The sequence below is a fragment of the Cydia splendana genome, chromosome 18 (assembly GCF_910591565.1).
Source record: "Cydia splendana chromosome 18, ilCydSple1.2, whole genome shotgun sequence".
Lineage (NCBI taxonomy): Eukaryota > Metazoa > Arthropoda > Insecta > Lepidoptera > Tortricidae > Cydia > Cydia splendana.
Window position 1 is genome coordinate 243746 of NC_085977.1, and position 487587 is coordinate 731332.

The 487587-nt window shown below is 39.0% G+C and overlaps 17 protein-coding genes, 1 long non-coding RNA gene and 1 pseudogene across 28 annotated transcripts; 12 read left to right on the forward strand and 7 right to left on the reverse strand.

Moving 5' to 3' along the window:
• Positions 1–91408: 91408 nt before the first annotated feature.
• On the reverse strand, positions 91409–112909 carry LOC134799272 (protein kinase C). The gene is made up of 19 exons (XM_063771649.1): positions 112559–112909; positions 112254–112386; positions 112058–112172; positions 111501–111561; positions 105461–105656; positions 105207–105238; positions 105000–105070; positions 104489–104639; positions 104100–104236; positions 103689–103773; positions 103017–103184; positions 102435–102553; positions 101713–101945; positions 98631–98779; positions 97853–97905; positions 97381–97567; positions 96598–96740; positions 96174–96272; positions 91409–95461 (listed from the first exon to the last, which is right to left on the reverse strand). The coding sequence occupies exons 1-19, from the start codon at positions 112653–112655 to the stop codon at positions 95384–95386; spliced, it is 2307 nt and encodes a 768-aa protein (XP_063627719.1). The 5' UTR covers positions 112656–112909; the 3' UTR covers positions 91409–95383.
• A 309-nt stretch (positions 112910–113218) lies between these two features.
• LOC134799271 (ADP-ribosylation factor-like protein 2) lies at positions 113219–116242 on the forward strand. Its single transcript, XM_063771648.1, has 4 exons — positions 113219–113397; positions 113472–113627; positions 114249–114447; positions 115438–116242. Exons 1-4 carry the CDS (start codon positions 113333–113335, stop codon positions 115570–115572), a joined length of 555 nt encoding a protein of 184 aa, XP_063627718.1. The 5' UTR covers positions 113219–113332; the 3' UTR covers positions 115573–116242.
• Positions 116243–116390: 148 nt separating this feature from the next.
• Positions 116391–121179, reverse strand: LOC134799270 (pinin). 2 transcript variants are annotated; one of them, XR_010145378.1, is made up of 7 exons: positions 120905–121179; positions 120699–120830; positions 119837–120053; positions 119267–119561; positions 118389–118652; positions 116657–117512; positions 116391–116591 (listed from the first exon to the last, which is right to left on the reverse strand). XR_010145378.1 is itself a non-coding variant. In XM_063771647.1 (6 exons), exons 1-6 carry the CDS (start codon positions 121033–121035, stop codon positions 117358–117360), a joined length of 1194 nt encoding a protein of 397 aa, XP_063627717.1. In that variant the 5' UTR covers positions 121036–121179; the 3' UTR covers positions 116391–117357. The 2 variants fall into 2 exon arrangements, 1 of the variants encoding a protein (XP_063627717.1); XM_063771647.1 differs by having other exon boundaries at positions 116391–117512.
• Positions 121180–137685: 16506 nt separating this feature from the next.
• On the forward strand, positions 137686–166283 carry LOC134799349 (paired box protein Pax-1). Of its 2 annotated transcripts, none has more exons than XM_063771757.1 (5): positions 137686–138313; positions 162277–162424; positions 162968–163100; positions 163463–163705; positions 163818–166283. In XM_063771757.1, the coding sequence occupies exons 1-5, from the start codon at positions 137983–137985 to the stop codon at positions 163899–163901; spliced, it is 939 nt and encodes a 312-aa protein (XP_063627827.1). In that variant the 5' UTR covers positions 137686–137982; the 3' UTR covers positions 163902–166283. The 2 variants fall into 2 exon arrangements, with proteins under 2 accessions (XP_063627827.1, XP_063627828.1); XM_063771758.1 differs by having other exon boundaries at positions 137686–138274.
• Positions 166284–186517: 20234 nt separating this feature from the next.
• LOC134799273 (high affinity copper uptake protein 1-like) lies at positions 186518–216113 on the forward strand. The gene is made up of 4 exons (XM_063771651.1): positions 186518–186686; positions 211725–211871; positions 214356–214591; positions 215590–216113. The coding sequence occupies exons 2-4, from the start codon at positions 211740–211742 to the stop codon at positions 215789–215791; spliced, it is 570 nt and encodes a 189-aa protein (XP_063627721.1). The 5' UTR covers positions 186518–186686; positions 211725–211739; the 3' UTR covers positions 215792–216113.
• A 2338-nt stretch (positions 216114–218451) lies between these two features.
• On the forward strand, positions 218452–313665 carry LOC134799325 (serine/threonine-protein kinase D1). The gene is made up of 17 exons (XM_063771716.1): positions 218452–218761; positions 300866–301014; positions 301452–301596; positions 301966–302109; positions 302348–302511; positions 305988–306146; positions 306653–306746; positions 307056–307171; positions 308277–308362; positions 309076–309205; positions 309384–309516; positions 309948–310139; positions 310397–310548; positions 311096–311326; positions 311632–311815; positions 313007–313189; positions 313460–313665. Exons 2-17 carry the CDS (start codon positions 300892–300894, stop codon positions 313663–313665), a joined length of 2442 nt encoding a protein of 813 aa, XP_063627786.1. The 5' UTR covers positions 218452–218761; positions 300866–300891.
• Positions 220927–227095, reverse strand: LOC134799174 (juvenile hormone esterase-like). Of its 2 annotated transcripts, XM_063771569.1 has the most exons (5): positions 226308–227095; positions 224668–224843; positions 223637–223835; positions 222712–223484; positions 220927–222356 (listed from the first exon to the last, which is right to left on the reverse strand). In XM_063771569.1, the coding sequence occupies exons 1-5, from the start codon at positions 226497–226499 to the stop codon at positions 221732–221734; spliced, it is 1965 nt and encodes a 654-aa protein (XP_063627639.1). In that variant the 5' UTR covers positions 226500–227095; the 3' UTR covers positions 220927–221731. The 2 variants fall into 2 exon arrangements, with proteins under 2 accessions (XP_063627639.1, XP_063627640.1); XM_063771570.1 differs by lacking the exons at positions 224668–224843; positions 226308–227095 and adding an exon at positions 224254–224397.
• LOC134799268 (juvenile hormone esterase-like) lies at positions 230153–233125 on the reverse strand (annotated as a pseudogene).
• On the reverse strand, positions 238417–255765 carry LOC134799275 (pyrethroid hydrolase Ces2e-like). Its single transcript, XM_063771653.1, has 5 exons — positions 255361–255765; positions 241247–241461; positions 239339–240034; positions 238903–239154; positions 238417–238595 (listed from the first exon to the last, which is right to left on the reverse strand). The coding sequence occupies exons 1-5, from the start codon at positions 255514–255516 to the stop codon at positions 238427–238429; spliced, it is 1488 nt and encodes a 495-aa protein (XP_063627723.1). The 5' UTR covers positions 255517–255765; the 3' UTR covers positions 238417–238426.
• Positions 245316–246178, forward strand: LOC134799276 (uncharacterized). The gene has a single exon (XM_063771654.1). It carries the CDS (start codon positions 245472–245474, stop codon positions 246018–246020), a length of 549 nt encoding a protein of 182 aa, XP_063627724.1. The 5' UTR covers positions 245316–245471; the 3' UTR covers positions 246021–246178.
• On the reverse strand, positions 256143–270026 carry LOC134799274 (juvenile hormone esterase-like). Its single transcript, XM_063771652.1, has 7 exons — positions 269914–270026; positions 260692–260834; positions 260265–260575; positions 259711–259923; positions 258827–259621; positions 258589–258678; positions 256143–257987 (listed from the first exon to the last, which is right to left on the reverse strand). The coding sequence occupies exons 1-7, from the start codon at positions 269960–269962 to the stop codon at positions 257825–257827; spliced, it is 1764 nt and encodes a 587-aa protein (XP_063627722.1). The 5' UTR covers positions 269963–270026; the 3' UTR covers positions 256143–257824.
• A 3090-nt stretch (positions 313666–316755) lies between the features above and the next one.
• Positions 316756–486792, forward strand: LOC134799385 (uncharacterized). Its single transcript, XR_010145395.1, has 3 exons — positions 316756–317852; positions 318043–319774; positions 486768–486792. It is a non-coding gene; the product is annotated as an uncharacterized LOC134799385 (long non-coding RNA).
• Positions 331627–333348, forward strand: LOC134799635 (uncharacterized). Its single transcript, XM_063772072.1, has 3 exons — positions 331627–332600; positions 332993–333168; positions 333244–333348. Exons 1-3 carry the CDS (start codon positions 331646–331648, stop codon positions 333346–333348), a joined length of 1236 nt encoding a protein of 411 aa, XP_063628142.1. The 5' UTR covers positions 331627–331645.
• Positions 334191–343419, forward strand: LOC134799277 (zinc finger protein 408-like). Its single transcript, XM_063771655.1, has 6 exons — positions 334191–334408; positions 335548–335675; positions 336181–336306; positions 336857–336939; positions 341577–341736; positions 342267–343419. Exons 1-6 carry the CDS (start codon positions 334285–334287, stop codon positions 343278–343280), a joined length of 1635 nt encoding a protein of 544 aa, XP_063627725.1. The 5' UTR covers positions 334191–334284; the 3' UTR covers positions 343281–343419.
• On the forward strand, positions 337646–340052 carry LOC134799636 (zinc finger protein 26-like). The gene is made up of 2 exons (XM_063772074.1): positions 337646–338352; positions 338959–340052. Exons 1-2 carry the CDS (start codon positions 337646–337648, stop codon positions 339968–339970), a joined length of 1719 nt encoding a protein of 572 aa, XP_063628144.1. The 3' UTR covers positions 339971–340052.
• Positions 347884–352088, reverse strand: LOC134799278 (transmembrane protein 179). The gene is made up of 5 exons (XM_063771656.1): positions 351784–352088; positions 350773–350916; positions 349668–349829; positions 349210–349294; positions 347884–348454 (listed from the first exon to the last, which is right to left on the reverse strand). The coding sequence occupies exons 1-5, from the start codon at positions 351891–351893 to the stop codon at positions 348242–348244; spliced, it is 714 nt and encodes a 237-aa protein (XP_063627726.1). The 5' UTR covers positions 351894–352088; the 3' UTR covers positions 347884–348241.
• On the forward strand, positions 352410–364378 carry LOC134799279 (protein YIF1B). The gene is made up of 7 exons (XM_063771657.1): positions 352410–352564; positions 352654–352860; positions 353177–353271; positions 354227–354394; positions 361440–361563; positions 361914–362176; positions 362284–364378. The coding sequence occupies exons 1-7, from the start codon at positions 352540–352542 to the stop codon at positions 362512–362514; spliced, it is 1113 nt and encodes a 370-aa protein (XP_063627727.1). The 5' UTR covers positions 352410–352539; the 3' UTR covers positions 362515–364378.
• On the forward strand, positions 366735–470883 carry LOC134799334 (RNA-binding protein Pasilla). Of its 8 annotated transcripts, none has more exons than XM_063771734.1 (10): positions 366735–367125; positions 367652–367714; positions 386241–386387; positions 425949–426103; positions 454774–454927; positions 455509–455669; positions 458484–458630; positions 460596–460791; positions 464848–465117; positions 466693–470883. In XM_063771734.1, the coding sequence occupies exons 1-10, from the start codon at positions 367008–367010 to the stop codon at positions 466938–466940; spliced, it is 1659 nt and encodes a 552-aa protein (XP_063627804.1). In that variant the 5' UTR covers positions 366735–367007; the 3' UTR covers positions 466941–470883. The 8 variants fall into 8 exon arrangements, with proteins under 8 accessions (XP_063627804.1, XP_063627802.1, XP_063627803.1 ...); XM_063771732.1 differs by having other exon boundaries at positions 366736–367125; positions 455509–455678; XM_063771733.1 differs by having other exon boundaries at positions 366736–367125; positions 386244–386387; positions 455509–455678.
• Positions 411390–419150, forward strand: LOC134799637 (uncharacterized). The gene is made up of 6 exons (XM_063772075.1): positions 411390–411960; positions 412408–412470; positions 412552–412611; positions 414968–415064; positions 415413–415550; positions 419124–419150. Exons 1-6 carry the CDS (start codon positions 411881–411883, stop codon positions 419148–419150), a joined length of 465 nt encoding a protein of 154 aa, XP_063628145.1. The 5' UTR covers positions 411390–411880.
• Positions 486793–487587: the final 795 nt, after the last annotated feature.

The window sequence follows — 487587 nt, forward strand, 5'->3', positions numbered from 1 at the left end:
ACCAATCACAATTTCATTACATCATCCAATCAGCAATGATTGGGTGCTTGTGAATTTTCGCGTTAACTTTATTGTACCTATGTAGATGTACATTTTAAAGGGAAATGAGCTGCTATATTGTACTTCGAGCTTTCATTATTTTTTTAATTAAGGGTTTGGTGTTGGTATCCTTGTATTGTATGTTTCACTGTAGCGTCGAAATTACCGAGCCGATCTTGATCGATCATCATTAAATGAAAGCAAAAAAATTATAAAGATTTTTTTAATTATAAAGGCAAAATTTAAAAAAACGTCACCGCTTCAGATAAGACTCGAACTTGCAACCTTTCGGAACACTGGTTTGATCACTTCTACTGGGGGCCGATTTTTGAAATTCGACCGCTCGATTTCGTGTATTTCGTTCAATAATATCTCCACAACTAGGCATTTAAATTCTACTAATAGAATTGAAAACAAGTGGTCAATACCACTAGATTCCCAATTTCTATCGCTCGTATTTCAAAAATTAGCATTTCGCCGTTTTCCACTGATTTTAGAGTGACGAAATCGAACGATCGAAATTCAAAAATCGGCCCCCTGAGCTACCAAAGGTTAACAAAAGCGCGTGAATTTTCCATTCCTTCATTTTCGTTTACACGCTTTGTTTGTTTTCGATATTGACAAGTATAAGTATTTCTAAAAATGCTGTGATATAAAAGGAATCGCGTCTGATTCGCTACTTTTGAAGCTGACAGTTTCTAGGCAATACTTAGGAAGTACAGTCCATGTTTTTACTTTGCTGTTACCTCCGCCGTCGCGTCGTTCTATCTATTAAGGACAGGCTACTAAAGTAATTTAACTAAAACTGCACGACGGCATTCCGTAAATGGTCATTATCGCAACTGCTTTCCGTTAGGAGAGTGGGAGCTCTATCTATGTTTATATTTATAAGAAATTAGAAAAAGACGAGTTGCAATTATCTAGGTTCAACTTTCACTGATATTTGAACTTCCTTAGTATCAAACCATTAAGGCTGCGTTTTCACTAGAGATGTGCGATGATGCGTAGCGAGGAACTAGGGATTTATTAGAGTCACTGCATTTACCTTTCCTCGCTCAGCGCAGCTCTAGACGACAATTTTCTATTGTTTCTTAACAAACACATCCCTCGCTACTCTCGCTACGCATTCTCCCAGATCTCTGGTGGAAATGCAGCCGAAGACTTGCTTATCAATTTCAATTATGTACCTAGTTAAATGAATTACATTTACATATTTATAATGTGCAGCTGGGTGTACAACATAAAATGGGATTAGGGTAAGATTACGAGTAGGTATTAAATGCTATAGATTCTTCGGTGTCGGTCGAGGCAGCAATATTTGCGACAGTTAATCCGGAGCCTCGAGAAACCCCGCCCTGCGACTTCATAAAAACAGCCGAGATACTTCATAAAACCAAATTAATTATATTTACGACGTGCACTTCCCTTCAAGTATTATTTCATTAAGTTTATTTTACATATTCATAAACAAAGTATAGGTTAATCACGAAATTGCAGCTGTAAGGCTGTATCAATCGACGTGGCTCTTAACTTTATAACTATAATTATATTGTTGTGTTCGTTAGGACGAGTTCCGTGGGGTGTAATTAGGTCGACACAAAAAAGGACCTCCCATCGCCGCGGTAATAATGATGTGGTCGATTTTGTGACATTACGTTAATTGCTAATGAATAAAATTTGTGACTACATGTGTTAAGCGATTTAATATGATTAAACGTAATCAGGAATTGCGTGAAAATTGCACATAAAATATGGCGGATTATACGAGCGACCTTTCATTACATGTTATGAATACATAAATATGTATTTGAATAAATTTTATTCAAATTGCACTTGCAAATAAAATCGTCTCCGCATCAACTAGACCTAGTAGGTATCATTGAAAGATATAACTTACAATTTAATATTGCTGACATACTGACTGTGAAATATATTTCGCAATTTGGCATCTGGCTAAAGCAATATCTTTTTATAATTATTTTGTTTAATTAGGTTTACTTATACCTAGGTAAATAAAGTTACTTACAATTGATCTCCACATCATCTCCACTGATTGAAGTCACAGATAGACTCATAATAAGTCACGTATAATAAGTAAATATCCTGCAGCTATTGGAGTTGAGAATAAAAACAAAGTAGAGAACATACTTACCTCACATTTACTTTAAGGAGGAGTCTCATTTTTTATTATGATTGAAATATTTCGGTGTCAATATCGATAACACGTGAGTCGATATTTAATTAATCAGTGGTCCATTTTGCGCCACTAAAACCGGGCTATGACCATAACATTCTGGCTTTGTACCTACTGATTCTCTTTGTTATTTTTTCTTCGTGTGTTTGATAATCGTTGGTAATACAAGGACTTCTTGTGGTTATGTTGCGGATACGATAAAATTTGATCATTATTGCGGATGACTGGGCCCGACAATTCAGGAACATAACATTTGATACCAAAATGATTAAAGTCAGTCCCGCTCGCAAACATTAACTAATACATTAGCGTAAGGAGGCACCGATCTAACTATGTTGGTATTATTATTTTCGATTCGTTGCAGCAGCGGCGCATGAATTTACGATACATGCAAACAAACATGAGGAATACACTTGAGAGCCACCAGAGAGAGTACACATCTCACTTTGTATTTATATACAATGTTTCTTAGTTTTAACTGCTGGCATATGTCGACGTGCCTAACGTTTTTTAGTCGCAAGGCGTTAATGGCTGCCGTGTTTTTATAATGATATTACACGTAATCTACCACGCATCAAAAACATTTAATGAAACTCATAAACAAGTGAAGTGGTTGTTAAAATTTATCATGCTGATAACCATCTAGCCGCGCCCGAGCACCGTTACACACAAAATTAACAAAATGTAGCAACCAGAAGCTGCGATACCTACTCTTATTTATATTAAAGAATGTCTTAACTCGCGTACTGTTTCCAATAATTACAGTCTTTTGTTCGAGGTCACAATTTACCGAAAACTTATAAAAAGCGTATTAATATCCTGCGCTCGCGGCTGCCTGCGCCTGCGCCCCGCCCGCTCGTTTAACGCCTCTACTCCCGATTTAATTCGACGATTACCGCCTCAACAAACCGAATAGAGCGACCGTCCCGCACGTGAGAAACCGCCTTTATAACCGTTGCTTAAACACCACGCTAACCGCAATGAAGGTTTATTTGAATACGACGATTACGTGATTTCTCTAACTGCATAAAAAACGTTTAAAGTTACACGAAAATCGACTCTATGCTTTTCTCAGAAGGGCCATAAGAACCGCAGAGAGATCGTCGGTAAGCTATCGGTCGTTGCCCTCGTCAAGCGCGAGTTGGCTAATTGATGTTAATGGGTTAATTTTTACGAGGAGTTCTCGAGAAGTGTGTCGCCGTGAGAACCACAACTAGATCACTATCGCACTTATGAAATGTTACGGTCAGATTTCTTTTCTAACACGTCGTTAGTATTTATGTCAGTCAATAATCTAGACACTGGTGTGAGAATCTAATGCTTGTGTCAAGAGACGGAGCAAAGGTGGTTAAATAATAATTAGACTATCCATCTCCATACAAAAGACAGGAATTGTTCATTGTACGATGTTGATTTACAAAAAAAAAATCTTTGTGTTTGGTATTAGACTTACGAAGTCATTTTATAAAAATATAGAGTTTTATTATTAAATCGTCTCTATTTAATATTACAACAAAGTATCAGGTCAAAGAAGTTAATTGTAACGCTATTCGTTGAAGTCTACTTTCAATATTTTATGCGTTGCAGTAGATCTGTCGATTCAGTTTCTGATGAATTTACTCTAATAACGTAGGTTTTCGTAAGCGGGTCTAGTCATAGATCACTCAAATGCCAAGCGAGTAGCAACAAATCAACGGTGTAGGTACCTACTAAATAGAAGGTTTTCCACAAATATCGTGACCGGGGTCCCGAGGCGCGCACGTACGTTTCCTGGGGTGGTTAGTGATGAGACACGGTTCCCGGGATTGGTATTTACTAATAGTAGCTGGGATTCTGAAACATTTGACCATGCTGTACAAAACGAAACAGAGTATGAATTTGACTTGTAAATATAATTTGATTAATTTTATTTGGCTATCTATTTTTATTGTTCTGGGTGATGCTTGATGTTTTAAACAGAAATACTGCTTTCATTCACGCTGTAGATACCTAATTTTAGGTGCAAGGAGGAAACACAGCAAAAATGCAAAACCATGAAATATTTTACTTTACAATAAAGTAGGTAGGTACGATATATATTTGTAATCGTGTCTTTATCTTTGTGTGTAATGTTATACAATAAATCATAAGGAACGCGAGTTCACAAACCAATGTTCCCAAATTATATTTACAGGACTCTAATACATTGGCAATAACGTCGTGTAAATATATTCTTGGAACGTTAGCATGTAAAGATGTTTGTGAGCTCTGCCGTACAGGTAGGTAGGCGCCAATGCGCTGTCGTTATGGTATAAATACCTACTCTTGATGGTTTTAATAGCCATAAAACGGCGCATGTATCTTATGGGGTTGTACTAATCTAAACTCCCCAAAATCTTCCATAGAAATGTAACTGCCGGGACCTTACGTAGACATCACTAAAGCCCTGGGCGGTCCCGGCGCGGCGTGATGGATGCGCGTGCGAGTAATTGACAGCGACATGCGCGCGCGCCGCCACCGCCCAACGCAGGGCAACCCTTAATTGAACGGTTTAATTGCATTCGTTTATAATTGCGATTCCGGGATATTAATGGCATTTCGTTTTAGATTAATGCCCACTGCATTTAAAAGTCGTCGTATCTGTTAAATATGGGGTGTAATAAAACGGAGCAACTGCTTTTCTAGGGAAGCCATGGAATAAGATAACTTATGAAAAGGATATATAAAAAAAACTGAAATAAACATTTATTTTTATTTTTTTTATATTGTGGCATAGACTTTGATCGTTTCATGAAATGCCAAATTGTAGAATTGATCACTTGATGACATGGTTAGGTAAGGTTTGACTTTTTAATAATGTGACCAACCGATCATTTCATAAAGTGATTGCCATATCATGAAATTACCAATTCTAAAATCTGTCTATGACATAAACATAAAACACGTTGGGACACTACATTATTGTTAACATGGTAACAGTTTCAGGCAATTTGTGTTATTTATAGGTAGGTGGGTAATATTGTTATTTGAAATTTCACGTCAAGATATTTATAGAAAATCAAATTAAAATAAAATCTTTCATGAACAAAAAGTAGCAAAATTTTAGATCCACCTCTTTTACTTTTGCGTAGTCGATGTGTATTGAAAATAGTTGCAAAGTCGTGACCGCTACACTTAACTTTCAAACACATTCCAAAAGCACCTCAGGAGTCTCGGGACCACATACTTTCAAGAGCACTCGCATTTCTACGCTACTTCGTAGGGAAGACTTTTATGGTCAAATCCATTTGAAATGCAAACATTTTAACTGCGGGCTTAGTTGAAAATTATGTTGTCGTTAAGGGCAATGAGTGGTTTTCTTAGTAACTTAGTGTGGTAGTTATTACCTAGGCATGCAATAATTCCTCTTTGAGCTACTTTTTGGAATGGCCTATAGTCATTTTGGAATGACCTATAGTCAGAATTACAGGTTTGTCTGGTGGAGAAATCTAGCTGTCAATATTTAGAGTCAGGCACAGATCCGTTTGCAGACTGATCCACCAGAGCCGTCTGTCAGACAGATCAGACAGACACGTCTGTACAGATATTCCTAGGTAAAAATGCGGGTAGATACGTACAATTTTGGCTTTTCTACTTCCTCAAATTATCCTCATGGGGAAAAACAAAAATATAGCTCTCTGATACTCTTCAAGTCAGTCACTAGGGCTGGCTGGTGAGGTGACGGCTAACTCTTCCTCTTAAACTTTATTATATACAAATATTATTATTTTATGCTCTATTCAGCACAACCAAGGTTCGCGCCCACGGTCTATGACCACCACACGTATAGAAATGTAAAAAGTATTCTAATCACCGTCATCGTACTAGTAGCGCTTAGTATGAGAGAGAGAAACTTCTTAAAAAGTATACTTAGGTATCGCGACGACATAAATAAACTAAACCACATAGATCCTGTAGCTATCAAAAGCTCAATGTCGATCGTGAATGACAATCGCAACACCTTGAGAAATGCAACGATCTACGATTCAATCAGCGTCGGTTCCCGCGGTATCGCACCTGCGCCTGCCGTGTTCTGCTGCGCGGGCGCAAGCTTGACAACCTAGTGTAACCAGCGCAACATGGCCGCTTGACCCGTGAGAGGATTTCTCCAAAACATACTTTTAGTATTTTCTTACCTACCTAATAATTGTTATTTTAGTAATTGAAATATTTCAAATTAAAGTGAATTTTATGTTATTCCGACACAGAATCAAAAGCTCTTTTGATTTTAATGGGAGGGAAAAATGTTAACCTACATATGTACATACAATAAGTAGCGGTACCTAGCATAAAAGAGGGTTTCAAATAATGAAAATGGAAATAATGGGACATTTTTTCTTTTACTAGAATGGAAAGCTAGATAGAAAAAATTCGAGCTCAATTCTGAGTGAAATAATAATTGCAGAAAACTTTGCAAACAAAAAAGGGTCAACATTTTTAAGAAATCCTCGTAGCATCTATGCCTGCCCGGAGAGGTTGCTTAAGAGGGGGGGGGGGGGGCAAGCGCGGCGTGCCATATCTATTGTTCCCTTCTAATTTCCTAGCCTCGAGACCCCTTCTTATACTGGTTTACTTGGTCCCGCGATTGGAATACTTGCCAACGCGCGAACAACGCGCATTATTCAAATTAGCCGCACGTACCGACCGCGCATAAATATTGTGAGCGAGCGACTTGCATAATTACTGCTGCAGATCTGATCGAGGCTGTTCACCAAGCTTCCTAATCTTTTCAGCAGATCAATAAAGATCTTCATTGCCATCATTACAGCCTCCTGTTGCCCACTGTCATTTAATCTTGGTTCTGATGCCACCCACGGCTCGCACCTGATGTAGAGCGGCGTCAGATCTCGACATTAACTTGCTAGGTGTTGAAGTTTGATGCCAAGCATGGTGCGCATAAGGATATATCCACCAACACATGCCCGCAATGTTCGCGAACATTTAGTAACAAGATCGGCTACGTCAGCCACTTGCGAGCACACCAGAGACAGCAACGGAGTTGATAGCAGTCGTCGTGGCCGAATCGGCCGTGAAGTTATTATTATCATATATATAAACCGGGCACTCGTCAAGAAACTAGTGTTCATCGTCTTAAATACATAATACTTTCATTATCCTAATCTCCAGCTGCGTATTTTGGCAGGACAGGAGTAAGTAGTTCTAACTTAATTTGAAGTCCAGCGTAAATATATACAGACAATTCCATAAGCACAACGAAGACCGCCGTTGGAAAGAGAATTGTGCATGTTTTGACTAGACATTCTACAATTTACTCAAATCGAAATAGAACAAGATGAGCGATTATGCATAGGTAGTCCTTACTTACCAATGAAGAGGTCAATTTATACTAGTGATGAACCAGAAATAGGCGACGTTTTGCGAGTAGACGCCGCACAGGCGTGTAAATCAGCGCGCAGCGGGACCCGGGAGCGGCCGCTTCCTTATCTATTATGTGTGATAGCGATTTATAGGATCAAGCGCAAGTGGAGCTGCGAGCGCTGCGTGACGGAGCCCCGGAAGCCAATCGTCCTTTCTAAATACACACAAACATAGTTATTATGCAAAGGGTACAGTCAACTCAGCTATTATTTATGATGCAAAAGAATGATGAGAGAACTGCAACCCAAAATGTATCTCGGTCCTTCGATCCTGAATAATCCTGAAATCAACAGAAAGTCGTTAAAATTAGTTGGTTTCGTTGTGACATCACAGAATGTGATCTCATACTATCGGCCCGATTCGAACTTTAAGTTACGTTAAATATTTGGTCTAGATACGATATCGATTAGATATGTCTGTGTCAAAGGTGACGTTTTTGTTTGAAGAAACGTACACAATTGGAGTGTATCGCGTAACGTAGCTTATGGTTAGGATCTTCAAATACCTGCTTTACACAGTCTTTATCATATTCATTACTCTGTACGCATTTTGACCTGGGATGGCGTAACATTTTCGTGCTGCAAGTATGTAAGGTTAAATTGCAATAATTTCGTCATCGCCGCAGAATGTATGTTGTATCGCATCGCTATCTACATCGGCACACGAAATGAAGCAAGCGGCCAGTAATATCTCCCAATAAATCCGTGCTGGCCGTATTGTGCAGCCAATCTGTTTACCAAACGTGTTGTACTCGTCCTTTAGCTAGTTTCTAGTATAATTTGGTATAAAATTCGTCGTTCATTGTCGACGCCATTTAATAAAACACTAGATTTCGTTGATGATATTAATTAGTTTAGTTTCGAACGATGATTAAATTATAATTCCGATGTAAGTTTTATGTCTTTTAATTGCCTCCTTGTTTATTATATTATGAGACTGGCAATTTAAATATTTTAAATTAAACTCCTTTATAAATTGTGACCGAGTTTAAAATAATAAATCCATTATAGAAAGTAAACAAAAATATCTCTATTTTGTGAAATGCATATGAAAACTGCTTTGTTGACGATAACGAGCCATGGCGTTGTGTCGCCTGTTGCCTGTCGCTATGCCAGAAATGTTTTGGTCGACAAATCTTTTTAGTTAACAACATGCCTCGGGTGTTTCGTTTACGTGAACGATATTCACGACAACGTTACTGAGTGGTACTTATTCTGGTTTCTGGTGAAAATTATTGGGTTTACTTTGTGAATGCGGGCTCAGTATGGAGCGAGCGCAAACCGATCGTATCGGCCCCTCGCGATATGATACGATACCTCCGATACTTGTAATGGCGAGTAAACTGTTTGGAAATTACGTTGGCACTGATAAGTTGCGCGAATAAGACGTAACGACCCCTCATTGTGGGAAAGATCGACTCTTATAGTGGGAGGGGGTCCGACGGCGGGAGCTGCCACTTTATTGCTTTTAATGGCACGTTCCATCTGCCATGCTGGCTGCTGGGATAAGCATTTGTAATCCGGTATCTTGGTGCTCTAGATAATCTGTATTTTGATCATAGAAGTAGAATATACATATACATAAACCTACATTACATAGTCCCGCCCACTATACACATATATCATTTTCGTGTTTACTTAAGCAATTTTTTCAATGTGTGCCTAATATTTTCCCATTGTTGGTAATAGTATTAGGGAGTGGCAAATCTTGATAAACTAGTTCCCTGTCTGACTGCATGCGTGCAATGGATATTTTAGAGATAGTAGTGTAAGATACATATTAAGAAACTTATATATTACGCTTAAGGTTAAAGAACTCGAGGCATTTTTTCCATAAGCTAACAGCATTATAAATTGCTGTCAAACTAAAGCTGAACTTATTCAGTCCAAACAAAACGGATCTAAAGCTTTCAAAACTATTTCTGGACTAAAATAGAAACGCGATCCTTTCATTTCATTCAGCGTTAATCCCCATTGAAGCGCCATAATCTTCTCACAAACTAACTCATAAGTCATGTGGCATAGTGATAACTCTGTCCCTTTGTTCTCACTGCTTGCGTTTGCGCAGCTGATCTAGATTTTCGGAATAACCAGTGTAGCATGACCTAAGGATCCTTAACAATAGAGAGCGCCCTAAAACTGGCTCACTCTAGATCTGAGTTAGCATGGCAAGTAGTTGGAATAAGACCCTGATCCGCGCTTTGTCCGCAAGCGACGACGCGCTGCCGAGAGGCGTGAAGTGCATAAATCCTGGCCTGTCGCTATTCTAATCGCATACCAAGCAAGCACCAAGCCCTAAACGTGACCTTGTAATCCGTAGAAACTACGTGCGATCAAAGATCTTTGTTGTGAATGTCTAAGACTCTGTAGGCAATGCGAGGAATGTTGCGTGAACAGGACGTCTCCTCAGGAAACGGCTCCCACACTAAATTGAATTAACTTCATATGAATCCTGCCATATACGTGCGAAGAAATTATGACAGGTGCCGACGGGTTTCTTTGTGTGTTTTTACGTGGGACCGAGAATGAGGCTGGTGAAATGTTTTACTGCGCCGCTGTTCGAATGGCTCATAATTTACTTGGCACTTGATGATATTGTCGTGTTGATGGAGAGTTCTTATCCTTATATTACATTGCGATGTTAAAAAAATATCCATACATCTTCAAATCCTTTGTCAACTACTATTAAAATAATGCTTGACATACTGTCTCTAAAATTGCAATAAACTTTTGTATCTAATTGAAAATTGTTTCCAAAATGACCTTAAGCATCATAAGATACCTAAACAAAATATGAGTCCAAATCTACCAAAAAGAACATTAAAACTTATATACTAAAACTACAAATAAACACAGCACAATACATACATTATTAAATAATCTAAAATAAACCACCCTGAATCGTACCCGGCTCAAAGGTCCCCATTATTCCCGCTGCGTTCCCCCGCTGAACTGCAATGGAAACCTGCTGGACCAGATACGACCCAGAGCGAGGATCGCAGCCCCTCTCGCGCAAACGACGCCCCAATTCCCTAAAAAAGGCGCGAGCCTCTAACCCCCACGGGCCTGACGTCTCGATAGCCACCGGCACAAAGTCGTACGAGGATTCCAGCGCGAAATACTTCGCGTGCTTAGCCCTTGCCGCGGACTCCGCTGCTGAGCCAGCACAGCTTGTGGTCTGCCTCAAATGAGATGCAGCATACGTGCTAACACAAGTTGCATCCCACAAAAGGCAGCGCCCCCTCCGCCACGGAATCAAGGTAAGTCCATCTGGCCTCTTACCGTCTGTGCGGCTCAGCCCCGGCGGCTCCAAAACGCACGGCACGTTAGCCGACACTAAAGCACGCCGCACGATCTCATTAATCGAGTGGTGCCTCGGGAACCGCCCAGCACACCTCTGGCAACTCAGACCGTGGTGCCCATCTTCCCCTACCATTACTCCACAACGGCAACGATGGGCCTCACACACCCTTGCCCCCAACCTGAGAGCCGCTGAAATCCTCAAAGAATCGTTGTCTAAGAGCGTCCCAAGCTGCGGCGAAGGCAAGGCCTGTAATAACATTAAAATAATTACAACTCACCATGGTGCCATGAGAAATCGTCATCCAATTTTAAGTGATATTTACAACTATTGCTTTGGTAAAGCTACTACCTAAAGCATCTTCTTTTCAACGATATGACCACCCGTTGTTCTTTTAAATACCAGCGTTTTATATGGTTTCAGTATATTGACGTGTACATGATTTATTTTTCTAAGCTATGCAAATAAATAATAGGTACGTACACCGACGCGGCAGCTCCCGCGACCAGTCGTACGATATTATATGCGATTTCACGCGGCGACTGGTCGCACGACATTGTGTGCGATTTCACGGCCGTCGTACAGCGCGGACCTGCTGAACATATTATACGCTGGATTATAACCGCCACTATTTATAGCTTACCAACAGCTACTAAGAAACATTTTCATACAAGTTGATGCACAAGGGGTGCGAAAACATAATCACGGGCAGAGATTAATTTCTGATATCATCAACTAGAATAGGTTCCTCTACCATGCCTCTACCTAGATTTTCTAGCTACAATAATCGATGACAAATTTTCATTTACGATATCAATCGATCAGGTTTATTTTTAGGATCAAATGTCTATATGGGACCCATTGCAATAAAGCAATACAAAAGTCAGAAATAATAGTCAAAGTCTGACAATCGTACTTCACTCGCGAAAGTCCCCTAAAAAAACCATAAGTGACCGTGACGTCAAGGTCACTGAGAGTCCATCTTGAAGTATGGACTGTATGGAAAAAACAAGATAATTGCGTTTTTGTCGGTGAAATATTGCGTTTATGTACATAGTTGCTGTACAATCTTTTTTTGGATAAAATTTAAGGAATCGAATGGTATCCTTACTTATTTCCTTCTTGGAAGTTAAAAAAAACTTAAATTTTGGAACTTTCAGGTCCTGTATTTTTGTATTATTCCCATATACTATTTGAATATCCACATTATTGTGATAAATTGCCCATTTGCTATCTATTTTACTAGGTTTTGTTATAAAATTCAACATGTGTCATCATCCCTATTAAGAGCAATAAAACTTGGAGCAGTTTATTCATAAGTTCTATACGAAAATGTAGGTATGTATGTATGTAGTATACGCAAAATTGAAAAGCTATATTATAAGAACCAATAGGTAACTAAAGGATAAACACGATTCACTTGTACTTATCTAAATGTGTATAGAGTGTATCAACAGCATCTGCGATCAAACAGATCGCGTGCATTCCATGCAAATGCTGCGACGAGAAATCCTGAAACAAATGAACGCAGGCGCATCTGCACACACACAATACCTAGAGGAGCGTTTCAACCCATCAAAATCGCATCTTGATATTGTTTTAACTTTACTACTTAGCAGTCATGAATTGCAACAATTGCTTTGATAAATAGTTTTAAGATCATATCATAAGAACTTCGGATCCTTATTGGGAGACACAATTAATCTTGCCATTTTTTATTTTAAAATAATGTAATGTTTGACGATCATGATGAGAAGATAAACATAATTTTGACGAATGTAGCAAATTTATAGTGTAATTTTCACCTTGAAATAATAAAATCTAAATCTAATCTAATGGTGGGTCAATGTACAAAATTCTTCGTGCTTAGCGTCCTTTACTTTAAATGTAAATGAATAATAAATAGTATTTTGACTATCGCAGTTGATTTCACGTGCACCAATACGAACAATAGACTGTGAGTAATACTAGGGATGTACGTATACGTACCTACAGATAAAGATACTATAAGATCTATCTGGCAGATTTTTCTGACGCTGTCACGGTGGTTTTCCTAGCCCGGCTGGGGCTTTGCCCAGGGAAAACTCACGGACAATTAAGGTTACTAAATTAACCAATCTAAATCTTAACCAAAACTCAAGCAGGTGCTTACACTTATTTCCATCAACTATTCAGGGGTTTCTAAAGGATGTCAAAATGAAATGTTAGTTTTGTGACACATAATTTATTTCTATTCTCACACTGAGGAAGTTGTTCTACAAGTAAATCATTTATTAAGCTAGCATTAAGCACCTTATTCTATAATGTCAGACGATAGAGCCGGGTCGTGCCAAAAATGGTTCTACAATGATTTACAAGCAGACCTATCTAAATTTGTTAGTCCCTAAATTATCATTTGCCATCACATATGATTCTACTAAATTCTTTAACTTTAAATTTGGAAATGCTTCTAGGACGGAAGGAAAGCGTACACCAACCTCATAACAATGTTCCACCAGTTCAAGCCCGACGTGTGATCCTCCGCTGTGCCGGAGCCGATTTGCTGCAGCGGGAATCTGACCCGACACCGCAGAGCAACACCGAAGGACTAAGGTCTCAGTTTGAAGGTGACGTCACCTCCATCCAGCAGAAGAGCGAAATTCTTATGGCGAACTGCTCACCCGACACACTTGAAGTTTTAGGAATATGGACAGACTTCCATACTCTGATATGCGAACTGATTTCACATACGTAGTAACATAAAAACGAAAAACCCCAGTCAGCAGCTGGAAATTCCTAGAGTGGACTCATCTCACAGCTCTGATACTATCCCATCCCACCACATTGTTTCGCCAGCAGATGTCTGTGGCAAAATAACTTCGGCATGAGCTTCCTAGCTCATGGATGCAGCGGCTGCTGCCTAACCAAGACTCGGATCGATGCTACCAGAGCATGATGTATTTAGCTTCACTTTCTAAATTAAAAGATGCCCATCCAGGGCAAAAGCCAACCAGGAAATGATCTCAACCTAACTGTCCCTGGGATAACACAATCAAAATAACAGTAACTAATGAAATTCTTGGAATATTTTTTGTATGTAAGTCCAACATATAGAAATAAATCATATTTAATTATCTAAACATATTTCCACCTTTTTTGTATTTAAAAATTAAGTTTTGATTTAAATATTTAATAAATACTATTCCATCAATTTAGGATTTAATTTGAAGTAGCAACACCATCAGATTTAATTAGTTTCTAATTGGCCAAATGGTTGTCATTTGTTTTGTTGCTACATCAATGACTTCCTTGCCATAAAACAAAACTATACTATATTCGAGACAATCCTAAAAACGTTAAACTGGATTATACATGCAAAGTGCCGTGTCACAATACCCCTCTCCCCGCTGTTGCGTTTTACCAAGGGTAAAACGCTCGCTGTCCTCAGCGACTATCCTAAATCCAAAACATGTGTCACAAAGAAAACAAAACTACACTACCTCGACCATACCTAGTATGGGAGCACCTAAAAAAAACACAACCAAAATGATTGCCGCAGGTTTCGAGAACCCTATCCAGAAAAGAAAAGCCAAAGTAAACCAAACTATCACTACATGCCAAAACCGCTAAACCATAAATTTTAAATTCACGAATTCTCGAACCCACGCAACACTAAATACTAAAAACCTAACGTGTGTGGTATCCGAGCCCATCAGAAAAATCCACCACATTATTCCTAACTAACCAGTAAACATTCCTTGGTTTTACCAGCACAACATTGCATCGTTGCGCTGGAAAAACCAAACCAACTGCCAGGACTGATGATCAGCATTCCTAAACCTATCTCTACTAGACCGGGCAAAATAAAAATTCCGAAATAATTCCTACTTCGAAGTTTACTTCATAAACTTGAGAAGCTAAATAAAATCCAATCCAAAATATAATTAGTAATTCCGAAATTTCCATTCTAATCCTAAAATTGTCGCCACCCTACGGGTTGAGGACACCAATAATTGTCTCAACCCTTCAGGTTGACAACCACAGCAAACCCAAACCAACAAAATACCAATCCTAAAAAAAAACCAACAACAAACGGTTGAATTGGACACATCTTAACTGTGCCAACTCTTCCATTAAACCAAACTAACCAAACCATACCAAAACATCTGGGCCCTTCGAGTTGGTGAGAGTAACCTATCCCCCAACTCTCCGGATCACAAAACAAACCGACCAAAACCTTACACAACTCTGAGGTTGCAACATGCCCAAAAATCTCAACCATTGAGGTTGAGTACTGAAACAGTATCGCACGCCAGGCATGATTGGCGGCGATACCGCGTGTCGCATCTTCGCCTACAAAAATATTTGTCATTGTATCGGCAGCGCGAACACAAAAAATCGTGTGCCTCACCAACGCCTCTATGGCTTGGACTTATGGGCAACACGTTCACAACAAAAAAGGTACCCACCAGCGAGTACCAAGTCGACGCCTGAAAAGAGCAAGAAACCATCGGAGTACACAAAAAGAACGCAAAACGTCCGTGGTATGCAGTGCGCGCCCCGCCATACCTCACAAAATCTCCTGGGTGTGGACCCCTGTCGACCTAAAACACAAAACGCACCAAACACGGCGCTCGGGTGTGGTAAGCACCCGATACTTCTCACAAAAAACCCCTGGCCGTATTAAGGATCGCTCCAAAACTTAAAAAATGAGCTAGATTGTAACGCCCCTTTCATACTCCACGCATTTAGAGAACTGTTCTAAGAACCCTTTCATTCATCACACACAACAAAAAATAGTAGTGAAAACAGACATTGCTGCTCACCACGTTCCGTACATACAGTCGTGATTGAATATTTTTACCACAATATCCAACACTCCAAACGAAACAACCGTAGAACGAAACGTTATGGCGTAAGCGAGGGCGTTTACTCTGGCGGCAAGGTGAAAGCTAAAAAACCGGGACCTTGCGTCCAGAGAAAACCACCACCTCCAAAACCTACCAAAACCCTTGTGTCCGAATCCTTAATACGCCACGATCCAAACTCCATGTCCAAAATCCAAAACGAAACTTCACCTAGCACCATACAAAAAACTTCAATTGAATTTAAAACTTGGTGCTAAAAACATTATCGTAACGTTACATCATTAAATGGAATGTTTTGAAACACCCCGTAATGATAAACCAAGTTAATCAATAACTTCAAAAAACGAGCGTTTATTAAACGCTGACACGTTACGACTTAAGTTTGGACCCTAAAAATATCATGTTTCTGAACGCACCCTTTGTTGAACTTATTTATTTACTCTATGGTATAGCGTCTATGCTTTTAAAAAGTTAAATGTCACTGAGATATTTTGCGAATTATAACCTTACCTGCCAAAAAAACAATCTTCCGCCGCATTTATTACTAGATTTATCTATATTTTAGCCATTAATGTAATAACCAATTGGAAAACTAGATATGAGTGTGATCAAACTTCGAACAATACTTAAAGAACTTCAATATCTAGTTTGTCGAAATGCGAACTTGGAATGGAATTAAATCTACTAATAAACACAGGTAATCAACCAAATAATGAGAAAAGGAGTCAACTTTCGTTCTCATACTCTAAACTGAACGCAAAACCTCTGTACAGTTCCCTGTATTTTATAAAATAATCAAACTAGTATGTATATTCAACTCTAATTTTAATGAAATTGTTACAGATTACTATAAAACTGTGCTAAATTTGAACAACAGACCACCATAAAAGCAATAGATATCCAGCTATGCCTATAACTGGACATCGGACTACAGGAATTTGCAACTTTGAAAATCAAACAATGTTAAATCATGAGAACACAGGCACTGGCAGTGCGCTGAAGAAGTAGATCCTCACAAATCAAAATCATTTCCTAATCAGGAACACAACAGAAGTCACTTGCCAGAGACTATCAACCTTGCTGCTGCCGGACTCAAACATTTCCACTTCTCTGCCGTTCCTGCAAACTTCCAACTACTGCCAGCGACGCCTCAGATTTGATCCACCTTCATAAATAAGTTCAACGGGCATTAAACATTAACAGTGTACTGAAACCGCCGTTGTATAATAAGTTTAACTCAAAATATTGAGGTATGATGGCAAAAGACTTACAAATTGATGTGGCACTATTGTATCATTACTATTTATAATAAACAATGCTATATTTATTGTGTTTTTTTTTTTTACTACAATTAACCCTTTTTAGCTCTGTGTAAGTATCTTACATATTTCATATAAACAAAATTTGTATCAAAGCTATTGATAACAGTGAGAGCAAGCCACTAACTAAAATAAATTACTACACAAAATTGTCCTAAAATTGCAAGCTTTCAAGTTGAAGTCTATCTAGAAAAAACCTACAAAATCAAGTATGTATACACTGTATGTTCATACAATTTACCAAAAACAATTTCCTTTGTTCTTAAAGCCCAAAATTATCCATCTGTGGCTAAATATCTAATATATTTTTAAACTAAAAGGTATTTTGAGTTAAAATTTTACAATACACAATACTTCTCAAATTTCTTAACAGTTTCTGCACAAGCTTAAAGCTTTCGAACTTGACCATAAGAGATCATTGACTTGACCTTAACAAAATGACATACAACTCAATTGCAGTACTTATAAAAGCTCTGCCCAAATATTTGTCTATAACTAACCAAGTTATACAACAAAATTAAAAAAAATGCTTTTTAAATCCTCAAAAATGCAAAATATCTAGGTCTCAATCTTTAGAGACAAGCTCACAAGCAAAAAAAGTAGCAAAATGTACTAAAAGTTTGACACTTTCAACTTCCTGACAAAATGTCAGCACAAATTTTACTAACTGAAAATCAAAGCATTTCATTTACGGATTTCACCATATATTCTGAATTTCGTGCAGTAAATTGGACAAAACTACCTGTAAAACAGCTAAAGCTTAACCTGGATGGTATCAAAGTGTGCAAAGCCAAAGCACAAGCTCAAAATTAATACTTAACCGTAAGTATTACAAAACTTTTCTCATCAATATGTAATGGCAATGATATAAACTGAATTTGATGGAAATACTTAGCTTAAAACAAAAGGGAATTTCTCTTAATGAGCGCCAAATTGTCACGTGGTTTTCCTAGCCCGGCTGGGGCTTTGCCCAGGGAAAACTCACGGACAATTAAGGTTACTAAATTAACCAATCTAAATCTTAACCAAAACTCAAGCAGGTGCTTACACTTATTTCCATCAACTATTCAGGGGTTTCTAAAGGATGTCAAAATGAAATGTTAGTTTTGTGACACATAATTTATTTCTATTCTCACACTGAGGAAGTTGTTCTACAAGTAAATCATTTATTAAGCTAGCATTAAGCACCTTATTCTATAATGTCAGACGATAGAGCCGGGTCGTGCCAAAAATGGTTCTACAATGATTTACAAGCAGACCTATCTAAATTTGTTAGTCCCTAAATTATCATTTGCCATCACATATGATTCTACTAAATTCTTTAACTTTAAATTTGGAAATGCTTCTAGGACGGAAGGAAAGCGTACACCAACCTCATAACAATGTTCCACCAGTTCAAGCCCGACGTGTGATCCTCCGCTGTGCCGGAGCCGATTTGCTGCAGCGGGAATCTGACCCGACACCGCAGAGCAACACCGAAGGACTAAGGTCTCAGTTTGAAGGTGACGTCACCTCCATCCAGCAGAAGAGCGAAATTCTTATGGCGAACTGCTCACCCGACACACTTGAAGTTTTAGGAATATGGACAGACTTCCATACTCTGATATGCGAACTGATTTCACATACGTAGTAACATAAAAACGAAAAACCCCAGTCAGCAGCTGGAAATTCCTAGAGTGGACTCATCTCACAGCTCTGATACTATCCCATCCCACCACATTGTTTCGCCAGCAGATGTCTGTGGCAAAATAACTTCGGCATGAGCTTCCTAGCTCATGGATGCAGCGGCTGCTGCCTAACCAAGACTCGGATCGATGCTACCAGAGCATGATGTATTTAGCTTCACTTTCTAAATTAAAAGATGCCCATCCAGGGCAAAAGCCAACCAGGAAATGATCTCAACCTAACTGTCCCTGGGATAACACAATCAAAATAACAGTAACTAATGAAATTCTTGGAATATTTTTTGTATGTAAGTCCAACATATAGAAATAAATCATATTTAATTATCTAAACATATTTCCACCTTTTTTGTATTTAAAAATTAAGTTTTGATTTAAATATTTAATAAATACTATTCCATCAATTTAGGATTTAATTTGAAGTAGCAACACCATCAGATTTAATTAGTTTCTAATTGGCCAAATGGTTGTCATTTGTTTTGTTGCTACATCAATGACTTCCTTGCCATAAAACAAAACTATACTATATTCGAGACAATCCTAAAAACGTTAAACTGGATTATACATGCAAAGTGCCGTGTCACAACGCCCATCAGTTTGCTTGGTTGGATTGGTGCCTACTGCCTACTCGTACTAGCACACCATTATTTTCCTATTTTCCAGGAAACATTCATATATTTGTGCGCCAAACACATCTGCCAGGTAGACCTCTATGTATTATCTCTAGCTAATTTCAAATTAAATTATGATTTTTAAAGTTAGAATGCATCTGCCTGCCTTATCTTAGCGGTAGCGTGCATTTGTTCACAAGTGTCAGCGAGGTGTAAATCGCACGATAGCGTCGTGCCGCGCCAGACACTGAGCGATGTTTAGGATCCACCCGCGAATCCGAATAAGTGTGCGAGAACCATTAGAACGGCTGTAAATACTGAAGTGCGCCGTAAATAATACACGGTTGTATCAATCACGGTAGAAGCGAGGCGCACGATGACTCATTAAAAAGGGTATAATGTTTTATGAAGGCCAACATTGTTGATAATATTTTACAATGCTAATCTCCAGAAGATTTATTATAAATATGATTTGAGTATAAAAATGCCTGTGTTGCCTTTTTCGAGCTTAAAATAGACTTCGCTGATTGTTGACCCGTTTAGGCAAAGTTTTGTCACAGAAACAGAAAACCCTTAGTAAAACGTTGTATATGTACAAACATATATTCAGGGGTGCTAAGCTAATAGTTTTACTGACTATCCTTAATTCCTATCTCATGTCGGAATAAAAAACTTCGCTCGTTCTAGATTACCTACTCTCGATTAATGTTTTCGTACTTGTATCTCAAATATCTATTGCACTAAACACTTTGACGCATTGTGAACCAGCGTTTACAATCCATAAACAATTCCCACCGATTTGATAAACAGTATTCCCCACGCCATGAATCAACATTAGGCCATTTTTGGAGCCTAGACTTAGACCCAGGCTCGATTGTGTTGGCACTATTGGCATGTCCCGCTATTTGCAGCGGTAAAAGAAACAACGCCAATCTATCACCATTAGGGCCTCGCGTTCCATTCAGGCCTCGAGATCGGATCTTTTCCTAATTCAACTGTTTCGAACACTGCATGTTGGCACAACAACGGGCCAATTTAAGATGCCGTGTCCCCCATACTGAATTTACTCCTCAAGTTTGATTCAATATTTTGTATGCAATGAAACAGTTTTCACTATGAATATCAAAATTGTCTAGTAGTAGTTGGAAGTTTATTATGGTCTAACTATTATGAGTGGTACAAATAACTACTTATTAACTACATGTCCTTTTGGGTAGGTACTAGTTAGGACAGTAGGTACGTAGGCTGCAGGACATCCATTTAGATACCAGGACAGAATATGTCCCATGACCAATAGATGTAGGACTTAGCCACTGCTATGGTCAACGGCTTATCTGTAATGTATACTTAAGTATCTACATTACGAAACGAATGAACTCCTCATTATAGTGAAGACTCCTTAAGAGTGAGTCAAATACTTACTGTATTGTATACCAGCAAACACCGTAAAGTGCGATTTCGTTGACAAATTCTTTATATAATATTAGCAATGATAACCTAATAGTAATAACTAAGGCTGGGACACATTGGGGCTACACATGTCAATATATTATATGTACATACAATTATGTTGTGGTAACAGACGACAGCAAATTATTAACGCCGTACAGCATCTTTTACTTCGAACTTCAACTGTGTAAACTGCAGCCAACACTATTTAATTTAGTATTTCTTCGGTTTTCCCTTATCTAAGTATATTGCTGTTACCTATGTTTATGGAGATGTATCTGGTCGTAACTGTTGTAAGCTATAGTTAACGCTAGCGGTCGTTTGACGCCTCCGTATTTGGGTAGGTTAGTTAGGCGGCAATATCGATCGTAGTAAATCTCCGTCTCGCGCGCCTTTGTGCGCTGAGATAGGTGCGCGCGCGCAACACGCTGGAAGACCTGAAGCTGTGACGAGACGCTGCAGGTTCAAGTTGTGGATTTGTGGTGGTTGCTCTTGGAAAATATTACTTATTTTACTACAAATGAGAACGCATTCAAGCTTTAAGATTGTGTTAATGATATGTACTCGCTCCCAAGAAGTAAGTATCTACCAGACGGTGGTATCATCAGGATGAACGAGCGAATGGCATGTCCAAGCAAAGTGAGACAAATTTGACATCAATTCGCATTGACCTCCTGGCTTTGTACATAGGTAAATATGTATATTACTGAATTCCATTTTTATTGGGTTTAGTAAATTTTTGAACGATACTTGGAGCAAAATTATAAAAAATTGTTTACGCAGTTTAAAGTTGGTTCCCACGTCCATATAAACCCCAAACATATTTAAAGCACAGACCTACTTATTTAATTTGAAAACAAGTGAATTAATGACTCGAAATGTAGCAAGTGTACCTACCCGAAGTAACAATCAGTCTTGAAGGCTACTCTTAATTAATCAAGCGGATACTTTGCGTTACAAAGTTCAATACCGTTATAAATAAACCAGGAAATCGAAGCTCGGAAATTTTAATTTAATTCGCATACAATTATCCACGATTAATCAGCGTCGGATTAATTGCAAACAACACGCAAGCGAGCGCACCCAAAGGCCCAATTACGAAAATATGCTTTTACTGTGTGTGTCCGAACAGCGAGGTGTCATGTTTGCGGGCGGGGCCGACTTGACAAGTGGCACTTTGGGGGCACAGGAGCTACTTGCATTTATACCGGGTGGAGCCTGACCTGATATGGGAGCAAAACTTTTGAACAAGTCTACTTTATCATCATCATCATCGTCATATATTTAAGAGATAAACTCTTGTCTTTGGTGCGATTCCCATGTATGTCGGTCGGCCCTCTTGCCTTCTCCTGGACAGCCCGATTCGACACGACGTCCTTTACTTGAACCATGTAGTAGGCTCTGCTTGGTCTCCCCTTCTTCCTTTTTGCTTCAATTGTCCCTTCTATGATGTTTTTGATAAATTCGTCGTGTCGTAACACGTGTCCACGCATCTTTCCTCTTATACATATTATCTATGATCACATTAGACGATCCTAATAATTGCCTTCTTATTATGTCAATATGTTTCATATTGAAAAACAAATACCTAAGTAAATACAGAGGAAAGGTACCTACTGAATCACCTAAATATATAGAATGTACTACATAATTGGAGTAGTAACTTATTGGAGTTTATTTTTTGCACTTGTTTCAGAGGGCCCACCCTGTATATCGAAAATAATTCCTAAACGGCACTAGACAATATTTTACAAACCTTTTAACAAACTGCGTGAATTATTGTAAACACTGACTTGCAATTTGCGGCGCAATACGATTCGGAATAAAATGGCCGACGTCTGAGGTGAGAACAACCGGCTAAGTGCTAAACTCTAACTTACTGTCGTTCTAAAATCGAGCCCGCCATACAGTTTAATGTTTACTGGAGAAGGCTAACTTTACTGGTGAGCGTGTTCAACCAGATCTCAAATTTTTTGGACATATGGATCCGGTACAATATCGAAATAGTTCCGTAATACTAAGCTAGGAATCCTTATAGTTTAGCCATGTCCGGTCTCTCTGTTTTCTTAGTCTAGTGTTTGAGTATTCGTAATACTAGACAGCTGCAATTTTGTATGGGTACTATACTAGTAAACACATAACATGTCGACAAAGTGGTTTAAGTAAAATCCAGGAAAGAATACTTCCCGTACCTACATGAAAATTGCGGACGATTTTTCGCTAAGTCCTGTTGACGGCTTTGAGCAGACGTCTAAAAAAAGTTGAGGTTTCTAACATTTACTGGATGAAATGGATCTTTCCATAGGTACATAACGTCATGCGATCGACCTGTGTAAAGGTACACAGTTGTCTCTAGTGAACACTGACGTGTGTATCCAGATTTGTAGTCATTGAATTCGTTGGTAAGGAAGCGAACAGGTGTGTTGCAAGTTGCAATAGTGAATAACGACACTCTCTTGCCGGACTTACTTGTCTTTTACTCACAAAGACGCATAAACGACAGGACAAATAAAAACAAATGGACTCAAATGCCTTCCTCCAGCGGAAACCTCACGTCGTGGAAAAACGTCTCAACAGCCCAACGAGTTCTACAAAAAGTACCCGTTCGATTGCTCTGAGTTATGGTAGATTTCTTTCGGCCTACTTGCACAGTGGATCTCCCGAAGCGGCTCCATAAAATTAGAAATCATCATTATTAAAACCAGTTGTAGTAATTACGTATTTTATTAGCAAACGTCGATTGCGACATTTTCTAATTTCAAGACAAGTTGGACCATATATCAGATCACTCAGAGTATTACTTGTATTGCGATTGCGCGCCGAATACTCGAGCCGAAGTCTCAAAAACGTAGCTGTATACGTTGGCCTGTTAACTAATCTAATATAGTTTTAAAGTAATCAACATTACATTGGTCTGTCTAAAAACTTGGCTCTTGGTTCGCGCAAGCAATAGCAATACGACTTGGTATCTCGAGCGAGTTACTCCTTAATTTATAACAGATTGCGCAAAGCGGTATTTTGTTTTTTGCTAAACATTTGATTATAGACCCGGCCGGTCCGGACTTACTCGTATGTCTGCTCAATCATAAAGCGGCTGATTGCTTTTTACTTCGTTGTGCAAACAAAGTTGCATTGCGAACCTGTGAGTGAACCGTATTTCTTTAGGTACAGTCAGCAAAATAACATATATATTTTTTTACGTTGTCAACATGCCATTTATTATTAAATGGGTACCGACCTAAGGCTGCGTTTCCACCAGAGATGTGCGAGGATGCGTAGCGAGGGTTTATGTGTTTGTTAAGAACCAATAAAGAGTCACTACACGCTGAGCGAGGAAAGCTAATGAGGTATTTGTATATTGGTTTTTAAAAAACACATCCGTCGCCGCTACGCATCCTCGCACATCCCTGGTGGAAACGCAGCCTAAGAAAGGGTTTGTTATAAACGACCCTAACAAAATTTCTTCAAAACAGGAGTTAGGTATTATAGGCATTTACTATATTTAGAACTTCTTACACTAGGGAGCTTCATCATAACTGTTACTTTCAATTATGTGGGACCTTAGGGTCAACTACAGGTAAGTCTGTAAAAAACTTTCCTACCAAATACGTTACTATGATTAAGAAATACTTATTTACCTACTAAAAGAAACCATCAATTTTATTAACCAAATTATAGCAATTAAATACGTTTATCATAAAGTTAGATGGGGCAAGAGAAACACTTTGTAGGGAATCCTTACAATGCTTATCTGCCCCAAGCAAAATAAACTATGTGTCTTTTACTATGAGAAAATAAATTAAAAGTTATTTCAGTTTATGTTTCTCTTACCCTATATGACCTTATAAGAGGCAGTAAGAGGTGTCACAAGATGATGCAAACAGTCAATAACCGTAACAGTAGGACTGTGAAGACATTAGCGGCCGAACGACTTCTCAAAATTACGAGCATAAAACCTTAACGGCCGGCAATTAATGCCGATGCAAATTTTAATTCGTTCTGCTCAATTAGAGCCTGGGAACCGGCGCGGGCGCAGCGGCGTTAGAATTGACAATATGATTAAGGCGTAGCCGTGAAATTGTTTTCAGCCTAATATAGCTCGTAATTTATGTAGCTAGAAATAACACTTAAACTTTTATTAGAAAAACATTACATTTTCGTCTGATAGGTACCTAAAGTGGAGGAGCACTGTGCAAGAAAACATAGGCTGTGAAATGCGCAAAAATGCGTCTGCCTTATTGCACACCCAGTCACAAAATAACAGGGCCACTTGTTTAATGAATTAATTCATTATGTGTCCATGTAATTTTACAGTCAATGTTAATAAAAGCCCCATGCACCTAGCAACATCTAAATTATTTTTAAAAATTGCTATAATTTCCACCGTTTCGACTTTAAATCTCTTTAATTGCGTCTTAATCGGCGCGCCATAAAACAAGCGATAGTGAGCGTGATAATAACTCTGGTGTAACGCTCTCCGTTAAGATACAGATTTATCAGGATTTTATCTCGGGACGTGCGAATTTAATTGGATCGGTTCATTTGGGGTTGCCTGGATGTCTGATAACAGGCTGTCTTTAGCGTGGAATTTCAAATTACCTTATTTTCAGATTCATTTCACACTGCATGTTGATAACGATAACCTATTAAAGAAATACATGTAAGAACGATCCGGCCAATTAATCTTATACTGAATGTAAATTTTAAGATCATTTATTTGTTAACTTCCAAAATATTTTCGTGATAGAAAATCAAGCGTAACAATAATTCTGCCTATCTTCGGCTCCCCGCCAGCATGCTCCGCGCACGCCTCCCAAAGTTCCGGAACACCATTGTTCCGTGATGGGAAAGACATTCTGCCTATTATAGTCATTGCGGGAAACCAGTTTAAAATAGTTTGAATTAGGAATTTGTTGAATGAAAATTTAATGAATTTTCCAATAGGTGTTACAGCTATTATCTATTATCAAAAAGAATCTATTATGCATACTTTAGTTTAAATAATAAGAAATCGGCAGTATTTAATGATAATTACAGCATTTTTATGTTCTTTTAGATTATGATACACACCGGTACCGTACATGGACTTTCAAAGAAAACAATTAATCAGAAATAATACTTAATTTGACGATAAACGGCAATTTCACATGCTCAATGGCGGTATAGTTTACAAACACAATGAACTTATTTTCTCATTAGCGGCCCCTTTGTGGTAATTATTCAAGTAAACAAATACGAATCAATTATTGGACAAAAGAGCCGCGTCTCCGTGCGAATATTCGATAATCGATTCAATCGCCAATCCACAACATTGTTGGCAATGACAGGTAAATATTAAGGATTGAAGGGAATACCCTTCCATGCCAAATTACGCTACCAAATAATTTGCGTCAAGATTTAGATAGACTAATTAATACGAGAAACTACACGTTTTTGACAACAAATTTACTTGATACTGGTGTGCCGTCGTGGGAAAGTTTAGAAAATTGCGAAATTTTTACAAGGAAATATTTCAAAAATTTCTGATATTTTTGTATAAGGATCGAAGTGTTTCTTTTCCAAAATAAAAGTTTCCTTAATTTCAAGTTAAATTTTCCTGAAATTTCCAAGAACCCACTTTTTGGACTTTCCATAAATTGCACATGCACATCTTTCAGTGCAAACATAAACTAATTGCCTGTACTTATAAGATAGATGGTCTTTCACACGGACATTCGTTAATAGCTGCAATCGGCAAATCCCGATACTATCGATTAAGAATCGGCAACTCGGCACGTGATAGGCCAACCGCGATTATCAACCAAAGCAATTTATTATGAACATATACAGAACGGTTTCCACGTACGCGCCCCGATTAAACATAATTTTGAATAATTAGCGGCACCGATGTCTGATAATGTACTCCGGCTTCAAAAGGAGCGTGTACTTATTTAAAATACTGCTAATTACAGATTGTTCTTGGACACAAAGAACCGTAAAACTACCATAATTATGCTGAAAACCATCTGGGAAACAGTTATACCAATGAACTTTGGTAATGACCATATTGTGCATACCTAATAATACAGCCTTGTCAGCCGTGGTCAAAAGTTATGAACCTATTTTGCCGTTAACAATAGCTATGTACAAAATGTAACAATTAACGGTAAGTAAGTAGTAAATAACATTTAAAAAAACGAAACACGAATATAAAATATTGAGATATATTTTTTTCTGTGCCGTTTAAATTATCAGCGGCTTTATGATTGTTACTAACATCAATTAAAGTAGAAATACCTAGGAGATACATAGGAGATTTCCTAATAATAATAATCAATTACTACAAAAAAGATGTAGATACCTACCTAATTGACACAAATGTGTGATGGTTCTTAATACTTCCCCAATTGCGCTGAAACCTTAAAAGCAAAAATTATGTTATCATCCGTGAAAGTACTTAATACGGCGGTATTTTATGGTAGAACATTTCCAAACAAGAAACACATTTCACGGTTTTATTTATCAGTAGCGAAATCGAACACAATCTGCTCCGTCACGCTCACGCCATCTCCACTATCGGCGAGATTAATGTTCGTATTCAATATTGTGAGGCGTTAATAGCTGCGCTAAAATAAAGCCGTTGAGGAATAGGCTATCAAATGGTTGAAACTTTTCACACGTGACGTGAGGCTTTAGTAATCTGTAGCGCAGCCGCAGCCATAATAAAGAATCTTTATTGCACACCTTAGTAGAAGCTTCAGGAAAACTATTGATTAAGATAAGATAAGACATAATATTTTTATTGTCAAAATTGTGTAAAAAGTATAACAAAAAATAAGTATAAATTATAAAGGTATCAACAACTTTGCCCATTTCGAGTGAATGATTAAAGATAGAAGATAAAGCTTTCGCGGTTATACCCCTTGTCTCAGCATCCTAAACCGTGTATCATTTTTATCCCTCCCCTCTCCTAACTAGGCAACAGTTACAACTTCCCTGCGAACTATAACTATTGCCTGTAATTTTGTATTTATTAATACTGCGATGCTACTTAGATGCTGGATGCGGCAAGCTGAGGACAGGGCGCTATGGCGCTCTTTAGGGGAGGGCTATGTCCAGCAGTGGACTACTATAGCCTGATGATGATGATGATGATGAATACTGCTAGGGGTATATAAAGGTAGGGACCTAGCCTGAACTCAATCTTTGTCAATATACCTGGAAGCCAATCACTAAGAAGATCGTCAAGGTCTTATCAAAACCAGTTCTAAACCATGATACATTAGAATCGACTTCCTGTCCTCAATCATTTTTCATTCATGAACAGGACAGCAGGCTGAGCAGGCCCAACCCAGCAAACCAGGAAACATAAATATCATCACTTTTTTCCAATTAAAATAAGTGTGGACACTACCCGGATATAGACAAACCTCTTCCATATATCGCCCGACCGATCGATCAATCGACCCGCCCATTGATGTTTTATAGGAAGAAATAATTCAGCATACCAAAGTGCACATCCATTCATTTAAAAGCGTGCTACGGTCATAAAAACCGCAACTAACAACTGGTTAATTACTGTGCGCGTGCGACGGCGCCGGTCGGCGTAATTGCGCCGACGCCGAATGGTAATCGCGCCGACAAAGCGCGCGCGCCGGAAAAACTCCGCCGCGCCGCCCGCGTCCAGCTACTTAATGATCAATGGCATAGTGATCGCTGACGGCCGATTATTGAATTATTTCGGTATTGTGGGAACGGTTATTGTTAGAATAATCGGCGTGAAATTCTTTGACATTCATTGTTTTTGCTAAAATGATTGGTCTATTTTAGAATAAATAATGATTTAATAGCCACCGTTAGCATAATAGGACAAAAGAGAACTTCTCAGTAACTGAGTAATATCATTGATGTAGAATAAGTCAGTGAGTAATGTAATATACTTAGAAGTAACATATAATACCTACGCCATACGACCGCAAAAGTAATATAGTGATGAAAACTGACATTGATCACAATGGCGCATAGTTGCGCCAATTTCAGTAAGTTAAATTTTATTAAATTATCTTTTATTTATTAAATAATGTTTGTGTTGAATAAAAGTTATGTGAATGCTCATTTAGGCAATAAATATAGGCATTTGAAATGTGTGAAAAAAAGGTCACTGACTTGACAACGTCAAAGTGTACATAAATTAAACTTGTAGACGTCGATATAGTGCTGTAATTATGAAACTACTTTGAAAAACCTTAAGACTATCGTCATTAATTATTAACTGAAATAAATGTCATATACTAAGAAAAAGTGACCAAGGCCTCCAGTGCTCCAGTGGCAGTGCCACAAGCCTTCAGTAGGAAGTGCATATACTTGGAAAATTTGACTAATGTCGCTGTGGCCCGGTGGCCGAGTGGTTCAGGCACCTGCCGCGATAGCAGAGGACGCTGGTTCGATTCCAGCCTGGGGCACTGGAGGCCTTGGTCACTTTTTCTTAGTATATGACATTTATTTCAGTTTATAATTTATATAGTAGTGTTTCTACTTGATAAAAAACAAATTAAAATATTTTCTGAAAAAATAATTTAATTTGTTCAAATACTTCATAGTATTAATTATTAAGTTGACGCAGGGACACGAATATTTCTTTTCCGCCTCACTGAATACCTTATTACCGTGTTATTTTATGCAATTTTGACTTAAAAACTGCTCTTAAAAATGACATTAAAGATAATATCATATGATCATGCGACAAGCTCCGTGCGATATAATCAGTCCGCCGCCCTTCGCACCGCCCTCGCCCCGCCCACGCCCTCGGCTAGCGGCTACGCTAACTTATTTTATGTAGAACTTATGAGTTACTTTGCCCGTTCTCATGCCGAGAATCGACATCTAATGCAACAAGTATAAATAAATATAAATAATATAACTATAACTGCACCGAATCCTTAATTGCTAAATTGTTAATAGGCCAATTCGAGTTTTAGTTAAGTATTCGATATGTTTCCGATATGATCTGTCCGTGTCAAAAATGACGTTTTGGTTGAAGAAATGTCACTTCTGGCACTAATCGGATAACTAAAACTCGAATTGGTCTGTAGATCAATTTACTATAAGTATTTAGATGATATTTATTACGATTTCACGTCGTAAGGGATGGCGATTGAATGTCAATAAAGTCTCTTGGAAAAAGATCATTGCAAGGATCATTAGGAGAAAGTAGATGGAGGAAGATTTACTAACTCAATATTAAAATAAGTATTTTCAGCGCTAGAGCTAGTTTCAGACGACCTTAAGGAGAATGTAAAATGTGGAACAACTTCTAAGAAGAAAAAGATTATTGTGTCAGTATTTTCTCAAGTAAGAGGTTTTTCTTTTCAATCAGGTCCGAATGGTCATAGTCCAAATTAACTAACGAAAATCTGCCGTTCTCCATGTTTAACTTAAAAATAAGTGTCACGCGCTTCAAATCATGACGATATACGAATGGTACAAGCGTCAGTCGGTACAGAGTAGTTCAAAAGAGAAAAAGCTTACGGCGGAATGGTGACAGATCTCGCCATTACTCAGCATTAAGAGCTCACGGCACGGACTGATGCATCTCGGCGCAGGTTACTGCTTTCACGACCTACCTACGGATTATAATTTCATTCTTATTAGCAGAGACCTGGGAATAATGAAGACTGACGATCTGCTTACACAGCTTACTACTATGTACTTAGTTGATTCCCGCACGTCTGCAGGTTTAAAAAAGGAATGCAATGATAATCATACTATACTTTACGGTGCGACATAAAATGCCTAAAGTGCAAGGCGGGTAATTTCAACTAATCGAAATATATTCCATGTTTAACATTATTATCTAGAGTGCCATAATGTCCAGACCACGAAAAACATCTCTTTATTAGTTGAACATCTTTTTATTAGTTGAAATTTCCCGCTCTCGAATTTGCCCCCCTGCACCTTAGCAAGTTTCTATTTAGACATTACGATTACAATGTGGGTAGGTATATAAAAAAACTAGTACAAGTCTGAAAATGTGTGTTGCAGGAAAAGCAGGTGTTAGAAACTCGGCGAACTTACAATCATCAAAATGTTAGTTTACCCTTTGACCGCCAAAGAGGTCGACTGACGCGCGGCGAGTGCGGCGACACCCAATATGGCGTACCGACGCGCCGCACATGACAGGCGTGGCGTTCAAACATAAATACATTGTCTCTGCCTTAGAATTTGATGCCAGTCGTTTTTATGCACTTGTCTGTGTGACTAGGAGCGAGTGCAGAGTCAAGCAGGTCGTAAATATTCGGCGCTCATTAGCCCGCTCGTGACTATTTGTCCGCGGCCGGGGGTGGGGGTGGGAGGGGGTGCGGGACGCATACTGATGCGCGCACGCCGCGCCGTGCCTCACTGTCTCGGGGGAAAACGCTGGGAAACTGTATCTCTACAAAGTAGCCGTTTTTAGGCCTCGGTGTCTTTATAATTGACGCAATTTCTTCTATCTATTTAGATTTCCTAGACAGTAATTCGCGACAATGAAAAAACGTGGTCATTTAAGCAATTTATGACAGGTTTTATGTTATATGTATTTGGCTCGAGTTACAAAATGATTTATGTATTCATAACTTAATAATTCATTCACAATAACAATTAGACAATATTATTGCAAATTGTAGGCACCAAAAATGTATAAAGTAGGTACGTCAGTCTGCCTCCAACTCTCTGTTCTTTCCTAAGGATCCATGCATGTTTCACCTAAACTAACTTGCATAATAAAGTTATGACTTACTTCCCCTCAAACTGTCAAACTTGCCATTATGACACTTTAGACACTTATCATGAACAGAGCTCCCTCAATGGCACTCCTACGCAGTCCTTCCCTGAACTCGGCGCGTCCTACGCGTAATGGCGTACGTACGCCGCCACAATTTCAATAGGCGTCGTTGAAAATCGCCTTTTATGTGAGACACGGGGCCATTATTTTACTAAATTGGTCTGGATTGTGTTGGAATCATGTTTATCTTTTTCAAAGTTTAGATTTCTCTCCCGTACAGATTAAAAATGGGGAAGTTTGTATGGTTAGATGCCTATTGCTGGTTCACCTAAAAATAAAATGTAAAATTATTACATTTCACTATTTACAACAAATAATTTATAATTTAATAAGACATAGGAATAGGATCTTTTCATTCCGAAATTAATCAAGTAAGGGGGTGCAATTAAGGTTAAAAGTTAGTTTGGGAATACTAAAAGGTGGGGGGCTACAGTTTAACAATTTCTACGTCTAAGTGACGTTTTAATAAGCACATAGTCAGATGTTCCTGATACCTAAGATAATTAGAAATAGAGGGAGCTATTGTCAAACTATTATCCTATCGACCATTTGTCCAAAAATGCCAAGCATACGCTACAGTCACTGTTACAAATTAGCAAACATAAAGCTATGAATAGTCCTATTCATAGCTTTGGGTTTGCTATCTTTCATTCTAAGTCTTACTTATAATTTCCTATTTCAACGGTAATAATATGCAAATACTTACGAATAGGAAATATATCAACTCCCAGAATATCAGTCATTCTGTAGAAGTCCCATAGGTAATGCATTCACAGAACAAAGCGGTGATGCAGTGATTGGGTGCTGTAGCTGTAGGAAAGAACCGTTGCGGTCATCTCGGGCCGTGGCAGGTGCCGCACTCGCATGCAAAGCAGCCAGATAGGGCTGCGGGGTAAAGGAAATAGGACCTTTTATAAATAAAGATACGACTACACAGAACAGTCTTCTATTCTTCAGTTTATAGTTCCACATCACCAATTTCCTCCCCGAGTGAAAATGGACGTTTAAAAAAAATATACACAAAACACGATTATTAGGCTTAATGGATGAAGAACTCCCGCGATTTCACCAGGATTCCACTATTAGATCCTGACATGACAATGGGAACAACTATATCCCTTAAACTCACGATAAAATAAAATTACCTATATGGAGTTAAAAACCCATAGATTATACGAGTTCCCATCGGAACCAAACGCGACAGAATTCTGTATTGTATGGTTTATGTCTTTGAATCTCTGAAATTGGGAAATCTAATAACATGTTTTGTTTTTAAATGATTGCAGCGCCACCTGCCTTAAAGCTTCGCATATTTATCCTCATCATGAAAGGTGTCGACACTACGTATAAATGGTAATGGTACAATACACTAACTAAGAAACCTATAGAGATAAATGTACAAAGACTCGTCAGTAGCGTGTAAAAATATTTAATTGTAATTCAGTAATTTGATAGGGGTTTCTCCCCATGTCCCTTAGTCCATATAATCTTAAAAATATAAGATTAGTGCTAAGTTATAATTGTAATATGATTCTATATAAAAATAAACAGTTTAAAATTATTATTTTTTTTACGGGGACCAGAAACGATATCTACTAACTATCATACTATGTATTAATTTTTTCGGTGTTTTTCTACAAAACATCCTCATTCCTCATCGATGAAAGGTTTTCTTTAAACAGCACAGTGGCAACCCTCGCCTCCGCTGCCGGTGCCGGTCCGTCACGAGCCGCACGTCTCACGAGCACCGCTCGCTCCCAGCATCGCTGCATCGCCGTCGACACTACCAATACCTATAAATGGTACAATACACTAACGGGGACCACGAACGGTATCTACTAACTATCATTTATCTTTTCGGTGTTTCTTTTACAAAATATACATTGTAGGCTAAACCTTTTTTTTGATATCACTGTAAATGTTGTATTGTCTGGTGAAATGAGGTCTACTTTAGGTCTACTTGCAGAATCAATTTTTGATTTTAAAATTATGAGTTAATCAATACCTAATTAATTATTTGTTTAGTTTGTTAAATTTAATTTTTAGGTTTAATTCTTGTTTTTATTTTATAATATGTTTTACGAAGTTTTTTTATTGTTCTAAATTATTTGTTTAATTTGAAAAAGGATTTACATTTGGAAAACTTTACCTTATAATAGGTACTTGTACTTAAAATAAAATGTTTGCCAAATTACCTACCCATTGTCATTGTCAAAGTCAAGCTCCGTTAGAATATCCCTATCCCTCATGACGTCATGACTACTAGCATGCACCTATGAACAGACGTTCCCATAGTAAAGTATCTAAGTCAAGAATATCATCCAGACCGATCTTGGTCGACGTCGAGCCATCCCATCACAGTGAGCCACACAGGAAATTATAAACCGATCGTGCGTGGTTTACGTCGCACGCGCAGCGCAGTCAGCATCCCGACCCGATGTCGCCGTAAGAGTGATATAGCGAGCTCTTGATGCGTTAGCGCCTTTGCTACTTCTGTTTTTATTATCATATTTTTTGTCAAAGATTTTATCGCTGACTGTACTTTTCTTTTAACATGTAATTAATACTCATAGAGACAATTTTAACAAACCCAAACATTATTAAGATGCATTGCTATACCACAGACCTCCTGTGTCCATTGTCAGATTAGCTCGATGGTAACATAACCACATGAACAAGGTTCGAGACAGGTATCTATCCATTGAAATACATATTTTGTTACATTTGTAAACAGAAGACGCTGCTCTTCCGTATACGTAAGATAACTTGCCGACATAAATTAGGATTCCACCAGGTGTGTCTTTCGCGCCTTTAACGCAACTCTTCACCTAAACAAAACAGCCATATCTCATGGCGTAACGATCTAATCTCCTGATTTATTGCTATTAATTAATTCCAGTTCACGTTTCCCGAGGGACCTCTCACCCGGCGTGATGCATCGATAGCGATGCGATGTACGGGGGTGTACGAAGGTGTACGGGTGTACGATGTGGAGCGACGGGCCGATAGCTGTTCGCACTGTTAACTGATAGCTTGTAACCCTTATTGTGAAGATACAAGGTTCATCGATGGTCAGGTAAGAATGTTACTGTTAGTACCCGCGCCGTCTGTCCGCGCCCTCACGACTACCACACGTGACGGACTAAGGCGCTGTGCATAATGAACAATAGTAATAGTAAAAATACCTTATAATCTTCTGTGCCAAATACGATTCTTTATGAAAATTATATAATAGAATAGAAATCATTTATTGTTTACCGTGTAGGTAAAATAATTCTAAGGCAAGATATCTTATTTTCAAGCTATCAAGAAGGATAAGTTTTTGTTTAAGCAGTAAAGTAGCAGAAAATCTGTTCATGCTCTTTCTTGAGAAGAAAAAGTGCAGAAGAAAGAAAAATGCTACAGTTCGCCTTGTCTTGACTTGCAAGTTTGAGAGCCGTTCATAAGGCTGACCGACGAAGGCATCTTCGGTAATGTAATGCTAGCTCAACTGTACTGTAGTTCAAATTAGGAATACCTCTAATAATACTTACGTACTAGGTATTTATTTTTTATTTGAACCACAAAACATCACATATGGTGAAAGAGGTATCTACTTATTACTCAGTTGTGTCCGAGTATTTTTTTATTTTATCGTAATCGTACCGAACCTTCTGTTCAGAAACTGTTAATCTAGGCCTTCTACTTATCTCCTCATGACACCCAAGATTCTAAGACGAGTTGCATTGTCCAACAACTCCTACAAGTCCTACAACTCCAACATGATCATGCGCATGTTAACACCGCCGTGCGCACTGCGCGGCCCGCGCTCGCGCCGGATTTACGAGGTGCCGCCGCGCAGATCTAACTAATGCCAGCTTTAAGATAATCGGCCCCGAGTTATCATCGCCGATACGGCTATCTAGACGAGGGAAACCGTAGCGATACGTACCCGCTTGTATCTGATTTGCTCCGCCTTGCTTCAGGTATTTGCACACGACAACTGCAAAATTCATGAGGTTCATTCGTAGTTTCTATGGTTTGTAGACACGAAAGTTTCTTTATTTTACATTTTAATATAGATAGCAAATGAGCAGGCATACTGCCTGGTGGGAAGCACTCAACGTCTCCTATGCAAATAAGTACTTAACAAAAAAAAGAAAATAACCAACATCCTTTACCTATTTAAATGCGTCTAGGACATTCAGATCCTGAATTCCCTAGAGAAACAAACCTACACAAATCAATTTACTCTGCGAACCAAGCAAAACTTGTACGGGGAGTACTAGATGTGTAACCTGTCTTGTTACTCATGTAGCGATCACCTCACAATTACCTCGGAATCGGGCTATAGCTGTACGATACGAGTAATCTTCCTGGTTTCGCAATGAACTTGCAAACGCGACGCGCATAACTCGACACACAAGCTCGCCGATCGGCGGGTAATGGTGCCGGTTATCGTCCACAATGTCGGCCCAGGGAAAGCGGGACAAGGTGATTATTGAGATTACTCTGAAATAAGTACAACTATGTACATGTACAGCTTATGTCGTTACTGCTACGTCTACTCGCTATCCGAAGATGTGCCTTCACGATTTCCGCGTTGTACCGCTAAGCGACGTGAGACGTGACATCTCCAAGCTAAACTCTTAAACCTCGACTTAAATTCTAACTCAAGTATTTTAAAACTCCTACGCTCACTTTGAATCCTACTTTATATTCTCAATCCAAACCACGGCACCATTTTCACTGTTTACAGAGAAAAAGGTTAAAAATACAAATGGTTCATAAAGTACCGGAATATGTGTGCACGTGACTCATCATCTCACTGTTTGCTCGTCTGTCCGTTTAGAGCAAACAGCTCCAAACCGGCCGACAAACAAGCACTGCTGCCGCAAACACACGTCTGCTGTACATCACTATTTCCCTACAGCTTCAACCCGAAATGTACAGACTTAGCAAGCAATGGAAGCTATCGTTGTCAGATCATTGAATCAATATCCTAATTTCGGGTATCTGAGTGTAGCGCGCGGGCGTGGGCGATGCCTCTATTTGGACGAGATCACAACTTAAACATACATTAAATATGAATTTATGAAGTTTGTATGACTGCGCTGTGTAGTCAGGTAACTATCGGGCCGATTTGGAGATTGCCGCAACGGCTGAGTTATGGGGTTCATACGAGCAACGAGCAAACATACATGAGCGATTTAGTGGCCGACCTTTTCAGCGAGCATATATCATCGAGTTAAGTGACGCAGTGGCATTATCAGGGCAGGGGAGCTGCGAGCCCCGGTGGCTCGGTAGGTATAAGTTATTACAGTTTAATTTCGATCTACATTAACGATGGGCGTTGAACAAATATAACTTACGTGCGTTTCCTTTCTACAACCATCTCGTGTTTGTTTTGTAGTAAGAGGACCCCAGAAGTGTGTTGATGTTTCTAAAATACACTGCAGTGGAGCACAAATATATTTTTTATGATAATAGGTTCTTAAGTCAACTATTATCAATGTATGTAATGTAGGTAATATATTTTGTTGTCTTCTAAAATATTTTGAAAGTCAAGCTGATTCATAAAGAAAACAGTAGAAAATCGTAAATCTGTCGTACAATTGAGGCATTTAGTCACTTCAAATGAAAACATGTTTATCTTCGACAATGTCCACACTATTCAAAATTGTTAAATTTATAGTCCTCGGAAGGCAATAATTTAATAAAAAAAACATATAATAACGGTGCCAGCTCCACAAACGGGTTACAAATCTTTTATTAATATTACAAAAAACAGCACCGATAAGTGGCGACGACAAATATCATAATATAGTGTTGTGTTATCGCCCTGCCGCCGGGCAACGAGCAGCTTTTCGAAACTCGCGACCGCTGTTACTGGTAGGTAATGTAATCGGGTACAGCATAGATCACACGACGCGACAAACTACTAAATTACCTTCGATTGTCGCGCAACTAATTGCCGCGTGCCGGGTTTATCGACACGACACAAACAAGGAGAAATTAAAAAATATATTATTAACATGTTGTTTGTTATCAGTCATTTGTCAATAACGATAACATTTGAAATATGATTGTAGTTTATGTCCAATAGGTGACGCATTCTCATGTTTTATATGTTCTTTATAAAATATTTGATATTCTTTACTTCAAACTAAGCGAAGTCATAAATTGCTCAAGCGTTGAAAAGTGCCGGTACCGGTATGATGGCGGAGTGTAATCATTACTTGAGTGCGATATTTACTATCAAAATAAGCAAATATATAAAACCGTAATTTTAACACGTTTTACTGAACTCTGTAAACCTGACTTTCCCGATATTTTTAGTGCCTTACTGTCTGCTCGTTTTGTAGGTATTGTTTTCGGAAGTGCCAAAATTTAGTCAACTTGCTCATAATAATTACCTAATTCTTAATAAAGATAGTATGTCATAGAGACTCCAGGTTTCAAGGAGGCATTATCTACTTAAAAGTATTAGGAACGTGTGTGGAAATATATAATAATATGATCGTTAATACCTACTCGTAGTCATCGTCACTGCCTACATTTTCTTCTTAAGAATCTTATCAGGCTAAACAAACACAGAGATGCAGTCTCGTAGTTTTTCAACGGATTCTCCTGTAAAGTATAGCGGAAACAGCAGACGTGCACACAATATTTAATTGCCTTATTAGCTGCCAGCGCGAGCGCAGATCACGAATTGTAAATTATACTTTAAATACGTACCTACTACTTTACAGACCCATCCAGGTCACCTAGGTACTTAGATATGTATGTACCGTTCCGGCTAGTTATACAATCGTTCCGGCTAGTTATAAAATGGATTTATGAAATGCACGCTCTGCGGAGGGCATTTCATTAACCCTGCGCCGGCGCAGGCGGGGTCTGAAAGGTGGGGGAAGGGGGGAGGGTCGTGTCCAGTTAATTACAGATGGTATCGAGTAATTGCGGACACGTAATTATAATCTAGGGGATGCTTATTAAAAATGTACGGGAATTGAAACTGTGGTATGGTGAGGTTAGAAGAGTAAGTTTGCAATTATCTATAATGTGATAAAACGGCTTTTGAGTTCAATAAATAGATCTCAGTTATATATTAATTATATGAATATCAAAAATAGATCAACTTTTTGAACGTTTGTTTGCCACTCTCAGTCACAGCGCAATAAAAAATATTTCAATGTATGTATCATGTTTCGTTAGAAAAAATATATATTATTGGATATGTAAACTGACATGCACAATCCGACAATAAATGATTACTTACTTACTTACATAAATTATATGAGTACGGGCCTGCAGGTTTAAATGCAGCTAAAAAACTATGTTTTATTCGTGCATTAATAAAATATGTTCAAATGGACTATATTTTCCCATTCCGGACGATCAAGTCGCGCAAATTGTCACGTCCAACACGTCAACTAAACTATAGTTTTGAATTTTACGATATTTTAATAATGGCCAATATTTTTTAATACTGGATTTAATTCGTAATATTTTAACAATTAACACAACGTGTAATACTAGGTGTTGCGGAGAAAAATGTCCGAGAGCTGACATACCTATCGGTAATTCCGGAATGTATGAACGCAACGCACCGACATCGCCGCCGGCGGCAAGAATTATCTTAATATACCTTTATATCTTTTTAAAGCGAGAATGTAGCAAAAATAATTTACAACCCACCTGATTAGGTATATTAGCTATGTGCGAAGTGTTAAGGAGTGAACTAACAGCGGTCTCGTGGCGTAAATGTAAATTCTTGTCTTCTCAATGTTTAAATACTATTTCACGTATATGTTTTAAAGGTATGTATTGTAAATATTGACAATAACACCGACGCGTTCAGGCCGCTGCAGTTATAGTGTCGGAGCAGTAGTGCAGCTGCGGTCGGAAATGGAATGTTACCTTTATTTAGGAGACAGATTGTAAATAATAAGTAAATTATTAAACGAAAACCTAACTGATGCCTGAATAATTTTATGCGCTGTATTTTATGATAAATACCACATTTGTAGGCTCGTCATAACCCTCTAAGACTCTAGTTGTTACCGACGCAAGTAAATAACGATTGCAGTGGCTATGATTTATCCTCTTCATTTAATTTGACGTGTCAGTGGCCACTTGATCCGTTTCACACTCTTGCACAATGCGCGCGCGCCGCCCGGCGGTACACGGTCGTAAATATCGGCTATTTCTATTGCGGGATATATTTCAGTGTAACGGTACCCGATCAATTCATCAGGCTAACACGTTTCGTAAAGGAACACTTGGTATCTGTGGCGTGGATTGTTGATATGACCACATATTCTAAGGATAAATAAGACTTAGCCTTAGAAATTGTCTAGGTATATGAGTAGGCCTTGATGAACCACTTACCAGATAATAAATTAACCAGATACTTTTACTCGTAGGAAGTAGAAAATAAACGTAATAAAAGAATTTATGACATCAGTTCAGCTTTATCTTTTATAACATTTGTTTTCTACTTACTACGAGTAAAAATATCTACTTAAATATTTATATAATATTAAGTCCAACAAAGCGTCAAGCTCAAGAAGCCAGAGTTCACAGAGGCCTAACTAGCTTGTCGCTATGTTTTACTATCGCCGAGTCAGGGGTCGCTCCGCCTCCCTAATATCGGCGCGGGCGCCGGCGGTAAATCATCGTACTTACTGTAACGACGGGTGTCGGGTGCCTAAACGAAACGCTATTGTCTCACTGTCACTCTTCCATATTAGTGCGATAGAGACAGATAGCGTTTCGTTTCTCTGCGAACAATTGTCATCTTGGCTAGGCCCCCTGGGCGGACAGGAAATGTCATCTTAAGGCCAGGTTACACTACATACGTATGCGAACGGCAGTTATAATGGGCGTACTGGTATGTATATGGTAACTTAACTAATTATTAGTCTGTATGTTATTATATTATAACTATTATAAGTGGTAGGCATGACATGCCTAAATGAGACATTAATTTGCTGCGTTACTTTACTTCACTTTGACAGCGGACATGGAAGAGAACAATCTCACACCTGAGGATGCCGAAGACCGGGCAAAGTGGAGAAGATTGAGCAGGAAACCGGACCCTGGCGCTAGGCCGGGAAAACGCTAGGTTGAAGAAGAAGACTTTACTTCACTTTATAATTAATACAGATTTTCAACACGAGGCCTACGAGGACCAACACGTACCTTCACTACAATCGGCACCAAACGTGTAACGGCGATTATTCTTGTGTCCACACACGTTCGCTATCGCCACATCTGCAGGGGGATTGCAAACAGAGTTACCTGCCAGTATCAATCAGTAAGTAAGTATTCCCTACTTCCCAATATTATAAACATGAAAGTAACTCTGTTTGTTACCTCTTCACGTTGAAAACCGCTAAACCGATTTAGACTAAATTTGGTATTATGATAAGTATAGTTTGAGCTCTGGGAAAGGACATAAAATTAGCGAATAAAGTCACAGGCAGAAACTAGTTTGTAATACCGCGGATTTAATATTTTTTCTGTTATGTACAATTTCTTTTTTAATTTTGATATGTCTAGACTTTCAAAATCGACGTGTTGTGTACACCTGAGGTACAAGCAGACATTTAATTAACATTCTTGACGTTTAGTATTGGTACTCTAATAAATTAAATAATTGTATTAGGTACCTATTAAAATTTTTGTGTGGGCAAAAATCTAATAATCGACATCCGCTTTGAAATGCGTTTCGTGATAGGAATATTATCTTATCTATTTGCTGATTTTAGACAAAGGAACAGTAGGCTTTAATGGCGATTGTTGCGATAAATGTTGAAAAAGAGGTCGAGAGTTACACCCACTACATAAAAAAACCATATCGCTACAGAGCATTAAAATGATCATCTTATTGTCTCTACACAAAGTATCGCAACATATCGAAATAAAATCAAGGTAAGAATGTCTTAACGAATAAAATAGGTAACAAAACACAAAACTTTTATGAAATTTAATGTGAAATTGAATTCATTTATTTTGCACATTAAAGGCCCGTAGTACCTTATAAGTCTCTCAACTAATATTTTACGAAAAATATGAAATTTAAATACTAATTAATTTATAGGTACTAGATAGAAATCCTTCGAACAGGAGCTAGTTTATTTTATTGAAATGAACAGCTCTATTACCTACACGCAATCTTAATTTATTGAGAGTAAGGCTACAGAGCAATATTAATTAAACATCAGTGACGTTTATTAGCTTTAGACGCTGTCATTGATATTTTCTCCTCGAGCCCCGGTAGACTAATCGCACACAATAATAATAAGGTTTCTCAATCGTTCCAATTTGTCGCGCACGCATATTGCGCGCCTGAAACTCCCGATAGGTATGTCGCAACGACCGAGGTGTGATTCCACTTTCTTACCGAGGACCAATCGGAGGCTTACCAGCCAGCATTAATGCACTCTCCTTTTACTGATAAACAGCCACTATAATTATTTGCTGGACTCTAATGGTATTGGGGTTTGAATCTCGAAGGACGATTATTTGAGTGACGATCACTGGCAAAAAATGTCATAGCAGTTTCAAGGCTGGACCTAGTGATACCTAGTTTAGTTTCAGTATTAGGTGCATACAAATTACCTCGCAGATTAAAATTAAACGTTAAAAAATACCCTGTCAACAGTTTCGATAGAGCTTTACTGCAAATACTTGCCACAAAACTCAGACCATTTTTTTCAAATTTTGCCAAACTGTGCCGATTTTTCAAAGTGTGCCGGAGCTAACTCCCGTCTAGCTATCGTCCCGCGCTGATAATATTCTGCTGACCGGCACAGTCGGGGATCATGCAGCATGCTACACTGTTTATTCCGATCTGAATCACTTCTCGCACAGTCGATAGACACTCAGTCGTAATTGGCACGACGACGGCCACTCGGGAATAGATGGCCGACTGTCCTAGCGGTACAGTCAGCGTGTACAGTCGCTCACTTGTCGCTCAACATGCGTTGGACATTGTTACGGCGCACGACGGACAACAAATGTACATCACTTAGATACATATCTGCTGAGAGGGCCAATAGATTCTGCAATCCTTTTGTGTATATCTATTGGTTTTTCTATTTCCTAGTTTAGTTTTACATGCGAAGAGCGCGTTGATGTCTTGTCTTAGGTACTGTGGCTACACGTGTCATCACGTTGGCATGATTGGGTTTTTATTTCACAAAAAATACATATTTCAGATATTTGCCACCAGCTTTTTGTGGATTGATATTTTCGTGTTACATTATGGTTGCTCTAATTTCCATTTTTAGGGTTCCGTACCCGAAGGGTAAAACGGGACCCTATTACTAAGACTTCGCTGTCCGTCCGTCCGTCCGTCCGTCCGTCTGTCACCAGGCTGTATCTCACGAACCGTGATAGCTAGACAGTTGTAATTTTCACAGATGATGTATTTCTATTGCCGCTATAACAACAAATACTAAAAACAGAATAAAATAAAGATTTAAGTGGAGCTCCCATACAACAAACGTGATTTTTGACCGAAGTTAAGCAACGTCGGGCGGGGTCAGTACTTGGATGGGTGACCGTTTTTTTTTTGCTGTTTTTTGCATTATGGTACGGAACCCTTCGTGCGCGAGTCCGACTCGCACTTGCCCGGTTTAATATTTTTTTTAAATGTACTTATTTTATTTCTGCTTATTTTACACAAAGTACGGAGCAAGAATTAAGTAATATACATAATATTTCACCACACCAACGCGAGGAAAATACTACTGTACTGTGAAACCTTACAAATCAAATCCAACTGAACGCTGTTAAATGCTACATATTTATCATTAAAAATCATCAATCAACATGAGGAAATCATTCAAAATTTGCATCAAATTGTTTTGCTACTCTTGTGAAATCCAATCATCAGTTTTTAAGAATAATTACTAAATACTTAGATACTTTATGAGCAGGTGTGGTGAAAAATATATCACACGATCTAGTGACCTTAATACACATAATATTGTGACAGAAATATATACCTACTCGTCTTGTAATTGCAGGCGACTGTAATATGTATATTCTTATCAGCCAATCCGCTCCGTTTCACGCGTCCGACGTGTGCCAATTATGCGGGATTGTTTTCTTATCTACATGTTTTGGCAAATGGCTCTTACACAACTACGTACCACAGCTGACTGATTGTCTATCTTACTGCGACGACATACGGCCCAACGATGGTCAACTTGTTTCTGTTAGTATTGTTAGTATCCGACGTATCTGATCGCCGCTTTTAGGCAGATACTATCTTTGACGAATAACCTTTCGGCCATTTAAGTATGATGATTAGCATAATGTTACGGTCATTTTGTAATAACAAATGTTTTAGTCACAGGTAGCTTCACGTTTATTCGCGTTTGTGAAATTATTAAGATCTACAGGGTTTACCGTGCCACTTTTACTGGGGTCATGTTAAGTTGGTTTGGGTCCTCTTGGCCTGGTCTACCTCCAGTGTCACTGTGACGTGTCACTTATGGGACACCCTGTATAAAGCTTAATTTTGTGCCCTGAAAAAAAAATCATTAGCCGATCTCATTGAGTAATTCAAAAAATACGAAAGTTACCTTACTTTAGACGCTGAATATAGGTACCCTAAATTACGTAACTAATAACAAGACTTACCGTTTATTATAAATATTAATGGAAATAAATGATTTGTAGTTGTATTTTAAAATGGTATAAGGAGGCCACTCAATAGTGCTGCTCGCGACGCAGTATTTTACAAGTGAAATTGCACCTATTTGTTGACCTCGCGCTTATACACGCTTCACAATGACGTGTCTGTGTAGTCTATGGGTTCCGTTATCGCAACCACTTAACGAAATGTATTCAAATGTTAGAATAAAGGGAGATATAGCGAAGTTAAAAATGGCCGCTTAACAAATAGAAGGCAGAACTACCGTTAATTGATAGAATTGAACCGTAACTCGTCACATGACTACCGCGGTCGCGGTCGCGTGTGCTTTAGATAAGCAGTTCAGAGATAACTTACCGTGCGTCAGTATTGATTGTGCGAACGCGAGTTGAAGTTTCTCGTTCAAACCAGTGCAACATGATTTTGAGATACATTTCTAAATATTAGTGCTTAATCGGGTTCATCACTTCATCCTATAGTAAGAGGTCGAAGTCCGATTGGCAACTTAGATCATTACTTTATGCTTAGTCAGCGCTATGGGAAATGGTGTCGCTCTGCACTTGCGCCAACGCGCAACGTTGCGCCGAGCAGCAGCCATAGGTTGGCTCTCGAGGATCGACGACGCTCGGAAGATGTCAGTGTATACGTTCGAATTGGCCTGTGAGTTTCATACTAATTGGTCCGAGCAATCTACTCGCCTGATCTTGTACAGCTACTGGAATGACGTCGTTCTGGTCATAGTCACCCCGGACCACCCGCGCCAGTTGTGCGGGAGAAGAGTAAAGGAGGGGGGAGGGGGGAGGAACAGTAATGGCCACGATTAAACACATTAGCCGCTGATTGGAAAGCCGTGTCGTGATTACGGACAATGCCGTTACTGTCGCGAGCAAGCGACCACGCTTGACTCCGTCTAATACAAATAAACAGAAAAATGTATAAAGGCCACATGAAGGCATTTACAGCACAGTCAGCAATAGAAGTAGCTACAAAAATGTTTATTTGACGATCATATCAGCATACATATACGGACGTCTGGGGAAGCTCTTTTAACTAGGCTGAGCCTGTATCTTGGGGTCCTAGAGTGTAAATATGTGAGACAGATTTGACACTAAGCAGGTATACTATACTCGGAAGTTTAACAAAAACAATTAAAAAAGCTAAGCGATCATGAAGCGTATTCTGATTGTAATAACCGGATATTAATTTGTTATGGGTATCTGTCAGTGTCAAAAGTATTGTTTCTAATTGAAGAAATGTCACTTTTCATATCTTGTTAATACAATCAGAATGCTACGTAAACAGCGCGGCCGAGGCAGCAAAGTTTTTGTGTATCCCCGGTTTTTGGATGCCTTTTCATAGCCGGCGTTGTGTCATTCGTCAAACGCTTACGTGATGAGAAATCCAATGCACTGTAGTTTTGAACTCGAATGCAAAGGTCTTATTACTGCAGCTATCATCCCCATCAGTCATCGCAGATGGCGACACGAGCGGCATACCAAGTGTAGATCTGCGAGGAAGTCTGGACTACAGCGAAATTTCAACATCCTTATTTGAGTTGCTACATCGCAATCCATCCTGTATATTCTCAATACTGATGAAGAAGCGATGGCCACTGATCGAGGATACCGTTAACATACACTGAGAAAAATAATTAGCCGAACTCATTACGTAGGTAATTAAAAAATACCTAATAACTGAATAACTGAGCCACTGGACTCGCCACCATATGCTGTAGCTACACCATAAGACCATAACATTCCCATTCCTTTGCCCAACTCCAAACATTTAGATAGCTTCAAGTAGTTATAGTTGAGGTTTCTATAAAAACTAAAACTAAAACCTAAATATTACTTTGCTAATCCGCGAACTCTATTGTTTCCCATAAAGTTTTAAGTCGTAATGTATTATTTGTCCAAATTCAGGATTGCCATAAAACAAACCTAACCTAACCTAACCTATCTATAGGATAAACTTACGAAAATCCTGAAACTTTATTGGTTTCAGAATTATGACCGACGAAGGGATCCGACCTCTAACACTCGCCAAGTTCCCCCGCTATCCTGACAAAGGACCAAATATTCTGACATGTCAGAAGAAATTCTGACGTATGGCAACCCTACATAGAAGGGCTATGGCTAAAAAATTACTTCGCAAAATTACGTAGTGTATTCAGAAAATCGATACAGCTAAACGTGCACAAGATTTAGAGTCCCGCCTGAGAAGTGTATCGGTAAGTCACGGAGGCTCGGGGTCACGTCGGGTGGATTGATTGAGCATTGTTGTCAATCTGCGCTGCAATTACGCTGCCCAGGCGCAGCTACACTCAAAAGTAATAAAAATGGCTCACTTGGGAATCTACAATAACCCGTTTCCAACTTAAGTCAAGTGTACTCACATACATACCTAATGTATGTAGAGTGCGTAATTGCGTATACGGTACATCATATCCGTACTCTTAGACTTATAGCATAGTAGGTACTTTGTATCACTGTAGAGTTTTTCTACTTAAAATGTACACCCGGTCATTGAAACACTCTACCTACAGTAGGTATTTTTACAAAACGAGGATTCGAATCTATTTAGATCAACAGTACCTATGATCTCCGGATTGAAAGCAATGAACGTAATCACTAGTCTAGCATCAATAATTCTTAAATTAAGTATTTATACATGTGTAAGACATCATCAATATGTTAATATGCAAGCTACGAGCAAGTTCATGTCATTATTTGTGTGTTCAAAGTTGTCTGATAAATAGCCGATACAGTTGTGGCTCGTATCGATTAGTCTCCTTAATTAATATGCCGAAACAACTGGTGTGAAGCTGCCTACAAATACCTCTTATTAGCATGGTTAACACTATAGTCAAGTAGTAATATAGGACTTTAAATCTAGTTAATTAAGAGCTATATTACAATAGCAGGAAAGCTAGACTAAATACGTGATTTGTTCGTTGCCCATTCCGCGACTTCTCGGGAATGTAATCGGATAAGGCTAATGCCCCATTTATGGTTCGCTACAAAGTGCATTACTTTACAATTACAAGTGTAATCGCATCCTTATAGGAGATAGCAGCGGCGCCGGGGTCCCGACCTGAACGAGAGAGACAGCGGTATACGAGAAAGGAGAGGAGGTGTATTTGGGTTAGCTGACGTATTGCCCTGTCTTTTATAGCATGTCAAGATTGCGTCGTGCCTTACGGTGAGTGCAGGTGATGGAAGGTTAAAAGCTCTTCCGGGTTATAAATCGACTATTTTCTTACTTCCTTTACTACCTTAGTAGTAGATTTAGCATAGCTAATACCTGTAAAATACTAACGAGTACTTTATATAACGAGTATAGCATGTACGAGTATGTAGCTAAACCAAAATTGGAGTTTCAATTGGTTACAATGTCTTTCGGAAATATTGGGTTTTCAAACTCTTAAATATACAGTCCCTCCTATCATACCTCTCATACCCCTCCCCCTCATATCATACCCCTGATTCATCCGCATCTAAAATGAACAAAATTGTGAACTCAAATCTCTGGCAAAATTTTACTTATAAAAATAAAGTTGATTTAATGACCAACACAAACTTAAGAACCTTTTCAGAATAGAATGAATTAACCTAGCAAATTATTAAAGTTTCACCTAACAATAACGTTGGTCTCGATCGTTCGCAACAGTGACTAATATCCGACTTCCCCGGTCTAGTGCCTCCCGCTGTTGAAGTCCAGTCTGCGCCGGCGCCCCATATCTCCTCCTTACCACTCCACAGGGGGCACACTAATACTAATATGCTACTTTGCTGATTGTACTAAACAACTCTCTTTAAGAGGAAGCGTAAAGCCAAGATAGAAACCAAGAAGGAAACAAGATTTGGCGCGCCGCGGGAAACTTGCGATGGAAGAAATGGCCGCCGCGTGGGTTTTTACCTTTTATCCCAATTATTCTGAAATATTTATTTTATATAAAATATTTATTTATTTATATTTATAAATATAACTTGTGTTCAAAATGTTGCTCTTCAAATCTCTCGGCTATATCACTATTTTATACTAAAGTTATTATACTGCTGTGGTACATGCAAGGTATATTGTAACTAAAAATAAATGAAAATTAGAGACATTTTTAGTGTTTTTTTCTATTGTGCCAACTGTAACCTTTGGTTGGACTCTGCCCTTGCAAATATTATAGTCTAGTTTCCGTGTACCTGCTTTATTCATAGCATTTTCCCTTAATTAAAACGTGTATGAATTGAATAATAATAATAATAAACAATTTTTCGTTAGCCCCCTCTTAACTAACCATCGGTGGAACTTCCGCCTTTATACCTAATAAGAGTAATAAGATTTGCGACTTGCCACTAAACACTGGACGATGGTACCTACATGGTACTTGCGGAAGCAACGTCGTATAAAGGAGCGATGTAATGTTTTTCTTCACTATGTATTATGGGAGATAGTGATGTAGGTAGCCTAGAGCGCTGTGGTCGTCAAACACGTTTATTGATGGTCGTTTAGCTTTCCTGTATTCACTTTGTTTACTGAGTTGAACGCTAAGGAGAACCAAGGACACTCCGACCTCTAGATCTGTAAGAATTTGAGTGCATACTTACACTTCATTAATGACGGCTACTGACTTTTACGTTATTATGCGTAAAAGAGCGGCATCCCTATTGCATAGAGTGCAGGGCAGCACCAACAGTCTCCTAAACGCATTTGTCGACAGAGTAGACTGCCCACTGATGAGGCGTTGGAATCAATTGCACGAACCCAACGCATCATCAAAATAAATAGTATTAAGTAGTTTTAGGTATTTATTATTTTACATATTGTACAATAACATAGTAGATATAGGTAGTTAAATAATATATATTTTGTACTAACACTATGGGTTCTATGCCTGAAATAAATAATTTCAATTTCAATTAATTTTGTATTTAAGCACAAACGTCTTGCTAACGATGTCATAAAACTTATCAATAGATTAAAAATGTAAAAATTCATTGTCTCCGGCGAAGCACGAAATCGCGCCTCTGGATCTGTAGCCCATCGCGCTGCCAACTGAGCTACCGAGACTTCACTCCGCGACAGTCTTCCTTGCCCGAGACAGTGAATTTATCCACTTTTAATCTATTTCTAAACTTTATACTTACCTACACCGATTGGATTAGGATCGACTCGACTGATACTCTCGGCAAGTCGTTGGAACAGCTTTTCTGTCCGAACCATCCATTTGTTCCGAGCAGCAATCATGTTTGACGGGCCATTCGTTTGGTTTACATTTTTACATTACTCGTACATACATAATCGTGTTCTTGGGATAAATTATCGTACACGTACGTTTCTAAGTTTCACACGTTTGGCAGACAGTCTGACGGCTTTCGTGATGCAAATTAGATAAACAAAAACTATTATCATTAATCTTTTCATTATAGTTTATTGAGCATTTTGTGGTACAAGTTCCTACTATACATTTTAATTTATTTAAGTAACATAAGCAATAAAATACGGGTTTTAGAAGTGGAAACATCTAGAGCATCCAAACCAGTTGCAATAAATGTTTCATTATTACTTGGCCTGATTCTAATTAATTAAAATATGTGATTGACATTATATTAGCCTATCCACTTACCGTACAGCAAGTCACAATGTTTTAATGATGTTATCTTAAGCTGGTTACTTACGTTTGTATGATTGGCACTTGAAAGCAGATATTGAACAAAAAACCACATGACTTTAAGTTCAATACCTATGTTATAAATAATAACCAATAAAATGAGACCCATTGTTTCCTTGTAGGTACATGTCGATATTCCACTGCTATAAGATTTAAACAAGCAGTAAATGAACTATAAAACAGAGCGGCTACCGCGAAAACCGAAATTCGCAAATTGCGGGGATCTTTCTCTTTTACTCCAATGAAGGCGTAATAAGAGTGACAGAGAAAAATGCCCGCAATTTGCGAACTTCGATTTTCGCGGTTATAGCCCTGGATCTAAAGCCATGCGACCTTAAATGCACCGAGATCGGCAGTACTCTTTAAACTTAAATACCCAATCGTCTGTTTTTGAATGTTAATAGAAAATTCATTTTATTTCATCAAAGTGTATACCGGTTTTCCAAAGCCGTAGTTAGTCTAGTGGCATTAGAAATAACATCGCAGACCACACGCATATTTGAACCCGACTAGCTCGTAGTTTTGACAGCGGCCGCTCCGAACGGACGCGGTTGGCACAACAAAGAATCGTTCAGCCGTTATCTGCGATCTCGGCCGAATTACTAAACGTCTTGTACCGGCTACATATCCTTCTTACCATTGTTAAGCTTTATGGCTTTGTAATAAGGCTCAAGAATGCTCAATTCAATCTGTAATCGAAAGTAGTAATAGCAACACTCTTACTTGATCACTGGTAAGTCGTATATCGTTGCAGCAAGGTACACAACAGTATAAATGTTGAAGGTAGACGGATAGCGCCGAAAGGCCAAGGCTTCAAACGTTTAACATTAGTTCTTTATTGTTTATTAAGGCGAGGCAGCTTGTTAAAAAAGGGCTTGTCACAGTCAAAATGTCTGTGTTTTAAAATATCTGTGAGTCGTCAGTACCTAGGCTAAACAAGTCTCAGAGAATTAACCAAAGGTAACGAAACCATACAGGTAGCTCTAAAACAACAGATCAAAGCTTGCTTTTAAAATATTTAAAGAGACAGATTCTACAAAATAATATTCCTCGTGAGACAAAGTATCATGCTATAAGTAGTTATAACCCACCTACGTTACCTCGTGATGTAATAGGTATCCTACCTACCTAGTAGTGCTAGTAGGTAGGTTACGTGGACATTTAGGTTATTAAGTACTTAAAAAACTCAACAGTTCTCATGGACGAAAGTAGGCCTGAATAAATAATGTTTAATGATGTTCCTAACTGTAACTACTTGAACCCAAATTAAATAATTACAGATATGCCGCTCACCGACGACATTGTAATAAATCTATCAATTTCTAAACGACCGGAACTATTAGTGAAATTGATGATTTAGGCGCTGGCGATCGAAAACGATTTGTATTGATGACCGGGGGAGCAAGCGCTGACAACGGCATCCAGGTTTTAAGGATCTTAACTTGATTTGTTACTGATACAAACTTGGCACAACTTAAGGTAACATTGCATTTGCTGCGCATGATTGTATAACATGTAAATTTACCTATACATTGAGCAAGCAAATTGCCAGCTCTTTTGTCACCAATATCGTCAATAAGCCGTTTGGCCAATATGTATTTGGCGTCGATACCACTGAATTTCCACCTCTCGACGGCCTCGGCCGCCTTGGCCGGTGCGCCTGCTTATTTTATTGTTAATCCTTTGTAAATTGTAATGCGATGAGTTGGACCTATGTTGTCTTAAATAAACGGATTTATTATTATTATTATATTGATAGCAAACTTGCTTGACTTTTATTTCTAAGCGTATACCCTTTATTTCTATATATACGAACGAGCTACATCTTATGTAATAGTTTCAAGCAAGTATCACTTGCGTATGTCGCCGCTGGTGGTCTGTTTCTAATGAACGTTAAAACTGAATGGAGCTGCGTGGTACATTCGTCACAGTTTATAGATCAAACTATAGCCAACTCGCAATTAACGAAAGCGTTTAATGGCGCAATCGTAGCGCGATCCGCAATCATCATAAATTCGTCCGAGTAGCTGCGCTCGCGCAACTGAACCTCCACCATCTACGCAGGTGTTCCGTGTACGCACTACGCAGTTACCTATCTAAAATCCGATAAACCATATAAACATAATTAAAAAGTTTCGTACTTTAACCATACAAATATTGGTTAAAAAATAATTCATCTCAACCCTCTTGTGGGAAAGAAATCGTTTATTACTTTATTAGCTATAAAACCGCCGGTTGCTTATGTTTGATTGTGTTTATTATTTATAGTATTTTGTGGATTTTAGCTCTGACTTTTTAGCTGCAGACCGCATTAAAGACGTTGAAATACGAGTGATGAGAGTTGTTGTTTTATAAACTTCTGAGCTCCGATGGGGCAAGTGCCCTGTACTAGGTACTCTGGAATATAAATGTCGAATAAAGGTTTCTTGAAACTTCAACATTTATTCAGCAAATAGCGCACCAGGGCACTTTTACACGTCAACATGGAATTTCCATACAATCAAAAAAACACAAATATCAATTCAAACTAGAGATGTAGGTATTCTGAAGCTCCTTCCGCCTTTTACCCTTTTCATTCCGGGAAAATTTAGTAAAAAGGAAACTACATAGTACATATTCACATTTACGTTTGTATGCCTATCGGCGAAACATTGCGTTCTCACATACTTTTTATACCAACACTGTTACCAATGTTTACAAATAAATAATTTGACTTTGACTTTATGTATTGTTATGCCCGCAAGAAAATCAAACCATTCTTGTATTCACAACCATTTGAAACCTTACATGCCTACAACAACTACGCTACATGGTTTTGCTACAAACCGTGTTACGACTGCTCTAAACTAGAGCTAGGTAACAACTGCTAATAAATTCGTAACCCTGCCACTTTACATGGCAACTGGCGAGAACAAAGGCTACTTTTGTGCGGTAACTACCTACACTGTGTTGTGTTTTTTCTCTACATGGTTTTTTACCTAGAAGAGGGATTTGTTTTTATTGATAGAAGATTTTGTCACTTAGTTAATTACAATATTAATGTTAAAACGGCAATTAAAATATTTTTGATATTTATTTTGATGTTTTATTTAACATGTACTAAGCTACCCCGCACTGTCTGAATGTTCCCCGACCTATGTACGAACCTGCCCCTTTTGAGGGGTAGATTCGGGCATTTGACAACTTCTACTAAAATTGAATTTGCTCTTTTGTTGTAAAATTTACTCACTTCTAATTTTTTTAATAAGTAGCGAAAGGTATCTGCTATGTCATAATGGCCGAAGGAATAGTCTCCCTTTAAAACCAACATTTTTAAAAATCTTAATCTAAAAAGTGTACGAATGGTGCCAAACTGCCCCTATTTGGTTTAGGTACTATTTTGCATTACCTATAACATTTTCATTTCTCTAATATTTATATAATATGTATATAAGGATAAATGACAGTAGATATACCACGCTATTGCGTGGTAAAATCGAACATAACTGTATACTATTCGAATTTGTATAGGTACTAAAAATTTTACAGATAACTTAAATTATTTTTCTTAGGGTAGGCAATAAGACAAACAATTGCTTCCTGTGAGGCTTTTACGTTTATTTAAATACCTGTGTTGTAATTTTCATTATCATATCTATCTGACGGGGCGTCCATATAATTTACTTCGCCACAAACATATCCCTATTCTCGCTACCCTAATGGATACATCTCACGCCACACCGACTTATATGGGAGTAACTGAACTATATATCTCGCAGTTTCCTATATCGTGAGGGCTTCATTAAGATAGCCCGCGCCCGCCTCCGCCCCCGCGCGCGCCCGTGCCCGCCATGAGCGCAGCGTTCCGCCAGCCACGCGATAAATGCGCTGATAACGTCGCCGGCGCATACTAAACACTTATTAGCGAGGTATACAGGCTGTGCCGTAAAACAACGAAGATACTACGAGGATTAGTAGATACCAACTACTCACATTATCACAAGGTACCTATGGCTATCTAAAAAAAATTAGGATTATGTAATTCTTAAGTGACGTGCAAATTTTGCAGTGTTGAGCAAACTGAGAAATACCTATATACAGTGTTGTCAGTGTTGTGTGGGGACTACGAGTGTCAGTGTCTTTAGAAACCTCAACCAACCACTAGAAGCTAGCTAAAAGTTTGAAGTTGTAGTTGCAGCATTTTGTGGCTTGTAGCTATAGCAGATTTTTCAAAAAACCTTTTAGTCATGGAGGCCTAATTAAAGATACCCCAGTGGGGTTTAGAGAAATTACCGTCCAGGAAATATCAGGATTTTTAGGGTGAATTCACGGGATATTCCATGTTCATATAGCAACCCTGCTGCAATATTCGCTACTGCAATTACAGTTGTAATCGTAACATCATTGTGTTACGGGACCCCCTGTATATATAACCGTAACGCTCACTACCAGGCGGTCGCTGCCGGACCTCTTACTTGGTAATTGTTAATTACAGGACGTTATCTGTGCAATGTGCTTGTGATAATGACCCTGGTACTTAGATACTTGCATTAAACCTATAAAGGGCTGTGTGAATATTTGTAACCATATCTAATCATCTAGATATGAGGCATAGATATATTTTTATATAATATGTATGCTAGTTTTAAGGTATTTATGTATGGGCCATTAGTTGCCTGAAATAAAGATTTTCATTTTCATTTCATTATCACTGCTAAATTTAATGAAACTTGGACTAAAAGTCCAAGTCTGTTAATTGTTTAACAATATCCAGATTTAAATCTAATTTCAGCGTGTTTACTATAACTATAGAAGTCCATAGAAGCAAGTCTAAAAGAGTTAGATCGATCGTTACTATATTTAAAGTATTTAAACATAGGAGCTACAAAGAGATATAAAAATAATAGGTACCTATGATTTTTTATGGCACGTATTTAACCGGTCAACTAATTAATCGAATTTGGGTAGTTTAAAATAATAGAAATGGGTACTAAAATTAATAGTTTGGCAACTAAAACGGAGCCTTAAAATATATCAATATGAATTGTATTTTAATGCCGTTACAGCTTTTGTTTATTTTTAGGCAGGTAAGTACCAAATATTTATTTGGCAACTGAATTATTATATTGGAGACTATTTATGAAGCACATTTTAAAAAGAAAACGGCTATCTATTAATTTAAAAATGAAGTTCTTTTAAAATATTTTGTTTGGTCACTACACGGTCAACCTAACACGCTCCTCCTCGCTTCGCTCGTCGTCGCACCTATCTTTTGACTCTGGCAGAACACAGTGGTAACTATTGAAATTAGTAATTAAAAATTTAAAGACGTAATGGTATAATGGCTATTAGATGTTTCATGATTAGGAATTTCGACTATAAGTATAGTAAGTATAGTAGGGTATTATACGTAAATAAATTTGTGGTGTTTTGTGGATTAGGAAATTTGTCAATTTAAAGTACTAGGTATGCATATGTTTAAATTTAAATTATTTAAAAATGGAGTATTTAAAGCTTAATGTATAGGTATCTTAGGTATTCTGTTTATGTACAAAATATATAAACAACCAAATTTTATGATCGCTTTACAATATTAGTTGCCAACTTATTATTTAAGACGCCAACCTATCAATTCAAGTTCCCTATTATTTTTTTTGGTGGCTTGATTTTGCTGCCAGGTTTTTAATAATATGATGCTTAAATTTGAGGCTAATATAAATTTATTGTCGCTAAAATATTAATGCACAGACAAATTATATTATTATATGCCCAGTGAAAGTTCCTATTTAATATTTTAGCTGCCCGGTTAATAATACCTAAGCCTTTTTTTATCTATTTTCAGTGTCACCGTCTGTTGGCTACACTATACATAAATTAAAGATCTGTTTGTTTAAGTGCCTACTGCGTAGTTATTTATTTCAGCTTGATCTTTACCATAATTATGATAACCTTTGCACGCTATCGTCACCAGATCGAGCCCGTTTTCACAGTTCATTAGTATGCTAGTAACGCCTGAAACAAGCCTTTATGGCGAAGATAAGGAGCGCTTTACATAAAGCTCTGTCGTGGCACAGACATGTCGATCATAATCGGATAGAAAGCTTACCAAAATATGCTTTGTTATGGAAATTTATTTCAACATCGGAATACGAAAAACTGACTTCGGACTTATAAAGGGTAATCTTAAGCAATGTAGGTACAATCAGCATCAAAAGTAGTGCTCCCCTCTCCCCTGAAATAGAGAAATATTTCTACAGTTTCCGTTCAAAAGTATAATTATATCACAGTAAACTATTCTACATACTTATCTCTTATTGTTAAGTTATTACCTACCTATTGTTATATGGTAGTCATTATGTATTAGAATATGAGTCGTCATTCAATCGTAGAAAGCAAAAGAAGTTGAATAGGTATGATATTTATTAGTCATTGACTAATGTCGTCGTGTGGTTATTACTCCGAAAAGCGAGTTCAGTCACGAAAACAGACACGGTGGTTAAATCAGGCCCAACAGGCACTATCATTCAGAAGAATAACCTTTAGCAAACAAACCTGTCGGCTACATTTCAGTCCGTTCTTGCAACATCGTTCGGGGCAGGCCTTCTATTCCCAATGAGCGCGACCAGAAGTGATAGAATTATTAGGTTCATCGCTTGAATTTCTTCACACAGTGTTCCGTAAAGTGCGCTTAAAACTGGTTGACCAGAGCTTTCAATTTGACCACGATCTCTTAACCTATAGGAATCTCGTTACCATTCGTGATGCATGCCCCCTTGCGACATGGCAAAAATCGCACACCCACTCCACAGATAAAGTCTAGTTATTTGACAAAGTATCTAAGACTTCACAAAGATATATTATAGATCCCGACCACGCTAAGTTTGTAATGACTTATCCCATATTAGGAGCGCCATACTTGACGAAGCACTTGGCAGGAAAACTTAACGTGGTTCGCCTCTACCTATGTAAGGTTTATTTTAAAGTTTTTCCAAAAAAGTATTTAAATGTCGTATTTTGATAGGAATTAGTCTTTCGTGGTGACACTTCCACACTCTATAATTGCAAAGACAGTGCAGAGTTATCTTGTTATGACTCTATTCGTTCTCGTATGTATGTTTGTGTGAGTTGCAACAGCTCGAGCACCGTGATCCATGCCCCTTGCGATTGCGAGATCATGGCAAATATCGCACACCCACTCCAACACAGATAAGGACCTCTATCCGATAAATAAAGTATCTCAGATTTGAAGATAGCGGCGAGATCAACGATGAACATGCAATAGCTAAGTGGGTTGCTCATTACGAGTATCCTCCGTGTTATTGCTCTGTTTCGACAATAGTTTTGGCGATTTACAAACATAGACCGTAATTCTTGCAAAAGCATTGAAAAGACTGCTCTAAAGTTCCCATAATTCATTTGTAGCCTATTTCTAATAGCCTCTACTGTTCACTTGAATCTACAACTACATCTACCAATTACGAACTCATACTTAAGTACTAGACCTACATATATTTTTATTACCTAGGACTACATGCTTACAATTATTTAATATGGTGTTTATATTTAAAGAAGCATCACTAAATTAAGTACTTATGTTATGTCTATGTTTGATAACCAAATCTCATCTTTATCAAACACTGATAAAAGCCCCTAGTATTTTGAGGGTAAATGTGGGAGCCTATATTTCAAAATCGTGACTGTTGTTTGTATGTTTTTGTGAACACAGAGAACAGTAAGAGCCGTGACGCTACGCTCCAGAGCAACCGATAATGGAGTCCGCTCTAAATGTGAAAAGTTCAGGTGTCGCATAAAGCGTCCATCGGGTCACGTTTCAGGCATTGTGCGCGCGCGCGCCAATCAGCGCCGGCCCCGCCCCGCCCCGCGCCCGCCCACCGCCTAAGGGCACTGTAGTGCTAAGTATATAGTGCATTAGATGGTAAGATCTAGAAGCCGATCCGAACTATTAAAATTTCAATTTAATCTCAGTTCCCTAGACAGACATCACTCCCCTACGTATTTATATTGGTGCGAGCGAGATGTGTCACAGTAACAAATCAATAAAATGTTTATAAAATTCGAATAGCCAGTCCTGAAATGTGAGAGTTCAGATCGTTACGCAAAGATAAAGAATCAGATTGATTTACTAGTGACTTCCTTAGACTGATGATTTCTTTAGATAAACTTGATATCTAATGTTTATTGTTTTTTCCAGCATGCACATAAGTATTAGGTAACTTACAGACCATAATATATATATATATATATATATAATAGATCGCGTTGGAATCGTGAGCAAATTCGTGACTATCGTTCGGAAGCAGTATCGGCTTTTCTTGTACACGTCAGGCATATTTACGATTGGTCTACCTCTGTTTGAGTTAAAGAACGCTGACAGTTTTGAATGATTCACGATTAGTTTCACTAGACTAGACTTTTATCGATCGACCGGGTTTTGTATTGTTTTTGAGTTTCCGATAATTACGCTCAATATCGGTAATTGGTAAAGCATACCATACGCCACTTTCTGACCCCTCGTCGCGTGAGTAACAAACGAGCGCTACCTTGTCATATACTTAACATTTCATAAGTTCACGATATAAAGGTAAGATAACACCTACGCCTGAAAAAATATTTAAGTAAGTAAGTAAGAAAGAATCAATTTGACACATTTATCAAACAACGCAGACAAGCAATCAATCAGTATTTGGCATTAAACATCGTAAAAAGTACATACCTACTAACAGCAACACTGTTAGGTGAACATCGGTGGACCTTACACCTTTGCAACAAGGTTGATAAATTGTAAACAATGTTGTCGATGGTGGTAGAACCCCGCCACCGAATAGTTGCTCGTCGCCAAAAAACTACTCATGCGCGCCCACGTCACTCGCAGGCAAGGATTCGAAACGCTTGCCTAACGCAGGGCTAGATTAAGTAAATAGATGACAATTCTACATCAACAAACGACGATCGAAAAAAAAAATTTCGGAAAGACAGTGGCACCGAAAAGTCACGTGTAAAATACCGAAAATTGAACCTTTTACCGAAACTCCTAGATTACAAAACTATTGGGTCAAACTGCAGAATTCCAGAATGCGTATATAATTTTTTCTTGTAGTATCTACCGCAATCTTAATATGCACGATTTAACTACAAACAAATCCGCAAATACGTTGTTATAAATGTTATAATAAAATGCAATAAATTTGACGATTTTCATTCAGTCTGTTTAAGGAATTTTGGGACTAAGTAGATTTAGTGCAAATAAGGACACTGTTATGTAATGTAAGTGCGCCGTGCGCTGAAAGTTACTAAAAAATCTGCAGTTGCGGATCGTTTGCTGACAGATCACGTTTGAACCGCCTGTGCTCGTGAAGCAATCGGAACACTCGTGAGGTCATGGACCCGCGGCCGATCTGCGGACTCAAGAGGAAATGATTCATCCAACAAAAATTAATAGGTATTTTACTAGACACTCCCTGCGTCAGAGACGTTAAGTATATATTCCTACTTACAAGTTTTACCTACTAATACTAATTAAGTGACATGTTAAACTCCTATAAATGTGCGAATATTAGCATTAATCTAAATATATGAATAAACTGGTGTTATATTATGTATATTTAGACAACAGCCTACCTACACCTTTAAAGATTTTTCTTTCTCATTTAAAATTTAAAAAAAAGTATCATTTCTTCAGTTCTGTTACGGGTCTTAAGCCTGTAAAAGTCTTAGCACTGACTGTGGGCCCTCCATTCCAAGTAGTAGTTCTATGAGGATTTTTCCCGTGCACATTCCCTTACTAGATATGAGTAGTTCGCGAATGAAAGATTCAAATGAAGTACTTCACTTGATGTCACTCTTTCATTCACTAGTTCAGCTCGGATTCATTTAGTTCTTTACTTCAGCAGTTCAGTTTAAAAACCTTTTCGTTTACTTGCTCATTCGCTTAGAGAGTGACAAGGACACCATGTTAAACCTTCGATTCATAAATTTATTTATTTGAGTGATTCATATTGAATGAAATTATCTATCAAATCCTTCATTCAACTCAATATATCCGCGAATGAGAGAAATGAAACCAGTACTTTTGATATAGATGGATCTGTTGAGCTACTGAACTAAACTGAACTAGTGAACTAAAATAGTGAAGTACTTCACAGCGTACGAAAGATGCATATCAATCTTTTCTTTTTAGTGACACATTTTGCGCATGACTATCCCTTACAGAAATATTTTAAAACAGTAGGTAAATATGTAAAAGCAAGGACTTTTGTTTTGGCCCTTCGGGCGACAGTACCGAAAAAGACCGTTGAAGATAGGACTTTGAAATTTGAAACATAGGTAGAGTCTTTAATATGTTGTAGACAGTGTTGTAGAAGCTCTACTAAGATTTATAGGTATTAATTAGTAGTTCAACCCCTAATTTCCCGTTTCCTTCATCTGCTAAAATTTTCGGTAAAAAGGTAGGTTGAATCGACATCCAGCCATTGCAGTTCATTTACTTATAAACATGAAGTAAATACATTATGATCTTTATCCATATAATGACGGAAAGTCTAATTTTTGTTACACACATAGTAGGTACATTTTAATAATCTTAATGTATTCATCTGCAAAATTAATTTTAATATTACCTTAGCGTTTTATTCATGGCTACTCGATCTTAAGTGTCCCCTAAGGCAGTTTGTCACGTCGGTCGCTTTAATGAATACTTCCCTTCCGAATTCGAACAGAAATTATATCACGTGCTTAAACGTGTCCCTGTAATTGAAGAACGCTGGTAATAAGTAGGCAGCCTTTATAGTGAGATACACAACACAATTAATTGACCAATGATAGACCTTAATTCGTTGTAATAAGGTTGTCGTGTGTGCATTTATTAACGACTGCGCAGTGTGAACGCACGGTAAGCCACTCCTTGATTAATCATAATTATATTCGTGGACGCTGATAATTAGTTCGTTACCCACTTGTACATTCGACCGCAAAATACACTTTAATTGAAGCAGAAGCTGAACTGGCGTTTATTTTATCGACTGTTTATCTGTTAAAGTGCGAATAAAGTTATGAATGAATTATATTTATTTCAGGACAAGTCCCATATTATGTTAGTATTATGCAGGACAAAACATTTATCGAGCAGTGATGGCAAACTTGAGTGCGACGTTGACGTCGCAACGTGGAAGATGCGAACGTCGGAAGGCTCGTAAGAAAATATACTTACCAAAATTTTAGTCCAAATCACTATCATTCAGGAAAGACCATGTTAGATATTGTGATTATTGTGGTGTTTACCTACGTATTATCTACTCTCTACGCTCTGAAAGAAGGAGAACAAGAAAGTGGCATAAAGGAAAAGAAGGAAGGAGGTTTTGAGAGAGCCAAATGCATTTTTTCGGTAGCATTGGAATTATTTGTTCTCACTTTAAAAAAACTGTGTAGGTATATTCCAAAACTAAATGCAAAAAACGCTCTTTCAAAACGTGGCTCATTCCTGCCACTTTCCCCCTGTACATTAACTGTCCATTTCACATACAATATTAGGTACTGTAACTTCAGCACATCACATGTAATGTTAGACCTTTAGGGCCCGACCGTGCGCGTGAAGCGTGTAATTTGACAGCGACGCGCGCGCAGATAATGCAAGGTTACTCGTAACCGCGGTGATTAAAGTAGGAAATGTCCACTTCTGGTCGCTGAATCATATGGCTGCGCGAGGATGAATGTCGTCGATAATTGGATGACCGTAATTATGATTGTGTTATGGTCGCAATACAACGAGTAAGGTAAACGGGTCCCCTGGTACGTAAAAGACAGCGGGGAAGCATGAGGATGTCGTCTCCTACTTTTTATTTTATTTTAAGCAGGAGGAGAGCAACCTAATTAATCGACCATCGATGGACCTATATCCTTTCAATAGGATTTGCGAATAGACTGCTAACTGTTGACTGGAACAGCGTGGACATCGGTGAGCGCGGCGCGGCGCAACGAGATCCCGTTCGTAATTAACGGGGATAATGCGATTTGATCAGAATCGCGGTTAGATACCGTTTCAAATGGCCCTTATCGATTTACAGATAATACTCTTAAATCGATTCCGATTCTGAGAATTTGTCCCTACTTACTATAATGACCCTAAGTTCTTCTTCGGATGAAATAGTAGTAGCCCATGCAGAGCCCAGTGGTTATTATTGCGACATTCGAAGTTCGTGGATTCAAATTTCCATTAGAGCTAGTGATTCGCTCTTAATTTTATGAGATATCATTTATGAGTAATATGTAGGTATTTAACTTACAGCTTACTAAATAGTTTTTCCTTGGAGGAGGTCTGTAGTGCCCATGTAACCGTTTGAAAGAGAAGAAAACGTTAGCTTTGTGATCTGATTAGAGGGCCTACCGGGAAAATCGGAAATCGGAATTTTGTTTACTGGCTGGCAGCGATAAAACTATTACCTGCTAAAGTTGATCCCGTTATGTGAAATTGTAGCTATTTGTGACGTTATGTTCCCGTCCACTGGAACACATAAATATCGGTAAAATGAAGGAGTTCACATTTAAACCGTAAATGCGTCTGTAGTAAACTATTCTTATAATAGCAATAATTTGTTCTTAAAGCCTGTAAATTCTACACGCCTGGCAACCAAGCTTCCAACCGTCATGCTGACTTTGGTAGGGGCTCAAAGGCTCAATACCATTTGGTACTACACGGAGTACACGGTACTCCCAAGGTAACCAAGTCGCAGTGGTCGCAAGCCTCGGCGCCGACCGTATGGTAAGTGGGAGCTCTAAATATGTTTTACACAGCCAACAAACAACCTGTTCATATCAGAAGAGTTCACATAAGAGTAACTTCAAATATCAGTACTTTTGCGACTATGACTCTCGGCCCGATTCGAACTTTAAGATACATCAGTTAATAGATCTAGAAACGACATGGATTAGATATAGCTGTGTCAAATGTGACGTTTCTTCAAACAAAAACGTCACTTTTGAAACTGACACATCTAATCCCTATCGTTTCAAGATTTATTAATTGACGTATCTTATAGTTCGAATCGGGCAGTCTGAATCTCTCAAAATCGGCCACTTTACTTTACCCATTTTCTCCCTTTGCAAGTGTTTGCATGCTCTTCAGTTTATCAATCTATTTTCCTGTGCTGCTCTTTCGCGTAGGTACATCATGACGTTTGTGTAGGAATGTACTCCTAGTACTCCTACGTGGCAGTTATCTCATAAGTCAGAAGAGGGTTAAACGCTACTTGAGCTATCTCGGCATACTAGTGGCGTGCCGCGGCGTCGTTTGTCCGACGCGATTTATTGCCTCGCGATCGCCGATATCGCGCGTTCGACTGACGTCCCTGTACACCTGATGACCTCCAGTCAGTCAGGCTGTCCCTTTCCTATCCAGCGAGAGGGAGCAGAAGGGAAAGATCCTGTAGGTGTCCGTGCGCGCACGCAGCTCGTGAGGCACCGCATATCGCCGATCGCTGTTTGTTCGAGGTCAATTAATTTATTTATTGTCGGTGTAAATTACAGAGATATTCGAGGCGTGAGGGTCTGAGGGTAGCGTGGTATTCTTAGGAAATTAAAGCAGGTTGGATTGTATCTAACTCGGTGGAATCTATTTACACGGAATGGAATAACACGAGTGTTTTATTTGTTGTGAATTAACGCGATGGAAGATTGTGACTGTGAATCTAAGAAAGCAAGATGGATCTTGCTGTTTATTGTAGGTATCTATATTACGAACTCTAAAATAATATCTGCATCCAGTATGGACCGGATAGGTATGCAACTAAAATAATAGACCGTCTTGGTTGATTATTTACGAAAATATATTTAGGCCCCTGTCAGTTATTAATATCCATCAAAAAAGAACGAATGAGCCCTTACCATCTGTGATCCACTTACCGCTCTTTCTGACTAATGTTGGTAGAAAATGTTGTATGTCATGAGCATAATATTCCCATCAGCCTATCCTTCCTTAAAATCAAAATGTAACTGAACAGTTTCTTCATAAGTCAAAAGTCTGTACCCATCGACATTGGCAAAAAGAATCCACCTGGCTAAAATTAGCGAGGAGTAAAAGCCATTTATTTATGGGGGAAAATAGAACAAGTGTCGATACCCAGATGCCAGCGATAATTAGTGTTTTCGCATCAGCACTGAAGGTTAGATAGCCTACAACTGAAATTGGCTCGTAAAATAACCGTCGTTATATTACCTCCTAGCATTCCTATCTAGATAGGTACTCGTACCTAATACCTAATTAGTACTTATGGTAGAGGTTGTGAAACAGCTAACGCTACTTTTAGTGCCTCAACGGTACAAATATCTACTTAAATTGCACACAATATAGGTAGCGGAAAATTAATACCAGAAAAGATAATCTTCAATAGGTACTTATACTTACCATTTACTGTCTTTAAATGGCGCAGAATATGTTAAAGTTTTCAACTCTCTGTCATGGCATGTTATTTGACAGTTTGACAGCTGTGCGCCCGCGCCGGTATGTGACGGCTACAGACGGCGTCCGGCGGTCATTTATCGCGACAGAGCGGTGTTGCCAGCCTGCGAAAAAATCTGATCTTTTATATAAAATGCTTTTTGCTCTCATTACTCTGACAGCCGTGTGCGTAGGGACATCAGCGGTCTCAGCACGGTTCCATTTTTATCGACTATCACTATGCGCGTCCCTTTCGCACTTACATACTTGTTAGAACGTGACAGGCATGGTGACAAGGGATAAAAACGCGACCGTGCTAAGCCGCCTGGACACGTCGGAAAAAATGATATATATCAGATCATTGATCCATACCCGCCGAATTAAGAATTGAAATATCTGACGAAGCATTTGAACGTCAACTGAGGAACTTTTTATTGAATAACCCGTTTTATTCAGTGGACGAATACATGGAATTAAAATTGAAGTAACTGTTGACATTATACTTAGCTTATGTAAAATTGATTTTATTTGACATTCGTTCTGAACTTATTACCTATGATTACCGCTCTTAGTTTTAGTATGACGATCATTATGAGATATTAGACATGTATTCTGTTATTTATTGAGTTTTTTTATTTTTCAATTTGACGATAGTTCGATATTTCTTTTTAAATTATAAATTGTTAGTTTTCATAATTTGTAATTTGATTATCATTGTTGACATTTTATAATTACGTTTGCATGCTAAATTATTGACGATCATAATGTAAATTCATATAGATTAGTGTAAGAATAATTTATACTGTAATTTATCATTATGAAATAAATAAACTAAACATAACGTTGTTAGCATAAAAATCTTAAAAACTATGTTAATAACAAATAAGAAATCAACAAATAAAAAAATAATGACTAAAACTGGAGCTATTAATCGTACTTAGTCGACGTGGCCACTACAAGACATTACACACATTAGTTGACATTACACAGACGAGGCTCTAAAGTGAGACAGTTTAACTGCTGTATGACTGAAAAATATAATTGTATTACCAACTTACAAATAAGGGTAAATGTCAGTTAGCTTCAGAGAAAAGCCCCCCCCCCCCCCAGCTGTAGTATTGCTGACTTAACTGACTGTACGAATGTACCTACAGAATCTTGAGCTTTCCACCTGAAAACAATGAGAAAAGAATGAACGTGAAACAAAGTAAATGTGACTTTACAAACTAAAAGCCGAACTACTTGAGTAGGTAGAAAAGCAGCCGAACATTGCGGTGTCCGCTTACCATTCGCTGGACCATACATTTGCTTCCCACATTTTTCATAGAAAATTCGGAATTCGAATAAAACTATAGTGCCATGAAAATATTTTCAAAGATTATCAGATAACATTTTTTACAGTTTTTAGAGACATATTTTCAAATATATTTGGCAACACTGGCGCTAAGTTACGGTCGATTCACGAGAGCCCTGAGGGGCTACCGCGAACCACGTTCGACGTGTTGCCTCCCTGTCACACTTACGTACGAATTTACAAGTGCGACAAAGAGGCAACACGTCGAACGTGGTTCGCGGTAGGCCCTCTGAGTTATGAGGCTTAAGTATGATTAAATACGAGCGCTTACTTGGCACAACACGAAGTATGTAAGCGTTGGTATTTTGTTTATTTGGTTCATTGTAGGATCTTCTCTTTGTTTGACAATTATTTTGGAACGAATGAATATTTGTAACATGTAGGTAGAACATGTCTCACAAAATACCCAGTACAAAGTGTACAGATGATTCTGGGCCATTCTGTTTGACACAATAAAACAATAGTTATTTTTAGGGTTCCGTACCCAAAGGGTAAAACGGGACCCTATTACTAAGACTCCGCTGTCCGTCCGTCCGTCCGTCCGTCCGTCCGTCTGTCACCAGGCTGTATCTCAAGAACCGTGATAGCTAGACAGTTGAAATTTTCACAGATGATGTATTTCTGTTGCCGCTATAACAACAAATACTAAAAACAGAATAAAATAAAGATTTAAGTGGGGCTCCCATACAACAAACGTGAATTTTGACCGAAGTTAAGCAACGTCGGGCGGGGTCAGTAGTTCAGTACTTGGATGGGTGACCGTTTTTTTTTTGCCGTTTTTTGTATTATGGTACGGAACCCTTCGTGCGCGAGTCCGACTCGCACTTGCCCGGTTTTTTTAGTGTACACCTCGCGCAGTTTAATAACAAGCACATAAACGAGATTATATTATATAGGTACCTGTCTTGTACGAGTATACATACGGTAGGGTACCGTAGGGGAGGTAGGGGAGCATTGGGCAGTCGGGAGGGGAGGAGGGACCACCTTAAAATCCGCATAACACATATATTTATTTGTTGCTTCGCATAATAGGTACATATAGCTTTTACATTGATTGTACGTAACGTACCTAATAAGATATGAAAGAGTACACGGTACAAATCCTTCACTGTATCTGTGCTGGGTTCGAATCCTGGTAAGGGCATTCATGTATGCAGAGTTGTGGATGTTTTCTATGTATACATATATAACTAAATATTATATTATATCGTCGTCTAGTACCCAAAACCAAAACCTTACTGAGATTATTATGGGACTAGGTCGATCTGTGTAAAATTATCCTTATTTATTTATATCAAAATAGAGTCCCAGTCTCAAGCTGGACCGAATAGCCAGCTTCCAGCTTTATTCATCAGCACACGAGTACAAAACATTGATGCACATTACCAACCGAGGTGTCAAGTCGTAGAGTCCACCGCCTTCGCGTGTGACACGCCATGCATCTATCATTCCCGTCCCTTACCTGACAGTCAACTCACGACCACCAGTTCAAATGTGACTTGATAATTGACCAAGACCTGACCTAACTATCAGAGACCAAACTTATAATGGTGCGCGTGTGACGTGCGCTATTCAAGCGTTGGTAGTAACAATGTTGTAGCACGACGCCACCCGCCATAACGCTATCGCGCATCATTGTGCTAGCACCTCATTACTAACCCTACTCTTAACTAACCATTCCTATACTTTATCTACTTGTAATAAGACTTATTTATAATCAGTTGAGTGAAAATGGTACTTCACGGTGTGAAACGTGTAAAATCAAAAAGTCAAATGTCGCTAACGAGTGTCGTGACGCGTCGCGCATGCGTCGTTACGGCAAATTGGGAGCGCGATATTTCTCGGGGAACAGATTTTACCGTTGTCTCTGAATGGTCAATGGATGACTTTTCACCGGTCAATGTCGAATGAATTTCTCCTATTTTGTTGCAAGTATGTGCACTGAGTTTGGCGAGTGCGTATTTCTCCCGGCGGCGTTTATAATGCTGCAAATGTTGAATTTCGCGCAGAATAGGGATAAGGCATAACACAATATATTTAATTTAGTAATTAATTACACAAACGGGTCTACCGCGATATCATTTCATTGTTTTTACCTTGAATTCCGACGTTTCAGCTCAATAGCCAAGGAAAACAAGGAACAACACACAAACAAACAACAACAACCAACAACACAACAACAAACAACAACAAGGAAAGGAAGGAAGAAAGGAGGAGGAAGGAAGGAAGGGGTAACAAGGAAGTTGAATTCAAGGTAAAAACAATGAAATTAGATCGCGGTAGACCCGTTTGTGTAATTAAATATGTACAGACGTACAAAACACGAGAGTTTAAAGTGTTTAATACAATACTTGCAGTGTTCCTTATTGCTCCTTAAATCTGAAAATAAAATGAATGTTTCACAATAATCAATAAACATTAAAACAAAAAAAAATAACATTAAATTACATTTCAAAATATTGCTGCACTTCGAAACGTCACTGATATGCTGAAATTACTAAACTTTGAACAAAATTAAATGAACGCCCCAGTATTCCTAGAATATTTACTATTAATCTAATCCATAAAATATTTTTTGCCACAACTTCCTTATTTACCCAACCGACTTGTCGTCGTAGTAATATGTATAAAGAACAACTTCCATAAAATATAAACGGTCACAACATTTGGAAAACACGTCACAGTTGAACGCTCTGCGCACGCGACTATTTAAGCCTCCGCCTCCGGAAATATTCCTACTTTAAAATCTCGGCTAGATTTGATATTGATTATAAATTACCTACTCTCAGAAATGCGGGAGCGAATCATATAAGTTCACACTTCACACACATATTTGCAGCCAACCTATTTAAGACTAGAGTTAGTAAAATAGTATTAGGATAAAGTATACCTCCGAATTAATTCTTGATTGTAATTATAAATTAAAAACTTAAATTATGAATTTGTAATTATAACAAACTAACTTAAACAATGCTGCCAGCATCTTTGGCACAATGCCGCGGGGGCCTTTTTTAGATTTACTTTAATTTAGATTAGTTTAGTTTTTAATTTTAGGTAGTTTTTAATTTTAGTTAGTTTTTAATTTTAGGTAGTTTTTAATTTTAGTTTTTAAATTTAGTTTTTAATCTTTTTATGTTACTCATTATACTGTAATTAAATTTTATAATTAGTATTTTATACAATCGTGATATAATAGAGAGTTATTAAACATTCCACTCACTTGCAAAAAAAAAAACCTAAAACAATATTTTTCCCTGTATGTATAATTTATTATAAATCTCGGAATATTGAATTGTAAAAATACAATAAAAAATAAAATAAAATACTTATATATATTAGCTATAGGTATAGTTATAGTTATTGTAAAAATAACAACTATGTACCAATTATAATCACTCCGTTTGGAAGGAGCGGAACCTCCTAACACAAGTATTGCTATACTTAACAGGAGGTATCCACCACAAATTATTATACAGCCACCTAGATACCAAATAAATAATTTTGAATTCTGAATTTTTTGAATTTTTGAACGTTCCAAAAAAAAACATATTTACACGTCGACACGACGACAACGCTGACAATGAAATCGTGTAATACATTTGGAACGTTGGTATGTAAAGATGTTTGTGAGCTCGACGTACCTACCTATGCGAGTCAAATACATATCAAGTTCAGGTTCTTAAGCTTCGAATATGCCTCCCGGAAACCTCGTGTTAAGCTTAACCTGTGACCTTCGGAATGCTGAATAGTAACCCGTCGATTAACTCGTTGGCTCCGTGTCGCGCTATTACGAACTTTTATGACACGACACGAGTGCTTCTGCCGATTTTATGGTCGTATAAAAATAGCAGGACATTAAAATTTCTAGTTTACATAACTATTTGAAACTATTGTTTTTGTTTACTTACTCCTACTACTTATAGTAATTTCTTAACTGTAGCACCTATAGGTATACCTACTTAATTATCTTACTTATAAGCACGAGTCTACTACGACTATAACCCCTTCCTTTCCTATTAGCTTCTTATTAAGAAGGTGTTAGCTTGTCTCAGCGCTCATACAAATAACCATTCCTGGTCTGTGACTCTAGACATCATTGTACACTTACGTATAGCAAACTTAATGCCTCAACTGTAACGTTATAGCTTCCAAGGCGTCATCCTAAGCTTACGAATTACGAAGGAATTTCGTAAATGTCCGTGTTTAGATATAATTTGCGCGCATAATTCTGTCAGCACTAAAACACGGGTCCTCTATCGACACCGTATCGTGAGAACCTCGCAAACTTATTACTTTATGGAGCAGCTCATTATTTCCTTTTAGGTCAACATTAGGCAATTTCGTGGTTATCGGGATACTTAATCTGTATCTTTAATTGCTGTGTGTCTGGTGCTATGTCGTCACTGGGATAGCCTGACATCGCTCTATCCTCCTATCTTAACAGCCTTTGCCTGGTTGGCAGTGAATCTGCCTACTAAGCTGAATTTCCTGGGTTGAAATCCCGGCAAGGGCATTTATTTATGTGATGAGCTTAAATAATTATACCTGAGTTAAGGATTGTATAGGTATGTGGTATGTGCCATATGTATTATCCGAGGATGTATTTGTCATTGTAGGTAAATACCTAACTATTTATTTTGTCGCCTAGAACCCATAGTGCAAGCTTAAGTTAGATTTGATCTAGGTCGATTGTGTCTCCTTGTGTATCCTAATCATTAGATATCTCCAATACTTGCTACAATGACACATGATTACTCCCCAAGTGCATATGAAGCGTAATTAAATAAAATGTGTTGCGCAGACGCAATGAGCAGTATTGTTGTGGGAAATATCAGCTAATATATCAAGAGGAACCCCAAAAATAGCTTTTTTAGTTTGTGACAACTGAAAGAGACACCCTAATAATAAGCACAGACGCGTATTGCAATAATGTTGGGAGCTGTATTGTGATGAATACAAGTATGTACTTAAGTACGGTCTAGTTTTGTTGAAACACAGAATAGCAGATGATGTTGAAAAGGTAAACATTTCTAACTCAATAAAGAAGCAACACATACGTGGTACTGTAACGAAATATTTATGAGTCGTTACACATTATACTCTTTATTGATATCGTAACGGACAGCCGGATCCGATGTCGGAACTTGTTTTGTTCGACCGATGGTGGTGGTGGCGCATCACGGCTCTCAGCGAGACAATAACGCGGGTCAATTACAATTTATAGACGGATTAACCAAACCTGATTATCTGACATCTTACAAAACATTCGTAGGCCCGAGTGGACTAATCTGTTCATTTGCATGACGTAGCATAAGTATCCCATAGGGCCTAATTAAGAAAACTGTCTCCATGTAATTGAAACTTTTAGTAAGAGATACGGCGCATAACATTTACATAAAAGCCTTAAAGACGCCGTTAGGGCCGCGAGGCGCGCGGGGAGGCCGCCCGTCTATTAATATGCTAATGCCCCGCTCTACACTATTTATTGGACAAATCTAGTATATTCGAAGCGCAGTGAATGCCCACGCGACTCAAGTAAGCTGTTTCGATTTGATTGGTATTTTTATTGGTGTAGAAAACGTGAGCATTTATCTGGGAATCGTTCGGAGCGTTATGACGGTTTGTTGTAGTATCGACACGGCCATTACGATCGTATCGCCTCGCTATGTTACTGTCAGACGCAACAGTAAAAGCTCATTTAAAAGGCGGCGGTAGTTTTTGGATTATGCCGGAACAAAACACGAGCGATAACATCTCTTGATGTAGTGATTGCGACACCATTGTATCACATGCTCTCTATTTTGTTAGGTACATACTGATCGTGGTGCCCGCATGCCGATACCACTGAGTAATACTCGTGCCATATATTTAAATATCGCAATATTTCTTTTGCCTAGACGGATCATAAGTGGGTGTAATAAGAGCAAAATTAAAAGCAATTTCGTGCGGGCCGGTCGGTACGGGCTGCGCAGGCGCGGGCGCCGCAAAAATGCACACAATGAGCGGATCCGTGACAGATAGATTGCAGCAGCGCGACCTCTGCCGGTTGTTGCGAGCGAGGCGCTGCTGCCACCACGCTAGCCGGTTTCCAAGGACTGTTTATTTTTCCTTCAGGTTCTCTGGATCCAAAATTATTTGGCTTACTCATAGGACTCTTTTGTGCTACGATTGCGAATCTTTTAGATCTCCAATTCATATTTTGTAGGCGTTTAGTCAATCATTGAATTGATTATTTTTGCAGACCCCAAAGGTACAGCATACTCGTATGATCAAAGTGTTACATAGGTAAAACCCTATAGTTTTACAGTTACACTTGGTAAGACTAAACTGCCAAAGAGCCAAAAGGTCCGTCGTCCTACTCCTACCCTGGTGGTGGGCACCCTGGCCGGCGTCGGGAGCGAAATGAAAAGCTCTCCTCTCATAAATTATCGGCGCGCTGTTGGACCGACCACAGGGCTGCGGCTGCCCTCACACGAGATAATACATCTCGAAATACTTCGTATTTTTGAACTTAACTGTCTAGAATTAGTTTATTAAATTATTACTTTAGAGTAAGGATTGCTGTGCTCTTGCAGAGCCCATGTCACTGTACTCAATTATATTGTAACACCTTTATTTATATTATTTATTTTATTTTATTCTAAACAATATACATTGTGCCGAATAGTAATGTATTATCATTTAATCAACATGGAAATACAATAAACAATTAACTACTAGTAAATAGCTTTTATGATTCAACAATAAGATTGTGTAACAAATGTTTACTATTTTTGCAGATCTATAGAATAATTTAATCAAAATGGACAAATCAAGCTACATAAATATGTTCATATAAAAGTAGGTACGGTACCTAGTTAATACCTAAATAGAGGACCCTGATTCCATTAGGTAGGTAATATTCATCTTTCTCTCCTCCCGGCCGATTTCGGCCACAGCGACTGCATTATATTATGCCTAGGAGCGGGAACTGAGCTGGTCCGCTCGCTCGTGCGCCCTCATATGACTGCAGTACCCAATCTTCGTCTGCAGACACCAGAAATAGTACATTATTGTCGAGGCTCGGAAGTAGCTACTTGCAGGCTGAGGATTCGTTTTAAACGGACGACCTTGGGAGTCCGTTTAATTGAATCCGAAGCCAGCAAGTAGCCTTCCAGCCGAGTCATATATAGTGCTTTTCTCAAAAATGGTGCAAGAAATATAAATATCATAGAAATATTTTACAAAAGCAACTTTCTTACGTATATATTTTCACAGAAAAAAGTAGAAACAATTGAAAAATTAGCTTTGCCGCCTTTTTATTTTTTTAATAAAAAAATAGAAGTGTATTTTTCTGCCGAAAATACGCCAACCTATTTGAGACAGCTAAATAGTCGCGGTACTAATCATCTGTTTGGCTGTTTAATGGGCCTGTGCCTTCATTTGATATGGCCATTTCAACTTTTAAAAAGTTTGGAACTCGACAAATAATGGAATTTGTATGCAACATTGCAGTCCCAAAATCGAGACTGCAATGTTTTTAACTTTTTAATTTTTGACTGACCATAAACTACGCGCTTCGCAACCTATTTTTTAAACGGCAAAGTCGACTTTGCCGTCCATTTTTGAGAAAAGGCCTTTTCCTACGCAGCATCGTTTCGACAGAGACATGAACCCTTTGGCTAAACATCAGATCCCTGGAAGATTCCTTGGCGTGTTAGATTAGGTTAGGCCAGCGGTCGGCAACCTTTTAGCAGCCAAGGGCCACATAGTAGTTAACGGAGGTGACGCGGGCCGTACTTTGTTAATATTTATGCCTTTATGAGACATTGGCGTTTGTCTCTTTTACATACACAATAGCCAAGGCGCCTCTCGGGCCGCAAGTGACAGGTTCGCCGGCCGCATGCGGCCCGCGGGCCGCAGGTTGCCGACCGCTGGGTTAGGCTATGGACCTTCGGCAGAGATAAACGTTGACCCAGCTCTGTTCCATAGGGCTGTCCAATTTGTCCTTTGGCTAGCTTCCTTCTTCCTTTATCCGGCTAAGTGCGGAGGGATGGTAGCACAGCCAGTGAGGGCAGCCCTGGGGCTGGGTGCCTCGCGTCGAGCGTGACGTGTAATTGCGCCGCGGTCACGAAACTAGCGCAGCCGCGTCGTGCGCGCGCGGAGCCGGGACCTGCCACCAACTTACAACCTTCCAATTTTTCTTACGATAAATGAGACGCCAATAAATGAGATTAATATATTAAAGTTACAGGACTCTTCTTATGTAAAAGTGAAAATATATAAGTGAAAAATTAAAAATATTTATATCGGGCATAACACCCCTGAAGTTACAGGCATAAAGGCTACCGCGTGACCGCTTACAAGGTCTGTTTACAGTATTTACACTCGAGGTATTTAACAAAAAATATAACCAACATCCTATATTTGTTTTAAAATAAATAGAACCAAAGCTGTTTTAGCTGAGAGTTTTGTGCTGCGAATTGTTATGGACGCTAGACATCAATTCTGAGTTTTAGTTTTCCATGTCAATCTCTCTCCGAGAAAAACACATAATATTATGATAGTACCTATAAGGTAAAACCACCAGTAGTCAGCCATATAACGAAATTTCTATGTTCAAGATCGTATAATTTGCGTGATCGTAATATCTCTTAACCTTTCATGTCAGAAGACACCACTACTTTGAAATTTTTTTGTGGATCATCGTAGAGTATTCGTTTAAAAATTAAGGTATTTTTCAATTAATAATTTATCAATCTATAATATTACCTATTTTTAACATGAAAATTAGAAAAACTTTATTATTTACAGCCAAAAATAGGCAAGAAAGGCTGACTACTGGTACATGGCTGAGCACTGGTACCTTTACCCTATCTACCTTGAAACAGTATTAGACCGTCCTACTCTTTTTTATTAGTAAATATCACTAAAAAGGCATTAAAGACGAACAGGAAGCCGTAATGCCGCATTAACTATTTAAAAAGGAATGCCTCTTGTTTCGTTTAATTATAACGAAGTTTCAATAAAATATATATAAAAAAGCTATTCAAAATGTTACTTGAAGTGCATGCATCGTACTCCAGTGCGAATTAGGGCTTGTTACTGCTAATTCCAATAGGTACCTCAAGACGTTTGAGAAGCCATTAAGATCTGTAGATGGTAAAAGACGGTAAATGCCGGTGCTTTTCTAATAGTAATTGCCTACTGGCCAGTTTTTAGTAGCACTTCGTGTGTAGATGATAAAAAGCGTTAAATGCGATTTTCTAATAGTAATTGCTGGCGAGTTTTTAATTTGACTGCAGGGATTGATTTCGATAGGTGTCAAAGGTACAAGTTGTGCCTGTCCCGTGGGAGCATGGACATGGGGGCCCATGTAGATTTTGAGTAGGTATGTGTACAACACTACTATACTACTAATATTCGCAATTTTGCAATATGAAAACATGATAAGACACCCCTAGCGTTATAAAACAATCATATAGGTAAGTCATACTTATAATGTGATGGATATAATCACCCCAAACTTCATGTCCAAAGCAATGTTCCTTAGTAGACAGATTCGATGAGTACCTACAAAAAATAAGTACAGTTAGCATACATCAATAGTAACCGATAAAGTATCATAATAAATATAATAAAATAATAATAATAATAAATCTTTATTGTTCAAAAAACACATACATGCTATATATGAAGTTGGAGCCCTGGAGACTGCGTTAGTTTACACTGTGTTGCAGCCCCAGTGGTTGCCCGTATTACATAATCAGCTAGAATTTGAAAGAACAATTTGACTTAAATTGTAACATAAGAAGTATGGACAATAAACTCTTTTATATAATATCTAGTTTAGGTACAAACAATAACAATATAGCGGGAAAGGCTATTCAAAAACTTGCATGCATTGGTGTGTGTGTGTGTGTGTGTGTGTGTGTGTGTGTGTGTGTGTGTGTGTGTGTGTGTGTGTGTGTGTGTGTGTGTGTGTGTGTGTGTGTGTGTGTGTGTGTGTGTGTGTGTGTGTGTGTGTGTGTGTAATAATCCCTGGCTTAATAGTTTCTCAGTCTCATCATAATTCATATTACACAACCATGTCCAAATTGTCTTTTTAAAAGCATGATTAGATAATGTTTTTATAGTTTTAAGTTCTATTTTCATCCTGGAGTTCTTTTCTAAATAAAACGCGAACTGTACTGATTATCAGTACAGTTCGCGTTTTAAAGTACCTGTCACAGTCTAAATTGTTCTATAATTATACTATTGTTAAGCTATTAAAGAATGGTAGACACTTTTGCCGCGCATCAGTCTTTGTATGAACGTTTAATTTGTGTTCTGGCTCCCGGTCCATCGCGTCGCTCCCAGCATTCCTCGGGGTTATTCAAGTACTGAAGCTTTTTCAAATCCACATCTAGCCAGGCTTCTAAGCATAGACCTAAGGTAACGTAACCTAACCCAATCAAGCTTAAAAACCATTTAAAATTAATCCGGCGTATTAGCTAGGGCGTACTTACTACTCTCGTCTCATTTGATTGTATGTGGTTTTAAAAGTACTGTTGCCAACTCATTTCCTATGTGATTAAGTACAACTGTAGCAAATATAAATCGTCTGTTTTGATTTCCAACTTCTATTATCATCAGCTTGCACTTAAGACAGCATGCTACTCGCGTACCTACTATCACAAATGTAGCTTTAAGACAAAACATCGATAAATTATGTATTATCTTCCCTGTAATAAGTAGGATCTTAGATTTTTCGGACAATGTTGACAAATATCAGAAGTATATTTGTCACTATCACCTTACCAAAGGTAAAAGCCATCACAGTAAAACTAAACTCGTTAGGTCAAGGTTAAAAATTATATGTTAACCCATAACAATGTTTATTTCTTCATAAGGAATAAAGAGATGGGGATGGTCGAATCGAAATCCACTTACGTTACGGATAATCGAATTTTTAATGACCTACCTATAATCGAACGAGCGAGCGAAGCGAAGCGAAGTTCTTACATTCGACTTGGATCACGCGGCTGGCTAGCGGCACGTCCCGGCATTTCGATGTTTTTAAGCTGAACTGTCAGAAGATAGTTTGATACTCAAGAACTTAAGTAAATTTGTTCTAATTCAAATTAAATTGGGTAAACGTGTAGTTGAGGGCATTATATTTTAGTGATTAAATTATGAGCAGGCTCGATTAAGGGATTATTGAGGTAGAAGAGCTCAGAAGGCCAAAAAGCTGTTTGTGAGAGGCCTATTAATAGCTATTCTGGTCATTTTATTTGCAAAAAACATGGTCGAATTTAGTATCAAATGAAAGTGCTCGGTTTGCACTTTCATAATATCGTTTTTAAATTTACCTTTTTGAAATAATTAGCAAGATAAAAATAAAATAATATAATAACATAATATATTTGACATTTGACAGGAAATATTTCGGCTTAGCACAGATACAGTTTATTTTAATCTCTATGATTTCTATGATGACTTAAATCCAGGGGAGGGACAGTCGTATATAAAGCACTTTATTCGAAAAAATAGCGACATCTATATTACTTAACGCTAAACTTTTTTTTAATATGGCTTCACTTAATTCGTCAGAACGTCTTAAAAGTCTTGTATCTAAGGCATGGATCAAACAAAAAAACATCTGTTAAATTGAACAGATTATTTATGGACATCGTTGCCATGGAGGCGATTGTCACAAAAAACAACTTTGTCAAATAAAACTCAAAATATTATAACACCCCATTTATTAATTAAATATATTAATACGGGTCACTCACGGAAGTTTTGTTATTAAAACACCCCATTTATTGTCTGTGCTACGAGTCTACGACATAATTCTGATAAATAAAAATACTTTCAGTTTTAAAATGTTAAAAGAAACAAAGTTTTCATACGCCATCACAGTTGCTGAGAACTTTATTACCAAAAAATTTAGAAAAATTATGGCGGGTAGATTCACAACCTGCTGCGTGTAATTGTGTTTCGTGGTCAATTTTATTGTGTGTTACTCCAGCCGTGTATGATAGGTAATTTATTTACATCAACAGTCAAGTTAAAAGTATCTAATCTGTTTTCTTGTATTAATAAATATCATACTTAGACGCTATTTATGGCTCCCCCCCCCCTCTCTTATATTGACGTTGATATTATATTCTGGTTAAGAATTACAGATGGCACTTCAAAATGGATGCAAAATTCCACGAGAGGGCTCTCTTTGTTCTATATATTATACATACTACTCTTTGCTTAAATCTATCAGTCAAGGGCTCCACAGACCTTGCAATAATTCCAGGCGATTTTTGATCCATTGCAGCAAAGAATATAATACTCACTAGGAGAAGAACGATAACTCCATACAAAAAAATGTCCCTTTCAAAAGTTCGTTTATACTACTAGCGCTCTGGTGGGATACCATTGTAATTAGAATTGACAACCCGTTTAGCCTAGCGGGTATTGGCAGTAATCCAGTTCAGGAAGCTAATGGTCCTGGGTTCGAATCCCAGAGAGGGAATTTCTTTTTGTATTTTTTTATTTTTTGTTGGGGTCAGGTTTTTAAGAGCCCATCAACGTGCACACTAGCGCCACTGCTGAATACAATAAACTAGTTTTTATGTTATTGGATTCGTCAATCTACCCGTCCAAAGTTAAAACGGCCGTTTTTGTTTTGAGCTCATAGATCGACGAATCCAGCAACATAAAATCTAGTTTGATGTATTCAAAAGGTACCTAAATACACAATACAGTCCGTAGCGGCCCCTTTTTTAAATACATGTCGTTAAATTTAAATAATCACGATTATTTAGCAGTGGCGCTAGTGTGCACGTTGTTGGGCTCTTAAATTAGCATTTCACAAATAAGTAAAAAAATACGTTAAAAGATAATGATTAGGTACTATATTCAGAAATTCGTGAAATATAAAAGGTAACAAAAAGTTACGTATTATTAAGATATAAATATTTTCATAATACATATGAATACATACACTGATATGGCAAATGGTTACAAGTTGTTATTACATCTATCCGGTTATCGGACATTTTCTGCTTCACAGCTCCGCGCAGCGTTCTTGGTCACCGGGAAACTAGTTTGGATATGCGGCAGATACGTGCCCTTCTGAGCTTTTTCCAAGAAATCATATGACGGCCCAGGATTATATTATTATCTCACGCTCAAGCCATCTGCTGATTCACTTTCTAAAACAAAATAGTCAAAAAATTAAACAATATAATCTATCTTCCTAATTACTAACGTCGCTAATTCCTAGGGTTACCAGCTTAAACACTGTGGGGTTTTACATCTATGTTGAATTTTGATTATAATTTCGGACGCGTCCGCGGGACTTACGGGGATAGTAAGATTAAATTATTATATTTGAATTTGGTAATTAGCACGCTCATTTTTATTTAAAGATTAATATATATCTTACCTTGAAATTATCGCTGTTTCTGATTTACTACAACGGTTTCCACACACACATTAGGGCTTTCCATAATCCGGATAAGAATTGTTGATAAAGTCGCCATTGCCGGATACATACAGCAAGGAAGGAAGAGAGACAACGGTTTAAATTTAACTAAGTCTGTGCGAAGACGCATTTAGATATGTTGCTCGTACATATGAATAGATTTTATTTTCAAAATTAATAGGTAAATAAATATATTTCAAGTGAATAAATCGTTTTATATGAAAATTTATATTTTTGCATTAAATGACTTAAATGACAGCATTGACATTACAAACTTTTATCTTGTCTATGTTCTTACCGGCCAGACCCAAATCAAGGCCTATCAAAGAGGCCAATTGACAAAGATTTTTTTTTATTTTATCAAGGAGGGTAGAGGCACGTCTACCCTTCGTAGATTTTATGAACATAGACAAAGAAAAACTGAAATATAATAGATAATAATATACATATATCAAAAAATAAATAATAATTTACATATGACTACTTCATAAAATACAAATCAAAATAATTTGATTTGTTCCTAGAAATCGCATCTATAGACAAAGCCAGTTCTAGCAATGTTGCTGTAGTAAAATATTTTGATGTTAATTACTGGCAATCTCGTCTGGGAACGGACAACACATGCACAATTTTGAAGGGTCACATCGTTTCAAGGAAGTCAATAGGCCTTGCATTGCAGCCTATAGTGCGACATGAAATAGTAGAAATTGAATACAATGGAACTCAGATATGTCCATACTAAATTGTTGCCATGTGTAAGCATTTTACGTCAAAAATGTGACAGTTACGTAGAAAGTGGTGCTCTCATTTATTTTCTACTATTTCATGACGCACTATACGATACCTAAGTAGGTGCAACAAAGTCAATCGCTCTATAATAATTTTTGGTTAACTGCGAGTTCTCAGTTCGGGGCGAACTACTATTTATTTCAATTATATAGGCAATACAGCTTACTGCTATGATATACCTACAGTTTAGTGATAGACAGTCCTAACCAAATGAGATGGATTATGAGTGTCAATAAATCTCCCCAGAACGGCCTGCGCTGCGTAACGATACGTTTACTACTCGATAATGAAACCTACGGGAAAGAATCACCAATCTACCGGCCATAAACTCGCCGTGATTTTATGATCGACATCTCATCCAGATATCAGAAACATAATCATTGCACCCATTATCGTTTCCATTCAAAAGTCTCATTGATTGGGAATAATTTCTAAAGCAGTAATCACGCACACGCCTGCGCGGGCGCCGATGTGGGGTGGAGAGGGGTGACACGCGCCTCCTGTACCTGTTATTCTAATTGATTTCCACTAAACTCAACTCATCTCATCGCCACCGCACCACATACCAGTTTATTTAAACCGAATCGACTCTCATACCCGATCCATTGACCCATCGTGGATTTAATCAAACGTCTTTTGTTAACCGAAATGAAATTTCCTGTCAATCATACAAATAACGAATGATTAATTTATGTGAATCGACACAATCATAATTTTACTGCGTTAGAAGCTATCACACAGCGTTTTAATTTAAACACAAAGCCACAGTTTCGAGCGCTTAAAAAACCTGACAAAAAGCGTTCCCGGGAGTCATCATTCAAATTACGCGATTGGTCACGGCGTACTTCTCTAACGGTAGCGATTAAAATCGATTACGATAATACGCAGCACTCGAAACTATTCGATACGATGGGGCATTAATCGATCCGATTTTACGCCGCGACACACAGTTAAACACAATAATCGCTTTAATGAATAAAAAGATAGATTTAGGGGCGAGGGCTCGCACATGTTAAAAATAAACTGCAGAGTAATAATGCTGTCCATTGCGGCGTCTTTTAAACAATATCGTTGGATTTGAGCATATTATTCAATGATCGCGGTTAATCCTATTATTGTAGCGGAGTACAATGCTCCACTTGTGCAGCTGACGCCATAAAAAAACCTGCCAAAAGGGGCGCTAGCGCAGCCCTGGCTGTACATTGAACGCGCAAGCCCTGGCAAGCCGAATGCTCGGACTAACCAGTATAACATTACCCCGAGATCCGTCGATAATATGTGTAATAGAAGAGCGCACTTATAGTGGTTCCCTTGATCGTTAAGACTGTTCTGCGGTTCAACAATTAAATGACACCCCTAGGGATCTAATCTAACCCCTGCGAACCGTGATCGGCAGCCCTATTCAAATTATATTTGCAAACACGATAACGCCAAATGGCACCCAATTAAAACACACATAAATAAGTGTTAGACGTCTGTCGGGCATTTTTTTACAAGTCTGCTCGTGAAATTGATACTTGGCCCGTCATAAAATGGACCGTTAGATTTTTCTATTAACTGAACCTGTCAGATGTGTAGCGTCGGGGGACAATAAATAATAATAGACGGATAATCAATACGCGTACAGTCGGGTTTTTATACACAAAATTCTTAATTAATTAACGAGCTACCATGGTCACAGAGAGGCGTTAGAAATGGTCTTAAGGGGCTGATTTACTATCATATTTTAAAGTAAGTGCAAAAAGATAAGCTTGATGGCTTTTACGCTGTACACATACTGACATGTAGAGCGTAAGCAGCTCATTATTAAAATTAGGTACTTGAGAGCCAACGGGAGTGGTAATTTCTCCATACAAACGTACTCCTCGTTTCCCTCCGTGGTTTTTGAAGCTAGAACAATGATTTTTTCAACACAGATTAATATTGTCAATATCTGTGTCGGACCGTTTTGCTTTTTTTGATATTTTTGTTTTTTAAGGCGCTAGAGCCCTTCAAAAATGGCCAAATTGGCCTAATTGACTATGCCGCAATGAGAGGCGTGGCATTCAAAACTGATATCAATTAGCCGAAAACAGATAATTTCATAGTCATTTAGATTTCCAAATTTGGTTACGATTGGTTAAGTTTTGGAGGAGGAAACGGAGGAGTACAAAACCTCGATTTTTGAGATTTTTACGCAGGATTTTTCGCCTTGTCCTTATCGCACTACTTTTAGGTGCCGCTTCCGTTAGCGAGACGGGTATATTTACCTAAAATATTTAAAACTCAGCTCCTGTTTCGTCTTAATTCTCACGAGTATCCTGCACCGTTAGGGATTATTTGTGAACAATAACTTGCCTAGATTTCAGATACAATGCATTAACAAGATAATTGATGATATTGAATGCGTTAAATTGTTATGTATTTTAATTGTGTATAGTTCAATAGTACCATTAACGCGATGTTTGTGATGTCATGATGTTAAATAAAAAAAAATCTATGTCTAAGTATGTTTTTAAAATGACTTTCCAGCATTCACTTAGGTACCTACTCTGAAAGAGATGTGGATCTGGAGCCAAAAAATGGGTTCAGTTATTGTTTTCTGGTATAGAAGAGGACAGTTTATGTAATACTTTTAGTATTGTCAGTATTGAAATTGTAGTATTTATTCCAGAAGCTGATCAATTTTATAAGCGTGTTATTAACTAATGGTCTCGACTGTAGATTATTTTAATTCGTTAAACGGTAAAACAAACTCTCGGGCCATAAAATTAGCGCCGATGGCTGCGGTAGACGAACGCGAATATATTATAAACTTTATAATTAAAATGTTACACAATAAATTCGTTTCGGCACCTTTAATTCTTCGTAGCCCAGTCGGCTTATTATTTATCCGTTTTTGTGTGTAGGTATCGATTAAATATACATTAAACATGATCATAATGTAGTGTGCCATCTATCAGTAAACAAAATCCTTTAGTCTTCATGGATCGGGCTAGTATAGGTAGAACCCGTTTCCAACGTGCATGTTCACGCGTTCGGCCATTCTCACGATAAACACCAATTAGGCTAGAATTACTCTGAGAACGCAAACGTAACAGGTAACGGGTAACACTAGTTGCACTACAGTGTTTCCTACGAATGTAATATCAGTAAATAAAACTGATACCTAATATCAACTAACAATTATCTATGTTAACAGAATGAGGCAGTTGTATTTTTTTTTATAAAGTCATCACACTCGTTTTGCATTTTAAAGCCTTAGTGATGTGTGGCATTAAAACACTTCGGTATCCCTCTAAAACTTTGTAATGTAGGTACCTAAGGTCAACCGGGTTACTTGCCACTATGTGGTTATTGCGTTTATTCCAGTTATATTTTAAACAACATAGTTACCTACTACCAGCTCCCTCCATGTAGAGAAAAAGGCCAGAACTACTTGGAGGGCAACACGTAACATAGAGGGTGTTTTACCGAATTGGCTATTTTGAGAATTAGTTTCACCTCAGACGGTGTATGAGGTAAGTCAAAAAAATCCGTTTACATCCTTGTTTTTCTTTAGATATTTGGTTATAGACGTTATTCCATGAAGAAAACTGCCCAGTTACAAAACTTCTATGAAATTACATAACAATCGTGCATTTCCTATAACTAGGCGATAACAATTCAACACAAGCGATCGTTTGCTGGCGCCTTTCCCGCAATAATGATATTGTTGACAAACAAAACAGAATGGTCGCAAACAAATTGTATTGCGAATGAGTTCGCGCCAAAAGCGGCGGCCATTTGCAAGTATTGCGCGGGCCTTACCTGGAGATAGCTTCCCAATGTCGCGAGGAGTCGATCGGACTCGATTGGTTGGACCAGTTTAACTGTGACGTCTGCGACTCAGTGATTCGTAAAACAATTTGTTATGGTTTTGATACGACCTAGACGATCGTCTTGGGGATGGGCGCGCATCTGAGGTGAGGACCTACCGCGAACACCGAAGTTCGCAAATTGCGGTTGCGATTTTACTCCAATCAAGGCGTAATTAGAGTGACTATAAAAGATGCCCGCAATTTGCGAACTTCGGTGCTCTAGACGCACGACACGGATCAAAACCGTAACTAGTTAAATTGAATTCGGCTCATAGTATCAAAAAAGATTTGACAATGAGAAACAAACAATATTTTCGGATACAATTGCTTGCACGTGTAGTCACTAGTCAGTATAGTGCCTATAGTCAGTTGCCCCGTACAATTTTTACCTTTAGTCCGATGATTCTTTCTTTTGCGTAACTACCAGTGATCTCGAGAACCATAAAACATAATCAAATTCGCCTGCGCTCCAAACTCGTCTGTTTAAGCTAAGAAGTGGGAATACACCATGTCCTTAGTTGGCGACTTAGACTCAGGTAATTTAGTTCAGTGGCGGCGCGCGACCCCTGCCCTGCTATCGCTTCATTAGGGCGCTAGCGCTACATTAGAGCTGGGGAAAATGTATCTAATACATACATGATATAGGCTGGGAAACAGATGCTAGTTTGTTGGGATCATCATGTAGGTACACATTGAAAGATTTGAAAGTACGTCAATTACGTACTGTTATCAAAGCATTAGAACACGGGTCGCGCTTCTAACCATCAACTCAACATACGAATTCGTCTGTAGGTACTTTTAAGCTGGCTTAGAAATGTGAATAGGTAAGTACACCATGTCCTTAGATGGCTCGGCTTGAGATTCGGGTAATCTCATACCGCGGTGGCGGCGCGCAACCCCTGCCCCCCACTATCGCTCCATTAGGTAGAGCTGCGGAAAATGTATTTGATTGATATACTTAGGCTGGGAAACAGATGCTAGTTCATCATGTACCTACACTTTAGGTAGTTTACTGTTATCAAAATGTTAAAGCGAGTCGCTTTTCTAAAATACCTACTACTCAACCCTTAACCTATCAGACATATTTTGTTATTAAGGTTGAGATTGATTGAGATTTCGACCACTAATTGTATTGAATGTGTAGGTAATATTCGACAACAAAATTAGTTCGCGTCTGTCCCTCCGTCTACATTAGATTCCAGCAAGTGTTGTCGCGCTAAAGGTTAGCTCGCTCTCGACGTTTCTTTGTTGTGGACTTCATTAACAGCTGCGAGGTGCCCGGACAGGCGGCAAAATAAATTTAGGCACTTACGTACAGTCAGCAGCAGAAGCTAAGCGGGCGAGGTGTAGGTACTTAATTAGGGTGACTGCTATAGTAATTGGCCATGATGTCAATAAGACAATTGAGATCATTTATAGTTTCCATTGTAGCTGCTCTACTTTTCCCAAAGATCAGTAACTAACAAATGTAACAATAGACGGTGTAAAAATTCAGATCTACCTATACAGTCTTGAAGTATTTCATTTTCTTGATTAGTGCCCCTTAAAAACTGTTAATATTAGACAGGTCGGCCGCAAGTTTGGAACGTAAATGTTATCTGACGATTTACGCTTTGATGAGACTTGCTTTTACACACATGCCCTGCTAAACACAGTATAACAAAAGGGAATACGACGATGGTCAGAGAAACTGACCTAGTTCATTTTAAGATGATATAATTAACATATAGTATCTAAACTTCTACAGTTGGCTATGTGCTAAGTTGGTGGTAGGGAAAAGACAAGCGACGACGCCAACGCGCACGATGTGGTGGAGTGGGTGGAAATATGAACTTTTATGCGTTAAGGAATAAGTAGGTAAGGATAGAGTGCTAACTCCATACATCAGTTGTCTTACCAAAACGTGGGTTATTGCGGAGTCGACATCTAGCGTCAAGTAGTGTAGGCTACAGGCTGCTAGTCATGCACGCAGCGAATAGGATATAAACATGGATGAAGGAACTTTAAAATGGAAGAAGGGTCAAGTAAAACAGCCTTTTTATAATCTATTTTTTCATTGATTTAATAGACATGTAGGTAGGTTACATATACATATTTATCTCACCATAAAACTATATTATATGCATTAATTTACTCAGCTATGTGACCTAATAGTGATCAGTGAACCAACAACAAATATAGGTATGGCCTTATAATATTAAGGCCTAGTAACCTAGAGTTCTTTCATGAAGCCAAAACACTATCTTGATTGACTATAAGGCAACATGCTATACAGCTCGGTTTTTAGTACTTTTAATGTGTTCACAATGAACGTACGAGTTACCCTCTAGGCCTTATTATTGTAAGGGTAAGGCGCGCCGCAGCCGCCGCCCACGACGGCTGAGGCACGCTTCTCTACGGATACCAACAAACAATTTTAACATTCAACTTATCTATGTGAGTCGATCTAACAATCAAAATGGGTTATTTAAGCAAGCCTAATCGATTGTTTCCATCGAGCCGCTCACATCATATTCACATTTCACATACATAACACTTTACTAGCGACAGCGGGCCGGTGACCTTTATAATATGCTCAGAACTGGACTAGGATCAAAGCACCGACTGAAGGATTACTATCAGGTAGGTAGAGACCAGACAAGTAACTAATAGACAAGAATTCCGCACAAAGTCGCATACCTCATAATACTATAGATGGCGCCACTTAAAAAGTGTCAGGCCTATAAATAATAGCACAACGATTAATTAGATGGCGTTAGCAAGTTACTTCTAGAATTAACACTTATCTATAAGTCGCCATACAAAAAACCAAGACACGAGACTTTGAATAGAAATTCTCCGATGAAAACACAACTATTTCCATGCGCAAGAAATCGTTAGTTTAGGGTCTCCCCACATAGATATTTCGACGCTACGTCTTTTTCGCTCTTATTGGGCAGACATCAGGCTTTTTGCTATCGGTTTTTGCCGATTCCGCGTCGATATATGAGGGGAGACCCTTACATACTATCTTGCAACGAATTATTGACGTTTGCGACCAATTCTACCTCCCTGATTTGACCCCCGACTGATGTGCCCACGGCACAACCTCACTGGTAAACTATACACTAATAATCTCTGTATATTAATCTCTACAGCCACCGGCACCCGCCGTCGTACCCGTGCTTAGCTACACTGGCAAGAAATTAACTAAAAACATAACAAAATAAAGGCTTACAGCCGCTTTGTACAATAAAAATACATTTTCTTTGGCTTTAACACCTCTGGGAAGCGTAAAATATACTTTTGTATAAGCGTTTAAAATGAGTAAGTGATCGGTCCGTCGGCAGGCGGTTAACAATTTCTGCTCGTAACTAGTCTTAGGTCTCCCTTATGGCTCGGCTACAAAAAAACGTTAAGAGCGAATTCGCTTCGATAAGCGAATTCGCTCTTAACGTTTTTTTGTGTCTGACGCTTGCAGCGTAGATTGCCGTGTATCTGTTTTTGACAATTGGTATGACGGTCGGCGCTGTCTGAGTGAGCATTAAGCGATATCGATTTTTTGTGGCAGAGACATGGATCATAATGTGACACTTGACGTGATCGGGAGACCTACCTCAATAAAACGAATATTGCACCTAGCCCGATGAAACACATCAATTATTAAGTACCTTTTAAAACAATAACCCTCTTTTTCAAAAAAAAACAGTTCTCTGCGTATGTAAATTATTTAACGCGATTTCACAATCATTGTCGGGATAAAATTAAGAAACAGTCGTGGGTCGCCTGTCGCTTACAAAATGTTCTAGTTCCCGTCAGCCCGAAATATAGGTATAGCGCACATAAATATGAAGACAGCAATCTTTGTGATGGTTAAAATATATCCGCCTGCCGACGAAGTACATAAAACAATGCTCTATGTTTGACACAGGACAATATATACTATAAATATGTAAAGGAAACAGCGTGATATGTTAGGTTACGGCGCACTATACATGGCATCGACGCGCTCGGCGGGGCGGAAACTATAGTGTACGTATGACTATGTGTCACTGCTAATATGCTAAATGGTATTGTGAGAAATGGTATCTATAATGGACACTAAAAGCCATTCGCACAGGGCCTTTTCGGTGTTATACTTCACAGTAAAGCCATCTGCTTTAATGAATATAAATAATTAAATATGTACCTATATGTAGTGAGATTTTATATATTGTTCTATCATTGTATAACCATTAAAAATATTCGAATCGTCAATTTTATAATTATATTTTATCATATATTTTCACCCTATTATTTGATTACCATGATCATAAAATAATCGTTTGTAATTTATTTATAGAATATAATTTACATTATAATCATTTTGCTTCAAAATCTTTGACTTTATTTGCCTCAAATTACTATCCGAGTTTTAGTATTAATTTTTCAACATTTGTTATTAAAAATGATAAAATGTCACCGAACCTTTATCTATGTAAAAATGATTGTAATAGAACTAGCCTGGTAATACGTTTGCGAGGTTACCTATCAATGTGACTAGGTGTCGACTTATGGACTTAACTTATGCACTTAAATCCTCAAAATCATACCCTGTCATGGAAACAATACATGTCTTTGTACATTAATTGTATGACATTTTAAATAGTTTTACGATAACATATAATACAGAATGAAAATAATAAAGTAAAATTAAATTGCGTCGGGGACAGCCCGGGACGGGCTTCAGTAGTTAATTTATTTTATACTTATTTAGTTTATATTTATATTTAAGATTACTTTATTATTTTCATTAAATTATACAATGTTTTATAATACAGAATTATCTGACAATCCAGTACTACAGTATTGTACTCGCATAACAAATTCATAGTGTAACAATTTATATTAACATTTTGATCAACATCAATTAAATAAAATTTGCGTATACAGTCAACAAAAAATACAAGTGTTAGCATCTTCAGCTAGAAACATTCGATTAGACATGACTACTGATTGTATCAGTGTATGTATTTCGATATTTGTAAAATCAACTTTATAAAGAGACAACAGAACAAATTGAGCACCCTTACGCCCTCTATAGATCATCCACGCTCACATTAACTAAATGTAAATAAGTATACACGCAACGAACATGAACAACAAAAGTTGGTAGGTGAACGTACTGTGTGTGAGCGTTCTGTCCATAACATTAGTTGCTGGCGCAGGTGCTCTGTAGAGGAGCGCGAATTTTAAAAATATTTTGTCTACCACATTTAGGTACAATGATAAATTTAAAAATAAATCCTTCTCTGACAGGGTATGCATTTAAACAACTAACTCCCTAAGTGACCTGTGAACTTATATGTATACTTATAATAAGTTATAAAATAAAGTGCGCCCCGCCGACCTGCAACGATGTGCTACGAGACGGTCGAGTCAACCGAGCTTTGTACGTGGTCGAGGACATTTGGCACAAACGGTGACGGCTTCTTCATATACTATTTATTAACAAGCGTAAATTGCATCCATGACAGACAGATAAATAATAAATTTCGTTCTGCGTTGTTGTAGATGGCGTCATTCAGTGGCTCAGTTTCATATACCGCATGTATTTTAAGAGACCCCACACTTTAGCGTCTTTTGAGCGTCGGCGTCTAGCCGACGCTATGGAGAATGGTGTCACTGCGCAGTTGCGCCGACGTTGCGTCGAGCAGCAGCCATAGAGAGACACCAGTGTGGGGTTTCTCAAACTCCCTCATTAGATATGTTGAAGCGTATTAAGCAGTTCGTAGATGGTAAATTTAATTAAACTTTCAGATAACTTATTAGATGGTGCTACGATGTTAAGCAAGAATAACAGCACTTATACAACCTCACTAAGTGACGCCACCTTCAATAAAAAAAAATCGACTTAATGATACGCTCTCTATTATTTACCTGTCTATGATTTTAATGTACATCTACGACAGACGTAGAGTTCGGAAGAAATAGAATTCTAGAGATTCTTAAACCCGAAGTATCGGAAGGAGAAGCGAACTCAGACGAGTCGAAACACTATAATTACCAACTATTGTACATCATATATTCATATTTTTAAATAAACTTTTAGCATCGCAAAAAATTAAAACACGTGTAAAATTCTCTTAGAAAAATTATTAAAAAACATATGTTCAAAAATGTTTAAACTCTCAATAACAAACGGGTCGCGGATACTCGCGCGGCGGCGGCGCGTAGGTGGCGGCGGTGAAGAACCGGACTCAGAATACTTCTTGTTAACATAAATATTAGGTACTAAATACTACGCTACTGTCTTCCAAGATGACGTTGCATTTATAAAAACCATAACCCCTCGAGTAGCATTTAGAAATGTCAAAAACCTCTGAGTCAAGGTTTATGATTTTTCATACATTTTGTTTTCGATATCGCGTCTGTGTGTTAGTGTTAGTGGTAACTTTTCTACAGACGCGAAATCGCGAGCGACGCGAGGGGTTAAACTATACACTTCAGACATTCTTAGGACACCAAATAAAACAATAGAGAAGGTACCGTAACCCGGGGTTACTTTGTATCGCGGCGAAACATTGATTATCGATTTTTGAGAAATGTATGATGTGGTTGACAACCTTAACAGAAATACATGAAGAAAACGTCCGGAAACCATTTCCTTATCGATGACCAATATTTCCCCGCGATTCAAAGTGACCCCAGTTTACCGGTAATGACGAAACTGATATAGTGGGGCCAAGCTTACTCTGCTTACACGGCCATTGCAGTAAAGTGTCGAGAATCCATCATAAAAGTCAATTTGACGTTGAATGAAAATTTGACTCACTTTGTTGTCAAAGTAGTTTCAGAGTTAATTTAGACAGACTCTAAACGTCATCAAACGGGCGTTTTAACGTTATGTTTATATTCAAAGTCCTGTATTCTCGTACACACTGGTACATGTGACTGGGTCCACCCGCGGCGCCGCTGCGCACTCTTACACCGCACGCTCCGCGCCCGATCCTATCCCGACTAATGACGAATGGAAAAATAGACGACTGATTGTTTGTATTCAAAACATACAACTCATACAAGTAATAAGCCGCTAATATTGCACTACCAGTTTTAAATTTCCCATTAGATAAATCACCTTTGTAGAGTCAGCAGCAGAAGTTGCAAAGCGGGCCAGGTGTTCAAAATGATCTTGACGCGACTTTATTGTTAAGAGAATAAGAGCGGGTCAAGGTAATTTTGAACACCTCGCCCGCTTAGCAACTTCTGCTGCTGCTGACTGCACATTTGTAACTATTGATACGTCTCCTGGGTAACTTTTACAACTTTGTTTTTATAAATAGGTATAACAAACTTACATTGTTGTCGAAGCTACTAAAATAAGCCAAGTTTCATGTTTTTGGGGTGTATTATGAAAACATCTATATCTAAAGAAATTCTCGTAATGTCCCCTGGCTCACTGCAATAAAAGTTTAAAAAAAAACTTGATAAACTCATATAATATGTAACTGATCTGATAATAGCATGTTTTTCGTATGTTCTGATTTGATAATGACAACAACTTCGCCGACCTGGAAACATCCGGCTGACCTACCTTGCAACTACTAATACTAATCCGGTTCGTATCGTGTCGGGTGTCGGGTTCGTATCGTGTCGGGTGTCGGGTTCGGATCGGGCGTGGCGCGAGCGCTCTTACGCTTAACTGACTAGTTACACGACACGGTCGAGCAGAGCCCGCATGTCCGATAAATCGTATCCGATGTAGGACGCTCTCACGGATTGGTTCGCCAAAACCCACGGTCGGTATGAATGTAGATTTAAATAGGTGGTCGTTATAATAGATTTGGTAGTGAGTGCATTACGTATGTGTTACGTATGTTAAGATTACCATTTGTGCATGTTTAAATAAAAAAATACAATTGTTTCTTTTGCATCACAATAGAAACTATTGTTTGTTATTATTTAAGTGTTTAGTGTTGTCCCCTGGGTAACAACATGCAACAACAGTGTCAAAAGTTTGATTCACGCCGCTTTCATAAGTATGTCATTTCTGTACACATATTTCATAGTCCTGTTCCAATTATGGCCGAATACCGACAGTGTTTTCTTAAAAACCAATTACGTGAAAGAGTGTGCTATCAAGAATACGCTGCCACGAAGCACCAAAAGGAAGCGAGATGCAAAATTTGACGGTTCAGTTATCATAGACGGATAATACTTGCAAATTCATACAATTACAACAGTTACGGTGGCCACGATCACGTGATAAAGATATGATAAAGCATCAGTCTCTTCCTACCAAGTAGTGACAAAACGAAACAAATGCATTATATTATATTTATCGCGCGATAAAAGCATTCATAGGCCTAATAGGCACAGCCATGAACTAATATTTGTACAAGATTTTATATAAAATCTATTTCAAATATCTCATTGACACGAATAATAAATCAATATATCATAGCAATAGCGCGTGCCATTCAAATATAACCCTAATCTCTTTGACATAAGACCTTACATTAACAAATATGCGCTCACATTTGTGCGTTCCTTATTGAACCGCTCACATCTCGCCTCGTATCGGTTGCCGCGGCTCCCTTACTCTACAGTTAGTACGATTCACATCAAAAATAAATCAGCACTCACATCACTTACGCTATAACAGAGAAACGCCCAAACACGATACATACATACGCGATTACACAGTGGACACGGAAAGCCTCGCGGCCGCCTTGCGTATGTACACACAAGGTCTAAAGTCCCGCGAACTCATGCTATTAAATTAGCTTGCACGAGCTATTACCATAAATAAATCCACCGAACGAAGCCCTCCTATATAAACACCACAATTAAAAAAACGTACACAAAATCAAAATAACAGATCTTTAATCTAGTACAAGGAACTGTGGCATTATAAAACCCGGAGGGCGACCGAAATGAACACGAAATTAGTTATAAACATGTCGTTAGACGGGCAACACGTACAGAGATTTATAATTAATATTATTAATATTATAATACACTAACAACTACATAAAGCATCACTCGTGCGCGACGCACGGCACACCGGCACGTGTAACGCGCACTAACGACTACCGCTCTAACAACATAGCCTTTGGTTCCGGTCAATACTAAATCATAAAAACGTAAATAAATAAATTCATTAAACATCACTCAAAATGTACCAGAGGTACCGCGTAAAATATTGGGTCAATCGATTTTTTGCCCTATACCTATTGTGATGTCTCCTGGGTAACTATTGAAAAGTTTTCTTTGTGTTTTCCTCACAATGTTACAGTAAGCAATAATACTGAACGGGCAAAGTGCTCAGAAACATTTGAACATGACTTTTGCAAAGCGATGTGTGATGCAAGAGTGATGTACCTATCACATTATTGAGCACTTTTACGCGTTTGAATGGCGCCTGTGTCATCCGCAAAACTTTTTTTTTTATATATTTTGCTCACTGGGCTACCTACCTACAACACAAATTCGATCGACCCAATAATATAAATACAAGTAAGAAGTGAACCGCGACTCGCCGCGAATACTGTCAAACAAAACCCCTAGTGAGTATTGGGTCGCGTTCCGCGGTACTCGGAACGCGCGGACTAGAAACGGCAGAACCGTCGCTGTTGCTAGTCTAACCAGACATGCGTCAGTGGAAACTAATAGAGAATATACACTCATCATATTTATAAGACTAATAACAATTGCATCAATAATCTCTGATAATTTGCTTGATATTTTGTGCGGCTAGGCTTACTTGATTGTCGTGTAGGTAAGCATTTTATTAGGTGCATCAATTATTTGTACAAAATAAATGTTTTCGATAAAAAAAAGTTTTTCTCTGATAAATAATTTCGGATACGAATTCAATAGATATATGTAGAACGCAACATTAGTAGAAAAAGCCACTATCTCTGCCAATATACTGTCAATTCTCCTTTGAAAAATGAGAGATGAAGACAGAAGTGCAGTATTAGAGGACAAGATGATGTGGATGTTTGTTATTAAACCAACTGTTGTCCCCTGGCTCACCGAGTCAATCGACAAAAATATGAGACGCGTGTATATTCTCAACTTCCTATTAGACGTTTAGGGAAATGTATCCAACACACAAAAACCTGTCAAACAATTAAACTTTCTACCAAAATGATCTCATTCATTTAAATTAAATTTGAGGATGTACTCTTTGCGCTAAACGTGGTAATGTCTGAGTAGACAAGCAAACAGTAGGTTCTGCCGCTGTTACTCATGTGCCTATAATATACGCTTCTTCGCGTCGGTGACGCGTGGGGTTTACTGATTCCGCCTCCGCTTTACACCCGAATAATAAATCTTCAATATTTACAACGATAAATAATTGCTCTAACTCTTCCATTTATATATAATCTGTGGGCGGCGATCCCGCCGGGATTCGTGTGCGTACAATCAAGGTCATACAAGTTTACACCTTTACATTTGTATTAGGTAAATAAATGTATAATTTTTGCCCTTAACTGTACTCGCGGCGGCCGGCGAGGCCAAAAGCGAATGGATCTTCCCAATTTAACATAATACGCTAAAAACTGAAGCGCGTCGTTTAAAAGAACTCTGCTGTACTTTACCTTCGTAAATAGTGAAATGGCTCGACGCCGCTAACAGACGTCTCCCCTTGCCAATTCTGAGGATTTGCCTACAAAAGTATAATACAACATAGCCTTTTTAAGTTGAATTGAGAAGAGCCAGTTTCTGCTGCCGGTCGCCGCTACATATTTGATCGCTGGCTCGTATGTGTGGACAGAATTTCATAAGAACCGGCCTGGAACTAAACCGCAACGTTCTAACATCGAAGCTACGATATCTCTGTCTCTCGAATAATGTTCAAGAAACTTCCTATAAGATGTAATACTCGTGGTCACCACTAATATAGACACGTGTATATAAAATACTATGCAATGAAGACAGATCAGTTGAATCTCACCGCGTATACTATAATAATCCCTTGTAACTTGTTTTTTTTTTTTGCGTACGCAGAGGTTGTCGTAGACGCAACTGACGGTACGGTTTAATAATTTATAAATACGAACAATCATAAAAATGATGACTGCGTGTCTTTTTCCATCTACACTATAACTGACAATTTATAAACTTAAGGACCACGTTTTTGTTAGTCCAACCGCGCTAAGTTTTCAGCTGGTACGGCAATTATGGCGCATACACACATGTCGCTGCAAATTTAGCGTAGACAGACGTACGTTTCGTAATACGAAATCATCGAGATATCGTATTGCTTTATTCTACATGGTGCAGACTCACCATATTTCTCCAACAGCGTAGCGTCGGACCGATCTAACTCTGCATGACATTTGCAATGACAAAGTGTGTCAATGTCATCATTAATCTATGAAAACATGACACGGCCTCACTTTGTTCTATTCAAGTCGCCGCAAAGTTATCTTAATCCGACTCTAGCACTGGCCGAACACTTTACAACGGAAATAATGCGAGAGTGGAGAGATAAGGCGAGTTCGGCGTTAGAACGTAGCGGCGTCGGCCTCGGTACAGGGCCATGCGGAGCTACTCTATCGGCTATCGCTAGAGAGAGAGAGTGCACCGCCACGTGCGTGAGGGAGTCAGTTGGCGGGCGCGAGCACCGGCGCCGGCGTTGGCGTGAAGTCAGAGTTCACGAACGAGAAGCCCCGGAACTCCTCCTGCAATAAACATAAACGCGTTAATTGGTGTCCAAATAATCCGAAATCGTGTTGCATTTCTTTATACAACGGCAAAATAAAGTCTCTAAGGGTGGTATTCCATCTGTCCAATATATTGGTCCAATGTGTATTGCGTCTCATATTTTGCTTAATGAGAGAGTGAGACGCAAAGACACTGGACAAAGAAATTGGACAGGCGGAATACATCGCGATAATAATACAATGGCATAAAAGTTGATTTTTATTTTGCTTTTTGCTATGTCCCCTGGGTTACTCTGTTAAAACATGACATAAAACTAAAAATTCATGAATGCTTTATCTTCAACCTAGTCTCCTGGGTCACATTTAAACAATATTAATACATGATTTATTAAACCGTTTATTAAACGGTCAAGCTCATTGTATAAAACAATTATTCTATATTCGTGTTAAAATTTACTAAAAAGAAACTACAGACAACTAAACTTGATCATAGTTTCCATCGCAAATGTTTCTAAGAAAATGTATCACTGTCGCTTGGGTCACGGAAGAAGAACACAATAGGTAAAATGTAGTTGATCAAGTCGTAGTCATAAGGTGTTAATTTTGCGTACAAAATTTTTCTAATCTGCCAATTTTAACACTGTGAAACTACGAAACGGTGCTAAAGGGGGTTGAAAATGTACGAATGAACATTTTGGTAGTACAGAGAGTAGCCGAACAGTGTCGGTACCTGGTTGATGGTGCGCACGACGTCGGCCGGCACGGGCGTCAGCACAGGCTCCTCCTTCGTGAACTCCGCGTCGAAGTTCACCGCCTCGCGCTTGCTTTTCTGCAATTATAAATCACATTTGATGAGTTTATACGTCGTTTAATATAGCCATACTGCCGTTCAAAACATGTCGATGCATCGTTTACGAAGCAAAATGTAAGTATGTATAGTACAAGTAAAATGTCCCTACGTATGCGTAAGTTTCGGTCCAATATTTGCCGCTCGACGCAACGCCGGATGCCCGGTCGAACGCTCCGCTAAACGCTCCCAACTCCGGCGAGATAATTTTGTTTCGGCACATTTAAAAGATGAACGCCCAAAGGGTTAACGTCTCGGGCAAATTTATAAATTGGAGAACCAAATCAGTAGGAGGGTATGGGGCAGCACATGCCTTGGGTCGGAAGGGCGGGCGCAGACGGCGCTGCTGCAGCGCGTCCCAGTCCATGTCCTTGAAGAAGGCGTGCGCGCGGATGCCGCCCCCGCCGCCCGCCACGCCCAGCCGCCGCGCCGGGTTCTTCGTCATGAAGCCTGCGCACAGTACACAACGCATGCCATTAGAGACACATCACAACATTAAAAAAAAAACATAATTGTAGATTATGCCTTTCTGTAACCGTTTCACTCCGATACTATTTAATATCCTCCCGACTCTATCTTCCGACGGTACGAGTACGAGATGGAGAGATGAGCTAAGAAACTCTGACAGATACTGGTGGAGAACAACACAGAATAGGAACAAATGGGAAAAACTGGAGGAGGCCTTTTCCGCACACGCGACATGCAAATAAATATATTAAATTGTAAAAACAATTGTTAAACAAAATGCATGAAAAAAAGGCTATTACTTACTATCCTACCGACTGCGCCACATTTTCGCATATTTACGCGCCATACGGCTGAATTTCCGTCCGTGTACAGTCAACAATACTATTAGCTTAGCACCTTTGCACTAATACTATAGAGGGGAGGGGGGGTATCTGTTCTCTGCCGCTGACCGTACTCACGTCCTTGGACAGCCAGACGGGGTAGAGCACGTCGGTACTCATCCTTGAGGATGGACACGGCGTCCTTGGACAGCCAGACGGGGTAGAGCACGTCGGTACTCACCCTTGAGGATGAACACGGCGTCCTTGGACAGCCAGACGGGGTAGAGCACGTCGGTACTCACCCTTGAGGATGGACACGGCATCCTTGGACAGCCAGACGGGGTAGAGCACGTCGTCGTGCAGGATGGACTCGAAGAGGTCGTCCTCGTTGTCGGCCTCGAAGGGCGGCTGCCCGGCCAGCATCTCGTACAGCAGCACGCCGAGCGCCCACCAGTCCACCGACGGACCGTATTCCAGCTCTTGCAAGATCTACACACAAATACACATTCTCAACAGCTGTTTCTCAATAAAGAATACACACGCGCGACTGATGTGGTTCGCTCTTACGAATAGTGTTAAGATTTTTCTCTACATGGCAAAATCAAGGTTTTCCGTTCCCAGCTAATACAGCTACGACGTCAGTTATAATTATAATTATATATGTGGAGAACGAGCCTACTTGCAAGGAAATTGTCACGTAAAACAAGACCGCTTGAAACGCTGATTGATAAAAAAAATCTGATAATTTGAAGTACTTATCAAAAACTGACTTACCTCAGGGGCTATGTAGTCAGGAGTACCGCAAAAGGTCGTAGTGGTCGCTCCATCTGAGAATAGAAGTTGACTTAGAATCTCTCTCAAACTATACATTTTAAATTTAAGTGTGCGAGTTTGTCCTCAGCTCTCATAATCATAACTCACAGGGCACCTCTGCGTTGGACATACCAAAGTGGTCCGTCTGTCGCAGCTCCCCTCCAGCGCTTTTTATAATCATAGGACAAATTAACAAAAAATAACATCCAGGGAATTGAGGGTTTGCGTTTTAAATCTAAACACTACATTCGTTAAATCTATTGTGTTACAAAACGTATTCATAGAAGCAGCGGCTCGCGTGTACCTAGTAGTTAAGTTTGCCGAGTTCTGGACTGGAACGACTGACCTAGAGGTAGTATGCCCTCCTTGCACATGCCGAAGTCTGCGAGCTTGCAGTGCCCGTTGGCGTCCAGTAATATATTGTCTAGTGATCGCGGTCGATGTGTGTGTGTAGGGCCGGAGTTGACCTGTGGCCACTGACCTAGTATGCCTTCCTTGCACATACCAAAGTCAGCGAGCTTGCAGTGCCCGTCGGCGTCCAGTAATATATTGTCTAGTGATCGCGGTCGATGTGTGTGTGTAGGGCCGGAGTTGACCTGTGGCCACTGACCTAGTATGCCTTCCTTGCACATACCAAAGTCAGCGAGCTTGCAGTGCCCGTCGGCGTCCAGTAATATATTGTCTAGTGATCGCGGTAGATGTGTGTGTGTAGGGCCGGAGTTGACCTGTGGCCACTGACCTAGTATGCCCTCCTTGCACATGCCGAAGTCAGCGAGTTTGCAGTGCCCGTCGGCGTCCAGTAATATGTTATCCAGCTTCAAGTCGCGGTAGATAACACCGTGTGCGTGAAGGAACTGTAGGGCCAATGTCACTTCGGCTGCGTAGAACCTGGAAAACAAAGGGATGGTTATACTGCTAAAATTTTAGTGTTTTCGATATACGAAAATATTATTTAACCAAAAGTTTTTTTCGTAGACTAGAATGTAATGTTATGTAAATTTTAGTTAGTCCTCAGCTCTCATAATCTTAGGTCACAGGGCACCTCTGCGTCGGACAGACCCCCTGAGGGATCCGTCCTTCGCAGCTCCCCTCCAGCGCTTTTTGTAATCATAGGACTTAATAAATTATGTTGAAATGCTAGAAACACATTCGACGTAGATACATTTTCATGTCATTCTGGGTTATTCGCTCAGTGGCGGTACTTCCATACAAGCCCAAAAGCCGGGCTTGCCTTAGTTGCCTTACCGAAATAACGTAGTGCTAAGATCAATAATCAATATAGATTATTTTTAAACCGCGCGCCAAATGAACCCGTATTATTAAATTCAAGCCACAGGCGCGCGGACCGCGGCGCCAGCGTGTTGCTAATTTTTGCCGTGGTGGCGCCTCGTCCGCGCGAAAGAAATCAGGCGTAGGATGTTCTAGCTATCCTGCTCGCACTCGTCGGCTTGCAACCGGGCTTGCTTTTTCGTCCCGCTCTTGGCGATCTTAGCCTACAAACCGCCATAGAACGATGTAACTATTTGTTGGTATGTATAGCAATTTTATAAGGCGATTTAAGCCTGGCTTTTGGTGTGAAGTTAGCTGCATAAGTTCGCACGGGCACGTGTTTACTTCAAGTGTATTATTATTTAGTCGAGTCGAAAGTAACGAAAGCTCAATTTATTTAAGTGAATTTGAAATAGGTAATGAATGTGGATTTGTTCGTTTGCTGTGACGTTTATAAGTGTTAACAATGGATGAAGTTGTTCCTTGTGATGGTATGAGATGCATCCACGTAACTCAACGAAGACAAGGTAAAATCGTTAAACTTTGTAGAAAAATGGGATATCATTTCCAACACCCGACTTGTGTATTCTCAGATAAGTCAGTCGCATTAAGAGAAAACTTTGTACGGCCGTTGACAAAACACAAGGATTGTTGGTTTACTCCAATTAATGCGTAATTATAGTGACAGAGAAAAAAGCATGCAATTTGCAAACTTCAGTGTTCGCGGTAGGCCCTCTGATATGTTTGTAAAATTCTATCTACACTCGGCGTCACGGAAATCGCACACCCACGGATTTTTGTTTCAAGCCGTTATAAACCTTATGTTGTTGAAGGTAAAGTATGAGTGTGTGGGATCATTTTAAAGATAATTTAACCCTTCATTTAAAAACAATGCAATAGTTACTAAAGAGTAAAAAAAAGGCACCTTTTTTAATAAGAAATAAAAATCGTATATTCATGCAAAAAAAATCAACAAATTAAAACACAATAAAATCAACAAATATCGGAATACAAATGCCTAAAACTATGTAGTAGCAGGCGTGGCTCACTCCGCGACTTCGTCGCTTTGCTACAGGTAGCTAAAAGTACATCCGTTCGGCCTCAATTTTGGGGTTTGCCATAAGCCGCGCGTGGCGCTGTCGCCACCTAGCGGCCATATCTGTGCTGATCGTAACAGACGCGTTTTGTTAGAGAGTGAGTCTTCTGTACCTAGTACTATTATTTATTCTGTGCTAATAGTTATAGTAGTACCTAGTATGCCCTGTGCGCTATGATAGCTCGCCGCGGTACGCTAGCAAATTCATTTGAGTCTAAAGAGTGAGATTGGACATTTATTACGAAAACATCTTTCGGCTTGCCTTACTCTGAAACCCTAGGCACGCCACTGTATTCGCTAATAGGAATTAAAGACGACGAAAATAAAAGCCGACAGGAAAATTTTATATAAATCACGAAAGAAAATGTGTAAATCTAGACATGTACAGAATACCATAGCTGGCGCGGGGCTCGTCGAAATTCCTTGCGCTGTATCTGGAACATCAGATCTCCGCCGTCGACGTACTCCATGACGAAGAACAGCCCCTTGTTTGGAAGGCGCTGTGTGAGGAAGGAAGCTGTTCACTGTGTACAGAATTCCGTACCTGGCGCGGGGTTCGTCGAACTTCCTCGCACGCTGTATCTGGAACATGAGATCCCCGCCGTCGACGTACTCCATGACGAAGAACTGTCTGTCCCTGGTCTGGAAGGCGCAGTGTGAGGAAGGAAGCTGTTCACTGTGTACAGAATACCGTACCTGGCGCGGGGTTCATCAAACTTCCTCGCACGTTGTATCTGGAACATGAGATCCCCGCCGTCGACGTACTCCATGACGAAGAACTGTCTGTCCCTGGTCTGGAAGGCGCAGTGTGAGGAAGGAAGCTGTTCACTGTGTACAGAATACCGTACCTGGCGCGGGGTTCATCAAACTTCCTCGCACGTTGTATCTGGAACATGAGATCCCCGCCGTCGACGTACTCCATGACGAAGAACAGTCGGTCCCTGGTCTGGAAGGCGCAGTGTGAGGAAGGAAGCTGTTCACTGTGTACAGAATACCGTACCTGGCGCGGGGTTCATCAAACTTCCTCGCACGTTGTATCTGGAACATGAGATCCCCGCCGTCGACGTACTCCATGACGAAGAACAGTCGGTCCCTGGTCTGGAAGGCGCAGTGTGAGGAAGGAAGCTGTTCACTGTGTACAGAATACCGTACCTGGCGCGGGGTTCATCAAACTTCCTCGCACGTTGTATCTGGAACATGAGATCCCCGCCGTCGACGTACTCCATGACGAAGAACAGTCGGTCCCTGGTCTGGAAGGCGCAGTGTGAGGAAGGAAGCTGTTCACTGTGTACAGAATACCGTACCTGGCGCGGGGTTCATCAAACTTCCTCGCACGTTGTATCTGGAACATGAGATCCCCGCCGTCGACGTACTCCATGACGAAGAACAGTCGGTCCCTGGTCTGGAAGGCGCAGTGTGAGGAAGGAAGCTGTTCACTGTGTACAGAATACCGTACCTGGCGCGGGGTTCATCAAACTTCCTCGCACGTTGTATCTGGAACATGAGATCCCCGCCGTCGACGTACTCCATGACGAAGAACAGTCGGTCCCTGGTCTGGAAGGCGCAGTGCAGCGCCGTGAGGAAGGGGTGGCGCGCGGCGAGCGCGAGCACGCGCCGCTCGGTCAGAGTGCACTCCACGTCGTCGTCTTGGATGATGGCGTCTTTCTTTAGCACTTTCACTGCGTACACCTGATAGACAACGGCTGGATTAAGCACTGACACACAGGTACAAAAAATTGGTATAACCGCTCAGTTGGAAGTGTTTGTCCTCAGATCTCATAATCTGAAAGTCACAGGGCACCTCTGCGGCCGACAGACTAAAAAATGATCAGTCTTTCGCAGCTCCCCTCCGGCGCTTTTTTGTAATCATAGGACACCATAATGATTTTCCAATTTAAGCAACATCGGTTCTACAGGTAAATTATTAATACAAAGTTTAGTTAGAATACAGTTCGCAATGTATTTTTGTTAATTCAATGTGGTAGACATTACCATTACTTGTGTAGACTGTACCATTAATACCAAAAATATTATGAAAAACATGTTTTATACAGATTCAAGATGAAAAATTGTGTAAAGGAATTTACCTCGTTCTTTCAAATTACGATCAGAAATACACCTATTTTTTACGAACACCTGATTTCAAATGTGTATGAATTTTATAAAATCTGTTCGTACCTCGTCGGTGCCCTTCTTCTCAGCGAGCATGACCTTGCCGAAGGACCCCTTGCCCAGCACCTTGATGAACGTGAAGTCCTCCAGCGAGACCTTGTCGCGCGCACCCGCCATGTCGCCACCTGAACAACACACCCATTTCATTAAGTTAACACTGACTTGGCGGCAGCAATGCATGAGTACATTACATAGCCCTTTCTAGCTTTCTTGAAGTAGCACTTGGCATGAAAACTTAGCATAGTCCGACTGTATACATATTCCTATTTTCATATTACCTACAAAATAACAATGTTACTTACAAAAGTCATTTAAATTGTAAAAAAAATGTTGTGAATATGGAAACTTAGTGTGCATTAAATCATTTCTAGAGATAAATCAATTATTAGGAAGCAGTAATATAAATACGAAAATATAAATATGCCAAAGCTTTCAAACTGGGTGGCTCACTTTACTTTTCAAATACGTAAGTAGTTACGACTAAAACTAACCGGTTACAATACCTTATGCAAATCCACCTAATCTGAAAGCACTTTAAATAAATATAAAAATCCATAACCAAAAAGCGTGCAAACCAAAAAAAGGAACCTTCGTAGCACGTAAATATGTCTTTCAGGTCGTCCCAATGGTCACCACCGCCGTTCGTCGCCGAAGGTATGTACTCGCCGTAAAGGGGTACCAAGTCGTACGAAGGGGGTACGAAGTCGTACGAGGGCGGTACGAAGTCGTACGGCGATGACATGAGCAGGTCCAGCACTAGTGTGGGATGCAAACAAACACAATAACAGCAACAACACAACATTAACAAAAACAATGCACTAATACAAAATACATTGAGTTGCTTGCTAACATAATATAACATTCAGGGCTCAAAACTAAAAACTAGTTAAAAAAATTGCTACAGCGCTTTCTTCTGTTTTGAAAGTTAGTTAAAAGTCGATAAATTAATATCCCACTCATCAAAATCGGCTTAGTACGATTGACTTCACGCTTGACCGTACCTAGTCTAGTTAGCGAAAAAAAATAAGATCATGCTAAGTAGGTAAATTTGGTGATTCAGGATAGTGAAGTGAAATTAACATTCGACAAAATTTAGTAACAAAAAACACAAACTATCATTAGTGCACTCATTGTAGTAAGGTTAACGAATGGACAGTTAACAAAAACAGTCAGTTTACTGTCTCTACACAGTTAACTGACCATACTTGAACCTTATATCAAGGACGTAAGGTGTATAATAATGCAGATGTTAGTGCTTACCTTTGTCGTCGTGTTTGTCGAGCGGCTCCTTGTCGGCGTCGGCCGCCGCGTCGCCGCCGCCGCCCTCCATCAGCACGGGGTTGTACTGTAATGAGGTCTCCATTATTGACAATACACACATGAAACTTCTGGGATTTGCGTCTATAGGCATGAGCCGCTTACGAGTAGGATAAGTAAGGCATACGGCCGTCTTATGTAAGCGATTACCATTGCCTTAAAAAGGCATTTTCAATGGACATTTAGTTTTTAATGTTACCTATTTTAAAGTTGACTTGTTTACCAATCTGCAAAGTGCGTCCATTTCTGGCGAACGCGACTCGGATGCGGCTGTTTTGCGAAATGCTGCTGCGACCAAGTTATGAACCAGGCATAAATATAGGTACGTTCTACAAGGAAATACACGTGTAATACCTTGGAGGTCCTAGGGCGAGGGTTCTTGTCCGGGGAGATGCCCATCTCGGAGAGGATCTCGGCCATGGCCTTGGTGTTGATGCCGCAGTTGTTGGCCACGTTCTTCTGGCACCGTTTGTGCACGTTCATCGAGCACACTGCACACAAACAACATGTTTTAGATTGTATAAAGTAGGTATGACACAAGATATAGGTACCTTTTTACAAATATATTTACAGTATGTAATGATGTCCGAAGTGCATTGAACAACGTACACACAACGGAGGCGAGTTTCTACGCCATTCATTGTTTCCGTGTTTTTCTAGTGACCGCGATTTCATTAGGCACTTCGTAGGTGATCACGATTTCACTATTTCCTTAGAAGACAAGAAATGGGTTAAACACTTACCTTCACACTGCAGCCCCTGCTTGATGAGGCCGTAGAGCAGAGAGCCGCAGTGGTCGCAGAACGTGAACCGCTTGTAGGAGTGCACCACGAAGCGGTGCGGGACGTTGACGCTGAACCGTTGGCCGCCGGACACACCCACGGCGCTGTGTTGCTGCAAACACAAACCATATGTTAGGGATAGGAAAAATCCCTAGATAGACGAGTCTACATCGCACAGATGACACAGATCGAGCCGTCTCGGGAAAAGAATGTCGCGCGAAGCAGCTAGGTCTGTGCTGACACGAGTCGTGTTATTGACTATTTTTTTACGAAGCAATTAAGTTCTTCGCAGCACTATAGGTATAGCGTTTTTTTTACTTTGCGTCGAATTGCTTATTTATCATCAGGCATGTAGAAATCACAAATTTATATTGATGTAGTATTTAAGGTAGAATAAAATGTATATAGTATTTTTCGTGTGTTTAGGGAGTGGTTCATTAACCCTGGTGCAACATATCACATGACTAGTTACCTCTTCCTTCATCCCGGGACACTTGGTGACGACGGACGAGTGGCAGCGCTTGTGGACCACGCAGGTGCACACTGCAACAAATCACATTCGTCAAATCTGTTATTCCCATTAGTTTCATCTAAATGGCAAACGTATTTTCGGCAGTCACAATACATGCGCTAGCCGTGTCAGTTAGTCACATCACAAGTACTGAACAAAAGTAGTTACCTTGGCATTGATATCCTTGTTTTCCGAGACCCCTGGAAGCAAATTGTAAGCTTTAATAAACTGTGTTTATTTTACAAATTCTACATATGTTTGTAGCAGGTTGCAGGGGTTATCAAGTGATGTAGGGAGCATTGTTATTCAATCTGATAGATACGTGACAGAAATAATAGGTACAGAGACCGAGTTTATCCTTCTGGTCACCGTCGCCGGCCTATACAAGCCGGCCTGCAAACAGACAATGAAGATCCACTCACCAGATGAACTCGCGGCAGTGGGAGCAGAAGGTGGGCTGGCGCAGGAAGGTGGCCATGAACTTGTGTCCGTTGACCTGGTGCACGCGGCGGCGCATGGCGCCCCGGCGGCGCGCGAAGCCGGCGCCCTCCTTGAACTCCCGCCCGCGCGCCGCGCCGCCCGCCGGCGCCCGGGCCGCCTCGCCGCCGCCGCCCGAGCCTGGGGAGGGCCAACATGTCACAACTACTGCAATAGGGCAAGACCCGGCCTCCGCGTTTGGGCGCTCGTTCTATCTAGACAGAGCTAGGCCTCGGTCCCCGGTTCCCATGGTATGCTTGTATCTAAAAACCTTAGATGAAGCGCTTCCGCGTAGGCCGTCATACAGGGCGAGGACCGAGGCCTATTTATCATTGTCCTGAACTTGCCTAAGCGATGTGTATGTGTCTTTTGTAACAATCGACAGTGATTTAAAATATGGGTGATCTGTATTTATACCGTTTTAAATCGAGTATCTAAACCTTCTACGGGACAGGGCGATTAATAATTAAATGTGACATTCAGACAAAATATTGTTTAAAAAAAGGGACTTTACAAATAAAGTTTACAGTTGTAAACCATAATTCAACTGAAGACACCTACACGCGGAAGAGATCTAGATAGTGCTGGTCTAAGTCAAGAGAACGCTAAAAAAGTACGAAGAAGGTATCTATTACTAGACAGTTGATATTAAGAGACATGAATAATGATTTAACTATTTTCGCTTTCATATAAAATATCGTATAATATGACCCGTTTTCATTGCCGTTTCAGACTAAGTTACAACAAACTAAGAACCTCTCTAATAGTTAATCTGCTATCGTACTTTAAAGCATTACAAATTATTGTCTGACTTAAATTACGAAAACTTAAAATAATTTGCCGTTCAAATCTATTGCAAAATCAATGTAGCATAAAAGCTAAATGTATGATAAGTATCACGTATAATAGCAAGCAGCCGCTAAAATAAACCACTAGCAGCAGATGCTCTTCAAATAAAAACATTTCATAATCATAACATAGTACCAATACTTACTCACAATCATAATTGTGTCGCTTAACTTCAAACTCGGGTAAATCCATTCGACCCTCTCAGCAAATCTCTACCCTATTACCTTTTCTTAATACCAAAATCGCATAATCTGACAGATGGATTTACCCGAGTTTGAATTTAAGCGACTCAATTCATATATGTAAATGCGGTACCTATCCCTTCTTTTATCGGAAATACAGCAAATCATTCCTTGTTTTCTGAATAACGAAATACTAGGAATACAGATCTCGACACAAATCTTGGTTTAAAACTGTTTATTTTAGAAACTAAGATCGAAACACATAAAAGGTGTATTTTTTTGAGGGATAACACATTTTCCTGAGTTCCAAACAACTACATGTAAAGGCCTGGCCAAACACACAGCGCGACGCAGCGCCGCGTCCGCGCCGCGCGACCGCGGCACCTGCTAACAGGTTACCGACGTCAAACAGACTGCGTCCCGCCGGTATCACGCCCCGCTTCTGTCGCGCCCCGCGCCGCGCGGCGCGTGCGCAGCGCTGCGCCGCGCGGACGCGGCGGCCCGCCGCGTCGCGCTGGGTCACTTCAGTCTAGTGATGGGTTAAATCGAAAAAAATTCAAACCGAATAAGTCGAATCCAAATGAAACCCAAATCGGTTTGCAAACCGATTTGGCCAAGTCGATTTAACTTCTATTGTTTTTAAGTATCAGTACCTAGTTCAAATCAAATCGCTCCGTACCTAGTCACTTGGCTTTGAGTCGAGGAAATCGATTTGTCAATTTTGCGGTTCGTTCGACCATTAGAATCCTTAGACTAACACGACAGCAAAAACTGACTTAATAAAAACCGGGCAAGTGCGAGTCGGACTCGCGCACGAAGGGTTCCGTACCATAATGCAAAATAAAACGAAAAAAAAAAGCAAAAAAAAAAACGGTCACCCATCCAAGTACTGACCACTCCCGACATTGCTTAACTTTGGTCAAAAATCACGTTTGTTGTATGGGAGCCCCATTTAAATCTTTATTTTATTCTGTTTTTAGTATTTGTTGTTATAGCGGCAACAGAAATACATCATCTGTGAAAATTTCAACTGTCTAGCTATCACGGTTCGTGAGATACAGCCTGGTGACAGACAGACGGACGGACGGACGGACGGACGGACGGACGGACGGACGGACGGACGGACGGACAGCGAAGTCTTAGTAATAGGGTCCCGTTTTACCCTTTGGGTACGGAACCCTAAAAACGATTGTAATAATTTTTTACTTTCCGTTACGCGGTAGATCACAATTTCATTCAATACTAAAGCTAAAATGGGAAAGCAGTATACGAGCAAACAGGAAAGAGTGTGCGGTCTCGTGCGATTCCGTGAGTCATTGTGTGTTGCGTGTGTCAGTTCGCAAATCGATGCGGCGCAAAACTGCCAAATCGATCCAAGTATACCGCCAAATCGATCTCTTTAAGCCCATGCGAAATGGAACCTTACAACTCAAACAATAAGCTTCATTTTGCTTTATCTGTAGATACCAAGTTTCGACTTGACTCAATAATGGCGGCAATGTGCATGGCCATATTTTTCTTCGTGATTTGAAGTCGATTCGCGTCGATCTTATTCCTCAATACCTATGTCAAACGAAAATGATGCAGCAACACTCAAAAAGTTTGCTTTTAGAGCGGATTTAAGTCGATTTACGGAACAGTCACGTCGATTTAGTCGACTTCAGGTCTAAATCGGTTTGAACCGATTTGTGAAGTCGAATCGTAAGGGCAATTGTGCACTACAATGAATTTTACTGTCCGGCAGTCCGAGTTTTTACGGTCCGACATGGCACGCCATTAAATGTATATAGTAGCTTGTGCACTACACGTAATTTTACCGTCCGACATTTTACTTTTCCCCATTCTGGACCGTTTTTTTCCGGTCCGAGATGACAGCTATGAAAAACGTGTTTTCACACCACCTATTCGGAAAAGAGCTTTTTCTTCCCTGCTAGGAGGGATCAAAGTGGCACTTTTCCTCCCTGCTAGGAGGGATGAAAGTAACACTAAGATTTGTTTTATTTTCCTCATAGTTGATGTGAAAAGCAGTATGTGTCACACGGTATCAAAATGATTTCTTCTTGGGCGTTAACACTTGAATCCCTCATTACGCTCAGGATTCTACTTTAGAATCCCTCACTACGTTCGGGATTCTATTGTAGAAGCCTTCGCTTCATTCCTGATTCAATGTACGCCCTTGACGGAAATATATCATTTTGATCCCTTGTAACACAAACTACTATTATGCTTGTGCACTGCGTCTGGAATTAGTATTATTCATGACTTGGCCGGGCGGGGGGGCGGGCTAGGGGGGTGTGTGTTTCATGCCACTGCGCCGCACCTGCAAGTAAAAAGTGCACAAGCCAATCATCCGTTTTTTTCATGCCATATCGGACCATAAAAACTCAGACTGCCGGACAGTAAAATTCATTGTAGTGCACAATCGCCCTAACATCGCTACTTCAGTCGGATCGGACGTTAGGCAGCGAGCGGTGCGCCGCGTTCCCGCGCGGCCGCGCCGCGTTCGCGCGCGCGATGAGGGCGCGTTGAGAGCGTGAGGCCGGCGCGATCCGCGCGCGCCCTGTTTGAACAGGCATCGCGTCGGCATCACGCGGCGCTGCGTCGCGCTGTGTGTTTGGCCAGGCCTTAATAGAAGGTTTGTTAGCATAAATTGGTTATATGTACGGGAGTTCTTTACGTCAGTACAATTTTCCACTTGCTGACCCCAACGCGTTAAAGGCAGATATTACTCATTGTAGGATTTGTAGGTAACGCCAGTGTGGTCAAAGAATGCCTTGATAGAATAATAAGGACAATAAGGACAGGTTGTGTGTTTCATCACGCTAAATAGTGTCGGAAACCGCGGCAAGTAGCATGCCGCGCATGCGATGGCAATCTTAGCAGGAAACCGGTGTTCTAACAGACCATTGTGTTATATCTTTGAAATAAGGGAGGTCCCACACGGCGACTTTTCGCACCGTTTCAGTCGCGGCATGTGGCCCATTCTCGCAATTGCAGCGCGCGATTGTCGCGATGCAGACTGTATATTGATGCGGCATTACTACTAACGCACGGCTGTTTCTCGCTAGGTCGGCTGTGCAGGCTCTGACAGGCAGACTAAATGTATTCTACATCACGACTGTATCGCGGTTGTCTCGATGCTGAAAGTGCTGAAACGCGGTTGTATCGACGCTGTATCGCTATAATACCGATGCATTATACGTGTGCGAGGGTATATGACCGGCGACCACACGGCGACTGTGTCGCGGCTTTTTTGCGACTGCATCGCTTCTGAATAGCAGCATAAAGTCGCTGTGTGTGACCTCCTTAAGGTTTACGAATGATCAGTTAACTATGGTACTAATAGTAACATGCTAATCTGATCCTGGTAGAGTGGTAGACCTTTTTTTTTAAATAAATGTTTACAAGGGGTTCATTAACTGTGCCAACTATAATACTTAACGTGCGGCTATGGAACCCGGTAAACCGCATTGATATTAAAATTATAACAGGAAAATACACAACTTAAGTTTTTTCATATAAAATAAACAGAACTATTACAATGATTAGTCTGAAAATCTACTATGAATAATAGCTATTGTATACCAAACTTCTTTAAAACAGAACTGCTAAATTAAATAATCTAATACTTCAATTTTGAATACCAATCTTTCCTAATAATGTTCTAGCAAAGATTAAATAGTAAATTTTGAGGCCAGATGACTCCTAAAAAAGTAAGCGAAGCATCAAGAAATTTGATAACAACAAAATAAACCCTATAGGAACAATGAGACACGATCTAAACTAGCACTACTGATAATAAGGACTTACTCTTGCCCGCGAAATAGGACGATTTTGCTTTGGTCTTTGCTGCCATCGCACATCCTGTTGTTATTGTGTTGAGTCAACATAGAAAGTTCCCAAGGTTTAATACTAATACTAACTACACTCTTAACCAAACCCGTTATCAATGTTGAAATTCATTGAAAATTAGGGTTGGCAACATTATTTACCGTAGGGAGCCCTAACTTCACCTTTGGTGCCCAACTTCAAGTAAAATATCAAAACAACAAATTTACCAAGAAATATATAATAGTATTAGAGCAAAAAAAATCGAAAATAACTTTGCTACCTATTCCCAACTTTATTATGAAAATTATAGGTATAAAGTACTACATTTATTCCAAATCCTAAATGTTAGAATAAAATTAATAATATTTTCAATGAACTGCAACATTGACACAGGGTTTGACGATGGTACCTACTACCAGCAATAATCTTTGCTGACCTTCATTGAACCTTATATCTTTGCAAATAAGGTTTAACAGTGTGCATGATACTACAGTTAGTAATTATAGAGAATATAGAGAAATGGAATTTGTGTGTCTGAGTCAGATATGAGTCATGTTCCTTGGAATGGAGATACACACATGTGCCACACAACTAATGTTTACTTTCACTTCTTTGTTTTAAGATAATCTAATATGAGTAATATTCAAACACTAACTGCCTAAATCAAAGATTTGGATCTTTAGAAATTAAGCTTATTAAATTATTATTGTTAATTGTAGTAGTAGGTATATTATGACAGAAAGTGTCACAAATATTACAAAATTAAGGATTGCAAGCAGTTATTTATATTGAACAGCTCTTCTGTGGTGTTTAATTTATTTATTTGACTTACATTTTGTAGTCGAAAATACATAATTGTAATAAAATCTGACTGTTTGCAATATGTTGATAAAGTATAAATAAATATGCATTGCAAATTTTATAGTGCAATGATAATATTGTTAAAAATTGATTAGTTTACTAATATGGTGGTGGCTATTTACCATAACTTTATTCAACAATAATAAGTTAAACATCATTTGCAATCCTTAGTATTAATAAAATTAATGAGAACATGTATTTTCAGCTTACCAATTAAGTGATTAAGTAGGAATGTAGTGTTTGTGATAAACCAATCACTCACCTTGAGAATTCCATTTCAGATCTATTTTCAGATGCAGTTTTCCTTGAGGTTCTAGATCCACCTACAAGTACAAGGGAAAATCATCATTAATTTATCTGGTAACTTAGTGTAATAGTTATTTTTCATACACAAGTTTAAAATAGTGTCTATAAACAATTCTAATTAAAAAGTTAAAAACTTCAGTGAATTCCAAGGGACATAATTTCCAGGCCAAAATATTGAGGTAATTATACTGTATTCAAAATATATAGAACTTCATCTTGTTTATAAATCACCTCATTATTAAGCAACTCATATTTAGGTTCAGATGACAATAACTCTGTTCTCCAGCAATACATGCCTATCACACTCCAATTAGACAAATGTAAGGCCATCAAACAATCCCAAGACTGATAACAGCTATCACCACAACAAACACACTGGTCGCTGATAACATCTTACAACAATACTGATAGTACAAACAGAGATTACAGGATATAGATAAGCCATTGTCTTCTAGATCCCTACCAATCACTTGTCAGTAGCCTCAATGCTGTAACACTGTTTTGTTTACTCACCCAAAAGTCTGTGGCGTCTTTATCACGATGAGTTAAATCTTCAAAAGGAATTGTGCAGTTTGCAACAAAATCATCTGGAGGTATGGCGGCATCGTGAAATACTGTGATCCCCAAGCTGCAGGAAAATATTTGTGTGAGTATCGAAGTCAAGGGATGATAAATAAAACATCAAAAACGAGGTCGGAGGGCGCGGTACCTGGCGACGTTCTGCACTTCGTGGATGAAGGTCTCGTTCCACACGGGGTCGAAGGTCTTGGGCTTGGTGGTGGAGCGGTCCAGGTGGTGCTCGTCCGCGTCGATCGACACGTACGGGTCTATCGGCTGGTCGTCTACAACCCCACACCATATTTACATACATTATAGACACCCATTTTGGTAAACATGCTACGCCTATTACGAACGAAAATTTACGACTGCGCGATAGTTTTTAAGGGCAAAATTAATTAAAAACGAGTCATAAGGTTCATGAAGAAAAGGATTAAGGCTACGGTCGGGACTCACCTGGTTTCCCGAAGGTCATGTTGTGCCGTTTCTGAAAGTCAGTCGGCCTGAGGCCCGTGGCCTCACACACCTTGACGCGCACCGTTCCGCTGAACATGGCGCTGACACAACCGGATCGCCGGCACCGCGCCGCGCCACCGCACGATCACTTCCACACTATAAGCCCACTCAAAATCATTGAAGGTGCTTCATAATTGAAACAGAATTAAATAAAAGTCTTGACAGCGACGAGATCCGCCATGGATGGATGTTTTACTCTATGGTTGCTAATGGATTCCTATTCGATTTTAAAAAGTTTCAGGATAGAGTTTTTGGTGATGGGGACTTTTGGGAAATATATAATAAATTATAATTATTATTCAAATAATAATCTAATGCTTATCAGGTAATTACAATGACCCTTTAAAATTAATATTAACAATGTTAACTATCAATGTAATTGCTAATTCAGTTTCTTACAATCTTAAAATGTTTTACCACTGTAAGATTTCAACGTTATTTTGTGGTATAAAACTTACACAACAATATTTAAATAAAACCTGTTTGTCAAAATCTATTCATTTTTCTAGATTATTTTATTTACTTCTAATTATATTCGTCTACTGCCATCTAGCTGTTTGGCTCAATGCGCAAGTTCTAGTCTGTGTTGTATTTAAAAACAAACAAATCTTGACGTTTAACAGCTGACAAACAAACGTGTTGTGAATCACGAAATGAAGCGATAAAATTCAATTAAAATAGCAGTTTATTCAGAAAACTTAACTAAGTAATAAAATGGGATTCCTTACAATATTGAAGAAGCTTCGACAGAAGGAGAAAGAAATGCGAATACTTATGTTGTATCCTTTTAAGAATGTATAACTTTTTTTCAGCCTTTGTTGTTTGGCCGTATATTTCCTTAGCTTTCGTTCAGAGGACTGGACAACGCGGGTAAGACGACGATCCTGAAGCGGTTCAACGGGGAGCCGATCGACACGATCTCGCCGACGCTGGGGTTCAACATCAAGACGCTGGAGCACCGCGGGTACAAGCTCAACATCTGGGACGTCGGCGGGCAGAAGTCGCTCAGGTACCTCACTTGTGGCCACATTAAACCTTTTGAAAGATGTAATTACATACGAACCATTGATACAACCATGAATAGTACTATTTTTATTTAATTTTGACCTCTGGTGGCTACTGTAACCTGTCTAACAGAACAGGTTGGATTGTATTGTACCAGGAAACCCAATACCTTATATACATTGTTTTCCAGAACTAGATTTAGTGATATTTGCAACCATATAATTTATGGTATAGATTCTATATTCTATCCTTTTTATAAATTTGACTTAAATTGATGGTTATACTCATACAAGAAAGGCAAGTCTGATTACTTAATAGTTTGTAATTGTGTATACTGCACTGCTGCAGGTCAGCTTGCACAGTGCAGAACAGTCACAAAAAATATGTATAAACAGCCTAGCTTGGTCAATAGTAAGATGGACTTCAAATTATTTATTTTTTAAAGTTTTAAGTGCTTAACTTTCCTGCTACCCTAAGGTTGTCTGAAAAAGATCGCTTTTTAGCGATAAGACCACCTGTAGTCATAAACTTTTCTGTATTTATTTTTCAACTTTATGGTGTACAATAAAGAATATTTACATACCTACTTACTTACTCCTACATACTATATTTAATTTCATTTCAGATCCTACTGGAAGAACTACTTTGAGAGCACAGATGGTGTGGCCTGGGTAGTTGACAGCGCCGACACAAGGCGGCTGGAAGGCTGCGCAAAGGAGCTCCGTACGCTACTACAAGAGGAACGTCTTGCTGGAGCAACTTTATTGGTGCTGGCTAATAAAGCAGACCTGCCGGGAGCTCTCACTTTGCAGGAGATCCGAGAGGTACCCTTATTTAACAAGCATAAGCTTTCAATTTATGACGTTTGTTTATAGGTCAGTGTTCCCAAAAAATACTATTGCAGTGAAACCCCAATAATCCGGCACTTCAATGGTCCTGTATTGCTTTTAGACGAAACGCTATTCATCTTTATTTTTGTCCCATCTTAACAGCATACTTGAAACAAAGCAATTGTTAGCTTTACGGTAGTAATAAGTTTTTTTTACAATATTTTCATTTTTAATCCAAGCTTTTATAGCTGGCTGTACTTTTCTTTCAACAGTCAACTAATACTCATTGAGACTATTCTAAGAAACCCAAACACAATTATGCTGAGTTCCTATGGCCACCTCCTGTCTCCATCATCAGATCAGCTCTATCTATGTCACAATAATATTGCATTTTCATCCAAATAGCCGGGTCCCCACAGAACGAACATACGCGCGAGGCAATTTCCTCGCACACAAATCCAACAACAAAACAAATACATTAGAATTTATTACTAACATTTATTTTTAACCTTTTGCACGCCAAACGGCGCATCCATTTGCCGTGCCACTGACGCCACGGAGGTAAAATTTAGTTTTGTGAATAAATAATGTCAACCTAAAAGTGGGGTGTTTTTCAGTAGATTTTCATCAAAACACTATCGACGTCAAATGCCGTCTCTGGCGTCGTTGTCACGATTTTGCGTTGACGTCAATTGCCGTCTGCGGCGTTCAAAAGGTTAAGATTTTTAAGACACTAACCAAAAAATGCATCATTTGTTATCTGACAGTAAAGAAATTTGTATTTATCGGCCAGTGTAGACGTGCCCGGCTATTTACATATGTATGCAAATTTTCAGCTTCATCGGAAACCAGGAAGAGAGTCAAATTTAACATGCAAAATTTGCCCTTATATAAAATATGCCCATACATTGTAGGGGCATAGCATACGTATAAAAAAAATCCGCATTCTGGTGAATATTATCAAACCTTATTTCCATGTTCCAGGCCCTAGACCTGGACAGCATCAAGTCCCACCACTGGCGGATCGTGCGCTGCTCTGCCGTCACCGGCGAGAACCTTCTCGAAGGCATAGATTGGATGCTGGATGACATTGCCTCGAGGATATTCTCACTAGACTAGATTATAAATTATACTCTAGATTTTACTAATCAAATAATTCCAATTGATTCAAATTCGAAAGTTAACTTAACCAGCCAGTAAGAACCTTACTTGATTGAAATAAGGTCTAAATTATGTAAAAAATTCTGCAATCAAATAAAAGTCGATAATTTAATATTTTGGACCAACTTTAGCGTTAGCCATTACTGCCTACTAATATATTAAAATATTATCGTTATTTTTGTAGTGCTCTTAAATTAATTTTGTACTGTAAAGGTAGGTACAGTTACCACTTCACGCAAAAAAAAAACACTAATAACTTTAAAAAAGCTACAAATCCTGTTAAAAGTAGCTTTCGATAGCTCCAACCGCAGAGCTCATTAGTTGAGTTATTAACTTATTATTCTTATGCCTTGAAGGCACCCGACTTGGTAAAGGGGTTAACAGTCTTCATTATGGATTAGTCCATGATTATACTCATAATATATTGCTATAGATTTCACGTGTATGTATTGGTAAAAGGAATGCAACATAACAATGAACTCCTAGACCAGCGGTCGGCAACCTTTTAGCAGCCAAGGGCCACATAGTAGTTAACAGAGGTGACGCGGGCCGTACTTTGTTAATTTTTATGACTTTGAGACATTGTCGTTTGTCACTATTACATACAAAATAGCCAAGGCGCCTCTCGGGCCGCAAGTGACAGGTTCGCGAGCCGCATGCGGCCCGCGGGCCGCAGGTTGCCGACCGCTGTCCTAGACTATTAAATGTTTAAATACGCTTCTCGAACATTGTCAAATGTTACTTATTTAAAAGACTAATTTAATAAAACTTTTACATAAGGTCAGCAGTTTATTCACTTCATAACACATCCCAATTATAATCACAGTGATGCTGAATGTAAACATTTCAATTTATAATACACTAGTAAGTTTCACACTTATACTAGTAGAGGGCAGAACAAATCAAAGAAAATATAATGCCGTGAAAAATAGATCAAAGGCTCTACTGCGAAAATAGAAATTTCGTTATCTGCCTCTCTATCGCTCCAATATACAAGAGTAACTGAGAGGCAAATAACGAAATTTCAACATTCTCTGTAGACCCTCAGGCTAGACGCGCGAGATTATTTTTTATATCACATTGATATTATAGCCATCCTGATGGTAAGCGGCTACCATAGCCTGTGTACGCTTGCGACTCCTAACATGCTCGTTTTCGACGCTTTAACCAACGTTCAAAACCTGTGGCTTTCTGAAGAAATATTTTAGTTCTTTTAAAAAAAGTCACACTGTCAGAAGCACGAACTTGAGAAAACATTTGACCCGAGGAAAAACTCCTAGCAGTTGGAACGAGAACACGTTTTGTTTTGTTTTAGAGAAGAAAAGGAATGATCTAATGTAAACTGATAATTTAACAGCATAATATTTCCTTTGCTTTTAGGCGTTGGTCTCCGGTTGACACCATACAGCATTGTCTATAGAAGTTTGTCTGTTTTCCAGATGTACTAGACTCGGTCTAAACTAACTTTGCACCAACTTGAACAGAACAAAGTAAGGGAGTGTTAAACGTCAAGTTTTCATACAATTTTGACATTTCCACACTTTGTCATTGCAAATGCCTTGCAGAGTTAGCTTGGTCCGACACAAACGTCAGCTCTCGTAACTAACCATTAGTGGACCTTGTCTTTGCAATAGGGCTAACGAATGTTCAGTTAACAGTACGGCGTCAATTAAAGGCCAATGCCTTATAATTCTAACCCTCTGCATATTCTGCACTGTTAACATGCTATCATACGTCTAGTATTCAGGACTCTTCCGTGGGCTCCGGCGGGGCCTCCACACTGTTCCGTAAAAATAGGTCACTGGTGTCCACGGACATATGGGAATCGTCTCGTTTCTCTTCCTCTTCCATTGTTGTTTTCTGCTCTGTGGTCGTGTCCACTTTACTTTCCTCTTTTACTGAAACAGATACAGTTTAGAGTTAGAAATGTGTGATTTATTTATGGTTCAGGTCATAGTTTTTTAACATTGAAGAACACAAAGCAGAAGCAAATATTCATTACACTTTTAGGTTTTTATTGCTTTTTCACAATCTTTATCTTCTTGCATCTTTGAGACAAGCACTGTACAAGACTTATCGGGATTACGAATAACTAGCCTCGTGTTACTAAACGGCCCTATTTCCCTCGCACTTGTACAAACAGCAACACTCCTAACTGTACATCGGTGGACCTTATTACAAAAGGCATAAGGTCCACCGATGTACAGTTCACAGTGTGGGCGACGGTATATCTCACTCAACTTACAAGTCCTTATTTCATGGTCTTAGTAAAGTCGGTGCCCTAACATAAGTATCCACGTGCTATTCAGCTAGTATTGCGACGTGGGTTGGGGCACTGTACAGTCAAGTGTATAAATATGGGTGCATACAAGTACAACTTACTCAAAAATATTTTCAAATTTAAGTTTTAAAACTTAAATACGTGATTTAGTCCCGAGTGCAGTTTGATAATGTTTGATAATCATGAAAGTATAAATCAGTGGTTACTCAAAAATATGTCCCATAGTTCTTAATTCGCTGACATAAGGGTTTTGAGTATGATAAGTGCACCCATATTTTTACACTTGACTGTACCTTACCTACCACCAGTGTTGGCCGAACGTTAATTGCAATTGTCAAGAATGGTCAATTGCATTAACGTTTCGGCCAACACTACCTACCACTATGCATACGCCAAAATCGTCTGCCCTTTTATACGATATGACGATGCCCCATATGACCTGACCTAGGTACAGCTAAACTGGAAAGTACTGTTAACAGAAAACTGAACTAACCTGGCTCGTCTTTCACCTCTACATCTCCATTGCCTTGCCTCTCTTCATTATGCTCCTCATGAGCCTCACGGTGCTCCTCCCCGTCGCTGTCCTCCTTGTCCTTGTCGTCGGCGTCGTTGGTGAACTTGTCCCGCTTCTTGCCGCCGTCGTCCGTCTTGCCGGCGGGCTCGTTCTCCTTGGCCTGCGGCCCGCGCGCGCGCAGGCAGCGCTGCTCTATCCGTTGCAGTTCCTCTTGCAGTTCCGCGCGTTTCTTTACCATGCACTCTGGGGATTTGATAATTAGGGATTATTCTACTTCCTGTCTTATCCTGTTATATGACAGATCTTCGAAAATGTACGAAGCGTTAGAAGCGTGATAGCACCCTAGGATTTCGTTTGAGTACTTACTTAATAGTACGGTTTCTAGATGATTCTAGCAAGAAACTTGAGTATCATGTATAGTGTATAGTTTTGATAAGACATGTTAAAATTACTTAAGTTTAAAAGACAGAACATGTAGACAGGAAATATTAAAATAATTATATAAATATGACTGTCAAGAAATGATAAATAAATTGATTTATTTTATAACTTTAATTTATTTAGTGTATACTTATTTTTAATAATAGTTTATAAGTATTGTTATATAAAATAAACTTTTTTATCAGTACAGTTTTAATTTAGAATCTGTAAAATACAAAATACAACCATCTTTATTCCTGTTATAATGTCAATTAAAAGAAGGGTTAATTTAATAAAGTAGGAAATAATATCAATATCATTTGTATTTTACTACTCACTGCGATATAAAGGACCATATTTTGCTGCAAATTAACATGCAATTACTAAAAACAATGTAACAAAAAATACAACATAACACAAACAATACAAAAACTTACTTTCATGATACTTTCTACTGGAGTTCAGCTTCTCTGAAGCCTTGTCGGTCATCTTCTTTGGTATCCAGTACACGTGCGGCTTGGCACGAGTCAGTATAAAGTTTCCCAGGCTCTTCTGTGACGCTTCCCATTTCTCGAACTCTTGTACTCGCGCCATCTTGGCTTCAAGAGCTTTGATTGTGGCTTTTTTGTGTTCTCTCTCGGCAAAGAGGGTCTTTCTTTCCTTCTGTTCCTTTTCTTTCTGTACCCGAGCTTGCTCTTCTATCTTTCGTTCTACTTGTGCCTTTTTATCTTCCTGTAATAATTGATTTACTTTTAGTAAGATCGTAGTGCGTGCACATAAGCAGCAGAAAGAGTTTAAATAATTTAAAGTTAAAGATTGGCTGAGCCAAAGATCCGAACCAACAGGGGCATGACTCAACTAAGCTCCTTAGCCTCTCTGTTTTTTTTAACATAACTAGAACCCAATTTTGTAAGAGGTAGTCTAAATTAAAAAGGTTTTTGAACAGCTAGTATATGTTGAATGCTTCTCAGACAAAATCAGTAACAACCTGTAATGACAACCCGTACCTTAGTTTGCAGCACAATCTCTTCCTGTTTAAATTTCTGCAGTGTCCCAAGCAGGGAGCCAAAGATACGTCTGTTGCGCGTACGCGCCTGCTCATCCCCACCCTGCGCGCGCAGCACTGCCGCGCGCGTTGGCAGCTCGCGAGACACTTGAGATATGACACGTGGACGCTTGCTGCCAGACTCTTCATCGTCACTGCCTGCTGTGCGTGCTGATAATCTGTGGAATAACAAGTTAAAATATTACCTAGCTTGCAGCAAATAGTAACCTTGAGTATACTACCAGATCCCATTGATGCCAGATACCTGGATTTCACATAACTATGTAATTAAAGTTGGATCACGCTAACTTTGCACAAATATGGCAGTAAGAATGCATACATATCACTTTAAGCTTCATACTAGTGGTATTATTTTAATGGCGAAATGTTCAACAATCTTCAAGTTCAGCAGCATTACTGCAGTATGTTTTTCCTAGATCTGCAAGTACTTTTCCATATTAAGCCGATTAAGCTATAGCTATCACAGGACGGCTTGTATTAATTTAGAGTACCAACTACCAAATAATTATCCTTGTCTGTACCAAAAATGTTTCAAAACTTCAATTTCAGTTAATTGTTTTCCGTCAAGCCTACTAACACATTTTAGAAGTTGAATTAATCCTTAAAGTTTGGTGAAAGATAAGAAGAAATGGATGGCAAATAGTTTCTAAAATTTAGGAAATAGGTAGACTATGTGTGAAATCAAAACCAATCAATAGATGATAAATTAAATGCAAAATAAGCATGACAAGTATACAACTGACCACTTTAATTACTTGCGTGACGTATCCAATGTGTGCGGAGATTAATAGGCTGATATTTACCTGCTAAAAACTGTTTTGGTCTCTTGTTTTCTCTTTCCAAAAGAATCGTCATTATGTCTAGCGTCAGGGAATGAATTTCGGCCTCCTAAACGTTGTCCACCTTTTAAGTAGTCACTAGATGAGTTATTAAACCTAAAACAAAACAAAATGCTTAGCAAACATGGTCATAAACTGGAAATTTCCTGGCGTCAAGGCCCAGCACTAACCTATCGTTAGAAAATCGACCCGTAGTTTGGACTATCTTTTTGATGTTTTCATCTATTTTGTACAAGCTGCTCCGTTCCGATTCTAATTGAGCACGAAGTGCCGTAAACGATATTGCTACTTCTGTCCCCATTTTGAGCTCAATCAATATAAATTTATAGTAAATAACAAATTCACTTCACAAGATACATTTCCGTACCGCTGCCGCTGATGGCTGTCTATAATGCGTTTTGTTATTTTCGATGTTTTTGTTTATCTGTGGAAGTTACTATGTGCGTTTTGTTTGTTCTCTTTAAAAGTTTCATTTTTACAAATTAGACAAATCTTTTGGATTTATTATAAATTTTATTAAACTAAATAAATATAAATGTAACAATAATATTTTCCATAGTTAATTTTCATATTTTTAACAAATGAATGCTACCGCACACTAGATGGCGCTTGCCGCAAAATTTGTGACCTTTTCTATTGAACGGCAGATGTCGCCACACGTTCAAAGTTGAAAGGCCAAAATAAAATATATGTAAGAAATAACGGCTGAAAAATGCTGTTTAGCCGTGATCAACGACAATTAAATAATAATGACTGATAATGACATTTCATCACTTTGTTATATTCAAGCCAGTGCAAAGTCCCATCTAGTTTCTTGCGCTGTTATCTTCCTGGGACTGACGTATTTGTTAATAACTGGTGGTAGTATTTCACATACATCAGTGCATTTCGATACTTATGCCTAAAAATTAAGAAAGAGTGGTAACGCAGCCAGTGTTATGGAGTTTATACTGCAGGCCGACCTGCCAGTTTGACAGGATGTTCTTTATGATTGGGGTTTTACACTTTGTAAGTTTAGTTTTATATTTTTATACCTCTTGTTATTTGTTACCATTAATTTTGTTTCTAGCTTTAATTTTAGATTACATTTATATATTTTTATATGTCAGTTCTGTGTAGGTATAATATTGAAATAACTCTATCCCACCAAAAACACTACCTACGGTACGCTAGGTAGGGTAGGTAGGTAACCTACCTACCCTACCTATACCTATTTGTGAAACTCGGTCAACGTTGCTTAAGCCGCATCCCATAGACACGAACACACGGGCGCCGCAAGACTAATTATTAAATTTAATTAAACCAATATTGTAGAATTTTTTGCGTGTTGTTAGGCGGCGCGCTTTGGCGGGCGGGTTCCGGTGGGCGGTTTAATTTCACGCGCCGCGGCCTGGAGCGGCGCCCACGCTTGTCGGCACACACTGTGTCATGTCAGCGTGGCGCTTCCAGAGTACAAATCAAATGTTGGGTCATACACACTCAGAGTATACAAAAGTTATCTCTCATGTAGGTAACTGATAGTTCTTCTGCTCCACCTGTAAGTACCTAACTTAATTTCTAGTTGAGACCGTATTAAGCCGGTTCTCACGTTGGTAAATAATTTTGTATTGTGCCAAAATTGTAAGCATTTCCTAAAAAAAACATTTTCACCGTGAATATATTTTTGTTAGGCAATAACAGGCGTGATAATTTTACGTACAAACGACGGACTTAGGGCCTAAAGGATCTATCAGTCAACTATTTGGTCAAACAGAAACTTACAATTTTCATTTTGTCTTAATCGCACGGTCACAGTTCTGATATCTATTGTTTTCCTATTAGATACCTACTACACATATGTACATATAATTAGGTGAAAAGTTAGTAGATATCAGGTAAACTAGATACTATAATATTGTTTGTCTGTCATTACTATAATTGAATAGTTTATGCTATATACCGTAAGCAAATAATTGAGCATACAAACTAGCTTGCACACGGAAATACACTACTTTTTCTCTACTCTGCACTGGAGCTGTCGACGCACGACTGCCCGTCATATCAACTACGGCACCCGTTATGATACCTATTCCTTCGAACATGCGTAGGAGTTTCAATCTTGTTGGCTGCAGTTATCCATTCTTGTTATCGCAATTGCTATCAGCCGGTTACGAATGCTTAAAGTAGACAGACAGTGTAGAACAAACTAGGCTCAACTCGATAATAAGAACTTTTAGCAAAATCATCATGCATATTAGTTATATAGTACTGGAAATTTTGACTTTAAGAATGTTTTTTTTTTGTGCTTGGTTTTCACAAAAAAGATTTCTCTCTCTCTCTCTCTCTCTCTATCTCTAATTCTGATTGTAAGATAAAAATTAAATAAGCATACCATCTTGTAAAATACCTACCTAGTCTAAATCTAACCCTAACCCTTAGAACCATTTATTTACGAGGAACTACGAATAGCTATGCATCGTTTTTGCTACAAAAGGTGTACGATCAAATTACGGGTTCTAGCTTCAGATTTTATTTCTTTATACAACTAGCAAACCTCAAGTTTAAGAACCCTATTAAAATATCGTTGCTCCAGCGGAGCGTGCATCCTCGTTTCCCGCTGAAAAACGCAATTAGCTGTTATGCCGCGTCTGTTGTCTGTGGTTAAATCCGAGGCGCGGCCGAGCGTTCAGCCGTGCCATGAAAAATGGCCGACTGAAACTGCGCTGGCGTCGTTCTATACACTAAAGTAGTAGTGACGCTGGTGAGGCGATTGTATAATGTATATAGGGGACACAGTATTGAATGCGGTCGCTCTCCAATAGCGATGACGAGTGCTAAGTAAAAATAAAGGGCTGTAGCCAAAATGGCAATCGTTTACCAACAAACGACAATCGAAAAGTAAACTTGTATTGTGCTTGTATTCGAGATGATAGGTACGAAGAAAAGTGACATCATCATTTCTAATTTTCTTGAGTTTCGATTGGCATAAGTACGTTATGCAGGCATAGAAAGTGGTTGGTTTGTATTTTTAATTTAATAGACTATTTTCAGATATCCATGGAAGTCTAGCCATTACACATGCTTGCTGAAGATGTCGAGGACAGAGGAGGATGCGCGCAACGGCTTCTATTACGCTAGAAAGGATTGTACCTACATTTCCACTCAAATGGATTTTGGCGTAGCGAAATAATGTTTAGGAAACAAAGATTGTTGCGTCAGCTAAGGACGACGCGACGTGCTTAGCCTGTGTCCTAACATCAACACCCTGACATCAACTCTGTCATCTGTGTCTTTTGTTGGGACGTCAGTCTTTCCGTGACCACAGCTGGTGCAACTCAGCTGAAACGTCGGAATTAAAGGTAAAAACAATGAAATTAATATCGCGGTAGAGCCGTTTGTGTAATTACCTAAATATCAACACTCTGAGTTGAACATTTGTGGACCCTGTGATATTGTAATAAGGTTTAAGAACTGGCACTATTGTCAGTTAACAGTGTGAACGAAGGTAAGTTTAACGAAGGTTAGTTAGGTAGTTATAATCAGGAGAGGTATGCAATGGTCGGGTGAAAATGTTAACCCTTAATGACTCAAACAAATGGCTATCGGTGCCTACCTATGAAATGCACTGTTCGTTTTGCTTGTAAGTAATCAGATTCAGATTCAGACTTATTTATTTCTCAATAGCAATACAAAATTTTCATTAATACAAACAAAAATATGCACACATAGTGAGATCGTCAAGGTAGGTACGCTAGGTACACATTTTAAACTAATATATTTACATTATTTTAAAGCATAGAAAAATAAAAATAAAACATTAAAAATATAATTCAATTTCAATTACATATACAATTTGAATAATAATTAATTAATTAAGTAGTCTATTGTTATTAATGGATACATTAATAGTTATTATTTAAGTATTCTTTAACGCTATAAAGTGTCTTGTCAAGTAGGAGCTGTTTAACTTTGCGACGAAAAGTGTTAATATTTGTCTCAGTTTAATCTTTTAATAACTGGTTAAATAAGTGTTATTTTAGGCTACAGTAATTACAACTTAATTTACTAAAGCTTACTGAACTACCGGAGTTATCCCATTTTGATTCTGGTCCCAGACCTTAGTGGCTCACTGGCAAAAGAGGATCCACAGCCGTGCCCACAACTTTGCTGAAATTAAATGTTTCATAAATGTAAAGTGTACAGTCATCATAGGTAATATGTTACACAACGAAGACCGCAAAAATATCAGACATGATCTTATTTGTGGAGCCATAAGATCGCCTCACAGATTTTTGCGGCCTTCGAAGAGTAACATATTAATGCAGGTGACTGTAAAATGTAGAAGTAAGTGGGTGTGTGCGCGAGTGTACGGCGCATGTTTGTTTGCCACGCTGCGCGGTGACAGATGGCGAGACCGATGTGAGTGTACAGACAGGGGCTTCTGATCTAAACACTCAAAAATATACCTGGTAATTACTTCCGGGCGGTATATAAAGATATTTAATTTAAGTTTGTTTACACTGTTGCTTGTGTTATTTTTAACTTAAAAGCCTTAATACCTATAACAGAAAGGCAACCGACTGGTGGAACTAAAATCACGCATATATGACCTACTCCTAAGCTTCGATTTTAATTCAGAATTTCCTTCCTATTTACAATAAATAAACACAGCTAATAAAACCGAACGCTAGTAGGTATTAGGCAGGGTCTTGCGTCAGTTCACCGACCAGTGCCTGTTTCCGTCCACTTGGCGTAGTTGCCACAAAGAATTGTGTATAATTAGAGTATCGTGCCTATACATATATTGAAGAATTGCGTATAATTTGAATATATACCCTACCTAGCGTGTATTTTTAATAGAACCACAAATTGAATCGAGACGCGGGTTTCAGTATCATGAAACCTAATAAGAGAAACTTGCAGCGTGCAATTAACTTTTTGTTTCTTTTCGAGCGACAATGTATTGCATACACAGTCATCACTTGTGACAGTGGTGGCGTTTTCAATAAAAATAAAGTAACGATCCGTTGCGTACTTAATTATTTTATGAAGAAAAAAAATTTTTTTTAGTAAAACATATAAAAGTTGATTTATTTGACTCGGTCAAAACCAACAAGCAAGCAAGGTGGTATCAAAACCAATCACATCAGAAGCGTAATCAGTTATCCTAGTTTAATTTAGCTATGGTTAAACGCGACTATCTTGAGCGACCACATAAATCGCCGCGGGGTTACACCCCGGGATAAATCAGGTGTCAGTCCCGCCGCGACCATTTGCGTCCGAAACTGGTTCTGTTTGAATGTTTTTGTTTTCGTCCGACTGAGTGATCTGGCGGAACCCGCTAATAAAACGCTTATCCTGATTAATCGCGGCGGCCATTACGAATAACTCGAGCCGTTTGTCACCGAGTGCGGAACGAACCGGCTATACCACCTCATTTTTCCGACCACACATAATTGAGTTTGTTGATTGTTTTATTTTCTGAACGCACGCTGAATTTCAATTTTGCTTGTAAAATAAGCGATTTGTCTTGGAAATGTAGGCGGCGTCGACTCTGTTATTTATTTTGGTAGCTTCTTAAGCATGCGTAAAATGTTTTAGTGTCTACGAATTCATTTAAGCATTAAATAATTAACATTATATTTATTTTGCTACATTATTTATATCAAAAGGTGTCCATATGGTAATAATTCTTCTCGCTTTAATTTGAGGTGCACTACACTTACACTAGTCAGGTATAAAACATAACTATATTAGAATAAATAATTTAGGTACTTTACTATATTTATGTAAGTAATACGACCACATTAGACATTAGCAATTCATAGCATGAATTAAGTAACTTTATTTCTGTGAGGACAGTGCGTAATTAAATTTCTATGTACTATTAAGTATTAGGCATTTGCCTAAATTAGTGCAATGATTTTGTGTGTTTGTCGTGAACTAGTAGACCTGTCTGACTGTCTCGTTAGCCTAAACTCGCCACAACAGTCGACTCTATATTGCTACTGCAATCGCTTTCACCTCTCACCTACACTCGGACCAGTATAAAGTGAACTGGTAATCAGGCATAGTCGTTACGTGTCTTAAGATTACAGAATCAGTGGATGGCAAGAAGGGGAACGCTTGCTGGCGCAGGTACATTGTACGATTAGGTGCGCAAGCGGCTGCATCGAGGCGGGCGGCGCGCGCGCGGTTCGCTACGTGCCAGTGGAGCACGGCGCTGCTGGTGCCAGGGACCTATTCAGATGCTTACGTTACTGTACGACTGGCTAGTCGCATTAACTGCGAATAAAGATTGTCCTCATACATCAGCTAGGATCTTGGCTTTAGAACAACTTCTGCGTATAAGTAGGTATCACTATATTTTACCTCTTGTCTGTGTATAGAGGTAATAAGGATCCTGACCGTATTTTTAGTCTTTTTGGATTTTTTGCTGAGAACACATTTTAGCACGACCGAGGTTTGAAACCATGATTTTTGACCTTATCACCGCATTCTCTGCCAAGTCAACCAAGGGTCAAAATTAATGTGTAGAGAAATGGATTAATAAACAATAAGAAGTGTCCATTTCACACTCAGCCTCCTTTTTAACAAATTTATTTAACTTTTCATTGAATCGAATAATTTTGGTATACAGTACTGTCAAAGAGTTTAATTTCCGACCCATTTTGTACCTTGTCACAGTGACAATACTAGTATGAGGTATCTTATCTAGCAACTTTCATATTCATTGTCACTGTGACAAGTACGAGATGGGCCGGAAATTAAATACTTTGACTGTAATAGCTGTAACCACAACTTTAAAGTATAAAGTGGATACCGAAGTAGGTACATTTATATTTGAAGTCAAGTTTAATCGACTTGAAATGTCTCTACATCTCAGCAACGTAACTGCATCATTCTAATTACATTATACTCTAGCGACTTTGATGTTGCCTCGCGTTGGCACTTGGCAGGCGCAGGCGCCGCGCGGCGCGACGGCAAGCAACTGACATTGGGCGTGTTGGCATCTTGGTCGACATTCGATCGCTTTGTTTTGCTTGGCGACGGTCTACGCGTTAGTAATATTATTTCAAAATAAACGTCATGAAGCTGATAAATGTCATGATGCACGAGAGGGTCAGCGGACCTCGTTGTGGGTCGCAGGTATCTGGTCCAGCAGGTCTCCATTACAGCTCGGCGTAGAAACGCAGCGGGATAATGGGGACCTTTGAGCTGAGTACGATTCAGAGAGAGTTAAGTTTATTAATAACTTTATTATTACTTTTTATTTAACTGGGAATAATTAACCCAACGGACTGTGCTCCAATCTGTTCATAATTTCATATATTTATATAACATGTTTATTACAATATTTACTGTTGTTAGGTTTTTACAATGATATGACAGACAGAATAGGTCCGTCGTGGCTTGTTACTGCTACATGAAGCACACTTGAACGCAAGAACGCTACACCGCACCATTTCCCCGCTGGCAGCCTGCGCTGCGCGGGCGCCGGTTCATAATTTACACATTTATGACACACTTATCATCAAGCTGGCGCTGGCTTTCAGTTATGAACGGTAAAATAGGCTTTTAAATGTAATATGATTTTAATTAAATCAATGGGAAGTGCTAAGATGCGTCACGCGCTTACGTATTTGCGAGTAAATATAGATCGGATACTAAGTCCTTATTACAATAATACAAAACTGAAACCCAGTAAGTATATCACGGGAAAAACTCGCAGTGTGTAAAAGGCCTAATATGTCAGTAGCGCCAAAATGGTATTTTCCCAACTTTTTGCCAGCTTGCAGCTTGCTACGCATGAGTTGATAGTCAGTGGCGCGTAGCAGCGTAGCGCCGCCGTAGCTCGTAGATCCGTAGCCGTAGACCGCACCGCTTCACTGCCTTTCGGAAAACTATTATTAATTTCATAACTATTATTAATTTTTCATTAATTTCTTTAGTTCAATACATCCATGTAAAATGTTCCTAGAGGTGTATAATAGATACGTAGTTACGTGGATAGGAATAGGTATAACTTGCCTAATGAGATTTGGATTGATCCCACATTCTTCGCAAAACTTTAAAACCACGTGCTTGGGGTCTTGTTTACAAATGTCCCTAACAAACAAAACTTTATCAAGCCCGCGTACTTACCTATATCAAAGACATATGTAACTTCGTATAAGACGAATAAAGTCTAAGGAAAAAACGTGCCTCGGAATTGAAGCAAAAGTCATTCTCGAATAGATGGCGCACACACCTTTAGCCTATCCTCGGCTAGATGGCGTGACGACACCGTTTCATATTTAACAATTTTAACACATAGATATCAGTGAATGAACATGGATCAAAATGATATAAAAATAATATAATCATTTATCCATATATATACATGTTTTGATAACTTTATACGTTTTCATTTTGAGTTTTAGTCGTGTGTCGATAGATGGCAGTAAATTTACAGTGACTACAAAATTTACAATGACAGGACCCCTCTATACTATCTATTCTTTTTGCCTATATTCAAATGCGGTCGAATGTTGCAGTTGTCAGGCAGATATATATTCAAGAAAATGAGCTTTTTTTGCAGTGAAATATTTTAAAAAATATACAAAACAAAATATTGTCTTTTAATAAATAAATACCCGTACAGTCAGCGTCGTATAGTAGATGTAGATGATGATATAAATAATATGGTGTATCGAACTATTTGAATACTTTGTATGCTACCTAATATACGACGCTGACTGTACCATCGCCCCCATTCATAGCTGTACATCGGTGGACCTTATGCCATTTGTAATAAGGTCCACCGATGTACAGTTAGGAGTGTTGCTGTTTGTACTTAGTGTAGTCAATCCTTACTTATAATAGCAGCACAGAATAAATAATAGTACTAGGTACAGAAGACTCACTCTCTAACAAAACGCGTCTGTTACGATCAGCACAGATATGGCCGCTAGGTGGCGACAGCGCCACGCGCGGCTTATGACTTTCCCCAAAATTGGTGTGGAACGGATGTACTTTTAGCTACCGGTAGCAAAGCGACGAAATCGCGGAGTGAGCCACGCCTGATATAGCAGCGCAAGCGCAGCCGGCCGGCGAAGATGAAAGCAGTTTCACCGCGCGCACCCCTTCTCGGTACGTGTATCGGCTATAGGATATTAATACTGAAGTCATGCTATTTTTGCAGACGACCGGTCTAGCCTAGTGGGTAGTGACCCTGCCTGTGAAGCCGATGGTCCTGGGTTCGAATCCCGGTAAGCATTCATTTGTGTGATGAACACAAATATTTGTTCCTGAGTCAAGTGTTTTCTATATATATAAGTATGTATTTATCTTTGTAAGAATTGTAAGTACCTACTTATGTATATCGTCGCCTAGCACCCAAAGTACAAGCTTTGCTTAGTTTGGGCAGAGAAATTGAAGTAAAGAAGTAAATTTTGTAGTCACAGTACTGCCATCTTTCGACACTCTCTTTGGTTTGGGGCTAGGTTGATCTGTGTAAGTTGTAAGATGTCCTCTAATATTTACTTATTTAAATATTTTGATGGCCTCCAAGCTTAATGGGTAGCGATCATGCCTACGAAGCAGGAGGTCCTGGGTTCGAATCCTGTACGGCTAGCGCCACTTTGACACTGACATATTCACTAGCGTGTGCGTAAGATAACAGGCAAATGGCATGCAGTGTTGGCTAACAACAGGGTGTCTACTATAATGAACATTAGCATCGAACATTGGGACGTTAAGATTACTAATATCAATTTCGGGCACCACAAGACATTGCCTAGACGACAAGGAATAGCGTTCAGTAAATGACTGACATGTTTAAACTGAACAGTTTAAACGCTCAACGGACAGACAGACGGCCCAACAAACAAACTAATGATCCAATTATCGCTCGGATAACTCGCGGTTCTTCATTAAGCCGGCTAATTAAAGATTCCGATAAGATCTCTGCGATGCTGCTTCCGTTGTCTCTACGCCCTTTGTTCGTGTTACAATCAAAATTATACCTTATGTAATCAAGATACGCTTTAAAATCCAATGACGCATGAAAAGAAGCACTTTTCAGAAGACAATCACTCAGCTTCAAACAGATTTCGACTTTAGCATAATTGTTTTAGGGTTCTTATTAATTTGGGCATGGTGTATACAGGAGTAGGGTAGGCGGTACGATTACCGGGCGCGGTGGCGCGCGACGGCCGCCGCTGAGATCTAAGGCGCATGTTCGGCGGGGAAGCACAGACTGTATTTATAGTAAACCAACGCTACACTACCCCTGCACTCGTCAATCAACTTATACACTTTCTATATCGCCGGTTCCGCACGTAGCTATAATTCAGGACTCCCTTTAGAAGCCGTAATGTATATGTAAAGAAAGATAGACAGAATCCCGTAGTGGTTGGTTGGTAGGGGAGCGGTGGGTTGCACCATGAGTTTACGGCACCGATAAACATTGATGGTGAGCATTGATAGTTTACGATGTTCAGTCGTTGTTGACATTCGATTATCTTCAAAGCTAGAGCACCAAGAAAGTGCTTCGATGGTGGCCTAACAGTACATGGTTTTGCGTTCGGTCTCGGAAAGGTAGGCAGAAAGTTGTACATTAAATATCAGACATAAAAATCTCTGTACAAACTGAGTCATACCCAAATCGTTACTCTTCTTTGGGTATGACTGACTCTTAATTTCCTAATGCTCATTAAAACCTAGTGCCTGAAAGTTTAACTGGCGCGTAAAATTAATTTAAAGAGAATACTAACACTCCTTAAATCTAGTATAGTCGAATTTACAAACATCTTTACATGCTAACGTTACAAAAATATATATACACGCCTCTAAGACTCTGACAATAAGATCGCGAAAATATATTTTTGGAACGATGGCTTGAACCTAAAGATGTTTGTGAACTCGCCCGTACCTATTAACCTTGCCATATCAACCAACACCCAACTAACTCCATAGAAATGAAATAGGCTAGCCCCTAATAATAAAACAGATGACTGTCTAAAACCAAATAAGCACTGTAGTCCTACGTTATTGAAGCTAGGACATTAATAGTCGCGCTCCGCGGCGCGTGACGCGACAAGCAATCCTGTCGCATGCGACATATCCATTGCAGCTGTCCCTTTCCTTCCCGACGGTCTTGACACTTGACAGTTGACACACACTTGCGATACTCGTGACATCGGTAAACGGATGTGAAATGTGAGGAGGATATTTCAGTTATGAGGAAAAAGTCGTTGCATGAGGGAAAAGTGGCGTGATGGAAAGTTTTGTTATTTTGATATGGTTACAAATGTAACTTTTTGGATCAGCTCTTGAACACTATTTTTAGGGTTCCGTACCCAAAGGGTAAAAAACGGGACCCTATTACTAAGACTCCGCTGACCGTCTGTCTGTCTGTCACCAGGCTGTATCTCATGAACCGTGATAGCTATAGGCAGTTGAAATTTTCACAGATGATGTATTTCTGTTGCCACTATAACAACAAATACTAAAAACAATAAAATTAATATTTAAGTGGGGCCCATACAAGCCCATTATCCCATACAAGAAACGTGATTTTTTTGCTTTATATAATAAATAATTATACTTATTACATGTAGAACGAAACGTATATGTCAGTAACCCCTACAAGTAAACCGATACTAGCAAAAAAGGCGACACTTGACAAAGAATAATCATCTCCAGCTGACTATTGTAACAACAAACATATGTTTATGTATTCACATTTGATCAAATAACTAACAGTACATGGACTCTACGCAGGCCGGTCATTAAATTTCCCACCTTAATCCATTCGAATAGAGTTGATTATGGAAGTGTAGGATTATCGGGGTCATTAGCCGCTATAAGGGACGGGGTGTCCGTGTCAAAGGCGCCGCACTTCTTTCACTCACTCACTCTTTCACTCTGTCACCCCGTACCGTATTGGTATATGTATTGTATCTTATACGGAAATCCGTATGCGACTAAGCGTCACTTGCACCAGCCCACTGACCCGGGGTTACCCGGTTAAACCTGGAATTACCATGGTTACCAGCACAATTTGACACTTGGTTAACGGTTTAACCGCTTAACCCCTGCATGGTTAGTGGGATGGTGCAAGTGGCCCTAATACATACACTTTTTTACATACCTACCTACTACTGTTATGTAGGTATGTAGGAGATAAACTGTTGTATGTATTTATTTTAGTGTGATTTTAGTCTTCGGTAGAGAGTTAGACAGCTCAACAACTTCTACGCGGAAAAAATAAACAATTGTAGACACAACATCTCAGTTCATCGATAAAAACTTTTTTGATATGGGATATGACAACTTTTTTATTTTATAATTTTCTGTGTCTATAATTTATACAAATTATTACATGCTTAATTTTTGATTACTTTTAAAATAGCTACCTACCTTGCTTGCTTGCTTGATAAAGCTGTAATCGACCTCGGCAAAAAAGTGTTTGCCAAAGGGCAGGCATATGTGGCACTTAGTAGAGTGAAAACACTTGAGGGTATTGCTTTATCTGACCTAGAGCCAAATAAGGTATTATACAAACCTCACGATGAACGAGCTTTAGCAGAAATGCAGAGACTGAGAGGTCTACACATACAAGAGACTGGCAGGTCTAAAACTCATTATTCGTGAGGTTTTTTTTTGTAAAAACTTAGCTTTAAAATCTGTGAGTGAACAATAAATTACCCCGATTTTCCCAACCTTAGGGTAGGATATTTTTCAAAATTTTTATTATTATTACGACTACTCTGAAAGTTATGCGTGGTCATACGCTACAATCGGTGCATGAGTGAAAAAATCAATCATCCCCTATTTTCCTACCCTTAAGGTTGGATTTTTTTCCAAATTTATATGGGACCAACTTCGGGGTATACCCTTTCCAATAAAAAAATAATTATCAAAATCGAACTACTCTGTAGTAAAAAGTTATGCGTGGTCATACATAAAAAAAAAATATATATATATATATATATATACGTGTCGACTTGAGAACCTCCTCCGTTTTTTTCGTCGGTTAAAAATATCATTCGTTGTCATCAAAATTATACTTTGCCCGAGGTAATGTCTCCAAGACTATTAAGTAGGTAACCCTTGTAAGTTTTGTTCATTTTGGTAAATATCAAACAATCTTGAACAAAAGAGCATCTACAGTAAGTAGGTAGTTAGATAAGTAAGCTATTATGTTTCGTTATACATAACCTGTAGTTACTTCGAGTTACTTAAACACAAGAACAAACAGAATCTGATTTAAAAACAATAAACGCACAAGAGAAACTTAATGATCGATTTCCGAGATACGGGCCGATAATCGACCTAAAACAATACATTGGCAATAAAACGTGCATTTTCGAAAAATATCACATTAAAGCTATAAATGCGTATAGAAAAGATAAAGTTATGGAACAATGGGGGTGGAAGGGGGGACAATCGCGCATAATCCACGGCTTGCGCGCGAACAATGCGTCAGTTTGCGCCCGCGGCGTTTCCCGCGTGCGATATATTGAAGAAACGAGCCTGTTATTGATATTTTATTTGCGTTCCGGTGAGATTTCGGGAGGCCGCCACTCTGGGTTCCGAGAACGTTTCAGGCTCATTATTTGCCGGTTTTGTTGCCTCACGGCTACAATAAACTCGGTATGTCGTTCATGTAGGTACCTGATTCAAGGAAACTGGCTTGTGGCGCTATAGGTACCTACTACAGTCTACAAGTACCCCGTGTGCCTACGAAACGAAAGGCAGTCCGTCTTCTAGCATATTGTAAATGGGTTTATTTTTAGATACTAGGGATCATCCATTAATTAATTACGTCACACGTTTTTTAAGGATGAGGGAATTGAGGCCAAGACAATATTACATGTAACATGTTATGACAAAACTCGCTCGCTTAAAAGTCTTTGCTTACGGTGGCGTCGTTGATCGGGTCGCCACTTTCCCGAATGAAGGTTGAGGGAGGCGATGGCTGAGATACGCGTCATACCCGTGAACGGGTGCTGTTTGTGGAGACTGGTCTGTTTAAGCTAACACAAGCTATTATACTTAGTAACTTTATTTTTATTAATTAATTACAGTTAGACGCCTCATTCTGCTCTCGTATGTTTCTTTTCTCTTAATGAATGTATTAATTATACAGGATATTGACTCTTGGAGACCCTATACATCTCTAAGGATAACTTGATAAACTATATAATCTTATAGTTCAGACACCTAGAGACATTTACACCTCTAAATATTATAGATTTTTTTTTGTGTTTTGTATCTGTATTTTTTATGTAATTCGACATTAAGAGACCATATACATCTCTTAGTAATTGTAATACGTTAGATTGAATTGTTAGTTTTATTTTATAAAATTGTTGATGTTATTATTTTTGCTTGGAATTATGTAAATTCAATGATGACGCGTAAATGTGCCCTTGTGGCCTATTTGCTTAATAAATGTTGATGTTGATGTTGATGTTGACAAGGGAGGGGGAATTAAGGTTCAACTTATTTCATCTGTAAAAGAAACTTTTTTTTTTCGGAAAAGGTATAACAAATGTAGTTAGGGCTAGAACCTAGGAAAGCAACACGGCTCTGCCAATTACCTATTACTCACAATTTTGTTTCGAGCCCATGCATGCAGAAATGCTGTAGGAGAGGACAGCATAATTTGGACAGCATTTTTTAAAAATTCATTTTTTTTAACAATAAAAGTCTCACGCAATTTTATTACATGATCAAATTAAACTAGATTTTTTTACCTTTTGAACGGCGCGCGTATCGTGCGCGCCGCATCATCGTGAACCTTGCTGGAATGCACGAAGTTTTTGATATTGGGCTGTAGCCGCGCGTCAGTTGACGTCTTGGGCGGTCAAAAGGTTAAACATTCTTACTTCGGGAAGACGCATCCGCAATCCGCAACCGCGGAACTTCCGCATTATTTTCAACATCCGCATCTGCATCCGCATCCGCATAAAATCGATACGGAGCTTATGCGGTTGCGGATGTCGAACAAGTCGGTACAGGAACGTCTTACCGGCGGCGTAAGTGCTAGGTAATTTCGTTATTACATAGGTAATAACGAAATTACCTAGCACTTACGCCTAGCGGCTCGATTCGGAAAATGAATTAGATTTCTACTAGACTTCAATAAGTTACGATACGGATAATTTAAAGATATTTGTAAGATATATATGTCAAATTTGACGTTTCCGCGATTCCGCGATCCTCTTGAACGATTTCGACAAGTTATGACTTAGATATCCAAGTCACATCTAGTCGATATCTAATGTAGATCTAGTTGATCTCTAAATCTTGTCAAGATCTTGTGATTATCTCGAAATCCAAATAGGCCTGTAGATCCAGAAAAGTAGGCCAAGTTACTGTTTATTTAATATAACGCACCTATATATTATTGCACAAATACTAAAACGTTTCGTTTTTTTAATAAAAATTAATACTTAAAATGTAACATTTGACGTTTTTTAAGTACTTACTCTTGAAATCCGCGCCGGACAACATCCGCATCCGCAACCGCGGATGTCAAAAATTCTGCATCCGCAACATCCCTGCTTTTAAAGACGATTATTCCGATTTCGATTGAAGTACCGCACCGGATTGTTCGCATCCCAAGCTATATTCAATATAGGCACTTTCACTTTTTAGTTCTAGAAGGCTCACGCCGACATTTAGTTCTTGGTACCTATACTGAGTAGGACAGCTATCTCCCAGGATGATATTCTCTTAGGGTCTACGAGTAAATAAATAAATAAATCAATTTTACAGGACAATCTTACGCAAATCGACCTAGTCCCAAAGTAACTAAATGTGTTAGTACCTTTCTTTGAAGATTATGTGGTTTGTGAGTTTTAACGGTTATGCTGTCTTATAATGTTTCTGTTTGAACCAAAAATGCTACGCACTCATCATATCTAACTCTGTTAGAAAGGTTAATGCGCCGTTAACCTCGATAGTATATTTTTTCCTCTACCGGCACAGATGAGTCGCATATACCGTAATAATTGCGCCACAAAAACGCCTCAAACGGGAGCCACCGAGATCCTGTTAATTACCCCAAATATGTCATCTATGTGCGTAAAGACGGTCGCTCTGTCGGCGCAGGAGCAACAAATTGCTGCACGCAAATGATGCGCGCAGACAAACGCGCCGACGTTGCTAATGCGGTAACTACTACGGCAGCTAGATATGTGCGCAGTAACACTAAGTCAAGAATATTATGAACAATATTACCTAAATAAATATTTTAAAAAAATATTTTAAAAATTAACAGCTTGTAATTTGTAGGTATTAGGTAATATAATACTTAATATTTAGCGGAACTCTGTTTCCAATTCCTTGTATTCGAAAGAGAGTTCAGTTCAGCAAAATATTAAAAGTTACAAATTGTTATATATGCCCCACGTAGAGCTTAGTTATCCCTGGTACCTATTGTATATCTAGTGTTACCTCCTACCCCCGTTCCTAACCATTTCAGTTCGGTCACCGCTATGACTACCTACTAGGGATTCTACCCCTCCTCCCAATGGTAATAAAAAATAAAACGTGTACGTTTGTTGTTTTGTTATATTAGGTTAGCTTATTACCCCGTAAAATACCAGTTTTACCCCCACGGGGGTAATTACCCCCAGGTTAGGAACCTCGTACTGCTCCACCCTCTACCTAACAATTACAGACTAATTTAAAATGCTATCAGCTCTCGTCATTGTAATACCTATTTAGAAGGTTAGGTAGGTACTTAATTGTATCGTTATTCCAACTACTTATTCAGTGTACAAATTAGCTACGAAAACTATCTACTTAATCTATAGCCTTATAGATACAGCTACCTACAGTGTTTTAATGAACATGATCTACATTTTAATGTTTTAAGTTCAGTTATACCTAGATCGAGTTTATGCATATTGACCATTGACCATCAGAAATCGAGCTGTGCATGTATAGTTTTTCATTTGACTGTACCCAGAAACAAGTATCCAGCAACAAATCTCATGCGCATACCTACGGAAGTGGAACTAACTACACTCTGTTGCGAGTCAGTAAACGGCTAACGAACATACATTATCAATTACAAACCGAGTACACGGATCCGGCACATAACATGCTCCTACATACCCCGCCGACACACGTTCCTTGCAGTCGTCTCGCTCGCCGCCCGAGCGCAACCGACCGAACGGGAAAACAGACATTTTACAACGCCAATACACTTCTGCGACGCCTCTAAAGCCTCCACATAAAGTTCGAATCTCCGTGGCTCAAGACGGAGATGCATCAACACGCTTCAAATAGAACGCGACACGGAAAAAGGAAAGCGTTCGAAATGAAGCGCGGCGATTGGGCGACGCGCGCCAATGGCGGCGACGGGCGGGGCCGGCGCGCATGCGCGGCGGCGCGCGGCGCGCGCGCACATGTCCCGCTCGCGCGCCGCTCGGCGGACGCATGCGTAGCTCGGCTCGGTGGTGAGTGCAGTGAAGTGATCATGCTCGGCGGCATGGACGGCAAGGAGTACGGCGCGCTGCACGCGGCAGCCGCCGCCGCCTCCTACGCCATGGACACGGGTACGTCTTTTGCCCGAGAAAACCTGGACCACACACTAGGTAATTCCCGCCAAAGCCATATTGTCTCACACAAACACACATAAGGCTAAATTATCACCTGGCATCTGCTCTACATTAGTAGAGAAAAATATCTAAAATATTCACCAAACTTTGTATCGGTAGTAAATAAATATTGCCAATTAATCCAATTATATGTTTGACTCTACCGTCTCCCTAGTCCCTACTCTCCCACTGTAAAACCTAAATCTTAAGTATTACATGAGACTTTCGACTATACCTTCCTATATGCTAACTATGCTAAGCAATATTAGGTACTTATCTTTCCTTCTATGTCAATTAATTCATTTACCTCATAAGACACGCGGTTACCAAACCTGTCAAAATTTGATAGAGCCAAAATAGGCTTATTACGGCCTTACGGCAAACATCACATGGGTATGTTTGTACGATAAAATTAAAGTAATTGTATTAATAGCAATAAGTAATTAAGTACTATCTAATAAAGAAAATTAGAAAAACCGAATTTTCCTTGAATTCAACAATTCAAGAATTTATCTTCATAAACCTTTATATTCTATATAATCAATATTGTTACTCGAAATCATATACCGAGTTAGAGCTGTTTGCTAAAAACTGATTTACCAACAAAATTATTAAGATTTTAATTCCAAATACGATTCGAAATACCTCTATTACATATCCTCTAATTTATAAGATTCTTTTTCATTTTCATTGACGGTTGCGTGTGGTAGTAGCAGAGAGTCTGCAAAACACAAAAATCGTAATTTCAATATCTGCTTCTCTATCGCTCGAACGTGCAACGTGAGAAAGAGGCAGTATAGGTATCCAACTATGCCTTGACTAATACTAATCATAAAAGAAAATAAAGTCCATAGAAGTACCTACAAACATATATAAATATTTGAGGAGTTTCTTCGTGTTTTCATGGATCCCGTCATTCCCGTCATCACAATTACGAGTAGATTTCGAAAGGAATTCCAATTCAGTTTAGAAATGAACCTCATGGAGTAAGGATAGGTATCGAAACGTTACAAGAACCTCACATCCGGAATGACCGAATTCCGATCATTGCCAATTTTGAATCATGCGTTGCCATCAGTTAGAGATGGGTCGCGGGTATTTACCCAATTTACCCACCCAGGTAAATACCCGGTAAATACCCATCTACCCGGTATTTACCCGTATCTACCCAAATGGACGGGTAGATTCATTTCTTGTTGCACATGTCAATTTGTGTTAAAGTGGAGATATAAACCGAGTTAATGGCTGTAATTATTGTGTGTCATTTAAAATGAAATGGTTTAGTTGCAGTTGCAGTTGTAACTAAGGATTTTTTAGTACAATTTTGATAAATATTAAAAAAAGGCCGTCATAAGAGTATTTTTTTTAGACTTGAGTAAATTATCGTACTTATACGTTGATAATACACATTCCAACTTCGGTCGGCGGTAGTGTCCGACCGAAACATGTTTTTTTGCCGAAACCGAAACCGAAACCGAATGTTCGGCTTTGGCTCTAGTTTCGGCCGAAACCGAAACCGAAACCGAAACTTTTGTAGACTTGTTAAAATCGTTGAAAAAATGTCATAAAACCGCTTTTACACACATATTATGGGGCTGTCAACACCCAATGTCCTTGAAATTGATGTTACTTAAGCAGTTTTTTAAGAAAATTACTAGAGTTAGACCAAGATAATTCTGCAACGATTTTGATAACACATGCAGTGCAAGTGTTACTTTAAACGTCAAAACTTCCATGAAATTATGACGTATAAATTACATTTGCACTAGTAGCACTGCGTATGCTATCAAAATCATTGCAGAATTTCCTTGGTCTAACTCTATTCATTCACCAGTCAAGCTAACATGTAGATACAGGGTCAACCAAAAAAGCAACCAAAAACGCGAGCGCAGCGAGCGCGAAATTTTTTGTTAACAATATCGCAAGGCCGGGTACCGATCTTCACCAAAGAGAAAGATCCCCGCAATTTGAGAACTTCGATTTTCGCGGTTATAGCCCTGGGCCTAAAAGTCCGAAGTGCCCCAGTGAGGCGAACTTTCATGCGAAGTCAAAGCCGTGCTTCAGGTTTCAGGATAAGTAGTTAAGCACAGACTCCAACCAATGTCCATTGTATTAAAAAGCGAGACCGCAGGCCGAGCATGGCGCAGCGAGGCCAAAGGCTAAGCTGAAGTAGAGGACATGTGGAACACAAACCAATGGTAAATTGAGGTAAAAAGTGAGGCTAAGGTCGAGCATTCGTGTGAAAAACTGTACTGGGGACACTTTTAAGGGTTTTTTCTTCGTTTTAATCAATAGTCAGCTGTTCACAGCTTCGCAAAATATTAACTATTGAGAAAATCAACTTTGCGGCACTAGTTGAGCGTAGCCTTTAGCCTCGCTTAAAATTTGCCATTAGAGGTAGATAGAAAAATGAGTGAATAAGAGCGAAAAAGACATCGTTCGACTCGTGCCGAGCTGATACTCGGCCAACGGCTACGTGCGACAGTGCTATCTCATTCACTCCGATAAAATTAGACAGTGTGCGCGTTATAGGTATTGACAGCCTCTTAAGACTGCGTCGACCGTCCAGTGGCGCTCTCATTAGTGGAATTGTGTTTTATAATAAACCAATTAATTTCTGTACCTATACATGAATCAGTATATGTAGGTATGTATTAATATTGTTGTCCTACTTATTCCCCAACTTTTGGTCTTTGTCCGAACTACCATTTCGTAAGTTTCGGCCCGGCCGAAAGGTTCGGCCGTTTTTTGGCCGAAACCGAAACTACAGCCGAAACATGATTTTTTGGCCGAAACTGGCCGAAACCGAAACCGAAACCGAACCTTCGGTCGGACACTAGTCGGCGGGGGGTGTGGTTGGGGGGAGGGGGGCAAAAGTGAACTTTTTCATATTTCTTGGAATCTGTCATTAATATCGAAAAGTGTTACAAACTAAAGTAGACATAATTTTCTACAAAAAAGGTTATATACATTTTTGTCCTAAAACTAACTGTGTTTGACTTATAAGCTTCACAAGTTGGGATACTGCACAATTTTTTTTTATTATCATTCATAAGTATTCTTTATTTTCATCTTTCTAATGTATATTTTAGACGATATTATATTATATTATTGTTAATGTTTAGATTAAGTTACTAATAACCTTATTGTTAAATACTGCACGCTAAAACTAACTAAATATGTATATTTCTCATGTAAGCGAATTTAATGTAATTCTTTTGAGAATAAAGATTTCTTTAAACTGATATTAAAAGCATTTTAAAACATTTCCGGAAGCCAGGGAATGATTTTACACGATTTTCATAATTGAACTGATATGTTAAAATCGAACTTCACCTCATAGAAACCTTTTCGTAATTAGTTTGAACATACATTTTATGTAACATTATAAAATAATACTTAAATTAATCTTATTTATACTCACATACCATTAAACACATCAAATTTAGAAGAAAAACGAAAATACCCGCGTATTTACCCGCGGGTAGGTAAATATCGGGTATTTACCGGGTAAATACCCGCTCTCGGGTATTTACCCGGGTAGTTACCCATCTCTACCATCAGTAGGTACCTACCCTACAATAGGCTTTTTGGGTGGATACCGCGATTCCGGCGCAGATAGGCCAATTCTGGTTTTAGCTATTCGATATCTTTCCAATATGAAACTAATCTGTCAGTATCAAACATAGATGTAAGTAAATTGAGGTAGATATGGTACCAGGCGCACGATTGTGAGCCATTAAATATAGGTTCCGGAACCTATATTTAGTTAGGCGTATGGGTGACGCCAACCTGTCAGGCTGTCAAAATCGTTGGATCAATTTTTAATTTTGTCAACTATGAACGTCACACGTCTACATAAATAAAAGGTCATTGGTATCAAAATAACGTTTTTTGAAGGAATGTCACTTTTGACACAAAAGGCTGGCGTCCACTAGACTCGCCGAGGCGAATCGAATCAAATCGCAATAATTCACCTCCTATATTTTCTATGCAACTGCGTCCATTGACGAATAGCTGCGGCGCGCCGATTCGACTCTCCGCGCGTATTGCTCGTCAGGCGAATTTCTGCGGCTACGCGTTTCGGCTCGACTCGGCGAGTCTAGTGGACGCCAGCCTTTACAGATCAGTATCATATTGAAAACAGATTGAATACCTAACTATATAAAACTCGATTGTTCTGAGAGTTTTCGTTTGTTGTTGTTTCTTGTGGAATAAAGCTATCGGGAATTACTTATGTCGGGCTGTACTGAGGGGCTACCGCGAAAACCGAAATTCGCAAATTGCGGGGATCTTACTCTTTTACTCCAATGAAGGCGTAATTAGAGTGACAGAGAAAAATGCCCGCAATTGACGATTTTCGGTATTGGCGGTAGCCCTACTGATATGGTTTCTCTGTGTACCTCTATATTTATTCCGACTCTCATCATAGGTATCTCATAGAGGAGCACTCTCTACAAAAAGCTGTCGTCGGCTTTCCCCATTGAGTATCTCTTCCTTTTGGTGTACTCAATTACTGGGGTACAATCAGCAGCAAAAGTAACAGATCAAACTACGGGAGATACATTTATGAGAGCTTAACATAAAGTATATAGAACAATTAGTCTGTGACAGATACTTTAGGACGCGAACTGTAGAGATATATGGATATATCTCTCACAAGATATATATCTTTATTTGGAAAATAACTCCCTGACTAGTACTAATGCTGACTGTACTGTCTACAGCTGTTTCACGCAGAGTACCTACAAATGAGAAAGGGGCCAGTATTTCTGGCACAACAAGGAATATCTTGGCCAGTAGTGCTGTGCTGGCTCAGCTGGACGCAAACAAGCGTAATAGTGACGCACGCGCGATAACCCGCGATACCCCCGCGATACCGCTGCAGCGCACGTACCATATGACCTGACTTCAAATAATATACCTGACTAAATTATTAGGTATCAACCTCCATCCTCCATCATATCAAAGGGCGGCACGAGTGCGAGCGAGGAATTTCATGAAAATTTGATGCGGTATGTAGCCGCATCAAAGGAGAGATGATTATGGTCATTGAGATATAATAAGTACCTAAGCTTCTAGTTAGCGCTCACTCACCTACTCAGTTCCCTTACTTAATAAAAAAGTGGTATGGGAGGTATGGTAACGTATCATCAGTTTTAAACTCACTTAGAACTTAAAATTTATTAAGGTTGCAAAATTTTGTTTTCAAAAACTCACTTAAAACTTATTATTAATATATTATGTAACTTTTTTTTATCTATGTATGGAGTGAGTAGTCTAAGATTACTTATTTCTCTATGTTTTGGTGCAATTAGAGCTAACAATAGCCACTCGTTCAATGAGAATTCGCTACTTATCACATAACTGCCCGAACTGTATCATCAGTCTACTGACGAATGACGTTCACTTGTTCCGAGTTCTAAGAACATAAGTATTAAGTAACTATGATTGTAATAATGTCTATTTAAAATTACTGTAATACAATGACCCTTCCGCCATGCTTTTATTTACTTTCACCAAATATTGTTTTGCGTACTTCGTTATTAAAAGATGATCGATTCGATAGATGCGTTTGTCTCGTCCCGATCAACCAGACAAATCGACGCCGATACCTACAGTATTTTAGTGTGGTCACGTCCTATTTAATACTTAGGTATATGCAAGGAATTTTGGGACTGGTTCCTGACCTTTCTGAAGAACATATATTGCAATATCTGCTATGTAGGTATATAGGTACATGTGCTGAAGTGTACGCACGTATTACGTAAGGATTAGTGTCACATGTAAGTAATAACAAAGACAGATAACCCCGTTATCTCCATTAAACAAGTTAATAGACTCCCGTAGATATTCTTAAAGTCATCTTTCACAGATTTGATATCTTTCGATTTTATGTATTTGCACTTTACACATCTTTCGTAGTTTTTTCTTATCAATAAGACGGGCTTTTTAGTTGGTTAATTTGGAGTCTTTTGTTTCTGGTTCTTCCTATATAATAATAGTGTAAATGTATCTGTGCATCAAGAGAGCAAAGTTAGTTTTTACTTTGTGTCGCAAGTCTCGACTAGAAGAAAGGTTCTACAGAAGAGTTAGGTAGGTACTAACTTGTAGGTACTTAAGTATTTTAAAACAATTGTAATTCAGGCATTGTGTGTAGGTAAGTTAATTTGAGAGATTTACCTAACACAAATAACGAAGCAGTACGCATATAGTCTTAAGTTTTTGAAAATAACGTACAGATGAAGAGTTAATATAACTAAACAACTAAAATGTGACGTTCATTCATAGTTCATATACCTTAGTTTACAATTAAGTCGGCCGGCACCGGCGCCCGCGCCGATACGAGTATCGCGGGTCGGCGATAATCGCGGTTATCGCGGGTCGCGTCAGCACGAGCCAACATAAACTAATGTTCCAATTGTTATTTACTTTATTTACACGGAATTCTGTAGCTGACTCTTAATTCTCAAATTTTGGCTATACGCGAACAGCTTGGGACAACGCACGGCTTGAGAAATATTACAACTTGCAGGGAACAACATCTTTGACCGAGGTGAATCGGATCACCAAGTGAAACGACTCATGATGAAAAATTTGTTAAAATTTGAAATATTGCATGGATAAGAGATACGAGTGCACTAAAATAGTGCTGTAGACCGTCTTCTGTTCGCCCGCCACGCCACTCATTAACTATTCTAATTTAGTATAGGTTTAACTAACATAGGATTAAGAGAATGTAGTACACTAACACTATACATATAATTATATGGTCATGATCTGAAATATATATTGAATCGAATTGAAGTAAGCAATATTTTCAATATCAACAAGTCTGACCCGATTCGCCGTGTTAAATATAGGTAAGCAATATACAATGTCTTCTACGCCGGCCAATAAGAAAATAGCTTTATTTAAAGTTTTTGGAAGAAAATTACACCCTAATGGATGACTCACGTTAGACCGGGCGGTGTCCGGGCCGGACCTTCCGGCGCATCGTTTTCTATGGAAAGCATGACGTGATCACCTGTCATGTCATAGAAAAGTACCTAAGACCCGTAAGCTTCGACGCCGACACGGCCCGGTCTAACGTGAGTCATCCTTAATTCAGTGAGATTAAACAACAAGAACCGATTTACCCCGATTAGCCCCAGACGATTATACTAGACGATTATACAGAAGTAGATAATATAAAAGACCAAAATGTCCACAACTTTTCTACGAGTATTCGTTTTTCCTGCATAGATAGCATGCTTATTTTTTTTTCTTTATTAATACTCAAGATTCTTGCTACATGTTGCAGTTTTTGGCACTAATGTTTATATGTATTATGATAACAATAATTAAGAAAAACATAAACATAGTAGCTGTGGCCGCGATATCAGACGTAGACGGTAATAATAAGTTAGCAACAATATCAAGAACATTAATGAATGATAATAAGTTAGCAACAATATCAAGAACATTAATGAATGAGAGTGTGCGCGAGTTACAGTTGATTCACAACTTTTTTTGACATTTTATGTCGCATTCAAACCGTTTGATATCGTTTCTGTTACCTACTCAACCTACTCGTATTGCTCAATTGGTACCCAAGTAACAAAAGGTTCTATAACTAAGGCATTTTATCACCAAACAGTGATATAGTAGGCCTATAATGGTAACCATTGTGACTGCTTGTACTATAAAGGTTTTTAACAGAGCGTTTTGGTTCTATAAGATTAAAGAGCATTTTAGTTCTATAATTTAGCTCTTAGAACGCTTATAGCACCGTACAAAAGAATATTTAAAGTGCTGCACTGTAATAGACATGCAATAAGCGATTATGGTACTATTTAATACTATAGACGACTTTACTGACGCTTTTATGTACCTATTTTGCACTAATAATGCGTCAAAATAACTTTTATAGTACTAGTATTGTAGCAGTATCGTAAACACTATTAGAGGATCAACCAGCACTATAAAAGGGCTTTACACGACCATTACGTAACGTTTTAGCTTTTTAAAAGCTCTCTCAACATCGCTATAAGGCTAGTTCTGTAAAAGTCATGAAGGTTTTTCTATAGTGCTATATAGTACCATAAAAGTTACCTGCTACGTTGCTAAATAACTTAATCCTAACCTGTTAAAATATGGCTGCTGTTTTCTGCCATGATAGCACGTTAGCAGCACGGCTGAAGCCTATATGTACTATAGTAGCCACAGTTGGGACAAGTCCTTATGTTATTAATTTAAATTTAATTAAAACATGAAAATTATGAGAGCGCATTGTCAAATTTGAAATCATCATAATGATTTTATCGATACAATTATTTTCGCATGTACAATATACCGGCATAGTAACGGTCCACGAATGTTTTTAGTACGTCCTTTTTATTACCTGAAATACAAATGTCACTTTAAGAAACAATGGCGAGAATGAACTTACCGATATTTAATATTTTAGACACCCACGACGCAAGTGTGATAAATAAGATCACTGGAATCGTTTACGGTGCAAAATAGCACTATAAGCATGTTTTGGTTACTTTTATAATTGCAAATTGCGACATAAACGTTGCAGATAGCACTATTTTAGTACTAAAAAGCGTTTCTCGTCACTTTTACATTTCAACCATAGAGCTGATTTATCACCGTGAGAGCCTTTATGTAATGTTTATAGAATAAATCAGTGATAAAACTAGGGCCTAATTGGGGTTTCGTAAACGTTTACAACACCATTATAGTGCTAATTATGAACACTAATTAGCACGCTCCAAAACGTTCTCAGGACCTTTATGGTACCAAATTTTGTTACTTGGGTACCTACTTAGTAGTGAGATAGCAGTAATGGTCTTTAATTTTCGAGCCAAGGGAAATTTTCAATGTACAGAAAACCCTAAATTGATCTATCAATTTTATTTTAAAATCCGTGTATGAGTAATTTTATTAATTATTTCTTAGGCACGACAAACCCTAGGTTTCTAGATGTGTTATGGTTTAGAAGTACCACCTAAATATACCTGACAAAATGGCAGGATATGTTAAGTATTCATTAACGTATGATTTTTAAGCTATGAAGTAAATTACATGTTTCAAACTAGCGATCATAAATTTAAAAATTGTAAGAATTTCAAACAATCTTAATATTTTTTACATTTTTGCTGCGTCACCGGGTCAATTCAGACAAGTATGTGACTATTTGCCGCTTCAAAAATGTAAAGGTACCTACCTAAAGACCATTAATAACTGGTAAGTATTCCAAGAAATTATTAGATAAATAACTGAAACGATATAATGAACAAAAGATCTATAATAACGTATACAAATAAATAAATAGTTGGTAGGTAGTAGTAAATAAATAAATAAACAAATAAATAAGGAACTTATAATCGTGCTTGAGTATAAATAGGTAAAAAGAGGTTTAAATGTGCCTTGTATCCAACAGGAAAAGATACATTTTGTTTCTTTGAATAATTATAATCAAGGAAATGATATGAATGAATTCAGCGGTCACATACTTAGGCAATAAAATACTTAGTTTATTTTTGTACATTTAGTGAATCATCACTAATTCTATCATATTAAACTATCATCATATCGGTGAATGTTCCCTTTCATCTAAGATTATTGTACACGCATAAGATTTATTAACATGTATGTACCTATATCACCTATATGTATGTATGTAAACACTTACATAGGTAAGACAGATTATAAACACAAAAAACTATATGCAATGTACAAAGGCGAACTTATCCCCACGGGGGATCTCACATGTCACAATGTCTATAGTATAGCAAATTAATTTGGTTTAATAACATATCGGTGAAAATTTTATCGCAAATTACCACTTCCCTAACAAATTTTCCCAAAATTTCATAAGAGCGTATCATCAAATGGTGATGAGAACATAATTAACTGTCATAAAATTTAAGAACCTACCTCATGGACTCTTACTTATAGCGCCGCCGGCGCCATTGCTAAAGCTGTACTCAAACAACGCATAATGTTACAATTTCCTGTCAATTAGCTCTATTTACACGCTACCCTACTCCCATCACCCTTACTACCTACGCCGTAAGGTCCAGCGAGTGTGCGCTAGGTAAGTAGAGGACAAACATTGCTGTAGCCATTTGTACTAATCGTATTGTGGTTGTTTGGTTGCTGCGCTTTTTATCCACATTTGTATTGGCTCGGCGGGACAAAGTAGCCGTCTTTATTTATTCAAAGGATTTACCTTTGTTTCTGTAGAGCCAACCCCTTCAAAGAAACAAAGGTACTTAATGTTTAAAGACAAATACGTTTAAGTACCTAACTTTTTCTTTCTGAGGGTATAATTCGTGAAATAAAATTTTGTACCTACTTTATAACTTGTACTTAGAGAAAAACGTTAAAGCCACATTCTTAAGTTGAATTAGGGCCGGTCACCCCACATTAGGCATGAGCCACTCAAGCCCTGGTTTGAATTAAGCAATGCTTTTACTCACGAGTGGACAAACAATTCAATAATTCAATAAACGGCGGCGCCTTCACGGCTGCCGCAGTGCTCACATCACATCAACAGGCTAGAGTCCATCTAAGCTATTTTTGCACCAACTTGAACAGGAAAAAAGCGAGGGAGTGTCATCATAAAAGTCATACTTTCATCGAAGTTTGACAGAAATGATGACATTATCACACTGTCATTGCAAATGCCACGCAGAATTAGCTTGGTCTGGTTCTGACTCTATTTAACATTCCCTAAAAATTTGTATTGTAAAGAGTGAATGGACAAGCATACATACCATTGATCATTAGTATAGGCTCCAGGCTTTACGATAAGGTTTACAAGGAGTAGTGGTAAAAATAGCTTTTATGTATGTCTACTGTGCTACATAATGAGCATCTACCTAACGGATTTAATGATGATATATTAAGTGGCACAGTCATCTATATATACCTGACTCTGCCTGCAGCGTATTGTTTTAAACTGTGTACTGTGGCCAGTTTCTCTTCGGTAGCTTGTTTGCAGTACCGACGCGGAACGCGGCTGTTTGGGTGCAGTCATAACACAAGGAAGGTCTTAAGTGTCCATGATGTTTGTCTGTCTGACTGTCTTTTTTGGGTGAGCCGAGGTTGTGTCTGAGATGCTTCGCTACCTCTCTCTTTGCTCAGTTTGTGTGTGATTATCGTACCGCTAAGTGACGCTATTGTACTCATATTGAATTTCAGGATAGGCACTAATTACTGAATGCAAACAGTTTGTAATTAAGATTAACACTTTAATAACGTTTGGCATGTGTAAAACGGTTTGTAGGCAATTAATTTGGCATGTTTGTATCTAATTAAAAAATCACAGCGATCGATTAATTTTATCACTTCGTGTAATGACATTGTGACTAATTAATGGGTACAGCTATATTTTGCTATATATTATCAGGATATAACTTTCTAGAAGGTCGAAATTGAAAGTTCTCGATTCGTCTTGGTTTCACTTGATCTTATTGATAATGATAATAAACACCGAAAAGAAAAGTAAAAAAACATTTTTACAGCTTTAGTAAGCTACGAAGTAGATCGCATTAAACAATACCCAAAATCTCAAAAATGTTATTAAAAAAAAACAGTTGTTTAAAGTCTTTGAATTTATTTATAGGTACGATTGGTACGAATTGTTTTGGAAAAAATATCGTCTTTTACGATGAATAACTATTTGACATCCAGTCCATAAACTTTTGAATTATGAATTTTTGCATATTTCGAGTTTCAAAATGTAGGCAAAATTCTTAGATTTGTATATTAATAAAGTTGTTGATTTATTAATATGTACTTATAAAATTTTTTGATATCAAGCTGATACCTATTAGATATTTTTATCGAATACCACTCGCACTTGCATGTGCATGCTAGACTCAAACCATAGGCAGTGATGTGGAATAAAATATGTAAATGAAAAACAGACCTAAAGTAAAAAGTGTCCCTATATAGTCCTACTACTGCTGTCCTCGAATTGTTGACTCACGCATTAGCCGAGTAAACAGCGTAATGGCGGCAAACACGACCCCCCCATCCCCTTCCCTGCGACTACTGAATCAACTCCCGCGCATCGAGTGCGCGCTCTTCTATTTAAATGGATTGTTATGCAAGATCTTCAGAAGCCTTACGGCATCTAGGAAAGATAGAGGTAGTTAATTCTTCAAGGTATATTATAGGTACGTACGCTGCGATTAATGTCAAAAATGAAAACTACCACCCGTTCTAACCCTGATGATATGAGATAATGAAAAATAGACTAGCATGTACAAAATCAAGTTTTGTCCATTTTAATAATAGTGTTAATAACATGGCAATCAAAAATTTTTTACAAGTTAACTCAAGACTAGGGAATGCAAATCGGTTATTTTTTGTATGGAAATAACCGCGGTTTCGGTTAATAATAACCGATAATTTCCATACAAAAAATAACCGATTTGCATTCCCTACTCAAGACGTAAAAAATTGTAAAGATTTTAGAATATTTAACAAAAAAGCAAAAGACTACTTTACTAATAGACCGTATTACAAATATAATGATTTTTTTGCGAATGCACTTGAGTAATTACTTTTGACATTATTGTAATGATTTTAATTTAGTGTTATTGAATGACATATGTATATATATGTACATAATAATTTTAATGCATATCCTTACACATATAACCTTAAAATAAGCAATTTTAGCATGTAAGTATAGGTATACTTACATGCTAATGCTTAGAGTATATTTTATAACTGTATTTGCATGTATTTATATGTGAAAAGCAAATAAATGATCTGATTCTGATTCTGAATGATAACCTAACCTAACCTCTGAGAAGAGTATTGAATCGATAATAATCTGAATGTAATGAGTTTCGAAGTGTTTTCGGGGGTTACTGCTTTTCTATAATGTTCTAGCATGTAATTACCTACCTTAGAGTATATTTTATAACTATATTTGCATGTATTTATATGTGAAAAGCAAATAAATGATCTGATTCTGATTCTGAATGATAACCTAACCTAACCTCTGAGAAGAGTATTGAATCGATAATAATCTGAATGTAATGAGTTTCGAAGTGTTTTCGGGGGTTACTGCTTTTCTATAATGTTCTAGCATGTAATTACCTACCTTAGAGTATATTTTATAACTATATTTGCATGTATTTATATGTGAAAAGCAAATAAATGATCTGATTCTGATTCTGAATGATAACCTAACCTCTGAGAAGAGTATTGAATCGATAATAATCTGAATGTAGTGGGTTTCGAAGTATTTCCGGGGGTAACTGCTTTTCTATAATGTTTGCTGTCGATTTGATGATTTTCCAAAGTGTCGGCCCTTTCAAACCTCAGCATGACGGATACTCGAAAATAGAGTCGGACCAAGAATAGTCTGCAGGGGATTTGCTAGACCCTTGCACTGCGTGTCATTTATACGTCATAATTTCATAGAAGTTTGACGTTTAAAATAACAAGTGCACTGCGTGGGCTATCAAATCCGCTGCAGACTTTTCATAGACTGACTCTACCGATCTTTGATATTTGAGTTTCGCAAACAAGGCCATTCTCTCTCCCGGAGGTATTACTGTATTTCTAAAGGTCCGAAGTAAATGTACGTAGGTTTTGACTTTTTTTTAAACCATATAATTTTTTTTTAATGGTTCGCTGTTACATGTTGTTTCTAAGTAAATTAGGCTTAGCCCAAAGAGTATAAAGACAGAATAGGTAAGAAAGGCTAAAGGCACTTACCTCTACATATTCAATAGATATGTCCATTTTTTGATAACAATCAACCATCAGGCGGGCCGTATGCTTGTTTGCCATCGATGTGGCATAAAAAAATGTAACTAGTGAACAAATCAAATACCTATTACTTTGATATCCGGCCACTGGACGGCTTATTAATTTTTTCTTTAGTATGTATATGAAATCTATTTCAGTTTATACATAAAAATGCTTATTGTACGAACAGCAACACGCTTAACTGTCCATCGGTGGACCATATTACAAAAGGCATAAGCTCCACCGATGGTCTGTTAAAGTGTTAACAGTGTGGGCGATGGTACCTACGCGTACGTAAGCGTAAAATTCTGAGAGCAAGAAAAAATACAAAACTGAACAAAGCACAACTCACCCTCCAGACTCAAAAATATCATAACTAAGTATGCAACTCCCTCAAAACATGTTGAAATATTTACTCTATGGCATCTTAAGGGGTGTACCTACAAGACTGCAGTCCAAACCATTACTCAAAGTTTTTCCAAAGTCCAGCTGTAACCTTTAATTGGGCGGTTGACTTTAAACCATTACTTCTAAAAGGTCTTTATTCAACAAAGCGTGTATTGGTATTGCTTACGCTAGCGCAGGCAAATCGGGACCATTGTAACGTAACACGACCTATAACAACTATACGTAATCTTAGAGCACAGTTATACTGGTCTAGCAGCCTACAACTATGCTGTAAGCATTCTCAATAACATCCCCGTTGTGCGGAAATCTGAATCTAAAAATACGCCAAACAAATTGAATCCCCTTAGTTTGGTCGTAAAAGTGCCACAGCCTAACAAATTGTGCTCGAGCGACGGTTTCGAGCCGCGTGATGGATCGTTGGCCATCGATTGTCTGTAGCCTGCTTCAAAGAACTTGCCAGATCGATTTATTTCGGTGGCTGTAGATATATTAAACGGTAATGGCTACAATATTAAAAGTTTTATAAAGCTGTAACGTAGCACTCGAGCCTGAAGAAGGACCCCCGACGGGCTCGAAACATTTCGCCAACAGCGACAAAAAATTCAAGTGAGTGAAACCGTAGTTGTCTAAACAGTTTAAGCTGTAACGTTTACAGCCTATTTTGCCACATTTCCTGAAGATTTGTGAAAATACACATTAAAAATTTAAACTATTACTTTTGGCTCCGATCTGGATCCGGAGAATCCGGAAGATCCGGAGCATTCTCCGACAGCACCATAGCTTCCATAGGTACTTGTATGAAAACATAATATCTTAAAAAGGTCCTATATTCTTGATTATCGCCTTGATTTTACAATCCAATACCTACATTGCATTTTTTGCTTCTTGTCCTCCTAATAAATGATGTTGGTCCTCGGGCACGTGCCTGCGGACAATTAGTGAGGGCACGTGTCGGAATGGCAGCTGGGTGAGTTGGGCCACCTCCGACACTCATTAAAGGTGATTTAAGGTGACACGAATTGTCGCGCCAATGCCCGCCGGTATTCGACCTACTTTGAGCTACCAATAGACCCAATAGTTCTTGAATTCATTACTACTTCTAACTTAATCCTTGAAATCGTACTTTCATGACAAATAAAACAAAATAATACTTGGTGGAAAAATTGGTAACAATTACAGAGGCAAAATTAAGAAGAACAACAAAATCTGAATTTCATTTGAAGAGGTTCCACAATTTCACCTAGGTACATATAGGAGGCCTTTCGATACAAAGGAACCGTACCTACCCAACATTTGGTTGCAATACTTGTAATTATTGAGGGTTTCCATTTATCCAGTAATGCAGTAGCAAGCACGCGATCTTCCCATAAGCATCTGATTTTTAGTGGAAACAGAATACCATTTTCTTACATAGAAATATTCTGTGATATTCATAACTGAATGCACGAGTTTACGAGCGCGACACGGACCAATCACAGCGCAGCGCTATTACAGATGTAACGTGCACGATACGGAATAATTACATTTACTATTAAACTCCGTGATTAAAACGCTCCAATGTTTAGGTGGCTATCAAACGTGCTGATAACGCGGAACCAAATGCGTGTACATTTGATTTACTGCTTTTTTAATAATATTTTACGATATTGTTTTCGTACAACTGTATTTACAAGTATAAAAAAATATAAAAATACTAGAAACGGATTCTGGGATCCTTTGGAAAGCTTTTAAATAAACATGCCAGTACTTTTTGTCAAGTCTTTATTCAAGATGTCCAAGCTACAAAATTATAGCTACCTTTTTATTTAGTTAAGTAAGTAATCCATATTAGTATAGGAAACCTTGACCTACAAAAGGCAATCTTTCATAAACAGAATTCGCTTACTTATACTTATGCGTGAATATAATAATATTTGCAGAAATTTCACGTTACCATTATTTATATTACGATCATTTACTCAGAAAAATGTTGAATAAACCTGGCTTCCACACTCAAAAGCACCTTTAGGAGCTCCGCCAATCAAGGCCCGATGTGAGGCTCTCACGCCCAGAGGTAAACAACATTCGTCGTCCATGTTTAATAATTGATGACAGTTTAATTAGCATAGTTATAAATGTAGTTGTAGGTGTGGCAAAGTTCCTCAGTTGAGAAGCAACTTACTATTTACTTTGTTCCTACTGTGGCTTGCCCATTTGGACTTGGAGACATTTACGCTTTTATTGCACATTTTTCAAAACTATAAGGGCGGTCGATTAGCTCCGTCTGGGTCGCCCAATTGGTATGTTTGATAACTTTCGCTGAGCTCATTTACATTATTTGAAATCATTTTGGTGATAAATGACACCTAGTCCCTTTTTTAGGTCTTTGTAGGTTAAAAGAAATAAAATCTACGCCTCTCTCTAAACCTATGCTGATTGCGGGCCAATGTGTTGTTCTTTTGAGTTTTTAAAATGAATTTTATTTTGTCTCGCACAATGAGGCATACAATCAAGTTATTAAGTTTCTTTTAAGTACTAGGTACGTTTTTAGGGTTCCGTACCCAAAGGGTAGAACGGGACCCTATTACTAAGACTTCGCTGTCCGTCCGTCCGTCCGTCCGTCCGTCCGTCCGTCCGTCTGTCACCAGGCTGTATCTCACGAACCGTGATAGCTAGACAGTTGAAATTTTCACAGATGATGTATTTCTGTTGCCGCTATAACAACAAATACTAAAAACAGAATAAAATAAAGATTTAAATGGGGCTCCCATACAACAAACGTGATTTTTGACCAAAGTTAAGCAACGTCGGGAGTGGTCAGTACTTGGATGGGTGACCGTTTTTTTTTTTGCTTTTTTTTTTGTTTTTTTTTTTTATATGGTACGGAACCCTTCGTGCGCGAGTCCGACTCGCACTTGCCCGATTTTTTTATGAACTGTTATTTCAATGCACATATAAAGATTTAAGGTATCTTGGCAGAAACGCGGTCATCAAAACACAACCAGTAGTGCTGGCACTGGCACTCGAACCCACTCGTACCTAATACTTGTTTGCGGGCCCGCCCGCGGCGACAGGGCGCCGACAGACCGACAAACAGAGCCACCGGACGGCAAACATACGGGAGCACCGCGCGCGCGCACTTGCAAGAGAGGCTGTTCGAAAAAAACATTTTGACTGGTTTGTCTGTCTAGCTGGCGTTGGCTTTTTATTAATACGAGTATATATTTCTTAGCAATAATTTTGATGCGAATTGTAATTTTTTTAGTTACTTAGTAGTCAGGCTAAGCTAACTCTGCACCGTGTTTGATAGCACAGAGTGTGCAATTGGTATTTTAAACGCCATATATTCATAGAAGATCGAGACTTCCAGACTCTGTGTTATCAAACACGGTGCAGAGTGCAGAGTTAGCTTAGCCTGATTGTATATCCCTCTCAGGGTGAAAAATGTTGTGTTACTCTCGGCAGCAACGTTTGTATACTTAACAAATATTAATTTAAGTACGGGAGCAGTAGCGAAAATTGGCAAAGTAATAAATTAAATAGGTAACTTATGTATATTTTCGTAGTCGATATGAGTAAATAATTATGAGGGCGTTTTAACAATAAAAAGGGAAGACTGTGAGATAGTTATTTTTTTTATAAATATGCGTGCCATTATTTTTTTATTAAAGATTGGTATAATCAACTATTTGCAAAGGTCAAACATATGCTGGTTTGTGAAGAGCGGACCGGTGAATACCTTGGTTGATAATGTTGATATTGACATAATGACATGGGCGGTAGCGGCTTTCAGAAAGTGAACAAGTCAGTGACAAAGCCGAACGCTCAGTTTGAGGTAAAAAATGTACTACTTATACCTACCTAGCTTTAAACGTTGAATGAACTAAGAGTAATAATCTAGTTTGCTCCGGTTAGAGACATCACCAGTCAGCAGAACAAAAATTTCGTTCGGTCGATTATTGCAAAGGATTGACTTTAAATGGGTGTGTGTTTTTTTAACTGAAGTATTTGAACGAGTATAGATAGGTCTTTCATGATCACCGGTTTTAGCACCGTATTATACGAGTATATCCAAAACTACAAATCGTACTTACAATAGGTGCAATACTTTAAATTTTACAATAGTTTAATAATTAAGTACCTACTTATTAAGTAGTTCGTTTATAAATTTCACTGTGTATGTTTTTTTTATGTTATTCCATAAATAATTTAACATACCTACAATTTTTATTAATATGATTGAAGAACTACATGATCGAAATAATTTTACGCAGTCGACGTACATTGCACTTTAGTATAGCCTGAATCATATTTTATTGGGAATACGTCGTCTTTCATCTATTTATAGTGCTATTATACTTATAAATACTTCTCATCGACACACTTCACGGGACGCCTGAAATACACCGCTTTTGTCCTTAAGCCCCATAGCGACCAAAATACTCGCTCAGAACTTTTGTCCGACATTATCATTAGAATCAAAGAAACTAATAATTATCATATTTACGGGCCACAAACCCGACCACTAGCCGCTTAACGATCCATTGCATCCTTTGTTCTTCCTAAAACATCGACCAAGTATACGGGAAAAGCAATATATCTCGCTCTCTGAAGCGCCGCTTGGATTAATGAATGCATTCGCCGAAAACACTAGTAACTGTCAGCGAACAAACGTCAAAGAAAACAGTAAATTATTTCTGAAAAAGATGTTCCCCGCCTTATTGCTCGGTGCTCTTCGCGCTCGATGCGAGTCGTATATGGCTGTCCCGCTTGGGAACCAATTAGTTGATGCTCAAAGAAAGCAGTTTAAATTGAGAAGTCGATTTGGGACTATCGCGAGTGAGGGACCGTTTAAATATCGATGAAATTTTATTGGAGGACAAGAGCCTAATTTGATACCTTTTAACACTTTCTGTAGTGTGGTTTCGTGTATGTATGTACCTACATTCTCCTTTTTCGCCTTCATCGACCAAACATTTGGTGTAGACCTCCTTCAAACCCCTCCTTTTGTCCCTATTTTGGGCAGTTTTGTGTACGTTATTAGAGAATTATTTCTGTTTGCGATAATGTCAGCACTTATGATTTAAATTATTTTTTATCTAACTATATACTTATTATTTTGTATAGTCAAAGGTTTAAACTATCTATGTACCAGATATAAGCCCTTTTCGTCAATTGATGATTGAGTAACAAATACGTGTAAATATTTTTACATGTATGATGCAAGCAAGAAAACGTTGAGTAGGTACATTACATAGTTCAGTTCTGCCATCTACGAGTATCACCTATGTACATCCTCGCATAGGTGCTCAATTCACTCATTTATATCGGATACCTTAACCCAATGGACGTTGGGCGCCATCTGTGTTTTGAAGATGACGCCAAACGTGGGTAGTCTGGCAAATCAAATTCATCGCTAGAACACTCGTGTAAAAAGACACCAAACAGTTATATCTCCCCTAGTAATTTTGAATTTCGGGACTTTTTGCCAGACCAAGATATAATTATCGATACAGCCAGAGTTTGTTGCTCGCTCGCCCCTAACCTAATAGCGCGTCGCTAATGTGTTGATCGCGCGGCGCGAGTGGCGCGACACTATCGACGTCACACTTTGTTAGCTTTATTGTGGAGGCGATCTACAATACTGTCATCTTCCGACGGAATACGAAATTCGTATTAATTTGAAGCAGTTTAATGTACTATTTATTTAATGAATTTGTTTATTGCGACCTCTTAGTAATGAAAATGTACCAAAAAGATGAAAAGCAACCCCTAAGTGCGACTCTGTCCGCCTGTCCGTTTGTCACATTCCTAAATATCTTAGGAACTACTTACGCTATTGTTTTGAAATTTGAAATAGTTTAAACAAGAGTAACTGAGAAACATTGAAAGTGTTTCATTTATATTCATTAATTCATTATGCAAAATATCCGATATGAGGGGGCATAATTTCAAAGTCTAGATTACTAAAGTGTCATTCTATGGAACTTGCTAACTAAGTATGTAAACAAAAGTCACTAGTAAATTCATCATTCTTTACATAGTTAGCAAGTTCCATAGAATGACACTTTAGGTCAAGCGGGGTAAGTATCCTATGAAAGAGCCTGAGTTGTACACTGCAAAACATTTTTTTTTAATAACTGAAGGCAAATGTACAAAAAAAAAATAAGAAAGAAAAATCCGTTATACTGTCGTAAAAAAACTGGTTAAAAAGACCTGAGACGGTTTTTTACTAAGTACTTAAACGGACGGACTTTAGTACTGTTAATTATATGCTGGTAACATATAATTAACCAACTTTTTCAGACTGACGACAATGCTGAAAAAAGGTAACTATTAGAAGAAAAAATCTGCCCAAATTCGTAGTCATAAAACGTGTAACGTAAAAAATAAAGGAGTGTTTGTGGTCAAAGAAACATCTCTCGCTTCGCACATAAATCAGAAAGATGTTTCCAAAAAGTGAAGCAGCGGCAATCCTTTGAAACAACAATCGGGTGACAGCGTTCCTTGAATTTGCGCCACGCACGTGCAGTGCACGCCAGCCACCGTGCGCCCGCGCCGCCGCGCGGGGCGGGCACTTCTATATCATAACTCCATAGGAGAGTTAGCTCTATATCTAGCTTATACCTACAGGAATAGTTACTAAGATCAGTACGTAAAACTGTCCAAAATTAAAATGTTTCATTACATCAATAGATTTGAGTTACCTCAGGATCCCCTGAAAGAAATTTTTGCATAACAGTAACATTAATACAGTGAAACCTGGTTAATTGGCACCTGGATAAATGGAAAACCTCAATAATTGCAACCAAAAGTCCGGTCCCGGTCCCTTGAGACCAAAAGGCCTCTATAATTGAAATTATGGAACCTCTATAATTGCAATTTAGATTTTTAGGGCTTTTCGTAATTTTGCCTCTGTAATTGACCACATCGCAACTAAAACCTCTATAATTGACACTGTGATAAAAGAATCCGTTATTTCTGCTCTTCTATTTACCTCTATTATTGAAACTAGTCTTACTTATTACCTCTGTAATTGAAATAAATTAAATAATAGACAGGAAACAATATTTTAATAGCAATGATCATTTTATTTATATCTTCATCCAGAATTCAATTTATTTATTGGGTTTTATCGCAGCCTGTAGTAGGTGAAATAGTTTTGATTAAATCAAAAACAAAGTATGCTTTTTACATTCTAGTAAAACTTTCTTCTACAATTCAAGGGAATGTTTTAAATCCAAATGATTAATAAGAAAATAAAGTAGTAATTAATGTAGTGTATATAATAGACCAGAAACCCAGAACGTAAGCGTGTATATCTACTTTCAATGGTTATTTGCATCTCCATAAAAGAAATTTGTCAGAACGCAACCTCTATTAATGAAAACCTCTATAATTGACACAACGATTTTTTGAACCTCGCTAATTGACACGACCTGCTTAAATGAAAAACCTGGTTAATTGACAAAAAATGGCCGGTCCCGTGAGATTGCAATTATCCAGGTTCCACTGTATTTTGTTCCACAATTCTTTTTTTTTATAATGAGTTAAAATACTCGTCAAATTAGTGCATTAAATTACTACCATAGACGTTTTCACGGGTACTGAGACTACTGAGAGCTACTTTAATACCTACTCGTACATTTCGTACAATTTATTTAGACTAAGTATAGTATTTTACAAGAAACAGAGAGAGGTAACTTGATTAATTACACATTTTCAATCATTACATGTAGCTGATGTAGTGGTTCGATGACTGCTTAACATTAAAAATGTTCGTTACAATAACGTCATTATACAAATATCTTGAGACTATTAACTGACAAGATACTAAAGACAAGTTTACTTACTCTTTTTGCAAATCTGCAACCGAAATAAAACTACAGGATGTAATGAGCTCCCCGGGCAGTACTCATTAATCCTTAAAACGCTTTAAATTTGCCGACACCTCGATCTAAATCCGTAAAGTCGCAACAAGACGACTCGGCTGTCGGGCGATTTGTCGGGGCCGACTAGCGGGGCTGCGCACGCGTCGTTTTGGGCTGTCAACCGCGAAGGGTTGATTTGTGGATGAGAAATTTATGAGGCGATGACTATTCATTAAAATTTTGATCTACCGATCTACCTATATGTCCGTAAATTATTATTGTTGATTAGGTAGGTTTCGTCACTTCACTACCGTCCTTGTTCTATGTTAGACTTTTACAAAATACTGCCGTAAAGCATTCAAAAGTTTGTTTACATAACATTACAATAATAAAATAATAACAATTTACAATCAAGATATTAACGTACACCTACATATCATGTGTGATATGCACATGCATCACAGTCATTATTCCTCTTCACATTTAGTAGGTAAGTATATCTACTCACATAAAAGAAGAACCTCGCTAATCCGGACCGCATCGGGTCCGTCCCGCGGTGATTTTCAGGGGTCATGTAGTGGATATTCGTCTTAAAACTCTTAAATTAAGAACATCATGCATAATTATTGCCTAATAATGTTTCATTATTAAAGTCCTAAATAAGTAGGTCTCTACAAGCTGACAACTTTACATTTCTAAAGAGTAATAAATAATCCACACTGCAAATAATCACACAAAACTGCTTTTCAAGTAAGAGAAACGCTGACAGTTAAATAGAGGATACAAGACAAGATACAAAATGATTCCGATTGCACTAAAAATATCAAAACGGAACGCTTTACACGTGTTTTCCTCTAATTTGACAGCAGCCGTGCACTTTTACTGTCATCTAACATTTTAAAGTCAATCATTCAACTGTTCACGAAGATTGACAGCCGACTCCCGTTTCGTTCATTCACTCGTTTGTTGTTCGGCGGTGTCGTGGCGGTGTCGCGGCGGCTCGGGTGGCGTGACACTGATGTGACATTTATTAGGAGGATGCAACGCGATACGGTAGGGCCGCTTTAAAAACGCTTCAGTCGCTTTGAAGTCTTCCGTTCGTATTCTGATGCATTAATATGACATTTTTGTAAGGGTCAACTCTTTGCTCATGGGATCTGGCTGCGTTCCAATTACAGTTCTTTTGGAATAAAGGCTGGGAATTCTAACGAGCTTACATTTTACAGCCGGAGTCGGATTCGCAGCATGGCCGCCACATCAAAGGTCGCGGGGCGACACCCGACACCAGCTGACGTCAACACACGTGTCTTTCAGTAGGAGACATTCGGGGAAAAGTGGTTTTTGTTTTGTTTGACGGTTATGATATCAAAAACCTAAAAATTGCAATGTAGCAGTGGTTTTGTCTGATCAGATTGTCAGTTGTTTCAACGAGACGGGCTTAGGCGGTTATACTTTTGAGGCGTATTCAGAAATTTAAAATAGGATACCAATTTAAATATTATAGGTAATATGAAACGCGTGAACTGAATTTTTTGAATAAACTACTGACGCTTTTTTTAACGCCTGCTACATTCGCATGCTTGGTACTTGCAGGGTTTTTTCTCAACCCAGCCATATTTATTATTTATTTATTTATTTATTACTATTCGGAGATCCAACAACTTTTAACATATATGTTAATAGGTTTTATAAATGTGATACAAAAAGCCAATTACTGGTTCTCACCAGTAAATACAAATTAACAATAACAATTGGTAAATTAAAAATTAAAAGTAAATTTATATTAGACTTATATATTATGTCATACTGAGAATTTTTTACTACCCGAAATCGAAATATTTTGTACTGTATATTTAAAGTAATTCTCAGCTATTTTTAGAAGAGGTGCGCCTATCCACTTCGTATCATACTCAACATATTCTCGTTTGTACACAGACCCGAGTGGCGGCTCACTAGGCGGCGGCGTAGGCGGCTCGCAGCAATACGGCGAAGTGAATCAGCTAGGTGGAGTGTTCGTCAACGGACGACCGCTACCCAACGCAGTACGGCTGCGGATAGTGGAGCTGGCACAGCTAGGCATCAGGTGAGCACAACAATCAATCAACCGGAATAAGGAACAGTCGCCATCAGATATACGGAGCGGCCAAGGTGCTCACAAATATCTGAACACGCCTCTTTAATTGTCAAGGCGTTAGAGTGCGCGTTCAGATATTTTTCTGCACCTCGACGGCTCCAATATATCTGATAGCGACTGTACGGCTACGTGGAACTGCATCAGGGCGGAGTTCATTGAGCAGCCGTTACCCAATGGTATCAGATCATGAGGTCAGAGTAAATGGTAGCAGTGTGGTCAGGTTCACCAGCAACAGGTAGACAGCATAAAAAAAATTGTACGAGTAGATATTAAACCCGCTTCAGCTGGATATAATAATATTATTCGTGCTGTCAGTAGTAATTTTATTGGACTTCACACTCTGAACTGATACCTCATAGTTCAGGTATCTAGATTTATTTCGTTTGTAAAGTGATTCGTAATGTGTTACCTTAAAATTATGTAGGTATATACCTACCTTTAATTCAAGCAGTAGAAATACGGAACTCTGCTGAATACGATTGTTTTCTCCAGGCCCTGCGACATCAGTCGACAATTACGAGTATCACATGGCTGTGTGTCGAAGATCCTAGCGCGGTACCATGAGACCGGTTCCATCCTTCCTGGGGCCATCGGGGGCTCAAAACCCCGCGTTACGACGCCCAAGGTAGGCCAAATAATAATAAAATTAAGGGTGTTGCCACTATAAAGACATATTATACATACAAACAAGTAGACCTTCTTAAACTTGATTTATAGTTCTACAAGACCAATTAGACCAAATATGTGCGAATGTCTTACCTAACAGTTGATAGAGCCGTATAAAAAATTATACTAAGTGATTTGTTTCGACCACATACTTTCTCAAAAGTTTTCACGAGGATAATGTTCCCTTCGATCGGGTAATTACCCAACAACACAACATATTAATTAACAGAAACAGAACACAAGCTTCAACGTAGCTTTTGTCCAAGACTGACTGCATCGAGATTATATGAGCGTTTCACAAAACCAGATTTTCCGCTCCAGGTGGTGTCCTACATAAAGCAACTAAAAGCGAAAGACCCCGGCATCTTCGCGTGGGAGATCCGCGACCGGCTGCTGGCGGACGGCGTGTGCGACAAGTACAACGTACCCTCCGTGTCCTCCATCAGCAGGATCCTACGCAACAAGCTGGGCGGCGCGCTGTACCCAGTGCCGCCGCTGTACCCCGTGCCGCCGCAGCGCTGCTGGCCGCTGCACCAGCCCTACGACTACTACGTCTACCTCCAGGTAGGTACATTTGACGTCTTGCCCTGGCTCAATTAAAACGAAACTGGTGAATGAAGACTCTGTGTAGTTAGTGTAACATAACTTTAAAATTAACTTTATATCTTGTCTTCAGGGTCGGCAACATGCCGGCGGCGCGCCGCACGGGCTGCACCCACACCAACAGCCCGCGCCGCCGCACCACGCGCACGCGCTCTGACCCACCGCGCCCGCGCACCCTCACCGTGCCACCGACCACGACCGGTGACCAATTGAGAACCAAAGGGTGACTGGTTGAGCACTCTCGCCGCGCCACCGATCACGACCGGTGAACGACTGAGAAACAGAGGGTGACTGGTTGAGCACCCTTGCCGTGCTACCGATCACCACCAGTGACCGACTAGGAACTAGTGGGTGACTGGTTGAGCACCCTGACCGCGCCATCGACTACGACCAGTGACCGAATGAGAACAATCGGTTGACAGGTTGACTGCGACCGATAATACTATAGCCAGTTCGAAAACACTGAGGCCGCTACAATTTAAATGACATGTCGGCTGCCAGGAGTCGGCAGAACGGATAAAAAGCGCCCACCAGACAAAAGAAAGACGGATAACGAAGGACTGTGGAACAGAACAGCATTGAAATCCAGCAGTGCGGTAGACCGCCGTCGGTAGTGACTGCTGTTATTTTGGTGTGAGCTGACATAGACGACGTTTACAGTGCATCAGTCCACTGTAAAACTTTTCGGTTCGGCGCTCCAATTCTGTCTTAGAACTTTTGATGTGTGAAAAACAAACCTTTATGGCAAAGTGAGGCAAAAGTGAAGTGTTTTGTGGTGTACTGATAAATAATGTACTCGGTGTTCGGATTAAATACTTTAGGCGAATTTAAATATGTGATCATATATCTATTGTGCTATAGTAGTTATTTAAGGAAGGGTAATACGTGTTTTGTTAAGATTAAAGTGCTAAGTGCCTTACTACACCGAATAATATTTAAAGAATTTGTATGTACGATACGCCTTAGGGAAATTCGTTTCACATTATTACATTTTTTCCGTTTTAGTCACAGAAGGTGTAGTTGCGTTTATAACTCAGTTAATACTCGTATACAGAAAACTGTCCCTAACGTAGCCGTACTGTACTTCAGTACCCAGTTATGTAAGTATTTACTAAACATGTACAGTCTTCTGCGAAAATATCTAGCATAACGAAGCACGCAATCATTTTTGTCACGCTCTACAAATATTAAAATTGCGTCAGATATTTTTGCGCGCTTCATTGTGTAAAATACTTACTATTGTGGGTGACTGCTGACTGTACAGTCAACCAATTTGATTTCTGAGCCAGTTCGTACTTTTTAGCAGTAACAATCAATATTAAATTCATGAACGTTGGCAGGTACAAAAAAAGAATTTTTCTTCATAGATGCTTTTAGGTATTATTTTTTTTCTAAATGCTCTTTCATTTGTTTCATTCATTTAATAGGTACAAGTGCGGATCTAAAGTATTATCTAGTGTAAATACCTACATGTTAACTTCATGATATTTATAAGTGAATGTACAATGTATATCTTTACAATAAGTATTACCGGTAAAGTAGTACCTACTAATGATAGTTGTGTCATAGGTTCAGAATATTCACCCTTCTACCCTTCTTAGTTTGTATCTACATTTACTGAAATACGACGCATACGGACTAATTTTTAATATTTTGGGAGAGTGGAGGATACCGCTGACATTTGCTTAATCTAAATTAAACGACGGTTATTTTCATTTCGGTGCAAATGATTTTGCCCATTTTTTAAATATTTTTCCTTCCACCCGTGATTTCCAAATATACATGATATAAATAAATACACATTCGTTTTCACGAAATAAGTCTTAAGTAGGTACATACCTAGTAGTAACAATGATTTGAAGATGATGAATTTCTGAACCTACCGCTTAAAAAATAGGACACTGACGCGGGTGCAATGTTTTTTTGTAAATATTTAATTTAATAATTGATAGCAATAAGCTCAGAATATCTCGTCGTTTGTAAGTCAAAGATGGGTACTTAAATTAGGTAATTTTGTGAGTTTTGCGACTCAGAGTATAAAGTCAGCAGCAGAAATATCTAAGCGGGCGAGGTGTTCAAAATTACCTAAACACGCTCTTAGTCACTTAAAAATAAACTTCTTCTTCTTCTTCCTCGCGTTATCCCGGCATTTTGCCACGGCTCACATAGGAGCCTGAGGTCCGCTTGACAACTAATCCCCTGATTTGACGTAGGGTAGTTTTTACGAAAGCGACTGCCATCTGACCTTCCAACCCAGAGGGGAAACTAGGCCTTATTGGGATTAGTCCGGTTTCCTCACGATGTTCACCGAAAAGCGACTATAGTAAATATCAAATGATATTTCGTACATAAGTTCCGAAAAACTCATTGGTACGAGCCGGGGTTTGAACCCGCGACCTCCGGATTGCAAGTCGCACGCTCTTAGGGCGATTGTGCACTACAATGAATTTTATTGTCCGGCAGTCCGATATGGCATGAAAAAAACGGATGATTGGCTTGTGCACTTGTCCGTCTTTTTACTCGCAGGTGCGGCGCAGTGGCATGAAACACACACCCCCCCCTAGCCCGCCCCCGCCCGGCCAAGTCATGAATAATACTTATTCCAGACGCAGTGCACAAGCATAAACACGTTTTTCATAGCTGTCATCTCGGACCGTAAAAACACGGTCCGGAATGGGCAAAAGTAAAATGTCGGACGGTAAAATTACGTCTAGTGCACAAGCTACTATATACATTTAATGGCGTGCCATATCGGACCGTAAAAACTCGGACTGCCGGACAGTAAAATTCATTGTAGTGCACAATCGCCCTTACCGCCACCAGCGCTTTTTTTCTTAAAAATAAACTTATGTTTAGTTAATTTTGAATGCCCAGCCCGCTTCTGCTATAACTGTACAAACACTTGACATTTTATTTTCTTTTTAATTAGGTATTTACCCGCCGTGTACATATACCTAAGCTTAGTACCTACGAGTCATCTTTCGTATTTAAATTATTATACTGACATGATTACAATATATTTTTAGATTTCTAAATATTAATATCTACGTTTCCAAAAGCAGGTTCTTACAAAATTTGCTATTGAATTAATATTGATGTATACGGGACGGGCAAGGCATACCTACGAAAGGTTAAACATTATTTTATGATTTACCGTAAAACCTCCAAACTAAACTTAATCCATTCTTCTCTATTTTTTGTTGAAACATGGGCAATTATTTAGAAATACCACTTTTTTCCTAATAATTCCAAGATTCCAACTCAAACTGAAATAGTTTGTTTAGCTCAACAGTTATGTCTTAAGTGAAATAGACTAGGTTTGAGGTTTTACGGGTTTTTGTTGGTTAAAAGTTTCAATATGTAGGTAAGTAATTAGTACGACGTTATTTAAAACTTATTCTCTCATTGTATGACTATAGTACTTAATTATATCCTGACCCGACCTGAGGCAGTAAGGAGTCAGCTCAAAGGGTCATTTCCAGGTTAAAGATTATTATAACTAATATTTTACTTGATAGCACCATTAATGTAAGTAAATAAGTGCCTTTATTAGAGCTAGCGGTGTAAATATATACATATAGGTATTTATGATAATTTAGATCCATTTATGGATACGACCATTTACAAATTAAATCGGTTTGCACGTGACTAATTTGTTTTCTTTTCTTTTCTCCTTTTATAGATTAAATAAATTCCATATAGATACAGACCTGGGTAAGTACTTTTTTGACCGCCTGTCATCATCATCAACTGTTTATTATGTATACGACCCATTGCTAGGCACAAGGCTCTTCTCGTAAGATAGTTTGGGGTGATTTCGGCTATATTCTCACGCTAGTCAAATGTGAATTTGGAACGTAAACCTTCAAATTTCTTTATATTAAACATACGTACGAGTATATATCAACAAGTTTATAATCTCGCTCTGTTTTCCTTCACCAAAGCAACTGGCTAAAAAAGATATATACTTATTTCATACGTAAGTTCCGAGAAACACAATGGTACGAGCCAATTTGTATTGTAAGTATTGTTTTTATACTTTATATTTCATGTTTTTTTTTTATTTATATAGTGAGCGAAGTTGGCATCATTGGCAAGACATATCCGACTCGGGGCACTAATGTTAGGATAACAAAAATATTTGCTTAGTGAAATTACATTTAATAACTAGCCATCTAGAATAAATAACTTAATGCATACACATATGCCACAAAATGCACATACAAAGGTTTTATCATCGAAACTCTAATTCCAGCGAATGAAAATAATCTCGAGCGTTTTTAATTGATTCGCGGCGGGCAGCGGCGCGGGCGCAGCGCGCACGACACTCGACCCGCTGAATCGGCTTTACAGGCGAAAACAATAACCCACACGAATTACCAATTAAATCCTTGCTTTGTTTCGAATTTAAAGCACCTAATCCGAAATTTTACTGAATTAATAACAAATTTTACGACGGCAGAAAGCGCGGGAGCAAAAAACATGGCGGCTGTAAAGTGACATCCGACGCTCTGACGTAATTAAACCGCCGGCGGCTTTGCGCAGGCGCGGGCGCGGCTCCGTCCGCCGTAAAACCAACGCGAATAAAATCAAATAAGAATTTGTAAGCATTCGACCTGTATATATTCGAGCACGCAGGTAAACCTCGAATCAATCGACTAGAATAAAGGAATGTTGATTTTTAAAAGAAATGATTTTCCCGATAAATATTGAATGAATGATATTTACTGCTATAAAATGATTAAGGATTTATTAAATTATGTATTTGTATTTATTTCAATCAAACGTACCTACTCGGGTATATCGTGAGTACTAAATAGAACATTTACGTTTGTTAGTTAAATGTTAGATCACATTTAAAAAAAATTGCTAAATAAGTATAATAAACGAGGAGTAAGTTTGTATGGAGAAATGACCACTCCCGTTGGCTCTTAAGATTTAAATTAAAATTTGTTGTTTTTCTTTTAATAAATAAAATCTTCTAAAGTACGACTAAGCAGTTTATCATTATCAATTGCTAGGTTTATAACCACGCATATAGATATATGATATAATCACAGCACCCTATCAATTGCTACTTACACGAGTTTACTGAGAATCATAATTAATATGAAGTATGAACACTGCAGAGACATGACAAAATATTTCGGAAAAACGGAGAATTTCACCATGACATAACATACATACATAATAAAAAAAAAGTCGGCCATTTTGATTTTTTTTAATGTACTTTGTTTTGTCTCGGGACCCTCTATGATATTTGGTGGCGCACCCGCCCCCCACCTATCACGCATCGTTTAAAAGTTGCCATACAAACAAATAATTGACCAGGTTCGAATCCCGGTTATGTATGATAGATTATAAAAAATTCCATTATTAGGTATTAAATCTAAAATCGAAGCCATGGTTCCTAAGAACAGATTTCGCTATCTCTCATAGTTTCTGACTTCTCCATACTGACCCATTTGGATTGATCACCCTGTATAATGTTTGTTAAAGTACCCGTTTGGGTTGATGCCATAGTAACACGACATTTAGGTATAGATATAATATTATAGATCAGTTGACATTATATAATATAAATAAAAAAAGGAATACGTATTATGCACAAACAAATACGTTCGTAGGTCACAGACAAAAATCAATTAAGACGAAACAGGAGCTGAGTTTTAAATATTTTAGGTAAATATACCCGTCTCGCTAACGGAAGCGGCACCTAAAAGTAGTGCGATAAGGACAAGGCGAAAAATCCTGCGTAAAAATCTCAAAAATCGAGGTTTCGTACTCCTCTGTTTCCTCCTCCAAAACTTAACCAATCGTAACAAATTTGGAAATCTAAATGATTATGAAATTATCTGTGTCGGACCGTTTTGCTTTTTTGGCTAATTGATATCAGTTTTGAAAGCCACGCCTCTCATTGCGGCATAGTCAATTAGGCCATTTTGGCCATTTTTGAAGGGCTCTAGCGCCTTAAAAAACAAAAATATCAAAAAAAGCAAAACGGTCCGACACAGATATTGACAATATTAATCTGTGTTGAAAAAATCATTGCTCTAGCTTCAAAAACCACAGAGGAAAACGAGGAGTAAGTTTGTATGGAGAAATGACCACTCCCGTTGGCTCTTAAGATTTAAATTAAAATTTGTTGTTTTTCTTTTAATAAATAAAATCTTCTAAAGTACGACTAAGCAGTTTATCATTATCAATTGCTAGGTTTATAACCACGCATATAGATATATGATATAATCACAGCACCCTATCAATTGCTACTTACACGAGTTTACTGAGAATCATGATTACCTACCTACCTACCTTATCTCCAATCTCCGCCGAGTAATTTACTGTCTTACACCGGATTACGCGATTATTGTTGTTAAGTGCTTGTCCGATCCGATCCGAGCGTGATTAATTACTTGTGAGTAATTACCTACAGATTTCATATGGACACGCACACCTGACTAATATTGATTGCAAATAATTCGTAATGAGAAAATAAAATTCAATTTTTTTTTCTCCAGCACAATGGCGATAATTTCGCTTTTCACTAATAGCTAAAATAACCAGCAAAATGCATACATTGCCAATGTCAAAGAAGAGTTTTTATGTTACTTCAGTTGTCCACTACCTACATGTAGTCTAAACGTGGTTTAATTTTATTTAGCATTTATGTATTTAAATATTCATGTTTCGGTACTTTAATTTAATAAAAAAAAAAGCAACGCAGAAATCTGTACACAATTCTGTAAAAGTGTTTATAACTACTTGTACTTAAAACTCTTACCTAGCTAAGGAAGAGCAGTGTCTCCCAACACAGGCAACAATTTGCTTACCGGGAGGCATCATCCCTTAGACTTAGATCATAAACCTTGTGCGTTTTATGAAATAAAGTATTTTGTATAAGTATTTGTATTTGTATTTTGTATTTGAACGAAGCCCTTCTTGTCTGATATATCCTTTTTGTTGTCACACGCAACACAAGTGGAGCCTCACGGAGCTGCGTTAACTATGACTCCATGGCCGCGGACGCCACTTCGTCATCTGTTACCTACTTCAACGGTAGTATTACTAGTATATTCGTAATTCTAGTAAACCACCTTATCAACATCTCAAGTGTTGTGGCTGATAGAATATGACACAACCAGTGGCCAGACGACCCCTGTGCCCTGTCGACCGACAGCTGAGGTCCAAAGGCGCCACCCGCGGTCCGTTGCGTCTGGGCGGGGCGGCTCGGGTTACAAAGCGCCCGCGCAGCCTTGACAACGTCTATGATACTGGTGTGCGTACGAAAATATACTTTTAAAAATGTATAAAAATTATATCTGTTCTACAGCTGCATCAAACAAAGCTTACATTTTCATGAAGTATAATTTTGGTGTTTTGGTGTTTAATATAAATGTGAAGAAAAATCTATTCTATTACTTACACATACATACTTATATTTAGAGAAAATTGTACTTAGGATTGACGAAACCGGTTCAAGAATATGATTTGTTTGTTTTTATAGGAGTTATTCACGGCCGGCAATTGAACCCGGTAAAATTTCTCAAATACAATGAACTTGTGTGCCGTTGATGAGTCCTAAGTTTACTTAATTACATCTACCTATTTCGAAAAAAAAATTACATAGCAGTCGAGAATGAACTGCTGAAAAAAAAACCCTAATGGGTAAGAGATAATCTACTTCATACTTTTGAATCGCCATGCTACCTATAAACTACTGAATACCATAACTTTCAAGTTTATAAAATAGTAAGAGGTAAAAAGTTGCCTGAAATTTCCTGAACTGGAGGTCTTCGATAACTTTTAAAATCTTTTCCTTGGGATTCTATTCATAATGATCACATTGATCGTGAGCGAACTGCTGACAGTGCCCACTATAGACAATTAGCCTAGTGTTGACCTGTGACGGGGCGCCATGTGACGCAGCCGAGTGACCCAGGGCGGGGCGCGTCGCGTTACAAAGCGCGCCGCGCCGGCGCATTCCTCACGCCTGCGTTATACGACACACGCGCAGACGCTGCGACAAAAAATCGCACGACACTGGGGGCCCGAATCGGATTTTGAAATAGACATCTATTAGACATCACCAAGATACGATAACGATATGTTTAAGATCTAACCTGTCAAATTTGACATTTGCGCGATTCTGGAGATACTGCTGAACGATTTCCACAGGATATGACTTAGAGATCCAATTCACATCTAATAGATATCTTACTCTATCTAACGTAAAAGTGACATTGGTTGCCCGAATTGCGCTGCAAAAGAGAACTAGTTGATATCTAAACTATAACGTATCTAGAATGGATCTAGTACGTGTCGTCTCTTGTGAATATCTTGAAGTTCGAATACGGCAGTGGGTTAAACAGCGGATTGTTAGGATGATCATATATAATTCAGCTTCGAGATATTGTGATCAACAAAATGAAATTCTCGTAAAGTTCTAAAAGTTTATTGATTCTCAAGAAATATTTTCATTGTGAGCTTTCGAAAAGTATCGATAAAAAAAAAATATTAGATGTATTTTGCAGCTGCATTGCTATAGATAGGTACCCATATGAACCTATTTCGAATTTGGTAACCTCCACCCAAACCATATTTTTAGTGTTATTCTATGAAAAAAAAAGGTAGTAGTCTGTCCGCTTTTCTAAGATCAAGTACACCACAGTAAATGTATATGGCGAACTTGATCTTAGAAATGGGACAGGCTATACTTAAATGCATTTTAATAGAATTAAAAGTAAAAATAGTGGAATCACTTTCGAGAACTTTGAAAAAACCCTAAACACGTAAAACTGCTCGTATTTTTTTTTTTATCTTATCTGAGGTCAATATGCTAACCTCCGAATATTAAACAGTTATATTATAAGACTAGGAATCTGTAATATTATAGCCCTTTAATGACGCCTATTATGCAGTTATTTAGACATAAGTACATAGTGTGGCGTGGTATGACTCGTAAATATAAGTACTTATATTTTTTTGTATTACTATTGTCTAAAATATCTTTTGGCTTTCGAGAGGTCACACTAGCGTCTTTTGAGCGTCCTACTACCTAATGAGCTACCTACTATATTTTTCTAAGATCCCACGATCAAATCCTGATCAACTGCGGCCCAGCGAGTAATCGGGAACATACATAAAAATCCTGAACAAATTGAAAACCTCCTTCAAAATTTCCAGTCGATTAAAAAAGACTTCAAGAGGAATTAAACGTAAAGTTGTAAGTACCTACTTAGGTATATTTTCATGGGGGTTCAATTTTAAGTAGGTATATTATATTTTATGAAATAATGCCTCAATTAATTAGATACTATACAATTTACAGCCTTCAGCTCTAATGACCCTAATGTTACAAATTTTGCACAATATTTATAAAATGTAATAGAACTAAATATGACATTGAAAAAATCCCAAGCTAATTAATGATAAAGATAAACAACACGTTTGGTAGGGCATAGGGCCAAATAATAATTAATTCCGGGAAGTTCTCTATTACGGAATAGTCCGATAAACACAAATAGTTTTGTTGTTAAATGGTTTATCATTGTAAGCACCTTTAACGGAATTGTACTAAATTTTATAACTGTGATACGAAGTTCTAAATTAATCAAAGGAAAATGTTATTATACATATTATAGGTATCAATGATTTTTACTTATACAATAATAATTTATTTTAAATTCAATGATAATTATGACAAATTGATTATAATCTGTATATTAATTGATCTGTCTCTGTTAAGAATATTTTTATTTAAAAGAATTTAATCATCAAAAATGTAAAATTATAAAAAAAAAAAACAGAATAAGCAACAACAAAAACATGGCGCTAGTGCAGAGTGGAGGTAGACGGGTTAGGTAGGCTGTACCGTCATTGAGACCGAAGTAATGTTGGATGGCTTTGAATTTGTGCCGTGTCCCACGGATACACATGCTGGTGGCTCGTATTATCGAAATTATAATTTTTGATCTTAGCCAGCCCGTTACTACACTAAGGGATCTGTCCCAACGGTCAGCGATGGCTTCACCGAGATGTTTGATGAAGGTGGACATTTGCGGAGCGAAGACTCCATCTACGGATGTGACAAGGGGTGTGCTGTCTTTTTATGTAACATACGAGCACAAAATGCCGTGTCTTACAGCTACATGTTATTACTATTTTAATATTATTATAGGCCGGTAGCTTGAACATGTCATGCTCGCTTAAAAGTCTTTGCTTACGGTGGCGTCGTTGATCGGGTCGCCACTTTCCCGAATGAAGGTTGAGGGAGGCGATGGCTGAGATACGCATCATACTCGTGAACGGGTGCTGTTTGTGGAGACTGGTCTGTTTAAGCTAACACAAGCTATTATACTTAGTAACTTTATTTTTATTAATTAATTACAGTGAGACGCCTCATTCTGCTCTCGTATGTTTCTTTTCTCTTAATGAATGTATTAGGATATTGACTCTTGGAGACCCTATACATCACTAAGGATAACTTGATAAACTATATAATCTTATAGTTCTGACACCTAGAGACATTTACACCTCTAAATATTATAGATTTATTTTTTGTGTTTTGTATCTGTATTTTTTATGTAATTCGACATTAAGAGACCATATACATCTCTTAGTAATTGTAATACGTTAGATTGAATTGTTAGTTTTATTTTATAAAATTGTTGATGTTATTATTTTTGCTTGTATGTAAATTCAATGATGACGTGTAAAAGTGCCCTTGTGGCCTATTTGCTGAATAAATGTTGATGTTGATGTTGATGATGTTGATGTTGATGTTGATGTTGAAAGTTGCGTGACGCTTTTCACAGGCGTTCGAGTATTTTCTTTTTTTCTCTTCCTCGGCGGATTTTAGGACGGATGCTACGGGACGTGAGATATAAGAAGGAGCGTCGGTGTCTACGACACGGATATCAAATAACGCCTCCCTCTGTGCATCCCAGACGCCGCGGCAGCAGAGATCCCCGCGAAGTCCACCGTCGCCTTCGGTGATGATGGCCTATGGGTTCTTTGACCACGTTCCCCCAAGCGTGCTGACATAGCTGGGTCAAAAAGATCACTGTGTTATGTCTTTCCTGTAGACATACACAAGAGTTAAGGGCTATAAAGGTTAATTTTCTTATTTAACCCTTATCGACGTGAAAAGGTCCTCCTTTTATTTAGAGAACTATGATAAAATCATTGCTTACATGCCCACAAGCTGTTAACTATTGCCCACAGGAGAGAAAACAAGTGTGTTCGCGCGAACAGTACATTTTTCTCTCCTGTGGGCAATAGTTAACAGCTTGTGGGCATGTAAGCAATGATTTTATCATAGTTCTCTAAATAAAAGGAGGACCTTTTCACGTGGATAAGGGTTAAATAAGAAAATTAACCTTTATAGCCCTTAACTCTTGTGTATGTCTACAGGAAAGACATAACACAGTGATCTTTTTGACCCAGCTCACAAAACAGATCTCTAATTTCGTTGTGGCGACGTGTTATTAAACCACCCGTTTTGCAGCAGAGGGCGTGGTCGACGTTGAAGGCATCATTGCCGCAGCCATCACATGGTTTGGGCATGGAGACAGGTGTTCTGTGGTATCGCAGTGCCAGTGCGTCCCTAAATTCTAGTGGCGACAAGTCAAGATGGTCTTTCCTTGTTGGTATGACTGAGAGCCAAATGGAAGATATTGTTTTAGTTTTCGTGAAAATTGAACGCTCGATTGCACGTTTTTTTGTAGGAGAAAGTTTTTCTAGAATAGATTCCATTAGGTCATCGTCTTGAGAATCCTTCTTTTTCATGCATTCTTTTCTAGCTTCTCTGAGGGTTGTGTGATGTTGAGTGAGGTCCACAGATTTATTTTCAATTAAGGCGGATGATAGGGTTATGCAACCTTTTTTGGAGCTGTCATAATTTATGTTAGTTATTTTAGAAAGTGCAGGGATAGCTAGACCACCTTTGTGAACTGGTAATGAGAATAAATCGGCTTCTAGCGGTGATACGTCGCCTCCTAGTAGGTTTGGTAGAAAGCTGGTGCGTAGTTTGTTTGTAAGAGGTTCAAAGGATTGATTAGCGTTTTCTAAAACTCTTAATAGGAATTACCATTTGAATTGGGCTGCTTTAGTGAGAACAATATAGACTCAACGACGACCCGGAATAGATATAGGTACCTAACCGGAGAAAATTGATTAGGAGAGCCGACCATGGCCGACCCGAATTAAGAGATGTGATAAGGCCAGAAGAAGAAAAATAAAAAACCGGGCAAGTGCGAGTTGGACTCGCGCACGAAGGGTTCCGTACCATAATGCAAAAAAAAAAAACAAAAAAAAACGGTCTCCCATCCAAGTACTGACCACTCCCGACGTTGCTTAACTTTGGTCAAAAATCACGTTTGTTGTATGGGAGCCCCATTTAAATCTTTATTTTATTCTGTTTTTAGTATTTGTTGTTATAGCGGCAACAGAAATACATCAAAGGACGGACGGACGGACGGACGGACGGACGGACGGACGGACGGACGGACGGACGGACGGACGGACGGACGGACGGACGGACGGACGGACGGACGGACGGACAGCGAAGTCTTAGTAATAGGGTCCCGTTTTACCCTTTGGGTACGGAACCCTAAAAACAAACACAAAACTTAAATAACTTAATTGTATTTCTTTTAAAAAAAATAAGGGAACCGCCTTCATAAACCAACCCACTGAAAAGCATTAAATAATTTTTAAATACCCCACCCCTATCCTTATCCATTCCTTATCCCGTCCTAAAGCAAAATTCTGCCTAAAAGTAATTAATACCTAATAATAAGCAAATTAATAACCATCCGGGTAATTACTTAGTTTTTGAAGGCGGTGCCAAACCAACAAAAACATTCTTTGCTGCCAAACAGAAAAAATAGGAGTAGTTAGTAGTGCAAGAACTAAATTAATGAGTAAACTATGTATGTCTTTTTTATGCAAGTACTTAAGTGGAGCGTTCTTCGTTTCTAAAATTTTGGTTCTATTACATTTTGGTTTGGCACCGCCTTCAAAAACTAAGTAATTACCCGGATGGTTATTAATTTGCTTATTATTAGGTATTAATTACTTTTAGGCAGAATTTTGCTTTAGGACGGGATAAGGAATGGATAAGGATAGGGGTGGGGTATATAAAAAATATTTAATGCTTTTCAGTGGGTTGGTTTATGATAGCGGTTCCCTTTTTTTTTAAAAGAAATTAAAGTAAGTTATTTTGGTTTTGTTATTGTTTTTTATTTGTGTTTATTTTATTTTTAATTTTTTACTTTTTATTTATTTTTTATTTTTTACTTTTTAGTGACAGGTACTTTATTTATTTTAGGTTTTGAGCTTGAACCCGACTGAATACTTTTCTGAAAACGGCTTCAAAATCAGTTTAGCCAAACGTGAGATAATCGCGTACAAACATACAGACATACATACAAACCAAAGAGAATAGATAGTATAGAGGGGTCCTGTCATAGTAAATTTTGTTGTCACAGTAAATTTACTGCCATCTATCGACACACGACTAAAACTAAAAATGAAAACGTATAAAATTATCAAAAATATGTATATATATGGATAAATGATTTTATTATTTTTATATCATTATGACACATGTTCATTCACTGATATCTACGTGTTAAATTTATTAAATATGAAACGGTGTCGTCACGCCATCTAGCCGAACATAGGCCAAAGGTGTGTGCGCCATCTAGACTGACTTTTTCTTGATTTCCGAGGCACGTTTTTTCCTTAGACTTTATTCATCTTATACGAAGTTACATATGTCTTTGATACAAACATACAGGTCAAACTGAGAACCTCCTATGTTTTTGAAGGCGATTAGAAAAAAGTGAATTGATCCACCTAGAGGAAACCTGCAACATAGGCACACGACGACGAGTCGGTTAACCAAAACAGTAGGTGCCTATCTTGTACCAAACCTGAGTTCCACTAGGTGCAGCCAGCCAGGGTTCAGCATCAGCTCTATCTTGGGTACTGCTCTCCCAAGCACTCTTCAAGATGTGACGGATGACCAAAATAGCGTGGGCCTATGTTGCACCAAACCTGAGTTCCACAAGGTACAGCCAGGGTTCAGCATCAGCTCTATCTTGGGTACTGCTCTCCCAAGTGCTCATCAAGACGTCTTGGATGACCAAAACAGCGTGTGTCTATGTTTCACCAAACCTGAGTTCCACTAGATACATCCAGGGTTCAGCATCAGCTCTATTTTCGGTACTGCTCTCCCAAGTGCTCATCAAGACGCGTTGGATGACCAAAACAGCGTGTGTCTATGTTGTACCAAACCTGAGTTGCACTAGGTACAGCCAGGGTTCAGCATCAGCTCTATCTTGGGTACTGCTCTCCCAAGCACTCTTCAAGATGTGACGGATGACCAAAATAGCGTGGGCCTATGTTGCACCAAACCTGAGTTCCAGTAGGTACAGCCAGGGTTCAGCATCAGCTCTATCTTGGGTACTGCTCTCCCAAGTGCTCATCAAGACGTCTTGGATGACCAAAACAGCGTGTGTCTATGTTGCACCAAACCTGAAATCCACTAGGTACAGCCAGGGTTCAGCATCAGCTCTATCTTCGGTACTGCTCTCCCAAGTGCTCATCAAGACGTGTTGGATGACCGAAACAGCGTGTGCCTATGTTGCACCAAACCTGAGTTCCACTAGGTACAGCCAGGGTTCAGCATCAGCTCTATCTTCAGTACTGCTCTCCCAAGTGCTCATCAAGACGTCTTGGATGACCAAAACAGCGTGTGTCTATCTTGCACCAAACCTGAGTTCCACTTGGTACAGCCAGGGTTCAGCATCAGCTCAATCTTTGGTACTGCTCTCCCAAGTGCTCATCAAGACGTGTTGGATGACCAAAACAGCGTGTGCCTATGTTGCACCAAACCTGAGTTCCACTAGGTACAGCCAGGGTTCAGTATCAGCTCAATCTTTGGTACTGCTCTCCCAAGTGCTCATCAAGACATCTTGCATGACCAAAACAGCGTGTTCCTATGTTGCACCAAACCAGAGTTCCACTCTGTACAGCCAGGGTTCAGCATCAGGTCAGCTCTATGTATACTAAAACCTTCTCCAGAATATTACAAACACTTTGCTGAAAACCGCATCAAAATCGGTTTAGCCAAACGCGAGATAATCGCAGACAAACATACATACATACAAACATACGGGTCAAACTGAAAACCTCCTTTTTTTTTAAGGCGGTTAAAAAGAATAATTGGATTGTGATTTAATTAATAATTAGGTATGTAGACATTTTTTTTTGTTATCTTCTGTCTATTTTATATCTGTACCTATTATCTAATAGTATATTTTAAGTGTTTAGTTGTATACTTACCGTGTAAGCGTTTTGTCTCATAAAAAACTTTACCTATTGCAAAATTTGCATTGCTTGGTAATTTCATATTAGGACGTTCTCTTAAATATAGCTAGCGACTACAGCTTTTTAAATTTTATAAGTGTATTCTTAACCAAGAAATCCAAGAATTTTTCTCATTATTTTATTATATTATTTAGCTAATACATTACCAGTCCATTTTCCATTTAATTTTCATGATTATTCTAACATAATATCTCAAACCGGCAAAGCCATCTAGCGGCGAGTAGATACACTACGAAAGAAAAAGGAAGGTCATGAACCTAAGTTTGCACGTTGTTTAAGCGTTTCATCTGTTGACCGCTAGATGTCGCTACGCGGTGCATATCCTTTAATATTATTTGATATTATCAAAGAGAATAGAGTCTTCAAATTGTCTTTGATATTATTTACATAAAGGAAAAAATACAATAAAATAACAAATGATTAATAATTTCCCTCGTATTAGCCAGGTCATTATTTACAAATAACCTTTTATCCTTCAGTTCTAATCCACTGGAATTTTGATGAGTAAAATATACCTAAACAATCATTAAACAATAAGATATGGACTAGGTGTAGTGACCGGGCTAGGCGACACCGGCTGATTGAGTGATACTGTATCTCAATTAAGCGACTGATAAATTGATAGAAAGCCTTCTTGCACACGGCACTAGTGCCGTGTGATTGATATTTAAGGAGAAGTATTTACCTACTGTCATTTGTTTCATGAAATTTTCAGCAGAATTGTGAGACTGGGTAGGTACCTAACGTAGGAATTGATCGAATCAGACAGACTCACCTAGTTACATAATAACTATAAAGATAAAATGAAAGCCAAAATGGCATCAAATTTTTTATTGTAGAGTACAAACTACAAGTACTTATTGCAACATATCTTTAATTTTTTTGATAATTTTGGACCATAAAAACAGCTTTGAATAACATTTATGGTTAAGGGTCACAACTTAGTACCTACTTTACCTACTAAAATTTTCTTGACGTGTTACTTATTGTACGCCTTCCAATACCCAACATTGCTCATCAGCGTGTATCATCAATATCATCATCGTTCGTCTATTAGATAGGTACCACAACACCCACCTGGCTTCATTGTGTTTTGGGAATACCCCCAACGGTGCGATTTCTTGACGTTCAAGTTCGGTTGTAGAAGAAGGGCTTACATACAGATCTAGTGCATAATTATTTTCCATCGTATTTTCACGGAAACGTACGAACATGTCTTGCTATTTCGGTACAAAAAGTACTGATGTTGACTGAAATAGCACGACAAGTACGAACGTTTCCGAGAAAATACGATGGAAAACAATTACTTATGCACTACATCTGTATCGTTTATGAGTTTTATGACACTACCAAAAGGAAAAGTATGTTGTAACTATCACCGTCTTCCACTTAAGGCGATGTTTGCACACGGCTCCAATCCCCCTATCGTAAGCTTTAATATCAATTAATACCATTGATAGGCGCAAGTTCGGTAGTCAAGCGAGTGCACATCGTCAATGTCTTTGTCTCCATGCCTATCTTGTATGAACGCAGAAATCAAAGATAGCATGCCGGGTGCAAAGGTGTTTTATGCTACACTCGTCACTCGTGGCAAATAAGCATGGCCGTTCTTGTAAGCGATTACCGTAGTCTATGGTTTTACTTGCGTTTTAATGACCCTTAAAAATCTGTATAGTTTATCATATACCTACCTACTCAAATCTTTAAACTGTAACACTTAACTCGAAAGCATCTCGGTCTCGTCAGGCAAGTGCAACAGCAGCAGCGTTGGAAGCACCTACATATAAAAAATATAGCTATTACTTACCTTACTTTGCTTATATCTACATCACACTGGTAATTAATTAAGAATTATTTACGGAATATAAATGTACACAACTACACAGGTGGGCTAGCCACTTGTTTATTTAAAATATATTTACTGCATAGTAATTAAATATAGGTACCTATATTACCTACAACAATCAGTGGACTTTGTACCTGTCCTGTCGCAACAGAAAAACTAGGCAAGCAGAAACATAATTGTCCTACAAACATTCCAAACAATACCGTCAGGTTAAAAGTCCAATGAACACTCTTGGTCTTGGAATAAAGACCTATTCTTTATTCGTCGAAGAAAAAAGACTATGAATAACTAGAAACATCAAAACACAAACAAACATTTTACCGCCGAAAAGAAAGAAATAAAAGTATGAAAACGGATTATATCGCGTATAAAAAATGTATCATACATCCCGACGTTTCGAACCCTTTACAGCGAAAAGAAAGAATCAAACATGGGGTGGTAGGTAGGTGTAGTTACCTACCCTTACCAAATCCATAGCAAAGCAACGTGTATAATAAGACACTGGTGTAAGAATACAAAATCAACAGTATCATCGAAACTATCTGCAAACGAAGCCATAAATTTTGCACACGCTTTAGCCGTCTTCGATATGTTGATGTAGCACAATCGATCGCTACAGTTTGCGCGCGCGCATACACAGCGCGCAGACCTCTATCGTCAGCACTTGAGGGCCTCGAACAGCGAGGCTCCGGGTGGAAGAACTTTGCGAGGCCCCTGACATTCTTCTACGTAACAAACTGCTCAAGTTGATGCGGAGAGCGAGGCCCTGGGGCGCCTACCCTGGGCGCCATCCTCTCGAGCCTCGAGACATGTGACCCCAGACAAATGCAGGTAAGAGCACCCAACGGCAGAACTAGACTACCATGGAAGTAGAGCAGTTACATGGTAGTCCACTTCTCACTATTAACTTATGTCAAAAATGTGTGTTATAAATATTTGTGTTACTCAATCAAAGTGATCTCAAAATGCCATTCTGGGGGTTGTGGCAAGTGGTTATTATGGTATGTCGAATTTCTCCCAAATAAATTTGGCGCTTCGGCCGAGAGCGTGCCGATTATTCGGTATTCGGCCAAAACACTACTTTTGGCTTCTCTATTTAGATAAACAACAAGATGGCCTAGTAAAAAAAAAACCTGGAACTTGAAGACATGCAATCGAAGCTCACCTTTGCGGTTATCTACTTACTTTCATTTGTTTGTCAAGTGTTCGCAGTGAAAAACTATGTTTTTTTTTTATTTACGACATAACCTATAAGTTAGGTAAATTTATTATTTTACGTAACCGAAATAACTTCGATTTCATAATTACTTTACTTACAAATGCATCGCATGCATAAACTGACTAATCGCCCTCATTAACTCAAAACGATGCCTGTTCATGAAATCAATGGTCAATAGTCATTGGATTACTTACTGCCTGATTTATTGGCTTTTGCATACAAAGATTACTGTACGTTTATGTGAATCGGTAAGAAGCAATAACATAGCAGCCACATAGGTGGCCACTGGGCACTGTGCAAGGTCACGTACGCTACGGTCAGCAGTAATGTATTTCAGCCTTTGGCCTTAGGAAGGCCAACCGCGGGCATTAGGCATGTTGATTTAAATCCAGATCTAGTCTAAACAATGAATTCAAGTCAGATAATTTTAACTGCAAATTATTATGTACATTTTAAAAGACAACGTGCCTCGAATAAACATGGAATTACCTCGCAAACGACTAAATATTTCGTACTCGACCAGTAAACTAAAAAAAAAAGAGCATAGGGGTTTGTTGACTACTGTGTTTTAACCCCTTAGAAACTTTTGTATTCAGCGTCTTAAAATGGGCATACTTAATTGTTCTCTAAGAAATCTTAACCCTTAGGTAACCTTGTAGCTGGCAGGTCCCACGTACACAGGGTCTACTGAACGGTTATCAGTACGTTCAGTACACCGCGTAGCTACCTATATATAAGGGTTACTCTCGTGTCCACTCGCATAATTAGCAGCAGGACAGCGCTATCTACACGGCAGAATACGACCAAATATAGGTAAGTGTCATCGAAACATTAGATAAATGCAAGCGATTTCCAAATATACGTGTTTATATCGGACAAACATTAGAAAAACTAATAAAAAACACATTAAGTACATTATTATGCTTTAGATACGATGATGATGATGAGAGTAATCAGATTACTTGTTAGATGTTTGATGATTACAGTTGCACTGAAACTGACTATACAGGTGCTAGTAGAACCTGCAGGTCGACCAAAGAGACAAACAATCCTGAAATGTGTTTCAATTTTCGCGAAACCATGAAAAACAACAATGTGGAATTTATGCACGAGAATGAGTTTTTTGTATGAATCATTTAAATGAGTTTTCCCAGAGCAATCACGGCTGGTACAATTATTATACTTAAAAAAATACTTAAATTAACTAGGGGGCATCAGCTTACTGCTCACTGATGATGTTGGACGGCGGTACTGTACACTTATGCTCTAATTAGTATGTGTCACTATGTGTCTTACTGTGGTTTTGTCACTTATTATGGTATTCAACAATAAGTGACAAAACACAACTAATTTAAAGTTCTTACTGAACAATTGAACATATACCCGTATTCCGCGACGAGAGCTGCCAAATGCCTTCACTATATTACCTCCGCGTGGCAAGAGGGAATGCCTGATTTACACACGAATTACTGACGTACGAAGTTACGAACGGTATTAGGTACCTGCCTATGATTGCCAGCAAATATACTCAAGAGCAATAAAATATACTCAAGATGCATGATTGGCTTCTCCTCTCACTAACCTAACACTAAAATAATCGAAAAGTTTCGTAACTTCCCTGTAAAAATTATTTATGATTAATTGGTAGGGTGCCCAATTAAACCAAACCAAGGGCACAAAATTTTGATAGGTAAGTAGGTATTTTGAATTTTTAGCTTTAGTTATTTCAACTGTAGTTAGTTTTAGTTTTATATTCGGCATTCGTGTTATTTAAATACCTAAGTTATTAAATTGTACGTATTTTTATTCAAATAAATGTAAAATTATGATTAGATAAACATAATTAAAACCACGTTAGATATATTACCTAAGCAATCGCAGCACTTTTAACTCAAGAAGCGCTTAGTGTATATTTAACGGTCATTGAATATTGATAGATTAGATAACAGTCGCTACCAACTGCATATACAATATCTACATAAACTTCACAGGGACTGACTAGTTTTGAACCTTATCTGGTCGCAATAAGGTTTAAGTGAGCCAGATATTTACGCGGACGATGGTACTCTAACCAAATGTCACATAGAGCCATCGCCCGCGCATTTAAAGTATGTCAAACCAGTAGCTGTAGGCATCTGTAGGTTATATCATCGCTTCCTTCTCTACTGATGACCGATTTGCACTGAGCGAACTTAGCAGTGCCGGTGGCTAATCTTGGAACTTTTTAAACTTGGATAAGTATTATTGAACTTTTGCTGATAGTCTTCCCTTTGCTCTCCCTGTATCAAAGTTGTTTTTTGAACTCTGTGATTAAACAATGCAACCTAATTGTGTTTGGGGTTATCAGAATTGTCACTATGAGTGTTAGTTGCCTGACTTGCCTGTGAAAGAAAAGTACAGGCAGCGATAAAAACTTGTCTCAAAAAAAAAATTTTTGACAACAAAACTTATTTTTGTAGTTAACATTAACATGCAACATAAATATGTACTTATGAAATATTTAGTATTTATGTTAGCTGTGATTCGACAGAGGCGCCGCAACGCCTATGAATATAATTAGTATTCATCGCTGTGCTCTATGTTATGTTTTTTATCGATACATGTGATGTCACCTACTATTTATTTACAATAGATTCGTAGTGGGTTTTTCGTGCGACGACACGCGGAGTTATGTTTGGTACCGTTTCAACATATTAATGCGAACAATCAGCGTATTAAACGATTTGTACCCACCTATCTTACAAAATTTAGGTCAGGACGACGAATTTTTGGTTCGAAATATTACAGTATTTTTTTTAATAGGTGTAGCTCTTGCAAACCAATAAGTAAATAAATATGAAATTACATTATTGAGCAAAACAACTAACTATTGAAATCATACGCGAATGACGCGCATAAAGAATTTCCTTATTGATTTTATAGTGTTATTTTTTCTTCATAAATATGAATCGTTCGAAAGATTAGCCCTGTAAAGGTCTTGTTCCGTATTCGTTACAACTTTCTATTTTTCGACACAGTAAGGTATTTAACATTAGATACGTATTGTTTTACGAGCAATTACTTCACTTTACACGTGTCTGTGTATTATGAAAGTGTATTTTTGTATATAGACAGTAGGTACTTTATATTCCAACAGACGAGCATGGTGCAAACTTGTAGCGACGTAGAGTTATAAAATATAATCAAAATAGAGTTTTGACTTAATTTACGATATGTATGTAACTATTGTAACTATGTACTTATGTAGCTATGCAAACAGTAAACACTATCGCTCATCTTAGGTAAAAAATGTAAAAATACACGATTATTTATTTCATTGTTAATTTGTTAGAAAAATACAATAGAATATTAAAACGAATCATCATATTAGTTTAGAAAAACTAATCTACTAGACTTATGTAAACATTATAATAAATCTGTCAGCTTAAATTATCATATTTATTATCATAAACGAAATAGGCAATTGAAGTAAAGGACTACATTAAATTAACATAAACATGACATAAATGATAAGAATTGGCTTTTATCTCTTGGCGATCTTATCACTACATACACTACGTTGCTAACTGCACACATATAGAATTCAATATATCTTGGATGACTCGCTCTCTAATTTGTTTCATACATGTTACGAGTGTCAGAGTTAGAATATTCTATTTTGAGTCTCTTACTTATTTCTTTTATTTATTTATTTATTTAGAAATTTAATTCAGGCAACAAGGCCCATATTACAAATACCTTACAGACTAACATACATATGTATTTTATAAACTTAAAACTAAACACTATTTAGTCGACAAAACGGCGTGGCTCCGTTGCATCGGCTGCTCTTGTGTCGGATTCGGCAGTTTGCCCCGGAACTAACATATTAACTAACATATTTAATATCATATTTTTTTTAACTTACATATTTAATTACACTTCATAATATCCTTGCTGACAGTTGTCGTCAATGAGCTTAACGGTTTTCCTCCTCAAATTTTCTTAGTACATAGGTACATTGGTGAAAAGGTTTTAGATTATTTCTAGACGATAGGATTATCCATCTGTTTCCATACAAATAGAGAATATAGTAAGTAATTAAGTAATTAAGTACCGGGAATATCACACAACTTTCAACACTGTCCCAAAGAGAGGTCAAAGGTCCGCTCGTGGGGTCAAAGACTCTTATTTGACATGTTACATCATAGACCCTAGATTTACCAGCTCAGACAATTATCCAGCTTGGCTAAAGTTGGTGCTCAGCACGTTTTGCAGTGCGGTAACTAAGAACTAGGTGAGTGACTGTGTCGCAAGCGCCGCTTGCCGCCGCCACCGCCAGACCGCGACCGCGCTCCGACGCTACAGCACGTCTGCTGACGCTACTAGAGCCTCACATTGACAATATCGATATAAATATCGCGAGTGTTTATTTACCGATCAAAATTTGAGGCAACGAACTTGCTTCAAGATTATTTAGTGAATTACTGACTGGATTTTTGGTGAGTTTTTTTAACTAAGGGTTTAAGTAGTTATTCTTTTAAGGATTTTGAAACTCTACTTGGTAAATTAAAAACGAAATCCTAATACTATTTTTGTTTTATGTGCCTAATAAGTGATCTGTTTTTTGTTTACATACAGGAGCCTATCTAAAAAATTAAATCTTGCATTAAAGTTCACGGTCAATAAAATTTAAAAAACTTAATTAGTTAGTCGTGCGCGTAACCTTGTGTTGTTTAATTAAGTAATACAAGTAATGTACAAGTAATACAATGTACAAGAAAAGAAAGAAAGAAAGAAAAATAAATTTATTCAGGACGCTTACAGTATTGCTTAAAACTAATACAACACTTTTATAAGTAAAAACATAAACGTCACTGAATAGGTCTCCCCTCAGCTTGATGACAAATTACCTTTCAGGTATCTTGACGCTGGTCTTCCGTGGAGACCTGTCCAAGCGATCGCGTCAGCACGTAAACTTAACTAATATTGGTTAAACTAAATTGAGATCAGAACAAAAATCACAAATAAATATTACTTCAATTTGACCTATTAAGAATAATATGATGTACTACTATGTAATACGTGTGTTTACGACTCGTTCATAACTTAATTTGCCGGATTTATGCATATAAAGTTATTACCCTTGTTCGACTGATTAGTTTCTAATTGCCTTATTGTTTACAATTACATACGGATGTTTGATATAGAAACTAGTAAAGTCATTAATGAAACTAGATTAAAAGATGTCAATTAGTGACAAGCTGCAGCTTTCTGAGGCAGAACGGGAATGTTGTTGGTAAACAGGTAACTGGAAGAATGCCAAGAGATCACTCCTTATCTTAGGCATTCCCTGTTACTTTTCGTAGAAAATTACTTCTACTTACACCGAGAAAACGCTGACCATATTTGTAGCAATTTAACGGTGCAACTTTTCTATCAAAACATTTTGATTACGGGCCAATTCTATAGATAAACATGTTTACTGAAAGACCGGAAAACGTCCCTGTTATCCCTTAAATACTTACATAGAGTTATATAGACCAAGAAAGGTCTGCAATCTGCAACGATTTTGATAGCATACTGATGCTTGAGCATGCTGATGTTTGCACCCGTATTTTTACACTTGACTGTATACCTACCTCTCAGATAAGTAGGTATAATATGTAGTAGGTACCTATTTTTAAAGTTTTTTCTGTGTAAATAAAAACAACATTTACAACAATACTACAGATTTTATTTTTTATTATTATTTTGTTTCTCTATAAATCTCGGTCTTTTGGTAGGCTTGCGTGGGGATACAGATCCAACACGTAGAGGCCCTTTGGAGAGCATTAATATCATGTACCACGCCTATTATTATTAACAGTCCGGCCGCCCATTGCCACATAGGGGCCTACTACAAAGGCATGCAAAATGGCATTTTCTACCAGTCAATCATATTAGGGCCAGTGTTGTGTTACGTACAATTGGTGCAAAGAGCAAAGTTTATTGCATTAGGTACCTATTATTCTTATATTTATGTCTACTATGTAGATGCAACAAACATTTTCGTAAGTGGGTGACCGCGGCACCACAACAAAACAAACGGCTTCCGCGCGTGCGCGTGCGCGTGCCCATGCGCAATCGACGCAACCAGCAAAGCCTCTTGCGCCGACGTTGCCCGGCGTGTTAGGTCACTGTCACCACTGTGCGAGCGTTATGGACATTATGTATGTATGTACGTATGTAAACACTTTATTGTACATAAGACAGGTTAAGATACAATTAAAAGAAAGTATACAATGTACAAAGGCGAACTTATCCCTATAAGGAATCTCTTCCATAATAATTCATTATAATTATAAGAGCTGCTATTCGTAACGAGTATTGAGCATCGATCGCCTCATTAGCTATTAGGCGACGTTAATTTGTTCTAGGAAAGGTTAACCTGAATCTCACTTGATAGTTGTGACACCAGGGTCTAAATGTATGGTTTGGGAGTCTATTCAGTCTTTCCTTATCTTTAAACAAGACTATAAGAACCTTCACACACCGAGGAGCAATAAGCCAACAAAATTTGACGTGCAAGTCTTGGCACACTCTGCAAAATGTAATGTGGATAGAACACAGACAGATATGCGGTACCTATTACCTAAAGAGCCACTGTTCAAGTAGGTACAACTCTGTAATTGGACTCAACCGCTCGCTGGACTTACCAATCACCAGATCTATTAGTGGTTTACTGTTGGGATTGGAAGTGTTGGGTGCACCAGGAGTGCACAGATTGTCAGCGGTGCATATCTCTGCAGCAAGTTTTACCATAAACGAGGTCTCAGTTGGAACAATGTATTGTGAACTAGCTGCATTTGCATGCGCGGACCGGTCCTCCGGCACGGCGGCCGGCATCGTAACTGTAGCTATGAAATAACTGCACTAATGGGAATGGGCCTAGTTCGGTTACAAACTACTGCCCAACGAGTATACGTAGGTACTTCTGCAACCTTTCCGGGTTCATGTAAGTAATAGTAAGTATAGGTTTGTTATATAGCCAAGACCAGTCGCGTTGGCCGAATCAGGATAGGACTTCAACATTATCATCAGGTTCGTTAGGTACCTAAGAGAATATGTTTTTTGATGTTTCAAAGAGGTTAGTTTATGAAATGTCGGCATAAAATATTGTTATCTTTATACATAGTTAGCAATGTTAGCGTTGTCGCAAATTAAAGAATGCTAAGGTCATAAAAAAGTAAGTTTATGTATGTTTACCACATCCTATGATAACACTACTAGTCGTAGGTATTTAAACGTATAACGTGACAATAGCGAGTAGCTGGAATGAACGTGTTACTCAAACAAACATTACTAAATTCATCTAACATAAGCTAACAGTAATAGATATCCTATAGTATAAAAGAGTCATATAGATATAGACGTATAAATAGAATAGAAGTCATATAGAACCCGTAAAAAAGTAAATTCATGAAATAACTCACTAGCCGCACTCCCACATAAACTTACGACTTGAGAAACAGGGGTGGCCCAATGTGAATTTCAGGATAAAAACAAATTATCCTGCGTTTTTAATCGGGCTTCAAAATTTCATTAAAATTTGTTCCATCGATTTGCAATCACATATTTTTTATATCACTTGACTAACTACAAAAACATGATGTGTAGCATAAGGGTTAACTGATTTATCCGCGGCGTGTCTATGTCTAATGTAATGCAAACTCGTGAACCGTTGCTAAATTTATGTCAAACACGCATTATTATCTCGATCCAACGCTGCGTGTAGCGTAGCCAGCAAGTGTTAGCGATAAGAGGCAGGATTGCTATCGCTTACTGAGTCTAAGTCTCGGTCAAACCATAGTAAATGCAATCATTGTTTAAAATACCCAAAAACGTCTGTTACAGATTATGAGGTCAAGGAGGTAAATGTTACGCTTACCTGTGTTTTAGATACATCGAATTATATTTGGCAAATATTTTCAATAGTATTTCGATTGCTATTTTCCTTTAGAAATTTAGACTTTAGTTTAATAGAGGATGGCCAAGGTTCTTGACGTGACTGGCTACACTATATAGAGATTAAGACGTGTGACGAATGGAAGGACCCTTTGGTCACATTTACCTACCTACTTTAGTATTGTGTTAGTGTTAATAGTGTTATTTTAAACGTCTAAATTCTATGAAATGATGACGTTTAAATAACACTTGCACATCTAGTGCTATAAAAATCGCCGCAGAGTTATCTTGGTCTGACTCTATAAGGAATATATTTTCGATTAATTGTTAAACTGCTGGTGCTCACGAAAGAACTCGACTCATAGCCGCGTGCGCAGCCTAAGGTAACACGCTACAAGAGGTGTAGCCACTTTAGTCATGTGTCTGTAATAGCAAGGACAAACGATTGTTCTACCGTGTATTGTTACCCATTAAGTAATGTGTAATTAGATCCATTGTGTTGTAGATATTTGGCAGAGCTAATCCTAATACAGAAATTAAATAACAGTTTTGAATGATTCACGGTTACTTTCACTAGACTTTTTAAATATCAACACAACTTTGACACCCACCCGCTATCTTCAGTTACCTGTGATCCTGTGAACAAGATGCATGTAACTGTGTCGAAATATCGGGAGGAGCAGGTGCAGTACCATAATGTATACGGCATACTTAATATTGGAATGATTCACACCCAATCCCAAAAATTTTTTAGCACATTAAGTTATCGAAGACAGATTTCCAATAATCAATCATCAAAAGTATACTTACAATTACCTATCTACTAATTAATCAATAAAATTGAATAGCAGCAAAATAGCAGCCTACAAAATAATTAGCGGCTCCTGATTACATTCAATTTGCGAACGTTTATCAAATGACACGATATGAGTATAGGTCATTGCTCGTCGGTCCAGTGGAGGGTCATCGAAAGAAAGGTGGAGGGTACCCGCTGGTTCAATGCGACCGAGGAGGCTACACGCATCGGCAAGGCACTAAATCGGCCAGGATGGAAAGCGCTACCACATATCTAGAGCAGCCATACTCTAAGTGTGTTCTGCGGAACCCTAGGGTTCCGCGACACCCCTGCAGGGGTTCCGCAAGAATTTAGAACACTATGCTTTGGTCGCCTCAAACACACTTCTAAAAACTATTGTTTTATTGTAGGGTTCCATCAAGTAATAATTTATTGTTAAATGAGAAAAAGACTAAATGTATTAAGTTTGTCACTAGTAGTAACGTAAGGCATGTGCAAACAAGTGTCATTGTGAAGGATGAGGAATTGGAATTAGTTGATAGTACAGTTTTTCTTGGTATAACTTTAGATTCTAAACTCCAGTGGGGTCCCCATATTGCTACTCTTTCGAATAGACTGAGCTCTGCAGCTTTTGCAGTGAGGAAAATCCGTCAGTTAACTGACGTGAAAACAGCTCGATTAGTATATTTTAGTTACTTCCATAGCATTATGGCATATGGTATATTTTACTGTGGGGCGGTGCTTCAGAGATAAATACCATTTTTGTTCTGCAGAAGCGGGCTATTCGAGCAATATACAAAATGAACCATAGAGACTCACTTAGAGATAAATTTAAGGAAATTGACATAATGACAGTGCACTGTCAATACATTTATGCGAATATTCTGTATGTACATAAAAATATTGTAAATTTTAGGAAAAATTGTGAAATTCATAATATTAATACTAGAAATAAACATAAGCTCGCAGTGCCCTTCACTCGGCTCCATAAAATTAAAAAATCATTCATGGGTAATTGTGTAAGATTCTATAATAAACTTCCAAACCATATTACTGAATTATCTATTAATAAATTTAAGAATTATGTAAAGCGTAAACTTATTTCTAAAGCTTATTATACCACACAAGACTACATGAATGATATTACAACGTGAGATTAATTGTTATTCGAAATGATTATTTATTTATTAGGTTTATTTGATTATTGATGAGGAAATGGATATTCCGATGTAATACTATCTACTTCTTTTGTTACTTATGCTTTTTTTTGACATTTAGATTTTATTCTAGAAATTCTAGACTAGTAATTTTTTATACAATCTTTTTAATGTTTGACGATCCTTTTGTGAAATTCTTAGTGTTAAATTTGATATGTATAATAATCCAATTTTATTATGGAATAATATTAACATCAATAAATTGCTCTGATAATTAGATTAAGATTAATTACGATTCATAAGAGCTTGTTGCTAGGCCTACATGAATAAAGTATATTTTTGATTTGATTGATTGATTTGAGTATTTCGCTTTTCAAAAGGGTTCCGTCAAAAAAAAGATTGAGAACCGCTGATCTAGAGCGACTAACGGGTGGTCCCGACCCTCGAACATGAGGATTGGACATAGAAGAAGAGGTATATTGACGACCTTGGATTGGATTAGACTACAAATCGCGATAACTCATCATCATCATCATCATCTCAGCCATAAGACGTCCACTGCTGAACATAGGCCTCCCCCTTGGACCTCCATACGTGCCGGTTGGAAGCGACCCGCATCCAGCGTCTTCCGGCGACCTTAACAAGATCGTCTGTCCATCTTGTGGGTGGACGTCCTACGCTGCGCTTGCTAGTCCGTGGTCTCCACTCGAGCACTTTTCGACCCCATCGGCCATCTTCTCTGCGTGCAATGTGGCCTGCCCATTGCCACTTCAGCTTGCTAATCCGGTGGGCTATGTCGGTGACTTTAGTTCGTCTACGGATCTCCTCATTTCTGATTCGATCACGTAGAGAAACTCCGAGCATAGCCCTCTCCATAGCTCGTTGAGCGACTTTAAGTTTTGAGATGAGGCCGATAGTGAAAGACCACGTTTCGGAGCCGTAAGTCATCACTGGTAACACTCATTGATTAAAGACTTTCGTCTTGAGGCACTGAGGTATGTCGGACGAAAAGACATTACGTAGTTTCCCGAACGCTGCCCAACCGAGTTGGATTCGGCGGTTGACCTCTTTCTCGAAGTTGGACCTACCTAATTGGACTACTTGTCCTAGGTAGATGTACGAGTCAACAACTTCGAGTACCGAGTTCCCAACAGAGACTGGGATGGGCACAACATTGGCATTTGACATAAGTTTCGTCTTGTCCATGTTCATTTTCAAGCCCACCCGTTGTGAAACTCGGTTGAGGTCATCGAGCATCATGCTGAGTTCCTCCATCGACTTTGCCATGACTACGATATCGTCGGCAAACCGAAGGTGAGTGATGTATTCGCCGTTGATGTTGATGCCAAGTCCTTCCCATTCCAGGAGCTTGAAGGCGTCTTCCATTACGGCAGTAAACAGTTTCGGAGAGATAACGTCTCCCTGCCTTACGCCTCTTCGCAATGGAATCGCCCTCGTGCTCTGCTCCTGTACTCGGACCGACATGGTGGCGTTACTATACAAACACTTCAACACTTCGATGTACCGATAGTCAATATGGCATCGCTGAAGAGACTCAAGCACCGCCCATGTTTCCACCGAATCGAAGGCTTTCTCATAGTCCACAAACGCTAAGCATAATGGCAAGTTATACTCCTCGGTCTTCTGTATAACTTGCCGCAGCGTATGGATGTGGTCTATGGTACTATAGCCTTTTCGGAAACCGGCTTGTTCGGGAGGCTGGAAGTCATCAAGTCTGTGTTCGAGACGGTTCGTGATGACCCTTGAAAACAGCTTATAGACATGGCTCAGAAGCGTGATGGGTCTGTAGTTCTTCAATAGGTTGTTATCACCTTTTTTGAAGAACAGCACCACCTCGCCTCTATTCCATGTTTCAGGCGTTATGCCCTCGGACAAGACGGAATTAAAGAGCTTCTGGAGGACTTTAAGTACCGGTGTTCCACCCGCTCTCAGAAGCTCTGAAGTGATTCCGTCTTTGCCCGGCGCCTTGTTGTTCTTAAGCTGCTTCAGGGCCATCCTAATCTCGTACAGACTGATGTCCGGGATATCTTCGGTATAATGTCGGGACAGCTTGGCTCTTGGATCTCCTACCAAGCTGTCAACGGGCTTTGCGATCGAAGTGTATAACTGTCCATAGAACCTCTCGATCTCACCTAAAACCTCCGCTTTGCTCGACGCTATGCTGCCATCTTCCCGTTTCAGCTTTGTCAGCTGGCTTTGCCCAATAGACTTGTCCTTTGCGAACACTTTGGAGCCTTGGTTTCGCTCAATAGTCTCTTTAATACGGTTAGTATTAAAGAGACGCAGATCATGTCGCAAGGACTTAGATATACGTCTATTGAGCTGCCTATATGACTCCGCGTCATCGGGAGACTGCAACTGTAGCGAGCGTCGTTCAGCCATGAGGTTTAAGGTTTGCTCGGTCAATTTCTGAGGTCTATCTTTACGGCGGGATCTAAAAAACTTAGACCCTACTGTGTGGACAGTTTCCACTAGCCCGTCGTTGATTTCGTCCACTGAAGCCAAGTTCTCTAGGCAAGCAAAGCGGTTAGAGAGCTCGAGTTGAAAGCTTTCGGGGTTTTGAACATAGGCTCGAGTAGGTCGGAGCGTAGACTTCATCAGGCTGGACCTTTCAAGTTTAATATTGATATTCAGTGTGCCTCTTACGATTCGGTGATCACTACCGGTCTTTACCCTGTTGATCACAGAGACATCACTGAATATCCGTTTCTTGTCGGTCATGATGAAGTCTATCTCGTTTCTCGTGGAACCGTCAGGACTCATCCAGGTCCATTTCCTGTGAGGCGGCTTCTGGAAGAAAGAGTTCATCATGAAGAGTTCCTCTCTCTCCAGAAAGTCGGCCAGCCTCTGACCCCTAGGGTTCCTTTGCCCATACCCAAATTGCCCCACTCTCAACTCATCCCCGCTTCTCTTGCCCAACTTTGCGTTGAAGTCCCCCATAACAACAGTAAAGTAGGTTTTAGAAGTATGTATGGCCCTACTTACGTCCTCATACATAGCTTCTACTTCATCATCGGAGTGTGACGAGGTCGGTGCGTATACCTGAATGACCTTCAGCGAATATCTTTTGGATATTCTGAGTATTAGGTATACCACCCTGCTCGACACACTGTCGATGGTTATTATGTTGTTTACGAGGGACTTGTGAACGAGAAACCCGACACCACCTTGGGACTGTTGGTCGCCCTCCCGGTGGTAGAGCAAGTTACCAGACTTCAGGGTTGTCGTGTCCTCCCCCTCTCTACGGACTTCGCATAACCCTACAATGTCCCAGTGTAACCTGCTCAGTTCCTCTTCCAGCTCGCAGATCTTTTCGTCAGTACATTCAATTTGCGAACGTTTATCAAATGACACGATATGAGTATAGGTCATTGCTCGTCGGTCCAGTGGAGGGTCATCGAAAGAAAGGTGGAGGGTACCCGCTGGTTCAATGCGACCGAGGAGGCTACACGCATCGGCAAGGCACTAAATCGGCCAGGATGGAAAGCGCTACCACATATCTAGAGCAGCCATACTCTAAGTGTGTTCTGCGGAACCCTAGGGTTCCGCGACACCCCTGCAGGGGTTCCGCAAGAATTTAGAACACTATGCTTTGGTCGCCTCAAACACACTTCTAAAAACTATTGTTTTATTGTAGGGTTCCATCAAGTAATAATTTATTGTTAAATGAGAAAAAGACTAAATGTATTAAGTTTGTCACTAGTAGTAACGTAAGGCATGTGCAAACAAGTGTCATTGTGAAGGATGAGGAATTGGAATTAGTTGATAGTACAGTTTTTCTTGGTATAACTTTAGATTCTAAACTCCAGTGGGGTCCCCATATTGCTACTCTTTCGAATAGACTGAGCTCTGCAGCTTTTGCAGTGAGGAAAATCCGTCAGTTAACTGACGTGAAAACAGCTCGATTAGTATATTTTAGTTACTTCCATAGCATTATGGCATATGGTATATTTTACTGTGGGGCGGTGCTTCAGAGATAAATACCATTTTTGTTCTGCAGAAGCGGGCTATTCGAGCAATATACAAAATGAACCATAGAGACTCACTTAGAGATAAATTTAAGGAAATTGACATAATGACAGTGCACTGTCAATACATTTATGCGAATATTCTGTATGTACATAAAAATATTGTAAATTTTAGGAAAAATTGTGAAATTCATAATATTAATACTAGAAATAAACATAAGCTCGCAGTGCCCTTCACTCGGCTCCATAAAATTAAAAAATCATTCATGGGTAATTGTGTAAGATTCTATAATAAACTTCCAAACCATATTACTGAATTATCTATTAATAAATTTAAGAATTATGTAAAGCGTAAACTTATTTCTAAAGCTTATTATACCACGCAAGACTACATGAATGATATTACAACGTGAGATTAATTGTTATTCGAAATGATTATTTATTTATTAGGTTTATTTGATTATTGATGAGGAAATGGATATTCCGATGTAATACTATCTACTTCTTTTGTTACTTATGCTTTTTTTTGACATTTAGATTTTATTCTAGAAATTCTAGACTAGTAATTTTTTATACAATCTTTTTAATGTTTGACGATCCTTTTGTGAAATTCTTAGTGTTAAATTTGATATGTATAATAATCCAATTTTATTATGGAATAATATTAACATCAATAAATTGCTCTGATAATTAGATTAAGATTAATTACGATTCATAAGAGCTTGTTGCTAGGCCTACATGAATAAAGTATATTTTTGATTTGATTGATTGATTTGAGTATTTCGCTTTTCAAAAGGGTTCCGTCAAAAAAAAGATTGAGAACCGCTGATCTAGAGCGACTAACGGGTGGTCCCGACCCTCGAACATGAGGATTGGACATAGAAGAAGAGGTATATTGACGACCTTGGATTGGATTAGACTACAAATCGCGATAACTCGACTGATAATAAAACAATACAGAGTGGTTGAAAGAGGTTTTCTGTCAACGAATTATACCGAGATAAACTCCAAATAAACGTTTTATCTATCTATCTATCTATCTATCAGATAAGATAAAACAATACTATATATTTTGTCCGATTACCAAATTAACTAAAAGTAATAGCTATTAGGCAGCTGCTTACTTAATGTATGTATGTGTGGACGTAGGCCGATCAAATCGTTTAATTACGTTTCAACGGTCATTCACTTGCATATTCAAAAGTTTATGTCCGGATTTACATGTGTGTTACAAGTATTTCACGTGTAGGCCAAATAACATAAGTTATGAGTATAGAGTGATTTGCCAGTAACTATAAAGTGGTAGAGAACGTCGTGTGATTACTTTTTATATTTACTACATTTAGCTCGTTTATGGGCCGAAAATAACATATGCTAATTAATCTAATGATGTATTTATATAGCTAGGTAAATGTTGTAAGTCGACTCCGAAACGCCGAAAAGGTACTGCGTCTCATACCCCGGCAGCGACACTAAGTAGTAAATGTGTGATATCCGCGAAATCTGCGCGTGACCGCAGATCGAGCTCCCCAAGGAGCCGGTTACTGTTTCAATTGAGCAAATCGCTCATCGAGCGACCAAGGGGCACGCGGGCTACGTATTGAACTTATTTATAAATGAAATAGAGATAAATGATAACGGTAATGGTGGTCATAAAAGGTCCGTCAAATCTAACAGGCCGTTGAAAATCGTTTGTTCCTATCCATCATTTTGACATTTGTGTTATTCTATTTTAGAAACAAGCAAATATAGATTTTTTTATTTATTAAGTATTATTTAAATTTTATTAATAAAGGGCTTCATTATATCTAACTGCCTATTTGTCTGAAATATTCTTAATTTATGTTATCAGTGCATGGAGCCCAAGAGAAAAATAAATTAACCGTGCCTATATTATCTAACATAATAGTTTATAATTATCCTGCTTCCGATCTAAGACATCTACAATATCTGTAAACACTACTAAGTTGCTACTATTTATCTGCTTTACTTTAATTTAAAGCGACTCTTGCATTCCTATAAACGTCCGAAAAGATAGCATTTAGCGTGACTCTACCATTAGCTCTGCACGGGAAATTTCAATATCGTTCAGAGAAGCCACATTTCAGTTTAAATTGTCGTCTGTACCTAATGACAATTACGTTTAAAATAAGTAGTTGTTTTACTCGTAGTACCTATTATTCTAATCGCGCCAAAATCGTAGAGTTAACAGACGTGACCCGCCGCCGCCGTTGCATGCGTGAGCGCCGATCTTGGCCCGTACCGCGCACCACCTCGTTCGTTCGTCTTTATTGCTCTCAAATTAGTGATAGAGAGGCAACATGGAAGAAACTTCGGTTTTCGAGGTGCGTGTGCGCTAGTCTTAAAAAGTATGTAAATGTCGCCCGCGCCGCCGGGTCGTGCCGTCCGGTTTCCGATGTTACGTTAGATAATACATAATACTGTGCAAACCTGCAACGTTTGCTACGAAGCTACGAAGCTTCTGCGTTTTGAGTTACTTTCTCAGTGAAGCTGACAAAGATACCTAATTAAATCTTTGCAATGATCATACCAATAAATGGCAAATTTTTGAATTTAAACATTATTTTCTCAATTGACAATTCTCAGAGATCTTATCCATTGGATGTGATTTAATTGCATCCCTTGAAAGAGGCAGATCTGGTTCGCGTTGGTCGTAAAGGTTTTATTGTTCCGTTACTGCATGATGGCCTACGGCCGAGCGACACACTAAAACGAGGGATTTTCCACTTGCAATCTGCCACATATGTATACTACTGTATATACTATGTGTAAGGAATATTCAGGTTTTACATAACAATGTCGGCGCGATCCACTCACACTGTATTCATGTCAGAGGGATGCACTGAGATTGCTCAGCATAGGTCGATTTATACCATTATTGACAATTAATAACGTCTTTGGTGGCTTTATAAATTATACATGGTCAGGGTCAGGACTAGAGAACGGCTTTATAGATCGTTTTGTTCCTATCTTTTTATCAAAACTAGACGGGTTTTATCCAAGTACCTACTCCGTGTTCAAATTGTTCAATGCAAAAGTGCCCGTACTTATATGGAATAATGACGCAAGCTCACCTAGTAGGTACTCAGAGCGCAACCCGAGCTCCGAGATTCACTATCAATTTACTAAAGTACTCGTAAAAAGAAGACTGGAATTCGTGTAAATGGCTAAGGCTAGAGCGTAGGATGGTGTATCTGAAAGGCTTTATTACAAGTGGGGTAAGGTCGCGAATGGGTTGCGCAGGAGTGGAGAGCGCTGCAGTATCGGTTGCATGTGGCTTGGATCACGATGTCTGACGAGCTCAGACATTGGCAAGCATTGCATTGCATAATTAGCAGAGAGGCTATGTTTGATGAAACTGGATTTTACATCAGCTTCCTAACAACAAAAATACCTAAGTACTAAGTATTTTTAACAGTGTAGATACACTTTATAGATTTGGTTGAGACATTTCGTTGCAATAAGCGTAGGTATCCGTTGAAATATTGTAAAGTTAACTCAGGGCCACTTGTCGTTCCAGGGCTAGCCAACTATCTCGGAGTTAACCATCTAAACTCAGGCACACAAATTAAAATAAAATGATTAAAATTAAATCCAGACTATGTTAGTTTAAGTAGGGTTAGGGAATAATTTTTACTTTTCAAAGTTTACACATAAATTAAAAGTTAGTATTTTAAATTATATGAAAGCAAATCTGGCTGCGAGTGTGGGCTCGACTTGGCAGGCGGTGCGGGCGCGGTCCGCGGTCCGCGACCAAGGAAACAATCCCCGACCCGCCTCGGACCTCGCCAGGATCGCATCAAACCATCTACGGGTAGGTACTCACGAGCCTTGCCGCGCTCCATTCAGGAAATTTGAAAGTAAAGCTGTGGCATAATCGATTAACAACTATATTATAATTATTATAATACGAGCAAACTCCGTGTGTTTGTTTAAAATCTCGTCCTAACGGCTAAGTAAATATTATCTTATAATTTATCTAATTTATTTTGGTGTGTGTACCTACTGTGTAGGCATTCACATTCACGGGTGGTTCAGGCGCGAAAAATCTATTTAATTTAGATTTATTAGCAAGAAAGTGTTTAACAAATATAACAAATGTTTGTATAATCAATCACTCAAGTAATAAATTACACTATTTTAGTCTTCTGCGTTGTAAACTTTACTTACATACATTGTTTATTACTACGTCGTTTCATTGAAAACCGGTACAATGAAAAACAATAGAGTATCGTAATAAATTAGCGGTAAAATACTTACACTCATATTTTTCCTGTTTCATCGGCAGCGGGGAAACAAGTGCGCGCGTTGTGCCGCCTTGACCTTCGCCGTTTTGATTGTATGCAGGCGCATTAAGTATTAATCGTGCCTGAAAATACATATGCACACATTGTACTCAACTCTATATTTACAAACAATACGAACATAATTACACGCAAGAGCAATGCAAATTTTATAAATGATAAAATGTATAGGAAATTTGTGGCCAATACCTTTTTCAATATTGATTAAAATATTAGTCTGTACTATAATTATGTGGTGTTACGTGTTACCTTAATAAAAACTAGTTGCAGGTAATAGATGCATAGCTCTGGTTAAACACGTAACTAGAAGTGTAGTACATAATAGAGCATAATGATAATGTATTCCCTAAAGAAACTTTGTCGCATAAATCACACTCGATTGTTTAGTTTCACACGGCGCGGCTAATCTGGCTCGAGACAACAAAACGTAGGTGTTGTTGTAGCGACAATGCATCCAACACGCAAAGAACCCGCGGAAATATACAGTGCTCAGTTTGGGGCCGGCTTGGGTGAATCAGCTTATTAGATACTTATCTAATAACAGCTTTATTGATTAAAATAAAACTTACATAATATTTCAATTAAGCATGAGACTTTTAGGTATTGTTGAATACGCCTACCTCTACCTACCCATTGACTCTCACTCCGCAAGGGTTTTGTTTAATTTTTCTTCTCAATAGTGTATGTGTATATGTAGGTACAGTACCTAATTGTTTGTCAAACTTCTTGAATATTTTCCAATTCTAGACGACCATACCATAATACGACTTGATATTTTTAGGGTTCCGTACCCAAAGGGTAAAAACGGGACCCTATTACTAAGACTTCGCTGTCCGTCCGTCCGTGCATCCGTCTGTCTGTCACCAGGCCGTATCTCATGAACCGTGAAAGCTAGGCAGTTGAAATTTTCACAGATATTTATATTTCTATTTATATATTTATATTTCTGTTGCCGCTATAACAACAAATACTAAAAAGTACGGAACCCACGGTGGGCGAGTCCGACTCGCACTTGTCCGGTTTTTTTTATTTTATAATTTGAATCATACCTAATATAATATATAGGTACCTTTTACCTCAATTATAATTATATAAAATAATAATTTCTAGATTTTCCTTATAGACTAACGTCCATATAAATTTCAAAAACTTAAAAACTAAACATTGCTGTGGCATGAGAGTCAGAACAAATAATAATCTAATGCTTTTATAAAACAATCCTAAAGAAAACAAAAACGGTCCAATGTTGTAACTATCGATAAAATCTGGTTCAAAACATTTAAACTACTCACCACGTTATCAGTAATCGATTAAACCGTATCGTACCCTAACATCAACTAGGAGGTGCAGTGATAACATTTTAGTATGTAGGTATGTTTGTTTGTCTGTGGGACAGTAGCTGGTTGTAGCGGTCCCGCTATCGAGTCGTATCGCGGTCAACAGCTGATAGTGACCACTGTTTAATAAGTTATAATTAAGTATTTTATTGGAACATTTGTCATTTCTAATTACCCATAATTGTGGGTTGAAGGGCAGACTACTACTTCTGCGGAAAGTGGTGCCTACAAAACGCTGATATCTCAAAGGATTATTAGGTACTAGCAGTCTCTAGAGACACAAAAATTATGTGTTAAATTGTCAGATCGTTTAATAGAATTCTCGATTGACAAAAAGGGAAAAACTAGGGTGATATTATATAGTCAACGATTTTGGTAACTCCCGATCTAGAGTCGGGCTAAGCTAATTCTGCACCGTTTTTTATAGCACAGTGGAAGTATTATCATAAACGTAAAACTACTATGAAATTGTGGCATTTAAAAGAACACATGCACAGTCTGATGTGCTATCAAATCCGGTGCAGGGTTAGCTTAGCGCTTAGCCTGACTCGTCACCTGTAACAACTAATCCAAGCGAATAGTGCCAGTCGCTGATCCGCTGCTGGCGGTCGACCATCACTCAAAGATAAAAACAATTAAGAGTTGGTCGAAATGTAATTTCGCAACCGGCCCTCCGATCTCGTAACTCTGCCTACCTGTCGACCGCCTTGCGACATCAAGCACCGGCCTCCGGCCTTCAGGTACCATATCTCATCTCACATCGAGACATTACTTTTGTATGTTGTGATTCTTATTGTAAAAAAAAAAAAGATTAAACAATAATTTCTTTCAAGAGTCCATCCATGACTATACACTTAAGGCTTATTTATGTGATTATTTTTGAGTACTTAGCAAATGTTCATAATATAGCGGCATGATGCTTTCTACAAAAACGAAGTAGTTGTGTCATCCTTAATGCGTCGTTTCCAAGTAAACACATGTGTATTCATGAAATTCCTTTAATTATTATTATTTTCAGTAAGTATATTTATTGTTACAACATAATGGCTGCTGACTCATTTACCTACAGTTAACTAAAACCTGTACCAATAAGTACACCAAGTTTTGTTTTTGTTTAGCTTTCAGAATTATTAAAAAACAAAGAGCAAAACACGAATTGTAAAAAGTATGTGTAAGAGAATGAAGTAAGTATGTTTTCCCCGCAAGGATCTCTCGTTACGGAGTCAGTAGGCTGCGCGGCAATTAGCACGACGCAGTGCGCATGCGCGAGCAGCTCGCGGGCAACGGGACATGCAAGCAGCTGTTGCAGGGCAATGGTTTTATGTACCGACCAAATACCTATAGAGGGCTATTGCCAAAGTAAATTTTGTAGTCACGGTACATTTACTGCCATCTATCGACACACGAATAAAACTTAAAATAAAATTGGAAATGTTTAAATTAATCAAAATATGTTTACGGATAAATGATTTTTAATTTTTATTGTTCCATATTGACCCATGTTCTTTCACTGATATGTGTTATAATTGTTAAATATCAAACGGTGTCGTCAACGCCATCTAGGTGAGAATAGGCCAAAGGTATGGCGCCATCTATTCGAGAATGACTTTTTCTTGATTTCCGAGGCACGTTTTTAGGGTTCCGTACCCAAAGGGTAAAACGGGACCCTATTACTAAGGCTTCGCTGTCCGTCCGTCCGTCCGTCCGTCCGTCCGTCTGTCACCAGGCTGTATCTCACGAACCGTGATAGCTAGACAGTTGAAATTTTCACAGATGATGTATTTCTGTTGCCGCTATAACAACAAATACTAAAAACAGAATAAAATAAAGATTTAAATGGGGCTCCCATACAACAAACGTGATTTTTGACCAAAGTTAAGCAACGTCGGGAGTGGTCAGTATTTGGATGGGTGACCGTTTTTTTTTTTGCTTTTTTTGTTTTTTATTTTTTTTGCATTATGGTACGGAACCCTTTGTGCGCGAGTCCGACTCGCACTTGCCCGGTTTTTTTATTTTCTTAGACTTTATTTATCTTATACGGAGTTATATATATCTCTGCCTATATGTATAGTTCTTAGCCACGTATTATACTCTAAGAGCAATGTAATTACACCTACAACAGCAACAGTATCTTCATCTTATAGAGACTAGACTCCGATCAGGCTAACGGCGCGATTCGGGAAATGAATTAGAGATTCACTAGATATGAAATAGTAAAGTAAAGTAAATGTAAAAGTATATGTGACGTTCCACGGCAAAAGGTACCATTGCCCCGGCTGTATATTAGAGCGGCATTAATAATAGCGTAAGCGCCAGCTGTCATAAGGTACCTTTTACCATGGAACGTCACATATCTTTACTATCTCATATCTAGTGAATCTCTAATTCGTTTCCCGAATCGCGCCGTAAGTTTGCTCTTGACAATGACAACGTATGTAGACTCCTCTGAAGAAAACGTGTCAGAGAGACCAACCTATGGGAAAACGGTCAAGTTCAAGTGAGATGATGATGAATCGTCCTAAAGTACTTATAAAACGATAGGTTAGCGAGATACTTAGGCGTAATAATAAATTATTACCTACACAAAAACTAAATTTAAAAATGTAATTTTATTTCATATGTAAAATTTCTCAACATTAAATCTTGCACTTGCTCAATGTCAGCCGAATATAATTGTAGTTAATTAAAGACAAAAAACGTGTTGCAACACACTTCTGGTTTCCACAAAAGTTGCCACCAGTAGTTCAAAGTCAACGGGTTTTCTATTTTACCAGTAGAGTTAAACACTGAACCGATTCAGGCGAATATTGTGCAATTAGTCACCAGCTACAGAACTGCAGTGTCAGTGATCTCGATACGAGTTTTGTATCATTTGTATAGTGTATTACGAGTTGACGAGAGGATTCGTAATATGTGAGTAGGTACACATGACACATTCTGTGTAATACTTAAATATGAATCTTTAATGTTGTTTTTGGCCTAATTTGAAATGTATATACCTAGCTACCTAAAGCCTTTCTAAGCTTGCTTTGCACCGACTATGCAGGGACAAAATATGGAAATGCTACTATAAAAAGGTCACATTTTCAAACGGATGATATATGGCTCTCCACACTCACGGCTCGATTCGGAAAATGAATTACATTTCTACTAGACTTCAACAAGTTACGATACGGATAATTTAAAGATATTTGTAAGATAGATATGTCAAATTTGACGTTTCCGCGATTCTGGAGGTCCTCTTGAACGATTTCGACAAGTTATGACTTAGATATCCAAGGCACATCTAGTCGATATCTAATGTAGATCTAGTTGATCTCTAAATCGTTTCAAGATCTTGTGATTATCTCGAAATCCGAATAGGCCTGTAAGTCTGGCTCGAGCTCAAAGTCAACTCGTCGGTACGGTTATGAAACTTCGGTTTATTATCATTTAAGTTCCGGCTTTTCACGAAAACTGCTCGTCAGTCGCTTCAGTCGCAACTGAATCTGCTTATATGTAAATTAAAAAACACAACTGTTTTTCACCTTCTTTTGTTGTAATAAGATTTGTTACTGGTGAAAACTGTAGCTTGTGAACTTACTGTATAGTACATATAGCATTGATATGGCAACAGCAAATGAAGAACTCGTACGCAGCGCGGCTCTTTAATGTAAACATCAGTCGTTTCACGGTGCTTACTCCTCCTAATGATGATGACACATTGTCATGTCACCAACAAGTCAACTCAAATCACATTGATGCGCTGTTAATTTTATATATATGCGGTTTTATCCACACTTTTAAAGATTATTATAATGAATTTTTAATGTTAGGTTGCTTAACCAATTTTAATTTCGTGCTGCTTTTGTAAGCAGTATTCATAATGTGTACCTTCAATTTAATGGGCACATTTTAGGAATCCCGGTTTGGCGAAACTACATTCAAACACATGAGGATATCCTTGTTTTGAGAAAGCAGTGAATCTATTCTAGGAGGCAAAATTGTTGTCCACCTCAGCCGGATGGTACCCAGGTACAATTACAACTTTGTTTACAATTTAGTGCAGTTTTAGCTCGATGTTAAGGCAGCTCTAGTGGGTCCTAGTTTACATAACAGCGGCATGTAAGACCGTTTAGGACATCCGTCGAGTGTTTGCTATCTATGTTGAGTGTTTTACAAATCCAATCTTTGTGGATCTTTAAGACTTCCTGCGTTTATAAACAAGTTTAGTAGTTGGAGTAGTCGGACATTTTAGCAGTACAGTAGTTAGATAACGAGAACTTAAAGCATACGGACCTCCATACACGTACCTCCTCTACGTACCTACGTATAGTGTGTAAGTTACATGTCTACTTAGTTATTTTATTTTTTTGTAAAGTACAAATTTATGACTTTAGCCCCTCGTTTTTATGGCGTCGATACAGTTGCTTTCTTTACTTATCTATTATAGCTATACATATTCTAACAGATAGGATACATATTATACACTATCTAACAGATAGGAACTACATATCTACAATTCTACATCTAAACAATAGATTACTTACTAGATAGGTGTAAATTGTGAGCAATGAGGCAATGACCTCAAAGTTACCTCAATGTCACATATGTTGGATTGACTGTGTGAAGTGGACACTTGTGTGTATTTATTTTAATTAACAACACAACCCAATACCTACTACTTAGGTAGGTATCGATATAGAGTCGAGTTCTAAACTAAATGATTATTTACCTTGCCGTAAAAACTCGTATTATGACACGTAAAGTAGGAAACAGTAGCAATAAATAAAATCTGTCAACGTAAGTAACCTACCTACCTGCCTACCTAGCTTCTTTTCTTTTCTGCCGGTACATTTATCCTATAGGTATAATCCGTATACCTATATATAACTGAATGAATATATTTTATTTTATTTCATTTATTCATACAATGATAAACACAGTATGAAATCAGGAATGTGTCCCGAGATCCGACATAGGTAGTAACTGTGTAAGTGATTCAATCGGAATGGTAGAGACACTAAATTAGCGCTCTAGAACAGTCAAGGGCAAAAATATGTATACATTTTTTCACCTTATTGCAATGGGTTAAGGTGAAGAAATGTATACATACTTTTGCCCTTGACTGAACAATCATGCACTATCGCCCCGGTACGGTGGGGCTCCAATGCAAACCTGCCAAAATGCCTGTCCTCAATCTCAACTCTAAAACCTAGAGTCTAGGGTCCCACCCAACAAAAGGCATTATTAAGACGTGAGTCTGAGACGCTAAATTAGCGCTCGAGAACTATCGAAATCGTCCTCAAGGTGGGGCTCTAATACCAGCGGACACGTCTCCCTATCACGATGTTTAAGCTAGTCTAGAATCCGAACAAAAGGCACGCTAGTGCTGAAATCAATGGGGAAAGTCCTTATCATTTGGATTAGTCGCATTTTTGTTCCTACCGCCTTAACCGCCTTAACTTAACCACAGGTTGAGCAGGAAAATTAGTGTTAAGCTTTATACTAAATGACCTGTACTCTTACTTACCAATCTTTTTTCTTTAATCTGTCTCTTAATACCAACTTACGTGTCTGTATTTAGCCCAACGGATGACTGGTAGACATTTCGTGAAAAGATGTTTTCCATTTTATATTTATTCTGTGTTGTAAAGTTTAAAAATATAAATAAGTGACCCGCTGCCACTGGTGCCCCGCGTCGCTCCGGACACAGGCAATTGATCGCGCGCATGAACAATATGCTACGATTTACTCGTTACACAACCACACATGTCAACCATTGTTTTGTTATCCACCTGTACCGAGCCGGTTCACTTAGGTTGGACTTTACACAACAGAAACTAATCTATATTAGACACACTGGCACCGTCCCACCTCCAACGGACTACTGTAAAAGCGGGCGGAGCGGCGGAAAGCGCCGAAATTCTAAAACGTAACAAATATAAGAGCCTCGGTAGAGAGTACCATTTTGTACCATTTGGTGTTGAAACTCTAGGTCCATGGGGTCCCAGCGCGCATAAGTTGTTCGCAGAAATCGCGAAGCGTCTGGTTGACGTAACTGGTGACCGAAGAGCTGGCGGCTACCTCGCACAACGTATCAGCATTGCGATACAGCGAGGAAATGCCGCCAGCATCCTTGGTACAATGCCTCAAGGGCCTATTTTAGATTTAAGCTAGTTATTAATTTCGTTTAGTAGTACCACTGTATATATATTGTATGTAAATAAATGTTTTATCTATATTTGAAGTGCCTAACTAAATAATTATTTTGCAAAACTCTCGGTAAGCCATTTGTCATTCTTTTTCCCGCCAGAATAAGTGTGGTCGTATTTCCTAATATGTCAGGTGTTTTAAGGAAAATGGACAATGTTTCTCTTACTTAAATAGATATAGACGGCAGATACGAGTAATAACGGCTAATAAGAGGCAGATAGTGGTTTTCCACCTGCGAGGAAATGCAGCGCTGGAGAAAATTAATCGGGTTTGTTACTTGTATTAGCGATTTTTATGGAATAGTCATTGGTTTTATCGTCGATTTCGTCACTGACTTACCGCGTCTCGCCGGTTAAAAATTATCATAAAATATCCCCTGATAGCCTTTTCTCACATACATCATGTCGTATCCTTATTTGGGGATTTCCGATTGCATCCAAGAACCAGTATCGAAGAGCCTTCGTTACAGGTAACTTGCCCGTTCGTAATCCTTATTACGGTGGGATAAAGTATAGGTATAAGTGGTCAATTATGTGTGTTACTTGTTGGAGGACCGAGTAGACGCGTGCGCATCTCGCGGCTCAAGGTGAGCGGCATCGCGGCTGTAACGACTGTACCCATAAATATTCATCTTAAATCGCGCTCCAAACATTCTTATGATTTTTTGGCTCGACGAATGAACGTAGAGGCCGACTGTAGTAGTAACGTAAAAGAAAATTGGGAGTATTTCCTTAGTAGTTCCATGGTGCCAAGATTTAGATTTGGGAAGATTAGATTAGATTTATTTTCATAATATAGCATTACATTATAAATTGTTAAAGTACGTCAATTTACAAGAATACATATTAATGGTCGTCAAAAGAAAATGAGCGAATATTTAATCTTTCCGAGAGAATTTACGGATCCAATACTAACAAACAAATAGGAAGTAGAGATCCAATATTAGATAAAACATATTCTGCACACTGCACCATGAATGGATTATTAACCTCAACGGTCTTATATTTGCTAGTTCTCCGAACTATCAATACATTCATGAAGCAAATCGTGTTTACTCTGCAGTTATTACTATGTAAAAACCCCTTGGTTATGAAGCGGAAAACCGCATCCATAATGATGGACACGATGATTGCACCGCTATCTCGGGGCTACACGATGTTGCCCTGCGATACACGGCAAACATACGCTTATTGTAGGTAATGTCAGGGCCGAAGGCGTTCAATAAGCAACAGGAAAAAGTATAAAACATCGACGAAATATGGGAAATACCCAATCAATTTAAAAGCAATCAAATGTGATCTCAATTGACATTAAATACATTCACGTATTATTACCTACCTATACGCGACCGATCAATCTGACTTTTAAAATACATATTCATTCATTCAAACAAAAATGTATAACTTAAATGTACCTAAATGATAACAACACTGAGGAAATCATTAGTATTAAATTGTTGTACCGATACCAAGCAACCATTTTGTAAGAAAAACATTAATATTGTCGCTGAATTACGACAAGATAGTTTCATATAAATCCGAGCTTCCTACTCTCACTCCCTAATTGAGGCTAGCTCCATAAATTATGCTGAATTATATGCAGCCTCGGATATCCAATGAGGAAAACGGGGAGATTGCAGGGTAATTCAAAATAAAATGCAACACAATTCGAAAATAAATTTTGCAAGACTGCAATAGGTTCCCTTAACCTTAACTACATTAACTCAGAGATCAGTATTAAGCTGGTCTGTCTCTGTGTCCGCAGAGCTATCGGTCGGGTGGTTATCGTTTTTATTCGATCTATAGAGTCAGCTCTCGCGAGTATTGCGCAAGCGCGAGGTCGCGATTCGGCGCACAGCGGCCGCTCACCGGCGCTCGCGCCGCCGTGGGCTTGGAGATTAATAAGAACTAACATATATATGTCAAACAAAGAGTTTTACGGAACTGTCAGCAAGGTTATGAAATTGATGGTACGGTGATACCAGTATAACAATATTAATAATTAATATTTGCATCAGATCGTAGATTAATAGCGCACTAAAAGCAACACTCTTAACTGAACATTAATCTAATCCAACCGGAGTCTCTATCGTCTCTTTTGTAATATTTTTTATGAAAAGGTTATACTTAAGATTCGGTATTGCATCCTGTAACACCCTGGAAGCGCAGGCGTCCATGGGCTGCGGTAACCGCTTACCATCAAGCTGTATGCTTGTTTATAAAAAGCTTTATTGACGTAAGTTTATAAATTCTTTCAAAAGGTCCCAAAAGTCTTTTGGCTTTAGTTTGGCGCGATGACCCAAAATGAGGCTTAACAACAACAACAGACCTAAGGTTTTGCAAACTTTAGCAGCCACTGCAGCCACTAACTAACCTGGTTCAACAAGGTGCTAGTTAGCTGAACTCGACAAGTGTTGATACTACTTACATACTTTGTTATCGCTTGTTATCACTGCGCCGAGTGCGCCGGCGCGACTTGTGCAATGATGGCTTTCACTGCAGTGCAGCTGCGCGAGCCAATAGTGTAACTACACCGAGGCAATTTATGGCTAAAACAGTTTCGGTGCTGTTGGCCGATATATGCTAATCTTTCTGGATCAAAAAAATAAAAGGTACGTCTAAAGGGGCCCACTGATTAACAGTCCGCCGGACGGTATCGGCCTGTCATCAGTTAGAATAAAATTTTGACAGTTCCGAACAACTGACAGGCCGATACCGTCCGGCGGACTGTTAATCAGTGGGCCCCTTAAGAATTTACTCATATTCGTGTTATAAAAATATTTAAACATTAAAAAATCCCACCTGTTGGCCTGACCCTTAGCCTACCTGGTTGGGCGTGTTGTTACTGAAGTACCTACATCTACATGATCTACAGCAGTTAAACAAGGTCCCGTGTTACTCTTTGGTTTATCAATTATCATTCTTCGTTCTTTAGTGACATTGATCAAAATAAGCTTTAAAGTGAGCTCAGGTCGGTTGTGTTTGTTGTTTCGGTATGATTCTATTTTATTCATATAATAAGCAAGTTCATATTGCCACCGTTAAAGAGGGTACCCACTGGTGCGTTGCGTTGCGTCGCGTCGTCGCAGAGCATTTAATTGGGCATATGATAAAAAATAAAAATGTAGCAGCGTCGATGCTGCGACGTAACGCAACACAACGCACCAGTGGAGCCGGACCCTTACGCAGCTGTTAAGTCATTTGGTCATAGGTTACCGAAATGCGCAGTACGCACGCAGCGGCGGCGGCGGTGCGGTGTGATGAACTGATGAACCTGACCCACTTCGCTAATGGCCGCGTAATTCACACGCACGGTGCGCGCACGCTGGTAGACTTCAATGTGGTGCTCCTTAACAATAATACCTACATATACTCGATTAATCATTAAATTTATATTTATAATTTATATGTATATACTGAAATAAGTCCTTGTTATACGTGCTTACTAATGTTGTTGTTTACTCTTGAACTTGACGTAAATTCCGCATCATCGCTGACACCTGTTGCGTGAACAAGTGGCGAATGGTCGTGAAATAAATAAATGACGGCGCCGCACTTACTTGCTCACTTTTCTGAGAAGTAGGTAGGTGGGTGATTTTGGGGGTTGTGGTCCTAAATGTCAAATATGTGTAATGGTGGTTATATAATAAACAAATTTCCCCATGGGACTACCCACAAAATTGCTAAAATAATCTAATGTAAGCTGCAACAAGCGATGCTAGTGAAGCTGCTTGAAACTCCCACCCATCTTCAAAATCCAATCCTGAACTAACCAACATGTATTTTTGCTTCCAGCTGTAGCAGAGTAAAATGGCGCACGATCACAGCGCGCACGCACACATGCCCGGCATGGACATGGCCAACATGGGCAGCATGGCCACACCCACACACGACCACCACGACATGGACGACGGCTGCTCCGGACACATGCACGCCATGGTGGTAAGCACTCCTTGGTTACCTATTAACCTAGAAAACTACTGTACAAGTTCATCTAATAAACTGGTACTACAGAGCGAGCTACAGTGGTATAGAAACTCCAAAGGAGAACCAGGATCGCCGATATAGCTCTGGCCCAGAGCTCAGAGCCTCTGGGGAAGTAAGGTTCACAACACAACTCGCGACCACGTACCGAAAAAAAACCGGCCAAGTGCGTACCATAAGCAAAAAACCGGCCAAGCGCGAGTCGGACTCCCAAACGAAGGGTTCCGTACCATTATCTATAAAAACGGTCACCCATCCAAGTACTCCGCCCTACCCGTCCGCCCGACGTTGCTTAACTTCGGTCAAAAATCACGTTTGTTGTATGGGAGCCCCACTTAAATCTTTATTTTATTCTGTTTTTAGTATTTGTTGTTATAGCGGCAACAGAAATACATCATCTGTGAAAATTTCAGCTGTCTAGCTATCACAGATCACCACATACAGCCTGGTGACAGACGGACGGACGGACGGACGGACAGCGGAGTCTTAGTAATAGAGTCCCGTTTTACTCTTTGGGTACGGAACCCTAATAACGGCAAAAAATCACGTTTGTTGTATGGGAGCCCCATTAAATATTTACTATATATATACTGTTTTTAGTATTTGTTGTTATAGCGGCAACAGAAATACATCATCCGTGAAAATATCAACTGCCTAGCTATCATGGTTCATGATACAGCCTGGTGACAGACAGACAGACGAACAGCGGAGTCTTAGTAATAGCCGTAATAGGGTCCCATTTTTACCCTTTGGGTACGGAACCCTACTAAAAGCCAGCACAGAACCGATTTTGATAAAACAACGACCGCTAGAAAGCCCGTTCCCAAATAAAAAAAAACGTGAACTGGAAATCTGGTCAAAGTTTCGTGTAGATAAGTAACTGCTCAATGATAATAATGATGAAGCGAAAGTAAACTGATAACTCTCGGAAATGTTATTACGGTTGGTAATTAAACAAAAATACAAACTTGGTACGGATATAATGTAGTAGTTAGGTACTAATTATTTTAGGTCATGCTTTACTTGAATACTCCTTTCGGAAAGTCATGACAATGTCAGTGTCTGCGGTCGTGTGGAGATAGCAACGAACGCATAGGTCTGACCACATCCTATCTCTGTGGTTCACATTGATAGTTCACACTCATATCATAGTCCATATGCCGGTAGAGCTGCAAGTGAGACTATAGCAACAGTTCAGCTTATTATCATAGAGTTGTTGGCAACACCTACGTACATTAAACAGAATGACACTAGACGCTAGTAAAAGCAAAACCTTATTCGGCAAACTTTTGAGAAGAAGAGCCAACTGCAGTAGAAATCACTAGTTTTAGGATGCTCAAAGATCCACAAGTGTTGATTTCAGTATTGTAAGAACTCTCAAAGGGTTAATTTTACTTAAAGAGCGGCTCGCGCAGACCAAAGCTAAAGATAATTAAATCCTGAGATTCCTAATCCTAAGATTCCTAAGATTTGCTAAGATTTAAGAAACCTAAATTTTAATTATCTTTAGCTACTTTCGCAGCATTTCTTAAACTCCTATTGTCTACATACATACATGGAAATGGAAACAAAATAAATAGAAGACTATTTTATTTTGTTATGACAACTACATTGTGCAAAGCTTTGACAAAGAAAGAAAAGCGCCTAATATGCACATCTAATTGCGAGTGTGTTAGTGTTACACATACCTCGGTGCCCGCGTTTCCTGTGCAGACGCATTGTTTTGGCACCGCTAAAGGATGCGGTCAGTAATACCAAAAAGAATAATACAGTGAGAGCGTGAGAACGCCAAGAATTTAGGGAAAACGCGCTCAGAATACTAATTTATAACTTTTTCCGGTATTATTTTGCATTTCTGTATTTTACCCACAATGGCTACAATCAGACAATGTTATACAAAAAATACTTGCTGATATGATTTAATTTGCCATCTATTGGCCGATAGACAAATTATTTCTTTACATTCCTGAATTCCAGATATAGGCACTAATTTTAATAACAGCGCCATCGTCAATAAACTAACTAAATAGGTTTTTCTATTCACCAATAGATGGCAACACCGTTACTTATTTAGGCGCCATCTAGTAGATTTCATTCAAATTATTTACATTTCCACTTCGCTATTAGTTCGACATTATACTGATAGAGAGCGCTAATATATATATATATTATCAATATTATCAAATATTATTCTAACCGACATCTAGTGGTGACAACTACTCACCGCTAGATGTCAGTCATCTCTTAATCAATAGTTGCCGCCAATAGACAAATCACGTAGACTATTTTCACTACGAGATGATATTTGATTTTATTAAAATTAAATACATAATTAATTATTATGTACCTACTTCAGTTAATAAAACAATAATAAAACAATATGGCCCTATGTTCCTTTCCATTTCAATCATTTAATATGAAGTTTTTTGAATTATTATCCAGTTCCACACGGGCGTCTGCCAAGAGATCCTGTTCAGCGGCTGGATGAGCACCACAGCGCTGGAGCTGTTCGGCTCAGCGGTAGCCATCTTCCTGGCGGGCGTGCTGTACGAGGGGCTCAAGTACTACCGCGAGGCGCTGCACGCGCGCGCCACCTCCGTGCGCGGCGACTCGCAGGTCAACATCACCAAGAACGAGTGCGGCGCCAATGGGAACTGCGGGGGCACTGCAGTCGTCAAGTGAGTTATTGCAGCTTCTATCTATCAGCCTGTATATTATTATTATTATTTATTTATTTTAAACTTTATTGCACATAAAATTATAAGTACAAATGGCGGACTTAATGCCATAAGGCATTCTCTACCAGTCAACCACTGGGTCAAAAAGAGACGGTTGTTAGGTGCAGGTCTGTATATGTACTTACTGCTGAGTAAAGGCCTCTTCTTTATTAGGCCACTCTCCTCGGTCAAGTCCTATCCCAGCCGTTCAGCAGATATCATAGAAATAGAAATACATTTATTTATGACAAACAAACACAGATGACAAAAACATGTTGACAAATATACAATGTATAACATTTAGTGAAAAATGCCATAAAAGGGTCACAACTCAGCATGTTGCTGGCAAAGCCAGCGCTGTTCTTCCGTTGTATTGTCCGTCATCTGACCGGCTCGTTTTGTTCGCCTTAGCCACCATTCAGTAACATCAGTCATCTCGCCAAGTGTCCTGCCCACCTCCACTTTAACTGTGCCAGATACTTTGACGACGACCTACGTGTCGGATTTTGCCAGAAACCAACAGCTTAAAACCCAAGAGTACTTCTTGGGTTTTAAGCCCATTATAACCCCATAGGCAGTGTTGGCCGAAAGTTAATGCAAATTGAAAATGTTGGCCATTAACCATTATAAATTGAACCTTAAACCGTAACGGACGATTACAGTTTACGATTCAATTTATAATGGTTAATGGCCAACATTTTCAATTTGCATTAACTTTCGGCCAACACTGCCCATAGGTACCTACGCGTCTATTACCAATTGACTTTATTATACTCGACTACCTACTCAGAGCTCAGAGGGTTTTCGCAAATAACTAATCCATTTTCCTTATGACGACATGACGAGCTGTGGCGAAGATACAATAAAAGAATCAAGTTTATCTCATGAAGACTGTCTGTTTAAACAGATCGAATATATTCGCAGGCATCTTTTAATTTTATTCCTATTTAATTTCCCAGATACTCAATGCTATCAACGGGCCACTTCATCCAAACCCTCCTCCACATCGTGCAGTCGACCGCCTCGTACGTGCTGATGCTCGTGTTCATGACCTACAACGTGTGGCTGTGCGTGGCGCTGGTCGCCGGCCTGGCCGTCGGCTACTTCTGCTTCGGCTGGCGGAAGAACACAGTCGTCGACGTCACGGAGCACTGTCAATAGACTATATACCTACTTCGTCTGAGCTAACTCTGCACCGATAAAAATAAAGTGTGAAACTGCCATCGTCATATTTTCGTATGAAATTTGACGATTATGATAAACATTCTACACTGTGTCATTGCAAAGAGTTAGCTTGGTCCAGCACTCGCGGCTAGAATAAGTTGTTTTTCTCATTTATATTAAGTAGATTAAGTGAGAAAATCCACCATGATCTAAGTTAGTGCAGCGATGAATTGCATATTTATATTGTAAAATAAGTAAAGCCTTATAAGGAGAGCAGCTGTATTGGACACCGTTAAAATTATGAAGCAATGAAGATCGGAACAGACAGCGCCTGTGAGTGAGCCACGCCTGGTGATAGGTACTCAAGTATGGTCAAAATTAAAATGGTAATCTGACAAGAATTACTCTCATTAGAGTAAATTCTAATCTGACTGTCAGATGCTGCAAATGCTCAATTATTGTGTCTTATTCAAAACTATGATAGGTACCTACATATATGTATACTATTAGGGTGTCAATATAAGGACATTTTTGAAGTGAAAACTTCTTTAGCGGCGCTGTGCATTTTTTGAGGTGGGGAAAAATTTTGAACTCGCGTGAGATTACGTCACGGTAAGACGGTCACGTGATCGTAAGACGGACCTGTTACATGTAATGTCATTGAGTTTTTCTTTATTGATTTAAATGCCATCTAGTGAGTTTCGCTCTAACTGGTATTAATATGAGCACTAACAGTGATGTGCTTCGGGGTTTCAAGTAATGCGACGAAATAACGCTAGATGGCGTTAACCTCAAATATACATAGTGCATTTTGCACTAGTCATTGAGTTTTCACTTCTGCCGGCACTCCCTGAGTGCAACCCGTTGTTTTTTTAAATACCGACATATCGATATCATGCTCAAATTAAATGTGCATCTTGTTACTCAGCAATGACTTGAATTACATAATATATCTCTGGCATTAGACATGATCTTTCGTAGAGATCAGTCAAAGCTCACACAAGTTGGCTCAAGTATAGTATAGGTACTGCTTTGTACGAATTGTTATCTTGCCTCTTTCTATGTAATCTATGCTAAACACGTCTTACCTACTATGTAAGGCAGTTTATTACATCTCAATTTTAAAGGTTTCTAAGAATTTTCTACTAGTGTTTGTATCATCATGTATCATCCAAATACAAAAGGACCTCTACATATACCTACCTACTATAAGATACATTTTTAAAGGTTATAAAATATAACCTTATTAATTAGGGTTTGTTCTGTCTTCCAACTAATAGTTTGTAATTTTGTATCATGTGTAGAGCCATAAGTAGGTAAGCGCTATAAACACATATACATATGTAATGTTTTAAGACAATATTTATTGTCTTAAATATGAAATTCAGGATAGATATATGAGCTTCAGAGTACGTAACTGTTTTACTCTAAATAAGAGAAGAAGAATCAGGCCTACGACGTATGCCGCTCAAATAATTAATAAAATTGTCCATAGTACAGGCGGAATCCACTTAAAATATATATGTAAAATTGTGATATCATAAGTAACATAAGTAATTAATTATCATCATATTGTTGCGTTAGATTTAAGGGAAAAAAATCGGACACATATTTTGTAAATACTTTTAATGAACGGTATCTCATACATTCCTACAATTTTAATACAATGTTTGATGAAAAACTGGTTCCGTATTTTATTTTCTTATCTACCTACTGCCGAAACCATTTACCTCGTTGCTCCATAATCGAAATAAACCACCTCTAGGGGGAATTGCACCAGTGTGCCGCACAGTGCTGCACTGCACTGGTGGAATCGCGCCTTAAGGTCGCAGATTGGAACCACGGCTCGTATCAATAAATTTCATGGATCGCGATCGTATGTAAAATATACCACTCACTTATCTTGTGATTAGGTTACCTAATCGAACCCCACTTCCATTAGAATGCAATAGGATAGGTATAAGATGTGAGACACTGTTATGTAACGCCTGAGTATTTTATATCAGCAATTGACCGCACTGTCGTATCAGTTCAGTTGGCCACCCCAAAAATTATCACGCGATTCGCTATTACCCTATTACTTGCTATTACTATAAAAAAGTTAGGCATCTTTGAATTATGAAATTCTGCCCCTCCATTATTTTTATCGGTAATATCGGTCATAATCGGCGGTTTAAATCGGCGAGCCAAACCAGGGCTATAACCGCGAAAATCGAAGTTCGCAAATTGCGGGGATTTTTCTCTGTCACTCTAATTACGCCTTCATTGGAGTAAAAGAGAAAGATCCCCGCAATTTGCGAATTTCGGTTTTCGCGGTAGCCGCTCAGCACTTGCGTCCGTAGCAGATTGGCAAAAATTGTCCGGTCTAAGGGTCTACCGCGAACCACGTTCGACCTGTTGCCTCTGTGTCGCACTTGTAAATTAGTACGTAAGTGTGACAGGGAGGCAACACGTCGAACGTGGTTCGCGGTAGGCCCTCTGGGCTTTAATTTCGATTGTCGATCTCTTTTCGTGTTTCGCCATGTTCGCGGTAGGCACTCAGAAAACGCTTCATGCGTTCAGGAATACTACAGACATGCTTGCAATCTAGAATGTGATTTAAGAATATTTTTATTGAATTGCTGTATCAATCTGGTGATACAGCAAAGCAATAAAAATATTTTAATATTTATTTAAGTAATTCAAAATTTTGGAAGTCTATTAAATACATTAAACTAAACCGGATCTAAACGCACTTCATGATGTCATGGTTGGTTTCTAAACGCAACTCGTGTCATGTCAAGTGTGTGACGGGTGGTCAGACCGTGTTTGTCTTGTATATTTTTACTTGTTGATTTTTCTAATTACATTTGTTAAGTATAACGCGGAGTGGTGCGCGACAGGTTCCGGGAGAGCTATGTTATAGTGTGGCAAGTGGCAGCAGGTGGACGAGTCGCGGCTGGCGTGTGCGGAGCGCCGAAAGTTCAGGTAACGGTAGTTTCTGACGACGTCGATATTTTTTCTTGATCTCTTTACGTCAATGTATCGATTTAATTAACAATATTTACTAGTAGTTTGCAACACGGAACCGTCCGTAGGGGTGGTGATAAGGGTTTGTTTGCTGACGGGGCTCCGCTAAGCTGCGTAGGCCGCTGCACGTTGTGTCGGGCCTCCTTCTCGTATCTGGGGCAATGTGCGGCTTAGCGTAAACAACAGCTCCCACCCTTTAACTGCTCAGTACGTTCACGAAAGTTTATATTTTAATTTTGAAATCCTTGCACCTTGCTTTCCACTCACAATAATTCTTTGTAGGAAATAAAAATCCTTTTGAATTTTTTTTTAACCATTAATAAGTGCAAGCAGGCGTTTATTGTTGTACCGTGTTGGCTTCGCACGGGTTAACAAATTATACAACTAAACCTTCCTCAAGAATCACTATTGATAGGTGAAAACCACATGAAATTCCGTTCAGTAGTTTTTTAGTTTATCGCAAACAAACAAACACACAAATAGACCGACATGGCGGGGGACATTGTTTTATAAGGTGTAGTGATATTGTAACTATTAGTGGGAATTCTTGGAACTGTTGAAAACTTGTTATTTCATAACAAAATAATGAATTGATAATGATCTTTATGCTGGCAATTACAATTCATTGAACATTTGCATTGCAGAATATGTCAACTGTGAAAATCCCAATTATCATTAATAGACAAGAGCTTTTCTAGGACACCACATTTTTGTCTCTTAATTTTAAAGAAATTATAATTAAAACTTGTTTAATCTTTTAACTTACTGTCACCCATTCTCATATCTTATACCTTTAAATGAGCAGTTCTTGTATATTTTTTTATTTATATAGTTATATATTTCGGAGCACATAATGCGCAGAGTGTTGGAAGGTTGGAAGGGTGGTATCCGAGTCGGTGGTCACCTTATCAACAACTTGCGGTTTGCTGATGACACTACTATCATTGGCGCAAACGAAAGTGAGATAGCGGAACTGCTGGAAAAGTTGGAGTCCGTTAGTGTGGAGTACGGATTAAGGATAAACCGGAACAAAACCAAACTGATGTTTGTCGACCGAGCGGGAAAATCCCAGAGAACGTTCGAGTTGCGCGAACTAGAGTCTGTAGAACAGTTTGTTTACTTGGGATCTTTGATTCGTAATGATGGAGATTGTGAGAGAGAAGTGGTACGTCGAGCTCAGATTGCAAAGGCGGCAGTAACGCGCCTAGAGAAGATATGGAGGAATCGCAACATCTACCGCAGTACAAAAGTTAAACTAATGCGTACACTCATATTCTCTATCTTCCTATACGCCTCCGAAACATGGACGCTGAAAGCTAGGCTAAGGGATAGGATTGACGCATTCGAGATGTGGTGCTGGCGTAAAATGCTGGGAGTGTCATGGACTGAACGCCGCACCAATGCTTCAATCCGAAGCCAACTAAAAGTCCTCACTCCTCTCTCTGTGGTCTGCTTGCGGAGAGCTCTTTCTTTCTTTGGACACGTGGCGAGACGAGAAATACACAACCTCGAGAAAATCATAATGATTGGCCGTGTCGAGGGAACAAGAAGTAGAGGCAGAGCTCCAACTCGCTGGACGGATCCTCTCCTGGAGGCAATTAATAGTGGCACACAGTCCGCACTTCATCAGGCTCAGAACAGAGCAGCCTGGAGACTTCTTATAGATAGCGCTACTTATGGTGGTCACGACCCTCAGCTGTGAGGATAACGACGAAGAAGAAGAAGAAGAATATTTCGGAGATCTCGGAAACAGCTCTAACAATTTCGATGAAATTTGCTATATGGGGGTTTTCAGGGGCGAAACATCGATCTAGCTAGGTCTTATCTCTGGGAAAACGCGCATTTTTGAGTTTTGCAAGCAAAGCTTGGTCTCCCAGATATTATATTCACTTATTCGCCAAAGAAGTTGTGTAAAATTTCTTACAAATTTAACCCTTTTTGTGTAAATGTAATTATTTTGATGTGCTTGTCAAACTATAGTCAACAATAAGTTTAAATGCTTCACAATGATTTATTTGATTACAAATTGCATGCTGTAATGTTAATTCATACATTGTTAGACATAGACCAATGTTCCTGCAACCTGTAGAAAGAAAAGAAAGAAAGAAATTTATTGAACCTATTTATCTAAAAACAAAACATTAACACTCTGCACAAATTGTCAGAGTGTTTAAGAGGTTTGGACACTGACAACTATAATTTTATTTAAAAGGTATTCATTTTTCATCAAAAACTGCACACTACGGCAAGAAGTATTTATTCTTCTTCTTCTTCTTCTTCTTCTACCTAGCGGTATCCCGCCCTTTGCCAGGGTTCGCTTTTCTACTTGCTTTCCTCCACTTTGCGCGATCCTGGGCGTCATCTCGTGTGAGCCCGTTCACGCTCATATCTGCTTTCACGAGACATCGAGCCATCGCTTTTTTGGTCTGCCTTGGGGTGGGGGGCCATCAAGGGCTAGGTTAAGGCATATGTTTCCTACGTAGTCAGCTGGCCTACGACAAACGTCGCCGAACCACCGGAGGCGATATTCTTGGAGCTTCTCTGCTACGTCACGGACTGCGAGGCTGCCACGGATGTACTCGTTATGAATGCGGTCAGTGCGCGTAACGCCGCAAATCCATCGCAGCATCTTCATCTCTGTAACGCGAAGCTCCTGAACGTGCCTTCCAAGAACCGGCCACGTCTCAGCGCCATAAAGTAGGACTGGACGGATAATACACTTATACACTAGCTCTTTGAGTCTAAGCGGTATTTATTTATTATACCACAAAAATAGGAATGCACATTTTCAAAGAAATAAACTGGTTACAATAAAATCAGTAACTTGTCATGTACATATTTAAATCTCTACCAAATGTGCTGTAAGGAGTACCTTTTGCATTCCCCTTTGTTTTTAACATTTCCTTTTTAATTATTCCCCTATTCTATCTATTCATTTCCAGCTCCACCATCAGGTCTAGTCTCATAATCTTCATATAAATCACTACTGTCACTTTTATCTATTTGTTCTCTATGGTCACTCTCATCTACTTGTTCTCTAATGTCACTCTCATCTACTTGTTCTCTAATGTCACTCTCATCTACTTGTTCTCTAATGTCACTCTCATCTACTTGCTCTGTACTGTCACTCTCATCTACTTGTTCTGTACTGTCACTCTCATCTACTTGTTCTGTACTGTCACTATCATCATTTACACCACTACCAATTTCAACATTCACATTGTCATCATTTTCCTCACTCTTTGCATTATAGTCTCCTCCAGGTGGTTGTTTAATCATTTTGGATATGAAAGCAATCTCTTCATTATACAACAAGACATCACTCTCCGACAGCTCAAGCTTTGGTGTGTGCGATTTATAGAACTTATCGTAGATGTGGTCCCAGATGGGCAACGTGTGTATGGAGGAAGGCATGCCCATTGACATCGTGATCGGGCCGAGATGAAACACAAGGCACGAGGCGGAGCTGATGTCTGGCTTCTCGTTTCTTATTCGGAAAGTGACTGGCAGCCATACCACAGGCAATAGCGTGGATTTCAAGGGTGTAGGGTCACTGGAAAAATATGATGTCTGAATTTTTAAACAGCATGTGAGTTGTAATATTCATTGCGTCGTTAAATTATCAAGAAGTGAAAGAAACTATTATATTCAAGGATAAAGCTACATACTTTGTTAAAGTATTAAGTGTTAAGTATTGGTAAAGTTTTATACATTGTTATCATTGTATGCATTAATTTGTTTATAAGGTTAGTAAAAGGCCTAATATAGCTTCGTAGCTTTACTAAATTACAATGGTGAATAAAAAAATAAATTTTATGTGTTTTTTAAACTCTAGCAAGATTAAAGTGGAACTCACAAACAAATAAATAATATGACATTATATAGGCATATTTACTGTTGAGTCTCACCTATACATCATAAAATTACTCCACATGGCCACCAATGTCTGGGCAATTAATTCCTCTTCTTCATCAAAGTCCTCTTTACTAAAAACATATTCAAATATGCTATCACCACGGGGTACAAACTCCATCAGGTACACCGGGGAGCCGCTTGCAGCCACGTGAAGGATGGCAGACTTCACAATCGGATACACCGTGAACACATCATTTATATAATTTTCAAAATTTTCAACTATACCCACACCCGTCTCCAGTTCATGAAAGTAAGTCTCTTTCACCTGCTCACCAATTTTAAATTTCATCTCGTCACTTTCGAACTCCAAATTATTTGGCAGAAGATCTTCGAAACTATTCGGTACATTATGGAACATGTCGTCACCGTCATAAAACCTCTCTTTTGAATACGCTATTAAAAGAGGGACAGGCTTGAATATGGCTCTTTGGAGAATTTCTTTAGGGTCTTTAATCAATAAAGCTGAATAGTACTCTGCAAGGCTTTCAACACAGGGTGCAAATCTGTTAGAATGATTCAGTGTTTTCGCAACCGCGATGTTTTGGTAGAACACAGCGAGGTCGTCTATTGTGTTATTGCCATTGTCCTCGTAGCCTAATTTTGTAGCTACGTCCAGCGCCGCGGCGACGGGATCGGCGGCGAGCGAAGTCGGCGCGAGGGCCGAGCCCGACTCCAGGATCACTCGCTGTATATAGCCGTCGATGGCGCCCGACAGGAGCAGCAGCTCGGCAGCGGCGGCGCCCGTGCCCGTCCCGTACAAGGTCACCTGTGGGAAAGGTTCTTGAAATGAAAACATAGGAATTTTGCATTATGACAAAGGATTTTGAATAGAAACATTCTCGGACATTCCACATACGCGAAACTAAATGATTATAAACCACGTCATGCTAACGTATCTTACGTATCCCATCATCTAACCTGCGAAAAGTCGCCGCCGAACTTGTCAATATTCTCATGGACCCAGGACAACGCAGCCACCTGGTCCTTCAACCCCGCGTTCCCGGGCGCCGCGCTCGTGCCCAAGCAGAGGAACCCCTCGGCACCGAGCCGGTAGTTCAGCGTCACCACTACATAGCCCAGATTCAGGAGACGCGAAGGTCCTCTGTGAGATCCCCATCTGGAATACAACAAACGAACATTATCTTGAACTCTACATTATCTCACTAGAGAGTATAAACCTCCCATGGTTATTCAAATCGCGCGGACTTGATTCTGACATAGGCACTTACAATATAGGCTGGTGTAGCGACAGCAGCTAACTAGCAGCTATACAGTACTGTACCCAGTGGCAATGTGTCCGGCGTGCAGGTGCACCAACTAGAACCCGCTCGGGTGCGAACATGTTGAGCACCAGGCATGCCGCGTCGCCGCGCCGGCCAGCTGCAGGCGCGAGGCTATAGTACTGTACCCGGTGGCGAAGTGTCCGACGTGCAGGTGCACCAACCAGATCCCGGCTCGGGTGCATACATGTCGAGCACGAGGCATGCCGCGTTGCCGCGCCGGCCAGCTGCAGGCGCGAGGCTATAGTACTGTACCCGGTGGCGAAGTGTCCGGCGTGCAGGTGCACCAACCAGATCCCGGCTTGGGTGCGTCCATGTCGAGCACCAGGCATGCCGCGTCGCCGCGCCGGCCAGCTGCAGGCGCGAGGCTATAGTACTGTACCCGGTGGCGAAGTGTCCGGCGTGCAGGTGCACCAACCAGATCCCGGCTCGGGTGCGTACATGTGGAGCACCAGGCATGCCGCGTCGCCGCGGCGGCCAGCTGCAGGCGCGAGGCTAATATAGTACTGTACCCGGTGGCGCGAGGCTAATATAGTACTGTACCCGGTGGCGAAGTGTCCGGTGTGTAGGTGCACCAACCAGATCCCGGCTCGGGTGCGTACATGTTAGCACCAGGCATGCCGCGTCGCCGCGCCGGCCAGCTGCAGGCGCGAGGCTATAGTACTGTACCCGGTGGCGAAGTGTCCAGCGTGCAGGTGCACCAACACGGGGCGCGACGTGGCGTGCTCAGGCGCGAACACGTTAAGCACCAGGCACGCCGCATCGACGCGCTGGCCGAGCTGAGCGCAGCGCACACGGTACGTCGCTTCGAACACGCCGTCCCATCGCACGGGGGCCTCTGCAGCCTATGAACAACATTATTACTGTCAAGTACCTAACCGAATTGTCAAGTACCTAAATCCATTCCTTTGTAGCACTACAATGAAGGTCATCACCCACCCCCGCTAAAGGCTCTTTTAGACAACATATTGACACAACTAGTCAAGTCTTTCACCGGTCACCGGTAATTGCTTTACAAATGAAATGTGATTATTAGGGTAGGAAGAGATAGGAAAAGTTCTTAGTGAAAATGGTCGTATGATATAACTTTTGAGTAGGTTGACTTGACTAACAACATACCTAATACATATTATTATTAGCATTTAGTGCAAGTACCTAACTTACATTAACGTAAAACCTTAATTAGTGTTAATTGATTTCACCGAAAATAACAGAATAATTTACTTTCAATTACTCAGTTTCCACAGGGGCGCACAGCACAGGGCCGCCAAATTTATCAGCTTATCATATTAGAGCGCTTCCACGTGTGTTGTATATCAGCGGAAGAACAACTGCTACAAGTGTTAGTGCCTAAACATTTGTGTTGGCAATCATTCGCGATCACGTAACGACAGCTTTGTTACTAAGTTTTTCTGTTCCTATGTTTACACTTCGCTCAAACAACCGTATGTTCGTCGATAGTATTTACATCACTCGGATAAATTAGTTATTTTAAAACATGGGCGTGACGCCGCGATAGTCGAGGCGATAGCGATCAGCGTGTTTACGTCGATAATGGGATTCACGTTTATCAGCGACTAAATCGGCTGACGGTCATTGTCCAGCTCTGCGGGGATGAGGAAGGGCCTTTGTTATTTACTAGTTAGTAAAATTAAAGCCCTGGATTCTAGAAAGTTCACTGTTTGTTGTTTATTTTTTGTTCCCCATTTAGTGAAAATCCGCAAGAGTCGTGAATTAATATTTTCTAATAAACATTAAAAAACTGGATCCAAGCCTTAAGCCTTTTTATTCTACAGTATCGTTATGTTTTGACAATACCGTGACAAAACAGAAAGCAAAGTTGATCTGTTTCGACGTTTACTGGAAAACGAAATCGTTTTCCCGCAAAGTCAAATACTGTAAAAGACCGTGTCCCGTTAAAACTGAATGTTAAGTCATTCCGTTGCCAGTCACCTTAAACGAGGAGCAGCTAGGGCAGGCCGAGGAGGACGTAATGCGTATGAGCTCGTCGCCACATTGCTGTACGGCGGCGGTAGCATTGTAACCCGCAGAACACACAGTGACACATACCTACACATACACACACACATCCACACACACACATGTAGTGATACATAGTGAGAACACACTGCAGTGTTGCTCTTACCTTAACTGGCGTGGGGCTCTGGCCTTAAATCTGGCGCGGGCAGCAGACGGGCGCACGAAGGGCAGGCCGAGGAAGGCGTAGGGCGACGGGCGACGCGTCAGGTATGTACCGCACCACGCCCGAGCTGTGGCCTCGTCGTGTAGAACACACAGGGGGCTCTGACCTTAAACCTGGCGTGGGCAGGAAGCGGGCGCGCGTAGGGCAGGCCGAGGAAGGCGTAGTGTGGCGGGTGACGCGCCAGGTACCCGCGCACCGTGCCCGAGCTGGTCACCACGTCGCGGTGCGGCGGCCGGAGCTGCGGGGCTCGCAAAGCCAGCGCATGGCACAGCGCGCTACAGAGCACCAACAAGCGCATCAGGGCCTCAGATGTCGGTTGTACTGTATAGTCATTGCAAACCTTAACACAATTCCAGCAAAATCATGCGTATTAAAAACTTTTGCAATGTTGTGACTTCAGAGATACTCTATCTACACAATCACAGGACACTCTCGCACAGAAATCACCTTTTAAATCAATATTCGACTGTCATAAGACTTATAAGCGTTATAACCAGCAGCGTTATCGTCAACAACTCGCAGACAACATTTTGAAGACGCAGATGGACTTTTAATTTGCCTAAAATACTGCCAGCAAGTTGTTAAGGTCGGTGGTTAAAACTTCACTACCACCTTTACACCTCCATACTTGTTACTATTTTTTTACACAGACAAACAGGAAACACTCTAGAAGAATGAATACGCGTGACCCGCTTCCATTGATCTTAAGTGTACCTATGTACGTGTGCCAGTCGTCCTGATTATAGTAAAGATCGTACTAAAATGATTACGGCGGCTAACCCCGCCATTATCATAACACTTGGTTAATCTAAACATTCGCGTGTAGAGTAAACATTCTCATAGAACGCATGCTTTTAGGAAAATAGTTTACCGTATTGTCTATATTATGATAACCCAAAATATTATTACGCAGTGGGGTTATTCTACAATCACTGTAATGCTTTGAGCCTTTTTTACGCTGGCGTTCTTGACTTTAGGACCTACATATATTATGTACCGTAAAAGTATAAAACTTTACCCTTTAAGGTCTCTGCCCACTACACCGTATCCACATTGTTTCATATCTGTACATAACGGGTTTAGTGCCCGTAGTAACCGCGTATCATCCCCATAGCAGCCGCCTATAATCCCCGTAGCATACGCGTTTCATCCCCTTCGTACCCGCGTTTTATTCGCGAGAGCAATACTCGTCAGAAAGAGCGACCGAATAGTTATCAGACTGGCAAGAGCGAGCAAGAAATATGGCAACGCGTTTATAACGGGCTTAGAACGGTCACTATAAGCGGTTATAACCCGTATGCTCACCGTTTCGCCGCCTGCAAGCACCGTTCTTGCAACGTTGCGTACCGTGCATGGAGCGTTTCGGCACCGGCAAAATATCCTCGCCGACAATTTTTGACGGTCCGTGCATGGTACAGTCGCCACCAGATATATCGGAGCGGCCAAGGTGCTCACAAATATCGGAACACGCCTCTATTGTCAGGGCGTTAGAGCGCGTGTTCAGATATTGTGAACACCTTGGCCGCTCCTATATATCTGATGGCGACTGTACGCGACGGGTATGGTCGGTGACGGAACGGGCTAGTGGGCATAGTCTCATACTTTTTAATACAAAGAATATTTTTTTGTCTGACACGTTCCTACTACGGTCATGGTATGATACGGTGTAGTGGGCAGAGACCTTTAACATAACTTTGCCCACCACGTCACAGTTGAATAAAAGCGAAATAACTTAAAAGTAGTTACAGATACTCTTTCACACTTTTCCTTTTTCGTGGTGTGTGTATTCTTCACTTTCTCCAGAAAGTGTGTCTGTAACTACTTTTAAGTTATTTCGCTTTTGCTGAACTGTGACGCGGTGGGCAAAGTTTAATACTTTTACGGTACTTTCGTTTTTTGGCCGCCAACCATGAACTTGAAAAGTTTTTAGTTGTGTGGAATTTAGTAAAATGTTCACATTTGATTCCATGTCGCATTAAAAAATTAGGTACCTTTAAATTAGGTGTTACCTACGTACAAGTCTATAATAAGCCATCTTGTGCCGTTTGTTTGGGTTCCGTACCTCAAAAGGAAAAAACGGAACCCTTATAGGATCACTCGTGCATCTGTCTGTCTGTCTGTCCTGTGTACGAAGGACTAAATAATTGGGCAAGATTACTCAATTTTTTTTGCAATGAGTCTGGAAACCTTAAGTTATGAATGACGTACTCGTATTACTACTAATTTCAAATATAGAACGCCTATCCGAACACTTCACTACTACATATTTACAACAGGGGCTTCAGCTGTTCTTTATTTCTACCGCATAATACACGCATACAATAGCAAACCAATTCAGTTACACGAATATCTTGAACCGGCCAGGCAGAATTACCCAAAGATCTTGAACCGGCATATCGAGTCATGCTGTTAAGTATAAGGAAGTTAATTTGCCCTATTCACATTATGCTCTGAAACAATACGCGTTTGTTTAGCTTTATCTTGACCGCCGTTTTGCAGTTTAATTTAGGTAACTATTTTTTTAGGCATAAAGAAAATAGAGATCTATAAAACGGTCTTCCATACCACTGAAATTTAAATATTCATTCTGTCTAATCAAAATTGTATTTATTTTAGCAAGTCAAGGATAACATTTCTGTGCAACTTTGTTAATTTTATTTTAAAAATGAGATTTATAGCGACTTCCAATGCTTCATAATTATTGTTATTGTATATGGCAAGGTACTCCAAAACTGCATCGGAGCCCTCGCAGGGAGTTTATCAGTTTATCAGTTTATTTATTGCATCCATGGTTACATTTGGTGTTACATGGTAAAAGTAAGTTTCACATGGGCCCTGGTAGGGCACAGCAATAGTCTTAAATCTAAAATAATTATGCTAGGTACTAGACAGTGTTAATGAAATAGTTATATAATTTAGGTCTTATAACAATGGTTAGGAGATTGTAATTTAAATTTTAATAGCACAGATTTATTAATGTCTGGTAGATATTATTGATAATTGAAGTTAACATTGAAATTGTAGGGTAGGTAGGTATATAATATTAATTTATTTAATAGTTATGTCAAGATTTAGAAATTGTATGTCACACAATGTTTAATAATCATAATATGTAAAAGATAAATGAAATAAAAATAATAAAATGAGTAATAATTAAAGCTAATAACATTCGTGATCATTTTTGTCTTCCAAGAAATCATCCAATTTATAGTAGCACTTGTTAACTAATAAGTTCTTCAACAGTTTATTGAATTGTTTATCTGATGTCTGAAGTTTAATGTCGTCGCTGAGTTTATTGTATATTTTAATGGCCATCATTTTTGGGCTTGTTTTGTGTAGCTGTAGTTCTGAACGTTCGGGTGGCGCCAGGTTATGCTTGTACCTACTTTCATATCGTCGAGGACGGTCGGCAAATTTTGGAAAAAAATGAGGATATTTTCTGACGAACTTACAAATTTCAAATATGTAGATTGATGTTAATGTCAGGATTTTATATTTAATAAAATAGGGTCTACAACTGTCCGGTACTGTGATATTAGCTAGTGTGCGTATGCATTTTTTTTGCAATATGAATATTTCCTCTATATCTGTACTATTTCCCCAAAGGATTATCCCGTAATTAAGCCACGAAAAGGCGTATGCGTAATAAGCCGCCAGAGCGCATTCGAAGTTCGTTGATCGTTTTAATTCTCTTAGAGCATATAAAAATGTCGAAAGTTTACTGGCTAATTTCTGGATATGTGATTTCCAATTGATGTGCATATCAATATTCAAACCAAGGAGGGTGAATGTATCTACACATTCTATTGTTTGTCCGTTAAAGGAGTAATTAATATCTAACGCGTTTTTTTGATATGGTCTAAATTGAATTATTTTGGTTTGGTTTGGAGTAGTAGCTCAAAGGTTCCACCAAGACACGTCCGGTTAGATCAGATCTCGCTGCACTCAAGTTTACAAATAGGGGCACGTCCACGCTCCATACATCTGATCAAAGAATTTGATCATGGAGCGCTGTTCTCTAGTAAGATGCGACATGGCCCACACAGGTCCCCGGATATCCTGGTATCGGAGCTCCCTTTGGCCGTGGCAGCCCCAGCCCCCCACAGAGCACGCCACGTCTGGCCAGATCTCGCTCGTGTCCGTACCGCATGTCATGTTGCTATAAACAAAAAGAAACTTCAACAAATCTGACTGACGAAATATACCTACAATGATCGTTATATAGATCTACTCTTAGATGCGACCCCTTGCCTAACTTGCACGATCATCTCAAGGACCTACGTACTAACTATAACCAACGCGCGCACTACAAATTATATCATATGACTATAAGTACATTACTTACCCGCAGACAATGAACTTGGCAACAATATCCGTCATCCAATCTTTCACCGCTTCGTCGCTATCATTCAACACAGTGTCCTTGAGCATGGAGTTGACACGTAATACGTATGAGAGGTCGTCCATATGCCCGGCGCCGCTGTAATCTATCCCGAAGGCTCGTTTGACTGGCACATAGGGGCTACCGTACGAAAACTGATACAAGTAAAGCGGGGCACCTCCTAACACGAACCTGGCTTCGGCCAGTTTAAGTGCTGGGTATACGAAAAGGGAATCTGAACACGCAGGTATGAATTTCTCCATAGTCGGCGCCCCGTGGAAGTACCTATCCATCATCTGTTTCGCGTCCACTGTTTGTTGGGCCGGTGAGACAGAAAACATTAGTTTAGCCGGTAAAATTGCTTTCGGGTTCTTCCTGATCGTTCCTATTATGTCTACTTCTTCGAGTCTGTGTGTTAACGACGCGCATTCATTGTTCGCAAATCCCAATAATGTCGTGTACTGACTTCCTCTACCACCCGCTACTAATGCATCCGGATCGTCATCGAGGATTCTAGTCACTCCGTAGAATTCTGACTCTACCACAGGACAGAACACGGCAAATCCAGAAGACGCGAGAAGCACACTGTTGGCGTCGACGAGAGCCTGAGCCGGCAGGGCGACCAGCTGGCGGTGGATCTCATCCGCGTCGGTGCTGTTGATGCCCAGCTGCTTCAGAAAAGAGCTCTTCACGTTCTGCGCATAGCTCGGCCGAGTTGTGAAAAATCCAGATCCTGCTGTTCCGCTCATCAAAATTAATCTACAACGTAAATAATACGACATTTTTAACTGCAAATATGCTGTTATCCAACATAATATATTGATTTGTTTGGAACAATAAGAAGCCAAATAATGAAACTTTAAATATTAGATGTTTGTACTAGTTACCTTTGAAACAATCCTCTGGAGGCTTCAGAAAGCGATAGAATATGCGCATTGGAAGCTCCCGAGCTCTGTCCCATCAGCGTCACATGCTGCGGATCTCCGCCGAAGGCCCGCACGTTATTCTGGACCCACTGCAGCGCCGCGGCCATGTCGCGTAGACCCGTGTTACCCGGGACACTAGACGAGTTCAGAGACAAGAAGCCGAACGGACCCAGTCTGAAAGGAGATGGACAATAATTGCTCTTCCAAAAAATGTTTTATCTTGATGTTTAGTTTAATTGAAAGATGTATCACCTATGTAAATACCTGGAATTGATAGTAATGACGACCACGACCTCGTCTATCATATACTCAGGCCCATTTAAATCACTGTCTCCGGACTCCGACTGAAAAGCCCCGCCGTGTATAAAGCAGACAACAGGCAGGCAGGCCGAGCCGCAGCACTGTCGGCCCCAGCGCGGCAGATAGCCCGCTGGCACGTGCACGTTGACGTGGAGACAGTCCTCGCCCATGCTGCGGGGCTGCATCATCGGCCCGTACAGCACGTCGCGCTGCGGGCATACAGGACCCTCGACTGACGCGTCGAATAACCCGTCTCACGGGTCTGCCGGCTGTGGCGCCTGGAGAAAGTTTCACCAATTTACATGATTATTTTTGAATTTTGTGTGAGAACGTAAAAGCAATGGCATTTCACAACTTAAACAATATTATACTTACCACGAAGCGCAGGTCCCCGAGCGGCTGCCTCGCATAGGGCACGCCGCGGAAGCTGGCATAAGACCGGCCGAGGTAGCTGGAGCGCAGCGTGCCGCACACAGATCCGGACTGAGTCTGCGCCGGCACTCCGCACGAGATGCCTCCCATCAACCGCTCTTTAATATAGCCTGATCGAAACACCAAACCAACTATTCAGTTACACAAATACCTTTAACCGGTTATGAGCACTTAGGCTTTCTTGGGTTTAAAGAATTTATTTTCTCATAAGAATTGTACAATTCACTTACATGAGAATTAGAAGTATAAGTTAACATTGTTCGGGTGAGCGCATGCATGCGTACTTAAATTCACACAACACAACACAGTTAAATTAACTAAAAACATACACTTAACTAAAAACATAAATCATACACATAGCATAGCACCTTTACTTTAGTGGGATGTATCTGAGTGGTAAGAAAATAAGTGTAGCCGTACGCGACCATATGATCAGTAGCGGTTCCTATATATCGCTCAGTACAAAATATAAATCGCGCAAGTTTAAATTAGTATACAATTAGAAGATTACATATATTTATCTTATCTGTTATTACCAGTCCAACCCTATTCAAAGTATACTCTTAAGCTAGTCGTATTTAGCTTTACCTTGTACGCCGTAAGGGCAAGTCAGTTTAATTGAAAAATGATTGATGATTTTTTAAATTATAACCATACAGCGGTGGTTATTGTGAGCCCACATTTTCATCTAATGTTCATAAATAGCGTCCAGGCATACGCCATAATATTCCACAAAGCTACTACTATCTGCTATTTGTAGATCCTTTTTATTCCACTCCAATGAGATATAAACTTACCATCGTGTGCTTTTCCACGTGCATTGGCCCCAATTACGCACAAACCTAGAGCTAGCAAGGACACGATTACGATGTTCGCAAATCCCATCCTACGACTATGTATTGTCACTGTCAGTGACCGTAACGAACACCGTTTATATGTAGACACTAAGCCCATATTGATGGGAATAAAGTAAAGTATGATGTTGTGGTGTGGCAGAGGCGTCGTGCGTTCTTCTGCGCAAGCGATGCACTATATGTCCAAACGCACTTCACTTAACGTCTGTGCCAGGACTGCCAGGCGATGATTGCACCTGATTACTCGCCTTTGTATGAATGTGCCACCTGTGTGTACATAGACAGGTTGCCAAATATTAATCTACTCATATTTTTATCGTGTTGCTGTGCTAAATTATTACTACCAGCTCTAAAACAAATTAATCCCAAAAAATTTTAAACTTTTAAAGATAAAAACTATTTTCAAAACATACATCCATGAGTGCACTTCAAGAGTTGCTGGATATCTGTGAGAGGTACTCGGTGAGACATGGGCTAAGGTACAATGGGAAAAAGAGTGAGGTACTTGTTTTCAAAGCAGGAAGAAAATTCTATAAAACAGTACCTCCTGTGACCTTGGGCGGGGAACCACTCAGGGTCACTAAAAAGTTCAAATACCTTGGTCACTGGGTCACCGAGGACCTAAAAGATGACCTCGACATAGAGAGGGAGCGTAGAGCGTTGGCCGTTCGCGGAAATGTGCTGGCGCGCAAGTTTGCCAGGTGTAACAAAGACGTGAAAAAGACGCTTTTCAAAGCTTTTTGCCAATCTTTTTACACCTGCAGCCTGTGGGCCAGCTATACTCAGCGAGCGTACAATGCTCTACGAATACAATAACAACGTTTTCAGGATGCTAATGGGGCTGCCACGTCACTGTAGTGCGTCCGGAATGTTCGCGGAGGCGCACACAGATGACTTTTATGCAATTATACGCAACAGATCGGCGTCACTTATGCAGAGACTGTGTGGCAGTACCAATAGCATCCTGAAAACGTTGGCAGGTAAGATGGATGCACCACTGCTCATGCACTGGAATGGACTGCATGTGGCAGCCACAGATGCTGAGAAGTGGTGCATTTAGGTTGCCTAGTTATATTTATTTTTAGTATGTCGATAGGTTTATTATTAATATTTTGTAATTAATGTCACTAACCTTAATTAATTTTAAGATTTGTTGTACCTACTAACAATATTATGGATCTCTGGATTTGAAATAAATAATTGAATTGAATTGAATTAAAAAAGTATACCAAAAAAGTATAAATATTAAAAAATATACGTCTAAATTGAATACCTTTTGAAATATCAATCGACGTCATACGTATGATTTAATTTGTACATCAAGACAATTTTTTTTATTTGATTTTGTAATAATGTAAATAAATGATTTTTATTTCATTTAATACATACTTCATACACTGGCGACGCATTTGGAGTACATCTAAAGTGCAAATTTCTAGTTATTAACCGGTAGGATGGATGGATGATGGTTTTTAACGGCCAATTTTTAAAGCATTAATTTAGATTTGTAATGTTTTACAGCTAGTATAATGCCTCTCGTTGGTGTGATGAAAACGTCTCGTTTGTGTTTCACGGGCAGAAAAGTTTGTTCACCTCTCGCGCCTTGAAACCCTCGCAACACTCAAGATTCCACTTATTTAACCACTCGCTACGCTTGTGGTATACGACGTTACTAACCAGATTTAACAGTTCCATGTTAAAAGAATGAGAGAGTTGCCAGGATTGTAACATCAGAAGAGATTGTATTGTAACTCCTACCTACATTACCTACTATAAAATATTTTGTATTTTGAAAATAGAAAATAGGCCCCAAAAACTATTTCAAATAAAATACAAAATAGTTTTCTTCAAAAGGTATTTAAATACAAAATACAAAATAGGTATTTCGCATTTTGTATTTGCATTTTAAATACAAGTATTTCAAATAAGTCACATCTCTGGTTATACCTACTGTTGATTATAAAAACCTTAGATCCCTCGTGGCCAAACTTTACCTAAATAAGCTCTGTGTTCCAATTATTTATTTAATCGTATGGCAAACAAAATTCGAATCGCTTAAAATATGGCTACAAATATAATGACCACCAAAAAATACTTTGGTACCCTAAATAAAAAAATCATGCTTACCAAAAAAAATTACTGAACACCAAAAAAATAAGGCCTAAAAATACAAAAGTACCACCACTTTAATTACGACTGCACTTCAAATTGTATTCAAATACCAAATATATTGAATGATGACCAAAAATCATTAATGATCACCAAATCTTGAAGACCAAATTAATGCGATATTTTCACCTAAATAAACCACTATGATTACCAAAAAATTTATACATATTACCAAATAAAGTAAACTGATGCCAAAATTACTAGCCCCTCCCGCTCAACCCCCCGTAGCCCGCACCGCATACCTACCTAACCTAATCTACTTTTCTAGTAGCATTTCGTTATGCTACTAGAAAAGTAAGTTAAACTGCTATCAGTTAAGTGGGTTAGGTTAGGTTAGCACTGCGACCCTTACAGAAACGAAATGGTACTAGAAAAGTAGGTTAGGTTAAGTTTCAACTGCTACCCATACAGATACGAAACGCTACTAGAAAAGTGGGTTAGGTTAGGTTTGAACTGCGACCCTTACAGAAAAGAAATGCTACTAGAAAAGTGGGTTAGGTTAGGTTTGAACTGCGACCCATACAGAAACGAAATGCTACTAGAAAAGTGGGTTAGGTTAGGTTTGAACTGCGACCCTTGCAGAAAAGAAATGCTACTAGAAAAGTGGGTTAGGTTAACTGCGACCCATACAGAAACGAAATGCTACTAGAAAAGTGGGTTAGGTTAGGTTTGAACTGCGACCCTTGCAGAAAAGAAATGCTACTAGAAAAGTGGGTTAGGTTAGGTTTGAACTGCGGCCCTTACAGAAACCAAAGAGAATAGATAGTATAGAGGGGTCCTGTCATAGTAAATTCTGTAGTCACAGTAAATTTACTGCCATCTATCGACACACGACTAAAACTCGAAATGAAAACGTATACAATTATCAAAAAAAAATATTTATATGGAGAAATTATTTTTTTATTTTCATTTCGACCCATGTTCATTCACTAATATCTATGTTTTAAAATAGTTAAATATGAAACGGCGTCGTCACGCCATCTAGCCGAGAATAGGCTAAAGGTGTGTGCGCCATCTATCCGAGAATGACTTTTTCTTGATTTCCGAGGCACGTTTTTTCCTTAGACTTTATTCATCTTATACGAAGTTACATATGTCTTTGCAGAAACAAAATGCTACTAGAAGAGTGGGTTAGGTTGGGTTAGAACTGCGACTGTTACAGAAATAAAATGCTACTAGAACAAGGTGACGAAGTGGATTAATTAATTTAATAGGATAACGATATATTAAATGTTTGCACATTTTTAATTAAAATGTGGTTACAATTTTTGTGATTATTTACTATTTTTGCGTTTACAATGATTATTTTGGAGCCATTTGCTTTAATAGGATAGCAAGATTTAAAAATTTGGTTATCATTTTACATTAAAATGGAGTTCTAATTTTGGTGGTCATTTACTATTTTTGGGTTTACAGTGATTATTTTGGTGTCATTTTCTTTAATAGGATAGCAAGATGTAAAAATTTGGTTATCATTTCACATTAAAATGGGGTTTGAAATTTGGTAATCATTGACTATTTTTGGGTTAATAATGATTAGTTTGGTGTCATTTCCTTTAAAAGGATAGTAAAATGTAATAAAATTGGTAATCATTTCACATTAAAATGGTGTTATAATTTTGGTGATCATTCATGATTTTAGGGTGGTAAAATAGATTTTTTTGGTATTAAATTTTACTAAATCTGGTGATCAGTTAAATAGCAGCCTTAAAATATTATGTGTTCCATGCGCTTAGCTTTTGTGTTTACAGTAACAGAGCAGCATAGCAGATTCTTACTTACCCAACTTGACTTACGTTATCTTTTCGCGGAGCAAAAAGTAATATTTTTGTATTAATTAACTATAGCGCCTTGCCGTTTATTCTAGCAACCTTTTTCGATCAAGAGATTTGTTTCACCATGTTTGCATAAGAAAGCGAGTTTGACATCATTATATTATATAAATTAGCGTTAGAAAGCCACTTATAAATTAGCTTCTTTCAGTCGTTTTCTTATAGCACAAGCTGCCAGTTAAGATTGACGGTTTTATCTCAGTAGAAGGTAGTTTAGGGGTTTTTTCCCCATCCTAACAATTTAGGGTGCCAGTTCGTGGGGTTGTCTTTTAAGTTGACGCTTTTTCCGCTGGACCATCTGGCGTGTTTATTCTTAAAATATAATCGCATGAAATACTCTCGTTTTCGATCATTTAAGGTGTTCGGCGGCAACCTTTTGATGTGGCCACTTCCTCTAAAACCATTGTTACATGTTTTTGATAGAGGCATTAGAACTAGGGTTTTTACCAATCTTCTCAATCTTGAAATAATAAAAGAATATACAAGAAACAGAAAGCCAATTATCACGTTGGTTCTTGTCAATTGTTTTTTGATGATACGAGGATCCAAACCCACTGTTCTTACACTGTTCTTAATAAGAGTGCCTGCAATAGAGTACTTTTTTAAACTGTAACAAGTTAATATATGCCTCAGTTATTTATCAATAGGTTCGCGAACTAATGTGTGTGAACAGATTTATTTTGCTAGTACCTAGATTAAGGATAAAGCTTTAATTCACAATCATTACTCGTATTAGGCTGAATTATGCAAATTAGTTGTCTGTACTGTATCTACCTAGTTAGGTAGGTATATGAAAATGAAATATGTTTGTCCTTAATTAGTGGGTCACAAGTGTATACGAGTATGTATACTTATTATGTAGAATTGTAGAATATGTTTGTGTTTGGGTAATAAAACAATAAACCATGCTTTAATTATTTTTTATTGTTACAGGTAAGAAATATAACATCATCATCATCCATCACATACCATAATGAAACCAAGTGAAACAGGTGAGTTTATTACTAAAAAAAATCTACATAAATATTATAATAACCCTACTAAAAATATAATAAACAATCATACACGACATCATATAAAGCCAGAAGCCAATTACGGTAGGTACTATGTGCTAAGATATGAAGATGTTCTTAAACTGTTCTCATATCAAAATAAAGGTGTGCTGCATCTATATCGGTGTGCAGCAGCACTGTTAACTGACCGACGCATAGCACCCTCGATACATACTCGTACATTGGTTTTAACGCCGCCGCCATGACAAAACACATTTTTATGTATTGGCGGTCGGCGTCAACGCCGAGCGTACATTCCGTAGCCCTCTGGTTAGAATCCTAGCCATTGTTCCGTAGCCTGTTGTAGTAGTGCCGCTCGTAGAGGTCGTCCCAGAGACGACAGGCCCGGGAGTGTGGGAAGGGCCGCATGGTTGTGCTGCCAGCAGTTATGTCTAGAAGGTTGTCGGTGCTTGCCTCCCAGCGAGGCGATTCGTCGCGCGTTGGTTGCCTTAAACCAACATAATATACTTAATCATCATTAATTTGGAGAAACGGGGAAACGATTCAGATTTTTCCTTACAAAACTGTTTAAGGAGTTTTAAAATATCAAACGTATTTTTATTGAGCAACACATGTTTCACGTTGCTCCATACGAGTTCAGTGTGTAAATCGAGAACAAGTAGCAACTCAGGTTAATTAGGCTACTCAGTTCGTTTCTGTGTGCAGCATCGGTCTTGGGAATCCCTCAGGCTCCACGTTCACGGTTCAACACACCAGAGTAGTGTAAGAACCGGTAGTACAATTCAGATACTCACAGATACTTGACAAAGTTAGTCCAAAGTCGAACCATCGCGCGTTGCACCTCTCCATCCTCCCCTTCCAACTCCTGCCCTTTATCCGGGAACAGTAACGCCAGTTCATCTCCATGGGCAGCCCCGGTCTTGGGGATCCCTCGCTCGGGTTCCACGCCCCATGCCCCGGAGTGTGAGAACTGGTAGTAGTACACCGGCGCGGACGCGGCGTGTAACCGCGCACTGCGGTGTATGTGGCTTACAAAATACGCGTCTCTGGAAATATTTGCAATCATTTAAGACCTGATTGGTACATGTACTTGCTATTTATCTCACAAAAATGCAGATACATAATTAATGATATTTCAAATATTTTTTCTATACAGAACTGGAAGAAAATGTATGTATATGTATTATCGCAATTTTTTGTTGCTGTATTATAAGCTTTGTTTTTGCTTACCTATGATATGCGAGAACGTCAGACATATTAACTTTGCCATCAAAGTAAATCTCTTTAATTCGCTTCAATTCTTTGTCGTTCAAACTCTTGAATTCTTCCGGAAGTAAAATATTAAAATTTTTGACCATCCTCTTCAATATTCGCAATGCTTTCAACATTGCCACAAAGACGTATCCTTCCTCGCTGTTGAACCCTATAATCATCGGAACACTTCGTACTTTGTGATTCGACAGCGAATCGAACGGCGGCTCAGAAAGAAATCTCTCTTCCCTCTTAAAAGCTTTCTCTGTACACATTCCGAAGGGGTAGTAAGGCAAGTTGAGCTTGTCAGCCTTGTCTGCTAAATCGACGTCATCAGCTTTGATTAAAGATGACGCGATCGCGTCACTGCCGGTATACAATTTTCCAAGCATGAGGGCGCGTTCAGTCGAGTTGTAATTAAAAGCCCAAGGGCTTAATATCGTCCCGCTTTGCATAATAGCTCCGTGGAACAGGCCCTCAGCCATAGGACTGAGAGTCAGGCCCTCGACGATCGCAGCCCCGAAGCCCTGCCCGCCCACTACTACATTCGCAGGGTTTCCTCTGAACGCCACGATGTTGTCCCGCACCCATCGCAGCGCTGACACCACATCCTTTGCACCGGCGTTGCCTGGTATCTGTTCCTCCTTCGTGCATAGAAATCCCACTGGACCTAATCTGAAAGATTTGTTAGACAATTTTCACAAAAGCATATTTTCCGAGTAGCGAATTTTCACATCGGATTTTATCACGATCGCAAATTTCATTAATCGTCTTTTTTAATGCAGCGATTTTTCATGTAGCGTTTTTCAATGCTCGTATATTTTACCAGTTGATCATTATATCACAGCAAATATTTCCAGTACCTTATTTTTTCGAAACTTTAATTGCCATACTGAATTTTTCAGTATTCGCGTTAAACACACATAATTACATAATTATTATTATAAATAAATTGACATTATTATTATTATAAAAGAATTAACATTATTAGTGGTATTGTATCGCTTAGTGTTAGTATGACTCACGACAGCTTAAATTCGATTATTTATATTTGACATCATTGCATTATTGTATAAACAAGTATAGCATTTAAATTCGTATTGATTATTATTAGTGTTAATTAGATTCCTTAATTATTATTTACTGTGATGAAACTAACTAGATATTAAGCAATACATAATATGTTTATAAGGTAACTTTAAGTATGTATTTAGCTATTAAGGTTAACTTGCCATATCCTATTCAGGGTCCATGTTGTTCAATTCAATTTAAAATACCATCTGTATATTTCATTTCATTTATTTATTGCATTCCATGGTATTCCATGGAATGCAATAAATAAAATAAATGAAATGAAATGAAATAAATTTTATTTGTATAATTGGCGGTTCTAAGCAATAGCACTTTGGCCTCATAAATGCGTGGTTAAAATATTTCAGGTTATTAATAGCGCTGGCGGTAGACCGAGAAATTCAGTAAAATGCTGCAAATGATGTTAAAGGTATGAAAATCGGTACGATTGATCTTTAGATCATTAGAAACAATTTGACCCGAAGCACCAACAAATAAATAAAAAACGAGAGAAATTATGACGTCATCTTTTTTTTGTGTATGGAATTAAAAAAAAAATAGTTTAGAAACCTATCGTGTGTAGAGCCTCCAATTATACAAATAAAAATTAACGCGAATACTAAAAAATTCAGTATGGCAATTAAAGTTTCGAAAAAAAAAGGTACTGTAAAATATACGAGCATTGAAAAACGCTACATGAAAAATCGCTGCATTAAAAAAGACGATTAATGAAATTGCGATCGTGATAAAATGCGATGTGAAAATTCGCTACTCGGAAAATATGCTTTTGTGAAAATTGTCTAACAAATCACTCACCTGTGGTGTATGACGACCACCACGACCCCCTGCCGCACCAGCAGGCCGGGGTCGTAAGGCCCGCCGCCGCCGGCCACCCACGCCAGCACGGGCCAGGGCGCGGCCGCCGTTGGCACGTGCACGTCCAGCTGCAGGCACTGCTCCGCGGACGACGCCGAACACGTCGGCTTCTCCGACTCGCGAAACCCGGCCCATGACGGAGCCAGACCGGCTAGCTGAAAAATATTAATGTATCGAAGGTTGGAATTCGATTTATCTCAATTATCTATGGTTGATTGGTAGAAAATGCCTAGAAGCATTATGTCTGCCTGTTATCAATCTCGAGCGCTCAGTCCGCCTTGTGTGATAGAATTGAAAGCAGGTTGCTCCCTTGGGAGTTATAGCTTTTTTTTTTCACAACCCATAACTCCCGCGGGAATATAGGCCTTTGTCCTTTAGTACAACTGCATGAAATAAGATATTTTTTCTACTCGTCGACTATAATTCTTGAATTAAGATTTCTTATACCAAACTGCAATTGGGTATTATTAATGTGTGGGCTCCCAACTCAACTATAATATTCATTTCGATACAATTTAGTCAACTATAATGAAATTGACCATGACCAATCACAGCTCACCGCGATCAAGAGGACGAAACAAAACCATAGCTCAAATTAATTATTTATTTTAGGTTGTATAGTAGAAACAATTGGTTCATAAGTCAGAAACGCGCATGTGACACCCTTAATATAGCAACATCCATTGACTACGAAAACCACTTAGCGTTGCTTGTTAGTCTCCATAGGCTACGGTGGCCGAAATCAAGAAAACTGTCTAAAAATTGAATTTAGCGCGGAGCAAGTACCAGGGCCTCACTCATGAGTTACGAGGTGTCGTTGACCAGCCCGCCGGGGCGCGTACCAGTATGAATGTATCGCGGCTGCTCGCGTATCTTAGCTTTTGGTTTGGTTTGTTTGTATGATTCTACTAGTTTAAAGTATTATTTTTGTTGATGCGTAGAAAAAGTATTGTATACAATAGTGATATAAACAAGCTTTTCAATCTCGTACCTTACTTAGACAACTCAGCAAGCTTCGTTGTCTAAACACGGTACAGTCGAGGACATAAATATGTATAAATTTTTTCACCTTATTTCAATGGGTTAAGGTGAAGAAATGTATACATATTTATGTCCTCGACTGTACTCGACTGAAAAACTCTATTATATCACGATTGTATAATAGTAGATTGTACAACAAGGGCATAAAGTGACCCATTTTTACCCGAGGCAATGTTTTGGTCTGAGCGAAGCGAAGATCAAAATAGTAGACGAGGGTAAAAATGGACATTTATGCCCTTGTTGTACACTCTGCTTTTCACTTCGATTGCGAGGAAAATAATTAAATTTTTCACGGCAATTTACACCACGAAATTGTCGTAAAGCGAAAGAACATAATACATAACCAATTCCCGCCAACTAACTTTTTAATTTTCAACTTATGATCATAGTTTCAGACACTTGGTTTTCTGCCAAGTCAAACATTTCGGAGCATTTTTGAACGATATTCGACTCCTATTTTATGTGATTTACTAAATTTAATGACAGAAAATACGGATTTCTAATAAATTGTAGCAAAAATAAAATAATATAACAAGATTTGTCATCTACACAATTTTATTGCTCAGTAAAATTGTGCAATATCCCATACAACCATTTCCAGTCGCCGTTACGACGCGGTGTTGACACATCTTGTGTCGACACCGTCTGTTTCGGTCACAATTCCAGTCGCAGAGTCGTCGCCGTGTCGACACAGTTACCAGAAATGGGGAAGGGTCGACACATGACACAAAGTGACATAAAGTGTGGTCGCCGTGTGCACACATTGTTTCGGGTTTGCGACTACTTTATGCCAAAATCATTCGTTCATTTTGTTCCTGTCAAATGGAAACTGTCAGATGGAAAAATACTTAAGGCGCGGTGTGTAGTAAAATGCACTTTTTTGTCACCATATTTACAGACTTTTACAAGGATTTCATGCATTATTTTCTAGTATGTATAACTTCAGTCCTTGAACTACGTTATTGCTTGTCAGAAACACGACGGCTCATAATTTTCTCGATAGAATCTTAAGTTGAAAACATGCCTACCACTGTCTTTATTTCCTTATGTTAGAAGTACTAGGACGAAAATGTATATGAAACTTACTTCAGTCGATAGCTTTTAAGTAAATCTTCATTATTGCTTGTCCTTTTATCGATACGTTAATTTTTTCATTCATCATTTGATGAATTCAACATTTTGCCTACTAAATTACACCCTACGCGGCAATACCTTGCGCCTATTCCTCACGCCAGTACGCCCGTGACCACTGTCAGCGTCGGACCTGTGCTAGTTTAGCGGACGTTTCATAAAATGGGTAATCACAGTATAAATATGCAAATATGTTATACACACAATGTTTTTCAACATACTTACGAAGAAAAGCAAAATAATTCTTAAATACGGTGACATTTCAGACATTCGTCCGTCATATTGTCATTTTATAACAAGTTGGGCAGCAAAGGCACACACCCATCTAACCAATCCGGAATTCAGTCACGATTGATAAATTGTGTAAACATATTTTAAAAGGCTATAAAATTAATCAAATTGAATAATTTAGACTGGTCACATTTTTGTAAAAATCGATTTCTACTGGCAAAACATATTACTTTTTGGCAACCGGGTTTTTTAACCTAATTAGACCCCGCTGAATCCGAATTTGCCGGTTGCTTGATCGAATTCTTGACTGGAAGTGAGATATTTGATATTAAAGGTCCCTTTTTTTAGTTTTTCGTAAATAACTCGTAAACAGTGGCCAATATAAAAAAAAATAACTAATAATCTACACAAAATTTTCAATAAAAAAGATTCAGTACATTTTTAGCAGGGATCAATATTTAAAAAGATAATAAAGAGGGAAAGTTAATTATAATAAATTCTAAGGTTCCTTGTTTTTATTTTTTCGTTAATAATTTGAAAAGTATGACTCATAGCAAAAACAAATCTTACACATAAATAATAAACATAAAATTTCCTACAAGAAACATGTAGAACACTTTTCGCTAGGATCAATATTTAAAAAGACAAAGCAGCCGGTAAGTTAATTACAATCAAATTTTAAAGTCCCTTTTTAGTTTTTTGTAAATAACTCGTAAACGGTGTCCCATAGCAAAATAGGTTTTTATGAATAAATAATCTACATAAAATTTCCTGCAAAAAACATCTGAACACTTTTCTCTAGGATCAATATTTAAAACGATATTAAAGGAAGAAAGTTCATTACAATCAATTCACATGTCACTTTTTTTAGTTTTTAGGGTCCCGTACCTCAAAAGGAAAAAACGGAACCCTTATAGGATCACTCGTGCGACTGTCTGTCTGTCTGTCCGTCTGTCACAGCCCATTTTCTTCAAAAGTACTGGACCAATTAAGTTGAAATTTGGTACACACATGTAAATTCGTGACCCAAAGACGGACATCTTACGTAAACAAATGAATTTTAAACATGGAGGCCACTTTTTAGCCAAGGGGGGTTAATTAACATTAAGAATTTTGCTATGGGCCACCGTTTACGAGTCATTTACGAAAAACTTAAAATAGGGACCTGGAAATTGATTATAATTAACTTACCCCCTTTAATACCTCATTAAATATTGATCGTAGCGAAAAAGTGTACAAAACCTTTTTTGTGGACAATTTTATGTATAATATTTTTTTGCAACGGTGCCCACCGTTTACGAGTTATTTACGAAAAAAAAAGCGACCTGTACACTGATTGTGATTAACTTTCTTCCTTTAATATCGTTTCAAATATTGATCCTAGAGAAAAGTGTTCAGATGTTTTTTGCAGAAAATTTTATGGAGATTATTTATTCATAAAAACCTATTTTGCTATGGGACACCGTTTACGAGTTATTTACAAAAAACTAATAAGGGACTTTAAAATTGATCATAATTGACTTACCGGATGCTTTGTCTTTTTAAATATTGATCCTAGCGAAAAGCAACTGAACTCGCTAAAATTTCCAACACATTGAGCCAAATTCAACTCGATATTCAAAAGGTTAATCAAGACAACGCCACCATCAACCATACGTTAGATGAGGTTAAGAATCGCCTAACACACGTTGAAGATTCACTTCAATATTCTGGCTGGCGTCAGGACTCTTGTGAGGAAAGGCTACGCTCTGTAGAATCTAGCATGTCGTCATCACAAGGTCAGGCTGGCCGTATCCAGACTCTTGAACGCACCATAGATAAAATGGAACAACAATCGCGAATGAATAATTTAGAAATATGCAACATGCCTGAGAAGCGCGGTGAAAACTTAATTAGTATTATCAGCGACATAGGAACCGCTATTAAATTCACTTTTACGCCCAGTGACATTGTCTCAATACATCGTGTACCACATGCCGACCCCAGCTGCAATCGCCCAAAAAACATAATAGTGCGTTTTACCTCAGTCATACTACGTGATAATATTTTGGCTGCGTTTCGCCTTGCGAAAGGACTCAATACTTCACAAATAAACATAACAGGATCCCCGCAAAAAATATATCTGAACGAGCATTTAACACTTAAAAACAAGCTGTTACTACGACAGACTCGTGAAGCAGCCTTGAAGCATAACTTTAAGTTTGTATGGGTTCGACATGCCACTATATTGGTGCGCAAAGATGACACTTCACCAATAATAGCTATACGAGCGACTCACGAGCTGAGTAAGATATCACCGAGTAGTTCCTGACCAATATAGATCTAGACTTTTCACTAACTCAAAGATGTGTTGTATTTTTGCTTTTATGTTAATCTTATACCAGTGCTGCATACATATAATAGCCACCTGTAATCTATTAAAGTCGCGTAATTTGTGCGTGGGCATTTTATTGTTTTTGTTTAAAGAATTAATAATCACATACAACCAATCACGTAAGTACCTCATAGTTATGGGCGAGCGTGTTATCTTATCAGAGATCATAATTTTTTTGCATTTTAATGATACACTATTTTACCGTTTTAAACACTCTTATATTATATCCGTACGCAATAATGGATAGTATTTTTTCGGTTTACTATCAAAACTGTCGAGGTCTCCGTACTAAAACAAACACTTTATACATGAACATTTTATCGCACAATTATGACATAATAATATTAACTGAAACATGGTTATGCCCTGAAATAGCGAATAATGAGTTTATAGATACTCGGTATGTAGTTTTTCGAAGTGACAGGGATCAAATGGGCAGCGGGCGCGGCGTCGGTGGCGGCGTGCTTGTGGCGGTGCTGCGCGAGCTTGGCGCCGCTGTGTGCTCCCCGTTGCCTGCGCCGCCGGGCCGGCCGGCGATTTCACCGCTCGTTGATAACATTGTAATTACTCTGCCGCTCGGTGCTCACCATAAACTCATTATAAGTGCGGTGTACATTCCTCCCAAACAACCTACCATAACATATGAAACTCACTTCGAACAACTGCAAACTCTGCTTTTACAAGCAAATGCAAAAAGTTATTGGATTGTAGGCGACTATAATTTCCCGACCTTGGCCTGGAAGAACTGTGGAAATTTTGCAACTCTGTCTCCGGGTGAACGCGAATCTAACCACCATAAGAGTCTTATTGACTTTATTTCTATATTCAATCTCACACAATATAACATATATCTTAACGCGAGCGGTAAAATCTTAGATCTGTTTCTCGCGAACAACACTGACTGCACCAGCGCACCTGCCCCCCTCGCACTTGTCCCCCCTGATGCCCATCATCCTCCATTCTATGTTATTATGACCCTACCTAATTCCCAAAATAAAGCGTTGTTCCCTAAACCAATATATAGGTATTGTTTTAACAAAGCTGACTATACTAATATTAATAACGATATTGATAAGATCCCATGGTCAGACCTCCTAATGGACCTCTCGGCGGATTGTGCTGTCTCATTATTTTATGAATGCATTTATAAAATTAAAAAGGACCGCGTTCCCTATAAGAAAACACACTCAGATACATTTCCATGCTGGTTCTCACCCGCATTAATTCACATTTTTAAAAATAAAAACAAAGCTTGGATCAAATGGAAAAAGTACCACAATTTGATTGACTATGAAGTATTCTCAAAATTAAGAGACAGATTTAAGACCGAGACAAATAAATGTTATAAAAAATATCTGGAACGAGTGGAGGACAGTATACACGACAACATAAAATACTTCTGGACCTATATTTCTAATCGAAACCATTCATCTGATATACCTAACACTATGAACTATCAAAATATAACTTCTGATAACAAAACACAAATTTGTAATATGTTTTCTGATTTTTTCCAGTCGGTTTACCAGCCATCCACTGTACCAGATAACTTTAGCGTTCCCGAAAATAACCCTATATCTAACATTAATATCCACAATTTGCACATCTCAACCAGCCACATTACATACGAATTAAGCCATCTTGATTTATCAAAGGGTCAGGGTCCTGACAATATTCCCCCAATTTTTCTCAAAAATACAGTTAAAACTATAACTACACCTCTCGCTATTATATTTAATAAGTGCCTGAACGAGGGTTTCTTCCCTTCTATTTGGAAAACTGCAAACATAATTCCAGTGCACAAAGGTGGTTCCAAAAATAACATAGAAAATTATAGACCCATATCAATCTTGTCCACGCTGTCAAAAGTCTTCGAGAAGTTAGTACATAAACTGATTTATCCAAATCTACATAATCAAATTATTCCTCATCAACACGGTTTTGTCCAACATAGATCTACAACCACTAATCTCCTTGTTTATACCTCATATTTATTTGAAAGCCTTGATAGTAATACGCAAGTAGACAGTGTGTATACTGATTTCCGGAAGGCTTTTGACAGGGTGGATCATCGATTACTATTGGAAAAGATTGCTTATAATGGTATAAGAGGCAACCTGTGGCGCTGGTTCAAGTCATATATCACAAACCGAACCCAAAAAGTAACAATTAACGGATGCGAATCGCATGCTATTAAAATCAGTTCAGGCGTACCACAGGGCTCAATTTTAGGTCCCTTATTATTCACACTATTTATAAATGATATTGGTACTTGTTTTAAATTTTGTAATATTCTCTTATACGCAGACGATTTAAAAATATATCATACAATTTGTGGCGAAAGAGACTGTAATAAATTTCAACAGGACCTTAATTGCTTCTCAGACTATTGTGCTGCAAATAAACTTGAACTAAACCTTGATAAATGCAAACTAATTAAATTCACCAAAAAAAGATTAATTATAAATAACTCTTACATCTTATGTAACGCAAAACTTGCAATAGTTGAATCTATAAGGGACCTTGGAATCACTCTTGACTCAAAGCTGCACCTAGATTTACACATAAATAGCATAATAAATAAAGCATTCAAGATGTACGGTTTTGTTATGCGGTCTAGTACGGAATTTCGAAGACCAAATACTTATTTGCAATTATTCAAGTCCTTAATTCGCTGCCATTTAGAACAAGCTGTTACAATTTGGAACCCCTACTATACTAAATACTCAGACGCTCTCGAAACAGTCCAAAAAAAATTCTTAAATTCTATGCACTTTCGATGCTACAAAAAAAGATTATCTTATCAGCAGTTACTAAAAAAATATGATCTGTTAGATTTAAGTTCCAGGCGAATGTTGCTCGAATCTATGGTACTGTACGGTCTCTGCAACAACCACTATGATTGTATTGCCCTTAATAATAAGCTCAGTTATAAAGTGCCCAACTGTAGTAGACAACGAGAGACGCGCCCGCACCGGCTGTTCGTGACCGGCCGCTGCCGCACCCACGCCGGTGAGCGCGCTCCTCTTCGCAGACTCGTCCACACTTATAACACACATTTTAACCAGGTGGATATTTTTGGCTGCAGTTCTGGTGTATATAAAAAACTTGTAACAGATGTACTTAGACATAGTAACAATATGTAATATCTAGTGATATGAAGCGAATCAAAATGTACTAACTATGTATAATTTCATATAACTTATGTAACGTAATGCTGCATGCACTGTTAACTATTAAGCGTTAAATATTTAAGTAATTTTATGATGTTAGAACTCAAAGTAATAATAACCTTTACCTTGTCAATGCCTCCCGGAGCCTTAAGCTCCAGAGGTATAAGCTCCGAATAATCAAAGTATGTACCTAATTGTAATAAGTGGTGAACGGTGTTGGTCACACATACTGTATATAGTGTTAAAAATACTTTAGATTTAAGCCTTTCTTGTGGTGACTGTTTGTTTACCTAAATAAATTAAAAAAAAAAAAAAAAAAAAAAGTGTGCTACATGTTTCTTGTAGGAAATTTTATGTTTATTATTTGTGTAAAATTTGTTTTTGCTATGAGTCATACTTTTCAAATTATTAACGAAAAAATAAAAACAAGGAACCTTAGAATTTATTATAATTAACTTTCCCTCTTTATTATCTTTTTAAATATTGATCCCTGCTAAAAATGTACTGAATCTTTTTTATTGAAAATTTTGTGTAGATTATTAGTTATTTTTTTTATATTGGCCACCGTTTACGAGTTATTTACAAAAAACTAAAAAGGGACTTTAAAATTTGATTGTAATTAACTTACCGGCTGCTTTGTCTTTTTAAATATTGATCCTAGCGAAAAGTGTGCTACATGTTTCTTGTAGGAAATTTTATGTTTATTATTTATGTGTAAGATTTGTTTTTGCTATGAGTCATACTTTTCAAATTATTAACGAAAAGATAAAAACAAGGAACCTTAGAATTTATTATAATTAACTTTCCCTCTTTATTATCTTTTTAAATATTGATCCCTGCTAAAAATGTACTGAATCTTTTTTATTGAAAATTTTGTGTAGATTATTAGTTATTTTTTTTATATTGGCCACCGTTTACGAGTTATTTACGAAAAACTAAAAAAAAGGACCTTTAATATCAAATATCTCACTTCCAGTCAAGAATTCGATCAAGCAACCGGCAAATTCGGATTCAGCGGGGTCTAATTAGGTTAAAAAACCCGGTTGCCAAAAAGTAATATGTTTTGCCAGTAGAAATCGATTTTTACAAAAACATGATCAGTCAAGTATACACTCATATTGTATATAATTAATAATTATTTAGGTACACCCACCGTCTTACCTACAATTTTTAGGGTTCCCTACCCAAAGGGTAAAACGGAACCCTATTAGTAAGACTCCGCTGTCCGTCCGTTCGTCCGTCCGTCTGTCACCAGGCTGTATCTCATGAACCGTGATAGCTAGACAGTTGAAATTTTCACAGATGATGTATTTCTGTTGCCGCTATAACAACAAATACTAAAAAGTACGGAACCCTCGGTGGGCTCGGTGGGCGAGTCCGACTCGCGCTTGTCCGGTTTTTAATTTCATTAAGTACTCATCAAAATTCGAATTTACTAATAAATATTATTCAATATTAATTGCCGAACTAAAAATCCCGGAACTGACAATTCAGAATACCGATGTCGTCAGAATAAGGACGTAGACGTGCTGCGCGGGGATGGTGCGGTGCGCCGCGCGGGGCGCCCGCCTGCCCGTTCTACCACGCGTCTGCTTCACCCCCTTGAAAACGTAAAACTCGAGTATAAGAGCGCCTTAAATAAAAATAAGTGACATTAATACGCCATCTCTAAAACGGATTACAAGACGTAATTATATATTGTTTGCATTTATATTACAATATGACTTAAATTATTATGGGGAATTAAACTGCTCGAGTGATTTGATAAACTAAGTGTAATATAATCAACGCGCCACCACATTGTTTTAGTTTAGCCGGAAATGAAATTGTTTACTTCTCAGTGCCTGTGTTCATAACTATATTATTTGAAGCATTTTTAGTACTTCGATGCGTATACTATACTTAAATAACAGAAATAACGCTTCACATACTACGAAACTTGTTAATTATGATGTATAAATATGGTTTAAGGCTGAGAAATATTGCAGTCACAAAGTAGTTGCAATGTTTCGACTTTGTGTCGACTCTGTGTTGACACATGACACGCGCTGTCAAAAGTAATAACAAAGTTACTGGTATGTTACTGGATTTGCAAAATGGCTCCTTGTGTTGATTTGTTTTCAGATATTCTCAAAGTGTAAAAATGCCGTGGTCAGAGATGGGCATTAATCGATTAACTGTTTATTCGACTAATTAATGGAATAAAAAAAGTTAATTCTCAAATTTTAATCGCGATTAGTTTAGTCGACCTAACATAGATTGAAATTGAATTAATCTGAATATTAATCGAATAAATTATCGATTAAATCTCGATTGAAAGTTGACAGGGGGCCATTTTTGTACGTAAAAATAATAGAAATGTCTTGCATGCAGATGGTAGCAAAACACTTTGTCATAAAAGTCGAGATGGGTGTCGATATATAGGTTTTAGGGAGTGCCGATTTCGAAAATAATGACCATTTTGGAATCCGAAATGGCGGCCATGCACTGTGTCATAAAAGTCGTCATGGATGTCGTTTTATACGTTTTAGGGGGCCCCAATTTTGAAAATGATGACCATTTTGGAATCCAAAATGGCGGCCATGCACTATGCCATAAAAGTCGTCATCGGTGTCGTTTTATAGGTTTTAGGGGGCGCAGATTTCGAAAATGATAACCATTTTGGATTCCAAGATGGCGGCCATGCACTATGTCATAAAAGTCGTCATGGATGTCGTTTTATAGGTTTTAGGGGGCCCCGATTTAGAAAATGATGACCATTTTGAAATCCAAAATGGCGGCCATGCACTATGTCATAAAAGTCGTCATGGGTGTCGTTTTATAGGTTTTGGGGGGCGCAGATTTATAAAATGATAACCATTTTGGATTCCAAAATGGCGGCCATGCACTATGTCATAAAAGTCGTCATGGGTGTCGTTTTATAGGTTTTAGGGGGCGCAGATTTCGAAAATGATGACCATTTTGGATTCCAAGATGGCGGCCATGCACTATGTCATAAAAGTCGTCATGTATGTAAATGGCGGCCATGCACTATGTCATAAAAGTCGTCATGGGTGTCGTTTTATAGGTTTTGGGGGGCGCAGATTTCGAAAATGATAACATTTTCAATTTAAAAATGGCGGCAATGCGCTATGTCATAAAAGTCGTCATGGATATCGTTTTATAGGTTTTAGGGGGCGCAGATTTCGAAAATGATGACTATTTTGGATTCCAAGATGGCGGCCATGCACTATGTCATAAAAGTCGTCATGGATGTCGTTTTATAGGTTTTAGGGGGTGCAGATTTCGAAAATGATGACTATTTTGGATTCCACTTTTATGACAAAATACGCAGCCGCCATCTTGGATTATAAAATGATCATCGTTTTCGAATTCTGCACTCCCTAAAACCTATAAATCGACATCCGTGACGACGCAAGTTATCTTTATTTTCAGATCTAACAAATTGCTACAGAATACAAAGGACAAAAAAGAAGCGAGGAAGTAATGAAACAAGCAAAAATACAGATGATTCCTCGACGCAATTGGGTGATTCTTAAATTGTGTCCAGATTTTTTTTGTCATAAAAGTTTATATTTTTCACATATTACTCTCACAAGTTCCGTGACATTTCGACCTTGTAATTTTTTAAGTAAATGTTTTTGTTTATCTATGAGGATCTCACTAGAATAGTATAATCAAGGTATGTTTATATTTGATGAATGAAATAGTAACGCAAAAAAAAAAATATTTGTGTCTTATATTCCTGCCGAAGACTTTTATTTTACCTTTTCCTTCTACACAAGTTTGGCCAAGTAATAAGAATTTAGGGCTCTCAATTTTATTTTGACTTCTACAACAGTAAAGCTACGAGGCCATGTTTGGTATCGTTTTCGTATAAATTCGCGGTACCAAATTTAGTTAAGGTATCACATTGACACCATTCCGAAGTAAAAACATATAAACTTATTAAAATACTTTCTTTTAAACTCCTCTTCACGCTTAAACTGCTGAACAGTTTTAATTTAAATTTGGTACACATATATTTTGAGTCCCGAGACAGGATATAATAAGTTATCTCAAAAATCATCCTTTAAAGGTGTGAAATGAGGTGTAGGGGGGAATTCAGAATTGACTTCTTGAAGTTAATACTGTTTAAGTTTAGGTTTGAAGTCATGTTTTTTCATCATTTTTAACTAAATCAAAGATGTAGACCATCCCAAATTTCATATAAATCGGTTCAGCGGTTATTGATTTCCCGTACAAATTTCCACGCCACTTTTCACACCTTCAAAAGATGATTTTGGTTATAAGATCTATCCTATGTCCTGTTCCGGGACGCAAACTATTTCTATACCAAATTTCAACGAAATCGGTTCAGCGGTTAAGCGTCAAGAAGAGTTTCAAAAAAACCGGCCAAGTGCGAGTCGGACTCGCGTATTAAGGGTTCCGTACATTAAGTCCGACTCGCGCTTGACTGCACATTTCTAATAGGTTTTCCTGTCATCTATAGGTAAAGAACTATTTTGTGTATTCAGACGGACATACATACAGACGCACGAGTGATCCTATAAGGGTTCCGTTTTTTCCTTTTGAGGTACGGAACCCTAAAAAGATATATTTTTATTTTGTGGAATGGTGTCAATGTGATATCTTAAATGGATTCAGCACCCCAGATTTATACGAAAACGATACCAAACACGGCCTAGCACCTTCACTGATATAGATATATCAAGATAAAATTGTGAGCCCTAAATAAACTTTCAAGAGCGGATATCTCAAAAACTATTCAACATATCGAAAAAATTGACTGAATAAACTTGTTACAAATTAAATTAACTTTCATTTTGTATAAGTGGCCATGTCGCTGAGATGCATAGTTTCCGAGATATAATCGAAAAACGGGAAAATGGGACCTTCAAAGCCCCCTCTCTCCCCCCTCGCTCAAGGACTACGGCCGGGGACTTTTGATATGTTCACCTCCTAACTTGTCAAACCGAGTTACGGAGTCAAAAATTGTGTTCCGAGCATTTCCCTCTACAACTTTTGGAGCATTCGTTGCCTGACCTAAGTAGCTTATTGAATTTCTTTAAAAACTTTTCTGTAAAAGGTTGACGGGTGTTGGGTGTTTATATGGTTTCGGTCGATTATTATCATTTGCATTGCCCATGATGACTTACTAGAATTACGAGCACACGAGACACTAATAGTAGTTTGACAAACCTTGGTTTTCAAGAGGTATTTTATATTGACATTTGCTGTCACAAATTTGCTGTCAGATTTAGTCGCAAACCGCACGCAAAGTGCACACAAATGTGTCGACACCTTGTTACGGAAAAGTGTAGACACGGCGACGACACTTTGTTTCGAAACAATTCTAGACACATTGTGTGGACTCTGTTACGACACATCTGACATTTAGTTACCACTTTGTGATTCTGCGACTGGAATGGTTATATGGGATGTTTTAACTGTTTGGCGGTTGCGACCGATTACCTTAGTCTTAGAAGAAAATTTTACTTTTATGCTCTAGAGCATAAAATGCGATTTTATGTCGTCTACGCACGACATAAAGGTGCACTTTTTGAGCATGAGAAGTAAAAAATACTATTTCGAGACAGTGTGATGAAAATATACATTTGGAACTGGTTTAAATTGGATTTTCTAATCACCGCAGTCATCTTATTTCTGCTTGGATATACAATTTATTTCTACTTGAAACCTGACTTACTATGGATTTTGTCAGTCATTTCAGTAAGTTCCTAATTAGTACTCCTCGTCTGAAATTGGGCATACATCGGTTTATTAAAACCATGAATCTAGTATACAGTATATATATAACTGGATCTGGCATGAAAGGTGGGGGGAAGTGACCGAACAGGATAGTCTTATGTATCTTTCAGTAGGAGTAGCAGCGAAAGAGCTATTATTGTTTGTCCTTGTCACAGTCTCACATTTTATTTGGTCTCCACCGTAAATTTAGTATGGATTATGGTGCATGGACAACAAATAAGTTCGACCAATCATAGTGTCGCATTGCGTATGTTTTGTCCCTCACGGAGGCTCGCGTATACCACTTCTATAGGATCCTACCTTCTATGATTAAAACCCCTTTTTTACCGAACCTTAAACCTGGCATCTTCCCGGAGCGTGCCATACGGGATCCCTCGGTAGGACACGACCCCATCGCCAGCCTGCCCCCGCAGCATCCCCTGCGCCGTCTGCACCACATTCTGCTCGCTCCTCACCACCAAACACGTCAAAACCAACAAACTGAACATATCCCACACCTTGCCGAACACTAGAATGTTACTGGACTCGTTGCGAATACTTTGTTGCAAATTTTCGCTATTACTGGTTGAGCAATTAGCTTTTATTGTGGAACTGTCAGTATTCAATAAGCGACGGGCGATTATCGCTGCAACGCATCGTGCCTCCACAGTGAGTCACCGGTGCGTGTCCTGCGAATGATTTAATTCTATCCCGTCTGCATATTTTGCAATAGGTGTGTACAGTCGGCTACCGGAAGCAAACTCTGTTAAAATTGTGTTTTCGGGTGCTAAATGAAAATATAAATTAAAAGTATTTTTTGCAATAACAACACTACCATAGCAATTGCAATCTATTCGTTTTTATTATAGCAATTTTCGTTTTAAAATCGTATTTTGACTGTTAAATATCTCATTACATGTTAGTGTACACTATAGTTAGACTTGTACTTTCGCTAAAGTCTGGATCGATGTAGGTTTCAATTGACCGCTATAAAGAGATATTATTAGTTATTATTAATCTCAATTAGAGTCTCATGTTTCGCAAACAGGATTCCTTCTTTAGGGGGTACGTGTAGTACTGTTACTCTATCCGAATTTATCCAGTTCATTAGTAAAACTATAATTTCAAAAGAAAACATTTATTTCTCTCGCCGCTCATCTTATAATTAGTATAATTACAAATAGTTTTCAGTCGATGCAATCCTCCTTTTGCCTTCCCTTCCGAGTCACAGACAAATGAAACAACCTACTGCTCTAGCCAAACCAACCACTGATGTCAATTATTGTACTTTTTAAATATTCCTCCTCATTCTACTGAAAAGATACCTAACCAGACTACATTAAAGCTTTTCCGACTTTTTTATTTCGATTCAAATAACTTGCTATCAAAAGCACAAAAGCACATTGGTCTATATGTATATCAACTGATCCATCAAAATATGATTTATATATCGGCTAGATATGGCGCTGACTAGGGCTTCCAAGTACCGGACTTCTTTCAATATCGGTATTAATACCGAAACTGTGTTCATCAATACCGGAATCCCGGGATCCCGGTATTGACTATGAATCGCTTGAATTTTTTGAATTTTATTAAAAAAAGCTCACTGTAACATTAGATATGTATGTCCTTAGCTTAGGATATTAAACAATAATCGCCATTTGCAATAATTATCATTTCACCCTCCAGGTTGGCAATCATTTTATCCGCCTTGTTGACTTCACCAGTCATATTTTTAGTTCATCCTAATAAACCAGCCAACTATATTCAAATTCGTTTGCCATACTACAATTCCTTGCTCATTTCTTTGTACTTTTTTTTTATATAATTTTAAGAACTAATTATATTAATATCATATCGTGAACATCAGAATTCATCACCAAATATTAATCTAACGCATGTGCACAGATCTTGTTTCAATCAAATGGGGTCATGATGCCAGATAAATGTGTCTGACGTGTAGTAATTTTCTTGATACAGCCGAATTTAATCATTTTAGTGGGTATTAAACGGTATAATCGGCACATTTTCCTTGTTTTTGAAAATACCGGGATCCCGGTATTGCATTAAAAATACCGGTATTTAAAAATGCGTTTAAAATGCTTGATTCTTGATTCGATTAAGCAGACGGGATCCCGGTATTTCGGGATCCCGGTATTGGAAGCCCTAGCGCTGACGCACCATATACCTACACAGCAGATACTATGGCAAAACGCAACGTATAACACACGTCTCATGGGTCAAGTTTCGGTGTGGTCTGTCTTTTAATTAAGGGGTTACGATTACCTTTTGATGATTGTAAGGAAAGTCAAATAAATATTAATAAATTCGTTCTACACAATTAATTAGGTATGTATATTTGTCAAAGTTTCCGATCGTTCTTAATAAATTAGTTTAGAATAATTACGTATCTTTGAATTTTTTTATGCTTTGCTGTTCTCTTTTGTAGATTTTCCAGCTCCCCGTAATTGTCATAATTTTAGCATCCTTGACTATAACCACGAACAACGAAAATCGTAGCTTATCCATCTCCCTCTAACGCGTGAACATACATGAGCCAATGATAGTCAAATAGACGAAACCTCAATTACCTTCCTTACTTAAATAAAAACAGTATAAAACCTATCTAGCGTGTTTGTAAGTTAACTTAGTAATAGCTTAACAATCATATCCATTTCACACATTCACAGACGGTTCACCACATAACACAATACTTATAATGAGTACTACTCATTTCTTCTATGGAACTGTTCTGTCTGTCATTTGTTGTATAGAATCAATTAAAGCTGATAGGACCGACACGGGCGTTGGTCTGGTTTAGCTGGTCTCGTAAATGATGTCGAAGAACTTTGTTATCCTCTGGTAGTGCGGCCACTGGTCGGCCTCCTCGTAGTTCACTATGTTGTTGTACGGAGCGTACTTGTACGTCCCTTCCGCCGCCGGCACCGGCCGCCAGTCGTTGACGTTCGTCATTGGTTTACTGGAAATAAATAAGTTACATTTGCTAAACCGTTCAAAACTGAGATCTGGTAATAAAAAACAAATTATAAACTGAAATAAATGTCATATACTAAGAAAAAACCGGGCAAGTGCTAGTCGGACTCGCGCACGAAGGGTCCGTGCCATAATGCAAAAAACGGCAAAAGAAAAACGGTCACCCATCCAAGTACTGACCCCGCCCGACGTTGCTTAACTTCGGTCAAAAATCACGTTTGTTGTATAGGAGCCCCACTTAAATTTATTTTATTCTGTTTTTAGTATTTGTTGTTATAGCGGCAACAGAAATCATCTGTGAAAATTTCAACTGTCACAGCAACAGCAACTATCACGGTTCGCGACATACAGCCTGGTGACAGACGGACGGACGGACGGACGGACGGACGGACAGCGGAGTCTTAGTAATAGGGTCCCGTTTTACCCTTTGGGTACGGAACCCTAAAAAGTGACCAAGGCCTCCAGTGCCCCAGGCTGGAACCGAACCAGCGTCCTCTGCTATCGCGGCAGGTGCAACAAATTCAATTATTCTCAAACTGCGATTTGTGTCTTCAATGCTCTGAACGCATTGGCCATCAGTAACTCACCTATATGGTATGAAGCTAGCGTAGAATAACTTCGACATTTTCGTAAACATGCTACTGTCTGCGTTGAACTCGACATTCTTCGTTGGTTTACTAGAATTAAATATGTTAGATTAGGCAAAGTTAAATAAACGTTTCAATAGATAAGCTGTCTCATCATCATTTATAAGAATCAGTATAAGTACTTTGTCATATATTTCTTGCTCCTCTGAGCCCTTAGCATAAAGTGGAAAGTACTTACCCATGTCGCATGAAGTTAGCGAAGTACGCCGTCATTTTCGTAATCATGCCACTGTCTGCGGCCGACTCGATCGTGTCTCCCAGCACGTGATTGGCTCGGAACACGAAGGTGAGGTCCTCCGAGTGCCCGGCGCCAACGTATGTCAGATTGAGCGCTTTTTTGTACACGCTATTGTCCGCGTTATACGCGAACCGGTACAAGAATACAGGGGCTCCCTTGTTGGCGGCTCTCGTCTTTGCCAGTTTCAGCGCGGGATATACGAAGTGAGCCTCTGAACAGAAGCTTAAAAACGTATCCATATCCAATGATTCACTAAAGTATTCCTCTTGAATGCTCGCAATTTTACTGGGAAGCTCCGCTGGCGGGGTCGTGTAAGTTACCCCTAGGGGCACCACCAGCGCAGGCATGTTTTTAATCCTTTCGACAATGTCGATTTGTTCGAATCGTGGTCGAAATGTTTCGCATTCTGCGTTTGTGAAGCCAATTATGAAGGGGATATCTTTGCCTCGACCTTGCGCTTGTAACACCTCCGGGTCACTATCCAAGATTATATTGACCCCCGGGTGTTCGGATTCGACCACGGGACTGAATGCGAGGAGACCCGTGTAGTCCTGAATCTGTATTTCAGCTTTAATGATCTGCTCTAGCGGAAGAACAATAAGCTTTTGGTGCACCTCTTCAGGATCAGTACTGTTGATGCCTAGATAACCGAGGAATAATTCCGATACCGTTTGCGCGTATGCTGGCGATGTCGTGAAAAAATTTCTTGATCCTGCACCACTCATTGAAATGGCTCTGCAATAAAGGGGTGTCATTTAGTATCCTCTAGTGCATTATTGTCGTTTTTCTGTATCCTTTTCTATCAATCAATATTTGAGCTTTACCTCTTGAAAAGTCCCTTTGCTGCTTGAGAAAGTGACAGCAGATGGACGGAGGAAGCGCCGGCGCTCTGTCCGGCCAGCGTGACGTCGTGGGGGTTGCCACCGAAGGCCTCGGCGTTGCGCTGCACCCAGCGCAGCAGCGTCACCATATCCCGGAGACCAGCGTTGCCGGGGACACTCGACGAGTTAAGGGACAGGAAACCGAAAGCTCCAATCCTGTAAATGAAATAATTTCATTAGGTCTCTAGTTAGCTCGTTAGTTGTTTAAAACTGCTATACACCGTTTCAAAAAGGATGAGTGTTATCTAAACAAGACTTTTTAATACCCAGAGCATATTGCTAGTCCTAAGGAGTCCTAGAGGTGCAAACGGCCCTCATAAGCCCGCCACGTATACATACTATTTCCAGCGGTATTGGTCTCGTGCTAAGTCCCTGCTCGTAACAAGCTTCCGATGATCCAAAGTATGTACAAAAGAAACCTTTCACACGTTTCAGGGTTTAATTACTTTATCAGTTATCTATACGTTGTCCCTAAGGTCAATCTTTTGAAACCTCACCTGTAATTAAACGTGATGACGACAACATTCTCTTTGACGAGGTACTGCGGGCCGTGTGCATCCGGATCTCCCGAGCCGAAGCCGAAGCCTCCACCGTGCATGTACACCAGCACCGGCAGCAACGGACGACTCTCGCCGCGCGCTCTGGAGGGCAAGGACTTCAGAGGGACGTAGATATTGGCGTGGATGCACTCCTCACTCTGACCGCGGGGATGCATGATTGGCCCATAGAAAAGGTCCCGCTGGGGACAAATAGGGCCCTCTTCGGTCGCGGGCCGGCATTCTGTCCATGGGTCCGGACGCTGCAGTTCCTGAAATTTTATAAACGAATCGTGAAAGAGTTCAATTTACTTTGTTAATTGTCAGGTCTATCAATTCAAAATGTTTTGTCTTTAAAGAGCGCGAAATTCCCAAGGATAATGCTTACCTGAAAGCGGAGTTCACCGAGAGGCTGCTTGGCGTAAGGAACCGCCAGGAAGTAAGCGTAGTCACCATTGGGGTCGTAGCCGCCGCACACCCTCCCCGCCTCGGTGTCGGCCCACACGGGCTCCTGCGCGGAAGCGCTCCATGCTGGAATGGACATCATGATGAAATTTAATATAATATCTTCACAAGAACTGGAGCACTGTTGGATACTGTGATTAGTTCCTTATTAATGCTCCAGCTTATTCCCTTTTTCTCATGATTACAATACCTACTATTTTTGTTTAATCAATATGGTTATCATGGCTATAATTTTAAGATACACTGGCACTTGCTAAAATGTATTAGTGTCATAGTTTGAACATTCATTGTAGTCAACCTTTTCCCGAGTTTCATTGATGTTAACATTGCCTTACACTGCACTAAGTATGCAATTGGCCTGCAATTTAGGTCAAGATGAAATAAATGAATGCGCTCGCCTGGTCTGACCGTGCAGATTTATTTAGGTCGCACATTACGAAGCTGGCCGGTTCCCTGCGGCCCTGCAGCTGACGCATGCCCGCAATCGACTGATTATGCGCTCATATGATCATCGCAACAGGAAATCAAAGCGAGTACGGTTATTGCATAACAATAATGCCTCAGGATATTCCGGAAACGATGCGATGATCAAGAGTACACATGCAGATTAAGCTTGAAAACATAATCTTGGAAATCTGCATCTTCGAAGCAATTATAACTTATGCAATTTAGTTTTCACTTTTCACAAAGCACAAGCCGTTTTATGGAGGATTCGTTTATGATATATATTCATAGGCTCATACATTCATACGCTTACACGATGGCTTGCCAACGCTACCCCGGACACATTTTTTGAGTCTCGGTGGCACTATTTCATTAGTATGACGAGTCATATCAGATTGAAGCCTTGAGATTGATATCATGTTATCATAATATTTTTAAAATGTATATAAGCCGTCATACACTTGCCTGGATAAAGGCGGGTCGGCGCGGCGTGGCACGGTGGGCTGAAAATCGGCCTCCATAGAAATAGAAACCGAAGTTTTAAATTTGAACTTTTTTTTATTGGAATAGCTTTTGTTAGGTTTTATTATGTCCCAAAATTAATCTTAGCTAATTTGGTTGGAAAAATAATTAATTACAATTTTTTTTCAAAATCTTTGTATGGCGCGTATCAGAAAAATCGAGTTTTCTCCGAAAATAAAAAGTTAACCGTAATATCCTGACAGATGATTTTAAAACCAATTATTCTTGATTTTTCCACATAATTAGAATTTTCCTACGGGGTGCACTTTTTTTTTAATCAATATATTTTTTATATTTTTTTTATTTAATTTTTTTATTTTAATACGGTTATACTCGTTATTTTGACTACAGAAAATGAATTTGAGTTTGATCGAACCAATAACTTACGCGTAGTGAATTTTTGTTCTAAGCAAATGTATGGAGCGTACGAGTAAAACGGATTTTTTTTTCAAACATTAAAGGTATACCGTAATATCCTTGCAGATGATTTCAGTACCAATTATTAAGGATATTTTGACATAACGCGAACTTTTCTACCGTATGCACTTATTTAATAAAAAATAAAAAAAACTTATTTTTTCATGTTGAAATAGCTTTTTCTCATTGTTTTAATCAAATAAAAAATAAACATACAAGAGTTACAAGTAGAAAATTGAAAATAAAACCATTACATCCTTTACATTATTACCCTTGTATCCTCTTTATTACATTATCTTTGTACTTAATGAAACAGTATTTAACAAATGACACATTGACAACTGATGAGTCTAAAATTAATGAGGTCCGGTTACAATCGTTAGTAGATACTATGAATGCAGTTTAAGGTTTTAATCATTATGCTTATAATTAGACGTAAAACTAATTACAATAACAATGGTATAGAATGGTGGTGTTCATTAGTACTTGTAATAAATAGGTAAGGGGTACATTTAATATTTTAGTTCATCTTGAGCTTCTTAACCGTTAACTTATACGACCATAAACCATGGACAGGCTTATTACAAACTTGGACTTGTTTGTTATCCTAAAATCTCAACCAAGATCCATACATTGTTCTAAATTTTTCTGTGTTCCGTTGGCTTTCCTTCCATCTGTCAGTAGCAGCTCTTGTAAATCTTCGGCAAAATTCTTTCAAGGTGTCACGTTTTTTTTTTATTCAGATCTTCTGATAGGTTAAGGTTTGATTTAATTAGCACTATTTCAAACAAAGCTTCGTGATTTAAACTAGATCCTTGAGATTTTAGGATAACAAACAAGTCCAAGTTCGTAATAAGACTGTCCATGGTTTATGGTCGTATAAGTTAGCGGTTAAGAAGCTCAAGATGAACTAAAATATAAAATGCCCCTTACCTATTTATTGCAAGTACTAATGAACACCACCATTCTATATCATTGTTATTGTAATTAGTTTTACGTCTAATTATAAGCATAATGATTAAAACCTTAATGATTAAACTGTATTCATAGTATCTACTAACGATTGTAACCGGACCTCATTAATGATCATTATCAATGTGTCATTTGTTAAATACTGTTTCATTAAGTACAAAGATAATGTAATAAAGAGGATACAAGGGTAATAATGTAAAGGATGTAATGGTTTTATTTTCAATTTTCTACTTGTAACTCTTGTATGTTTATTATTTATTTGATTAAAACAATGAGAAAAAGCTATTTCAGCATGAAAAACTAAGTTTTCTATTTTTTATTAAATAAGTGCATACGGTAGAAAAGTTCGCGTTATGTCAAAATATCCTTAATAATTGGTACTTAAATCATCTGCAAGGATATTACGGTATACCTTAAATTTTCGAAAAAAAATCCGTTTTACTCGTACCCTCCATACATTTGCTTAGAACAAAAATTCACTACGCGTAAGTTATTGGTTCGATCAAACTCAAATTCATTTTTGTAGTCAAAATAACGAGTATAACCGTATTAAAATAAAAAAATTATATAAAAAAATATATCGATTTAAAAAAAAAGTGCACCCTGTAGGAAAATTCTAATTATGTGGAAAAAACACGAATAATTGGTTTTAAAATTATCTGTCAGGATCTCGGAGTAAATATCTATGGAGCGGCCATTAACAGGCGTTCCCCTCTGCAAAAAGATCGCGGCCGCCGGTCAAGGAGGTTATATAAAACTAGTTGCCACACGTCATACGCCATTCAGCAAACGTCAGTCTAAGCGGAATGATAGGAGCCGAAAATGCCGAATTGCAGCGTTTTCTCGTGCAAAATGAGATCGGAAACGTCTAGTCTACAAAAAGAACACGTTTCTTATCATATGTAAGTACTATTACATCTAAATATTATCAAATAGTGCATTAACTTTGCAAATAACTAAAAAACATTGTCAATCTGACAGTGATACCAGTGATATGATATTAGATCTAATTTAGGGTAATTCTAAAGAAGACTTTCTAAATATTAATTAGGTACGAGTAGAATTTGTAATAGGAAATATTATGCGAAACTCTGCGTAGGGGGCGCGACTACCACAATCCATCACAATCTGGGGGTCCACCGCGGGACAAGAAAATTTAAATTTCGTTATCTAACCTCTCTATCACTATTGCATATTTGAGCGATAAAGAGAAAAGAGAAAATTTACTAGCTAGCTTAGTGCTACACTCTGGCGGCAGAACATAGCAGTAATATGCCCTATTTGCGTTGCTTTTTGTTATTTATAATTTATGTAACACATTATTTTTATATAACACCTTAGTTTCATATCAACCTAATTTATTTAATCAAATAAATAGATCTATAAGAATAAAGAAAAGGGGGACGGGGGATCAAAAAGTAGTCGAAAACATCTCGCGTGATTTGTGCACAACCCCTAAATAACGTAAAATTACCGATAGACTCATTTTTGAAAATTAATTTTTCCTTTAGTTTCTACATATAGCTGGTCAAGCAGATCTTGTCAGTAGAAAAAGGCGGCAAATTTGAAAAATGTAGGCGGGAAGGGATATCGTCCCATAGAAAATTTGAATTTCTCGCCTTTTTTACTGACAAGATTTGCTTGACTCTATATATTTTTATTTAACATGTCAAATATTTTATTAATTTAAGGTATTTACGGCTGTCACTTTCCATAAATAGGCACTTTTAATTTATTACTCTGGCATCACCGTACCAATATTAGTGATGGGACACCATAAAAACCAATATCGGTAAAATCGATATAAACATAATGAATAATATACAGATGGTCATGATGCCTAGCGAACACCAGCCATATCTTTATTTTATTTTTATTTTTATTTATTTATTTAAGAAACAAACAGTCTTTTATAGTTATATATAACACTGGAACTTTTCTTAAAACTAGACTTACAGTTTCCTTAATGAAAATATTTTAACATCATGCTTATTAAGTAGTTTCTACATAGTAAAACAGTAAAACATATCGTACAAACCTCAAGGAGTGATATTCCTAGGCAGATGATGATCTGCCTAGTGACCACCAGCCATATCGTGCTAACTTCAAGGTGTATTATTCCTAAGCAGATCATGAAACGCCGGCATGTCATGATCTGACTAGTGACCACCAGCCATACCGTTCAAACCTCAACATTTAGGCATATCGAATAAGTAGGATGTCCTAATTTTAGCAAATGATAACCATTGAAATGGCTTGACAGCCTACTTATAGTACGTGTTTGGGTAGCGTATGATTTTAGTACCTACCTAGTACCTACGCATTCTGCTCCAAATGCCACATAGAATGCAGCACTAGCCGTGGCAAAAAATGCAAAAGGCAGATTATTAAATGGCGGCGTTTCATGATATGCCTAGGAATATCTCGATATGCCCGATTTTACGATCTACCGCCGATATATATACTAATTATCCCCTACTCAATATCCCTTAAATGACATCCTATGGCCGCGTTCCATCTCTGTCATCAGATCTGCATGCTCGATAGTATATTAAATAAAATAAATAAAAAAAAAATATTAGGGGACATCTTACACAGATCAAACCTAGCCCCAAACTAAGCAAAGCTTGTACTATGGGTACTAGGCGACGATATACATACTTGTATAGATAAATACATACTTATATACATAGAAAACAACCATGACTCAGGAACAAATATTAGTGTTCATCACACAAATAAATGCCCTTACTGGGATTCGAACCCAGGACCATCGGCTTAGCAGACAGGGTCACTATCCACTAGACCAGACCGGTCGGTCGTATTGCATTGCTTTCAGAAGTAAACCAACATGTAAAATATTAACTAATGAACTGATAATAAAAAATCATTCTATATCAGCTTGCAAGATTCGCCCTAAACAAATTGACAAACTATTAGAAATAACATCTAAACAATACAAAAATTCAAAGTTAGTAAAATGCTGGTACAAAGACTTGATATTGTATTATTATTATAATTGATAAAATCAGAAATTAAAATTCATTGTCAATTTTATCGACAATATTATCGGCGCGTCCCTCGCACTATCTAGGTTTACTTAGAACTGACGTCATCTCGTTCACGGACAGGGTTGTCTGTGTTTGTTCTTGTACTTGTGTGAATATAGTTTTTGCTAGTGTTTGATAATTTTGTCGTGTGCGTGTGTAGCGACGCATGCTAAAAATGCATTAGTGTTAACATTATTTGTGTGCGTTACCTCGTCCCCCGCGCCATAAACGACAGAATTTTTCAGATAGAAATTAGTGCGCGTCTCTACTCCATAGATATTTACTCCGAGGTCAGGATATTACGGTTAACTTTTTATTTTCGGAGAAAACTTGATTTTTCTGATACGCGCCATACAAAGATTTTGAAAAAAAAAATATAATTAATTATTTTTCCAACCAAATTAGCTAAGATTAATTTTGGGACATAATAAAACCTAACAAAAGCTATTTCAATAAAAAAAAGTTCAAATTTAAGGGCCAGTTGCACCAACCACATTTGACAGACTGATCAACGTCAGCCGGCGCGCCCCGGCGCTTTACTATGAAACCTTCCATACATAAAAATATAGCGAACTCTTTAACGATACGAACTGTTTGGTGCAACCGACCCTAAGACTTCGGTTTCTATTTCTATGGAGGCCGATTTTCAGCCCACCGTGCGTGGGCCGATGTTATTCTTACGAGACGCTATCTATGACGCGCGGATTGTTTTCAGATGTCGCAATTATTAGCCGCTGTTATTATTTGTAGGGCGTGTCACTGAACTTCGGGTCGTGTGCTTGTTTACCTCGCTGCTATCCGATGTTACCGTTATGTGGTACTGGTAACTAACTTGAGGCTGAGTTTTGTACAGTCAGCAGCAGAAGTTGCTAAGCGGGCCAGGTGTTCAAAATTATCTATTTTACTTTATTGTTAAGAGAACAAGAGCGTGTCAAGGTAATTTTGAACACCTCGCCCGCTTAGCAACTTCTGCTGCTACTGTATTAGACATGTTATTACAGCAGTCCTTATTTACAACGATGAGATAGGCTGCTTTAAATATGATATAAAGATTGTCAGAAACGTTAAAAGTAGTATTGTATGGCGAAATATAGGTAACATATACCCTTAGATAAAGAACATGTTTCAAGTTCCGACTTTAACGCTTTAGGGTGCGCCTTGTCTCTCTATACTTATCTAAGAACTGATACTGTTAATAAATAATATGTAGGTACAAATCATTAAAATAAAAGAGCGATTTCATAATTGGCGTGGCCCGTATTTATCGTTCAAAGTCTCCAATTCTAATAGTTACTTATCTCAAAGATAAGATATTTACTATATATTAGTGATCTTTTAAAACAATTATTGGCCGATACCGTATCTGTCACAAAGAGGGTCAAAGATACACTTGGGTGACTACTTGTAATCGTTATTTCATTGAAATAGAGTCTACAATGGTTATGTGTATTCGATAGCATGAACACAGGCAATGAACTCATAAAACATGTAAATGTAATCTAAACCGGTCATCTTTAATTCACACTTGTTCCATTTGACGCCGCGAAAAATATTGTGACTATTTCGCATATAATGATTCTCATTACAAATGCCTAAAATATATAATAAATAAACAGTTAAATGAATAATACAATAGATTGAGTGATGGAGATAATTCCACAGTTCAATTTATTATTTACTACATACGAAGTGATATTTCCCTAACAATAGAAGCATATCTTAAATATTTATAATCGTAATCTGCATATCGGTGTTAAGCAACGCAGACACGTCATATTATCTCGCTAGGTATCCTAATATCGATAAAAATATAAATCTTAACTCGATATATTTTATTATGTTTTGTGTAGGTATTTCATGCAGCCGCAGGACCTAAGAAAGGCTAACGCCTTCTGCGTTTAACACTTGATCCAATCATATAGCAGGACTCACAAGATGTTAGTTAAGACTTTTTGCTATTAGACCGTTCGTTATTGGAATAATTGCCGCCATAGGATATGTCTGAAAAATCTATGAGCGTGTCAAAAACAAAACCCTTAACCCAAAAATAACAAGCTCGTTTCTTCATTGCCAATAATAGGGTTATTAATAACAGTGTGTACAAAAAAAGAAAACTGACCTTACGACACGTTTGACGCACATAATAGGTATGTAACTCTCTCGCCCCCATCTCTGTTCTATATAGAGTTTTTACCTCTGGCACTAGTAAATTTTCCGCGCGACCATTGGAAATTAACTTTCTTTAATAATCGCCCGCGCAGGTTACAATGTAGCGGCCAATCGGCCTCTACTTGTCCTTGCTGGTATTTATAGATCGCCAAATCAAAACAACTCGTTTGGCCGCTCAACTAACAAACTCCTAAACAAGCGTCCTTAACACTTAGCGGAAATAGGATAACCAATCCAATACGCAAATAAAGTAACCAAGGAGTAGTCTAAAATGGGTTAGCCACTTTAGTTTTAGGATATTACAGTTTCAGAAAAGAAATACGTATGACATCAACACGCGTAGCATTGTCCGTTGCGTTCATTGCGTTTGCGCAAGGTTCGTAGCACCGTCTACGCGGCTTCGTAGCGGCGCTACGAGCGCATACGCATGCTTGCACCCGGTGATTATCTTTGTTTACATCTGCCCGGCGACTTGCACTCAACTTATATTTAACTGATATCACTTATCGTTGCACTTTATTGATAATATTGACTTTTCAACTTTACTTTCTTTATTCAACCGGTTGACATTTCGGCCTTCTAATTATATATTCAGAGCCGGCAATCATGATTTTATTTTTACACATAGATTTAGATTAGATTTAGATTTAGATATTTATTCTCATAATATTAAATTACATTATAAATTATGCTAGACTAATCTACAGGAATTTATATTATGATCGTCATTCATATTTACATAATATTATTTAATACATACAAATTAAAAAATGTCTTGCAATAATTAATCTTATGTCAACAATTTATCCATTCATGTCAAAACAAAATACGGTAATAACTTAGTACGAGTATCTCTTAATGATCGTCATGTTCTAAATAAAATACTAGGTACATATTACAATATACATAAATCAATAACTGAGAACATGTCAAATTTATACGATTCAATTTTCAATTTAAAATGTCAGGGTCATATACTCATTTACAGAATAAAGTGGATTATCCAATAAAAGGACTCTCAGTTGACGTTCAAATGTTTCGTCAGATGTTTCCGTTCGTAATTCAGCGGGTAGACGCATACTTTGTTGTAAACTAATGTCGCTATCATAAACTACTTGTTATGCTTTTAGCATATATTCATATAAACGAAATAATAATCCAGGACCCAGGTGACGTGTATCACATAACAGAAGACTAAATTACTAAATAATAAAACTTTAACATTTATATAATACCTAATTATCATGAGATTCATGAGTTAAACAATATATATTTTTGTAACATACAAATATACTTTATAACAATAATGTAATATGTCTAGTAAACGTCACTATTTCATTGAGGTATTGATATATTTGGTCTTGATTTTTTTTAAAGAGTTTAGTATGAGCACATAATTCGTTTATTTGACTATAATACGAGTGGTGAATAGCCATATGTATTAAGATTCATCTATCAAAATCACATTCGACATATTGTCAAAAATTCTCACATTCTTGCGGCACGATATTTGTCAAAGCGGCGTCTGTCTGAACCGTCAAAAACCCCCGCGCACAGCATCAGTAACTCACCGCAACACGCCGCCAGCACCGCGAGTGCGCACCGCACGTGTAGCTCCATGTCGCTCGCCACGCCAGCGGGCACTGAGGCGAGCGCCCACCGCCGCCCCAATATATACCAACTCGGACCAACCTCCCTCTGCACCGACGAAGACGTGACCAACTGTCATAACAAACCTCATTCTTCATATAAATTTGACATGCTGACATCTCCACTTTTTGTCGTTGTAAATCTGAAAATTACCTTGGTCCGTACTCAGAGCGACAGCACTTCCATGCGCGAGTAGCGTCAACACAAGAGCGCGCTCCTCGTGCAGCCTTGACGACGTGGAAACTTACGCCTCTGAAGGCATTTTGCTAAATGTAAATACCCCAGGCATCTACATATTCACTAGCAGTCTTCTCTACCATTGTGTTGGAAATTAAACATAAAACAACAGGTCACAAAATTCACTTCTAACCGCCACTTGCACCATCCACTAACCCGCGGTTAACCGATTAAACCGTTAACCCAGTGTCAAATTGTACTGGTAACCAATAACCATGGTAACTCCAGATTTAACCGGTTAACCCCGGGTTAGTGAATGGTGCAAGTGGCTCTAAGCGTTTCTTGATCCGTTTAAAGTTCGTTGAGGTTAACTAAGAAAAACAAAAGATGTAAGTAAACTTACAACACGCTAGGTCAAGATAATGAATGATGGTCTTCGGTCTTCAAAAGAAAACACGGTACACCGCGAAACTAAATTAAGTTTGACTCCAAAATCATTCTACGAATAGACAATGTTGTTTGTTTTATAAATTTATACTAACTCTACCTACACCTACAGTTAACTTTAAACGCCGCCTTTTCTTACTACTATCACATTTGTTACAGGTATTAGCTACAAAATAGCCCCCAAACTCCCCAAAGCCGGTTTTCTAAATTACGACTCAAGAATAATTAAATAAATAGTCTCAAAGCTTACATAAGAAATAACGGTATTTATCGGTCGTTGTGTGAAAACTGTCTTTTGTAATGACTACACTCTGATTATGACGTACACTGCGAATAATAACACAATGAACACATGAAACACGCTTTTTATCTCACCAACACGTTACGTGTTATATCTGAGTCAACATTTTTAATTTGCAGTATCGGAAAACTATTTGCAAGACTAATTAGATTAGCGGTTCTGGTGGGACCTTAGACTCATTATGATAATGCTTGTACCTATCCACTGATAACATTACGTAGGTAACCTGGCGATTATTTGTGTCAATAATAACAACCAATATGTTAATTATGTAGCTATCAACCTTTGAAATCATTAACGCTCCTTCAAATATTTGATGTTCTTATAGCACCAAGTCTTCTAAGCTCATCACTTCGATTCTGACTATTATTTAAAAGAGTTTGTTGTATTTTATGATGAATTTCTGCGTAGATATGGCCGTATGTACTTATTTCCGCTATCACAATACTAAAAGACCCCTAAACAGAGAAATTTCCTTAATCATAGCTTCCCGGGCGATAACTGGTAAAGTGGTTAAGATACGAGAATTTACTGCAATCATTATTTCAGATAGCTAAGACCCATAACCCAGTCAATAATAAGAATCTCAAAAGCTTATAATCTTTTTGACGACACAATTTTATGTTGCGTCACCAGTTCCGGTGTAGGTTTCGGCAGATTCCCACGGAACCGCTGAAATACCACACCCTTCGCTTCGGCCAGAATTCCGCACTCGCGTTGCTTTCCAGCAGAAAACTAAATGTCGTTCACATACGCGAAAATACTAACCACAGAACCTTTTTAGTAACAAAATTTCCGTGAGACACTGACATATTAAATATATTAAACCGGGTCACTCACGTTTATAAAGTCGATGATTGCTCGACATGTTTCGTTCACTGCATAACGACGTTTTTATATATTTTTCATTTCTCATGCTCTGAAAGAGGGTCATTGTTGTTCTAAAAGGTGTACAGAAAAAGATATGTTTCTGCACTAGAGCATTTTAGGTTCGAAGTACGATTTTGTTTTTTACGATAAGTAATTGAAATTTTGGTATAAATGGATTTGTTATACAATTTCCATTCTGATAGTTGACTCCCCATTCCATAAATAACGATACTTTTGCCTAAATTGTTAATTGAAAGTACCTTCAAAAACTACTATAAAAATTAATACTTAGTCATGTTTTTAAAAAAACACATGCATTTTACTTTACTCGTGGTCGAAATGAAAAGTAGAGTGTTTAACTCGGGTGAAAGGCATCATTTCAGCCTCGGACGGACTGGCGCTCGAACGCAGTGAGACTACCTCAGCAGAAATGAGTGCCTGTCATCCCTTGGTTAACAAATTTAACAATCTACTATAATATCACAGAACCTTTTCCTTTACTGCACTTTATTAAGTTAACAGTAACTCCATTATGCCGGCTCATTCTCGTAATATCTGCAAGTTCCACAACTTGTGAGAAACTTGTACAGAAATAGTATCCTCGTGCCATCAACGCAACATTTCCACGGGGACGGGTCACCTTCAGATCGGTTCTTACTTGTCTAGAAATACCTACATCTTGCGGGTGGATGTCGCACAAGCAGGCATGCGTAAGTAATATAAGTTGTACGAAATGTTACCGAAACAGGAGCTGAGTTTTAAATATTTTAGGTAAATATACCCGTCTCGGTAACGGAAGCGGCAGCTAAAAGTAGTGCGATAAGGACAAGGCGAAAAATCCTGCGTAAAGATCTCAAAAATCGAGGTTTCGTACTACTCTGTTTCCTCCTCCAAAACTTAACCAATCGTAACCAAATTTGGAAATCTAAATGATTATGAAATTATCTGTGTCGGACCGTTTTGCTTTTTTGGCTAATTGATATCAGTTTTGAATGCCACGCCTCTCATTGCGGCATAGTCAATTAGGCCATTTTGGCCATTTTTGAAGGGCTGTAGCGCCTTAAAAACAAAAATATCAAAAAAAGCAAAACGGTCCGACATAGATATTGACAATATTAATCTGTGTTGAAAAAATCATTGCTCTAGCTTCAAAAACCACGGAGGAAAACGAGGAGTACGTTTGTATGGAGAAATGACCACTCCCGTTGGCTCTTAATAGTAAATATTGTAATAAGTGCTTTAATTATATATCCAATCAATCGACCACAGTTTTATATACTTACCCGATAAAAGAACAGATCTAAAAGAGTGCTAAGTTCTGTAGATAATCAGATATGCAAATAACTTACCCCCCTTATTTATAAGACTTTACAATAAGCCTCAATTAGTTTATTTATGTTTTATCCCTTTCTTACAAATACTTTTTATACGTAAGTCAAAATAGCAGCTTAAGACAAACTATTAAGCTAGCTATTTGAGGACTGTATAACGCCATTAGTCAAAATTTTAGCTTTACTGTAGAGCGGTATAGGCCCGGGTCTCAGAGCGGCGAGATCAGATCTCGCTCGAAGCGGTGAATATTTCCCAATTGGTAGACTGAAAGAACGTCAGCACTTTCAGGATTATATTCAAACTAGTTTTTGGTTTTTTTATGACCGGATGTTCGGTGGCAAGTTCAAATAACCTGTCCATACACTTCTTTTTACTCTAATTTGACATCCGTTAGTATATAATATTACCCCTAAATTCATGCCACGCTTCGCTTGACGGTAGCCAAACAGCTAGGTCCTATTCAGCTGCATTAAAACTTTAGAGTATTTTTACACGAGTGCCCATGATGTTAGCATTAGTCCGATTGAGCTGAAATTTTGCACCTACTTAATACACATATTACACCTGTAAATCGGATGACAATGCAATATTATGATGACGTGGAGCTGATGATGGAGACAGAAGGTGGCCATGGAGAAACTTTGATAAAACAACGCAAACTACTCGTAATTGTGTTTGGGGTTGTTAGAATTGCCTCGAACAGTATTAGTTGCCAGTGGAAAGAAAAGTACAGTCAGCGATAAAACCGTGTACCAGATTTTTTTGCCAAAAATTTATTGGTGTAATTTTGTCATCGACAGTGCGTCTCGCTAACTTACTGGTATCGTCTTGGGTCGTCCCATTCGTTTTTCGTCAAGTTCTTAAATTAGTCTTATTCTGCTTTCGTCACTCATTCTACATTGATAGCCACCGACGATTGTGACGAATGTAGGATGAGTGACGAAAGCAGAATAGGATTAATTTAAGAACTTGACGAAAAACGAATGGGACGACCCAAGACGATACCAACTTACTAGTCCTGTCGAGATGCGCGGTGATATCATAATGAGATCAAATGTAAAGTTCAAACGCCGCTATAGTGTCAATGACAAACAGCGCGCACGCGTCTTACAACTTACACGTGTATCTCGTTACTACCGCAACCACATCGCATGGACGTGACCATTCACCTGCGGCCGTTTGATGGATAGCCTTGTGTACTTAACTGATAATATAAGCGTCACTGTTTAATACCGCGCGATTGAAAGAGACGGACAACATTAATTAGATCTTACGCTTGTTACGACAATGAGGAGATGTATGTACAATAACATAAGTATTAGTTAAAGAGTAACCCCCTTGGGGGGCCCACATCAGTCATTCGAGCGTCGGCGTCTCTACAATTCTATGGCCGCTGCTCGACGCATCGTCGACGCAGCGTCGACGCAACTGCGCAGCGACGTCATTTTCCATAGCGCTGACCAGACGCCGATAGGCGCCGACGCTCGAAAGACGCTAGATGCGGGGGGGGCCCTTATTCGTAAACGTTTACTAAAGTTGACAAGCCGATAATAATCGTTTGTTCCTTTCCATCATACCAATACGTCGGAAAGGGACAAACGATTATTATCGGCTTGTGAACTTTAGTAAACGTTTATGAATAAGGGGGTAAGTCATCATCCCCTCCCTCCCTCTATTGTCAGGGCGTTAAAGTGCGTGTTCAGATATTGTGAACACCTCGGCCGCTCCGATATATCTGATAGCGACTGTACTTGTACTATTGATACTTTTTATACACTGATTGAACATTGAAACTAGGTACAAAGTGCGGCCAATCTAAGTGCTATTTACACCGCGAACAGTCTGTATATTACACCCCCGCGGATGATGAACACATTCAGCTCGAAAATGCTAGAAGCTCGTGCGTACGGTAGCTGTGCAGCAGCAGATTTTCAATTTCTAATTTTTTATGAGAAAAAAAACTTAACAAACAATATATATGTCGCAGTCAAAAGTGTGAACTGGCCCCAATTTCACCACGGTGACAGGTGCGACAATTGTAAAATCACTGTTGCTGACGTCACAGGCATCCATGGGCTACGGTTACCACTTACCATCGGGCGGGCCGTATTCCTGTTTGCCACCATCATTGTATTATTTAAAAAAACTTTATTATATCGGAAAAAAACAGATATTTCTTTTGCGAAGTTTCTGACAATTGTCAAGATTTAGAAGAATTGTAGGTAATTCTTGACAGGTAATGAGTTATATGTCGGAATTTCGTGACAATTGTAGTGTTTCTTGTGACAATTGTCATAAACTTAGCAAGAGAAATATCTGTTTTTTTCCGATATAATAAAGTTTTTTTTTAATAAAACAATTATGGTGGCAAACAGGAATACGGCCCGCCCGATGGTAAGCGGTAACCGTAGCCCATGGATGCCTGTGACGTCAGCAACAGTGATGTTTTACAATTGTCGCACCTGTCACCGTGGTGAAATTGGAGCCTGGTCAAAAGAACTTTTAACCGACAAAAACAGGCAAAACTGATTTTGACTGAGCATGTTGGTCAAAAGTAGTTTTGCCTGAAAATCATTGGTTAATAGTAATTGTGACTGTTACTATCAGTCAAAAGTACTCGCAGAAATAGGTAGGTTAGGGTTATTTTTTTTTTCTGCTACGCCCGAAAAACGAAACTGTTCCCAGTGATAGGTAGGTTAGGGTTTTTTTTTTTTTGCTACGCCCTAAAAAGGAAACTGCTGCCAGAAATAGGTATGATTTTCAGGTAAAACTACTTTTGACCAACATGCTCAGTCAAAAGCAGTTTTGCCTGTTTTTGTCGGTTAAAAGTTCTTTTGACCAGTTCACACTTTTGACTGCAACATATATACATGCGAAAGTAACTCGTTCGGTCTGCCTGGCTGTTACCTCTTCTGTTCTGTTTTGTAAATCGATTAAGATAAATTTTGATTTAGATTCATCTCAATAAAGGTGCCCATAGATTACCAGTTCGCGGAAGATATCAGCCTGTCAGTTGTTTGGAGCTGTCAAATTTTGCGTTTAACTGACAGGCTGATATCGTCCGGCGAACTGGTAATCAGTGGGCCCCTTAAGTATTACATGTTTTTATTACAAACGAATATAAAGATGAATACATATTAAGATCGTCAATAAATATACAAACTAATCTAAGTGAATAAATAATACATGCTATAATTGTTTTCAAATTACAATATCAAATTACATATTTGAGGTGGCATTATATTCATTATTTAGGTATTCCTTTATGCTGTACACTGTCTTATTGAGTAGCAATTTCTTTACTTGGAGACTGAAAGTTTATTATGAAGTCCCGAAGACACACGATATCGTAAGAAATATGATAGTTTTTATCATGGAGTCGTCACTCCACTCAGACGAAATCACTCCAATGATGTGGAAAAAAGAGTAACTCTATTCAAATATGAAATAACTATCAATAAATTTATCTAGTTGCCTAGGTAACTGCATTAAAGTGAGTGCAGTTTGATATTTAATTAACTAATTGTTTATATAATTAGTGCAGAGTGATAAGTAGTTTTATCTGTTGAAGATAGCTTCCGAATGGTTTATTCCGTGGTTTATTTAGGCACTTGATGCTTCTTGATTAATGATTAACCCCCGACCCAAAAAAAGTGGGATATAACATCTTAATGTTATATGTTTGACGCCAATGTCTGTCTGTGGCGTCGTAGCTCTCCAACGGATGGACAGATTTCGATGCGGTTTTGGTTACGTCATACATACGTGAAAGCGAGTCTTCTTGCGGTGGTTCTTTTCTTAGCTAAGTTTGAAGAGTATCAGCTCTTTTCTAAAATGATGTTAGGCATTTTTGGCATCGAGAGCGATGGAGGGATGCCTTGGAGGATAGCCACTATGGAACCCGAACCATAGGGGCTATTCTCCCGGTAATGGACGAGTGGGTGGATCGGACCAAGGGGGCCCTGACATATAGGGTGACGCAGGTGGTGTCCGGACACGGCTGCTTTGGACACTACCTACACAAGATACAGAGGGAGCCGGGGCCCCAGTGCCACGAATGTGGAGCGGCGGACGACACGGCCCAGCACACTCTAGAAGAGTGCAATCGCTGGGCCGTGGAAAGAGCTGCCCTCAGGGCGACCACGGGGGTAGCGGACCTCTCGCTACGCAGCATAATAGCGGCGACGCTGGGTAGCGAGAGGAAATGGGAAGCAGTGAACTCCTTCTGCGAAGAAATCATGTCACAGAAGGAGGCGGCGGAGAGGGTGCGTGAAGCGGCTGCTGACGCGCTTCCTCTCCGACGTAGACGGCAGGGTCGAGGGCGAAGAGCATATGCTCGCCTCGAGCCCCAGTAGGGCCAGCGGGTACCGAACCCGCATTGCACGGCCCCATACACGTCGTCGGAGGAGGGGGGGATCAAGCGTTTCTGATCCTCCCCCATTGTGAGGGGGCCCTGGCGATAAGCCGGGGCTGCCGGAGGGCGCCGTGGTGGAATGTCATCCTAGTCGATCCCAGTGCGCCCTCACGAACGGCAGAGAGGGTGAAACGCCGGAGTGGGTTTAGTGGGTAGGGCCAAATTCTCCCCCTCTCTTGCCAGGAGAGGGGAAAGGAACGGCGAGTCCCACACACCGTGCATAAACGCATTCCCACTCCGTCAAAAAAAAAAAAAAGGCATTTTTGGCATAAAATGGATATTTTTGGGATATTAACGTATATAGAGTTTTATTTTTAAGTTAATAGTTATGAGTAGAACCGTCGTCATCGGACAATCTGAACAAAATCATCTACCTATCAGAAATATATTAACAAGGAAATGCATATTATTCAGCAACCTATCAAAAATGACAATAACGCGGAAGAATGTTTGAAATGTCACCGTATTTAAGAATTATTTAGTTTAAAGTCTGATGAAAATCATTGTGTGTAACTCTGGGGGTAAGAATATTGCAAACTCGGGTCTTTAATTCACTCCAATCTGCGGCTGTCATCAATAAACACCCTCGTTTCCAATATTTCACTTACTAATACAGTAAAATTATACATTTTGCGTTTGCGTCAAATCCGGTAGTTCTGATTTTTTGCAGGCTTATTTATGATGTTGGCCCAATGAATAATCCAAGTTTGTGACCTCGAGCGCCGAACGCAACTTTATCAAAAATCGAATAAACCGCAATTTTTTTAGATTTGGGCGATTATAACCCTAAAGTACTAGTTTTTGATAGTAACTTTCTAGGGCGTTTTTAAAGTAGACTAAATTTGCTACAATAAGACACTAGAATTGTCTCTGTACATCTAATATTTTCCGAGATAAAGCCTTTCAAAATTTTATAATTTTACATCAGTTCTTAGGTACAATATAAGGGTTAGGTAGGTAATTTATATGGAATTCATCACCGCCACGTTCTACGAAATATTTATTTTCCATAAAAAAATGTATGAGTGCCTATTAAAAAAAAAATATTTTTCACAATAAGGAATAAATGGGCTAAATTGCCCAATATTTAATTTAGTGCAAATCGCCACACTATAAATGGTGCATGATGTAAAGGCCAAAATTATCACAAAAAATACATATAATTTTCATTTATTGTGCATAAATTAGGCTTTATCTCGGAAAATATTAGATGTACAGAGACAATTCTAGTGTCTTATTGTAGCAAATTTAGTCTACTTTCAAAACGCCCTAGGAAGTTACTATCAAAAACTAGTACTTTAGGGTTATAATCGCCCATATCTTTAAAAAAATGCTGTTTATTCGATTTTTGACAAAGTTACGTTCGGCGCTCGAAGTCACAAACTTGGATTATTCATTGGGCCAACATCATAAACAAGTCTGCAAAAAGTCAGAACTACCGGATTTGACGCAAAAGAGCCAGGTTACAAAATTCGACAAAGTTACTGGATTATACCTCCCTCGTTCCACAATGTACCTACTGCCTATAATTATGCTATACTGAGAAGTCCTAGATTCTAATAATAACCGAGTACCTAGAGGCTTCTTAATCCGTGACGTCCAGACGCTGTCTAGACAATGTAGTTCATCGCATCATCCTACATTACGTCACCCGACATTTCGACATCACGTCTAACGATATTACAATTGGTACCTACAAAACAGTCCATCATATTTAGATTCTCCTTATATGTATAATTGTGCCAATCTGGAGGTCGCGGGTTCAAACCCCGGCCCGTTCCAATGAGTTTCTCGGAACTTATGTGCGGAAGTATCATTTTGATATTTACCAGTCGCTTTTCGGTGAAGGAAAACAAACGTAAGGAAACTATCATACATGCGCGAAGAAATTCAAAGGTCAAGTTCCCAACCCGCTTTTTGCCAGCGTGGGGACTAACTCAAGCCCTGTCGTGTACGAGACGAGGTCTGTGCACAGCAGTGACGTATATAGCCGAATGATTAATAATAATAAAGCCTAACATGAGATGTAGATAGATTTTACATTATATATTTATTAAAATGAATGCAAGCCTAAAATTTTAGAATACCTGCATTATTGACAGTGTGAAGAAATTAAATTATATAAAACGAAATTACTTTAGTTATAAAAAACTATCATATCATTCTGCTGATAGAACTATCTCGTATAAAACAAGGAAAAAGTTTAGATAGCTGCCAAAATATTTAAAACATATTTTTTGCCGTTACCAATTTACAGCTATTATCTCAAGCCAGCGACCCGAACGTGAGGTGCAAGATTTCATAGCTTACATTTCATAGCTTACACGTGTCACCCAAACTGAACCATCACTAATTCTGACACACAAAACTAGCTGTCCGCCTCAAATTTCTTATAGCCCTTATCAAGTTAATAAGTTATCAATATCATGTACGGGCACATACCGACCAGTCCGGAAGATAACACGTGGAACACATTAACCTTGTAGTAAAAGCGTTGTTTTTGCAAGCAGCTCGAGTTGGACCCGAAGGTCGCGGGTCGCGACTCGTTTTATTGACGTCTGGGCCCTTGCTGGTGTTCCTTTTGCTCGTGTGCGCACGAGTCGGTCACTCGGCTCCGTAAACCTTATTTACGAATATGTACATCACATAATCCAGCGATAATCAGTTTAGAGCAGTGGTGGGCAAACTTTCTTCATGGGGGGCCAGAAAGTTTAGAAAATTTAAGTGGAGGGTCAGAATTGTTGCCAAAATTTATTTTGATTTGAGATAAATTGATAATCGTGGGCCAATGCCACATACTAATTATTTCATAGGACCGGCGGCGGGCCAGATAAAATCCATTCGCGGGCCGCAGATGGCCCGCGGGCCCTACTTTGCCCACCACTGGTTTAGAGGGTTACTGTCATAAGACTTATAAGGGATTGGATTGCACCGCTAACTCTATCAGAGATCCGATTCGAATATCAGGGGGAGTGTATCTGATTGTAATAACAGAATGTGCTCTGCGGGCTCAGCACGGTTCCATTTTTATCGACTATCACTATGCGCGTCCCTTTCGCACTTACATACTTGTTAGAACGTGACAGGCATGGTGACAAGGGATAAAAACGCGACCGTGCTAAGCCGCCTGGATTTGTTATGGATATGATCTGTCATCTGTCAGTTTCAAAAGTGACATTTCTTCAACCTGGCGGTCTAGCATAAGTTGCGTTCTCGCGCGCGAGTCCATCCATACTTGAAGTCGCGCTTGATGTATGAAGTCGCGCGCGAAAACGCAACTCATGTTAGACCGCCAAAAGCGTAACTTCTGAGCTTGTAAACGTCCGTTGTTTTCACCGGATAACGGACCGTGTTACGTGACTACATTGTGGCTACCGACAGCTACATCCATGGAAACAAGACATCGTCGCCAACAAGGACAATTGGCCGATGAAAACGACAAACGTATCCATATAAAATCCAGATCAAATTCATAACATATACCTGTTACAATCCAAATACGCCCCCTGATCCTTCCTTGATTTGACCCTTTATTTTCGGGACCCTTGAGGCGACGTCACCTGCTGCAGCTATTGTAGACGCCAAACGAAAGTTCCGACGAGGTCATAAATCTTTAGGCCGGCCCCGCCCCTTTTACTACCTGCGTGTCGCAACCTTCGCAGATTATCGATGGTGGTATTTAGTTTATAATAATAATTGGTTATGTTAGTTTTGAACTCATTGTATTAAAAAAATATGCTAATAATTTATAACTATAATAAATACCATAAAAAGAAATAACATAATAAATATCAATTTAATAAAAACTTAAACAATAAACTTAATTTACATAGTTTTCGTCGTCGCAACTGTCGGTATCACTGTCATCTTGTAAATTTATTACCAGACGGTTCTGGTCTCTGATGATATATTTTTGTAAATCAGCCAGTTGTAGATCTTCTGCGTGTTTTACACACTTGGCCTAGTTTTCTCGGGTAACATTGTCGACGGCTTGATGGAACAAAATTTCTACATCTGCTACACATTTTTTGCTGCGACCTCTCCTTTAATTTGGGCCCAGATGAGCTCAATGGGGTTGTATTGACAGTGATATGGAGGCAAACGTATCACTTCATGTCCTAATTCGTTTGCTAACTGGTCCAATGCATATACTTTAGCCGGATTACTGGCTTTGACTATGCGAAGCAATTCCTCTACAATGTCTGTCTTACCAAACGGAGTGTTTTTTTTCCGAAGCCATTCTTGAATTTGCGGCTTCCTGGAATGTGTGTTCGGTATTTTTTCGAGTTGCACTGAGTGGTAGCTCGCATTGTCGACGATAATTACAGATGGTTCTTCAAGAACTTTTAAAAAGTTCGAACCACTTCTTAATATCACCCTTCAACTTCAATAGCTCCAGGTTAGAAAATATGGTCTCCATTACTTAACTAACAGGCAAGTAATGATATTTTATCCGCGCAGCATTATATATAATATACATATGTGGGACTCATAATTAGAAAATGCCACGATAACATTTTACTAATAACTGTTTAGAAATTAATAATGACCTATAATCACCTATAGCGGTCAGCTATAATCAGTTATCTATTAAGTACTCATTTAATAGGTCCCATCACATAACTATGTCATTATTTAATTACCCTAGTTCTTAAACTGTATTTATATTTAAATATATTAATTAAGCAATCGGTACTATAATAAATGCAGATGTATAATACTGTTTCATCGAGCAAGCGTAATTCATCGATAAGCAATACCGACTTTAGCCACATCCTTGTTGACAGCTCGGTTTATTACCCTATCGGAACTTTCGTTTGGCGTCTATTATAGGGGGACGAGATTCCTGCATTTCCGGTGCAGTTATGATTCACTTTTACTGAAAAAGGCAGCAATGTTCCAAAACCAGGAATGTAAAAGCTTGCTTGACTCTTTTCCTGGCGATCAATAAATGTTAGTTAAAATTTAGTTTCTCGAATGTTAGACTGTCTTTCTAATAATAAATAGAGGTAGTTTTAAATCAATTAGTTAAAGCGATAGATGACAGGATTCTAGACCCAGGTTACCAATGTCCACTAATTTCATGTACGTTTCCTAATTTTACAAAATTGGACTTTGGCACTAAATCATCATATATCTGAATCTGAACCCTTAACCTACGGTCAATTCTGCAATTTAAGGAAGTCACCGAATTTTGTTATCATGCAGCATATAAACGTAAATATCCGTATGTTGTCTGCACCGTTTATCAGTGGCTCCGGGATCGTCTGCAGTGGTTGTCGCTATGTAGCTTCCAAAACAATCAGTATACCGATTATTGTGCTCATCGCGCAGACATTATACCAGCTTTTGTAAGTAGACTGGTCAATTAAAACATATCAGGTACAATTAACAGAATTAAAAGCTTCTACCTGAATTCATGGATAGGTGCAGTATAGTCTGGTATTCGGTAGAGGTTCGAATATGATGAAGTCCCATAATTATTTATTAATGGTGGTTGATGGTGGTGTGTGGTGTGCCTATTAGTCGGCGCGCTCATTCTTTCTTCGGTGCTATTAGTGGACAAATTCTATCATATTCATAGTAATGTGAAGATTAACTATCTAACTAAGCTAAAATATCGTACCTCGTCGGTCGGATCATTAATTATATATTATGCTCAACTCCCAATGTGTGCCTAAAGCTTAATATCTCATTTTAACGAATTTTCAATAATGTTGGTTATGATTTTACTCAATAGCCATAACATTTACCTACTATCCCTTTGATCGCCTTCTTAGCCCAACCACAACCTACACTGCACTATACCTAAGATAACAGATTAAAGTCTCGACCCAGACACAAAATATTACTCTTGCATACAAATACCCCAGCGCAGCGAGGTCATTTTTTGCACCAATCCATCAAGTTGCAGGCAATTCGGGAGTGTGTTGGTAAAAAACGGAACGTCTGCCGTCACCGAGTCATGTTAGAGGACACACGTGTAAGGCGGCGCGGCGGTCTGTCTCGGACACACTTTTATGTTGCCGGAAGCCTTCATCGGAAACAAGTTACCTACTAGGAAGCCGTTACTTGCCGGAGCGTGTTTAACTGTGACATAATTATGCATAAGCGACACAAAGGCGTCATGAAACGTTTCAATCCATGCAACAAAGTAGTCTTGATGACAACTTGACAAGTCAGGTCAGTTTCCGAGAATCGACTTTTATTTGACACGATTTTGGAAATTATTTAAACTTTAAACTGCGACTCAAAACGATTCGAGTCCTTGGGTTCTAATTAACTAGAATTCAAGAAAAAAGACGTTATTTTTAAGCAATATTAGTGTTTTATTCATATGAATTTCTGCAAAGTAACGCCTGACAAATGATCAATTAAGAGGGTTGTTGTTAGTACCATGTGTTATACTAAATTATATCCTAAACTTGTGTATAATTGAATTCCGTATGTCGGCGTGCACATGGACATGAGCGATGTGTCCGTACAAACAGCAACACTGAACTGACCATCGATGGACCTTATGTGATTGCAATAAGATAAATAGATGGATAGATAATCTGTTTATTTACATCTCTCAAATAATCTGATAATCTGTTTGTTATAGTGGGCGATGTAGCGCTCCAAACAGCTCAAAACTACCCATAGCTCTCCTGATTTAATTACGAACCCGGACCCGGTTGTATAGGGACCGTGTGCGTTGGAGGATCTGCCATCTTGTGGACTACATCGGAAACATAAACTTGATATTGACACTTTACGTTAGGTAAAGCAGGTGCTACCTCACGTGCCCTCAATGTGCGCGGGGGTTCACCTCGAAGATCGGCTACATCAGCCATATTCGGGCGCACGAGCGCCAAACTAACTAGGAGTCGATGTGATCGCCATGGTCGAAATCGGCCGGAAGTTTCATCATCATCATCATCACACAATACACTAAGTACATGAACTGCATGCATCCACTCAGTTATCAACTTATCAGTCAGTAAAATTATATCTCGTATTTCGGTTCAAAATGGTTTTTTCGCATGACCTTTAATCAGTAACTGATAAAATTTGGTATTCAATTGTGGCCTTATTATAATAAAATAAGAAGCAAAATCTACTGTTCTCATACATTTGTATTTGTACTAATTGTGTGGTATTAAGGGGGATAAAGTGTAAATAATAGTTAGTAATAATTTGTAATTTAATTTCTGTTTTATTCTATGTGCAGAAATTTCTGACACGATCTTATTTGTAGATCCATAAGAGCGGGTCACATATTTTTGCGGCCTTCGAAGAGTAACATATTATTGCAGGTGACTGTACAGAATCCGAATTTATTTGTATAACATAGGTTATCTATGTTGTTATGGACTTTGTCTGAAATAATAAAAAAAAATATTTTAATTTTTAATTTAAATAAAGTTCGTATTACATATAATAGTCTAGGCTACATTAAACGCATTTTTATACTGTAGTATTATGCGCCTTCATTCATACGATGGCTCTCTTTAGTGAAGTTTAGTTAGTGTCTTGACTACCTCCTTAGCAACAGAGCCACCAGCCTTTTGCGCCTAGTGTTAGAGCTGCCTGCTTGCGCCTTCTTGAAACAGGGCAGTGTATACTATAAATGTATTATAGTATACACTAGTATTTCGTAAGATATGCGATGAGGAGACGCCGAAGATTATGGCTGATAAATAAAAATCTTTTCTCTGCTCAACAGTGACTACCTACACGTATTTTATTAATAGTAGGGAATTAGGGATACATTAATTACGTTTTTTATGTGGGTGATCGGCTAGCTTTCTTTAATTTATATTACCAAATATAATTTTAATTTATTGTATAAGAAAAACATCACTAGGAAATGTTTATACATCTGCTAATAAATTCAAAGATGTATTGTGTTTGAAGTACTTATCTTAACCCGCATTTGGGTATTAGCGTGGGAACTGGTAACTATAGCCCATATCAAAACCTTCGAGAGACGCCCTTATCCTCAGTGGGATGTACGGCTTGGATAATTATAGAGGTAACTAAATAGATAAAGTACTTCCGTCTATTAAACCGGTTTCCGTATCTCATAAAATAAACATGCACATGCACCCCTCTAAAAACACAAATTAAGATAACAATAATAGTGACACGTGTGTGGCACTTAAAGTAGTCGTAAAACCGTAATGACATGACCATATACAACCATCGTTCACATATTACTGGCAACTTTATCACAATGATATAAGGTTCAGAGTTAAGAGCATTGCTAGTACATCTGTCTGTATAGGTTGTGTTTTATTGAAGGCGCTCGGCAACAGTAGCTAAGATCGAAGTGCATAAAATGGTACTCATTATTATAAGAGCAAAGGTTGCGACTGATGTTTTCATTTATAATATAGGAGGCAAACGCATTAGGCGATATCGTCTGCTCATTCGTAAGCAATTACCGTCGCCCAACGCCCATGGACACTTGAAACACCAGAGGGGTTGCAAATGCGTTGGGAGTAACCGGTTTTCTTGAATTTAAATTGTATGAGTTATTTGACATAGATATAGTTGTCAGAGGTCGATGTCGTAAAGTATGAAAATTTCAGCCCAAGATAATTCGCATTTTAAAACTGGCGATCGCGATAATCGCATTTCATTTCCACATACGTTTTGAGGTCGGTCGGTCCCTTTAACACCTAAAATTCTGCGCTCCAAAGCGCGTTAGCAAACCTTCAGTTTGGACTTCTGAGTCTGTGTAAGTGACTAATTTTAACTTGCTAAACTGGCTTCTTTACGATGCAACCGGGAAAGAGCTTAATAAGAAGTTTCGAAATACTCATTGGTTCTAAGTTTTCGAACTCACGATCTCTAGTTTAGGGAGTTCGCATTTCCTGTTGCAAAGACATAACTCATAAGGTTAACCGATAGTCAGTTCCGAATATTCAGCTCCCTCTTACTCCAAACTCCAAAGATCTCCTAGTAGTATAAGTATATGCCAAGATGCTTCAGAAAACTTGTACCTTTGTCGTTCGATAAGTGTCATAAGTACAATAAGGAATGATGTTGAAATAGAATATAAATAGCCTCAACTGATTAGGGTTGAGCACAAACTGTCGTAGATCAAGGATGGCGCGAGTTGTTACGATGGTAAACAAAGGCTGCGCGTGAAGCTATAAACGGCACGCGCACAGGCGCGGGCGCATGTAGCCGCAACCGGCTACCACTTGACGACTGCTAACTGACAACGTAAACCGATGTGATGTTCAGTTACTAGTGTTGCTATTAGTACTGACAGTAACACTCTTAAACTAACCATCGATAAACCTTATGCATTTAAAATAAAAGCCTACAAATTGTCAATTAGCAATGTGAACGATGATACTGCTTTGATTTTCAGGGTTTTTAGGGTTCCGTACCCAAAGGGTAAAACGGGACCCTATTACTAAGACTCCGCTGTCCGTCCGTCCGTCCGTCCGTCTATCACCAGGCTGTATCTCACGAACCGTGATAGCCAGACAGTTGAAATTTTCACAGATGATGTATTTCTGTTGCCGCTATAACTAAAAACAGAATAAAATAAAGATTTAAGTTGGGCTCCCATACAACAAACGTGATGTTTGACCGAAGTTAAGCAACGTCGGGCGGGGTCAGTACTTGGATGGGTGACCGTTTTTTTTGCCGTTTTTTGCATTATGGTACGGAACCCTTCGTGCGCGAGTCCGACTCGCACTTGCCCGGTTTTTTTAACCTCCGGAGACCCAGAGGCATTGTTTTGTTTCTGAATTTGGAGCCATCAGTTAAATAATACAAATTCAAAACATATTGTAGAAAACCGTACCATTGGTCTCGGGAAGAGAATTTTAATACCCAATATTATGTATCAGGTAAGATATTACTCACATTGTGTTATGATTTTATGATGTATTCATTTTCAAATGTTCTTAGCTAGGCGATATTAAGGAAGGGAATAAAGAATATATCACATAGACAAAATACAATAACCCCCGCTACCTACTCCTACGCTTGTTTATTTTAGAAATTTAGTTCAGAAACGCTCTTATATCTACCTATTACCTAAATATTTTGAAATTGCATTTTCAAACCGGCCAAAATTTAGTGTCACCATATTCATAAACAACATGCTATACCTAGTTTTAATTTGGTACCACCAACAAGATCGTGACGGTGAGTTGTTTATTGAAATAAAGAAACTAACTAAGTTTTGACGTTTACGTGCAATTTCATTTTGAAACCACTCAATAAGTAATTCTACCTATATTTCACAATCTTATTCAAAATTTCCTTATTTCTGTAAATTAATAGCCACAAAATATCCTCATTAGTCGTATCACCAACGCCCTATACATATTACAGAATTGTTTGGATTAATCACATTCAGGCGTATTTTCCTTATGTGCACACTCAGTACAGCAAACACAGACGGCGGGGCCACATTCGAGACAATTACCAACCGAACCAAGTTATAAAGTTTGCAAATGTGACTTGAATCAGAATAAGTGTCGTGCGCAGCTTTTAAATGTCTCGTGAAGCTTAAGTTAATTACAGTGGAGCTAAAACGAAGTACCTAACATGATGCCGGAAACAGGTATTGTTCAAGCAAAAAGTTAAGATAATTCACACAAAGGAGTTCTATAACTGAAATTTGAAACCTTTGAGTAAATGGTGCTGTTGGAAGAATATTTTTTGAAGCTACATGTATAAGTGTTTAGTCTTAAAATGGAAGACCAGTTATGGAGACCAAGTAATAATGCTCAATACGCAACGGTGTTGCTGCTAGCCCTGGCCTCGGCTGTAGCCACTGTGAGCTTGCTCTTCGGCCTGCTCTCCTGGACTCACATAAAAAAATGGCGGCGGTTCCACAACTACGTGTTCCTCCAAGTGATTGCAGCAAGCATAGTCTTCGTCACCAGCTACTTCTGTGTACGGATTCTCTACAGGAACCATTATTCTGCCGTAGCAGAGATCCTTCTTGAAGCATGTTTCAACGTAGCGCTGCATTGGCAGTTGGTCACCACAGTAGTGTTTTATCTGGAGATTGTCAAAGTGATCACGGTAAACATATCACGCAGTTACCTATATATATTTGCCAATATCTTCGCGTGGGTCCTGCCAGTGTTCGAAGTTATTCTCGATTTACGATTTCAGACGCACGCTGTGCATTTTATGGAAATAGTTGCGCTTTTGATAGCAGTAGTGAGTATTGTGCTTTATTTAAGCGTTGTATATATTTTGGTTAAAAGTGTAATAGCAAAAGCGATAACTGGTGTGGAGTTGTTCCGCCAGATCCTGGTGTCGACATTCGCCTTCCTCACCAGCGGCATCACTCTTCTGGTCCCGCTGCTGACCGTGCTAAATCGTCAAGGTGTCAGCTCTTTCGCTCTGACCGAAGAAGACATTGTTGTGACTTATTTAATTAACGTTTTGGCCATCACAGTGTTTTTCTTGTCTATGAAAAACCACAGAGAGCTGTGGGTTGAGTATCGACGCAATTGCTCGGAATCAATGGATGATATCCTGTTACTTGAATAGATACAGTGTTATTATGTTTATCTGGTACATTATTAACAATGGTACTTTTACCTTTAAAGGCTCAACCCGTCTATTCAATTTACATTAGAGCTTTTTGAACCATATGTTAATCAGCTCATACATCGATTTGAGACATCTTGTATTTTAATACGTTAAGCCCAGTTACAACTTTGGTGCTATGCTACTAGCCTCGATAGTTGAAGTATACTTATAGGTAACTACATACCTAACTATATTTAATGTACACATGTACATACTGAGACAGATGTCATGTGTTTGTGCCTATTTAGATTGTACAATTACAAATAGTTAGCACATGATTTGTTTGATTATTGTATAAGTATTAAGTACCAATACCAACAATACTAAGTTATTTAATAATCATTTGTATTTTCCGGTACGTAATTTAACCTTCTGTCGTTATTGTAATTAGAAACTGTAAAATTGTGTTTTTATCTACTATATGTATACCTGTATTATTATCTGATTTAGTAAAGTTATAATATGTACTTGATTTTATTTTATTTTCGAATACTACATACTTACTCGTACTTAGCTATTTCTCACGGCGGTAACAAATTGAGTTCCATCCATTTCGAAAGCTTAAATAAACATTTCCGGTTCCGCGTATAATAAAATATAATAATATATGAGTATTTCCCTAAAACTGATAAGTTATGGCATATGACTACTGTGAAACAATTTAGTTTATCAGTACCTAGTAAACTATTAGGTTATACCAGGAACCCATTTTCCTTCAACTTCTCTAATATAACATAAGTAGGTATAAACAGGCTACCTACGCAACAAAGTAACTATGATAACATTATCTCCATTATCTCGCGTATGATGACATACGCTATAGCCCACTAACTCTCGCCTTGACCGTGTCTTTGAAACTAGGGGTCTAGGTACTCTAGGTCAAGTCCAAGCTCCACTCGTTACGTTCATGTGTAACTGTGTCACTGATGTATCATATCAACCGAACGTCATCACTGAAAGGCCAACTCCAATACCATGTAGTGTGTTGATGACATACGCAAGTCCACTAACTCTCGCTTTGACCGTGCTGTCTTCGAAACTAGGCTCTAGGTCAAGTTCACGCTCCACGCGCCTTCATAATATGTACTTAGGTAACTGTGTCACTGACGTATCATATCAACCGAACGTCATCACTGAAAGGCACTGAGTGAGACAAAATGACTTAGTGAGCAAAATCGCATTTTGCTCACTGTTTTTAAGAAGCAAAGTACCCTTGTTCGAGCTGCTGAGGTGAAAAGAAAGTTTGTTCTAATTGTGTCGATAACCTTTGCCTTCATCCAACTTTGCCATCTCGACCAGTCGTTCCACCTTGTTGATTGGGGCTCTCCTTTTTAACACGTGCGATGTATCATGATGTCACTGTCAGGCGTATATATACGTCACTGCACTGCTGGACATAGGCTACCCCCAATTTTCACAAAGACCCTTTTCAACGGTTCTCTGCGATATCAAAATCCTAGTCCTATCTTGTCGAGAGTCCTTGACTCGAGATATTGGTTTCGGTGTTCACGGAACTAACCTTGACCGTGTCATCACAAGGTTCTAAAAGCCTAGGTCAAGTTTACTCCTCCACGCGTATGTTAATAATGTTGTCACCCGATGCGCCGCTTATATCAGGAAATAAACGCATTCACGGCAGTATTATAATTTGATTACGCTATCGTGACATAATTATGACATACTCTTAAGCACGCCGCAAGAGGAATAGCTGCCTCATAATAAGCTCTCATAACCTTCTAAAAATGGTATTTCTTAGTATACTACAATCCTTCAACTGTCATAATATATGTACATCTTATGTCTTATGCATACCTAGTAAAATGTTTACCAATATGTATCAATATGTATGTATGGGTAGCACATCGTAACTGGTGAATTTCCAATATGACTTGGAACTCCGGTAGCCGTTTAAGAACTCTTGCGGTAGATGTCGCTAAGGGTCCCCTTGACCTGTAATATGGTGGAAAGATTTGCTGGCTATGGATGAGGTCTTGGTGGCTCAGATGGCAGAGCGCTGGAGTATCGATCCAGAGGCCGTGAGTTCAAGTCTCGCCCAAGACAGTAATTTTTCCACTTTAAAATTTATTCTAAGCTTAATATGTATCAATAATCAGACTTTATATTCCGAAGCCCTAAGTAGGTAATTAGGTTAATTGAAGGGATGTTTACAAAAACAACATAACTGCTTAGAGCGGTTGACACTTTTTTAAGAACATTGTTAATCGTTTCAGGTGTCAACCAGTGTAGTCAGTTATGTTGTTTTTTGTAAACATCCCTTCAATTGCTTTCAGCTATTAGGGGTCCAAAACTTTTATTAGTATGAGTTAAGGTTATGTTATAGTTTTCTTACTTTATATTTATGTTAAGGTTAAACCTTCTACATGTATTGTATAGTTGTGTGATGAAAATGTTTATTCAATTATATTAAAATAAAATAAAATAATTACAGTGAAACCTGGATAAGTGAGACTTCAAGGGACGAGCAGATTTGTCTCACAAGAGGTATTCCACTTACCCAGGCTCTCAGTTAGCCAGGTACAAATAAATTTCTATCTCATTTACAGAGGGTCCCATTAATAGAGGTGAGAAAAGAGGATATTTTCAGTTATAGAGGTTGGTTAATAAGGTATTTTGTAACTATCTTTAAAAATAAATAAGGTAAAATAATCCTTGTCCCAAAATATTTTTTAAGTCTGTTAATTATTTCTTTAAATTTATTTTGAATGATTCTATTTTCAAATGATAGAATTTTTCAATTAAATTTGATACGGACTTCATTGCCTTTTAGAAAATTATTGAATGAAAATGTGTTTATTCGTGTTACTTATCAAGACTTCAGCTTTCGTTTCGATAGTTTTAACTACATAAAGTAACTACTTAAATGAAACTTGAAGTCGTTTAGACACAATTAAGCAAATGCGGAATTTGTGGATAGACTAAGAGTTAGTAAGAAATACGGAAATTGATCAATAAAGTCCAAGTTAGAGAGGTCATAGACTGACTTTATCTCAGATACAGTAGAGGTCAATTCCTATAAAATTCTAAAAAAACAATTAGGAAAATGTAATCTTATAAATATAGTCTCCGTAAAAGAGGTAAAATACACTCTCTGTCTCAATTATAGAGGTAAATCTGACTATAAAATCACAACAACTAATTCCAGTTATAGAGGTTCATTTTATCTCACTAACGGAGGTAATTCAGTGCTAAAGTGTCGGGACCGCACCATGAGTCCCGGCTATAGAGGTTTCTCACTTATCCAGGTCCCACTTAACCAGGTTTCACTGTATTTAATTCAGGCAAGACCCATATAAGTGTTATTAACAGAACTTAAATACTAAATGATGTTAGAAAACTGTATTCAAATCATTCACTTTCGTAATGTCCACAGAAAAGGCGCCGGTTTTCCCGGACGTTTTTGACCCAATAACTCCTAAACAAAATTATGTATGCCTTCCAACATACTTCTATAAAATTTTCAAAACTAGTGTTTTTATACTAACTGGTATGCTCGTGTAAAGTTAGATCAAATTATTAGAAGCTCTAACTTTAACTGTGTCCTTTTCAATGACAAAGGCATTGGTCGCTAATGATATCCCATGGGCGGGGATAAAAGGGGGGGGGGGGGGGGCTTGAAATCCAATCCAATTAACACAAAAAAGGATACCAAAAAAACTTACCTAGCAACAGACATTGCGGGTGTAGGAATGGCACTGGAGCTCGTGCGGGCGGCACGTGCCCGGCAAGGACGGCAAACCCACGTGCACTGATTTATTCAATCTACCTTCGTTGACTGTTTATGAACCGTATTGCAACACAATAAGGTATATCAACGATCAGTGAAGTGTTGCCGTTAAGAGTGATATGTACTGCGCTATCGACGGACCAGTGTATCCCTCTTTCTAAGAACGAGTACTTCAGAGTTGCAGATCAAGTTACAACTGGGGCACTAACTTAAGCGAGTGTAACTCGGGTTAACAATATGCAAGGACGTCAAATCGCGAGCGTCTGTCGGCTAACCAACATAAGTGAAACCTCGAGATCTAATATGAACTAACTGTAGGTACTAAGGTAGTTACATTAAACTGGTTCTACGCAGGCGAGCCTGAACATGGATGTCACTGGATCCGTAATTGTCTTGCGCAACATCTGTTTGTCGCCTAGTGCAAACCGATTTAAATATATCTCTGTTATTGTAAGTGCAAGTCTTTGTTTATGTTGATTCTGACTCACGTCACAGCGGTTATTAAATAGATAGACGGCACATTTCACACGTGGTATCTACTTAAGTAATAAATTCTGCACATAATTAAGTTTGATTTACTTTGACAAATGTTTGTTCTAATTACATTTTTATATTTTCGTTCTTTGTTGACTACGTATACGCAGGCCTCTACGATAAAACAGTTCTAAAAGAAAAATATCTAGGCCTTATAATTGACAACCGGTTTAATTGGGATGCTCATATTGACCTCGTATGTGGTAAGTTAAGGGCAGTTATGGCAAAAATGTATATCTTACGTAATAGAATCCCGTTTAAAATACGATTAGATATTTATAACGCGCTTGTTGAAAGCATTATTTCATACGGTCTAAGTAGCTACGGTCGCACCTTTAAGTCTTATCTTGACAAAATATACAATTTACAGGTTAGGTTACTTAAGCTTGTTGTACCTCTCAATGTTAAAAATAATCGTGAATCTGATAAAGACCTCTTTAGAATGTGCAAAGTTTTACCAGTACATACGAAATTTGAATACCAAATGCTGAAAGAACAATATTTTAGGATCGAAATACAACATATAGTTGATCACCCCAAAACGACCAGGCGGGTTACAACTTACAAATAGCGTGCTAAAGAAACCTCAATTTAAAAACTTCTATGGACGACGAACATCGCAATTTATACTACCAGATCTCATAAATAAACTCCAAACTGAATGGAAGGCAGAAATTTCACCTAATAATATTACAAACTATCTTAAAAGAGCAATATTGAATCAGCTGTAAGGAAATTAGTTGTAGAATTAGAATTAGTACTTTCGTATTGCATCCCCCCCCCCCCCCCCCCCCCCCCTCCACCCCTTCGCTTCCAGCCATAAGAATTATAGCTTCCATAATAATCAAATTTCATCAAAATCGGTTCAGTGGTTAGAGCGTGATGACTTGACAGACAGACCGACAGACAGAGTCAGAGTTAACTTCGCACTTATAGGTATTTATATTATTATATAAGTAATAATAGTAAATAATTCCAAATACTACACTACAAAAAGTTGAAATCATTGGTAGGATTATTAACTATACGTATAATAAGATAATTAAAAACTCAAACAAATTTGGAGCATCCTGTACTTAGGCGAGTGCAGACCGGTCGGCAGAACAATAGGATAAGGAAAAAATGTTATTTATTTAGCGCTCAGTGCAGTGGTGTCGGTTGTTGTAATTTAAATGATAGATTAAATTGAGCATGTTATGAATATGAATATGTAAGTAGTTTCTTAAGTTGTTGTTAAAAGTTATTCTATTGTTGTATAAAATCTACCGCGGATGGAGTATCGAGACAAACCTTACTGGTTTAACGATACTTTTGTAATTAAGCTTAGATATTGTGTTGTAATTACCTGAATAAATAAATAAAAAAATAAAAATAAAGCCACTGTTTCACACTCAAACCGATAGACAGATTGTTTTGCTTTAGATATTTTGTATCATTATCAGGGAAAGGGTTCTCCTTCTAGTAGGCCCTTATAGCGCGAGGCATCACATTTGTCATGTGGCGTTGTTAATAGTTGTGGAACTGAACCTCGATATAAAGTCCCTTCTTCCACAATTCATTAACCAGTAAGAACTACCGACAAATTAAAAAGAAGCCTTGGTCAGTAAAAACTAATTTGGCGCCAATATAATTTTACCTGGAATCCAGAGAAGCTTTCAAGTGCGCGGGCAGGCGTACCCGTGACCGTGACCGCGGACAAAGTTTAAACATAATTTATTTTCAAACCCGACACTCAACTGCATGCTAAGGCGGGGTTCACGCTGGCGCCGCAACCAGATAAACAACCAAATTAACTTAAACCCATTTAGGCTCAAAATTAAAGGCCTCGACTGTTAGCCATCCAAAGATAAATAGGCACCTGTATAGTTATAGCTTTACCCTCGGGAACCGGCAATTCGAATTGATTGGTTCTGGCCTCGTATTGCAGTTTCTGTTAGATTGCGAACTGTTTAATTAAACAATTAGAAATGCATTGAGTCCTACTCAGAAGCAGCAGGAAACAGTGGGTGTATGGTAAACTTTTCCGACCTGATCAGTGTCAGGATAAAGCGTCCGACTCGAAAAAAAAATCATGTCGTTATCGCATCGGTAGGTAACCGTGACTATTAACACGCCCGCTGAACAGACAAGTTATTTTTTTTCTGTTTGTACCAGTATGAACCAACAGGAACAAAGTCTGTCAAAGTGAAAGATGAAAAGTGTTTGATAATCGCTAGCTTCACAGTACGCGAGTCGGCCCATCTTTGTAAAGGCACACGTCCGGCCCTGCATCCCGTCGGCGCCGAGGAAACTCATTCCACGCGACCTACTTCATACACGATTAGCTAACTTAGAAAACTTCAATATACAAGCCAACTTATGCGAAGAATTTCTTTACAGCCAGTTTCTTTGTGAAAAAATTTGGTACACAACCAAAAACGGTATTAGTGGCTTTTGTTTGGTGGTATCTTGGAGCGTTAATCTCTGGATCTCTGGGATAATTCTGGGACCCGGCTACCAAACGCTAAATTGCTACAAATTCTACAATAGGTACAGAAATTATAGACTTAGGTATAGGAAACATTTCAAACTCATTGACCTGAAAACAGAGACTGAACACTCTTTTAACAGTGCTATTTGCAATAAATTTCCAGAAAGGACAGCACAATTAATTTACCAAAGATGGCTCTGACAAGCACGTTAATTCAATAAAAAAAACCGGCCAAGTGCGAGTCGGAAGGGTTCCGTACCATTACGCAAAAAACCACAAAAAATCACGTTTGTTGTATGGGAGCCCCACTTAAATATGTATTTTATTCTGTTTTTAGTTATTTGTTGTTATAGCGGCAACAGAAATACGTCATCTGTGAAAATTTCAACTGCCTAGCTATCACGGTTCATGAGAAACAGCGTGGTGAGAGACAGACAGACGGTCAACGGAGTCTTAGTAATAGGGTCCCGTTTTTACCCTTTGGGTACGGAACCCTAAAAAACACAGGACAGGACTTTTCAGGTACGATTAACTACGGCTTCAAGTCACCAAATTGGCTCCTCTCATAAGTTTGTCAATAGAAGATAACACACATTTAGGTAGTGGGGTTGAGCCTCTGCCTCCCGAACTAGGTCCAAGCCTGTGGCTCGGGAGTCAGCGATTCCTCAAGATCAGTTAATCCTTCTTCAAATATAAAAAAATAATGCATGACTGAGCGTTAATTTTAATTTTTATCACCGATAGTATCTATGATAGTATCCTGACTATCAGTCAGGGAAGTAAGTAATGTTAGTATTTAGCAGTGGAACCTCGATAGCACGAAAGTGAAGGGAAATGCCAAAAAGTTCGTGTTAACGAGTTTCGTCGTAGGTTTTTATTCGTCATGAGGTTTCGAGTTACAGAGATAAAATGAATTAAAAATTCGTATTAGCGAGGTATTATACAAACGTATAAAGTACGGTCTTATTATTTTCTTCGAGTTACAGAGGGTTGTTGATAAATAATTTCGAGATATAGAGGTGATATTAAAATACGTCGATTTTTTCGAGTTATAGAGGTAAAATTTCAGATCTCGAGTTATGGAGGTTAAATTTGTACTGGAGAGCCATGAAGGGAAGCGTTGATTACTTCGTCATAGTGAGGATAAATATTTCGAGTCATGGAGGTTTTGGGCTTTGACGGGAAGGGAATAGCATTTTATTTCGTATTAACGAGGATTTCGTCTAATCGAGGTTCGAGTTAACGAGGTTCCACTGTACCATGTCTTCGTAATCATCACCGTCGTCAGCGGCGACGCTTACAACTAACAACAACTTATCGTGTTAAGTAGTAACAATCTTACACGTGATTGTACATAACTGCGTAAGTCTTTAATTCACTAATAAATATTTTTGTTGATTATATTCACCTTAACAAAACCTTGTTATTTTGTGGTAAGTGCCTATTTAAAGATTACCTTGTTGTCACATCATTGCCATACATAACAATTACTTCACTCATTGAAGATAGTCGACAGATTGTTTTTGGGTCAGTCGGAATGATTTTCCTTAAGCCGACAATGTCAAGGATTTGAGACGGATGTTTTATATTTATAATCTAGTTCTAGAGCCAAATTAAGAGCGACGTAGATAATGCTGTTTATTTAAGCACAATAATATATTTTATGCATGTTAATTATGTTTGTTTCTTTTGACAATATAGGCATATGCTTTTAACAATAAGTAAATAGAGCAACGCTCAGATATCCCATACCAGGTCCCAGACGCCATTACCATAACGCATTTCGCCAAAAATAGGGCTACGCTGGCGTAAGTAGTGCAAGTATAGGGCCATCATGCTCTATTCTATGACTTATCTGACAAATCGTAAACCTTTTTGCAAGAATATGAGATCCACCGATGATCAGTTAATAGTACCTATTGCTGTGATCATAAAAAATACACAATCTCTCAATGTAAACTCCGAAAACCATATTTAATAAAGATATCTTAACTTTTTGCATTGGCATTTATTTAAGACATGTCAAGATCGCTTACCTTTTTTCTAATGCTAAAAATAATAAATAAATAAAATAAAATAAAAAAGCCTTTTATTCCAACTCATTACTAACTAAAGTTTACAAACTAAGGTTACATATAACTTATTTTTAATATTTACATAATACAATTTATATCTTTACTTTTTATTTGGATGAGCGGACCTCCTCGTGAGTAAAGGCCTCTCCCAGTTTGCGCCAGCTCTCTCTGTCTTGAGCCTTGGTGTGCCAGTTGCTAGAGACGTGCTTTGTTATGTCCTCTATCCATCTTGCCTGTGGTCGCCCTTGTCTGCGTTTGCCTGGTGGTCCTTTCCAGAGCGTCGTTCTCTTCGTCCACCTTGTATAAGGTAGCCTAGCTACATGTCCTGCCCATTTCCACTTCATGTTTATGCAGTGTTCTAGGGCATCTACGATCTTGGTTTTTTCTCTTATTTCTGAGCTTTTTATTTTGTCTAACCGTTTTATTTTTAATATACTTCGTTCCTGTGCTCTCTGGCAGGTTCTAATTTTTTGTTTAATATAATTTGTGTATGTCCAGGTTTGGCACCCATAGCTTAGACATGGTAGTAAACAGGAGTCTATGACTCTTTTTTTCAGTGGCATCGGCTTTTTAGAATGTCTTTTAGACTCCAGAATTTACACCATGTTGTTGTGATTCTTCTGTCTAATTCTTTCACATTTCGGTCCTTATCGAATGAAATTTGTTTCCCTAGGTAGATATAGTCTTTCACGTACTCGATTACCTCGTCTTGTATGTGTAATGCTAAAAATACGAACTATAAATAACAAGCGAACGAGATTTTTTTTCTAAGTAAATAGGCTTGTATCGTCTTCCGGTGCCAGTGATGGCTCAATAACATAAATTTGCCATGCAAATGAGACAAAGATATATGTTGCACCAACTAGTCAACTAGTAGTTTCCTATTTATGTGTATCGTTTGATATTTGTATTTACTTATGAATTATGTATTTATTATTTGTATTAGTTAGGCTCTGGACCTGCCAACATCTTAGTTTAGGTACTAACAGATTAGTAATATAAGTCTATTTGTAAGTTTGTAACTAACAACTATATATGGATTGAATCGTCCGAAATAAATGATTTTTATCATTTTTATTATCGGTTATAATTATAAATTTCGCAACTCACTGGGATTCAGAAGTCCAAACTGAAGGACTGAAGGTTTGCCAACACGCTATGGATCGCAGCATTTTAGGTGTTCAAATAATCGATCGCATGATAATGAAACACCATGCTACGCCGGGTGCGTATTGCTGACGTAGACGAAAAACCGCTGGACTCAAATGGGACTGGGCAGGTCACGTCTAAACGCATGCATCCGGAGAGGTGGGCTAGCTTACCCACCAAGTGGATGCCGGTAGAAGGACGTGGACGGGGCAGGCCCAGACGGAGATGGCGTGATGATCTAGACAGCTTCCTAAACAACAGGCCGGAGGAAACACTAAATCGGGAATCATGGAGGCGTTTGCCCAGCAGTGGGACACTCAAATAGCCTAGGGAACAAAACTTTTGTTTTGTAAAACATATAGTTTTAGACCACAATCCGCCTGACTATGAGGAGTCAAGTATACCAGTATCAATACCAGAACGATGAGAGATTAATTTAACTCCTTTATGACAATTTCTTAATTTCGGCTTGTCACATGTGTGTGTTGTTTTTAAACACGCTAATGATTTGGACTATAGGTAGGTATGTTTAATCACCAAATGCGACAGAATTTCTGCATTTGATCGTTGCGTAACAACACGTGGAGATATAAAACAAATACAACATGCACTCTCTACGTCGATAATAAGTGACCTCTGCACGGCTAAACCATGACCCGAGAGCTCATCGTGCTAACAGCAACACTCTTTACTGACCACCGGTGAACCTTCTGTCTTCGCAATAAGACTTAAATGTTGTCAATGGACAAGTTGGACGATATCGCAGGTTATCCACTATCCGGCGCAGGTCGCACATTCAAAACAGGTGAAGCGCAAAATACATCATTATTTTCGAGTTATCGCAACGGAATACGTGAGACATATGTGATCCAATACTTACACTAGACAATAAAGAAGTGCTTAGATTACGTAAATCATTAGTTGTGACAATTTCGACTATTCTACGAGCAAATGGAGACATGGCGTCATTATTGTGTTTACCTATGTGTAGTAAGTGTAGACAGTTGGAAACTATAACAAATGTACCTACTTGCTTGTCTTACAAATTCAACACGCGTTACATAGCATGGCCGCTACGTAGATCTCCAAAAAAATACTTAACAATAAGCTCAGTCTTGTCAAACGATCATCAGTGGATTTTTCCTTTTGGACTATTGTTATCAGATTTTTTACGAAGGAAACATTGTCAATCGACGCAAATGTCGACAGAGGTGGAGTTTTCTGATTAATTGTCTTCTTGTTTGTTTTTTAACGTGTGACACATTTATCAATGTCTCATAAGCAGTGATCGTTAATTTTCCAGCAATTTTGGTGCAGCATTGTTGGTTAAAAGCATCTGTATGCCCTACTCTCGGTGGAATAGATAATTAGGGTTAATAACAGTAATATTAATCTTAACCAATCCTCTCCCTAGAAAAACATTGAAGTTTTCTTCCTTTATTTTTACTATGCTGCACCAAAATTGCTGGAAAATTAACGATCACTGCTCATAAGATACTTACTTCACTTCTATTTTCGGATTAATAACACCGAACATAGAAATAAAGTAACCGATACCACATTTATCCGAAAGCCACGAAAAAAATATCAAGTGACATCGCTGCCAGTGTCATCATCGACTGAATACGCTTGGAGCGTATTTGGATATGATATCGGTTACTTTACTTCACTTCTATTTGTATTGTTTACCGGTGGAATTGGCTAACGTCAACTTTTATAGTCCCGATTAATAATTTCAAAGTTCTTTGTCAAGCTGTTTTCGTACATGTATCTAACTAGTATCCTTTTTGTCGACAGAGTAGGTCGGGAGGCTCGCGGTCGGGATGGAGGACGAGGTGACGTTCCTGTTCCAGCTGGGCGTGCTGCGCGACGCCGTGGCCGCGCCCGCGCACGCGCTCACGCTCGCGCACCTCAAGGAGCTGGCCGTCAAGTTCGTGCACGAGAAGGTTAGCCAGAGCAGTTATTCCCGCTGAGAGTGTTTCGCGATTCTGTGACAGATACTATGCCAATAATCTATGTCACTCCTAAAGAACTACATACTATTTCATTACGTATTGTGTGAAAGCTGGCAAGGCTAAAGCCCTTGTTTACCCTGGCGAGATTCATTTTAAAATTACATTCTATAATCTGACAGAAGAATCCCTAAACGTTATTTTTTGATTACCTTTACTTTAGGTACCACATTGATCTTTGCCTTTGACATTAACCTTTGCAACATCGACATTATGCATTAGGTCTGTTTGGGTTTTTCCAATGAACTGCGCTATATTTTGATGGGAAAGCAGTCTCAAATTAAGTATTAGCTAACGCTGTGCACTCTCATCTGCGACCCCTGCGATAATAGCAAAACACATCACTATAATATTTTGTTTATTTTCGTCAGATCCCGGACAATGGGTTAAACCGGCTGAGCGAGCGCATCCTGCTGTTCCGACACGACTACTGCTCGCCAAACGTGCTGCAGCTCATCAACTCGGCCTCCGACGTGTCGGACGAGACGCTCGTCGAGATCGTGCTCACCGCCAACCGTGAGTATACCCGAAAAATACCGGATGAGAACCGTACAACTAGGTTATTAACGCGCACACACGTTTCATATCTCATCGTACTTTTGTTTTCTCTCGATGGTACTTTTGAAGACTGGATAAAGAGAACATTTCTTTTACAACATTATATGTTTCAACTGCTTGCAATAGACTATGCCGCTTGGTTGGACATAGATCATAAGCAAGCAACTAACACTGTGAAAGTATGTAATTCTACAGGCGGACTCGCTTCGCGCTTCCTTAGGCAGAAATCAATGAGATTACCATTCTCAACTTGCTGTCATCTTATACAGCTATGCTTGTTGCTTTTCAATATAATAATTAACTTGTCCTGTATGTTTGTATGTGCAGCTCTCCTATGCGGCAGTGAATCCGACGCCGCGCCCGCGCCGCTGCCGCACATGCTGTCCGTCCACTCGTACAAGTCGCCCACCTTCTGCGACTTCTGCGGGGAGATGCTCTTCGGACTGGTGCGCCAAGGGCTTAAATGCGAAGGTAAATAGCAATTCACTTTTATTTTTTATGGTACTTATAGGAGGCATACGAATCAACCTAGTCTTATTTTTTTTCATACAGGGAGGAGGGTGGGAGTAACAGACATGCACAAATTGTCTTACGTAATAAATGAATGGCGCCTTATGTATGGGCGAATATTGTAACAATATTACTCCAGCACGGCAACCTGTTAATTTAATTGGCAGCAGTATTCGTAATTCGTACATTTCCATTTTAGGTTGCGGCCTAAACTACCACAAGCGCTGCGCCGTGAAGGTCCCGTCCAACTGCCCCGCGGCGCGGCGGGGCTCGGCGGCCCCGCGCTCGCCCTCCCGCGCCTCCACCACCTCGCACGCCTCGAACGCCACGCACGCCTCGCACGCCTCGCACGACGACTCGCTGGTAAGGCGCATCGCCGACCTGCTCACTATCAAGTCGGATGATAGCTGAGCGTATGGCATAAGGGTGGATTGAGGGGAGGGTACAAGTAGAAATCCGCTCCTGAGAGTTGTAGGGTATAACAGGTGCCATCCCATGACTTCAAAGAAAAAATAAGTAGAGCATTCCGCTAGAATCGCTTACAACAAACTCTTTGACTTCTTTATGAATGCTAGGGAGCTGAATTTTGTATTTTAAACTGCCGATTTTACAAACGTAACACCAATTTCGTAGCATTTTCACAAGTATTAAATTAGAAACATTCGTAAGCGACATTCTGGTGGACAGAACAGTTCTCAATACGCCAATTTATGTTAGGCGAGGGATATAAACGAAATAAATTGTCTTTTGATAATAGTATTTATCTTTGGATGTATTTACACTATTTACACGTAGAATCTCGTTAAGGACAATAAAATGTGTTTTATCTGTAATATTAAAATTGTGTCTTTTACTGTTATAATTACAGTTTTTTTTTTCAATGTGGTTAATTATTTATGTCTACATCGAATGTTTTCATAAAATATTAAATAAGAACCTATATACATATTTTACTATTTTCCAGTTAGGTTAGAATTTTTGAATTTTTACATACACAGTTTCATATTCACAAATGTACGAATAATGGTTGCATTTTCTAATATAATAAAATTAAAAATATAATGATCTTTCATAACAAATTGTATGTAATAATTAGGTACATAAGTATGTATATTTTACTTAAAGAAAATACTAATTTATAATTTAAGATCTGTTTTATGTACTTACTTAATTCCGTCCATATTTAATACTATAGTATTATTTTTTTATTTTTGTTTAATGTTAAGTTTACGTTCTACTTTTTATTTGGTTAGGTTTGACACTAACGCTACATTGGGTGGTGGGTAACTTGGGACACAAATATGTTTGTAACTAATTTTTATTTTAATAAATATAACATTTCATTTTATTTGCCTTTTGAGTTTTATTTCAACCACCCACGCTACCCATCATCCAATAGTAAACATATTAGATACAACTTAGGAAATCCGGCCTAGACCACTGGAGGAGAGCTTGGTCACTTTTTCTGTAGTAAATTTATATCTATTTCAGTTTATAAACATAATACATACAAATATTAAACAGAAGTATGAATAGCTCTACAAATTTGAAGAAAGGCGAATTGAACGAATTTTCAGTGAATGGATTCACACACACGGGGAGATAAAAATTCAAAATGTATAGGGCCTCCGCTAGCTGGAGCGGGCGCACGCACGTGGGTGCAAAATTGTAGGTAAAATCTGTCGCACGCGCCCGCGCCAGTGAGCGTTGCTCATACTAATTTCCGTTAAGACGAAACAGGAGCTGAGTTTTAAATATTTTAGGTAAATATACCCGTCTCGCTAACGGAAGCGGCACCTAAAAGTAGTGCGATAAGGACAAGGCGAAAAATCCTGCGTAAAAATCTCAAAAATCGAGGTTTCGTACTCCTCTGTTTCCTCCTCCAAAACTTAACCAATCGTAACCAAATTTGGAAATCTAAATGATTATGAAATTATCTGTGTCGGACCGTTTTGCTTTTTTGGCTAATTGATATCAGTTTTGAATGCCACGCCTCTCATTGCGGCATAGTCAATTAGGCCATTTTGGCCGTTTTTGAAGGGCTCTAGCGCCTTAAAAAAACAAAAACATCAAAAAAGCAAAACGGTCCGACACAGATATTGACAATATGAATCTGTGTTGAAAAAATCATTGCTCTAGCTTCAAAAACCACGGAGGAAAACGAGGAGTACGTTTGTATGGAGAAATGACCACTCCCGTTGGCTCTTAACCCGCCCACCCGTTCCTTGCAACCGCGCCAGCTAGCGGACGCCCATAATGATGAGGTTACAGTTAAAAACCCACTGATTATACTGTTTTTCTTTTTTGTCTTTGTACAGCGTCATCTCATCTACGTTAACCTTTGCGCATTTAGTTTATCCTCAATGCGTAGACTGACAGGTTCATTACTATACATATACAGGGTGATTCAGGAGACGTGAGCAGGATTAACACTGCGCATATCGTTAATTATAAGCAACTGTTTCGTATCAGTATTAGTGAGGTTAACGTTAATTTTCTAGTCGTGTTTAAAAAAAGTTATTAATTTTTTTACGACATGCATGGTCACCCTAAAATTAGAATACTAAACTACCGATATTCTGTGTCAAATTGAATGTCATTACTGTCATCACGGTCTGGTTACTTTTGAAAACTCGTATCTCACTCAAGTTTGACAGTTTATTTTCTTCGTAATCAAAATGCCATTACGGTTAAAGAGGTTTTATGTTTATTAATTAGATCCTGTAGGGTGACCATGATTGTTGAGAATTAAATTTGCCCTCACCAAAAAGTAAAAAATAGGAAAAAGTGTTGTTGTTTCTCCTAAATACGACGGTGATCGATCAATTATCAGTTACTGAGTGTGCAGGATTAGTCCTGCTCACGTCTCATGAATCATCCTGTATACACCTACACCACTACTGTCGTGTATGTCGCCTCCCCACAGTTCAATACCTTTTGTGTGATATATGATAGCAAGACACTGGACACCGACATTAAATTTTAAATTGAGAATTCTTATCTTCATACTATTTTTCCTGTGTGCGATTCTATTCATTCGTCATTCGTTCCATTCACCTCCCTCCAAGACGTAAGACCAAGCTCAAAACTATAACAAATGATTGTTTTCACATTCCACAACCCTACAGTTCTGAAAATATGGATATTATACTTGTTTAGACGTAAATTTGCCACTGCTATGGCTACTTTGATTGCTTGTTTTAACTTGAAGCTCATATACAATATCGTTATTTTGTCTATATGCTCAATTATGTGGCACGATGAAAGATAATGTTATTCATTGGCTATAGAAAGTATTGCATAGGTAGTTTAGGGGATTAATACAGGTAGACACTTAGTTTGAACAGATAGGTACTGTTAATTTTCTTTCAACATTATCTATACAGTTGATATTTAAAATCGGATTTTTGAGCACTAAGGAAACGGCAGATTACGTAAAAAATGGGTTTGTAAACGCAGATTGCAAAGGCCAACAAAGTATGATTGTTTACATTTATGTCAAATCAACCCAACAAAAACCATTACAAATAGGACGTAAGTACCTCAGTTGATATTGAAAAGTATAACTTGACAATGCTATTTTTTGTTGAAATTAATAAACTCATTTGACAATAAAGTACATACTTATTTAAAGTCTGACTCAACATTTTTTTGTAGAAAAAGGTGTCATTTGAAAAATGTAGGCAAGAAGTGTCGAACTCCCGTACATATTTTTGATTTTTGCGCCGTTTTCTACTGAGAAATTGGTTACATAGGTTTTATTTCATTGGTCATAAGTGATTTGCCAGATAATGTACAACCGATTTGTCTATATATAATTGAACTTGTAATGCATCCAGTTGGGCAGCGCGAGCGGCAAGCGCAGCCGCTCCCCGTCCCGCAACTCCGCCACGTGGGGGCTCTCACTGAGTATCCCGCACACGTTCGCCGTGCACTCGTACACGCGGCCCACTGTGTGCCGGCACTGCAAGCGCCTGCTGCGCGGCCTCTTCAAGCAGGTAATGAGCGGATATAAGGAAACGGAGTAAAATGGTGGGGCACTTCCACCAAGAAAGAGTTTCAGTTTTTGCCTTTCACTGCCGGCGGACTTCGGAGCGAGCGAGGTGAGAAATAAGAGCGGAATCCATTCAAAACTAGCGTAGGTATGACGCCATGACAGAAGAGCCATGTTAACTCGCTCAATCCGCTCCGATTACTAGCGGGCGGTGGAGGTGCTCGTATGAAATTCAATGTTGCGAGTCGAGCAGAGCTCGCATGGAATCCGCTCGACTCTGCGACGTCTTCTGTGACTCTTTTAATTCATTTCTCTTTAAATTTACTTAGCACAAGCACTTGTATGCAGTCATATTCAACCATTGCGAGCTAAGCGGATGCCGAACGGAGCCCCGTCCGCTCGCAGTTGAAGTCGGGTATTAGGGTTTATACCAGGCGTATCCTCAGCTGCTGCTGAATCTACATAGATCCGTTTTCCGTCGGCATTTATCAACTACGTGATTTATTACAGGGCCTCCAGTGCCGTGATTGCCACTATAACGCACACCGCAAGTGCTTGCCACACGTGCCCAAAGACTGCGGCGGCGAGATACGCGATTCACATGGTAAGAACTACGTCTTTACATCTTCTTAAATAAGTACGTATTGGAAGATCAGAAGAAGCTTTCGTAAACCCTAAACGCCGGCACCAGTTAATGGGATTAGTGTAATTTTGGGATGCGTTTGACTTCGATATACACTTAGTACAAGTTTGAGGTCCGCGCGGAGACATACTTACTTACTTAATGGCTCAGCGACCCAAAGTGAGTCTTGGCCTCCGCCACGAGTACACGCCAGTTGTCTCGATGGTATTTTGAGTGGCTTACATGTAGTGTCCGAAAGACTAGCCAACTCAAAACGGTTCTTTTATACAGGCGAATACCAGGACAGCAGTGGCGGTAGCGAGCTATCAGAAAGCGCACGACTTCCGGACGAGGAGTCCGACGAGGGTGGCTCAAACGATGGGGCGTCCAATGATATTGACGATGAGGTAAGTCATTTGAGGTGCCATCTATTGTAGTAGTAATAAGAGTAGAGGCAGTGCTATATTAGCCTAGATCTCACAGATTTCACTGCAAAATACAGACCTCCCATTAACTCCCAGTAACAGTACTTAGGAGATTCTGCTAGAAGCCCGGGATACGATCCATATTTTTTTCTAGTTGCAAAAAGTGTGGCTTCATTTAATTTCAATCGCAAGCCACAGCAACACGTACAAGTCGAATTGAAATTGAAATTATATTTTAGCTGTTTTTATAGTCTGAAAAACCAATTGTGTCAACACTGTCAACTGAAAAATCATTTTTCGCGAGCTCGAAATTTTAACAACCTAGCACATTTTTCAAATTTGCAGCCATTTCCTTCGGAAATTGTTTACTTAGTCTGTTCGAGAAACGGAAAACGGTGAAAAATAGAGATAAAACTCCTAAAAATACGTGTGATACCTCATTAGATTCGTAATGATGTCTATAAAAATTTATTCGAAGCGTGTATTAGCACACAAAAAATTACAAAAGTTATTAACAAAAAAAGGGAGAAAAAAGTAGATTTTTATTATTTCCCAAATATCTCAAATAGTATTAATATTTAAGAAACCAAAATTAATATTATAAAAGAGGAGGATATTTACAATCAAACATTCCATACTTCCAGAACTGTATCTCCATTATGCGCGCGTTTCTCGAAAATGAGGCGCGGAGGGCTGTGTTCAGCGTTGAATAAAAAGTATAAATAATGGATATACAGTTCTGCAAGTATGGAATGTTTGATTTGAAATATCCTCCTCTTTTATAATAATAATTTTGGTTTCTTAAATATTAATACTTTTTGAGATATTAGGGAAATAAAAAATATATACTTTTTTCCCCCTTTTTTTGTTTATAACTTTTGATATTTTTTTGTGTGCTAATACACGCTTCGAATACATTTTTATAGACATCATTACGAATCTAATGAGGTATCACACATATTTTTAGGAGTATTATCTCTATTTTTCACCGTTTTCCGTTTCTCGAACAGACTAACTATACTGACCGGTAACTAAAGTATCATTTGTCACTCACTTCTCTTCTGCAACTCGTGAATGTTGTGTACAGGTGCAGCTCCGGCGGCGGCGCGGCTCGGACGGCTCGGAGCCGCAGCGCGACACTCTGCCCGAACGCTCCGCGTCGCGGCCCAGCAGGTACGTGTGTGTGCTGGCTTTATTAGTACGTGGTGGCGTCTGTGTCCGTGTCTGCACCGCTACCACTCCAATACTCAATGTGTGTTTAGTTAACATTGAGGTACATTGTTGTACTAGAGAAGCCATCTCTAAGAAAATGTTTCCGCACATCAATGAAATGCCGGCGGTACATTGGAGTGGTATCTGTATTGATAAATGTTTCCCTGTCCGTATATGTACTTAATGTTAAAGTTATGTGTGAGATTAGCTCGTGTTTGTAGATTTTAATGTTTGTTTCTTAGGTAGGTATGCACTACGTCTATTTATGTTTTTTTAGATTTTTCTCTGCTTTGCTTGAACCCTGTTCAGCGTCACCATTGGTGATAAGAAACCTTTTCAAACCGTTCTAATTATTGCTAATTATTTCCTATAGAGCAGTTATTGTCTTCACGCATTTGTAAAACTCAGCTTAAAGACCTAATAGATCGTGCCGATATACTAGATATAGCTAGCTAACGAAACACAACGAAATAAAAATATTTTAACGCATTTTAAAGTATAAAAAAAAATCTAAACTAACCTTGAGAATACCATCTATAGCTCCAAATAACAGCTATGCCACACACAAACACATACATCTTTCCCAATTCCACACGGACATAACGCCACCACCGCACCGCCCATGATGTACCCCCATGCCCTATACCCGTGAGCGCTGAGCTTTGACCTTGCAGCTCCTCGTCGTCGCCCAGCGCCAACATCCCGCTGATGAGGATCGTGCAGAGCGTCAAGCACGCCAAGAAAAGGACCGGCCAGAGCATCAAGGAGGGCTGGCTCGTGCACTTCACCAACAAGGATAAGCAGGTGAGGTGTGAAGCACACGGCTACACGATGTAATCCTACTACTGGTTGTAGGACGTGTATATTACTACAGAATCTTAAGATTTATTCCTATAAGGCAAATTTCTCCCTAGAAGGGATCTCTTCCTCTCTCTTCCCACTTCAGCACGATCAATTTATGTAAATGTTTGTGTGTTGACAGATCAAACGGCATTATTGGCGACTGGACAGCAAGTCCATAACACTGTTTCAGTCGGATCAGGGCTCCAAATACTACAAGGAGATACCGCTCAATGAGATCTTAGCTGTCGACACCGCACGGACACCGCACTCAGGTCTGCATTTTAGGTCGCTATTGCTACAGATGTACCTTTAATTCACAATCATCTCGGGTTGATCTTGTTGTAAGGTTTCAGAAACTTTCCTACCTTCTTTACGTAACCTTTTTACCTTTTGTTTCTGAAAGAAAATGCTATGCTGATGGAACGCGTCTTGCCGGGAAAAATAAACGATTAAAGCGAAAAGACATGTGATTAGCGTTGAAAATGTCGGAAAAAATCAAATGATTTTTTCGGGAATTTATGAAATTTTGGTTTTTTCTGTTTTTTTCGGATTTTTAAAACAAGATATATTCTAAATTCACTGTTGTGGATAAGAAGATGTAAATTTTTACCAAAGCGTTAAAAACGTTGCACGGGACCGCAAACAATGGAGAGAGGGTTGTTAAATAAAAAGAAGTTAGTAATAAAATCGGATCGTTCCACAGACGTGATGCACTGCTTCGAGATCCGCACGGCCAACGTGGACTACATGGTGGGCGTGGACCCGGTGGGCTTGGGCGCGGGGGGCGCGGCGCTGCCGCCGCCCGAGTCCGGCGTCGGCGCCTACCTCGCGCGCTCCTGGGAGACCGCCGTGCGCCACGCGCTGCTGCCCGTCACCGCCGTGCGCCGGCACGACCGTGAGTAACAAGTGTTCATCTCTGAGGCTATAAAGATAACTAATTATTGCATGTTGCTTAAATGCCTCTCATGCCCCACGTTGGGCGCCATTTTTACAGGCCGGTGGGACGAGGTAGTTCTTGTGGCCAAAATTGGAATTAATAATTTGACAGGCCCCTAAACAGAGCGTTCTTGTGCTCCCGTTCGGTTTGTACCCACTTATTACTATGGAAAGTAAGATAGTCACTTTTTTTTATAAATCAATTATAATTTATAGCGGAAGCATCGTCGTCGACGGAGCCGGCAGAGCGCGGCGCTGAGATGGCGCAAGTGTACCAGATCCACCCGGACGAGGTGCTCGGTTCGGGGCAGTTCGGCATCGTGTACGGCGGCCTGCATCGGCGCACCGAACAACCCGTCGCCATCAAGGTATCTACACAAAAGGCTGAGCACGACCTCTATGCGTTTTTAAGCGGAGGAAGCTGAAAGATGTGCGCCACGCCATTTAACAAATCCTCCTGACTAATGCCTCTGAGCCCGCCTGAAGAGTAACACTGGATGCGATATACTCTTCGCACTCAAGCCCCACGTTGGGCGCCAAGTAATAAAGGCCCGAACTATAATCATTAACCATCGTAAGTCTGACGTTCTAGATAAAAACCAAAGCTTTAACATCATACATTTTGCTAACCCACCTTTTGAATACAAATACAATACAAATGCATTTATTTCATTACTTTTTACATCAGTTCTTAGGTATAATATAAGGGTTAGGTAGGTAATTTGCTTTATTTTTTAACTCTTAAAGTTACACACACTGCGGCATGAATATTAGATATTAATCATACTGAACGACTTGTATGGTAAAATTTAGTTGAACAATCACTTATAACTCGAAGTTTTCTATAGGACACCCATATAGGTACTCGTAACTCTAGACAAATTTCCGAAAGTAACCCACCGTTTACCCCAACAGGTGATAGACAAGCTTCGTTTCCCGACCAAGCAAGAAGCCCAGCTCAAGAACGAGGTCGCCATCCTGCAGAACCTGTCCCACCCCGGCGTCGTCAATCTCGAGCGAATGTTCGAGACGCCGGAGCGAATATTCGTCGTCATGGAGAAGCTTAGGGGAGACATGCTCGAGATGATCCTCAGTCATGAAAAAGGACGGCTTACGGAGAGAACCACCAAGTACTTGGTGGCACAGGTGAAAATTGCTTAAAATTAAATCCATTGAACTGAATGAGCTGTACATCTCATAGTTGAAAACTATTTATGGCAATTGCAAAAGCGTGATAATTATATTTGTCTTCTTCGTGAGTGTTTTATTGGTGATTCAATCGTCTTTAGCTGATGTTAGATTAAGGTCTTATAATAATGTCCGACTTTTTCTCCTCCTTTCACACGGTCTTCGGCATCCTCATTTGTGAGACCTTTGGCCCATGTCATCCCTCGCAACGTCAAGTCTTCTCCAGCATTTCTTAAGTCTTATATTTATATTCTTTTGCACAGATCCTGGTAGCCCTAAAGCACCTCCACGCCAAAAACATCGTCCACTGCGACCTGAAGCCAGAGAACGTTCTACTATCGTCCGACGGCGACCTGCCGCAAGTCAAGCTGTGCGACTTCGGCTTCGCGAGAATCATCGGCGAGAAGTCCTTCCGTCGCTCCGTCGTCGGCACTCCGGCTTACCTCGGTAACACTATCCTCTATCCTTTTTCTTAAACGTAATCTTGATGATACTCTATTTTGTACAGCATTTACTCCAAACAACTTATTCATTTGGCTATAGTTTTGATTTGTATATACTCTATTGTCAAAAGCAAAATGCGACGGACTTAACCCCCTCATGGGCCACCAATTTAAGCATTGTTAATCTCATGGTCTAATAAAACATGGTCTTCCATTCCCAGAGTGACACGGGCCTACGTCACAATAACATTGCCACTTTATTTCAACATAACATGTTACATGGGTACATTATACCTATGGTTAATAAGTTAAAATATTTCTTTATAATTTTATAATTTTCATTTATATGTATTTTAGCTTAAATTTTACAATAACACGTCATTTTTAATTACTCGTTAGCAATATCTTCCGATTCACGAAAGAAATTTCAGACTTTCGGGTAATTCTGTTTATACTACTGGCAACACAGGATAGCGCTGTGCACATTTAACAATTCGGATCTAGATAACTTCATGCCCTGACCGTCATCCTTGTCGAACGCGTGTTAATTGTTATTTCCTTCTCGCTCAGTGTCAGCAGTCGCAGTGTTTTCCAAACTTTTCACGTCGTAAGCTTGGTAATTAATGTGTAACTGTGAATTAGTTTTTTAAACGTTTGTTTTGTATAGATAAATAAAGTTTAATTTAATACATTAGATTTGTTTTATTTTACTATGTTTCTACATGAATAACTTAAAATTAATGCCGTTAAAATAATTTTCACCGTTGGTTAAAATTCTCCCACATTTCAAAGTTTGAGAACCTGTAAACAGCATGATGACGTAGGCGCGTGTCAGTTAGGTCATACGCGAATCTCGGAATGGAGTACCAGGCGGAGTATATTATTATACCATGGTTAATCTTACATATCTGAGGCAGTATTTTCGGAAAAGTAGCAGGGCATTCATATAACTTAATGCACATTACCTACGGGCATGCCTATTTTAAAGAAATATATTTTACCTTACTGTACATTGTATCAATATAAATGGAAACAAATAAGTTTCGACTTTTCCTACGTCAAGGTTCAACGCGCCGCCACCGTGATTCAGAGGCATAAAAATTTATAACGTAAGCGAAATAGCAAAGTCTGTGTAAGCTATTCAAACATAAATTTATTTTAAAATATTGTATGTATGTATTGCGTTTCTTTGCAGCGCCCGAAGTCCTACGGAACAAGGGCTACAACCGCTCCCTGGACATGTGGTCGGTGGGCGTGATCGTGTACGTGTCCCTCTCCGGCACGTTCCCCTTCAACGAGGACGAGGACATCGGCGAGCAGATACAGAACGCCGCCTTCATGTACCCGCCGCAGCCGTGGCGGGAGATCTCCGCCGAAGGTCAGTTTACAAAACAAACGGTTCCAAATCATTCACATACTCGTACCTATGCAAAAAGGTTTGCAGCTCACGTCTAAGTTAGACCGCAAGAGTAAAATGGACATTTTATTACCTACATGTACTAAATGTCGACATTTACCGGTCGAGTGTTTTACGTTCCGTCACACATACGCACAAGCACCAAATATGATATCAGAACAGAAACAATAAAAGTCGATTTTGCCGAAATATAGATGATTGAAGTTTGTCCTAATGTAACTAAATTCACAGCGATCGACCTGATCAACAACCTACTGCAAGTGAAGCAACGCAAGCGCCTCAGCGTGGACAAGTCCCTCGCCCACGCGTGGCTCCAAACACAGCAGGCCTGGGAGGACCTCCGGGCTTTAGAGAAGAAAGTGGGGCGCCGCTACCTCACGCACCCGAGCGACGACGCGCGCTGGGGGGAGGCCGACAGCGAACAGTTGGATCCGTGACTCCAGTGAGTTTATTTATTATTATTTAAACCACATAAAACTATTTTTGTGACTAGACTAACCGATCGTCTACTGTCCACAGAGACAACCCGAAGCCCGCAGAGCGGCCGCGGTCGCGCGGCTGCTTCGTGCGCCTGCGCTGGAGGAAGCTGCTCGTGCGTGTACGAGTGCGGTAACCACACAACACACACACAGTCACACGGGCGCACCTCCACACACCCCGTCTATACCACTTGGAGCGAACAGATGGGATCGAAAGCTATAGCAACTCGTTATAATATGTTTGAAAACACCTTTAGGGGCTATTCATAAATTACGTCATTTTAAATTAGGCGGGGGGGGTCTGGACATCGGATGATGGTAACATGACGTAGGAGGAAACGGGGTCATTCGAAGCATGATTTTTGGATGATTTTAGGGGGGGGGGGGTCAAAAATCGTCAAAAAACGATGACGTAATTTATGGACAGCCCGTTATATTACGGTGGCAAACAGATCCCTTCACTAAAACCTCGCTTAACACTTAGACGTTCATAATTAACACTTAAGTATGACCTCAAACCTGCGCTGCTGTCACGCGACCATATCAGTTAGATTTTATACGCTGTAGACACGTATTTAAAGTTAAAACCATGGCAGCATTTTTGACATTCGTAGCTTTTAAACAAACCCCATGCAATGTACTTATTTTGACTGTGTGTCAAAAATACGAATGTCAAAACAGGCTATATAAAGTAATATACATATACCTATGTATAATATGTATTTTAACTAAGTAAATTAATTTTGAAACAAGATTTATGTAAACAATAGAGTTATTATTTATATACAGTTGCAACAATATACGCTTGCATTGACAAATGTACGAAATAAAAATAACATAAACGTATAGGTATCGACTATGTGAAAGCGGGGCAGTCACATAGACACAGCGAACGCTGCTAAAGATTTCTTCACTATGTCTAATAAGAATAACATATTTTCTGTACATTTTGAGGGCAATGCAAGCGTACTAATACGTACATTTTATACCTCAACTATAAAAAATCGTTTTAAAATGTAATGTCGGTTGTCTTAACTGCATTCCTAAATAAGTAGCTGTTTTAATTTTATTTTAACAATAAGTTTAACCGTTTCGTTTTACCCTGTAATTTATTTATATGTGGATTTTAATAATAACTGTTAGACGTAAGTATCAATGTTGACGTAAGAACATAATGTTTTGTTATGAACAAATAGTTTATGAATATTTTTACACTGTTACAATTTACAATTTAGTTTCTATAAAGGGTCAGGTGTCAGGTGAATGTCGATTTTAATTATTGTGTAACAGAGATCATTTTACAATGGCATGTTGTCGCCAATCGCTCGTATCGTAGTCAATTTGTTGAGTGAAGTGTATGCGTGTCGTATTTCGCTGTTGCTCGGTTCGTCACTTGGACTTAAATGGACGTTAAGCCCCATTGAGACGGTTCAAGAACTTGCAAGTAATAAGTATTCGACACTTTGCTAACTACAGGGTACATTCGCATCAGATATATCGGAGCCGCCGAGGCGCTCAAAAATAACTGAATACGCACTCTAACGCCTTGACAATAGAGGTGTGTGCAGATATTTGTGATTGTGACCAACTTGGCCGACTGTACTATATCTGATAGCGAGTGTACAATGATCGGCCAAATATCGAAAAGCTTGCATGCAAGTTCCTCAATCGCCTAAATAGGGCTTTAGGCGTGAGTTTTCAATGGGAATCCCAAACTGTAGGTATACAAAAATCAGCGTCACAAAATGAAATCATAAATAATTTATGTTTATTCTGAGTGACAGAGATAGTTGCCCGAAATTTTCGCGGTTATAGCCCAGTTATGATGTCTATGGTCTTTAGAAACGATGGCAGCTGCTCTATGAAGGCTCCAAGTGACTTTAACCGGCCTCTTCATTAAATCTCTCGGTGTATGTGTGCTCTTATGGTCTATGGTCTTCTCTGTAATGTTTCTACTCACTCTTTTAAACTAAGTCCTATTTGTAAGGTCTATCTTAACTATTGTGTACTACTATCACGCCAGAGATCAGTTTCACACTATACCCCGTTTTATTAAGATTAGAATTTTTCAACCTCAAAAGTGGTGGTAAGTAATTATTTTTTTCCTCCGAAATGTTCCTATGATATCTAATATCGCGGTACATAAATATGTAAACAACACTATAATTCAGTGTATACTTACTAAGATTTAATTTTGGAGAACAAAAGCTACCACTCTTGAGGTTATAAAATTTCTAATCTGAAAAAACGGACTATAGTGTAGTTTTCTACGTTGAAAGCAAAGACGAGTTAACAATAATATCTATCAATCTCCATAAATAATCGCATCACTGTTGTAGTTAGCGTCTGGCAAACTGTTTCATTAAAAATATTCAACGCCATCTAGTAAACTCTTGGAAAAATATTGCATTTCGGTATTACTTCTTAAGTAAGGGCGCTAAACACGAAGAATTAAGTACATTGATCCGCTTGTTCCTATCTCTATCGCACGCGCATAAAATTATATTGCTGTCCCGCCGGCAGTCAATGCCACTGTGCGAGCGGGACAGCCATATAATTACGCGCGTGCGATAGAAATAAGATATGGAGGGTCAATGTACGAAATTCTTCGTGCTAATAAGCGTCCTTAGGCCCTTTAACAACAGTTGTGTGCACGGCTATGGAGATAGTTAGATTTTATTATCGTTTGTCTCTGGTTGGAAAGAACTATAAGTAACTATAAGAGGCGCGGCCTCGTAACGTAACGGCCTAACTCGACTTAACTTAGGTAAGGTTTAGTCAATAGGGCTCGAGCGGACTTATCACCGAACTGTACGACTCGAATCACTTTTCTTGAAAGATATTTCATCGGCATAACAATATTACTATATTTTTCAACAGGAGCGAGACTTTGGTAGCTCAGTCGGTTTTATAGCGACTTGCTTGATTAAATCCCGAGAGAAGCGATTATTGTTTATAATTGACGGAGTGCCTCGTTGCCTAGAACTTAAACTACCTATTCAATGTTTTGATTCTATTGACAACGTTTGTACCCAGTCAGGGATATAAGAAAAAATGTAGAATGTATATTGCATATACCTACCTAAAATAAATGATATGATTCAGCTCGCATATAGAGTCGCACCAAGCTCTATGCTGTGCATGGCAGATGTATTTGCTACGACGAAGTGTACGCATGTCATCAAAATTTCTATGGAAATATGACATTTAAAAACACTATGGTTTATCAAAGTTGGTGCAAAGTTATACGGAATCAAGTCGAGTCGTACCATTCGGTCAAAAGTTCAAGCCGAGCGCACAACCCCGCGCAACTAGATATATACCTAAGTTGCAAGGACGACGCGTCGTCGTCGTCGTCGACGCGACGTTCTCGACGCAACTGTCACGCATTTTGGGACATTCCCATTCGTTCTACATAACAACTAAATGACAAAAAAATGTCGAACAAAATATAATACGGTTCGTCCAAATCAAAGATTCATTTATTGCATTCGATGTGTAAAGTCTAAGACAGATGCTGTTTTCGAATTTGACCATATGCCTACCATATTATAGTGCGGTTCCGACGGTTCCGTAATGCGGCACCTCTGCATAGTTGTCAAAATGTGACAATAGGGCTGGCAACTGTCAAAGATTTTTAGAGATGGCGCCAGCATAGATTATACCTGTCTAGTTTTGTTCTATGGGATTTAACTATTTTAAGACTTGTTGTACTACTAACATTATATGGATCTCTCCGATTCGAAATAAATAAATAATTGAATTGAATTTGAATTTAGCTTCGAGGCTACCTTCCAGCCAAAATTCCAAAGAAAATACGTGCATTCTACATTCGACTCTACTCATAGGATTGAAGGTACAATAAAAACCCATGCTGGCGCCATCTGTTGAATACTTCGACCGACCAACCCCATTCAGTTACTACAAAACCGTTCAAATCTTCTGGCACGTTTTCTCTTCGATTTTACACCCAAATAGAAGAAATGAGAAAAATCTCAGTTCCTTTCTTCCAAATCAGTCTCAAACTGCCAACAGTTTTAGAATTTTGATTGGTCTCGAACACGAGTGATATATATTTATATATTAAAGTATATTTTGGGAGTATTTCCCGCGTACGAGTAAGCTACGGTTAGCGGGGTACCATGGTATAATAATATACTCCGCCTGGTACTCTCTTCCGACCACGTGACTGACACAAGCCTACGTCATCATGCGACAGCGCTATATAATAGTATGCAATAGTGCTATACAAAGTGGCAATGTTATTGTGACGTAGGCTTGTGTCACTCTGGGAAGAGAAGACCATGTTTTATTAGACTATGGCGGGGTACGAAGGGACCTTAATGTAAGTATACGCGTCCGGCCTGGATTGTTATATTGTTATTATATTGGACATGTTTATTTCGTTTTACCCTCATTTACTCTAAAAACTTTTTAATATCTCTCTGTCTCTCTCTACAACAAATACCTAAGTGTAGGTACCTACTGTAGGTACCTGATATCAAGTTTTTAGGCCAAATTAGGGTATTTTTATACTTTTTATTATACTTCTGCCCGCTGTCGCTTTACTCTGTCACAAATCTAACGTGTGCTGTCTATTCTATTGCGAGTACTTGCATTAGTCATTCCAACAACATTTTTATACTGTGATTTTTTTATACATTTACTTTTTATTATTTATACAAACTTTGCAATGCAAGCTTCCATTTTCTGTGATCTCTTGTAAGGACATGTTTTGATAATTAATTTATATATTTTAGCATGATGCGTAAGAGTATTTTAAACTTTTAACTTGACATTTTACAACTCTCTTATAATTTTTGTTATTTTTATAATATATATGATACAATTAAGTGTTGACATTACCGTAGTAAACTACGTTATAAATAAATATTTTAATTCATCCGAGCTATTTAACTATGTGCTAGAATACCTACTATTGTATTATTGTTTTAACATATTTTGAACGACACAATTGTTTCGCACGCGACCGGTCCCATCTTCCAGTTGAATACATTTTAGTGCAAATACATTTGGACCAACCCTGGATCGTAAGTTAGTTATAGTGCGATGTTTAATGTTGTGTAATTAATTGGCGAAATTATTTAGTAATAAGTTGTGTCGAATTGTATGTAATGGTACCAGGTTATAAATTATAATATCTGTAATAATTAAATGGAGGTGGTGAGAACGCTATGCTTTCGCGCGGAATCCGCGCAAATACCGTCAGGTTTCGTACGCGTTTCTAATATAGTTGCATAATCACTTAAAATCAATAAAAACGTGTATTTTTCTATTGCAATTTCCATACAAAATGACCTGCCTTCATTGGTGTTGAGTGATGTATCCAATAACATTAAAAGCAGCTGTTAATTGCTAATAAGGATCCAATCGCCGGCGATCAGTTGTAAAGCGACTAATGTACAGTCGCTATCAGATATATCGAAGCGGCCGTGGTGCCCAGAAACATCTGAACACGCACTCTAGCGCCTTGACAATGGAAGCGTAAGTATATACTTGTAAGCACTTTGGCCGCTCCGATATATCTGATGATGGCGACTGTATACAAACTATCAACACTGACCTACGGCGGTCGGAACTTCGCAGTTAGGCTACAGTACCGCCGCTACCTTGAGTTGACACTTAACGTTTACACTAGCGTCTGAGCTATTAGTGCGATCGAGAGGGAATGCAATCGAGCTCACAGTCGCTAGCGTGAATTTCAACTGTTAACTCATGGTAGCCGTACAGGACCTTATACCGCAGTGCCGACAACTAGCCAAAATAACGTGTCAATTTCAGATTATCATTCTGATAGCTATCGATTATTCAATTCATATTTAAACTAGAATAAATCATTCAAATTCTGAAGATATTTTCGCGAAAACATAGTGACTAGACTTTAACATAATAACACGCATAATATTTTATATTTCAATGGTACTTACGTATAAATTATTGCAAATCGGTGATTGTTGAACAAGGGTGCTTTGTGTGTTGCCATGCGGATAAATAATAATAATAAAATTAGAATTGCTACAAATTGCGACAAAAGCTTACTAGAGCCGTCACAATGATGATGCCCTAAATAATTATCTTTCGAAAGAAACCTAGTGTTGCGTTTGAGATTAACACAATCATTATTTTTTATTTCATTGTCCAGCAACCTTGTCAGTAAATTGTTCTATTTCATTTGAGCTGAAAAAATTACATGAACTGGGCGCCTGATTTAGATTCGTCTTAATCTTTATTAATTACCTCCTTGTTTCTGAATTATTGGGCATCACTGCTTACGTACAGTTACTATTAGATATACTCGAGCGGCCGAGGTGCTCAAAAATATCTGAGCACACACTCGAACGCCTTGACAATAGAGGTGTGTTCAGATATTTGTGAGCGCTTTGGCCGCTCCGATAGATCTGATGGCGACTGTAGGTAGATTGGGCATTGTAGCGGTCGTATGCTAAAGTTTACACACAGAGCGCCCCTCGATGTTGTAGGCTAAGCGGTTATTTGTGAGAGCGATTTACAAATGTGTTACATTACATATGAAATAATAAATGCCGTTTTGGATACGTCGTGTTTCATTCCTATATTATATCCTTATACTACGTACTAAATATTGATCTAGACACGCTGCAGCGTGTCAAGCCAAGTTCAAGTAAAGGAACTGGCTAGCCAGCGACGAGTGTAATATTACACGAACCACTTGGTGCCACTTTTGACCCTTCTATATATAAGTCAAAACATCTTTAACGTAAACACATAAAATTACGTGTGTTTAATTATATCCATAAGGACATCTAGAAGCCCAAATTTCATGAAGCTAGCTCAAACGGTTATAAAGATATGAAGGTCAAAAAGTCGTAAATTTTGGCACTGACTGACTGACATATAGTACCTAAACCTAACCTACTTCCAGATGACCTAGAAGGATGAAATTTGGAATCCAGCTCGGTTATTGTGTGTAAGCGTAGGAAAAAATCTAAAAATTAAAAAAAAGTTAAAAAATAGGGGGGTCCCCATACAAAAAAAAAACATTTTTTATTGTGACTGACATATAAGTACCTAAACCTAACCTACTTCCAGATGACCTAGAAGGATGAAATTTTGAATCCAGCTCGGTTATTGTGTGTAAGCGTAGGAAAAAATCTAAAAATAAAAAAAAGTTAAAAAATAGGGGGGTCCCCATACAAAAAAACCATTTTTTATTGTGACTGACATATAAGTACCTAAACCTAACCTACTTCCAGATGACCTAGAAGGATGAAATTTTGAATCCAGCTCGGTAATTGTGAGTAAACGTAGGAAAAAACCTAAAAATAAAAAAAAGTTTAAAAATAGGGGGGGTCCCCATACAAAAAAATATTTTTTAATTGTATTGTTGGAACCGTTACAAGCAGATATTTGAAACTATCCCAATATATGTAAAATGCAAGGGGACATGCGAAAAACTCGAGGGTACAACTTTAAATGGTAATGCCCAAATCCTAGATTCATGATCAAAAAAGGCAACACTTTGATTTTAAGTACATCTTGTCAACAGTATAGTCACGTATAGTTGTCCTTTTTTGACAAACGGCATTTTTAAAAGAGCGAGGAGAGAGAAATGATACTAGTTGCTGCGCCGTCAAAGAGAACAGGGCTATAACCGCGAAAATCGAAGTTCGCAAATTGCGGGCATTTTTCTCTGTCACTCTAATTACGCCATCATTGGAGTAAAAGAGAAAGAACCCCGCAATTTGCGATTTTCGGTATTGGCGGTAGCCCCACACATGCCCCACAGAAAACGTTGGAGCCTTGCAAGGTACCTAGAGTCGCACCAAGAAAAGAAAAGTCTGCAGCCGATTTGATAGCCCACGCAGTGCAAGTGTTATTTATACGACATAATCGAGCGTCGTATCAGGCGTAATCCCCGACTGATTAGCCCAAGGCACGATACCGCAGCATTTCGTGGCAGTTTTCGTTATGCTGCCACGAAGTGCTGGAATAACCTTCCGCCACCTATTTGGGAGAGCATTACTGTTAGTGGGTTCAAGTCTAAACTGAAAAAACATCTATTGGCTCAACAAGGTATTGCTGCCGAAGGGCATCATTTTCTAACATATTGATGGTATCAGCTCTAGTTCCTTAACCTCAAAGTCGATTCCTAGTTAACCGCCGTATAATAAAATCATATGTATAATATTTTTGTAATACTTATATAAGTATTGGTATTTAATATTTTAAACACATTATTAATCTGACAACAAACTACTCCTACTACTGACACACAAGTCGCGCAGTATGCTGTCCCGCACCGCACACCTCGCTGGCTCCGCAGAAAATCAGCGCCGTTGGCAATGCTTAGTCATGCCAACTGCAATACTGAGTGGAGACCATTTCAGCCTCACATCTTTATCTGTAATATGTCTCTTTGTGTTCTGTATACTTCTTGTTTCACATTTTATGTTTTTTTGTAATGGAATGATGTGTTGCCTGAATAAATATTTTTTCTCAAACATGCAATGAAATGTCGTCACTCCGGGCGTTATATCAGGCTTCGAAGTATCACGTTTAGGGCGGAGCAACTCCAGAGAACTGTAAAGGAAAAACACAAGAAAAGAAAAAAAAGAAAAAAAAAAAGCAAAAAATATTTATAGGGCTGTATCTCCTAAACCATGCGTCGTAGCGCAAAAATAATAAAATGTTCGTTCCTCTGTAAGAAACCCTTAATTAATATTTAAAAAAAAAAACACAAAAAAGAAAAAAATAATAACAAAAAAAACTTTATAATGCTGTATCTCCTAAACCGTACGTCGTAGCGCAAAAATAATCAAATTTTCGTTCCCCTTAAAGAACCTCTTAATAACATTAAAAAAAACAAGAAAAGAAAAAAAAGAAAAAAAGAGCAAATAAAATATTTATAGGGCTGTATCTCCTAAACCATGCGTCGTAGCGCAAAAATAATAAAATGTTCGTTTCTCTGTAAGAAACCCTTAACACTTTCGCAACCGGGCAAAAAACGGCGCACTACCCCAGAAACCGGTCGTCTATATCTGCGTACAAAACAACCCGCTGGGCGGGTTGTCCGGCATCTGAGTAAAGTTTACGAGTGCCCGAGAGTCGGGTACGCGGTGTCGAATGTGTTAATTAATATTAAAAAAAAAACCACAAAAAAGAAAAAAATAATAACAAAAAAAACTTTATAATGCTGTATCTCCTAAACCGTACGTCGTAGCGCAAAAATAATCAAATTTTCGTTCCCCTTTAGGAGACCCCTTAATAACATTTAAAAAAACACAAGAAAAGAAAAAAAAGAGAAAAAAAAGCAAAAAATTTTTTTATAGGACTGTATCTCCTAAACCATGCGTCGTAGCGCAAAAATAATAAAATGTTCATTCCTCTGTAAGAAACCCCTAATTAATATTAAAAAAAAAACTAAAAAAAAAGATAAAAAAAAAAAATACTTTATAATGCTCTTAAACCGTGCGTCGTAGCGCAAAAATAATAAAATTTTCGTTCCCCTTATGAACCCCACGCACTGAATAACCTATCACATTAGGACATGAAACAATCATCATCATCAATTTTTATTATTATTTCATTGCATGTTTAAGAAAAGCACTATACATACCACGGCGTGAAAAGGGGTTGTCGGCCTCATAACTATCCGGCCTCACTACGTTCGGCCGTCTATATGCATTCGGCCGGCAACCCCTTACTTCCCAGCCTCTGTAGTAATGTACTATTCTATTCTATTCTATTCTATTCTATTCTATAATTTCATAGAAGTTTGACGTTTAAAATAACACTTTCACTGCGTGGGCTATCAAATCCGCTGCAGACTAATTAGGGTATTTAGAACCAGTATACAAAGTATCATAACAATCGGTGTAGCGGTTACGAAGAAATTAACAAATTACAATTTTTTACTTTGGAGCAACCTGTATGTGTAAGTAGCTCTTGAGGTAATAAATAGTATGAAACCTTCTTAGACCGTTTTGATTATCTTTTTTATTTATGACATTAATAAGATTCGGACTTTTGACAAATGTCAACATTGCCGCACATTTTCAGACAAATTGTCAAAAGCACTGCCAATGATTAATCTAATCACAGAAGAAATAATAGTACTACCGTACAGAAAGGACACTTCCTACAAACCCGAAGTTTGACAGCGATTCAGGGTCGAATCATGCTATCTTTTTCTAATATATAGCACTGTCCCTTTCGGCTATTTAGGGTTGTCAACATTCAGGTGATTATCTTATCTGTGGTCGTGCACGCACAAGGAAGTCAAGTGGTGCCAACCCTAATAATTGCTCGGAGCAATGCTGAGCCGAACGGATCCGAGTTCGACCGACATCAGGAGTGTCTCCCCACTGGATTAATACAGTATGTTTCTTTTTGTTGTCGATTATTGGAAACATGGTATAATAATATACTCCGCCTGGTACTCCATTCCGAGATTCGCGTATGACCTAACTGACACGCGCCTACGTCATCATGCTGTTTACAGGTTCTCAAACTTTGAAATGTGGGAGAATTTTAACCAACGGTGAAAATTATTTTAACGGCATTAATTTTAAGTTATTCATGTAGAAACATAGTAAAATAAAACAAATCTAATGTATTAAATTAAACTTTATTTATCTATACAAGACAAACGTTTGAAAAACTAATTCACAGTTACACATTAATTACCAAGCTTACGGCGTGAAAAGTTTGGAAAACACTGCGACTGCTGACACTGAGCGAGAAGGAAATAACAATTAACACGCGTTCGACAAGGATGACGGTCAGGGCATGAAGTTATCTAGATCCGAATTGTCAAATGTGCACAGCGCTATCCTGTGTTGCCAGTAGTATAAACAGAATTACCCGAAAGTCTGAAATTTCTTTCGTGAATCGGAAGATATTGCTAACGAGTAATTAAAAATGAAGTGTTATTGTAAAATTTAAGCTAAAATACATATAAATGAAAATTATACAATTATAAAGAAATATTTTAACTTATTAACCATAGGTATAATGTACCCATGTAACATGTTATGTTGAAATAAAGTGGCAATGTTATTGTGACGTAGGCCCGTGTCACTCTGGGAATGGAAGACCATGTTTTATTAGACCATGATTGGAAATAACTTTTGTTTGAAAATTTATTTTTTTATCTTTTGTTCTAATCCATACTAATATTATAAATGCGAAAGTGTGTCTGTCTGTCTGTCTGTCTGTCTGTTACCTCTTCACGCTTAAACCGCTGAACCGATTTTGATGAAATTTGGTATAGAGATAGTTTGAGTCCCGGGGAAGGACATATAGCAGAAGAGCCGGCCGCAAATTTTCTAACCGACTTGATACCACGATGAAATGCACAATGGTTTCCCATAAAAGTGATGCTAAGACCGAATTCGATAGTCTGCCACGGCGGAACTTGCCGAAAGTACGAAAAAGAAGGCCACTTCCGGTGCGAAAAAAGGGGGCTGATTTAACCCATCTGATACCGAAATAATAGTTATGGCAGCAGTTAGAAATTTACATGTAGACACAGAAAAGCGAAGTCTGCCAGTATTTTTTTTGCCGGAAGTGCTTGGCAGACGCTCTCAAAGGTGGCAACCAGGACCCCTAATTTAACCCATCTGATACCACCATGAAACCAATTCCAGTCGGTAGGTATGAACCCTCATGTCAGGAATATATAAGTCTGCCAAGGCTTTTCCTGCCGAAACACCTTGGCAGACGAGACTATGTGAGCAAGGTAACCATCGGTTACCCTACACTAACCCATCTGATACCACCATGAAACCAATTCCAGTCGGTAGGTATGAACCCTCATGTCAGGAATATATAAGTCTGCCAAGGCTTTTCCTGCCGAAACACCTTGGCAGACGAGACTATGTGAGCAAGGTAACCATCGGTTACCCTACACTAACCCATCTGATACCACCATGAAACCAATTCCAGTCGGTAGGTATGAACCCCCATTTTAGGAATATATAAGTCTGCCAAGGTTTTTCCTGCTGAAACACCTTGGCAGACGAGATTATAAGCAAGATGACCATCGGTTACCGTACACTAACCCATCTGATACCACGATGAAACCAATTCCAGTCGGTAGGTATGAACCCTCATTTCAGGAATATATAAGTCTGCCAGGGCTTTTCCTGCCGAAACACATTGGCAGACGAGATTATGTTAGCAAGGTGTACATCAGTTACCCTACATCAACCCATCCGATACCACCATGAAACCAATTCCAGTCGGTAGGTATGAACCCCCATTTCAGGAATATATAAGTCTGCCAAGGCTTTTCCTGCCGAAACACCTTGGCAGACGAGATTATAAGCAAGATGACCATCGGTTACCGTACACTAACCCATCTGATACCACCATGAAACCAATTCCAGTCGGTAGGTATGAACCCTCATTTCAGGAATATATAAGTCTGCCAAGGCCTTTCCTGCCGAAACACCTTGGCAGATGAGATTATATTAGCAAGATGTACATCAGTTACATGAAATCAATTCCAGTCAGTAGGTATGAACCCGCATTTCAGGAATATATAAGTCTGCCAAGGCTAGGTCTTACCCATCTGATACCTTGTTTGACAAGTCCAGTCTGCCAAGTCAAGTCTGCCAAGGCCTTGGCAGACTTATATAGTCCTGAAATGCGGAACCTACTGACTGGAATTGGTTTCATGTAACTGATGTACATCTTGCTAACATAATCTCGTCTGCCAAGGTGTTCCGGCAGGAAACGCCTTGGCAGACTTATATATTCCTGAAATGAGGGTTCATACCTAATACCGACTGGAATTGGTTTCATGGTGGTATCAGATGGGTTAGTGTACGGTAACCGATGGTAATCTTGCTTATAATCTCGTCTGCCAAGGTGTTTCGGCAGGAAAAGCCTTGGCAGACTTATATATTCCTGAAATGGGGGTTCATACCTACCGACTGGAATTGGTTTCATGGTGGTATCAGATGGGTTGATGTAGGGTAACTGATGTACACCTTGCTAACATAATCTCGTCTGCCAAGGTGTTTCGGCAGGAAAAGCCCTGGCAGACTTATATATTCCTGAAATAATGGTTCATACCTACCGACTGGAATTGGTTTCATCGTGGTATCAGATGGGTTAGTGCACGGTAACCGATGGTCATCTTGCTTATAATTTTGTCTGCCAAGGTGTTTCGGCAGAAAAAACCTTGGCAGACTTATATATTCCTAAAATGGGGGTTCATACCTACCGACTGGAATTGGTTTCATAGTGGTATCAGATGGGTTAGTGTAGGGTAACCGATGGTTACCTTGCTCACATAATCTCGTCTGCCAAGGTGTTTCGGCAGGTAAAGCATTGGCAGACTTATATATTCCTGACATGAGGGTTCATACCTACCGACTGGAATTGGTTTCATGGTGGTATCAGATGGGTTAAATTAGGGGTCCTGGTGGCCACCTTTTCCGGCAAAAAAAATACTGGCAGACTTCGCTTTTCTGTGTCTACATGTCAATTTCTAACTGCTGCCATAACTATTATTTCGGTATCAGATGGGTCACATCAGCCCCCTTTTTTCGCACCGGCAGTGGCCTTCTTTTTCGTACTTTCTGCAAGTTCCGCCGTGGCAGACTATCGAATTCGGTCTTAGCATCACTTTTATGGGAAACCATTGTGCATTTCATCGTGGTATCAAGTCGGTTAGAAAATTTGCGGCCGGCTCTTCTACTAATAGGGTAGCTTTAACCCGGAAATCCCTCTTTAAAGGGGTGAAAAAGGGGGTGGAAGTTTGTATGGGGAATCAATAACCGCTGAACCGATTTGGTTGAAATTTGATAGTTTGAGTCCCCGTAAGAGAAGAGAAGACAAGAGAAGCTTCGTATGTTTCAGAATATTCCAGAACATTCGAAAGTGTTCTGGAATATTCCACAATGATCTAGAATGTTCTCGAATATTCGACAACATTCCAGAATGTTCTGAAATGCTGTGGAATGCTCTCAAATACTCTCGAATTTTCTGGACTGTTCTAGAAATGTCTAGCCACCGAGACCCGACACCTCACCAGGTACATATTTTGTAGTATATGTATATTTATTTAAACATTATTGTACAAAATATGACTTGATGCCTAAAGGCATTCTCTACCAGTCAACCATAGGGCTAAACAGAGATGTAATAAAAATGGTGCAAGAAGAAAAGTAATATATTTCACGAGCTATTAAGTTGAACTTTCGTCTATTAAGTTAAGGTTCAACTTCTTCAACTGCAACTTCTCCAACTTCCTCAACTTCAACTTCTCTAACTTCAACTTCTCCTACTTCTTCAACTTTAACTTCTCCTACTTCTTCAACTTCAACTTCTCTAACCTTTTCAACTTCTTCAACTTTAACTTCTCTAACTTCAACTTCTCCTACTTCTTCAACTTCAACTTCTCTAACCTTTTCAACTTCTTCAACTTCAACATCCTCAACTTCTCCAACTTCTTCAACTTCCCCAACTTCTTCAACTTCAACTACTCCAACTTCTTTATCTTCCTAACCTTCTTTGACTTCTGCAACTTCATCTTAGTCAATTTCAACTTCTTCAACTTTAACTTCTCCTACCTATTTAACATCTTCAACTGCGCCAACGTATTCAACTTCTACAACTTCATTAACTTCTTTAACTTCTCCAACTCACAACTTCTTCAAATCTCCAACTTCTTTATCTTCCCTAAACTTCTTCAATTTATCCAACTTCTTCAAATTCTACAACTATTTCAAGTTCGTCAACTTCGACTTTTCCAACTTCGTCGACTTCTCCAACTTCTTCAACTTCTCCTACTTCAACTGCAACTTCTCCAACCTTTTCAACTTCTACTTCTCCAACCTTTTCAACTTCTACTTCTTGAACTTCTCCAACCTTTTCAACTTCTTCAACTTCTAATTCTCTAACCTTTTCAACTTCAACTTCTCCAACTTCTCTAACTTCAACTTCTCCTCCTTCTTCGACTTTAACTTCTCTAACCTTTTCAACTCCTACTCCTCTAACTTAGACTTCTCCTACTTCTTCAACTTCTACTTCTCCAGCCTTTTCAAATTCTTCAACTTCAACGTCTCCTACTTCTTCAACTCCTACTTCTTTAACTTAAACTTCTCCTACTTCTTCAATTTCAACTTCTCCTACTTCTTCAATTTCAACTTCTCCAACCTTTTCAATTTCTTCAACTTCAACTTCTTCAACTTCTTCAAATTAAACTTCAACTTCTCCAACTATATTTTTTTCAACTTCTCCAACTTCTCCACCTTTAACTTCTCCAACTTTCCCAACTTTTTCAACTTCTTCAATTTCTCCAACTTCTTTATCTTCCTACTTCTTCAACTTTCACTTCTTCAATTTGTCCAACTTTTTCAAATTCAAATTCTCCAACTTTTTCAAGTTCTTCAACTTCAACTTCTCCAACCTTTTCAACTTCTTCAACGTTTTCAACTTCTTCAACTTCTCCAACTTCCTCAAATTCAACTTCTCCAACCTTTTCAACTTCTTCAATTTCAACTTCTCCAACTTCTACAACTTCTCCAACTTCTTCAACTTCAACTTCTCGAACCTCCAAGTTGGAGTGGAGGTGGAAGTGAAGTTAAGATACAAAATTAATAAAAAAATAAAATATCTTAAATTAAAAAGGAATCAAAAGATCTTTTGTTACAAATAAAGAAAGTTCGCATTTTTGACTAATTAGTCACCCATTTTGGGGGTGAAAAGAAGGGTGTTATAAAAAGCAGATTTGTTTAAAAATTATGGTACCCAAATTACTAATTCCACACAGACGAAGTCGCGGGCAAAAGCTAGTTAAAATAATATTACCGTTAGAGCATTTCTGGGAAGTAACCCTACGTGGGATTTCAGGGTTTGTCCAATGGCTAAGGTCACCCTGTATATAATAACATGAATTACACGCTCCGGTGACGAGAGAAATTATTTTCGAGAGTATGGAGCGACTAATAGCAGCAGTCTAACGTGAGATTACGCTATGAGCATTTATCTGCTGTTCAATTCTAAAAACAAACCGGTATGCTAGTGACATAGCTAGTATAACGCATATATTCTATACAATTATTTCTAATATACCTATGCATAATATTCTATACAATCAGAAATGAAAATAAAGTTAAGGAAGTAGGTATGGATGGAATTATGGATGACACAAGATTTCTTAGTTCCTTGTAAGTGTATTATGTATAAGTACCTATAGGGAGGGGTTTGAAAAATACTGCCTCCCAGCAGTGGCATGCAGAAGAGGTGTGTAAATAGGAATAAGATGCACTCTTCCTTGTGGGCCCTTGACCAATACAAAGTTTGCAGAAAAGTTATTAGTTAGTATTTATGATTAAAATTTAATTAGTTTTAAAGTTCAGGACAAGCTTGGGAATAAGACAGCTAAAACGAAACAATTCCAAGTAAGGTTCACGGCAAACAATCACAACAAAATATATAATTAGTATAAGGGATAGAGATCTTCATTAACCAGATAAGACACAATTACATTAAAACATAGATATTCTTTATGTCCAGGCTATAATCAGTCTTTATACCAATAGAATTTGTTGCACAAATCTGATGTCCATTCATTATTGGATCTCAGCACTGCTTCAACAAGATTACCTAATTTTAAATCAGGATATTCTGTGAGTAATTCTTGGACCACAAAAACCCACCTTAAACCCACCTACTCCAAGTTGAACATGATAGTCATGATAAGCATTTGGATGGTCTCCTGTAGGCGCAAAAGACACACCATCGCGAAGTTGTTTCATCACCTTATACTCTTCTGCAAGTCCAATGTTTGTAGACTCGTACTTTTCTGCATTTTGTTTCGGCTCATTATTTAACAAGTTGATCTGATTTTCACTGAGATCAGTTGGGAATATCTGGATAATCTCTAGCTTACGAATGGAACTTGCAGATTTTTGAAAAGATGCACTTAAAGTTGCAATACTTTCCTTGATCAACTCCATCATTCGGGTCATCTGTGTCATTGTTTGATTCAGGATGTCACAGAGCTGAGCCACCTGGACAATCGCTTCCTTTTGCACTGGTTTATCAGGTTCTTCATTTTTAACTTTTATTTCTTTTACCTCAATAGACTCTCCAATGGTGTGGATAATCCTATCAGCATTTTTATCACCTTCTCCTACTCCGATAAGATCTATGTTATCAATTTGCTTTATATTGTCTTTCTTTTCCGTCAATGACGCGACTATATTTGTCATGGCAGTCAAATCTTAGGAATTTCTTTTTACCTCGTCAGTTCCAATTCCAAATATAATCAATCTTTCCGACCAGTTCTTTAATCTTTTTCAGAGTGAGCTGTTTTTCATTTTCATTTTAACTAAAATAAAAATAAATGTAACTTATAAATAAAAATAATCTAAAACATTGAATGTTTTTGGTGATAAAGGTCTACAATGGACAGTTAAATTAAGAGTGTTGTTGTTGGTGCCTAATAATATCAATGGCACCACATCTGTGAACAATTGCAGAAGCAGTTTTACAAGATGAATGTAGAATGTAGAGTCACAACAGGTCGCCTTGTCCTGAACGCTAAGGTTATCGGTTACTTAGGTTATAGTTGCGGAAGAAAAAGAACAGACGTTTTGATTAACATCACATTAATTTAATAACTAATAACCTACGTTTAGGTACAATAAGCTTAGGTACAAGATTCTTAGCACTCTCGATTTCGTACATTACCTACATTATATCTCATCAAAGCCAACGGCAAAATGCTTATATTAAGATCCCCTACATCAGCGTAACGGCCCGGCAATCGAGGCGTGACGTGTCACAGCACAATTGTCACGCGTCTCTAGTGCTAGTTCAGTCACAGGCCGAGATCGTTATTTAGTACACAATATAGCTCAAATTCCTCAGCACTCAACTAAATTACTGAGGCTAAATGCACCCGACATAGTCAGTCGACATGCTGCTCGTCCTCCTGTTGCTCGCGCACATACGCGCCGAGTGGGTCGAGATCACACAACTACACAAACCAACACACCATCGTGAGGTGCAAGATATCCTCGACTTCCATGAGGAGCGGCGGCGCAGACCATCTTTATCAAAAGAACCATCAAGCCTTGGTGATGGACATAGGAAATATATATCATCAACAAAAAGCAGCTTATACGATGAAAAGAAGCCACAATTTTCAACAGGACCTGAACTGTACAAAGAAAAGAGGAGGCCACATTTCCCAACAGAGCCTACCAATTTTAATGACGATATAAAGTTGCCACAGTTCTCAACGGAGCCTGGCTTTTTGGCAGATTACAAACGCAACAGGATTTATATCAATCACTCTATAGACCAGGGATCGCACTTTAGTGTAGACCAGTCACCAGAAAAGCATTGGACTAAAGGTGTAGTTCACAGAGTCCCCAACCCAACCGTCGGTACCGTTAAGAGAGTATATTTAACAACCGAAGAACCAGCTAAAGTAAAGTACGAGGAAGCAGATCTTACACATGAGGTGAAAGGATACACAATAAGAAACCCGTTTAAAGCTTTTGAAGATCAAAAACCCGAGTTCGTGACAAAAGAAGAGATGTTTGAAGATGACGGCGAGGACGTGGTTCACTTCGTTAGGAAACCACCTAAAGGTATTTGGGCGAAAGGAAATGAAATCCAATCGAAAAGTCCTGTAAGAAGCGTAGACGCAGAAGAAAACGGCCCTGCGAACAAAACACCTTCCAATATTTCTGAAGAGGATCAGAATGTGGAACCCGGCACAAGCGACACGAAGCCAAACACGATGGAGAATGTGCTGAAATTCGCAAAAGTTGTGGCAGACACCATTACGAGGAACACGCGAAAGAGCGTCAGCAGCAAGCTGCGGTATTTGGAGGACTTGAAGGACACCATCATGGTGAACATAGGTAAGAAAAAATTAAATAAAAAGTTGAATTGTTTAATGAAACGGTACGTACCTATTTATACCTACCGGCTATACCTGCTACAAATGCTTTAAACAAAAGCAACAAACGGTAAAGTGTTGTAGAGGATTAAAGTTTTCTAAACGTATTGTGAAACCGAAATGTTGATGGACACTAGGGTCACTAGGTTAGTTCAGATACCAAAGAAACTCCTATATTTATGTTTTTGTTTACTGTCAGCCAACGTGGTAAGTCTTACAAGGCTTAGGTAGGCAGATGGGTGCTTCATTTATGTGTTTCCTCCGCGTAAATCAAGTAGGTATAACTTATCATTATCATGCTAACCTTCTAGTATGGATAGAACTATATAGGTTCTAAAAGTAATAAATTGACAGAGGATCGCATCGAGTACCTGTGGCCGGACGACACGGGCGGTAGTGGAGCGCGCCGGCGCCGCTGGTCGCGTTCCGCAGAGGCTCGCGGTCACCACGTCGAGTTCCCCTCTTCCGAGAGCGCCCTCATGACCATATCCTTCCTCACCTTCGCTGTCTACCTCATCAAACTCGTACTAGTAAGCATTTTGAGTGAAGCTAATAGATAATTTATAACCAAACAAAGTTTAATAACACTTAATTCATTTTTACAGCAAGTTATCCAAACGTACAAAAACAAAACGATGATGGTGACACCGGCTGTATTTGCGGCCGTTGGGCGATCTGCAAGAAGCAAACAGAAAGATTCTCATAAATAGTTATTATATAGATACCAATAAATACCTTAATTATTATAATAACGAATTAAAAAAAATAATTTAGTTTTTTAAATCTTGCCGCCATTAAAAGCGTATAGTTATTGCATGAATTGATTTCAAACTGAAAACATCTTTATTGCTGATTTTTCATATATATATATTTTATAATAACGAAAAACATTATATGTAGGACCTCTGACGCTCGCGCGGGTTCGTACCTGGTGCAAAGGCTGGCCATCGCTATCCAACGTGGTAACGCGGCAAGTATAATGGGCACCTTTGCACCCGGTACAGCCCGCGGAGGCCTTTTAGATTAAAATATTTTAATATTTAGATATATTTAAGTTACCTTTGTATGATTATTTATGTACCATTAACCTTTTGTATAATAAATACAAATAAATATAACTTTCATTATATGTAGTTAATTATGAATCATTAACATTTAACATATATTCAAATATGTAGATAAGTTTTAAAAAGGTCTAAATAAAAAAATACATATACGTATCAGAACGCGCCATTTGTTGTCAAACGCCGATTATGCAGAACCCATGAATCTAGGATATACCTGGATCTGGCATGAGTGGTGGGGGTAACTGACAGAACGGGATAGTCTTATGTATCTTTCAGTAGGAGTAGCAGAGAAAGCGGTATTATTGCTTGTCCTTGTCACAGTCTCACTTTTTGTTTGTTCCCCACCTTTTTATTAGTATGGAGAATGGTGGGCAACAAATGAATTCGACCAATCAGCCAATCACAGTGTCGCATTTGCGTATCTTTTGTCCCTCACGGAGGCACGCGTATACCACTTCTATGCGATCCTACCTTCTATGGCAGAACCAGAACGGAACGGCTGTAAACTAAAATAGTAAAATAAAAAGATACTTTGCTTGCTAGATTCGCGTCTCCTTGCCTAAGATTATGTAAAAAGAAATGAGTACCGGGACTGAACAGATATTTCTGCCTGATTCCGCGAGCAGCTTACCTCACGGAATCGAAATGAGGTCGATGAGGCCCGGTAATGGAGCGCCGACAATCAACACAACCAATCTTGAGAGTAAGTACTGATTCATTATTTTGTGCAAGAACTAACTATACTAATTTTTAAGGCTCCAAAGTATAACTCAGAGCTAACTGTGCCTAAGATCGTGCTGGGTGGAGTACCCCTAAAAGTCGTGGGCAGCTTCAGATATCTAGGGCATATGCTCACCGGAGATCTGAAAGACGATTTGGATTTGGAGCGTGAGAGGAGGGCTATGGCGGTAAGGGGCAATATGGTTGCCCGCAGATTTGCACGGTGTAACACACAAGTAAAGTTAACGCTCTTTAGGGCATATTGTCAAACTTTTTACACGTGCAGTCTGTGGGCAACATTTACGCAGAGGGCCTATAATACGCTGAGAGTTCAGTACAACAACGTCCTGAGGATGCTGTTGAAACTGCCGAACCACTGTAGTGCCTCTGGCATGTTTGCAGAGGCGCGAGTAGATGACTTTTACGCCATTAGGCGTAAAAGAATAGCGTCTCTGCTGAAGCGCGTGCGTAGCAGTGATAACAGCCTCCTGAGGACGTTGTCCGAACGTCTGGACTGCCGCCTCACAAAATACTGGGTAGAGGTGGTGATAGGCAGGGCTAAATAACCCATCTTGCCCCGTGTTCCTCTCTGCACGCTATGTATATGCAAGTATATGTTAAGGTAGTAAATAGTAAATAGTTATAAGTTTTATGTAAGTACTAACATAGGATGTAAGTTCTTCTCTTAGCTAACAATAATATGGATCTGTATGGTCTGAAATAAACAAATTTTATTTTTATTTTTATTTTTTTTATTTTTATTTTTTATAGAATCGATATGTACCTATATCCATATTTTATTGACTCATTTTAAAGAGTAGAATAATTAAACCTTTACAAGACCTTTCCTTTTTTGTTCAAGTATGAAAGTATATTTACTTTTAAGCGTTATTTTATTAGCCCTTGCTAGTTTAGTGTGTGTGAAAACTCACCTAAATTTTGGAAGCTGTTAAGACAGATGGGTAGGTAGCCCAAAACCGAAACCTAACAATTCTTAAAATGGCAATGGATTCTAAGTAATTTGTTTTTAACTACACTTCAAAGCAAAGCTACTGATAAAATGAGTTTGAATTTAGTTATCAATTTCTTGTGCTTAACATTATATTGTAACATTTTGTACAGATGTGTCGGACTTCTCAAAGGTGTGTCGTGTGTGTGCGACTGTCACAGAGCTGGTGGTTCCCATCTACGGAGAAGAGGGCCTGCGCATGAACCTTGCTGATAAAATAAAGAGACATCTGCCTATCAAGGTACTGTGCACCGTAATTCATTATTTTCAAGTACCTACACACTACAGTATTTAAAATTGTACTTTTAGTTTTGCTAGCCCTATAGGAATAAAAATTTTAGTACTCCCGTATTGTTTAAAGTATTGGTAAAGACTAGACACATTGAAGTCCATATCTTAACGAGTTTGACTTCATTTATACTTCCAACCATGAAACAAATCAAATTATTCTATTGAATATATTGACTTTAGTTTAATAAATAATAAGTATGTATGTAGTCACACTTACTATTCTGGTTGGACCTCAGCTACTGGAGGGCTTGGTCAGTTTATTTAGTTTATGACATCTATTTCAGTTTTCATTTTAACTTGTCAGAGACTGGGAGTCTTCTGTAGAAACTTTGATCCTTGCTACAAAAAATCATTTTTAACAATGTCAAGACATTGTTTCTGTATTTACAACAGCTTTTCAAGTTTTCAAAGAAACAGCTGGCAGAAGTGTATTGACAGTGACCAGTGTTCTGTAGGTAACGGAGAATGATGTGCTGCCCCTGGTGGTATGCTTCCAATGCACCAGCACCCTCCTGGCGACGCACGAGCTGGTGGCGTGCAGCCTGCAGGCCGACGCGGCGCTGCGCACTGCATGCACTCAGGTAACAACACTCTTACCTGTCACATATGCTTTATTAAGGGGCCCACTGATTAACAGTCCGCCGGACGATATCGGCCTGTCAGTTGTTCGGAACTGTCAAAATTTTGTTCTAACTGACAGGCCGATACCGTCTGGCAGACTGTTAATCAGTGGGCCCCTTTATAGTGTGTAGTGTATAAATCCTGTTTTTTTCATGATGCCAGATGTCAATGTCAGTGTGCAAGCTGGACAGCAATTTAGCCGTGAGCTAGAGTGCGATAGAGATAGAAACAAGCTTGTCAGTATACGAAATTCCTTGTGCTAAGCGTCTCTTCTTTACCTTACAAAATTTGAATACATTTACTAGGCCCTTTCGTCTATAAAGGGGCCCACAGATTACCAGTTCGCCGGACGATATCAGCCTGTCAGTTGTTCGGAACTGTCAAATTTTGCTTTTAACTGACAGGCTGATATCGTCCGGCGAACTGGTAATCAGTGGACCCCTTAATAGACGGTTTAAGGTGGCTAAATAGATTGATAAGTGGTGATTAAAATGTATATGATATGTGCAGCGAGAGCATCAGGCGCAGCAGTCCCAGCAGCGGCAGGAGCAGGTGCTGGACGCGGAGGGTTTCGTCGAGGACCGACCAGACGAGTGAGTAAATTGACTACAGTCTACACTATTATAAATAATAAAATAACTATTTGTAACCCTTCTTAGTTAGTTCTTCCTAAATTGCAGCTTAGAGGGCCTTTGATGCTTTTACTGTAATCTATGGCAAGATATCCTTTAAAATATAGCTCATTTAGAACCTTTAGTGACCCTGTCAGTGTCTAGATTCAGAAGGTTGGAAGACAATTCTTATCTCGTTTAAATTAGCTTTACAAATGGCCAGTCAATGTTCTCGAATGATTTTTTGATTTCGAAGGAGTACTCAAATGTATATTCTTGCAGAGAGAAGTAAAATAATACAGAATTTTAACCTCCATACAACACAGAGCCTCATCATTGTTGTAGTTGGTGCTACATATTTAAGTTTAGCTTTGCTTTGTGAGTAATACATACTACCATCTTACTTATTTCATAACTTTTAATAAGTAAAATTGTAGGGACTTGGGATGTTTTCTGGCAAGTCTAATATGACTTTTAAAGTTAAGCGCAAAGTAAATAGCGGTACGACAGTTTTCAAGTGCACAAAGCCAAAATTCAAACATGTAAATTAGTGCCAATGACAGCTAGAGGCTCGCTCCGTTGTATGGCGATTAAAACTCTATTTAATTTACGTCTCTCTGGTTCCAGGGCCGTAAAATTTAAAGCGGTAGTTAAGAGCGTGCTCGTCAACTATTTCCACACCCTTAACATGGACGAGGGCGACGACTGCCAGTTCGCCTGCCAGCGATGCTCGTGGAGAGGCAGTTCCACAGAACTACTTATAGAGCATTTACACGCGCACCAAGTTAAGCCCGATACTGTTGACAGCTTCATACGACAATATATAACTTTTGAGGAACCGCTAGAGTCAGATGATGATACAACGGAAGCACCAACAATGAAATTTAAGCCTCCAAAGCCTGTAGCAGCTCATTGCTGTCCGTTCTGTGACAGTATATTCTCATCAACAGCGCGTTTAGAACTTCATATCGCTAACCATGTTGAAATCGGCGAAGATAGCGCTGTGGAGTGCTGCGGGGCGCTTTACAGCGAACGTTCATTATTCATCCAACATGCCCTTGACAAGCACGAACGCGCTCCGCCTCCTGGTATAATATGCCGCGCTTGTGGCCAAAACGCTGACTCGCTCGTTACTCTCTCCGAACACATCAAAAACACCCACACCGATGATGCTATCACTCGAAAAAGAACAGATCGCAATCCTAAAAGCAAAGACCAAAAATACATCTCAACTCCATGCCCGGATTGTGGAAAAACTTTCTCCAACAAATACAACATGGCAGTACATTTGCGGTCACATAAAGAAAAATCGGAAAAAATCCAATGCGAGTTGTGCAGTAAATGGTATGGTAGTCGCACCGCCTTGGTCAGCCATGTGAAGCTAGCTCATAGTGGGTTACTCCGCTTCGCTTGTGACATTTGTGGTGAATGGTTCCCTAATCGCACCGTCCGTGCCGTCCATGTCGCCTTACATACAGGGGAAAGACCGCATGTCTGTAGAGTTGAGGGCTGTTCAAGTGCATATAGGAGTCGCGACTCGTTGTTAAAACATTTGGATGCGCACAGAAATGAGCGGACTTATACCTGTCATTGTGGGAAGGATTTCAAGAGGAGGTGGCATTTAAAAAGACATCTGAAAACACATCAAGAAAGTGGTCCATTGAAGAAGAAGGAGTCGGATCCAAATACTGACGCAACTTGAATTGTCCGGAAAGAAGGATAGAACTAGTTAAACAGCTTTGAACTCAAGTAAGAAGCTGATGGGACGAAAATGATGAAGGGAGTAAAGACAGTGTCAGAGTAGGCTAACATGAAAGTATTGGATATGCAGGAAATATCCATGTAATTGGGACGATTTGTTACAGAATATGGATGGAAACGACCAAAGTAAATTATTAGCCATCGGGCACCATTCAGAGACCAAAGCATGTGTGCTGGCATGCGAAGTTTGAATTTGAGGCGAGAAGTACCTCACTCCAATAACTAAAGCGTTTGTTGCAGATCTTGGGCGGGAATTACTGAAGACAGTCACGATCCCGGTGTGAATGGCGAGGCTGACGGCGATGACCGAGCCTCGAGCGACGAGGACGACCGCCCGCTCGCCACCCTAGCTTCCGAGAAAGCTGACGCCTATACAAACTTCTACAACGCCTTGCTAAACTTTAGAAACCATTACCTAAACGAACATGACGCCCGCTACCCAGAGTTTACAGAGTCGAGCGAAAGCGAAGCGGAGGCAAACGGATCAGACGATTATGACGACTTGTCTAAGAATAACATGCGACGGGATCGCATGGATGAAGCTACGAGACTCGAATTAGCGAGCGCGCAGACCCGCATAGACGGCAAGACTTACTACACGTGTCGCATATGCGGCAAACATCTCAGCTCACCACACACTTACGTGTTCCACACACGAATACACACAGGCGAACGGCCATGCGTATGCCATATATGTGGGAAGCAGTTCCGAGCACCGAACGGCTTACAGCGACATCTCGCGGAAACCCACGAGCGGCGCCGCCGGCACGCGTGTCGACACTGCGATCGGACGTTCGCCAACTCGCAGAACCTAAAACAGCATATAAGGACGCATACGGGGGAAAGGCCGTACTCGTGCTCGCTTTGCGGGAAACGTTTTCGTCAATCGGGGTCGCTGCACGCACACAAGAAAACTCATATTGCGCTGTTGCCGTTCCGCTGCGCGCACTGTCCGGCGGCGTTTCGCCTGCGGGCGGGGCTGGTGCGACACAGGCTGCGGCACTCGGGGGAACGTCCACATAGTTGTGAGATCTGTGGTCGGTCTTTTAGGACGCGTGCGGATTTATCGGCGCATCGCACGGCGCACTCGCCGGCGCGCGCCCACGCGTGCGGCGTGTGTCGCGCCGCCTTCCGCTCGCGCCGCGCGCTGCGCCACCACACGAGGCGCCTGCACCCGCCGCCGCCGCCACCGCCGCCGCAGATACAGGACGACATGGCGATTCGATCTTACTTCGTCCTAGCGCCATTGTAGCCTGTTAACTACTTAGGTACTCGAAAGTGGAAACTGTACAGATGGCTTAGAAGGAGAGAGAAAATGAAAAATCACCAAAACACCTATAAAATATGATATTTGATGTTCTGGCAAGCTATAACATTGATTTTCAGTCATACTTTATTCTTCCAAGAACAAAAATTCAATACTCCATTTGCCAGTGCGAACTACAACTTACCAAACAATGTTTTAAAACTTTTGATATATTAATGTATTGTGAGAAATGATATTGGAATACAAGACTCAAGTGCGACCTCCCGCTTGCAGAGACGCGCCGCAAAAAGTCGAAAACACTCAAACAGAAAAGTCAGCGGTCCCTACGCGGCGGCGGCAGCACTGCTCCGCCTGCGGGCTCGGCGTCGCCGCCGGCAACCTCGCCAGACACATACGCACCGCGCACGCGCAATCACGCCCGCATACATGTCAACAGTGCCCGGCCACCTTCTCTAGAAGAGACCATCTCAAAGACCATGAGCGCACACATGGGAACACCCGGGAATATGTCTGCGACACTTGCGGGGCCGCCTCGCGCTCGGCGGCGGCGTTACGCATGCACAAACAAAGCCACAGACATCGACTACACGCCTGTTTGCACTGCGACGCACGATTCCGTCGCAAAGCGGAGCTTACCGCGCATGTGTCGGTGCATACTGGAGAACGAGCGCATGTGTGTCAGTGCGGCAAGACCTTCCGCCTGCGCGCGCAGCTGACGCGCCACGAGCGCACGCACCGGGACCCGCCGCGGTGACGCACGCGCAGCCCGTCCTGATAATGCAAGCTTGGAGATCCGCTGCGCTGACGCGAACAGGTCCGGTCCATGTTCCTCGCTTTGGCTTGCTATGTTAATGTATCATAAGACTGGACTGACTGATTAGTGATTACACGTCATTGCTCTTGCCTACTCACTTTTCTTTTGTCTGTCCATGTCCTTTAGATATTAAGAATGTGTATATCACATGCACAACAATGATATACCTAGTTAGTGGTAGCTGAAGTAAGAAAACTGACGTTTGCGCATAAATGTAATAAATTACGGCGTTCACACTTTTATGGATTATTGTATTTTCAACATTTATATTCATTGTAAGGTTCTATGCTTTCTTTTTATATTTTTACTTCTCTCAGTTTCCTCTACTTCTGGATACCACTAGTACAAATAAAAGTAAACTAATTACTAGAACTTACTTTGCGTAAATAGGCACTTTGTACAATAAAGTGTTTTACTACTGCTAAGAGTACTAAGTCAAATTATTTGAAAGTACCTAAACTAAACAGGCCTTCACATATTCTATCACTCGTTTAATTAATTCAAGCTAATATAGTATATTTATATACTGTCACGCGATGCGAGTCTCGCTTACTGAGTACCTACATACAAGTAGTGCTGAGGTACATATGACTAATCTATCGATCGAAATCACCACTGGCATGCGAGTTCTCAAGATCGAGGTCTGTCTAAATAACTCTTAATATTTGGTAACGTAACAAGTTTCTCACGTAACTAGCTCTAAATTGTACAAGAAACTAACCTACCTTATAAATGAGCCTCGATGCGGCCCCAACCAACGTCACCCCTCTCTTCCAGCTACCGGCGCTGCGAGTTCTGCCCCCTCGTGGTCCTCGGCGCCCTCTACAACAGCCACCTGCTGGGCCGCCACGCCGACCTGGTGTTCCACTGCGACGAGTGCAGCTCGTACGTCGCCCGCAGGCAGTTCCTCGCGCACATGACCCGCCACGCGCACCAGGTATGTTCATTGACATCAGCGACAGCTCGTTATCGCCAACTGGCCCCCACTGCTGGGCGTACCTCTTTGAGTAGGTCACCTGTACCGTTTCTGAGCTAATCTCATCCAGATACAGAGGTCCAGTACGTCATCGATATAGTAAAGAAGAGCTTAGAAAAGGCTTGTACAGTCGCCATCAGATATATCGGAGCGGCCAAGGTGCTCACAAATATCGGAACACGCCTCTATTGTCAGGGCGTTAGAGCGCGTGTTCAGATATTGTGAACACCTTGGCCGCTCCGATATATCTGATGGCGACTGTATACAAAAATACATGTTTTTTTTTAAATAACTATAACAGGTTAAAAAAGTGACCTAGGAAAACGCAAACATGGCCAATAAAAAACTTTCAAATCAACATTTTGATTGATTACTAAATGAAAAATATTTTACCTGAAGAATGTGCACAATGCACAACTCTTGTTTCATTTGGCGATGATTTTATGTGTCTTGTATATACGTAATTTAATTAACCGTTAATAAATCCTCAGTACGATGCGGAAGGGCGCCGCGCGGCCCCCAAGTCCCTCGCCGCGCCGCCGTACTCCCCGCCCTCCCCCTCCCCCTCCCCCGCCGCCGCTACCGTCACCACCACCGCGGCCGCCGACTCCACCACCGCCTCCTCCTCGCCCACTTCCGACACATTTAGCGACGGCGACGACGAGCGAGAAGACACACCACCACCGGAGTCGGAGCCGAACTACCGAAGTGAGAATCCTGAACTAAATCCTGGCCCGGATCGGCTAAATGTGGCGACCGGGTCGAATGCAGCGCCCGGTCCGAATGCAGCGGCCCGGCCGCCTCCGACAGCTGACCCGAAACCTGAACCCGTGCAATCAAGCTTCGTGTCTATTGATGATCCTCTTGAAAATCCTGTGCCAGCTCCAATAAATCAGCCAGAGTCTAACGCGCAGGTTCAAGAAACAAATGAGTCTAAGCCCAAGAAGACGCCGGTTGTCCGCCAATGTCCCCACTGCCCTAAGACCTACACGGCTTCTTCCAGCTACTTCTACCATCTAAAGTACACGCACGGTAAAAGCCGCGAGCACGAGTGTCCCACCTGCGGCCGCCGCTTCGGCACCCGCGGCGCGCTGCGCGAACATTCCTCCCTGCACGAGCCGACGCAAGGCTTACAGTGCGAGCAGTGCGGGAAACGCTTCCGGACCAAAGCGGGTCGGTATATACACGCGCAGACGCATAAAGATGAGAAAGAAAAGAGATTTGAATGCGCTGAATGTGGACGAGCGTTCCGCTGGCGCACGGAACTCAAACGCCACGTGACTAGACATGCTGCGAACCGTACGCACGCATGCGAGTGTGGACGCGCCTTTTCTGTGCGTGCCGATTTGTTAAGACATGCTCGCACACACAGACGTGCTGCGCATTTGTGCCCGCACGCGGGATGCTGCGCCACGTTCGCGCAACCGCGCTACCTGCGCGCGCACGTGGCGCGCAAGCACGCACCCGCGCCCGATAAGGCGCAGGCGCAGCGCAAGTCTGCGTAAACTGGCTGTTCACTGTCCCGTGCCCTCACATATGGGTCACGGCAAGCCTCTATTACAAAACTGTAAGGTGACAGTGGGGACAGTGAACGTGTTAAGACTTTGTAGCATACGTGTACTATAACTAGATGCTAGGTGACATTTCTTTAGGTCGGTTTAAAAGATATCCATAAAGGATATCCATTCCATACCTATTTTAGGTATAAACCTAAAATATCCATTCCATACCTATTTTAGGTATAAACCTAAAATATCCATTCCATACCTATTTTAGGTATAAACCTAAAATAGGTATGGAATGGATATCCTTTCGATTAAAGTTTCACATGCTGATCTAGAATCTTTAATGAATGAGTGACAATATTGTTGCGGGTTCGACCCTTTGTCTTCAGTCAACAAAATCTCTTCTAGTGGACGTATGCTCGTCGAAGCATCATTTCTATTATCAAATTAAAACTGTGCCGCCGACTGAGAGTCATTATAATCAATATACTTATTTATAAGTACCTTAAAATACAGATATAACATACAAATAGTCTTCACACAAGTGTCCTAGACTAAAGTTTGTAATAATTAAAACATGTTTACAATCTTTATTCTTTTCATGCTAATTTTGGGTCAGTCGCCATCTGATACATCGGAGCGGTCGAGGTGATCACAAATATCTGAACCAAAGCCTCTATTATCAAAACGTTAAAATGCATGTTCAGATATTTTTGAGCACCTTGGCCGCTCCGATATATCTGACTGCGACTGTACTATCAGCGACACTCATTTAAGATCACTCACGAATTGTCAGTTAACAGTGTGGACGATGTGGAGGTGATTCACGGAAGCTGGCACGAATGGAATTAACGAAACCTTCATTGTATGAATGACACCTGTATCAGTATCGGTATACACTCAGAGCCACCATTTTATTGGTTAATGTGATACACACATAGATATTTTCAATCTCTCATTCATTCCATTCGTCCCAGCTTTTGTGAATCGACCTGTGGCCCGTTTCTCAAAAGCTTGTAACTTGTAATACAAGCGGATATCACTTTTTGACAGCTTTTGTTAGAAAGGGACAAGTTACGAAGTACGATTATGTCGCTCTAGCTCTAGACACTTGTATGAAGACGCTCCACGGAGCGTGTTTAAGCTCAAAAAATAAAATAAACGTATTCTTCTAATTGCGACTTAATACTTAACGTATGTTAGTAGCCAAAGATATACAGGAATAATTTTCGCTTTGGCAGAAGTATTTGATGGAACGGGAGACATTTAATATTACTTGTATCGCATGGCGTATGATTTGTGTTTAGAATATACTTATTCTGTATACTTACAGGACGCCTCCGACTTTCGGGCTATAAATGCAAAAGCAAGGGCGGTTCCAAGTTCCAACGAACATTTTTATCTACAAGTTTAATTAAATATGTACTTATTAACTTGACACATTCAATGCCAGCGCGAGCTACGCGCTACGAGCGTAGCCTAACATGGGAAAAACCGTATGTAGCGAAAAACGACTACCACCAGAGAACCCGCCTAGCGGGTCGCTTGCAGTAGATGCGTTAAGGGTTATGCCAGAGATTGCAGACCCACTTTATTATTATTTAAATCGTTCTCTTTAGTTATTCTGAATAATATTTTCGTTGTTTTATTTCCTTTACGGAAATCTTGAATGTAACTGGAAAGTTGCTGATTATGATTAATTTATGTTGCAATCGTTTCACAAAATTCTATCTTTGTTATTATTTAGTTGATAATTACCTATATTATTATATGTAAGTATATGAATGTGATTTGATTTAGAATCTGATTCTGTCAACATAGATGTAAGACTGAATATGTAATAAGTGTCTTAACAATAAGAACGCTTGGTTAGAATAAAATACTTCTTTTAGCATTATGTTGTTTTATTAATAACACTTATCAGTAGTGATAGTCTTGGCTTGGATACACATGGTAACATGCAAACTTACAAAAACGGTTTCGTCTGGCGTCTTTGGCAGTTTTTGTAGCCTTTGCCTGTCTGATTAGATATAGCTAGAGCTTTGTTAAAATTAGCTACAATAATCAATATGCACATGAAAAAATATTGCTAACGTATTTTTGGGCCAGCCTGTATAAATATGCTAATTGTTTAATAATAACTGTAGGAGAAATGAGAAGTGTTTCAATATTTATTGTACGATTATAATAGGTACAGTTTTACATCGTGGAAATACGCAGACTACTGCCAGTAACAGAATTTAATTTGAATTTTAAACAACTTTTGTTCAGTAGCTAGATCTACTGGAATCTTAGAGGATATAACCAAACGGAGACGCCATGTCTATAATTTTCGGTACAAAATAGTCTGCCGTTTTTTGCGGGGGAGGGGCACATCAAATGTATACGTAAGGTAAAAATAGCCATGTCAGATAAACGTCAGTCCATACAATGTGGTTGACCATTGGCCGCCTATTTTCGACAGAAGGGAACGCGTGTTAAAATGACCACTCCGTTTGGTTATATTCACTAAGACTGGAATAATATAAAATAAACAAAACCAAGTAAATAAATAAAAAAATCTAACTGATACAAAATATAATGAATCAATGCATGTTTTGTACATAAACTTATAACTAACATTTATATTTATCACATTAGCTTACGATAACTAGTATTAAATAAAATATATTTATGACTTTTAAATCAATAAAATTTTAATTAACGTATAAACTCTAACAGAGTAAAGGATGGTATGGTTTTTAGGTTTTGGGCTCGTTTTTATGTTTAACGCGACAAATGCAAGAAATCGCGACATTATTTACAAAACCTAAGAAACGGTTTTAACACGGACTTGGCCTATATAGGAGCTAACTTATATATTTCATAGATAATTTATTAGAAAATCATGGAAGATCACAGCATAATCTCGAATAGCCTGCTAATTTAAATTTATTGTCTAACGAAATACTTTCTCGATTGCTCTCAATGAACTATTTATTATGCCAATTCAGGTCGTGCGCACATCATACTTTTTAAAGACATAATTTCACGGACCACATTAAATCGTACGTATTGGGGACATTTTAGAGTGTAGTCAAAACGCAATATGTTTTCGGTTTTCCAATGTTTATTGAACCAGGAGGAAAGCGATAGCTTCCAGTATGTACTCTTGAGCGTAACGAGGGATTAGAGAGGGATAACTTCGCCTTTGTACTAATGACGAATGTTATTTTTCCTGTTTTGTTTTGATTTTTGTACAATAAAGTGTTTTACTACTACTACTACTACTAGATTGCCTCACTCGAGGTAAACATAGTTATTATTACTACATAATAATAGGGCTTCTAACGCGATTCTTGGCCTGCTTTGCTGGTTTTATGGCTTTGCTTAATCAGTGCCAATGTCCAATCAGCTTTCTAGAAATTACAGAAATATTTATAGAATACGTTGAGTCAACGACACTGATGGAATGCCCCTTTGATGTTGAATATGTCTATAGATATATGAGATCTAAATTGATTGGTTTTTTTATTAATAATAGACAATCCAACCTCTCAAAAATTACAATTTAAACAAACTTAAAATATTATTGCTTTAATAATAACTACTTAAAAATTGCCAATCAAAATATACATATAAATAGATTCATTGCAGAGAACTTTCCAAATATAAATAAAATATGTAACTATGTTAAGGTGCAATGGTTTAACTTCAAAAGCGGGGTGATTTTATAAAATTGCCAATATCTACTACAATAGTGGCACTATCTACTGTAGCATGTAACAGTAAGCATGATGTCTTGGTATAGTCTTTCGATTTGTAGCTGGCCCCGAGCCGCTAATCCTTTGTCTAATGTTAAGTAAAACCGCTCGTGCTACCACCTGCATAAAAAATCGTTCGGTCATTTTAACCGGTTATTGAATTACAACTCCTATGGAAATTACAATAAGATTCAAAATGAACTAATGGAAAAATATTTTGCGATGCTGTGTGTGGTCCCTCTATGGTTACTGAATGCCGGCGAGTTGAATGCTACAGGACCAGTCTAAAATGTGTCATCGAGATGCGTAACAAAGGCGCGTTCTCGGAGAGCGCACCTACACTGGTTTTTTGAGCGTTGGACTAGCCCGCGCTCAGGAGCCAATTAGAATAATTAAGACCCTTTTTTGCAGGTAAGTAACACGTGCGGTTTCACTTAACAATAGACAATAGGATTACCAGTTCGGGACCAGCTACAAATCGAAAGACTATAAGCGTTGCAGACGTGTAAAGTTTCAAGTAGTTTAGTAGATATTAGAGATTTTTAAAACTATCCCGCTTTCGAAGTTACCCATGCACCTTATTTATTAGATTTATATTGACGAAATTACACCGATCTCTATTGCAGGATCTGTGGCACAAAGAGACAGACTTTCTGTCTATAAATGCATCAAGCTGCGACCGTGGGTGTTTTTATATATGCTCCATATTAAACTACTATACTGCCCTGCTAAGCCGAGTGGCGCTATCTCAAAAGAAAATGCATTGCTAATTTATACTTTAGTTTCTATAACTGAGAATTCCATTTACAAAATCATTTGTTTTTGAGATTGCGCTTTTCGGCTTAGGAGGGCAGTATAGTTATGCCCAACATATAAAATTATAGTTAAAAAAAATTGAATATAGTTGTATTAATGTTCATTAACAGGGCTTATACCTTAGTGGACTTTCTCAACAGATGGATGGATGTTGTAGCTAGTAGTAGCAATAATACTACAGGGCATTATGGGTTGTAGTTATTTCCATTTGGCCTAAAGAACGCCCCAATATGTTCAAAATGTTGTAATCCATTCAACGAATCATTAGGACCCACAAGAAACACTTTCATGCTGCTATACATTTTCGTAAATTGATGTCTGTTTTTAGAACCAAAACGCCAGAAAATTATACCCTTTAGGTTATAGGTTATGTTGTTTAGCAGTCCTTAATACCTATTTACCCTAGCGATCTTCCTCAATGTCTTGCGGACTGGTCTGATGCGCCCTCCTCGCCTCCATGGGCGGCGTGCTGGTGGCCGGGGACTCGTTGACGAGGCGTTGCCTCTCGCGGTACATGGACACGCGGATGTTCTCGAGCTGGTGGTAGCGGCACAGCTTCAGCGTGGAGAACACGGCCAGGCCCACGCACGTCGCGAACGCGCCCCACGCGCCGAACTGAAAACAGGACCATGTTACTATTATAGTTTAAGCGACTATATCTACATTAAAATTCTAATTGACCTAGCGTTAGTGAAGGTCTCAGTTTCAGCTTGGTTAAAAAAGTTTAGTATGTCCGGATGTTTTCCTCTGAAGTTTGCATTTCTCAACTGTGTGAGCAGGATAGTTAGGTACTCGTTACGTTTTTTGGAAAATGGTCAAAATGGATCTATGGCTGGCACTTAAGACCATATGATGATAAATGACTGATAGACCATATGAGATAGATGATAATTGACTCAATGAAGTAAGTATTTTTTATTTTTAAATTGTTTTAGCTTATGAAGCTTATCGCGAGGTTGCAGCTCACAGAGTGTGACTGTACGGTGAGTAGGCACATGACGTGTTGAGTATTAGGGTCAACACGTCATGTGACATTTAAGGTGACATTTAATAAATAGAAAATATATTTAATAAAATAAACAATAATTCTAATTACATTTTCATAAAGGTCACCTAAATGCCACTCACGTAGGCCACTAGTATATAAGCACCAATTTACTCAATAAAGAAGTTCAGTATTCAGCAGACTCTCTAGTATTCATTATCTACCCGAACGCCCCACATTACACCACTAGTGCTAGTTTCTAACGTACTTTAGCTTTCCCGGATGAATAGCATAATGATTCGCGTAGGTAGTGCAAGCAAGTAAGCAAGGCTTCTTCAAATTCCACATACTCAAAATTACTGCTTTTAATAAGGAGGTATGTTACCTGTGCAGTTCCAATCTCCATGTAAAAATTGTTCGTGGATATGTTGTCCTTTTTATCGATGTCCTGTCCCGCCGCGACGTCACAACTGTGAATAAAATTTGAAATTGACTAAAACAATTCAATAACCATTATTAATTAGTAAGTACATATATGCTAAATGGCACAGCCATGAGCACTGGCTGTCCTTGTCTCGGTATGGCTGTCTCTGTCTGTAGTACCGTCGCGAACACTGTTAACTGTACATCGGTGGACCTTAAGCCTTTTGTAGTAAGGTCCACCGATGTACAGTTAGGAGTGTTGGTGTTTGTACCTGGGGAAGCGGTCAGTGACTTTGCGGCACCAGGTCATGAATCCCAGCGTGACGGTGACGGCGGCACAGACGACCAACGCACAGAGTAGCGCACAGCCGGTAGCACTGGCTGTCCTAGTCTAGGTATGGCTGTCTCTGTCAGTAGTACCTGGGGAAGCGATCAGTAATGTTGCGGCACCAGGTCATGAAGCCCAGCGTGACGGTGACGGCGGCGCACACGACCAACGCGCAGAGTAGCGCACAGCCGGTAGCCTCCAGGAAGGCCGAAAAGAACGAGCTGTCCTTATCACGGTACAGCAGCATGGATAATCTGTAAAGTAAAATATAGTTATAGCCGAGTCTAGATGTGATGAATACGCCGCTAGTACGCCTTTTCTTATTGAGTAATTATAGGCGCATTCATGGCAATCGTGGCGTGTTCATAAGATTTGGACTCTCTCTTTAGCCCGTTTCTACCCTTCGGGTGTAGGCCTCCTTCATTTTACGCCACTCATCACGGTTCTGTGCGACCTGGAGCCACTTCGATCAAGAGCCATACATTTACTATGGCGTACTTCATCTTAGAAAAACGGACGGATTATACTACCAATACCAAATACATAAAAACCTGATAAAAACAATATGAAGGTCAGAAATAAGAGCCAAAGTCTTATGATTTTCCAAGCCTGCAAGAGCTTGCTGTACATGGTCTGTGATGTGAAGTCAGCTGCTGACGTAGGCATAGTTGGCTCACCATGGAGGCCAGCACATCTCCTGCCTCACATTGTGCCGTATTACTACTTTACTACTAGCACTAGCAATACCATCGCCTACACCAGTGGTGGGCAAACTTTCTTCATGGGGGGCCAGAAAGATTAGGAAATTTAAGTGGAGGGCCAGAATTGTAGCCAAAATTTATTTTGATTTGCGATAATTGTGGACCAATGCCAATTGCCATATACTAATTATTTCATAGGACCAGCGGCGGGCCGGATAAAATCCATTCGCGGGCCGCAGATGGCCCGCGGGCCATACTTTGCCCACCACTGGCCTACATATATATACTTTATTCATGTAGGCCTAGCAACAAGCTCTTATGAATTGTAATTAATCATAATCTAATTATCAGAGCAATTTATTGATGTTAATATTATTCCATAATAAAATTGGATTATTATACATATCAAATTTAAGACTAAGAATTTCACAAAATCATCGTTAAACATTAAAAAGATTGTATAAAAAAATACTAGTCTAGAATTTCTACTACTAACCTGTATATCTGCACCAGACACACAACAAACAACAGCACTCCAATGGCGATGACATAGTTACAGTATGCCATGGACGCCCACTGGACGTTGAACTGCCCGTCCGTCTCTTGCCATTCACCTCCAGAGAAGAGCAGGCAATGACCTCTGTGCACACGAGAAAATATCATTATTAGTTTGTTGTTTAAAGAATATAGAAATTACACCTCGTCTTATATTAATGACAAGATCCAGAAGCCATTGTAATAAGACTGAGGCTCTCCAATTTATTTATTCAAAACACCATTTTCAAAATGGTTTTATTTGAGGTGCAGTGACTGCGGTGGCACCTCACGATTTAGCTTAGGAGGGCAGTATTGTTTAGAAAGGTTTGGAAATAGCTACCGACTAATCAGAAACAGCTCTCTTGAAAAATAGGCACTAGTTGTTAAAACTTTAACTAATTATTTGGAAACCAATTTTCTTTGTCACCACTGTAAACATTGTCCACACAAAGTCTTATGCATCAAATACCTACATATGTACATTGAAACATATGAGCTTTTGAACAGTAGTAATGTGTAAATACAAAATTAAACTGAACTATTGTTATCTGAATTCATTACCTAAATTAATAATTGACAGTTGTGTGAAACAAAATATTCCATTTATCAAGTATTTAATGTAAACTTACAGAAAAAAATAAAACGATAAACAAATTAGGTATATATGCTCATGGTGCTATTGTGGTTAAATGATTAAAAGTTAATCAACTAAACAAAAATATCAAGTCAAAATAGGAAAATATATAACATCATCATCAATCAATACTTATTTCAATATATTTAATCTGTATCAAAGATAACTCAATGAAACTAATTGTAGTATTGTTATCTCTCTTTTTACAGATAGTTGAAAGATAATAGATGGGCGTCAAGAATAAGTAAACAAATACAGACTTCAATATTGTTTTGAACGGTTGCACATCGTCACTTCTAAACAAAGGAGATTAAATCTTGTTGATACGATACATACCTGAACTCGTGAACGTGCATGCTCATCGGCACCATGATGCACAGAGACAGGATCAATCCGACGAAATATCCTGCGATCTGGCTCACCAGCACCACGTTTGTTAGAGCCATGGTGGGTTTAGTACACTAGCCAATAATAACCAAGAATTACGCTTTCACATAAAGAAACGGTAGGAGGCAATACTTTTTTTGTTCTAAATCTGTTGACGGATTTAAAGTTTAAAGATAAGCAGGCAAACAATCTACGCTGGATGAAAAATAAATACAAGTAATATAACATGAATACAACACTCACTACTTTGACAGTTCGCTGTCGTTGACGTCTGTCCCAATGACAAAAACAATCAGTTCGGCACACAGTTTCAAACGCTGGGCTGGAACAAACAAAGCGGTTTTTTATTAGCTTCAGTATAAATTACGTTCCAGCTTACGCGATTTCATTTTACTAATATGAAAATTTTTGTTTACTGATATGCAGAAATAACGTAGAGTAGGAAGTTATAGATTTAATCAAAATAAAAACCCAAATTTGAATACTAATATTCTCAAAAAAAAATTGCACTCCATTTTTTTTTTAATGAATTTTCTGAACATCTACCGTAGAACGAAGCAGAAAATGACTGTCACTGAGATGTCAAACTAAAATTGAGACAAGTCGCTGATGATGTGTTTAATTCAGCGAAATAACTGAAAAAGCCTGCTAATTATATTCTTACTATGTTTCTACTTTACTGCTAGTGTATAAATTGTCATAGAAATGAATTTCAATGCTTCCAGAAATGGTGAGTGCTTGCTCGTGTCTTGTTCTAATTCATGTGGTTATTCATCTATCAGTAAAGTTGATGACCTTTTCGTGGGTGCATTTCCTCAGTGGGTCAGGCCGGGGGTCTGCGGAAGGCGAAGCGGGTGAGCGACGTGGCGGCGATGGGCGCCCCGGCCCCGCAGCCGCCGGCGTACAGCCCGGCGCCCGGCTTCAGCCCCGCGCCGTCCTACAGCCCGACGTTTGGCGCGCCGCCGCACCAGGAGGGCATTCAGCTCGACGCCGGACAGGACTTCGTCGCGCCACCGCAGCCACCTAGTGAGAATTTGTGCTAGAACTAAAACAACTGGCTAATTTATCTGATTCTTGTCTACAGCTGCAACATGTTGCTTCCATTATAAAATAAAAACGTAAATGAGAAGATTTTAAGTTCATTTCAGAATATGAGTTCTGAGTTGACTTACTTGCAAGGAAAAGCTAGTCCTGGCAACATAGTGTTTAAATTATTGGATGAATTTGCTAATATGCCAATCTTTAATCAACAAATTCATACAATGATTGTATACCTATAATATTGGTGAAGATAGTGACATAGCCATATTTGCCTAAATACAATGGTAATAAAACTTTTCAGATTATGGCTACATGGGAGGATACCCTCAGTCTCCGATGACTGCCATGGCCTCTCCAGGTCAGATCGGCTCCATGCTGCAACAACCTGTTGTGCAGGTATGTACTATCACTTTTAGGTGGCATACTTTTAGTTTAAGTTTAACAAGCCATTTCTGTCAGTAGAAAAAGGCAGCAAAGTTAAAAAAAACCGGGCAAGTGCGAGTCGGACTCGCGCACGAAGGGTTCCATACCATAATGCAAAAAAAAAAAACGAAAAAAAAGCAAAAAAAAAACGGTCACCCACCCAAGTACTGACCACTCCCGACGTTGCTTAACTTTGGTCAAAAATCACGTTTGTTGTATGGGAGCCCCATTTAAATCTTTATTTTATTCTGTTTTTAGTATTTGTTGTTATAGTGGCAACAGAAATACATCATCTGTGAAAATTTCAACTGTCTAGCTATCACGGTTCGTGAGATACAGCCTGGTGACAGACGGACGGACGGACGGACGGACGGACGGACGGACAGCGAAGTCATAGATGGGTGACAGTAATAGGGTCCCGTTTTACCCTTTGGGTACGGAACCCTAAAAATGTAGGGGCAGGGTAATATTTTTCACTACTTGAGGTCTGCCGCTCCATGGGTTAAAGTACTGCAGAATTATCAAAAAAACTTTCTACAAATTAATGTTCCTGTTTTGTTTACTGATATTATTGTTTTATCAAAAAACTGTATAGTCATAGTTATGTATGTAAGCAAATTTTTATATTCTGTGCTCTTCCTGTTCCTTAAAACTGTTTGACTGTGGTGCCATTGAGTATTTCAAATTTAGTTGCATATGTTCTGCCCTGTTTAGTGGAGTCACAGGAATGCAGCCTTTTGTTAAAGTATGACTATGGACACTAAGCATGAAGAATTTCATACATTGACCTGCCATTGACCCATATGATAATGAAAGTACTAATGGCCAACCAAAAATCGCACTTTAATGCTTAGAAATGTTTTCTGGTAGGGCTGACCCATCGCGTGCAGCTTTAGTGGACATAATAAATGTCAATTTTTATTATCAGGACATGGCGCTGCAGTACGGCAACCAACTAGCGGCAGCGGGACGTGAAGCCGTACAGCGTGAAATAGGCCGCTACGTGCCAGTCGCGCGGCTGCGGTACTACTTCGCCGTGGACACGCGCTACGTGCTGCGGAAGCTCATGCTCATACTGTTCCCCTACACGCACAAGGTCTGTAGCACTTGTAGCTGTAACACAGAACGTAGCTAGGCACGTGAACTAGGCCGTTACGTGCCCATAGTAACCAATAGGGGGAAAATCTACCAGTGTCACAAATCCTTACTTGTTATTTCTGAAACCAGTAGCTTTCAGTAAATAAAATTAAAAATATATTACCAAATTGAACCTCACGTGAGAAAGGTAGGATTTCTTAGAAATATCAAAAGAGTAGCATAGTGTTTTTGGAGCCAGAATGTAGAAGAGATCAAAAAAAGGCAAATGCAAAGAGTAATACTAAGTGTTTTATATGATTCGCGTCTGTACCTAACCTCAGTGTTGGTGATGTCCACAAGTGTCCCACATCTACTACTACACATATACACACTAGTCGCTTACTATTTACTTCAATGGTGGTATTATATAAAAGGTAATGTTGCCGACAAGTACCGAGCGCTCGGGGTGAGGGCGCGCGGGGCAGGGACCCCACCAACCAGAGATCCGAATGCGAGTCATACCGAACGGACGTTAATTTACTCATTTATTTTTCTTTTCGCTAATTATCCTAAAATGTACTGTGTAATGTTCTATATAGTTTAAAATAAAAGTATAGTGCATAATTTGATCATTTTTATTGGAAAGAACCACTACAAACTAAGACAAAGTGGTCTTCGAAGCCGGATTTGATGTTCCATACACCAAAGATGGTCAACACACGTAGTACTACAAGACGTGAAATGGAAAGAAAAGAAGAAGAACGTAAACAGGCTTCAATCCAGCAGCCGCAGACACCTGTAAAAGATGAAGAACCAAAGAAACCGATCGACAAGACTATTATTTTAGAAACGGGTAGTCATATAAAATCCGAACATTCCGAACAAAGAAAGATCGCGAAGCCGCTAAGTCATCATTCTCGCAAAACCAGCTACCATGGTTCTAAAAGGTCATCGTCGTCATCTATTGTGGCACAAAGGAAGAAGCTGGAGCTGGAAGCAGCTGAAGCAAAGGCTCGCATACAAATGGACTTGATAGACAAAAAACTACAAGTAGATCTCGCCAACCTTGATGAATACAGTCCATCTGAAGAATCTGAACCGTCAGAACAAGACCATCAGTCGGTTAAAAGTGATGTTGCCAGGTGGGTCGAGCGCAGCCAACTGGAACTGGAGTCACAGCACGTCCCCGAAACTGGAAATAACCCGGGCGCGCTGTGTTCGTCAGCAGCAGTAGTCGCCGGCACCGAGTTGCCAGTTCAGGAGTTAGCCAGCGCACTAAAGGAATTGGCCACCGTATCTGCATCCAACAATAACCAAAACGCAAGACTGCTGAGCCGCATCAGCACCCCGAAGGAACTGCCTTTGTTCTACGGTGAACCAATGGAGTGGTTACAATTCAAACAAGCTTTCGAAGAATCGACCAGAGTGTGTAGTTTCAGCGATATTGAAAATATGTGGCGTTTAAGAAAGTGCCTACGTGGTCCCGCAAAAGAATCTGTAAACGCGCTGCTTATTAGTGGCACATCAACTGAAACTCTAATGTCAACTCTTGAGTTACAATTTGGAAATCCGGAATTAATAATATCGCGTATGTTAATAGAAATTAAAAAACTACACGCTCTGCCACCGGAATACCACAAAGAAATAGTTACGTTTTCCGTGAAGATAAAAAATTACGTCACAGCTGTTCGTGCCTTAGGTCGCGGAGAGTACCTGCAAGAAATGAGCATAGTCGGCATTATCTTATCTAAGCTACCTACGGTGTTGTTACCCAAGTGGAATGACTACAGTTACGCGCTAATTAAAGAAGGAACTAAATCTAAACTTGATATCCTCTCCGAGTTTCTCCACGAGGAAGCTATGAAAGTGTCAACCTGCAGTGCTTCTCTTATGCAAGTGCGATCAGACTATAAACGTAAAAACTATAGTGAAAACAGTGACTATAAACCGCAAACTATTTTAGTGCAAAGTGCGCAAACGAACAATACTGATAAGTGCCGCTTTTGCCGCGTAGGAAATCATAATTTACCAGAATGCAAAAAGTTTAAAAAATCACTACGCAAGGACCGTTGGCAGTATGTGAAGCGATTCGGTTTGTGTTATAAGTGTTTATTATCGCATCGTGATAGACAATCGTGCACGGCCGCGACGTGTGACGTGGAGGGGTGCGGGCAGGCTCACCACCGGCTCCTGCATTACGTATCGGGTCAAAGTTCGCGTTCGACTCCTTATAACGTTGTAGAAGTGTCGGACACTAGTGCTCAAACTGAAACTGTTACGCATATAAACGTTAACCAGCGCGAAGTGCTATTAAAAGTCGTGCCGATATACCTTCATGGACCTAACGGTAAAATTAAAACGACCGGTATGCTTGATGATGGAAGCAGCGTGTCTTTCATAAGCACGGAACTCGCGGAGCGCGCGGGGCTGCGCGGGCGCCGTCAGTGTTTAAATGTGCGCGGCGCTTGGGTCAATTCAGAACTGAAGTGCGAAACACAGCTGATCGATTGCTCGATATCTAATAGTGCCGGGACAATGTTCAACTTAACCGCGCGTAGTACAAACAATCTGGACTTACCTGTACAAAACATAGGACTTGTTAAGTGCGGTAACTACAAGTACCTAGACCGTATAAAAAACTACTTGTGTGCTCAAAATCAGAAACCTGAAATTCTTATTGGACAAGACAACTACCACTTGCATGTACCACTAGAGGTCGTGGAGGGCGGCCAAAATGAACCCTATGCGACTCGTACCCCGCTGGGCTGGTGCGTGCACGGTCCGTGTCAACGTGCAACTGTAATGAAACAAAGGGAAATACATACTTCATTACATCTTAGTCATAACTATGAGCAAGATATTGCAACTGAAAATAATCAAATTCTACGTGAACTGCAAGAAGACATACGTCGATCTTTCTCCATCGATTCAATGGGCATATCTGCTAACCCTCGGCAGAACTCGGAGGACGTACTGGCCCAGGAGCACCTGGAACAAACCTCTGAACTTATCGATGGCCAATGGCAAGTCGGCTTACCTTGGAAGGATCCTCACTGTGTCACCGTCGACTCGTATCCAAATGCATTATCACGACTGAAAGGAGTTGAGCTAAAAATGAAAAGGAGTGAAGAGTATGCACGAAGGTATAAAGGCTTGGCCACATACAGAGCGCGACGCAGCGCCGCGTCCACGCCGCGCGACCGCGGCACATGCTAACAGGTTACCGACGTCAAACAGACTGCGTCCCGCCGGTATCACGCCCCGCTTCTGTCGCGCCCCGCGCCGCGCGGCCCATTGCGTCCGCGCGGCGCGTGCGCAGCGCTGCGCCGAGCGAACGCGGCGGCCCGCCGCGTCGCGCAAGGTCACGTCAGTAGGATCGGACGTAGGCAGCGAGCGGTGCGCCGCGTTCCCGCGCGGCCGCGCCGCGTTCACGCGCGCCTTGAGGGCGTGTTGAGAGCGTGAGGCCGGCGCGATCGGCGCGCGCCCTGTTTGACCAGGCTTCGCGTCGGCATCACGCGGCGCGGACGCGGCGCTGCGTCGCGCTCTGTGTGTGGCCAAGCCTTAAAGAACGCATACAACATTTGTTGGACAATAAATACGCTGAGAAACTGAAGAATCCAGTCACATCTACTAGAACTTGGTACTTACCTACTCATGGCGTGGATAATCCAAATAAGAAGAGCCTCCGTCTGGTTTTTGATGGGTCAGCTAAAACAAAAGGGTTTAGTCTAAATAGCTACCTACATAAAGGTCCCGACCTACTAGTACCGTTAATAGGAATCATGTGGCGATTCCGCGAAAACAAGGTCGCGATCTCTGGCGATATCAAGGATATGTTTCTCAGAGTTAAAATAAAACCCGAAGATCAGCAAGCCCTACGCTTTCTATACCGAGATAAGCCCGAAGATCCTATAGATACCTACCTGATGACGTCACTCATATTCGGAGCCAATTGTGCGCCGTTCATAGCACAATTCATCAAAAATAAAAATGTGCGACGCTTCGAATCTACATATCCGGAGGCGGCTAATGCTATATACACGCAACACTACGTCGACGACTACATCGACAGCTTACCTGATGAAGAAACTGCAATGAAGCTAGTCCGTGACGTCACCTATATACATGCGCAAGGCGATTTTCATATACGCAATTGGAATAGCAACAGTCAAACCGTCATCAACAGCATTCCAAAAGAGACTTTCGGTAACAGTGCAGTAACGTTCAAAGTCGGACAACAGTATGAGGGCGAGCGAACACTTGGATTGTTGTGGAATCCCACTGAAGATACGCTCGGGTTCGATGTATCACTGAAAAAGTTATCTGAAAATATAATCCACGGGAAAGAAAGGCCTACGAAAAGAGACATTTTACGAGTAGTAATGTCGATTTTTGACGTGTATGGATTTTTAGCGCCTTTCACCATAAATGGAAGATTAATTGTTCAATTAACGTGGCATTTAGGCGTTACTTGGGATGAACAAGTACCTGACGTCGTCTACGAAAAATGGCTAAAATGGATAAATCAATTAGAATTGATGCGCAAGATACGTCTACCTAGATATTATCATCATGCCGCTACAAGTGCGAACGAGAGAGTCACAGAGTCTCCAAGTGCGAGCGAGATGGTAACAGCGTCTACAAGAGAGAGCGAGACATCCACAGATACCGCGAGAGCGAGCGGGACGCGGTTAGTACCTGTTATCAGTGCAGCGGGCGGCGATGCGCCTGCACAAAAACAAGATTTAATAACTATGAATAGTTATAAAGATCTACAACTTCATTTATTTTGCGACTCGTCAATGAAAGTTATGTGCGCAGTAGCATACTGGCGCTGGCAAGAAAACAACACAGTTCGCACGGCATTTATAGTCAGTAAATGTCGTATTGCAGGCCTGAAGAAATCGACTGTGCCTCGTTTAGAATTGAATTCGGCAGTTATGGCAGCTCGATTAGCCGAAACAATAATTAAGGAACACAGAATAAAACCAGATCGTCGTATATTTTGGTGTGACGCCACAGTGGTTCTGTACTGGATACGAAACAACGCGCGTACATACAAACCTTACATTGCGAACCGGCTTGGTGAAATAGATGATTTATCACACGCGAGCGAGTGGAGATATGTACCTACGCATCTGAATGTCGCCGATATACCTACCAGGGAATCATACGACCGTTGTGTGTTGCCTACCGAGTGGATCCAGGGACCTGCATTTTTACAAAAAAGTGAGAACGAGTGGCCGCAAAACATTTTGAATGCCGACGTAAACAATGACGAGTTAGAATGTGTTATGACGATGACGTCGTGCAATAAGGAAAACATACCTATACCTGAGCCTACAAGGTTTTCATCGTGGTTACGATTACTCAGGGCTACTTTTATAATGCTAAAGTTTATAAACAAATGTAAACATATGAATGAAGAGGACGGCGCTGTAATGGAGAAGGCTGAAAGGTTACTTATAAAATATTCTCAAGCGCAGACGTTCTCCGAAGAAATCCTGAAACTGAAAAATAGATTATACTTACCTAAAACAAGTAGATTACTTACCTTATCGCCGTACCTCGACGAACACGAAGTCCTACGCCTCGGGGGCCGCATAGACGCCGCTGCTGAAGTCGGACCTGAAATAAAACGACCTTCGATCTTGGACGGACGAGACTACATAGCGAGGCTGCTAGTGAAGCATCACCACGTTCTCGCAGCGCACGGGAACCAGGAAACTGTTGTTAATAACCTGAAACAAAGGCATTGGATATTAAGATTACGACCGACAGTTAAAAATGTTACAAAAAAATGTATGCTATGTAGAATAAGGAAATGTAAACAAGAAATCCCACGAATGGGAGACTTACCGCCTGCCCGCGTTGCTCATCATCAGCGCGCCTTTACCTACACTGGCGTTGACCTCTTCGGGCCTTTAGAAGTTACTGTGGGAAGAGGTAGACAAAAGAGGTACGGAGTTTTGTTTACATGTTTAACTGTGAGGGCAGTGCACATCGAATTAGTAAACTCACTTACCTCAGATTCATTTATAATGGCTCTCAGACGAATGGGAGCACGACGCGGCTGGCCGCAGTACCTATACTCTGATAATGGTACCAATCTTCGAGGAGCTGATGCAGAACTACGAAAGTCAATTCAGGAGTTGGACCAGGAGTACCTTAAGCGTGAGTCATTGAACTATGGGACTAAATGGATATTTATCCCACCCGGAAGTCCACATTGGGGTGGAGCGTGGGAAAGGCAGATCAGAACCGTTAAAGAATGCATGAAGATCGTGCTGAAAGAGAGAGCCCCTCGAGAAGAGACCCTGTGTACATTTTTGGCAGAGGTCGAAAGCATAGTAAACAGCCGGCCACTAACGCACGTCTCCGTAGAACCTGGAAGCACAGAAACTTTAACGCCTAACCATTTTCTGCTTGGATCTTCTTCTATCTTACCCCACCTTGGCGCTTACAATGACTCTGAATATTTCCTGAAAAAGCAGTGGAGAATCGCCCAACGGCTGGCCGACTTATACTGGAGAAGATGGGTGAAAGAAATTCTCCCGGACTTGCTACCACGAAAAAAATGGACACAAGAAGTGAGGCCCTTACAAGTGGGAGACCTCGTCCTAATTGTAGACCCAGATGGACCTCGCTGCGCCTGGCCAAAAGGATTAGTAGAACAGCTGTTGCCAGGCAAAGACGGCCGAGTAAGAGCCGTTAGGATTAAAACCAAGAGTGGTGTACTTACCCGATCGGCTGCACGCGTAGCCCGTATACCAATAGATGGTGAGTGCTGCTAAGCAGCACTGGGGTGGAGGATGTTGCCGACAAGTACCGAGCGCTCGGGGTGAGGGCGCGCGGGGCAGGGACCCCACCAACCAGAGATCCGAATGCGAGTCATACCGAACGGACGTTAATTTACTCATTTATTTTTCTTTTCGCTAATTATCCTAAAATGTACTGTGTAATGTTCTATATAGTTTAAAATAAAAGTATAGTGCATAATTTGATCATTTTTATTGGAAAGAACCACTACAAACTAAGACAGGTAATTATTGTATTATTTTCAGGAGTGGATGGTAAAATACGACCAAGAGAGCCCCGTCCAACCACGCTACGACCTGAACGCACCAGACCTGTACCTGCCGGCCATGGGCTACGTCACCTACGTATTGTTGGCTGGATTCATGCTGGGTGAGTATATATACGTCTTCAGTAGTCTGGTTTGCTAGTATCTGGCTGTCTGCTGATGGATGAGTTATAGTATAGATTCATTTTTAAACTAATCATTACGAGAGGATGTATATCAAAATGAATGTGGTATTCATGAAACGTAGCGACGCCTTGGTAGATTTGACAGTTGTTTATAAATGACTGCTTAAATCAATAGCAATAATTTTATCAGAAACTAAAACCCTGTCTGTATTTTTTCTTGCGATTTTTCCAGTTTAGTGCCTGTAGCCGAAGAAACTTCCTATAAAACCATAAAGTACGCGAAAATTACGTTCCATGGTATAAGTATGAACGAAAATTTATTTTCTCAGGTCTCCAGCACCGCTTCTCCCCCGAACAAATCAGCATGCAGGCGTCCAGCGCGCTCGCCTACATCGTGTTCGAGATGCTCGTCTACACCGTCACCCTGTACATCACGCACACACACACGAACCTGCGGACGCTAGACCTGCTGGCGTACTCCGGGTACAAGTACACGGCCATGATAGCCAGTCTGCTGGCCGCGCTGGTCGCGGGCCGGACGGGGTACTACAGTATGCTGGGGTACTGTAGTATTGCGCTGTCTTACTTCTTGGTGAGTGTCCGAGTGTATGTTGTCCATACTCTGGATAGTTAGTTGTGACCCTCTAACTTCATCAGAAGATATATGCGATTTTTTGTTAATTTCCTAACTTGTTCCAGGTAAAGACGCTCCGCGTGCAGGTGCTGGCGGGCTCGGCGGCGCCCTCGCCGGCGGCGGCGTACGGCTACGGCGCGAACCCCTACGCCGACTCCTACAAGCCCTCCGGCGGCACCAAGCGCCGCGTCTACTTCCTCCTGTTCGTGGCCATCACGCAACCGTTACTCTGCTGGTGGTTGACCTACCATCTAGTACCCGCTGCGACTGTAGCGGCTCCGGTGGCGACGCGATAGCAAACTGACTGAAGAATGGCAATTGTCTGTTAAATGAGGCGTTAAAAAGAAAGAAATCGCCTTGTAGTAGGATATTAATCTGGGCTATGTTCATTTTAGGCGATGTACAAACTGGCATCCAAATCTACCGCGGTGAACGGAGCGATAGATTTAAAAATGCATGCAAGTAAATCACTTCGCTCACCGTGACATATTGTAATGTCAAAACCGCTTTAAATTTGAATTTATGGTACACCTTTCTGTTAAGCTGATCTGATCACACTGGAAACAATGTTTCATCGATATCCTTGTAACAATAACAAACAAAAAATAATGGGAAGTATACCGTTTTTACACATTAACTTTATTTACGTTCAAATTACTTTGTAAGTGATCTGGGCTAAAACAAATTCACCTAATAATTATTTCATCAATTCATGATCATGCCAAAAAATCAAATGATTTCAATATTCTTTGCTTTGCAACCACTCTATGCAACGACACCTGAAAATGCAGATGACAATTTCATTTCTCTACCTTAATTCAATGATTATAAGGTCTATATTACAAGCATAGTTAAACAAATGTCTGGGCAGCTTGTTTTAATAATGATTCGAAGTTGTTGATGTGGTAAGAAATGATACTATTTATCATCTGCCTCATTATAACAGGGTACCCTCATCGATACAGTTGACTGACCATTTGTGAATCTTGTTTCAACAAGATAAGGGCTACAGTCAAACAGTCAAGCGTGCTACAAGCGTTCACAAATAGCAACACTCCTAACTGTACATCGGTGGACCTTATTTATTACAAATGGCATAAGGTCCACCGGTGGGCGATGGTACCAGTATCATTAACATCAGCATTCAGTACTCTTAACTGACCAACATTGAACCTTAAATCTTTGCAATAAGATTCATGAATTATCAGTTAACAGTGTATATGGGTATAATAGCCAATGTTATTTTCCTACTAAAATGACCATTCGAGTTGAGCAGGATAATGTGACTGTCATTACCGTAATGAAACCTGTAATATAAATTAGCAAAGTCGTTAGCACATAGCCGATCTCATTTACGAATTACATTACAAACACGACGAAAGTACCTAAACTTTTCATAGGCGCTTAAGCTGTTTTGAATGTACAGATTTAGTTTTCTCAGAAATGGGCTGTGTCCTAACGACTGCTATTAATTTACTATTAGGTAATTAAACCTTTGTAAATAAACACCGTTCCAACGGATTTGATAACATTTTGTAATTTGAATTGACTTCCTACCTCTAGATTTGTATGAAGGGGAACTATAAAAAAGATTTCCTTTTTTAATTTCAGAGTCATTATATAACAATAATATGACACTGCTAGAGTCACCGACTTGAATATAACAAAGTGAGGTGGTGTCATTATAAACGTCATATTTTCATAGAAATTTGTCATTAATGAATGACATTGTCACACTTTGTCATTGCAAATGCCATGCAGAGTTAGCTTGGTCCGAGCCTACCAGTCGATAAGTCATATTAACTGTAATTTTAGTAAAGGCAACCTTATTTAAAAATCTTAGGAAATATTTAAATACCTATGTGTTGCTTTTTATCTATTGTTTTTAGGTACTTACCTAGATATAGGCATTTTACTTAAATATACTTTTTTTTATTTAAGTGTTTCCATTTTAAACCTTAACTGCATTTAAAATTAGCCAGTTTATTCCCAGTCCATCAATTGGTTTTATGAAAATTCTATGTGTGTACATATTTACAAAAAAATACCAACTGCATTTTGACCGACATTCGGGCTTAACCGCCTATCCCCTATGATTATGATTATAAACGTGTATTTTTACTAATCCTTGCATTATATTAAAAAGCTAGTTTTTTAAAATTGTTGCATTTATTTCATTCCTGTTTATTTTAACCGGTCGTTAAAATAAAACAAAGGTAGATCAAAATCAAAACATCATTTAGTCGAACTATATTTATACCTTTTCCCTTAACAAGGAAAGAGCTAAAGTATGAAGCTCCTGTGTAAACAGAACCATTAATGCAAATTGGTACATAAATAACAATAAAACTATAATGGAATTAAGACGCACGCGTCTATGACCTAATCCAGTAACACAGTCCACCGGCCCGGCCTCGGAGCGGGACGCGCATAGCCGGCGGCCAGCGGAGCGAGCGAGATGGAACAACGCTACACCTTGACCTAGTTTCTAGCTCTTGAATCGACGCCTCCCCACATTAGCGCGTCGTTTTTAAGCACTAGAAAACATTGTTCAATACCCATTATGAGAGATGAGTCGTATCTACGTAATAATTTCATAAACTTTTATTTGTATTCAATACCTAACACAACCTTTTTGTTGTTTTTTTTTCTTCTTTCTAGTTATTAGCCACCAGGTTACAGTATTTAATATTGATGTATTCTGTCGTAAAGTTATGAATAGTAAACAGATCTATCGGCAAATATTCATAATGCCGTCATGTTTTCTAATTACTGTATAATTTATTCGTAAGTCGCGCAAAAAATATTACATTAATGCCTCTGAAGTTAGTAACAAGCTCTGGTTGGCTGTGGAACGACCTTGGCGCATTATGTCAAAATAGTGATGTAATCGATTCTTGCTAGTCGAATACTATCACAATCCATCGACTAACCGTATACGTAAACTCAACTGCTTAATAAAAAACTGTCAAGCCATTTCCGTCAGTAGAAAAAAAAACCGGCCAAGTGCGAGTCGTACCATTATCTATAAAAACGGTCACCCATCCAAGTACTGACCCCGCCCGACGTTGCTTAACTTCGGTCAAAAATCACGTTTGTTGTATGGGAGCCCCACTTAAATCTTTATTTTATTCTGTTTTTAGTATTTTTTGTTATAGCGGCAACAGAAATACATCTTCTGTGAAGATTTCAACTGTCTAGCTGTCACGGTTCGTGAGATACAGCCTGGTGACAGACGGACGGACGGACAGCGGAGTCTTAGTAATAGGGTCCCGTTTTACCCTTTGGGTACGGAACCCTAAAAAGCGGCAAATTAAAGAAAAAAGTAGGTATAAGGGTTATTGTTTCATACTGTGCTTGAAAATATTATAGGAATAAGAAGGCAAATAGCTAATATGAAATTAAATTGCTAAAAAAACGTACCACTTTAATCAACTTATCTTCAAATAAAACATGTCATAATTGACCGAAGCGTAGCGAAGGTCTACGTTTTGACTCGGGCATTTTGCTTTCGTATGTCCGTCCGGATGTTCTCCTCTACAGGTCACAATTCTCAACCGATTCTCGTGAAATTTTGTGACCAGATTCTATGATTAAATAAATTTTTTATGTCAATCCAGTTTTTGGAAATTTTAAAAAATGGCGGAGTCGTGATACATCGCGCCTAAACAAATAGTCGTATTGATATCATAAGAGTTTTTTCTTTTTGAGATATGTTTATAGATTAAATGGCCAAAAATTCAGAAAATTTATTTCGCTGGTTTCGAAGGTATTGAGATATTTAACTTTAACTAATTTTAACTTGAGAATGAGTAGCTAAATTTCGTCAGCTTATCTAAGAACTATTTGGCTCCGTTTGTAAACGTTCGCTTTTTTTGTTTGCACAGAGAGTCTGGGTTTGATCCCCAGTATTTGTATGTGGGATATAACTTTTTTTATTTTTTTTACACTTACATTTCGTATTGTTTTTTTTTTAATTTACTATATTTCAAGCTCTTAGCACCATATAATTTAAAGCTCTGCTCGCGAGGTCTACAGCTCACAGAGCCACTAGTATTTAATTATGTTCATATTCAGAAAAGTGAAAATAAAAATCTCTACTGAAAGTGCAAAACCAAATCCAAACATTATTTATTAAATGTAAACTGGCAAACTCATTTCGTCAGTAACAGTAAAACCAAAAAATAATACTCATCTCTTTTTTTGGGGTGATAATACGAGTGTAAGAAAAAGACAGTTTGATTATCTCTGCGTCAGCTCCAGTGACAAGGGACTCTTGCTAAACTGTAGTTTAGAATTCTTATTTGATTGTTTATAACACTGAATTACGATGCCATGTACGCAGGTAGCTGTAAATTTTATATTTTCATACTGAACAGTATATTAATGTCTAATAAGATTCAGATTAGGTAGATTTAATTGTATGTTTCACTTCACTAGTCTTATCAGCTGGTGGCTGTCAAACTACAATGCTGGCAACACTAGCAAGTGACACCCGCGGCTAGCTTCAGGTTGGCCTAGAGGCCCAGGCAGCGCCACACAACAGTGGCAGTATCGACAAACGTTCACACAACGTTTAGACGTAACAACTCTGTGTCACTTCATTTCTTATTTTAGTAACTAGATCATTTCAAACTTAAATTTTCCCCGTTTTAGTTGTTTAAGTGTTAAGTGTATTTTATGATGTTTTAATAACACGAAGTGCGGCACCCATACATGCAATATTAGGCAATTACGTAATGGGAATTATTATGCTAGAGAAGTTTAAAGTTTTACCCTGAAATTCAACATGGCCGCTGACACAGGAATGGATACTTGCTCCAGTCCGGAGATCACGGACTCCAGAAAGCGCCCGCTGGACGGGGACTCTGAGAATGGCGACGTCAAGAGGTCGCACTTCAGCTCCGGTGAGTGGCGCCTTCCTGTACTCACTATACCTGCCTACCTACTACTACTAGAACATAGGTATGTTGTTTTTACTTCAATGCGTAAACTTCGAGTGACTAGGGCTTAACATTGACCTGGCGAACTTGCGGCTCTGCAGCGCCAACCCACTCTGACTAGATTCTTATCAGAATTAATTGCTGCTATCAGTTCGACCTCTTTAATTGCGCCGTGTCGACTCTCGGCTCCGAAATCATTTCGACTGTTTTGATTGATAAGAAACGAGGTTGATCCGTGTTTGTGCACTTTAAATTTAGCGTTTGAAGTTTCGCAGTAGGCTGTCTGAGCCGTCAACACCGAAACTAGTTTTATAGCATTAACACGAAGCATTAATCCCTATGTTGATAAGGCTAGCGCAGAGCGGTTTACTTAATTTATCAAAGCAATTCGACATTGGTCGATAAGAACTTGACGTATTGTGCAATCTTGTGATACTGTAGTAGTAATTTATAATGTATGCAATGTTAAAAGAGAGTCGTTGTTTTTTAGTGCAAGACCTGGTGACGGCCTTGCCTCTGGCCAACGGCCATGGAAATATTACGTCTCATTTCGGTGAGTCGTCAGTCTACATCTCTCGCTCCTCATTGGCTTTGTGGTTGTTGTGGCGCATGCTGCGGGCGCTGCTCCGCTCACCGCTCCTCCGGCTCACAGCCCGCTCACCCCATCACACTCTGCCAACACATTCACTCAAGACTCATTCCATTAGGTTAATACCTACTGCTAGATCATATTTATTTATGCAACTATTATCACTTCCTGTAAGTCCTTTTATGAATAAGAATGAGATAACACAGTAGTGACAATGTCAACACAAGGCAAGTGTCATGGGGCGGGCGGGACTTAAACTGTGTGAGGAGGGTGCAGCCCTGCTCTCGCTGGTGTCCCGCCATGTTGCAGCTCACGCGTCTATCATGGCTTAGTCGCCGCATCGTTGGTGTGATCACGCAGTGTACAGTTTTCGACCATTATTATTTGGTTACTCGCAATCTATTTATTCTTCTTGAAATTTTTTATTTCACATCTAAGCTTTTAAATCGCTTTATTTATTTGAGAGTCATACATCTTCTGAACTAACAAACAATTCAAACTTAACATTTATTTGCATTATCATTATTCAGTAACGTCACCTCAGTAAGTATTTGGCCATCTGTTTATTTTGGTAGTCCAGTTGTCAGCGAACACAGCATGTAGGAGCATAGATTGGCACATTATCCATTAATTTATAAATTATAATACTAATGTAATTCAATGTATAAATGAAAATTGTTATTATGTTTAAATTGTTGCTGTTTAATGTTGATATGTAATCAAAATTGTAAGCAAAAAATCTAGCTAACTAAGTTGTGTGAAGGTCTCGCTCGTGATGGCTGGCAAGGTCATTGCCGGCTGTGCACTGCAGACGTGTGCGCTGATAAGACACCTATTGTTTGTGGCGTAAGGTTGTGTTTAGTTTGCGTGGTGGTCGCCTGTGTTGAAGGTTTCGTAGGAGTCGGTGCAAGGTGTATGGTCGTGGGCTTGCGTCATGAGCGCATAGCTCCGGCGTGCCTCACTGATGGGTGGCACAGTTGCGCTAGGACTTGCTAATAACTTTTTTTTTACATACTAACTAGGTTTAGAAAACTTGTTTTTTGATTAACCATTAAAAATGCTCACTTCCTTGGTTGTTGTCGTCGTCGAATGTAACTTACCCACGTTTCTCTCCAAGATAGGCAAGCCACTATTTGTAAAAAATGTCGTCATGTTTTGCTTTCTTCGGAAGTTCCGTATCGCCAGTCGCCTCATTATACGAAATTTCCTTTAATCAATCGTACTGCCTAATATTTGCCTATATAAAAGGCTGAAACTACACAAACTTTCATTTGCTGACGTGTTTTATGGTCAAGACAAGGGACAAGGAAATCTAGGCTGCAATCCTAATAAATTCATAGAAACTTTGTACATCTTATGACAAAAGGATTAAGAAATTACCTAAGACTGTTCTTTATATCGATCTTTTAAGGGCACAGATCCCCATTAGGGGTCTTAGCGTTGCGAAGCTTAGCCCGCGGAGACACTTATCTGAGTTCCGTGAGCCGTGACATCATGGCGGGCGCGGTAATCCACGAGTGATAGATTTGCCCAAATGTCAAGGGAACTTCGCGGGAAATCAATGAATCAATGTCGAGTGTCGTTGGCTTCTTGATTACATCAAGTTTAAGAAACTTATGTACCTAATCAATAGCGACATTTGGCTGACGAAATGTAGACCGCCTATAAAGGCCTCCTCCTCCTTCTAATAGACTTTTAGAGGACTGAAGTTTTCAATCCAATTTTTTTGTGTTTTTTAAAGTTTACCCCCGAATGGTCCCATGTAAGCTGGTTACCCCCTTATAATTTTGTAGTTACCTGCACCATTTCAGCAATTCTTAGCGTTATCTGATCACGGAAAAATCGCTACAAATACACCGTACCGCCGTTAACATAGAGTAAAACATGAGTAAAAGAAAAATATCAATAGCGCTGACCATGTAATATTGGTCTACAAATATCGTAGGTAAATGACTAACACGCCCCTCGTCGGGACGACCGTCGCCGCGGCTCGTTATTAATTGCAGTTTGTATGTATCAGATGGTCGTTATCGTCAATTTATGATGCCTGCATTAGCCATGCATGTAAACACGACTCTGGTTGACATTGATGCTAGTTGTGCAATCGTTTGGCTATTTGTTAGGAACCATCCGGAACAACATTGTGAATACCTGTGTTTATTTATTTATATTCTATGAGGATATCGGTTTGTTATTCGTCTTGGATCTGGCTGACTTAGGTTTTTTCACGATGTATAAACACTAACACTTGTCGCACTTTCGACTATGTTATTGGGTTTGTATTGAATCTGCGAATGTCTTTAGCTATTGGTTCAAAGGTTCTTCGATAAAGATAAAAGTTATAAATTATTATACCATCAGTCAAGCCGTGTCGATTTATACAAATATGTTAAAAAGCTGACCCCGTGCTCTTGGTGGTTTAGAAAACCTGAAGTTAAGTATTTATGGGCATATTTTATGTTGAGAAGCTCTGTGCTTCCTACAGTTCCTATATACAGTCTTCGTCTATGTAAGTAGCGGATAGAACAACGCGCCATAACTATCCGCCGGCATCTCATAATACAAATTTTATAAAGATGTATCTCTACATTTTGCGTTAAAAGTTGGTATCTGCTATACTCTTATTGATTTACTTATAGATACATAATAATTATCTCTTTTTGTAAAGCTATTGGAGAATGGTACCTATTTTTGAGGCGCAGTCTCATACCTACGCTACTACTGCAGCTGATTACGTAACTGTTAGCGTCATAGTGTGTTGTTTCCATTTGCTTGCAAACTAAGAAAAGAAGGAGAAAAAACCCCGGCACTGATGTAAATCAAGTGAAGTTCCCTTGCGAATTCTCAATTCCGCGGCTAGAAGCATAAAACTGAGGTTTGGCGCAATGAAATGCAAAGTGGTAAATAAAGTGCCCCTCGTACGTGGCCGCCCGCAATGCAGCGCTCAAGAGAGAACGTGAGGCGGCGTTCTGTTTTTTTATAAAACCTTTATTATGAGGTTCCATTGTCGATTATCCTCATCCTAAATTGAACTTGACTTAATAATATGCATTTCTTACCTACGTGTAATATACTGTAGTTAGATTATTTTGTGAATGTGTGTTCTGTGGCCATCAAATAGGATAGGTAGTAGTGGTACTAGTAGTATTAGTAGTAATCACTTTATTGTACACAAGTTACACAATACAGGTGCACGTAAAATTTACAGAAATTCAGACACAAAGGCGAACTTATCCCTATAACTTATAAGGGATCTCTTCCAGCTTACAGTCAGCTTATAGGGACCTACAGTCAAGGAATTCTATTTAATGTAACATTTTTACTTTGTCACAATGAGTAGCAATATGAACGCCGCTATTAGGGGTCTCATTTCTAGAGATAACACTCTACTCGCGCTCAAGGAAAGCAATCGCTCGTCGCTTATTATCGTAGGCGGTGGGGCTGCTAAGGCCCATGACGATTTCCGCAAACACCTTCCGAGTGTTGGAAACTGGAGCTGAAGTAATTCGCAGCGCCGGACGCGAAACGAAATCGTAGCAAAACGGCGCGCACCGGATGGGCTGAAAGCGCCACGGAGCTCTGAAAAGCGCCACGGGCCTCTGAAAAGGCAGCGTTTAGGGTCTCCACCTTACAAGAAAGTCGTAAATTTTAACAAGTCCGAGACGTCGTTAAGTCCTTCTTGCTTGGAAAGACAGAAATAGGGCAAGCAATCATCTAGAGGCCGTACTTTCGCTCGACGTTTAAGATTTTACGAGAAATAGTTTACACTGCGATCGACGAGAGTAAAAGCCACGTAAAAGCGGTGTTCTACCTTGTAACAATATTTATACGCGATCTTGTGTCCGAGGAGTAAGTTTAGATTTGTTGACACAGTTGTCAAAGATAAAATTTGCCAAAGACAAGCTACATAATGGGTGCTTCTGAAGAGGGCTGGGGAGGTGGAATAGTGCCAACGGGGCGCGCGTGTCTCGTTCAATCGGTGTGCATATGCATAGAACATAGAATGACGTTAATTTAAAAAATGTTGTTACATCGTATTATTTATGTACTGTTTCTTGGCTACGATTCGGGATGTTAGAGAAATTGTTGTGTCGTAAAACGTTTGATGGTCGCGCAGTAATAGTGCGTAGATGTAGGTGCGGCATGTTCTGTTCAGATTAATCAGAAACTATGTGACGTAAGTATCAATTGCTTTCGCAGATCTTTCGTCTATATTCGCCGCACCCTACTTCGCTGGCAAAGTTAAAGATATATTGACCTTAGTAATAGTGCAATAAGCCTAATATGGCCAAAATTGTAAATAGACCTTAAATAGGTAGAAACCTAAAATCGCCAGACGGAATAACCCTTTTTCATGGTCATTAACGGGCAAAAAAGTACTATTAGAAGTATTAGAACAAATTAAATTATTTTCAAGAAATATCTTTTTCTTAAATTATTTATTTACATACAATATATATACAGTGGTACTACTAAACTAAATTAATAGCTAGCTTAAATCTAAAATAGGCCCTTGAGGCATTGTACCAAGGATGCTGGCGGCATTTCCTCGCTGTATCGCAATGCTGATACGTTGTGCGAGGTAGCCGCCAGCTCTTCGGTCACCAGTTACGTCAACCAGACGCTTCGCGATTTCTGCGAACAACTTATGCGCGCTGGGACCCCATGGACCTAGAGTTTCAACTCCAAATGGTACAAAATGGTACTCTCTACCGAGGCTCTTATATTTGTTACGTTTTAGACATATATGACATTTATTTCAGTAATCAAAAATGTGGGGCGTAATAAGAGGTTACGATTAGCGAAATAAATATAATATTATTACTTATTACTTCAGTTTTCGTTTAATACAATAACTCTATACTGTCAATGAAACGGCCGGGATAAAATGTATTAAATACACTTGATATAATTACTTTAAATCGTACAATTTAAATACTTGCTCAACAGTTCGCCTGTTGGTTGTTTATTCAGCTTGATAAACTGTTCGTTGAACACCTATTAAATGTACATGCATTACCAACTGAAATGTTTTGATTATGTACTACGTTACAGGTGGTTACAGACAAATTCAAGTCGTTTAATTCATTGTACACACGTCTTTTTAGAGTCTTCAGATTTTGTTGTCAGTATTTGACTACTAAAGACTACCTCTATATAAGACTTAATAGAGTCTGTGCGGAAAGAGAAGAGTCGTGGAATGTATGGGGCACAATACATTCAACGACTCTTCTCTTTCCGAACAGACTCTAACTTTTGTGTCACTATTCTCTAGTGGCTTAAAATCATCAGATATTTTTATGGATCATGATCGTTAACATAAATTTATACAACGAGACATTATCATCAGCTCAAAGGCGCGTATAGATAGAATCAGCAATGCGAATTTTATCCGTTACTAGTGACCCGCCCCGGCTTCGCACGGGTTACACAAAACCTTAAATTAATAATTTGAAATTATACACCTAGACCTTCCTCAAGAATTAGTCTATTGATGAAAACCGCATGATAATGCGTTCAGTAGTTTTTGAGTTTATCGCGAACATACATACACGCAAACAGAGAGACGCGGCGGGGGACTTTGTTTTATAAGGTGTAGTGATGTATTAGAATAGAGTCGAACCAAGCTAACTCTTTACATACTTTGCAGTGACAGATTTTGGTAGTACTGTACCATAAACATCAAAATTTGACGTTTAGGTATATGGCACTCCACACTTTGTCATATCAATGTGGGTGCACACTCGCACTTGCTAAGGAAGCATAGCTTAGTTAGACGGTCTCTACCGCTCAATACTAACCAATACCAAATGGCGACTGCCATAATCATATCTCATTCATGCTTGTTCTATTGAAAGGGATGCCATTATAACTTGAGTCGCCACTTGGTACACTTGGACCACTATAAATGCATTCCGGGTAACCGCTCGCGCCCGACCCCACTGAGGGCCTACCGCAAACACCGAAGTTCGCAAATTTGCGGGCGTCTTTCTCTTTTACTCCAATTAATTAATTAGAGTGACAGAGAAAGATATCCGCAATTTGCGAACTTCGGTGTTTGCGGTAGGCCCTCTGTTCTGTTATCATTATCGCTCCGGATCTACAATTGGGTCTGCGATAGCGAGTGTAAATTGCCTTATAATTCGCGATAGTTGCTCCTTGCTGATAACGTATCAGCCACGAGAGCTCCGCCTCGAGCCACGGCCTTATCAGCTGTGTATTGGTTATTTATACATTTGTTAGACGTTTTTATTTTGACATTGTCCACAGTCCACACTAATATCTGACAATTCGTGAATCCTATTGCAAAGATATACGGTCTACCGGGTCAGTCGGTTGAGAGTTGCTGTTAGCATTTGTTTTTTTTACGTATTTGGTTAAAATATATACCTACTTAATTTCTTCATGTCAAACATTTTAATGTAAATCTAGCAAATCTAGCTCGAAATCCAACTAAGTCGATTTATTTCCGGAAATATGCAATAAATAAAAAAATAATACAAAAATATATATATTATAGGACATGTCTTACACAAATTGACTAAGCCCCACGGTAAGCTAAAGAAGGCTTGTGTTGTGGGTACTCAGACAACGATATATATAATATATAAATACTTAAATACATAGAAAACAACCATGACTCAGGAACAAATATCTGTATCATCATACAAATAAATGCCCTTACCAGGATTCGAACCCGGGACCATCGGCTTCATAGGCAGGGTCACTACCCACTAGGCCAGACCGGTCGTCAAAAAGCAATGGTAGTTTAACAGTACCATCGCCCACACTGTTAACTGTCCATCGGTAAACGTTATTACAAAAGGCGTAAGATCCACCGATGGACAGTTAACAGTGTTGCTGTTTGTACTTTATTTATATGCAAAGGAAAAAAACAGCCCTCCCAACGTTAATAAACACTGAAAGGAAACTTTATTAAGTAAACAACAAAAGGCAATCACCAATTTAACCAGCAATATGATTGGAACGAAAAGAAATAAAGGATTCAATCGGGGTTCGTTTCATTAGCCTTGTTTGAGCACAGGTGTCCGCTCGGGGACTTCAATAATTCAGGCCTTTAGCTATGAGGGCCCGTTGAAGAATATCGGGCTTGCGATGAAAACTGAGGGTCCATCGCGAACTACATCATTCATTTGTTTCTGTATTTGCCTGTCGCTTGAATATGGAAGAGCGATAGAGAGGCAGATAACGAAATTTCGATTTTCGATATGTGGGAACATACGATTTTGTGACTATGTTGGTGCAAGTGTAATTAGTTTTAGTTTTGAATTTATGGTAGAGGATTTGCAATTGTCCAAGTACTCGAGAACTTGAGAGGTTAAGTTAAATTTCCGTTGTGCAAACTTTCTTAATATTTAATAGAAAACAACATAGAAAGTCGGTGTAACAAATTTCCATTCCATCTTCGCGTTTTAGTAAAAATGTGAGAGGTTTAGCACTCTTACCAAAAATGGTATCAAGTAGCTGAGATACATATTTTTAACAACGTGAATGCACCCATTTTACACGACTGCACTAATGAGTTCCCTGTTATAGCCACCTAATTAATTACCATGAAATGTGCACCTCTTACTAGATTCAGTAGCTTTAAAATTCAAAGCATTTGTAGGAAAAATACTAAAATCAAACATCGGTTTACTAAACAACACATTGCGCTACCACCAATTATAATTACGTGAAAACACGTAATGCTTACACTATTATCTAACGAACAAAAAGATTCACCTAATAGCCTACCATTGAAACTTGTACCGAAATCTAGTTGGCTTAGAGTCTAAAAAGGGGGACCAAGGTTAAGTAAAAGTTGTGTGTTTATAACTTAGAGCATTTTGTAACTGGAGACGCCTTGGCTGTCATTTTCTGTACACAACAGTCTGCCGATTTTGCAAGGTTTTCGGCAGATGGGTAAGCTCTTAAAAGAGACTCCGGTTATTAAATGCTCAAAGGTTTATGAGTATAATCGATGCGCATTTGTAGCGGAATTGTCACAACAACAACAAGCTGCGCGCGCACGAATGGCGAATAGCAACTTTCCAATTTTTCCATGGCACCTACTAATAACTGAAATCGGTGGATTTATTTTATTGCCCTTGCAATAAACTTTACGCATTGCCAGTGTGGGCGGTATTAAGTCTGGCAATTTTCACTTTTTTTTTGGCAAATACCAATAGTCACCAACAACTGTTAAACTGTAGTGGCTATTTGGCTATACTTTCTAGATATTTTTTATACAATGAGCATTTGTTTTCATTGCCTTTTGAGCAACGACGACTCTAAACTTAGTTTGCCTCCCGCCTGCATTTATTTGATGTATTTGGGAGGGTGTCTGCGTCTTAGGGCTGGTACAGTCCGTCTGTATCGGCCCTTAGCACATTCATTGCCACTAAGTGTTACGGGTTACGCTCGTAGCGCGTAGCCACGTCTTTGCCGTATGTAGCGCGTAGTCGCTACGAACAGTGTACCCGACAGTCGAGTTCTTGGCCCTGAATGTGTTAGGGTACAAAAGGAATGTATGCAATGGGCACTAATATTCGTGATGCGTGTCTCCCGGAGTGCCGCAGTTTAAAACAGTTTTGAGTCAACTACCTACACTTTCACATTTTGGAATTAAGCTCGTAATTAATAGCGTGTATCGGACCATGGGTGTTGCGACACACATCCGACGTAAATAAATCTTCCGCGGCGTAAACGCGCGATTAAGTCCCGTTTAGTAAAAATAACTAGCTGCTTTCTGCAATATCTTAGCTGGTGTACTTTTTCTGCCAAATGGTGAATTCCTGCACAGATTACGTTTAAGACCCGATCCTGCAACTGTCATTAGCCAGTTACATCGGTGTAGTCGATTAATGCTCTATAAACTCTACTCTGGTTAGTATGCAAAATCTTTCCTCTGGGTTCAATTCACTGATGAAAGATTCACTTTACCCATAGTTTAAGATGTCTCTACGGTGTTTTGCATACTACTTCTCTGGGTTATAATTTCCAAGCCAAAAAACAGGTTTTCATAAAATTATAATGAATTCAAATGCTTAAAACAATCGGATTATTCAAATTTTCAAACTCAACAACAACCACATTTGGTACACGAGGGAAGCCGTTCCATCGTTTACCAATATTCGATCCATAAAATCAAACAAAACACACATTGTTATTGTGTGGAGAGCTTTCGCCCGCGGCTTTATCATTTCTGCTTTCCCGTTCCTTTTGGCCTTCCGCCGGATATTGCGGAGGCTCCGTCCCCGCCGTATTCGCTTCACTCCACTTTTACGATGTAATCGTTTGAGAGCCTTTAGGCCTATCGAGATATTACTCCCAGCCTCTAATTCCCTAGATTCCAAACTTATAATCGTAATTAGTAACTTTATAAGATCAAGACAATTTTCTTCAATTAATTTACAGGCTTGATACAGTTCTTTGGTTACAATCTTAGATATATTAGCATAAACAAACGTTCTTTCCATAGTGAACTCGACATTCTTATATTCCGTCGTAAAAGTTAATCGCCGCAACAAATCAAATAAGTACTCTGCACGGGGAATGTTTCGGATGCCAGTCGCGTCGTGTGGGACGGTGGGTCAGCATACTTTCGTTTTTTAGCTACGTCATGATGTCAGCTTGCAGTACTGTTCTTACGTAAGCTCAGCGCATTGCTGCTTTTTGATTAGGTTTAGAGAGACAACAGGGGATCCGCCTGTCTAGGAAGTCTTCAAACATACTTACAGACAGCGGAATTTGTCGCAGACTATCCAGACGCAATGACATGTCTTTTTCGTTGTCTTTTTGCCAGGCTGCGTACACGTCAAAATCTTTTGAACACCTTTGTAGATCCCTTAAAATGTCTGTGAACGATGTGTTGAAGATTCTCGTTGCGGCTAAACGCTTAACCCAGAAAATCGAGTGAACAGGATAATCGCCGGTGGAGGCTCGTGGGAGGCGCGAGTGTCCTCAGCACTCGAGGTAACCTCGAGAGGCATTAGAATGACGTGTAATCCACTCACCCTCACCGCCAACAGTATTACAATCTGTGTAACACTTTGTGCTGAGCTGACCTACATTTCCGAACCTTTATCAACCAAAGTGTATTAATGTCACTGTGACGCTTTATCGGACGAAAGTTTTGCCTAACTCACCTACGTCGAGATAGCGTAAGATTTTGGCAGGCTGTTTTGATAAGAGACCTTCCATCACCGTCCTATTGGTTACGTTACGTATTAAGCGTATCAGCTTTCTTATCTCGATGAAAGCAAGTCGTGGCGTGGAGAATCGATACGGGTTAGAAGTTAATCAATTATGTTTCAGTTTTGTACAAATCGGGATCTGGAGTGGAGGAGTGAAGGTCTTACAACTCACTTTGATTGATACAAATGAGCATTGTGAAGTCAAATATTACCTTGACTTAAGAACTCTGATTGCCCAATTTAATCTCTGATTAAATAATATCCAAAATTCACACCCATCTGCGAGCTTTATAAGTTTGGACATTCACGATTAATGTTGGCATTGACGAGCGATGTATTTCATTAAATACCGAGTGCCAAATGATAATACTTGATGCTCCACAAGCCATTCTCGATCTTGCCTTGTTTATATTACGGTGTGTATTCCTACTACTGACAGTTTAATGGGCAAACACACGTGTAGGTTACGTTTGTATTGGTTTTATGACACAGTGACAAAAGATAACAGCGGTTGTTCAGTGCTTTTGTTAGATTTATAGACTGTAGAGCATCGGTAATTTGACGGAAGGTCGATTTGAGACCGAGGAATATACTTACGTACCGAGATTGTGCAACCGCATCGCTACCGAGTACTTTTACAGTTTCTTTAACAAGTTTGGCGCGCTGTGGGCTTCTAATGTACCTACATCTCATCCCACGGTATAGTTTTTAAACTAAGTAGTTGGCGCCACGCCTCAGACCGAAGCAACTTGCACACAAAGTGGCTACTTTTTATCGCCCCTAAAGAAGATTGCCATCACGAGGGCCCGGAGTGGCTCCCGCACGTTGTTTACTTTTTGCGTATTTACGACTTGATAGTAAATTCAGTTTAATTGTTTGATTTTATAGCCCAAAGTCTTGCCCTATTTCATTGATTCTTTAGGCCGGCCCGTTTCTACTGATTTATTGCGTTGGAAAGTTAGATCTTTAGTATTTATGAGCTGTTTGTTCGGCTTGTGCTAGGATGCTAGTTGGCCTTTTCCTTATCCCGTTCGATCCTATTTACAAACATGTTCATAGTGTTTCTCTGCACAATTTAACAAAGATGAAACGAACAACTTCCTGATAAACAAGGCGTAGATTCTTCGAGACAATACGAAACAAAGTTTTCTGTTATATCACATTCTACGCCACATTATGAATGCTGGCCGGGGTTAGTTTTTCGATGAGCTAGCTCATTACCAATTCAAAGCCGATCGGCGCTCGCGCAGCCGGTATCGACGTTAACGACGTCTATAGATAGTCGCCGATAACCCCGCGACGAGCGACGATTGATCGCTGTGACACTAGCCTACTACGAACGGGTTATTACACGTTAGAGTTCGCGTGCACTTGCGTGCGCTATTTTGTACAAAAACTAACCACTTCGAATAGCGACTCGTGCGCGCCACCGTGGCCTTCTTGATCCATAGAACATGTTGACGTAAACGACCTTTTATGACCTAAATTACACTGAGAGAAAAATCACCACCAGGAATTAATAAACAGTTCTGTACTGGGGGAAAAAATGAAGTTTTAGTAGTAATCATGGAAGTTTCACTATTTCTGTAAAATTTATTTATTTCTACAAACAGCTCAGTAATACTAAATCTAATTTCAGCAAACAGACTTTAGTAAATGGAGCATTAAACAAAGTTCAGTATTTGTTACAATCCATTTTTATTACTACTAAAATTCTCCGATTTTTACTAGTAAAGTTTGTGATTTTTGGAAAAAAGCATCTGTGATTTCAAGTTATGATTTTAGTAAATGTCTCACTTACATAGTTTTGTAATATCTAAAAAACGAGTTCGCGGGAATAACATTACCCCATTTAAAATAACAATTCAGTTGTTACTATAGCGACATTACAAAGTTTACTGGTATTTAGTAGATAGACTTGTTGTGTTTATGTTCATTGTTGTACCAATCACTAAACGAGTTTTGTAATACCATACAGCTACTTGCTACGTTCATTTGGTTAGAGTTAGTATTGTGTCGGATGTCGGGCGGGCGTGTCTCGTGTCTTCTTTGTTTAAAACATACTTAAGTTAAATAATAAATTTAGGATATATTGTGGGCCATGGACATATTAACCCGCGACCTACTGTGTAGTTGGGGTCTACAGGAATATATTGTTCTGCAACTTCGAGCTAGCTGTTGTTATTCTAGTGATAATGACATCAAAGGTAAATCTAAACTGTTTGCAATTCCAACCTCCCTAGCACAGGTGCGCCGCGAGAGCATGTTGCGCGCGTAATAACTACTAGTCTCTTTCTGACTGTATGAATAAGAAAGGAATGGGTAGAATATCTCGACAGGCTTTTATAGTGCCTCTTTAGTACAGAGATATACTACCAAATGCTTTTTTATTCATACAGACAGAAATAGAGACGGGTAGCTACCACGCGCGCGACATGCTCTCGCGGCGCCCGTTTGCTAGGGGCGGAGGAATTGCAAACAGTTTAGTTTTTGCCTGTGACGTCATTATCTCTAGAATAACAACAGCTAGCTTGGAATCGCAGTACAGTTTAGTAAAACCTATGACGTCATCGTCTCCGATATTGCTAAAGCACGCTTAGAATTACAAAACGGTTAGTTTTCACCCATGACGTCATCACCTCCGATATTGCTAAAGCACCTCTCGGAATAACAAAACCAAATTTCTGAAATTACTCTAGCATACTTCAAATTACAAATATAGAAGTTGTATTTCCTACTAAATGGAAATTGCAAAAGTCAATTTGTTCCTATTAGTTGACTCTCCTTGTCCCCGGATTAAGTTTTATTTTTGTAATTCTAAGTGTGTTTTTGTTAGTTTTTTCTCTCAGTGTATCGCGTGCATTAAAATCTCAAACGTTCAATGTTTCTTTTAAGATAAAAAAGTAACCTTTCTGTTCGCACCTTCGTAATTTAATATTACAAATTGAATCATATTATATTTCCTTTGCTGAAATTGTTTGCAGAACGATCCCCTAAGTTATTTTATAAGTCCCCTTTGACCACTTTGAGACAACGACAAATGCTCAGAGGACAGTTTTTTCGCAGTGCGGCGAATTAAAGAAACGACGTTAAATAACGATATTACTTGAGCTCCTCCCGCGGAACTCTGATGGCGCCTTACGCTTATATTACAATTGACCTGCTTCTACCCCGTACGGACGCCTAATGGTTCTCTACAAGAACTCACGTTTAACACTTTAAAGTTATAACTCTGACATGCTATTCAACGCGGAGAATACCGTCTTCAACTAATAATTTCTTCATAAAGGATGTACCAAAAGTTTACGACAAAGCTTTGTGATGCCATTGCCACAGAAAAGCTGTGGCTTAATAAGTAAATTATTATCGCCTTTTCAAACAAAAATGTTTATTCCATGAATAAATTAAACCTAAAGTTATTGATGAAGCTTCAACTTGCTTCTGCACAAACGCGGCAAATGTCCGGAGCATTGAGCGAATTTCTCTCGCTTTCATCCCCTTTGTACTAGTACCTTACTAATTGATTTCTTCAGAGTTAAAACTGCCTGCAAAAGTTTTAAGCGTAATAGCAAATACTTCGCGCAGAATTCTCAACAAAAATTCAAGGCAGAAAATAGACCGACGTTTTCCTCTTCGTGAAAATGTTCAGTGCTGAGAGAAATCAGCGAGTAGATAATATAGCGGTGTTTATTAAGGGAAAATGCAAGTTGAAAGGTATTGTTAGCGAGAACTTTCATAGTTGTGACGGGTGCCGTCAGGCGGAGACAGGTGCTCGGCTGAAAGGCTGAATGCAAGCTGGAGCCTCGACCGAAAAGCCTTATGTCCTAATGAACGTTATAGGCCCATACGACTGAACGGGCTAGTGTAGTGTAGTGAAGCACGTGTTAATGGCGCCCTCGGCGCTGATTACTTTCTCCGCGGCAAGTTCTAGGTTTCTAGATTACTGGAACGGTGTGGAACTAATGCGTTACATAATTTATCTAACGTTACGCTCGTGAGAATTGTGTGAATGTTAAGTGAACGAATGAAGAAGCCATTCATTGTCAAACGTCAGATAACGTAACATTATGGATTGTAATGAACTAGTCATTGTTATCTGTGTGTATCCATTTATTTGTTTTATTTAAAATATGTATGCTGTATATTTACGTCTTAAATATTTTATGTAATTCTACCTTTAAGGGGCCCACTGATTAACAGTCCGCCGGACGGTATCGGCCTGTCAGTTGTTCGGAACTGTCAAAATTTTGTTCTAACTGACAGGCCGATACCGTCCGGCGGACTGTTCATCAGTGGGCCCCTTTAACTCTTGCTGCCTTATACATGTCCAAGTTTTCAGTATGTCGCAATGTATCTTAGTTGGTCAAAGTTAGCTGGAAAAGACTTAACGACATAAGTGTGCCTTTGTACAATTTTTTAGTAAAGTTTATAATGTGTTTCACTAGTTTTCTGCAATGCGTTATACTGCTTTCCACTAACAGTCACTATGAATGTTTTATTTGTAAATCTTACTATTATATGAAAGAGCAAAACCATTATTAAATGCGTAGATAGCCGCAAAAAAGATCCTTAATGTAGAGCGCAATCGTTTAATGTACGAACATGAAACAGAAGTGTCCATCGCGCTGAGAGCGCAAATGTAAAGCTTAATTGTAGCGTTTGATGGATGTAGGCGGGGCCAGCTGTTATTTATGTTGTAATCTTTTATGTTCTTCGCAAGAACATTCCGTTGTCAGGAATCTATTTGTTGGTGTCACAGCGATATGTCATCAAGCTTTTAAGCTTATGTAAAAGTTTAATTTGCAATTTATTGTTTTCATGTAAGTATACTTCCCTTCCCCTGACGGCACTCTGCTGCTAACGGAAACCAATTTAAAATAACATTCAACAAGGAAAATACGTTCTTTTGGTTGCGTAGTTACACACTCTTTCCTTATACCTCTAGTTATCTGATTTGGGGTTTAAGTTAGGCGTAAACAGTTTTTCACATTCCGTCCAATCACTTCCGGGATGTATCTCGTGTCAAATGCACTAGACTCATCCAGCTGGAGATCTCGAAGAGCGCAGTCCCAATTCCATTACCATTGTCAAAGCCGTGGCCGGGCCGCGGCCGACGCAGAAACGGGGTCAAACAGGGGACTCGTTGCGATCGCGGCCCGAGTGCAGGCGAATTCATCGCTCGGCTCAACTAGTACAGGAGCGCTCTCCAACTACGCATAGTTGTTACGGACTTGGAGACCATGCTACACTGGTTTCCCAGATAAATCCACTCTTTGCTCACGATGTCGATGGGAACGCACATCCAGGGCGCTGCGGCGTCGCCTCTCGATTCACTCCGCGTGGGAGCTGCACTAGTTTCTTTGTATCCCTATGTCAGACATTATGCTACGATCTGCGATGCGCAGTCGGAGCAAGCAATTAAGTCAGGAAATATCGCTTCGTTACACAACTCCCTTTGATACTGTGTTTTATGTTTTTTTGTATGTTTGTTGATGTTTTTATGTTATCAAATAAATTATCTGTGTCATTAAAACTAGCTCACGTGTTATAGATCCAAATAGCGCCAATGTCATCTCGTGCCAGTGCCATTGAGCATGCAAATATCGGGCCGTTGCGGCTGCGTTGCAACTATTTCTGGCACCAGCTTTCGACGTTTGAAGTATGCTCCACTGTCGATTTAGAGGAAATATGGACGAAGTGGAGCGGTCGGTGACTTGCAAATATTCATATGCTGACTATTAGAATTTTCGCTAGCATTTTATTCGTCGTATTAACGTCTTTCTGATTTTGCACGGTCATTCGATCATCGATTTTTCAACGCTGTAATTTTCTTCCTCGCCGAGTATCAGCTCTTTAATTTACTGATAAATTCATCATAATAGTTTCAGTGTTGCTTTCGAGGTCATTTCTTCGCTTGGTAACTATTAATTCATTATCGTTTCCCGTTGCAACTATGTGTATTGTGGACCATCTCGCCACATATTATGATGCGTCGAGCGCGTTATCAATTTGCAGCTTTTATTTTTATTTAAATGCTGTTTCTATTTTGGGATAACTGCGCAAATCGACAGCTTCGTTTTAGAATGAGTGGCGTAGAATTGAGATGAATACAAATACCTACCTTAGCATGTGGTCAACGCCTACCGTAGACAATCAATTAGGGCTTGTGCACAAATCACGCGAGCTTCGATAGGGGGAGGGGGGTCACGATAAAATCACGATAGATCACGTTGGGGGAGGGGGGTATAAGGAAACCTCACGTATATTTTTCTACAGTGAACGCAACTAAGAAAAAATTACCTACCACGTGAGTAGATACTTTTTCTCGGTTACGTTAAACATAAATCTTCACTTTACACTTCAAAATAGCGAGTCCATTTAACGAAAATAGAATAAAAATCTCAAAATTAGAATCGAATGAAAAAATTTCAAAAAAATACACGTGAGGTTGTGTGGGGGGAGGGGGTAGCCAAAAACCTCACCAAATATCACCAAGGGGAAGGGGGGGTCAAAAAGTAGCCGAGAACACCTCGCGTGATTTGTGCACAACCCCTTATGTAAACAAAACATGACACGGTTCTAGTAGTGTTGTAGAGCATTAAACACACTCCTTCAAGTTTTAAAGAAAGGTTTTTATGTTGTAAAAAGTTTAAATTGTCTTGATGTATGAAACCCTATTTTAAATACTTTACTACCTACTTGGTGAACAACAAAATGTGCGTTCAAATATATCTGTATTATACACGTATCTATCGCTAAACGCTCACATCGCTTGTATGTATCCGATTCATCGTGCCGAGGAGTGGTAACCACAAAGAGTCCAATTTGTATAGATTCAACTCACCTCCGACTGACTCATTCAAGCTCGCAGTAATTCGCACCTCACCCTGTGGCTCTTTTGGTTCTTGACATCAGCCAACTGTACAATCGCTTCGAATCCTCGTTCGACTATCAGACCGATACCTGATTTAAAAGCACGGATCCCAAACACCAAAGATCTCTGAAAATGTCCAATAAATATCAATCATATTGATGTTCCGGCAAAAAGTTTTCATAATTGCTAAAGATTCGGAAAATCCATTTACAAAATGCAGACCAGAGTGAAATTTCCGAATACGTTTTCATCTTCAAGCTTTTCGCAACTTGCACATCTGAGGCCCTACCGTGAAAAACGAAAACCAAAATTTCTTTAACTGCCTCTGTATATCGAGCGATAGAGAGGCAAATAACGAAATTTCAATATTCGTGTGTCGCGGTAGGCCCTCTGTAATCAATCACGGTTATTTTGAGTAGGCTGGTGTTGGACGGGAACGGAATTTTAAGAATGTGGTATCATAGACACGAGGGTGCCCAGACCATCACTGATCAGGACAAATGCACCATCATTCTTCCAAGCTTCGTCAACTCTGGGATACTGTGTTATCTTAATTAAAATCTGTATGCAATTAAAAATGTGCTGCGTTTTAACGTTCGGTCCCTTTCTTTAATGTTGTTTGGAGTACTAAAACGCAGAGGCGGGCTTACGGGCTTCCTCTGTCTGTGTAATTCAAGATAAAGTACTGCCCCTTTGCTGCTTTTAATAACTTCCATCATTGCACTAAGTACCAACTTTTCGTAAATTGAAAACTTGGAATAACTTTTTTCAACATATTTATTATGATTCAGAAAGCGTGTTCTTGTTCTCGAACCCATCGATAACAATCTGTCATTAGATTATATGGAATCTCTGAGAATAGATTCGATGCCATTGAATATGAATATCATGGATTGGGAAAAAGTTATTCGTGAAGTGATTACAGTGCTTTCAGAGTTATTGGTGTTCAATAGGCAGGCGTGTAATAAGTTCACGGTAAAAAGATAAATTTAAAAAGTGATTTTTATTTTTATTTCATCATATTTTAGATATCAGATTTTGTAATGTTGCAATACATTCAAAATATTAATGTTTCACGTCTAAAATACAAGAAACTTTCAAGGTAACTGGATGACCTTTTGTTATATTATAAATGTTACCTATAAAACATTAAAACATGCATCGAATAACCAATAAACTATGCACACAAATTAATCACTAAGTTATTAATTTTATAGGTAGGTTCTTTTCAAACGGACGGTATTTGATATACAATATTTTGCGGAAAATACAGTTCGACTGCCATTTTTCTTATTGATTGTTATTCAAATGAAGTGCGTCTGTGCAGATTCAAAGCAATGATGGAAAGAATATATGAAAGAACCAACACAGTATCCCTCTCTCACATACCGTTTCTGACTTCAGCTTATGTCCTCAGCAGTGGAGCCAACATACCACTTCAAGGTGCTAGTGCCGTCCATGGTGGCCGGCGCCATCATCGGCAAGGGCGGCGAGACCATCGCGCAGCTGCAGAAGGACACCGGCGCGAGGGTCAAGATGAGCAAGTCCCACGACTTTTACCCTGGTGAGTACTAGTATTTACAGAGGGCCTTTTTTAACGATGTGTTAATGCTATTACTCTGTGCCTAGGGAGCCGTCTCAGGCGTCGGGGGTTATATGGGACTCCCATCTCCCATCCCGTTCTCTTAATGAGAAACGGGGGAGTTTGTAAAAGGGCCTAGAGAGGGCCCTGCGAACATCGATAATCGAAATTTCGTTTGCTGCCTCTTTATCGCTCTTGCTCATTCGAGCGATAAAGGCAGATAACAAATTTTCGATGTTCGTGTTAGACCCTTAGATCGATTAACAGCACAAGTTGCTAAGCGAACGAAACGCTGAAAATTAATCTACATACGAAAACCTAGGAAAGAAAAAAGTGACCACGAACCTACTTAGTTTACTAAGTTAGCGAACTATAACCGGACTACGGATATCTTGGTATAGCACCTCATCCTTATTGAACGCCTGTTAAAAATGTTGCTTACCTAGTCATCCGAAATTCCGAAGAATGGAGAAGACAAATCGAATGACACCTCATTGAATTGGTTCAGCAGGTAGACTTTATTGTTCGTTTCGAGCAAGCTTTTACGTTTGACTATACTAATGTTGACATTGACAGACATGCTTGATGTAGCCTTATTATCCAGCATATGCCTAATTACGTGGGAGTGTAGGTGCTGTATTAACATTATGCATGCTAACCTTTTAAAGCACGGCCTGACCTACATTCTCTTTTCACTCTAATTAAAACATCGTGATGTAGCTAAAATATCATATACTCACGCCTAGAGATGCCTATATGGTTAATCCTTTCAGTCCGAGGCCGCGATACGATACAATGGATTAACGCCTGTATTGACCGCGACAGGGTACAGGCACAGGCATATCTAGTCAATTTATGAATAACAGGGTCGAAGTACTAAATTCTCCTATCATTTTCCGGCGCGCGACTTCCCGTAGTTAAAATAATGTCCCCATTCCGACAACAATACCTGTCCCTTCGCCACAATGCCTTAATAAGAATATTCAAACTAATCCCAGTCGGAGCTCCCTCAGGCGACATTGTGACTACTCTTTTATACTTTATCATTTCTATAGCGACCGTATTGAAATATTCATGGGCAAGTTTCCTTCAATTTATGTGGCTTTAAGTGAGTCGGTGTACTAGAAAACTCTCGGGAATTGGATTCGATTCTGAATACATGAGCTCCTTTTAGAAAATTTTCTTGGTATATAATAGTTGTAGAGTTGTACACGTCTGAAAGAAATATCTGGTGATTCGTCAGGTCTCTAGTCACTTTAGGAACCAAACACACCGGATTTTTATGAAACGTCGTATAGTGTCGTGTTATTTTCGTTGTGTTGTTTTTTTGTACATTTTGCACCACCTCGAGCTATGATCCGGTAATCGGTCCTTTTAAATGCTATTTACAGTATTGTCTTAAAGGTATTGTTGTGAACAATGAAACGAACTTGAGTGTTGATTTAGAGATTGTTTACAATTTATAAACTCAATGATATCATTAACTAACAGAATCAATTATACAGCTCACGACGAACCTTGAGCAACTCGATGCAACTAGGCATTACATCGTCACATTTACTATAAACTACTAAATCCTATACGACGTTTGGTTTCCGAGATGACAGTCATCATTAAGACCCGTTACTCAAAACACCTTGTAGACAATTTAAATTCCAATTAAAGACAACTTTATATTGGTTGTGTGACATCTCTGTAAGTAATCCATTTGAAACTTATTTTAACACATAAACAAAATGAATTTCTTTGTCGGCGAAATAGTTTAACGCCTAAATGAATTTGTTACGGTGGTTACACTTGGTTGAATAGAGCACGTCATATCTCTATTTCTGGCTGTCGATTCCTGTTTGATTATGACAGCGAAATGACTCTGGCAGTCGCAAATCGTGAAAAACATGGTCGTGTTATTGCAGAGAGGAAAATTCAGCGCATTGTTGCTTTGTAGATTTGCATAGAAATTTAACAGCAACGTTGACTAGCGCTTTGCCGAATGCAACGATATTGCAATGCATAGTGGAGGCTATATTAGGTATATGCCAAACCAAATACAAAGACTGCAGTCGTGTGGAAGAATTAATGTGTACAAGTGCTATATTGTCTCGATGTCTCGATATGCTAGTTATTTATCGTATGGCATATGTACATGTCACTGGATTACAATGTCAAAGTTAAGGTTTCGTTAAAATTTCGCCCTTCCCAGGTACGCGACTGCTTCATCTGACAGGATCTTAAAATCGTCTACTTGGCCTGTGTATCTAGTAAGGGGGCATTCTAGAATGATGTGGTTGATGGTCTGGTCTGGGTGCCCGCAGTTACAGGCAGGTGAGGAGCTCCAGCCCCATTTATACCAGTGGTGGCCGCAGTTGCCAACTCCTGTTCTTAACGGAGAGTCTGGTTTAGCTGCGTGTCGACGGCTGAGGTATGAACACTATTTATCCAGACTGGGCACTGGGGCACAGTACTCAGCCGTCGAGTAAACCAGGGCCAGCGCTGTGGTTCGGAGACAGGAGGCAGATGCTCCCCAAGTTGTTCTATGCTATGCTAGTACACAGTACACACTACAATTTTGAATTGAAGAAAATTATGGTCTTTTTCTACTAGTCGACTGTAATTCTTGAATTAAGATTTCTTATACCAAACTGCAATTGGGTATTTTTAATGTATGGGCTCCCAACCCAACTATAATATTCATTTCGATACAGTTTAGTCAACTATAATGAAATTGACCAATCACAGCTCGCCGCGATCAAGAGGACGAAACAAAACCGTAGCTCAAATTAATTATTTTAGGTTGTATAGTAGAAACAATAAAATTAGTTCATAAGTCAGAAACGCGCATGTGACATCCATAGACTACGAAAACCACTTAGTGTTGCTTGTTAGTCTCCATAGGCTACGGTGGCCAAAATCGAGAAAACAATTGTCTAAAAATTGAATTTAGCGCGGAGCAAGTACCAGGGCCTCATGAGTTACGAGAAGGTGTCGTTGACCAGCCTGCCGTAGGGCGCGGGGCGCGGCGGCCGGGTCGCGGGAATCTTAGCTGTACACTTTTGGTTTGGTTTGTTTGTATGATTCTACTAGTTTAAAGTATTATTTTTGTTGACTAGTAGAAAAAGTATTGTATACAATAGTGATATAAGCAAGCTTTTCAATCTCGTACCTGACTTAGGCAACTCAGCAAGCTTCGTTGCCTAAACACGGTACTCGACTGAAAAACTCTCTATTATATCACGATTGTATAAAATACTATTATTCTATTTGTACAAGACGTATAAGTCTACCATCGAAGCATTATATTTTTCTAAAACCATTTTTTTTTTTCATCATCGTCTACTTCAGTCGATCAAAAGATAGCTTTCGAGATTACCAAATCGCCGAGGAATATATTTGGTCGTTCCCAGTTCGATCGCTTAACCTCTGAAAGTTATATTGCCCGTGTCCCTATCATAACAACTGTCGACTCAATTCGGTTCGCTAAAGCTAATTTATGGAGGGTCCCGAAAACTGAGTGGCCATGCTCCTTCAACTCAATAAGACACTCGGGAAGGGCAATTGTAGCGTTGTTTCTCCTTTTGTGAGGGACACATGAAGTTGATTAAAGGCTATTCAAGCAAATGTTCGATTGGCCGATCAATCCTCTAGTCCAGTCGATGAGGTCTGCCTTTTCCACTGCAGTCGCAGGATTTAACAGTGAAAAAAAAATGAAAAATGATTTATTTAGGTATCAAAAATGCAGCTTATTACATAGTAGAAGGGTAATACATTTTTAGGAGTAAGTAGTACTATTTACATACTGTTTATTTTATTGCAACTTACAGTTTACTACTATACTTTTCTAGTTTTCACGTGATATGGTAAAATGTCTTATTTCTTTATCGTGTGGCGTATACTATACATATACAATATACATGCCACTGGGTACACGTATAAAAAGAAAATTATGAATTAAAAAGTTGGTCTTCCCAAGTAAACGACTGCTTCTAGCGTACAAAAATATTCTTCGAAAATCTAATGGTAGTGTGCATTTCGTGCGCATCTCGAATTTTTTCGTAACATTGTAACATTAAAATTTCTCATTTGCATAAGCGAATTTTGCTGTTGCAGTATTCAGATGATGATAGATACTTACGTAAATTTATTACATCATGCATGCATGTATGACTGTATGTGTCTATTTATTATAATTAAACTATCGTTTTTTTTTTCTGAACTTTATATAAATAATATTTCGTCGTTAGTTACTGTGGTCCTCGCTGATTCGATTATCCCAAAGAATAATTATCTTATACGAGCAGAGTGTTAGGGACGAGCTCTGAATAGAAGCTGCTAGATTCATGGGCTCGCTCGGATTGGATAGCAATACCGGTAATCTAATCACACTGCAGGGCACTCGCCACACGGATCACAAACACTACTAACGAACTCTTTGCTTGCGACATGTCTAATGGAAAACGGACAACCAACTTGAGTTAACAAGCCTTCAAGTGAAGGCTTTTTGTAAGAAAATACTTCTAATAAATGTACTCTGTTTAGTAAACGTAATTTCTTTTTTACCGCTGTAATGTTAATGTTTTCCGTCTCCTTATGTTTACTTAAAACAATGTTAAATTCTGAATTAAACTTTCACGGTTTTTAAACATTATTAAATTGCACAACGGGACGTAATGGCTTAATGCAATTTAACAATGTTAAATTGTTTTCTCGCGATATAGAAAACCTAATTTTTCTCTTAATTTTTGATGGTATGTACCTGACATTCTTAGCATGAGTTTGACGGGCTACATTAATTAATAGGAGTTTAAAACTTGCAAGGCTTTACCGTAACGCGAGAGCGATCAAAACAGAGGCCAATCATTCTACCGCAAGCGCCCGAGGGATTTGTTTACGCGTTAGATTGATGGGTCCCGGCTCCTCGCATTACCCTTCCACTTTAAAAAGTCCTATCTCCATACGAAATATAAAGACCTAAAGGTTTTTTCAAGATTTCACGGCTACGACGACCGATCCTTTAAAACGACACGCTTAAAACCCTTTCAGTTGGCAAATTGTATTTCTTTTTGTCTCGTGCCAATAAATTCTGGTTAGAATTTTCATATTTGATACGAGCTTTTTCGCTGATGCTATTTTTCTTAAAACTATGTATTTGTGAAACGAATTTCCGCATCCCTCTTGATCCCAACTTTCGACCTTTTATGCAAAAAGTCACGTCGTGACTCGTGACGATATGTTGCCGGGAGAAAGGACAAAACCAGCAAAAACACTTTTCCATTTATGTTATTTGAAAGGGGAGTTTTATGTTATCATGATGCCTACATTCAAAGTTAGTGGGCGAGATAACCATTATAAATAAATAAAAAATTGCTAGTTTTTTGCCTTGCCTCAAAAATAGGATATTTAATTTTCTGATGACTGAAAATTGTACTGATAGATTTTTATACACGTGTCACCTGCCCACGCATATCTGACCGAAATGTTCGTACATTTGTACTAAAAAAGCAGCTCGATGAGCCTCGCGGAAGTTCTGTAGGAAATTGAAACGATGTTTATCTTTTCGGCGAAGGGAAAACGGGTACTTCCTTCTCGATACCCTATGAAAGCCTTCAGCAACCTATAAGTAAAAATAACTCCATATTTTAAGAACCAGTACGAAGTACCTTCCTTAACCACCCAGTAGATTAGATATTATTTGCGCTAAAAAAGACGTTATCTACCCATAACGATGTAATGTAGATAAACAGGCATACTTTTACCACAAACCGAATGTAGCATTCACTCACAAGGCAGATAATCCAACTTCCTGGGCACAATTTACGTCCTGTCCTCGCCAAAGCTTCAGATCGCGTGTTCACAACAAATGCCTGCTATCTGAGACACTTTTTAAAGCCCTAGGTGTCTAATGTGCTATTAAAACTTGTGTTGGCAAGGACAAATGGGACCTGCTGTCTCGGCGTAGATCTCGTTTGTCTGCCAAAATGTTCACCTTTGCTAAAGGGAATATTCTAGCACCTCGGGGACATAGTACCCAGCTTAGGACACTTCTGCCATGTACACTGTGACAGTCGGCATGTGTTATGTTGTTTAACAATATTTAGTTTTGTGCTCAAGGGATCGTACGTACCAATACGTACGTAGGAATACGGTGAAGAATAAAATATGTATGTAGTTAAGATGCTTCTGAAGTTGTCGAGAGATTTGGACTTTCGTTACGATGTCGAGTCGTTGACGTAATGTCTTTTAATGGTACAGTCAACGGCGGAAGTTACCATACAATTTCTAAATTATCTGTGCGCATATCTTATTCTCTTGAGAGTACAGTCGAGTTCAGATCATTTATTATGTAGATGTCTTCGTTTGCAAACTTAATTCGCTACTGAAAATACGAGGAAGTGTTATTTATTCGAAACAAAGAAAACAAGATCAAAAGTCTAGATGATATATATCTCAGCTCAAACAAGTGTCAGCAGTATTGCCACCGTTAACTAGTCGTAAACCTTATTCGTTGGAGATAAGATCTACCAAGGTCAGTTAGGCTAGTACATGAGAGCCAAACGAGCTTGTCAGAGATATATAATAGTAACAGTGGACGGCTCATCGCGCGATATTAATTACAATGTCCGGTGTGGCTTCCCCTGCCAAAATGAGGATGCGCCATTTTGCCGCCCGTTGGCGTTGTCGCATTTAGAACGGTAACATTGACCACTTGTCTTAAATGTTGTCTAGGTCACACTGTCAAACGTTTGAACGTGTACCATGGTCAACACTGTTAGGGGGCCTTTTCACAGAGGCAGAGATTAGAGGAGACGTGCGGGAATCAAACGTTGTAATCTAGCGGCAGCAAAGCGGATCAGATCAATTGATTAACGTAAATTTCGTACTGTTAAAATAAGTAAAAAAGATAATTTAGAAAATAAAAAAACCCGACTGCAAAAAAGCTATTTTTGAAAAAAATTCAAAAAAACTGAAAAGAAAAAAACAAGTTCAGTAGTCGAGAACATTGAATCAGTTTCATGATTAACATTTCGTATTAGACCAGCGGTGGAACAAAAATGGGTTTTGATAACATTAAAGTTTTTTCTTTTTTGATATGTTATTGCATGCATGTTAAATAACATTTATGTAAAATATTAGAAAATTATAGGTGGAGCGTTCGGCCATATTTAAATATTTCAATTTTGCTAAATAACTATGTAAATATAAAATTAAAGTTACAAAAAACTGTAACATGTTCAATAACACTTTAATTTATTCAAAATATTCGGTTTTTAGAAATCTGGAACAGCTGCTTTCTGGTGAACGTAAAAACACGAATTACTTTGTCAATAAAGAATTAAAGTAGCTGATATTGTAAAATTACGATATTATCTATCAACTTAGTATACTTGTAAAAAGTTAGAAATGTAGACAATGTGCTTGTCTAGATATTGATTTCTGGTTAAGCAGTATAGCCAATATTGAATTAAAGTTTGTAGAGTTAATATTACACGGTCATAATAAAGATCTTAGTTCCCACACAAAATATTAGAAATATAAAATCACGGCGACACTAAATACTGATACGTAAGTATGCATTCCGCGCTTATATTGAGTTACATTTCAAACGCGCGGCGTTTTCGCGCGCCGCGCTGTGCGCCGTGGCAGGAGGCAGCGATCGACGGTGGCGGGCTAGCGATTAGCGCGGTGCCCGTAAAAAATACGCAAAACGTTTATAAAATTATTATCAATGGTAAATAGTTATATTGTTAATAGTAGGTACACTAATGGAAACTTACCTACACTTATTTATTTCTATATGTACTAGGGATTGCCCGCGGTTTGGTTTACGTAGAATTCGTTATCGTGTTAAGTATAGAAATAATAGATACATTTGAAAATTATTTTAGGTGCATTGTCATACAGATAACCCTTGTTAAAGTATTCTTCAAATTCAATAGACAGGTGTCATTTCAATATAATTTTGCGTAATTTGGCGCTTTTAGGTTATAAATGACTAGCGACATATATTTTTTGTTTAAGAGCGATATCCGATATATATATCTCCGATAATATTTACTTTATCATTTAAATCAATTTCAAACTAACGTTATTCAATATTTATCATTTTAAAGTCAATTTTACCAACCAACTGAGCTTTACGAGTATACCTACGGAAACAACTCAAAATTTGCATCAAATTAAATGCCACTCTTCTTATCCGTTTCGAACAATCAAGAGGGCCTTTACGAGCTGATGTAGTGAAAATTTTATTTAACCCTCGTCCCTTGAAACCTTCACTACGCTCGAGGTTCAACTTTACGAACCACTCGCTACGCTTGTGGTTCAATTTTAGAATGTTTCGCTTGTTTGGGTATCAATATTAGCACGATTAATCAACCAATTTTCCCCTTGTAAAACAAATAAATAAGGTAGGTGAGGTGCAGGCATATGAGGCCCGGCGGGTAACAAGGCCCAGCATTCAAAAATAGCAGTTGCTCCCTATTATTCTAAATTTGTACTTGTTGCTAAGAAGATCCACTGTCAGTGCAGGTAAAAAGGTCCAGTCCCGGGCCTTATTGAACGTATGAGATGAAATAATAGATTAAAATATTTTAAGATAATTTTGAATATTTTTAATCTCTCATTAATAAGGCCGATTTGAAGAAACTTCTATGAAATTATGACTTATAAATAACACCTTCACTGCGTGGGCTGTCCAAATCGATGCAGACTTTTCTTGGTCTAACTCTAATAATTTTTCACTTGCTTTATTGACCTAAAGACGTTTTAAAGAATCAAAAAGTCTAATAACATTTAGACACTTATACTTTTTAAAGGCAGTAACTACTTACTTATATAGGTAACTTTTTTTATGAATACATAGGTAGTTATTTACGATAGAAGTGCGAAATATAGAAATTTTGCAACGAATGACGAATTTTAAAACACGGCCAAAGGGAGTGTTTTAATGTGCTTATTATAGCACCGGTGTCGTAATGTAGCACCAGGGCCCTATTCCACCAACATGACAGGTGCGACAATTCGACAAGTCTCATTGTTGCTTACGTCACAGGCATCCATGGGCTACGGTTATAGCTTACCATCGGACGGGCCTTATTCCTGTTTGTCACTATCATTGTTTTATTTAAAAAAAACTTTATTATATCGGCAAAAAACAGGTATCTTTCTTGTGATGTTTATGATGACAATTAACACAAGATTTCAAAGAACTTTCGGTAATTCTTGACAGTAAATGAGTTCTGTGTCGGAATTTCGTGACAACTGTCGTATTTCTTGTGACAATTGTCCAAGTCCCAGCCCCCCCCTTTGCTACAGTCCAACCCGAAAGGCACCTTAGGTCGGCGCTTACGTCATTATTACCGGCGCCCCAATACTAATGCGGTGCTACGCGACGTAAGCGCCGACCGCCATATTCAACGTGGTTTGTCACATAGTACCCTGTAAAGGTATGATTCCAGGGATAAAAAATATGTTATAACGTTATTCAGCGTATAATGGAATTCATAAAAGTTTTTCTTTATAATTACTACAAGTAAATTTGTTCATATTTGCATATTATTAAAAAGGTAAATTAAAAGTAATTGAGTAATTTAATTACTAATTAATGTAATCACAATTGCAAATTACACAGAAAAATTAATTACATGTAATTAAATTTTATGTAATTAAATTACAAACATTTTAATTACATGTAATTAAATTACACGAGTAATTAATTACGCCCAACACTGGTTGGTGGCAAACAACCACACCGCTCGTCTGATGGTAAGCGGTTACCGTAGCCTATAAAGGCCTGTGATGTCAGTAACAGTGATGTCGACAAATGTCGCACCTGTCACGTTGGTGAAATAGGGCCCAGATGTACAGTAAAAATCATGTTAAAAGGTAATACTAACTGTTACGAATAAATATTTATACTGTAAAAAATTATCCCACCAAAAACATTTTCATGTAAAATGTTGCTAAGACCAAACCATAAGCCTAAGACTCGCACTGTTAAAAAGTTATCAGATCTCTTGTCGAGCCAAGCTTCAAACTCTACAAGCCCCTTCACTAACTCTACACCTTAGTCAAAATATGTGGCTTGGCTGTTTTGCTACCGCCACATGAGCATAAGGTGAAAAACTTATTATAATCATTATTTTTAGGGTTCCGTACCTCAAACGGAATAAAACTGAACCCTTATAGGATCACTCGTGTGTCTGGCTGTCCGTCTGTCACAGCCTATTTGCTCCGAAACTACTGGACTAATAAGTTGAAATTTGTCTATAACCCAAAGACATACATGTAAAGTAAATATGTAATATAAATTTAAATAAAGGGGTCACTTTTGAGATGAATGATAAATAGAAGAAAAAAACTATATCTTTGTTATACATCAAATGAAGGGGCTCATTTTAGAATTAGAATCTCAAATATATTTTTTTCATAATTTTAAAATAAATAGTTTAGAAGTTATTTAAGAAAACAGGCAAAAAATTAACATTACCCTTATCTCCGAAACTACTGGGTCTTTTTATTATGAAAAAAATACACATATTAGCTCTTTACCTATAGATGTCAGGAAAACCTATTAGAAATGTGGAGCTAAGCGTGAGCAGGCCTATGGAACTCTCTGCGCGAGCTCGAGAACCTACGAATCTGCTCCCGTTCACGGTAGAAAAGCAAGCCAGTTGGTTGCCACACGCGCTCACGTACGCACGTCACCGCGCGCCGCACTGTCAATTTTTACGATAGTTACACGTACGGCGGGATTCGGGAAATGAATTAGAGATGCACTAGATAAGAAATAGTAAAGATATGTGACGTTCCACGGCAAAAGGTACCATTGCCCCGACTGAATATTGGAGTGGCGATAATAATAAGCGTAAGCGCCAGCCGCCATAAGGTACCTTTTGCCGTGGAACGTCACATATCTTTACTATTTCATATCTAGTGAATGTCTAACGGCGCGATATCTTAAAGTTCGAATCGCGCGGGTAGTAGGTAGGTACCTACCTACTATTGAATTTCTTTAATTAAACATGTAATGTTTAATATGTGTGACAAATGTATAGATTTAGATATCTATCTATTTGAAATAGGTAGTAAATTTTTAATTTATTTTGGTAAATGTTTATTTTAACGACAGTAAGTTTACACCGGAAAGTGCCTACTCATTTTTGCTCTGGTTAACTTATAATTAATTACCTTTTCTCAAAAATGGACGGCAAAGTCGACTTTGCCGTTTAAAAAATAGATCGCGAAGCGCGTAGTTTATGGTCAGTCAAAAATTAAAAAGTTAAAAACATTGCAGTCTCGATTTTGGGACTGAAATGTTGCATACAAATTCCATTATTTGTCGAGTTCCAAACTTTTTAAAACTTGAAATGGCCATATCAAATGAAGGCACAGGCCCATTAAACAGCCAAACAGATGATTAGTACCGCGACTATTTAGCTGTCTCAAATAGGTTGACGTATTTTCGGCAGAAAAATACACTTCTATTTTTTTATAAAAAAAATAAAAAGGCGGCAAAGCTAATTTTTCAATTGTTTCTACTTTTTTCTGTGAAAATATATACGTAAGAACGTTGCTTTTGTAAAATATTTCTATGATATTTATATTTCTTGCACCATTTTTGAGAAAAGCACTATATATGACTCGGCTGGAAGGCTACTTGCTGGCTTCGGATTCAATTAAACGGACTCCCAAGGTCGTCCGTTTAAAACGAATCCTCAGCCTGCAAGTAGCTACTTCCGAACCTCGACAATAATGTACTATTATTCATGGGGTTTCTATTATTTTTCTTTACTATGTAACATTAATCTCTATCTGGTTTTAAATTACACGAAGTTTTAAAACTAATTCTTGCTGGGATTATTGCGCGGTTTATAAAACGGCGTAAACACTGCGGTTACTGTAGGGACATATGACCTTTTAAAATGACTATTTCGCAAACACTAAAGCATAATCGGAATATTAGGTATAATTTAAGATTTAGCTTTCCTTTTATTTCACTCCGCTGTTTAAGTGGGTATTTATTTATCATTTCTAAGCGTCAGCAACCCTAGCGTTGTGCCGGTGCGCGCGGTGCGGGGAGCGGCGCGTTGAAGGTCACTCCATTGTATTTTTGTGTAGGTATCAAAACGGTAGGTATTTGCGTTTTGTTTGAGAGATAAGTATCTGTTCGGAAGAACTATTGTATAATCTGTGGCGTGAGTCGGATTTAGTACTTAGTTTTTGATCCGATCCCTACGGGTTTTTAAAAGACATTTTACTCACTTTTCACTAAAAAAACATATTGTTAAAAATTGTGTAATGTACGGAACCCTTGGAACGCGAGTCCGACTTGCACTTGGGCGGTTTTTTTATTATACATACAATAGTTCTTGTAGAAACGAAACGGCCGAGCCACATACTTTGACTAAGGTGTAGAGCTAGTGAAGTTAGGGCTTGTAGAGTTAGAAGCTTGGCAAGAGATCTGATAACTTTTTGACAGTGCGAGCCTTATGGTTTCGTCTGGGCAACATTTTACATCAAAATGTTTTTGGTGGGATTTCACTTCTTTTTGTAAGTTGCTTATGACAATCTTCCATCCCCTAATTTAAAGGGTTGGGGGTGATTTACTATTAAAAATCCTGAAATAAGTATCTGGGGGCATCTGTTACACAATGTACTTCTTACTGATTCCCCATATAAACCCTTCACCCCGTAAGGGTAAACTTTGGGGTTGAAATCTGCCTTCACCCCGTAAGGGTAAACTTTGAGGTTGAAATCTATTTATTCTATATCCTTTTCCATAACAATACCTATCTACATACCAAATTTCAACTAAATCGGTTCAGCGATTATTGATTCCCCATACAAGATTAAACCCCCTCATCATCCCCTTAGGGATTAAAAAATTCAAGTTTTTGAATTTATTTGTTGTTTGTGTACTAAAACTATCTTACATATCAAATTTCAGCTTCTTAGAGGACTTCAGGAAGTACCCTAAAGGTATTGATAATCATCAAGTGAGTGAGTCAGTGACGAAATCGAAGTTTTTAGATATGAATAAAATCTAAAGTATAAGAGCTATGCAATTGATATGCTTAATAAGTCCGAGAACTTTGTTTATCTAGTATAATCCAACCCCAAGTTATGAGGGTTCCAAAAAACGACGAAGCGCTTCGAGAAAAGGTAGATAGTGCCCTTGCGCTTTGCTCGTCTTGGCGGGGGCACTGCCGTGCCCCCAGATGTTAAAACATAATAATAATAAAGATTTATGTTTAGTGACTTTAGTTACCTACTATTTTCGCGTAAACTAGACAATTTTTATATCTTTAGTTAATAAGGCCCAAAAGAATTATTTTTAACTTATTATAAATATCCTCTTGTTGTGAAGTACCAAATATTGTTATTTGTATATGTATAACTCTTAAGTTAAAAACAATAAAATCTGTTATTGTCTACTGTCAAAGTGATTATTTTTTGCGGGATTAAGTAATACCCTGCTAGTGTTCAATAAGGCCCACAATAGGACTTTTATAAAAGGTATATTTTCCAAGAGTATCGTAATATTTTTATAACTATTTTGGTATAATGAAGAAACTTCAATAAATAAGACACCTATTTGAGTGAATTTTTCATACTTAATATCCTGTTTATTAAAAAAAAAAAACATTTTAATTTAAGGTGGGCCGTATATAGGCATATACGGCCGACACGGAATATACAATAAGGTGAGGTCACTTACCTTATTGTATATTCAATATGTATACGTGTAATATTGAGCAGTTGGTTTATAATATACATAATATGATATTGACGTTGAATAGGACAGGACATGACAATAGGAACCAGAAATAGGTATAGTCAGTCAAACCAATTTGTCAGTAAATAAAAACAAAAAACTATATTCATCCTTTTCTTTTGGGTGCTAGTACTAGTGTAAGTCAAAGATAGTATGATGATTCTCTCTATGTTTGAAATGAGACAGTCCTTTGACAAACTATGGTAAAAAATAGTTGTGAATATCATGTACATTTTTATTACAATTTCGAAATTCAAATGTTCTTCCTAATCAACTCGGCCACTAAACTAACTGATAACTTGGTATCCGATCCGCTAACTCGGCGAATGAATCGCCAATTCGCCAACTCTCCGAGCCGAGTCAACGCTATCACACTGCTACTAAGGCCATTCAAAAATAAACCTTAATTCGAGAGCCCGAAGGTTCTTATATGACAAACAATACATTATGACTTAAAACTTTATGGGAAACAAAGGGACCCCTTTAATTTCACGTAATGTCCGCATCTAATTTATATATGTCCACAGTAAACAAACAAATGAATGATAAGAAAAGACAGACAGTGCTGTGAGCGGGAGGTGGGGCGAGGCGAGGGGCGAGGTATAGGCAGGCTATGATAGGCTCTCGGGCGGCGCGCCGGCGACACTGACGGACCAGCGCGGCGTATGTATGAATTTCGCGCCTTTTTAAATATATTTTATTATTACAATGCAAGCTACACACCGAAATTTCTTATTTTCCATAATATGGTTGCGTATATTATTTTATAGTAATAGACTTATTTTTACAGACTCTATTTCAATATTAGATATTATAGGACAAAAAACGCATATTAATTCTAAAGCATATATCTTATTCTTCTAAATTTTTAGCTTGCCTATTAACTTAAGAATTTAGATATGTTGTTGTGGATTTATTAAACTTTAATTCAATATCGACAAAATAATAAGCTAATTTGTAGTTTGACTAAGAAGCACGTTAAAAAAATTTCTAATAATTTTACATTATAAAGCGTCATACATATTATAAACGATGGAACTTAAACATTGCACTTTAATTCAATATTAAAAAATCATTACTAAAAATATATAAATACCTAATTTATATCTAACGCTCGTTCTAACTTTTCGTCATATTTTACAAATATGCTTAAAAATATGTCCCATGTCAGATAAGTATCACTTTTTCATCTTTAGAATTATCAAAACTTTTAGTGCAAAAATCCGGTCCCACTATTGGTCTATATGTCAATTTGGACCTTGGAGTTTAAAAATAATGTCCAAATCGCTTGTGACGGATCCGGAACGAGGCATACGAATCGTTATGACACAGATAAAACAAACTATACATTCTTATACGAAACAGCAACTTCAACAGTCGGGACCCATTATTGTCGTCAACATTAGTGCCGCAGCCTAGACTTTTAATGGGTCCCGAACTCCCGACTGTTGAAGTTGCTGTTTCGTATAAGAATGTATAGTTTGTTTTATCTGTGTCATAACGATTCGTATGCCTCGTTCCGGATCCGTCACAAGCGATTTGGACATTATTTTTAAACTCCAAGGTCCAAATTGACATACGAAATGTTAATCATGAAACTGATTCAATGTTCTCGACTACTGAACTTGTTTTTTTCTTTTCAGTTTTTTTGAATTTTTTTCAAAAATAGCTTTTTTGCAGTCGGGTTTTTTTATTTTCTAAATTATCTTTTTTTTATTTAACACTTTTTAGTTAGTATTAAAAGACGGCAAATTTCGCAATCTTGTCATTTCATTGAGGGAGTTAATATCGTGAGGATTATTAAGTAGCTTGCGGTGGTCTAAACTACTGATTATTAATCCATTTAGAGACCTAATGCGGCTCAAAGCTACATATGCTTGACCTTTTGCAAAAATGCGAGAACTTAAATCAACCACAGCTCGGTCTAAAGTCGTTCCTTGTAGCTTATGTACAGTAACACCCCAGCACAATATCAATGGCAACATTTTTCTCTCTATTTTGCCCTGTCCACGAAGTGCATCGAATTCTGTCGTCGATGGTTCGATTCTTACGCCTACTCCAGGGACATTGTTTTTTTAATAGCTTTGTCGTCGGACGATACAGTAAGGTAGGTATACGCGCGCGAGCGAGCGCGAAAATTTTTCGATATAAAAATCGCATTTTGATAGACAGTTGTAATTTATCACGAAAATTGACAGTGCCGCAGCAGTAACGTTGCATCAGAGTACCTAATGCTGATGTAGTCGCCACCCGAATGTCACCTTTATCATACCTTAGAAAGTTATCGAAAACGCGAGCGAAGCGAGCGCGATAATTTTTCGATATAATAAAACGCAATTTGATAGACAGTTGTACATTTTTTACTTTTAGTGTGGAAATCAGTCACATCATTTTATCACGAAAATTGACAGTGCTGCAGCAGTAACGTTGCATCAGAGTAATGCTGCTGCAGTCCCCACCCGAATGTCACCTTTATCATAACTTAGAAAGTTATTGAAAACGCGATCGAAGCGAGCGCGACAATTTTTCGATATAAAAAAACGCAGTTCGATAGACAGTTGGACATTTTTACTTTTAGTATGGAAATCAGTCACATCATTAGATCACGAAAATTGAATGTCACCTTTATAATATGTTAGAAAGTTATTGAAAACGCGAGCGAAGCGAGCGCGAAAATTTTTCGATATAAAAAACGCATTTTGATAGACAGTTGTAAATGTTTACTTTTAGTATGGAAATCAGTCACATCAATTTATCACGAAAATTGACAGTGCCGCAGCAGCAACGTTGCATCAGAGTACCTAATGCTGATGCAGTCGCCACCCGAATGTCACCTTTATCGTACCTTAGAAAGTTATCGAAAACGCGAGCGAAGCGAGCGCGATAATTTTTCGATATAAAAAAATGCAATTTGATAGACAGTTGTACATTTTTACTTTTAGTGTGGAAATCAGTCACATCAGTTTATCACGAAAATTGACAGTGCCGCAGCAGTAACGTTGCAACAGAGTACCTAATGCTACTGCAGTCACCACCCGAATGTCACCTTTATCATAACTTAGAAAGTTATTGAAAACGCGAGCGAAGCGAGCGCGACAATTTTTCGATATAAAAAAACGCAATTCGATAGACAGTTGGACATTTTTACTTTTAGTATGGAAATCAGTCACATCATTATATCACGAAAATTGAATGTCGTTACGGTACGAGTTTATCATTTTTACCCCACCTCAAAAAGTGCTCAGCGCCGCTAAAGAAGTTTTCACTTCAAAAACGCAATTTGATAGACAGTTGTACATTTTTACTTTTAGTAAGGAAATCAGTCACATCATTTTATCACGAAAATCGAAAGTGCTGCAGCAGTAACGTTGCAGCAGAGTAATGCTGCTGCAGTCGCCAACCGAATGTCACATTTATCATATCTTAGAAAGTTATTGAAAACGCGAGCGAAGCGAACGCGTAAATTTAAAGTACCCACAGTCGTGGCCATTATTAAGTGCTTAAGGAGGCGATACGTATGAACATGGATTTGATGCGATATAATTACGATTAGGTATAATTCATGACGGAGAAAATAAATAATTTTAAATAATTTTATGCAATTATACGCGTGTTGATATGCGTGTTTATTTTTTTACCACAACGTGACTATGTAAACTCATTTTTAGTTGTCTTGGTTACTTAATGTTTACTCAGCTCCCCAAAAGATGGCACTGTGCAATGAGGGGGCAATTAATTTACTGTCGTTTAATTTTGTTGTATTATTAAATGGCTGCTATTTAACTGATCACCAGATTTAGTAAAATTTAATACCAAAAAAATCTATTTTACCACCCTAAAATCATGAATGATCACCAAAATTATAACACCATTTTAATGTGAAATGATTACCAATTTTATTACATTTTACTATCCTTTTAAAGGAAATGACACCAAACTAATCATTATTAACCCAAAAATAGTCAATGATTACCAAATTTCAAACCCCATTTTAATGTGAAATGATAACCAAATGTTTACATCTTGCTATCCTATTAAAGAAAATGACACCAAAATAATCATTGTAAACCCAAAAATAGTAAATGACCACCAAAATTAGAACTCCATTTTAATGTAAAATGATAACCAAATTTTTAATTCTTGCTATCCTAATAGGCTCCAAAATAATTATTGTAAACGCAAAAATAGTAAATGATCACAAAAATTGTAACCACATTTTAATTAAAAATGTGCAAACATTTAATATATCGTTATCCTATTAAATTAATTAATCCACTTCGTCACCTTTTTCTAGTAGCATTTTATTTCTGTAACAGTCGCAGTTCTAACCTAACCCACTTTTCTAGTAGCATTTTGTTTCTGTAAGGGTCGCAGTTCAAACCTAACCTAACCCACTTTTCTAGTAGCATTTCTTTTCTGCAAGGGTCGCAGTTCAAACCTAACCTAACCCACTTTTCTAGTAGCATTTCGTTTCTGTATGGGTCGCAGTTCAAACCTAACCTAACCCACTTTTCTAGTAGCATTTCTTTTCTGTAAGGGTCGCAGTTCAAACCTAACCTAACTCACTTTTCTAGTAGCGTTTCGTATCTGTATGGGTAGCAGTTGAAACTTAACCTAACCTACTTTTCTAGTACCATTTCGTTTCTGTAAGGGTCGCAGTGCTAACCTAACCTAACCCACATAACTGATAGCAGTTTAACTTACTTTTCTAGTAGCATAACGAAATGCTACTAGAAAAGTAGATTAGGTTAGGTAGGTATGCGGTGCGGGCTACGGGGGGTTGAGCGGGAGGGGCTAGTAATTTTGGCATCAGTTTACTTTATTTGGTAATATGTATACATTTTTTGGTAATCATAGTGGTTTATTTAGGTGAAAATATCGCATTAATTTGGTCTTCAAGATTTGGTGATCATTAATGATTTTTGGTGATCATTCAATATATTTGGTATTTGAATACAATTTGAAGTGCAGTCGTAATTAAAGTGGTGGTACTTTTGTATTTTTAGGCCTTATTTTTTTGGTGTTCAGTAATTTTCTTTGGTAAGCATGATTTTTTTATTTAGGGTACCAAAGTATTTTTTGGTGGTCATTATATTTGTAGCCTTATTAAATCAACACAATTATCAATTCAATTGTTTTATCCGTACGATTGATTGAATTTTTAGAAGAGGGGTCTTTTAAACTTAGAGTTAATTTAGCAAAATCCTTCCTCGGTGGCTTATTTATGCCACATCGTATTAAATTCAGCGCCATCTGTTAGTTTACCAGGGTACTCTATAGTGTTAGCACATATTTGAAAAAAGTTTGCCCCTCCTTCCTAAGTAGGCATACGATTCAGGAGCAAACTTAAGTCAATCGAGTGTTGTGGCTACCCCCCCTTTTAGGGGTTGAAATTTTATAGCCTATAACCTGGCCGGGGATTTTCTCGACAGATTAGTAAAGTTTTCATCAAAATCCGTTCAGCCGTTTTCACGTGATGCGCGTTCAAATAAATAGACAAACAGATAAACAGACAAACAGACAAAAATTCTAAAAACTGTTGGAACGTGTTCTGTTATCAATTCTAAGTATTCCCAGCCAACTTTTTTTCAAATATCTTCCATGTACAGACTTTCGACCCTCTTCATCTTTATTATATGTATAGAAGATTTATTCCAAATGAAGTAATATCTCACCGTAAGCTGTAGCCTGTAAGTGACGCTTTAGGTCGTTAAAACTATCTTTCGAAGCAGAAGCACTCTGGGTTTGTCAATTGTATTTTATACAATCGTGATCTAATGACAGCTTTTTCAACCGAGTACCGCGTTTAGGTCACGAAGCTTATTTAATTTTTCTTAGGTACCTATTCTAATCAAATTTAATGATAAGGGAAACGTAAAAAATATAATTTAAATAGGTACTTACATAACGATATGACACCACTTGACATATAGTATGTCAACTTTTTATACTTGCATTACATACATACATACTTAAATAAATACGTACGTACATATAGGCTTCATTATAATATTTTTATTTATATTATAGGATAGTCATTAGTCACATAGTCACATTGGCCTTCTTTGCGTCGCGCAGTGCAGTATTAATACTGAATAGAATTACTATAACTTTATAACGTTATAGATTTTAAATGGTCACTCTAAATGAAAATCTGTAAAAGAAACCTATAACTATTTTTTAAATACCTATTCAGTGATACCCCACTCGACATATTTCGTTAACTTTTTTTTTTTTCAATTTTGGCGTCTGGTTGTCGCCATATTGAATTTTGATTACTGTCATGTCTTTAGTGACACACGCAAAAGTAAGACGGTTCGATTGACGTAAGAATTATCAAAATCGGTTCACGCGTTTGGTCTCTGGAGTGCCACATAGGAACAAACATACATACATACATACATACATACATACATATATAGGCTGATAAACACATTACCCTCCTTTGCGTCGCGCAGTCGGGTAAAAAGAAATTTGTTTATCTAAGTTGCTTAGAACTATATATTATTATGTTATTTTTTTTAACTGAGACATACATTAGTAACGCCTTCTTATGCGTCAAACTCAAAATCCTCACAAGGGCGTATTCGGTTTTAAGTAGATTTCATGGTCTGTCGTTGGTTACTGATAATAAACGGGTGTGTAATGTTTGATATAATTATAAAATAACTATCATACATTTGTTATAACGCCATTTGGTACATTATTGTATGTTATAATGTATTTTTTATTATACGTTTCCTTTATTATTAGTGATTTCATCTAAACTGTCATTGATATAATGCCTAATGTAATATAATTTTCAAATAGTATACACCGTGTTTTTTTTTTATTTCCGTTAATTTCAAGGGTGCATTCCTGAGCTTAAATCAAGTAACTTTCTCAAAGACACCGATGTTCTAATTAAGTCCATTTCGGAGATAATCCATAATTTATTTTTTTCCTATAAGGCCTCTACAAGCGTGTACACTTGCCTTAGGGCCGGGTTACATATTGATTAGTGTTTAGAATGAGTTCATACATTTGCTACTAAACTTAAGTACAATCTCGGTCGATTGATGTACGAAATGACATTGATATGTCACAGATTTCAATTGTTTGGTTGAGTTAAATGTAATGCCCGTGTTACAACAACGCTATATGCTACATTTAATTACTTTTTAAACAAAAAAAAAAAACAAAAAAGAAATCAAAAAAAAATTTTTTTTTTGAAAATTAACTATGCCATTTAGTTCTTATAAACGTACTTAACTATACCCCGAAGTTAACGGAATTCAATAAAAACACGGTGTATAGACATGTTTTATAATGACATTTGTTATATTATATTTTTGTATAACGTAATACTTCATACAATTTTATCAAGTATAAATACATATATCGTATAAAATTTTTTGTCATATTTCATTTACTGATAACGTAAAGTTTTACATACTTTTTATAACTAGTACGCAGGCCTACTGCTTTTGCTAGGTATTTTATTCTAGGAAGGTCGCAGTTTTAACCTAACCTATTTATTCACTGTTTTCATTCTGCGGGGCCGCAGTTCAAACCTAACCTAAACCACTTTTTTGATAGAATATTTTATTCTACCGAGGGTCAAAGTTCTAACCTAACCTAACCCTCCTTTTGTTAGGTAATTATTCGTTTGTGCGGAGTCGCAGTTCCAACCTAACCTAACCCATTTATGTCATGCAACTATTATGCTACATAAATAATTATGTGATGTCACTTGTTATAACAAATAATATGCTTTAGAGTATGTAATAATTATGGCAATGTATATTAGACGAAGTGTAAATATACCTTATGACCATTATACCAATAATAACATTATGTATACCGTTAATTAGGTATTACGGTAGTATGCCATTTATTACGTTATACAAAATAACGTTATATCAAACTATAATATATGAAAAGTAATTATAACAAATGTAATGCACCCATAATAAACACATGTTAACTCACATTTGTAGACCGTTCTATCGCGAATTTTTTTATTACCTTTATTTACCGACGTTTCGACACAGGTTTCACTGGTCTATATGGTTGGTGGTGGTTATGTGGTCGTCTATATGTGAGTCAATATGTGTTCAAAACGCGAAAGTTTTAAATATTATACTGATAAACAATTGTAAGGCAACACAAAAACTACCTTCAATACGGCACAATAATGTCACTTTGTTACGAGTTGGGACAATGGAATAAATAAATATTATACAGTGACACCTGGATAAGTGAGATTTCAAGGGACGAGCAGATTTGTCTCACTTAAAGAGGTATTCCACTTACCCAGGTTCTCAGTTAGCCAGGTACAAATAAATTTCTGTCTCATTTACAGAGGGTCCCATTAATAGAGGTGAGAATAGAGGATATTTCAGTTATAGGGGTGGGTAATAAGGTATTTTGTAATTATCTTCAAAAATAAATAAGGTAAAATAATCCTTGTCCCTAAACATTTTTTAAGTCTGTTTAAATATTTCTTTGAATTTATTTTGAATGATTCTACAAAGGATAGATTTTTTCAATTAAATTTGATACGGACTTCATTGCGTCTTAGACATTTATTAAATGAAAATTTGTTTATTCGTGTTACTTATCAAGATTTCAGCTTTCGTTTCGATAGTTTTAACTACATAAAGTAACTAAATGAAACTTGAAGTCGTTTAGACACAATTAAGCAAATGCAGAATTTGTGGATAGACCAAGAGTTAGTAAGAAGACTGAAATTGATCAATAAAGTCCAAGTTAGAGAGGTCATAGATTGACGTTATCTCAGATACAGAGGTCAATTCCTATAAAATTCTTAAAAAGCAATTAGGAAAATGTAATCTTATAAATATAGTGTCAGTAAAAGAGGTAAAATACACTCTCTGTCTTAATTATAGAGGTAAATGTGACTATAAAATCACAACAACTAATCCCAGTTATACAGGTTCGTTTTTTCTCACTAATAGAGGTAATTCAGTGCTAAAGTGTCGGGACCGCACCATGAGTCCCAGCTATAGAGGTTTCTCACTTATCCAGGTCCCACTTAACCAGGTTTCACTGTATTAGGACAATTTTACACGGATCAATCTAAAGCTCAGAGATGTAAATATACCTTTGACGTCGACACATTGAATTGAGCCTATATCGCTTCTATTCGTCTTGTAGCCAACATAGGTTTTTCCCTTAGGAACACCTATTTTGTCAATCCTGTATAGCGTATATCCCATGCGCCCTGGCGACCTATATTGTTAATAAGGCGTATCTTCTCTTTATCCCCATTTCCAGTTTAAAAAAATTACATTAGTCGCGAAAGTAACTACATTAAATTACATTAAAAGCGCCGCTGAAACCCGATTTATCCTGTTACAGCAAAAAGTTGCTCTTTATACCGCTCGTTATCCGAGCCCGAGCTTGTTGCCGCTTTCAGAACGGTAAAAGAACCAACCGAGACCTCCGGTTCAGTATAGTTGGTACTGATCTCTAGGTTACACTTATGTTGGCCCGCTTAAGGCGAACGCTTGGGAACTAATGGAAATCCTAGGGATGTTTGTGTGGGACTTACGGAAATGTTCACGAGAACTCTACAACCGCTGCGCCGTGCGTCAACCAGCTAAAATCACGCCGATTACGCTCAGCTGACACTAATCTAATTATACTAGAAAGTAGCTCGTAGACGAATACAAAACGTGTTATGAATAGATAAGGGGAGCTGCGAGGAACGTTAAAGCATTGCATAAATAGCGAAACGTCTAGCGTAGCGAATAGTACGTATACGTACGTAATAGATACATGTTTGCGTAAATATGCTCAGGTGCACTCTGTTGGCTATTCAAATAATCTCAAAACTCACATTGTGTTATTTGTACAATACTCGGTTTCATGTTCGTTTTCTACGAAACGGGCTTCGGTAAATTACATCATGCATATATACCTACAGTTTTGTTTACTTTAACTCGGTTGAATCTTGATTGTGACTCATATGACAGACTACTCATATACTTCATTCGGCTTTCCGTAGGATACGGATGTTGATTATTGTTTATAAATAAGTAAACATTTATACAGAATATAGAAAAGAGCCTAAAAATCCTAGACTTCTAGCATAGCAATAGCGGAAAGTAAAATAAATAAGAAAGAGTAAAGCAGATAAGAAGAGGTGAGAAGGAGAGGCTTCACAATCTTCACATATACACAATACATTCTCCTTTATTGTTCACCAATAATAAATAATACAATAAATACATATATTACAAATATAGAGAATTTCTTATGGATTCAGTCCACCCTATAATAATAAGCTTTTTCTGGTTAAATAAGTAAATAACCAATTCCACATAAATGCTTATAACAAGGTAAACGACAGCAAACAGTCTTTCCCGCGTTTATACTCGTTTTGATGCGATACTTTGTATTTGTAATTTGTATATAGCAAGTATCTCACGAACGAGCCGTAGGTACCTTACGTGTAATGTGAGACATTTCACTTTATGAGCTTTTAAACAAAACACTTTGAGGAAAGTATGCTTAAGTACATACAGAAAGTATGTGTATGCACTGCCTACGTTAATCGTATCGAGATAAAGCCATCATCTAGGATCTAGGACCCAATGGAGGATGTTTCTAAACTACACAAGGCGGTGATAATCTATGATCTTCGACTTATACTTAACAAGAAAAGCGATTAGGCAAACAAAACTTTCCTGGGTTAAATTCATGACATGTGAGACATTGAGACATTGTAGCGAAGCGACGTACTTTGCAAATCCACGCACGTGTTGAGTGTGAAGCCATTTAACTTTATGGACTCTTAATAAAACAACTGCTTGCTTAGAGAAGTGCAGCTTACACTTTACGTTTATCGTATAGGAATAACATTAATTTAAGAACCATATTATACCAACAGAGGAAACGGGAAGGATGCTATTATCATATCATCATGGTATCTACGTTTTGTGGCAGTTTTAGTACAGGTTATGTCACCTTGATTTGTGGTATCTAATAGCAATTAAAATGCAATAATGTCACAGACGTATAAGTAATGACAAAGAATATGTATTTTTGAGTTTAATGGATGTCGCAGCCGGGATAGTAATGTATGCATATGGCTCTGTACTGTTTATTTTATGCACCTGCTAAATCAGCCGGTTTAACTAAAAGTCTTTAAGGCCGTTCCCTGAGCCAGAAATGTAAAAATACCCCAATAATTATCCTATTTTTCTAAGAAACGGTGATATTTGTAGACGTGGGAAAAATAAATATAATTCTTGATTATATTATCTTTAATAACACAGCTTTCGATACACGATTCATAACACTTCGCTCGATACAATTTATTCCCAAAGTAACCTCCAATTCGAATTTTTACTCCAACTTTACTCGTTTCTTTACTATGTGACACTATGAAACAAAAAAAGGAGAAAAATCAATCATAAGTATAACAGTAATTTGACAGCTTTAGAAAAACGATAATTAGAGGCAATATTTTTAAAATAAATAAACATCAACTAATTCTATCGTAACAAAATATCGACTCCGGCCTGCATGCTCTATCTCCGTCCGTCTTTCGAAATGAGACAGTGATGGCTGAGCGCTCGTGCCAGACGGACCTGTACTAGGTGTCCCCAAAACAAATATAAGATTTACTTATAAAAACTGTGCTGTGTTGTGTGTCCTAGTGATATACCGTGTGCACCAAAACCTTTAAGTTATAATGGGTAACAAGCAATTGAATAAAAAGAAGACATCTCGAAAAAGACAACTCGGAAGATTCCAACAAACAATGGAACTAACGTAAGTAAAAATGTATATTTATTACACAGTGAAATACGTAATTATTACTTAATTTAATATATACTTGATCGTACTAATTAGTAATCCATATAACTTAAAACATTCTAGAATTTAATAATCGCTCCATCTACCGGTAAACATTGTCATCAATTCATCATCTAAATAGCTTAAAAGGATATTGCGATTCGCGACGTTTACACCACGCGGCACTAGCGCCTTGCACGGCAAAGACAGAAAACATTGCCGTCTATGTGTGCGTCGTGAGTCGTAGTTACGCGGTTGCGGTGTAGTGGGCCTTCCTATAAATACGAGCACATAGTGATACATGTAACGCACACAATTAGACGCATAAAGCGTTCTTTTAGCAATCCATCCACCTATCGAGGGTTCGAACCTCAGCTCGTGATTTGTCATGCGTCTAAACTTTTTACTTTTTTGTCTTTCTAGGAAAAGAAGAAAATTGGATAATTTCACAGCCGAACATGATACTATATCTTTAGACTACATCGAGTGAGTATAATTATTTGACTTGTGCTTTTTAGCCCTACCTACGTAACACAATACACTACTACAATTTATCTTTATTTACAGACTGCAAAATATGGAAATGGAATCTCCGATTTCATCAACCACTGACATTCAAAGTAACGAGTAAGTTCTAATTCTAATTGTGGCATTATCTATGAAAAGGGACCTTACTGTCTATGGCGCTTACGACGCACTGCGTCGCACGGCGTGGTATTTATATCAGAGCATCGTTAATAATGGCGGAAGCGCCATCGACAATAAGGTCCCTTTTCATAGATAACGTCACAAATACCTACCTACTCAAGTACACACAGCGGCGGCGTACGAATAGACCTTAGTTAGATTTAGATACCTACTGTTTTCCTATCAGTGCAGATGCTTATATCTTTTTATGAATTGAATTGATATTCTCAATTATTTGGACATATTTTGTACTTATTTTCCTAGATGGCTATTAGTAGTATTAGTACTACCTACTTAGCAAATGTTCGCCGAAAACTAAATAAAATGTCGCCAATCAATAATATCGTACGAGATACATTGCCCTCATCAGTTATTTGATATTCTCCAAGAGGTACTTAATTTAAAAAAACCGGCCAAGTGCAAGTTGGTTTTGCACACGCAGGGTTCCGTACCATTATGCAAAAAACGGCAAAAATCACGTTTGTTGCATTTTATTTTGTTTTTAGTATTTGTTGTTATAGCGGCGATAGAAATTCAATCATCTGTGAAATTTTAAACTGTCTAGCTACCACGGTTCATGAGATACAGCCTGATGACAGACGGACAGACGGACGGACGGACAGCGAAATCTTAGTAATAGGGTCCCGTTTTTACCCTTTGGGTACGGAACCCTAAAAATGTACACTGATAGAATGTAATAGGGTTGCCTGAGTAAGTCCCGGAAATTAAAATCCCGGGATTTACCGATTGTCCGTACTTTCGTTATTCTTTTACGTATTTTTTAATGAACTGGTAGTTATTTTATATTATACCTACCCTACACAATAGTAAATGATTTCCTTTTCTTGAGCGTGTTGACCGATTTTTTATTTTAATAAAACTAATAATCTTGGGCAATTATTTCCATTTGCAATTTCTCATTTACCTGTGATAGAGCATTTTTAGGGTTCTGTAGCCAAATGGCAAAAAACGGAACCCTTAAGGATTCGTCATGTCTGTCTGTCTGTCCGTCCGTATATACAGCCACTTTTTTCTGAAACTATAAGAACTATAGGTACTGTTGAAACTTGGATTTTTCAACAAAAATAGAAAAAAACAATACATTTTGGGGGTTCCCCATACTTAGAACTGAAACTCAAAATTTTTTTTTGCATCGATCCCTTAGGGGCTGTCCATAAATTACGTCATCGATTTTTGACGATTTTGGACCCCCCCCCCCCCTATAATCATCCAAAAATCATGCTTCAAATGACCCCATTTCCTCCTACTTCATGCTACCGTCATCCGATGTCCAGACCCCCCCCCCCCTAATTTGAAATGACGTAATTTATGAATAGCCCCTTACGTGTGGGGTATTTATGGATAGGTCTTCAAAAAATATATTGAGGTTTTTGATATCATTTTTTTCTAAACTCAATAGTTTGCGGGAGAGACCACCTCCAAAGTGGTAAAATGTGTGTCCTTTAACTTCTAAAATAAGAGAATGATAAAAAAAAATATATATATATGATGTACATTACCATGCAAACTTCCACCGAAAATTGGTTTGAACGAGATCTAGTAAGCAGTTTTTTTAACACTTACGTCATAAACCGCAATTTTATTATGTTACTTGCTAGATGTTACTATTTGGCTACTTTGTTGCTACAAAGTATTTGACGCCGACTGTACCTGTAACCAGCACAATGGTTTATTTACTTTCAAGTAGTTTTCTCCATTGTCATCACTTGTTATAATATAGGTACCTACATAAAAATTTTGAAATTAGTCTGTCTCACTTTTCGAAATAACTGCATTTCTGGAATGCTGCGTTTCGCGGGTCCATGATCAATTTATGAAATAGTAATGGACTAATTTATAAATTGAGTGATGTTGTAAAGAAATGACTGGCTGCTACAATTCTTCGACCGACAGATTTGTCCGGATGCTTAATGAGAGGCAAAATGTGGCTGTTATTGTTCATCATCACTTGATGATAAAAAATAGTGCGAAAAATAGTTGACATGAGTTGCGTATTACCTATTCTCACATGTATCGTACAACGTTTTACAGTACATATAGCCCTATAGGTTAACTGGAAGAGATCCCTCAAAGGGATAAGTTCGCCTTTGTACTTCTTGCTAATTGTATGTTATTTTTAATATGTCTTTTTGTACAATAAAGAGTTTACTACTACTACTAGCCCTTTAAATATTTGACATAGTTACGTAATGTGTGTGTGCATTATCGTACTAGTGCGGTAAAGTCCATATGTGCTGTAAAACATCATACATTTATTTAATTTTGGTTTTGACAGTGAGGCGACCGGCTCAAACATTTTGAACCCACGCATTGCACAGGTGGATGACACTTATCGGGTTCCTAGTATATTAGAGGAAGAAGATACCCATGAGGTAGGTGATTCATGCTAATTATGCTTATTGATTGTAGAGCAGAGAACAATTTTACCTTTTGTACTAACTACCTAGCTAGAATAACATTGTTTCAACTTCGTGTGCCAGAATTCCATCGTAAATTGATTTATCACACGATTCGTAGTCATTATACAGGGTCTTACTTTTATTTCTCTCGTTGGTTCTTTACCACCGGTGCTTTATATGTACAGTCGACGTCAAATATATGTATACATTTTTCACCTTATTACAAAGGAGTATGCTGCAATAGGTACATATCTTTGACGTCGACTGTACATGATGTGACAAATTGTAAATGCTAACACATACAATATATTTTATTTTCAGTTACAAATATCGTTCAATGTGGAAGAAGAGCTTCCTGACAAAACCGTCGGTCGAAGAATTGTCGCAGTTAGTTACCATTCGATTCGATTCCTCGCATTTTATCCAATAAAAGATTGTATGGAAACTATATACATAAACGCAATATTTCACCGACAAAATCGCAATTTTCTTGTTTTGTTCATACTTCAAGATGGACTTCACGGTCACATATCGTTTTGTTCGGGGCGTTTCGCGAGTGAAGTACGACTGTCGGACTTTGACTATCATTTCTGACTTTTGTATTCCTTTAATGCAATGGATCCCATATAGACTTTTGATCCTAAAGACAAACCTGATCGATTGATACCATAAATGAAAATTAGTCATCTATTATCGATAAGTATATATGTTTTTCTTCATCAAATTATCAATAATTTTCATTTTTTAGATTGTTCCCTCTATAAACTCCTAATAGTCTACCTTGGTGCCAAATAGGGAATGCAAATCGGTTATTTTTTGTATGGAAATAATCGGTTATTAACCGAAACCGCGGTTATTTCCATACAAAAAATAACCGATTTGCATTCCTTAGTGCCAAATTTCAAGTTTCTAGGTCAGCTCGAAGTGGGTTAGGTTTTTGATCTATTAGTCAGTCAGGCACAAAAATGCCGGTTTTAAAACGTTAATTTATGAATAACTGTTAGAGCTACGTTTACGAAATTTTGTATTCTAGACAAGATAAGGGGCTTGAATAAATGTGCAAAATTGCATGTGAGTAGGTAAAAATGGTAATAAAATTATCAATAGGAAAGATCAAGAAGTTGTTGCAGCCAGAATTAAGAATTTACCAAGGAGAGGACATGTCACTATAATATTTTAATTCATTTTAAAATGTCATTCAGATTATCAATAAGAGTTTCTTATACCGTATTCGAATTAAAAGAAATATTTTATTAATAACACAATTCTCTCTAGTTTTTGCTCATATTTAGTATACAACTAACTAATTATTCGTATAAAATTATTTATCGTAGAAACACTCGTATAGTTTCAAAATAAGCTATTTTATTTTGTTGGCATTGTCAAACCCATTGACTATTTTTGTTTTGCTTTAATATATGGTCAGTCGTAAAAGTATTAGCGTCAGCAATGGATTTATATAATGTATTTCTTTAAAAAACATGATATTTCATGCTAAGTAACAGAAAACAGTCAAATATTGTACCGGAAATATTAGTCCCGAAAATCCCGAAAGTACCGGGAATTTAATTTTGAAATCCCGGTTCTTTGCTTGGCTCTAAATCCCGGGAATTCCCGGTACTTTCGGTACCGGTATTTCCCGGGAGCAAACCCTAGTATGTAGGACTGTAGGTACTGTAAAACGTTGTACGATACATGTGCCAATAGGTAATTCGCAACTCGTGTCGATTCAAAACACTCCCTTCGGTCGTGTTCGAATTTATCGCCACTCGTTTCGATTTTCCTATTTGCCGCACTTGTAAACGTAATGTAGGTAAGTACTATTACAATATGGTGCTACTTTACCGCATTAGTGCGATAATTAGCACATTACGTAACTATGTCGAAAATTTAAAGGGCCATATTATGTACTGTAAAACGTTGTATGATACATGTGCGAATTACCTATTTTTCGCACTTGTACCGGTATACCCTAATTAGGGTTCCGTACCCAAAGAGTAAAACGGGACCCTATTACTAAGACTTCGCTGTCCGTCCGTCCGTCCGTCCGTCCGTCCGTCTGTCACCAGGCTGTATCTCACGAACCGTGATAGCTAGACAGTTGAAATTTTCACAGATGATGTATTTCTGTTGCCGCTATAACAACAAATACTAAAAACAGAATAAAATAAAGATTTAAATGGGGCTCCCATACAACAAACGTGATTTTTGACCAAAGTTAAGCAACGTCGGGAGTGGTCAGTATTTGGATGGGTGACCGTTTTTTTTTTTGCTTTTTTTTTGTTTTTTTTTTTGCATTATGGTACGGAACCCTTCGTGCGCGAGTCCGACTCGCACTTGCCCGGTTTTTTTTAAATAAATATCGATGATATACCTGCACAGTATACCTAATAAATAATGATATTATAGAAAACTTGCAGTCATTAATTTGTTTAAATATAAACTGTATTTACCCTTATAATTAAATATTATTGAAATAAGAGTTGACTTCATTAAAATGAATATTTAATTTGCACTATGTTTCATTTATTTTTCCAATTTAACTTTAACGCCATCTATGAGATGCAGCATGCTTTTTTTCAGTATTTAGTAACACGTTTTACAAATCAGTGTCCTGTTAGTTTATTTAAGTCGCTACTTCTTGCGTGGCGCTGTTGTATCGTCATTGTATCTAGGGGCGGGATGGGTGGCGTGAGGGGAGGCTCGATTGTAGATTTCATTTGGGTACGGGAACGGCCTTAAACATGTTTCAAAGCCGTGACGATCTGACGATATAAAAGTAACTTTTTAAAATCTGGGAAAAACCAAGTCGGTTATGCTTTTAAGTAAATATCAAATATCTGGGAGACCGAGATTTTCTCGGAAAACAAAACCTAAAAAATGCGCGTTTTCCCAGAGATAAGACCTAGCTAGATCATTTTATCGCCCCCGAAAACCCTCATATAGCAAATTTCATTGAAATCGTTTGAGCCGTTTCCGAGATTCCTGAAATATATAAATAAACAAGAATTACTCGTTTAAAGGTATTAGATAAAGTAGTGAACACTACGAGGATGGAATTAATAATAGTCGTCAAAATTTACAGGAAAACTGTAAATCCCGCGCGACCGCGAATCAAATGTCAGATATGAAAACTTGTTCGAACGACAAGTAGAAGTAGGCAAATGGCGCTTACATCAGCACCGGTCCGGTGGGCCTTGAGCGGTGACCATCGTTATTGTTATTCTATTTGTACAAATGTCTCCTATCGACAATTGCCTATGTCTACTCAGCGGGAGAACTATCTACTAGATTGTTTTCATCCGCTGCTTCTATTTTGTCTATTGAGAGCCTTTTGTAACGAAACGTTGACAATGCGTGTAAAAGCGAAGCTGTATTTTTGGAAATACGTAGTTTCAAATAAAAGCGAGGGCAGAATGGCACTTTGTTGTACGATAGCTCTTGACATTGTAAATTTTATGATGATGTTTTATGAATTTTATAGTCACAGAAAACCGCCTATAGTACTTACTTACTGCAGCTTCATTAAAACAAGTTGGAATCAACTCGAATGAACACTTGTTTCACGCGTTCAGTGACCAAAAGACATCGGGGCGTCGGAAATGTGTTCAAAGAGTCCAATGATAATAAACTTGCCCGAAAAGCAATAATCGCCTCGCCCTAGTTTTCACGGGCCTATATATTTGGCCCGCTTTTTTCCACCCACTTACATTCGAATAACATTCTAGATATTGGTCTTAACTAAATCATACATCGTCCGAAATTTTCGGTAACACAAGTTCGTCTAGACTCAAAACTAATAAAAAATGGGACTATGACCCTATTTTATGTCATCTCTAATAATAAGTTTTTTAAAGCCGAATACGCTGAGTATGGTGATTTATCGCAATGTATTCACCGTCATAAGTCCGCCGTATTTTCGCACCTTTTAAACGTGGCATATTTAGCATAAGGCAAGCGTTCCCCTAAACCTTAAATTAGAGTATAACTATCGCCTATTGATCTCCATTTACACCAAGTTATTTATTACAGATTGCAGAGTCGGAAATGCACATGTGAAACAACAGTCCCTACAGCTGAACAAATGTTTTCGAATTTAGAACTGATTTCCCTGACCCTCGCTTACGTTCAGTGAGCTATGACAATCACCGAGATCTCATCATAAGTCCCCGAGCGTCAAATTTTATTAGAGGTAGGCCAACCCGGCTATAAAGTGAAGCCAAGGAAGCTATCACAATAAACCGGCTCGATGCAGAACTGATGATTCGATACAACCGGTGAATAGTTCAAGGCCGATGACATATTAACGTAATGCGGTGGCTTCTAGACTTCAAATAGCTCACATATGACCTTTGAGAAGCATGGGGAGGACCGCGAAGATCGGAGTTGCGGTAGGATATCTATCGCTTTCGCTTTAATCGAGCTGGCCGCGTAGCCAAGATGCCAATCTCTTACGCTCCGTAGCGATCGAAACGCAACTGTCACTGTCGCACTAATATGGAAGAGTGATAGAGAGACATAAAGCTTTTCGTTGTCGAAGCGATAGCGATTGTAACCTTGGCTAGGCGGGCTGTATAGAAGGATTTATTGTGCTTCGGAGGCTATATGAAATGATCGTTTGAAGTCCGGTTACGGAGGAATATTGCTATTGCAATATTCGAGCGATAGAGATGCAAGTGGAAGATCTTCGAACTTTGATGTTACCAGTAGCCGCCTTGGCTTTACGCTAAGATGTTTTACTTTGATCAGAAAATCTTTAGAATTTTCTTCTGATATTGCAACACTGATGCTACCTGTGTTAAATTAAGCAGCGTCTCCTGAATAGCTGCCATGCAAAAAATGGATTTGATTGGCCTTGCCTTACATTTGAGACTTCCATCAATGAAAAATGCCTTTGAGTGCAAAATTTAAAGTTTATTAACTGACCAATCCACAAAAACGCTTCTGGCTCTCAAATATACGTGCGACGAACATTTCAAACGTGCGTGGACAGCCTACGTTTTTGCGGGTTCGCTTTCCATATAAACTTTTTTACTACGCTTTTCTTTGCACAGGAAATTAAAACGATTTTTCTTCATAAACCGCGCGATAAATCATTTTAGTCAGTAAATAAGTGCAATCTTTCAATCTCGCCCAAGGTCCCGATGGCGTGGAGGCGATTTGTTATGTCAATAAATTTTGCGCCATACACGCTTGTCGAGTGTGCTATTGTATCACAAGGCAGTGTAGAACCACGGAACAAATAGTACAGTAAATGCCCCAACTTAAGTACCCACGTCGCGGTACTATTAGCTGTATAGAAAAGTGAATATGTAATGTATGTTAGGGCACCGGCTGTACTAACGTACAGATGGTCCTCTCTCCAACAAAAATCACTATCACCAGCCTAAGCCTACGTTCTACTGCTGGGAAAATTACATAATTAATTAACGCTAGCCCAATGCGGGTTAAGGACTTCATAAACACCTTTGAATTTATTTTATAATGCAGGTTTACACACTATGTTTTCTTTCACGGAAATGCTGCTGTTAAAAACATGAAAATGGCGGGCTGGAGAGTAAAGCGGGTGCAGTGCAATCCACGTGCAATCCACACACAATTTTAGTTCGCGCACGAAGGGCGTAAGCCGCGAAGGGGCATATATAGGAGGATGCTGCCTTCCCTACGATTACTCTGAGTTAATGCTGGAACTCTATACTTACATAAACAGCTTGAAAAATGTTGTCAAATTAGCGAAAAACACGTATTATGATGATGGCATTACGTTTCAAACACTTTTCTCCTACAAGTATATCCAGATGAATGTAACTAATGAGCGTATTCATATGTCCACTCTGTCGCGACGCGAAACGAGCTGTTGCAACGTCTAATGGGCGGAGCACCATATTAGAATGTATGGAGCAAGAGTGACGTCACCGTGGTATGTGAATCCGACGGTGTAAGTAAAGATATACTGGTAGATAGAATGTGAAGAACGTGGGAAAAGTGCGCTTTGGTGCACACGTGTTGATCGATAGTTTTATAACAAGAAAGTGGCAAATAAGCCGAGAGCAGGGATTCGTGGCCTACTGGGCGGAGCTACAGTTGTTACAGGCTGCATCCGGGAGTGACCTAAAAACGCGAACGGCAAACGCGGGTGAATGGCTCGCTTGCGCATTCAAAAAATGAGTTTTGAAAATCGGAGAAAGAGGTAGAATTCTTTTCGGAAATTTAATAGGGTTACTTGGGATCATAAGTTTGAGAAATCCTATCCAAAGATACTTTTATAATGAGGAGGAAAGAATAATTCTTTATTCTTTAAATCCCCCCTCCAATTGAGGGGGGATTTAAATCTTCTCGGGGCAGAGGTGTACGGTTGGAGCCGGTAAAGTTTTATTTGACGTTCATAAGCGCATTGTAATATGCCTACTTGAATAAACTATATTTTATCTTTATCAAGAACAGCATTTTTTTCGTAAGCGGCCACCATAGCACAAAAATGCTGTTGACTTTTTTTAATCACTTTATACAGCTCCTCGGGGAAACCTCGACGACGTGCTGCTAATTATACACTACACAGCCAACGCGTTCACTGGAAGAAATTTCTCAGAAATCGATTGCCAGTACCTGAGAATCATTAGTTACAAACTTGTTTCTTTGGGACAGCTGTGTGATGATGTGGCGCCATCTGTGTATTTATGTATAGTAGCTTATTATTACTTATAAAGAATACAAATTTATTAATGTGGTAGGGGAATGGAGGACGCTAAATTTTTGTCAGTATCACTGCGGATTGCTTTCGGCACGAACTGACTGCGGCGCCCAAAACCTAATTACGCTAAAAGCCACGAGCGCTGGAAAATGTGCAGCGACTGTCAGTACATCTCATATTGAAAATTACAAAATATCGCACAACTGGCCTAGCACGTGGCCGTGACCTAAAAATAACAAAGCTTCGTCGTGACACCGTGACATAGACAAGTAGACTTTTTCTCGGGGTAATTATGTCATCCAATCAGAAATAAATCTTATTAGCAGTAGCGTAGAGTCGATTTAAATCCTCAACGGCAGGAAAAACTAGAAGTGCTCGAGGATCGACAGTGACAACGTGACGCGGAGTTGGTTGACATGTGGCGTTAGAAATTAATGTGTTTTTCAGTTGAAGCGCGAATGTGGCGTTACTGAAACGTCCATGGATTTCCACACGATTTCACTTTCCTCTAGATATATGTATAAGTTTCTTATTGGTACAAATAGTTGGACGACATGTTGCCGAAAGTAAAGGACACTTTCGCAAAAAATACTACTTTCTGGTTATAAACTATTTTAGTAAAAATACTCCCTCTCTAAGTAATTTTAACCTGAAGTCATAATTTAGCTACTTATCCCAGTTGTCCTCAACACACTCCATTAAATTTCCTTTTCCCAGTTGCCAATTAAGACACCAAAATGTGCAACATAAAATGGTTCAGCATTATTTTTCGGAAATAGGAAAAGAAAACCTAAATCTCTATTTGCTCCTTCTTACGCTTAGATTTTTGTAAAAGCCCTAAAATACTTCCAATGTTCCAATCTAGCTCTAGCTTGTTAAGAATTTGTTAATCATGGAAATTCGATAAAATTGAATTTTCTCTTTGGAAAACCCGACATTAACCTACTTTATTACGACTTAAATGAGTTTAATAATTCCCCTCGCCTCGCCCGTTTTGTTTGTCTATCGCGCCATCAACAAGATTTATACATTTTACACACAAAGCCAATTCATCGGATAGATAGGAACATTAGGAACAATAACGCTAAGTGGTCGGTTCACGCGAAGTTCTATAGCACCACGTTTATAATTGGATAATAGTTGGTAATCTCTGTACTCTGGCCTTGGACGACCTGCATGTTACTGTCATTATTGAACAAGCTCTTCGCCTCAAGCTACCGATATGCGAAAGATCTTTAGATCCGTAACAAGTATTCGTAATCAGAGGTCTTTCTTGTAATGGTTATAATGAATATCAACCAAGCTCAGCCGGCATAATGCATGTGACACGCCGCACCTGCCCGTGCACCTCTTCCACACACCAACACAACTTGGATGGGTTGTACTCACGACCAAACATTTGCCCCAACATTGTCACAGTGTGGCTATATTAAATCATATTTGTACAAATATTGGAATTTGACCAATTCCGTACCAGATTCGAATATAGTTTTTTGGCCCACTGTTCTAGTTTGCAATTGGACTAATACCAAGTGTTAATGACCGCGTTTCAAGCAAAAATGTGCCCTGAAATTATCAGTTGCAGGTTGTATTATGGCTTGGCGGCGAGCAAGGTCAAGGAGTTGCTCAAGCGACCGGTCCGCTGCGACTCGTTGCATAATCTTCCGAAGATGCCTATACCTGTTATTTGTTATTTCCCGTCTTTGAAGACCAGCAGGAAAGTTGAACGATTATACAAACCCGTGTTATGCGTGATATCAGAGAGAATTTGTAGGAAGAAGACATGGAAGTATTCTAATCGCAAACTAGTCGGAGGTAATCCAGTGTAACGTGACCTTTAGCTCAGTAGCAACTATATTTTATTCGCAGACGTACTTTGTATAGTGGTTCCTCTGAGCGTGCGACGCATCTGCTTTTAGAAAGCGTTTGGATTAACGGCCAGATCCCACCTAAACGTGATTTGACGTTATGATAAATGATCACGCGTCCCTGCCATCTACAGGCCTTTATAAATGTTTCGAGATTCCCGTCAACCCTTATCTGTTTCTCCCATCAAGTATAACGATGGCGGAAACTGGTGTATGAATATTTATATAAAACGTCTTAAAACTGTTGGGAAATTACGGAGACGAGTAACACTGATTTATATTTCATGGGCTGAACTAAACATATAGAAAGCAACGGAGGTGTAGTAACTATAATAGATCTCATTTAGATCTGACAGGGCATGAAGTCTCTGATAAAATAACCAGTAACACGTGGCAATGGCGATATAACTATATAATATCAAGAAATCAAGACATCAGGGTCATCAGGGACATATCTGTATTTAAAAAGGTTTTGCAATAACACACCAAGGTATATTCTTAGCCGATACTGTGTAATGCACTGAACTTAGAAATCGACTTCTTTTGTGTAGTGTAAATATCTTACTGTGACATTTGTTACATTCCTTAACTCCCACAATTTATTTCAAACAAACAACATGTTTATGGTATATCTAGTATCTAGGTCATTCCGTGCTTTATCAGCCCCTCTTCAAACTTCCTTTGTCTAAAATCCGAAAATAAACAAGGGTTGGAAAGCCCTCTCGAGAATCTGATAATAAAGCCAAAAAAACATCCCTGTACACAAGTACCGGTACCTATCTAGTATCTACATAACAATTCCACACGTGAATCAAATAACGAAATAACAAGCGTGGCAGCAATCTATTGCGATTCCACGCGACTCTGTCCTTGTCATTCAAAGAAGTGTGAGAAAGACGAAAGTAAAGTTTTACAAGAGCTGTAAACTGAGCAGCCCTGAGAAGTATAACCCTCTTTCCACAACAGGACTTAGCTAACAAGGAAATCCAAGTCGCTTCCATCCTTTAGTTGGTGGACGCCGCGTGCGAGCTCCGAACCGATCAATAGCACCATTTATGAAAATATGAATGACAAATGTGCCGCAATCTGCTAAAGAATCGGGGAGCCGCCTAAATATTTATGGCCCTTTATAACGTGAAATTACACCCAAACGCGGAGCGATACACTTTCAACACAATACAGAACGTCCTTTGTCTCTGTATCGGATAGGGTTTATGTTAATCTCGATTAATACCATGCTTTAGAACGTAACGCATGACCATCTATTTATCCTCCTTGTGTATCTCATCTATATGGATTTGTGTCATTTTGTGTATGTCTTTGAAGTTTAGAGCAATGTAAAATTCAGTGATTCAGTTTAATAGGCAAGTCATTTATATTCTCGAAAACTTAGAAGTAGTTAATAATTTTCATAACCTGTGCTGTGCTCTGAGGGCTAAGGTGTGATGTGAGACAGCAGTTAGCACAGCCTTACGATTGATTTTGTAATGATTAAATAATAATGGTCATTCACAATGTACTTTTAAGTAGGTATTAACAACATACGTAACACAGTAAAGTAACTAAGCGTAATACTGCGTGATTTGTGTAAGGAATTAACGCGCTCCGCTGAAATTGTTGTGTCAGAGTTTAGTTTGGGTTTCCGGTTTCCAAATCATTTGCCCCTTTATTGTTTTAGCTCCGAACTTCGCGGGTCTATTGAGTAGGGTAAGCAATTATGCCAAATATTTGAAACAAGAGCGTCTTTCATAACTAGATTCCTTATGAAGCTTGTCTAGTTTAAGTTTAATCACTCATCATGACACCAAGAAATTATGAACGGCTATTATACTAGCGAGATCAACGGTTCTATCTATTTGGGTCACACGGAGAATTAGGTTCTAATTTGTCTATCCTGCTTCTGGGAGTTCCACTTGTTACGTGGGAGTTGATAGACGATTTTATCATCTAGACTTTAGATACAGATTAGGAGTAGTGACAATCATAAACTACATCCTAAAATATATTTTCGAATAGTTTTATCTCAACTTGAGGAGGTATATTTCTTAGATTTTAGTCTGAAGTTGTATATGACATGACATGAGGACAGAGGTCATGACCTATTTATTCGCCCTCATAGATATCAAATCGGATTTAACCAAGCTGCAGATAAAATAAAATATATCGACCACGGTTCAATATCATTTAAATGACTTCAGTCACGTGATGTTTCATGTGTTTTGTACGTTTCAATAAACATTATCATAGTAAATAGGTGAGCTTATATGGAACATAACTCATAAACAATGTTATCCACAGGTACGACGGAAAGGGCGTGCCTGATCACCGGCTCCGTTGAGGGCATCATGGTGGTGCTGGACTTCATCATGGAGAAGATCAAGGAGAAACCCGAGCTGGTCAAGCCCTTCCCCGAGGGAGTAGACACCAAGATGCCCCAGGACAGAGATAAACAGGTAAATACCTTATCCCATACAGAATACAGACCATTTTCGTATCCCATCGTGGTTTTCCTGGTTCAAGAATTCGGGAAGGGCGATGACACCAAAATGAATAAACAGATAAAAGCAACTTTATCTCTTAATGAATGAAGACTGCTTTCGTTTGCAAGCTTCTAAAAATCGCGAGTGAAAAGGGAATACAGAGATTATGTCCCCCGGTTGAGTGCAGAACGCAATAACGATTAAAGTGTATTGAATTTAGATATCGTTGTCTGAAACAAGGATTGTTTATTGCAGATTACGTGTACTTTTACGATATTGTTTTGAATATATTTCAAAATCGTCTGTATATGGAGCGGCGTAATTATGCTAAGTCCCGAGACCTACACAGGTTACGTGTGCAGAATAAATTAACAAGCTCGACATAGTCACCTTTGTGTACATTAAACAGTGTATAAAAGTCTCTAGGTACCTAGTCATTCATCCTTTACGCGTGAATCTCGTTCATTTGAGATTTTATGAAACTGTATAGTTTTACGGAAGACCCCTCAAATCCGGATACAAACACAAGAATTAATGCAAAAAATAAGAGCGTAGCACGATTGTGATAATACTATTTATTTATTCCGTGGCGCGAGTGTCGACGATTGTACGGAATTTACCTATAAAACGATCACTACGTTGGGCCGGAATGAGTTCTGATACTGTATACAGATTTTAAGAAACCCAATGCAGTATATGCCGCAAACGCAAAGCGCAACTTACGCCATAAAAAAATATACCAACTTCTGTTTTCTCTGTAATTTAAGAGTATGATTATGCGTTGGCCAACTGCTATTATAGGTAGCGCATAGTTTGTATTTTGTCCAGCTTTAGTTTGTATTTCCCGGATATATTGTAGAATTATACGCGACTGTAAAGAAAGGCGCCGTATTTAGGGGACTATCCCCATTCCGTCCGCCGTTGAGTCCGCCGGTAAGTGGGTCGGCGGCACAGACATATATCTGAATAGATGCCGTACGGGTCGCAATCTGTATGACAAGTAAGAGGAGACGTACCTACTAGAACCGTTTGAACATTTGAAACATATCTAAACTATTCAAATAATACACATAAGAAGACGAACAGGAAAGCCCATTTGAATTGAGTTATTAAAATAACCAACGTCATAAAAACAGTCAAAATACTCTACAGAATTTCCATACATACCCATTTCCATTGCTTTTGACTATTAGCACGGGATTTGACCACATACAAATCTATGAAATGTGCAGTTTACTTTGACCCATTGCGTTGCATAAAACGGGGACAATTTCAACCTTTATAGACCCTGACGCAATGGCGCCAACCGAAGTCCGAGGTCTAGGTGCATTGGCTCTACTTATCTTTGCCTGGTCGGGTCCATCCTGCCTAACGATCGGCATGCCTGTCCGCCCCCCGGGGATTACTCGTAGATTTATATCCTTTGCCGACACATTAACACCAATAGGATACATACGTGGTGCTGCGACTAAACTGCCTCGAAATGTCACTGCAGAGTGGAGATCAATAAGGGTGGTGTGACAGAGGACGCCCACCTACGCGGTCGCTGAATTAAACCATGAGGTTTCCAGACACCATTAAACATTACCGACGAAATCGGAGGAACTATCTTATTGTTGGGGGGCCTTATTTACGGCTATATTTAGATCTTTTGTGCAATTCCCCCTCACTGCATTGTCAGCAGCATCTAACCTACACACATAACTTTTCCTCTTCGTTAGGATTTTCTTAGTTTCTAAGTTTTTATATCCCTAATAAACAAAGAAAATTTCTTCTTCTTCGCTAAACTACGGACACAATCGAGTGCAGGAGTTTATTTATTTATGTATTTATTTATTTACACAAGGAATTCCAACGGCTATAAACGATACATTTAACTTTTTAATTAGGCAGCAATACAGAGCCAATTATAGGCACTTACAGAATCTTTCTTTGAAATCTAAGAAATCTCTCTCTCAACCTTCCTGTCATGTTACTGTAGAAAAAAATATTAATATTAATCGCTGACTGTTCAGTTCATCGATAGCTCTCTTGTCTACTCGTTTCTCGTCATCACTTAAATGAAAAATTTAAAATTTCCACAGAAAGTGACTCACGTTCATTGCTTTTGAGTTGTTACGCAGTCGGCGTACAGCTGCTGTACGCTGCTGCTGCTGTCTAAGGATGGTATTCCATCTGTCCAGACTGTCCAATATCTTGGTCCAATGTGTATTTGCGTCTTACATTTTACTTAAAATGAGAGAGTGAGACGCAATGCACATTGGACACAGAAATTGGACAGGTGGAATACCACCCTAAGCGATGGAACAACATCCCAGGCTTTGTTAGAAAAGCTTACGACCGGCATAGTAATGCCGGGCTGATGGAATCTAAATAAAACCTATTAGGAGGCCCGCGGGAGCCCGCGCCTTACTCGTAAGCCGATGGAGGACTAATTGCTTTTTAGGGTTCTAATGTAATATTAGGCATGGTGATTGAGCCGAGTCTCACCTGATGGGAAATGATGACTGGGCCAAGTGGCTCACTGGTTTAGTAATAGCCCATAGCCTCGTGCTTCGACTAAACCTGGGTTGTATTTTACATCAGAGAATACAGTCAACGAGAATGAATCTCTAGTAAATCACTCAACAAATAAGTTTCTTCCGTATTATTAGAAGAACTACGCACAAGCATATTCACACTCGTAAATCTTATTGCTCTTTGCAGTGTGTGTTGTAGTTAAGCAGGCAGAGTGTTCAAAATTATTTGTCCCTTGTAAAGAGAGCAAATCCGTGTGCACTGTGCAGATCATTTTAAACACATCCTTATTTGCTCAACAACATTTGCTACTCACTTAACTTAGTCATAGACAAGTCTAATGGAAGCTAAATAAAATCTATTTGTAGGCCCGCCGGACTAGTGAGTATGTAAGCCGATGTCGACCAAATTGGTTTTTTAGGGTTTCATTGTAAATCGAAGTGGGGAATCCTATTACGATTAGGAGCTTTAGCGGACGCTCCGTACATTGCTAATAGGATGGGTTGATTTAGGAGCCAACCGGTCCCAAGTCCCTATATAATGGCATAAAGTTTGTGAGGGTACTATAACAGCAACACTTAACTAAGAGCCTGAAGCGAATGAAACGGTAATGTCTCTCTATCACTCTTCCATATAAGTGCGACAAAGAGACATTAGCGTTTCGTTCACTATTCGCGATTGGAATCTTGGCTAGGCCCCCTGACCATCAGTGGATCTTATGTCGTAGCAATAAGGTTTATTATAAGTTAACAGCGTGGCTGACGTTCGTACAAAAGATGACGTTAATTCTCTATGGTCTCCTTTTACACGGAACAACACGAATTGTGAACTCCGTTGATCTTGATGTATCTCCTAAATAGACTTACTTATTATTACTCCCATTAGGCCTGTTGGTTTAACTACAAAACTGGGCCCAATTAGCACACTAATTAGACTAATTAAAACGTCTAATGTATAATTTGGTCGTTACCTTAATTTCTAAGCCGAGGCATTAAGTAGCAAATTACACGGCTAGGGCGCTAAAATAAAGAATGCTTAGTTCACGGGAGTGCTATAAACATGCGACCTGAAGCTTTTCTTTATTGCCAGCCGCTGTTTACAGTACACTGACATTTCTATTACTACACTTACAGTACTATTTCACGCCACCTTGCTGAAACCTGGGGTTTCTGCATACCATTTAGCCACCTACACTATTTTTCTCGAACATGCATGCTAAAAAGGGAGAGACTCCCGCAAAGGATTTTTCTAAAAAAATGCTGGCTTAGACTGCCAGAGCTACGGAGACCGGTAACTGCGCCTCATACTATTCACAATTTTTAGGGTGAATGGATCTAAGATATGTTTTGATACTTTTTATGTAAATTTTCAGTTTTTGGGAAACTTTATATACCTCGGCAACTGGGATTGCTTACCTCGTATTAGTTAACGGTCTTGCTTGCGCTTGCCTATTTACATCACACTCTCGGTTGGCAATGGCAATAGATTTTCCAGCATTTCTAGTATTACTGTTCTAGCTAGGGTAACAAACTATTACGTTATGCATACAAATTATCAGCCTGATTGGAACACAGAATATAAATTGAGCTCAATTATCCCTAACGATTTCAGTCTGGATGATATTACGATTACGAGTTACATTCGATATCGTGACAGTATATTTCATAATGCCAATCGTACCAATTACGGCCGACAAACACCTAGTGGTCGTTGTAAAAATAAAATGATAATTGCCCTGGCTGCGTTCTCATTGCCTGCGCGTAGAGTTCTCAAATCAACCAATGTAAATTAATGTGATCTCGAGATCCGTAACGACTGTTTTATGAAAAAGAGGCAGGTAACGAAATTAAGGTTTTCAATGTTTCCGGAAGCGGCTCAGGGATCTCCAAACTTTTTAACCCGAGAACAACCTTAGATAAATTTATGGCTTTCGCTGTCAAGGGTCAAAACTTCTCTTTCGCTTCCTTTCCGTTTTGTAATTTGGAGACCCCTGCTTCAGAGACTTGCGGTACTTACAATTTTGGGTACTAGTAACTGCTACTGTGTTTCTGCTGTATTAACTGCATCACCAGGACATGCTACTATAGGATAAGCATGGCATCATCGTTTGGTGCATGCGAAACCCAGGAATACCGTTCAGGCTCTCAGTGCTTCTGCTAGGCAGTCCTAAGATTTGGAAGCCCATAATTTACAGTAATGCTCTGTTCTTGACGTGCTGGTGGATGGAGTTGTCTACAATTGCGCTAAACACTGAACAGAGATAGAAATATATGATCGGAGAGTACTTTTATACCGGTTCCCCGAGCCGTCTTCTCGCCCGTGTTACGCCGCGAATGGAACGACTCCATCGGTGTTATCAGACATGCGCGATAACACATTGATTTTCGAATCTCCCCCCAACGCTGATCGGTTTAGAGCTGAAATTCAGTTGGACCTGGATTGAAATAGGGGCGTTCAGGCGTATCATTGTTACGAATGCTGTTTGGATTGATAAAAATGTTGAATGAAATTAAACGAATGCGTCTGCGCTGTGTAAATGTGTCATCATATTATGGGGTTTCATATTGCCGGTTTTGAAGCGTTGATAAAAATAATTAGCTCATTTAGGTACCCAGGATCCATAAAAACTTTTAATGAAATCTACTTGGCTCAGAAAACGTACCCTCTGCGATGCTAATTCATTCTGTCTCCTTATATGGCTTATATTATGTGCAAAGTGCGTCGTGTGATCGCGATTTAGCAAAAATGTAAACTTGTGGGCCCAGCCAGGCAAGACAACTAGACGGCACGCAAGCTGAAGTAAAACCGGTCAAGTGCGAGTCGAACTCGCGTCCCAAGGGTTCCGTACTGCACTCATTTTCGAACGAGCGAGCAAAGCGAATTTCTTACATTCAACTTACTTACAACACACGGCTGGCTAGGGGCACGGCCAGGCATTTCCATGTTTTTTAACTGAGCTGTCAGAGGATAGTTAGTTACGCAATAAATAACTTTAGTAAATTTGTTCTAATTTTACCAAAATTTTGTTCAAGTATTATGTTAAGCATAGTGCCTATATTCTTTTTGCGTTGGTTAAGACGAAACGGGAGCTGAGCTAAAAGTCAATTTTGAGATTTCAAGCTGAATATACCCGTCGCTCTGACGGGGCGTGAGAGACTGTATTTGTGTGTGTAATGCACGCACACAGATGCGTACGCTTGCACCCGCGCGCGCCTCATTGCCGACAATTTGCAATGTTATTTTTCGTGCGTTACTGCCACGAGGCGTTCACTTATTACTTACTGTGTTGCGATTGAATTTTTTGACCCGGCTTACGTTTACGGAACTCGATAATCTTTCTACTACTGTGACTTGGCTTTGTTTACTTGACTTTGCTGATCAGCTTATTGTTTTGGACTCCGTGAGTTGTGGTTACCTATTGGACCGCACGCAATTCATCTACCTTTATTCAAGTAATTAAGCGTAATTAGCCGAAACCTTTATAAGAGTGTAATTCATAAGAAGTACATAAGATATAATTTATGTACTGGTTTGCTGTTAGCTTTTAATTGTATCACTTTACATATATGTTACTCAAATAACTAACACGGTTACACTGTTGTAAGAACATTATTTTTCAGGTAGGCCTTATTATACCTACTATAGGCCTTATTACCTCCTAGTACCTTAGTAGTACTAGTACTACTACGGAAATTGATTCAAAGACTCAAGACTGACTTAAGTGGCAGTAGGGTGTAGGGTTTTTTCTAGGCTTAATGAGTTCGCTGAAGCTTATTTTTTATACTTAGCGCACAGAACCACTAGTTTAACAGTATCAGCTCTAACCACATGTCACCATTTTGTCCTTTACGTAACAAGCTCAGGGGCCCAGAATATCCGATGTACCTATCAAATCAAGGTTCTGTACCAAATAAGGCCCGGTTATTATAGTTCGTTATTTTTTAGCATTAGAAAGAAGGTAAACAATCATGACGTGTCTTTTTATTAATAATTATTGAAAAACGCTTTCAAAAATTAGTTTATATTACTTATGAAAGCAAAAGAATATAAAAAAGTATATGATTAATACATACATACATACAATCACGCCTATTTCCCGGAGGGGTAGGCAGAGACCACGGATTTCCACTTGCTACGATCCTGACATACCACTTTCGCTTCCTTCACATTCATAACATTCCTCATACACGCTCGCCGGTTTAGGGTGCTCTTGCTCATTAATATGATTAATATGATTTATAATTCTAACATATTTGCTATGACTTATTTTTCAATGGTAATTTTTAATAAGACATGTCAAAATCTGTTACCTTAATGCAAAAACTTGGGTTCCGTACATAAGTCCGACTCACGCTTGACTGCACATTTCTAATAGGTTTTCCTGTCATCTATAGGTAAAGAACTATTTTGTGTATTTTTCAATATTTTAGACCCAGTAGTTTCGGAGATAAAAGGGGGTGAATGGTAATTTTTTGGCTGTTTTCTTAAATAACTTCGAACCTATGTATTTTAAAATTATAAAAAAAACATTTCCATCTTTAGGTCACTAATTTACATATGTGTACCAAATCTCAACTTAATTGGTCCAGTAGTTTCCGAGAAAATAGGCTGTGACAGACGGACAGACAGACAGACGCACGAGTGATCCTATAAGGGTTCCGTTTTTTCCTTTTGAGGTACGGAACCCTAAAAACGAACTTTAAGCGTGCTAACTTTCAAAATTTCATTTTTTATAAGATAGTATAAGTAGATGGGCAAAAATTTTGCGTCCATGTCCACCAGTGAGTAAGTGATTGAGATACCTAAACATTTAACTTTATAATGTAAAATGATATAATTTACTAACCTACTCGTTTAATTTCAGGTAGGTTGAATAAGGAACCAAGTAACCATGGGGAGGAGCAGTATTTACTAACATTTTCTTTTTGGGTCTTCAGAGTGTATCGTTTCCTTTTTTTTGCACATATTACACTTAAATATATATTCTCTGTGTAAACCCTTACGTCTTTCAATGACAAAGGCAAGATCAGCAAATGTACAATTTGTATGATCGTGCCTGATATTTGAGATCACAGAAAATAAATATTTTAAATCCACTATTCTGCGACCTTCTAAAATTTTGTTCTATCATGATTCATGATCAAAAAGCTCGGATTCAATAGTCATATCAAACGTCGATTATGCAGTTGATGATGAGCTTGCATTTTCTACCATTGGTGCTGCAAATGCATCAACCGGTGGCGATAAACTTTGCCCTCTTGTAAAACAAATTACTATTGTGATTGTGTCCAGCAAAAGGCCAAAATTCGGTTTACTTTCCTGTTTAAAATATTACTAATTTATTCATATTTCAGATTAGGTACATAGGTAACTGTCTGAATGTTACAATGCCAGCTGGCAAATTCTATCACATTTGTTTGTTTGGTAGTCATGGTAACATTCACTTACATCAAAGAGAATAAAGTCTATAGAGACGGATTGTCAAAGTAAATTATGTAGCCACTGTAAATTTACTGCCATCTTTCGACAGAACATAAAACTGTTAGAACGCCATTTGACTTTGATCCTTATTCTTTCAGTGATATGTGTTAACTTATTAAATATAATATTCACGCCATCTACTCGACTATAGGCCAAAGGTATGGTTCCATGTTTTCGAGCGATGGCGCCACAACCTTCAGCCTATGCTCGAGTAGATGGCGTGAATATTAAAATTTAAAAAGTTAACACACATCAGTTAAAGAATAAGGATCAAAGTCAAATGGCGTTCAAACAGGTTTAATCTTCTGTCGAAAGATGGCAGTAAATGAACTGTAGCTACATAATTCACCATGACAGTAACTCTCTTCTTCAAATCCTCTTTGCTTACATTGATATCCTTATTAAGATCTGTATCTTATTATCCAGACCTTAAAATATTGCCACCGTTGCCCTTTAAAAAAATACTGTTTAAATAATTGGCTACTCAAACAATGCTTCTATAGTATAAATAATGACTACACAAAAATGGGTAGTATTGTATATAATGCACGAAATAAGGCCCGATTCTTAAGCGGGTTTAAATTTTGAGGCCATGTCCGCTAATACTATAGACAAAATATCAAGTTTAATAAACACAAAAAAAAAAACATTGATGGGCCTTATTTTATAATTTAGGCCTTACTTTGTAATTTAAAGTAGAGTTAGGCCAAGAAAAATCTATAGCGATTTTGATAGAACACGCAGTGCAAGTATTATTTCAAACGTCGCTTCTATGAAATTATGACATATAAATAACACTTGCACTGCGTGTGCTATCAAAATTGCTGTAGACTTTTCTTGGTCTGACTCTAAAATATTCTTTATTACACCACAAACATAAAAACAAATTAAAAAAAAACCGGCGAAGTGCAAGTCGGACTCGCACACGAAGGGTTCCGTACCATTATTTATAAAAACGGTCACCCATCCAAGTACTGACCCCGCCCGACGTTGCTTAACTTCGGTCAAAAATCACGTTTGTTGTATGGGAGGCCCCACTAAAATTTTTATTTTATCCTGTTTTTAGTATTTGTTGTTATAGCGGCAACAGAAATAAATCATCTGTGAAAATTTCAACTGTCTAGCTATCACGGTTCGTGAGATACAGCCTGGTGACAGACGGACGGACGGACAGCGGAATCTTAGTAATAGGGTCCCGTGTTTTACCCTTTGGGTACGGAACCCTAAAACCGATTTACAATGTAGATAAAGGTAGCAACAGGCGGTCTTATCGCTGTTAGTTCTTATTCTTCGTTTGTTTAGCATTAGAGTGAAGGTGACGTGCAATCGTATAATTATTTAGCTTTTTTTGTAATAGTTATGTACTTAGTGGTTAATATTAGTATTTACTATTTTTTTTTTCAATAATGCTTAAAAACGAAGTATAGACATGACAACCAAATATTAACGCCATTGTACACTGAGAGAAAAAACTAACAAAAACACACTTAGAATTACAAAAATAAAACTTAATCCGGGGACAAGGAGAGTCAACTAATAGGAACAAATTGACTTTTGCAATTTCCATTTAGTAGGAAATACAACTTCTATATTTGTAATTTGAAGTATGCTAGAGTAATTTCAGAAATTTGGTTTTGTTATTCCGAGAGGTGCTTTAGCAATATCGGAGGTGATGACGTCATGGGTGAAAACTAACCGTTTTGTAATTCTAAGCGTGCTTTAGCAATATCGGAGACGATGACGTCATAGGTTTTACTAAACTGTACTGCGATTCCAAGCTAGCTGTTGTTATTCTAGAGATAATGACGTCACAGGCAAAAACTAAACTGTTTGCAATTCCTCCGCCCCTAGCAAACGGGCGCCGCAAGAGCATGTAGCGCGCGTGGTAGCTACCCGTCTCTATTTCTGTCTGTATGAATAAAAAAGCATTTGGTAGTATATCTCTGTACTAAAGAGGCACTATAAAAGCCTGTCGAGATATTCTACCCATTCCTTTCTTATTCATACAGTCAGAAAGAGACTAGTAGTTATTACGCGCGCAACATGCTCTCGCGGCGCACCTGTGCTAGGGAGGTTGGAATTGCAAACAGTTTAGATTTACCTTTGATGTCATTATCACTAGAATAACAACAGCTAGCTCGAAGTTGCAGAACAATATATTCCTGTAGACCCCAACTACACAGTAGGTCGCGGGTTAATATGTCCATGGCCCACAATATATCCTAAATTTATTATTTAACTTAAGTATGTTTTAAACAAAGAAGACACGAGACACGCCCGCCGGACATCCGACACAATACTAACTCTAACCAAATGAACGTAGCAAGTAGTAAATTTTACTAAAATCACTAACATTCGTTTCGCTGTGTTGGTATTACAAAACTCGTTTAGTGATTGGTACAACAATGAACATAAACACAACAAGTCTATCTACTAAATACCAGTAAACTTTGTAATGTCGCTATAGTAACAACTGAATTGTTATTTTAAATGGGGTAATGTTATTCCCTCGAACTTGTTTTTTAGATATTACAAAACTATGTAAGTGAGACATTTACTAAAATCATAACTTGAAATCACAGATGCTTTTTTCCAAAAATCACAAACTTTACTAGTAAAAATCGGAGAATTTTAGTAGTAATAAAAATGGATTGTAACAAATACTGAACTTTGTTTAATGCTCCATTTACTAAAGTCTGTTTGCTGAAATTAGATTTAGTATTACTGAGCTGTTTGTAGAAATAAATAAATTTTACAGAAATAGTGAAACTTCCATGATTACTACTAAAACTTCATTTTTTCCCCCAGTACAGAACTGTTTATTAATTCCTGGTGGTGATTTTTCTCTCAGTGTAGGGCAGGATATACAGAACATGAATCATTAGTACTGTCACGCTCCGTGATTGTTGAGCCATTTAGGGTTCTAGCTAAATTGGACATTCCATAGTGCACGAGTAAGTATGGAACAACCAATTCAGCTAGGACCCTAAATTGCTCGACAATTACGAAGCGTGCCTGTAGGTACCTAAAAATTTTGTTAACCCATTTTAACCATGCAATAAAATATTTTTGATTTTGATTTCTAATTTGAAATATTAGAATCAAAAAGTTCATAATAGATTGTATATCATAACTACAAAAATGTGTTCCCTACTCTCAACCCAAAACCCCTTGTATCTTAGGATCTAGATATTTTCACACAAGACGGTTTATCGATAACTTCTTACATCACTAGATTATCGACATTAAATGTCGACTATTGCCCATCACTTTTCTGGCTGTGTACGTATTTAGAAACTTGACTCCGCCCCTAAAATTAGTGCGATAGGGACAACTGCAGCTGAAGCGAAAAATCCTGCGTAAAAATGACAAAAATCGAGGTTTCGTAGTCCTCTTTTTCCTCCCCCAAAACTTAACCAATCGTAACCAAATTTGGAAATCTAAATGATTATGAAATTATCTGTGTCGGACCGTTTTGCTTTTTTGGCTAATTGATATCAGTTTTGAATACCACGCCTCTCATTGCGGCATAGTCTATTAGGCCATTTTGGCCGTTTTTGAAGGGCTCTAGCGCCTTAAAAAACAAAAATATCAAAAAAAGCAAAACGGTCCGACACAGATATTGACAATATTAATCTGTGTTGAAAAAATCATTGCTCTAGCTTCAAAAACCACGGAGGAAAACGAGGACTACGTTTGTATGGAGGAATGACCACTCCTGTTGGCTCTTAAGCGTATCTCTATTATTTCAAGATACCTATTAAGTGCCACTTGCACAATTCAACTAACCTGGGGTTAACCGGTTAAACCTGGAGTTACTATGGTTACCAGTACAATTTGACACTGAGTTAACGGTTTAACTGCTTAACCTCAGGTTAGTAGGAATGTGTAAGTGGCCCTAACAGATATAAATACGTCTGACACGGCAGTTCGGTCTTCTCATTTAGCTACTTAAACCAATTATTTGTTCTATGTTTGAGCACTAACGTCCTACAGCTCATCCTTCGACCTTGCGTGGAGGCGCACCTCTCTCGGATGCTTCAGGCCTTTTGGCCCCACGCAGAGCTTGGCCTTCGACCTTCGCACTAGCTGTCCACACCATGTTTCACGTAAACAATTGCAGTCGTGGCCCTGATACAGCCTACCCGCTATTTTTAATCTTAAGTCCTACTCACGCTCGACTGCAGAATTTTTATAGATTTTCCAGTAATCAAAAGGTAAAGAACTATTGTTCGTGTTTTTTCCAAAATTTAGGCCTGTAGTTTCAGATAATTGGACACTTAATACGACACGACCACTTCTTTAAAACTATCCTGGAGGGACGGATAGGATGCAAGCGAGGTAGAGGAAAACCTACACTGAGACAAAAAACTAACAAAAACACACTTAGAATTACAAAAATAAAACTTAATCCGGGGACAAGGAGAGTCAACTAATAGGAACAAATTGACTTTTGCAATTTCCATTTAGTAGGAAATACAACTTCTATATTTGTAATTTGAAGTATGCTAGAGTAATTTCAGAAATTTGGTTTTGTTATTCCGAGAGGTGCTTTAGCAATATCGGAGGTGATGACGTCATGGGTGAAAACTAACCGTTTTGTAATTCTAAGCGTGCTTTAGCAATATCGGAGACGATGACGTCATAGGTTTTACTAAACTGTACTGCGATTCCAAGCTAGCTGTTGTTATTCTAGAGATAATGACGTCACAGGCAAAAACTAAACTGTTTGCAATTCCTCCGCCCCTAGCAAACGGGCGCCGCGAGAGCATGTCGCGCGCGTGGTAGCTACCCGTCTCTATTTCTGTCTGTATGAATAAAAAAGCATTTGGTAGTATATCTCTCTACTAAAGAGGCACTATAAAAGCCTGTCGAGATATTCTACCCATTCCTTTCTTATTCATACAGTCAGAAAGAGACTAGTAGTTATTACGCAACATGCTCTCGCGGCGCACCTGTGCTAGGGAGGTTGGAATTGCAAACAGTTTAGATTTACCTATGATGTCATTATCACTAGAATAACAACAGCTAGCTCGAAGTTGCAGAACAATATATTCCTGTAGACCCCAACTACACAGTAGGTCGCGGGTTAATATGTCCATGGCCCACAATATATCCTAAATTTATTATTTAACTTAAGTATGTTTTAAACAAAGAAGACACGAGACACGCCCGCCCGACATCCGACACAATACTAACTCTAACCAAATGAACGTAGCAAGTAGTAAATTTTACTAAAATCACTAACATTCGTTTCGCTGTGTTGGTATTACAAAACTCGTTTGGTGATTGGTACAACAATGAACATAAACACAACAAGTCTATCTACTAAATACCAGTAAACTTTGTAATGTCGCTATAGTAACAACTGAATTGTTATTTTAAATGGGGTAATGTTATTCCCGCGAACTCGTTTTTTAGATATTACAAAACTATGTAAGTGAGACATTTACTAAAATCATAACTTGAAATCACAGATGCTTTTTTCCAAAAATCACAAACTTTACTAGTAAAAATCGGAGAATTTTAGTAGTAATAAAAATGGATTGTAACAAATACTGAACTTTGTTTAATGCCCCATTTACTAAAGTCTGTTTGCTGAAATTAGATTTAGTATTACTGAGCTGTTTGTAGAAATAAATAAATTTTACAGAAATAGTGAAACTTCCATGATTACTACTAAAACTTCATTTTTTCCCCCAGTACAGAGCTGTTTATTAATTCCTGGTGATGATTTTTCTCTCAGTGTAGACGCGGCTTTTTAGAACAAGTGAAAGAAAAGTAGGGGTCGTGTCGTATCAAAAAGTCAAAAAGCTGGCGCAAGTGATAGGGAAAGCTGGAAGATACTCCACTGACAAGAGAATATCTCATAAGTTAATGATAATGAGTTTCAGACGCTTGAAGTAGGTACTAATTTTGTTCTGTTTTAGCACTAACCTCCCGCAACTCGGCCTTCGGCCGCGCGTTTCTAAAAGCCTCTGCGGGACGCTTCGGGCCTTCGGCCATACGCGTAGCTCGGCCTTCGCAATAGCTGTCCACACCACGTTTCACGTAAAACATTACAACTGTGACCCTAAAACAGACCAACCGCGTTTTTTTCCTTAACTCCGACTCATGCTTGACTGTAGATTTCTAATAGGGTTTCCTGTCATCTAGAGATGAAGAACTATTCTATATATTTTTTTCAAAATTTTAGACCCAGTAGTATCGGAGTTAAGGGGGGGGGGGGGGGGGTCATTTTTTGCCTATTTTCTTAAATAACTTCTAAACTATTTAATATAAAATTATAAAAAAAAAATATGTTTGAGATCCTAAAAATAAGCCCTTTCATTTAATATATAAGACGATATGGTTTGCAAAACTTTGTTTTTTAATTTTCTCACTTCCCCCCCAAAAGTGCCCCATATGTTCAAAATTATTTTGTTTTGATTACATGTCCGTCTTTGGGTCACAGACTTGCATATGTGACTTAGGTGATTCACTTTTGTATGGAGAAAAAAAAGTTGTAATATTTTTCCTGACTTTGCTCACCAATGGAGTCTCCCCACACTAAAAACTATCTATTTCAATTTTCAAAAGAATCGAATAACGTTTAGAGGTTGCACAAGTTGAAAAGGTAGAGTGAGAACCCCATACATTGCGTGAAAATGAACTATGTTCTAAAATGACAAAATATAATGAACTGATACTACACTGAGAGAAAAAACTAACAAAAACACACTTAGAATTACAAAAATAAAACTTAATCCGGGGACAAGGAGAGTCAACTAATAGGAACAAATTGACTTTTGCAATTTCCATTTAGTAGGAAATACAACTTCTATATTTGTAATTTGAAGTATGCTAGAATAATTTCAGAAATTTGGTTTTGTTATTCCGAGAGGTGCTTTAGCAATATCGGAGGTGATGACGTCATGGGTGAAAACTAACCGTTTTGTAATTCTAAGCGTGCTTTAGCAATATCGGAGACGATGACGTCATAGGTTTTACTAAACTGTACTGCGATTCCAAGCTAGCTGTTGTTATTCTAGAGATAATGACGTCACAGGCAAAAACTAAACTGTTTGCAATTCCTCCGCCCCTAGCAAACGGGCGCCGCGAGAGCATGTCGCGCGCGTGGTAGCTACCCGTCTCTATTTCTGTCTGTATGAATAAAAAAGCATTTGGTAGTATATCTCTGTACTAAAGAGGCACTATAAAAGCCTGTCGAGATATTCTACCCATTCCTTTCTTATTCATACAGTCAGAAAGAGACTAGTAGTTATTACGCGCGCAACATGCTCTCGCGGCGCACCTGTGCTAGGGAGGTTGGAATTGCAAACAGTTTAGATTTACCTTTGATGTCATTATCACTAGAATAACAACAGCTAGCTCGAAGTTGCAGAACAATATATTCCTGTAGACCCCACTACACAGTAGGTCGCGGGTTAATATGTCCATGGCCCACAATATATCCTAAATTTATTATTTAACTTAAGTATGTTTTAAACAAAGAAGACACGAGACACGCCCGCCCGACATCCGACACAATACTAACTCTAACCAAATGAAGGTAGCAAGTAGCTGTGTTGGTATTACAAAACTCGTTTAGTGATTGGTACAACAATGAACATAAACACAACAAGTCTATCTACTAAATACCAGTAAACTTTGTAATGTCGCTATAGTAACAACTGAATTGTTATTTTAAATGGGGTAATGTTATTCCCGCGAACTCGTTTTTTAGAAAAAAGTTTTAAAAGTCTTTGCTTACGGTGGCGTCGTTGATCGGGTCGCCACTTTCCCGAATGAAGGTTGAGGGAGGCGATGGCTGAGATACGCGTCATACTCGTGAACGGGTGCTGTTTGTTAAGACTGGTCTGTTTAAGCTAACACAAGCTATTATACTTAGTAACTTTATTTTTATTAATTAATTACAGTGAGACGCCTCATTCTGCTCTCGTATGTTTCTTTTCTCTTAATGAATGTATTACAGCCTGGCAAAAAAGAGTAGAAATTAAAAAGTGACAACACTGTAGTGTCGTCCCTTTCAAATCAACATATATAAGAGAACGGGACGACAATACAGTGTTGCCACTTTTTAATTTCTACTCTTTTTTGCCAGGCTGTAATTATACAGGATATTGACTCTTGGAGACCCTATACATCTCTAAGGATAACTTGATAAACTATATAATCTTATAGTTCTGACACCTAGAGACATTTACACCTCTAAATATTATAGATTTTTTTTTGTGTTTTGTATCTGTATTTTTTATGTAATTCGACATTAAGAGACCATATACATCTCTTAGTAATTGTAATACGTTAGATTGAATTGTTAGTTTTATTTTATTAAATTGTTGATGTTATTATTTTTGCTTGTAATTATGTAAATTCAATGATGACGTGTAAAAGTGCCCTTGTGGCCTATTTGCTTAATAAATGTTGATGTTTGATGTTTGATGTTAGATATTACAAAACTATGTAAGTGAGACATTTACTAAAATCATAACTTGAAATCACAGATGCTTTTTTCCAAAAATCACAAACTTTACTAGTAAAAATCGGAGAATTTTAGTAGTAATAAAAATGGATTGTAACAAATACTGAACTTTGTTTAATGCTCCATTTACTAAAGTCTGTTTGCTGAAATTAGATTTAGTATTACTGAGCTGTTTGTAGAAATAAATAAATTTTACAGAAATAGTGAAACTTCCATGATTACTACTAAAACTTCATTTTTTCCCCCAGTACAGAACTGTTTATTAATTCCTGGTGGTGATTTTTCTCTCAGTGTAAAATCGAATGAGAAAACTGAATTTTGCGTCTAAAACACGATAAAAGCACTTTTCCTTTGGAAACAGGTGGAAAAACTGAAAAATCTTAATTAGAACATTTATCGAGTAACCAAAATCCAAGTTTACTACTAATTTTAAAATTTATTTATATGTAGAAGGTTCAGTATCACACTACTCTCCGCTTTGATGGTAGCCGCTTAAACCATTTTCTACCCTCCGATGTAGAGTCGTTGGTTATTTGAAAAATCTTTGTTGATGTTGTGCAACCTCTAAATGTTGACCGATTTTAATTTTTTTTAACATATAATATTTTTTTATCAGTTAGAACAAGAATTCGATCAAAGTCAGATGAAAATCGAAAATTCGGAAAAATGAAACACCCTAAATTATGTGTACCGAATTTCAACTTAATTGGTCCAGTAGTTTTGGAGCAAATAGGCTGTGACAGACGGACGGACAGACAGACGCACGAGTGATCCTATAAGGGTTCCGTTTTTTCCTTTTGAAGTACGGAACCCTAAAAATGGTCTAAGTATATCAAGAGTAAATTAATTTAATGTTTTTCATTGTTATTTTTGTAATATGTAGGTAGGTATAGCGTTTCCGGTACGGTTTTTGTAGGTCATCATCATCATCATCATCTCAGCCATAAGACGTCCACTGCTGAACATAGGCCTCCCCCTTTGGGGGGTGTATGCCATAATCGCCACGCTTGGCAGGCGGGTTGGCGATCGCAGTCGAGTACATCGAATTTGAGGGACGCTGCTGCCCGTCCACCGGTGGTCTTGGACGTAGTTTAAGGACATACCCGGGTCCGGGGGTTTTTGTAGGTACCAAAGTTTTATTGTAAATTGTTATCCTTCCAATCCTTAACATTCAGAAAAAAGAAAAGCAAATTAGAACCCAATTCTGCGAATGACCCAACAACATAAACAAAGAACGTTAAGTTACATTTCAGCAGGCCTATTTTAGTTGCGGCTTTTCTTCCATTCAAATCAGATTTCCTCAAGCGCTTTATTGAGTAAAATAGTAAATTCGCTCGGTCCCTGCAAATTAGTGTTTTTCGGGAGAATTGGGGTAGGGGACGATTCACAAAGCTTACCAGTACGTGAAGTAATATAAATCAGACTCAAAATCAAATTTAGTTTACACGAATAAGGATCAAAGCATAATAGTAATGAGCTCTGCTGACCAGGAACGAAGCGTTTTACGAATATTCTTCGTGTGTCGATGTGTAAGTTTAATAATAATAATCTTGAGAGACTCTCGCTAGGTGGTTGGATCAAGGGTCAGATGCAGAAGGCGGTGATCTTGGACACGGCGCGGATAGTCCGCCGGTTCCTCTCTCTGCGGCCCTGACCACCGGTAGCTTGGGCCTTGCCCCGCTGCTGGCGGCACCCTAGGTTAGGTTTTTTATAATGTGTTTATATGTATTTTTTATCGTTTTGTAAGTGTTTTTATATTTTACTTTTATATTCATATTATAAAAACCCTAACTTAAGACGAAAAATAAATAAATATAATAATAATAATCAGCCTATATACGTCCCACTGCTGGGCACAGGCCTCCTCTCATGCGCGAGAGGGCTTGGGCTATAGTCCCCACGCTAGCCCAATGCGGATTGGGGACTTCACATACACCTTTTGAATTTCTTCGCAGATGTATGCAGGTTTCCTCACGATGTTTTCCTTCACCGAAAAGCTCGTGGTAAATATCAAATGATATTTCGTACATACGTTCCGAAAAACTCATTGTGTAAGTTTATGATTACTAAACTAGTTACAGAATAAAATAGTTAGGTATCTTGCTTGGTTGCCGGGCATTCGCATCAGACGAACCTGCATATATGTGACCTCGAGCACCTATGCGTTTTGTTTGCCCAGCGTTGAAGGAGGCACTTATCTGCTTGAAAAGACTGGATACTCCCCAATAAGTACATATGGATAAGCTATTACCATCTTTCTCTATCTGGTAGCTGCTTCGCGCTCTTTTAGGAACGCAAGGAGAACCGTGAGCTAGGGTAGGTTGTACGTACAACAGTTGGTAGCTTTGAGGTATTTGAAGTAGGTATGTGAATACCTGCCATCCCAGAATCGTTCGACTCGCTGCCGCTTAGTACACGATTGTTATTCTGCGCATATGCCTGGATTATGAAGCCGCTCAGCGCTATATCGAATATTGATTAAAAACACAATGGCTTTTCGCGGCGTTTTAACCAAATTTCCTCTCACAACACTTTGCCATTTCGGTCTGTGTACCTGACGGAAATATGTTAAGGGTAACCTCCTAGACGTCTCTCGGGCCGATGTTAATGTAGGTACCTATAGTTCATCTCTAGGGATCCCAGTGACGTAGGTCGTCCGATAAGAAGAAATTAATTTCCCGCTTCGTGATCTATTCATTCATTCATTGCTATTTCGAACTTATCAATATAGTGTAGTAAATGAAGCAAGTTGTTGTATGGATGCATTAATTTCTCAGTCGATGAAATTTTGCTTGGTTATTGTATAGTATGAGCCGAAACTAACATATAAATATCCAAAAAAAAAACACTCCTAAGTTAGGTATTTATACGTAAAAATACAAATCTGTTTATATTGTGAACCGAGTAATTCCTCCGTCCAAAATTATTTTACCAAATAAGTTATTTGTATCAGTATGTGATACTAGAAAAAAATCAAAAACTTTTGTTAAACATGAGAATAGTTTTTTTTATGATAATTCCTTTTTTGACGCTCATTTTCATCGGAAAATTACTCTGCCATTTTTTCCTTCTTATATGATCTTAGAATATAATTTGGCGTAGTGGGTAAGAAAATCAAAAAAAAATGCTTACTCAAGTTTATGTATTTTAGAACTATTAAAAACTGAGAGTGGAAAATTTCTCAGCCTGATTTCTTTTTAAATATATACTAAGTAGTCACGTATATACATAAATCCAAAATATCCAAAAGAAATATCATCCCTTGTGTACCCCGCTCCCTATACACTGCTCCCGATATGTTTAGTTTTTAATAGGCTCGTAATTTTTTTGGATGTTTTTACAGTTGAATGGAAAGAAAACTGAACTTAATTCAATAAATAAAATGGATAGAGAAATTTTCCACAGCGAGTAAAAAGGCAATTTCTGAAAAAAGTATAGTTACATGGTAACTTTTTTAGATTTTCAATTTGTAGGTATAAATCGGCAATAAAATGGCATTCCAGTGAAAAAATTAGACTAAGCAACTTTCCGGTCCAAGACACGCCAAAAAATTATGTTTTGTTAATTTTGGTATTTCTGCGGGGATATTTTTCTTTATTGATATTTCATATATTGTTGCAATACGTTACATGAATATGTCCGGAGAAGAAAGTTTAAACGGAGCATTTTTCCGTAAAAAGATATTAACGATTTAAGACTTTAGGTATTTACTGAAATCCAATTATAATTATTCTTTTGAAACTTATACAATACTTTTTATTTATTGATACTTTATCATACTGTAAAGTTTTTTCTGGCTGAGGAATTACTGCGGGGTCCACTACCTTTATTTACTACACTAAATAGTTTATTTGTGATTCCTGAATTTAGCGATGGAATCTTAAGATACGTCTTTCATTCGGAAGCAGAACCATCTAAGATTGGACATGAATGAAGACAATAGTTATAATTATTGTCCAGAAAATAAAATGTAGTGCAGATCATTTTGAACGTGTTAGTAGCTAACTGCAACGAATGCCGTAAGAGACATCATTTAAAGTAAAGCTATACCTAATATTTAAATATTAACCCATGACATTTTGTAGTCGACAGGGAGCCCATGAGCCCAAGACGCCTAAGATCCCCATTAGATTAAATCTATAGACGTAGTTTTGTAATCTGTCACACGTCACACGGTCTCCCTACGGCTTGTCAATGAGGCACTTACATATGTATGTCAGCCACTGGACTGGGAATGTGCTAATACAGCCAACTGAATACATATATACGTAATCGGTGTAATCGCCTCGACAGTAGTACTGTACGTCTACCATCAGTTTTGACATTGACATATACGCTCACGTCTACGTAACTTACTTTCTATGCATCTCGCTCGTACTCGCATATTAGCGCAAGCGAGATGTACAGAAAGTAAATTACGTAGACGTGAGCGTTATGTCAATGTCAAAACTCGTGGTAGACGTACTGATTACGGCAAGCATGGTAATCTACACATGCCAATTCACGCACCCTTAGCAGCTGATTGTGTACCGCGCATTACTATGTAGATTCCTTTGATCCTCGCTCCTCAGCTCAATATAACATGAAGCAGCTCATTAGTAAGCGCTGTTGCACAAAGACTTAGCCTGATACAGGATACAAGGCGAATAAGACCTTATTTTGCTGCGTACATAGTCGTATTTCCAAAGGAGAAGAACGTCTCTTATGTCGTTACGGCACTGTGGGCTAGCAAAGCTATCTTACTCGAATAAAGACGCAATTTAAAGGGGGAAGTATGTCGCTTACGTTCTTTATGTGAATTGGTATTACGAGCGTTAATTAACATTAGCTGCGTCTGCGCCCAGAGCTGTCACAACTGAGAACAGGAAGACAGTAACATGACTCTACAAATAAAACGTAACCCGCTTAACAACCAGTCACAGTCCTAATCCTGTTGCAGTAACTATAACAAACTAAATGTGTCTTTGATAGAACTTCATGTATTATTGATTTCTTCCCCTCAAGTACCTCAGCAAACATATATTGTCAACAGACATAACAGGCGATAGCCTCGCAAATTGCAGGACATTTTCATGATAGATTGATACCAATATCCCTTCCCCGATATAAATGACGTGCCCAAATTCGATAATATTGTTCGGAAAACAAGAGATTTCGCAGTGTCTACATATCAGATTGCGCCATTACTACAAGCGGCCAATATCGCTTGAACTGTTTGAGGAATTTTGTGTTTGCTGCTGGGAATGAGGATTTATGATTATAAGCAGTAGCGTGCTGTCAAAGTTGTCAAACGTCATTTACACGACCGATTTGGTTGATTGTTAGCATGGATGCATTGCCACTGGAGACTACTGGACTGAGAATGTTCGACAATGCACTGTAATAACCGCAGTGTTTCCAGTGTTAAATGTCGGTCTAATACTGTATTTCTAATAGGTACTTAGGTATGTAGGTCTGGAGCGAAATTGTACTTGAAATTCCAATCGTTTATTTATTAGAATATGTTTACAAGAAAGATTACAAATAATTATCTTAACGTAACCAAAACGAATTATCTGTCAGCCCCAAACTAGCCGATGCCAGCTTGTGCCTGTGTGTGCCTGCACAATTAATTATCTTGGAAAATGGGAATTAATAAGAGAGTTCAATATAACGGAGTATTAAGGCTGTTTTTGGATTGAGGTTTCAAGTACGAGTATTAAGTAGAGAATTTGAGAAGTGCCTACAGGAAATAAATAATAAATATAAAGACTAAGTGGACGCAAGAACTACTAAGTCAATTGTGAAATCAGATAAAAAAACACCTTGCTATATACATTAACACGCCAGCAAAAAAATATTAAGAAGTCAAAATACTGGTAAAGATGACTGTGTAACGAACTAAATCGTATTTACTAACATTCGCAAGTAGGCCACAGATGGGCCGCGAATGGTGAAATTTCATGCGAGACGAGAGATATGCGGATTGAGTCGGATTGACGTTATTTCATCCGAAATCGTAGGGGGAAATCTCGGGTGGCGGTTATTGGCTGTATGTTTTGTTAGAGGCGGCATCTGTAAACATAGCTGTAAGTGCTTTGATGGATTACACTGACTGACACTATTGATAGACTTGCTATACATATTTGTATGAAGTTGAGGTACTGTTATCGTTACTTCTGTAACGCGCTGAAAATCCTATTTACGAATACTGGCAAATAGGCCGCAGATGGTAGGACGGAATGAATTTCAGACAGAATTGGAGGGAAATCCCAAAGAGACGTATGTTAGAGTCAGGCAGCTATAAACACAGCGGTAATTCAAACGTGACGTGTAAGCGACTAACGTTCGTCTAAAATACTGGACATTTAGGAGAAGAAAATGAAAAATTACGAAGAGACTTGTAAACGCAACCGTTGGAATCTGGAAGTTTAACGACTAGACCAGACGCTAGTTAAGTGATTCATATCTTACATGCTTAGGAATATACACTCATGGACTTGGAGGAACGCAAAAAAAGTTTAATTAAGTACTAATTTTGAAATTACTTTAGGTGCCGTAATCCAGTAATTAAAACTTTTTTTTTACGTTCCTCTATAATTGTCCATGAGTATATTATGTATAGTATATTACCATTGCCTCTACTGAAAAGATGATATCTCCTTTACCCAGGTAATATATAATTTATCGATAAAGAAACTTACCATCTTGATTCCCGTAAGTTGTACTTCATCGGGAGACTTCTATATTTCTAGCTCATATTTAGTAGTTATAATTCGAAGATAACTGGACTAGTGCTGAATTGATGGACCAAGCTAATATAATGATAAAGAGTGAAAGTGTCAATAAAAATATGACGTTATTGTGGCCCTTCTACGCTTGGTCACGTCAAACTGTGCAGACCTAACTCTGCAGCTTAGACAGACGGACTCTCTTGGTGGCCGCCATGTTGATTCCTGTTATGATCTATTACAGCGTCGCACGTGCGCAGGCATGAGCTACACACTCCAACTATCCTCAACCTTACTCCATCAAGATAAGGTCCACAATCGGTCAACATAGTGTATCAATTGAGTGTCTTGTTGATTGTTGATAGTTGAATGTTGATACGAGCTGATTGCGTGCAAGGTCGCGGAATCACGCTCGTGCAATTATCTCGTCATTAGGCACGCTCGTCAAACACATGTTCAACCTTATGGCATTGTAATAAGGTCTGAAATGTATACATATCTATGACGTCGGCTGACCCAATGTTCTAGTATTGAAATGACGTAACAACATGACAGTTTCAAACCACATTCGTTATTTACGTACTGAGTGCGGGTGGAGTGGTCGTATACATCAAACTGTCGTTAGATGGCTCGGAAACTAGTTAGTAACTTCATTATGCTGTTGAAAATACCGACCAGTGGCAATGAGATGCCGGAACCGAGTGCTGTTATTGAAGGAATTCGCTTCTATTGATATAGGAGAGTCGAGAGGTTTTTTTTAGAATTATGTTAAGTATGTAGAAATAATGACAATTATTTTATTATGTGTGTTTACGGTTAGCTCGAGTAGGTACCTACATATTCTTATAAGAAGATGACATACCTCTTATACCGCTCAAAAAGTCTCGTAACAGACAAAAAAGATTATAAAAATACATCTATAAAGGCATTTATCATATCTGACATTATGAAATACATGCCAACTGCCTGTACACATATGTTTTTACAGCATTTTTCATGCAGCTAGCTAAATTTAAACACATCTAAAGTCCACTTATGAAACGGAACATACTCGCTTGTTTTGTTTTTTTTTTCATCCCATTTATTGACGGATACATTTGTCACTGTAAATTTTTGTTGTTCGGTGTAAAATGGGAGGACGCATGCTGCGCTTCTGAAATAGCCATCACATAATCCTTAATAAATCTGACCATTGCAAATATTACAACCCATTTAATGTTGGAGCTGTCTACATCTAGGAGCCATAATAAAATAACACCTCTATTACAGTCCACGTCAGATATATTGGAGCGGCCAAGGTGCTCACAAATATCTGAACAAGGCGCTAGAGTGCGTGTTCAGATATTTTTGAAGACCTCGGCCGCTTAGATATATCTGATGGCGACTGTACAGACCTCCTAAAATCCGTGGCAGACGAAGAAAGTTCCAATAACTTTGCATATCTAGTGGGAATATTAGCTCTATGACATCCACATAAGACTGTAATTACAACTGCCGATGTAGTATTGAGGGACTTTTTATTGTAAGAGCGCGATTTCAGAAACAAGCGGCCACTATTAATGGCGGTAAGATAAGCTTAATGTGACAAGGATCACAAGTAAGGCTTCGATTCGCCGTGGCCGTGGCGGTCACAGAAATGATTTATTGCAGAAGTTTGATCGAATATGTCTAGAGTAAGACTGGTAGACGAACATTCAAGACTCGGGAATAAAATATTCGTTCTCACCACTTATGCCTTTACCACAGTAAAGTTCTTCTCTTTAGCTTTGATTTCTGTTAAAATTACGACATTTAACTAGACGAGGATTTCTAAAACAGTGTACTATGCATACCTACTTATTCCCGCACTTTGACTTCTAATCCTTGTAGTGGTGATCCTACGCTTCAAGAAGGCTATAGGCTGAAAAGTGGTGCCATTACCGCCGTCAGCTCCTAGAATTTCCCTCTTAAAATGTTTATATTTAGGTGCTTGATATTGGTATCAATTTGAAGTACAAGCAAAACCGGTGAAACAGTCACTGTTAGTCCTACGATACGACTGATACGAGTAGCCCCAGACAGTCAGACGCGTGAAGGACTTCCGTTTGGCACACATTTACCGCATCTACTTATTATATTACGAGTAGATATTATTGTACAGTGTCCAGTGTTGTCATCCTCGGTGACGTAAACTCGCTCGCGTGGGTGCTATTTTTAAAACTTAGTGACAGCAACAGTTAACGGATCGGTTGCGTTAAGTATATCATATGCAGCTGTTTTCTCAGAGAAATTCTACGAAAATTCCCAACCATCCCATGCAGTAAATTGTCTAACTTCGACACTAAAACACGTAATCGTTCCGTTTACGCAGCAAAATGTATGACAAAAGTGACGTAATGCTGCCAATTCGTTTCGTAAAGGAAAAAGATGCAACACGAATGTTTGGGCAAATCCTGATGTTAAAAGGGCGTGACTCGTGGTGTGTACAAGTGCTTACTTAACTGCGTCAATTAAGTTCCACAGGGCCAATGCAAACATCGAAAATCGAAATTTCGATAGCTGCCTCCCTATCGCTCTTGCATATTCGAACGATAAAGAGGCAGGTAACGAACTTTCGATATTAGCGGTAGGCCTCAGTGTGGTCAAATTGTCCGCTCCTTAAGTCAGACACCTGTACTGTTGTATTTTCTGTGTAAAGCGCCGTCCTATTTTAAACGGCCTATATCTTTTGAAGGATATTAGGGGCTCAGGAGGCATTATACGCTCGCAAGATGTTTTGAGACCCGAATCCCGCTGTTCTTGCTTAAACCTGCGATGCGACCTTATATAAGCCTCTGAGCGTAGGCAATTTTGTCTTTTGAGCTTCTCTTTTGTATTATGTCGGATTTCGGCCACTTTTCCGATAGAGAAACGCAAATTATTTAAGTTAAAATATTACCTAACGAATTTGTTGCCTTAAATTCATCTTTTAATCCAGTTCAAGATGAAATTAATAATTAGAGTTTATATCAGTAATGTTGACAATGTTGTTCACAATTTCACAATTAGGGGTCATCCATTAATTACGTCACACGAATTTCTAGGTTTTTTGACCCCTCCCCCCTCCTTGTCACACTTGGTCACATTTGGCAAACCCCTCCCCCCTGGTGTGACGTCACATTTCTTCAACGAAATCGGCAAATATTTATTTAATATTTTATCAAAATATTTTTGACAAAGGAAATATTAGTAATTTTATAACCCAAAACTGATTAAGAAATAAAATTAAACGAATAACAACGATTATCATTTCAAAAACTTGTTATTTAAATGATAATTAACGTATAAAATAATTTAAATACATTTTCGGTTACTGATGAAGTTAAAGTGACGTCACAAAGTTTATGACTCCCCCCTCCCCCTTGTCACAACATGTCACATTTGCTTGACCCCCTCCCACCCCCTAAACGTGTGATGTAATTAATGGATGACCCCTTATGTGCAGATTATTCATATCTTCGCTAACAAAGGCCCTAAGTCAAGTAGGTTTCCTATTGCATTACGACTTTGTCAAATTTACCTATAGGTACCTCTTTACAATCCAACGTTCCAAAAATATATTTACACGGCTCTAAAGACACTCACAATAATGCCGTGTAAATATATTTTTGGAACGTTGGCGTCTAAAGATATTATTTTTGTGAACCCAACTGTATACAATCAAGTATTCAAAGTTACAAAATATCTAGATTTGATGTTTAAATAAGACGTTTTGAAACCAAGGCAGCACCTCCTTGATTATTACTGCGGCTATGGCTATGAGGATATCGCTCCCCTTAAATCACCAAATGTATTTTGTACGCCCGCTCAAATACACAGTTACAAGGAAAACTTGACTTTCTGTTCTGGAGAGGTAAATATAAATAAAAAGAATTATCGCGGGAAAGTTTCTGAGGAGCCTGCAGCGTTTGTCCGGGGACAAACAATGGCCATTAGCTGTTTGAAATACAAATTACATCCATTAAAAGCATTCTTTTATGTAATTAAGTTAATGATGAGATTGAAAGAGACCCTTTTAGTCCCAGGTCTGTCACCTTTTAGAATTTCTTATTTTATTTTAATTAATGAGTCTCTAATGGCGTATTCTTGTAACTGAAGTAGGAAAAACTAAACCGACCAACGATTCCTTTGATACCAGTAAAAAAAAACAATATCGTATTTCAGTCAAATCAAATTCAGATAAAATGCTGTTAACCTTTTCTTCCCACGGACGCAATATTGAGTCGGCAAAGAGTGAAACTCAATCTAAACTTCAATTTTTTAGACCCCTGGGAGTTGCCGGGTTAAGCTTCGTTTGTCCTTTGATATTTGGGCTGTTTGAAAGGGACAAAACATATTTTAACTAAATATACATTCTATTTCACGAATAACGGGGAGAGTTTAGATAAAATATGCCTCTACTTAATTAGTTAAATGAAATGGCGTCGGCTTGCCAAAACCCTAGTTAGTAGATATATACTAATTGGGTCACGTCACACGCAGAATTACGATCGAATTAGTATTTCCTGTTTCTGATAACTGCGAAGATAGATAGAGATAATTTTGGTAGAGGTCAAAGCTCCCGAATCCCGTGTAAGAAAATTCCCCATCTCTAATATCTGATTTAATCAGTCGGTACTTTAGAAAAAGATGGAATATCCTAATTTGCGAGGTTATCTCAAGTCGTGCTAATTGTACAGAAGCCTTGACATCTATGAATTAAAATAATTATGCCCTTAACCCTTTGAACGCCAAGTCTATCAGTCGCGTCAGCTGACGTCTTCAACGGTCAAAGGTTTAATATATTAGATATTTATAAACGCCCATAGCGCTGTCTCGCCCACACAGCGAAGCGGCGTGTGGAGTGGATCCACATTAGTGTGATAACCGCGTAACTCTATGTTTTTCTTTTTAAGTTTGACCCAAGTAATCCCTATGGAATAAGTTCTTGGCCAACTCTCAAAGGCGCCCAAACTGCAAGTCCCAAACAAATACACAACACTAGTATTACAGTATCCTGAGAAAGGGTGTAAGTTCAGCAGGGTGTAACACAAGTTGTATAGAACTTACTGCCTTTTACTTAGAGCTACTATATGACACTCGTCCTCTGGGAGAAATTGTTACAACTCTGGGGTTAATACCTAATCAAATAGTAGATTTTGTCGTTTATAAGCTGTACACTCCACACACAACTTTATCTAGAGGGTCCACAACGCGCACGTGACAGCTCTGGCGTTGCAAGGACCCATAGACTACGGCAACTGCTTACTGTCTGTACTATCAATATGCTTCTTTATGATCATGACATTCATGACATTTAAAAAAAACCGTTTATCTTTCAGGACGGTCAATGAATTTAGGTTGAATATAGAACTTATTTGTTGGTGAAAATCTATGACTCTTGCAAAATAAAATCAAACTTTATTCCTATCTAATAAAGTCCATTATTGCAGGTGAAGATCCTCGTGCCCAACTCGACGGCGGGCATGATCATCGGCAAGGGCGGCAACTACATCAAGCAGATCAAGGAGCAGAGCGGCAGCTACGTGCAGATCTCGCAGAAGGCTAAAGAGCTGTCTTTACAAGAACGCTGCATTACTGTTGTGGGTAAGTGGACTTTGTTACGTTGGACATAGGGTTGACTTCAGCTTGGGGTGAGGGACACACTTAATACCTTGTGCATATGAGTTGTCCCTATGTAGGAACTCTGATCTGATCATTGTTGTGGGTAGATGTTGTGTTGTTTGAGGTTGAGTCTAGTTCAGCTTGAAGCATTACGCTTGCACCAAGGAGTGGTGTCGTAGTCGCTGAAGGAATACGGATTACTGTTATAAAATACAATTCTCATTGCATATCTTACTTGGGACTGTGAGCGCTGAACGTCGTTAATAAAACTTTGAGGAGTTTGTTTAAAGTTCATTATACATTATAAATTACACTTTAGTATCTTATTACCCGTACAAATACAGGTAGAATGAGTTTATAAGAAATAATTTAGGCCTTGGTCTTCTGTTGACTCTGTACGGCATACAGAGTCAATGTATGGGAAGTCAGCAACATTTGTATAGGACGTGGCAATACCGTAACGGCCTCCCTCAAAAGACCTAGACCTTAGGCAAAGTAAATGTCTAATTAAGGGTTTAGCTTAACTGTTATGAAACATATTAACCAATCTCTATGTGTTCCAGGCGAAAAAGACAACAACAAGAAGGCCTGCCTCATGATCCTCCAGAAAGTGGTGGACGACCCGCAGTCCGGGTCGTGTCCGAACGTGTCGTACGCGGACGTGGCCGGGCCGGTGGCCAACTACAACCCCACCGGCTCGCCGTACGCCGTGCCCACCGCCGAGGTGACCGAGGTGACCACACAAACACGTTCCTTGAGAGACTGTTTCATTGTGCGTTGAGATGCGACAACCTGCCTCTCTGACCATTAATGCCACGGGACACGCGGAGCTCCCAGCGTGCTCGCTCGACGCTGATGCCGACCGCCATACGCCATACATTGGTTAAAACAAATACATATATGGCTATCGGCGTCAGCGGTGAGCGTGCACGCTCGGAGCGTGCGTTGCGTTGCCGTCGGCTCAATCTGGCTACATGGTAGACCAAAGCAACAGGACAACGAATAACAATGACTGCCAGAAAGGGCACAGGCACAAATAGCCAAAATTTTGTAACAACTACAGTTACGTATCGTAACGATAAAGTCATGTTATGCACCTTTGATAGCAAAAAATCAATAACAAATTCAAACCGGTGTCATAGTTCACGCGTGTCTTCTGCCTTGATCGCTAGGGACTTCCAGCAGAACTCATGACTGACCATAGTCCTTATGTCTTTGCAATATGGTCTACGAATAGTCAGCTAATTGTGTCGACGACGGTAGGTGCAGGAATCAGGTGGAGGAAGGGAAACAAACAAATTAAAATCACTTCAGTCAGGTAACTTAGAAATACACAACTCGCATAATTCGCGCTTTAATAAGAATCAAATGCTTGGTTTTACACCTACAGAATAATTGTTAACGCATGATTGTGCTTTGGTTGTAAAAAAGGGATTACTAATTTATTTTAAGCTTTGCTTACCTTTACTCCCCTTAGCATATTCAAGGTATATTTATATGTATATGTCGGAGAATGGCTGAAATGTGCCATCTATCGCCTTCAAGAGGCGTTTTGTCATGCAAACCTTGACAAATAGAGCAAACTAGGGTGTTACGTACACTTGAGTGGCGTTCGACGCAGTTCCGCCAAGACGTCATAGAGTGCGCTCTTAAAACAATTGAAGTCCAGAACAATTGAAGTTATGCTGTCAATCAATCTTCAGAAGGAGCACGATGAGAACGAACGGGGGAAGATGACGTCTGTGGCGGCTCCTGGGTCTAATCCACTGGTTTGCTTAAGATAAGAAACGTAACGCGTGCTGTGATTTGTAATGAGTCTTGTGCAGTAAAGATTGTGAGTTGAACATCGTATTTCATTGAAGGCCCTCGTCATCCACGATTGAAGGTTCTGATGTGCTGCCGATAGTATGATACGCCCACAATTCCCGACATATATGTATATCTTAAAAATAACAAAATATGTGTTGCTAATCTATTTATATATTTTTTACAACTACATATATTTCTGACCTAAAACCAACAGTTTGACCTAAATACCCTGTTCCTAGTGACAGCTCATATGATGTTGACCTAAAACCGCCGCTTTGAGACTGGCCAGCTTAATAATCTACAATAAAGCGAAATCTTCAGACTGCAAAAAGAACTACAAAGTGACCAAGGCGTTGAAATGCAATTTCCACTATCACGCCATTTGGAGACTTATCACCTAGAGATAAAGTCTACTTTTGATCGCTTCCCGATCTTTGAAATCTCGATTGATCCCGACTTGTGACAAACTGTTTTCAACTTTAAGATTAAAAGTTTAGAGTCTCTTTTATCTTGGGGGCGACGTGTCTATTGATATCAGGGTTTGCCATTCGATTTTCAACTTTAAAACTAAGTCATAGAGTTGGTTTTGAGTTGTGGTTGTGTAGGGTTGTCGCAATCTCACCGACGCAGCTGGTGGAGGCACGTTGAGGCGTGTTTAAGTGGTCGCGACCCTTACCGTTCTCATGATGCTGGACACTGCACTAACTGCTATCTTCTAAACTATATTAAACGATTATCTGTGTTAGTATTTGAACGCTTCTATCTAAATTATGCTATCCTTATAAACTGTCAGTGTTCTTTTCCAAAGACATCCACCGTTGGTAGAAGATTTTATGGACAATGCCAAAAATGGAACTTTAGATTATGATGAAGGGGTTTTGTAATTCGTTGGTACTGCGATTTAGGCATGTCATTGAAATTGCCACCATAACTTTATATTAAGTAAGGACAATTTTTAATCGTCTCTATACTCGTATATCCCGTATCTAAAATGGACGTAGATCGTATTATAAACGTAACATTACATTTTAATCCCTTATATATTCTCATGTTTTATCTAATTATGTTGTTGAAAAGAAAACTGAAAATATAATACATAACTGGCATACCTAATTGGCAAAATAAATTAAGTGTTCAAATATAATCGATGTTGAATGTTGTATAATATGAGATGTGCTTTTCCAGTATTATAAGACCCTACAAGCTTTATAAATATAAGTAATATATGTACATATTGCATGCGACGGATGTACAATCTAAAGAATTCATGAACAAAATTATGTATGTCATTTACTTTTTTACTCTATATTTTAAAATGATTGTGACTGTACTATGTAATACCGTGCCTAACACGAGTAACGATACAATAGCAATGACTTATGTAAATGTTACAATGTCATTTAATGGCAAAATTTAAAATAGATATAAATAACATAACAAACCATGAAGACCGTAAAACACCTTGAATACTTTGAGACATTGTTGGTAAACAATTTGTATGTAAGTAGGTATGTATTTTAATGGAATATTTGTGTATGGCTGTATGTTGTTATGTAACCATGTTACTCTATTCCGTATATTTAGTAACTTTCCTTGGGTTGGGTTGAATGATACAATATTTTGAGAGGCCATTAAAGCATATTTTTAGTTGAATATATAGCTTCTATGAGGCCATATGGACTTTTTTGTTTGTCAAAATGAATTATTTAACGTTTCCATTTGTTGACAGAGCCACGCGCTGGGCGCAGGCGTAGTCGGTGGTTCCGTGCTGGTTAACGGTTCTGGACTCGGCGCGCTCAGTCTCACGCTGTCGCTGGCGCCGCCCGGCTCGCAGCAGCAGACACCCCTCACGCAACACACGCTGGACCACATCAAGGTATGCCACATGACTGATTGGTGCTGGTGGATGGTCCACACGCTGTCGCTGGCGCCGCCCGGCTCGCAGCTGCAGACGCCCCTCACGCAACACACGCTGGACCACATCAAGGTATGCCACATGACTGATTGGTGCTGGTGGACGGTTTTCACGGAGTCGCTGGCGCCGCCCGGCTCGCAGCAGCAGACACCCCTCACGCAACACACGCTGGACCACATCAAGGTATGCCACATGACTGATTGGTGCTGGTGGATGGTCCACACGCTGTCGCTGGCGCCGCCCGGCTCGCAGCTGCAGACGCCCCTCACGCAACACACGCTGGACCACATCAAGGTATGCCACATGACTGATTGGTGCTGGTGGACGGTTTTCACGGAGTCGCTGGCGCCGCCCGGCTCGCAGCAGCAGACACCCCTCACGCAACACACGCTGGACCACATCAAGGTATGCCACATGACTGATTGGTGCTGGTGGATGGTCCACACGCTGTCGCTGGCGCCGCCCGGCTCGCAGCTGCAGACGCCCCTCACGCAACACACGCTGGACCACATCAAGGTATGCCACATGACTGATTGGTGCTGGTGGACGGTTTTCACGGAGTCGCTGGCGCCGCCCGGCTCGCAGCAGCAGACACCCCTCACGCAACACACGCTGGACCACATCAAGGTATGCCATATGACTGATTGGTGCTGGTGGATGGTCCACACGCTGTCGCTGGCGCCGCCCGGCTCGCAGCTGCAGACGCCCCTCACGCAACACACGCTGGACCACATCAAGGTATGCCACATGACTGATTGGTGCTGGTGGACGGTTTTCACGGAGTCGCTGGCGCCGCCCGGCTCGCAGCAGCAGACACCCCTCACGCAACACACGCTGGACCACATCAAGGTATGCCACATGACTGATTGGTGCTGGTGGACGGTTCTCACGCTGTCGCTGGCGCCGCCCGGCTCGCAGCAGCAGACACCCATCACGCAACACACGCTGGACCACATCAAGGTATGCCTCATGACTGATTGGTGCTGGTGGGTGGTTCTCACGGTGTCGCTGGCGCCGCCCGGCTCGCAGCAGCAGACACCTCTCACACAACACACGCTGGACCACACCAAGGTATGCCTCATGACTGATTGGTGCTGGTGGGTGGTTCTCACGCTGTCGCTGGCGCCGCCCGGCTCGCAGCAGCAGACACCCCTCACGCAACACACGCTGGACCACATCAAGGTATGCCACATGACTGATTGGTGCTGGTAGACGGTCCTGACGCTGTCGCTGGCGCCGCCCGGCTCGCAGCAACAGATACCCTCACGCAACACACGCTGGACCACATCAAGGTATGCCACATGACTGATTGGTGCTGGTGGACGGTTCTCACGCTGTCGCTGGCGCCGCCCGGCTCGCAGCAGCAGACACTCCTCACGCAACACACGCTGCTCTATGAGGTACCCGTGCTGGTAGATGCTGCTGAATGAACTAAACGAATTATTGGCGTTATTTATAAACGCACTACATACCTCAATAAGCTATGAATCGTTTGTCTTTATGTCATTTTGAATTATGTATTTGTAAGAAAGGGATAAAACATAATTTAACTAATATTCAGGCTCGTACAGTTTTATGGATAAGGGGGTAAATCTGTCATTGTGTGAATACAGCTAGAGAGACCATTTTATTGGTTAATTTTTTACACGCATAGATATTTCCATTCACTTATTGTAGTGACCTGTAGAGGGATGCATTTTTGGGGTTCCGTACCCAAAGGGTAAAAACGGGACCTTTTTACTAAGACTCCGCTGTCCGTCTGTCTGTCACCAGGCTGTATCTCAAGAACCGTGATAGTTGTAATTTTCCCAGATGATGTGTTTCTGTTGCCGCTATAACAACAAATACTAAAAAGTACGGAACCCCCGGTGAGCGCGTCCGACTCGCACTTGTCCGGCATTTTTAATTGTTAATATCGCGTTCCAGGTGGCCCTCCGGCAATCCGGGTACTCGGACGCCGGCATCTCAGAGATCTCTGCGGCGCTGGCGCTGCTGGTGAAGCACGGCGTGCTGGGGCTGGCGCTGCCGGCCGCGATGCCCGCCGCGCCGCTGTCGGCCGCCTTCTACCCGCTGCCCGCGCAGGACCAGTCCGTGTTCGGCCCGCTGTCGCAGGTCGGCCTAGGTGAGTGCCTAGGTATGTGGCTTCAATACCAGATGTAGCGCCCCGATATAAGTTACGGCTAACGGTGAAGTGTGGCGTTCAAGATCACCAATAAGGAGTATATGGCCAAAATAAACATTGATTGTATAAGATGTCTAAAGTCTGAGAAATAATCTTGCCTCCGAGGTTGACACCTAAAGAAGATGCGCCGTATATTGTGTTGTAGCTGATTGTTAAACGTCGATATCGACTGCTAGAGTTGCCGCGCAATGTACGGAGCGGTACAGTGCCATCTATATTAACTGTCAATTTCTAAACACGAATTTGTTTAAGACTTTACACACCTAATACGATCGATGAATCTTAAGTCAGTAGTATTGAATTAAAGTTTGCTGAACAAAAGACATCTACACGTTGTTGTAACTTATAAAGGTAGTACAGTACCTAGTCGTACGTTAGGTTCTTTGGGAGCTGTAAATAGGCAAGGTTTAGAATCTTATCCCGATGTCTTCGAAATGTTTAATGAATTAGCTAAAGTAGTGGGATCTCTTAAGGGCATTAGTGGTTTCTTGCCAGATTTATGAGTACATAAACGCAGCTCGACGATTGTTTACCTACCCATGAAATAAAGAGAGATATGTGTATAATTTGGCTATTGCAAAGTTGGCTACTCGGAGAAAATGTTTATTTTATTTACCTAGTTTTAAACTAGATTGTCAGTCATATTTTTGCGTGAATTTAGTCACATTCAGTTTGTTGTTTTCTTCTCTGGGTCCACTTTTCAGTACCCAAGTTAAAATGGTTGGAAAGCTGCACAAACCAAAGAGAATAATTTTATTCTTGGGGCATCATTTTAAAGCTTTATAATATTAGTTAAAGACTGTGATTCGATTTCTGCCAAATGTCAAATTGAATATAGAACAAGTCCCAAAGGATACTTAATAAATGTAGATATAATTAATTAGTTATATTGATATTAATATATTGTAATTTAGTTATTGAATGTTATCTATTGTGATACGCGGTGCCATGCGACGGAAGCGACCTTCAGCGTCTTCAAGAGCGCGTTATGTAAATACGTGCGATACTTATTTATAGTATTTAGGTATATGGCCACCGACAACCCGTTTACCGGCAGTAACTCTATTTATTTACATTTCACTACCTACTCGCTTGCACGAGTCGCGATTTATTACTGTGAAACAACTGTCTATTTTAAAATAAATATCGAGTTAAATTTTAGAACTTAGCAAGATACTTCAACAACTTTCATCGCAGTCCTCGATAACTGAGGGAAAATGTTCAAAGATATCAACTATGAACTTAATATTTTAGTTTGTTTGTTTGACTCTGAAACTATAAAGTCTTCTTAATACTTGGAACTTGGCACCGGACTGAACCCGAAAACATGTTTCAAATAAACTTTAGGTGTTATAACTACTTTTAACAAGTCTAGCATAGAATCGTGTCACAATCTTTGAGAATATTGTCTTTTTGCGTATTGTTATCGTATGTTAGTCTACTTTAAGGGGGGTTGGAAAACGGTGCTATCTCCTACTATTCTGATATATTCCATACATTTGTCCGTCCTGATTTCTGGGTGTTTATCTAAGAAAATTCTTTCTACGGCGTGTCGTTTGCGACGACACAAATTTACTCATAAACACTTTATATAACGTATAATTCATGTCCCATGTGTCACAGCGCGCTAGATACGCTCTGGTGCGTTGTGTGCGTGGTTCGCCACTCACATCGGTGGGTGGTGAAGTTGCAGAGATGCTTGTTTTAATGAACTTTCGCTCGTTTTGCCAAATAAAATGGTGTTTATTCGTTTGAAAAGGTTATGGAGGTAAAGAGATTGATTTAGAGTGTACCGAATGTACACTTTCTTTTTAATAGATATTTCGAAATTTTTCGTATTTTTTTCCTTGTAGAGAACGGTCTCAATCTAAATTGTTTGGTGCAACGAGCGACTCGTTCTATTGCCGCTTTCTCACACAAAATTCTAAATTTCCTCGCAACGCTTCTCATGTCTGTCCTGGAAGTAATTGGCTGTGTATTTGTGATATTAACACGACATCTCTTTAAATCTTGCACCTTCCGTAACCTGTAGTTAGTAGCAGTATGTACCTACATAACATGACATACGTCACCCCGTGGCCTGCAGCAGGCCGTCACTTGACAGAAGGTATTCCATATACATCGACATTGTAGAGCTCGATTCTACTGTATTCGTCTTGAAGTAGAAACCATTCCTCACCTCTACGCGTGAAAAGTTTGTACTTCTCAATTAATAAAAACATACGCGCGCGAAATATGAAACGCGATAGAACATTATTTAGGGTTTACATTTGCCATTTTTATTATTATTTTATACAATTTTTATCTGAATCCAAGAGTCACAATTAGTCCATGCAACAACAAGTTGCTGGACGTCCAACACTTAGTATTATCAGTAGTTGTAAAGTGTATTTTATTTATGACTGCATGACTAGTTTGTATTCTACGTGTTGTATTGCTGATGTCCGTAACATAATTGGCTTTTAGATTTCTCCATTAATAATTGTTTTTCTTCTTGAGGTGTTTTTATTTTTCTAAATTTCCGAACATCGCTTCTCACCGGTCGGCAATACATAACTCTCACGTTATGCAAGGGACTCACATCGACTATTGTAAAACATAATACAAATTATTGTTAACGTATGTATGTAGTCCTTGGCATAATACTAAAAGGGAGAACAACTATTTAACTTTCATAATTTTAAACATTGGCTCTTGACAAAAGTTGATCTTATGACAAAATATCGAACAGAAAAGTCACGTGATAATATTATCGGTGATACAATCATTGGCATGAAGTACGAAATATCGTTAGTAAATTTAACAAGGCACATTTTACGTAGGGCGGTAATACAAAGTAATTAGTTAATTGCCTACGAAATAAACTTACGTTTATCGTTATATCGCATTAGTATTTTATACAATCGTGATATACATAATAGAGAGCTTTTCAGTCGAGTACCGTGTTTTCTGAGTTGCCTAAGTGAGGTACGAGATTGAATAGCTTGATTATATCACTATTGTATACAATACTTTTTCTACGAGTCAACAAAAATAATACTTTAAACTAGGTAGAATCATACAAACAAACCAAACCAAAAGTATACAGCTAAGATAAGCGACCAGCCGCGATACCTTCATACTGGTACGCGCCCCGGACGCCTCGGCCCGGCGGGCTGGTCAACGACACCTTCTCGTAAATCATGAGGCCCTGGTACTTGCTCCGCGCTAAATTCAATTTTTAGCCGTAGTTTTCACCGTAGCCTATGGAGACTAACAAGCAACACTATGTGGTTTTCATAGTCTATGGATGTTGCTATATTAAGGGTGTCACATGCGCGTTTCTGACTTATGAACCAATTGTTTCTATGCAACCTAAAATAAATAATTAATTTGAGCTATGGTTTTGTTTCGTCCTCTTGATCGCGGCGAGCGAGCAATTGCAGTTTGGTATAAGAAATCTTAATTCAAGAATTACAGGTGACGAGTAGAATTATGTTGAATATAACAATGTAGGTACACGCATGTAAAACTTTACGTTTTGCTTCAGCTAAAATGCAGAATTTAGATACGGTTAGCGGACAGAACCAATTTTCGCGGTGACTTAAAAATATGCAATTTACTTTTGTATTTATGTGAACCAAACTCGGTATTGAGAATATTGAACCTATTCATGAACTCATCGAATACATATGCTAGTACCTGAATAAGTTTCAACTCTAGTCAAGCGGCCCGTACTATTACATCGTTTCCATCACTCGAGTTGTTCTCTCATCATCACACTATCGCTACACGCTCGACGCTCCATCGCGGCCCCGCGGGGCACGCTAGCGCACGGTCCATCGTTGCACGGCTATTACAAGCCACGTTTAGTAAAATTCGAGACGCAGGGCGCTAGCACCGCGAGGGGGCACTCGGCCGCTCGGCCGCTAACACTGACTCTCTCCGCAACAGCGCGAAACGTTCTAATGTAATCGCCCCAACTCCTGCCACGTGCACATCACTCCCGGTCCGCAGGCGGCGGCCGCGGCGCGTCGTTAGAGCGTTTCGCGGAGGTAGCATTCGATGCGCTTCGGCCCCCAGCCGTGGCGCCTATCTCGCTGTCGGCGCAAGTCGGCTCCGTGGCCGGCGTGCCCGGCGTGCCCGGCGTGCCCGGCGTGCAGGGCGTGCCCGGCTTCCCCGCCGCCTCGCTGCTCCCCCTCAGCAAGTCCCCCGCGCCCGCCGACCAGGGCGCCAAGGACTCCAAGAACGTCGAGATCGCCGAGGTCATCGTCGGCGCCATCCTCGGTGAGTTGCATCCACGTACCGAGTCGGCTAAAGTCGCGATCCTCTTTTTCCCCTCGAACGGTGTTAAGATGTTTGCAACTTTAGTTATTGTAGCCCGGGGGCGCAAATCCCTTGCTTCCCTTTAATGAAGTTAAAAGGCTTGTAACTTTTGCCGGCGTGATATCGTCAATCTTAACTGAACACTAGAAATCATTTGTCGCACTGACGGGTCAATTTAGTGGTGGCTGGCGGTGGCTATTAACATTAAATGCAATTACATATTTATTTATATTTTTTACTTTGAAATGTCTAAGATTATCTAAGAAAATCTCGTTCCGACAATAACACGTATCGAGTTGTCCCACTCTAACACCAATCGACGGATGATAATGATGATTATTTTCTCGTTTACTGGATTGTGCCTAACACAGACACCGACCACCACACATAGGTGCAAATTTACGTTGAATTTTAGCATTTTAAATTTCAAGTATCCATATTCACAAGCAGTAAAATTCTCACGGGCACTTCGGCCGCGTACGCAACCGGAGCTTCGTAACCAGTTGCGATCGAAGACTTTTTCGGTCTTGTACGAAACCAGTTGCGATCAAATACTTTTTTCTTCTCATACGTAACCAGTTACGATCGAACACTTTTCGTTTTTGTACGAAACCTCTCGACCGTTCATAGGTACCAGCAAAGACCTTCCTTAATATAAAGTACTGTACACGTTATACACGTAGGGCAGCCTTCGACCGCCGTGACAAATCACGCTCACTACACTCCGCTCCGCAGATTGTCACGGCGGGCGAGGGCTGCCCTCCCTCCGCGCCTCCGTTTTCGGAATTGCTCTCTAGGGGTACGTCGATAGTACGTGGCGTGTAGGACGGAGCCGTACTCCTAACAGAAATACGTCTACCTTGCCACTTAACTGACCTGTGTACCGTACCTACGTGTATAACGTGTACAGTACTTTATATTAAGGAAGGTCTTTGCGGGTACCTATGAACGGTCGAGAGGTTTCGTACAAAAACGAAAAGTATTCGATCGTAACTGGTTACGTATGAGAAGAAAAAAGTATTTGATCGCAACTGGTTTCGTACAAGACCGAAAAAGTCTTCGATCGCAACTGGTTACGAAGCTCCGGTTGCGTACGCGGCCGAAGCGCTCACGGGTGCGTCTAAGTGTGGCGCGATTGCAAGTCATCTCACGAGCTCCATCTGATAGCTGCGGTGATCTGTAGCCTATGATAACAGCCCGGGTTAGCCGAGGGCCACGAAACGCACGCTCAGAGCGTCAGAAGCGTAGACGCTCGTCGCTGACACCACTAATGTTTGTCGATGAGCTCCTGACGCTCGGAGCGTGCGTTCCGTGACCGAGCAATATGACAGACTACACTGATCCCGCATAATGACATTTATGACGCGCTAAGTAAGGAAGTGCTTATGTGTGGTGACCGCGAGTTGTCTTATAAGAGTTAAAAACTCATAATAGTTTAGACGATCTATGGTCATTAATGACAGTTCGGTATTATAGTTAATAGTCGAGCGTGCCCAAATATTCGAGTAGCGAGACTGACGGGTGTGTATGGCGCAGGTCCGGGCGGCCGCAGCCTGGTGGAGATCCAGCAGATGTCGGGCGCGAACATCCAGATCAGCAAGAAGGGCACGTTCGCGCCCGGCACGCGCAACCGCATCGTCACCATCAGCGGCTCCGCCTCCGCCATCGGCAACGCACAGTACCTCATCGAACAGAAGATCCAGGAGGAGGAGCTGAAGCGCACGCGCCACAACGCGCTCTCCGCCGCCTCCGTCTCCGCCGCCACCGCCGGCCTCATGCAGTAGTCTAGTCATACACGTCAAGGCAGTGCGCAAGGCGACAGTTACCTTGCCGCGACCAAATCCCACCCCCACTCGGTACAGTGTTTCTGTTTCACTTAGTTCTTTCGATTTTTGTTAGAAAGAAAAGAGTAGTGTCCGCTCCGCACTTTCATTGTTTCTATTTCCATGTGAAACACGATTATATTTCATAGAAAATATAAGTTTTTAGGACACCTCTCAAGGTCGAAAGAGCTTTGGATTCTCATTCAAAACTATACAAAATGTAACGCGTGGGGGTTCGGTTTGTAACGGCCTTCTGCTAGTTAAGAGTTATTGTTTTGTTTGACGCTCGCAGCTCTCGACGCTTGCCGCGCGGCGGGGAGCGTACAAGTGTAAATGGGGCCGTGCAATATGCAATGCGACCCGCCGCGGCACGCGTCGACACATAGTTACCTATTTACAAATAGATTTTATTATATATTATTGATTTTATGCATGTACTATAGTGTTGGACATATATCTGGTATATTTTGTTCGTCGCGGTCTGCCTAGCAGAGGATATTGTTGTGTAAGGTTAATGAAGTTACGATTGTGATAAATCCTATCACGGAAATTCCTATTCCATGCACATTTTATTTTTGTATATTGTTCACCGTGCATCGCATACATTTTATTTACAGAGTTGATTTCATTGTAAATGTTACCATTGATAAGTTATGTTTAGTTAGGTTAGTTGAAACTTGGATTCGGATAAGCGAGCCGCCTAAGCCTCGGTTGACATAATAATTTTGTTTCGTTTTATATTTGACTCTCGAATGGTCCGGCCAGCGGAGTCGTCGTCATTCCTCATTTCTGAAGGTGAAGATCTTTATTTTTTATACATTTATAAATATTTCGTTTTATTTTTGTTAGGAACGTTTCGTAGCCGTCGTCCGGTCTAAAATCGTTTGACAACAATATAAGTACAATGTAAACAAAATGTTATAATGCATGTCCAGAATAGTAGAGAATTATATTTGAAGAGACGTATCGTTGCAGATATGTTAATATTGACAATATGACAGAAAGTTATTTACAGTCGGAGCAGGCCGGGCGCGCTCGTGCCGCTCGTAGGCCTCGCCGCTCGGCCGCCAGTTACCTCACGTGCCATGTTGTGAGCGGGCTCGTGACCCCGCGACCCGCGACCCTGTCCGCTGCCCGTGCGGCGATATACTTATCGAGGAATGAAGTACAAATGAAATGTAATAAATAATAATAATGAATTCGAATCGGCTTAAAGAGTTAATGTATGTACCTACTGTACAATAGTGTGTAAGAAAAGGAATTGAGAGGCGTTTCTCGAGCTCGCGCTCCGCCACCCGCCGCCACCGCCGCCGCCACCGCCGCCGCCGGCGCCGGCGTGGCCGCGCGACCTGCCGTAGACTAGTGTAACTATGTACCCTAATAGCTAGAACTTATTATATATTCAATCTTTAAAGTGTAGGAATCGCTGTTAACTTTCCGGTGTTTTCGACTTTCTCATTCATCTTATTATATACGGGGTAGTGCAGATATCGTCTAGTGTCAATTATCGGGCGGGCGGGGCGGTGCCTACTCCGGCCCCGCCTGGATGTCGATTATACGCGCTCAATTTTATTGGAACTAAATCTTCATTAGTCTGTACGTGTAAGTGACTACGTCAATTATTCTAAACGTTCGGTTGATGCCACTCGGCCAGAGCCCCGTTAGTCCTCTCCTCACTCGTCTCCTCTCGCACCGGTCCCTGAGTTACTTGCCTCTTGTTGCGTCGGGCTTGCGGCGTCGTCGTCGCGGTACCCCTCGCCGCCGCCTCGGCCGCCAAGTTCCCTCGGCGCCGCGAACTCGACGATTCTTAAATAGTTATCGATGGAATTCTAGTTAGTTATAATTGTCATTAAAAACAATATAAAGGTATGTATAGATAATTTTAAAATAACTGGAAAATGTTAATGTTGTTATACTGAAGTTGTTACAATATTTGAGAGTATATTAACGTGAATACAGAATAATAATTTTAGTGCGGTACTATCCGTTTATCGCGTGGGAAGATAATAAATGCAACGTCGTCCGGAATATTTTGTGTATCGAATGAATTCAGAAGGGAAGAGAACAAGGTTGATACTGTTTCTGTGATACTGACAAATACGCCGCGCTGGCACGCTTCCCGCACCCCTAGCGCCGCCCGGGCGCCGAGTGCCCAAGAGGCTGCCACACCCAACACACAACACATCCATAACGCTGAGTTATTAATAGCCAGAGTCGTAACCACCGCGTTAAGCTTCACTCTTCGCGCGATGTAGACATGAGCATGGTGCAAGCGTCTCTGACGTTGTTAAACGTGTAATACGCATACAGTGACATGCTACGTGTTGCATGCGTCAAGCGTAACGACCGCGTCGATAATGTCGCGTATAGCTTTAAGCTCCGTGCCTAGCAGGAGTGTAATCTCGTGTAGTAGCGGTATACAGCCTCTCGGGCACGCCCGCGCCTGGCCTCGGCCGTAGTCAGCACCCGGACAGCGGCCCGTCGTGTGTAGTCAGTAGAGCCGCACCCACTCTCGTTACTAGCGCTGTTACACTTAGGTAAGTTTCAATGTTGTAGGCTAAGGTAGCTAGCGAGCCTCACGAGCGGCCCGCACACGCGACCGCGCATCTCATCTTTTAATTTTAATAGCTAAATGTTGTTGAATTTGTTGATAGAGTGGTTTATCGTATAGTTTAGAGGTATACGTGAAGGCAGCCGTCGGGTGCGCTAGGCTAGTAAGGTTCGATACTGTGTTTAGGATCATGGCTGTGCGTTCAAGTCGAACTCAACATTAAGACATCACCATAACGCTTGTTTTGGGCGCGAATCGCACGCGGCCCGCACTCTGTATATAATTGCATAGCATTTTCATTTACGTTTTCTCCTTGCTCATTGTCATCAATTTATTAAAGACTGAGGAATCAACTTGCGCATATTGACATTGTCACGAACGCGTCCCGAGAGGTAGGGAATATTGTAATATAATTGTTTGTCATTAAAATTTTCACTCGGTTTCATGTGGAGTCCGACGGACGTAGTCGCGTGCGATTCCCGCAGTACACTCGCCGTTTTGTATCGAGGAGTAAGTTAGGCTAGATCTAGGAGGGATTCATAAGAGTTTACTGGTTTAGGTATAGGGGGAGGCACCCAGCATCGGACGTGCCAGCGCTCAGAGCTTGTGGCAGAGAACGACTAGACCCGGGAGCCTCTCGTTACACGCGTGTTGCTGTCCTTGTCACCCCCGCGCTCGCAGCTGGCTGGTCACGTCCGATGCTGTAGTAGGATAAGTTTGTCAGAACGTTAGTGAGTGTACGGTGTGTAAGCGCCGCCGCGTGTGGCATGCGACACGGCGGCGGTGTGCCGCGCGCGCCGCACTTGCCGCACGCCGCGGCGGCCGAGCTGCAGTCTCAAGCGCCGTTCAGTCGTTGTCTCATCACCTTTACACATGTTGAGATTGATATGTTGTACTAATTCTATTGAATTATAACTTGTTGCGTATAATAAGTATGTAGACAGGCGCCGGTTCGGTGCGTTATGTATAATATCGATATGTTGAAAACATTTGTTGCTGTACAGTTTCAGTGATGGAATTTTTATTTTTTATTATTAGTTATTTTGTTAACTTGGTTTACGACAAACGGGTCTGCAATCTTATGTAACGAGAAATAATTTCTAATTAAGTTTGAATTGAAATGTTGAATAATATCTATTGAATTTAAATTTGGGTATATTATAGTCAATGTTAATATTTACTTGTACTGTCGATATTGATTTTCTAATGAATGTTATTTTGCAATGTTGTAAACGATACGAGGTATAAAGGGAGGTTATCTACAATGTCTTAGTGTTTAAAGCTCGAAAACCAATTAAAAGGTACCTTGAACATTGTCTATATTATATTAACATTAAATAAATTGCAAAACGATGCGTTGTTTCATTGTCCATCGTCAATTCATCACATTTTCCTCATTCATCAGTAGAGTATGTAATTATCAGTTTAAATTCAAGATAACATCCTCATGTGTTCAATAAGCTGTACTACCCGTTCGCTTCAAGTTGGCCGTTACCTCCCGGCCCTCCCCAGCACCACCACCACGCCCTCTGACGCCTTATCCACTCGGCTACCACACACCACAGTCACAGCTTTACAGCTACCTTTATTACTTACATATTATAAAGTATCACAAAAAAATATTAAATAAATAAAAGTAAAATAAAGTAATACTACGTAATTCTTTTTGTTGACATTGAGTACTGACGTCATCATGTAACGGTCGCCGACGGCCAACTCGAAGTGAATTGGGTGGTGCCCTATTGATATTCCGAAAAAAAATACGCCGATTTTTGTTTCGCCGACAACGATTCGCAGACGGGTTGTTTGGCAGAGTAACGATTCGCCGAATCTCGTTACGCATAATAGTCGTTTGCGAGAGTAGTCAATAAGCAGAACATTGATACGCATATTTACTATTCGTAGAATAATCATGTAGTAACTGTCATAATTGCCCGAGAAACCATTGGTCGAAACACAATAGGTCGAATGTTCATTTGGCATTAATATTGAATGTTCGTTTTTTTAGCATTAGAAAAAAGGTAAACAATCTTGACGTGTCTTTTAATTGAAAAACTCTTTTTAAAAATAAGTCATGGCAAACATGTAACATTCACGAATCTAATACGATCATTTATATTCTTCTGCTTTCATAAGTAATACTTAGTTACTGATTTTTAAAAAGCGTTTTTCAATTAAAAGACATGTCAACGTCGCTTACCTTCTCTCTAATGCTAAAAAAAATTATAAAATAAGCTGAGATTTCAATTATTGATGAAGTGCACCTGATGATGATGATTGTTGATGATAATGATGATGATTTTTTTAAAGTAGTATGTTTAGCGATTACTCCAGCACCCATGGTTCGATTTGAGTTATTCTTTTTTTGTTTGAAAATTTTCCATGAGGAATTGACGGAACCCCTAAATTTTTAAAGGCATTATTGTGATTTCGGTATTTTCTAAAGTAACTCAAGCATTTCCTCCTGAAATCCACCAATTTCATGAAGTACAACTGTAGCCTTACCACGAGTTTGACACTACATATTCGCTAACTTCTTCGTAACTTTATATACATATACTTAACGCATTTACTTAAAAAATGATAATATTTTATTTCATTATTTTGTTTCGAAAATAACGACTTATATGTAAAATGTGAAACGTTATTCGACTAAACATAGCTTAAACGAAACGATTACTCTGCCAAATGGAAATCGTCCAATAATAGTTCTGCGAATTTACACAGAAGCAAACTGAACGGTATGTGAACCAAGAGTCTACGTAACGTTAGTTGACCAGAAGTTACATTGACAAATAAATGACTCTGCGAAACGATGTTCGGCGAATCGTTGTCGGCGAATCGATGATCTGCTAAAAGTTTATCGGAGAATCATTAGGTACCCGAATTGGGTAGTAACTTGAGTTACTTGAGTAAACTCAGAAAATATCTGGTAATATGTATATGGTAATAAAATTATTGCTGCTGTTCCGGTTACTCAATGTATTGAATTGGAATATGACATACCCAAAGGTCTGATATCTCAGACCAAAACTAAAAGATACATTTTACACATGAATTTTAGCTCCAATGTTTCTAAATTTAAGGAACAGCAGCGACTTTTTTGCGACCAAAAAGACGTCCACGCGACAATCTGGTTCGAAGGACCATAGTCACTGTACTCTTTGTACAGTCACCTGCAATAATATGTTACACAACGAAGGCCGCAAAAATATCAGACGATCTTATTTGTAGAGCCATAAGACCGCCTCACATATTTTTGCGGCCTTCGAAGAGTAACATATTATTGCAGGTGACTGTACAGGGCAGTAGACATCAGGCTTCAGGTCTAAAATGCTGCTAAGCGGTTCACGTATGTTACCTACACGTGTGCACATAATCATAGGTGAATGCCAAGGTAAAGTAGGTGCTTTACCGGGGTACCTAATGATTCTCCGATAAACTTTTAGCAGATCATCGATTCGCCGACAACGATTCGCCGAACATCGTTTCGCAGAGTCATTTATTTGTCAATGTAACTTTTGGTCAACTAACGTTACGTAGACTCTTGGTTCACATACCGTTCAGTTTGCTTCTGTGTAAATTCGCAGAACTATTATTGGACGATTTCCATTTGGCAGAGTAATCGTTTCGTTTAAGCAATGTTTAGTCGAATAACGTTTCACATTCTACATATAAGTCGTTATTTTCGAAACAAAAGAATGAAATAAAATATTATCATTTTTTAAGTAAATGCGTTAAGTATATGTATATAAAGTTACGAAGAAGATAGCGAATATGTAGTGTCAAACTCGTGGTAAAGGCTACAGTTGCACTTCATGAAATTGGTGGATTTCAGGAGGAAATGCTTGAGTTACTTTAGAAAATACCGAAATCATAATACACATGCCTTTAAAAATTGAGGGGTTCCGTCAATTCTTCATGGATTATTATGGGAATACCTCGCAAGTAACTTTTTTCAAACAAACAAAGAATAACTCAAATCGAACCATGGGTGCTGGAGTAATCGCTAAACATACTACTTTAAAAAAATCATCATCATTATCATCAACAATCATCATCATCAGGTGCACTTCATCAATAATTGAAATCTCACCTTATTTTATAATTTTTTTTAGCATTAGAAAGAAGGTAAGCGACGTTGACATGTCTTTTAATTGAAAAACGCTTTTTAAAAATCAGTAACTAAGTATTACCTATGAAAGCAGAAGAATAATATAAATGATCGTATTAGATTCGTGAATGTTACATATTTGCCATGACTTATTTTTAAAAAGAGTTTTTCAATTAAAAGACACGTGTAAGATTGTTTACCTTTTTTCTAATGCTAAAAAAACGAACATTCAATATTAATGCCAAATGAACATTCGACCCAGGGGGGGGACACTTCAAATGTAGTTAACGTCAGTAAAGATGCAGGCGACTTCTATATCTTGCTTCTGACAAAATTAGTTGACTTCCGATTACACAAACTACTTCACCAGATGTCACTATAAAATGTATATAATTTTAGTGGCATTAATATTTAAATTAAAATAAGTACGAATTCATATTTGTAATTATTATAATTTTCTATAAATTTTGCAAAAAAATAAGAATTTTGTTATAAATTGATTTAATTATGCTGTTTTTTTATGCTGGCAACACTTGCATATCCGCCAAGACATGCAATTTTTTTGCTGTCACTGGAAGAGGGTAAATTTGAAATATTTTAGTGATGGTTCAGCCATTTTCTTCATTACGGTTCTGAAAGAAATTAGATTATAGCCCGAATTAAAACACATGCCCTGTTATGAAAACCTCGAAAGTGCGTTGAGTTGTACCTCTATGTTGGTCCGCCTTGTCGTTGAGCATTCGCTGTGTGCTGTGTTATTTTGTGCGATATGGACGCTATTTTACAGTAAATTTATTTTGTGGTAGGTACCTAAGTACTAGTACCTAAGTACTAGTACCTAAGTACTAGTACCTAAGTACTAGTACCTAAGTACTAGTAACTTTTGATAAGGCAGGCCACTATCGATAAATCTGCTACAATGCTTAGACTATGTGCTGCTGTAAAAACACTGGTAAGTTCATTTTCACGAATTATGGTACCTAATACATTCAAGTTCAAGTTCTTTATTTGCATTCATGTTGTACATATAGGTATTATAATAACAAATGAGTTGTTTCAAACATGAGCCCTACAAGGGCATAGCAGTTACTGAATCTAACCTATACCTAATACAAATAAAAATGTAAAATTGTAGTCTTATTAGAATACATCTTAAAACTTATCATTTAAATATTATTAATTAACTATAAAAAAAAAACTATAAGAATCTTCTCATATCTATGCATATGTATAGTTTAAAATCCCATATCTAGATACTCCAGACATGGTATAAAAATATGTGTCATACCTACTTATTTTAACATTATCTTACATGTATCAGGCAAACATAATACAAGGAGAGTGAATTTATTTTTTCAGGAACAATAACCCATCGCTTTCCAAATCCTAACAAGTATCCAGAACAATTCAAATCTTGGGTCACACTTGTTGGTGGCAAGTTGGAATAGTCTTCGGATTATGAGTACCATAAGAAGAGGATCATTTGTGATAAACATTTCAAGAATGCAGACAAAAACCGTAACCACCGGTTAAATAGATTAGCAATGCCTTCACTCACTTCACTGCATTTACCTGGTATGAATCTATAAGATTATCTTTCAGAATTAGTTATACGTATGTAGGAAAAACCAGTCTAACTCTTTATAACGATGTTTTTAGGGTTCCGTACCTCAAAAGGAAAAAACGAAACACTTATAGGATCACTCTTGCGTCTGTCTGTCTGTCCGTCTGTCACAGACTATTTTCTCGGAAACTACTGGACCAATTAAGTTGAAATTTGGTACACATATGTAAATTAGTGACCCAAAGACGGACGGACGTGTAACGTAAAGAAATGAATTTTAAACATGGGGGCCACTTTTGGGCGGTACATGAGAAAGTTAAAAAATAAAGTTTTTCAAACTATATTTATATAAGTACACCAAATGAAAGAGCGCATTTTAAGTATATTAAATGTATTTATTTCCCTAGTAGCATTTTCGTTGGGGCCCACGGTGCCAACGGTAGGGAAAACGTTGGGAGGAGGTTCGTTCCGTAGCCAACATTAATTTTGTATTGGCCCACCATCGCATTTACCAACATTCGCTGTGGCACAGATGCCCAACAATGGGCCTTTGTGTATTTTGGTACCGTTGGCTAAACAACGATAATATTCGTTGGCCCAATGATGACATATATCGCATTTACCAACATTGGCAGTGGCAGTGATGCCCAACAATGGGCCTTTGTGTATTTTACTACCGTTCGCTAAACAACGATAACATTCGTTGGCCCAATGGTGACGAATACCTCATTTACCAACATTGGCTGTGGCACGGATGCCCAACAATGGGCCTGTGTATTTTGGTAACGTTGGCTAGTCAAGGATATCATCCGATGGCCCAATGATGACAAATATCGCATTTACCAACATTGGCTGTGGCACTGATACCCAACAATGGGCCTTTGTTTATTTTGGTAACGTTGGCTAATCGACGATATCATCCGATGGCCCAATGACGACAAATATCGCATTTACCAACATTGGCTGTAGCATTGATGCCCAACAATGGGCCTTTGTGTATTTTGGTAACGTTGGCTAATCAACGATATCATCCGATGGCCCAATGATGACAAAAATCGCATTTACCAACATTGGCTGTAGCATTGATGCCCAACAACGGGCCTTTGTTTATTTTGGTAACGTTGGCTAATCAACGATATCATCCGATGGCCCAATGACGACAAATATCGCATTTACCAACATTGACTGTAGCATTGATGCCCAACAGTGGGCCTTTGTGTATTTTGGTAACGTTGGCTAATCAACGATATCATCCGATGGCCCAATGATGACAAATATCGCATTTACCAACATTGACTGTGGCACTGATGCCCAACAATGGGCCTTTGTTTATTTTGGTAACGTTGGCTAATCAACGATATCATACGATGGCCCAATGACGACAAATATCGCATTTACCAACATTGGCTGTAGCATTGAGGCCCAACAATGGGCCTTTGTGTATTTTGCTACCGTTCGCTAAACAACGATAACATTCGTTGGCCCAATGGTGACGAATACCGCATTTACCAACATTGGCTGTGGCACGGATGCCCAACAATGGGCCTTTGTGTATTTTGGTAACGTTGGCTAGTCAAAGATATCATCCGATGGCCCAATGATGACAAATATCGTATTTACCAACATTGGCTGTGGCACTGACGCCTAACAATGGGCCTTTGTGTATTTTGGTAACGTTGGCTAATCAACGATATCATACGATGGCCCAATGACGACAAATATCGCATTTACCAACATTGGCTGTAGCATTGAGGCCCAACAATGGGCCTTTGTGTATTTTGCTACCGTTCGCTAAACAACGATAACATTCGTTGGCCCAATGGTGACGAATACCGCATTTACCAACATTGGCTGTGGCACGGATGCCCAACAATGGGCCTTTGTGTATTTTGGTAACGTTGGCTAGTCAAAGATATCATCCGATGGCCCAATGATGACAAATATCGTATTTACCAACATTGGCTGTGGCACTGACGCCTAACAATGGGCCTTTGTGTATTTTGGTACCGGTGGCTAAACAACGATAACATTCGTTGGCCCAGTGAGCACAAATATCGCATTTACCAACATTGGCTGTGGTACTGATGCCCAACGATACCAGTTGAGTTTGCTTGTGGCGTCACTAGATGGCGTTACTGTCTCCAAACATCGAAGTTATAGTTATTTTCTCGACTATTCCGGATATAATCATAATACTTTTTAAAAGTAACTTATAAATCTAATAGCTATAACTATAAAATTTATTTATAAATTGTATTTTACCAACATTTTCTCAATTTAAATCTAAAAAAACATAAATCTCGCTTACGAAGTTTCGAAGTGCGGTTAGTATATATACAAATTAGAGTGTATAGTAAGTGTACTTGCTTCGGCAGTACATATACTAAAATTGGAACGATACAGAGAAGATTAACAACAACTGCTGCCTAGCCTAGGGCCTTCATGTGGATACAACTACTGCCTACCGTAGTGTAATTGTAATATTTATCAGCAAAGGCCCAACGTCGTATTACACAACCACTTACTTAACGTAGGGTAACTGTAGGACTCGTAAACAAAAGCCCATTACATAATTAGACTGTAGGCACACTATAAATTACACAACTATTTACCTACGGTAGTATTGTAAGAATCCTACACAAGGCCCAACGTTAAAGTTACAATGTTGGCCCTTTGTGGGACAAGCTGTGTTGGGCCTTCAACCTGGTGCACGACTACCTACCGACCTACCTGACTTGCCGTTGGGTAATTGTTGAATTTGCAAACAGAAGCACAACGAAAAAATTGCCCTTTTTTATTTTTTTGCAGTTGGCCCTACAGCAAGCCATACGGCCAAATGTAACAATTAACCAACCATCAAACAAATGTGTATAGGCCCAACCACGGCCCAACCAAAACCACCACCGTTGAATAATTGTATGATTTATTTAAATAGGCCCAACGAAAAAATTACTCTAATGGCCCTCTGTTGGGAATCTTCGGGAGGGCCTTTGTCGAGGGCCCTCCAGCAAGTCGTATGGCCAAATGTAACAATTAACCAACCATCAAACAAATGTGTATAGGCCCAACCACGGCCCAACCAAAACCACCACCGTTGAATAATTGTATGATTTATTTAAATAGGCCCAACGAAAAAATTACTCTTATGGCCCTCTGTTGGGAATCTTCGGGAGGGCCTTTGTCGAGGGCCCTCCAGCAAATCGTACGGCCAAATATAACGGTTGCCCAACTAATACGTAAACAAAGGCCCAACAAAATCCCTACAAGGAAATGCTATTAGGGTTTATAATAGAAGTTATTTAAGAAAATTGCCAAAAAATACCTTGTACACACGTAATAGTTCTTTTCTCAAACATGCAATGAAATATTGATGTTATGTTCCTTATGCGAGGCTGCTGTATGACGTTTTGCATTATGGTACGGAACCCTTCGTGCGCGAGTCCGACTCGCACTTGCCCGGTTTTTTTTAATTTCCATTTCACAAATATTTGTGATACAGGGCTATAACCGCAAAAATACACGACTCGTGTAAAACATACGCGTGATAATGATATAGGTACGTGTTAGTTATATTTTAGGTGTAGTTTACTTTTAGTTTTTTCTATAAATAAAACTTGGGTTTCGTGGATTTTTTATTTTATTTATTTCATTGCATGTTTGAGAAAAGCACTAAGTATACATACCTCGGCGTGAAAAGGGATTGTCGGCCTCAGACCTATCCGTCTTCTATAGCGGTTTCCGGATCTGAACTATCTCTTCGACCGTCCCATAAGGCATAGTACTAATAGTATGCATAATTTTTATAGGGATATTTAGAGAAAAGAATTAAGCCATTACTTGCAATGTACTGCTGACAGAAATAAGGTCAACGTAGCTAATTCCGTCATATGAACTATTCCCTCCATTAACGCACCAGCCAACCTCTGTACCTTTTTACAGAACAAAGGCATGTTGACAACTTGGAAATTTCGCATGCTACTCAGCCAAACATTAATGAACAAGCCTCTACCTCAAACTTACGACAAGTTTCTAATGAAGCACCACAGCAGGATGCATTACCAACCAATACGGGTAATCTATATATTTTATATTATATTTTTAGGGTTCCGTATCCAAATGGCAAAAAACGGAACCCTTATAGGTTCGTCCTGTCTGTCTGTCTGTCTGTCTGTCCGTCTGTCCGTCTGTCCGTCTGTCCGTCTGTCCGTCTGGCCGTCTGTCCGTCTGTCACAGCCACTTTTGAAATTTGCACACCAGGTTAGATTTATAAACTGTACAAGAGATAAGAAGCGATTTTGGAAATTCAACCCCTAAGGGGGTTAAAAAGGGATGAAAGTTTGTATGGGGTTCAAGTTTTATTTTATGCTAGCAATTTCAAACTTCGTAAAAACATATATTATTAAAATACAAGAAAATTAATTTCGGCATTTTGGGAAATTCATCCCCTAAGGTGGTGAAAAAAGGGGTTGAAAGTTTGTTTGTTTGTGTTTGTTGTTTGTAAGCGATAATTTCCCTTACCGAACAGGCTACCACCGTCTTTTTGTTAATCGCCACAGTTTCTCTTTTTCTAACGTTATTTATATAAAAAATTGATTTTTTCAGATGTTTTTGAAATGTCTCAAGCCGCCTTCTTTCTGCAGTTTCAGAGTGTCAGTACACCAACAGAAAGCAATTCCGCAGGTAGGTTTTTGCTTAAATAATACCATAGAGAAATATAGTAAGACAAGAGTGCTCACTCCATACATCAGTTTCGGTACCAAAAATATTAGTATTTTCATAGTCGGCATCTAGCATCGAGTAGCGGAATTATCAGTACCTACCGCTACTCGATACTAAATATCTCTCAAGTGGCGACCAACGAAATTTGTATTGAACAACAATTTACAACTAATATTAGAAGCGGAAGGGGTTGAAAATAGAGTTCCGGTTAATCAGTTTATAATAGTCCGGTGGCCGGCTGCATGAAACAAACCTCATCAAAAAATAGAATATACCTACCCTGTAGAGGTACCTGACATTTAGTAGCTTCCAACGCACTTGGTCGGCCTAGGCTTAACCTGGCAGATTTTGTACAAATGGCAAAAACGTTGGACAAAAATTCATCAAAAAAAACCTCATCGAAAAATAGAATGAAACTTGTATGGTAGGATACCTGACCTTGAGGACAGTAAAAAAAAATTGGTCGGCCTCACCTTAGCCTGGCAGTTTTTGCAGTCCGACCAGATTTATTGGGTCACGTGAGAGCTACAATTTACCTCATCGAAAAATAGAATGAAACAAACGGATTATAATAGCTAAAATAAGCCTGTTGACGTATGTCTTGGTCGGCCTCACCTTAACCTGGCAGTTTTTGCAGTCCGACCAAATTTATAAAAAAATCATCAAATTTTTTTTATCGAAAAATCGTATGAAACTGGTATGGTACGATGGCTGCCTTTGAGGACAGTAAAAAAAAAGTGGTCGGCCAAATCCTGTGTTGGCAGGTTCCTGTGTCCGACCAATTTTGTGGTACCACGTGAGAGCTACAATTTTACCTCATCGAAAAATAGAATGAAACAAACGGATTATAATAGCTAAAATAAGCCTGTTGACGTGTGTCTTGGTCGGCCTCACCTTAACCTGGCAGTTTTTGCAGTCCGACCAAATTTATAAAAAAAACATCAAAAATTTTTTATCGAAAAATCGTATGAAACTTGTATGGTACGATAGCTGCCTTTCAGGACAGTAAAAAAAAAGTGGTTGGCCAAATCCTGTGTTGGCAGGTTCCTGTGTCCGACCAATTTTGTGGTACCACGTGAGAGCTACAATTTACCTCATCGAAAAATAGAATGAAACAAACGGATTATAATAGCTAAAATAAGCCCGTTGACGTATGTCTTGGTCGGCCTCACCTTAACCTGGCAGTTTTTGCAGTCCGACCAAATTTATACAAAAATCATCAAAATTTTTTTATCGCAAAATCGTATGAAACTTGTATGGTACAATAGCTGCCTTTGAGGACAGTAAAAAAAAAGTGGTCGGCCAAATCCTGTGTTGGCAGGTTCCTGTGTCCGACCAATTTTGTGGTACCACGTGAGAGCTACAATTTACCTCATCGAAAAATAGAATGAAACAAACGGATTATAATAGCTAAAATAAGCCTGTTGACGTATGTCTTGGTCGGCCTCACCTTAGCCAGGCAGTTTTTGCAGTCCGACCACATTTGTAAAGAATAATAATTTCTATATTGAAAATATGGTTTCTTCGCAGCTTGAACTTAACTTAATAATGCTAACTGAAAAAAGTCATAAGTAAATGAGTCCATGGAGGTCTTAGAGGGTTTAAAAAAAAAAGAAAACATTCAGTTCAAATTTTATTCATAAATCTATCTAATATCTAAATAACGTTTTCTAACTACTGACGTGGTTTCAGAGTAACACTTACGTTGAGATGATGTCTCACAGATGTCAAAAATAAAAAGGTTTTCATCGATTTTTGACAAGTTTTGAATCGTATATCCTACTTTTCCACTACAGATAGAATGAGGAGGCATAACTGACATTTTATCACGCCAGGTGGCGCCTCCATAGTGGAGTTGCCGTCACTGTCAAATCACATATATTGTTTCCAATAAATTGTAAACATTCTCCTTTTTTAACCGACTTCCAAATCCCAAAGGAGGAGGTTATCAATTCGGTTGTATGTTTTTTTTTTCTCCACAATACTGCAATAGTGTGCGACAAATTGTGGAAATATACCTATAGGATCTCCCTTTTTTCCCAAGGACCCGATATGCATAAATCGGTGAGAAAAAGCTTTGAGTACCAAAAACTAAGGCAAATGACAAAGACCGTTTGTGTAGGCTGCATTTTAAGGAAGATAAATATTTTGGAAAGAGTAAATACACAGGTAAGCTAAGTTTTAACGAAGTAGTACATAATTTAGGGCATAATGGCTTGGCCACACATGCTGTATTCCATACGCATCATGACTTTGTGTACCTATCTGATGGGCGGGCGTATATGAAACGCCTTCTTGTACATGCAGGTGATCCAGGTATACACCAAAGCTTAGTTTTCAATCGAACACTTGTAATATAAGAGGAAAAACTGCACGTGAGCCTTCCAAAATTTTAATAAACGGTAAAATACACAAGATAACCTCACATATATTAAGTGATTATCTTTGCATCAAATCAGCCTTTTTTCCATCAACTGTAGCATTTCTCCTTCGAAGCTCGGTTTGTAGAAAAGAAATTCCCACCTTTTACCAGTGGTAACTACTGGGAATAAAAATTCCCAGTAGGTACCACCAAACCGAGTTGGTGGTAACTACTAGGAATTTTTTTTCCCAGTAGTTACCAGTGGTAAAAGGTGGGAAAATAATTCCCAGTAGTTACCACTGATAAGAACTTGGTGGTAACTAGTGGAAATAACCCTTTTATTGTTAATAATTACTGTTAATCATAATCATCTTCGGAGTCGAAGTTTGACGAATTTTCCCCAGACTCCGACTTATCTATTGTTATTTCTTGGACTCGCAAAGGCGTTATGTGTCCTTCAAACCATTTGATCTTATACATTTCATCTCTTAATGTCCAGCCACAATGTGTTGCATCAAATTTGATGCAAGTGGATTCTGCCGCACACTGCCACATTGAATTTATGAAAGCCGTCCGTAACAAGCCATACGTCAACAGGTTTATTTTAGCTATTATAATCCGTTTTTTTTTCATCCTATTTTCGATGAGGTAAATTGTAGCTGTCACGTGGTACCACAAATTTGGTCGGACTGCAAAAACTGCCAGGCTACGGTGAGGCCGACCAAGCCATACGTCAACAGGTTTATTTTAGGTATTATAATCCATTTGTTACATTCTATTTTTCGATGAGGTAAATTGTAGCTCTCACGTGGTACCACAAAATTGGTCGGACACAGGAACCTGCCAACACAGGATTTGGCCGACCACTTTTTTTTTACTGTCCTCAAAGGCAGCTATCGTACCATACAAGTTTCATACGATTTTTCGATAAAAAATTTTTTGATGATTTTTTTATAAATTTGGTCGGACTGCAAAAACTGCCAGGTTCAGGTGAGGCCGACCAAGACATACGTCAACAGGCTTATTTTAGCTATTATAATCCGTTTGTTTCATTCTATTTTTCGATGAGGTAAATTGTAGCTCTCACGTGGTACCACAAAATTGGACGGACACAGGAACCTGCCAACACAGGATTTGGCCGACCACTTTTTTTTTACTGTCCTCAAAGGCAGCTATCGTACCATCAAGTTTCATACGATTTTTCTATAAAAAAATGTTGATGATTTTTTTATAAATTTGGTCGGACTGCAAAAACTGCCAGGTTAAGGTGAGGCCGACCAAGACATACGTCAACAGGCTTATTTTAGCTATTATAATCCGTTTGTTTCATTCTATTTTTCGATGAGGTAAATTGTAGCTCTCACGTGGTACCACAAAATTGGTCGGACACAGGAACCTGCCAACACAGGATTTGGCCAACCACTTTTTTTTTACTGTCCTCAAAGGCAGCTATCGTACCATACAAGTTTCATACGATTTTTCGATATAAATTTTTTGTGTTTTTTTTTTAATTTGGTCGGACTGCAAAAACTGCCAGGTTAAGGTGAGGCCGACCAAGACATACGTCAACAGGCTTATTTTAGCTATTATAATCCGTTTGTTTCATTCTATTTTTCGATGAGGTAAAATTGTAGCTCTCACGTGGTACCACAAAATTGGTCGGACACAGGAACCTGCCAACACAGGATTTGGCCGACCACTTTTTTTTTACTGTCCTCGAAGGCAGCCATCGTACCATACCAGTTTCATACGATTTTTCGATAAAAAAAATTTGATGATTTTTTTATAAATTTGGTCGGACTGCAAAAACTGCCAGGTTAAGGTGAGGCCGACCAAGGCATACGTCAACAGGCTTATTTTAGCTATTATAATCCGTTTGTTTCATTCTATTTTTCGATGAGGTAAATTGTAGCTCTCACGTGACCCAATAAATCTGGTCGGACTGCAAAAACTGCCAGGCTAAGGTGAGGCCGACCAATTTTTTTTTACTGTCCTCAAGGTCAGGTATCCTACCATACAAGTTTCATTCTATTTTTCGATGAGGTTTTTTTTGATGAATTTTTGTCCAACGTTTTTGCCATTTGTACAAAATCTGCCAGGTTAAGCCTAGGCCGACCAAGTGCGTTGGAAGCTACTAAATGTCAGGTACCTCTACAGGGTAGGTATATTCTATTTTTTGATGAGGTTTGTTTCATGCAGCCGGCCACCGGACTATAATATTAGCTGAAAATTGTTGAGCATTAGACTTTACGGTCGCCGCTACATCTATTGTCAAGTAGCAGTACTGATAATTCCGCTACTCGATGCTAGATGTCGACTATGAAAATACTAATATTTTTGGTACCAAAACTGATGTATGGAGTGAGCACTCTTGTGTCTCTTGTCTTACTATATTTGTCTATGATAATACGTACTTACCTAAAATTTGTTTAATTGCTTGTAAAGGTACATGTTTTTTTGTAAAATTAAGCAATTAAAATATGGAATGTGAAGGAGAGTATTCTAGCAGTTGCCTTCTATTTCATTCTCATAGAAATTTTACTTAATGTCATGGTTTCATGAGTGACAGACAACCTCATCCCAAACAAGGGAACACATAATAGCGACTGGAGGGCAGCATGAGGCGCACCCAGCTCTATGCGGGCAGAGACATTATCCACAGCCATAGCCTCAGAGTACGAGCGGATTTCATCAAATTCGATTCAGTTGTTAATAGGCACGACATAGTGATACTGAAACATTTATTTAACATCTTGTAACCTACCTATGTTGAACAAATAAATCTTTGAATCTTTGAATCTTTTATTTCCGGTTTAGCCGTACCTTACTCAACACTGTACCACAGAATAACTATTACAAGCTTTTATTTAGTTTCACCTGACCGTTGTCTGTCTGTCTGTCTGTCTGTCTGTCTGTGCGTAATAAAATCTTGCAAGTTAAATTTGATCCACTTCCCGGTTTCCGATTGAGCTGAAATTTTGCATGCATGTATAAATCGGATGACAATGCAATATTATGGTACCATCGAGCTGATCTGATGATGGAGACAGGAGGTGACCATAGGAACTCTGTGATGAAACAACGTAACCTAATTGTGTTAGGGGTTTTTAGAATTGTCTCGATGAGTATTAGTTGTCTGTCGTAAGAAAAGTACAGTCAGCGATAAAAGCTTGTACCAAAAAAGAGATTTTTGCCAAAAACTTATTTAGTAGGTATAGATAATGGATAGATGAAAACAATCTTACTTAATACTTTTTCAGCTATAACTCAAGATACGAGTGCTGCTCAAGCTCGCGCCGGTGTAATCATGGAGCATAATTACAGCGTGATAAGCAAATCTAAATGGGCTCCGGTGATTTGGGCGGTCAAGGTATATTTACATTTATACATAACACTATCATGATAAATGAGTAGCTTACTTTTTGTCCAACTTTTTAGTCTGTTCGAGATCTTGAAAACAGTGAAAAATAGAGATACTACTCCTAAAAATACGTGTGATATCTCATTCGTCATGATGCCTAGAAAAATGTATTCGAAGCGTGTAATGCACACAAAAAATATCAATTGTAATATACAAAAAAAGAGGGAAAATAGTAGATATTAGTAGAACTTTGACGTACAATAATTCTTAAACTACAAGTTCAAATTGAATGTTTTTGAGAATATATGTAAAGCATGTTAAGTCCTATATGTCACTGAAAATTCAGAGTTCTAGCTTTAGCCAGCACAAAATCGCTTCGAGAAAAGGATGGTACGGCCGTGCGTCTTTGTTTTGCTCGACTCGGCGGGGGCACTGCCGGGCCCCCAGATACTTATTGCGATATTGGGGAAATAAAAAATAACTATTTAATCTCCCCTTTTTTTGTTTATAACTTTTGATATTTTTTGTGTGGTGTTGGCGCGCGTCGGCGCTCGGCTGCCGCGCCCCGGCAGCGGCCGCGCGGCGCCCGGCGCCCGGCAGGCGCCGCAGCTTTATAGGGACACGCCGCGCCGTCCGACGCAGGCGGCCGGGGGCGTGGCCCGCTCCCGGAGCGGTATGGCAGCGCTGCCCACGAGTGTCGCGAGCCAAAATGGCGTGTTGCGAAGAAAACGACGAGTATTTAGTGGAGCTTATCTGATAATTAACTGCCTTCATCAGCTCTGGAAGTATACAATGAATCGATTCTACTCCTCTTTGATGAACTTAAAATCATCATTATTTCATCATTTTCTTCGTCCTGAAGCGGTTGCTCCACAAGTTTTCGCTGTCGTATATTTAAATTGTCAAACATCGTTATTTTAAATAATACGCAACCGAATCGCACAACTGCTAGCACTGACTCCTGTGTGACTACTGCACGTGGCAGTCGGCAGTCGCCGCCCGGTCGCGCCTATCCGAATGCTTACGACGGCGCTGCCCAGAGGGCCTACCGCGAACCACGTTCGACGTGTTGCCTCTGTGTCGCACTTGTAAATTAGTACGTAAGTGTGACAGGGAGGCAACACGTCGAACGTGGTTCGCGGTAGGCCCTCAGCTGCCATGTTCGGCGGCGGCAGCCGGATCGCGGCAGCGTCTTGCCGAATGCTATCTTAATACACTCTTCGAATACACTTTTCTAGGCATCATGCCGAAACTAATGAGGTATCACACGTATTTTTAGGAGTAGTATCTCTATTTTTCACCGTTTTCAGGATCTCGAACAGACTATCTGCTTATTATACATAGATTACCCACACATACTTCCACGGAGCTTCCTTTTTTATCTGAAATAAAAGCTATCCTTTGTCCTTCCTCGGTACCTACTCAGAAAACTATCTTTTAAATTTAAATTTGGTACCAATTTCATAAAAATCAGTTTAAGATAGAAGAGGTAATGAGGGTATCGTCTTGGGTCGTCCCATTCGTTTTTCGTCAAGTTCTTAAATTAGCCCTATTCTGCTTTGGTCACTCATTCTACATTGAAAGCCACCGACGATTGTGACGAATGTAGATTGGGTGACGAAAGCAGAATAGGACTAATTTAATAACTTGATGAAAAACGAATGGGACGACCCAAGACCATACCCTCATTACCTCTTCTATCTTAAACTGATTTTTAATAAACACAATAAACATACAATAAACATCTAAATAGTACAATAGGGAATATTAGGCAAAGCTCTGCGTAGGTGGCACCACTCGCACATACAGTAAACAAACTACGTCAATCACATGGCCTACCACGAAACACGACAATCGAAAGTTCGGTTTTTGCCTCTCTATCACTCTTGCTAATTCGATCGATGGAGAGGCAGATAAAGAAATCCCGATTTTCACGT

Excerpts from the sequence above, each read along its gene's own strand:
- LOC134799325 (XM_063771716.1), top strand. The coding sequence starts at position 300,892 with ATGGAGGACGAGGTGACGTTCCTGTTCCAGCTGGGCGTGCTGCGCGAC. Across the intron at positions 310,140-310,396 it reads CGCCGTGCGCCGGCACGACC|CGGAAGCATCGTCGTCGACG; the intron begins GTGAGTAACAAG and ends TATAATTTATAG. Across the intron at positions 310,549-311,095 it reads AACAACCCGTCGCCATCAAG|GTGATAGACAAGCTTCGTTT; the intron begins GTATCTACACAA and ends TTACCCCAACAG.
- LOC134799274 (XM_063771652.1), bottom strand. The coding sequence starts at position 269,962 with ATGGAGCTACACGTGCGGTGCGCACTCGCGGTGCTGGCGGCGTGTTGC. Across the intron at positions 259,924-260,264 it reads GTCATCACGTTTAATTACAG|GATTGGAGCTTTCGGTTTCC; the intron begins GTGAGGTTTCAA and ends TTTCATTTACAG. Across the intron at positions 257,988-258,588 it reads GCTAGCTTCATACCATATAG|TAAACCAATGACGAACGTCA; the intron begins GTGAGTTACTGA and ends ATTTATTTCCAG.
- LOC134799174 (XM_063771569.1), bottom strand. The coding sequence starts at position 226,499 with ATGCGCTTGTTGGTGCTCTGTAGCGCGCTGTGCCATGCGCTGGCTTTG. Across the intron at positions 224,844-226,307 it reads CTGCCCACGCCAGGTTTAAG|GCTGCAGAGGCCCCCGTGCG; the intron begins GTCAGAGCCCCC and ends TGTTGTTCATAG. Across the intron at positions 223,485-223,636 it reads TCGGCGGCGACTTTTCGCAG|GTGACCTTGTACGGGACGGG; the intron begins GTTAGATGATGG and ends CCTTTCCCACAG.
- LOC134799334 (XM_063771732.1), top strand. The coding sequence starts at position 367,008 with ATGGCCGCTGACACAGGAATGGATACTTGCTCCAGTCCGGAGATCACG. Across the intron at positions 386,388-425,948 it reads GTCCCACGACTTTTACCCTG|GTACGACGGAAAGGGCGTGC; the intron begins GTGAGTACTAGT and ends TGTTATCCACAG. Across the intron at positions 458,631-460,595 it reads ACACGCTGGACCACATCAAG|GTGGCCCTCCGGCAATCCGG; the intron begins GTATGCCACATG and ends ATCGCGTTCCAG.
- LOC134799272 (XM_063771649.1), bottom strand. The coding sequence starts at position 112,655 with ATGTTCAGCGGAACGGTGCGCGTCAAGGTGTGTGAGGCCACGGGCCTC. Across the intron at positions 104,237-104,488 it reads GCAGGGGCTGCAGTGTGAAG|TGTGCTCGATGAACGTGCAC; the intron begins GTAAGTGTTTAA and ends GTTTGTGTGCAG. Across the intron at positions 97,906-98,630 it reads GTGCAAGGAGGGCATACTAG|ATGGAGCGACCACTACGACC; the intron begins GTCAGTGGCCAC and ends TTCTATTCTCAG.
- LOC134799273 (XM_063771651.1), top strand. The coding sequence starts at position 211,740 with ATGGCGCACGATCACAGCGCGCACGCACACATGCCCGGCATGGACATG. Across the intron at positions 211,872-214,355 it reads GACACATGCACGCCATGGTG|TTCCACACGGGCGTCTGCCA; the intron begins GTAAGCACTCCT and ends ATTATTATCCAG. Across the intron at positions 214,592-215,589 it reads GGGGGCACTGCAGTCGTCAA|ATACTCAATGCTATCAACGG; the intron begins GTGAGTTATTGC and ends TTAATTTCCCAG.
- LOC134799635 (XM_063772072.1), top strand. The coding sequence starts at position 331,646 with ATGCTGCTCGTCCTCCTGTTGCTCGCGCACATACGCGCCGAGTGGGTC. Across the intron at positions 332,601-332,992 it reads CACCATCATGGTGAACATAG|AGGATCGCATCGAGTACCTG; the intron begins GTAAGAAAAAAT and ends ATAAATTGACAG. Across the intron at positions 333,169-333,243 it reads ACCTCATCAAACTCGTACTA|CAAGTTATCCAAACGTACAA; the intron begins GTAAGCATTTTG and ends TCATTTTTACAG.
- LOC134799279 (XM_063771657.1), top strand. The coding sequence starts at position 352,540 with ATGAATTTCAATGCTTCCAGAAATG. Across the intron at positions 353,272-354,226 it reads TGCAACAACCTGTTGTGCAG|GACATGGCGCTGCAGTACGG; the intron begins GTATGTACTATC and ends TTTTATTATCAG. Across the intron at positions 354,395-361,439 it reads TGTTCCCCTACACGCACAAG|GAGTGGATGGTAAAATACGA; the intron begins GTCTGTAGCACT and ends TATTATTTTCAG.
- LOC134799278 (XM_063771656.1), bottom strand. The coding sequence starts at position 351,893 with ATGGCTCTAACAAACGTGGTGCTGGTGAGCCAGATCGCAGGATATTTC. Across the intron at positions 349,830-350,772 it reads TGTCTGGTGCAGATATACAG|ATTATCCATGCTGCTGTACC; the intron begins GTTAGTAGTAGA and ends TTTACTTTACAG. Across the intron at positions 349,295-349,667 it reads ATTACTGATCGCTTCCCCAG|TTGTGACGTCGCGGCGGGAC; the intron begins GTACTACTGACA and ends TTTTATTCACAG.
- LOC134799271 (XM_063771648.1), top strand. The coding sequence starts at position 113,333 with ATGGGATTCCTTACAATATTGAAGAAGCTTCGACAGAAGGAGAAAGAA. Across the intron at positions 113,398-113,471 it reads GAAATGCGAATACTTATGTT|AGGACTGGACAACGCGGGTA; the intron begins GTATCCTTTTAA and ends GCTTTCGTTCAG. Across the intron at positions 114,448-115,437 it reads CTTTGCAGGAGATCCGAGAG|GCCCTAGACCTGGACAGCAT; the intron begins GTACCCTTATTT and ends TCCATGTTCCAG.
- LOC134799275 (XM_063771653.1), bottom strand. The coding sequence starts at position 255,516 with ATGTTCAGTTTGTTGGTTTTGACGTGTTTGGTGGTGAGGAGCGAGCAG. Across the intron at positions 241,462-255,360 it reads GGGAAGATGCCAGGTTTAAG|CTAGCCGGTCTGGCTCCGTC; the intron begins GTTCGGTAAAAA and ends AATATTTTTCAG. Across the intron at positions 240,035-241,246 it reads GTGGTCGTCATACACCACAG|ATTAGGTCCAGTGGGATTTC; the intron begins GTGAGTGATTTG and ends CAAATCTTTCAG.
- LOC134799349 (XM_063771757.1), top strand. The coding sequence starts at position 137,983 with ATGCATCAACACGCTTCAAATAGAACGCGACACGGAAAAAGGAAAGCG. Across the intron at positions 162,425-162,967 it reads CTGGCACAGCTAGGCATCAG|GCCCTGCGACATCAGTCGAC; the intron begins GTGAGCACAACA and ends TGTTTTCTCCAG. Across the intron at positions 163,101-163,462 it reads CCCGCGTTACGACGCCCAAG|GTGGTGTCCTACATAAAGCA; the intron begins GTAGGCCAAATA and ends TTTCCGCTCCAG.
- LOC134799637 (XM_063772075.1), top strand. The coding sequence starts at position 411,881 with ATGGGTAACAAGCAATTGAATAAAAAGAAGACATCTCGAAAAAGACAA. Across the intron at positions 411,961-412,407 it reads CAACAAACAATGGAACTAAC|GAAAAGAAGAAAATTGGATA; the intron begins GTAAGTAAAAAT and ends TTGTCTTTCTAG. Across the intron at positions 415,065-415,412 it reads AGGAAGAAGATACCCATGAG|TTACAAATATCGTTCAATGT; the intron begins GTAGGTGATTCA and ends TTTTATTTTCAG.
- LOC134799270 (XM_063771647.1), bottom strand. The coding sequence starts at position 121,035 with ATGGGGACAGAAGTAGCAATATCGTTTACGGCACTTCGTGCTCAATTA. Across the intron at positions 120,054-120,698 it reads ACCAAAACAGTTTTTAGCAG|ATTATCAGCACGCACAGCAG; the intron begins GTAAATATCAGC and ends GTTATTCCACAG. Across the intron at positions 118,653-119,266 it reads CAGTAGAAAGTATCATGAAA|AGTGCATGGTAAAGAAACGC; the intron begins GTAAGTTTTTGT and ends TCAAATCCCCAG.
- LOC134799277 (XM_063771655.1), top strand. The coding sequence starts at position 334,285 with ATGAGTACCGGGACTGAACAGATATTTCTGCCTGATTCCGCGAGCAGC. Across the intron at positions 334,409-335,547 it reads CAACACAACCAATCTTGAGA|ATGTGTCGGACTTCTCAAAG; the intron begins GTAAGTACTGAT and ends CATTTTGTACAG. Across the intron at positions 336,940-341,576 it reads GTCGAGGACCGACCAGACGA|CTACCGGCGCTGCGAGTTCT; the intron begins GTGAGTAAATTG and ends CCTCTCTTCCAG.
- LOC134799636 (XM_063772074.1), top strand. The coding sequence starts at position 337,646 with ATGGACGAGGGCGACGACTGCCAGTTCGCCTGCCAGCGATGCTCGTGG. Across the intron at positions 338,353-338,958 it reads GTGAAGCTAGCTCATAGTGG|ATCTTGGGCGGGAATTACTG; the intron begins GTTACTCCGCTT and ends CGTTTGTTGCAG.
- LOC134799276 (XM_063771654.1), top strand. The coding sequence starts at position 245,472 with ATGTCGTCATCACAAGGTCAGGCTGGCCGTATCCAGACTCTTGAACGC.